The following is a 445,020-nucleotide window of genomic DNA, read 5'->3' as shown; positions in this document are numbered from 1 at the left end:
TCCCTGAACAGGGCTGCCTTCAGATGTCTTCTAAAAGTCTGGTAGTTGTTCTTCTCTTAGACGTCTGGTGGGTGGGTGTTTCACAGGGCAGGTGCCACTACCGAGAAGGCCTTCTGCCTGGTTCCCTGTAACTAGGCTTCTCGCAGCGAGGGAACCACCACTGAACGATGGGGGTCGAGACGCTCCTTCAGTTATACTGGACCGAGGCCATTTAGGGCTTTCAAGGTCAATACCAACACTTTGAGTTGTGCTCGGAAACATACTGGGAGCCAGTGTAGGTCTTTCAAGACTGGTGTTATGTGGTCTCGGTAGCTGCTCCCAGTCCCCAGTCTAGCTCCCGCATTCTGGATTAATTTCAGTTTCTGGGTAACCTTCAAAGGTAGCCCCACGTAGAGCGCATTGCAGTAGTCCAAGCGGGAGATAACTAGAGCATGTACCACTCTGGCGAGACAGTCCGCAGGCAGGTAGGGCCTCAGCCTGCGTATCAGATGGAGCTGGTAAACAGCTGCCCTGGATACAGATTTGACCTGTGTCTCCATGGACAGCTGGGAGTCCAGAATTAGACTCCCAGGCTGCGCACCTGGTCCTTCAGAGGCACAGTTGCCCCATTCAGGACCAGAGAGTCCTCCACAGCTGCCTGCCTCCTGTCCACCAAAAACAGTACTTCTGTCTTGTCAGGATTCAACCTCAATCTGTTGAATGCATTTATATCCCTCCTTTCTCTGCAAGATGTTGCTTTCACGACTCCGAACCTCCTACCAACATTGCAGTTTTCTGTGATTCCCTGCCTTTGTTGCTTTGCGGGAGCAAATTCATGGTTTAACCAGCGACTTGTGGCTGAGCAGTGGTTTGTTCAGAGCGACCTGTATGCGCCCCTTTCTGCTTTCCCACACACCGTGGGGTCATGTTTGCTCCTTCAGAGGCAGTTTCTGGGCCGCCCAGGAGCTGAGATCCTCTCCCAACGTGTTTTCATCTCGGCTTTTTCCTCTTGCACTGAACATTGCAAGTATCCTTTATTTTTATTCTTGTTAGGATTCCAATGCATCCATTAATGCCAGAGCAGCGGATGCTTCTGCAGCTAATGGAGAAGAGTCTCTTCCACTGTGTCAGTTCCCAAGGCTCCATTAGTCTCCCTGGGCTATTAGGCATCCATTTGTGGGGGGGGGGGGGGGGAGAGGAGGAGATGATGGCGCAGGGATCCCATGTCCCTTTTAAGCAAACGAAAAGACAGAGCGCAGCATTGCAAAGCAGGTAAGGGAAGTTTCTCTTTGGAAAGAACATTATTATTTATTGCATTTCTATGCTAGCTTTTCTTCCAAGGAGCTCCCAACAACCTTGTGAGGTAGGATAGGCTGAGAAGCACTGACTGGCCCCCCAGGGTCACACCCAGTGAACCAAGTGGAGATCTGCACCCAGGTCTCTAACCATTGCACTGCACTGCCTGTCGTGAAATAACACAGAACAGGGACTCGGACTTTTCTATTTGTTCTGGATCCTAGGGCCCAGCCCAGGATGCAAGAACCAGAATCTGGAGAGTGCCTCTGAACATGTGCAAAGGGCATTTCCCTCCCTCCAGTCAAATAACCTCTGGCAGTGACTCTTTGCAGGAGAGATTTGTCTGTTGTTTTTTTAAGCATCAGAATACTCATGGGGAAAACCAGAACTATTGCTTATCCCCACCTAAACGGGAAGGGAGGGGGGCATTGTCCAGTGCAAATCAAAATAATGCAATGAAATCAGACCCTGTCCTGTGTTGCAATTAGTCTATGTTTCGTTTTCATTTCATGAAAAAAATACTTTACAGTTCAGTGTTGTTTTTATTTTGAATTCTGTGGGGCCTTAATCTGGCTTTGGGGGCAGCAGTGCCTCTCATTAGCAGCTTCTGGAAGCTGCAAGAGGAGTGAATCATAGACTCATAGAATTGTAGAGTTGGGAGGGACCCTGAGGGTCCTCTAGTCCAACCCCCTGCAGTGCAGGAATTTTTTGCCCAACGTGGGACTCGAATCCACAACCTTGAGATTAAGAGTCTCCTGCTCTTACCAGCTGAGCTATTGAGGGTGCTATTGTGCTCAAATCCAGCTTTTAATTTTTATTATTGCATTTCTACTTGCCCCCCTTCCCGGCCCCGCAGGAGTTCAAGGTGCCACACGGTTCTCCCTCTTGCCATTTGATCCCTGCAACAGCCCTGCGAGGTAGGCTGGCCTGAGATACTGGTTTCATATTGCATTTATTTTGAATTACACGTATCTCATCTTTTCGGTGCTTGGGGCCTTTCAAGGACAGGATCCAGCCCAGGAGGGTGGCAGTGCTGAATCCGAGAATCATGTCCCTCAATGTGCTTTGGCTGTAATTTCTGCGTTGCAGGGAGAGTCAGACCAGATGACTCTTGGGTAGGGTTACCAGACGTCCCCAGTTCCCGGGGACAGTCCCTGGGTTTGCAAATCTGTCCCTGGACAAATTCCATCCCCGGAATGTCCCCAGATTTGCAAAATCTGTCCCTGGGAAACGTGGCAGCGGCAAGCCGTTGCCCAGTTTTTTTAAAAAACTGCGCATTTATGTTTCACAGGGTGCAAAAGAAGGGCTTTGCACCTTTAGACAACATGCATGTGTGCTTGGGCCCAGGGTCTTTTGCCTCACCATCCCCACCACTGACTCCCTGTTGCTACTCAGCTTCAAAAAAAGACCCCGGATTTATTGAAAAAAAATCTGGTAACCATACTCTTGGGGGGCCCTTCCAACTCCATCATTCTATGACCTGACCGGATCTCTCGCTGCCTTTTCATTTCGGAAAAGAAACCCTGGAGCCATGCTGACATTTACTGGGTTCAACTGGGCAGGGGAGAGAGGCGCGCTCTGCAGAGCGAGAACGGGAGGCGACGGAGGAAGAAGAAGGACAGCACTCGCATCACAATGGCCACCCTTGGCAGGTTTTGAATAAACATCCACAATTTTTTACTGATAATAATTAGCTAAACAGTTGGAGGATCTATACAACTCTGTAACATGCAGAAAATAGCATTATTGGAGAAACCAAAGACTGGAACTGAGGGAAGTCGGGGGGTGGGTTTTTTTTGGGGGGGGAGAAAAAAATGGGGGGGGGAATAAGGCTATGTTTTTGGAAAATATGTTTGGTTACAACTTTGAATTATTTTTTTTTTTTAAAAAAAAGAGAATACATGAAAGCCAACAGTTCCAAGAGGGGGGAAAGGGTATTTGAATGGGAAACACACATCTTTGTTCTTAGACAGTGTTAGACAAAACTAAGATGAAATGCTGCTATAATTGAACATGGTTTTGGGGTGAAAGCACATTCTAAGGGAAATGTACTGGGACATGTTGCTTAATACAACAGTACTGTAGCTTTGGACTTTATTAAAACATGACTAATTCCAGCAGCTCAAAAAACAAAACACAAACAAAACCAAAAAACAATGGCCATCCTCGCAGGGGGAGCATTTGCGCCCGCGAGATGGAAGGAGCCAGCTGAAGAGAGGTTGCAGGCAATGAATGGACAAGAGGCAGAAGCGAGCCAGCTCCGTCTTGGGCTCAGAGTGCTGATAATTGTTTGAGATAATCAATGTGGGAAGCCTTGGCAACCTTGAGATGGAGACGCGTGCTGGTACAAAAGAGCGAGAGGAATCCGCACTCTGCTTCGAAGGCTCTTGAGGTGTCTCTGCGTAAGCGAGACCCGCTTTCGAAGGCCGGGGAACAAGTGCCAGGCAGGCTGTCCGTCGAGTGGGCGACAAATTAGTTTCCCTGCGACTTGTTCTGACTTGGTGCGTTTTCTTCCTCGAAGCAGAGCACAGGGGAGGCCATGCGGAGAAGGGATGGCGCTCAATGTGACTGCAAACTCTGAGCGTGCGAGGGGGAAAGGGCCAGGGCAAGGAGGGCTAGCAATGGATCCAGGGCCGGATTGAGGTTTGATGAGGCCCTAAGCTCCTGAAGGTAATGGGGCCCTTTATACTGTCATACCTCAGGGTACAGATGCTTCAGGCTGCGTTTTTTTCAGGTTATGGACCGCGGAAACCCAGAAGTACCGGAATGGGTTACTTCCGGGTTTTGGCGGTCACGCATGCGCAGAAGCACTAAATCGAGCTTTGTGCATGTGCAGAAGTGCCAAATCGGAACCCACGCGTGCACAGATGCGCAGCTGTGGGTTGCAAACGTGCATCCCGCACGTTTTCGAAGTTCCCAAACGATCGACTGATGGTTAAGGCCAGTCAAAGGTGACTATGGGGTTGCAGTGCTTCCAGGCCAAGGGAGTCGGTGTTTGTCCACAGACAGCTTTCTGGGTCATGTGGCCAGCAGGACTAAATCACTTCTGGTGCAACGGGACACCGTGACGGAAACCAGAGTGCACGGAAACGCCTTTTACCTTCCTGCTGCAGTGGTACCTATTTATCTACTTGCACTGGTGTGCTTTCAAACTGCTAGGTTGGCAGGAGCTGGGGCACAGCAACAGGATCTCACCCTGTCGTGGGGATTCAAACCGCCGACCTTCCAATCAGCAAACCCAAGAGGCTTAGTGGTTTAACCCAAAACTACTGTATACTGAACTGTAATTTTTTTTTAATGAAATGAAACATAGACTAATTGCAACACAGGACAGGTCAGTGGTTTAGACCACAGCGCCACCCGTGTCCCTGAAACTAAAAGTAATAATACCCTCAGTGGGTAACAGAAAGGGATGGTTTTGGAGTAATTTAAGAACTTCCCAAGACCTTATATCCGACCTCAGTCACTGAGACCATGCAGAAGAGCACTGTTAATTGCCCCCATGTTTGCAAAAGCCAAGCAGGACTCATCCAGAGATCAGGTGTTCAGTGTTGCTGTTCCCAGACTGTGGAATACTCTTCCAGCAGAGATCATAGAATCACAGAGTTGGAAGAGACCCCAAGGGCCATCGAGTCCAACCCCCTGCCAAGCAGGAAACACCATTAGAGCACTCCTGACATATGGTTGTCAAGCCTCTGCTTAAAGACCTCCAAAGAAGGAGACTCCACCACACTCCTTGGCAGCAAATTCCACTGTCAAACAGCTCTTACTGTCAGGAAGTTCTTCCTAATGTTTAGGTGGAATCTTCTTTCTTGTAGTTTGGATCCATTGCTCCATGTCCGCTTCTCTGGAGCAGCAGAAAACAACCTTTCTCCCTCCTCTATGTGACATCCTTTTATATATTTGAACATGGCTATCATATCACCCCTTAACCTCCTCTTCTCCAGGCTAAACATGCCCAGCTCCCTTAGCCGTTCCTCATAAGGCATCGTTTCCAGGCCTTTGACCATTTTGGTTGCCCTCCTCTGGACACGTTCCAGTTTGTCAGTGTCCTTCTTGAACTGTGGTGCCCAGAACTGGACACAGTACTCCAGGTGAGGTCTGACCAGAGCAGAATACAGTGGCACTATTACTTCCCTTGATCGAGATGCTATACTCCTATTGATGCAGCCCAGAATTGCATGGCTTTTTTAGCTGCCGCGTCACACTGTTGGCTCATGTCAAGTTTGTGGTCAACCAAGACTCCTAGATCCTTTTCACATGTACTGCTCTCAAGCCAGGTGTCACCCATCTTGTCAGGGACGAAATCTTCAATGCGCCACAACTAAGGATCCTGCGCGGAGATTCATTTTCCTGCTTGGACTTCCTTTCTGAGCGCGGGATTTGGCTCACTTGCGTGAGTCACCAGAATCTTCCTTTGCGAGGTGCCGGCTCACAGCCCACGCTGCGCAATGTCACATCACGAGGACATTTTATTTATTGTTTCCTAACATTTATGTGCTGCTTGTTTGCAAAGCCAAACCAAGCCCCAAAGTGGTTTGCAAGAAAGATAATACAGTAAAATTGCCCATAAGAAAGATTACCAGCGATAACTTAAAAGACTTTCGGAAAACTAAAATGACAACAGAACTAAAAGCAGATTAAAACTCGCATCAACCTCCTGAACATCTGCGTAGGCTTGTCTACACAAAAAAACTGTTTTTAGCAGGTGTGTGAGTGGGGAGAAAGAACGGCGAAGGCACCTGCCTGGTGTCAATTGGCAGGGAGTTCCAAAGTTCTAAGTTATTACAAAGGCGGAATGGGTCTTATGTGCATCTGTGAGAGTGCCAGTTCTGTGGATCAAAGTGGTCGAGTTTGTGTATACAGTGGGACCTCAGGTTAAGTACTTAATTCGTTCTGGAGGTCCGTTCTTAACCTGAAACTGTTCTTAACCTGAAGCACCACTTTAGCTAATGGGGCCTCCTGCTGCTGCCGCACCGCCAGAGCACGATTCTTATCCTGAAGCAAAGTTCTTAACCTGAAGCACTATTTCTGGGTTAGCGTAGTCTGTAACCTGAAGCGTCTGTAACCTGAAGTGTATGTAACCTGAGGTACCACTGTATGGAATAAGGAGATCTCACAGGTAAACTGTTCCCAGGTTGTTTTAAGAAGTGTTAGTCATTTGTGAATGAGACAGAATGGCAGGACTGGGTAGAGCCAGATTCTGAGCTATTAACTCTGCTATAAGCTGTAAACGGTAAGGTAAAGGTAAAGGGACCCCTGACCATTAGGTCCAGTTGTGGACGACTCTGGGGTTGCGGCGCTCATCTTGCTTTGTTGGCCGATGGAGCCGGCATACAGCTTCCAGGTCATGTGGCCAGCAGGACTAAGCCGCTTCTGGCGAACCAGAGCAGCGCACGGAAACGCTGTTTACCTTCCCACCGGAGTGGTACCTATTCATCTACTTGCACTTTTGGGTGTCCTTTCAAACTGCTAGGTTGGCAGGAGCAGGGACCGAGCAACAGGAGCTCACCCCGTCCATCACAGGGATTCGAATTGCTGACCTTCTGATCGGCAAGTCCTAGACTCTGTGATTTAACCCACAGTGCCACACGCGTCCCTGTAAATTAGGGAGGGAAATGTCGTCGCGCCACTCCTTGGTGTGTGGAGTGCCGCAGGGCGCAATTCTCTCCCCGATGCTTTTTAACATCTTTATGCGCCCCCTTGCCCAGATTATCCGGAGCTTTGGGCTGGGCTGTCACCAATATGCTGATGACACTCAGCTCTATCTGCTGATGGATGGCCACACTGACTCAGCCCCGAACACACTGACCAGATGCTTGGAAGCTGTGGCTGGATGGTTTCGTGGGAGCCGATTGAAACTAAATCCTTTGAAGACAGAGGTCCTATGGCTAGGTTGGGATGGCATGGGGATGAGGGACCAACTCCCTTCTCTTGCGGGGGCCCAATTAGTGCCATTGCCTTCCGTTAAGAGTTTGGGTGTAATACTTGATGCCTCCCTTTCCATGGAGGTGCAAGTTACAGCAACAGCCAAGGCGACATTTTTCCACCTTCGCCGCATCAAGCAGTTGGTCCCTTACCTTTCCCGCCCCGACCTGGCCACAGTGATCCATGCGACGGTAATCTCCAGGCTTGACTACTGTAATTCGCTCTATGCGGGGCTGCCCTTGAAGCTGTCCCAGAAACTCCAGCGGGTACAGAATGCTGCAGCGAGGCTCCTCACGGGGTCTCTGCCATGGGAGCATATTCACCAAGTGCTTTTCAAGCTGCACTGGCTCCCGGTGGAGTACAGGGTCAGATTTAAGGTGCTGCTTTTGACCTTTAAAGCCCTTCACGGCCTAGGACCCTCGTACCTATGGGACCGCCTCTCCTGGTATGCCCCACGGAGAGCCTCAAGGTCCATAAATAATAACACCCTAGTGTTCCCAGGCCCTAAAGAAGTTAGATTGGCTTCAACCAGAGCCAGGGCCTTTTCAACACTGGCTCCGATCTGGTGGAACGCTCTGCCTCATGAGACCAGGGCCCTGCAGGATCTGATTTCTTTCCGCAGGGCCTGTAAGACAGAGTTGTTCCGCCTGGCCTTTGGCTTGGAGCCAATTTGATTCCCTCCCTCCCTCCCTCCCTCTCTCTCTCTCTCTCTCTCTCTTTTCCCCTCCTCTTTCTTTCTTTCTTTTCCTTCTCCTCCTGCGATGAGGCTACATTTTAATATTTTAATGTTCCATTATTTTAATGTTGTATTTTATTTTTGTTTTTAAGTTGTAATCATTCATCTTGTTTTTATTATTGCTTGTAAGCCGCTCTGAGCCCGGCCTTGGCTGGGGAGGGCGGGGTATAAATAAAAAATTATTATTATTATTATTATTATTATTATTATTATTATTATTATTATAAATGGTTTGTGTGTGTGTGTGTGTGTGTGTGTGTGTGTGTGTGTGTACATCTGGTGCGCAAGCGCATTATTTATTTCAGGCCCTAATCTTCTTATTCATGGACCTGCTTCCTATCACAAATTGCACGGGGAATATTTCTTTGCAAAAAGGAAGGAGGCAATCCATTAGACGCTCCCCTGCTTTCTGACAAATGCAAAAAGAAAGGGGGAAGAGAAACCCAGTGAGAATTAAGTTGAAGAGCACAACCAAGGGAAGAAAATTGAAATAAGGACAAAGAGGGAAATTATTCTGGGTTCCTGGGGAAATGAAGCCCGCTGTTATTTCGGTGATGCATATGTTTGCATAGAGAGGAGTGCTCCTTGCTTGCTCCCGCACAGAGATGTTTGTGAGCTGGCCCTTTCCAAAGGGAGCTTGAAGTAACCAGGCAGAGGGCCTTCTCGGTAGTGGCGCCTGCCCTGTGGAACTCCCTCCCACCAGATGTCAAGGAAATAAACAACTGTCTGACTTTTAGAAGACATCTGAAGACAGCCCTGTTTAGGGAAGTTTTTAATGTTTGACATTTTATTGTGTTTAATATTCTGTTGGGAGCCGCCCAGAGCACAATTTCTGTTCTCATCCTGAAGCAAAGTTCTTAACCTGAAGCACTATTTGTGGGTTAGCGGAGTCTGTCACCTGAAGCATATGTAACCTGAAGCGTATGTAACCCGAGGTACCATTGTATTAGTTATGAGATTTATTTTTTTATTTTTTTAATAATATTTTTATTGATTTTCCAACACATATTAAACACAATACAATACAATATACTATACTAAGACAAACAAACACATAAGCACACACAAATATAATTTCAAAACCTTCTTTTCATAAACCTTACTTCTCCGACTTCCCCATACCTCTCCTTTCTGCATCCCTATTTCCAAATCTCTTTCAGCAAGTCCTCACTTGATTTAACATTTACAGCTGGAATCCTCTTTTTTCTCTAACCTCGACATTTTAGCACTCATTAATTTTATAATCATTCTTAAGATAAACTTTAAATTTCTTCCAATCTTCCTCCACTGTCTCTTCTCCTTGGTCGCGGATTCTGCCAGTCATCTCGGCCAGTCCCATGTAATCAATCACCTTCGTCTGCCATTCTTCCAGAGTGGGCAGTTCTTGTGTCTTCCAATACTTTGCTATAAGCACCCTTGCTGCTGTAGTAGCGTACATAAAAAAGGTCCTGTCTCTCTTTGACACCAATTGGCCGACCATGACCAGGAGAAAAGCCTCTGGTTTTTTATGAAAGGTACATTTAAGTACCTTCTTGATTTCATTATAGATCATTTCCCAGAAGGCCTTAATCCTCGGGCACGTCCACCAAAGGTGATAGAAAGTACCTTCAGTTTCATTACATTTCCAGCATTTGTTATTGGGCAAATGATAAATTTTAGCAAGCTTGACTGGGGTCATGTACCACCTGTAAATCATTTTCATAATATTTTCTCTTAAGGCATTACATGCCGTAAACTTTATACCGGTGGGCCATAACTGTTCCCAGTCAGCAAACATAATATTATGACCAATACCTTGTGCCCACTTAATCATTGCTGATTTAACTGTTTCTTCTTGTGAGTTATGAGATTTAAATGTAATAGTGAAAGTAAGAAATGGATACTAAGTGATTAGATTGGATGTGATTGATGGAAATCAAAAAACCGTATAAGATGTAAAATTATGTTTAATTATTGTTGAAAATGATATGGTAGAACAAATAAAAATTTATATTTATAAGGAAAAAGCTCAGCGGAGCTGCCTCCCTCCTGCAGTTGCAGAGCAATGACTCATTCCCGAGACCTTCCTTCTCCAAAGCTGCTCTTGCAACGTGCCAGCCGAGCTCCATTGAAGCCAAGCTGTCTTTGGAGAGCTGTCGAGAGCATTTAGAGGCTCCTCGAAGCCCTGGAGAAGGAGGCACAAGTGGGAGAGGAAGACTCAGCGGAAAGCGAGGCCTCTTGGCTCTCGAAACGCAGGCACCTGCCTTCGTCGGAGGCAGGGAGCGGGGACCAGGTGGAGTGGCCAAGGAGGGTGACTCACGGGGCTCCAGAAGAATGTCGGAGCGCGCGCGTCTCGCTTCTGCTCTCTCTCCAGAGCCCCGGGATCTTTTGTCTCCTGCGAAAGCGGGAGATCTTAATCGGGCGACTTGTCATTCAGAGAGCTGCTTTGCGGGAGAATAAAAGAAGCCAAGATACGGACACTGAGGGAGCTGCGGAGAGAAAGGGTTGTCGTTGCACAAAGAGGTGGGCCCCCTCAGATGGGCGCTCAGGTGGATGTGAACCGGAGGAGGAGATAAGGGCATCCTTTCACCCGAGCGCTCTTCTTCGCAAGGAGAGATTTCCACACGCAGGGAACGCGTGGGGAAGAGGAGGCCTGGCGGAGGAAAACAGCGATTTTCTGAGCCGATGGCCGTCACTTTTCGTTGCGGCGTTGAATTCCCCTGTGTTGTTTGTGAGCTGAATGGAAAAATCGTTTCGGGTGCCAGGGTGAGAGCCTACGAGGAGAGAATCGTGGCATCCCAACATTGGATGGGACCCCTGCGAGCCATCTAGTCCAACCCCCTTTATTGCAGGAAGAAATGCAGCAAATGTCAATCGATTTTATTGCATTAGCCATGTGGCCATAGCATAATATACATAGAAATAACAACATAAAATGGGGGTGGGGAGGTAAAAGTGGATGTCGTCCTGGGCGAATACTTTGGGGGGAAAAAAGGGGAGGATAACAAAAGTAACAGGGGATTTAAAACATCGAGTGACAGAGAATACAAAAACAGGTTCGATAGTGCGGCGTATCGACTACATCTGTGGTATTAAAGAAGAAGTTGGTGCCGCTTTCCTCTTCATCACACTAAGCAGGAAGTTAGCTGTCATCTCGGTAATCCAACAGTCAGAATCCTGCAGAAGAAGGGACACTATGCAAGGCTGGATTGGGAGAGCCGTGTCATTGCAGGTGCATGTTCTATTTGCGATGGAAACTCTGGTGTAACGACCCGACAAAACTGCTGTAGGAAAACAGTTGAGAGGGCACAGGTAAAGGCCCTTCGCTTAGCCTCCGAAGGAATTGTGAAGCAGTATAGAGGGATCCCTTCGGGGGGTGGAATAGCTAGGGCTAAGCCTGAACACGGCTCTCTTGCATGGGAAGCTGTGTTAGAGAAGTCAAGTTGCTACAGCAAATGTCAATGAGAGCAGGAGTCCTAGAAGTATGGAGCGACTTCTGGCTCCCCAAAGGGAGAACCGGCTGGTCCTCCTGGGAGATCAGTTTTCCTGGCCGACAGGGGTCATCTTGGTCGTCTTGTCAATATCCTTCTTAAACTGGGGTGCCCAAAAGGAGGAGGGGAATTCTCAAGATCTCCTTTCTCCAAATGAGGCATCATTTTTCTAATCCATGTTTAAACTTTGGAACTCCCTGCCACAGCAGGCAGTGATGGCCACCAACCTAGATGGCTTTTGAAGAGGATTAGACGAAGAGAGGCCTATCAAAGGCTACTAGCCAGGAGGGAGCAATAATAATAATAATAATAATAATAATAATAATAAATATATTATTTATACCCCTGGCTGGGCTTCCCAAGCCACTCTGGGTGGCTTCCAACAAAATATTAAAATACAGTAATGCATCAAACAATAAAAGCTTCCCTGAACAGGGCTGCCTTCAGATGCCTTCTAAAAGTCAGGTAGTTGTTGTTCTCTTTGACATCTGGTGGGAGGGTGTTTCACAGGGCGGGCGCCACCACTGAGAAGGCCCTCTGCTTGGTTCCCTGAAACCTCATTTCTCGCAGGGAGGGAATTGCCAGAAGGCCCTCAGTGCTGGACCTCAGTGTCCGGGCTGAACGATGGGGGTGGAGACGCTCCTTCAGGTATCCTGGGCCAAGGCCATTTAGGGCTTTCAAGGTCAGCACCAACACTTTGAATTGTGCTCGGAAACATACTGGGAGCCAATGCAGATCTCTCAGGACCGGTGTTATATGGTCTCGGCAGCCACTCCCTGTCACCAGTCTAGCTGCCGCATTCTGGATTAATTGCAGTTTCCGGGTCACCTTCAAAGGTAGCCCCATGTAGAGCACATTGCAGCAGTCCAAGCGGGAGATAACTAGAGCATGCACCACTCTGGTGAGAGAGTCTGCAGGCAGGTGGGGTCTCATCCTGTGTACCAGATGGAGCTGGTAGACAGCTGCCCTGGACACAGAATTGACCTGTACCTCCATGGACGGCTGTGAGTCCAAAATGCATCTGAATGCCAGCTGTTGGAAACTACAGGAGAGGAGAGGGCTCTTGTGTTTGAATCCTGCTGGTGGATTTGCTTTTGGGGCATCTGTTTGGCCACCGTGAGAACTGGTCTACATGGCCCATTGGCCTGATCCTGCAGGCTCTTCTTATGTTTCAAACCATTTAAAAAATATCTCTGCCTTTGGCCCCTGGGCTGGAGTCCCTCTCCCTCCCTGCCATAACAATTGAGTTAGTTTTGTGGCTTGAAAATATTTCCTTTGCTTCTTCCCGAGCAGAGAAGCTGTGACAGCCGTGATAACGTGCGATCAAATTATTACTTAAGAAGCCTGGAATGTGGGTGACGAAGAAACTGTGTTTCTTTTAACAGAAGTTCTAATTGTTAACAAATATTGAATTAACTTCTTAAGTGACAGCTCATACAATGCTGTTCCAAAATACTAAATTTAGACGAGGTGAACAAACAGCCAATGGTATGAGTTATTAAATCTCCTTAAGTCTCTTAGCTACCTGGTTCTCTGAGGCTGACGTCATCCCATGCCCCAGTTTGGGCTTTTTCTGCCAGAAAGTTCTTCCTGGTGTCCGAGTTGGAATCTCCTTTCAAGTAACATGAAGCCATGGGTTCGAGTCCTACCTTCCAGAGCTGGAGAAAACCTTGGGGCTAGACTCTTGCAATGTGCTCTGTGTGGGGCTGCCCCTAAGCTTTATGGTGTTTATGGAAGACAATCTTACTTGGCTATATGAAATATACTCGGAGTCGAGTGTGAATTTCATGCTCTTTATTCAGCCCATGGACGTGGGTGATGCTGTGGGTTAAACCACAGAGCCTAGGACTTGCCAAACAGAAGGTCGGCGGTTCAAATCCCCGCAACGGGGTGAGCTCCCATTGCTCAGTCCCAGCTCCTGTCAACCTAGCAGTTCAAAAGCACGTCAAAGTGCAAGTAGATAAATAGGTACCACTCCGGCAGGAAGGTAAACGGTGTTTCTGTGCGCTGCTCTGGTTTGCCAGAAGCGGCTTAGTCCTGCTGGCCACATGACCCGGAAGCTGTACGCCGGCTCCCTCGGCCAGTAAAGCGAGATGAGTGCCGCAACCCCAGAGTCGGCCACAACTGGACCTAATGGTCAGGGGTCCCTTTACCTTTACCTTTATTCAGCTCATAGTAGCAATGAATGAAGCTTTCCCCAAAACGTCTAGCTATATATACATTATTTACACAATGGGCCCCGTGTGATTGGCTAATTCCAGGCTGCTCCTGTAGGCCAATCAGGTTGCGGATTCACTTCCTCCAGAAGCCTGATTGGCTGCTCCTGCAGGCCAATCAGGTCGCTGATCTACTTCCACCTGGAGCTGGATTGGGTGGCTCCTGTGGACCAATCAGACTGCTGCATTCTGGATCCTATTGATCTAGGATTCAGCTCAGTACATAACCCCACAAGTGATTGCAGAAGAAGAAGAAGAAGAAGAAGAAGAAGAAGAAGAAGAAGAAGAAGAAGAAGAGGAGGAGGAGGAGGAGGAGGAGGAGGAGGAGGAGGAGGAGGAGGAGGAGGAGGAGGAAGCCGCCTTTGAGCTGGGTGCAGAAGCTCCATCTGGCGCAGGGATTCAGAGGCAAGGCTGCAGACTGGACCAGTTAGCAACACAGGACATCATTTTAAAAACATCTGCTCCATCTGCCCATCTGCTGCAGAGTCGGGTTCTTTTGTAAATTTACAAAGCCCTGAAGTACTTCGGTCCAGAGCGGCTGAGAGATTGCCTGAAGCATTTTCTCTCTCGAATGGTCACTGAGATCATCTCTGTTTGTCCCCTGAGAGGCTGAATCTCGCCTGATGTCAACACATAACCAAGCCTTGAGCTGTCGGCCCAGTCTTGTGGAATCCGCTTCCAGCAGAGACTCGGCAGGCATCTTCAGTATTAGTTTTTAAACATTTGGTTCCTGCCTTGCAGGTGTGATAGGAATTTTGAGGTCTTAGATATATGTTAAATGTTCATAAGTGTACCAACCAAGCACGTACATATGTAGATCAGCACAGGAAGACCGACCTGAAACCATTTTGATTCGCAAACTGACCAAATGATTTCTCTGCAAGGAAAATGGAAAAGCCTCCCCATTGTCTTTTCCTTCACAAATCCTGTCTTAAGGGTATGTCTGCATTTGAATAGGGTGTGAGCCTGTGACCTGGCCTAGGAACTACCGTATTTTTCGTCCTATAGGGCACACCGGCCCATAGGACGCACCTTGGGTTTTTTTTTGGGGGGGGGGGAAATGAATTTTTTAAAAAATTATCCCCCTCCCAGTCGCGGCTGCAGCCCCAAGCCTTGCGGACACCCGCCCAAAACACGGGGCGCCCTCCGGAGGGCTCCCCGTGCTTTGGGCGGCAGGCTGCTGCCCGCAAGCCTTGTGAGCCCGCGGGACCTCCCGCCGGGCTGGCAAGGCTTGCGGATAGCTTCCTGAAGCCTGGAGAGCTAGAGGCATCGGTGCGCACCAACCCCTCTCACTCTCCAGGCTTCAGCGAAAGCCTGCATGCACCCCATAGGACGCACACACATTTCCCCTTCATTTTTGGAGGGGAAAAAGTACGTCCTATGGGTCGAAAAATACGGTAAGTATTTATCACTACCAGTGGCGTAGCATGGGGGTGCAGGCCGCACCGGGCGCAACATCTGGGGGTTAGGGTTAGGGGGTGCAAATCCACGGGTTAGGGGTTGCAAATCCACGGGTTAGAGGGTGCAAATTACTTGCCTTGCCCCGGGCGCTGACAACCCACGCTAAGTCACTGATCACTACAAAAGACTAGCCAGGCTCTCCAGGCAATCCAATCAAGTAACCTGCCAGACAGGAGATAAACAATGACAGGAGAAAAACAACATTCAAATTTCTGTTTTAAGGCTGCCTTTTTTGTGATGTAGGTATGATGTATCTGAGGGGTGGTCTTAGGTTACACCCCTTCTGTGATGTATGTATGATGTTTCTGGGGGTGGTCTTGATCTACAGGGTGGCAATTTCAAAAGTCTTTATAAGGCCTTGCGGGCCATTTTTCTGGGTTCCTCCTCTTCTCCTGCGGGTGAGGGGAGCACCCTGTTGCAACAGATCAATAAAGATCAGGCTTCCTAGCTGCTTTGCTTCTCAATATTCTCTGGTTGGCCTCTGTTATTCTCTCCTACCAATAGGGAACCTATGTAAGGACTCTATATGGGCTCTTGGATACCCCATAAGGGAAAAAAGGGCAGATTTTTGTTTACAACACAGGGGGTTGGACTAGATGATCCTTGGGGTCTCTTCCAACTTTACAGCTCAATGATTCTGTGCCACCAGGCTTATGCAGACAATTAAAGAGAGTGTGGGGAATCTTATACAGTTAGCTGGCAACCTTTGATTTTGATGCGCCCGTGTATTTGCAGCACATCGCTTGAATGTGAATGAAATGGTGGTCTATCTGTATCTTGATCAATTGAACCAATTAATGCAGAGTTTGCAATGACCGCCAGGAATGGAAAGTGGCAGAAGGTTTTGCGCAAAAGGGTTTTTGGGGGGACTGCCCGGAACAAAAGAGGCGCGTAATAACAAAACGGTGCCTCTGTTGTTGCAGAGCCTTTGGCCTCTGGAATAAATGTCAGCGAATGTCTGGAATTCGATGTCAGTGTTGCCAACGCGGCGAGACTACGGTAATTCATGGAGGAGAGGGCTATCAATGGCTACTAGCCATGACAGCTATTCTCCAAACACCCCCCCCCCCGGGTTATGTGGTTGCTCATTGTGCAGAAGCAAACATACCTCAGCTCCTCTTGATGTACCCTGAGCCGTCAAACATTCAACCCAACAGACTTTCTCTTTTTCTCTCCCCATGCCTACATCTGGCAATGCATTTAACAGATGGCGACATCTTTGACCGGTAGCTGAGAGTTAAAGCTGCGACCAATCCAATTTGCCAGAAAGCTCAGATAAGTGTGGTCTTTTGTTAAAATTTGAAAAAATAAAATAAAAAGAGATCTCCGCAAAGATAAGACGGAACGTACTGACAGTTCTCAGAGCCTTGACCTCAGAAGGAAGAGAGGGGACAGAGCTTCACGTAAATGAGATGATTAAATGAATCCCAACTCTGGAGAGACAAGTTTGGTCCTAAGCGCAGAGGGAAGATCTCCTGTCTCACAAAAGCAGGTCTGACGTAAGAGTCAAAAGTATCTGAGATGCTTTCAGTTGGCCATGGGAACTCTGCTTCCGTGTTCCTTCGTGTGCAGGCACGGGCCGGTAGCAGCGCTCTGTGGAAGAAGGCCAAGTCTGCAGCTGTGGTTAGAATCATAAAATCTTAAAAGGGACCCTAGGGGTCATTTAGTCCAACCCCCTGCAAGGTAGGAATCTCAGCTTGATAGTCAGCTGGACTTTGTGATTCCTTAAACCCACGTGCCAATTTTATCATTTTGCTTTTCATCTTTTAATTTCCCTCCGTTGTTATAATGGTTTTATATGATTACAAAATGAAATAATAATAAAAAACCACCTTTACTGAAAAAGGAAGAAACCAGAGGCGTGTTTCTTTCTTCGCTGTAAATAATTGCCCTCTGCTCCCTGCCCCGACTTCCGTGTCCCTTTCAGTTGCTCCATTTGCAGCCCCGCAGTGCTGGCAAAGCGTGCCAGGACAGATTAGCGCTGGGCAGTGGCATTGCAGCCGGTGGCCCTCGAAGCTGCAGCTCATCACCCTCCAAAGCTGGATTTCGACTTCGATTTTCTTCGAGACGTTTCCCTCCAGCGTCTTGAGGAGTTCCCCGGCCAAATCATTTGCAGCCTCGCATGAACCCCATCTCTCAAGAGCCTCTGTCTGCCACTTTGGGTTTAACGTACCAGCTGCTCCCAGCTTCTCAGCCGCGGCGGAATTGGAGCAGTGGAGAAATGATTTGTGCCGATTTCCTTGGGGCCTCTCTGGCAGCCACAGAACTGCTCTGAGACTCATAGAACTGTAGAGTGGGGTCCCCAGAGATCGTCTAGTCCAGCCCCCTGCAATGCAGACAGTCTCTCGTCCTTTATTTTGCCCGGCCAAAGGTAGCAACTCTAATCCAATAAACCCCCGTGACGGTATTACTTTCCTCGTATATTTTTATTCATTTTCAAGTGTAATATCTAGGGACAGGATAATAGAAATGTGCAGGTATTTGTCATTTTTTAGTCAGTAACATTTATTGCAAAGGTTGAGGGATGCAAAATAGATCAATAGAACAAATAACTATCACCCCCCACCCTCCAGAAGACGCTCCCCACCGCCAAATAAAATTCTCTTGTTAGCATCCGCCAGAATAACACTTCAGCAAAACTCTATTACGAGTGGGAGACAAAGAAGATAAATAAGGCCAGGGAAAATGTTTGCAAGACGAGGTAACAACATTGAATTTTGAAGTGCAGTGTACTGACAAAGGAAGAGCGATCTGAGCTCAGCCATACTGTCTAGTTCACACAAGAAAGTGTTCTTCAACAGCCTGGGATCTTGGCCAGGGAGAGCTTTCTCCCCAGTGGCGTAGCGTGGGTTGTCAGCACCCGGGGCAAGGCAAGTAATTTGCGCCCCCTAACCCCTGGATTTTAGCACTCGAGTGCGAGCGCCCCCCCCAGATGTTGCGGCCGGCCCCCCTGCACCCCCCACGCTACGCCACTGGGGCTGGGGGCGAGCGAAGGAGCCAAGGACCCCCCCTTAAGGCTCAGCAGGAATTTATTAAATTAATTATCTGCGGCGCCCCCGCGGGCCGAGGCAGCCGAAGCCCCCTCCCCTCCGGGCGCCTCCCCGCCCCCTCCTCTCCTTGGGCTGTAGGTGGAGCCCGCGCTCCGAGGCGCTCCAGATCGGGGCTTGGCGAGCGCCTCTCCTCCCCCCGGCCTGGTCCGGGGGCTTCCAGCCGCGCTCCGTCCTCGCCCGACCCCCCCCCCCCCGCTGAGAGTTGCGTGAGAGCCGGAGCCAGCGGCGCTCCCTTCCGCCGGGAGACCCTCGCCCGCCCGCCGGCTTCCTCTCGGAGGGTTTTGGGGAGCGCAGGGCACGGCGAGGCCCCTCGGAGCTCTCCTCCCTCCCAGTCGGCAGAAGCAGCTGCCGCCTGTGGCTGGGCCGAGGGGATGGCGGCGGCGGCGGGTGCGAAGGCTGCCCGTGCCCGGCCAGGCGCTGGTGGCGGCGTCGGCGCTGCTGCAGCGGCTGCTCCTCCTGCGAGCAGTGAGTGGAGCGCAGCCGCGGCGGCGGCGGGGGGCGCGCATGCGCTAGGGCGCAAGGCTGGTGGTGGCGGCGGGGAGCCCAGCGGAGGAAGGAACTTGTCCCTTCCCTCTGGACTCGCGCCCCCCCAGAAGTTGCGCCCGGTGCGGCCGGCACCCCTGGCACCCCCCACACTACGCCACTGTTTCTCCCTGCACCTGCAAGAGCAGTGTCCTCTCTTTTTCTCCCGTGTAGCTCCTCAAACAGCTGAGGAAATGCCAGGAAGTCTGCATCACCTCCCAATTGATCCCAGAGGTACTGGGGCCTGTGTTCATCACTTGGCACCAGGTCATTGTGACACGAGCCTTAGATTAGGCAGGAAGAACCAGACGCACAAATATCAGATGAAGGACACCTGACTTATTAGCAGTACATGTGAAAAGGACCACAAGCTCAACATCAGTCCACAGAGTGATGCAGTGTGACCCCAGAAACGTAAGGATAGGTGGTTCAGATTTTCTGCAGTAGCCAGAAGCGTTCTTCAGAAGCGTCAACTTGATTGTGATAGATGGTCACTCGGAGAGAGCGGTCGGAGGCTAATTACTCGTATGAAATAAATCTTCTGTTAAATGACCTCTTGCATGCTGTTTTCTCAAGCCGGCCACCAGCCAGCTCCTGACAGTTACAGCGCCTGCTGTGGCTGCAGAAACCGATCCGGGAGAGAGATGTTTTGTTGCAGATGGGGCAGATTGTGGGGTATTGGGAATGCAGTCAAAACCAACAACGCATGTTTGCTAGATAGGAACGTGATAGGAGCTGGAGCTCACTGAGTTTTCCGGTAAGAGGACTCTGTGAAAGACACTCTCGCTGTGCCCTGGCAGGGAGAAGGAGTAGCTATATTTAGTCTATTGTATAATGGCATTAGGGCATTGGGCAGTTCCCCCCCACAAACCTTTTTAAATGATTCCTAGCATGGCATTTGCCTCTTCCACAGTGGCCACACACTGTGTGCACACGTTCACCGAGTCCCCCACGATCACCACAAGGTCTTAGATCTCACCCAGAGACCTACCTAACCTACCTTCTGCCAATCTCTACTCTAGACACTGTTTTGCCAGCCCTGGAGGCACTGTGGCAGTAATGTTTTGCAAAGCTGCCTCGATTTCATACCAGAAAACAACAACAACCCTGAATGGCAAGCCAGAGGTTAGAGGATTGCACTGGCTCCCAGTCGAGTATCGGGTCAAGTTTAAGGTGCTGGTTTTGACCTTTAAAGCCCTTTGTGGCTTGGGGCTCTAGTATTTATGGGACCCCCTCTCCTGGTCTGCCCCGCAGAGGACCTTAAGGTCCATGAATAATCATAGTTTAGATGTCCCGGGCCCTAAGGAAGTCAGACTATCCTCCACCAGGGCCAGGGCCTTCTCCGTGATGTCTCCGACCTGGTGGAATGCTCTGTCCCAGGAGACCAGGGCCCTGCAGGATTTAACCTCCTTCCATCAGGCCTGTAAGACAGAGCTATTCCGCCTGGTTTTCAATTTAAACTTAGCCTGATCTTTTATTCCCCTTCCTTCCCTCCCCCTCCTCTTCTTATGAAGATTACCCGCTTTGGGATCCCACAGCTAATTCTCCCCTGGTCTCCTCGCTGGCCCAAGTGGGACTAATTTAGCCAGGTAGCCCTGGTGATCATCTAATGTTTATTGAATGGCTTTACCCCTAAATTGATTTTTGAATTCAGAATTTATTGTTATTCATTTTTCATACTGTATTTTGTGCTATTTTTTGTTGCATCAATTAAGTGTTTTAAATTTGTTGTTAGCCACCCTGAACCCGGTTTTTTGAACCGGGAAGGGCAGGGTATAAATAAAAATTTATTAGGAGACCAGGGTTAGAATCCCCACTTGACACTCACGGGGCAATGTCAGCCTAACCTACCTCACAGGGTTGTTGTGAGATTGGAATGGGACGAAGGAGAACCTTGAGCTACTTGCGGGGGGGGGGGGAGGTGGGACATAGATAGACGAGGGTCCCATCTTCTGGCCAGCGGACGTTGGCTCAGCTCCACAGGCTGGACATCCAACAGGTGCAGCAGGCAGGTGCTGTGGCGAGGAGACCGCTGGCTGGGACCGCAGGGGGAAGCCACTTTTGTGTTTCAGGCTTTGCAGAGCCTGGATCCTGTCACACTGAGCAGTCGTGGAGAAAGCGAGTTGGAGCAGGGTGTGGGGGAAAATTGACAATTTAATGGGGCGTCTGATGAAATAATGACTGTTTTAAAGTCTGGCAGAGCGCGGCGGCTGTCCTATTAAAGAGACGCTGTTCCTAATCGGCAGCAGTTATTACTTCGGCGTGGGTTGGGGTGGGAGGCGGGGGGGGCATCTTCACGGGCTTCAACGGCAGGAGGCTCAGCGCTCAGCTCTGCACGCAAGTGAAATTTCACACCCCCCCCTCTTTTGTGCACAAAAGCATCAGAGGGGCTGGAGAAGAAATGAGGACCAGGAGTTGGGCTGGGGGTGGTTAAAGTCTTATGCAGAAGGAAGGACAGGACAGAATGAGGGAATGCAGGATTTAAGGTCAGGATTTAAGGTCAGTTTTGTTGATGAAGGTAAAGAGAAGAAATAAGAAATTAGAATATAAGAATAGCTTGCTCGATCAGCCCAGTGCCTCATCTGGTCCACCCTCCTGTTCTCACAGGGGGCAACCAGAGGTCCATTCTTCTTTGGCGATCCCTCATAGCCGAGTAAGATTGTCTTCCATAAACACGGTTTTAACAGTGAGTCCGCAAGTGACTGTGGAGGCCAATTCTGGACCCACACGTCCTTCCACAGCGGGGACATTGGTTTCCAGGCGGGAGTTGATCACGGCGTGGATTTGCCAAGCGTGCCTTCCTCTTAGCACGTTTCTCCCTTGCATCCTGAGTTCGAGTGTCTCCAAAGCCCATGACACCTTTGGTAAAGGCTGTTCTCCAATTGGAGCGCTCGCAGGCCAGTGTTTCCCAATTGTCAGCCTTTACACTACATTTTTTAATATTTGCCTTGAGAGAGTCTTTAAACCTCTTTTGTTGACCACCAGCATTACGCTTTCCATTTTTAAGTTCGGAATAGAGTAGCTGCTTTGGAAGACGATCATCAGGCATCTGCACAACATGACAAGTCCAAAGAAGTTGGTGTTGAAGTTGAAGAATCGTTGCTTCGACACGGGTGATCTTTGCTTCTTCCAGTACACTGGTATCAGTTCACCTGTCTTCCCAAGTGATGTGTAAAAATTTTTGAAGCTACTGTTAGAAGAGAGGGAGGAAAACTTTATTCTACCCACTTTATTCCTTTAATTGATAACTTAAGGATATTTGAGCAGCCTTTGGGGATCCTGGTCCAACACTACAGTTCCGTGATGGGAAAGCTCATAAAATAAAAATAAAGAAATCACAAAGTTGGCAACTGTGAGAGTGAGGATTAACCCTTCCCTCTCCAGAAAGATTGTCCCATTCAAGGCGGGAGGGACCTGTCAAGTTGCCATATGTCCTCTTTTTCCAGGAAATGGCCTCCTTTTCATGGGTAGGTAAAATGAGAGTGATCCATAGTTAAAAGTAAAGGTAAAGGTAAAGGGACTCCTGACTGTTAAGTCCAGTCGTGGACAACTCTGGGGTTGCGACACTCATCTCGCTTTACTGGCCGAGGGAGCCGGCGTACAGCTTCCGGGTCATGTGGCCAGCATGACTAAGCCGCTTCTGGCGAACCAGAGCAGCGCACGGAAACGGCGTTTACCTTCCCGCCGGAGTGCTACCTATTTATCTACTTGCACTTTGACGTGCTTTCGAATTGCTAGGTTGGCAGGAGCAGGGACCGAGCAACGGGGATTCGAACCGCCAACCTTCTGATCGGCAAGTCCTAGGCTCGGTGGCTTAATCCACAGCGCCACCCACGTCCCTTAGTTAAAAGTAAAAAGTCTGCAAATGTGTCCTCTTTTTTGCTCTTCAAAATATGGCAACTCTATGACAGCGGCCACTCAGAGTGGCTGGGGAAACCCAGGGTATGTATGTATGTATGTATGAATGAATGAATAAATAAATAAACAATAAAAACAACTGCAAGCTGTATTTGAGCACCAGAGCCATTCTCCCCTCCTGTGGCTACACTGGCAACTGTTATTTTGAAGCATTGCTGTCTGCAAGTGAAGAGGCAGAGCAGAGCTATCTGGGCTTCTTCTCTGCAAATTTTGGAGGAATGCATGGCCATTGGAAGCGGGCAAAAGCATGTTTCTCCATTCAGGGAGGAGAGGATGATTGATGGCTGCTAGCCATGATGGCAAGACCCTTGCTCATCTCTGTCGCCCTCCTCTGCCCACGTTCCAGCTCGTCAGCATCCTTCTTCAATTCATAGAATCATATAGGATCTTAGAGTTGGAAGGGGGCCTCGAGGGTCATCTAGTCTGACCCTCTGCAATGCAGGAATCTCAGCTAAAGCATCCAGGACTGATGACCATCCAACCTCTGCTTAAAAACCTCCAAGGAAGGAGAGTCCACCATTGCCCAAGGGAGTCGGTTCCACTGCTGAACAGCTCTTGCTGTCAGAAAGTTTCCTTTCTCGCAACTTGAAGCCACGGGTTCGAGTCCTACCCTCCATAGCAGGAGAAAACAAGCTTGCTCCATCTTCCAGGTGACAGCCCTTAAGATATTTGAAGATGGCTCTCATATCTCCTCTCAGTCTCCTCTTTTCCAGGCTAAACATACTTACCTTCTTCAACTGTTCCTCATAAGGCTTAGTTTCTAGAACGTTGATCTGTTGACTCATGTCCACCAAGATCCCTAGATCCTTTTCACATGTACAGTGGTACCTCGGGTTACATATGCTTCAGGTTACATACTGTCAGAGCTGCCTCTAGGTCCCAGCTCACAGAGGACCAACGCTAGGCTGTCGTAATGTACAAAAGTCTTTATTGAAGTTCGGTTTCCATTTCAAAGCCGTAGTGCGCAGCCCTACGTCTTAAACCCTAGATCGGCGAAGTCCCGTCTGAGTCTCCTCCCCCCTGACACCAGCTTAAGATCCTAGCCCTGCTCCACCTTCTGCGCTGCTCTCTCCTCCTCTGGGTCCTTCTGCCCGCTGGGGCATTGCCCTTTCTGGACTCTTCCGACGCTGAGTCGCTTAGCTCCTCCCCCTGCCTCCGGCGGGCTTTAGGACCCGGTTCCCAATCCTCATTCTCTGCTGTCCCGCGCTCCTGTACATTTGAACTTGCCTCTCGCGCCAAACCAGTGACCTTTCTCCTAACCGTCACACTACTCGTGTCACTGCTTCCCCCTTCTGGGACGCTGGCCGGATCTGACCTCCCCCCCCCCCCCCCCGTTGTCTGACTCTCCGATGGAGGCGTGGTCAGCCCTGTCTCGTCTTCTCTCCCTGGTGGGGAATGCACTGGCCCCGATGCTTGGGACTCTTCCCCCCCACTCCGCTCTGGTGGGGAAGCTGGTCCTGATTTCCAACTGCTGCTCTGGGAGTCCCCGCTGGCCCCTTGCTTCTGGGGCGTTCCCCTTGGGAACCCCCTACCCCTGGCCACCGGCGCCCCCTTCTGTGAATCTTCCGATTCGCTGGAGAGGCTCATGGAATCCCTCGGACCACTGTCATCTCCTACGCTCCCCTCGGATTCCTCCCCCTCGCTCTCCATCTCCCCTCTCCCCTGTGCCTCTGCTCCTGAACCCCTGACACATACGCTTCAGGTTACAGACTCCGCTAACCTAGAAATACTACCTCGGGTTAAGAACTTTGCTTCAGGATGAGAACAGAAATTGTGTGGTGGCAGCAGCGGGAGGCCCCATTAGCTAAAGTGGTGCTTCAGGTTAAGAACACTTTCAGGTTAAGAACGGACCTCCGAAACGAATTAAGTTCTTAACCCGAGGTGCCACTGTACTGCTAGCAAGCCAGGTGTCCCCCATCCTTTATTTGTGCATCTGGTTCTTTCTTCCTAAGTGCAGAACTTTAACTTTGTCCCTACTGAATTTCATTTGGTTAGCTTGCACCCTGCTCTCCGATCTGTTCAGGTCGTTTTGAGTTCAGATTCTGTCTTCTGCGGCCTTAGCTACCCCTCCCAGTTTGGTGTCATCTGCAAATTCGATGAGCGTCCCCTCCATTCCTTCATCCAAGTCACTGATAAAGACATTGTGGTTGTGCAAGCCGACAACCCCAAAGCCATCAAGCACGTGATAAACGACCTCCCTAAACCACAGGCACCTAGAAGCTAAGTCTGACCCCTGGCCCATCCAGGCCAATTCTGTCCGCACTGACTGGCAGCCGTGATTGGCACCAAGTCTGCTGCCCCGAGTTCCTTGAAAGGGAGAGATTATAGCATCACCAGTAGCCAGCAACAGTTACCATAAACCTTATTAAAGTCAAGATGTATGTGGGCAGGAAATCAAGTGTGTGTGTGTGTGTGTGTGTGTACTTGTACACTGGGAAAGCTTTTAAGCGTGCCAGAAAGGGAAAGCGAGACCCCCTCCCTTCAAAACCCTTTCAGACTCCACAGGCCCCCCTCCCTCTGTGTTCCTGCTTTCCCCTCCATTAGCTGCCCACACGTTGCTTTCTTTCTTTCGTTGCACGTGAAATGTCAGGATGACAGCTCTACTCACCAGAACGGATCGCCTACTCAGCCCGTCTCTCCATTCTGCTTCGGATCGGGCCTCCTCGTTCCAGATCTATGCCTCCCAATATGGCGCTCCCCCAGAACATCCAGACCCTCCAGGTGTCCCTTTTTCCCGGTTTTACAGAAGCTGCCCCTGTTTCCGATCTGAACCCAGAACACTCAACTTTTCCTTGTTGTTGTTTAGTCGTTTAGTCGTGTCCAACTCTTCGTGACCCCCTGGACCAGAGCACGCCAGGCCCTCCTGTCTTCCACTGCCTCCCACAGTTTGGTCAAACTCATGCTGGTAGCTTCGAGAACACTGTCCAACCATCTCGTCCTCTGTCGTCCCCTTCTCCCCTTCCCAACATCAGGGTCTTCTCCAGGGAGTCTTCTCTTCTCATGAGGTGGCCAAAGTATTGGAGCCTCAGCTTCAGGATCTGTCTTTCCGGTGAGCACTCAGGGCTGATTTCCTTCAGAATGGAGAGGTTTGATCTTCTTGCAATCCATGGGACTCTCAAGAGTCTCCTCCAGGACCAGAATTCAAAAGCATCAATTCTTCGGCGATCAGCCTTCTTTATGGTCCAACTCTCACTTCCATACATCACTACTGGGAAAACCATGGCTTTTAGGACACCCCTATTTTCGTGGGAGAAATGTTGAAGTATATGGAACATCTCTCCCCACCCCACAAATCTGCAAACTCCCCCCCCCGGACAATTCAAACTGGATCCCGAAAGAGCATTGGAAAGTTTGGCCACCAGTGTGGGGGTCATGTCTTCAAAACCCACATTTTTGGGGGTGGTGTGGAGCCCAGTGCAAATTTCTCAGCTATCTTTGCAAACCTAAGCAAGTTGACCGTGTCCTCTGATGCTTTTAAATAAAGAAGGCAAGGTGCTGAGATATGATCACATTACGAGAACTCAAGTATATAAAAATTATTTATTAATTGCCTTTCTATTCCTTGCCCCTTGCAAGAAGCTCAAGATACCATACCCTCCAGCATATTTGTCTGATGAAAATAGGGACGTCCCATTCCATAATGATAATTTTACTATTTATACCCCACGCATCTTATTGGGTTACCCCAGCCACTCCGGGCAGCTTCCAAAATAGATAAAAATATAATAAAACATTAAACAGAAAAAATTATTCCTATACAGTACAGGATTGCCTTCAGATGGCTCAGGGGTTGGATAAATCCATCCATCCATTTCTCCAATGAAAATAGTAAAAAGTATAGGGACCCCTGACTGTTAGGTCCAGTCGCGGACGTCTCTGGGGTTGCGACGCTTTATTGGCGGAGGGAGCCAGCATACAGCTTCCAGGTCATGTGGCCAGCATGACTAAGCCGCTTCTGGCAAACCAGAGCAGCGCATGGAAATGCCATTTACCTTCCCACTGGAGCGGTACCTATTTATCTACTTGCACTTTGACGTGCTTTCGAACTGCTAGGTGGGCAGGAGCAGGGACGAGCAACGGGAGCTCACCCCGTCACGGGGATTCGAACCGCCGGCCTTCTGATCGGCAAGCCCTAGGCTCTGTGCTTTAACCCACAGCGCCACCCGCGTCCCCCAATAAAAATAGGGATGTCCTAATGAGGCCTCTAATCATAAGCCTGCATTTTTATCAAAGCTTATATGTTTGATCAGGGCTTGTATTTTAAAATGAGCTTAAATATTTTCAAATGTTTCATGCCAGGCAGATGTCCAGCTGCCTAAGAACCTTGGCAATGTTTTTCCTCCTAGACAAGGGGGCCCCCTGATTTATAGCAGAAAACAATTCTCAAAGTCGTAAAAAAGGGAATTACAGGCTGAGAGCAGGACACTGACCTTGCATGTTACAGAGTACAATTAAGCTGTAAGAATGGTCAAAATTAAGAGTGGGTAAATAGTAAAATAACACCATGTGCCTCCCATTAAACTTGAGCCATATTTTCCTAAGGTTGAAAGGTCAAGAGCAAATTGAAAAGCAACTGGTCTGGCTGGCAGAAAGGGAGGGAAGTCTTTTTCTAAAGTTGTTTGTTTCTTAAACTGAGATCCTTTTAAGATTTCTTTTCCTTTTAAAAGGTTATTTATGTATTAAATATATTGGCTTAAATGTAATTATGTAAAGGATTTTGAAACTAAGAACTGTTAAATCCTTATGCTAGATTCTTATTTCATATAGTTGTAAGAGTTGTAACTATCCTGAAATTAAGTCAGCCACCAGCCCAGCCCCCCTGCCAAGCAGGAAACATCATTAGATATATGGTTGTCAGGCCTTTTGTTTAGAGACCTCCAAAGAAGGAGATCTTTCAATGATGATGTGAACTCAAGATCCTTGAAGATAAAAAGTTAAGATTAACCATCTGTTTTGGAAGGCAATAGGGCAAGGAGGGCAAGAGGTGAGCTGGTAGTTAAGGTTCCTTGTTGAGACACATGTAAGATATATTACTACTTATTTGTCATTTATAGATATAAGAATATATAGCTTTTTGTGTCCCATAAAAGGGCGAAAGGAAATGGGTGTATCTTTTGTGATTGGTTCTAGCAAACAGCCAATAGGAATTTCAACCAGGCTGATTGGACAGAGGCAGCCACAGGAGGAGCAAGGGGGCTGGATTAAGGAAATATAAGTGCTGGCCAGAATGGCAGGAGGCCAGGCCAGAGCTTGGTAACCATATACCACTGTGCCTCTCATTTATTTGTCTGACAAATAAATTACTATTTTAATTTCTCTATTGCTGCGTTGAATATTTCATTCCAGCTAAGCGTTAACCACAAGCAGGGTGCTACACTAAGGAAAAGTGGGATATTCTGGGATCAACTAGGGGTCCTTGGGGGGGTCTGAGATACAGTGGACGCTCAGGTTGCGAACCTGATCTGTGCGGGAAGCGCGTTTGCAACCCACAGCGCTGCGTGTGAGCATGTGCGGGTCGTGATTTGGTGCCTCTGCGCATGCACAAAGCGTGATTTAGTGCTTCTGCACATGCGCAAGCGCCGTGCACAACCTGAAGTGTCTGACTGTACATGTTTCTCTTCCTCCTCCTCCTTTACTTCTCTACAACAACCCTGTGAGGTAGGTTAAGCTGCAATGATTTGACGATGCCACAGGCTTGAAGCTGTTATGTACTGAGTTGAATAGGATCCAAAATGCAGCAGTCGGACTGGTCCTAGGACAATAGGTTTCAAAATGCAGCAGTCTGATTGGTCCTAGAACAATGCAGGAGTATGATTGGTCCGCAGGAGCCACCCAATCCAGCTCCAGGTGGAAGTGAACCTGATTGGCCTACAGGTGAATCCCGGAATTAGCCAATCACGTGGGGCCCATTGTGTAAATAATGTATATAAAGCAGACATTCTGGGGGAACTTCCATTCCTCCTCACCACTATGAGCTGAATAAAGAGCATGAAATCCACTCTCGACTCTGAGTATATTTCAGATGCCAACCTTGAACATGCACCCAAAGTCTGAGCCTCCTGCCCTGGCACTGCTGACCCTCCTGGGTTGCCCCGGTGCTCCCAGCGGGTGGGGGTTTAGCTGCCCTCCCTCCTTCCTGCACCTCGCCTCGCCTCTGTTTGCAGGAACCAGGAGCTCCGGTCTCTCGCCGGATGTGTCTGTCTTCATTAATCAGACATTGGATTTCGCTTTATTTTTAAATAACGGAGCCCAGATTAGCGCGGCCTGCTTGGCAAGCTCTGCCTGAGGGGCCCCGTCTGCACCGAGCTGTTTTCGCTCTCCGGCTCTGGAAAGAGCAGCTGCTGCAGTCAAATCCACAGGTGGCAAAAAACAATTTCCTTCTTTCTCTCCCTTGGTGCTTTTTTGCTTTCAAAGGACCAGGCCAACCTGGTGGAGGGGCGGGGAAAGAAAGTGGCTAGAGAAAAGCTTTTATCCTACAGGGACAGACTTTGGTCATCTTTGGCAATAGGGCGCTCCTAGTGAAGCCAAAAACTGGCACCTCCAAATGGATCTAACAACAACAACAACAACAACAACAACAACAACGACAATAACAATAACAATAATAATAAATTTATTATTTATACTCCGCCCATCTGGCTGAGTTTCCCAGCCACTCTGGGCGGCTCCCAATCAAGTGTTAAAAACAATACAACATTAAATATTAAAAACTTCCCTAAACAGGGCTGCCTTCATAAGTCTTTAAGAGAAGATAGCTGCTTATTTCCTTGACATCTGAAGGGAGGGCCTTCCACAGGGCGGGCGCCACCACCGAGAAGGCCCTCTGCCTGGTTCCCTGTAGCTTTGCTTCTCGCAGGGAGGGAACCACCAGAAGGTCCTTGGAACTGGACCTCCGTGTCTGGGCAGAACAATGGGGGTGGAGATGCTCCTTCAGGTCTACTGGGCCTTTGAGGCCATTTAGGGCTTTCAAGGTCAGCACCAACACTTTGAATTGTGCTCGGAAATGTACTGGGAGCCAATGCAGATCTCTCAGGACCGGTGTTATGTGGTCCCGGCGGCCGCTCCCAGTCACCAGACTAGCTGCCTCATTCTGGATTAATTGCAGTGGTTAGATTGGTCTCAACTAGGGCCAGGGCCTTTTCAGTACTGGCCCCAACTTGGTGGCACGCTCTGTCACAAGAGACCAGGGCCCTGCGGGACTTGACATCTTTCCGCAGGGCCTGCAAGACAGAGCTGTTCTGTCTGGCCTTTGGTTTGGACTCAGTCTGATCCTTATGTTTTCCTCCACTTATGGTTTTGATCTATGGGCTACTTTTAAAATGAGGCTGCATTTTAAATTGCATTTTAACCTGTATTTTAAATTGGGTCCCCCCCCATTATGATGTTTTTATTGTAATTTTACTGGTGTTAGCTACCCTGAGCCCAACTCTGGCTGGGGAGGGCAGGGTATAAATAAATTTATTATTATTATTATTATTATTATTATTATTATTATTATTATTATTATTACTTTCTGCCCTCCATGCAGATGCCAGGGACAACCATTGGGTCTGAACCCCACACCCCCTTTGGGCTTCTTCCTGCGTTTCGTTCCAGGGCCCAAACATCATCCCAGCAGACATCATTTTCATTGTCAAGGAGAAGATTCACCCCAGATTTAAGAGAGAAGACGATAACCTGATCCATAGATCAGGTCCACTGGCATTTCTTATGTTCTTATGCAAAGGGCCTAGTGTGGACTCCCAAGGGGCCACGGCTGAGGGTTGCCTGGTGTCTCAGGAACTGGTTTAAGGTTTAGTGTCAGGCAAGGAACCTTCAAAGGTTCCCCAGTTCAATTCTGAGATCTCAAAGAGCAAGGCTGGCTCATACTGATTCGTTCAGTCAATCTGTTGCATCTTTCCATGTAGCTTGCAATCACCCTATAAAACCCAGCAAAACTACAACACGCATCAATTTAGCTGTGGACATTTATGGGTTCCTGGGAATTTTTTAATGTATAGTTTTGATTCAACTGCGGGCACCGCAGTTTAAGAAGGATATTGAGAAGCTGGGAAGCGTGCGGAGGAGGGCAACCAAGATGATCAAGGGTGTTGAAACTAAGCCTGATGAGGAATGGTTGAAGGAGTTGGGTGCATTTAGCCTGTAAAAGAGGAGACAGAGAAGATATGAGAGCCATCTTCAAATATCTCGAGGGCTGTCACATGGGTAGGGACAATTAAAATTTAGAAAGAACTATCTAAAGGTAAAAGCTCCCTTCATTAAAGGGGGTTGGACTAGATCAGGCTGTGACCAACTCCCAAGAGACTGTGATCTACTCACAGTTAAAGACTGGCAGTGATCTACCCCTTTTTGAGGGGTTCAGGTCAAAGTTGTTGAGTTTTTTTTAGGGAGTAGGAAAGACCCATTTTTGTGGGGTGCAGGACGTATATGAGCTTCTTTTGGGGGGAGCCATTGATGTACCACAGACATCCAGTGATCTACCAGTAGATCACCATCTACCTGTTGGACGTGCCTGGACTAGATTCTATGATTTGTTAGATTGCTGCTTATCTATTTTACCTTCTTTGTCAGCTAGAGGCTATTTTTGCACAGGCAAATCATAAATCCAGCAAACACACAACCGTCTAAAATAAAAAAAATCAATCTTCACATAGCAAAGACAGCATGACTTGACAGGACATCAGCGAATTCTTTTTTTAAAAGCACAGCGAAGTACTAAATGCAGCTGCTAGATCCCAACTAGAAAAAGCAACAGCAGCAAAGTGGAGATTGTTGAGCTTTGCTGGGGATGGAATTATATCCGGAGGGTGCCACCACCGAAAAGGCCCTGCCCCTTCTCCAATGCTGAAGGAGTTTTGGAGCAAGGCCCCACCTGAAGATCTTAGTCCAGAAGATGGGTCTCTTATGAGCCGAGAGGAGACCTCGCTGCTGGAGCCTGCTGGCAGTCAGAGCGGACAGCATTGGGCCATTGGCTCAAGTTAGCGCAATGCAGGTTCATGCCTGTCTTCTGAAGCCCATTGTCAACTTAGTCCAAAGTGGCCATGTTGGTTGGATGAGCTAGCCATACACTTAAAATTTTAGGAGGAAAAGCAGGTATTTGTAGAGAGGGGCCTTGCGGGGACGAGAGGGCCCCGGGTTCCAAACTCTGTTACTTATAAAGCTGGGGTTTCTGCGTCGCAGAGGGCTGGACTGGATGACCCTTCCAACTCAGCTCTATGATTCCATGAAAGGAAGGCTGGCTAAGTTTGCATTGGCCTGTGGCCAGCCCTCTGGGTCAGGGTTGTGGGTTCCAATCCCTCCCAGTCGTAGGTGTAGCTACCCCACATTCTCATGCATGCAGGTGCACAGAAACACATGCAAGCTCCCCAGAGATCAGCACCCATCAAATGATAAATCGGATGACTGGGGGAAGAGGCAGTTTGTCTCCCCCTCAGGGCACTGGACTGTGTGGATAGGTTTAAACCTCTTTGCACCCTCAATTTTGCTGCCCAAATTTGATGGAGCTCTGAGGGTGAAGGCAACAGGCCCCTTCTCTGGGAATCAGCCATCTCTGCTATGCTATGAAGGGAGCGCTGTGCTTGTGTAAGCTTTCCAAGGCCATCATCACCTCCACCACCAACTTCACCTCCAACCATGAATGAGAAACAAACAAACAAGCCCCCCAACGAGGGAGAAAAGCCATTCTTTCCCACAGGCTCCCTCAGGATTGGTTGCCATCAGAGCAGTATCCCGTTGGGAGGTTTCCATGGCTACCTGGGGGACCTTGGCAACCGGAACCTATTGGGGATGTGGATGCAACAGGCCTTCCATGTGCGCAAAAGCACATGTTTCATAACACCGATAATAATAGTAGCAGTGCACCTTGAAGCCACTCGCTGGGCAGTGCGCTGGCATTAATGCTTTCTTAGCTTCCTGCGGAGATGAAGGCGCAGAGAACTGGGAGGAGGCTCAGAGCATCTCCTGCACCCGGGCAGAGGGCCTGTACCTGTAGCATCAACAGGTGTGCGCTCTCTCTTCTTTCTTTCTTTCTTTCTTTCTTTCTTTCTTTCTTTCTTTCTTTCTTTCTTTCTTTCTTTCTTTCTTTCTTCCTTCCTTCCTTCCTTCCTTCCTTCCTTCCTTCCTTCCTTCCTCTCTCTCTTTCTCTCTTCTTCCTTCCTTCCTTCCTTCCTTCCTTCCTTCCTTCCTTCCTTCCTTCCTTCCTCTCTCTCTCTCTTTCTTCTTTCTTTCTTTCTTTCTAGAAAGTATTAAGCAGTTGGTCCCTTACCTTTCTCGCCCTGATCTGGCCACGGTGATCCATGCGACGGTCACCTCCAGGCTTGATTATTGTGTTGCAGGAATTTATGTATAGGCTGGGGGGGGGGGTTGCCCCTCCAGCAGGTATCCTGCACATGCAGCCCACTACCAAAATCAGCACAATCGCTTTTGAGACTTTTGTGATTTGTCCCCACAAAACACTTCATCACAGTTTCTTCCTGTCTATTCAAAGGGCCTCTGCTGCAGAATACCAAGTGTAAGAATTCACTGATCAATGTATCTATGTGCTGGCTCACTGGGAAAACTTCAAAATTCATCTAGACATGTGAGCTCAGCTACTCAACAGCCCCTCTGCCTGAGTGATAATCCCTGACATCCTGATACCCGAGTGCCAGACAGGTAGCCATTCCAGAAATAACAAACTCAGATGAAGACAAAAGGGTGTGATGAACTTGGCTGGGAAACAGGGAAATGGAAATATCCCTTTTGTTATACTCCATGGGTGTTTGGTGGAGGGCAAGGGGAACCATGGAGCAGGGTCCAGGATGCTCAGATTACTGCCACCAGACCTCCCCTTTCATGATGTAACTGTGATGTATGAGTGATGTTTGGGGGGTGTAACATGGGGATGAGCAGCTAATAAAAGTTTGGGGGCTCTTTTGTTCGGGGCTTCCATCTTGTTCCACCTTGTGGCAGGTGGGAATCCTGTTGCAACAGTCTTCAATAAAGACCAAGCCAACTGGCTGCTGTTTTGCTCTGGTATTCCTGGCTGGTGTCCTTGTTTTTTTGTCCAAGGGAGCCCTCAGATTTCTCCCTTAACAATTGTAACTCGTGGGGCTGCCCTTAAAGCTGACCCAGAAACTCCAGAATGCCGCGGCGAGGCTCCTTACTGGGTCCTTGCCGCGGGATCACATTCATCCAGTGCTTTACCAACTGCACTGACTCCGGGTGGAGTACAGGGTCAGGTTTAAGGTGCTGGTTTTGACCGTTAAGACCCTATGGGACCGCCTCTCCTGGTTTGCCCCGCAGAGGAACTTAAAGTCCACAAATGACAACACTTTGGAGGTCCCAAGTCACAAGGTGGTTAGATTGGTTTCAGCTAGGGCCAGGGCCTTTTCAGTACTGGCCCCAACTTGGTGTCACAAGAGACTAGGGCCCTGCAGGACTTGACAACTTTCCTCAGGGCCTGCAAGACAGAGCTGTTCCGCCTGGCCTTTGGTTTGGTCTCAGTCTGACCCTTATGTTTCCCTCCCCCTTATAGTTTTGATCTATGGGCTACTTTTAAAATGAGGCTGCATTTTAAATTGTATTTTAACCTGTATTTTAAATTGGGCTTTTTTCCATATTATGCTTTTATTGTAATTTTATTGGTGTTAGCCTCCCTGAGCCTGGCTCTGGCCAGGGAGGGCGGGGTATAAATCAAATTATTTTTCTTTTCTTTTCTTTTCTTTTCTTTTCTTTTCTTTTCTTTTCTTTTCTTTCTTTAAGTGCAGCAAAGCTCCTCCTGGCTGTTTCTCCGGCTCCCGACACCTCTGCTCTCCCCGGCTGTTGTTCCCTCTGGGATGCTCCAACAGCTGGGCTGAGGTCATCTTTCGCTCTGCACGCCTGTCCTCCTCTGCATACAACCATCCGGTAACGTATTCCAGAGTCAGCTTATCAGTCTCTACAGACTCGAGGGAGTTGACCAGCATATCATAGCTGTCATCGAGGGAACTCAGGACTATAAAGACTTTGTCCTCTTCCCCCACAGGCCTCCCTCTTAAGGCTAGCTCCTGGAAACAGCCTGTTAGGAATTTTAGGTGGTTTACCAGGGAGTCCCCCGGTTTCTTCCGACACCAGTACAGTCTCCTGGTCAGTGTTATCAGTGAGCCAGCTGTCTCTCGCACATGGACAGCCTTGAGCGCATTCCACGCCTCACTTGCCATCACCTTCTCAGCTACGTAGACTAGCTGGCTGTCGTCCACTCCAAGGATGATCATAGCCAAAGCTTTCTCATCCCTTTCATCCTCCTCAGAGGGCTGCGGTGGATCTTCCACCACCTTCCACAGGCCCTCACGCTTGAGGAAGTGTTGCATGCGGACCGACCAGGTGCTGTAGTTCGTGGCCGTCAGCTTCTCCAGCAACACGCCACTTCTGAACTGCTCCATCCCTGCAGCTCACCTCCAGCACCCACGGCTAGATAACTGCCACCTGTACTCTTGCGCAGCGGAAGCGTGCTGGGCCCATAACCCTGTCGCGTATTCCACGCGGCGCTTTCAGCGAAACACTAAGAGTTCCAGGTTTTTCCAGTGCAGTCTTTCTTAATGTGAGCTTTATACAGGCATTTACAAAAGAAACAGTCCATACAGAGTACTTACAAACGAATACTCTCGACCACAGCACCACCACACTACAGCACAACCACCACACCCACTGTTAAACAGGCTTTCCTTTTAAAACAGGTGATAGCCAATCACACTAATCACACTCCCGCTGAGTCACTCTGACCCAGCAGAGTATTGCATCATCCTGTTGAAGCCTGCAGACTTATCCAGGATCCTGCAAATCCCAACACAGACCACCCCTTCATACATCGTACATACATCACAGAAAGGGTGTAACCCAAGACCACCCCCCACAAACATCATACCTACATCACAGAAAAGGTGGTCTACAACAGAAATTTGAATGTCATTGTTTTTCCTGCCTGCCAGGTTATCTGATAATGCCTTTCCTGGCAGTCTGCCCATTGCTTTGAGATGGTGATTTCTTAATTCCTGAGACAATGGGAAAATTCCCTCACCCCCTCCCTCCTTGCAGAGAAAACATTTCATCAGTTTGGGAGTCAAAATGGTTTCAGGGAAGGTCTTCCTGTGCTGCTCCAGACATGTGGTCCACGTATCTATGTACGTACTAGATTGGTACATTTATGAACATTTATTATATATATAAGACTTTACATTTTTTACTTCACTGCCATCACCCTCGGATTATTCTATTATCCAGAAAGTGCTTTGCGACCCTTCTCAGAACCTGTCAGTTGCACAGCGCTCAAGATCCAAGGGGCATGGCGCCTGGGATGGCGGTCGTGGGGTCCTGCGAAATGACAAGCCCCCTTCGAGCTGACTGACAGCCAGGCCAAAGGTGCTTTGCTCAGCATGAGAGCAAAGGTCCTTCCTCGAAAGGTCAGGTTTCCTGGGAGACAGGACCCTTGGCTAGTTGTGACAGCTGGCCCCACGTGCTCAGAGGCAGGGGGCGCCCCATGCCTTGCCCTGGGTGTCAAGGGATGGGCTGTCCTTGTCTTTCATCCAGGCTATGCATGCTTCATATCAGGTCTGAACAGGCTAGATAGGATTTCTGCTTGCAGGGTAGTGGATAAGAAGCAAGATGGCGGATTACGGGCACTTATGGGAGCAGTAAGGGACCAAGAAGGGGGGAGGACTTTATAAAAGACTGGGGAAAGTTCATGGATTATCTGAAATGTTATTGTACACATAGATAAATTCATTAGCAGGATTAACTGAAACCAGTGGTGTCCAAACTTTTTTCAAAGAGGGTGAGATTTGGAAGTGAAAGGCTGTGAGGGCCGACCAAATTTGTTTTTTTTAGGATTGGAGCTGTTGAGGCTTTTTAAAAGGATTTTACACCAGGAAATAAACTGCCACAGGGGCCGGATTAAACCGACCGGCGGGCCAGATTGGGCCCCCCCGAAACGGTGGCTGACTTAAACCAAATAAACTGGGGGGTAATTGTTAATTGGAGTAATGAAGGAGATGCAGTCTTATAAATTTAAAAATATAATAAACCACAAAAAGGAGGGGGGGGGGAGAAGTCAAAATACATATTTTGTGAAATTATTATTATTATTATTATTATTATTATTATTATTATTATACCCTGCCCATCTGGCTGGGTTTCCCCAGCCACTCTGGGCGGCTCCCAACAGAATATTAAAAACATGATAAAACACCAGTCATTAAAAACTTCCCTAAACTGGGCTGCTGTCAGGTGTCTTCTAAAAGTCAGATAGTTGTTTATTTCCTTGTCATCTGATGGGAGGGTGATCCACAGGGTGCGCGCCACTGCCGAAAAAGAGGGGAAGTCACTGATATCTTAAGGATGTAAAATGTAGAATTGTAGCATTTGTTATGGACTGGGGGGGTGGGCCGTGTTGGGATACTGCCAGGGAGACAGGGGCATCAGCCAAGTCCCCAGTTGGCTCCGGACAATCACCGGTCTCCCGTGGAACAGCATCAGTCAATTAGCGACACGAGCCTCAGGTATGTTCTGAGACCCGTGCACACTCTGTCAGCAGAGGGTATAAATCATCCACAACGGAAGATACAGACAGAGAGAGTTGTGCAAGCATTTTTACAGCATTTATTCAGCGTGTTCAGGAACAGAGGAAAACATGACGGCTTGCCTTCGTGTCCAGCAAAACAGCTGTAATACAAAAGCTATATACAAATGGACGTTCCCAGCAGACAGAGCTTGGAGTAAACAGGCATGTGATACACAACACTCATGCCTGACCCTTTTAAGGTGGAATAGAACTATATCCTAACAGGCGGGACCTCCCCTAAACCTTCTGATGATTTGGGATGTGAAGGGAGAGATACAAGCTGTAGATGAGTTCCAGAGCTAGCCTATGCAAAACGACCTGGCCAAGCTAGGGCCATTAAGAAACAAGAGAGGTCCATTGAGAGCCATTGGCAATGGGAGAGAACTGTCCTTCCTCTTTGCCCCGAGGTGTGGAAGGAGATTGGGGGCTTGGAAGGTTACCAGGGGAAGTGGGTGTGAGGTGATGGGAAAAGAGAGTTATTAGCAAGGTGTTTTGGGAAGAGGAAGGAAGAAGAGAAACTGGGAACCATCTTGGGCAGGCTGGCTGAAGGCTGGCTGGCTGGCTGGCTGGGAGAGATGCCTTGGTCTCCAGGTCTGCACAGCTATGGGGGACAAGTACCTCTTGAAAGGACCATGCTGTAAGATCTGGACTCCCTCCGTGTAGACGGAAAGTGTAAATAGGGGACTAAGCCACCTTTCTTAAAGCTTAGACAGTCTCCGCCGTGCCTCAATCTCCAAAGGACCACAGACCCTGGGTGAGTGCCTGGAACCCCCTGGACTCTTTGTTAGAATTCCTGCTCCATGATTGCAGTCATGGGATTGTTGTCGATTGATGGTGTATGTTTTGACTCCACAGAGTGGGAAGTGACAGAGACAGGATTTTTGCGTTATTGTGTTCCGTGAAGTGGGACTATTGTCCTTTGTTCTTTTTCTCTTTGCTATCTGTTGCTAGAGAGAGAGGGAGCCATGTTGCAGTGCTCCGTGTGTGTTTATATGTAAATAAAGTAGATTAGCCAAAATGCTGAGTTGCTGAGGTCTGTCGCGCAAGGTGCAAAGACTCTGCTGATCCCTAAGTGTGCCGATGTTGGTTGGTATTGGTCGCTGTGATGTTTAGGCTGAAGAAAGCTTTTGAAGCTCCCAAACAATTGACCAGGAGGGAGAGAACATGCCAGTCGGGCATGTGTCTCTGCCAAGGTCCTACTTGAGCGTAGGATGAGCTCCTGACACTCTTGCCACTCGGCAGAGAGAGGGGGAGGCACCAAGCATTTACAACACATTGTAGCATTGGAAGGGACCCCCGAGGGCCATCTAGTCCAACCCCATTCCATTGTGGCAACTGTAACTTAAGTTTCAGGTGCCATTTGGCACCTAGCTTTTATATCTGACACTGAGAGAAGGCACTGGCTGGACCATGACTACCCACGTCAGCTTCTTGCCCAAGTGCAGGATTTGAACCTTGGTCTCTCCCAGGTCTTATTCCGACACCCTAACCACGCTGGCATGCTGGCTCTTGGTCCGAAATCCCGGCGTCTCCATGGTTTGCAGGATAGCTGCTTCCCTCCTTTCCTCCCTGCTCACTCGCTGTCCAAGAAAACAAAAAGCTCAATCGGCACAGTGCTGAGCCGTCAATTAAATGTGCAGGAGGGCAGTAATGGATTGCCTGGAATCAATGCCAGGCGGCATAAAGGAGGCCTTTGTGCGGAGCTGATCAGCCGACGCATTACACGGAGCCGTGCCGATAAAGCCTCTTGTATTCGAAGAAAGAGACACGAGCACTTAGAGCACTGATGGCTCTCTGGCCTGGGAGCCCCACAGGAATCAGCGGAAGGAAAAATCACTTTGGCTGCTCTCAGACTCCTTTGAGCAGGAACTGGAAGCACCAGGTAGATCCCAGCCTGTGGCAAGAATGCCCACCAGAATCCATGGGATCCCAGATTTGGGGTGGGTGCACAATCATAGAATTGTAGAGCAGTGGCGTAGCGTGGGGGGTGCAGGGGGGGCCAGCCGCACCGGGGGCAACATCTGGGGGTTAGGGTTAGGGTGCGCAAATCCACGGGTTAGGGGGAGCAAATCCACAGGTTAGGGGGTGCAAATTACTTGTCTTGCCCTGGGTGCTCACAACCCACGCTACGCCACTGTTGTAGAGCTGGAAGAGACCCCAATAGTCATCTAGGAATCACACCCGAAGAATGAATCCCTGATAGATGGCCATCCAGCCTCTGTTTTAAAACCTACAGGGAATCATATAAATGTAGAATTGCAGGCAGGGCTGGATTTAGGTTTGATGAGGCCCTAAGCCAGGGGTCAGCAACCTTTTTCAGCTGGGGGCTGGTCCACCGTCCCTCAGACCTTGTGGAGGGCCAGACTATATTTTGGAAAAAAATAATTAACGAACTCCTATGCCCCACAAATAACCCAGAGATGTATTTTTAATGAAAGCACACATTCTACTCCTGTAAAGACACCAGGTAGGCCCCACAAATAACCCAGAGATGCATTTTAAATAAAAGCACACATTCTACTCATGTAAAAACACGCTGACTCCCGGACCGTCCGTGGGCCAGATTTAGAAAGTGATTGGGCTGCATCTGGCCCCCGGGTCTTAGGTTCCTACCCTTGCCCTAAGCTACTGAAGTTAATGGGGCCCTTTATATGTCCAGCTGTTTTTTGTCAACAATGGTTGCTGTTTTTTGTGTTGAATATATGCTATATAGTAATTTATGGATCTAGTAGGTATCTAAAGCCATTTGCACATAACAAAGTACGTATTTTATCAAAGTAATTGTTGAACTGAAATACAATTAAGAAGAAGTATATTAATAGTGAGATGCAATTAAGAAGAGGTATATCAATAGCGAAATAATTATTAAGCTCTAACTTAAACTGATTATTTATTCATAACAAACATAAGAATGCAAACACATTGGCATTTGGCAATAACAAAAGCTCATTGAGAAACACAATTGACAAAGACTCATAACCTAGTCTCTGGAAACTCTGGAAATAATAATAGGTGTAAATATATGATGCAAACTAGTAATAATTATGAATAGCTTTATTAATATGAAATTAAGCATTATAACCTGTACAATGCAATTGTAGGTTTTATTTTATTTGTTTTTTTATCTTATATTTTGGAAATGTACATCCAGGGTTTTTTTTCTTTAATTTTTTGGGGGCCCCCAACAGAGTGGGGCCCTAAGCTGTAGCTTGTTTAGCTTATACGTAAATTTGGCACTGATTGCAGAGGAGAAGGGACCCTCAAGTGTCATCTAATCTAACCCCCTGCAGTGCAGGAATCACGTCAGAAGAAGCCTTGACAGATGGTGACCCTGTGGGAATGTTCAGGGATGCAGGAGAGGATATATTGTTTGATTATAGCCTTTCCAACTTGTGTTAACAAGTTCACAATTTAGCAGAGTAACATTCCCCTTTTTAAACTTGCAGCAGATGTGTTTGCTCAGGCCCGCTAAAGCCTCCATAATAACTGTCCTGGTATTTCCCCCTTATTCCCTTATAAAAAAAAGACACGTCACAGTCTTCTAGAAAAGTATAAAAAGAGTTTACTCACTCACATTCTGTTCACAATCGGATCCCAGAAGGCAGACTTAGCTTAGAAAAGTAACATATACCTGGAAACTATCTCATAAGGAGACAGTCCCTTCTTCGACTAAAGTAGTCACAGAGAGAGAGATGGCTGTCCTGCCCTGTGCTTTTGTCATTACCTGCACAGGTGAGGCAACGCCCACCTCTTGTCACATGCAGAGGAAGTCTGTCCCAGCCCAGAAGGAAACAGGAAGTTTACCTGCTGGCTGGACAAACATTCCTCCCCATGTGTAAACTTGTTCACTCTAGGAATGTTGTACTTGACTGCTCTTGTGTTTCACATCCCACACACCCAACCTCTGCTTAAAGACCTTCACCTTTCAAGGGACTCTGTTCCCCCATTGAGCAGCTCTTACTGGTACAAAGGTCTTGCTAATGTTTAGTTGAAATATCCTTCCTTGTCACTGGAATCCATTGGTTTAGGTCCTTCCCTCTGGAGCAAAAGAAAACAAGCTCGCTCCATCATCCGTGTGGTGGCTGGCTCTTCAGATATTTGAAGATGGTGATTGTACCTCCTCTCAGTTTTGTGGTGTGGCAATAAAACTGCTTGCAGATTTGCAAAGCTAAGCAGGGTCCGGTTTGGTTTCAAATTGGATGGGGGACTGCGTGTTGAGATTCCTGCATTGCAAGGAGCTGGACTCAAAAAAACGAAGATCATGGCCACTGGTCCCATCACCTCCTGGCAAATAGAAGGGGAAGAAATGGAAGCAGTGAGAGATTTTACTTTCTTGGGCTCCATGATCATTGCAGATGGTGATAGCAGCCACGAAATTAAAAGATGCCTGTTTCTTGGGAGAAAAGTGATGACAAACCTAGACATCACCTTGCCGACAAAAGTCCATCTAGTTCTGGTTTCCCCAGTAGTGATGTATGGAAGTGAGAACTGATCGCCATCATCCGAAGAATTGATCGCCGAAGAATGGATGCTTTTGAATTATGGTGCTGGAGGAGACTCTTGAGAGTCCCATGAACTGCAAGAAGATCCAACCTCTCCATTCTGAAGGAAATCAGCCCTGAGCGCTCACTGGAAGGACAGATCCTGAAGCTGAGGCTCCAAGACTTTGGCTACCTCATGAGAAGAGAAGACTCCCTGGAGAAGACCCTGATGTTGGGAAGGGGAGAAGGGGACGACAGAGGACGAGATGGTTGGACAGTGTTCTCGAAGCTACCAGCATGAGTTTGACCAAACTGCGGGAGGCAGTGGATGACAGGAGTGCCTGGCGTGCTCTGGTCCAGGGGGTCACGAAGAGGCGGACACGACTAAACAACCAAAACAACAAACAACGGACTCGATTACCTTTGGCAACCCTTATTAGGGGCTGCAGAATATTTGTATGAATCTCAGATCAATAAACAAAGCTGTTTGAAACAGATTTGGGACTTTTCTGCACTGAAGGGGGATCTTTCCAAAGCGCTCAGAGATTTGTGTTTTTTAACAAATAATATTTATTGAGGTTTTGAAAGATTACAAAAAAGAAAAAAGAACAAAAAACAGAAGAATAAAAACAATAAAAAAGACATATCAATCTTTCCATCACTTATCTTTCATTTGCTTGTTTCCTTGACCTCCTCACACCTCCCTTTTTTGTATTCTAGTTCAATTAACTATTTCAGCAAATCCTTTCCATCTTTGTTTTTATCCTAATAATTTATCTTAATATAATGTGACTTTACATTCTCACCAATTAACAACCTATTTTTACTTAATTCTTTATAACATTTCTGCTAAAACCACGTAACTTAATTCCAACATCTTTCTAACATTCCTTAATTTTACAATGTTTCTGTAAATAAACTTTAAATTTCTTCCAATCTTCTTCCACCGACTCTTCTCCCTGGTCTCAGATTCTGCCAGTCATTTCCGCCAGTCCCATATAGTCTATCACCTTCATCTGCCATTCTTCCCGGGTGGGTAGATCTTGTGTCTTCCAATACTTTGCGATGAGTATTCTTGCTGCTGTTGTTGCATACATAAAGAAAGTTCTGTCCTTCTTTGGCACCGATTGGCCGACCATGCCCAAGAGAAAGGCCTCTGGTTTCTTCAGAAAGGTATATTTAAATACCTTTTTCATTTCATTATAGATCATCTCCCCAAAAGTCTTAATCCTTGGGCATGTCCACCAAAGGTGAAAGAATGTACCTTCAGTCTCTTTACATTTCCAACATTTATTATCAGGCAAATGGTAAATTTTTGCAAGCTTGACTGGTGTCATGGAAAAACCTCCCCATTGTCTTTTCCTTCACAAATCCTGTCTTAAGGGCACATTTAAGATATGAATAGGGTGTGAGGAAGATTTGGACATCAAGGAGAAAAATGCTGTTGTGTGTCTGCAAAAAAGTTACATCTATCGCTCCAAACTTGCCAGGTAAGGAGACCACCAGAGGGGTAGGAAAGGGGGCATGGAGCTTCTTTGTGACTGACACAAACAGCATCCTATCCGAAGGACTGATCTCACCAGGGCTGTCCAATCGCCGTGCCTTTGGGAAGGGATGCGGATATATCAAATTTGCCTCTTCTACGTTCTTCGCTAGCTGTGCTCACTTAGGAAAAGCTGGGCTTCCATGTCCTTCCAACTGCCATATGCCTCTAACATCCACACCTGTCAAATCAGGTTTGCACAGGGTTTATGTGACATTTGGTGCCAAACTGAGCAGAATGCAAGCCTGCAGCGGCTGATTTCGTTCCCCATCACTCCCCAGCCCCTGACCTCATTTTGCAGGCTCTGCTCCTGGGGCACCTCCACGATGTATGCCATTTTTGAAATGAAATCATTGCCCACAAAACCACAGGGAAGGCAAAAAAATAAAGACACATGTTTCGAGTTCTTGAGAACTTAAGGCGAGCCTCCTTGATCAGCGCAATGGCTCATCTATCCTAGCATCCTGTTCTCACAGTGGACAACCAGACGCCCCCATGGGAAACCACAAGCAGGATTCGAACACAAGGGAAGCCTCCTGTGGCTTCCAGCAGCTGGGATTCAGAAGCACCACTGCCTCCAGACATGGAGGCAAAGCATAGCCATCCTGGCTACAAGCCATCAATAGTCCTCTCCTCCTCCCTGCATCTTCTTTTAAAGCCATCCAAATTGGTGGCAATTGCCGCTTCCTGTGGCAGGGAGTTCCACAGTTTTTACAAAACCAAACCAAGGTAATATCAAAAATGTGTGATACATTATTGGAGTGGGAGGTCAAAGACGAACAGGTCAAGGAGGTAATAATGATCAAGTGGGCTTTAGATATTGGGAAAACCATTAACGTAACAGCGTGGGAAGAAGTATGAACTGGAAATTTACAGCCTGTGAAGTATTGAGGGAAAACCTGATCAAGATGTTTTCTAGATCAGTGTTTTTCAACCACTGTTCCGCGGCACACTAGTGTGCCGCGAGATGTTGCCTGGTGTGCTGTGGGGGAAATTGAAAAATTTGAAAGATTTAAAAATAAAGTATTTTATAATTTTTCATATTTCTGTTTACTTACTATTTCATAATAAAGTAATTATAAAATACTTTCTTTGTGTTTATTTGATTCCTATTCAAGAGAATTACTTTATATATAGTCAATACTGTATAGGCACAGAGTTAATTTTTTTAACATTTTCTAATGGTGGTGTGCCTTGTGATTTTTTTTCATGAAACAAGTGTGCCTTTGTGCAAAAAAGGTTGAAAAACACTGTTCTAGATGGTCCTTAACACCTACCAAAATAGCTAAAATGTATAAGACGAAAACAAATCTGTGCTGGAGGTGTGGTAAAACAGAGGGGACACTTCTACATGTTCGGTGTGAAAAAATCAAAAGCTTCTGGAAAACAGTATATGAGGAGCTTAAAAAAATGTTTTAGTATAACTTTATAAAAAATACAGAAGCTTTTCTACTAGGGATAACGGACACAGGTATAGCAAGAGAAGATCAGAAAATATTCCTCTATGCCAAAGGAGCGGCAAGGATCCTAATTGCCAAAAAGTGGGGAAAAGGAACTGTGCCAGCAAAAAAGGAATGGCAGGATAAACTGTTAGAGTATATTGAACTGGCTAGAGTAACAGAGGCAATGAGAGATCACACTAGATAAGAGTTTCAAAAAGCATGGGGAAATTGCAGAGAATACTTCGCAAAACAGTGCCCTAAAATACATACCTGGACTTGTTTCGATTAATGTCTGCAGGAGACTTTGTGGATATTTAAGTTATAATTAGAAAAATCTTAATAATTATTCATAAAGGAAACAGTTTATAGGAAGTAAATAAGGAGGCAAGATACAGGATAAAGGAAGTCCTTTATTTGGTTGTTTGTATTGTTGTAGGTTATGCTCACTGTGTGTTATGTTCATGTTTAATGAGGTTGGATTTGTGTATTGGGGGGTGGGGGGTTTATATTATGTTGTAAATAAAATTCCAATAATTTTTTTTAAAAAAGTACTTTCTTCCCTCAACTTTAAAAGTGCCTAGCACAAAACTTAAACCTAAAATTTGTGAGATTTCTTACCTAGGGGCACCTCTCTCAGTAGGCTATTTTCATACAAATCACCCACAAAACAATAGCAGATCTTAAATGGCTAATTTCAAAACTGCAGATACCTTTATGAAATTTGACAGGATTCATTTGCTCCGGAAGATGCTAATAAGTCTGCAATTTTTACCCAGTTCTTCCAAGAAATATGAGAAAGGTCCCCTTCCCCCCCAATCAGGGTGGGATTTCAGATTTCAAACGTGTCCAGCAGAAGATATATTTGTCTGGTTTTTGGCAGGTATTATTCAGTGATGGAGGGTATAATGTGCCTGCAAATTTCATCCAATTCTGCAAAACATGCAAGGGGTAGAGGTTAAAAATAAACAAACCCTATAAAAAGTTTATAGGGGAGATATAATAATAATAATAATAATAATAATAATAATAATAATAATAATAATGTATTACTTATACCCCACCCATCTGGCTGGGGCGGCCAGCCACTCTGGGCAGCTTCCAACAGGAAATTAAAAATACATTAAAACATCAGCCATTAAAAAACTTCCCTAAACAGCTTTGCTATACTGAATTAGGATTAGAATTTGGGCTTTGAGCTGAGCTGGGCAGCCCCCAAAGTCCTTTGGACTAAATTTTGCTCTTTTCTGAAGCAGGGTCTGAACTGAAGTTTATGCTCAGTGCAAACCTCTACTGTTTGTGTATGTACCCACATAGTGACTGGCTCCAAAGGTCACCCAGTGAGCTTCATGTCTGAGTCAGGATTCGAACCCAGGCCTCCTAGGTCCTAGTCCAGGGGTCAGCAACCTTTTTCAGCAGGGGGCCGGTCCACCGTCCCTCAGACCATGTGGTCTATATTTTGAAAAGAAGAAGAAGAATGAATTCCTATGCCCCACAAATAACCCAGAGATGCATTTTAAATAAAAGGACACATTCTACTCATGTAAAAACATGCTGATTCCTGGATCGTCCATGGGCTAGACTGAGAAGGCGATTGGGCCGGATCCGGCCCCCTGGCTTTAGGTTGCCTACTCCTGTCCTAGTCTAACCACCACACCACAACAGATTGCATTGCCTCTTTCTTCCACAGGAATAGGCAGGAGACTCAAACAAGGACCTGTTCCGGATTTCTTTTCTCGGCTCCAGAAACTTTGCCTTTATTTACCGTATTTTTCGCTCCATAAGAAACACCTTTCCCCTCCTACAAAGTAAGGGGAAGTGTGTGTACGTCTTATGGAGCGAATGCAGGGGGGAGGCAGGCAGAAAAAGCCCCCAAGAGCCGCACACAATCTCCACGTGGCTCTTGCGGGCTTTTCCCCAGGAGGGAGAAGGGACTGACGCGGCCAGTCAGTCCCTTCTCCCTCCTCGTAGAAAAGCCCACAGGAGCTGCGCGCTCCTTAAAGGGTGCACGGCTCCTGTGGGCTTTTGTGGGAGGTGGGGGAATTAAAGAGGAAGTCAAGACAGCGAGTGGGATGGATCGCACTCGCTGTCTTGGCTTCTTTAGCCACGCACAACCTCTCCAACCGGGAGAGGCTGAACGCGGCTATGGCAGAAGTCAAGACAGCGAGTGGGATGGATCCCGCTCGCTGTCTTGGCTTCTTTGCTCTTTGGGGCTGGGGGGGGGGGTGAATCGGCAGCCCCGATTTTCCCCTCTAAAAACTAGGTGTGCCTTATGGTCCAGTGCGCCTTATGGAGCGAAAAATACGGTAATTTAAAGACTAGCTTCCTTTCTGAGAAGCCACGCTTCCTTCGCTCGCCTGAAGAGGGCAGGCAGAGGCACTCGTCATCACCCCCATCACAGAGCCTGTGTGTTTTTCATCTGAACATTTTCACCGAGGTTTTTAATTAAATCTCCCAGTTGCGAAAAGCATTAGTGGCGCGCAAGGAAAGTGCTCTGCACCCAAAGAGCTCTAAATGGAACTTTTCAATAACAGCAATAAACGCGAATCTTCAAGGACATGGTGCCATCACACAAACTAGTGATGAAAAAACGGGCCAGCAAACAGCAGGACTGTTTGGGGAAGGAGAATTTCATCTTTCTCAGGGTGTCTGGAGGCCTGGGGAGAGGAATGTTTGCCAGGAATGACTCAACAGATCAACCTCTAAAATGAGGAAGCAGTCATAACTCCATGGTAGAGACCCTGTCTGGCATTCAGAAGGTCCCAGGAAGCCCTGTAAGGGGAAGTTTTTAATGTTTGATGTTCTTTTTTTATAAATATATCTTTATTAATTTAAAATAAATACATTTATGAGAAAACAGACGTACATACAAGTAAACAAACATACAAGCAAGCAAGCAAACAAACAAACAAACAAACAAACAAACAAACAAACAGACAAATAACAGAAAAATCAAACAAACCACCACACTATAAGATACAAGAAGATTAATATATTTATCATCATATATACTCCTGATAGGGACGCGGGTGGCGCTGTGGGTTAAAGCACAGAGCCTAGGACTTGCCGATCAGAAGGTTAGTGGTTTGAATCTCCGCGACGGGGTGAGCTCCCGTTGCTCAGTCCCTGCTCCTGCCAACCTAGCAGTTCAAAAGCATGTCAAAGTGCAAGTAGATAAATAGGCACCACTCCAGCAGGAAGGTAAACAGCGTTTCTGTGCGCTGCTCTGGTTCGCCAGAAGCAGCTTAGTCATGCTGGTCACATGACCCAGAAGCTGTACGCCGGCTCCCTCGGCCAATAAAGCAAGATGAGCGCTGCAACCCCAGAGTCGGCCACGACTGGACCTAATGGTCAGGGGTCCCTTTACCTTTAGCTTTTATACTCCTGATACTGAACATAATTATGAAACTTAAAGAGGAGAAATTTAAAACTGACTTCCAATTAATCTCACTGTACTTTATCTAGCCATTACTTCATACCGCACAGTTACATATTTCTTATATAATTTCTTTTTACCTCCCTGTTTGATATTCTTTTATGTTTTTCTATGTGTTGGAAGCCACCCAGAGTGGCTGGGGCAACATAGCCAGGTGGGCGGGGTATAAATAATCAAATTATTGCTATTATTATTCTTGGAGGTTTTTAAGCAGAGGTGGAATGGCCATCTCTCTTGGAGCCTTTAGTTGAGGTCCCACCCAACTCTGTGATCTCTCTCTGAAATCCTGTAGAGCCCCTGTCAGCACTAAACCTCTTGACATTTTTTAAAGAATTCTAAGGTCTCAAATATAAATTAAATGTTCATAAATGTACAAGGCAAACACATGCATAAGTATATCAACCATGTGTCTGAAATAGTACAGGAGAGCAATCCTGGGGCCATTTGGACTCTCCCAATGACCTCAAATATTCCTCTGCAGTAGGGAGGCAAATGGTGAAAACCTTCCTGTCTTGCAAATCCTGTCTAAAGGGCACATTTGTGCATGAATAGGGTGAGCCTGTGACCTGGATTCAGAAACTAAACTATTAACCATCACAAAAGAATGGCCAGGCTGCCCAGGTCACGCAATCAGTGACCATTATCAGGTATCCTGGAAAACAGGATTTTTGCTGTAGACTGCCTCCTTCTGTGATGTACGTATGCTGGGGGTTTTTTTGGGTGGTGGTGGTCTTGGGCTGCAGGGTGGGCAATTTCAAAAGTCTATATAAGGGCTTGTGCACCATTGTTTGGGGTTCTCTCCTCCCTCCCACGTGTGAATACTCCATAAGGGGAAAGGAGCAGGGTTTTTTCTTATGTTTTAAGTCAGTGAAATGGTGAAAACTGTAACGGCAAAGAGCAGAAAGCAAGTCTTAAAGGGATCCCAAAGAATTTGGGCACATTAGCGGGGTGTGTGCATGTGTGGATAACAAACGGAACGTTGCAAAGGAACACCCAAGAAAAAAAGCATTGCAATCTTTTCTTGAACTTCCTTCATTCCTAGATGGCTCCCTGAAGTAGAATCAGGCTTGCATTATCCTGGGACATTCGCAGGGAAACTAAAATGCTTGTTTACAAAGCTATTGTACTACCAACCTTACTGTACGCTTGTGAAACATGGGCTACTTATAAACACCATCTCCAGCTCCTTGAAAGATTCCATCAATGGTGTCTCCGAAAAATTTTACACATCACTTGGGAAGACAGGTGAACTAATGCCAGAGTACTGGAAGAAGCAAAGTGTTGAAGCAATGATTCTTCAACATCAACTTCGTTGGACTGGTCATGTTGTGTGGATGCCTGATGATCGTCTTCCAAAGCAACTACCATATTTTTCATCCCATAGGACGCTCCGTCCCATAGGACGCACCTAGTTTTTTTGGGTTGAAATAAAGGAAAACATTTTTTCCTTTATTTCCCCCCCAAAAGCTGGCCGGGGAAACCAAACCAGGTCAAGGAACAGCGGGATGGCGGCGCTGCGCCTCCCTGCTGTCCCCCGAGCTTGTGGGGCTGGCCGATGTCTGCCCGGCGCGAGGGGCGCTCTGCTTCAGGGTGCCCCGCCCGCCGGGGGGCAGGCTGCTATCCGCAGCGTGGGGAGCCCTGCGGGGAACTCCTGCAGGGCTCCCCATGCTGCGGATGTCTGTCTGGCGCGAGGGGCGCTCTGCTTCAGAGTTCCCCGCAGGGCTGCCTAGGCTGCGGATGTCTTCCTGAAGCCTGTAGAGAGAGAGGGGTCATTGCACACCGACCCCTCTCGCTCTCCAAGCTTCAGCGAAAGCCTGCATTCGCCCCATAGGACGCACCCAGATTTCCCCTTCATTTTTGGAGGGGGGAAAGTGCGTCCTATAGGGCGAAAAAATACGGTACTCTATTCTGAACTTAAAAATGGAAAGCGTAATGCTGGTGGTCAACAAAAGAGGTTTAAAGACTCTCTCAAGGCAAGTCTAAAAAAATGTAGTATAAACACCAGCAATTGGGAAACACTTGCCTGCTAACGCTCCAATTGGAGAACAGCCTTTATTGAAGGTGTCATGGGCTTGGAAGATGCTCAAACTCAGGACGCAAGGGAGAAACGTGCTAAGAGGAAGGCACGCTTGGCAAATCCACGCCGTGATCAACTCCCGCCCGGAAACCTATGTCCCCACTGTGGAAGGACATGTGGATCCAGAATTGGCCTCCACAGTCACTTACGGACTCATTGTTAAAACTGTGATCACCAAAGAAGAAAAAGAAGAAGATCCTGGGAGGTGGAAAATCCCCTCCTCACCAGCCCTAACAGGAAGACATACTTATCAAAGTGTATGCACAGACACAAGGTCCTCATTCATGCCGGCTTGTAGCAGGAAGAAGGAAACAAAGCGACTGGTGGCAGCACCTTGATCAAGCAGATTTATTGCATCTTTTGTGAACTATAGGAGTGCAGTTTATCCTCGGCTGACAGAGAGATTATCCACACACACAGAGGCGGGTGCAAATAGGACACCAGGAGCCCAGGGCTCACCACACAGGAGCAGAGACCCAGTTCCTAATCACAGTAGCAGGAGCGATTGCCTGGGATGTTAATTGTTAAGTTGTGGGTTGACATAGCAGACGACACAGTGATTTCTCCAAAGCAGCTCTTTATTTTGTAAGCTGGGATAGAACTAACTGAGGAGCTCAGTCAGCCTGCTTATGTAGAGCTACAGAACAATTGTAACTGTTGCAACATTCTAAAACTATCCAATCACTGAACATCACTTTTCGCTCCTTCATTTGCATACAAAACTATCTAATCACTGAACATCACTTTTCGATCCTTCATTTGCATAACTATCTACAGTATCCCCCTGCTGCCCCAGGGTGAGAACTTCAGTACATAACATTAATGGTCATTCAGCTAGTGCAAATGACTAATGTTTATGTATGCCTGTCTTTCTTTACCTCTTTGCTTTTATGAATCACTTTCCGTGAATCATCCAGAGTGACTTTCCAAAACAATGGACCACACAATCATCTAATTGTAGAGCTTGGTTCCCCAAGGGTCATCTAGCCCAACCCCGTGCAATCACAGCTGAGGAATGTCGTACACGAAATCTCTGCCCTTTTTCCTTTATGGGGTATCCAAGAGCCCATACAGAGTCCTTACATAGGTTCCCTATTGGTAGGAGAAAATAACAGAGCCAGCCAGAGAATATTAAGAAGCAAAGCAGCTAGTAAGCCTGATCTTTATTGATCAGTTGCAACAGGGTGCTCCCCTCACACGCAGGAAAGGAGGAGGACCTCAAATAATGGCACGCAAGGCCTTACACAGACATTTTAAATTCCCTCCCTGGAATCCAAGACCACCCCCAGAAACATCACACATACATCACAGAAGGGGTGTAGCTCAAGACCACCCTCCCAGATACATGATACCTAAATCACAGAAAAGACGGTCTACAGCAGAAATCTGAGTGCTTTGTTTACCTCCTGTCTGCCAGGTTACCTGTTTAATGGTCACTTGATTGGATTGCCTAGGGAGCCTGGCCAGTCTTTTGTAATGATAAATACTTAGTTCCTGAGCCAGTCACAGGCTCACACCCTATTCATATCTTAAATGTGCCCTTAAGACCGGATTTGCGAAGGAAAAGACAATGGGGAGGCTTTTCCATTTTCCTTTGACCTTGCAGAGAAAACATTTGGTCAGTTTGGGAATCAAAAATGGTTTCAGGTCGGTCTTTCTGTGCTGATCTATGTACGTGCTTGGTTGGTACACTTATGAACATTTAGTATATATCTAAGACCTCAAAATTCCTATCACAGGAACCCCTGACAGGTGACCATCCAACCTCTGCTTAAAAACCTCCAAAGAAGGAGAGCCCAGCACCTTTGCTTCTAACTGTGCAATATTCATATTAATTTCTGCAATATGTGTGGCCCTCCTGCCTTGCATGGGGCCTTCCCAAAGGGCATTTGGTCTGGACAGAGGCTTCTTTGCAGCCTGGGACTCAGTGTGGGATCTTAACTTAAGCCCAGAAGTGTCCTCTTTGCCAGCATGGTGGTGATTGGCAGGTAGCAACGTGGCTTGGCTTCTCCTGGGGAGAAACAGATGCAAACACAACCCTCTCTGGACTCCCATTGTCTTTTGGCTCAGGCTGCAAAGTTAAATAAACAGCTGACCTCCTTGAGCATCTATGCCTCCCGCATTGATCCTCGGACAAATCAATTCACCGCAGTGTGACTTTCCAGCGCTAATTGCTGTAGAGATTTCCAATCGGAGCGAAAGACAAAATGGGCTTCGCCCAGAGTGGGTGTTCTTCCTAGCCCATGGCCTCCAGGCGAAGGCAGGGAGCATGGGAAGAAGGCTGTGGAGGAAAGCAGCTTCCAGGAAATTAATTCAGCAAAACTACTAAGCCATCAAGAAAGCAATTATGGGCTTGCTGACAGCACAAAGATGGTTTGATTGAGGACGTATTTATCCCCTCTTTGCAGAACACCTGGGTCAAAAGGAAACAACTGAGTATCACTCAACTGTAGAGCTGGGAGGGACCCAAACGGGCATGTAGTTCATGCCTGGAAAGCTTGGAGGAAAGGTAAGTCCAGAATCTCGCTTCCTGTCGGGTGGCAAACATATACCATCAGCCCTAGAAGTCTTCCAAGTTAAACCCCCAGCACAGCTACTATATGGGGCTCAGATTTGGACTGGTAACCACCTTAGCACTTTGGAAGCTGTTCAATCAAAGTTTCTAAGGCAGATTTTTTCTGTACCGCCATGCGTCCCAAACGCATCATTGCGACTGGAGGCAAGTCTCCCTTCAGTAGAAGTATGGACTTGGCAAAGAACTGTTAACTTCTGGCTCCGCCTAAACTCAAATCCCCCCCCCCCCCGGTTTACTATCCCTAGTACTTCAAGACTCCCATAAAAGTGCCTGGCTTAAAACAGTCTATCAAAAACTTCACTCTTGTGGCCTATCCCCACAACACCTACTCCGTTGCCCTGTCCCAGCTCCTGCCAACCTAGCAGTTCCAAAGCACACCAGTGCAAGTAGATAAATAGGTACCGCTCCGGCGGGAAGGTAAACGGCGCTTCTGTGTGCTCTGGTTTCCACCACGGAGTCCTGTTGCTCCAGAAGCGGTTTAGTCCTGCTGGCCACATGACCCAGAAAGCTGTCTGTGGACAAATGCCGGCTCCCTCGGTCCAAAAGCGAGATGAGCGCTGCAACCCCATAGTTGCCTTTGACTGGACTTAACCGTCCAGGGGTCCTTTACCTTTTTACCTAATCACTACACCACACTGACCCATATATCCCTAAAGAGGGGGAACAGTCTTATTTTGGCCAGGGGCATTTTTATTTCCGGCTTACACCTCCTTCTGGAAGTACAGGGAAATACACAAACACATGTGGAGCAAGCTGTTTCTAACAGTCTGTCTTTTGTGGCAAATTGGAACTTGGCTTCTCATCCAACTTCTCAGCTTCTTTATCTTCCTGGTTCTTCCTTCTTTGGCTCAGCTAACCAGGCTCTCCACCCCCACCCGCACCTCCACCCCCAACGAACCAGCAGCCCTGCCAGGTTCTGTGCACACACCATAATCACTTCTCGTTTTAACATCTCTGATTATGGCAATTGGTGCTTTGACCAGCTGCAGCTGACTCACTTGGTCCAAACATGGTGCCACATCAGCAAACATCAATCAGTCCTCTGGGGCTTCCGGTGTGGGGGTTGGGGTGGGTCAGCCGTTGGGCCTGAGAGCGTGCGGTGCTGCCTGGCTCCCGCCCGCTCTCTCCCTGCGGAGTGCGGGCAACACTGTCTGACATGAAGGCAATTAGCCGGCACAGAATTTTAAGGGCGAGCTTACATAATCTATTTTTGACGCTGCCACGGTGTCACAACAAGGTGACATTTCCCTGCGAGGAAACAGATTCTTCTAAAAGAAATTGGAGGGTGACTCAGTGGAATCTGTAAAGGCCCCATCATAGAATAATGGAACTGTAGAGCTGGAAGCGGACCGCCAAGGGTCATCTAGTCCAACCCCTTCACGACGCAGGAATCTCAGCTAAAGCATCCATGATAGATAGCCCTTTCTTGTAACTGGAAGCAATGGGTTCAAGTCCTACAATCCAGAGCAGGAGAAAACAAGCTTGCTTCTCCTTCATTGGGACAGCCCTTGAGATATCAGAAGATGGCTATCATATCTCCTCTCAGTTTCCCAGACAGATGGGCGGGGGGTGGAAATAATAATAATAATAATAATAATAATAATAATAATAATAATAATAATTTATTTATTTATACCCCACCTATCTAGCTGGGTTTCCCAAGCCACTCTGGGCAGCTTCCAACTGAATATTAAAAACAATACAGTATCAGACATTAAAAACTTCCCTAAACAGGGCAGCCTTCAGTTGTCTTTTAAAAGTGAAATAGTTGTTTATTGCCTTGACAACTGCTGGAAGAGTGTTCCACAGGGCAGGTGCCACTACCGAGAAGGCCCTCTGTCTGGTTCCCTGTAACCTCACGTCTCGCAGTGAGGGAACCACCAGAAAGCCCTCGAGGCTAGATCTCAGTGTCAAGGCTGGATCATGGGGGTGGAGATGCTCCGAGGCAGTTTAGGGCTTTCAAGGTCAGCACCAACACTTTGAATTGTGCACGGAAACGTACTGGGAGCCAATGAAGATCTTTCAGGACCGGTGTTATGTGGTCTCGGCGGCCGCTCCCAGTCACCAGTCTAGCTGCCGCATTCTGGATTAGCTGTAGTTTCTGGGTCACCTTCAAAGGTAGCCCCACATAGAGCGCATTGCAGTAGTCCAAGCGGGAAATAACTAGAGCATGCACCACTCTGGCGAGACAGTCTGCGGGCAGGTAGGGTCTCAGCCCGTGGACCAGATGGAGCTAGTAGACAGCTGCCCTGGACACAGAATTGACCTGCGCCTCCATGGACAGCTGTGAGTCCAGAATGACTCCCAGGCTGCGCACCTGGTCCTTCGGGGGCACAGTTACCCCATTCAGGACCAGGGAGTCTTCCACACCCGCCCGTCTTCTGTCCCCCCAAAACAGTACTTCTGTCTTGTCAGGATTCAACCTCAATCTGTTAGCTGCCATCCATCCTCCAACCGCCTCCAGACACTCACACAGGACCTTCACCGCCTTCGCTGGTTCTGATTTGAAAGAGAGGTAGAGCTGGGTATCATCCGTATATTGATGGACACCCAGTCCAAACCCCCTGATGATCTCTCCCAGCGGCTGCATGTAGATGTTGAAAAGCATGGGGAGAGCGGATGGCAGCGGAATCCCCCCCCCTTCAACACAGCCCACCCCCGTAAAGTCTCCCAATTCAGCTCTGAAACCAGTTGTTGCCTGGAGCGAAAAGTGGGTCACACCAAAGCTTGAGTTGAAGAGGGCAGGCGGGATCATGTGCGACGCTGCCGCCCCCATGGGGGATCTTGCACTCAGATCAGGTGCCGGCTCTCTGCTGTCTGCGCATATTGCCAGCCTGTGATTTTGCTCCGATTTCCTTGCCAAACTGCCGGAAAGAATGTCCTTATTAGCAGCTTCCCCAAACCTAGACTGCATCTAAAAAAGCAGAGACATCACCTTGCCAACAAAGGTCCATATAGTTAAAGGTATGGTTTCAGCAGTAGTGATGTATGGAAGCGAGAGCTGGACCACAACGAAGGCTGATTGTCGAAGAATGGATGCTTTTGAATTATGGTGCTGGAGGAGACTCTTGAGAGTCCTATGGACTGCAAGAAGATCCAACCTCTCCATTCTGAAGGAAATCAGCCCTGAGTGCTCACTGGAAGGACAGATCCTGAAGCTGAGGCTCCAATACTTTGGCCACCTCATGAGAAAAGAAGACACCCTGGAAAAGACCCTGTGGTTGGGAAAGATGGGGGGCATAAGGAGAAGGGGATGATAGAGGACGAGATGGTTGGACAGTGTTCTCGAAGCTACCAGCATGAGTTTGACCAAACTGCGGGAGGCAGTGGAAGACAGGAGTGCCTGGCGTGCTCTGGTCCATGGGGTCACAAAGAGGCGGACACAACTAAATGACTAAACAACAACAAAGCAGCTCCCTGCTAAGCCACACCCCCTCAAGTGCTAATTGGCTGAGGAGGGGAAGGAAAGCCCATTGCCCAGGGAGAGTCTCAGGCCAAGGAGGGCAACAGAGCTGTGAGGTTTGGCCAAAGGGTACCCACTTGCCTTCCGAGGTGGTGGAGCAAGCTGGGGACGCCCATCAGGAAACCTGCAAGTTCCCTGGGGAGTCAACTGGCCACAGTGTCAGGTGAGAACATAAGAAGAGTCTGCCGGATCAGACCACTGGCTGTCCAGTCCAGCATCCTGTTCTCACAGTGGCTGACAACATGCCCCAAAGATGCCACTATTGGGAAACCCTCAATCAGGATTCGAACATAAGAGCAACTCTCCCCTCCTGCAGTTTCCAGTATCTGGTTGGTTTGTTTATAAAGCAAATCTATTAATTTTACTTTGAACAAGATTATTTACTTTGAACAAGATTGTGGTGTGTTTATTCTTTTAAGAGGGATATAAGGGAACTTACCAGGAACCTGATAGTGAGAGGCTCACACAAGCCTGCAACCAGCTACCCGTTGTGCATTTAAAAAGGGGGATGTGAAACTCTGCTAAGTAAAGGAACTTGCTAGCACAAGTTAGGAAGGATATTAATAAACGATATATCTTCTCCTGCCTCCCTGAACATTCCCACAAGTCCCATCCCCTGCAATGCAGAACCTCATCTAAAACATCCATGACAGATGCTGTACAGAAGCAGGCATGATGTTTCTCTCAGGATAGGAAATGGCAGGTTTTGCTGTTTTTAACTGTTTATTCAGTTTTTTTTACCATAGGCATTGGTTTTCAGGACATTTCAAAACAGTGTCTTTGCAGCGGTTCACGTTGTCTGCTGGCAATATTTGTCTAGTTCTGAAGCCTTCTTCGTCCTCCATGGATGTGGTTTTTATTTTTTAAAACAGAACTTGTAGCCATTGACAGTTGTCTCTAAATAATGAAGCCTGGAGTGACGCCATTGAAGAGACAATGTGGGATGTAAAAGGCGATTTAAGAGTCTTTTAATAGCCTCGACTTGTGACTTCACCTCATCCTCCCTCCAGGATAACACATTTCCCCCAAACCCCTGACTGATAGAATATAATTGCATTTGCTTTTTAGTGGCATTTATACTGTTTTGCCTCTCGGATTAGGAACATCCACGTGGGGGATTGGATCTGATTAACAGATAGCCATTTGTCACACAAACCAAGCAGGGCATTGCAATCTCCCAAATGAAAGGATTTGAGGAAGCAAAAATGCAGAGAGATTTTTTTTTGCGTCAGGATTGTCATATAGGCAGAATGGGTGCAGCTAAATTGATCTGTTACAGTGCAGAAGGGGGGGGGGGAACCATACATAAAGATCTACCCTTTTTTTCTTGCTACATCAGCAGAGAGAAACATCAAAAGCAAAATTGACAGGCAGAAAGCGCTATGAGCAGCCATCCAATCTATATCCTATTTCTAAATTTGTGTGGATGTTCATCTGTGTGAGAGCTTCTCATGGCTGGAGCAAACGGAGCTCTAAGTGACATGTCAGATAAAAGCGGAGAAGGAATAGCCTATGTTTTTATCTGCAGAAAGCAAAAGACACAAACTAGGAAGGCACAGGTTTAGGTGAGCAATCATAGAATTGTAGGGATCCCAAGGGTCACCTAGCCCAACCCGCCTGCAATGCAGGAATCACAGCTATGAGAGAGAGCTGTTGTCGTGTGTTGGTATGGCAGTGCTCCTCAGCCCTTGGTTGTGGGTGGTTCTGGTTGCCTCACCACAAAAAGGATATTGCAAAGTCCAGAATAGAGCAACCAACAGGCTTTGGCTGGGGAGGGCAGGATATAAATAAATGATGATGATGATGATGATCAAGAGGGTGGAGCGACTTCTCTAGGAAGAAAAGTTGCAGCACTTGGGGCTTTTTAGTTTAGAGAAAAGGCCAGGAAGAGGCAACATGATAGAAGTTTATAAGGTAAAAAGGTAAAGGTAAAGGACCCCTGGATGGTTAAAATCCAGTGAAAGGCGACTATGGGGTTGCAGTGCTCATCCAGGCCGAGGGAGTCGGTGTTTGTCCACAGACAGCTTTCTGGGTCATGCGGCCAGCAGGACTAAACAGCTTCCGGCACAACAGAACATTGTGACGAGTGCCAGAATGCATGGAAACGCCGTTTGCCTTCCCACCGCAGCAGAACCTATTTATCTGCTTGCACTGGCATGCTTTTGAACTGCTAGGTTGGCAGGAGCAGGGACAGAGCAATGGGAGCTCACTCCACTGTGGGGATTTGAACTGCCGACCTTCCGATCAGCAAGCCCAAGAGGCTTGATGGTTTAGATCACAGCCCAACCATGATGCCTTGCATGGAGAAAATCACCCCCCCCCATAACACTAGAATGATTCAGGATAAAGAAAAGGAAGTCATTCTCCATGCAGCACATTGTTAACCTATGGAACTCACAACCACAGGAGGCAGTTATAGCTACCAGCTTTGATAGTGGTAAAAGGGGATTAGACAAATTCATGGAGGAGAGAGCTGTCCCTGGCTACTGGCAATGCTTCTGAGTAGCAGCTGCATGAAACCACAGGAGGGGAAGAGCGTCCTTGTGCTTGGATCCTGCTCGGGAGTTTCCCACGGGGGCATCTGGTTGGCCACTGTGAGATCAGGATGTTGGACTAGATGGGACATTGGCCTCATCCCAGTACACGGCCTCGGTCCTGTATACCTGAAGGAGTGTTTCCACCCCCATCGTTCTGCCCGGACACTGAGGTCCAGCGCCAAGGCCCTTCTGGTGGTTCCCTCGCTGCGAGAAGCCAAGTTGCAGGGAAGCAGGCAGAGGGCCTTCTCAGTAGTGGCACCTGCCCTGTGGAACGCCCTCCCAGCAGATCTCAAAGAGAAAAACAACTACCAGACTTTTAGAAGACCTCTGTTTAGGGAAGTTTTTAATGTGTGACATTTTAATGTATTTTTAATCTTTGTTGGAAGCCGTCCAGAGTGGCTGGAGAAACCCAACCAGATGGGCGGGGTACAAATGAATTATTATTATTATTATTATTATTATTATTATTATTATTATTATTATTACTACTACTACTACTACTACTACTATCATCATCATCATCATCCAGCATCCTCTTCTTAAGTTCTTGACTTGCTGTGATGTCACTAAAGCTTACGGAGGGATGTAACGCAGGAAGGCAGCAGGGACTGCAAGACTGGGAAAATAATAAATAATAATAATAATAATAATAATAATAATAATAATAATATATTATTATTATTATTTATACCCCGCCCATCTGGCTGAGTTTCCCCAGCCACTCTGGGTGGCTCCCTAATCAAGTGTTAAAAGCAATACTTTAATATTTAATAAATATTTAAAACTTCCCTAAACAGGGAAGTGAGCAGAAAGAGGGGTTGCTGCTCTTTTCAGGCCTGTGAGCACATTTGCTGGGGCTGATGGGAGTTGTAGTCCAAAAAGCATATGGTGGGCACTAGGTTGGGGAAGAGCGTTCTAGGCAAGACTAAATTTGCTAACTGGAAACGTACGCACACCTTGCCAGGAGGCTTTGCTTTATCACGGGTAGTTTGTAGCCGGGGGAAAAAGGTCCAGATATAAATCAGTCGAGGTAATTTAAATAAAGCAATTAACATGGAAAACTGCAGTCAGAACAGCAGAAGCCGTAGATCAGGCTTCCAGAAGCACAATAAAATATTCTCCTTACTCAAGGAGGGATGTGGAATTAATCACATTTTGATGAGCTAAAGCATCACTTAATGACATAATACACCCTTTTGGGTGCCTGCACACTTAAGTGAAACCAGTTTGGTATTAGCTCTGCTCTCAAGACGTTTCAGAGGATAATTGCATCGAGTTTTGCAGCATTACAAGGTGCTGAATGTATAATCCATGGGGCTTTTCTCTGGACTAGGGACCTAATGAGAGAGAGAGAGAGAGTAGAAGAAGACGAAGGGGAGGTCGAACCCTCTCCACAAAGTGCCCCAAATTGGCTTCAATTCCATCAAGGCATTTCACTGCTGAGTTCTGCCATAATGGCCACACTTTGGGTTAAATAGAGCCTCCATCTTCTGGGCTTTAAAACTGAGTCAGAGGTAGACCCAGGCCCAATGAAAGGAAGAGCTCTAGATGGCTTTTCCACAGAACAAAGTAGAGCCATAGTGATGTGGGTTTTTTTTGGGGGGGGGGGACGGACGATATATTAAAAATTTGCTCGTGTCCATTTGCTGAAAAACAACACGGCTCAGTGAGGAAATGAACAGAGGAGCATTTGAATTGTGTTATGGCGATGGATTTCTCCTGCGGAGCCAGGACACAAACCGGAGGATTCAAATTGCAAGAAAGGACTTAATATTAGGAAGGTAAGTGCCATCTGGGACCCCTGTACCTACGGATCGCCTCTCCTGGTCTGCCCCGCGGAGGACCTTAAGGTCCACAAATGACAATACTTTGGAGGTCCCAAGCCACAAGGTGGTTAGATTGGTCTCAACCATAGCTGTCAACTTTTCCCTTTTCCTATTCAGAATAAGGGAATTTCCCTTAAAAAAAGGAAAACATTGACAGCTATGGTCTCAACTAGGGCCAGGGCCTTTTCAGTACTGGCCCCAACTTGGTGGAACGCTCTGTCACAAGAGACTAGGGCCCTGCGGGATTTGACATCTTTCCACAGGACCTGCAAGACGGAGCTGTTCCGCCTGGCCTTTGGTTTGGACTCAGTCTGACCCTTATGTTTCCCTCCCCTTATGGTTTTGATCTGTGGGCTACTATTAAAATGAGGCTGCATTTGAAATTGTATTTTTAACCTGTATTTGAAATTGGCCCTCCCTCCCCCATTATGTTTTTATTGTAATTTTACTGGTGTTAGCTGCCCTGAGCCTGGCTGGGGAGGGTGGGGTATAAATAAATTATTATTATTATTATTATTATTATTATTATTATTATTATTATTATTATTATCTGACAGTGCAATGGACATCCTTGGAAGGTGGTGGGCTCTCCTTGGTTGGTGGTCTTTAAACAAAGGTTAAAGGGATTCCTTAGACCTGATTCCTGCATTACAGGGGGCTGGCCCAGTTGACCTTGGGAAGTTTCTTGCAATTCTATGATCCTATGACTTAGACAAAACGTAGAGAAGAACTTGCTGAAGGTAAGAGCTGTTAGGTAAGTCATGGGGGAGGCAGCCTTGGTTAGGGCTCTTGAAACAAAAGTCTGGGTGGCCACCTGCCAGGGATGTTGCAGCAATGGATCCCTGGCAGCTGGCAGTGGGCTGGACTAGATGGCATCTGAGGGGCCCTTTGAGGGCTAAAATCATGGGTAGGCAAACTAAGGCCCAGGGGCCGGATGTGGCCCAATTGCCTTCTCAATCCGGCCCACAGACGGTCCGGGAATCAGCGTGTTTTAACAGGAGTAGAATGCGTGCTTTTATTTAAAATGCATCTCTGGGTTATTTGTGGGGCATAGGAATTCATTCATATTTCCCCTTCAAAATACAGTCTGGCCCCCCACAAGGTCTGAAGGGCAGTGGACCGGCCCCCTGGTGAAAAAAATTGCTGACCCCTGGCTAAGATCCTCTGGTCCTCTGCCCAGCACTGCCCTGATCACACTGACGCCTGGTGGGCAGAGGTTGGCTCATCGTCTGCCTGTTAATCAAATCAAGAGAAAGGGGAAAACACACTCATGATTAAATAAAGGCAGAGTCTGAATAGAGCTTGTGTCATCCCCAGAAAGAGGCTGAGCTCACATACAGACTTGCCAGGGCCCGGCTGACTGGAGGAGAGCCCTCTTTGCCAAGAACAGCGTAAGTGTCCTGATCTCTCCTTGTCACGGCGTGTTGCAGCCTTTCAGGGCAGAGAGAAGAAAGGACTTCTTCATACAGCACAGAGCTAAACTACGGAACTCCCTGCAACAGGAGGCAGCGAGGGCCAGGAGCTCGGATGGCTTCAAAAGAGGACTACACAGCTTAATGGAGGAGGGGATGATTAATAATAATAATAATAATAATTTTTTATTTCTATCCTGCCCTCCCCAGCCAAAGCTGGGCTCAGAGTGGCTAACAACAGTAAAAATAGCACAATTTTCATAAAATCACAGTCAATTAATTGAAATGCGTTCCAAAATCAGTTCAGAATCAAATTAATGGCAACCATTGGGCTAGAGTTCTATGAGGATTACAGAAGGAGAGAGGGGATCAGACTGTGCCTTGGCCAAAGGTCAGGCGGAACAGCTCCTTCTTGCAGGCCCTGTAGAAAGATGTCAAGTCCTGCAGGGCCCTAGTCTCTTGTGACAGAGCGTTCCATCAGATTGGGGCCACAGCCAAAAAAGCCCTGGCTGTGGTTCAGGCCAGCCTAACCTCCCTGTGGCCCGGGATCTCCAAGATATTTTTGCTTGAAGACCGTAAGGTCCTCCATGGGACATACCAGGAGAGGCGGTCCCGTAGGTACGAGGGTCCTAGGCCGCCTAGGGCTTTAAAAGTTAAAACCAGCACCTTAAACCTGATCCTGTACTCCACCGGGAGCCAGTGCAGCTGGCATAGCACTGGGTGAATGTGATCCCACGGCGGCGACCCCATAAGGAGTCTTGCCGCTGCATTCTGCACCCGCTGGAGTTTCTGGGTCAGTCTCAAGGGCAGCCCCACGGGCTCAAGGGCTGCTGTCGATGGCTACCCCAGTTGGAGGAGCAATGCTTCTGAACTCAGTTGCTGGAAACCAAAGGAAGAAGAGAAGAAGAAGAGTTTGGATTTGATATCCCGCCTTTCACTCCCCTTCAGGAGTCTCAAAGCGGCTAACAATCTCCTTTCCCTTCCTCCCCCACAACAAACACTCTGTGAGGTGAGTGGGGCTGAGAGACTTCACAGAAGTGTGACTGGCCCAAGGTCACCCAGCAGCTGCATCTGGAGGAGCGGAGACGCGAACCCGGTTCCCCAGATTACGTGACTACCGCTCTTAACCACTGCACCACACTGGAGGGGAGAGATGTTCTTGTGCTCTAATCCTGCTTGCAGATTGGCCCCTGTGAGAACAGGATGCTGGACTAGGAGGGCCATTGGCCTGATCCGGCAGAGTTCTCCCTATGCCCTGATGTCTCTTTTGCTTAATCCGATGTCGTCTGGCTCCTCTACTCCCCACCACCACAACCCCAATTTGCTCCCGCAGCTTGAGCTGCCTCTCCCCAACCGGCCTTTGTGATCAGGAATCATCCTGACCCGATTTCCGAGGCTCCCCCTGTTTCTTACAGTCTGCCAGCGAAAAACGGATTAACATACGCAGCGGCTCCTTTCCCTCTCCATTGTAGCAATGCGAGGAGGAGAAGAAGAAAAAAACCCTGCGCGAATTAAATTACCAACATGCACCCGGCTAATAATAGCTAGAGCGATTTCAGCAGTGGAACAGCAGCCCCCAAATCGACCAGCTCACTCATTAGCCACAATTAGGCATTCTTGGCCCAAGCCAGGCTCAAGGCGGCTGCTTTGGGGAGAGGGAGATGGGTTGGCGCACTGGCAATGGTGTGTATGCATTGGCGATGGTGTGTGTGCATTGGAGGTGTGGGTAGGGGCTGTGAGAGGATTCCTGCAGGGTCCTTGATCCTAGCAGGAGGGAAGGAACACCATTTTGAAATGGGACAGGAGAGCAGAGAACCCTTCACAGTTGGAGGCAGCCACACTTCTGAACAGGGCTGTCTTAAGCATATCCGGCGCCGTGGTGCAAAGATCTGTCCGACGCTGCCCCTTTCCCAGAGTTGACCATTTTTAGGGCTGGAGGAGGCGGGCAGCTGCTGGAGGGCGGCTCCTATGATGGGGAAGAGGTGGAGGCTGGACGCGGCACCTCCTGGCTCGTGCATCACTCCCGCCAATCATCGGCTCGGTTTTTTCCCTTTTGGTCTTCTGGCACCCCGCAGAATCAGTGCCTGCAGGCTAAAAGGGGAAAAAACCGAGTTGACGCTCTGTGAGAGTGGTGCATGCACCCTCTCTCACTCAGCGCGCTCATTCGGTGTTCCCTGGACTCTCGCCTGGCGCCCTCCAGAACTTGGCACCCTGGTGCCCCATACCACTAGCCTCTGTGGGTAAGATCTGAATCCCAGTTGTGGGAACCACTGGATCGAGAGGGCTCTGGTGCTCGAATCCTGCTTGCAGTCATCTGGTTGGCCACTGAATACAGGATGTTGGACTACAAGCCCCATTATCCCTGGCTGCTGGTCCTGCTAGCTAGGGATGATGGGAGTTGTAGTCCAAAAAACAGCTGTTTAGGAAACCCTGTTCTAAGGGGACCAGATATTCAAGAAGGGTCCTCCGGGAGAAATAAAAACCGGGAGTCGGGGAGGGGAGGGGCGCAGGGAGGGCTTGGCTGGAGACCAAGTGCAAGAAGACGGTCGTAGGGTAATATAGCGAGTCTCTGCCTGCCTGTGTATTTTGGCTCTCAGCTGCAAAGTGCTGTAAATAAACCCACTGGTGGAGGAAGAGGAGTGTGGGGGGAACGCGCAGCCCCCAGCAGCGCGATCCTGGTAGGGTGCCATCATGGCTGCCCCCCGCCTGCATTGGGCGCCACGCCCCTGCAGGCAGCATGCCCTGCCCCCAGGACGCATGCCACGCCCCTGGGCTGCACGCCAGCTCTGCCCCTGCCTGCTTTCCACCCCCCGGTTCTGGAGCATGAAGCTCTGCCACTGAATAAACCCAATGGCTCAGATGCTCCAGCCAGAGAAGAGGATTTATTGGGCACACACACGAACCAGCTTCTGCATAAACAGACACACACTGTAAGAGAGGTTTGCTGGACTAGTCATATGGCCCATCAAGTCCACCGTCCTCTTCTTGTAGTGGCCAAGCAAATTCCCCAAAAAGAAGCCCCCAAGCAGGCCCTGGGCAGAGTAGCGCACTTGAGATACCCTTCAACTAGTATTCAGAAGCATTGCTGGCTCTCACAGTAATCCAATCCAGCTCCCGGCACTCTCTGGCCTGGTTCACATGCAGGGCTAAGCTAAGGCTCATCAAACCGCGGCCTGGCATTATGTCTGAACCCAGCCCAGCAGCTTAAGTCGAGTTAACGTAAGAGAAGCCTGCTGGGTCAGGCCAATGGGAGCCCACCAAGACCAACATCCTGTCCTTGCAGGGGCCAACTAGGTGCCCCAATGGGAAACCCACAAGCAGGATTTGAGCGCAAGGTTTCCTGCGACTGGTGTTCAAAAGACTTGTTGCCTCTGAATGTGAAGAGCCATCCTGGCCTGAAGCTATCAATAGGCCTCTCCTCCTCCATCAATTTGTCTAACCCTCTTTCAAAGCCCTCCAAGTTGGGGGCCATTGCTGCATCTTCCAACCTCCAAGGTGGGGCCTCAGCCCCTGGGGGTGTGAGAGGCCCTCCATAGCCCTCCATGTGGCCCCTTGGGACTTTCCCCAGGCCATGCCCCCCACTGGTCCTGCCCTCTCCTTGGGCGCATTGGACTGAGCGCCACGTGCTCTTGAACTGTGATCCTGCCTCTTCCTCCTGCCTGAATGGAAAATGGGAAGAGTCACGGGCGCAGAAACCTGTGGTTCAGGTGTGGCTGGAATGTATTTATTTGGGAGATTTTTACCCAACTTTTCACCTGAAGTCCTCAAAGCACCTTTCGATGCCTCTAACACACAGCAGATGCACTCAAGAGCCCAAACAGAGATACCTGCTTGATCAGTCCTGTGGAGATCCTGTGATCTCCAGTACAGACTAGCCAGACAGCTCAGCGAAGAGGCAGGACAGAGTGTCTGTCCCCACCTGCTTTTGCCAGGGTAGCATATTGCTACTGAACAGAGAGGCAACTTTCTTTCTTTTTTTTAAATAATTTTTTATTAGTTTTCCAATCATACAATTATTATCCAAATCTTAACAAATTTTAACAGATTGTTCTTTTTGGACTTCCTTCAGCTTCTCTGGAAATCATCCGTAATTACTCTTTAATACGCATTCCTTTGATTGCATTGCCATTTGTCTTCCCTCCCTTTTCTATTTCTTTTGACAATACCTCTTAAGCTTTTACAGTGCTTCTTGAAACCCCACCAGCGTTGTTTGCACATCACATACATTTTTCAGATAATCTACAAATTTTCCCCAATCTTCGATGAACTTTTGGTTTCGAACATATCTTATTTTCCCAGTCAGTTTATCCAGTTCCGCATAATCTGTCAATTTCATTCTCCATTCTTGAATCGTCGGTATTTCCTCTTGTTTCCATTTCTGGGCCAGTAGAATTCTTGCTGCTGTAACTGCATACTGGAATAATTTACAGTCTTTTCTTCTTATTTCTTTTCCTGTAATCCCTAAAAGAAAAGCTTCTGGTTTCTTAACAAAAGTATATTTTAACATCTTTTTCAATTCATTATATATCGCTTCCCAGAAGCTCTTCACTTTCTTACATTCCCACCACATACGATAGAACGTTCCCTCTTTTTCTTTACATTTCCAACACTTATTACATGTTTTATACATTTTTGCAAGTTTTACTGGTGTGATGTACCATCTATAAAACATTTTCATAAAGAGAGGCAACTTTCTGGCTGTTTTGGCTAATCGCTGCTGATCGGTCAACTGACACTGCCTGTGTCAATTTGCCTAATTTGCATACTCTAGAGGTCACCTGCTGTGCAAAGGTAATGAGTATGTGCTTAGAGGGTAAAACTTGGATCTGGGAGACTCGGGTTCGAATCCTCACTCAGCCCATCAAGCTCACCGGGTGACCTTGGGCCAGTCCGTCATGCTCAGCCTAGCCAACCTCACAGGGTTGTTGGGAGGATGAAATGGGGAGGAGGAGAACCATGAGCTCCTTGAAGGAAAGCTAGGATATAAATGTAATAAATTAAAATAAAGAGCCGCACCCTTTTCTCCATCCACTTTTTTTTGCCTCCCCCCACATCTGGCATTTGACTAATAATAATAATAATAATAATTGTACCCCACCCATTTAACTGAGTTGCCCCAGCCACTCTAGGCAGCTTCCAACAAATATAAAAGAGTACCTTAACATCAGACATGAAAATCTTCCTGATACATGACCACCTCCAGTAGGTTCCTCATGGGGCAATGTGGTCTTCAGCATGAAAACAGCTCCCAACACCTGCTCTGGAGCATAAACATGTTCTCATTAAGCACAGCAGCCTCCTTATTAACTATCCCACAGAGCTGCTTCAGTGACAGAAGAGAATCAGTGTGGTATAGTGGTGAGAGTCTGGATTAGGACCTGGGAGATCAGGGTTCAAATCCCCAATTCAGCCATGAAGCTCAGCTGGGTGACCTTGTGGGCCGGTCACTCTCCCTCTCAACCTAATCTACCTCATAAGGTTCTTGTGAGGATAAAAATGAAGGGGGCGACAGAAATGTGTGTAGCTACCTTGAGGTCTTTGGAGAAAAGCTGGAATATAAATGCTATAAAGCTCATGCACCTAGTGTTGCTTACTCACTGGCCTACAAAGAGGGGCTGGAGCAAACACCAGTTTTGTCCTGGACCCCACAACTGGAAGACCCACATCCTGGATATGTGGGGAGATGGGGAGGCTGGGCGGCAGCACCTTGAGGAAACGCATCCCTTAGAGCAGCGGTTCTCAACCTGTGGGTCCCCAGATGTTTTTGGACTACAACTCCCATCATCCCTGAGCTCTGGTCTTGCTAGCTAGGGGTGATGGGAGTTGTAGTTCAACAACATCTGGGGACCCACTGGTTGAGAAAGGCTGCCTTAGAGTGTCAGAGGCCCCCCGCTTCTGTATTGCTGTTTCCTTGATTCCTGTGTTCAGGTTTTGGGGCTGATCTCCAACGAGCCTTTGCGCCTTCACCCCTGCAGTGTTGTGAAATGCTGCTGGGCTCGCTGTCAACAGCTCAGGGCGGTGGTGCATATTCTATACCCCACTTTTCCTTTTTTTTAAAAAAACAAACCCAGATGTGTCAGTGAGCAAGAGCCAGCCTTTCCGCACCGCCTAGTCCTGGCAGAGGCGACAACACGCCTCTAACCCTCTCTGCTTTGCGACACCACGAAAGAGCTGCCACGAAACCGACCCGCGGGTTCGCCAAAGCGGGCTCCTCGCTCGCTTGTTCACGCCACACATCCACGCTCTCTCTCTCTCTCGCTCCCTCTCTCGCTCACTCCCCCCTCCTTCTGCATGCTTCGGCAACCTGCATTAGGATCCGTTACAGCATCAGCCTTGAGAGCAGAGCAGAGTGAGCGAGCGAGCGAGAGGAGAGTCCCTAACACAGCTCCATCATTTGCCTTCTTCGGTGGAGGCGAGCGCGGCTGCCTCGCCCCGGGGGCCACTGGGGCGGCATCCCTGGCCACCGGCCCCTGCCTTCCCGCCCGCCCGCCCGCCCGCCTCCTCCTCTTCCTCCTTCTGGCGAGGCTGACGAAAGGATGAGGAGTCATGGGCCAAGCTTGCGGCCACTCCATCCTCTGCCGGAGCCAGCAGTACCAGCCGGCGGCATCTGACTTGTGAGTGGTTCGTCCTTCCCTGGCCGCCGCCAGGAGTTCGGAGACTTATGGGGAATTTGGGAGGGGGGAGGGGGAGAGGGAGGCGGACGGGACCGGAGCCGAAGGAGCCTGGCTGGCGGAGAGGCGGGGAGAGAGAGACAGAGAGGCGAAATCGGGAGGTGGAGAGAGTTGGAAAGGAATGCAGGCAGTTCGGAAATAGCAGCCAGGAAGAACAAAAGGCTTTGGAGAAAGAGAGAGAGAGATGGCGGGGAGGGGCGCGCGCGCACACAGAAACGCTGGGAAGAGTGAATAGACCGAGATGGGAACGCGGGGGGTGGGGGGATAGAGGGGGAAAGGATGATGGAATGTGGAAGGAGAAAGAGGGGGTAAAGGGGGGATTTAGAGGGGGTGTGTGGAGAGAAAAGTTCTGCCTGCAGCCGGATGGAAAGCGTTGAGCTGGACCAAAAAAAAAAAAAAAAGCCAAGAGGGCTTTGCTCCCCTCTGGGCTGGTCCCTCGGCTGCAGGCACACCTGTCCAAGGTAGAAGGGAGTGGGGCGCGCGGCATCCCCCTCCCCAAGCGGTTGCCAGGGTGACGCCGAGGGATGCTGTGCTCCGCCTGCCTTAGAGCATCCCTGCATCCCACGCCGGCCGCCCTTGGGTACCTCTCGGCGAGCGCTGTCCGTGGTGCTGAAGGCGGGAGGTTGCGCGGAGCAAGGCGGAGCGCCTGGCGAGGGGAAGGGCGAGAGGGAGGAAGATGCTGGCTCCACATGGGCGACTTTGCCAGGTGCGGAGACACCTGAGGATGCGGCTGGGCAGGTAGCTGGGATTCCCCTCGCTGAGCTGGGCTGCTCCTTCCTCCGGGGTTGAGTCGGTGTCACTGTGATGGTCGGCTGGCCGGGTGCAAAGAAGGCAACAGTTTGGGGTGGGGGTGGGGGGTAAAACGGTTTTGGTCAAGTTCTGCCTTCCGTTTCCTCCAGGATATGCTGGCGCAGGGCGGGGTGGGGAACATCCTCTGAGGGAACAGGAGCCTGAAAAGTGTTCCACCGGTAAGGCGAGCTCCCCTTGTCGTGTTGATACAGGGAACCACATTCCTCAAAGTTTGGTTGCTGCTCAAAACTAGAAATGCATGGAAAGGTGTGGATTGTGAGGTATGGAAGGGCTACTTTGGATCTTGTGGGGGGGTCAGTCGGATTCCCCTAAGAGTGGTCATTTGATGTTTGCAAGCATTTAAAGTGACATGTCATAAAGAGCGAAAGGTGAAAGTGGTCCAGTGAGTGGCTGCAACCTTGTTGTGGTTTTAAGCTTTGCATCTCTTTCATCCAGAGCGCTGGATGTTTGGCACCATGTTGAGAAGAAGCCTCAGTTTGGTTAGGGCTATAAACGAAGGTCTCTCCCACCCCCACCCCACCCCAGCTGGTTTTGTGTGCTCTTGGGCTAAAGGGAGGAAGACCAAGATATTGTTATTTCTGCTTAGATTGCAGTATGTGGCTTGCTTCAGAAGAGACACATCACTTTGATGGTCTTCAATGAAAGGCAGAGGATGGAAATGGAATACATTACTTGCTATCCAGTGCCCTGGATCAAGAAACGTCTCCCCTCTTATCTTTTAAGCTGAAGGAGCAAATGCTCTTGTGATCTTCCATGATCTGATGGTGTGGTTCGCTGTTCCAGTTGAAAAGTGGAAAGGCTCAGGCCTTTGCATGTCATGGAGTTGCACTGGTGCAACACCCAGGGAGTCTGTCTCGAGTGGTGCAAATGCTCTGGTGCAAGTGTGCAAAATGGGGAGGAAGAGGGTGTGGGAAGACACAAGTCAAAGGAGTGACAGCAGCAACTCCAGTCCTGAGCAGGACAAAATACACTTCTTGCAGGAGTGCAACCACCAATGATGATGCTGATGATTTATTTGTTGCATTCATATCCCTCCTTTTTCTCCAAGGAGCTCAAGGTGGTGTACATAGTTCTCCCCTTCCTCATTTAACCCCCACAACAATCCTGTGAGGTAGATTAGGCTGAGAGGCCATGACTGGCCCAAGGTCACCCAGGCCCTAGGCCTACACTCTAACCATTATGCCACACTGCCTCTTACCAAGACTCCCAGGTGCAACAGACCACAGGATGCTGAGTAGGTATTGCAGCACAACGTACAAACAGTTGCACACCAACAGCCCTATAGAATAAAACTAAAATCTCAGAAGTTTTCAAGTGGTTCAGGTGACAATTTTCACAGATGGCTGAGGAAGAGCCCTGTGCTGCTCTGAAGCTTGGCAGCCTGCCAGCACAGCTAGTCCTCTAGAAGAAGGCAGGCAGGCCCCATTAAATGGTACCCACTGAAGACACTGAACAGAACCATCCTCATTATCCATTCTATGTTGAACAGGCCTTCAAGAGCCTACTTTTTGTGCTATGCTTTGATACTTTGAGCCCACGTGAAAGTCCTCGCTTGCCTACATCTTCCAGATAATTAGGATGACTTGCGCATTGTGGAAAATATAATGTGAGAAGTGGGGGCACACCATGGTCATGTCTCTGGCAGTCATGCTAGGGGTTGTGGGAGTGGCACAAAAACCCGTTGTGTGACCCACTGTGCTAATGATGTCATCACTGCTCTTCCGCTATTTACACAGGTCACGTAAACCAGCTGCTGTGCTTGTAGACTCTTGTAAAGCCTTTAGGCGAAGTAGGTATGTTGTCCTCCCCCCACCCCCTTTTATGAATATATAAGAGCAAAACACACAGCCAGGGAATAAATAGAAACACATCAGACTGTTAAAATGACAGCTAAACTTCAAGAACCAGTTCAGCTCATGCATATATGAAGTCATCTCACTAGGCAATTTGGGGCAAGGTGTCATCAGCACACTGACGATGCCCAGATCTCTTTCTCTGTAGCATCTTAATCACAAGAAGCTGTGCAAGGCCTGGAACGGTGCCTGGACTCAGTGATGGCTGAATGAGGGCCAGGAAACAGATTTTGAATCCTGGCGAGATGGAGACACCGTGGGAGGATAGTTCCTGAGTCTGGATAATTGATCCATTGTCCCATGGTTGATCCTGCAGGAGTTGTGTGGCCAAAGCATACAACATGGGCTCAAAAGCTGGTTATGGGGAGCACATGGCTCCCATGTTGCAAAAACTCCACTGGTGACCCGTCTGTTTTGAGGCACAATTCAAAGTGCTGATATGACCTATCAAGCCCTTTAAGGTTTAAGTCCAGGCTATCTGAAAGACCGTATTCCCTCATATGAACCTACCTGGGCTCTGAGGAAGACTTTCTCCCACCACTCTCACAGGGACATTTGATGGGGATGTGGAAGAGGGTCTCCTCAGTGGTGGCTTCTCCTAAACAACTTTGGAACTCCCTCCCTAGAAAAGCCAGACTGGCTCACTCCTGCTTTCCTTCTACCAACAGGTGAAGGCAGTTTTATTCCAGCAGGTCTTTGGGAACTGACTGCATTTTAAGGAAAGGGAGTTTAAAGAGTGCTGTGCTGATTTTTATTATCTGTACTTCAATAGATTTATATATATATATATTGTTTTAATTCTTTTAACGGTACTGTTTGATATATTTTAAGCTATTTGTGTTTTATGTACTTGTGTGGTTATGGTTTGTGGAAGCCACTTTCAGTCCTGGTTTGGGGCCTGAGATATTATTATTATTATTATTATTAGCTTTGAGGAGGTGCTCTCTTTTTTCAGAAAGTAGTGTTGGCATAAAGGTGTTATAAGAGGCTCCTGAATTACGATCCTCAGACAGCAGCAAAAGTGTCTCTTCTTGGCAGATTTATACCGAAACTGACACTCATACGCATCTTAATAGAGGGATAATCTTCATGGAACATGCATACAACATCAAAATATAGACATCCATTGCTGCAATGGGGAGCAGCCCAGCAACAAATGTCTACATTTCTTTGGTTTGAGAGAATTAGCTATTTTTTTCTAGCCATGACTAAGCTCTCTCTCACACACAAAACATACACACGAGGAGAGGCATAGATGGCCCACAGATCGCCTCCTTAAATCTGCTCTTTTCTGGGCTAAACATCCCCAACCCCTTCAACCGTTCCTCATAGGGCTTGGTTTCCAGACCTTTGATCATCCTGACCACCTGCCTCTGCACACTTTCTAGCTTGTCCACACCCTCCTTAAACTGTGGGGCAGGGCGAGGTTTTAGTCTCACGAGGAGAGGGCCCATCTCTCTAGGCTCCCCTCTGCTCCCTCCAAATATTGGAGTGCCTTGCTCACTTTCTGTGCACAAGCCTTGAGGCCATTGGTGCAACTCTCTCGGTGTCTCTTTCGCACGATGACGCTAGTCTCCCTGCCTTGCATATGAAAACCCACTGGAACCATTTTCAAAAATCATATGCCGGCTGCTGAAGCAGGGTGTCTCCCTGGCTCTTGCAGCCAGCAGCCTGGCAATATTAAATATCCAGCCCGAGGTGTTTTGTGCTCTGAGTCTTGATCTGCTTATTTACCCCCAGCGGCTGCTGGATGGAAGTAGGTCACACTGCATGAGTTGGATCGTGTCTTCCTCTGCACTCACTGCATGGTCATTGCAGGACATCCAACAATTGCTCCTCCGCCTTCCATTGACCGGCCCTTTGTCCTCGCTTAGTAAACTCTTTCTCTCTTTCCTCTCCTTTTCTTTCTGTATATTTATTTACTTATCACGTTTCTATACTTATCACGGCCTAGGACCTTCGTACCTACGGGACCGCCTCTCCTGGTCTGCCCCACGGAGGACCTTAAGGTCCACAAATAACAACACTTTGGTGATCCTGAGCCTCAAGGAGGTTAGATTGGTCTCAACCAGAGCCAGGGCCTTTTCAGCACTGGCCCCAACGTGGTGGAACGCTCTGTCACAAGAGACCAGGGCTCTGCAGGATCTGATTTCTTTCTGCAGGGCCTGTAGGACAGAGTTGTTCCACCTGGCCTTTGGCTTGGAATCAACTTGATCCCCTTCCCCTCTTTCTTTTTTCCTTTCTCCTTCTGTGATGGAACTCCTATTTGGGGACTTCCCTGGCTTTTTTCTGGCCCACTTAGGACCAGTCTGGATAGCTGGCCTTGGTGAAGACTTGGCGTTTTCATCCCCAAAAAAGTTTTTGATTTGAGTTTCTACTGAAATGAGGCTGCATTTTAATGCTGTATTTTGATCTTGTTTTTAAGTTGTATTTTAATCAATTGCTTTTATACCTGGTGTTAGCCGCCCTGAGCCTGGTCTTGGCTGGGGAGGGCGGGGTATAAATAAAATTTATTATTATTATTATCCCACCTTTTCCTCCAAGGAACTTAGGGTGGGTCACGTGGTTCTCTTCCCTGTGAGGTAGGTCAGGCTGCATGGCCATGGCTGCCCCTCCAGGTCCACCCAGTGAGCTTCATCACCAAATGATAATTAGAACCTTGGCCTCCTTTGGTCATGGTTCCCATTTCATCATCACAACAACCCTGTGAGGTAGTCCAGGCTGAAAGGCAGCCATCGGTCCAAGTTGAGCCAGTGAGTTTTATGGCCAAGAGAGAATCTGAACCCTGTTCTCCCAGGTCCTATTCTGACACCACTGCATCATAATTTTCTGTGAGCCCATGTGGACTCCTACCTACCAACAGAGGAGAGGACACGTAACCTGAAAAAGTAGGGTACGGTGTTCTCCATTAGCCTTGAGGTTGTTGCAGACCCAGGAGTAATGTTTCATACAATGGTTTTGCTTGGTCATCTCTATTCATGAAAATGTGGCGTTATTTGTTTAATTATTATTTTTGCAATTAATTCTAATGCATGGTGAAGGTTAGGATCTGTATCATGCAATAAGGCTTGTCCACATTTACCACTTGGAATCATAAAGTTGGAAAAGAACCTAAGGATCATCTAGTCCAACCCTCTGCAATGAGGAATATGCAAGGATCGAACCTGCAACCTTGGTATTATCAACACCGTGCTCTAACCAACAGAGCTATCCAGGCTCCCTTGATCTCTTCATCATCTGTAAGAACATAAGAGCCTTCCGGATCAGGCTGGTGGCTCATCTAGTCCACCATCCTCTTCTCACAGTGGCCAACCAGATGCCTGTCGGAAACCTCCCAAGCAGGATTCAAACACAAGGGCATCGCTATCCTCCTGTGGTTTCCAGCAACCGAGATTCAGAATCAGACTGTGGAGGGCAGAGCATTGTCATCGATAGCCCCTTCCTCCTCCATGAATTTCTCCCATCCTCTTTTTTTTTTTAAAAAAAATATTTTTTATTAGGAACTTCAGCATAACAATTTATCAAAAACATATCATCCTCATTCCCCCCCTTTTCCCTCCCCCCTCACCAAGAGAAACCCACCCTCCCGCCCCCACCCGGACTTCCCTCAGCTCCTCTCTCTGGTTTTTCAACACATTGTTCTCTGCATATTATAAAATTGTAAAAATCCTTAAATTATCTGTCTGTATGTTGCCAATAATAAATTTGTGATTGTTTGTTCAAAACCTGCCACGGAGGCCAGTTCATTTTGTTGTTTCTTTAGCTACTTTGTTAAAGGTTCCCATTCTTCTTTAAAGTCACAGTTGTCCTTTTCACGCAGTTTGTGCATCAGTTTCTCCAGTTCCACATAGGTAGTCAGTTTCCATTGCCACAGTTCTTTGGTCGGGATTTCCTCGTTCTTCCATCCTTCTGCTATTAAGACTTGCCACCGTTGTCGCATACATGAATATGTTCTTCAATTTCCTTGGCAGGTCTTTTCCTACAATCCCTAACAAAAATGCTTCAGGCTTTTTTACAAATGTTAATTGGAACATTTTCTTCAATTCATTGTATATCATTTCCCAGAATTTTTTAATTTCACCTCACATATGATTTTATCACACCACATATGATAAAAAGTCCCTTCTTTTTCCTTACATATGTTTGAACCGGTTTTGAACCCATCCTCTGTTAAGCCATACAAATTGGTGTCCCTCACAGCCTCCTGTGGGAGGGAGTTCCGTAGTCTAACCGTGCAGTTTCTTTATCTGTCCTGAATTTCCCAGCATTCAGCTTCATTAGGTGCCCATGAGTTCACACACAGCCTCACAGAAGTCTGCTTTGAAGATGCGTCCTTCTATTGATATAGACACATCCTTGATATTCTGACAATCCCTTCATTTCTTCCTCTCTCTGCTTGACTGACGGGATGAGAGAGAAAGGGAGAGAGAGAGAGAGAGAGAGAGAGAGAGAGAGAGAGAGAGAGAGAGGAACATCTGTGGGATGGGATGCTGAAATATCGGTTGACATGGTGTGATAAAAGGAACATAATATCAAGGCAGCTTATCATGTATTTATGCAGCATGGAGGCACATCTTATCAGAGCAATTATGCTTAATAAATGAGTTGCAAGACAACAGAGACCCCAGAGTGAATAATTGCCTTATTGGGCCATACCCAGAGCTAGGTTAAGGCTTGACTGCCTTGCTTACGTAGGAAACTGCAAATTCACCAGAACCTAAGTGATGGAAATGCAACTCCTTCAAGCTTTCAAGGGTGGTTTTTTTTGGGGGGGGAACAGTTACTGTCCCATACTTGGTTCACAGGCCGTGACTGACAGCGTGTCAAAAACCCCAGAGGGGTTTTCCTAGAATAGAAAAAGAGGAAAACGGGATCCTTTTGTGTCTGCTCTGCCTGTGACATTGCAAAGCTGCCTGGGTGCGGAGGGAGGCCAAAATGTCTCCCACAGGCCTCAGGGTGATTTCGGTCTGTGAAAAGAGTACAGAGGACCGACAAAAGATTTTTTTTTAAAGCCAAATGTTCAAAGAAGAACATGGTCTAAGCCCAAATAAGGAACCCTGGAAGAAAAAGGAAATGTTTAGAATTTTTTAGTTTAGAGAAAAGGCAAGTACAGTGGTACCTTGGTTCTCAAACTTAGTCCATTCCGGAAGTCTGTTCCAAAAATCAAAGTGTTCCAAACTCAAGGCACGCTTTCCCAAAATGCAAAACGGATTAATCCATTAATCCAGACTTTTAAAAACAAGCCCTAAAACAGCAATTTGACATGAATTTTACTATCTAACAAGACCATTGATCCATAAAATGAAAGCAATAAACAATGTACTGTACTGTAAAATAAATAAAACAATATTGTAGATGATAAAAATAAAAATTAATTTTTTCCTCACCTGCGCTGAAGATAGTCATTGTTTGGATGATGGACTTTTATCCATTTCTGCAGTCACACAATCAATCAATCAATCAATCAATCAGTAGCTGCACTGGGATCCACACAGCCACAAAACAAATTAACTGAAAAAGCCTTGAAACAAAAAAAAAAAAACGCAAAATAAATAGCAAAAACAAAAGCACCAAATATAAGCTCCAAATTTCACCTCAGAAGACTGCAATCGGAGACGGAAGGCTTGAATTACAATGGGTGGGACGCAAATTAGCAGTGCAACAGGAAACACAGGGGGACAAAAAATGGGGCACGTTCAGCTTCCAAAAAAAGTTAAAAAACCGGCACACTTACTTCTGGTTTTGCAGTGTTCTGGTTCCAAGTTGTTCATGAACTAAGCTGCTCGAAAACTGAGGTACCATTGTAACAGGTGGCACAATAGAAATGTATAAAATTATACAGTGGTGCCTCGCAAGACGAAATTTATTCGTTCCGCGAGTTGCTTCGTCTTGCGATTTTTTCGTCTTGTGGAGCACGGATTCCCTGGGTATTAACGGCTTTAAGAAAAAGGAAGCAAACCCGCAAGACGTTTTCGTCTTGCGAAGCAAGCCCATAGGGAAAATCGTCTTGCGAAGCAACTCAAGAAACGAAAAACCCTTTCGTCTTGCGCGTTTTTCGTCTAGCGAGGCATTTGTCTTGCGAGGTACCACTGTACATGGCATGGAGAAAGTGAATAGAGAAACATCTATCATCTATCTATCTATCTATCTATCTATCTATCTATCTATCTATCATCTATCTATCTATCTATCTATCTATCTATCTATCTATCTATCATCTATCTATCTATCTATCTATCTATCTATCTATCATCTATCTATCTATCATCTATCTCTATCTATCATCTATCATCTATCTATCTATATCTATCTATCTATCTATCTATCTATCTATCTATCTATCTATCTATCATCTATCTCTATCTATCATCTATCATCTATCTATCTATCTATCTATCTATCTATCTATCTATCTATCATCTATCTATCATCTATCTATCTATCTATCTATCTATCTATCTATCTATCTATCTATCTATCTATCTATCTATCATCTATCTATCTATCTATTAATCTATCTATCTATCTATCTATCTATCTATCTATCTATCTATCATCTATCTATCTATCTATCATCTATCTATCTATCTATCTATCTGTCTATCTATCTATCTATCTATCTATCTATCATCTCACGACACTAGAATTCATGGGCATCCAATGATGATGAATGCTGGAAAATTCGGGCAAGATAGAAATAAGTCATTCTTCACACAATACGCAGATACACTATGGAACTCCTTCCCCCAGGAGGCAGTGAAGGCCACCAACATGAATGAATTCAAAAGAGGATTAAATTCGCAGAATCATAGAGTTGGAAGGGACCCCCGGGGGTCATCTAGTCCAACCCCCTGCAATGCTGGAATCTCAACTAAAGGATCCATCCAACCTCTGCTTAAAAACCTCCAAGGAAGGAGAGTCCACAAGGCGGTGGGCTCTCCTTCCTTGCAGGATTTTAAGCAGAAGTTGGGTGGCCATCTGTCATGCATGCTTGAGTTGAGATCCCTGCATTGCAGGGGGTTGGACTAGATGACCCTCGGGGTCCCTCCCAACTCTACAATTCTATGATTCTGTGTGCCTTTGCATTGTGCTGTGCATGAGGGTGGGGAGAATAAAAAGGAGACCCATAGCTGTTTCCCGCTGCTTCACTGTCAGTCTGTGATTCAGCCCTCAATCACTGCCTCTTAGCTAACCCTGCAGTTTTGTCCCTCCATGGGGGACATTTTCCTCCCTGATTATCTGGTTATCCAAGTGTTTTATGGCTCTGGCATCTAAGCAAATGCACAACGCTGCCTCTTCCGGATGGCGCAGAGGCCACAGAAAGAGCGGAGCCACAGCATGCAGCGTTGGGGGACAGTAGCCCCCCGTCCTTTGCAGAAAAGACCTGGATTTCCAAAACACGATGGGACAGGGATATTTCCGCGAGGCCTCTGCGCACGCATTTCTGCTGCAAGAAATGCACGGCAGCCTCCGCAATGGGGCTCTCTTCATGAAACAGGAGGGTGAAACAATGGGGTTTATTATTTGCAATGGGCTGCCCTTCGCGGCCTCTGATGCCATGGTCGTCATTCCACCACCGAATGCCAGGCACGGGTTACAATTGTGGTGTTTATGTCAGCTGGCCTCAGAGGCTGCCTCTGCCTACGGACATTTTTAGATGTGTAGTAGCAAGACCAGCACTTTTGAGCTGCACACTTGACCGCTGTCGATGCAACCTAGAATTGCGTCAGCTTTCTCCCCTGCTGCTTCACGCTGCTGGGCTTAAATCTGGGAGGGGGCTCTGCTGAGGCCTTCTTGCCCAAACCCACCCACCCCACTCTGTGCTAGACTTAACACATTCCACCTGCCCCCATTTGCCCATGTGATCTCTATGTGATCTCTTACCTGCTGTGCCATGTGAAATGCTGTCCCTGTTTGGCCTTGTTAAAAAATGTGATGCCTTTGTCAGGAGTTCAGCCTACACTTGAGTAGGACACTGGCAGAGACACATGCCCAACTGGCATGTTCTCTCCCACCTGGTCAATCGTTTGGGAGCTTCAAAAACTTTCTTCTGCCCAAACAAAACAGCGACCGATGCCAACCAACACCGGCACACTTAGGGATGCGCAGAGTTTGCGCATTTTGCGTGACAGACCTCAGCAACTCAGCATTTTGGCTAATCTACGTTATTTACATATAAACACACACAGAGCACTGCAACATGGCTCCCTCTCTCTCCAGCATCAGACAGTAAAGAGAAAAAGAACAAAGGACAATAGTCCCACTTCACGGAACACAGGAACACAAACATCCTGTCTCCGTCACTTCCCACTCTGTGGAATGAAAACTTACACCATCATGTGATAGACAACAATCCCATGACTGCAATCATGGAGCAGGAATTCTAAGAGCCTTGTGAGTGACTTGGTATCTCTCAGGGTCCAATTCCTTCGCCCCCTGGATTCCTAGAAGTTAAACAGCATGCCTCACTTCTATCTTTCTTTTAAACATATTTTTATTAAAGTTTTCTTGGTTTACAAAGGTTTGCTCAATGTCTCTTTTTTCAAGTTACATTTTCCATAGGTCAGTTTCATTTGCTGAGACTTTAGGGTTACATTAGGAAGAAAAGGGGGGAGGGAGAGGTGGAGGGGAACAAGGTGAGTGGGGTTGGGGTTGGGAGGTGATGTTTCTAATCTGCTTAATGTATGTGTGGGGTCTGGTGTCAGCGTTGTTTCTGTGGGTTCTCTTTGTTATTCACTTGTGTTGCTTTGGTGGTGAGAGAAATAGGGGTTGGCCTAGGGTGCAGTTGCTTGTTTGTGATTGGCTGTGGTAAACTTTGTTTTTGTGTGTGAGTGGGGCGGGTGGGTGTTTTTGAATCAGCCATATTGATTTGTATGCTGGTGGTGGATCTTGTCGTTGTCTTGTAGAGTTCATGCTCATAGAACTGTAGATCGGGAATGTTATGTAGTGAGTTGAATAGGATTCAGAATGCAGCAGTCTGATTGGTCCTAGAACAATAGGATTTAGAATGCAGCAGTCTTTTTTTAAAAAATAATAATAATATTTATTAAAGTTTCAAAAAAGTTACAAAAATGCAAAGAAAAAAGAAAAGAAAGAGAAAAAAGAGGCAAAAAATACAAAGTACAGAAAAATAAAGACAATTAAAAACAAATCAGTCTTTCCATGTCTTGCCTTTCATTTGCTTGTTTCCCTGACCTCCTCACACCTCCCTTTTTTGTATTCTAGTTCAATAGTTGTTTCAGCAAGTCCTTACCATTTTTGCTTTTATCTTGAGATCTTATCTTAATATATTGTAACTTTACATTTTCACCTGTTAACAATCCATTTTTACATACCCCTTTATAACATTACTGCTAAAACCACATAACTTCATTCCAGCATCCTTCTAACATTCCTTAATTTTACAGTGTTTCTGTAAATAGTCTTTAAATTTCTTCCAGTCTTCTTCTACCGACTCTTCTCCGTGGTCTCGGATTCTGCCAGTCATTTCCGCCATAGAATGCAGCAGTCTTAATGGTCCTAGAACAATAAGGTCCAGAATGCAGCAGTCTGATTGGTCCACAGGAGCCACCCAATCTAGCTCCAGGTGGAAGTGAATCCGCAACCTGATTGGCCTACAGGTGAATCCCGGAATTAGCCAATCGTGGGGCCCATTGTGTAAACAATGCATATAAAGCAGACATTCTGGGGGAACTTCCATTCCTCCTCACCACTATGAGCTGAATAAAGAACATGAAATCCACTCTCGACTCAGAGTATATTTCAGGGAAGAAGAAGAGTTTGGATTTGATATCCTGCTTTATCACTACCCAAAGGAGTCTCAAAGCAGCTCACATTCTCCTTTCCCTTCCTCCCCCACAACAAACACTCTGTGAGGCGAGTGGGGCTGAGAGACTTCAGAGAAGCGTGACTGGCCCACGGTCACCCAGCAGCTGCAGGTGGAGGAGCGGGGAAGTAAACCCAGTTCACCAGATTACAAGTCTACTGCTCTTAACCACTACACCACACCGGGACCCAAAGAATCATCTAGTCCAACCCCCTTCAATGCATGGGAATTTCATTTACACTCCCAATCCCACCCCCCAGGAGCTTAAGGGCTTAAGGTGCTCAAACACACAATTTCATTTATATCCCACTTTCTCCAAGGAGCTCCAGGGGGCATACGCTGTTCCCCACAACAACCCTGTGAAGCAGACTAGGTTGAGGGGAAATGACTGACCCAAGGCCACCCAGGGAGCTTCATAGCTGAGCGGGGATTTGAACCCTAGTCTCTCCCAGGTCCTAGTGTGACACTCTAACCGCAACACTATGCTGGCTCTGATAATCCACCCTGCTGATAATACAACTATATATATATTGCTGTGGTCTTGAAAGACCTACACTGACTCCCAGGACGTTTCTGAGCACTATTCAAAGTGTTGGTGTTGACCTTGAAAGCCCTAAATGGCCTCAAAGGCCCAGTAGACCTGAAGGAGCGTCTCCACCCCCATCGTTCTGCCCGGACACTGAGGTCCAGCTCTGAGAGCCTTCTGGTGGTTCCCTCCCTGCGAGAAGCCAAGTTACAGGGAACCAGGCAGAGGGCCTTCTCAGTGGTTGCACCCGCCCTGTGGAACGCCCTCCCACCAGATGTCAAAGAGAATAACAACTACCAGACTTTTAGAAGACATCTGAAGGCAGCCCTGTTTAGGGAAGGTTTTTAATGTTCAATAGACTATTGTATTTTAATATTCTGTTGGAAACCGCCCAGAGTGGCTGGGAAAACCCAGCCAGATGGGTGGGGTATAAATAATAAATAAATAGTAATTATAATAATTAATAATAATAATAATTTATTATTTGTACCCCGCCCATCTGGTTGGGTTTCCCCAGCCACTCTGGGCGGCTTCCAACAAAGATAAAAGATACACTGAAATGTCACATATTAAAAACTTCCCTGAACAGGGCTGCCTTCAGATGTCTTCTGCATGTCAGGTAGATGTTTATCGCTTTGACATCTGATGGGAGGGCGTTCCACAGGGCGGGCGCCACTACCGAGAAGGCCCTCTGCCTGGTTCCCTGTAACCTGGCCTCTCGCAGTGAGGGAACCGCCAGAAGGCCCTCGGAGCTGGACCTCAGTGTCCGGGCAGAACGATGGGGGAGGAGACGCTCCTTCAGATATACTGGACTGAGGCCGTTTAGGGCTTTAAAGGTCAGACAGCACAGACACTGCAGCTGTGGAGGCATGTTTTGAAGTGTGCCGGCCTATTGTCAGGCAGCGATGTTTTCCTGCTGCATCTTTAGCTACCTTGCTGTGGGTTAAAGCCTCAGCGCCTAGGACTTGCCGATCGAAAGGTCGGCGGTTCGAATCCCTGTGGCGGGGTGCGCTCCCGTTGCTCGGTCCCAGCGCCTGCCAACCTAGCAGTTCGAAAGCACCCCTGGGTGCAAGTAGATAAATAGGGACCGCTTACCAGCGGGAAGGTAAACGGCGTTTCCGTGTGCTGCGCTGGCTTGCTAGATGCAGCTTGTCACGCTGGCCACGTGACCCGGAAGTGTCTTCGGACAGCGCTGGCCCCCGGCCTCTTAAGCGAGATGGGCGCGCAACCCCAGAGTCGGACACGACTGGCCCGTACGGGCAGGGGTACCTTTACCTTTACCTTTACCTTTTGAATTGGTGGAAGACAGGCTATTATCAGAGGCAATGACTCCCGCAAATCGAGAAGAGGAGAGCCTTTGGCGATGGCTTGGGGGGGAGCTGTGTCAGCATTGGCCTGGGAACAGGGGTGCTGCAAGCATGACTCTGTTTCTGCAGGGAAACACGGGTGTGCTTGGGATGTTATCTCCACAGAGAGGTTCCTGGTGTACTCATAGAATCGTAGAGTTGTATGGGAATCGCATTTAAACAACTTCTGACCTTCCAACCTCCATTTGAAAACCTCTAGTGAAACGGAGCCCACCACTTTTGAACAGCTCTTAACTGTCAGACGGCTTTTCCTGATGTTTAGTCAGACCAATGGCTCCAAGTTGCAAGAAAGGGGATTTCTACTACAGTGGTACCTCGGGTTAAGAACTTAATTCGTTCCAGAGGTCTGTTCTTAACCTGAAACTGTTCTTAACCTGAAGCACCACTTTTGCTAATGGGGCCTCCTGCTGCCGCTGCACCACCGGAACGCGATTTCTGTTCTCATCCTGAAGCAAAGTTCTTAACCTGAAGCACTATTTCTGGGTTAGTGGAGTCTGTAGCCTGAAGCGTCTGTAACCTGAAGCGTCTGTAACCCGAGGTACCGCTGTAAACACCAGGAACAACTTTCTGGCAGTAAGAGCTGTTCAAAAGTGGAACAGTCTCCCTTGGAAAGTTGTGGACTCTCCTTCGTTGGGGGTTTTTAAACAGAGGGTGGATGGCCTTCTGTCAGAGATGCTTTAGCTGAAATTCCAGCATTTTAGGGGGCTGGACTAGATGACTTCTTGGGTCCCTTCCAACTCTGTGACTCTGTGCAGATGTGACATCGCAGCCACCCCTCGTCTACCTCCACTTTGTTGTTGTTGTTTAGTCGTTTAGTCCTGTCCGACTCTTGGTGACCCCCTGGACCAGAGCACGCCAGGCCCTCTTGTCTTCCACTGTCTCCCGCAGTTTGGTCAGACTCATGCTGGTAGCTTCCAGAACACTGTCCCACCATCTCGTCCTCTGTTGTCCCCTTCTCCTTGGGCCCTCCATCTTTCCCAACATCAGGGTCTTTTCCAGGGAGTCTTCTCTTCTCATGACGTGGCCAAAGTCTTGGAGCCTCAGCTTCAGGATCTGTCCTTCCAGTGAGCACTCAGGGCTGATTTCCTTCCGAATGGATAGGTTTGATCTTCTTGCAGTCCATGGGACTCTCAAGAGTCTCCTCCAGCACCAGAATTCAAAAGCATCAATTCTCCATTGATCAGCCTTCTTGATGGTCCAGCTCTCACTTCCATACATCACTACTGGGAAAACCATAGCTTTTACTATACGGACCTTTGTTGGCAAGGTGATTTCTCTACTTCTCAAGATGCTGTCTAGGCCTGTCATTGCCCTTCTCCCAAGAAGCAGGCGTCTTTTAATTTCGTGGCTGCTGTCACCATCTGCAGTGATCATGGAGCCCAAGAAAGTAGAATCTCTCACTGCCTCCATTTCTTCCCCTTCTATTTGCCAGGAGGTGATGGGACCAGTGGCCATGATCTTCGTTTTTTTGATGTTGAGCTTCAGACCATATTTTGCGCTCTCCTCTTTCACCCTCAATAAAAGGTTCTTTAATTCCTCCTCACTTTCTGCCATCGAGGTTGTGTCATCTGCATATCTGAGGTTGTTGATATTTCTTCCGGCAATCTTAATTCCGGCTAGGGATTCATCCAGCCCAGCCTTTCGCATGATGAATTCTGCATATGAGTTAAATAAGCAGGGAGACAAAATACAGCCTTGTCATACTCCTTTCCCAATTTTGAACCAATCAGTTGTTCCATATCCAGTTCTAACTGTAGCTTCTTGTCCCACATAGCTTCTTGTCCCACCTCTGCTTTAGTCCTACTCTTAAAATACAGGCCTAACTTTCACAAGACAATAGGTGCTTTATTTCAGCAGCAAGTTTCCAACCAGCCTGTTTTTATTAAACCTCCTCATAACGGAGGCACCGCCGTCTCCCTTGAGGGCTCTCGGAAGAAAGAACATAACTTAACGTCTACCTTGTTGCAATTTAAACCCATTCTTCTTGGCTTCCCTTTGGTTGCCATGGAGAGCGTTTGTGGCATGCACACACACACACACACACACCGCATTGTTCAAAGATCCATAGGATCATGTGGCTTGGAAGGAACCCATATTCCATTTTGTCCAATGCCAGTCCACAAAGCATGTCTCATGCAGAATGCCGGTCCAGATTCCTTTATATGCAGCCTACACCTGTGCGACTTTTAACAGGTGCTCAACAGGTAGACATTAAGCGAATAAAGGCTTCCACACCATCTTGCTTTGAAGCTGTTACGGCAAAATCTGAAATGAGCTCAGCCATAGACAGGAGCAAACTGCAGAAGATCCAAGTTTATTGCGCAACAGGTTCAAGGCGAGATTGAACAGTGAGAAAGGGGTGACATGAGTTTTTGAAACTCCCTCCATGTCCCAGAATACAGTGCAAAACACGTCATGAATACATTAAAGAGAGGTTTGGTTACACAGATTACATCATGAATATATTAAAGGGAGGTTGGGTTACACAGATTAACATATGGAAGAGGGAGGGGGGAATATGCAGAGCTGGAGATATGCACAGATAAACACTTCCTGGGGATGAGAAGACAATGGTCCCAAATATGCATAGTCTGCCACCTGACATTGCCTGGAGGAAAGGCTGATCAGAGTGATTTGACAGGATTAGGGTCTTAACACCTTGCTTGAGGGATTATGCTGGACAGGGGAGGTGTGATGGAGTCCTAGAGAAATTGAGAAAACTGGCACGTTGATTTTCTATGAATTTTATAGATTTTAGTCCCTTTTGACATTGACAATTGGAAATAAATTGATATATTGTAGCGAAGAAGAAGGTGAAGAAGACATGCCCCCCCCCTTCCGTATCAAAGCGAAGAAAAATAAAAGACCGACTTTGTGTGTGGATCAGGCTGCTGTCGAAGGGGCAGGGACGGAGCCAGGTTGTTGTTTTTTAGCCTCTCCTGCTGCAAGAACAGAGCAAAGGAAGCACATCTAGATCAGCATTGCAGACCCTGACTGGCAGGTTCTCTCTCCAGGATTTCACCCAAAGGTGTCCCCCAGACCTACTGGAGATGGTGGGGCTTGAACCTAGGACCTCTTGAACACAAAGCAGACGCTCTCCTCACCGAGATACACTCCCTGTGCTCAGGGCTAAAGCGCTCTGCTACTATGGGACTCTTGGAGAGGAGAAGTGTGCTCTAGTATTTTTTATTTATTAATGCATTAATTTGGAGGTTTAAAGTACTTATTTGTACTGAGTAGGTTTGACACTGATTTGAAGGAATGTCTCCTTATTTGACATTACATTTTAACGTTACTCAATTGCAGGGGGGCTGGACTAGTTGGCCTTTGAGGGTCCCGACTCTACAACTCCATGATTCTAAAGAAGGGACTGTTCCTTGAAATAAGGAACAGGTGGGATGGGGAGCTTATTTACATTCTTTTCTTCTTCCAAAGAGCTCAAGACAGCATACACAGTCTCAATTTTTAGTACTTCAGTCAACCAGTGAGGTCACTTTTACTGAGTGGAAGCCTCACGGCTGTGGAATGTGATACACAAGTAGCAGTCAAATACAACATTCCTTAAAACAAAAAAAATTCCTTCCAGTAGCACCTTAAAGACCAACTAAGTCAGTTCTTGGTATGAGCTTTCGTGTGCATGCACACTTCTTCAGATACACTGAAACAGAAGTTTCCAGACCCTTCTATATAGTGAGAAGGTGGGGAGGGGTATTACTCAGAAGGGTGGTGGGAATGGGTGATTGGCAGATAGCTGTGATGAGCCTGTTGACGACTCTTAACGACTGCAATAGGTCTTACAGGAAAAAGCAAGGGGTGAAAAGGTGAAAAATGGCTTTGTCATGTATAATGAGATAAGAATCCAAGGTCTTTGTTCAGACCAGGTTTCTCCATGGTTTTAAGTTTGGTGATAAGTTGTAATTCAGCAGCTTCTCTTTCCAGTCTATTTCTGAAATTCCTTTGTAGTAAAACAGCTACTTTGAGATCTTGTATAGAATGTCCTGGGAGATTGAAGTGTTCTCCTACTGGTTTCTCTGTCTTGTGATTCCTGATGTCCGATTTATGTCCATTTATTCTTTGGCGTAAGGTCTGGCCTGTTTGTCCAATATAGAGAGCTGAAGGACACTGTTGGCATTTGATGGCATACACAATGTTAGACGATGAGCAATTAAAATGCCATTTTTCACCTTTTCACCCCTTGCTTCTTCCTGTAAGACCTATTGCAGTCGTTAAGAGACGTCAACAGGCTCATCACAGCTATCTGCCAATCACCCATTCCCACCAGCCTTCTGAGTAATACCCCTCCCCACCTTCTCACTATATAGAAGGGTCTGGAAACTTCTGTTTTAGTGTATCTGAAGAAGTGTGCATGCACACGAAAGCTCATACCAAGAACTGACTTAGTTGGTCTTTAAGGTGCTACTGGAAGGAATTTTTTTTGTTTTGACTATGGCAGACCAACACGGCTACCTATCTGTAACTACAACATTCCTTGTTTTCCTAGAGTGGACATGTGGGGGAATGTTTAGTCCAGCCAGTCAAAAACTTCCAGTTTCCTCCTGGCTGGGACACTCTTCTTTTGCATGTGACTAGAGGTGGGTGTGACTTTACCTGTCCAGGTGATAAAAGGACGAGTCACACACACACCAAGCCCCCATATGATGTGTCTTGTACTCAACATATCATATGGGGACTCTCAGTGAGGCAAAATGGGGGGCGCCATGGCAGTGGGCAGCTCCTGGAGCCAGCCAGAGCCAACTGAGCTACCAGGCTGCCTCTGGGCTGCTGAGACTGCTGCTGCCGCCGCCACATTTCCTGGGGACATTAGATGAAATCTGGGGGCATTCCAGGGATGGAATTTGTCCGGGGACAAATTTGCAAATCCAGGGACTGGCCCCAGTAAACAGGGACGTCTGGTAACCCTAACTTGGCGTCCCTTCCAACCAGCGCTGTCTTTAGCATATCCACCGCCAGGGTGCAAAGATCCGCCCGGCCCCTCCAAATTTAGCCCCCAAATTAACTTTTATTATGCTCATGTCAAACACCACGCTTACGCCTTATCTCTTGTTTACGAAAGAAGGGAGGAAAAAGAAACAAACTTTTTTATTTGCTCATTTGTTTACAATGCACTTGTACAGTGCTACCTCGGTTTACATACGCTTCAGGTTACAAATGCTTCAGGTTACAGACTCCGTTAACCCAGAAATAGGACTTCGGGTTAAGAACTTTGCTTCAGGATGAGAACAGAAATTGTGCTCCGGCGGCACAGCGGCGGCAGGAGGCCCCATTAGCTAAAGTGGTGCTTCAGGTTAAGAACAGTTTCAGGTTGAGAACGGACCTCCAGAACGAATTAAGTTCTTAACCCGAGGTACCACTGTACTTAAGTATACAACACCACCACACTTAAACTTATAAGTATTGTTTAGGTACCTACTTAGGAGAAACATCAGTCGTGTCAAAGGGCCACTAACCCCGCAGCTGAATAGCAGCTCAAAACAATACGTAACATAATATTTTGATGTAAGAGTTAATTTTGCACACCATTGTGAATGACAAGCGCTGTCGTTGAGTCTGACAAGTGCAGCTGCTGGGGCGGCACGTCTTTGGTAAATGAGCGCACAAAGTCGAAAGTCCTTTAGTGAAACAGTAGGTATACATTTTGGTAATACCTAGGTATACAGTCATACCTCATGTTGCATTTGCTTCAGGTTAAGCATTTTCAGGTTGCGTCCCGCGGCGACCTGGAAAGATTACTTCCGGGTTTCGCCGCTCGCGCATTCACAGATGCGCAAAATGACGTCACGCGCATGCACAGAAGTGGCAAATCGTGACCCGCGCACGCGCAGATGCACAGACGTGGGTTGCGTTCTACTCATGTTGTGAACGGGCCTCCGGAACGGATCCCATTTGCAACCAGAGGTACCACTGTATATGTATTTTGTTTTTCTACCTTGATCAAAATTATTTATAACTTCACAACAGGTAGATAGTTAAGAGCTTAGGCGGCTTCAGCAGCGGGCGCCTGGCACCCACCAGAATTCGGCGCCTGGGTGCCCTGCACCCCTTGCACCCCTGGGTAAAGCTGGCCCTGCTTCCAGCTCTGCAGTCCAATGGTTCTATGACTTGGGAAGCAATGGGTTCAAACCTGTTGAGAAAATGCATTTGATGCTGTGCCCCGTTCATCAGTAACTTGACACACTTCATTTCACTCTCTTAATGATAATAATAATAATAATAATAATAATAATAATAATAATAATTTTTATTTATACCCCGCCCTCCCCGGCCAGAGCCAGGCTCAGGGTGGCTAACACCAATAAAATCACAGTAAAAACATAAGGGGGGGGAGAACCAATTTAAAATACAGGTTAAAATGCAATTTAAAATCAGCCTCATTTTAAATAGCCGATAAATCAATACCATAAGGGGAGGGAAACATAAGGGTCAGACGGAGTCCAAACCAAAGTCCAGGCAGAACAGCTCTGTCTTGCAGGCCCTGTGGAAAGATGTCAAATCTCGCAGGGCCCTAGTCTCTTGTGACAGAGCGTTCCACCATGTCGGGGCCAGTGCTGAAAAGGCCCTGGCCCTAGTTGAGACCAATCTCACCTCCTTGAGGCTAGGGACCTCCACAGTGTTGTCATTTGAGGACCTTAAGGTCCTCTGCGGGGCATACCAGGAGAGGCCATCCCGTAGGTATGAGGGTCCTGGGCCGCATAGGGCTTTAGAGGTCAAAACCAGCACCTTAAACCTGACCCTGTACTCCACCGGGAACCAGTGCCTCGAGAAATCTCTACATTTCCCCAAATCACCGATCCTGAAACAGGTTGGTAGTTAGCTGCTGCCAGAAGACAAACTTAGTCACTCTGATGTCAAGGGGAATGAGTTCATGAGTGTCCGCCTGGGAGTATTCAGGTCTCCTTGAGCTCTGCACCCGCCTTCCCCATGCTTGAATTCACTTCTCCACTCTTTATTTCTGTTTTGGATCTTTCCTGAATCTCATGCATACTCAAAACTAGGAAGATGCCACAACAATGCCCTCCAGCAATGCACCCTTAATTATTGCTCTCACTTCCCATCCGAAGTGAGAGGCGAAGCTGTGACTTGCTCAAGGCTCTGTTGTAGCCTGCCGGATGCAGAAAGGACGTCTGAAATTGTTCCTCGCCAAGCCTCACCCTGTCTACTTTCCTGCCTGCAAAATAAGATCATTTTTTTCAGTTTCCTAATGCAACCCCTGAATTTGTGGTGCTCATGAGAGCATCCACCCATCAGCCATCATGCTTACCCAGCACAATATTAAGACTCACGTCAGATAAAAGTTAGTCCTTCTTCAGGCAGCACATTGTTAAACTGTGGAACTCCCTCCCACAGGAGACGGCTACAGCTGCCATTCTAGATGGCTTTAAAAGATGATTAGACAAATTCATGGAGGAGAGGGCTCCGCCATTGCTCTTGTGCTTGAATCCTGCTTGCAGGTTTTCCACAGGCATCTGGTTGGCCTCTGTGAGAGCAGGACGCTGGACAAGATGGGCTACTGGCCTGATCCTGCAGGTCTTATGCTCTTATGTTCTTAAATGGTGGCTGGGCAAGAGTCAGACACAAAGGCCTTTGATTCATAGACTCGAAGAGAGGAAAACACACACAGAAGGAGCAAGAGGAGATGTGTTGAGCTGCTTTGCCTGCGAAGACTTCCTGATTCTTCTTCCAAGCAACCAGTTACTATTTCAGTTGAGGGGAAAGACTGAATCACATGAAGCCTTGGTTAACTCTGATATTGCTCAGCAGAGCACATGGCTTTTATGTGGCCGCAAGCAGAGGCAATTTCAAGATCCGCCCGCCTGGCTTTGAGAAAGCTAAAGGAAAGTGCTGGCCAAGTGTCAGACTGTATTGTTATGAGTTTGGGGGCCTGTCTGGATGATGACCCGAGTCCCTTCTGTAAAGAGCTCATCCTACACTTGAGTAGGACCTTGGCAGAGACACATGCCCGACTGGCATGTTTCCTCCCTCCTGGTCGATTGTTCGGGAGCTTCAAAAGCTTTCTTCAGCCCAAACATCACCGCGACCGATGCCAACCAACACTGGCACACTTAAGGATGTGCAGAGTTTGCACAACTTGCACGTGACAGACCTCAGCAACTCAGCATTTTGGCTAATCTACTTTATTTACATATAAACACACACGGAGCACTGCAACATGGTTCTCTCTCTCTCTAGCATCAGACAGCTAAGAGAAAAAGAACAAAGGACAATAGTCCCACTCCACGGAACACAGGAACACAAACATCCTATCTCCGTCACTTCCCACTCTGTGGAATGAAAACACACACCATCATGTGATAGACGACAATCCCATGACTGCAATCACAGAGCAGGAATTCTAACACCCTCCATTTCTTGGGGTTCTGTGTGCAGCAATGGTTAGCTTCTAATGGAAGAGGTTGTTGAACTTCCAGTGAGCACTCAGGGCTGATTTCCTTCAGAATGGAGAGGTTTGATCTTCTTGCAGTCCATGGGACTCTCAAGAGTCTCCTCCAGCACCAGAATTCAAAAGCATCCATTCTTTGGTGACCAGCCTTCTTTATGGTCCAGCTCTCACTACCATACATCACTACTGGGAAAACCATGGCTTTAACTATACGGACCTTTGTCGGCAAGGTGATGTCTCTGCTTTTTAAGATGCTTTGCCAGGTTGTATATACCTGTGCATAAAAGCATATCTCCTGCAGACACCACGGTCTGCGCTGACCTTCCTTCCAAGGAAACCCAACCTGTGTAAGTGTCTGAAATCCAGAACCCCTCCCCATTCAGAGATTGGGGTGGCGTGCGACAGTGTCTCTGGAGCAGGGAGGTCACTTTCATAAGTGATGTTACAAATGTCATTTTTGTCTGTGGCATATATTTCCTCCCCCTAAAAAAGCGTGACTCGATATAGCACAGGGAACATGAATTTTTAATGTGAACTATATCATCTTTTAAAAGATATATTCTTATTTATAAAGCATCCAAGAAAGGGTTGGCAAGGTGCTGGTCGAAGATAAAAATAAATGGCAGGCTTTAGCCTGCAGGAATGCAATCTGAAATGTCCCTGGGTTACGGCTATTACAACCCAAGTGATCTGGAAAGCGTGCATTTGCTTGTTCACTTAAACAGACATGGTCCTAGAGGCATTTATCGTTAGTAATAGTCGTTGAGGGCCATCTTTAGCTGCATCTACACAGCTGTAAAAAACACCGCTCTGAAAAAAACACACGTTTTAAAGCTCACAATGGAAAATTTCATCGAGTTCCGAATTCAGCTCTACAGCGCCATCTGGTGTCACGGTGTTATATCGCATTTATGTTGTTGTTGTTTAGTCGTTTAGTCGTGTCCGACTCTTCGTGACCCCATGGACCAGAGAACGCCAGGCACCTCTGTCCTCCACTGCCTCCCGCAGTTTGGTTAAACTCATGCTGGTAACCTCGAAAACACTATCCAACCATCTCGTCCTCTGCCGTCCCCTTCTCCTTGTGCCCTCCATCTTTCCCAACATCAGGGTCTTCTCCAGGGAGTCTTCTCTTCTCATGAGGTGGCCAAAGTCTTGGAGCCTCAGCTTCAGGATCTGTCCTTCCAGTGAGCACTCAGGGCTGATTTCCTTCAGAATGGAGAGGTTTGATCTTCTTGCAGTCCATGGGACTCTCAAGAGTCTCCTCCAGCACCATAATTCAAAAGCATCAATTCTTCGGCGATCAGCCTTCTTTATGGTCTAGCTCTCACTTCCATATATCACTACTGGGAAAACCATAGGTTTAACTATACAAACCTTTGTTGGCAAGGTGATGTCTCTACTTCTCAAGATGCTGTCTAGGCCTGTCATTGCCCTTCTCCCAAGAAGCAGGCGTATTTATAATTTGTGTTTATAAATCGCATTTATAATTTGTGTTTTTTTTACTAAAGTAGCTGAGTCCTTTGTCAAAAAGGAACCTGGAGCAAACAGGTTTTGCTGCTGCTACTGTGTGTGAATGCAGCCTATGACCCTGTTCTGGGAAGCAAATTGGGGAGGGTTTCTGTGGCTAGAAGTGCCTTTTGTCAGCTACAAGTGGTATGAGAGCTATGGCCATTACTAGACTGGGAAAGCTGTTTGTGCGCTGGTTCCTTTGGGCCAAAATGAAGTTCTGGAATAGCTGACCTGGTAGAGCACGAGATTCTTAGTCTCAGGTTCATGGGCTCAAGCTCCACATGGGGCAAAAGATCCATGTATTGCAGGGGGTTGGACTAGATGACCCCCGGGGTCCCTTCCAGCTCTGTGATTCTTTGATTCCATATCTAGATGGAATAATAATAATAATAATAATAATAATAATAATACCCAGCCCATCTGGCTGGGTTTTCCCAGCCACGCTGGGTGGCTTCCAACAGAATATTAAAAGCAAAAATAAAAAGTCAAACATTAAAAACTTTCCCTAATCAGGGCTGCCTTCAGATGCCTTCTAAAAGTCTGGCAATTGTTTTTCTCTTTGACATCTGGTGGAAGGGCGTTCCACAGGGAGGGTGCCACCACTGAGAAGGCCCTCTGCCTGCTTCCCTGTAACCTCACTTCTCGCAGGGAGGGAACCGCCAGAAGGCCCTCGGCGCTGGAACTCAGTGTCCAGGCAGAACGATGGGGTGGAGACGCTCCTTCAGGGATACAGGGCCGAGGCCGTTTAGGGCTTTCAAGGTCAGCACCAACACTTTGAATTGTGTTTGGAAACGTCCTGGGAGCCAGTGTAGGTCTTTCAGGACCGGTGTTATGTGGTCTTGGCGGCTGCTCCCAGTCACCAGTCTATCTGCCGCATTCTGGATTAGTTGTAGTTTCCGGGTCACCTCCACTGCAATGTGCTCCTGTGTGAGGCTTCTCGTGCGCCTGATCCGGAAGCTGTAGTTGGTGCTGAATGCTGCAGCATGATTGCTGATGACAGTCAGGCCTTGTCAGCACAGAACACATAATTTGCCCTGGTTGCCAATTTTCTACTTGGCCAAGTTAAAACCCTCAACAATTTGGGACGCCTTGGTGCTCAAACAACTTGGAACCCAAACACTGCAAACCCGGACATAAGTGTTTCAGTTAGTGAACTTTTTTTGGAAGCCAAACGTGCTCCATTTTTCACTTTTACACTTCCAGTTTGAGTGCCACACTTCCGTTTTGCGCATTACACTGTCTGTTTTTGCTATTTATTTTGTGTTTTTGTGGCTCTTTTTGTGTATGTGACTGTGTGGAACCCAGTTCAGCTACTGATTGATTGATTGTGTGACTGCAGTACATTGTTTATTGCTTTCATTTTATGGATCAATGGTCTCGTTAGATAGTAAAAATTCACGTTAAATGGCTGTTTATGGGGTTGTTTTTAAAAGTCTGGAACGGATTAATCCCTGTTGCATTACTTTCTATGGGAAAGCGCGCCTTGGTTTTGGAACGGACTTCTGGAACGGATTAAGTTTGAGAACCAAGGTACCACTGTACCTGACTGCACTGTCCAAGCAAGCCAATAGCTTTTTGCCTCCCAAGGAGGGAGGGATCTGCAGAGACTAATGATCTCACGCCGCTGATTCCAGGAATCTATCCCCCTCTCCCTCCCGGCACCTCTCAGCCTCTGAGCTTTTATTCTGCCTTTTCCTGTCTCTTTCTCGGCTCCCACGTGGCCGGCTGATGGGTGTGTTGGGCCTTCGCCAGGGCTGGTGAGGAGGAAGCTGCCGGGAGTCTCTCTGGAGAAGCCCAGACAGGAGCAGCGGCGAGGAGTCGCTGCACCTTCAGAGGGGATGGGCAGAAGCGATGGAGGGGGTGGGAATGCATGGAGCTTTCAGAATCCATTCCGCCCCACTCCCAGCTTGCATTCCCCATTTCTTTCCTGTCGATTCTCCTCCTCATACCTACTGCATTTAAAACTCAAGCCGCCCAGATTTCATCTTCAGAGGCTGAAGCAATGGGGATCTTTTTATAGAATTGCAGAGTCGGATGGGACCCGTAAGGGTCATCTAGTCCAACCCCCTGCAATGCAGAAATTTCAACTAAAGGATCCCTGGCCGTGCAATGTCTGTTTAAAAACATCTGATGAAGGAGAGTCTAGAACCTCCCAAGGGAGTCTGTTCCACTGTCAAACTCATCTTATTTCGAATGAACGTATATAAATGAAAATATCAAATGCTGTGCTCATGTAATAATGTGGTCACTGCAGATGGGCTTATGAAGCGTTCTATATCTACGCAGGACGCGGGTGGCGCTGTGGGTTAAACCACAGAGCCTAGGGCTTGCCAGTCAGAAGGTCAGCGGTTCGAATCCCCGCAATGGGGTGAGCTCCTGTTGCTCGGTCCCTGCTCCTGCCAACCTAGTAGCTCGAAAGGACGTAAAAGTGAAAGTAGGTACCGCTCCGGCAGGAAGGTAAACGGTGTTTCCATGCACTGCTCTGGTTCGCCAGAAGCGGCTCAGTCGTGCTGGCCACATGACCCAGAAGCTGTATGCCCGGCTCCCTCGGCCAATAAAGCGAGATGAGCGCCGCAACCCCAGAGTCGTCCGCAACTGGACCTAACGGTCAGGGGTCCCTTTACCTATATCCACCCACCACGCTGATGAAGAATTCTACAAAACAGTAGTCAATATCCGGAATTACTGTTCAGTGTTGGACATCATTGTTAAAAAACTGCCTTGCGGAGAGTCCTGCGACGGAGTTAATGATACTAGCTTAGTTCAATTAAGTTTTTAACTCAAGGTTTTAAGGTACTGAGACCCTGAAAGAAGATATATATATATATATATATATATATTAAAATCCTTTTAAACTTCCTGATTATTACCGGGGGAGTACCAGAGCCTTTGCGGTATTCATTTTGTAGCAGTAGAAGAAGTAAACTCATCTCTGCTTCTCCATCACATTGTCTTTCTCCTCTTTTACAACTACCTCATGTCTATTTATCTCAGCCAATGCTTTGTAGCGTGTTTATTACAACAAAATAATCTACAACAATGAAGAAATAATTTACAACTTTAAAGAAACAATGGTGACGACCAGGAGTGGCTGCAAAACCTCAGACTTGTCTCTGAAGGCTGTAAGACCTACCTCTAAAAGAGCCACTCTAAAGAAAACAACAACGCAAACAAAAATCACTCGCTTCTATACGAACAGAGAAAAATGTGGAACAAATGAGGAAACGACTGAAATAAATGAGAACGAGAACGAGAAGGGAAGAGAAAGTCTACTCTCTCCTACCAATCTCTCTCACAGCCATAGTGAAGGGCTGGCTATGCAAAGAAAGGAGTGTACCAAAAGCAGTGATAAATGCCTGAATATATTGGAACCAACACAAAATATCCTCAATACAGTCGATGAAGCATCCCCGAAACTGAAAGCCAAATCCCAAGTTCCCCCCGAACCATCGTTAGATCAAAAAATGGAGGAACTAATGTTAAAACAAATTTCGGAACTGGCCTCGGGAAATATTAAACCTTCGAAAGACTCTTATCCTCATTCCCACGAGACAAATGAAGGGGGTCGCTCAATCATCAAATGGCTAGTGCTCCTTACTGAGGACATTGAATCCATAAAGTCCTACTTGGACATTTGCACAAAAATTCTTACCATCATGGCTGACTCCTGTAAAACTCTCTGGAGAAAACCCGTCGGAATGCCTGCAAAATCGGAAAGTAATCATAGCCTCGCCCCCACCCTCTGTAGGAGTGGCCCTTTAAGGAAGGGTAAGAAAGCCTGCAGAGCTAATGCTTGTAAAAGGAGATCCATAGTTGTAAAAAATGTTTAAAAAAGTAAAAACATAAAAAATCTTAAGACAGTGCATTATTAAAAAATGGTTTTTAAAAAGCTTTTTAACCTACTAGAGAGCGCAACAGCCTCTGGGACTACAGGGAACCTGGTGAAGTCTTCAGCCAAGAAGTCAGTTAAACAGGATTTGCCCCCAAATGGCTGTGCTGATAAAGCGCTGGATTGTCTAAAACCTTCAATGATCAAATTACTTTAATAGCGGCCGAATTTTTAAGAGCTGTCCATGAAGAAAGAATGGGCCATGATAAGGAGACTTAGTGGTTGTTAATGGTAGGTGATGATGTTGCGTTGTATTATTATTTTATATTATATTGTATTATGTTATTTATGTGTGGTGTGCTATGCCTAATAAAGGATTTTGAATAGATTGAATAGAAGTTAGTACTTGAGCAAGCACTTGCTAAATTATCATATTCTCCTGCCTAATAAAGGATTCTGAATAGAATAGAATACACAAAGCTTCACAGCTTGTCTTCCACCATGCAGCGTCTGGTACCTTGCTTCATTTAAAGATTTTCAGAGACTTTGAGATTAAAGATTACATTTTGAACTTTTAATGATTTGAAGGAATTCTATAAAGATTGTCTATTACGTATATATATGGTCATCGTGTTGCCTAGACATTGTTGACGTTCTCTTGGCAACACAGTGGTTTGTTTGGATGCAAACTGCTCTTCTTGTCAGAAAGTTATTCCTGAATTTTAGCCGTAATCTCCTTCCTTGTCATTTGAATCTATTGGTTTGGCTCCATCCTCTTCCTCTCTAGAGCAGCAGAAAACGAGCTTTGTCCATCTTCCCTGTGGCAGCCCTTCAGATATTTGAGGAAGGGTGGCGCTGTGGGTTAAAGCCTCAGCGCCTAGGGCTTGCCGATCGAAAGGTCGGCGGTTCGAATCCCTGCGGCGAGTGCGCTCCCGTTGTTCGGTCCCAGCGCCTGCCAACCTAGCAGTTCGAAAGCACCCCCAGGTACAAGTAGATAAATAGGGACCGCTTACTAGCGGGAAGGTAAACGGCGTTTCCGTGTGCTGCACTGGCTCACCAGATGCAGCTTTGTCACGCTGGCCACGTGACCCGGAAGTGTCTCCGGACAGCGCTGGCCCCTGGCCTCTTAAGTGAGATGGGCGCACAACCCCAGAGTCTGTCAAGACTGGCCCGTACGGGCAGGGGTACCTTTACCTTTACCTTTATCATATTACTTCTAAGTTCTCTCTTCCCTCTCTAACTCCCTCCACCATTGCTCACAAGGCTTGCTTTCTAGGCCCTTTCTATTATATATATAATTTCTAAGGATCATTTCATAGAGTCGTAGAATTTGCCATAGGATAATGGAATCGTAGAATTGTAGACTTGGAAGAGACCACGTGGGTCATCTGGTCCAACCCCCTGCAATGCTCAAATCTTTTGCCCAGCATGGGGCTCAAACCCATGGCCCTGAGGTCAAGAGCCTCATGCTCTCCTGACTGAGCCAACCCTTCGTGTGTTGCTTGCTTTGAACAGCCCTGTTTTGCAAGATGCCTCCACTTATGAGACAACAGCAGCAGGACTGCAGATACGGACTGCAGCAGGGCCTTCTCTGTGTGGGCACTTTCACTTTGGTGATGCTCATTCCCCAAGAGTCTAGATTCAGGTAGGTAGCCGTGCTGGTCGGACAAAGTCGAAACAAATTAAAAAATTAAAAAATTGTCCAGTTGCACCTTAGAGACCAACTAAGTTTGTTCTGGGGATAAGCTTTCTGAAGAAGTGTGCATGCACACGAAAGCTTATACCCAGAACAAACTTAGTTGGTCTCTAAGGTGCTACTATGGGACATGAGTGGTCTAAACCACAGAGCCTAGGGCTTGCCGATTGGAACATTGGCGGTTCGAATCCCCGCAACAGGGCAAAAGCACATCAAAGTACAAGTAGATAAATAGATACTGCTCCAGCGCGAAGGTAATACTACCAAACTTTTAGAAGACATCTAAAGGCAACCCTGTTTAGGGAAGTTTTTAATATTTAATAGGTTATTGTATTTTAGTGCTTTGTTGGAAGCCACCCAGAGTGGCTGGGGAAACCTAGCCAGATGGGCGGGGTATAAATAATATATTATTATTATTATTATTATTATTATTATTATTATTATTATTATTCCGTGCGCTGCTCTGGTTTCAGTGTTCTGTTGCGCCAGAAGCAGCTTAGTCCTGCTGGCCACATGACCCGGAAAAACTGTCTGCGGACAAACATCCGCTCCCTCGGTCTGTAAAGCGAGATGAGCGCCGCAACCCCAGAGTCGTCTGCGATCGGACTCTACTGCCGGGGGTCCTTTACCCTTTTTTTATGGTGCTACTGGACAATTTTTTAATTCCCCAAGAGGTTAACCAAGTTGGTGAATCGAAGGGAGGAAATGTGCAAAGAGGAAGCTGCGAACCGATGCTCACATTGGTCCATCTACCTCAATATTGTCTACCCTTTGGGCATGCAAGGTAGATGCTCTAAGAGTGGACCCAGGTGAGAGCAGAAGGGAGCCACAAACCCTCAGCTTGAGCTCTTGGAGGGGCCTCTCTCTCCACCTCTGTGGGTGGTGTCTCTCTCTCTCTCTCCCCTGTTGGCACCACGGAAATAGCACTGTGCATGGGCTTACCGGAGAGTTGACTCACATCTCCCAGGCAGACAGCTGGGATTAAGATGCCAGGGCTCCCTCTGGATATCTTGTGCATTTCACAGGCTCTGCACGATAGCTTCTGGCAGCAGGGTTCCTGCCAGAGTGGCTGGCTAATACCAGTTGCGAAAGCTCCGTTTTATTTTGGAAGAAGGGGGTGGGAAGGTGGGGGGGGGGGCAAGGACTCTCAGGAGAAGGAGGAGGAAGCAGCTCCCAGACCTGGAGAGTTCTTCCTTGGGGCACAACCTTTTGTCTCTTGATCTCGCCACAGACTCTGGATTCCTGGTGCCTCTGAATTCTCAGCCACACCATCTGCACATCATTTGAGCTCTCGGCCCTTCAGAAACTGAGGTCTGCGCTTTTCAAGATCATTTCTTAGAACGTGGCTGTCTAGCTACACTGAAAGCTGCCTTATTCTGAGTCAGACCGTTCGTCCATCTAGCTCAGCATTGTTTACACACGGACTGGCAGAGGCTCGCTAGGGTTTCCGGCAGGGATCTCCCGCATCCCTACGTGGAAATGTGGGAATGTTCAGGGATGCAGGAGAGGATATATTATTTGATTATAGCCTTTCCAACTTGTGTTAACAAGTTTCACAATTTAGCAGAGTAACATTCCCCTTTTAAACTTACAGCAGATGTGTTTGCTCAGGCTCGCTAAAGCCTCTATAATAACTGTTCTGGTATTTCCCCCTTAAAAGGTAAAGGGACCCCTGACCATTAGGTCCAGTCGCGAACGACTCTGGGGTTGCGGCGCTCATATCGCTTTATTCACTGAGGGAGCCGGCGTACAGCTTCTGGGTCATGTGGCCAGCATGACTAAGCCGCTTCTGGTGAACCAGAGCAGCGCACGGAAATGCCATTTACCTTCCCGCCGGAGCGGTAACTATTTATCTACTTGCACTTTGATCTGCTTTTGCACTGCTAGGTTGGCAGGAACAGGGACTGAGCAACGGGAGCTCACCCCATCGTGGGGATTCGAACTGCCGACCTTCTAATCGGCAAGTCCTAGGCTCTGTGGTTTAACCCACAGCACCACCTGCGTCCCTTGAGACTGCTTAGGGTAGTGATAAAGTGGGGTATCAAATCCAAACTCTTCTTCTCTTCTTCTTCTGGGTACCAGCTGCAGGAAATCACAGGAGGGGAGAATTGCTCTTGTGCTCAGTTCTTGCTTGTCGGTTTTCCAGGATTGCCCCTGGTGGGCCCCTGTGAGAAATGGACTAGATGCCACCTTGGCCTGATACAGCAGGCTCTGCTTACCTTCTTTTGATTCCCTGGGAAGACAGAGCGAGTGAGCATTTGAACCAGTTTGTTTGGTAAATATATCGACAGTGACTCGCATGCAGCGCCCCAGGGTGCCTATGGCATATCCCGCACAGCAAGTGTAAGGATGCAGGTGTCTCTTCTTCTCACTCACTGCGGTCCACTGGGGCATGGAACAGGAGCCTAGAGGCAGCAGCAACACGATGGGCATAATCACTGGGATGCCAGCCCTCAAATCCTCAGATCCGCATCCCATTCAGGCCACAGACAGGCAGCCAAGCTGCTTCTCAATCTCAGGTTCCTTTATGAATTCACAAGAGCGCAAATGAGTTTTGCTAATCAAGTCTTTATTAGGTGTCTCCTCTTGCCCCCCCATATTTCTCCTTTTGTACTTTGCATTGCATTAATCTCTCAAACTCCTCTGGAAGCGCATCACAGTGCGTTAATTACAATGATATCTTTGGAGCGCAGCAACCGTTGCCTCCCATTGTATCCGCGATCCGAGCTGCAGACCTTTCAAAATTCCCTGCTCCGTCCTTGTGCGTACAGCCCCCCCTTCCCCCCACCTCCCCTTTCCTCCCAAAACAACCGCTGATGAGATGAGAAGGTTCATCGTACCTGGCCTCTCGCTTGTAAAATTACTGGTGACAACAACTCTAAATGCTGCTAATTGTATCAAAGCTTCCAGGCTGCTTTGGGCTCACCTCAAAAGGGCTATTATAGAGAGGTGCTGGAAAAGGCAGCCAACATGATGAAGGCAAGGGAGCGACTCTCCTGTGAAAAAAGCATGTGAGAGGCGACATGATGGAAGTTTGTGAAATTTTGCCTGGCCTGGAGAGAAACTTTCCTCCCTCTCTTGTAACGCTAGACCTCATGAGCATCCTCATGGGCAACCCCCTGCAATCTTTTTGCCCATTGTGGGGCTTGAACCCTGCACCCCATTTATCCAAAGCCTTGACTGATGCAGCCCCAGCATCAGAGGTAGCACATGTTTCACCCAAAGGGACTGTTTCAATCAAAGTCCTGGTTGATATCCCACCTGGGGCAAGGAGATGTGGGACTCTTTCAGATTTCCATAATTCAGAGGATCACAGCTAGAGCTCCTGGAAGCCAGAAAGGCTTTGGTGCAAAGCTTGCCAGACATTCAGTCTGCCGTTCCAGAGCAGTGCCTGTATGAGAACGGCAGAGCAGTAGCAGCTACATGCAGTTTTAAAAACAGGGCTGGAATAGATCTCATCACTGCATGGAGCTTAGAAATTAGTGGGAAGGTGCAGAATTCAGCACCTAGGAAATCTCCATGTTCTTTTTCCAAAGCAAGTTTCTTCCTGTTTTTACTTCTTTCATTCTTGCTCATCTTCCCAAGGATCTGAGTTGCTCCCGCTGAGGAGGAGGAGGAACTGGCTCAAGGGAGTGCCATCTGAACCACAGATTATAGAATTGTAGACTTGGAAGAGACCCCAATGGTCATCTATATTTCAGATATTAATATTCTGCAGTTTGAAGCAACTGGAAGCATAAGAACGGGCTCCTTTTGGAAGAAATCATTGTCCAGACCCATAAAAATACTATTCAGACTTTTAGTTGCAGAAATTTTGTTATAAGAAAAACTGTTCCTTTTCCCTTACGGGGTACCCAAGAGCCCATATAGATTTCTTGTGTAGGTTCTCCATTGGTAGGAGAAAAGAACAGAGGCCAAACAGAGAATATTGGGAAGCAAAGCAGCTAGCAAGCCTGATCTTTATTAAACTGTTGCAACAGGGTGCTCCCCTCACACGCAGGATGGGGGAGGAACCCAGAACATTGGTGTGCAAATTCATATATAGACTTTTGAAATTGCCCACCCTGTAGCCCAAGACCACCCTCCTGAAACATCATACATACGTCACAGAAGGGGGCAGTCAATAGCAGAGGAGGTGGTCTACAGCAGAAATCCTGTTTGCCACGACCTGATAATGCTCCCTGATTGCTTTTACCTGGCCGTTCTTTTGTGATGGTAAATACTCAGTTCCTGAATCCAAGTCACAGGCTCACCCTGTTCATACACAGATATACCCTTAAGACAGGATTTGTGAGCAAAGAGACAATGGGGAGGTTTTCCCATTTCCTTCCTCCTTGTAGAGAAATATTTGAGGTCAATTTGGGAGAGTCAAAATGGTTTCAGGACTGTTTTCCTGTACTGTTTCAGACATGTGGTTTATATATTTATGTATGTGTTTGCCCGGTACATTTATTTTATATCTTAGACCTTATAATTCTCATAACACTTTCTTCATAACACAATTAAAGCATCAAATGTACATCAAAAATATCCATAGAATATCTTGTGTTGCCCAGAACAGGCTCAGCATCTTAGAAAATATGAAATAATCCAAACAGACCCATAAACAAAGGTCTCTCTCCTTCAGCACCCATTTTGCCTGGAGCTGTTTTCCTTGAGAGCTTCATTTGCATCTTCACAAAGTCTTGAGAAAAAGGGATCAAGGACTACTCCCTTCAAAATGGAGATTTGCAACCAAATACCACCAACAACTGATCTAAGGTTACTCACGTATTAGCTAGCAGGAAACAACAACAGTTAATTATCAACTAGTTAAAGCTCAGACACAGCTCTTTTTGCTTTTAATATAGCCCCATGGAAAACTGCCATGTTAAAACCTTTTCACCAACACACAGTCCAACTTCAGTGTCAAATAAACCAGTTTCTCCAGTGAAAATAGGGACGTCCTAAGGAAAAGAGGGACATTCCGGGATCAAATCAGAAACCGGGATGGCTTCTCTAAATCAGGGACGTCCCTGAAAAATGGCGGCACTTGGAGGGTCTGAACCTGTGGTTTTTCAGCTCTGTCATGCTGCCTGAGCATCAGCTGCAGCAAGGTATGCTGGGAGTTGCCCCTGCAAAGGGAGGGGGCTTTTCCCTTTTCTTTGAGATTCATGGCAGTGTAGGAGTGTGAAGCAAGATTTAAAAAACAAAAAACACCCAGCAGCTGAGCTGCATTCTGTTCCCTTCCAGGCTGTGTCAAAAACCCACCTGTTTATTTTCTCCCTTTTAATTGCCAGCTCAGGAAGCGGACTGATTTGCGCAGCGAAAGAGCAAGGGTCGAATCCGAGGCTGGTGCTAATTGCAGAACATTTCTTGGCTGCCTTCAGCTCCTGCCACGCGGGGCCGTTTGTCGCCAAAGTTCAGCGAAACGCTTTGGAGGCCGGGGCCTAATGGAAGGCGACGCGTTGCCGACTCCTTTGGAGAAGGCTGAGCCGCAGGAGCTCACAGAGGAGAAACCTCTCTGCCTTTTAGATAGGGAGTGAAGATGTTGGAGAAGGAAATGATTGCCTTTCGGATTTTGGGCTGCTCTGAGATCCTTCAGGCATGTGCCTGAGTTCTTGAAGGAGCAGCAGAGCTGGCAAGTTGAGATATTTTGTTTGCCTCTGAGGCAAATATGCCCAGTTTGGTTCCTCTCAGTTTTAAGTCCGGCTCTCAACATCAGCTGCAAATTTTGAGAAACGCAAGATCTCATGAATATTCAGCAGCATTTTGCATCCAAACATACATACCTTTTTACACCATTGCCTCATCTGCCCATTACCGCAAAGCAATTCATCCTAATGCAATGCACTTTTCTATGTTCTTTGCATATGCATTCTGCACACAGTTTACCCTGGTGAGAGTTCTTCTATATACATTACTGATGCGCGTGGCATTGCAAAATTGGGAAAAGTGTGAATACCATAGGAGAGTGGCGTCACATATTGGGAGTGAGAATGATGGAAAATTGCTTTCAAATACAAACTGAAGCAATTTCCCCTCCAATTCCTACTAGGAACATGCATGGCATTCTCAGCGCCATCCTTTAAGAGAGCTGCATACCAGCAGATGTTTGCAGCGAGAGATTTTGGGGTACTCCTCTATGACCCAAAGGGTGCTTAAGGCGAATACCCCCCAAAAGTAGTTTATGATCACCTTTATATCCAGTAATAATAAGAATAAGAATAAGAATAAGAATATATTATTTCTACCCCGCCCATCTGGCTGGGGGCGGCTTCCAACACAATATTAAAATACAATAATCTATTAAACATTAAAAGCTTCCCTAAACAGGGCCACCTTCAGATGTCTTCTAAAAGTCTGGTAGTTGTTGTTCTCTTTGACATCTGATGGGAGGGTGTTCCACAGGGCAGGCACCACTACCGAGAAGGCCCTCTGCCTGTTTCCCTGTAACTTGGCTTCTCGCAGCGAGGGAACCACCAGAAGGCCCTTGGCGCTGGACCTCAGTGTCTGGGCAGAACGATAGAGGTGGAGACGCTCCTTCAGGGATACAGGACCGAGGCCGTTGAGGGCTTTAAAGGTCAGCACCAACACTTTGAATTGTGCTCGGAAACATACTGGGAGCCAATGTAGGTCTTTCAAGACCAGTGTTATGTGGTCTTGGCGGCCTCTCACAGTCACCAGTCTAGCTGCTGCATTCTGGATTAGTTGTAGTTTCCGGGTCACCTTCAAAGGTAGCCCCATGTAGAGCACATTGCAGTAGTCCAAGAAGGAGATAACCAGAACATGCACCACTTTGGTGAGACAGTCTGCGGGCAGGTAGGATCTCAGCCTGCGTACCAGATGGAGCTGATAAACAGCTGCCCTGGACACAGAACTGACCTGCGGCTCCATGGACAGCTGTGAGTCCAAAATGACTCCCAGGCTATGCACCTGGTCCTTCAGGGACACAGTTACCCCATTCAGGACCAGGGAGTCCTCCACACCCACCTGCCTCCTGTCCCCCCAAAACAGTACTTCTGTCTTGTCAGGATTCAACCTCAGTCTGTTAGCCGCCCTCCATCCTCCAACTGCCTCCAGGCACTCACACAGGACCTTCACCGCCTTCATTTACCCACGATGAGAACAGGAAGCAGGATTAGATGAGCCATTGGCCTGATCCACCAGCCTCTTCTGATTTTCTTACATTTTCTGAACCCTGAAGAGACCCTGCCAGTCAGAGTAGACAATATGGAGCGAAGTGGACCAAAGTAGTCCAACTTGGTATAATGCAGTTTCCAGGGTTCCTTACTGGCCAAGAGCCCCATTGTTCACTGCTATGCTTCTGATCATAAATACATACATGATGAATGCTTTCCCAGGAGCGTGAAAACAGCCGACGGCAGCAACCTGGAAGGAAGTGGGGAGAGAAGGCAACAGAGCCCCGGATAAATAATGGGATTCAAACACCAGCCGTCTCGCCCGCTTTGATTCATTCTAATGAGGACGCTCAGGTCGATAAATAAATAAGCGGGACTTGAGGGATGTGAGAAAGGTGCTTTTCTGAGCTGCGACTGTGGGAAGAGGAGTGAGGGGACTTCTCTGCATGGCAGGCCCTGCTTCAGGATACGTCCTTCGAGGAGAGATAATGGAGGTGCCTGATTACCTCTAATTCCTCTCCTCCCTGCTGCGAATGTACCGGGGGTTTAATAAATGCAACATTTAGGAACCTGCCTGTTCATCTTTCAATTAAGAGATCCCTTCAGCAGAAGAAGGGAAGAGTAGGAAGAGATGAAAATAAAGATAATTGCCTAGATGGTAGGTTGACATAAGTTCTCTTTTTCTGGGACATGTCTTACTTTTTCAGAATTAAAAAATTCTGTTCAGGCAGATTTTTAAAATTTGGCAAAATGTCCTCTTTTTGTGTGTGGCTTACACTAACTCAAGATTTTTTAAAAAATAAACAAATTCCACCCCTCGCCGTTTTCATGAATGAAGCGGGAGCGTTCCGCAGCGCTCTCTTCCCAACAAGGAGTTGCGGCTGTGGTCATGTGGGTCTTTGTAGTTGCAATGTCCGCAGCTCTACTCCTGCGAGCTCTTTAAAGCAGGCATAGGCAAACTCAGCCCTTCAGATGTTTTGGGACTACAATTCCCATCATCCCTGACCACTGGTCTGCTAGCTAGGGATGATGGGAGTTGTAGTCCCAAAAACATCTAGAGGGCTGAATTTGCCTATGCCTGCTTTAAAGTTAAGAACATTGCTATTGGCAATCTACCATAGGGTTACCAGACATCCCTGGATTTGCGAATAAGTCCCTGGACAAATACCATCCCCGGAATGTCCCCGGATTTCATCTAATGTCCCCGGGAAACACAGCAGCGGCCGTCTCAGCAGCCCAGAGCAGTTGGCTCTGGCTGGCTTCAGGAGCTGCTGGGAAGTCCCCATAGGATGGTGGTGCAGGGGCTCAAAGATGCAGTGTCCGGGCTGCCTCCACCTTCCCCGACCCCAGCAACTCAGCTGTGAAGGGAGGCTTCATGCTGCCTATCAGAACAGCCTCCAAACTCCTACTTGCGTGCAAGTGGGGCGGGGATCTCTCAGCTGTGAAGGGAGGCTTCACGCTGCCTATCAGAGCTTGCGTGCAAGCAGGACAGGGCAGGGGTCTCTCAGTTAGGCAACGGGAAGCCTCCCTTCCCAGCTGAGAGATCCCCACCCCTTCCTGCTTGCACGCAAGTAGGAGTTAGGATGGGGCTGCTCTGGAAGGCAGGGTGAAACCTCTCTTCCCTCTGCCACTGCCATCGCTGCAGCATCAATGCCCTGAACGTGTATTATTTATTTATTTATTTATTTATTTATTTATTTATTTATTTATTTAAAGTGTCCCCCGGATTCATTGGGGAAAAAATCTGGTGACTTTAATGACAATTAATACCAAGGAGGTTCATAGATATAAGAGAGGAATCTCCTCAGGAACTGCAGTCGTTAAGAGTCGTCAACAGGCTCATCACAGCTATCTGCCAACCACCCATTCCCACCACCCTTCTGAGTAATACCCCTCCCCACCTTCTCACTATATAGAAGGGTCTGGAAACTTCTGTTTCAGTGTATCTGAAGAAGTGTGCATGCACACGAAAGCTCATACCAAGAACTGACTTAGTTGGTCTTTAAGGTGCTACTGGAAGGAATTTTTTTTGTTTTGACTATGGCAGACCAACACGGCTACCTATCTGTAACTGGAACTTCCCCTGATTGCTATCTGCCTAAGTCAGCGGTCAGCAAACTTACTGCGCCTCGGGCCAGTGTCTCCAGCGCCGATCGCACAGCGGGCTGGAGGGCGGGGGAGTGGGTGCCCATATGCGTGCGAGCACATTATTTCCAGCGCACTTCCGGGTTGGAGGAGCACTAGAAATCGCTTGTGCGCATGGGCACGGGCCTCCTCCGACCCGGATGTGCACCAGAAATTAACACTTGCACATGCACACAAGCTATTTCCAGTGCTCCTCCGACCCGGGAGTGGGCAGCTGCGCACTGCAGCGCAGGTAAGAGCAAGCGGCGGCAGCAGGCGGACCTCTGGCCTAAGTGTTCTCAGACAAGGGGGATTAAGGAGGCAGAGGAAATATTTAGAGTATTTAGGAGTGCCGAGATGGTTTTTAGCTTGCTCTCCTGTACTATTTTAGACACTGTTTTAGACAAACTTAGTTGGTCACTAAGGTGCTACCGGACAATTTTTTAATGTATTTCAACTGTGTCAGACCTACCTGAATCTATTTTAGACACGTGGTTTACAAACTTATATATGTGTGTTTACCTTGTGCAGTTATCAACATTTATTCTATTCTTGAGACCTTAGAATTCCCATAACACTGGAAAACACAGGAGAGAAGAGTTGCTCAAATCCTGCTTGTGAGGTTTCGCATTGGAGCATGTGGTTGGCCCCTGCGAGAACAGGATGCTGGACTAAATGGGCCATTGGCCTGGTCCTGCCTGTCCTTCTGATGTTATGTCGTACAACCACAACCTGAAGATTTGCATCTCACAAATCCATTTATCTACTACAAGCCCATTTAATTCTTTGGCAGCCCCCCAAAATGTACTGAGCGGAGAGATCTAGTGGCAGTTAAGCCCCTGCAAAGGACAGGGCTTTAAATACAAACTGCCCAACTTTCCCCATTGAGACGTTCTGACTTTTCCGGACTGGGGTTTTTCCTTGCTGATTATTTGGAAGAGAGAAAGAAAGAGTTGCGAACTGCCTACACCCTTCTCCTAAATGACATGGCTTTGATCCTGCGGCTTTCAAGGGAAAATCATCTCCGATAGCAAGTTCCACGCAGCTAGCAGAAGTACACTGGAAGTCAAGGAGTTGGAACACCTTCTCTGTAGGGAACAGCTACAGCCTTTGAGGCTTTGAGGCTTAGATTCAAAAGACGCCTCTCTATAGGGGCTTTCGCAAATTTATCGAGGGGGAAACTTCCCTCCCACTCGTATCGCATTGGAACTCAGAGTCACCAAATAGAAGCGGCAGGAGATGGCCCTTCGCCAACCTGGCGCCCTCTGTGTGTTCTGGACCACAAACCCCGTTAGACCACCAGATGCCCCAATGGAAAACCCACAAGTAGGACGCGGGTACATGGGGGCTTCTCCCCACCTATGGTTTCCAGCAACTGGGGTTCGGAAACATTGAGAGCTTTTAATCTCAGGGTTGTGGGTTCGAACCCCACGTTGGGGATAAGATTCCTGCATTGCAGGGGGTTGGACTAGATGACCGCCAGGGTCCCTTCCAACTCTATGATTCTGTGACCGTGCAAGTTGTTACAGAAATGACAAGGGGGGGCCCCGAATCTTTAAGATCAGGTTTCCGTCTCCCCCCTTGTTATGTACTGAGTTGAATAGGATCCAAAAGGCAGCAGTCTGATTGGTCCTAGAACAATAGGATCCAAAATGCAGCAGTCTGATTGGTCCTAGAACAATAGGGTCCAGAATGCAGCAGCCTGATTGGCTCACAGGAGCCACCCAATCCAGCTCCAGGTGGAAGTGAATTCGCAACCTGATTGGCCTACAGGTGAATCCCGGAATTAGCCAATCACGTGGGGCCCATTGTGTAAATAATGTATATAAAGCAGACATTCTGGGGGAACTTCCATTCCTCCTCACCACGATGAGCTGAATAAAGAGCATGAAATCCACTCTCGACTCCGAGTATATTTCACCCCTTTACTCGTAAGCCCCGGGATGATGAGCCCATGCCCTTCTCCCCATTGGCTGCACAAGCACAACACACACGTCTTTCGATTGCCTAAAGTTGTTGCAATGTTACAAATATGCCTGAATGTATCCTTTCGACTTGACAGCTCTGGGAAGATACCTAGCTTTATAAATTCGTAGAAAATCCATACTTTAACTGATTCTCCTCATTCCAACGCCATTTTAACCCTTAAAGAAAGGCGAATTTGGACTCCACCTCCCTCCATGAACCAAGATGTGGGAAGTCACGTGGGCAGCAGGCAGCAGGAACAGGGCATCACGCCATAATTCCCCAAGCGTGAGAGCACATCCCCAGACAAGTCCCGAGGGCAAGGAGATGTAAAGAGTTTTATTGTTCTTTCAGTGACGGGTACCTTCAGAGGTTGGGATGCGGGTGGTGCTGTGGTCAAACCACTGAGCCTCTTGGGCTTGTCGATCAGAAGGTCGGCAGTTCGAATCCCCACCACAGAGTGAGCTCCCATTGCTTTGCCCCAGCGCCTGCCAACCTAGCAGTTTGAAAGCATGCCAGTGCAAGTAGAAAAATAGGTACCGCTGCAGCAGGAAGGTAAATGGCGTTTCCGTGCGCTCTGGTTTCCATCATGGTGTTTGGTTGTGGCAGAAGCGGTTTAGTCCTGCTGGCCACATGACCCGGAAAGCTGTCCGGTCAAATGCCGGCTCCCTTGGCCTGAAAGCGAGATGAGCACCACAACCCCATAGTCACCTTTGACTGGACTTAACCGTCCAGGGGTCCTTTACCTTTTACCTTTACCTTTACCTAAGAGGTGTTGGGAAAGGTGTCTGATAAAATGGCCTAATGTTGAACTTGTGTAACCCTTGTATACCCCTCCCCATTTGTGACATGCTAGTGATGTAGTGAGTGGACATGGGTGGCGCTGTGGTCTAAACCACAGAGCCTAGGGCTTGCCGATCGGGAGGTCGGCAGTTCGAATCCCTGCGACTGGGTGAGCTCCTGTTGCTCAGTCCCTGCTCCTGCCAACCTAGCAGTTCGAAAGCACATCAAGTGCAAGTAGATAAATAGGTACCGCTCCGGCGGGAAGGTAAACAGTGTTTCCGTGCACTGCTCTGGTTTCGCTAGAAGCGGCTTAAACACTGGCTCCCTCGGCCTATAGAGCAAGATGAGCGCGCAACCCAAGAGTCGTCCGTGACTGGACCTAACGGTCAGGGGTACTTTTACCTTTACCTTTTTAGTGATGTAGTGATGATGTATCAATGGTGCTGCTCAAAGTGTATTCTGGGGGAAAGAGGGAAGTTTTAAAAGAGGATGTCTACTCATGTTTGGGGTTCTTGCTCTGTGTGGGGACCTGTTGTGCAACAATAAATATTGTGGTCTATTGAGTGCTGTTTTGCTCCAAATTACTTGGCTGGAACTTACTTCTTTTACTGACTGCATGGACCTGTGGGGGACTTGCACCCCGATGAGCTGGACTGTTGAGTAGTCTCTCACCCCAGAAGTTTTCCTTCACAAGGCAAAGCATTGTCATCAGGGCTAGTAGGCCTCAATATCGCTCTCCTCCTCCATCAATGGCTCTAATCTTCATGGAGTCTCCTGTTGTAAACAAAAATATGCCCTTTTTTCCCTTATGGGGTATCCAAGAGCCCATATAGAGTCCTTACATAGATTCCCTATTGGTAGGAGAAAATAACAGAGGCCAACCAGAGAATATTGAGAAGCAAAGCAGCTAGTAAGCTTGATCTTTATTGATCTGTTGCAACAGGGTGCTCCCCTCACACGCAGGAGAGGAGGAGGACCCCCAAAATTGCTGTGCAAGGGCTTATAAAGACTTTTGAAATTCCCATCCTCTAGATCAAGACCACCCCCAGAAACATTATGCATTCATCACAGAAGGGTGTAACCTAAGACCACCCCTCCGATAAGGCCCTCTAAAACAGAACATTTGCATGTTGTTTTCTCCTGTCGCTTTGTTTATTTCCTGTCTGGCAGGTTACTTGATTAGATTTCTTGGGGAGCCTGGCCAGTCTTTTGTAATGATAAGGCTCACACCCTTATTCAAACACAGATTAAGACAGGATTTGTGAAGGAAGAGACAATGGGGAGGCTTTTCCATTTTGACCATGCAGAGAAACATTTGCTCAGTTTAGGAATCAAAATGGTTCCAGGTTGGCTTTCCTGTGCTGATCTATGTACGTGTGGTTATGAACGTTTTTGCCATATATCTAAGACCATAAAATTCCTATCACACTCCTACTTGTTCTTCTCTAAACTCAAAAGCCCCAGACCTTTCTTTGCAGGGGAGTCTTTCCACCCCCCTCGATCATTTTAGTTGTCCTTCTCTGACCCTTTCCCCAACTCTACAATATCGTTTTCGAGGTGAGGTGGCCGGATGGAGCCTTGGTCTGATCAGAACAGACCTTTCTAGTGCTTAATTTCTCTGCACAATCCACCCTGAATCCCCAAGAAATTGTGGGGAGAGATTATTCCTAATAACCACCAGCAAAAGAGCAGGGTGGGAGGGGCAGGGCTGGGAGCGAGGCCGTTAGGCTGATGAGGAAACGAGGGCTAATTAATGCTCAGGCTGTCTCTCGGCAAGAATTGAAACCTAATTAAGTGCGCTGGGCGGCCGCGGGTTATCAGGAACGGTGCTGCGCTCACCGGCACTGCCTCCAGCATGTTTTGCAGCCCCTGCAAACTTGGCAAACATCTTCAGGATTGACAGCTGCCAATCCAGCCAAGGCAGCCAAGCAAGTTCTGGTCCAGGGGCCCTTGGGAAACCTCCCCATAAAGCAGGACTGGCACCAGATGCGAACCACAAAATGGCCCGCCGAGCCATGGAATAAGGGATGAATGAAGATCTACTGATCTGATGCCCCTGTGAAAATAATAATAATAATAATAATAATAATAATAATAATAATAATAGGCAACCAAGAATTCTGCAGCACCATAAAATGTAAGGCTCCAGTTCCCAAATCTTTTTCTAGCCACTTTGGTTCCAGCCCAAAAGTTGGGCCTGGTGAGCATTTAAGGTTTCCAACCCTAATTTGCAGGTTGCCATCTGATGGGATTTTATTCTGACCCTGATCTGATTTTACGATGTTATTTAATTGATTGCCTGATTTCATGTTAATGTGTTGTACACTTGATGTTAGCCGCTCTGAGCCCGGTTTTGGCCGGGGAGGGCGAGGTATTATTATTATTATTATTATTATTATTATTATTAATAATAATAATATCTCAGAGCCTCCAAGTGTCCCTATTTTCCAGGGACAGTCCTGGATTTACAGAAGCTGTCGCAGTTTCCGATTTGAGCCTTCACTGGAGGTTTTTAAAGGCAGGTTGGGCGGCCCTCTGTCAGGGATTCTTCAGCTGAGATTCCTGCACTGCAAGGGGTTAGACTAGATTACCCTCGGGGGTCCCTTCCAACTCTACGATTCTATGATTCCATGAGGTTATCAGTGAGCTGGCCATTGGTGCAACAGCAGCTTCGTCCCAGAGATGAGCTGCATTACGAGAAAGCCTCTCCAACCCCGTAACACAGAGCAAGTAGGTTTTGGAAGAATCTCAGGAGATGGAGGGTTGCGGCCTCCAAGGTCAAAACTCACGCTGGCATTGACACAGTGCCTGACCCTTCGAGCAACTTGCACAGCCTCTGGTGTTACGGTCCCATTCTTCCCACGCAATTGCCACTGGCCTTTGCTCTTTCTCCTCCTTGGAGGGCTGCCGCGAGAAGTTTGCCGGCTTTTGTTGACACAGTCAAGACTCCCTTTGAAGCCTTCGTGTGGTTTATTTGACCTCCTCGACTGTAGGAGGTCAGGCGGTGGTGACATTTTCCAGAGCTCAGGCCACTAGGTCAGGCTCTATTTATGCACATGGTGAGCAAATTGTGTGTAATTTGCGCTTGTTACGGAAAAATCTAGGTGTGAGGCTGCTCAGTCACCCAGCTCGTCCGGCTGAGCCCGCGGGTCCCTGCAGAATAAAGGAAGGAGTCCAGCCACCAACCGGAGCAAATAGCTGTAGACCAAAGTTTATTGCCCAACAGGTTCAAAGAGGAATTTTGAACCCCGAGGATGGGGTGACAAGGACTTTTAAAACTTTCCCACCATATCCCAGAATACTGTTCGTACAGCATCATTGCTACATCACTGACATGTCACAAAAGGGGAGGGGTAGACAGGGGTTACACTAGTTTAACCTTGGCAAAGATGTCCAGACAAGTCCTTGGTACAAGATTAGCATAAGCAGACATGGCAGAGCAAGACTCAGGTCCCACCACCCAAAGTCCCACCACCCAAAGTCCAATAGAACTTCCTTTGCATGTCTGGACCCCCTGGCAGGTCTGGGGATGGGATTAGGCTTCCCTTGGAGAACAATGAGTCCAACAATTGTCACCTCTGGGCATTTCCTGGGGTAGGAGGTCCTCACACTTGGGGAGGTGGCAGGGAAAAGAGTCGTTTTTTCCAAGGGCAAAATAGTGTTGAAATGGAGGAAACTGGCAAAGGAGTTGATTTTATATGATTGCTAAAGCTTGGCAACTTCCCTGAGCTGTCAAGTCGAAAGGATACCTTTATGCATAATATTTGTAACATTTAACAACTTTAAAGATGAGCCCCCCCCCCCATAATTTCCGTAACAGCACTCGAAAATGCTTTCAGTGCGACCTTCCTTCTGCAAGCTGGTGCCCTCCCAGATCTTTTGGATGGCAACTCTCATCCGCTGCACCCAGCGCTGCCCAGATCTTTCGAACTACAACTCCCGCTGGGACCGATTGGAGTTACTTTCTGGAGGGCACCAGGTTGGGGAAGACTGGGCTGGAGCAATTCATGGAGGAGGGGAGAGGTCTGTCAGTATCCGGTTGTCATGATAGCTAAGTGGAACCTCAATAGCAAAGAACAAGGAGGACTTCTTGGCTTCATGCCCTGAAATGGAAGGTGTGTATAGCTGCCTCTCCTGGAAAATCACTGTTTCATGTTGTTAAAAGTTTGGAGGGGTGTCACTTTGGATTATATCCATGGGTACATTTCAGGCTTGTGATCCTGTATCCATTGAGATTAGCATGGCTGGGGCTGATGGGAGTTGTAGTCCAGAAGACCTGCTCCAGTAGTTTGGGGTGTGTTCACATGTAATAAATGAAAATCTGCCCTTATTCCCTTATGGGGGACACAAGAGCCCTTATGGAGTCCTTTGCAGGTTCTCCATCGGTTGGAGAAAATAACAGAGGCCAACCAGAGATTATTGAGAAGCAAAGCATCTAATAAGCTTGGTCTTTATTGATCTGTTGCAACAAGGTGCCCCCTTCACCCGCAAGAGAAGGAGGAGGACCCCAAACCCATGTGTGTCCGTCCTTATATAGACTTTTAAAATTGCCCGCCCTGGAGTCCAAGACCACCCCCAGAAACATCATACCTGCATCACAGAAAGGGGTGGTCTACAACAGAAATCTGAGTGCGTTGTTTACCAGAAATCTGAGTGCGTTGTTTACCTCCTGTTTGGCAGGTTACCTGTTAATGCTTACTTGATTGGATAGCCTGGGGAGCCTGGCCAGTCTTTTGTAATGATAAATACTTAGTTCCTGAGCCAGGTCACAGGCTCACCCTATTCATACACAGATATACCCTTAAGACAGGTTTTGTAAAGGAAAAGACAATGGCGAGGCTTTTCCATTTTCCTTCAACCTTGCAGAGAATACATTTGGTCAGTCTGGGAGCCCAAATGGTTCCAGGGCTGTTTTCCTGTGCTGCTTCAGACATGTGGCTTATATATTTATGTACGTGTTTGCTTGGTACAGTTATGAACATTTATTTTATATATATAAGACCTTTTTTTAATTTCACACCTATTAGCAAATCATGACCCAACATGCTGTCCTTTAACAGGTTTTTTTTCAGCCATTCGGAAAATAAAGCAGCCATGTTTCTGCTCTTCCCTAATTCTACCTTCAAGCGGAAAAGGTCAGTTTAGGTGGGGTTCAAGTGTTGGAAAGATCCATTTCGCCCCGATCCCGGCTGGTGCTGTTGTTGCTTTTGCTGTACACGCCCCCATGCTTTCTGGTAACTGCTCCTGCCTCACTCCTGAATTAGCTGCACGGATGATCCCACACAACCAGGAATCACGCTGCCAACAGCATCAGGTCCCAGCGCTGACCTCATGCTGACCTAGTTAGGCAATGAAGTCATTGAGGTCGGTGCAAATGAAGGAGCGGAGGTTTCTTGCAAGGAGTGGTGAAAAATCCCCAAGAGGCATGGCTAATTGTGAAAATGGAAGTCGTTCAAGCCTTTACTCTGGAAAACAGGCTCCTGTCTTAAGCTCTTTGGCTCAGCTCCCAATTGTGTTCTTGGCAGAATCCTTGTGCCTTTCAAATGCGGGTTGGCAGGTCCAGAAACTCTGAGCTCGCCATAACTTTGCACATCCTGCCCTGCCGCCAGCCCCTGATGGGGGAAAGGAGAGCTCCTGTCCTTTACAGCCTACTCACTTTATTATTATTATTTGACATCTGATGGGAGGGCGTTCCACAGGATGGGTGCCACTACTGTAACTTGGCTTCTTACAGTGAGGGAACTGCCAGAAGGCCCTCGGAGCTGGACCTCAGTGTCCGGGCTGAACGATGGGGGTGGAGACACTCCTTCAGGTCTACTGGACCGAGGCGGTTTAGGGCTTTCAAGGTCAGCACCAACACTTAGAATTGTGCTCGGAAACATCCTGGGAGCCAATGCAGATCTCTCAGGACCGGTGTTATGTGGTCTTGGCGGCCGCTCCCAGTCACCAGTCTAGCTGCCGCATTCTGGATTAATTGCAGTTTCCGGGTCACCTTCAAAGGTAGCCCCACATAGAGCACATTGCAGTAGTCCAAGCTCCACGTTCCTAAGGACGTCCCTACTTTAATCAGAGAATTCTTGGGGGTATAGAGTTATCTGACCGCCAAGCCAAGGAGATAGCAAGACAGCCTTTAGAAGACGTATGAAGGCAGCCCTGTCTAGGGATTTTTTTTCAATGTTTAATGTTTTATTATGTTTTTTCTATATGTTGGAAGCTGCCCAGAGTTGATGGGGAAACCCAGTCAGATGGGCAGGTTATAAATAATAAAATTGTTGTTGTTGTCTTTTCCGGCTTCTGCTCTTGCCCAAACTTCCTCCCAGAGCCTTTCGCCTAGCCGTGCAAATTACACCCCACTGAACCCCAAAAAGCACTCATTTGCTGCCCGAAACAGGCCATTCTCAGACATGTTTCTCTCTCTCCTGCATACATGATCCGAATGATGGCAGAAAAAAAACCCACATTACGATTCCTGACCTACTTTCCCGGGGTTTGCATTCAGCGCCAGCCAAGGGGAGAATGCGAAAGCTGCTTTCCTTGGGGTTTTGAAACATTGACAGCTGTGCGCTTTGCACATTGAGATAATTGCGCGGAGACGACTTGAAGAGTGTGGGCAGCAGCACCATGGTGGGTCTCGCAGAGGAAGAGCAGAAACCGCCTTGTGTGCTGACTCAGACCCTTGGGCCACCTAACTCAGTACTGCCTGCACGGACTGGCAGCGGCTCTCTAGGAATGCATGCAGGGAGTCTTTCCTACCGGGAGGTGCTAAGGGGGTTCAAACCTGTCAAAGTAGATGCTGTTGCTAAGCTACATCCCTTTAGCCAAGATGTCCCACTACTATTGCACTCTTGAAGTGCAGAAGTTTTCCCTAGGATTTCATTTATTTATGAATGCATTAATTTGGAGAATCATAGAGTCATAGAAGGGACTGTTTGTAAACAAAATCAATCTGCCCTTTTCCCCTTATGGGGTATCCAAGCGCCTGTATAGAGTCCTTACGTGGGTTCCCTATTGGTAGGAGAAAATAACAGAGGCCAACCAGAGAATATTGAGAAGCAAAGCAGCTAGTAAGCCTGATCTTTATTGATCTGTTGCAACAGGGTGCTCCCCTCACCCGCAGGAGAGAGGGCGGACCCAGAAAAATGGCGCGCAAAGCCTTATAAAGACTTTTGATATTGCCATCCTGTAGATCAAGACCACCCCCCAGAAACATCATACATACATCACAGAAGGGGTGTAACCCAAGACACACACCCCAATACATCATGCCTACATCACAGAAAAGGCAGTCTACAGCAGAAATCTGAGTGCGTTGTTTATCTCATCTGACAGGTTACCTGTTAATGGTTACTTGATTGGATACCCTGGGGAGCCTGAGCCAGGTCACTGTCTCACCCTATTCATACACAGACATACCCTTAAGACAGGATTTGTGAAGGAAAAGACAATGGGGAGGCTTTTCCATTTTCCTTTGACCTTGCAGAAAAAACATTTGGTCAGTTTGGGAATAAAAAATGGTTTCAGGTTGGTCTTCCTGTGCTGATCTACATATGTACGTGCTTGGTTGGTACAGTTATGAACATTTATTATATATCTAAGACTTTAAAATTCTTATCACAGGACCCCCGAGGGTCATCGAGCCCAAGCCCCTGCGATGCAGGAATATTTTGCCCAGCCCAGGACTTGAACCCACAACCCTGACATTCAGGGCCTCATGCTGTTCCCCGGAGTAGCTCCTCATTTGGTATTATGTTTGAATGCTGCTTAATGGCTCTTCCTGGAAAGAAGGAACCGCTGGCAAGTCTGTTGATATTCCCTTTCCAAAGAGCTCAGGACGGCATGCATGGGCTTATGGCATTTGGGCCTGGCAAGAGCCCTGTGGCAGCTGTGGGTTGTGTGGCTGGGATTGCAGAGGAACAGCAGCAACTGCCCTCTGCAGAGTCAGACCCTTGGCTCACCTCTTAGCTCGGTATTGTCGACACAGGCCGGCAGCAGCGACTCTCCAGGATTTCAGACCAGGAGTCTTTGCCAGCCCTGCTGGGAGATGCCAGTGATCAAATTTGGCAACTTCTGCATGTGAGCAGGTGCTCCGCCGCCGAGCTATGGCCCTTTTCCAGCAGGAATGGTGCTTGCTTCTGTAGGGGTAGCATATAGCCATTGTGGCTTGTGGCCGTCAAAAGCCTGATCTTCCACAAATTGAGAATGGGAAAGTGTTTTTCAAAGACTGGGCGCCGGGTTCCTTCACGCCTTGCCACCTTCCATCTGCAGAGAGGGCGCATGCTTGCGCTCATCGCCGCAATAGTGCACGAACGTATGGGCCACTAAATGCGGTAATTGCAGCTAAGCTTTAATTAACATAATTACATTTCTGTACAAATAAAACATTCAGCCTTGTAATTCCTAGTCTGCAAATGCGAGCTGGCAGATTTTTCTCTTCTTTGCTTCCCCTCCAACTTAACAACAGCACAAAGCAAACGGCTTAACCGAGGGTGAGTAAATACAATTGGAATTCAGGCGAGTGAAGGGTGTGTTTGCGAGTGCGAGGACGCGCACACCTTGTGGCTGTGAGCCAAATGGTAGAGCTGCCTAGCTGAACCTCACAAAGTCTTAAATTCTTGGATATGCTATTGCAACTCCAGCAGCTGGAAGCAGGCATAGCTGTCAGCTTACAGATTTGAAAATAAGGGACCAGCAGCCACGAAAATAAGGGATCAGCAGCCAAAATAAGGGATTTTCCGAGCACAGGTATGTTCAACCAGTGCCTAGATCTGGACAAGGACAAAGTCCTAGATTTGCAGTGAGTCATCTGAGACAGGGTATAGACAGGATAGAAGTCCAGTTTGTAATTACTGGCTCCTTTCCAACTACGTACAGCCAGTGTGGTGTAGTGGTTAAGAGGGGTAGTCTTGTAATCTGGTGAACCGGGTTCGCGTCTCCGCTCCTCCACATGCAGCTGCTGGGTGACCTTGGGCCAGTCACACTTCTCTGAAGTCTCTCAGCCCCTCTCAGCTCACAGAGTGTTTGTTGTGGGGGAGGAAGGGAAAGGAGAATGTGAGCCGCTTTGAGACTCCCGAAGGGGAGTGAACGGCGGGATATCAAATTCAAACTCTTCTTCTTCTTCTTCTTCTTCTTCTTCTTCTTCTTCTTCTTCTTCTTCTTCTTCTTCTTCACAGAGGGTCTCCCTGGGGAAAGGCGTGGGACAAAAGAAATCATGGCTAGAAATCAAGGGGCAAACAGAAAAGTGGATAAGCGCCAAGTCTAGCTTAAAGAGGAAAGAACCATGAAGTAGAGGGAGCAGGGAAGCTGACCACTAATAGTTAGCACCTAGAGAACAGCCTTTACCAAAGGTGTCATGGACTTTGGAGACTCTCGAATTCAGGATGCAAGTGAGAAATGTGCTAAGAGGAAGGCACGCTTGGCAAATCCACACCGTGATCAACTCCTGCCCGGAAACCAATGTCCCCACTGTGGAAGGACATGTGGATCCAGAATTGGCCTCCACAGTCACTTACGGACTCACTGTTAAGACTGTGTTTATGGAAGACAATCTTACTCGGCTTCCATCATGATTTGCGATATATTGCCAGGTCAAAAATTATGAAACCAACATAAGGACTTAAAACCAGTTTTGCGTGATATATTGAGATCTTGCCCAGCCCTATAGATCACTGTTTGGGCCCAGCAGGGCTCTTTTTATGTTTTTAAAAGCGTGCAGAAATCTCTTTGGATAAAAAAACCTGCTGAGCTTGGCGGAGGAGAAAGAGGAGCGCTAGAAAGGTTCATTTTCCCTCCTCCTCCTCCTCCTCCTCCTCCTCCTCCTCCCTCTTCCAATTCCTCTCCAGGATTCTCTATTCACAGCAGGAGGACATCCTGCAAAGCCTCTCTCTGCATCAAGGACCTGGCTTTTTATAGACTAATTAATGATACATGTGGCCTTTTTTCTTTATTGATGACAAAAGAGATACAAGGAGCTCCCAGCTCTTTAGGAGCAGACCTGTTAATGGAGCCATAAGGACTCACTTTGCACTTAGCCTCATTGACTAAGCAGGCAATTCTAGATGTGCAGGGAAGCAAATCCCATTGAAATCAAGGTGACTTCAGAGTAAATGCAGATGGCGTTGAGCTGCAGGTTAACCACAGGTACCCAGCACCCTCTATGTTAAGGGATCAGGGTCTCCGTGGCACCAGGAGCTCCTCCAGAACTTCCTGTTTCTTGGAAATCCATCCTGATTTGTTTGTACAGTGGTACCTCACGGTGCTTCAAGTTAAGAACTTTGCTTCAAGATGAGAACAGAAGTTGTGCTCCAGCAGCGCGGCGGTAGCAGCAGCAGCAGGAGGCCCCATTAGCTAAAGTGGTGCTTCAGGTTAAGAACAGTTTCAGGTTAAGAATGGACCTCCGGAACGAATAAAGTACTTAACCCGAGGTACCACTGTACAGTCATACCCTGGCTTACAGCCGCTTCAGGTTGTGTTTTCTCGGGTTGCGGACTGCCAAAACCCAGAAGTACTGGAACGGGTTACTTCTGGGTTTTGGTGGTTGCAGATGCGCAGAAGCGCTAAATCATGCTTTGCACATGCGCAGAAGCTCCGAATCACAACCCACACATGTGCAGACATGCAGGCGCAGGTTGTGAACGCTGCGGGTTGCGAACGTGCATCCCGCACGGATGACGTACACAACCCGAGCGTCCACTGTACAATGCTTAAGCATTAGCGGGAGTGCTTGGCACTGCCTGGGAATCTTCAGAAACAAAAATTATATCACGATATATCACCAGTGGCCAAAAATGGGCGCAGTCACATCAAAGTCGTGCCTGGGTCTGGCATCTTGATTCAAGTGCCCAGCGCTGTCCAGAAATGTTAAGAAACCCAGAAACATTGTGATTCCTAAATCGATAGTGTAAATTGTGAGTTTGGGCCGGTCGCGCCAAAATTGGATGGAGTCACGCCAGAGTGACTCCTTGGACCACCATTCAGTGCTGGGAGGGGCGACTGGAGAGCAGCTGCTAGTCAGTGTGTTGTTGTTGTTGTTGTTCAGTCGTTTAGTTGTGTCCGCCTCTTCGTGACCCCCTGGACCAGAGCACGCCAGGCCCTCCTGTCTTCCACTGCCTCCCGCAGTTTGGTCAAACTCATTTTAGTACCTTCAAGAACACTGTCCCACCACCTCGTCCTCTGTTGTCCCCTTCTCCTTGTGCCCTCCGTCTTTCCCAACATCAGGGTCTTTTCCAGGGAGTCTTCTCTTCAAGTCAGTGTAGGGAGCATTATTTATTTATTTTATTTATTGAATTTATATACTGCCCTATACCTGGAGGTCTCAGGGCGGTTCACAAAAAAGATGCCTAAAGGTGTACAATGATGAATGAATGTTAGAATGATGTTGGAATGAATTTATGTGATTTTAGCAGAAATGTTACAAAGGTTTAGGAAAAAACAGACTGTTAATTGGTGAAAGGAGGGAAAGTAAAGTTACATTGATATTAAGATAAATTACAGGACAAAAATTGGAAAAGATGGGAAGGATTTGCTGAAATAGCTAACCGAACTAGAATACAAAAAAGGGAGGTGTGAGGAGGTCAAGGAAACAAGCAAAAGAAAGATAAGTTATGGGAAGGTTTGATGTGTTTTTTAATTGTTTTTATTTTTCTGTTTTCTTTTTTTCTTTTTTCTACTTACTGTGATGTGTTGTTTTGTTTTTGTTTAATTTGGTTTCTTCTCTTTTCTAATTTTGTAACCTTTAAAATTTTAATAAATATTATTTAAAAAAAAACTAAAGGTGTACAATGATGGCGCCAGGCAAACTTCCCTGGGGAGAGCATTCCACAGACAGGGAGCCACTGCAGAGAAGGCCCCGATCTCGTGTTGCCACCCTCTGCACCTCTTGAGGAGGAGGCACACGAAGGAGGGCCTCAGAAGATGATCTCAGGGTTCATATGGGAAGAGGCAGCTCTTGAGGTATTGCGGTCATGAGCTGTTTAAGGCTTTATAGGTCAAAACCAGCACTTTGAATTGGGCCCGGAAACTAACCGTTAGCCGATGTTGCCATTTCCATTCCACCTTAAGGAGCAGACGTGTGGAACTGTTGCATGTCACATGTCTGTTTACATTCCAGCACAGCTTGCTGGGAACTTCCGTTGTGTGTATAGATTTTGCTTTTCCCGTTCTCTCTGAGACGAAGAGAAAGAGAGACGACATGTTTCTTTGTCCTGATTTATGATTAATAAATCTGTAGTTGTAGTATGCCTTCACAAGCCTCACGCCTATTCTGTGTGCGCAGTTCACTCCGCTGATAGTGTGCCCTGGCTTTGAAGCAGAGGCGATAGTCTTCGCAGCAGGATGTCTGGAAGGAGACGGCCCAGCTGGGGCTAGCCAGCTGGCCTTGCGACCCTCTGCATGCCGACAGCCAGTGCAGTTGGTGTAAGTACGGTTGGCACTGTGGTCTAAACAACATATGTAAAAGGTTAACATGAGTCCACAGTGTAATGCAACAGCGAAAGAAGCTAATGCTATTCTAGGCTGCATCAACAGAAGTCAAGCGTCCTGATCAAGGGAAGAAATAGTTCCAGTCTATTCTGCCTTGGTGGGCAGAGGAGGGCGACCAAGATGATCCAGGATCTGGAAACCAAGCCTGATGAGGAACGGTCGAGGGAATTGGGCATGGAGAACAGAAGAAGGAGAGGAGATATGAGTGCCATCTTCAAATATCAAATAAGAAAGGAGATTCCAGTTAACATCAGGAAGAACTTTCTGGCAGTAAGAGCTGTTTGACCGTGGGATGGAAGGTGCGGGGGGGGGGGGTTAAGCAGAGCTGGGATGGCCAACTTTCATGGACGCTTCCATTGCACTCCAGGGGGCTGAAGACCATCAATGTCCCTTCCAACTCTTCCAATTCTTTAATTCCATGATCTCGGGATTATGATCCTCCTGCTGCCGATAGCAGCTCTGGGCTGGGTCAGTGATGGTTCTATCTCTTTGCCAGACGGTCGCCCTGGATTCCACTTTCTTTACAGCTCCTCGTCTCAGGATAAAATACGGCGGCTGTAAAGGTTCGTGTTTGCAGGGACAGGGAGAGGAAGGCGATTTGCTGCAGCTCATCGCATCTTACAGTAATAATGACAAGGCTGGCATGCCGGCCGCCGTGGCTGAGCTGTCAGCTGGATGTTCTATCGCTCTCTCGCGAGCGACGCTCAGCCTGCCACGGCAGCTGCTCCAGCGCACTGGCTCCCCGGGCTTGAGCCGCGTGGCTGACGAGGCCAAGCGCACCGTGAAATATGACATCTCTGTGGCAGGGAGACAGGGAGAGGCCTCGCTCGTCTTTATTAAGTGTGAGCGGGCGGGCGGGAGAGGGAGAAATGAGCGTGGGAATGGGAGGAGAGTCTCCCCGCTCTCGTGCATCTTTACGCACCAGCTCCATCTCTCATCGGATCGTTGGGAGGGGTCCCCCAAAGGTCATCCAGCCCAGCCCCTTGCAATGCAGGGATCACAGCAGAAGAATCTAACCTCTGCTTTAACCCCGCCAATGAATGGGGGGGCAGCCATGTTCAGATGAAGTCGGTCCCACCATCGAACAGGTCTGGTTAGTTAAGTACCGTGATTTAGCATCACCAAGGAGGCTGCTCTGTTGCCATGGAGACCCCACTCACCTGTCTTGAAGGCAGAAGAACAATAGCCAAGGTGGTTGTGGGTGTGCGAGCCAGAAGCTGGAAACCAGATGCTGAAACCTGGAGACAGAGGGGTGACTTTGCTCAGCCCTTAGTTAAGTGGAACCAACTTGAAATAGCTTCTTCCTAACGCGAGCAAAAGGCTGCCTTGCTAATGGAGGCGAAGACCTTCCTTCCCTGTCTCATAGCAGAAACTATTAGCTTCCTTCCCAAAGGTGTTTCTCCCTTAAGAAAATATGAAAAAAAGTAGATTTGGCACCACAAAAGATGGAAAGCATGTAATTATTATTTTGATAGAAGAGCGTCTAAATTGCCTTTAAAAATATTTTTCCCCTCCCTTTAATTCAGTCCCCCCCTTTTTCTGGCACTGCATATTAAAGCATTTATATAACTCGCAGTAAATGACTTAAAAGGGATGACTCATTACAGCAAGTACAAAAAAGTCAATGTATATTTTTAGCTGCCACAGTGCACCCTCGGCGCAAGTTAACCCTTAGGTGGAAACAGGGAAGGCAGAGCTTCGTCAGGCCCCAAAGGGAGGAACCCCCCCCCTCTAAATGTTGGAAATGTATATTTTATTACACTTGTGTCCCATGTGTGTTTCTCCCTCTCACAACAACCCTGTGAGGTAGACTAGGTTAAGTCGGACAGTTATGATGAGAGTGCATGATGGATCTCGTCTCCAGTTCTCCTTTTTCTGTGAACCGTCCCTTGGATCTTTCCGGGCCCCAAGCTGTTATTTGTTACTGCTCAATGACCCACCCTTGCATCATGGTGTTCCCCTTCTGTTGTTAGATGTATTGGTTTTTTATGCTTCTGTGCTTTTATGTTTGTACATATTTTATGAGCTAATAGCCGTAAATAAATTTGAATTGAAAGACTAGGTTAAGCCTAGCCCAAGATGAGCTTCATGGCTGAGCGTTGATTTGAATCTGGGTCCAGGGCCGGATTTAGGTTTGAAGAGGCCCTCAGCTACTGAAGGTAATGGGGCCCTTTATATGTCCAGCTGTCCTTTGTCAACAACAATTTTGTGTGTGTTGAATATATGCTATATGGTAATTTATGGACCTAATAGGTATCTCAAGCCATTTGCACATGCAGAATGTAGTCACCCTATATATAAAATGGTAAAGGGACCCTTGACTGTTAGGTCCAGTCACGGACGACTCTGGGGTTGCGACGCTCATCTCGCTTTATTGGCCGAGGGAGCCGGCATACAGCTTCCAGGTCATGTGGCCAGCATGACTAAGCCGCTTCTGGTGAACCAGAGCAGCACACGGAAACGCCGTTTACCTTCACGCTGGAGCGGTACCTATTTATCTACTTGCACTTTGACGTGTTTTTGAACTGCTAGGTTGGCAGGAGCAGGGACTGAGCAACGGGAGCTCACCCCGTCGCGGGGATTCGAACCGCCGACCTTCTGATCGGCAAGTCCTAGGCTCTGTGGTTTAACCCACAGCACCACCCGCGTCCCCACCCTATATATAGAAACGAGCAAACCAGTGATATTTTAGGGAGCAGGTGAGGCCCATTACTTACATCACAGGAGCCTACACAACACAAAACACGGTTGCTGCATGTAGGCTTTATTCTATTAGTTTTTTATCTTCTATTTTGGAAATGTACATCCATTTTTTCCCCTTTAAATTTTTGGGGGGCTGCCAAGAGAGTGTGAGCCTAAGCTATAGCTTGTTTAGCTTATACGTAAATTCGGCACTGCCTGGGTCTACCTAGTCATAGATTCATTAATTTCGATTTCATGCTCCTCGTTGCATTTATCTGTCTTCCAATTTCCTATTGGAAGCTGTCCAGAAAACCTATGTTATTGGGAGGCACATAGCTATCGTAAATAAACACATTAAAGGCATATGATGGCATCTCCTACCCCCCCCCCCCATGTAGTTATTCCAGGTATGGGGTAGCCTGGGCATATGCACCAATTGGGACCAAATCATTGCCTCCATCCCATAATTTCTGCAAAGTGCAAACTGCTTTAAAAGCAGGCCGGTATATATAACCCCCCTGATAGCATCGTGAGCACAAATCATCGCAAATGAGCAATAAAAAGGACTTCTGCCGAAGCCCGTGGAACAAATTTGGCTCTCTGGTTCCCACTCCATTTCCAGAGAGCCAGCAGCCAATCGCACCGCAGAGCCCTATCATTCTGGTCATGTCGAAAGAAAGAAAGAAAGAAAATATGATCGTTAACGCTCTCTGCTGCTCGCTTTCCTTCCCAAGGCTCCTGCGTCGGTCTCATTAAATGCGATCCCCTTACCGCAGCTCCTCTCAGCACGACACCCCGGCAAATTAATTTGGAAATATAAATATTGAATGAATTAATTGGAGAGAAATGATCCCTTTTTAATCCAGGTTGAACTGCTTGGCAAAGCGTTAGAAGAGGAGGGAAGGAGGAGAGAGACCGTGTATGGTGTCAGGAGAGGTCTCTGTTGCTGTTAAATGAAGGCACAGAAGTGCAGGTCCCTGGAAGGGACCTTTAGCTCCTTGGATGGAAGGTGGGATAGAAATGGAATAAATACATGCACCCTTGTCAGCAGTTCTTTGTTGTTGTTGTTTAGTCGTTTAGTCGTGTCCGACTCTTCGTGACCCCCTGGACCAGGAAACGCCAGGCCCTCCTGTCCTCCACTGCCTCCTGCAGTTTGGTCAGACTCATGCTGGTAGCTTCCAGAACACTGTCCAACCATCTTGTCCTCTGTCGTCCCCTTGTCCTTGTGCCCTCCATCTTTCCTAACATCAGGGTCTTTTCCAGGGAGTCTTCTCTTCTTATGAGGTGGCCAGAGTAGTGGAGCCTCAGCTTCAGGATCTGTCCTTCCAGTGAGCACTCAGGGCTGATTTCCTTCAGAATGAATAGGTTGGATCTTCTTGCAGTCCATGGGACTCTCAAGAGTCTCCTCCAGCACCATAATTCAAAAGCATCAATTCTTCAGCGATCTGCCTTCTTTATGGTCCAGCTCTCACTTCCATACATCACTACTGGGAAAACCAGAGCTTTTACTATAGGGACCTTTGTTGGCAAGGTGATGTCTCTACTTTTTTCGGTTCTTTAGCAGTTCTTTAGCCTCCTCAAATCATGGGATTGTAAAGTTGAAAGAGTCCAACCCCCTGCAGTGCAGGAAACACAGTTCAGATGGCTGTCCAATCTCTGTTTAAAACCTCCTTTCACACCCCAGAGGTAATTCATGTCAGTACGCCTTTCAACCAATGTCAGCGACTGGGCTCAATCACTGGTTCTGCCCAATCCTGGAAAACAGCTCCCAGTGCACTGGACTCACAACTGTGCATTGTGAGCACCAGACTCAGCAGAGTATAAACAACGCGGAAGCTAGCTGTGAAGTGCAACTTCTTTTATTTCTAATACAGTGGTACCTCAGGTTACATACGCTTCAGGTTGCATACGCTTCAGGCTACAGACTCCACTAACCCAGAAATAGTGCTTCAGGTTAAGAACTTTGCTTCAGGATGAGAACAGCGGCGCAGCAGCAGCAGGAGGCCCCATTAGCTAAAGTGGTGCTTCAGGTTAAGAACATTTTCAGGTTAAGAATGGACCTCTGGAACAAATTAAGTACTTAACCTGAGGTACCACTGTAGCTACTACAAACTAACGAACTACCAGCTTGCATGAGTGTTACAGCTCCCCCTGAGCCATCTGGTCACTACATAGATAAGACTCTCTCCACACACAGAGTCAGGCAGTCAGTCAGGAGTGGAAGAGGAGAAGAGCAGTTTCCGCCCCTTCCTTTCTCAAAACATCAGATCAGGAGGTTCTGTCAATGGGGCGGGCGGGTGAAAATAGCAACAATCCAGTCCAACCCATGCCAAAATCACAACTAAAAAAATCCCTGATAGGTGGTCGTCCCAACAACAATTGAAAGACCCCCAACGAAGGAGAACCTGCCACTTTCTGAGGGGGTCCAACAGCTCTTAGGCTCAGAAAGTTCTTCCTGATGTTGAGTCAGAATCTCCCTTCTTCTCACTTGAATCCATCGGTTTGGGTCCTACAGAGAAGGAGAAAACAAGCTTGCTCTATCTTCCATGTGACAGCCCTTCAGCTATTTGAAGGTGGCTCTCATGTTGAGCCCTCCATCTTCTCTTCTGCAGGCTACACCCCCCCAACTCTCTTGGATCCCAGAATTGTAGAGTTGGAAGGGATTCCAAGGATCATTTAGTCCAGCTCCCTGCAATGTAGGAATCTCAGATATGGGTTTCTCAAAAATAAGTTGTCAAGCGAATCTCCTTTCTTCTTTTTTTGATGGAGTTACATGCTTGGTAATGCAGGGGAATGCTGTGGACATAGTGTATCTTGATTTCAGCAAGGCTTTGGTGTTCTGATATTCTTGTGGGGAAACTGGTAAAATGTGGATTGAGCGAGGTTACTGTTAGGTGGATTTGTAGCTGGTTACCGTAATTGGCTGAACCCAAAGTGTACTCATTAATGGGAGCCTTCAATTACTGATTCAAACAAAGACAAACAAATCCCAAACTATAATCTGTTTAATCTGTTTTTAGTTTAAGAACAACTGTGGAAGTCTGAACTTGGTCGCTGCTTTTGAATAACCTCTGTAGTTGTACCAAGTAAGAAATAAGGATGCAGGAGAACGAATATTCTACTGTAAAAGGTTTGTGCAAAAAGTTAGTAAACTAGAAATGAAGTATGGAGAAGATGGGAAGTCAATGAATTAGAAGATTTATTGTCAGTTATATAAATTTATCCTTTTTGGTCAATGGTGTAATTTGTAACAAATGACGTAAATACTTTCTTTTTGTGCATTTTGTTGGTGCGTAAGCATAAATAAAGGGACGCAGGTGGCGCTGTGGGTTAAACCACAGAGCCTAGGACTTGCTGATCGTAAGGTCGGTGGTTCGAATCCCCATGACGGGGTGAGCTCCCGTTGTTCAGTCCCTGCTCCTGCCAACCTAGCAGTTCGAAAGCACGTCAAAGTGCAAGTAGATAAATAGGTACCACTCCGGTGGGAAGGTAAACAGCGTTTCTGTGCACTGCTCTGGTTCGCCAGAAGCGGCTTAGTCATGCTGGCCACATGACCCGGAAGCTGTACGCCGGCTCCCTTGGCCAATAAAGCAAGATGAGCGCCGCAACCCCAGAGTCGGCCACAACTGGACCTAATGGTCAGGGGTCCCTTTACCTTTAAGCATAAATAAACAGGGCGGGGGGGGGGGGGAAATCTGTTTTTAGTTTAGTTTACCATAGTTCTTTACATACAAGTGATGTACAAATTTTATGAAATATACGAATAAATATAAATGAGCAATGGGAAGCATCTCTGAGATACTGGTTAGGTTTACTTTTATTCTTTGACTACATAAAGATGGACAGGGAAGCCAAAGGTCTGAACTGCTAAAATGTCCACAGTGATTTGCTCAAGAATGGCACCTTCAACATTCTGACGCTTGGGTTTCATTTCCGGGCTGCCATTGCAGATTTGGAAGCAGAGGAAAGAACACAGAAGCATTAGGGTTAAAATGTAGTCCAGTGGTCTATTTTAAGAATATGGTGAATTTTTTTTTAAAAAATATCTTAATAGCATTAAAACGAGTGTCATAATTGTGTTTTGGTTTTTAAATTAGTTTTATTGTTTTACACTGTAAAACAGGGGGTTGTTTTTGTTTCTTGTTTGCTTTGTGAGCTGTCCAGAAAGACTCCTTCCATGGGGGCGGCCAAATAAACCCCCCAGTAAATAAAAAAAATTAAAATAAAAACAGCTCTGGCAATATTATCAGCACGGCACAGCCCTGCCTTGCACGGAAGCAAAGGAATTTGTGCTTTTGGCAGATGTACAGAGCACATAATCCCATTTAATCCATTTCAGGTCTGTGCTGAGGGTCACCATATTCCCTATCCGCGAATCTGGGAGACCTAACTTGCATATATGCAAATTCTTTGCCAAGCATGCAAATTCCATTCTGACTTTTTTGAAAATGACATCACATCAAGCAAATATTATACCACACTTTCCAGGTGCATTTTCTCTCTCTCTCTCCCCCCCCCCCCCAATATTTATTTATAATGGTACCTTGGTTCTCAAACGCCTTGGTACGCAAACAACTTGGAACCTAAACACTGCAAACCCGGAAGTAAGTGTTCTGGTTTGCGAACTTTTTTCGGAAGCTGAACGTGCTCCATTTTGATTGTTACGGTTCGGATTTGAGAGCCACACTTCCGTTTTGAGTGTTACACTGAGTTCTGTCTGTTTTTGCTATTTATTCTGAGGTTTTTGTGACTCTTTTTGTTTTGTTTTTGTGACTGCGTGGAACCCAGTTCAGCTTTTGTGACTCTTTTTGTTTTGTTTTTGTGACTGCGTGGAACCCAGTTCAGCTACTGATTGATTGATTGTGTGACTGCAGTACATTGTTTATTGATGGTCTCGTTGTTTGTTGTTGTTTAGTCGTTTAGTCCTGTCCGACTCTTCATGACCCCCTGGACCAGAGCACGCCAGGCCCTCCTGTCTTCCACTGCCTCCCGCAGTTTGGTCAAGCTCCTGCTGGTAGCTTCAAGAACACTGTCCCACCATCTCATCCTCTGTCGTCCCCTTCTCCTTGTGCCCTCCATTTTTCCCAGTCCTCAGTCTCCTTCATGGATCACTGCCTTGCCGTGGAGATGGGGCTTGAATAACTCAGAGAAGCTATGAACTATGCAGAGCAGGGCACCCAAGATGGACAGGTCATAGTGGAGAGTTTTGACTAAACGTGATCCACCTGGAGCAGGAACTAGCAAGCCACTCCAGTATCCCTGCCAAGAAAACCCCATGGACAAAGACAACAGGCATGGTCTTGTTAGATAGTAAAATCCATGTTAAATTGCTGTTTTAGGTTTTTTTTTTAAAGTCTGGAAAGGATTAATCCATTTTGCATTACTTTCTATGGGAAAACGTACCTTGGTTTTGGAACACTTTTGTTTTGGAACGGACTTCCGAAATGGATTAAGCTTGAGAACCAATGTAGCACTGTATTTATTTTTATCATGTATCATTGCATTCAAACAGTTTGTGTAATCATTTTGTGAGATTCTCTGAATCTCGTGACTTTCCCCCATCCCCTACACGGCTCCTTAAAACAGAATTTTAAACTACATATCAGTAGATTCTCCATAATTTTCATTTTTCCAAATTATGCATAATCTCCATACTTTACAAGTGTTTCTTAAGAGTCCAGCTAGGATTTTAATTTGCTTACAATGGTCTCCTAGGTAAATTATAATTTCCCCCCATTCTTTTTTAAAGTCCTTGTCTTCTTGATTCCTGAGTCCCCCCGTTAGTTTTGCCATTTTGGCACAGTCCAGCATCTTGGCTTGCCATTCCTCCCTTGTTGGGATTGCCGTTTCTCTCCATCTTTGGGCTAATAACATCCGTGCAGCTGTTATCACGTACATTAAAAGTCTTTTCTGATCTTTTGGAATCTCGGTACCTATAATTCCTAGTAAAAACACTTCTGGTTTTGGGACAAATGTTATTTTAAACATTTTTAACAGTTCATTATATACCATTTCCCAGGGTGATTTTATTATCTTACGTGTCCACCACATATGAGAAAAGGTTCCTTCCTTTTCTTTTCACTTCCAGCAGATATTTGAACTTGTCCTATACATTTTAGATAATGTAAAGGGACCCCTGACCATTAGGTCCAGTCGCGGACGACTCTGGGGTTGCAGCGCTCATCTCGCTTTACTGGCTGACGGAGCCAATGTTTGTCTGCAGAGAGTTTTTCCGGGTCATGTGGCCAGCATAACTAAGCCGCTTCTGGGGAAACCAGAGCAGCGCATGGAAACACCGTTTACCTTCCTGCTGGAGCAGTACCTATTTATCTACTTGCACTTTGACGTGCTTTCAAACTGCTAGGTTGGCAGGAGCAGGGACTGAGCAATGGGAGCTCACTCCGTTGCGGGGATTCGAACCGCTGACCTTCTTCTTCTTTTTTTTTTAGGAGGAAAAACAGGGTCTCCTCTTCACCGCTGACCTTCTGATCAGCAGGCCCTAGGCTCTGTGGTTTAGACCACAACGCCACCCATGTCCCTTTTTAGATAATTTTGTTGTTGTTGTTGTTTAGTCGTTTAGTCGTGTCCGACTTTTCGTGACCCCCTGGACTAGAGCACGCCAGGCCCTCCTGTCTTCCACTGCCTCCCGCAGTTTGGTCAAACTCATGCTGGTAGCTTCGAGAACACTGTCCCACCATCTCGTCCTCTGTCGCTCCCTTCTCCTTGTGTCCTGCATCTTTCCCAGCATCAGGGTCTTTTCCAGGGAGTCTTTTCTTCTCATGAGGTGGCCAAGGTCTTGGAGCCTCAGCTTCGGGATCTGTCCTTCCAGTGAGCACTCAGGGCTGATTTCTTTCAGAATGGATTGGTTTGATCTTCTTGCAGTCCATCGGACTCTAGCAGGCGTCAAATACCATCAGTACATCATTTTCATATAGTTTTCTTTCAGCGTACAACATGTTCCGGTGCAAATTCCAATCCACTTTTTTTTGGGGGGGGGGGTCTGGATTTGTCCTGCAAGCGCTCCCTGTGAACTTGAATTGCCTGAATTGGGATTGAATCCCACCTGAAACAAGCAGCAGCCTCGAATCCGCCTGAGAAACAACCCGGAGCAGGTCTTTTGTACAACACAATGTTCTGTGCTGTAACGATGTACATCGCCACGCTGCCTGCGGGCAGAGAGAATTCTTAAATACAGTTCGAGGATCAAAAAGCCCTTGTTTTAAGAAGAGATAAGGCTCCAAAAATGTGCTCATGCGCTCATGGGAAAGGTGAGAGGCTGCATTTGCCTCTCTTTCCACCACTGTGTAAATTGTAAAGCCAAATTCTAGACTAGGGATCACCAGGAAAGGAACTGAAAATAAAACTGCCAATAATCTGAAGGTCATTATACAAATCTATGGTCTGGCCAGATTTGGAGCAGAGTGTTGGGGACTCCTTAGTTCAGAGAAAAGGCAGGTGAGAGATGGCACGATAGAAACTTACAGAATTATGCCTTGCATTGGAGAAAGAGGCTAGAGAAGAGTTACCGGTATTCCCCTTTCCACCAGCAGCTGAACAAAAGGAACGAGTCCCTCCTGGTCCCTTGCCTGTCTCCACAACAGTTGCAGCTTTCCTGAAATCGATCCAGGCTCAGCTGCAAAGAGATGTTACAGAGGGGAATTGAGAGACTGTGGGCGAGGATGGAGTAGCTCATTCAGGCAAGTAGGAGGAGTTGCAGTCTTCTTCCCACAAAACAAGAGCTATTTGGTTGTGAGTTTCCCTTGAGCCTTTTTTGCATCAGGAAAACGAGTAGGAAGCCCACAACTCTGGTTACCAAAGCAGTTTAAAGCTATATAGCCATAATGTTTGCCCGGGGTGTGGGGGTGGTGGCTAGTGAATTTCAGGGGGTTCTTAACCACTGAGCCTCTTGGGCTTGCTGATCAGAAGGTCGGCGGTTCAAATCCCGATCAAGTGAGCTCCTGTTGCTCTGTCCCTGCTCCTGCCAATCTAGCAGTTCAAAAGCATGCCAGTGCAAGTAGATAAATAGGTACCACTGTGGCAGGAAAGTAAATGGCGTTTCCATGTGCTGTGGTTTCCGTCACTGTGTCCCGTTGCGCTAGAAGCAGTTTAGTCCTACTGGCCACATGACCCAGAAAGCTGTCTGTGGACAAACGCCGGCTCCCTTGGCCTGAAAGTGAGATGAGCGCCGCAACCCCATAGCTGCCTTTGACTGGACTTAACCATCCAGGGGTCCTTTACCTTTTCCTTTACTTTTACCTTTACCTTGAATTAACCTATGCTGAGGTTGAGGCAGTAGCCAACAGGAGATTTTCAGCAGGGACCTGATTTGCATCGCAAGGGAAGGTTAATCTTGGTCTAGTGCCAGAGAGCAGAGTACATAACAGTTTTGGTCTCCCTTTTCCGAACCTTTTCCAACTCCTTTCTGAGGCGAGGCGACCAGAACTGTACACAGCATTCCCAAAGGCTCTTGAGCTGCATCCTTAGCCTATTTCCTGGGAGGGACCGTCATTCTGTGACTCATTGTATTCATGCCGGTTGCTTTTGATGGGCTAGTCCCTCCCTCCCCGCGATGCTCTCCCCTGGCACAACTACCTGATGTAATTATAGTCGAGTATTATTTGTGATATCGCCAGCGTCTTATCACAATTTGCATAAGTCCCTTTGGAAGAACAGGACCTGGCTGGCTGTTTCGAATGCTAATTTACGTCTTCTAAGTGGTCTACCGGGAAGGAGAGTTCATGCTAGCCAGTGGGGCGTGGGGTGCAAATGGGGAATGGAGAACAAATTAATGCACTGGGGCGACTCCCCTATGAAGAAAGGTTGCAGAGTTTGGAAATTGTTCGTTTGGAGACAAGACAAGTAGAGGACGATCTAAGGGAAGTCTGTACAGTGGTACCTTGGGTTACATATGCTTCAGGTTACATACGCTTCAGGTTACAGACTCCGCTAACCCAGAAATAGCGCTTCAGGTTAAGAACTTTGCCCCAGGATGAGAACAGAAATTGTGCTCCGGTGGCGCGGCAGCAGCAGGAGGCCCCAATAGCTAAAGTGGTGCTTCAGGTTAAGAACAGTTTCAGGTTAAGTACGGACCTCTGGAATGAATTAAGTACTTAACCCGAGGTACCACTGTAAAATGATGCATGGCAGGGAGAAAGAGAAGGAAGGAAAGTCATTCTCCCTCTCTCAGAACAGTAGAATCTGTGGACATCCAAGAAATGTTGGAGATTTGGGACAGAGAAAAAGAAGAACATCTTTTTATATATTTATAAATTTTTATTAGTTTTTTTAACATATCATTTTCAACAGCAATTAAACATACTTTTACATCTTATTGAGTTTTTTTTTACTTCCATCAGTCCTGTCTGAAAAGCTTCCAATCTAATCTCTTAGTATGCATTTATTTTCCCTATTACATTTCAAACTCATAACCAATATCTCTATCTTTTTCTACTTTGTAATATTTTGCATATTTCTCCTTACAAAACTTCTTGTAGTCCTACTAGCGTAATTTGTTGATTACAGTTGCTCTTCAAATAATTCATATACTTCTTCCAGTCTTCTGTAAATCTCTGGTCCCGCAGGTTTCGAATTTCTCCGGTCATTTAGTCCATTAATTTCGTCTGCCATTCTTCTTTCGTCGGAATTTCTTCTTGCTTCCATTTCTGGGCTAACAATACTCTTGTTGATGTCCACCAACTTGGATGGCTTTCAAGGGGGGGGGGGTTAAAAGACAAATTCATGGAGGAAATCTCAAAATTTTATGGAGGACGCTTGGCACCACTCATTCTGGAATAGAAGTATAATGGGGAAAAAATTATGCATAATTTGATATTTTGACAAGAACTAGCACTTCCACTTTTAATATGATTTAGCATTCTTTTATGACATTTCCAGCAGAACCACCATTTTCAAAACAACCCTTGTCGCAGGCCTGGAAAATATGGAAGTATATTCGATAATCTGATAGCGCTGATAATCTTAGAGGTGATTTTTTTAAAAAACCCATGTTTAACTGTGTACATTCTACGTGTTGTAGTTTTGCTTTTCATCTGTCACTCGACATCTGTTTTTATAATTGAGCTGTATGTTTTGCTTACATTATAAAATGGATTTTTTATTTAAAAAAAACTTTGCGAAAAACAACAACACTAGCCGCAATGGCTGTGCTCTGTCTCCACGATCAGAGGCAATAGTGCTTCTGAATACTGTTGTAGACAAAAATTGCCCTTTTCCCTTATGGGGTACCCAAGAGCCCATATAGAGTCCTTACATAGGTTCCATATTGGTAGGAGAAAATAACAGAGGCCAACCAGAGAATATTGAGAAGCAAAGCAGCTAGTAAGCTTTGATCTTTATTGATCTGTTGCAACAGGGTCCTCACTCACCACACACAGGCGGGAGGAGGAACCCAGAACAATGGTGTGCAAGGCCTTATATAGACCTTTGAAATTCCCATCCTGTTGATCAAGACCACCCCCAGAAACATCATACATACATCACAGAAGGGGTGTAACCCAAGACCACCCCTCAGATACATCATACCTACATCACAGAAAAGGCGGTCTAAAACAGAAATCTGAATATTGTTTTTCTCCTGTTGTTTGATTATCTCCTGTCTGGCAGATTACTTGATTGGATTGCCTGGGGAGCCTGGCCAGTCTTTTGTAGTGATAAATACTTATTTCCTGGGCCAGGTCACAGCCTCATACCCTATTCATATCTTAAATGGGTCCTTAAGACAGGATTTGTGAGGAAAGAGACAATGGGGAGGTTTCCCACTTTGACCTTGCAGAGAAAACGTTGGCTCAGTTTAGGAATCAAAATGGTTCCAGGTTGGTCTTCCTGTGCTGATCGATGTATGTGCTTGGTTGGTACACTTATGAACATTACCATATATCTAAGACCAAAAAATTCCTATCACAATATCAGTTGCTGGAAACTGCAGTATGTGAGAAAGGGTCCTCCTGTTCAAATTATGCTCGTGGGTCTTCGACTGTGAGAACAGGAGGCTGTGCTAGACGGGTCATTGGCCTGATCCAGCAAACTCTTCTTATGTCCCCAACTCCTGGCCCCAACCCCTTCCACATTTCTCTGGGATTTCCTGAAGTTTTTGTGTGGCACAGTTCAGGCCACCCACCCCAGGACTCAGGTCTGCTGGATCAGAGCTCCAAAATTAGAATTCCTGCTTTTTTTCTGGAGTGCAATTAGTTTCTGATTGTCCTCATTGTCGGATGCATGTAGCTGATTGTAGGAATGGATTTAGACAGTAGGAGAGGATATTTTGTTCCAACTCTACAATTCTATGATTATTATTCCTTGCTCATTCCATCTTTTGCAGCTTAAACTAGGAAAAGACAAGGTTGATTTAACCTTCTAGAAATGGTAATTTTGGATGCTTTAAGGCAGACTAGATATTCCTGGTATTATCCCTTTTCTCCTCCTTAAAAACAACGATCTCTCTCTCTCTCTCTCTCTCACACACACACACACACACAAACATGCTGTTTGGTGGAGAAGTAAAAGTCGTATTTACTTACATAACTGAGGTCTCGAAGCAACAGTTACAAAAGCAACATTAAGGGAAGTTTATAACTACTATTACTCAGAGCTTGACCATGAGTTTGACCAAATTGCGGGAGGCAGTGGAAGACAGGAGTGCCTGGTGTGCTCTGGTCACAAAGAGTCGGACACAACTAAACAATAGCATAACTATTATATAAGTTACAAAAGTAGAAGAATCTAAGTTCAAACTTGTGTCTGAGCTGCAGACATCAGACATACACATGGGCTCAGCTTGGAAGCATGACGAAGAAAGACATAGATGCCTAGGCAAGAATATTATTATTAATAATAAGGTAAAGGTAAAGGTACCCCTGCCCGTACGGGCCAGTCTTGACAGACTCTGGGGTTGTGCGCCCATCTCACTTAAGAGGCCAGGGGCCAGCGCTGTCCGGAGACTCTTCCGGGTCACGTGGCCAGCGTGACATCGCTGCTCTGGCGAGCCAGAGCCGCACACGGAAACGGCGTTTACCTTCCCGCTGGTAAGCGGTCCCTATTTATCTACTTGCACCCGGAGGTGCTTTCGAACTGCTAGGTTGGCAGGCGCTGGGACCGAGCAGCGGGAGCGCACCCCGCCGCAGGGATTATTATTAATAATAATAAATAAATAAATAAATAAATAAATAAATAAATATTTATTTATACCCCGCCCTCCCTGGCCATAGCCGGGCTCAGGGTGTCTAACACCAATAAAATTACAATAAAACATAATGGGGGTGGGGGACAAACAAACAAACAAAAAAACCAGTTTATTAAAATACGGGTTAAAATGCAGTTTAAAATTCAGCCTCATTTTAATAGTAGCCCATAGATCAAAACCATAAGGGGAGGGAAACATAAGGGTCAGACTGAGACCAAACCGAAGGCCAGGCCCAACAGCTCTGTCTCGCAGGCCCTGCGGAAAGATGTCAAGTCCCACAGGGCCCTGGTCTCTTGTGACAGAGCGTTCCACCACATCGGGGCCACAACTGAAAAGGCCCTGGCCCTAGCTGAGACCAATCTAACCACCTTGCGACTCGGGACCTCCAAAGTGTTGTTATTTGTGGGCCTTAAGGTCCTCCGCGGGGCAGACCAGGAGAGGCAGTCCAGTAGGTAGAAGTATATATTGTTACAACTTCCCCCCAAGGCAGACAAAGGCAGCAGCAGAGCATATTCCCGCTCTGCCCAGGGCAGGTGAGCTCCCAAGGGGTGCGGGGCGCAAAGGACGCCCTCCCAGGTGTGGGATAGCCACTCGGGTGCACGGAGCGGTGTGCGCCCTGCAGCTGGGGGCGGAGCGAGCCACCCATGGGGGCGGAGCAAGCCGCCGATGACTGACATTTGGCAGTCTGCCTGCCCGTGACTACCAAGCCTCCCCCAGCTGTCAAAATGAAGGGGGAAGGGGAGAATGCCGCTGGCAAAGAGGCGTAGCTCCTCCCCATGCAGAATGTCACCCCCCCCTGATGACACCCAGGGCGGACTGCATCTGCTGCACCCCCTTCCTCCGCCAATGGGCAAAGGGAAGTGATCTTACAGAGTTCTCTCTAGCAAATTTCACAGGAAAGCTCCATGAACCTCAGCTCCTTCATGTGCCTATCTAGCAAAGCATGTATTGTTGGCTGGAGTTCAATAATGTCCCACACTGATTTGTGTGTGTGTGTGTGTGTTGTAGCTGATTAAACGACAGAGATGGGGAAGGTTCACAGTCTATGAAAGACTTGCTCACAAATTTATTGGCAGCTGCATGAATTATGATAGCTAGGAAATGGAAGGGGCAAGCAGAATATAAAATGGAAGAATGGTATAAAGAGGTGTGGGATATAGCTATTAATGATAAATTAACATGTGCTGGAAAAATGATTTTGAGAAAATATGGAAGGTGTTTGCAGAAAGGGGCCAAACCATCACAAGAGGTGTTGAAATTTTGGGGAAGTTGGATAGTTACAATGGAGTGGTCTCGGTGGTGAGGTGCACATTTTTTATTCCTATTTATGTATGATTATTACTTTGCCAAAATAAACTTAAATAATTAATTGAAAGAAAAATATGAAAAGGAAAAGAGATGGTGAAAATGTGGTCCTTTGGATGTTGTCAGACTCCAGCTCCCATTAGCTGCAGCCAGCATGCCCAGCGGTCAGAGATGACACAAGCTGGAGACTGAGGCTATGTACACGCCTTTCATTTGTCTTCCCCATCCTTGGCATCTCTTCCAGCTCTACAGTTCCATGAGCCTATTAAATCCCTCTGAGTTGCCAAGAAAGTCTTTGCAACTTCTGCGGAGTGCGGTGCGAACGAGATGGCGGAACTGACTGCATCACTTCCATCTAGGGGAATCCTAGAATATGCAGCTTAACGTAGAGAAAGCCAGAGCAGGGCCACTCTCCTATAGCTGCTAGCTTTCCTCTTGCAAGGAGCTCCATTGACTGTTGTCCTTTTAAGCGGGAGGGTGGCTGAGGCGGGGGAGGGATGAAAGAGAACATTTTCCCTTTTGCTGCCCAAAACGATGCAGTCCTCTCCGTCCCCCTCTTCAGGTGCATCCACAGTCCCAGGTAGTTCAACGACAACACTGAGCCATCTTCATTCAGAGGCCTTTGGCTTCCAGGAGCCACTGGTTCAGTTTGTACATCTAATTTTAACCCGCTGCCCTTGGCGCCAGCTTGAGGAAATAAATGGGACTTGGCAAGTTATTCCTAAATGGTAATTTGGGATGGAAATTAGGAGCTAATCACTTGCTGAAATGTAAATTGACCCAGTTAGGCGACTGCGGTCCAGCTGTTCCCCAGGAGGAGATGAAAGGAAATCCGCGAGTGGGCTGCCTTCAGATGGCTTACTTTGGGCTCATAATATGGAGCCCCTTCGTACGCCAGGGAGGAAATTGTGGGACTTCAGCCACACTGTCCTGGCGTCGCCACCTTTCTGAGCTGATTAGTGTGCCCAAAGACCCACCCTGGGGGTGGCAGCAAAGGGGCATTTGGAGGGTCTGCAATACAGTTGGCACAATTCGAGCCATACTCGTTGCATTTTCCCTCCCTGTTACAATGCGCACAACCGAACGATCCTTTGTGCGGGGTGAAGACACCACAACGTTCAACAATGGGAGAAAACAAATTGTCTGGCTTTTGTTGGCTGGCAGCCCGCAGAGAAAAGTCCCACCCCAAGCAGAAATACATAGCAGAAGATATTGACCGTATTGGCCAAGACCCCCAGAGACTCTGGTTTTTGTTTAGAGAACGTTCTGCTTTGTATTATACTTTCCTTTCTGTTATGGGCATCGACGACAAAGCCTGACTGATTTCAGTCTGGCATTCACCGCATCCAAGGCTGTTCCTGCATAAAAAGTGTGAAATTCAGCCTTAGGTTTTAAATATTCGATTTAGAGTCTTACAGTGATGTTGCTGAACGGGCAGACTGAAGGAGCGCCATACCCTGTTACTGTTAAACGGAAAAACAAAGCAATTTGTTAGGGGTTGGTTCTGAAATGTATAATTCCATACCAATCTGTAACTTGCCAGCAGGCACAGCCCACTATTGTTCCTTGCTGCTGTTCTTAGGAACATGAGAAAATAAAAATCGAAGAGCCTGCTGGATCAAGCCAGTGGTCTGTCCAGGCCAGGATCCTGTCCTCACAGTGGCTGACAAGATGCCGCAAAGCAAAACCTACAAGCGAAATAACTGCATTGCAAAACTGCAGGTCTCAAAGGACAGCTGGGTATCAGTTTGGAGACTGTTTTGAACCCTGTGAATTTGAATTGTAGAATTGTAGAGTTGGAAGGGACTGCGTGGGTCATCTAGATCAGGGGTCAGCAAACTTTTTCAGCAGGGTTACTGTCCACTGTCCCTCAGACCTTGTGGGGGGCCAGACTATATTTGGGGTGTGGGATGTAAACACAGGAGCAGTCAATGACAACATTCCTAGAATGTACATGTTAGAACATGGGGAGGGATGTCAGTCCAGCAAGCAGGTAAACTTCCTGGGACGGACTTCCTCCGCATGTGACCAGAGGTGGGTGTGGGCTCACCTGTGCAGGTAAATGATAAAAGCACAGGGCAGGCAGCCATATCTCTCTCTCTGCCATCTTACTTTGGTGAGGAAACATCTAAGGATGCTCTCTTGGCTCCCAGCCAAGAGAGGAGATAAGGACTATCTTGCTACAAGATAGATTCTGAATGTATGTAACCTTTTTAAGCTGTCTGCCTTCTGGGATCATATTGTGAACAGAACGTGAGTAAACTCTTTTATACTCTTATAAAGACTGTGTCGTGTCTTGTATTTTAAGAGGGAACAAAGGGGAAATTACCAAAGTAATTATTATAGAGGTTCTAGCGAACCTGTGCAGACGTTACTGTTGCGAACTTAAAGGGGAATGTCTATAAACTCTGCTGATATTTTGGGAACTTATTAGCACAAGTTGGATAAGGATATAATTAGTCAATATATCCTCTCCTGCACCCCAGAACATTTCCACATGGGGGAGGGGGAATGAATGAATTCCTATGCCCCACATATAACCCAGAGATGCGTTTTAAATAAAATGACACATTCCACTCATGTAAAAAGACCAGGCAGGCCCCACAAATAACCCAGAGATGTGTTTTAAATAAAAGCACACATTTCTACTCATGTAAAAACTCCAGGCAGGAGTTGTTCCATTGTCATGGGCCAGGAGTCGGTTTCACCTGTTGAGCAGCAGCCTGAAGCAGCAGAGGGCGAAGGGGCTCCACCTGTTGCTTATCAGCCTTTATTGCTCCTGATGAGGACCAGCTGGCTCCAGCTTTCTGAAGCAGCGTTTCCAGTCTCACTCAGTTGCTGGAAACCACATTCGTTGTTCCTGTCCTGACCTTGCTGCTTCTGGTAGCCTTTGACCCTCGGCTTTCTTGACCCCCGGATCGTCTGACTATGTGAACTGCAAAACTCCTGGCCTTAAGACTGAACTCTGCCCCCAGGTGAGTACCCCCTGGTTGCCTCCACTGACCTCTGCCATGTCTGGCAGCGCTGTTTTCCCTGCCATCTCAAGTGCCTCACTTTTCTGCATTGCAGAGGGTTGGCCTAGACGACCATTGGGGTTCCCTTTCAGCTCTTCAATTCTGTGAGTCAGAATCACTCACCCAGCTCCCATGTTTTGTTGCTAACTCAGAGCTGCAGCTTGGTTTGGGGGCGGTGGAAATTGGAGACAATGAGCCACTGCGTGAAAAGATTACGCCAATCATCCAGGGCGCTCATCTGCATTTTCTGTTCAGGAGTGGTTTTTTCCCTTTATTTTTCTTTTTTCGCACGGAGGTGTTTATTTGCATAGCACTGCAAAATGTGGCAGTTTAAGGGCAGCAGAGCATGCTGAGGAATTCAGAAAGGTAGAGGCTTTCCAAGAGAGCAGTGTTTCTTTTTTTTGCAAGGGGGGGGTCTAAATTAAAGGAGAAGGAGGCATCCATTTTTTCATGTTCCCACGTTCTGGGGTGGTGCCAGAAGTCAAGAGGAACCAGGGAAACTGTGGCTTATGAGGAATGGTTGGGTGTTCTGAGTCTGGAGAAAAGACGGAAAGGTGAGACAATAGAATCAGGATTCAAGATGACCTTAACAGATTGGAGAAACTGGGCCAAATGAACCAAATGATTGTTAATTGGGACAAAAGTAAGGTTCTACATGTGGCCAGGAAGAACCCAAAGTGCAAATATAAGAATGGGAGGCACATGGCTTGAGATCAGTACATGTGAAAAGGATCCAGGGTGACTTAGCAGACCTCAAGCTGAACACAAGTCCACAGTGTGATGCAGCAGCAAATAAAGCGAATGCTATTCCAGGCTGCATAGCAGAAGTCTAGTGTCTAGGTCAAGGGAAGTAATAGTCCCGTTCTATTCTGCCTTGGTCAGACCACATCTGGAGTCCTGTGTCCAATTCTGGGCACCACAATTTAAGAAGGATGTTGATAAGCTGGAACGCGAGCAGAGGAGGCAACCAAGGTGATCTGGGGTCTGGAAACCCAGCCTTATGAGGAATGGTTGAGGGAGTTGGACAAGTCTAGCCTGAAGAAGGGAAGCCTAAGGGGGTGATACGATAGCGATCTTCAGATATCTAATGGGTTCTCCCATGGAAGATGGAGCAATCTTGTTTTCTCCTGCTCCAGACAGGACCCAACCCAGTAGATTCAAGTTACAAGGTAGGAGTTTCCGAATAAACACCAGGAAGAACTTTCTGAAAGAGCGAGCTGTTCGAGAAGTGGGATGGACTGTCCTTGGAGGTTTTTAAGCAGAGGTTGGATGGCCATCTGCCATGGATGCTTTAGCTGAGATTCCTGCATTGCAGGGGGTGGGACTAGATGACCCTTGGGGTCCCTTCCAACTCTACATTTCTGTGATTCTACAGCTGTGGTGGATTTGAACCCTGGCCTTCCAGGTCCTAGTCTGACAACCTAAGCACCCCACCCCACTGGCATGGGTGGGGCATGTTGTGACTCTGGCACCAAAAGTGGGCTGGGTGAAGGTCCCTTTTCCCTTTATGTAAGGATTAAGTAGGCGCTGTGGGTAAAACCTCAGTGCCTAGGACTTGCCGATTGCATGGTCAGCGGTTCGAATCCCCGCGGCGGGGTGCGCTCCCGTCTTTCGGTCCCAGCTCCTGCCCACCTAGCAGTTCAAAAGCACTCTTAAGTGCAAGTAGATAAATAGGTACCGCTTTATAGCGGGAAGGTAAAAGGCGTTTCCGTGTGCAGCGCTGGTGCTGGCTCACCAGAGCAGCTTTGTCACGCTGGCCACCTGACCCGGAAGTGTCTGCGGACAGCGCTGGCCCCCGGCCTCTTAAGTGAGATGGGCGCACAACCCTAGAGTCGGACACGACTGGCCCGTACGGGCAGGGGTACCTTTAAGGATTAAGTAAGGATATGTTTGCATTTAGCTAATCCTGCTCAGAAATTTCCATCCAACTACCAACTTTTGGAACTACACCTCTCAACTCATCTGTCACGAATACTGTTTTCGAAAATAATTAAAAGATGGAGAAAGAGCAAAACCGTGTCCTGGAGTCAGGGAGACTCATTTACTGCCTGCACTGGCAGAGCCTAAGAAGACTGCATTAGGTTTCTCTCTGCTTATCGTGGTAAAATCATTTCCTTAGATACCAGTAATACAGTTATGTCAGGTCATTACTCTGTGCTGTTGTGTAAATGGAGGTCAGAAAAAACCTTGGCATTTCAGCTCCTCCTTTTCTTCCGGGAAGAGCTGCCAGAGATATTTTCATAATAGTCTATTCTCTATTAGGACTGTGAGCGGCTTTGGCAAATGTTATGGGGGGGGGGGTCACGTTTTGAATCTGTTTCAGGCTCGTGAATTATCTGTGCGACTAACAAAGAGGGAGTGAAGGAGGGTGAGAAATGGCCTGCCTTCGTGGAAATTGGGTTCCCTTTATTTCATAATGGAATTTTTGCCATACAAATACTTGGGCAGAAAGATGATTGATTGATTGATTTGATTGATTGATTGATTGCTCAGCCTTCACCTTAAGGTCCCAGAGTACATTATGACAATAAAAACCCAATGCTAAAAGCAGCTTAAAATGGCTTAGCCACCACAGAGATGAGGTGGGCCATCAAATTGTAATACTGGACGGGGCTCCCAAGGGTCATCCAGACCAACCCTCTGCAAGGCAGGTGCTAAAAGAATTAGGACTCCCTGAGAAGGTCCTTCGGTGGAGGTTTAAAAGCAGAGTTGGGATGGCTATCTGTCATGGATGCTTTAGCTGTGATACAAGCATTGCAGGGGGTTGGACTGGATGACCCCAGGGGTCCCTTCCAACTTTACACTTCTATGATTCTATGAAGGATGCAGAGATGTTCTCTTCATGCTCTGCAGCAAACGCAGACTTGATTTCTTCCCCTCGGCCTCTCAGCGAAGCAAATGGATTTCACACTTTCCCCTCTCTGAGAGATGTCTGAGCTGTCAGGAAAACACCGGAAAGTTGTGCTAGGTGAGCGGTGCCCAGCAAAACAAAAATTGCCTCCCCATATCGGGCAGATTGAAATACTTGCCTGTCAGGGCTCCTTCCTGTTTTTTGAGCAACGCCTGTCTAATTCTTCCTGTCAGCATCTAGCAATCACACAAGGCTTTTCTCTCGTTGCCTCTGCATCTTTTCCACGGGCTTTGACACCTGACACGTATACCTGTTCAAGACCCACTCTGTTTTGTGTGACTGTGTTTTTTTAATTGCAAGTTTTTAAAAACTGTTTTAAACTGCGCTTTAAAATGCTGTGATGTGCCCTGGCAGCCTAGAGCATGGGTCAGCAAACTTTTTCAGCAGGGGGCCGGTCCACTGTCCCCCAGACCGTATGGGGGGCCGGACTATATTTTGAAAAATAATAATGAATGAATGCCTATGCCCCACAAATAACCCAGAGATGCACTTTAAATAAACACATACATTCAACTCATAATAATAATAATAATAATAATAATAATAATAATAATAATAATTTTTATTTATACCCAGCCCTCCCCGGCCAGAGCCGGGTCAGGGCGGCAAACACCAATAAAATTTCAGTAAAAACATAAGAAAAAAACCAACAATTTAAAATGCAGGTTAAAATGCAATTTAAAATGCAGCCTCAAAACCATAAGGGGAGTGAAACATAATGGTAAAACATAACCATGTAAAAACATGCTGGTTCCCGTACTGTCCACAGGCCGGATTTAGAAGGTAATTGTGCCAGATCCGGCCCCCGGGCCTTAGTTTGCCTACCCATGGACTAGAGTGAACGGCAGGTAACATAAGAAGAACTCACCTGCATCCAAGGAACCTGCAGGTGTCATCCCAGAGCCTGTGCCTTTATCTTTCAGTTGCATATTTTGCCTAAGGTCGAGGGACCATCTCCTCCAGCATCCTGTTCTCACAGTGGCCATACAGATGCATCAATGGGGGGGGGGGAAGCAAGCAGGATCTTTTCCCCTCCTGTGGTTTGCAGAAATGGCTTTCAGAAGCATTGCTCCTTCTGACTGCGGAGACAGAGCCGAGCCATCGTGCCAAGTAGCCATTGATAGCTGTCTCCTCCATCAATTTATCCAGCCCTCTTTTAAAGCCGTCCAGTTTTTCCGAGCACAATTCAAAGTGTTGGTGCTGACCTTTAACGCCCTAAACGGCCTTAGTCCTTTATACCTGAAGGAGCATCTCCACCCCCATCGTTCTGCCCAGCTTCCAAACTCGGCTTTGTATTGTCGCTTGCTGCCCCAATCACAGAGTGCTGAGAGACTCCAACAGTCCCAGGTGTGGGAATGTTCAGGGATGCAGGAGAGGATATATTGTCTGATCATAGCCTTTCCAACTTGTGTAAACAAGTTCACAATGTAGCAGAGTAACATTCCCCTTTTTAAACTTGCAGCGGATGCGTTTGCTCAGGCTCGCTAAAGCCTCTATAATAACTGTCCTGGTATTTCCCCCTTATTCCCTCATAAAAGATAAGACACAACAGTCTTCTATAATAGTATAAAGAGTTTACTCACTCACATTCTGTTCACAATTGGATCCCAGAAGGCAGACTTAGCTTAGAAAAGTAACATACACCTGGAAACTATCTCATAAGGAGACAGTCCCTTTGTCCTCTCTTGGCTTCCAGCTTTGGCTAAATAGATGTTGTTTCTTCAACGAATGGAGTCAGAGAGAGATGGCAGCCTCCACTGAGGTATTTTGTTACCTGCACAGGTGAGGCCATGCCCACCTCTGGTCACATGTAGAGGAAGTCTATCCCAGCCCAGAAGGAAACAGGAAGTTTACCTGCTGGCTGGACAAACATTCCTCCTCATGCGCAAACATGTCCACTCTAGGAATGTTGTACTTGACTGCTCTGTGTTTCACATCCCACACCCCTAAACATTTTTTTAGAAGAAAAACACTACCCGGAACATTTAGAGGACTAGTCTAGTCCTCCTAGCCCACGGACCGCACACCATTGTTCCAAACTGAGTTTAAAATGTATAGCACTGTTTAATATCTCTTCAGCTCCCTGTTCCGCCTAAGGTCGAGGGAGCCTAGAAGCAGAATTTATGGAAAGTGTCTCCTGCAAAGCTTTGAAATCTCTCCCTGATTCACACTGGGGCTGCCACACTTTCTGAAAGTGATCCTGCTGGAGGGTTTCATGGGAAGTGCTAATTGCTGGCCTCCCCCAGGGGGACCGTAGGCGGCTGATGAACCTCTCCAAAGAGTTTGAGATCTGTGCTGCTCTGGGGACGCACCGGCTGCCGCACAGCAGTCATGTCCCCACGGGGGTCTTGAGAGGCAATCAGAAAGCATTAAAAGACTTGATGAAGGGAAGAGGGCTGCATTGCAACTCAGCACTGCTGTGTGCAGGCACAGTGTGTGTGCGTCCATGCGCATTTAGAGTTGGGTGGGACCCCTGTGGGTCATCTAGCCCAACCCTCAGCAATGCAGAGATATGTCTCTCGGAGGAAGGCAACATCTTGTTCAAAGGGCTGTGCTAAATTTTATTTTTAAATTCACAAAAATTCCCCAAAAAGCCCCACATCATCACATGTTTGGGTAAGGTAAAGGTAAAGGAACCCTGACTGTTAAGTCCAGTCGCGGATGACTCTTGGGTTGCGGCGCTCATCTCGCTTTATTGGCCGAGGGAGCCGGCATTTGTCCACAGACAGTTTTTCCAAGTCATGTGGCCAGCATGATTAAGCCACTTCTGGCGAACCAGAGCAGTGCACGGAAACGCCGTTTACCTTCCCGCCAGAGCGGTACCTATTTATCTACTTGCACTGTGTGCTTTCAAACTGCTAGGTTGGCAGGAGCAGGGATCGAGCAACGGGAGCTCACTCCGTTGCGGGGATTCGAACTGCCGACCTTCTGATCGGCAAGCCCAAGAGGCTCAGTGGTTAAGACCACAGCGCCACCCTTTATATTTGGGTAGATGTTGCCAAAAAAAGCTCCACAACTTTGAAAAAACCCCAACTTTGTCTGTATTTTCACTTTTTGGGAATATGGCAACCCTAACTGTGCACTAGTTTTGACCAGGGAGATCTGCAGACATGATAATCTGCAAGGGGTTCTTTAGGTGTGATTCCTGCATTGCAGGGGGTTGAACTAGATATCCCTTGGGGTCCATTCCAGCCAACCTTACGATTCTGTGAGAAAGGTGTGGTGATGGAGCAGATCCGTGGGTTCCAAACCTTTTCAGGCCATCATTGCATAAACATATTCCCATTGTCCCCTAAACAAAACATCAGTCAGAATGGGGGTTTGCACAACCCACAAGATAATCAATGAATAAAACAGTAACAATTAATTGCGCATATGTTCAAAACATGATTAAAACTATTTAGTTTAATTAATTCAACTTGGCCCAGTGCTACCGGCTTAGGGCCCTCATATTTACGGGACCCCCTCTCCTGGTCTGCCCCACAAAGGACCTTAAGGTCTATGAATAATCATAGTTTAGAGGTCCCGGGCCCTAAGGAAGTCAGACTATCCTCCACCAGGGGCAGGGCCTTCTCAGTGATGGCTCCAACCTGGTGGAATTCTCTGCCCCGTGAGACCAGGGCCCTGCAGGATTTAACCTCCTTTTGCAGGACCTGTAAGACAGAGCTATTCTGCCTGGCTTTCAATTTGAACTTAGCCTGATCTTTTATTCCCCTTCCTTCCCTCCCCTTCCCCTTTTTATGTAGATTCTCCGCTCTGGGATCCCACAGCTAATTCTCCCCTGGTCTCCTCCCAAATAGGACTAATTTAGCCAGCTAGCCCTGGTGATCATCTAATGTTTATTGGCTGGATTTCCCCCCCCCCACCCCAAATTGATTTTTGAATTCTGAATGTATTGCTATTCACATTTTATACTGTATTTTGTGCTGTTTTTGTTGCATCAATTAAGTGTTTTAAATTTGTTGTTAGCCGCCCTGAGCCCGGTTTTCTGAACCGGGAAGGGCGGGGTATAAATAAAAATACTACGGTAATTCCACTCAGCCTAGGGTTGTGAGGAAGCATTTCTGGCCAGAGGTGATGGTGGTCTCTGGGCAAATGGGAGCACCGCAGTCAGCGCAGAAATTGCCTGGGGGGGGGGGGAAGCAGGGAGTAAAGGTAAAGGTAAAGGTACCCCTGCCCGTACGGGCCAGTCTTGCCAGACTCTGGGGTTGTGCGCCCATCTCACTCAAGAGGCCAGGGGCCAGCGCTGTCCGGAGACACTTCCGGGTCACGTGGCCAGCGTGACATCGCTTCTCTGGTGAGCCAGAGCCGCACACGGAAACGCCGTTTACCTTCCCGCTGATAAGCGGTCCCTATTTATCTACTTGCACCCGGAGGTGCTTTCGAACTGCTAGGTTGGCAGGCGCTGGGACCGAGCAGCGGGAGCGCACCCCGCCGCAGGGATTCGAACCGCCGACCTTTCGATCGGCAAGTCCTAGGCGCTGAGGCTTTAACCCACAGCGCCACCTGGGAGTACCCAGCTTCTATTGATTACCCTTTTCCTGTAGCTAAGCAACAGGAGAATTTGACTCCAGTGCTTTCCCAACATCTTTCCACTTTAGATCTGAGAGAGGAGCTGGTGATGGAAAGCTTTCTCACTCGCCTCAGACTGGTGGAATCCCCCTAACCCAAGACTTAACCCATTATGGTCGATGGCAACCAGCTCTGCCCCCCCCGCCCCCGTGGGTCTCAAACAGCCATGCTGGAAATAACAGGAGAGCGCTCTTGTGTTCGAATCCTGCTTGCAGGTTTCCCACAGGCCTTTTTGTTGGTCACTGCAAGAACAGGATGCTGGACAAGATGGGCCATTGGCCTGATCCTGCAGCGGACTCTTCTTATGACTTCCATAGAACCATAGAAATGTGGGGAACACTAGGACAAATTGCTTGGAGCCCATTGCACTGATCCTGGCCCAACTGCACTGGCTGCCATTTAGTTTCTGGGCGCAATTCAGAGTGATGGTTTTGACCTATAAAGCCTTAAACAGCTCAGAACTGCAATATCTAAAAGACCGCCTCTCCCAGGGTTGCCATATTTCAAAAGGTAAAATTCCTGACACCCAATAATTTGTTGAATTATTTTTTTTTAATAGGAAGACCTCAACTGTGCGGAGCTTTTTGGGGAAACCCAACCCCAAAATAGTGATTCTAAGCCTTTTGAGTTGTTTCTCTGTTTTTTTTCCATTGCGTTGCCATACATCTGGGTTTTCCCTGACATGTTGCCAATTTGGCAAAATTTTCCCGGATGCCTTTTTTACACCCAAAACCCACAACATCTCAGCAATTTCAGCGACTTCTTCGCATGCCACCACCTTTGTGGCAACATGAACATGGGCCCTTTTCTGTGGTGGCTCCCCGTTTGTGCGATACTCTCCCCAGGGAGGCTCGCCAGGTGCCTTCATTATACATCTTTAGGCACCAGGCGAAAATGTACCTCTTCAACCAGGTTTTGGGCTGATTTGCATCTGATACCCTTCTAAATGATGTTGTGGTAGGTGGTGTGTAGGAACAGCATACCCTCCAACACGACACAGCCCAAATCCTGGACACCGTCTTCCGGAATCGAAATCCTGCATGAGTCACGTGACCCACGAGAGATCACGGACACCCAAAAAGCACATGATGCAAACCCCAAATGTTTTCTTCGGGGTGAGATCTCAGTGCTAGAGCAAGGTGCCCCAAATGGCTGCCATGCTCTTGCATTGAAAAAAGGGATGTCCCGGTTTTTCTGGGGCGGTTGATGGGTAGGGAGGCAGGGTTATTATTTTGTTTTGGTTTTATTATTACGTCTTTTGTGTGGCTTTTTAAATCTTGTATGTTTATGCTGTATATCGCCCTGAGATCTACAGATGAAGGGCATTACTGTGGTACCCCAGGTTACCTACGCTTCAGGTTACAGACTCCGTTAACCCAGAAATAGTACCTCGGGTTAAGAACTTTGCTTCAGGATGAGAACAGAAATCGTGTAGTGGCGGCGCAGCAGCAGCAGGAGGCCCCATTAGCTAAAGCGGTGCTTCAGGTTAAGAACAGTTTCAGGTTAAGAACAGACCTCCGGAACGAATTAAGTACTTAACCTGAGGTACCACTATTTCTGGTTAGCGGAGTCTGTAACCTGAAGCATATGTAACCTGAGGCATATGTAACCTGAGGTATCACTGTATTCTGTTGGAAGCTGCTGGGGAAACCCAGCCAGATGGGCAGGGTATAAATTATTATTATTATTATTATTATTTATTGCAAGGGGTTGGACTGAATGATCCTTATGGTCCCATCCAACTCTGCAATTCTGATTCTCTCCAAAGAGCACCATGTTGCTGAAGTCTGACTCAGAGGCACCTTCCGGAAATGGCTCCTCCGCGCTGCCGTTTTGCGGGTCCCGAGTTCAAATCTGCCTCCCCCAATGGGCTTCCTCCATCTCCCCTCGGGGCCACCTCCCCGTCCAAAGAGGCCAGCTGGGTCAGATGTCGAGTCTTTCAAATCAGGCTGGTAGCTCCGCTTCTGCTGGTGGATGAAATGTTGCCCAGAGGGAGCATAGCAGGTTCTGCGCGGAAGGAAAGGCCTAATCGAAATGTGATATATGAGCGTGGTCTTGCACGGGGCATCGCGTACCGAGGGGGCTGGGGATTAATGCACACTTGTCTGCTGTGGGAATGGTGTTGTAAATAAAAATATGCCCTTTTCCCTTATGCGGTATCCAAGAGCCCATATAGAGTCCTTACATAGGTTCCCTATTGGTAGGAGAAAATAACAGAGGCCACCAGAGACTATTGAGAAGCAAAGCAGCTAGTAAGCCTGATCTTTATTAATCAGTTGCAACAGGGTGCTCCCCTCACACGCAGTAGAGAAAGAGGACCCCCCAAAATGCTATGCAAGGGTTTATAAAGACTTTTGAAATTCCCATTCTCTAGATCAAGACCACCCCCAGAAACATTATGCATGCATCACAGAAGAGGTGTAACCTAAGACCACCCCTCAGATACATCCCACCTACATCACAGAAATTTAAATGTTGTTTTTCTCCTGTCACAGTTTATCTCCTGTCTGGCAAGTTACCGTACTTGATTGGATTGCCTGGGGAGCTTGGCCATTCTTTTGTAGTGGTAAAATACTTATTTCCTGGGCCAGGTCACAGGCTCACACCTTATTCAAACAGACATATCCTTGAGACAGGATTTGTGAGGAAAGAGACAATGGGGAGGCTTTTCCAGTTTAACCTTGCAGAGAAAGGATTTGGTCAGTTTAGGAATCAAAATGGTTCCAGGTTGGTCTTCCTGTGTTGATCTATGTATGTGCGGTTATGAACATTGCCATATATCTAAGACCATAAAATTCCTCCCAGTAGCACCTTAAAGACCAACTAAGTTAGTTCTTGGTATGAGCTTCAGGTATCTGAAGAAGTGTGCATGCACACGAAAGCTCATACCAAGAACTAACTTAGTTGGTCTTTAAGGTGCTACTGGAAGGAATTTTTTTTGTTTTGACTATGGCAGACCAACACGGCTACCTATCTGTAACCATAAAATTCCTATCACAATGGATATTGATTTGCAACAGCTGGCTCAGCTGGAGATGCCCACCTCTGCCATTCTTGAGATGTTAGTGTCACAGTCCGGTTTATGGGTTATCGAAGTCCTGGCTGAGGACGTTGGGACCAGGGGCAAGATGGCAGGGTGGGAGCAGGAATGGGAGTCTGGGGGTCAAAGGGCTGGGAGTCAAGCAGCCAAGGGTCTGAGGATCAGGAAGTAAGAAGCCAAACACAGCAAGGCAGGAAGCGTGTTCCTGTGGCAAAAAGCCAAAGGGAAATGCTGACTTTATATCCCTTCCTGGCTCTTGCCACCAGGTGCTGTGAGTTACCAAATGGCCTCACCTGTGTGGCCATGCCTTGCCTCTTGAGAACAAACTTAGGAAGGCCCTAGTCCTGCGAAGCCTTACCGGTCACAGGGCCTGGCTCCTGCACGCACTCCTGACAGTTAGCGGCCCTTTGCAGAGCACAATGGGGTCAGAAGCCACCATCATGAATCTGCCCAGGACAGTTCAGAAAGGTCAGTGTGGGGTGATGGGTCCTCCACTTCTTCTTCTCTGGCGATCCCTCGTAGCCGAGTAAGATTGTCTTCCATAAACAGGGTTTTAACAGTGAGTCCGTAAGTGACTGTGGAGGCCAATTCTGGATCTACATGTCCTTCCACAGTGGGGACATTGGTTTCCAGGCAGGAGTTGATCACGGTGTGGATTTGCCAGGTGTGCCTTCCTCTTAGCACATTTCTCACTTGCGTCCTGAGTTCGAGTGTCTCCAAAGCCCATGACACCTTTGGTAAAGGCTGTTCTCCAATTGGAGCACTCACAGGCCAGTGTTTCCCAATTGTTGGTGTTTATACTACATTTTTTTAGATTTGCCTTGAGAGAGTCTTTGAACCTCTTTTGTTGACCACCAGCATTACGCTTTCCATTTTTAAGTTAGATTAGTTGCTTTAGAAGGCATCCACACAACATGACCAGTCCAATGAAGTTGATGTTGAAGACTCATTGCTTCAACAAGGGCGATCTTTGCTTCTTCCAGTACACTGGTATTAGTTCGCCTGTCTTCCCAAGTGATGTGTAAAAATTTTCGGAGACACCGTTGGTGGAATCTTTTGAGGAGGTGGAGATGGCCTCCAACTCTCATCCCTTTTCGTCATAATACTATAAGTTTGGGGGAGGTTAGGTAACCAGTCAGGCAAGTTTCTCCAAAGACAACAGCAGCTGAGCACTTTAGTGCCCTGATCAGAACAATAGATTGTAGAGTTGGGACTCCAAGAGGACATCTAGTCCAACCCCCTGCAATGCAAGAATTACATCAAAGTATCCCTGGCAGGTCGTCACCCAACCTGTGTATAAAACCCTCCAAGGAATAGTCCACAAAGTTGGGACGGTTCACATCTTATTGTGTTGGACAAGATCTACCTGTGAGTGAAGACTTTGCATTCTTCTTTCCACTTCTTTTTTGTTGTTGTTTGTTTAGATTTTAATGTGTTTTAATGTTTAGTTGGGAACTCCTTTCTTGTCATTTGAGCAGAGCAGCAGGTCATATGACAGCCCTTCAGATATTTGAAGATGGCCAGAATCGCATTAGCTTTTGTTGCTGCTGCATCACATGGAGACTTGTGAAGCAGGCGGGGTCTGTGTTTCCGTCTGTGTTTGCGTATGAGCAGAGAGAATTTGGTGGTTTCTCAATGAAATGCAAACATAATAGATTTCCTCCTCCATCCCTATTGTGGCAGCAATTGGGGGCCTTGGTTGTGTGGCAAAATGCAAAGGGTTTTCCTCCTCCTCCTCCTCCTTAACATAACATCAGGAAACACTTTGACAGTAAGGTGGAATCTACACACATGCTAAAAGCGTTGTGAAAACGCTTTCTTTAAAAATCGTTCTAAAAAATGCATTGAATTTGCTATAGCTCTCAGCTGCCATCTAGTGTCACAACTGTATATTGCACTTTACAGCACATTCCAAACCTTTTCTTTGCAGCTATATAGCTGAGTCCTAAGAACTGTTTGACACTGGAATGGTCTCCCTCGGGAGATGGTGGACTCTCGTTCCTTGGAGGTTTCTAAGCAGAGGGTTGAATGGTCCTCTGTCTTGGATGCTTTAGTTGAGATGCCTGCGTTGCAGGGGGTTGGTCTAGATGACCCTAGGGTACCCTTCCCACTCTGCAATTCTGTGATTTTCCTCCTCCTCCTTAATTCCAGCGCATTTGGGTCCGGTGCCTTCCCCTTGTTGACGCCTCTTCCAAGCTGCCACTTAAGTTTCTCTCGATCGCACACAAAACCAGCAGGAACGCCCGCTTTGCTCTGCCACAATTTCCCGCTCTGGGTTGTTGTCGAAAAGTGCCTATTTCAGGCAGCTGGAGCGCTACACTTTACCTGCCAGGGGGCTGTCATTGCCAGCAGGGGTGGGGAAGCAGCGGCAGCCCAGCTATTACTTACTGTACCCTATCATCACAGCGGCTTCTGCTGCCACGGCGCATTTGCATCTAGACAGATGCCAAAGGCGTTCTCTAGGATCCTTCAAAAGAGCCTTTTGAGCACTGCTGGGAAACACAGCTCCTCCATCTTCCTAGATTTCTCCTCCACCATTGTGTCTCTGAGGTCGCCTTCCCATGGCCCTTCTGGACAAATAAACAGCTCTGCCAATGGTAGCCAGAGAGTCCTTTTCCTTCAGGCATCTTGGCCACCACTAAATTCCAGATCTACTTTGGCACGCAAAAGACTCCTGAATGAAACTCTGGACAGCCGCTGCCAGTCAGTGTGGAAGCTACTGAGCTAAGCAGACCATAGGAGCGTAAGAAGAACCTGCTAGGACAGGCCAAGGTTGGAAGGTTGGGGATAGGCTAAAGAAAGTGCTTCTTCCTGCAGAGCATAGTTACTGCAGAGCAAGAGATTCTTCGTAGAATTGTAAAGTTGGAAGGGACACCCCGAAGGTCATTTAGTGCAACCCCCTGCAATGCCAGAATCTTGATGATCTTGTTGGGAAGGTTGTGGATAGTAGGAGAGGATATATTGATTAAATATTAACCTTCCTCACTCACGCTAGTGGGCTGGTAGCAGAGCACATTCCTTTGCACATTGCCGAAAGCAAGTTGATGGATTAGTTACCATCATATAAGTTGAGCAATCCAGTCTGGCTTGTCAAGATTGGGTCGTTCCTGGCAAATTCCCCTTTAGTCATAGCTGTCAACTTTTCCCTTTTCTTGCGAGGAAACCTATTCGGAATAAGGGAATTTCCCTTTAAAAAAGGGAAACGTTGACAGCTATGCCCTTTAGTTCCTTCTTAAAACCAGCAACGACATGACAGTCTTCTTTTAAAAGTAATGGTCAAGTTTACTTACATTCAGTTCACAATATTGCCTTGAAGGGCAGACTTTATCATATAGTTACAGGTACAGTGCTACCTTAGATTACAGACGCTTCAGGTTATAGACTCAGCTATAAGAACTTTGCTTCAAGATGAGAACAGAAATCGTGCTCAGGCAGCGGAAGGCCCCATTAGCTGAAGTAGTACCTCAGGTTAAGAACAGTTTCAGGTTAAAAACGGACCTCCAGAACAAATTAAGTTCTTAACCCGAGGTACCACTGTACACGTGTAGAGAAAAGAAGCCTGAGCTAGGCCTCAGACTTTCTGCCTTGTGTCTTCCATCCTCTGTAAGGATGAGCCGTGTGCAGCTGGCTAAGACCCAGCAGAAGGAAGATAATAATTTATAATAATAAATTATTATTTATACCCCGCCCATCTGGCTGGGTTTCCCCAGCCACTCTGGGCAGCTTCCAACAAAACACTAAAATACAATAACCTATTAAGCATTAAAAGCTTCCCTAAACAGGGCTGCCTTCAGGTGTCTTTTAGAAAAGTTTTAGAAAAGTTTGGTAGTTATTTTTTTCTTTGACATCTGATGTGAGGGCGTTCCGCAGGGCAGGTGCCACTACCGAGAAAGCCCTCTGCCTGCTTCCCTGTAACTTGGCTTCTCGCAGCGAGGGACCCGCCAGAAGGCCCTCGGCGCTGGACCTCAGTGTCCGGGCAGAACGATGGAGGTGGAGATGCTCCTTCAGGTATACTGGACCGAGGCCGTTTAAGGCTTTAAAGGTCAGCACCAACACTTTGAATTGTGCTCGGAAATGTACTAGGAGCCAGTGTAGGTCTTTCAAGACCGGTGTTATGTGGTCTCGGCAGCCACCCCCAGTCCCCAGTCTAGCTGCCGCATTCTGGATTAGTTGTAGTTTCTGGGTCACCTTCAAAGGTAGCCCCATGTAGAGCGCATGGCAGTAGTCCAAGCGGAAGATAACCAGAGCATGTACCACTCTGGCAAGACAGTCTTTGGGCAGGTAGGGTCTCAGCCTGCGTACCAGATGGAGCTGGTAAACAGCTGCCCTGGACACAGAACTGACCTGTGCCTCCATGGACAGCTGTGAGTCCAAAATGACTCCCAGGCTGCGCACCTGGTCCTTCAGGGGCATAGTTGCCCCATTCAGGACCAGGGAATCCTCCACATCTGCCCACCTCCTGTCCCCCCAAAACAGTACTTCTGTCTTGTCAGGATTCAGCCTCAATCTGTTAGCCGCCATCCATCCTCCAACCGCCTCCAGACACTCACACAGGACCTTCATCACCTTCACTGGTTCTGATTTGAAAGAGAGGTAGAGCTGGGTATCATCCGCATATTGATGAACACCCAGTCCAAACCACCTGATGGTCTCTCCCAGCGGCTGCATGTAGATGTTGAAAAGCATGGGGGAGAGGAGATGGGGGAGAGAGAGCAAAAGAGCAGTGGCCAAAGAGCCAAAAGGAGCCAAGAGGAAGATGACTGCTTGACTAGCACCTTTATAGGGTGTGCCAGGGTCACGCCCATCTACCTGGTCACGTCCCATCTATGCCAGGGGCAGATGCTCCAGACAGGAAGTCCTCCTGGCTAGAGCAACATTCCCCTGCATGACCACTCTAGGAAACAGGAAGTGGTGTATTTGACTGCTGCAGTGAAGATACGTTCCATAGCTCCTGTGTTTCAGCATCCTGTTCCGACCATAGTCACCCAGACGCCTCTAGGAAACGGGCAAGAAGAACCCAAACACAAGAACCCTCTTGCCCCCAGCACAGGGGCCCTGCTACCTGGTGGATGCTGCCGCCCGAGGCAGTCGCCTCACCTTGCCTCTGCATGCCAAAGGTCCCGGGTTCAACTCCAGGTGGGGCTGGGAAGAATTCCTGCTCCAAATTTGGGAGAGCAGCTGCTGCTGCTATCAGTCAGTGCAAACAATACTAAGCTAGAGGCACCAATGGCCTGACGCGGTACAATAATGATAATGATAATAAATTTATTATTTGTACCCCGCCCATCTGGCTGGGCTTCCCCATCCACTCTGGGCGGCTTCCAACAAAGATTAAGAATACATTAAATTGTCACACATTAAAAGCTTCCCTAAACAGGGCTGCCTTCAGATGTCTTCTAAATGTCAGGTAGTTGTTTTTCTCTTTGACATCTGGTGGGAGGGCGTTCCACAGGGAGGGCGCCACTACCGAGAAGGCCCTCTGCCTGGTTCCCTGTAACTTGGCTTCTCGCAGCGAGGGAACCGCCAGAAGACCCTCGGAGCTGGACCTCAGTGTCCGGGCAGAACGATGGAGGTGGAGACACTCCTTCAGGTATACTGGACCAAGGGTCCAATATGGCAGCTGAGGTTCCCTTTGCTTTCCCTGTCCTCAGGGCAGCTCAGCCAATCGCTGCCCACCCCAAAATAGCAGCAGCCCAAAAGCTCCCTCAGAAGGTGAGACGTTTGAAAGGAGGGAAGAGGCTGGATTCTGCAAAACATACTGTACAGGGCAAAGCGATGCTGCCAAACCTAGTAAATACAGAAAGAGCTTCACAAATCTTCCACTCAGCATCAGTATTCTTTTTTTCATGCGCCCAGATTAGAATTCCAATTTATTTCTTTGCCACTGGAAAAAGAAAAAGGATTCAAAGGGGAGAGCCTCAAAACCTGGAGAGAAGATTATGAAGAGTGGGGGAATGTCAGTTTAAAACGAGCTTTCCTTTGGCATTGGTTGTCAGGGCAGAGAGCATGGAAGGGAAGTTGGCAGGCGGGGCGATGCCCAGGCAAGGGGGCTCTGGTGCTCCAAGGCTGCTTGCTGGTTTCCCCTTGAGGCAGCAGGGAGGACAAGATGCTCTCTTGGCCTGATCCTGCTGCAGGACTCTTCTGACATTCTTAGGGTCATTTCTTCCAAGAAAGCAAAAGCAGATGTTTCGCCACCAACAGAGGCATTGCATGTGTGTGGGGTGGGGGGAAGCAGGGACCACTGCCCTGGCTGCACATTCAGAAGGGTGCAACTGGGCCGCAGTGGTCCTGAAGGTACCGCGAAAATGGGAGGGATATGGCTCCCTTTTTTGGCCTGGCAAGGCATAGCGCATGTGTTTCCTGGGTGGTGGGATGGGTTGTAAGTATCAGGATTTCAGCCTACACTCAAGTAGGACCTTGGCAGAGACACATGCCCGACTGGCATGTTTCCTCCCTCCTGGTCGATTGTTCGGGAGCTTCAAAAGCTTTCTTCAGCCCGAACATCATAGCGACCGATGCCAACAGACACCGGCACACTTAGGGATCCGCAGAGTCTTCGCAGCTTGCGTGACAGACCTCAGCCACTCAGCATTTTGGCTAATCTACTTTATTTACATAGAAACACACACGGAGCACTGCAACATGGCTCTCTCTCTCTCTCTCTAGCATCAGACAGCAAAGAGAAAGAACAAAGGACAATAGTCCCACTTCACGGAACACAGGAACACAAACATCCTGTCTCCGTCACTTCCCACTCTGTGGAGTTTAAACATATACTGTCATGTGATAGACAACAATCCCATGACTGCAATCATGGAGCAGGAATTCTAAAGTGACTGGAGAGTGGGCAGCCTGCCATGCAGAGCCCCTCTGTTTGCCCATCCCCTTCAGCACCTTGGAACGGTGCACGCCACCCACTTCTCATGCCATGGCTGGTGCCACCGTTGTGCGTGATGGGCTGCTGCTGTGCAGGGCAGCCTCTTTGGCTGTCTCCTGCCCAGGTGCCACCACAGAACTCCCAGGGAAGTCCCCCATACGGGAGCAGGCAGCTGCAGGCACGGCGGGGCACTGCCAAAGTGCCTAACGCAGACACAGGTGAGCTGCGGTTCCTGTCTCTTTTGCTCCTTGCCCCGGGCACTGGCAACTGACGATACGCCACTTGGTCCACAGGCTTGATCCCCATTGCACCCAGCAACTGATATTTGCCAAAACTCGGACCATCACAATAAAAAGCCCCTGTGGGGATGCTGAGGTACATGGACCAGTGGCCTGATCCTGCAGGCTTGCCCTGAACTCAGACATTGTCTCTTGCTCGTCTGGAGACGGTATGTGAGCCTGCTGTGCAAAGGTAGCATTGGCACAGCCTTCTTTTGCTTTCTTGGGAGAAATGGCCCCAAGAATGTCAGAAGAGTCCTGCAGCTGGATTAGGCCAATGGAGCATCTTGTCCTCCCAGGGGCCAACTGTCAGGAGTTGAGCCTACACTCGAGTAGGACCCTGGCAGAGACACATGCCCGACTGGCATTTTCCCTCCCTCCTGGTCGATTGTTCGGGAGCTTCAAAAGCTTTCTTCAGCCCAAACATCAGTGACTGATGCCAACCGACACCAGCACACTTAGGGATGCACAGAGTTTGCACAACTTGCATGTGACAGACCTCAGCAACTCAGCATTTTGGCTAATCTACTTTATTTACATATAAACACACACGGAGCACTGCAACATGATTCTCTCTCTCTCTAGCATCAGACAGCTAAGAGAAAAAGAACAAAGGACAATAGTCCCACTTCACGGAACACAGGAACACAAACATCCTATCTCCGTCACTTCCCACTCTGTGAAGTCAAAACATACACTGTCATGTGAAAGGCAACAATCACATGACTGCAATCATGGAGCAGGAATTCTAACATCAACCAGGTGCCTCAATGGGAAACCAACAAGCAGCCTTGGAGCACTAGAGTCCTCTTGCCTGGGCATCGCCCTCCCTGCCGAGTTCCCTTCCATGCTCTCTGCTCACTTTTAACTCTGACGCCACTCAGCCCTGGAAGGTGGTTCAGATCCAGCCAACTCTTCTCCCTTCCTTAGCGTGCCAGTGACTTGACAGGCGAGCTGTCTGGGAGGCAGGGTGAATTCCTTCCTTTTGAAGAGAGGAGCAGTGGCGCTGCGCTGCTGGCAAGAGGCCGCTGCTCTCCGTGCCAGAGCAAGGATGTTCGACACATGTTCCCTCATTACCGAAAGGTGCATTTGCTGCTCGGATGCTTGGCTTACAGCTTTATGAGTCAGAAAGATGAGGCTTCTGGGAGGGAAAGGGATGGAGCTCTCAGCTGGGAGGGGCTGGGCTGATTACAGGCTTTCCCCAGCCCCAGTTTTGGGAAATTGAAAGGAATACTCTCCTTCCAGCGACTCCCACCAGTGTAGAGGCTAAAGTGCTGAACTAGGACCTGAGTTCGAATCCCATGAAGCTACCTTACAACCTTGGGCTCCTTGGAGAAAAAGAGATGGGATAGAAGGGCGATGGAGAAAAGGAAATAAATCGAAAATAGACAAGTTCCAGAGGCTTTGCTAGCAATGGTTGCAGAAGGCACAGATCCTTGCAGGCAGCTCAGGGAGGGGGGGCTGAAATGGGGGCTCCACTTCACCAAAGGTCAAATGGGAAGGATTTCCAACCCCAACCTGAACTATCTTGCAGGGTTGTTGTGAGGAAAGCAGGGAGGGAGGGACAGAAATGCAATAGTAAAGCAAATTTGCAAACCACATTTGCAGAAATGTTGACCCCCTCCTTTCTTTTTTTGCAATATCTGAGCGCAGTAACAACCTCGGTGGGCGCTATCAGAGTGTGGGCTCCATCACTTGGCATCCCTGGGCAATGGGAACCGGAGGTGGGGAGAGCGCTGCTCTTGGGCTCAGATTCCTAGCAGGACATCTGGTTGGCCACTGTGAGAATGGGATCCTGGACTCAGATGTGCCCAGGACTTTCCTTCTTCTGCTCACAAGAAAGACAATCGGGCAACAATTGTCTGCTCAAGTTTTTCCACCTGCCAGCTGTTTTCAGAGGCATAAAGTAACAGTGAGGCAGCACAAATATTTGACTGGCTCGCCACCTAACAATCTCCCTGTCTTTTGTTTTTTGAGCTGCCCTGGTACCCAGCCCTGATTTCGGACAACAGCCCTACCACCCGCTCCCATGCACCCCCTTCAGCACAGCTGGATCCAGGATGTACTATATCTCTGGACCCGAAAGAGCATTGCGTCCTTTTTAATTTTTCTTTTTGCAAGCGGGGGGTGGGGTGGGGGGTGGGACTCTAATTTTAGCACAGCACGGATTGACTCACCACTGACAATGAACACTCCCACACTGGGAAGGATAGCTTTCCTTTGCAGTGTGAGTAACACTGCTCCACACACCTGCCAGCTCTGGGAAAATCCAGAAAGCGGGGGGGGGGGGGGCTCTAGGGATTTCTTGCCTGATCTTCCAACACCCCCCTCCCCACAACTGCAAGGCAAACGAAACATCACAGGCAGTTAAAGACGGTCAGGCCAGCCTTGAAGCGTCAGACTGGGGTGCAATGGGATGGGGAGAGCTGGTGTTTATTGGGACGGGGGTTGGATTGGATGACCTTTGGAGTCCCCTTCCAACTCCACAGTTCTATGATTCAAAGAAAAGGGAGCCCACTGGAGCAGCCTCTGTTGTCAAGGTGGGCCCATCTATGCCATTTCATTTATTTGCTTCACTGGATTTGTACTCTGCTTGATGGTATACAAGCAAACAAGCCTATGAGACTCTCAATCTCTAGGTCGTGGGTTTGAGCCCCACATTGGGCAAAAGATTCATGCATTGCTGGGGTTGGGCTAGAGGACCCTTAGGGGTCCCTCAAAACTGCAATTCTAGCACACTAATAAATTATCAAGGGGGGAGGAGAATTGGCAACAAATAATTTATGGCTTTGTTGGTGATGGTTCAACAAAACCTGGTTGGGGGAGCAGGTTTCCCACCCTCCCTTTTTGCACATGTTGGTTTTGCTGTGAGCATTAAGAGGTTCTGCGCATGTTCTCTTGATTAATAATGTTGTATGCGCTCCAATGGGACACGGGTGGCGCTGTGGTCTAAACCACAGAGCCTAGGGCTTGCTGATCAAGTTGAATCGCCGTGACGGGGTGAGCTCCCGTTGCTCGGTCCCTGCTTCTGTCCACCTAGCAGTTCGAAAGCACGTCAAAGTGCAAGTAGATAAATAGGTACTGCTCTTGTGGGAAGGTAAACGGTGTTCCGTGCGCTGCTCTGGTTTCACCAGAAGCGGCTTAGTCCTGCTGGCCACATGACCCGGAAGCTGTACGCCGGCTCCCTCGGCCAGTAAAGCGAGATGAGCGCCGCAACCCCAGAGTCGGCCACAACTGGACCTAACGGTCAGGAGTCCCTTTACCTTTATGAGCTCCAATATTTGAGTGGTGAGAGATTCCAGCTCTTACCCAAGTTTTGTTTCCTTGGAATGAAGGTCTAGTGCTTTGGGGCCGTATGGTTTTATTTGCACATATATAGGATGGAAGGGCTCACAGCATTAACATCCCAGAAAATCTTGCTTCTCTGTTAGATATTTTTTTTGGGGGGGGGTCCCTCTGAAGCCTTCGCTTTGGTGTCAGCAGAGATAGAAAGTCTGGCCTCTCTGCCTTTCCACCTTTCAGCCCCCGGCCAAGAAGAAGCGCACTCACTCTGGAGATTGTTCTCCTACTTGCAAGAAGATGCTGTCTCCAGCCAGGTGGGAAGGAAGGCCGGCCCCCCTCTGAGAGCATCCTCTCCCGGCTGTCTCTATGGCAACCTCTTCAGTCGTACAGAGGGGGGGTACTTAACTGGGCCAGCTAGGAAAAAGAAAATGGTTTGACTAGTTCAGTTTCTCTCATAGACCCCCATGTGGTAGAGACATGTGTGGGACCCATAGGCACAATCCAAACCAACCTCCCATCAAACGTAGCAAAAATGCTTCAGGATTTTTTGGGGAAAAGGTATATCTAAACATCTTTTTAAATTCATTATAGATCAGTTCCCAAAATGTTTTACTTTGTCACAAGTCCACCACATATGGTAAAAGTCAGCGCTTTTCTTGCACCCTTACATCCTTAAATGCTGTTCTGTTGGGCCGGGAGCTGATGGGAGTTCTAGTTCGAAACGACTGCAGAGCACAAGGTTGGGAATTGCAGAGGAGGGGGGGGTTTGACTTTGATGAGAGTGCAAAAATCAACAGGGGGAGCAGAGTTCCTAAACAACAACAACAACAATATTCAGCTTTACTGGGTTCTAGTTCTAATCTTAAAAAGCAGAGACATCACCTTGCTGACAAAGGTCTGTATAGTTAAAGCTCTGGTTTTCCCAGTCGTGATGTATGGAAGTGAGAGCTGGACCATCAAGAAGGCTGATCGCCAAAGAATTGATGCTTTTGAATTATGGTGCTGGAGGAGACTCTTGAGAGTCCCATGGACTGCAAGAAGATCCAACCTCTCCATTCTGAAGGAAATCAGCCCTGAGTGCTCACTGGAAGGACAGATCCTGAAGCTGAGGCTCCAATACTTTGGCCACCTCATGAGAAAAGAAGACACCCTGGAAAAGCCCCTGATGTTGGGAAAGATGGAGGGCACAAGGAGAAGGGGATGACAGAGGACGAGATGGTGGGACAGTGTTCTCAAAGCTACCAGCATGAGTATGACGAAAGTGTGGGAGGCAGTGGAAGACAGGAGGGCCTGGCGTGCTCTGGTCCAGGGGGTCACGAAGAGTCGGACACGACTAAACAACTAAACAACAATGAATTTGGTGAAAGGCTACATCTGAGCCTCCCTTGCCTAAGCCAGCCGTGTCCATTTGTGACGACAGAGTGACTAACCAGCATCCTTGAAAGCTAATTAGAGCCGACTGAACGTTTGACCTCACTCTGCTTTCCCCTTTCCTTGGCAACGATCTGCACCAGAGAATGGAGAAAAAAGGGAGAAGAAGGAGTTCAGTTATGAAATTGCCACTTGTGGAGATGAAAGTCAACGCGCGAGAGAGGATAATGAGCCACAAAGCATTGTAGAAAAGCAATGCCACGCAGGCAGTAGTTATGGGTTTTGTAGGCTGTGTGTGTGTGTGTTTTAAAAAGAAGCACACAGCAACCCAAATTAATGGGAACATGAATGCCACCTGAAGGATGAGAAGTTGTTTTCAAGGGAGCTTGACGCTCAGAGAGAAGATGGGCAATTTGATGCTGATTTAGGGGGGCTCTGTGGGACCCCAGATTCTGGTGCGCAGCCAAAGCCTTTCCTACCGGGGTTCAAGAGACAACTGATTTGATTGCTGGGTGAGGCAGGTTGTTGGCAAAAAGAAAGATGACTGAAAGAGGCAGCTTATTAACAGGAACAGGAGCCGAGGGTGGGAGGAAGGAAGGAAGGAAGGAAGGAGGAAGGGAGCCTCACCTCCACCCAACAGCCACTAGAGGGCAGCTGTGTTACCTAGAATCACAAAAATTGTAGAATCGGAAAGTTGAAAGGGGAGCCCCAAGGGCCATCTAGTCCAACCCCCAAAATTCAGGAACCACAGCTCAAGGATCCCTGGTGGATCTGCATCAAATCTCTACTTAAGGATCTCCAGTGAGAGCCCACACAACCTCCCTGGGGAGACTGTTTCTCTGTCCAACAACTGTTGCTGCCAGAAGGTTCAACTCCAATGGCAGAACAGACCAGATAGCCAACTTCAAACACCTCAAGGGCCATTGCATGGAAGATGGAGCAAGCTTGTTTTCTCCCGCTCTGGAGGGCAGAACTCGAACCCATGGCTTCGAGCTGCAAGAAAGGAGAATCCAACTAAACACATTGAAGGAACTTTCTGACGGCAAGAGCTCTTTGATGGTGTCACGGTCTCCCTCGGAAGGTTGTGGACTCTCCTTGGACCTTTTTAACAGAGGCTGGGTGGCCATCCGTCATGGATGCTTTAGCTGAGATTCCTGGGTTGGTATGGATGACCCTCGGGGGTCCCTTCCAACTCTATGATTCTAGGATTTTGAGGGAGGGGGTTGTTCTTCTGGTGCTTTTTTTTGCCCTTCCTGGTGAGTTTTGTGCTTGCTGCTTGTTAGTCTTCTGGCTGGAGGAAGGCTCGCTTCCGCCACAAGGGGGCGCTCTGGGACAGCTCAGAGCACCAGGCAGTTAGAAGATGGATCTTTCTTCTGGGTAAACTGCTCTGCTAGTTTCTGCTAGTTTCCCTGTGCAAAAGTTAGGGTTTTATTTGCATCCGAACGTCACAGGTTGCCTTTTGCTGTGTCCAACGAGGTGGACCAACGAGCCAGGCACTGCTGCTCTTCTAGGCTTTCTGACATTGGAGCTTTTCTCAGTCCTGCTGTAGTTTGAACCAGGGGCCTTCTGCATTCAAAGCAGCTGTCCCCATCTTCTTCCTCATTAACAGGCGCTTGTCCCCATCTTCTTCCTCATTAACTTCTACAAAGGGAAGGTGTGGTAGCAGAGCTTCAGGAACTCTTTCTGTCAACAGCGCAAGAGCAATAGAAGAGGCCAACCAGATGCCCCTTTTCTGCAAGCAGGATTCGAACACAAGAGCAAATCTCCCCTCCTGTGGTTTCCAGCAAAAGGTATTCAGATACATTCCTGCCTTCAGAGCCGTCCTAGTAGCCTTTGATAGCCCTCTTCTCCTCCATGAATTTATACGGCCCTCTTTTAAAGCCACCCAGGTTGGTTGTGCATCACGGTTTCCGGTGGGAGGGAGTTCCATAGTCTGTCTATGCAGTTTTTGTTTTTTTTAAATGACACTACTTAAAATTGCTATTTATTTCCGATTGTGTTTCTGCATTTACTGCGTCTGCAGATAAATAGAAATCCCGCTCTGGCTAGAATGGACATTGCAGTTTTAAAACCATGCCCTTCCGCTTCCTCCCTCTTTTCAATGACATTCACAAGTCGTGAAGTCCAGAACCCTGGTCAGCAACTGCTTTGAGGAAGAACCACTTCTGGTGTGGGATGCTGTGCAAGTCAGACCACTGCTTATTCCACTGCGGCAAGATCGGGGCTCCCCCTGAGGTCTAAGAATCCAGACAGGTTCATACAGGAGAATATGATCTTTCAGATAGACTTGGTCTAAACCAGGGGTCTGCAACCTTTAAGACAAAAAGAGCCACTTGGACCCGTTTCCGAAGAAAAAAAAACACCTGGGAGCCGCAAAACTCATCATTATAAAAATAACTTTTTTGTCACTTTGTTATTATTTCTTTGTTTGACCCCTCAGAATTACTCCTCCTCATAGAAATAAACGTTAAATTAACAAGTTACCTTTGTGTGTGTGTGTGTTCTTCACTCCCCTTCAAAACAGTGACCAGCGTACACGCCCCCTTTCAATGCAGTGACCAGCGTACATGCCCCTTACAATGTGGCGGGTGGGCGGGAAGGTGACGTCGGGACGGTGCGTGACTAACACACGCACCGCCCCCATGCGACGTCACAGCCAGTACAGCGCCCGCCACAGTGGGGAGTGTCGGGGCACACAATGCGCCTCCTCCCCTCGCTAGTATCCGCCCCGGAGCCGCGGCAAAGGTGTAAAAGAGCAACATGCGGCTCCGGAGCCGCGGGTTGCAGACCCCTGGTCTAAACTGTATTGGGCTTTACAGGTCATAACCAGCACTTTGAACTGTGCCCAGAAACAGGTCAGAAGCCAGTGTTGCAACAAGGCTGTCAACAAGGGAGCGGCTGCTGAGACCACATAACACCAGTGCCAAAAGACCTTTACTGGCTCCCAGTACATTTCTGAGCACAATTCAAAGCGTTGGTGCTGAACTTTGAAGCCCTCAACTGCTTTGGCCCAGTAGACCTGATGGAGCGTCTCCATCCCCATCGTCCAGCCTGGACACTGAGGTCCCTCTCCCAGGGCCTTCTGGCGGTTCCCTCATTGCGAGGTTACAGGGAACCAGGCAGAGGGCCTTCTTGGTGGTGGCGCCCACCCTGTAGAACGCTCTCCCATCAGATGTCAAGGAAATAAACAACTATCTGACTTTTAGAAGACATCTGAAGGCAGCCCTGTTTAGGGACGCTTTTAATGACTGATGCTTTAATGTATTTTTAATCTTTTGTTGGAAGCCACCCAGAGTGGCTGGGGAAACCCAGCCAGGTGGGCAGGGTATAAATAAATTATTATTATTATTATTATTATTATTATTATTATTATTATTATTTAATTTATTAATTATCTGCTCCCTGTAACCCTAGAGGTTTCCTGCCCCAGAAGCTGAAGAATCAGTCGTCTGGCTCAGTAGAAGGCAGTTCCCCACATCCCTATGATTGCGCAATGCAATCGCTTGGAGCAGCCAAGCATGCCATAGAATTGTAGCGTCGGAAGGGACCCTGAGGGTCATCTAGTCCAACCCCCTGCAATGCAGGGATCTCAACTCAAGCATCTGAGCCAGATGGCCACCCAAGCTCTGCTTCAAAACCTCCAAGGAAGGAGAGTCGGCCACCTTCTGAGGTAGCCTATTCCACTGCCAAACAGCTCCTAGTCTCAGAAAGTTCTTCCTAATGTTTAGTCGCTCTCTTTTCGTGTAACTTGAAGCCGTTGGTTTGGATCCTGCCCTCTGGAGTGACAGAAAACATGTGACAGCCTTGGCTATCGTATTGCCTCTCAGTCTCCTCTTTCCCAGGCTAGACACACCCAGATCCTTCAACTGGTCCTCATAAGGCAGGGCTGTCTTAAGCATATCCGGCGCCGTGGTTCAAAGACCCCTCCGGCGCCCTACCCCTTTCCCAGAGTTGTCGACCTTTCCCCAAGCCTCTGTGTGGATCACTCTCCTCCCGAGGAGGCTTGGGAGGCAAGCTGCATGCCCACCCGCCATATGGATGACGGGGCGCAGCTGGTGGGCGTGCAGGGAAAGGGGAGGCCGCCGGCAAAGCCACGCAGCTCCCCCACTTGCTGGGGCACCCCTAAGAGGCCAGAGCCCTGGTGCAACACGCCAGTAAGCCCAGTAGGAAAGACGGCTCTGGTATCCAGACCCTTGATCATCTTGGTCACCTTCCTCTGCACATCTTCCAGTTTGCCAACATCCTTCTTAAATTGTGGTGCCCAGAACTGGACACGGCTTTCCGGGTGCGGCCTGACCAAGGCAGAAGAGAGAGAGGGAGAGACTATGACGGTCTTCAAATAAAAATATCTTGGAGATCCCGGGCCACAGGGAGGTTAGGCTGGCCTTGACCAGAGCCAGGGCTTTTTTGGCCGTGGCCCCGATCTGGTGGAACACTCTGTCACAAGAGGCTAGGGCCCTGCGGGACTTGACATCTTTCCGCAGGGGCTGCAAGACAGAGCTGTTCCACCAGGCCTTTGGCCAAGGCACAGTCTGACCCCCTCCTTTGGCAATCCTCATAGAACTCTAGCCCAGTGGTTGCCATTAATTTGATTCTGAATTGATTTTAGAATGTATTTCAATTAATTGACTGTGGTTTTATGTAAACTGTACTATTTTTACTGTTGTTAGGTGCTCTGAGCCTGGCTTTGGCTGGGGAGGGCGGGATATAAATAAAGGTTTATTATTATTATTATCCCTTGATCTGGGCACTTGACTTCTGCTGATGCAACCTAGAATAGGACTCATGTCAAGTTTGTGGTCTACTGAGACCCTCTAGATTCTCTTCACGGCTATCAAGCTGGGCAACTTCCCATCTTCTATTTGTGCATCGTGTTCTTCCTGTGTGAGTGCAGGATTTGTCCCTGTTGGCAGATCAGGCCTGGCCTGAACGCAGGGAGGGAGAAGTTGCTGAAGAGTGAGCAATAGAACGAGATCTCCCTGGCTCTGCTTTTGCACTTTGGCCTCGGGTCTTATCCTCTTGGACCACACGGATGATCCACACGCCGGAGCCTCTGTGCGACACAGTCATTTCCATAACAAGCATGCAGGATCCCTGGGACGCCGTCATGTGGGCAGATAAGCATGCAAATCGGTTGATGTGCAGCAGCTGCTTTGCACGCACGACCTCATCCCTGGAAGAGTGTGAGCGTGTGTCTCACAGGTGAGATATTGGCAAAGCGGAAGAGAGACGGTGTTTTCGATGAGCCAGAGTGAACTTGGGCTGAGTGCTGCGCCTAGGCCTCAAGTGCCACAGTTCAGTGCTGGAAGATACGAACAGGAGGGCTCTTGAGCATGCGCAGAGTGTTCATTCCTCTGTTATTCAGTATACCTGAAGGAGCGTCTCCATCCCCATCGTTCTGCCTGGACACTGAGGTCCAGTACTGAGGGCCTTCTGGCGGTTCCCTCACTGCGTGAAGCCAAGTTACGGAGAACCAGGCAGAGGGCCTTCTCGGTAGTGGCGCCCACCCTGTGGAACACCATCCCACCAGATGTCAAGGAAATAAACAACTCTGGGTAGTTCCCAGCAGAATATTAAAACACGATAAAACATCAAACATTAAAAACTTCCCTAAACAGGACTGCAAAACATCAAACATTAAAAACTTCCCTAAACAGGACTGCCTTCAGATGTCTTCTAAATGTCTTCTAAATCTGAAGGCAGTCCTGTTTAGGGAAGTTTTTAATGTTTGATGTTTTATTGTGTTTTAATATTCTGTTGGGAACCACCCAGAGTGGCTGGGGAGGCCCTGCCAGATGGGCGAGGTATAAGTCATAAATTATTATTATTATTATTACTACTACTACTATTATTATTATTATTAGACTGGAAAGGAAAAGTCTTTGGAACAGGGTGTTGACATAGCATAAGACATTTTGGGAGGGAGGTGAAAGCAAAAGGGGTTTGAGGGAATATTGGTGTAATTTTATACAGTCCTGGAAGTAAATGGCAAACCATCGTAGGAACCTAGGAAGCCATGTGGATGTTCCTCAAAGAGAGAGAGAAAGCAGGAAGACACGGGCTGAAAGTTAATGAATGGAATGCCTTCCCCCAGTACTCCACCGAACATTCCTCAAGTCACCCCAGGGTGCTACGGCACACTGGTTGAAAACCAATGAGCTATGAGAACCAATACCACACCCTATATCAGAGGTTCTTAACCTGTGGGTCCCCAGATGTTGTTGGACTACAACTCCCATCATCCCTGAGCTCTGGCCTTGCTAGCTAGGGGTGATGGGAGTTGTAGTCCAACAACATCTGGGGACCCACCGGTTGAGAAAGGCTGCCCTATATCAATATTGCGGGTGCGGCTCTTAGTACCACAACACAGACAGATGGGCAGGGTATAAACTAAAACATTATTATTATTTATTGATTGATTTATTAATTTATGAGGTGTGATTTTCCAGCATTTTGGAGCTTGAGTAGACATGGAAACCTATGAGAACACATCTGACCCCTAGGCTTTTTGTTGATTGAATTTATATTGTATCTTGAATAGATGCTTACGGGTCTCCCACTGGTGCTTTTTCCAAGTGCTTTTTCTGAGTTTGGTTTCTTTGAAATGAAAGTCACTAGAGACTGTGGTGTCTTTAGGATATGTGGGTTTCTTTATATACAACTTGAGCACAGGGTGGAGGGGCTCACGGCATTAACACCCCAACAGATCTTGCCTTGGTTTCAAGGGGAGCCCCCAAGTCTAGTTTATGCTCAGCACGGATCAAGTTATGTTTCTGTCTCTCTCCAGTATCCAGCTTTGGGCTCACATACACTCAACACCTCTGGCTATTTTTTTCTCTTCTTCTACCTACTAACCTGGTGAAATGGGTGGAAAAAGGACCCACCCATTTGTTTCTGTGGCAACAGAGCAACTTCTTTGGAGATGCTAATTTGCGGTACTTAACTACCTTGGTGTATCTGAAGAAGTGTGCATGCACACGAAAGCTCATACCAAGAACTGACTTAGTCGGTCTTTAAGGTGCTACTGGAAGGAATTTTTTTTGTTTTGACTATGGCAGACCAACACGGCTACCTATCTGTAACTGGAACTATGGAAGGCACCACATTGAGCCGCATGAAATGGAAGTCCATCAACCTTGGTGTATCTGAAGAAGTGTGCATGCACACGAAAGCTCATACCAAGAACTGACTTAGTTGGTCTTTAAGGTGCTACTGGAAGGAATTTTTTTTGTTTTTACCTTGACAAAGGAACTGGTTTGGAAAGCTTCCTCATTCATTATGTTGTTGTTGTTGAGTCATTTAGTTGCGTCTGACTCTTCGTGACCCCCTGGACCAGAGCATGCCAGGCACTCCTGTCTTCCACTGCCTCCCGCAGTTTGGTCAAACTCATGCTGGTAGCTTCGAGAACACTGTCCCACCATCTTGTCCTCTGTCGTCCCCTTCTCCTTGTGCCCTCCATCTTTCCCAACATCAGGGTCTTTTCCAGGGAGTCTTCTCTTCTCATGAGGTGGCCAAAGTATTGGAGCCTCAGCTTCAGGGTCTGTCCTTCCAGTGAGCACTCAGGCCTGATTTCCTTCAGAATGGATAGGTTTGATCTTCTTGCAGTCCATGGGACTCTCAAGAGTCTCCTCCAGCACCAGAATTCAAAAGCATCAATTCTTTGGCGTTCAGCCTTCTTTATGGTCCAGGTTAAGAACTTAATTCGTTTTGGAGGTCCATTCTTAACCTGAAACTGTTCTTAACCTGCGGTACCACTTTAGCTAATGGGGCCTCCTGCTGCCCCCGCGTCACTTCTGGCAATTTCTGTTCTCATCCTGAAGCAAAGTTCTTAACCCGAGGTACTATTTCTGGGTTAGTGGAGTCTGTAACCTGAAGTGTCTGTAACCCGAGGTACCACTGTACTGGGGAAACCAGAGCTTTAACTATATGGACCTTCGTCAGCTTCGGGACCTGTCATTCATTCTACCCTCATGCATATGTAAAAAATATGTTGTAAAGTCTTCTGTGTGTCTAAGGTTTGGGCACATGCTGTTGGAAGATTTAGGGCACAGAAAAGAAAGTCCTCCTTCATGCAGGGAATCGTTAACCTATGGAACTCACTCCCACAGGAGGCAGTGATGGCCATTAGCTTGGATGACTTGAAAAGAGGATTCAGCAAATTCACAAAAGAGGAGAGAGCTGTTGATGGCTACTAGCCACAGCGGCTTTGCTCTCTGCATCCATAGTTAGAGGCAGGAGTGTTTCTGAATGCCAGTGGATGTGGATGGAAACCACAGGAAGGGAGAGGCCTCTCGTGCTTGGATCCTGCTAATGGGTTTCCCATTGAGGCATCTGGTTGGCCACCATGAGAAGAGGATGTTGGACCAGATGGGCCATTGGCCTGATCCAGCAGACTTTCCCTGTGTTCTGATCTCTCTCTGCCTCTCCTGGGCCCTAAGGAAGTCAGACTATCCTCCCCAGGGCCTTCTCAGTGATGGCTCCGACCTGGTGGAATGCTCTGTCCCATGAGACCAGGGCCCTGCAGGATTTAACCTCCTTCCATTGGGCCTGTAAGACAGAGCTATTCCGCCTGGCCTTTAATTTGAATTCAGCCTGATCTTTTATTTCCCTTCTCTTCCCTCCCCTTTTATGAAGATCACCCGCTCTGAGACCCCACAGCTAATTCTCCCCTGGTCTCCTCGCTGGCCCAAGTAGGACCAATTCAGGCAGCTAGCTCTGGCGATTATCTACCGGTAATTGATTGTTGAATTTTATTGTTATTTGTGTTTTTATACTGTATTTCATGCTGCTTTTATGATTAAGTGCTTTAAAGTGTTTTAAATTTGTTGTTAGCCGCCATGAGCCCGGTTTTTGAACCGCGAAGGGTGGGGTATAAATAAAAACGTATTATTATTATTATTATTATTATTATTATTATTATTATTACTGCATATTAACCTTACTTAGGGTAGCAATCACTTGCCAAACATCCCCGCTCAAAGCAAATAATGAAAGGAAGCGTGGATCTTGGCCCAGGTGGCCAGGCTGACAAATGCAGTTAGCATCTGCGAGAGGCTCAACGGCCAACCAATAACTCTGAAATGAAATGGAAGCTCAGCCTCAAGTTATCAGGCTGAGACTCCCTGCAGAGTTTGACAAATTTGTTTGCTGCGTAGGAAAGGAACACAAACCCGGGACTCTGGGCTCATTTGTAGCATTTAATCTTGATTACGCTGGATTACCTGTGCGCTCAGGGTGATTCGTTTTGTATTGTCTTGATTCAATGAATAACAAACAAAATGGAGAGGAAAAGCACCATTTGAACCCAAGGCGAGATGGACTATTCCAGAGGGGTTGTGTGTGCTGTTTTGCAAAGAGTTTGGCTGCATCAACTTCATTTATTGATCAGGTCTCGCCAGCTTTCTGCGCGAGAGGTACAGGGTGTTTCTCTACGAGCTGATTTGCATGATTAAAAGGGATGCCACTCACGGGCGGAGTGGACACGGCTTTCATCTTGTTCCCAGTACTTGGGGATGGCTCCCCCTGTCCATTTCACATCCTTGCTTCCCGCTTTTGAAAAAGAATTATTTATTTGCAATCCCCTCATCCCCGAGGCTCAGAGGGGCAGCAATAATTTAAACGCGAGGTGACCGGTTAAGATTGGTTTTGATCCTTTTGTGCGTAATCTTCACAAAATGAAAATGTCGGAACCAGAGCCCGGCTGACGTGGTGCCCCGCCTCCTAATCCCCACTGCGCAGAGGACTGCTTCATAGAAACATAGAACTGTAGAGTTGAAAGGGGTTCCAGGGGTCATCCAGACCAACCCCCTGCAATGCTTGCTGCGCTATGATGAGGCAAAGGAACTCTGCACGTGATTTAGTCACCCTCTTCTTTCATTAGTGAAGCTCCTGGGGGGAACCAGGTTCACGTCCCTACTGGGTGACCTCAGGCCAGATATTTACCCCCTGAGGGCCTCCTTAATTGCTTTCCCCCCTAAACTAAAACTCCCCAAGTGCTGTAACTGTTCCACCCTCTTTTCCAGCCACACAATATCCTTTTTTGAGGCAAGTCAACCAGAATTGTACGCTACATTCCAAGTATGCTATCACCATAGATTTGCATTCTGAGGTACAAGTTTCAGATATAAGCTCATGTATACTGGCTAGTCAAGGATGCAGGTGGTGCTGTGGTCTAAACCAGTGTTTCCCAACCTTTGGTCTCCAGCTGTTTTTGGACTACAACTCCCATCATCCCTAGCAAGCAAGACCAAAGGTCAGAGATGGTGGGAATTGTAGTCCAAAAAGACCAAAGGTTGGGAAACACTGTACTGAGCCTAGAGCTTGCTAGTCAGAAGGTTGGTGGTTCGAACATAGCTGTCAACCTTCCCCCCCTTTTTTGCGGTGAATTCCCTTATTCCAGTGCCATTTCCCGCTGCTATCCCGGATTGTTAGATATCCCGTAGACTGTCCCCGGGAGAGGTGAGGCTGCTGCTCCCTTATTTTCGAGGCTACTGCTCCCTTATTTTCAAATCTGAAAATTGACAGCTATGGATTCGAATCCCAATGACGGGGTGAGCTCCCATTGCTCTGACCCAGCTCCTGCCAACCTAGCAGTTCGAAAGCACACCAGTGCAAGTAGATAAGTAGGTATTGTGTGGAGAAAGGGAATAGAGGAATTCTCCTCTCTCATAAAACTAGAATTCAGGGCCATCCAATGAAGCTGAATGTTGGAAAATTCAGACAGGATAAAAGAAAATGCATTGTTAGCCTACGGAACTCGCTTCCACAGGAGGCAGCAATTGACACCAACTTGGATGGCTTTAAAAGTGGATTGGAAAATTCATGGAGGAGAAGGCCATAAATGGCTACTGGGCAGGATGGCTTTGCTCTGCCTTCACAGCTGGAGGCAAAAATGCTTCTGGACAGCAGTTGCTGGAAACCACAAGAGGGGAGTGTCGCTGTTGTGCTGTGGTCCATCTTACAGATTTCCCGCTAGCGTACCTGGCTTGGCTAATCTGAGAACAGGATTCTGTTCAGATGGGCTATTGGTCTGATCCAGCTACAGGGTGGTTCTTATGTGATTAATCATAGGTGCCCGAGCACCCACAAAATTCCCCATGAAGGGGTCAGGCACCTACAAATTTCAGGAACTAGGGCTTTGCATGTTGCAATCTGGCCCTCCTTTTCCTAATAGTAATTGAATTTGTTTTGGATGTACGATAACTCACAGGCTCATATAGCTGGAAACCAATTGTTTGCCGATGAAATCTGGAATAGGAATCGAGTACAAAGACACCTTGGGGATGCAGGTGGTGCTGTGGGTTAAACTGCAGAGCCTAGGACTTGCTGATCAGAAGGTCACTGGTTCAAATCCCCACAACAGGGTGGGCTCCCATTGCTCGGCCCCTGCTCCTGTCAACCTAGAGGTTTGAAAGAACATCAAAGTGCAAGTAGATAAATAGGTACCACTCCGGTGGGAAGGTAAACGGCATTTCTGTGCGCTGCTCTGGTTTGCCAGAAGCGGCTTAGTCATGCTGGCCACATGACCCGGAAGCTGTACGCCGGCTCCCTCGGCCAGCAAAGTGAGATGAGCACCGCAACCCCAGAGTTGGCCATTACTGGACCTAATGGTCAGGGGTCCCCTTGACCTTTACCTATAAAGACACCTTAAAGAACTGAGGCATCATATCTCTGAATTATTATATGTTTCAGTCCCGTCCTCCCCATTCTCATTAGCTTTCTTAACTTTACCAGGTTGGGAACTTTCCAAATTCCATCTGTCAACTTCCAGAGCTCTCCTCTTTAGCTTTTAATTCCAGCCAAGCTACGTTTGATCCTCAGCACATTTAGAAATAATTCCACTTTAGATGTGGTATCTGTTGGTTTAAATAGGTTTTTTGGGCCATAGCTGAAGGTGGGAACACCTGCTCTGCATGTCGGAGGACCCAGGTTGTGAACCTGGGCATCTTTGGTGAAAAGGACCAGGTTTCACTTGATGGGGAGAAAGAACTTTGTTCGCAGGGGATCTGGAGAGAATGCAGCTACTGTTTAGAACAGGCAGTGCTGAGCTAGAACTGGACAGCTTGATATGTTCAGTTTCACATGCAATAGCTCTAAGACTAAGTCCAACATCCTCTTCTTACAGTGGCCAGACAGGATTTGAGCAGAGGAGCACACTGCCGTCCTGTGGTTTCCAGCAACTGGCATTCATTGTTTCCTCTGACCCTGGATGCAGTCCACAGCCATCAAGGCTAATGAATTTGTCTAATCCTCTTTTAAAGACCTCATTTAAAGACAATAGTTCTAAAGGTACATTCTTTCACCTTTGGTGGACGTGCCCAAGGATTAAGGCTTTCTGGGAGATGATCTATAATGAAATGAAAAAGGTATTTAAATATACCTTTCTGAAGAAACCAGAGGCCTTTCTCCTGGGCATGGTCGGCCAATTGGTGCCAAAGAAGGACAGAACTTTATTTATGTATGCAACAACAGCAGCAAGAATACTCATCGCAAAGTATTGGAAGACACAAGATCTACCCACCCAGGAAGAATGGCAGATGAAGTTGATGGACTATATGGAACTGGCGGAAATGACTGGCAGAATCCGAGACCAGGGAGAAGAGTCGGTGGAGGAAGATTGGAAGAAATTTAAAGATTATCTACAGAAACATTGTAAAATTAAGGAATGTTAGAAGGATGCTGGAATGAAATTATGTGGTTTTAGCAGTAATGTTATAAAGGAGTATATAAAAATGGATTGTTAACAGAATGTAAAGTTACAATATATTAAGATAAATTATTAAGATAAAAACAAAGATGGAAAGGATTTGCTGAATTAACTAATTGAACTAGAATACAAAAGAGGGAGGTGTGAGGAGGTCAAGGAAACAAGTAAATGAAAGATAAGATATGGAAAAAATGATTTGTTTTTAATTGTTTTTATTTTTCTGTATTTTGTATTTTTTGTTTTATTTTCTTTTATTTTTGTAATTTTGTTGAAATTTCAATAAATATTATTATTATTATTTTTAAAAAAGAAAGATAATAGTTCCATATAGTTTAAATCAGTGTTTTTCAACCACTGTTCCGCGGCACACTAGTGTGCCGCGAGATGTTGTCTGGTGTGCCGTGGGAAAAATTGAAAAATTCAAAAGATTTAAAAATAAAGTATTTTATAATTTTTCATATTTCTGTTTGCTTACTATTTCATAATAAAGTAATTATAAAATACTTTCTTTGTGTTTATTTGATTCCTATTCAAGAGAATTACTTTATATATAGTCAATATAGGCACAGAGTTAAATATTTTTAACATTTTCTAATGGTGGTGTGCCTCGTGATTTTTTTCATGAAACAAGTGTGCCTTTGCCCAAAAAAGGTTGAAAAACACTGGTTTAAATACGTGCTGCATGGAGAAATCTTTTTTTTTTTAATCTGTCCTGAATCTTCTAACATTCAGCTCCACATGCTCTAATGTTTGACTGCAAACCTATGCACAAAACTATTGGACTGTGTGGAACTTCCTTCTAAGGACACATGGAAAACATGCATGTTGTTAGTTTTAGAGTCAAATGGTTTATTATTTCATCTCAGGCATCCTCCATTGACGTGTTTGTTCCCCCGCTCATCTTATTTGCCTGCAGAAAGCGTTGTGCATTACTTAGACTATGCCCAGCCTTTATTGAGCATATGTTCTGATTTGCTTACAGGGTGGTTAAACAATGATCACTCATCCTACAATCATCCTGATTTGCTTGCGGTGTGTCCTGTTGAATGACTGGGCCAGTTATCTGTTGGAGTTCTTTAGTATGCGAGTAAGCATTGTATGGTTAGTAGCCTTTGTCTGTTGCAAACACACACACACACACACACACACACACACACACACGAGAGAGAGAGAGAGAGAGAGAGAGAGAGAGAGAGAGAGAGAGAGAGAAATTTGTTGTGTAAAAAATTAACTATGTTTAACTTGGTTATAAATGATCTCTAGACTAGCTGTTTAGGCTAGAAGTAGATAAGGCAAAGGCAATCAGGCCAATGGAACCTTTCGTGTGTTCCTGTCAAATGCATGTATACCTTTAAACCTTATACACAATAAAGCAGAGTTCCCAAACTTGGGTCTCCAACAGTTTATGGACTACAATTCCCATCATTCCTGACCACTAGTCCTACTAGCTAGGGATGATGCGGGTTGGTCCAAAAACAGATGAAGACCCCCCTTTAAAAGTTTCTTTCCAAAGTCCCCCTCTTCCCCTAGTATGGAAAAAGACCATGTTTGATAAGTTAAACATGGTTCACTTACAAACTCTCCAAAGGTCAGATTCATGTGCTTTTCCACACAGCATTCAGAAAAAGTTGCACAGGCAGTAAAACTTTGTTTAGGTACAAAGTGATGAAAGTTCTTAATTTATTGGTATAGGAACTCAGGAGTGGCTTGTGAGTGCATGCAGTTGAGCTGGAGCAACCACCTCAAACCTCTTCTTCACTGGAGCTGTGAGCTAGCTAACCACTGGGGGGGGAAACCCCTCTCAGGTTTACATATACTAAATTAAATTTGAACTTCTATGGAGAAAGGCTTGCTTTGAATTGCTGCTGGTTCCTTCTGGCTTACTACTGCCTTTCTGTAAGATTAAGTCTGAAGTGAGGATGGCGCAGAAGACCGCGTCTTATCATTGCAGTTCCTGAATCGTAAATTGACCTTAAAAGCAATCTTCCATTTCCATTTGAGGCCTGGTTCCTGCCTACAGGAGTCTGATAACTAGATCTTCCTGGCAAAGGCAAGGATTAGCACGCTGATCTTTTCTGGAACTAGTTGCAGATAAGGTGGTCCAGAAGCTAGTTGTTCTTCTCTGCAGGTCATGTATGAGATAAGAGCTTGTACCAGGGTTGGAGATCAGCTGCACTGATGCCATGATCCATACTAGATCTAGACTAGCACCTGCTGTTACACCTCTTCCTGAGCACCATTTCCCCATCAAGGAAATCCGAAACCACAAAATCCTTTCGGGAACTGTCGACCTGACTCCCCGGTTTACTCGCTTCTTTGCCGTTGCACTGCACAGCCTTCCCCCACTTGGTGTTGTAAACTACAACTCCCACACAAATGGGAGCATGGCCAAGCTGGCGGGGGAGGGGGATGGGAATTGTGGGCCAAGACATCTGGAGTGGAGGGTGGTCAGTGTGTGGTCACACACACACAAAAAGGTCTCTGCTAGTTTCTGGAAGGACTGCCTCCCAGTCTCTATTTTGCTTGGACTGAATATTCTTAGTTCATTTCTGTAAGTCCTGCCTCGCCAAAAACATCAATCCTGGCTACGCCCATGGTCCTAGGCCTCTGGGGGGATGTGGGGACCCTAAACGGCCTCAGTCCTGTATACCTGAAGGAGCATCTCCACCCCTATCGTTCTGCCCGGACACTGAGGTCCAGCTCCAAGGGCCTTCTGGTGGTTCCCTCGCTGCGAGAAGCCAAGTTACAGGGAACCAGGCAGAAGGCCTTCTCGGTGGTGGCACCCGCCCTGTGGAACACCCTCCCACCAGATGTCAAGGAAGGAAACAACTGTCTGACTTTTAGAAGACGTATGAAGGCAGCCCTGTTTAGGGAAGCTTTTAATGTTTGATGCATTACTGTATTTTAATATTTTGTTGGAAGCCGCCCAGAGTGGCTGGGGAAGCCCAGCCAGAAGGGCAGGGTATAATTAATTAATTTTATTTTTATTATTATTATTAGAGGGTGCCATTGTTCAAAACCTGAAAAGTTGCATGCAGTTAAAGAGACATTGGGTGCTTCTGGGCGGGGTTGTCAAAATAAAATAAAAAGCTGCGTAAGAATCACTGCTTATGAGCGATCGGTAAGAAAGCCATGGTGTAAAAAAACAAATATAAGCAACGGGACTTCTACAGCAGCAGGCGCTGAGGTCTGGGGGATGGAGGTAGCCCCTCTTTCCGTCTCTCCAGGTTTTTAGGACCCGGAGAAGCCCCTGGGCTCTGCTGCTTCTTGCATCAAGCCTGCGAAGTCTTCCTCTTTGCTTCTCCCTCTGCGTGGCAGCGAGAGAGCGATGCCCAGCCGCGCTCCCGGGAGCAGGTGTGCATGACAAGCCAAGTGTGTGTGTGACAGAGTCAGGCCGGCCACCGGGAGGGGGGGGGGACGGGCGCGCGCTCTCTGTATCTCTCTCTCTGTCTCTCGCTTGCAAAAGTCTCCCGGCTCCAGCGGCGGCCGCGCTCGGTCCTCAGCCGGCTGCTTCTGCAAGCCAGGCGTGGGGACAGGATGGTCCTGATCCTGCCGCACATTCTCATTGCTGCCCTTCACTTTTTCAGACGGGGCCAGCAGGTCTTCCTGAAGGCGGAGGAGGCGGCGGCCCGAGGCTCGGACACGCTACAGGTAGGTCGCTCTTTTCGGTTCCCCCCTTTTTTTCGGGGGTGGGGCAGGGTGGTCCCCAACGGTGGTGACTCTCTTCGCGTGCTCGGGGTGTCCGCCTTTTGCATGTTCTGGCGGCGCTCTGTACGTGGCCCGGTGAACTCTTGATTGCGGTTGAGGAACTCTGGTTGGCGACCGGCCAAGTTGGTCTCCCCACGACCCCCCCCCCCAAATTAACTCGTTTTACTGTGTTCTAAGCATAGCTGTCAACTTTTCCCTTTTCTTGCGAGGAATCCTATTCGGAATAAGGGAATGTCCCTTTCGAATGCCACTTCCATCCTTCCTTCCATCCAGCAACTCGCGGCTAACTTCGCAAATGACTTTGGGATGTCTCAAAAATATATTCCAAAGCATCTTAGCACTTGGAAACTCTCTGTGATTCCTGCATTGCAGGCGGTTTGAACGACCCCTTGCGGGGGGGGGGCTCCCTTCCAACTCTTTGATTCTTCCTAAGTGGACGCATGGCGCAAGCACAGTGAAGGTCATGCGTGGCATAAACAGAAAGCAACTCTTCTGAAGGCGATCCTTTGACCCCATCCCTAATAGATCATTTCGTAGCTGGCTGGGACAAAGGGTGGCGCTTGTTAACGCGGCCCCCAAAGCAGGGTTCATCCAGAGGCACTGCGAAGCTTTGACAGTTTTGTTGTCCCGCTAGCATATCAGCGCCCAAAGATTTGTTCTCAACTAAGCAAGGGGAAAGACCTCGGACTGCTGGTCCATCTCTGCCCGGTTGAGTTTTGAGTAGGGGGAGTGCGCTCTCTTGCTATTTCAGAAGCGAGCAAGTCCTGTTTGTAATTGACCAACAACATCCCCTCTCCTTCCTTCCTTCCTTCCTTCCTTCCTTCCTTCCTTCCTTCCTTCCTTCCTTCCCTTCCTCCCTCTGTTGGCTAAAACACCTTTTATTCACATTATTTATCCTTTCCCTCTCCTTTATGTCTTCTCCTTCCTACTCTCCCTCCCTCCCTCCCTCCCTCCCTCCCTCCCTCTCCTCTTATTGGACAGTCCATGGGGCTCCGTCGCCTCTTCTCCTTGCCTGATTTTCCCCTGCTTGAGTTTGTCAATGGAGGAGCTCTTTGCGCCGCGGGCAGGACCACCCCATGCATGCCCCCCCCCCTTTTCGCGGGGCACCGAGGCTGCCAGCCACGACCCTCGCGGCGGCTCGGCAGGGCCCGGGAGGCGCGTGGCGCGCTCCTGCCAGCCGCAGGCAGAGCAGGCTCGCTGCAATGCAGGCGTGCTCTGCACAGCACCGCTCCTGCGAGCAGAGCAGAGCAGAGCCCTGGAAGTCTCTGAAAGTTGCTGGCTGCTGTTGGAAAGCAGAGAAGCAGCTTCAGAGCATTGGCTTGGCCTCTGTATCTCCCTCTCCTCCTCTGCAAGCACCCAGAGGACTCTGCGGGCCACACACACACACACACACCATTCTTTTATTTCCAAGCACCTGCTTCTCTACCCGTCAGCACCCCAAAGCTGTGTGCATGATGGGTGGCAAATCTTTATTATTATTATTATTATTATTATTATTATTTTGATATCCCTCCCTTCCTCCTCCAAGGAGCTCAAGGTAGTGTACACGGTTCTCTCCCCTCCTCATTTAGTTCCCACAACGACCCTACAAGGTAGGTTAAGCTGAGAGGCAGGGACAGATAGCTCAACTGGTACAGCATGAGACCCCTTAATGTCAGGGTTGTGTATTCAAGTCCCACGTTGGGCGAAGTATGACTAGATGACCCTTGTGTGTCCCCTTCCAACTCTACAATTCTGTGATTCTATCACTGCCCCCCCCCCAAGGTCACACTCAGGAAACTTCATGGTTTTGAACCCTGGTTTCCCAAGTCATAATCTGACGCTCTAACCATTACGCCGCACTGGCTCTCCACAGGCAGCTCTGGGTCTTTAGAAACCCGCAGGCTGGTTCCTGGGGTGAATCGTCAAATTCTGTGATTCTGCATTGCTGGTGCAAAACTTTGGCCTTTCTTGAAAGCTGTTGTGTTGTGCGCAGGGAGTTGGCCATTTGGTCAGTAGTTAATTCTTACAGATAAGCTAACATCACCCTAAAGAGAGAACCCCATATTGGAAAGAGAAACACCGCTTTCTGTATGGTGTGGTTTAATTTTATTAAAGTTTATTCAATATTTTATTGAAGATGGCTTCCGTGCACTAGCTTCTCACTGGACTCTGTGGAAGAACATTTTGTGTTGATTTTTTCTTGCTGTGTGGCAGCACTTTGCATCTTGATTCCAATGTACTATTTTTTAATGCCGTCTCTGTACTTTGGAGGAGGGAGTGGACTGGCAATAATGTTATTATTTTCTTAGTTCTGTTATATCTGAATATCAATAAAATACAGGGTTTTTTATTATTTTAAATAAGGAATCATAACTGGGCCCTTTGACATGTGGGGTAGTGCATGCAAGTTTATTTTGGGTAGATTCCAGCAAGAATGCAAAGGCGTTGAATGCAAAGGCGTTCTACAACATTTGCCGGCAGAAGAGTTCTAGGAATCAAAAGCCATGCCTGCTTCTCATAAGAGTTGTAAAGGCTGTGGGAATGTTCAGGGATGCAGAAGACGATATATTGTCTGATTATAGCCTTTCCAACTTGTGTTAACAAGTTCACAATTTAGCAGAGTAACATTCCCCTTTTTAAACTTGCAGCGGATGCGTTTGCTCAGGCTCGCTAAAGCCTCTATAATAACTGTCCTGGTATTTCCCCCTTATTCCCTCATAAAAAGATAAGACATGATACAGTCTTCTTTAAAGTATAAAAAGGTTTACTCACACATCATTCTGTTCACAATAGGATCCCAGAAGGCAGACTTAGCTTAGATAAGTAACATACACCTGGAAACTATCTCATAAGGAGACAGTCCCTTTGTCCTCTCTTGGCTGGAAGCCAAGAGAGCATCTTAGGCTAAGCAGATGTTGCTTCTTTGACGAATGGAGTCAGAGAGAGATGGCGGCCTCCGCTCAGGTATTTTTTTACCTGCACAGGTGAGGCCACGCCCACCTCTGGTCACATGTAGAGGAAGTCTGTCCCAGCCCAGAAGGAAACAAGAAGTTTACCTCCTGGCTGGACAAACATTCCTCCCCATGTGTAAACATGTTCACTCTAGGAATGTTGTACTTGACTGCTCTTGTGTTTCACATCCCACATAGACTCATCTAGTCCAACCCCCTGTGATGCAGACAACAGTAACCAAGATGCTTGAGGGCTTGGCAGGTCCCATTTGCGAGCTTCCCACAGGCATCGGGATGGCCACAGTGAGGACTATTTGGCTGGTCCAGTGTCTCCAGGAAGCCCACAAGCAATAAATAACTCCTTGCCCTCTAAGAGGTGAAAGATTGCCCCTGAACCTGGGGATTCTACAAAGCTATAATTGATGATTACCATTGATATTCTCCTCCTCCTTTTCTCCATGAATTGGTGTAACAAACATTCTTTCCCACCCTCCTCAGCTAGCAGCCCTTGTCACGCCTTCTGAATTCCATAGATTAATTCATCTATCTATCTATCTATCTATCTATCTATCTATCTATCTATCTATCTATCTATCATCTATCTATCTATACACATACATTTTTATTGATTTTTTAACATATCAGTTCCAACAGTCATACAACACATCTTCTCATCTTATACAATATTTTAGACTTCCGTCAACACCTCTGATGATTTTCCATTCTTCGTCACTTATTCTGCATTTCTTAATTTCTATATTACATTTAATTATCCTTCACTAATAATTCTCTTCATAGTCTTTTTTGCAGTATTTCAAAAAATCTGCCTTACAAAACCTCTTGCAGTCCTGCTAGCATAATCTGTCCATCACAATTACTTTTCAAATAATTCATATATTTACTCCAGTCTTCTTAGAATCTCTGATCCCGCAGGTTTCAAATCCTTCCTGTTAATTTAATTTATCTAATTCTGCATAGTCCATCAACTTCATCCTCCATTCTTCTTTCGTCGGTAGTTCTTCTTGCTTCCATTTTTGTGCCAATAATATTCTCGCTGCTGTCATTGCATATGAAAACAATTTACAATCCTGTCTATTGATATCTCCTACAATGCCAAATAAAAATGCTTCTGGTTTCTTAATAAATGTATATTTCAACATCTTTTTCATCTCATTACATATCATTTCCCAGAAGTTTTTCCATAGATTAATTCAATGTTACATGAAGTCCCCATCAATGATATCAGGTGAACAAAGACCTAGAACACGTTTGTCTACTTTAGATCTCTTTTTGATGAGCACCTTCTGAACTAGACCTTATGACCACCAGCCAACTCAGTCCCTGTGATTTCTCCCTTCTGTGCTGCACATTTTCCTAGCACTTTTGAAAACATCTTTTCCCCATAGAATTGTAGAGTTGCAGGAGGTCTCCATGGGTCATCTAGGCCAGCCCCCTACAACACAGCTAAAGAACCCCTGGCAGATGGCCATCCAACCTCTGCTCAGAAACTTCGGACGAAGGAGAATCCACCTTCTGAGAGAGTCTGCTGTACTGTCAAACAGCTCTCACCCTCAGAAAGTTCTTCCCAATGTTGAGTCAGAATCTCCTTTCTTGTCATTTGAATTAATTGGTTCAAATCCTCCCTTCTGGAGTAGCCGAAAACAGGCTTGCTCCATCTTCCACACGACAGCTCTTTAGATGGCTATCATATCTCCTCTCAGCCTTCTCTTTCACAAACTAAATATGCGCAGTTCTCTCCACCATTCCTTATAAGGCTGGGTTTCCAAATCATTTTCAGTCTCCCTCCTCAGCACACCTTCCAGCTTGTCAATATTTTTTGAAAACATTCTGTGCTCATAACCTTTCCGTGCCGCAGAACTGGGTCTGGACTTTGTGTCCCCTTCACATGGAGCGAGACACCCCAGCTCCGCACCTCATCAATTCGTCCAGATGGCAATCGTTTGGCTTGAGGTTTCGAGGATGTTTGCGCCAACCTCAAATCGTGGGACTTGTCGTCCTCCACTGGCTCATCTCCAAAGAGGAGATAAGGATGTTCAGATGCTTCCGAAGGATTATTTGCCAGTGGAATAGACTGGCCTTGATAGCATCAAGGGGTACCTTGTCTGGAAGCAGGTGACATTCAGCAATGGTTTTTAAACATGCATTGGAGGTGTTTAAACAGAGGTTGGGTACCCACCTCTCAAGTATAATACTCCTACTCCTACTAACAACAACAACAATAGAATCCTGGAGTTGGAAGGGACTCTGAGGGTCATCTAGTCCAACCCCCTGCAATGCAGGATAAATAAATAAATAAATAATCAATCTGTACCCCACCCATCTTACTGGGTTTCCCCAGCCACTCTATAATATAAAAACACAACTAAACATCAAGCATTCAAAACTCCTCTATACTGGGCTGCCTTCATGTAATTGGTTATCTCCTTGCCATCTGATGGAAGGGCATTCTATAGGGCAGGTGCCACCACCGAGAAGGCCCTATGCCTGGTTCTCTGTAGCTTCACTTCTCACAGGGAGGGAACCGCCAGAAGGCCCTCGGAGCTGGACCTTCGTGTCCGGGCTGAACGATGGGGATGGAGACGCTCCTTCTGGTATACAGGATACTTTAGCTGCAATCCCGCCCTTGCAAGGGGTTGGACTAGATGACCTCTGAGGTCCCTTCCCATTCTACAGTTCTATGGTTCTTTGTTCCAGATCATTCTGCATGTGTGCATTGCTCATTCCTCCTCCTAAGGCATCAGAGCAGGCTGTAACATTATAGCACAACATTAAGAAGAGTTTAAAAGCCTTCTGCGTGCCCCAGACGTTGCATGATGAAGGTGCCAGGAAAGTTCTGCAGGAGGGAGTTCCTCAGCCTGGGCATCTTGTTGCCGCCCGTGAGAACAGGATGCTGGCACTGGCCTGATCCAGCAGCCTCTTTTTATGTCCTTATCCTTTCCAGCAAGCCATCCCCGTTGGCGGCACACAGCACCAGTAACAGAGAGCAATAAAGTCCGCTATCTGCTAGATGAGAGTAATTGACTTTGCCCTTGAAGGGTTGCTAAAGACTCCTAAAGCACGTTGCCAATTAAAAAAATGGCAAATTGCACCGGCGACATCCTCCTGTTGGCTGCGCCTCTCCGGTTTTATGGCAGGCAAATGTTCTGTTCCACAAAAGGAGTGCTATGCGCATGAGAGGAGGCAGCGCCAGTCAGCTGAGAAGGTCACCCGCCCGTGTGGCTTGTCGGCATCCAAGACTCACAGCAGCCCTGGAAGGCGGGCCCTGCCTGGTTGTCAGGAATTCCGTTCTATTCTGGCAACACGCTGCTCTCCTGCTGGGGAGAGTAACTGGAACCTCAGGAAGACAGCGGGGCTGGCAGGCAGGCGGTGGCAGCAGAGAGCGGAGGTGTTCTTGTTTGTTCTGCTTAATGGGATGTGTGGCTATTTTATTGCTCTTGGAGCTGGCCGAGGGGGCACGACTGGCAAGCTTTATCTGCGGAAAGCCAGGCTGAACAGACTCTGGAGGTTTCAAGAGGGACTGCTGGGGAAACCCACTGGTGTTTTGTTTTTTTTTTAAAAAAGATATTTATTAAAGTTTTAGAAGTACAAAAAAAGAACTCCAGAAAACATCCTTTTAAACAAGAAAAATAAAATACAAAAAGGAAAAAAGAGGAAAAAAAATACAACAAATCTTCCCATTACTTTCCTTTCATTAGCTTGTTTCCCTGACCTCCTCACACCTCCCTTTCTTGTATTCTAAGTCAATTATCCATTTCAGAAAATCCTTTCCCTCTTTTCAAATTTTTGTCCTGAGAATTTATCTTGATACTAATATAATTTTACTTTCCCTCCTTTCACCAATTAACAGTCTATTTTTCTTAAATCTTTGTTACATTTCTGCTAGAGTCACATAAATTCATTCCAACATCATTTTAAAACATTCATTGATCTTACAATACTTTTGTAAATAGTCTTTAAATTTCTTCCAATCTTCCTCCACCGTCTCTTCTCCCTGGTCTCGGATTCTGCCAGTCATTTCCGCCAGTTCCATATAGTCCAGGGAAACCCACTGTTTTCATGCAATATATTCTCACAGGTGGATTTTCCCAAGCAAACGTATTACAGTAGTACCTTGGGTTACAGACGCTTTAGCTTCCAGACTCTGCTAACTCAGAAATAGTACTTTGGGTTAAGAACTTTGCTTCAGGATGAGAACAGAAATCATGCAGCAGCAGTGGGAGGCCCCATTAGCTAAAGTGGTGCTTCAGGTTAAGAACAGTTTCAGGTTAAGAATGGACCTCCAGAACGAATTAAGTTCTTAACCCGAGGTACCACTGTAATTGGTATTTCATCCAGGATAAATGAAGACCATTCAAAGAGCCTCCTGGATTAGGCCAATGGGCAGCCTTGCTAGATCAGGTGATGGTTCACAGAATCATAGAACTGTGGAGTTGTAAGGGACACCAGGGGGACGCGGGTGGTGCTGTGGGTTAAACCACTGAGACTAGGGCTTGCCGATCAGAAGGTCGGCAGTTTGAATCTCCACGACGGGGTGAGCTCCCATTGCTCAGTCCCTGATCCTGCCAACCTAGCAGTTCGAAAGCACGTCAAAGTGCAAGTAGATAAATAGGTACCGCTCTGGTGGGAAGGTAAACCACGTTTCCGTGCGCTGCTCTGGTTCACCAGAAGTGGCTTAGTCATGCTGGCCACATGACCTGGAAGCTGTACGCCGGCTCCCTTGGCCAGTAAAGCGAGATGAGGGCCGCAACCTCTGCGACTGAACCTAACCGTCAGGGGACCCTTTACCTTTAAGGGACACCAAGGTTCATCTAGTCCAACCCCCTGCAATGCAGGACACTCAGTTAGATTCACCTAGCCCAGCATCCTGTTCTCCCAGTGGCCAGTCAGATACCTATATGGGAAACTGGCAAGCAGGTTTTGAGCACAAGAGCAACTCTCCCCCTCCTGTGGTTTCCAGCAACTGGTATTCAGAAGCAGCACACCCAATAGCGGTCTCCTCCTCCATGAAATTGTCCAATCCTCTTTTAAATCCATCCATGTTGGTGGCCATCATTGCCTCTTGTGGCAGGGAGTTCCACAGTTTGTTTATGTGCTGTGTGGAACACTTCCTTTTCTGTGTCCCGAATCTTTCAATGTTCAGCTTAATTGGAAGTCCATGAGTTCTAGTGCTATGAAGACAAAGGAAAACCTTTCGCTCTCCCTTCTTTTCTCAGCCATGCACAATCTTATAAACTTTTTTTTTAATATATAAAATTTATTTATATTTTTCGGGTTTATACATTTCACTCATTACAATCATTTTAACATTTCAAAACTTGACTTCCTCCCCCCTCTTTCTCCATTTCCTTAAATTTATTTTTAATATCTTCTGTACATCCAAATTAATTTAATTTGCTCATTTATTTATCTACTTTAAACAGTGGTGTAGCATGGGGGGTGCAGGGGGGGCTGGCCGCACCGGGCGCAACATCTGGGGGTTAGGGTTGGGGGCGCAAATCCACGGGTTAGGGGGCACAAATTACTTGCCTTCCCCCGGGTGCTGACAACCCATGCTACGCCACTGACTTTAAATATATACACTCTTATAAAATTGCAGGTTATTGCAATAATCCTGCCAATGTTCTTCCGGTAAGTTTCATCATTTCTGCATATTCCATAACTTTTTGTATCCATTCTTCCTTTGCTGGTACTTCTGCTTCTTTCCATTTTTGGGTGAGTAACATTCTTGCCACCTATACATGAATAAGTTTCTATACAGTTTAGGTAGTTCTGTCCCTATAATTCCCCAATGAAAAGCTTCTTCTTCTTCTTCTTCTTCTTCTTCTTCTTCTTCTTCTTCTTCTTCTTCTTCTTCTTCTTCTTCTTCTTCTTTGTTTTACACAAATGTTATTTTAAACATCCTTTTCAATTCATTCTATATCATTTCCCAGTAAGCTTTAATCTTACTACAAGACCTCCACATATGATAAAAAGAACCTTCTTTCTCTTTACATTTCCAACATATAAACTTCTATCAGGTTGCTTCCTTGCTTTCCTCTATATTAAAAACTCCCAAATGCTGCAACCTTTCTTCGCAGGGGAATCGCTCCCTCTCCTGGCTCATCTTGTTTGCTCTTCCCTGAAGCTTCTCCAACTTGATCTCAGCCGGGAGGCAAAGATTCCCATGCTTGGTTCTGGTGGTGTTTTGCTCACCATCCAGGGGGTCGTGCGCACACTGGGAGGCAGCATGGTGCCGCTCCTGTTGCTTCTAGTTTGGCAGGCAGAAAAAGCAATGCCGAGAGAGAGAGAGAGAGAGAGAGAGAGAGAGAGAGAGAGAGAGGTGTCAGATGAGCAGAGCTGGGCTATCCACTCTTAAATAAATGGCTTTGCACCCACTTTGAGAAGCGCTTTGTTAGCAGAGGGGCCTGGGAAGAGCCTTCTGAAAATCTCACATTTGTGATATTGACACACTCTTGTACCTGGAGCAACACAAGCTGGGTTATTGTAGGGTTACCAGATGTCCCCGTTTCCCTGGGTCAGTCCCCGGATTTGCGAATAAGTCCCCGGACAAATACCATCCCTGGAATGTCCCCGGATTTCATCTAATGTCCCCGGGAAACGCAGCGGCGGCAGTCTCAGCAGCCCGGAGGAGTTGGCTCTGGCTGGCTTCAGGAGCTGCTCACAAGTCCCCATGTGATGGTGGTGCAGGGGCTCCAAGATGCAGCTTCCGGGCTGCCTCACCTTCCCTGACCCCAGCAACTCAGCTTTGAAGGGAGGCTTCATGCTGCCTATCGGAGCAGCCTCCCAACTCCTACTTGCGTGCAAGCGGGGCGGGGATCTCTCAGCTGTGAAGGGAGGCTTCACGCTGCCTATCAGAGCTTGAGTGCAAGTAGGAGGGGGCAGGGATCTCTCATTTAGGCAACGGGAAGCCTCCCTTCCCAGCCGAGGAATCCCTGCCCTCTCCCGCTTGCACGCAAGTAGGAATGGGATTGGGGCTGCTCCGATGGGAAAGGAGGCATTGCGCTGCCCAAGTCTTGTTGTCATCCAGGCTCATGGAGAAAGGAGATAGAAGCCTCAGAGGAAGGGGAAACATGGTGGTTGAGGTCAAGGCGTTGGCCATCCCTCCGCCACTGCCATTGCTGCAGCATCAACATCACATACATACATACATACATACATTTAGTCCCCAGATTCATTGAAAAAAATCTGGTAACCTTAGGTTATTGACTTTGGACAGGTCTCTGAAAAAGGACAGGGTGGTAAGGTAGAAGATACATGGCAATGCTGAGATCACCATTTTTGGATTTCCTGATGTCCCGGGATGATGTTGACAGTGGAATAGGCTCCGTCGGAAAGTGGTGGAGTCTTTTTCCTTGGAGGCTTTCAAACAGAGGTGGGATGGGCATCTGTCAGGGATTCCTGTGCCGTGGTTCCTGCATCGCAGGGGGCTGGACTAGGTGACTCTTTTGACCAGATGACTACAGTGTGGTGTAGTGGTTAAGAGAGGTAGTCTCGTAATCTGGGGAACCGGGTTCGCGTCTCCGCTCCTCCACATGCAGCTGCTGGGTGACCTTGGGCCAGTCAAACTTCTTTGAAGTCTCTCAGCCCCACTCACCTCACAGAGTGATTGTGGTGGGGGAGGAAGGGAAAGGAGAATGTTAGCTGCTTCGGGTAGTGAAAGGCGGGATATCAAGTCCAAACAAACTCTTCTAATGTGTCAGAGGAGACATGGACCTAGACTAAACTGCTGGCCAAGCAGAAAGAGATGGGAAGAGGTTTTGCCCAGGCAGGTAAGAGAAGCTACAGCTAAGTCCTCCTACTGTCAGGGCACAAAGGGAGTGTTTCTTAGAGTTCTCTCTAGCAAACTTGCAGGAAAATTCTGCGAGCTTCAGCTCCCATCATGTGCATATGTAACATGGCATCATAGACTCATTCAGAATGGATGGGAGTATGGGTGAAATATTGAAGGCCCGAATGCAGACGATACCAGCAAGAAAGAGAAGTGAGAGGCATCTAAGAAAACCGGTGTGGCTGCCTAAGGAGCTTACAGACCAGCTGAGATTTAACAAGGGCTTGGAAGAAAGGAGGAAATAGCAAAACGTGAATTGAGAATATCTCACAAGGCTGAGAGGCTGTCACTGGCCCAAATTCACTGGCCACCTTGGCTGAGTAGGGATTTGAACCTAGATATTTTACACACATGCCATTTCATATAGATCTGCCCCTGACATTGCAGGGGACGGATAGCCAAGCCCCTGACCAACCTTGTGAGTGACCTTGCAGGGAGGGCGGTTTCCACTGACAGGGGCAGTGTTGAGGAATTAGTTGGTCTCATAGCATCAGGACAAGAAGATAATAAAAGCACCCTTTAAAGAGGCCTGGAGTGACCCCGAATTGTAGCATTGGGGGAGATGATAAGAGTCACTTCTCCCCCCAACTTTCTCTTGAAAGAGCATGCCTGATTTCATAAGGGTGTGTGTCTAAACTAGGCATCTCCAAACCCAGCCCTCCAGGTGTTTTGAGACTACAGTTACCATCACCCCTGACCACTGGTCCTGTTAGCTAGGGATGGTGGGAGTTGTAGTCCCCAAACATCTGGAGGGCCGAGTTTGCCTATGCCTGGTCTGAGCACAAGTTATGGGCAGGGACACCTTTCAGTGAACTAGATTTCTGTTGCAGCAAAATGATCTCCACTCATGTGTGCTCCCGTGGCAGTGAGTTCTGCAGGCTTATTCTGCGAAGAAGCATTTCAGACAAGTACCTGGAGAAGTATGCATTCCTGAATTTCAGAGGCTTGGGCTAGATGACCCCTGGGTACCTCCCAACTCTATGATGCAGGGAGTTGATGGTGAACTGATTTCAGGCAGTCAGGCCCCTCCCCTCCTATGCCGCAGAATTATTAGTACAGTGGTACCTCAGGTTAATGGGACGCGGGTGGCGCTGTGGGTAAAAGCCTCAGCGCCTAGGGCTTGCCGATCGAAAGGTCGGCGGTTCGAATCCCCGCGGCGGGGTGCGCTCCCGCTGCTCGGTCCCAGCGCCTGCCAACCTAGCAGTTCGAAAGCACCCTCGGGTGCAAGTAGATAAATAGGGACCGCTTACCAGCAGGAAGGTAAACGGCATTTCCGTGTGCTGCGCTGGCTCGCCAGATGCAGCTTTGTCACGCTGGCCACGTGACCCGGAAGTGTCTCCGGACAGCGCTGGCCCCTGGCCTCTTAAGTGAGATGGGCGCACAACCCCAGAGTCTGTCAAGACTGGCCCGCACGGGCAGGGGTACCTTTACCTTTACCTACCTTGGGTTAAGTACTTAATTCATTCCAGAGGTCCGTTCTTAACCTGAAACTGTTCTTAACCTGAAGCACCACTTTAGCTAATGGTGCCTCCTGCTGCCGCCGCGCCGCTGGAACACGATTTCTGTTCTCATCCTGAAGCAAAGTTCTTAACCCGAGGTACTATTTCTGGGTTAGCAGAGTCTGTAACCTGAAGTGTCTGTAACCTGAAGCGTATGTAATCCGAGGTACCACTGTATTGCATTTCTAGCCCACCTTTTCCTCTAGGGAGCTCAAGGTAGCGTAGGTGGGTCTCCTCTTCTCCCCCCTCCCCATTTAATCCCCACAACAACCCGAGAGATGCAGTGACTGGCCCTAGACCACCCAGGAATAGGGGACATGTAGAGATGAGGAGAATTTTCTGTGGGCTGCTAACTTTTGCTTCCAGAGTCAAGCCACAGAGCAGTCCCTGGCTGACATCTCGCCCTACAAAACCCCTGCCGCCATGTGCCTCTGTGAGAAGGGGCTGGTTGCACATAATGCAAGTCACTGATTTCATAGGAATAGAGGTAAGTGTCTTACATTGAATCAGAACACTGGTCAGTCTTGCTTGGTGTTGTCCACACAGACAGGCAGCAGCTCTCCAGGGTATCAGAGAAGGCTCTTTCCCTGTCCTATCTGGAGAGGCCAGTGGTGGAACTGAACTTGGGACCTTCCCCTTAACAACAACAACCACAACCACAACCACAACCACCACCACAACAACAACAGATTCTAGTCTCTGTGGTTCTACAAAAAAGAAAATAGAGTTGAATTGAGCAGGAGCTGCCTTGTTCTGAGTTATACCTGGGTAGCTCAATTGGCTGCGTGGTGCTGATAAATGCCGAGGTTGCAGGTTTGATCCCCGTATGGTAAAATCGCATAGTCCTGCATTGCAGAGGTTGGACTAGATGATCATGGGGACCCCTTCAAACTCTATGATTCTATGATATAGAGCCATGGTGTCCATCTAGTTCAGTAATGTCTACTCTGGCTGGCAGCAGGTTGTCCAGGGTTTCCCCGCCCTGCCTGGATATATTATTGAGACCTTCTGCATTCAAAGCAGCTGAGCCACAGCTCCTTCTGCAATATGAAAGAGAGCTTCAGTCTCACTTAGAGAGGCGGGTGGAGAGAAGCTGCGTTCTCGCTTTCTGTGCAGGAAAGCGCTCGTGGACCTTGCTTCCTAACTCACGCAAAAACCCAGGCTGGTCCTGGTGAACGAGGCTCCCGCGCGAGGCACGGCTGATGAGTTGGGGAGCGGGGGGGGGGGGGTTGGCTTGGCTCGGCGCCCCGTTCCTGCCTCCCTCGCCCGGGCGCACACACTCCTGCATCGTCCTCGCACAGAGAGAGGCAGCCGCGCGCTCTCGCGCCGAGGGAGAGCCGCCTTGCAGACCGCAGCGGTTCCAGCCGGAGCTTGGAGGAAATGGGCAGGACGAGACTCCCTCTTCCAGGGCAGCCGAGCTGAGCCCCGTCTCCCCGCAGCCTCAGCACCACTTTCCAGGGACCCAGCAGGCTGGCCGGATCGCAGGTGATGGGCTCCGGACATGGGCACCTTCTCCGAGAGTGTAAGGACCCGTTTTTACTCGATGCGCTTTGAGGGGCGCTCGGCTGCGCCTCCCAAACTCCCTGCCTCTCCAGCTTGCAACCCTGCCTCCCTCTTTTCCTTGTCCTAGTCTCTTATAGTTGCGATTCACATCCTTTTCGGGGAGAAGGAACGCCCGACTTTAGCTTGCTGTTCCCGAGAGGGCTCCAGAATTGCTTCCCGCCTGCCTTTCTGCTTTAGGGCTTTGTGCACGTGTGTAAGCGTAACAACTGTGCTCCGGTTGCGTGTGCGTTTTCCTGCTGGGGAAGTCGAGGTGACTGACTGAGCACTAGCGAGCATTACGGAGCATGGTGGGTGGCGAGGCTGAGCATTTCAGGACAGCCGGAGGAACATTTCCTCCTTGTCTTCTGGGAGCGAGAACGGCTGCTCCTTAGTGCTTGATCCGTCAGGGATCCCGGCAGATCCACCCACCTTAATCCTCACTCTGCCCTGCCAGGGCATATTCCCGCTGTTGCCCCCAGATCTCTCCGATTCCGCGTGGGCATCACAGCGAAACACCCCCTATGCCTAAAACAGGAAAATAACTGTTCACCGTTGGCCCTGAGATTCTCTGAAAATGATTCTGAGCGTAAAAGTTTTTGGACTTGGGTGTTCCCTTCCTTCCTGTTCTGCGCTGCTTTTCAGGTTGGGGATGAAACGTCTGCCGGGGAGACCTCCTCCTAGAGGCCTCTTTTATTGTACGGTTGTCATGATTTGCGCCCTTGATGGTATCAGGGAGGTTAGACGCAATCCCACTTTAATTCTGTTTGAGCTTGCAAAAGTTTCAGGGTGGGTGTACTGCGACTTTTCCAAACTGGGGCACTTCCCGTTGAAACCCTGTAACGTTTTAGACTGCTAATGTGGGCGGTTGTGGTTTTATTTATTTATTTATTGGAGGGGGGGGTGTTTATTTGTTCCATTCCCATTGTTGTGCTCTGGCACCAGCATGTTACAGTCATTAGTGTGTGTGACTAGCATTAGGGAGATTAGGGTACTCAACCCCACTCAGCCATGAAGCCAGAGCTGTCAATGTTTTCCTTTTTTAAGGGAAATTCCCTTATTCCAAATAGGATTCCCCACAAGAAAAGGGGAAAGTTGACAGCTATGCATGAAGCCCACCAAGTGACTTTGAGCCCGTCCCCATCTCTCTGCCCAGCCTCCCTCACAGGGCTGTTGTGAGGTTACCATGGAGAGGGGGAGAGAATTGCGCTTGTGCCTCCTCAAGCTCTTTGGAGCAGCATGTGGCTCAGTCCTGTTTTCTGAAAAATGGTCTGATCGCTGGAGCATCTTGGCACAAATGCCATCCCTTCTGCTCTCTGCCTGCAGCAGCAGCCTGTGGGTGATGTGATTTGATGGGCGGAAGCCATGCTGGCTGTGGATCTCTTCCAGTTCCCTGATTTTCTGACCGGAGTCCGTTCCAGACCAAGATTGTGTGATTCTGGCAGAGATGTTCATTTGCTGCAACGTATACATGCAACGTGCTTTTGGTCAGTGCTGGCGAGGTGCAAGGTTAAGAGGAAGCAGCTCTGTAGCAGCTGTAGGCTTCCAAGGCAGCCTTTGACAACCTGTTGCAAGTCGTAGTCAGTGGCGTAGCGTGGGTTGTCAGCACTCGGGGCAAGGCAAGTAATTTGTGCCCCCTAACCCGTGGATTTGCGCCCCCTAACCCTAACCCCCAGATGTTGCGCCCAGTGCGGCCAGCCCCCTCTGCACCCCCCACGCTACGCCACTGGTCGTAGTCCGAAAGATCTGGAATCTGGAGGGCGCCGGGTTGGCAAAGCCTGGCTTAAGCGGACATGTGTATCATTATGAATGAGCAACTGTCAATCACCGGTGGGGAACATTCGTCATACTTGTGGGAGGGCTGGGTGCAAAAGTAGGAAGAGTGACAGCTGTCACTCTCACCTTTGTACAGCTGCCATTTCAGCCATACAGATGGGCCATAGCTCAGAGGAGGTCCCCAACGGTATCTCCAGGTAGGGTTGGCAAAGAATGTTGCCTGAACTCCTGGAACTTTCACTGCCAGTCAGGGTAGACCAGGGCTTCCCCAACTCCAGCTGATTTTGAACTCCAGCTCCCATCATCCCTGATCCCTGGTCCTGGTAGCCAGGGATGTTGGGAGTGGTAGCCCCAAAACAGCTGGAGACAGTGGCTTAGCGTGGGTTGCCAGCACCCGGAGCAAGGCAAGGATATTCAGCACTGCCTGTTGATAGGGTGGAAGGAAGGGGGCGATAGCTCAGCGACTGACCTGAGTGGCAGCCGAGGTGCCCCATGAGCATGGAGGAGAGTGGGATGGGAGATTGCTCAGAGTGATTACCTTTCTAAAGCCTGTGCAGAGGGGAACCTAGCAAAGCGGCCGTCACTCAAATTCATTCCTTCATCTGCCCACGCGATCGTCAGGAGATTTTCTCTGTGCTATTTTTTATTCCTACTTTTTTGTCTTTTGAAATTTTGTACCCCTAAGAATTTTGCGCCCAGGGGAACCGCCCCGTGGCCTCCCGGCCCCCATGCTATGCCACTGGCTCGAGACCCAAGTATGAGAAACTCTAGGAAATATGAGCTCGGTGAGCCGATGGTCTGGCTCTGTAAAACACAGTTTCCTATGCGCACGTAAGGGGCAGAGGTTTCTACACATCCCTGGTTCTGCATTTATGAAACCAGGAGGCATACTTCAATCCAATGGGGTTGGGGTGGGATGGGGCAGTTGCCTGGAAGAAGGGATGTGGTTTGGTTTAGGGAGAGTCCTGTAGAGAGACCTGGATGGTCCACGCCCTGTTATCACATCATGGCATTTACCCCACCACTGTTTTATAGATGCCAGAAACAGAGAAATGCCACGACTGAGCTGGTTTTTAGAGGTCCCCCCGGTTTAGCTTGCTGGTGACTGTGTTTCTTGTCTACGCCGTTTGGTGTCATAACCTGGCCTGCAATCTGAGGGTGGAAATAGGTGTGCATAATAAAAATAAATCGATAAATAATCTGACTGCAATCTTAAACAATACTAGAAGCTGTTGGAGACGCCAAACCTCCAAGGGACTCGGCTACTGAAAGGACACTCCTTTTGGTCTGAGGTTTGTGTTTGTGGAGTTGTGGACCAAGTCAAGGGGTGTGGGGACATGACTTTTTTCTGGGGGGTAGGACGGTGGCTGTGGAAAAGGGTTTACAGCTCGTCTTCTCGCTCCCCCACCCTCCCCAATCTCTCATCGCTTCTGCGCTTGACATTTAAAGAAAAGCTTCGAGGCTTCTTAAACATGTTCTTGTGTGATAACTATAGTGAGAAACGATGGCATTAAACCCTGGTTTCTTTTTGACCTTTCATGGGGGTTTTTTAAGGGAGCCTGGGTGGTTTGCTGATGTCTGCCACATGAAACACACCCAGGGCTACTTCAGACTGATTTATTCAGTATTTATCCTGATTTGCTTACTTTGTTGTCAGACTATTAGCTGATGTCCAGACTTTATTGACCATTCATTCCACAAAAACATAAGAAGGGGCTGCTGCTGGCTGAGGTCAACCACCCAGCTAGTCCATCATCCTGTTCTTACAGTGGCCAACCAACTGCCCATTGTGGGAAACCTCAATCAGGATCTGAGAGCAGGTGCCCTCTCCCTTCCTGTGGTTTCCAGCAACTGTGACCCATAAGCTTTGCTGACCCCAACTGTGGAGGCAGCCCAAAGCCATCCTGGCTAGTAGCCTTCGACAGCCCTCTCCTTCTCTATCAATTTGTCTGATCCTCTTTTAGAACCATCCAGGTTAGTGGCCCTCACCCTCCAGTGGGAGGGAGTTCCATAGGTCAACTGTCTGCTGAGTGAAGTCTTGTCAGTCTTTTGAGGTGCAATGATGCCATGCAGCTGCCCCTTTCTTCAGAACCACCCTTGGATAGCCTGTGGCTGAAGAAGCCAACATGGCGCCCTCTGGAGCTTATGGGACTGCAAGTCCCATCATCCTTGACCCTGCTGCCTGGGGCTGATGGGAGTTGGAGTCATTCAGTGTCTTTTTTTTTTTTTAAAAAAAAATGCTATTTATTGGTGTTTCATTTAATGCAAACAGAATACAGTAAAATTCAACAGTCATTTGAACTCTGGCGAGCATTGACTTCCTTCCCTCCCTTCAACAGGTTTTCTTATGTCAGTTACTTTTCCACAGTTTCTTATTGTATCCAAACCTATCGACATTGTAGGATTTATTTCAGTCCTGCCAGAGTCTTCATATTTCTACAGTTCTTATTTATGTATTCCATAAATTTACTCCAATCTTTTTGGAATTTTGTTTCCTCCTGATTTCGGGTCCTGTAGGTCAGTTTTGCTAGTTCTGCATAGTCAACCATCTTTGTCTGCCACTCCTCTATTGTTGGTAATTCTGGTACTTTCCATTTTTGGGCTAACAAAGTTCTGGCAGCAGTCGTAGCATACATAAATAACCTTTGGTCTGCTTTTTTTTATTTCCTCTCACATCAAGTGTATTTAAATATCTTTTTCAATTCATTATAAATCTGTTCCCAAAGTCCTTCAGTGTCTTGATGCCAGCTTCATGCCAGCTACCCTCTGGGGCAGAGGTGGGTGCTTATCATTGGGGCATCTGGTTGGCCCCTGTGAGAACAGGGTGCTGACCTAGGTGGGCTGATCCAGCGGGCTCTTCTCATATTCATGCTGCCTGTGGGAATGTTCAGGGAGGCAGGAGAGGATATATTGTTTAATTATATCCTTCCCAACCTGTGTTAACAAGTTCTAAAATTTAGCAGAGTAACATTCGCCTTTTAAACTTGTACCAGTGGATAACGTCTTTGCCAGGCTTGTTTAAGCCTCTAAAATAAGTTTCTTGGTCAATTCCCCTTTATTCCCTCATAAAAGATTAGACACGGCACAGTCTTGTATAAAAGAGTTTACTCACACACATTCTGTTCACAGATGGATCCCAGAAGCCAGACTTAAGTTACAAAGTATATACACCTGGAATCTGTCCCATGAGGAGATAGTTCCTTTGTCCTCTCAGGGTAAGAAGATGTTGCTTCTTTGAACAGTGGAGTCAGAGAGAGAGATGGCAGCCTCCCCTGTGCTATTTTGTTACCTGCACAGGTGAGGTCACGCACACCTCTGGTCACATGTAGAGGAGGTCTGTCCCAACCCAGGAGGAAACAGGAAGTTCTGACTGGCTGGTCCAGACATCCCCTTTTTATGTCCACTCTAGGAATGTTCTATTTGACTGCTCTGTGTTTCACATCCCACACTGCCAAGGACCGGAGTCGGCCTTCCTCAGAGGTGCGAAGTGTGATCCTCAGATGCACATTGTGTGAGGGTGGGGTGGAATTGCAAGCCGTATGGTCAGAGCAGAGGCAAATGAAATGCAAAATTTGCAGGCGCTGAGTGTTTGAGCGTGAGGATCTCGCACTTCCTGTTTCCCTGCTTCTCTGCAACACTCATTGCAGAATTTCTTCGTTTTCCCTGCCAGGAAGAGGCAGAAGCTGCCGCCTCTTCCTGCGACAGGAGAAATTAGAGTTCCCCATTGAATCTTGCAGAGAAGCCTGCGAGCTGCTTGTTCTCTGCTCTTGAAAATAAGCAGCAGGGCCTAGGAGTTAGCATAGGACCTTCCCCAACCTGGTGCCCTCTGGGTGAGTTGGACTGCAACTCAGAGAAGTCCCAGTTAGCAGAGGCCAGAGAGATGCTTTGGACTACAACTCCCATCAGCGTGCTGGCTGGGGCTGATGGGAGTTGTAGTCCAAAAGATCCTGAGGGCAACAGCTTGGGGAACGCTGAATGAGCACATTGCACGTGTTCTGGGGTGACTAGTGACCAAACGTCCAGTGGAAATGCCACTCTTAACATCTCTCCAGCCCAACTGCTGATTCTTCACCATATCACGAGGATTTCGTTGTGACCTCCAGTCTCTTACAAAAGTAACTTCCTAGTCCTCATGAATAGGGAGAAAACCCTGTTTTATTGCAAGAGAATCAAGTCCCCAGGGTTCATTTGTGTTTTCGGGACTTCTCATGTATAAGTACCTTGTAATCCTTACAGCAATGGGGCGTAGGTCAGTCAGATGATCTCCCCATATTTCAGAGTTGCCAAAGCTTGAAAAGAAAAGGGCTTTCTGATGGCCATTCAGGGAGCCTACGGCAGAGGAGACATTGAAACTGGGGACCTCCTGGTTTCTTGTTTAACCTGTTCCCCCTTCTTCCCTTCTGTGCCAGCTCTGCAATGTTCTAAATCTCCACTCATTAAAAAATCCCAACAGAATTTATTTTAGAAAGATAAATATCCACCGCAACCTCTCTCCTGCAAATAAATTGATCCAGCAACACAAAAAGATGGCCAATCTCCAGAGGCCTCCAGTCTCTACAATGGGGAATTCCAGATATTCTTGGACCCCCACCATACAGCTGGAGGGAAATGTTTTCGGCCTGGGGGCATATTATCTCATGGGCTATCTTCTAGGGGGCATGAACCAGTCAGGGCAAGAGGCGAAAGTGGGTACAGCAGTACCAGAGCCTACACACTGGCTCCCAGTACGTTTCCAAGCACAATTCAAAGTGTTGGTGCTGACCTTGAAAGTCCTTAACGGCCTCGGTCCAGTAGACCTGAAGGAGCAACTCCATCTCCATCATTCTGCCCAGACACTGAGGTCCAGCTCCGAGGGCCTTCTGGTGGTTCCCTCCCTGCGAGAAGTGAGGCTACAGGGAACCGGGCAGAGGGCCTTCTCGGTGGTGGTGCCCACCCTGTGGAACGCCCTCCCATCAGATGTCAAGGAAAGAAACAACTATGTGACTTTCAGAAGATTTCTGAAGGCAGCCCTCTTCAGGGAAGTTTTTAATGTGTGACATTTTGATGTATTTTTAATCTTTTGTTGGAAGCCGCCCAGAGTGGCTGGGGAAGCTCAGCCAGATGGGCGGGGTATAAATTATTATTATTATTATTATTATTATTATTATTATTATGCCTTTTGTACAATACAGTGGTACCTCAGTTTAAGTACTTAATCCGTTCCGGAGGTCTGTACTTAACCTGAGACTGTTCTTAACCTGAAGCACCACTTTAGCTAATGGGGCCTCCTGCTGCTGCCACGCCGCCGGAGCACGATTTCTTTTCTCATTCTGAAGCAAAGTTCTTAACCTGAAGCACTATTTCTGGGTTAGCGGAAGCACTATTTCTGGGTTAGCGGAGTCTGTAACCTGAAGTGTATGTAACCCGAGGTACCACTGTACAGTGCATTCACAAGCATGCAAAGGTCAGAGGTCTCTCCCCTACAGAGACTCCTCTCCCCACACAGGCAGGCAAGATGCAGAAATGCAGTCCAAGGATGTAATCTGGCCAAGCCAGAGCAATCCAGCGGGAAGGGGGGGCCCTGGAGAGGGGGGCATGGCCAGAATCCAAAGGGCCTCATAGACCGGTCTAGAGGGCCACATTTGCCTCCCAGGTGTTTTTTTTGACTTCACCCCTCGAGGTGCACTCCATTGCCCCATTAAGACAATGCCTCTTATTGCCCTGGGTAGCTCAGTTGCTTACAGCGGGGTGCTGATAATGTCAAGGTTTGAAGGTTCAATATGGGGCAGCTGCATATTCCCGCATTGCAGGGGGTGGGCTGGATGATCTTCAGGGTCCCCTTCCAACTCTACGATTCTGTATTCTAGGCCAGATGAATGCCAACAAGAACCTTAGGGAGAGCAGACTGGGGTTTAAGGAAAGGGCCTTAGAAGCACCGCAACGCTTTTATTCTCTGCCTTTTAATAGATTTGCTTTTAATATTGTTTCAATTCTATTCAAATTTAATCACCTTTGTAACGACTTCCCTGTTTTTAGCTTTTTGTATTTTCCCTGCATTGTTTTAATGTCTTTAAGCTGCCTCGGGTCTGGGGGAAAGTCAGGATATAAACAAAGGTAACAGGAACTCTCATTGCCCTGGACCGCTGGCCATGCTGGCCCGCGCAGATGGGAGGTTGCTACCTCTGGCTATCCCCAACAACTGGAGCATATCCTAGAAGCCATCCATGGGTTAGGAGGGATCTGGTTTTGCTCAGAGGGTTCTCTCTCCTTTGCACTTGCTAAGGGAGTCATTTCTTACCTACTTTGGGGCCTTAATTTTGGAGACCGCCAGTCGAAAACTCAGCAGGAAGTCATGCTATAATGGGACGGATCTCTCTCTCTCTCTCTCTCTCTCTCCCCCTTCCCCTCCTTCTCTCAGCAGCCCAGGACTTTAGTCTCTTCAGCCACTGGCTAGAAGCGAGATCTCTCGGCTTGCAGCTCAATGCAATTATCCACTGTCAGTGACACTCCGATAAATCACACCCTAATTGATATGTGTTAGCAGCCTGCCTAAATGGGAAATAATCTGATTGCGAGTCCCTGGTGCTGCTGCTGCAGTTTCTTTCTTGTTTCCAAGCCAGGAGAGCACAGAAAGAGCGGGAGCATGTCAAAAGGACAAAGGGAAGGACCAACTGACCACCACCTTCTCTTTTTGTTCTAGAGCAGTGATGGCCAAACTCGGCCCTCCAGCTATTTTGGGACTACAGTTCCCACCATCCCTGACCACTGGTCCTGTTAGCTAGGGATGATGGGAGTCGTAGTCCCAAAATAGCTGGAGGGCCGAGTTTGCCCATCGCTGTTCTAGAGGTTAGCCGTAAGCCACACCCACCTAGAAGGGGCAGAGATGTAAATCGCTCTGAGCGGCAGCCAGACATCCTGTATCTGAAACTTCCAAAGGTTTAGCAGATTCTGAACGGCTGCCTTTCCCAAAGAAGACGTTCCTTTCATTTCACTTTTAGGGAAGTTTCTAAATGTTTGGTGTTTTATCGTGTTTTTAATACTCTGTTGGGAGCTGCAGAGAGTGGCTATGGAAACCAAGCCAGATGGGTGGAGTATGTATGCATGTATGTATAAATAAATTAATAATAATAATAATAATAATAATAATAATAATTAGAACTAGAATTTGTATGCCGCCTTTCTATATGGAGAGCCAGTGTGGTGTAGTGGTTAAGAGCGGTGGACTCGTAATCTGGGGAACTGGGTTCGCGTCTCCGCTCCTCTACCTGCAACTGCTGGGTGACCTTGGGCCAGTCCCACTTCTCTGAAGTCTCTCAGCCCCACTCACCTCACAGAGTGATTGTTGTGGGGGAGGAAGGGAAAGGAGAATGTGAGCCGCTTTGAGACTCCTTCGGGTAGTGATAAAGCGGGAATTCAAATCCAAACTCTTCTATATTACTATGCACAAGGCAGCTTACAAAGCTGAAGAAACAACAAAATAGACAGCAAAAGTCACACTCTTCAAAACAATCTGACCCAATACAAAAAGACACATTAACTTCAAAATAAACAACTTAATCCATCAGGATGTAATAGTAAACAGTAAAATTAGACATCAGCAAATAATATTTAAGCAGTTTACAGTGATACCTCGGGTTAAGAACGTAATTTGTTCTGAAGGTCTGTTCTTAACATGAAACTGTTCTTAACCTAAGGTACCACTTTAGCTAATGGAGCCTCCTGCTGCCTCCGTGCCGTGCGATTTCTGTTCTCGTCCTGAAGCAAAGTTCTTAACCCGAGGTACTACGTCTGGGTTAGCGGAGTCTGTAACCTGAAGTGTCTGTAACCCGGTACCACTATATATAAATAATTACTAAAGTATAATCAATAAAAACAATATCCCGTCACAGTGCATAAAATACCACAAAGCATCCAAAACCATGTGGAAGGATCAAATTGAGAAACAAGGACACACAACTTATAAAAATATTTTTTAAAAATATCCCTGAACTGCTTCTACTGTTTCCAAAGCTGTGGTCTGGGAAAGACCCCTGAGGCTGGAGGGTGGGGCAGGGCAGGTGGGAAAAGCTATTGCCTGATGGACAGCAGAAAGTCAACCTCCCCCCTCATGTTTTGCACTATATTTCCCATCATCCCTGTTCCAGCGTGGCCATACTCCCAGGGGCAGATAGATGGGAGTTGTAGTTCAAGATCATTGGAGGGCACCAGGTCGAGGAAGGATGGTCTGCGGTGACTTCCTAAATACAGCTAGATTTGGTGATTTATTGACATTGGTAACCCCACAGGAAATGGGGTTCAGAACTAAAGTCTTAAGAACATATAAGTGCCCTGTTGGATCAGGCCCATCTAATCCAATGGTTTAATACTTCCAATAGACTAAAAGCAGATTAAAGCTTGCATCAGCTTTCTCTACATCTGGATAAAATGTTTTCAGCAGGTGCCGAAAGCAGTGGAGGCTCCTGTCTGGCGTTCAAGTGGCAGGGAGTTCCAAAGTGCAGGTGCTGCCTAGTGGAATGAAACGTCACGTTTTCACAAATGTGGGCACAAAATGCGGCTGCTGGGCCAGTTCTGCCGACTGAAGGGTTCGAGGGGGTGCATACGGGGGTCAGTCAATTTCATGGGTAAACCGGTCTCAAGCTGCTAAAGGCTTTACATGCTCCATAACAACACCCTGAACTTGTCCCTGCAGCAAATCGGCAAGCAGCGCGGATTTCTGAGCCCAGGTGTTATTTGCTGGCAAGGCCTCACACCTGTTCAGCAATTGGACTGCAGCATTCTGTATGAACTGCAGCTTCTGGATCAGCTGCAAGGAGAGGAAAGGGAAGAGGTAGGGGAAGGAAGGAAGGAAGGAAGGAAGGAAGGAAGGAAGGAAGGAAGGAGGGTGCATAGAGGTTCCTGCTGCCGACCACTTGGCAAACCATTCCATCTATATCATCTCTTCCAGGACGGAGGAGGACCTTACCCGCTTCTTGGCTACTTCCCCAGATTTCTGCTCATATCCTCCTTGGCACCATCACTCAGGCTGTCCATGTAAACAGTCTCCACTGAGTGTGCTGCCTCTGAGGGCGATGTAGGGTGACAGCGACACTCTGTCTTTGGCAAGCAAACTGGAAGCTTGCCAGCCCTGCCCTGTGATGTTGCAGTCATTAAGGGATGAGCGTGCCTCTGCCAGTGCTGGCAAGAGTGCTTCTCACAGGTCTGGTTCGAAATGGGTGGCACAGGAGAGGGGCAGCTCCGAAAGGGCGTTCCCTTGGGAAAGGGCGTTTGTGTGGCTTCCCCACGTCTGTGCTGAAGCAGGGGTTTGCCTTGCCTGATTCCCTGACCTTGCCGGTTAGAACAGCGGTCAGCAAACTTTTTTTTTTAAAAAAATTATTTATAAAATTTTCAAATTTAACAATAAAAGAAAAACATTCCATTTGAATTATACATCCAATTCTAATCTTTCCACTTTCAGACTTCCTTCAGCCTTTCTGGAAATTTTCATGTTTTCACAATTGTTCACATTTCTTGCATCTGTATTTTTTTTTTAAACTAAATTAATCTTAACAATTATTATAAAACAATATTTCTTTCCATTATTATCACAGAGCTTCTTGAAAACCTACAAATGTTAATTGAGCTTCACATATATTCTTAATATACTCTGTAAATTTATTCCAGTCCTCGATAAATCTCTGGTCTCGCCGGTTCCGAATTTCCCCCATTAGCTTGTCTAGTTCTGCGTATTCCATCAACTTCATTCTCCATTCTTCTTTCGTCGGGATTTCTTCCTGTTTCCATTTTTGAGCCACCAAAATTCTTGCCGCTGTTACTGCATATAAAAACAACTTCTCATCCTTCTTTTTTATGTCATTTCTTAGTATTCCTAGCAGAAAAGTTTCTGGTTTTTTAACAAAGGTGTATTTCAACATTTTTTTTCAATTCATTATAAATCATTTCCCAGAAACCTTTCATTTTTTTTTACATTCCCACCACATGTGATAGAATGTTCCTTCTTTCTCCTGACATTTCCAACATTTATTACTCACTTTATACATCTTTCCAAGTTTTACTGGTGTAACCACTCAAGTAATAATTTACTTCCAACTGAATGTGATGTTTAAAAAAGAGATGCTGGAAAGAGGTTTTCAAGATGAAAAATCTAGATTTCAAAAAGAAATTGTGAGTAATGATGTTAAAATTTTATCAAAAATGTATGAATTATTACTTGAGGGGTCAGCAAACCTACCGTGCCTCGGGCCGGTGTCTCCAGCACCGATCGCACGGCGGGCCGGAGGGCAGGGGAGCACGGGCCCATACGCATGCGCACACATTATTTCCGGTGCACTGCCGGGTTGGAGGAGCACCGAAAATAGCTTGTGCGCATGTGCATGGGCCTCTTCCGACCCGGATGTGCAACGGAAATAACCCTTGCACATGCGCAACTAATGCATGCACATGCGCACAAGCTATTTCTGGTGCTCCTCCGACCCGGAAGTGGGCAGCCGTGCAGCACAGAGCCAGTAAGCACGGGCGGCGGGGGTCACCACGGGCCGGATAAACGAGTCCCTCGGGGCTTATCCAGCCCACGGGCCTTAGTTTGGGGACCCCTGGGTTAGAATCACGGAATCGTAGAATAGCAAGGTTGGAAGGGATCCCCATGGGTCCAAACATTTGCAACGCAAGAATAACGGGGTTAATGGGGGATCAGTTTCCCCACAAATGACTTTGGTTTTACCTGTCTTGGCCACCTAGTGAAACCCACAGCTGTATCAGGAATGTGACAATGGAGAAGTAAAAGATTTGGATCATCAAAAAAGATGTGGGAGGAAATCATTAAGTTAGGATCCAGGAGGATCCTTTGCTTTTTGGCAAACCTGCGTCTTTTGCTGAATTTACACCGTTCTGTTTCGGTTGGTGAAATATACTCGGAGTCAAGTGTGAATTTCATGCTCTTTATTCAGCTTGTAGTAGCAATGAATCAAACTTTTCCCAAAAAGTCTAGCTATATATACATTATTTACACAATAATGGGCCCCACGTGATTGGCTAATTCCGGGTTGCTCCTGTAGGCCAATCAGGTTGCGGATTCACTTCATCCAGGAGCCTGATTGGCTGCTCCTGCAGGCCAATCAGGTCACTGATTCACTTCCACCTGGAGCTGGATTGGGTGGCTCCTGTGGACCAATCGGACTGCTGTATTCTGGATCCTACTGTTCTAGAATTCAGCTCAGGACATAACAGTTGGAGCAGTTTTCCTGCTGGACAGTTGAATGGTCTCCCTTGGGAGGCAGCGGGCTCTCCTTCCTTGGAGGTTTTTAAGCAGAGATTGGGTGGCCATCTGTCATGGATGCTTTAGCTGAGTTTTCTGCATTGAAGGGGATTGGAGGAGATTACCCTCAGGTCCCTCCCAACTCTACAATTCTGTGATCCTTATATCATATATTGGTATCCCACTCTGGGGACATTATGGCAAAGGTCAGATAAGAGATCTTGCAAATGAGCGAATAAACAAACCTTCAACTGCTGCATCATCCTGGCTCATGATTGTCATCTGGTCCTCATAGATTGGTGCGGAATCGATGGACTGTCTCCTCCTTGTGGGCTTAGATGAGCTTCTCTTGCCCCACACAACTTCCTCTCTTCTTCTTAGGTGATCCCTTGTAGCCGAGTAAGATTGTCTTCCATGAACACGGTCTTAACAGTGAGTCCGTAAGTGACTGTGGAGGCCAATTCTAGACCCACACGTCCTTCCACAGTGGGGACATTGGTTTCTGGGCAGGAGTTGATCGCGGTAAGGGTTTGTCAAGCGTGCCTTCCTCCTAGCGCGTTTCCCCCTTATGTCCTGAGTTTGAGTGTCTTCAAAGCCCATGACACCTTTGGTCAAGGCTGTTCTCCACCCGTATGTGCACACCTCCAGGACTCAAAGTGAATCCTCTGCAGGTGTGAGCTGCACTTGTGAACCCATGATGGGTGCAAAGGGGAGGGGACCCTTTGGGTCCCACCCATCTCTACAGTTGCGACCTGAACCGCAGGCAGCTCCTCTTCAGTGAAACGGCGTCCTACTGCGGCATGACTAACTGAAATGTGAGCCGTCTCCTTCTGCACATGTTTGTTACAAATGCGCTTCCTTAGCAGATCTAATGATCGTGGTGAATTGCCGCCTGCCTCGGTAATTAGCCCTTCTGCCAATATGGTGCCTATCGAGGAGGAGGAGGAGGAGGTTTTTCTTGTTAAGGGAAGTAGGGTGGTGAGGATGGACCTAGCAGCAGATCATAGAATTGGAAGGGGGCCACCAAAGGTCATCTAGTCCCTGCTATGCAGAAGTGTGTGAAGAGCAGGCATGGCAGCAGGACTCCTGGGTTTGATTTTCATCCCAGGGAGAGGAGCACGGCTTACAGAGGTGCAGGCAGCTGAGGGGAAAGGCTTTTTGTTGTCCTTGCACACACACACACAAACACAAACCCTCCATAGAAAAATCAGTTTCTTTAGCTTGCAAAGTTGAAGCCCGCCTTTCAGCTGTGCAGACCCTGAGAGCATCCATCATCATCATCATCATCACTTTTAATTTGTATACAGTACCATCTTTCTGGGACGCAGGTGGCGCTGTGGGTTAAAGCCTCAGCGCCTAGGGCTTGCCGATCGAAAGGTCGGCGGTTCGAATCCCTGCGGCGGGGTGCGCTCCCGCTGCTTGGTCCCAGCGCCTGCCAACCTAGCAGTTCGAAAGCACCCCCGGGTGCAAGTAGATAAATAGGGACCGCTTACCAGCGGGAAGGTAAACGGCGTTTCCGTGTGCGGCTCTGGCTCGCCAGAGCAGCGATGTCACGCTGGCCACGTGACCCGGAAGTGTCTCCGGACAGCGCTGGCCCCTGGCCTCTTGAGTGAGATGGGCGCACAACCCCAGAGTCTGTCAAGACTGGCCCGTACGGGCAGGGGTACCTTTACCTTTACCTTTACCATCTTTCTGTCTTACAATACTCAAGGCGGTTTGCAAGCTGCAGAAACAAGGAATGTACATCTTATAACAATCAACGCAATACAAAAATGTGATAATAAAACATAACTTTAAAATAAGCAACCTACATAAAAAAATGTAATATTCAACAATCATTAGAATAGTATAGAGCAGGGTTCAACAAACCTTTTTAGCAGGGGGCCGGTCCACTGTCCCTCAGAACTTGTGGGGGGCTGGACTATATTTTGAAAAATAATAATGAATGAATTCCTGTGCCCCACAAATAACCCAGAGATGCATTTTAAATAAAAGGACACATTCTACTCATGCAAAAATACACTGATTCCCAGACCATCTGTGACGATTTCCAGACCATTAGAAGGCGATTGGGCCGGATCTGGGCCCCGGGCCTTAGTTTGTCTACCCATGGTATAGACTATAATTTCAGGCTCCAGACTTTAATTTCAGGCTCTTGAAAACAGAGACACTCTTCCAGCCTTAGACTCGTAGAATTGTAGAGCTGAAAGGGGGAACACAAGGGCCATCTAGTCAACCCCCTGCAACGCAGGAAGCACTGCTCAAAATTCCAGCTCCACAATTCCCTTCTAGCTCTACAGCTCTGTGACTCGGTTGGGAATAATTGCACAAACTGAATTTTCTGGTTTGCGGTCGCCGAATCCAACCGCAAGCAGTGAGAATCTGGGAGCGCTCTGGGGCGACAAGGCAAGGTTCATTCAGGAGCCGGAACCAGTTCCTCCCTGCTCCCCTCCCACACCCTTCTTTTGTATTAGCTGTATTTGCTGATTGAACAGTAATCTGTCTCCTGCCAATTTAAAAGCCAGAGGATGTTTGTTTTCTGGGTTGATGATATGCTAGAAAAACGTAATTGACCTCCGCAAGGTTTTACAACAGTTCGGAACAGGACTCGGCAGCTGCAAGGTGTAAAATAGCCGTGCGGGTGGCTGCCTGGTTATCTTACTGCAGCGGTTCTCCACCTGTGGGTCCCCTGATGTTGTTGGACTACAACTCCCTTCATCCCTGAGCTCTGGCCTTGCTAGCTAGGGGTGATGGGAGTTGTAGTCCAACAACATCTGGGGACCCACTGGTTGAGAAAGGCTGTCTTAGTGCATCTGCACTTGACTTAGGAACATAAATCCACAAAAGCTATGAAGATGGATCGGGCCGAAGGAGGCCCATCTAGTCCAGCGTCCAGTTCTCACAGTGGCCAGCCAGATAACCCCCGAAAGGAAGCTAAAAGTTGGAAGGTTCCAGGCAGAGAAAACAAGTCTGTCTTTCATGCAGCACGTGGTTAAACTGCGGAACTCCCTCCCACAGGAAGCTGGGATGACCATGACCCTGGATGGCTTTGAGAGAGAATTAGACAACATTATGGAGGAGGAGAGGGCTATCTGGCCACCAGCCATGGTGAATACACTCTGACTCCACAGCTGGAGGCAGAGATGCTTCTGAATACCAGCTTCTGGAAGATGCAGGAAGGGAGAGTTGCTCTTGTGCTCAGATCCTGCTTGTGGGTTTCCTGTGGGCATTTGTTCCTCCATCACTGTGAGTACAGGAGGCTGGACCAGGTGGACCTTTGACCTGATTTAGCAGGTTTCTGGAATCATAGAGTTGAAGAGTTGGAAAGGGACTGCAAGGGTCCTCTAACCCCCTGAAATGTACGAATCTCAACAAATGCCAGCCAGATTTTAAGTCATGACTCTCCAGGTCCAGAATGTATGCATTATCCAGTGTAATCCATTCTCTTAACCAGCACAAGCAGGCTGCCTCATAATACATTTGCAGGTCAGGCAGGGCAAAGCCTCCTTTTCCATTTATGTCTATCATAATTTTATGTTTAATTCTTGGCTTTCCCCCTCTGCCAGAAGAAATAGGAAATATCCTCCTTCCATTCTTTGAAGCAGCCTGAATTATTTACAATAATTCAGAAGAGATTTCTTGGGCAGTAGATTCATTTTGGTGGCTGAGATTTTGCTAAGCAAGGAGAGCTTCATTCTCTCTCCCAGATCTCCAACTTTTTCTTAATCTCTTTCCACAGTTTAACATAATTATTTCCAAAGAAGTTGAGATTTCTTACTGTGAGCCAGATTCCCTTTTTTATAATATTTATTAAGAATTTTTATAAGAGAAAAGCATAAATAACACACAACATTGCTTATATCATACACAAAATTTCATAACTTGTTTGGACTTCCTCACGTCTCCTGCTCCCACTTACATTGTTAAAAAGTTTTTTCAAGCAAATTATCATCTTGTTTACAATCTTATATCCACTCTTTTAAATATAATCTGATAGTTCTCCCAAAGGATTTGTCTTTTCCTTAATCTCACTTATCATCTAATTTCAATCTAGTTTAGTGGTGGCCAATTATTTATGATCAAGCATCCTTCTTAACATTCAATCAAATTACAATATTTTTGTAGATAAGTTTTAAATTTCTTCCAATCTTCTTCCATCCTTTCTTCTCCCAGGTCTCGGATTCCCAGATATCTAACTCTTTTTTTTTATTACATATTTTCAAACCAAACTATTTTTCTAACATATTTTTCGACGCACGGTCCCACATCCAATTGAAACCATATCAGACCCTCCTTGAAAATATCCTAACATGGTCTTATGCTACGTACCAGTATGGCTGAATACGCTTCCAAGTTGCCTGCTGTATGTTCAGCATACAGGAACAGTCCCGGAATTACGGAAGCCGTCCCGGTTTCTGATTTGATCCTGGAATGTCCCAGGCTTTTCCTTTCCCCTCCCCTCCGTGTCTCAGAGAACAATGAAAAATTGCGTTTGTAGGTGCAAGACCGGAGTCCTGCTTATCCTGAACATAAAATCCCTGCACCAAATGGAGGAAATGGTGACACTGGCATAGTAAGTCCTTCCTATAATTTTGAAGGGAAACGTCAGCAATCCACCTTAAATCCTCTCATTGCAATGCTTCCGCAGCCAGCCATCTCTTAGGAAATGCATGGAGTGTTTATTCCTTTATTGTAAGTGGATCCTGACACTGTCTATCGAGACGTATGTCCCACTGTATTCAATGGAGCTTACTCCCAGGTAACCCAGTAAAGACTGTGCAGCCTTACACTGCAGTCCTAAGCCTTTTTACTCAGAAGTAAGTCCCGCTTTGCTATGTTCCTCATCATTCTCACAGTTTCCATTATTATTATTATTATTATTATTATTATTATTATATCCCACCTTTCCCCCTGGCAGGCACTCAGGGCAGCTTACTGCTACATTTCAGAAGAAGTGATAAGTGATGATCCATAATGAATTGGAAAAAAATGTTTAAAAATACTTCCCCCCCCCCCAAACCCAGAGACCTTTCTGTTGCGGATAATTCAGATTGAAATTCAGATAATTCAGATTGAAACTCCCAAGTGTCAAAAAAAGGTTATTTATGTATGCCGCCACTGCAGCCCATGTTTTGTTAACTCAAAAATGGAAAACGAGCGAGGTCCCAACCAAAGAAGAACTTTGACTGAGTATGTACAACTCGCAGACCTAACATAAAGAATAAAAGAACGTAAGTTGAGAGAAGATTGGAAAATGTATGGGAAATAACTGTGCGCAGCTGAAAATGCTGGCAGCATTAAGATAAATTCAACGGTGTAAATAAGTTGTGATGGATGTAATAATGGAATACTGAGTGGTATAGTTTCTGTAAAATATGCAGGGATTTATGTTCTGCAAAACAAACCATGGAAAGAGAAGAAGGGAAGTCTTTGATATTCTCTGGGTGTTTAAATGAATATTCTAAAACAGGCATCCCCAAACTCGGCCCTCCAGATGTTTTGGGACTACAACTCCCATCATCCCTTTTTACAGTATGTGGGGTCACCACATGCACCCAGTTCTGGGAAGCCAGGAAGAGACCAAGCTTTCCATGTCATTGTATGAAGTCACAGGCTCCCTGGCTGCCCTTCCCCTCTCATTTATCACCAACTTGAAGAGTCATGAGAGGAAATGGTGCTTTGTTGTTGTTGTTGTTTAGTCGTTTAGTTGTGACCCCCTGGACCAGAGCACGCCAGGCACTCCTGTCTTCCACTGCCTCCCGCAGTTTGGTCAAACTCATGTTCATAGCTTCGACAACACTGTCCCACCATCTCGTCCTCTGTCGTCCCCTTCTCCTTGTGCCCTCAATCTTTCCCAACATCAGGGTCTTCGCCAGGGAGTCTTCTCTTCTCCTGAGGTGGCCAAAGTCTTGGAGCCTCAGCTTCAGGATTTGTCCTTCCAGTGAGCACTCAGGGCTGATTTCCTTCAGAATGGATCGTTTTGATCTTCTTGCTAGCTAGTGTGGTGTAGTGGTTAAGAGCGGTAGTCTTGTAATCTGGTGAACCGGGTTCGCGTCTCCGCTCCTCTACCTGCAGCTGCTGGGTGACCTTGGGCCAGTCACACTTCCTTAAAGTCTCTCAGCCCCACTCGCCTCACAGAGTGTTTGCTGTGGGGGAGGAAGGGAAAGGAGAATGTTAGCCGCTTTGAGACTCCTTAAAGGGAGTGAAAAGCGGGATATCAAATCCAAACTCCTCTTCTTATTCTGGCAGTCCCTGGGACTCTCAAGGGTCTCCTCCAGCACCAGAATTCAAAAGCATCCATTCTTCGGCGATCAGCCTTCTTGATGGTCCAGCTCTCACTTCCATAAATCACTACTGGGAAAACCAGAGCTTTAACTATACAGATCTTTGTAGGCAAGGTGATGTCTCTGCTTTTTAAGATGTTGCTTAAGGAGAGACAAATGAGGAACTGGTGGCTGTCTCAACCGGACACCGCAACCCTGGTCGCTTTGCCGGTTGGGTATGCCATGATCAGACTGGAAGAGCTCAGTTTCCACAAAGCCTCTGCAGTTGCTCAGATGTCCCACCCCCTGGGGGTACAGTGACATCACCTGCGGGGGCCCCTTAGAGCAGGCATAGGCAAACTCGGCCTTCCAGCTGTTTTGGGACTACAGTTCCCATCATCCCTGACCACTGGTCCTGTTAGCTAGGGATGATGGGAGTTGTATTCCCAAAACATCTGGAGGACCGAGGTTGCCTATGCCTGCAAGGAGGCAAGGAGGCAGTGGGGGAGGGGGGCACTGGAAATGGCTTCCTCCAAGTGCACTGATCAATTATTTTCCATTCACCAGCCTAGAGCCCAGAGCCAAACATCTTCCTTATTTAAACTTTTACTGCTCTTCTTACTTTCAAAGCTGTTGCCTTTGCTCAATGTTGTATAAATTAGTTACTGTTCATCTCTGCACAGATGAAAGTTCGGTAAGTAGATTTTTATGAATGTTTCAGGCTATAAATTACGCAAGAATGTGTAAAAATATTTTTCATGCAATACTCTTTGCTGCATATACCTTTTTTGTTTAAAAAAAGCTGCAAGATCAGATCAGAGCATAAATTTATTTATCCAAGTTAGTTTTTCTGAGAACTTATACCTACAAATCGGGTTTTGAATAAGGGTGCAATTAATTATTGCTGTTTTGAATTTTATTATGTTACTATATTCCTGAATGGGTGGTGCGGATCGCTGTTCTGAGTTATTTATTTATTTCATGAAAATTTATGTGCCACTTGCTTGATTATAAAAACAACAGCAACGACACCTCCAAGCAATTTTTTTGAAAGATAAAACAATAAAACTGAGAAGAAGAAAAACCACAACCATACTTTAAAACATACAAAAGTTAAAACGCTAAAACAAATTAAAATTACTCCAATAGGGTAGGGGGCATTGAGGATATGTTTATTGAACCAAGTGCACAGTTGCCAGAAAAAGTTGGGGAACGTCTAGCATTGTGGTAAATGCCAAAGTACAGGATCTCTTTCAGGCCAGAGGACGGGGGTGTGGGGGTGTGTGGCAGGACCAGATTTAGGTTTGATGAGGCCCTCAGCTCCTGAAGGTAATGGGGCCCTTTCTATGTCCAGCTGTCCTTTGTCAGCAACAAACGGTCACTGTTTTTTGTGTTGGATATATATGCTAGACGGTAATTTATGGACCTAACAGGTATCTAAATCCATTTGCACATGTTGCCCTGCAACCAGTCCATGCAGAATTTAGGCACCCTGTATATAGAAAGGAGCAAAGCAGTGATATCTTAGGGAGCAGGGGAGCAGGCGGGGCCATGACTTATATCATAGGAGCCTACACAACACAAAGCACTGTTGCTGTATGTAAAGGTAAAGGTAAAGGTAAAGGGACCCCTGACCATTAGGTCCAGTTGTGACCAACTCTGGGGTTGCGGCATTCATCTCGCTTTATTGGCTGAGGGAGCTGGAGTACAGCTTCCGGGACATGTGTCCAGCATGACTAAGGCACTTCTGGCGAACCCAGAGCAGCACAGGGAAACACCGTTTACCTTCCCGCCAGAGCGGTACCTATTTATCTACTTGCACTTGAAGTGCTTTCGAACTGCTAGGTTGGCAGGAGCAGGGACCGAGCAACGGGAGCTCACCCTGTGTTGCTGTATGTAGGTTTTATCTTATTTGTTTTTTATCTTATATTTTGGAAACGTACATCCAGTTTTTTCTCCTTTAATTTTTTGGGGGGAACTTCAGGTGAGTCAGGCCCTAAGCTACAGCTTATTTAGCTTATACGTAAATCCAGCACTGGGGGTCAGGCAGCAAGGCTTCTGAACACTGGTTGGTGGGGGCGATAATTGCTCTTGCCATTGGCCTCATCCAGCAGATTCTTATGTTCAATGCAGGAGTGCCAACTTGGTCCTGTGACTGTGGGTGCCCGGGGCCATGGGTGTCATGTAGCATGTATGGGCCTGGTGCCAAAATTTGTGGGTGCCTGGCCCCTTCATGGGGAATTCTGTGGGCACCCAGGACCCCAGGGAGCCAGCACCTATGGTTCAATGTGTATGTGCCACTTTGCTAAAAGAGTGATTTTATTTTTATTTTAACAAACGCGGGTGTTGTGTGGCACTTGTTAACAGTGCCAGTATATTAGGCCAGTATATCTCTGACCTGAGATCTTCGGATGAAGGGGGGTGGTGTACAAATTTAATAAATAAATCTGAATAAAACGCTAGTTGAAGTTTCATACCACAATCTGCATGTTAGGAGAGACCCAACCCGTTCTGAATCTCCCATCCAGCCACCAGGCAGCTTCCCACACTTCTTGGAAGGGAATCAGAAAAGTGAGATCATCCCTTTGGCACCGAAATATCCGCATTGGACATCAAAGCTGAAAGGGACCTGAGAATTTGGGAGTGTTGGGTTGGGTGCAGCTTGGGAGGGACCAAAAGATCCCACCTTCTCACCCGTCTCAAACCCCAAAACCTTTGGGAGGAGGAGAGTGGCAGGTTAAGGGAGGAGGGAAGAAAACTCCCCCTTGTCTGAAGGTAGTTAAGGCGTTGCTAGGGAAATTACAAATTATTGAGTCGTTCTGGATTAATGTGGCAGGATGGAGTACTTGGCTGACAGGAAGAGAACACCCACCTTGTTGCAAGGAGTTGCCATGGGGACTGTTGCATGCTTACAGGCGCCTGTTCAGCCATGGGGGGGGGGGTCATTTAAATCAACCCTCTTTAAACTTCCCTGCCCCCCAAGTCTCCTCTGTCTGGCTAAAGAGCCTCAGAGATATGCCCTGAAGCATATGCCCAGCTTCAGCCAAGGGGGGCAATGTACAGTGGCCGTTAACCTCTTCAACCTCTCCTCAACAATTCTGTCAAATTCACAATTTATTTATCTTATTTATTCACCTCGTTTATATCCAACCCTTTACTCCAAGGAGCTCGAGGTGTCTTTTCGTGGTTCTGCCCCTCTGTTTTATCCTCCCCACAACCCTGTGAGGTAGGGCAGTAGCTGGCCCAAGCTTCATAGATGAGTAGGGATTTGAACCCTGGTCTCCCAGGTCCTAGTCCAACACGCTAACCACTACACCACCTTTTTGCGGTTGGCATCCATCTGTCTCAAGAGACAATGGAGTGGGCCTCTGTGGGATGTAATCCACTGGGAGCAGTCAAATACAACATTCCTTGTTTTACTAGAGGGGATGTTTGGTCCAGCCAGTCGAAACTTCCTGTTCCTCCTGGCTGGAGCATCCTTCCTTTCGCATGTGATAGAAGGTGGGCGTGACCTCAACTGTCCAGGTAACACAAGGACGAGTCACGGAGCACACCTGTCTCTTTTTGACTTCCTTCTCCGTTTGACCAGCTTCTAGCTAGGACTGCTCTGCTAACTCTCAGCTAGCAGAAGCACTGGGATTCCCCCCCCCCCCCATATGGCGTAGATCCACATGTACATATTTTTAACTAAGTCTGCCTTCGGGAATGCAACTGTGAACTGTTGTGAGCACACTTCTTTTATTGACTTTGAATAAGATTGTGGCCTCTTTATTCTTTTAAGAGGGATTCAAGGGAATGTACAATTCAATCTATCTTAGATTGAATTGTACAATAGTGAGAGGCTCACACGAGCCTGCAACCAGCTATCTGCTGTGCATGTAAAAAAGGGAATGTAAACTCTGCTAAATAAAGGAACTTTCTAGTGCAAGTTAGGAAGGATATTAATAAACAATGCATCCTATCCTGCCTCCCTGAACATTCCCACAGCCCCCAGGAGTGAAGTCAAACCGGTGGAGAATCACAGCGCCTGCTGTGGCTGTAGAGACCGGCAACTCATAACTGCTGCCTCCTGCGTTGTTCTTAGCAGCACCAAAATAACGACTCTGGGGCTCTCTTGCCAAATGCCAGGTGGTTCTTCTCAGATGAGATTCAGAGGCAATACAAAACACAAGTGAGTGAGAAGATTAAAGATTCTATTCTAAACAGCAAGCATTATATGCATTACCAAGCAAGCACTTTGATCTGCTACTTGGAAGCCCTTAAGTGGCAAAGTGACCCCCCCAGGTAGCCTTTGGTTTTCACGGTCCTGCGATCGATCATCTGATTTCTAGCTAGATAGCCTGTTAGCCTGCATAGCTTGCCTGACTGGCTGTGTGCTACTAGCTAGGTGCAAATTATTTATTAGCCACCCTCTCCCAATGCCTCACTTTCTTCAAACAATGTCCAGCATCAAAAGAATGTACCCACCAATATCCACTTTCTTCCAACAGATTAGGACTAGGACATTAAAGGCTGTTCTCAGCCATCAAAGAGCTTAGCAAAATATAGGGAAAAGGAAGGAACAAGGGGGCAGGAAGAGGGCAACCGAGTTAGATCGCTAACTCCTCGAAATACAAATATCTTCTGGACAGATTGCCCATACAGGGGCCCAAGCATGGGCAATGTGTCTGGAGGTCCTGGGCTGCCGAGATGACAAGGCCTCACGGATCTGGTCCACAGGAAAGCAGAACTGTAGCTATATTGGGGGAGAGACAGGCTAGGCAGGTTTTTTGCCCTGTGTGAAGCCTTCAGAGGCATTGAGGCTCCCAGCCTGACCCAAGAGAGAGAGAGAGAGAGAGAGAGAGAGAGAGAGAAAGAAAGAGCCTATTTCACCCTTGTCTACTATCCCTGATGGCTCAGCTCGGCTTCCACGGTCAGGTGCAAGCGAATGTAATAAACAGAACCTGCCCTTATTCCCTTATGGGGAACGCAAGAGCCCTTATAGAGTTTTTTGCAGGTTCTCCCATCGGTTGGAGAAAAGAACAGAGGCCAACTAGAGAATATTGAGAACCAAAGCAGCTAGGAAGCCTGTTCTTTATTGATCTGTTGCAACAGGGTGCTCCCCTCACACGCAGGAGGGAGGAGGAGCCCAGAACAAAGGTGTAAAGGTAAAGGTAAAGGTACCCCTGCCCGTACGGGCCAGTCTTGACAGACTCTGGGGTTGTGCGCCCATCTCACTCAAGAGGCCAGGGGCCAGCGCTGTCCGGAGACACTTCCGGGTCACGTGGCCAGCGTGACATCGCTGCTCTGGCGAGCCAGAGCCGCACACGGAAACGCCGTTTACCTTCCCGCTGGTAAGCGGTCCCTATTTATCTACTTGCACCCGGAGGTGCTTTCGAACTGCTAGGTTGGCAGGCGCTGGGACCGAGCAGTGGGAGCGCACCCCGCCGCAGGGATTCGAACCGCCGACCTTTCGATCAGCAAGTCCTAGGCGCTGAGGCTTTAACCCACAGCGCCACCTGCGAACAAAGGTGTGCCCGCGCTTATATAGACATTTTAAATTCCCTGCCCTGGAGCTCAAGACCACCCCTCCATACATCATACATACATCACAGAAGGGGTGTAGCTCAAGACCACCCCCCACAAACGTCATACCTACATCACAGAAAAGGTGGTCTACAACAGAAATTTGAATGTCATTGTTTTTCCTGCCTGCCAGGTTATCTGATAATGCCTTATCTGATAATGCCTTTCCTGGTAGTCTGGTCGTACCTTTGAGATGGTGATTCCCCAATTCCTGAGACAATAGGAAGGTTCCCTCACCCCCTCCCTCCTTGCAGAGAAAACGTTTGGTCGGTTTGGGAGTCAAAATGGTTTCAGGACGGTCTTCCTGTGCCGCTCCAGACATGTGGTCCCCATATCTATGTACGTGCTTGGTTGGTACATTTATGAACATTTATTATATATATATAAGACCTTAATTTATTTATTTCACAATGCTTCTGAAACCAAGAGGGGAGAGGGCTCTTGTGTTCGAATCCTGCTTGCAGGTTTCCCACAATGGGCATCTGGTCAGCCACTGTGACAACAGGTTGTTGGACTAGATGGACCACTGGCCTGATCCAGCAGGTGATTCTTATGTTCGTTCGTGTGTGTGTGTGTGTGTGTGTGTGTGTGTCTTTCCATCTTTGGGAGAATCATAGAATCATAGAGTTGGAAGAGACCACAAGGGCCATCGAGTCCAACCCCCTGCCAAGCAGGAAACACCATCAGAGCACTCCTGACATATGGGTGTCAAGCCTCTGCTTAAAGACCTCCAGAGAAGGAGACTCCACCACACTCCTTGGCAGCAAAGTCCACTGTCAAACAGCTCTTACTGTCAGGAAGTTCTTCCTAATGTTTAGGTGGAATCTTCTTTCTTGTAGTTTGGAACCATTGCTCCGTGTCCGCTTCTCTGGAGCAGCAGAAAACAACCTTTCTCCCTCCTCTATGTGACATCCTTTTATATATTTGAACATGGCTATCATATCACCCCTTAACCTCCTCTTCTCCAGGCTAAACATGCCCAGCTCCCTTAGCCGTTCCTCATAAGGCATCGTTTCCAGGCCTTTGACCATTTTGGTTGCCCTCCTCTGGACACGTTCCAGTTTGTCAGTGTCCTTCTTGAACTGTGGTGCTCAGAACTGGACACAGTACTCCAGGTGAGGTCTGACCAGAGCAGAACACAGTGGCACTATTACTTCCCTTGATCTAGATGCAATACTCCTATTGATGCAGCCCAGAATTGCATTGGCTTTTTTAGCTGCCGCGTCACACTGTTGGCTCATAAGCCAAGTTTGTGGTCAACCAAGACTCCTAGATCCTTTTCACATGTACTGCTCTCAAGCCAGGTGTCACCCCTCTTGTATTTGTGCCTCTCATTTTTTTTGCCCAAGTGCAATACTTTACATTTCTCCCTGTTAAAATTCATCCTGTTTGTTTTGGCCCAGTTCTCTAATCTGTCAAGGTTAGAGGCTTGATGTCTTTGGAAACCTGTTGGATTCCTCTAGGTGCTTTCAGCCAGCCTTGCTATTTCGCACCAAGATGTGACTTTTCTCATGTAGGAAACAACCCAGCTGACCTGCTGGATCCCCAGGAGGCACAAACAATGGTCCTGTTCAGGGGGGTCTGTGCAGCTGTCCAGACCCATCGGAAAGCAGAGAGAAGCCATTGGCTGCCATCTAGAGCTCCTCACTTTTCCTTAGTGCTGCTTTTTCATTGCAAAACCATGGTGAATATTTTTTACATTTTTAGGGGATGGGGGATGAACTGTGTTATCGAACTTTAAAACAACCCCCCCCCAAAAAAAAGAACCTCCCACAAAATATATGGAGCAAAGCACTCTTCCTGGTTCAAATTGCCTTCTGCTTTCCCCTTTTCCTCCTCCCTGAGCTTTTGAAGCCAGGAGGAGATATTTGCAGTGAGAGGCAATTAGCAGCCCCATTCGCTGCTCTGATAAGCGCCTGGCTCATCCTCCAGGGCTGACAAAACAAACTGTACTCAGGTTGAAGGAGCCTTGGAGTAGAGAAGTTGTGGAGAGCGCGAGAGGCTCATTTCTGTTTTCTTCTCCCCCTAATGCCTCAACAAATGAAACGGATTTGTAAAAATGTTACATGGAAGAAGAAGAAGAAGAAAAAAATACGAGGCACTACACTTCTGTAAAACAAGAAAATCCTTAATAAAAATATTTTTTTTAAAAAAAAAAACATGCAGGGCCATGGTGTGTTTTTTAAAAAGAGGAAGGCGTAGATCAGGCACCCCCAAACTCAGCCCTCCAGCTGTTTTGGGACTACAGTTCCCATCATCCCTGACCACTGGTCCTGTTAGCTAGGGATGATGGGTGAGGTATAAATTATTATTATTATTATTATTATTATTATTATTATTATTATTATTATTATTATCATTATTCCCCTTTTAAAGCCATTGAAGTTGGTGGCCATCACTGCCTCCTGTGGCAGAGAGCTCCTTAGTATGTGCTGCACAAAGAAGGACTTTATTTTACCTGCCCTAAATCTTCCAACATGCTTTGCATGCAGGAATCCCAGCTTCAATCGCCAACAACATCTCCGGGCAGTGCCAGGAAAATATGATTGTCTGACAGCTCATTCACACTTCCGCTTGACCCAGAAAGCACAGGTCTGAGTGGCTTTCCACTTTCCCCATGATTTCTGGGCACACGTGAGCAGTTGTGCCTTTGCCCTGCTTCTTTCATAGAATCATAGAGTTGCGAGGGACCCCCAACGGCCATCTAGTCCAACCCCCCGCAATGCATTTTGCATTGGGAAATTTTTTTGCCATGAGAAATTCGCTCTCTGGTGCTAAATCATAATAAGAGGCAAGTCCTCTTTTTATAATTTTTTATTGAATGCTTTCACATAACAAATTATTCCAACAAATCATCTTCATTCTATTTCACCCTGTTTTTCCCCTCCCCCTCTCTCCTCCCTCTGGCTTCCCTCAGCTCCTCTCTCTCATTTTTTAACACACATTATTCTCTGAATGTTATAAAAATGTAAAGACCCTCAGTTTATTTATCTATTATATTAGTAACAATAAGTTTGTGCATGTTTATTCAAAACCTGCCAAGGAGTCCAGTTCATTTTGTTGTTTTTTAAAAAAAAATAATTTGTAAAAGGTTCCCATTCTTCTTTAAAGTCACACTTGTCCTTATCTCGCAATTTATACGTCAATTTTACCAGTTCTGCATAATCCATCCATTTCTCTTGCCACTGTTCTTTTGTTGGGGTTTCTTCATTCTTCCATCCTTGTGCTATTAAGACTCTTGCCTCCGTTGTTGCATACCTAAATATATTCTTCACTTTCCTTGGCCGGTCTTTCCCTACAATCCCTAACAAAAATGCTTCTGGCTGGAATAAGAGGCAATTCCGCAGAAAACCCAATTGCTGCTTGTTCTGATTCAGTGCTAAACTGCAGAAGGAAAGCTGTGCGGCAAATGCAAGTGTGGGGGAGTCCTAAAATCCCGGAAAGCTGCTGCCAGTCTGTGTAGACATTACAGAGCTAGCTGAACCAATGGCCAGTCCCAAATTCAGTTGCCAGCTTGCAAAATTCTCCATGTCACGCCTACTGTATTTTTTGCTCCATAGGGCGCACCGGACCATAGGGCGCACCTAGTTTTTAGGAGGGGAAATAAAGAAAAAAAAAATTCCCCCCTGCCAGCCCCAAAGAGCAAAGAAACCAAGACAGCGAGCGGGATCCATCCCGCTGGCTGTCTTGGCTTCCTCTTTAGCCACACACAACCTCTCCAGCCGGGAGAGGCTGTGCGTGGCTTCGTTTTTAGCCGTGGGGCTGGGGCGGGGAAAGCCCGAGCTTCCCCCAACACCAGCCCCCAGAACAGGTCTCTCCCGGCGCTTGCGGGGATGGGGGCGCACTCCTAAGGCTTGCAGATAACTGCCTGAAGCCCGGGGAGCCCAGCAGGAGTTGGCGCTGCGCTCCCCGGGCTTCAGGCTGCAGGAGCGTGGCGGGAACTCCTGCTGCGCTCCGAAGGCTTGTGGATAGCTGCCTGAAGCCTGGAGAGCGAGAGGGGTCGGTGCACAGCGACCCCTCTCGCTCTCCAGGCTTCAGCGAAAGCAACACGAAGCCTCCAGAGTGCGTAGGGAGCGCTCCCTCTGCGCTTCAGAGGCCTCCCGTTGCTGTCACTGAAGCCAAGGAGCCTGCATTCACTCCATAGGACGCACACATACATTCCCCCTTCATTTTTGGAGGGGAAAAAGTGCATCCTATAGAGCGAAAAATATGGTAATTTGTGGTTCGGTGGCAGAACACTCGCTGGGCACGGAGAAGGCATCTCCAGGTCGGGCCGGTTCTCCTTTTGATTTGCAATTCCCTGCTTCCATTCAGCGCTGACAAAACTGAGCATAGCAGAGCTAGCTGTTTTGGGAACAGCTGCTCTAGGTGTTTTTCCCCTTCTTGCACACCTGACCGAAGAGCTGCAGATTCTTCTGCCTTGATACGATGCCGGAATATCTGCCTGGCTCTCTTATCCGTGTCGAGAGCTCCTTGGATGAATGAGCGCTGTTGATCCTGAGTGTTGCTATTCCTGTCAAGCTTCTTGCAGTTTGGGTTCTGTTTCTGGGCCAACACAAAACCCAGGGGACCCGTCCCACACTCAGGATCTCGCTCACACTTGGGTGATGATGGCTCATTATGTTTCTCTCTCATGGCATCTTGTCCTTGTCAGTTAGGAAGGTCCAGCTGTGACTTTATGGCACCAGGATGACTCCAGCCCCTGGAAAGGGGGCCTGTTAGGGAGGTCTTTGTTTTTCAGTAACATAAAAATGAAACGATATCTGTGTGGTGTATTAAACGAAAATCTGCCTTTATTCCCTTATGGGGGACACAAGAGCTCTTATAGAGTCCTTTGCAGGTTCTCCATTGGTCGGAGAAAATAACAGAGGCCAACCAGAGAATACTGAGAAGCAAAGCAGCTAGGAAGCCTGTTCTTCATTGAACTGTTGCAACAGGGTGCTCCCCTCACACGCAGGAAAGGAGGAGGACCTCGAACCAAGGTGTGTCCACCCTTATATAGACATTTTAAATTGCCCGCCCTGGAGTCCAAGACCAGCACCAGAAACATCATACCTACATCACAGAAAGGGTGGTCTACAACAGAAATCTGAGTGCGTTGTTTACCTCCTGTCTGGCAGGTTACCTGTTAATGCTTACTTGATTGGATTGCCTGGGGAGCCTGGCCAGTTTTTTGTAATGACAAATACTTAGTTCCTGAGCCAGTTCACAGGCTCACATCCTGTTCATACACACGACATACCCTTATGGTTTCAGGGGTCCTCTTTCAGCTCCACAATTCTGTGATAGTTCTGCTTGCCCTTATATAAAAGGCTTATGCCCGACTTTGCCACCCTCTTTGCCTTTGTCAGGTATTTCCCCAAAAATGAGCTGTGAGTTCTTATGGGTCAACTGAAATAAAAAATGTAAGGTCTTATATGTATAATAAAGGTAAAGGTAAAGGTACCCCTGCCCGTACGGGCCAGTCTTGACAGACCTGGGGTTGTGCGCCCATCTCACTTAAGAGGCCAGGGGCCAGCGCTGTCCGTAGACACTTCCGGGTCACGTGGCCAGCGTGACAAAGCTGCATCTGGCGAGCCAGAGCTGCACACGGAAACGCCGTTTACCTTCCCGCTAGTAAGCGGTCCCTATTTATCTACTTGCACCCGGGGGTGCTTTCGAACTGCTAGGTTGGCAGGCGCTGGGACCGAGCAGCGGGAGCGCACCCCGCTGCAGGGATTCGAACCGCCGACCTTTCGATCGGCAAGTCCTAGGCGCTGAGGCTTTAACCCACAGCGCCACCTGCGTCCCCCTTATATGTATAATAAATGTTCATAAATGTACCAAGCAAACACATACATAAATATATAAACCACATGTCTGAAGCAGCACAGGAAAACAGCCCTGAAACAATTTTGACTCCCAAACTGACCAAATGATTTCTCTGCAAGGTCAAGGAAAATGGAAAAGCTTCCCCATTGTCTTTTCCTTCACAAAGCCTATCTTAAGGGTATTTCTGTGTATGAATAGGGTGAGCCTGTGACTGGCTCAGGAACTAAGTATCATTACAAAAGACTGGCCAGGCTCCCCAGGGTATCCAATCAAGTGAGCAGTAACAGGTAACCTGCCAAACAGGAGATAAACAAGGCACTCAGATTTCTGCTGTAGACCGCCCTTTCGGTGATGTAGGTATGATGAATCTGGGGGGTGGTCTTAGGTTACACCCCTTCTGTGATGTATGTATGATGTTTCTGGGGGTGGTCTTGGACTCCAAGGTGGGCAATTTAAAATGTCTATATAAGGGCAGGCACACTTTTGTTCGGGGTTCCTCTTCCTGTGTGTGAAGGGAGCGCCCTGTTGCAACAGATCAATAAAGATCAAAGCTTACTAGCTGCTTTGCTTCTCAATATTCTCTGGCTGGCCTCTGTTCTTTTCTCCTACCAATGGGGAACCCACGTAAGGACTCTATATGGGCTCTTGGATACCCCAAAAGGGAAAAAGGGCAGGTTTTGTTTACAACACTGCACAGTTGGAGGCAGCAAGGCTTCTGAATTGCAGTTGCTGGGAACCACAGCGGGGGAGAGTTGCCCTTGCGCTCGGATCCTGCTAGCGGCACTGATGCATCCGGTCAGGCCCTGGGAGAACATGATGCTGAGCGATCCAACAGGCTCTTCTTAGGTGCTTCTGTTTTGAAATGACACCCGTGCTTTCTCTCTGCTTCCCCTGTCCAAACACTGCTTTCTCGTGATCTCCTTGCCTGTCAAGAGGAAGTGGGGGGGAAATGCAAGCTGGCGCTGCCGTGGCAGGCTCTGCATCCTGACCTCTGACCCATCCCCAAGTGCTTTTCAGAGATGTTTGTTTCCCGAAGAGAAAGGAGGTCACTGGGTCTCCTCTTCCTGCCTACACCGAAGAGTCGGAGAGCTTCTGCCTGGAGGGAGACAAAGGGCAGTGGCAGAAATAGGGCATTTATTCCACGCCTTCCACATGTCAGGGGTTGAAATGCAGAGAGGGGAGGCAGGCATAACACAGCGTGGAGCATTTGGGGATGAATGGAAAGTGCTCTTGCTGCACTCACAGAATGAGAGAAGTGTAGGGCTGGAAGGGTCCCCTGAGTGTCATCTAGTCCAACCCTCTGAAATGCAGGAAGCATCCCTGACATGTGGCCATCTGAGCTCTTCCTAAAAACCTCCAGCAAAGTAGAGTCAGCCACTTTCTGAAGAACTGGAAGCCCCTTTCCCAAATGAGGTGATGCTCCCAATGTTGGAGAACTGGGAACTGCTATGTTCCTGAAGAAAGCAGGCAGGCAGGCAGGCAGGCGGTCTCTAAGAAATCCAGCAGGGCTGCTGCCAGTCAGTGCAGGCTATGCAGAGCTAAATGGGGCAAGAGTCCGATGCGGGATCAGCCAGCTTTTTATGTCCCCGTGTTAGAATCATGGAATTGTACAGCTGGATGGGACCCCAATTTAGTCCAAACGCCTGCAATGCAGGAATTGTGACTAAAACGTCCATGAGAGATAGACACAAGATCTACCCACCCTGGAAGAATGGCAGATGAAGGTGATAGACTATATGGGACTGGCAGAAATGACTGGCAGAATCCGAGACCAGGGAAGAGACACGGCGGAAGAAGATTGGAAGAAATTCAAGGACTATCTTGGGAAATATTGTAAAATTAATGAATGTTAGAATGATGTTGGTTTAGAAATTAAGTGGTTTTCAGCTGTAATGATTAAGTAAAAAGAAAAGAAAGGTTGAAAATGAAATGAAAACTAAGGGAGAGGATTTGCTGAATTAATAATTAGAAATTGGAATACAAAAAGGGGAGGTATGAGGAGGTCGGGGAAGTAAGTTATAAGAAAATAAGGGAATGGAATTTTACTTGTTTTTAAACTGTTTTTAGTTTTGTAATTTTTTTCTCTTTTTTATATATTTGATATGTCTTTTTGTTTGTTTGTTTGTGTTTTATTTTTTCTGTATAAGTTTTTGAAATGTTAATAAATATCCTTTAAAAAAAATAAAACTTCTATGAGAGATAACCAGCCAACCAATAATAATAATAATAATAATAAAATTTATTTATATCCCGCCCTCCCCAGCCGAAGCCGGGGTCAGAGTGGCTAAAAACAGTAAAAAAAACCACAGTTTACATAAAATCATAATTGAAATTGAAATACATTCTAAAATCAATTCAGAGTCTAATTAGCAACCATTGGGCTAGAGTTCTGTGAGGATTGCCAAAGGAGGGTGTGCCCCGGCCAAAGGCCTGGTGGAACAGCTCCGTCTTGCAGGCCCTGCGGAAAGATGTCAAGTCCCGCAGGGCCCTAGTCTCTTGGGACAGAGCGTTCCACCAGATCGGGGCCACAGCCAAAAAAGCCCTGGCTCTAGTTGAGGCCAGTCTAACTTCCCTGTGGCCCGGGATCTCCAAGATGTTTTTGTTTGAAGACCATAAGGTCCTCCGTGGGGCATACCAGGAGAGGCGGTCCCATAGGTACGAGGTCCTAGGTCGCATAGGGCTTTATAGGTCAAAACCAGCACCTTAAACCTGAACCAGTGCAGCTGGTATAGCACCGGGTGAATGTTATCCCGCAGCGAAGACACCGTAAGGAGTCTTGCCGCGGCATTCTGCACCCGCTGGAGTTTTTGGGTCGGTCTCAAGGGCAGCCCCATGTAGAGTGAGTTACAATAATCAAGTCTGCAGGTGACCATCCCGTGGATCTGCTTAGAAACCTCCAATGGACCTTCCCATGTTTACACTCGGATGAGGATTTTCTTGGGGTTTCAGCAAATGCAGCCACCAGGCGTGGTTGGTGGCCTGCAGAGTGCCGACCCCTGGAGATAAGATTTGTTGCATGAAGGGTGCTCACCCACCCCACCCCAACCTGTGCATTTCACAAAGCCTGTCTCTCTCCTTTCATAATTTTCAAATGCAGCTCCTTTCCTCATAAATACATGGAGGGAAGAAAAGAATAAAAATAACGCAGGATAAAAATTTTCTGGCACAACCCTAACTCCAGATGTATCTGCTCCTCTCCAAGATTGAGCTCCCTCCCCCCTCCTCCCTCCCCACCCCCAAAAAAACTGGCAGTGGGATGCAAGTTGCCCAGATTCACCTCTTGAACTTCCTCTGGTTTGTTCTAATTAATTTTCAGCTGCTTCCCCCCCCCCCAAACAGGGCAAGCAGCAAACGAGCATATCAAATCAATACAACAAAATGAATATATATTTTTTTAAAAAAAGACAAAATCAATATCCCCCCCCCAAAAAAAGACAAACAAACCATTTTTTTTTAAAAAAAGTCCTGACAATGAGCAGAAATAAATGCACCAGGGAAACAGCTAAATCATCAGTGTAAAAAAAAAAAAAAGCACTTTAAAAATGCCTGTTGGGATAATGAAATAAAAGTTTTTAGAACCCATCTAAAAGCTGAGGCTCCAGTACTTTGGCCACCTCATGAGAAGAGAAGACTCCCTGGAGAAGACCAACATTCCCCATGCATGTTCACTCTAGGCAAACAGGAAATGTACTTGACTGCTCCAGTGGATTACATCCCACACCCACCAGTATAGAACTCCCTTTGTGAAACAATCCATCAGAACCTTGATCTCCCATCCTGCTTTTGTTGTTGTTGTTTAGTTGTTTAGTCGTGTCCGACTCTTCATGACCCCCTGGACCAGAGCACACCAGGCACTTCTGTCTTCCACTGCCTCCCGCAGTTTGGTCAAACTCATGCTGGCAGCTTCAAGAACACCATCCAACCATCTTGTCCTCTCTCGTCCCCTTCTCCTTGTGCCCTCCATCTTTCCCAACATCAGGGTCTTTTCCAGGGAGTCTTCTCTTCTCATGAGGTGGACAAAGTCTTGGAGCCTCAGCTTCAGGATCTGTCCTTCCAGTGAGCACTCAGGGCTGATTTCCTTAAGAATGAATCAGTTTGATCTTCTTGCAGTCCATGGGACTCTCAAGAGTCTCCTCCAGCACCACAATTCAAAAGCATCAATTCTTCATCGATCAGCCTTCTTTATGGTCCAGCTCTCACTAATAAACTTAGTTGGTCTCTAAGGTGCTACCAGAAGGAATTTTTTTTTTTTTACCTTTTGTTACTTATGAATAAGTCTGTTGTGTCTTTATTCTTTTAGGAGGGACCAAAGGGGTCTTACCAGGAATAATAGAACATATCTCAATCTGGGCAAGCCAGATTGAATTGCTTATTGCCTTAAGAGACTCACACGAGTCTGCTGCCAGCTTCCTGGTGTGTAATAGGGGAACGCAGTCTGCTGTATAAAGAAATGTGTTCGTGCGAGTTAAGAAGGATAATACTAATCATTATATCCTCTCCTGTTACCCACAACATTCCCACAGTGGGGCCACCCATGAGATGGCAGTAGGGCAGGGGTATTCCCTTTGGGGGTTCAGTATAACCACCCCAAGTTCTCTGCTTCTTCGGCTTTATTCAGAGGAATGTGTTACAGGGCAAAGTCTGCAAGATCGCTTCATGATGATACACTCTCTATAGGAAAGATATACAGAACTTAGCACTCTTTTGCCCCACCATCTTTCATCCCGCCCCAGTCCTTGGAAGCTCAACTCATTTTCTTTACTGTACATGCAGGCCGTTGGCCTGATCCTGCAGGCTCTTCTTAGGGGACCTTTGAAAGGACCGACTGTGTCTCTTGGGCAAAAAGGGTTTCCACTTCTCTAGTCTAAAGCACCTTTGTGGAATGAATTCTGCAAGGAGATGTGAGTAGCTGTCTGCTACCTCACCTGCCTGGTCGAACCCCTGGGATCTTAAAGATGTCTTTGTTACAAGGAGCCGAGCCCTGAATTATGGATCTGCTCTGCTGCCCTTGTTTTTAATCTCTCTTCTTCTGCTTGTATTGATGTGCTAGCTCGTCTTAGATTTGTTTTTTTGTGGGGGGGGGGGAGCTGATATTTTATATATGGGGTTTTTTATACTGTGGGAAGCGAGAATCTTAGTGGGATGAACAGCATGTAGCATTTAAATAAACGAAGGGATGGGAATTTGCAAGTGGGCAGAGACTGAAGCAGCAGCGACGTGGGAGAAGAGGAAGACGAGGAACAGGGGATTGGGGCCTGATCCAGAAGACAAACTTACCTGCATCGTCATTGGGTCCAGGGCTGGGCCAATTCGTGAGCAGCAGCTGTGCAAAGGTCCTGCGGCTCACAGTATGCCACAGTCCTCATCACAGAATCATAGCGTTGTAGAGTTCAAAGGGACCTTTGAGGGTCATTCAGTCCAACCCCCAGCAATGCACAAATCACAGCTCAAGGATCCCTGACAGGCAGCCATCCAGCCTCTGCTTAAAAACGGCAGAGGAAGGAGAGTCCTGCAAGGAAGAACTTTCTGAAGGCAAGAGCTGTTTGATAGCGGAACGGACTCCCTCAGAAGGTGGTGGAGGTTTTTAAGCAGAGGTTGATGGCTTGTGGTCATCCACCAGGGAATCTTGAGCTGCGACTCCTGCATTGCAGCGGGTTGGGCTGGATGACCCTTAGGGGTCCCTTTCAACTCTACAATTGTATGATTGAAAAGTCATCTCAAGAAGCAGGGATGGAGAAGATGCTGTTTCTGATTGAAACCCCAAGGAGGTGAAGCAGTGATGGAGGGGAGCAATGAACGGTCCGATTCAGCAGACAACAACTTCATACGTTAAGTCTTTTTTGGCACAGTTTGGGCCCTTTCTTTCTTGTTGACTTAACCGTCTGTTTTTATTTTCTTCCTGTTTTTTGCTCTCTCAGCCACTGCTAAGTGGGATGGGCTTAATCTCCTGATACGGCAACAGGCGGCCGCGTTTTATATATATTATTGCAGGCGCAGGTTGGGAAGGAGTTAATCGCCTTTCTTTCCAACTCAAGGGCCGCAGTTGAGCAATTCTTCATATTCCTGATGTTTTGCACCAGGCGCCTGCGTCTTCATAATCACTGTGATTAAACCACCCGCGGAGAACTAGGTCCACACAGAAATGAGCTGCGGAAAGTGAAAATACTCTGGGCTGTGCAGTTGTTGCCATTTGAGGAACTGGAGAAAAAAGGAGCGGGGGGGTGGGGGTGGAGAGGTTAAGAAACACTTTATTTTGGCAAGGAGGGCTTTGCTGGCTCCTTTTGTGACTCAGTGACACTTTGGAGAGGAAGGGAGAAGTATTGCACTCATGCTTGAAAGTCCCAGAGTCCCGGGCAAACCAAGTTGATGGACTATGCCGGGGTCAGCAAACTTTTTCAGCAAGGGGCCGGTCCACTGTCCCTCAGACCTTGTGGGGGGCCAGGTTATATTTTTTGGGGGGTGGGATGAACAAATTCCTATGCCCCACAAATAACCCAGAGATGCATTTGAAATAAAAGGACACATTCTACTCATGTAAAAACATGCTAATTCCCAGACCATCCATGGGCCGGATTTAGAAGGCGAATGGGCCGGATCTGGCCCCTGGGCCTTAGTTTGCCTACCCATGGACTATGCCGAAATGGCAAAATTAACTGGGAAGCTCAGAAATCAAGAAGACAAGAACTTTGACAAGGAATGGGGAAAGTTTATAATTTATTTAAGAGACCACTGCAAGCAGGTGAAAACATTAGCAGGATTTTAACCACACTTGTAAAGTAATGGAAAGCAGGGATAATTTAGAAGGATTGCATTTTTTGATAAGCATTGATAAGTATACCTGAAGGAGCGTCTCCACCCCCATCGTTCAGCCCAGACCCTGAGGTCCAGCTCTGAGGGCCTTCTGGCGGTTCCCTCCCTGCAAGAAGTGAGGTTACAGGGAACCAGGTAGAGGGCTTTCTCGGTGGTGGCGCCCGCCCTGTAGAATGCCCTCCTTTCAGATGTCAAGTAAATAAACAAATGTCTGACTTTTAGAAGACATCTGAAGGCAGCCCTGTTTAGGGAAGTTTCTAATGGTTGGTTCTATTTTTAATATTCTGTTAGGAGCTGCCCAGAGTGAGCGGGGTATAAATAATAAATTATTATTAGTAGTAGTAATAGTAGGTAAAAGGTAAAGGTACCCCTGCCCGTACGGGCCAGTCTTGCCAGACTCTGGGGTTGTGCGCCCATCTCACTCAAGAGGCCAGGGGCCAGCGCTGTCTGGAGACACTTCCGGGTCACGTGGCCAGCGTGACAAAGCTGCATCTGGCGAGCCAGAGCCGCACACGGAAACGCCGTTTACCTTCCCGCTGGTAAGCGGTCCCTATTTATCTACTTGCACCCGGAGGTGCTTTCGAACTGCTAGGTTGGCAGGCGCTGGGACCGAGCAACAGGAGCGCACCCCGCCGCGGGGATTCGAACCGCCGACCTTTCGATCGGCAAGCCCTAGGCGCTGAGGCTTTTACCCACAGCGCCACCCGCGTAGTACTAAATAATACCCTTAGGACCCAAGGGACGAAAGGGATAGGGGGAAAGTCAAAAGATTCAGAGCAATCTTGATATTGGGATTCAGAACTGTTTTTGGTTGTATGTTTATATATATACTTAAATCAAATAATATATATATATATATATATAAAAGGAAATCCCCAGGGTCCCTCCAGAGAGCCCTTCTCCTTATGACAAATTGTGCTCATGATGGTGTCAGAGCAATTACACACAACACCACTTTCAGTAGTATTTGCAGCTGCAAAAGTTTTAGGGAAGATATATCATCCCAAAAAGGATATTATAGAGTTGGAATTTTTTCAGTAAAGGGCAAGTTAAGTGATCCCTGTGAAGAATGGGGAGTATTTGAGGCTTTTCAGTTCTGAGAACAGCCAAGGAAGATGCAACATGGCAGAAGTTTAAAAAAAAAAATGCAAAGTAGGGAGAAAGCAGAGAGAGAAAAGTTTTTTCTCTTCCTTGCTCATGGTGCTAGAACTTGTGGACACGCAATGAAGCTGAACACTGAAAGACTGAGGACAAAAGAAGAAAGTCCCTCTTAAAGCTATGGAACTCCCTGCCACTGGAGGCAGGGATGGCCAGCAATCTTGATGGCATTAAAAGAGGACTGGACAAATTTACAGGGGGTGAGCCTTTCAATGGCTACAGGCCATGATGGCTAAGCTCTGCCTCCACAGTTGGTGGCTGCAATTATTCTGAATACTAGTGGCTGGAAAAAGCAAGAGGGGAGAGGTGCTCCTGTGTTCGAATCCTGCTTGCGGGTTTCCCATAGGTATCCGTGAAGACAGGATGCTGGCCTAGGTGGGCCGTTGTCCTGATCCAGGAGACTCTTCTGACGTTAATGTCCAGTTTCTCTAAAGTTATGCTGCGTATTTACTTGCAGAGAGCACCCGTCCTCTTAAGAATATATAGAAAAAGCTAAGGGCGCTGGACCGACCTTTCTTCTCCCGTCCTCTTCACTGAAAAAAACAAACCCATTTCAGTTGCAGGAGGTGATCAAATTAAATCCCATTCAGCTCCCAGTAATGAGCGGAGGAGGCGAGGGAATATTGAGGGACCACTTCTTCACTCTCATTATTTGCATGAAGAGCAGCCTGAGGTATTTTATTCTGTTCTCCAGAGATGCTGAGGGTGGACATGTCTTTTCTGGCTACAAGTGGATGTGGGAATGTTCAGGGTGGCAGGAGAGATATATTGTTTATTAATATCCTTCCTTACTTGCGCTAATAAGTTCCCTTATGTAGCAGAGTTTACATTCCCCCTTTTACATGCACAACAGAGAGCTGCTTGCAGGCTCGTGTGAGCCTCTCGCTATTATACAATTCAGTCTGTCTCAGATTGAATTGTACATTCCTGGTAAGTTCCCTTGAATCCCCCTTAAAAGAATAAAGATGCCACAATCTTATTCAAAGTCAATAAAAGAAGTGTAGTTCACACTTGGATTCCTAAGGCAGACTTAGTTACAAATATGTACATGTGGATCTACCCCATATGGGGGAAGAATCCCAGTGCTTCTGAGAGCTAACAGAGCAGTCCTAGCTAGAAGCTGGTCAAACGAAGAAGGAAGTCAAAAAGAGGAAGGTGTGCTGCGTGACTCGTCCTTTTGTTACCAGGACAGGTGAGGTCACGCCCACCTTCTATCTCATGCAAAAGGAAGGATGCTCCAGCCAGGAGGAACAGGAAGTTTCAACTGGCTGGACCAAACATTCCCCCGCATGTCCTCTCTAGCATTTCAAGGAATGTTGGACTTGACTGCCTCTCATGGATCACATCCCAGAGTGGAGAGTGAGACACTCTTTCTGCCTACCTCTTGTAGCACAGGGTTGATCAATACCAGTGATTACCTGCAGATCTGGGAGAGATCAAGCCACCGCTTTTGCAGATACTCCTGGTGGGGGTCTGACCAAGGCAGAACCCTAAAATGCTAGAATTGCACAGCTGGAAGGGACTCCAAGGGTCATCTAGTCCAACCCATCCTCTGTTTAAAACCTTCCAATGAAGGAGGGTCCAGCATCCTTTGTCACGGTGCAAGGCGCTGTTCCTTCCCCCAATACTTTTGTTGAATCCGACCAGAACTGGACTCGCTTTTCTTTCGTTGCTGAGCAATGAGCTCGGCTTTATCGCTTTGCAGCCAGACTAGGGCAGTGGGGGGTGGAAGCAAGGAAGGCAAAAGGCTTAAATGGGGTGGGGGGGTGTTGCTGCTTTCCTCAGACACAGAACAATCCAGCCTGTCCGGCGAAGATCTAATAAAAGATAACTTGGCGACTCATTCCCCCGAAGCAGATGGAGAGCCTAGCAACCGCCATCGACAGTCGCTGATAATTACTTTTAATCAAGGCAGATTCATTCTTGTAGGGGTTTCATTTAAACCACACACAAAAACAGCCCACATTGGTCCACTTCCCCCTGTTCTCCGCAGCCCTTTCTGTCTTGTTTTCACAGGGTGGCTTCTAAGGACTAGAAACTTTGCCCAGTTTGTGCCACCCCACCTGCTGCCACGCTGGGCCACAGCTTGAGTATCTACTGCCCCACCTCCTTTTCCTTCTTCCGATGCAGCCAAGCATTTGCGAGACCCTTCTCTCCAGCACTGCCAAGCCCCCCTTTCCTTTCCCCACCGGTCCCATCCTGTCTTTCTGTCAAGGAGACTAGGATCTGCTCTCTTCTCTTCCTCCTCCTCACTCTGTCCATTTTCAGTTTGCCCAGGAGGGCTAGGGGTGGAGTAGAATGGCAGCAAGCTTTTATGAGCGCCCTACCCACTCGAGAACCTTCTGAATGAAGTGAGTAAACCTTGTGTTCGAATCCTGCTTGCAGGTTTCCTTTGGGGACATCTGGTCGGCCACTATGACAACAGAATGTTGGACTAGATGTGACATTGGCCTGATCCAGCAGACGCTTCTCACATCTCCTCCAACATTTCTCCGAAACTAGAGACAACCTATCACATAATAATAATAATAATAATAATAATAATAATAATAATTTTTATTATTTATACCCTGCCCATCTGACTGGGTTGTCCCAGCCAATCTAGGCAGCTTCCAACATAGAAAAACATGTTGTTGTTGTTTAGTCGTTTAGTTGTGTCCGCCTCTTCGTGACCCCATGGACCAGAGCATGCCAGGCACTCCTGTCTTCCACTGCCTCCCGCAGTTTGGTCAAATTCATGCTGGTAGGTTCGAGAACACCGTTCAGCCATCTCATCCTCTGTCGTCCCCTTCTCCTTGTGCCCTCCATCTTTCCCAACATCAGGGTCTTTTCCAGGGAGTCTTCTCTTCTCATGAGGTGGCCAAAGTCTTGGAGCCACAGCTTCAGGATCTGTCCTTCCAGTGAGCACTCAGGGCTGATTTCCTTCAGAATGGAGAGGTTTGATCTTCTTGCAGTCCATGGGACTCTCAAGAGTCTCCTCCAGCACCAACACTAGAAAAACATAACAACACATTAAACATTTTTTTTTAAAAAAAACACCTTCCCCAAATAGGGCTGCCTTCAGATATCTTCTAAAGGTTGTCTAGTTACTGACCTCCTTGGCTCGAGGGTTGCATAACTCCATACCCTCCAACATTTCTCCGATGGAATGATGGACACCCTGAGGAAAAGTGGGAGATTCCAGGATCAAAATGTCCTTCTGTAAGTCTGGGGCTGTCCCTGGAAAATAGGGAAACTTGGAGGGTCTCAGGTTCTTAGGCAAGCTGGGTGTCAGCTTCAGCTGTTTGAAAAGGTGGCAGGTGTGCTTCGAGTTTAATGACAATTGCTGAACCTGCCACGAAGGCTGAGATTTGTAGAGGAGGTGTGGGAAACTGATCTTGCGCAGACCTCAAAGTACATGTGCCAGAATAAATATGACTCTGCTGTCTGGGCGCTGGTTGCCCTTCAAAGTGAGAAAAATCCTTTTGTCTCCTGTGATCACAATGCCCGTGCCCTAGAATGCTGCAGCATAGCTCTTTATCCCACATATAGCATGCAGCCCATGAGATGCTAGCCCTCTCCTCTCCCCAGAAAAGCCCCAAGCCCCACGCTCTACCCGTCCCAAGATTCCAGGAACAGAACAGCTGAGATTAATGCTTTGCATTCCACTGCTACAATCTCAGGGTTTCTGCTTCAGGGCAGTAATCCCTCGGGCCAGAAATAAATGCCTTGAGGGCAGATCTTGTTACATCTGAATGTGGCATCAGCTGCCTTTAGCAACCTGTTTGCTTGTATGGCAATGGAGATATCTCATGTCTCTCTTTGAAAGTACATGAGAACATATGCACCAAACTGGACCCGGAGATCATCTTCTGTGGCCCTTCTTCTGCCAGAGGTCTGGAGGGAGGCAACACGAGAAGAAGGCCTTCAATGCAGTGGCTCCCCGTCTGTGCAAAGAGGCTCATGAGGCGATTCATAATACACCAGGCATAGGCAAACGCGGCCCTCCAGATGTTTGAGACTACAATTCCCACCATCCCTGACCATTGGTCCTGGTAGCTTGGGATGATGGGAGTTGTAGTCCCAAAACATCTGGAGGGCTGAGTTTACCTATGTCTGCAATACACCTTTAGGGCCTAGGTGCAGGGCATAAATATTCCTCTTCGACAGATGTCCATCCAACCTCTTCTTAAAAACCTCCAAGGACAGTCCATCCCACTTCTCAAACAGCTCGCTCTTTCAGAAAGTTCTTCCTGGTGTTTATTCGGAAACTCCTACCTTGTAACTTGAATCTACTGGGTTGGGTCCTGTCTGGAGCAGGAGAAAACAAGATTGCTCCATCTTCCATGGGAGAACCCATTAGATATCTGAAGATCGCTATCGTATCACCCCCTTAGTCTTCCCTTCTTCAGGCTAGACTTGTCCAACTCCCTCAACCATTCCTCATAAGGCTGGGTTTCCAGACCCCAGATCACCTTGGTTGCCTCCTCTGCCCGCGTTCCAGCTTATCAACATCCTTCTTAAATTGTACTGCCCAGAATTAGACACAGCAGTGGCGTAGCGTGGGGGGTGCAGGGGGGGCCGGCTGCACCGGGCGCAACATCTGGGGGTTAGGGTTAGGGGGCGCAAATCCATGGGTTAGGGGGCGCAAATTACTTGCCTTGCCCCGGGTGCTGACAACCCACGCTACGCCACTGAGACACAGGACTCCAGATGTGGTCGGAACAAGGCATAATAGATTGGTACTGCAACTTCCCTTGATTCTGAATGAGGGCTGGGTTAGATTTCCACTCTGTAACTGTGGTAAAGCAGCTTTCTTTGCAGAGCTCAGGGCAAAGCAAAACCTTTCTCAATCTCCCGATACATCTGTATCTGCCTGCTGTTCTCTTTATCCCGAATGCTGAGCAGCAGCAGCTCAAAGAAACTTAACAGAGATGTCCAAGACGCTGCTACAAAATTTAGTGTGCTTTTTTATAGACTGCTGTTTGGATGGCTTTCAGAGAGGATTAGGCAAATTCCTGGGAATAAAGGCTATCAGTGCTACTAGCCATGGCAAAGGCTATGCTCTGCCTGCACAGTTGGAGGCTGTGATGCTTCTGAGTAGCCGTGGCTGGAAGCCAAGGGGGGGACAAGAGGGCTCTTGTCTCCAAGTCTTGCTTGTGGGGCTCCTGCAATGGGCACCTGGTTGGCCAACATGAGGACTAGGTTGGCCAGTGGCCTGATCTAGCGGAATTCTTTTCGCGTTCCTAATACTTGTCTGGAGAGATGCTTTGCAAATGGCTGCGTTTCAGTTCATGAATTGTTTGGGGAAATGTATGACAGTGGAACCTCGGGTTATGTACCGTCCTCCTTACGAACACTACGGGTAACGAGCTCTGCTAACCCGGAAGTAGATGCTCCTGGTTGTGAACTTTGCCCCGGGATGCAAGCGGAAGTCGTGCGCCGGCGGCACGGTTACAGTGGGAGGCCCCATTAGCAAAAGGGTGCCTCATGTTAAGAATGGTTTCGGGTGAAGAACAGACCTCAGGATCAAATTGAGTTCTTATACAGAGGTACCACTCTATTAGTTTTGCCTTTCATTGTGAGATGAATCCGATTTCTACCCGACTAGATATCAGGAAGAACTTTCTGACAGTAAGTTTTTCAGTGGAACAGGCTCCCTCGCGAGGCGACGGACTCTCCTCCCTTGGAGGTTTTCAAGCAGAGGTTGGACGGCCATCTGCCAGGGATGCTGTAGCTGGGTGGGCTAGAGGACTCTACAGTTCTGTGATTCTACACCCTCTCAATACCAGCCACTCACAGAGATGCTCATTTGGACCCTGAGTGAACATTTCAGGTGATAAAACTGGCTGCCCCCAGATCTGCAAGGAAACCATGTCAGCCCGCAGGGCAGAGCGAGTAAACACGTCTGCTTGACTGGCCCCTTTGGATAACCATTTCTTGAATCATCCTTCCCGGGGGGTTGGACTAGATGACCCTTCGTGTCCCTTGCAGCTGTAAAATTCCATGATTCCTTCCTTTCTTTTCAGCAAAGCAGCAGGTGATGCCCTGCTCCGGAGCATCTCCTCCTGACTGACAGCTCCTCATTTCACTAAGAAGAGGGTGGGCGTCGAGTTCAAATCCCTTCGCAAAATGGCAGCTCCCCTTAATTACAGGCTTTGCATTGCTCCCTGCTCTGTTTCCCTCCTTCCTGATCTTGGGCTCTCTAATTTCTCATTAGGCCTTGTGTGCTCACGCCCTCTGGATTCCAGCTGCATCGGCAGATTTGGCCAAATCTCTCAGGCTCGCTCTGAAGCCATCGTCTCCATTGCCTGATGTGCCCCTTCCATCTCTTCATCTGATAAGCAATAGAAAAAAGCTAGGAACAGGTGGGGATTGCTGCAAACTGTTGAAGCCTGGAGGGAGGTGAGGAGGTTTCTATCTCGCTCTGTGTTTATCACAACCAGCACTGTTCCTTCTCTGCTGGAAGATGCAGAGACAAGATGTAAACCAAGCCTTATGAGGAACAGTTGAGGTAGTTGGGGATATTTAGCTTGTAGATCGAGAGGAGATATCATAGGTAAAAGGTAAAGGGACCCTTGTCCATTAGGTCCAGTCGTGACCGACTCTGGAGTTGCGGTGCTCATCTCGCTTTACTGGCTGAGGGAGCCGGCGTACAGCTTCCGGGTCATGTGGCCAGCATGACTAAGCCGCTTCTGGCGAACCAGAGCAGCGCACGGAAACACCGTTTACCTTCCCGCCAGAGTGGTACCTATTTATCTACTTGCACTTTGACGTGCTTTTGAACTGCTAGGTTGGCAGGCGTAGGGACTGAGCAATGGGGGCTCACCCCGTTGTGGGGATTTGAACCGCCGACCTTCTGATCGGCAAGTCCTAGGTTCTGTGGTTTAACCCACAGTGCCATCCGCGTCCCGTGAGAGGAGATATGATAGCTGTCTTCTAAAGCACTCTCACATGGAAGAGGGAACAAGCTTGGACCCAAACCAATGGACAATTGTCTTTGTATTTCTCTTTAACAACTCTAATAAAATTTATTTTTATTTTTACAAAAGAAAAGTTGAGAGAGTTCTTGGGAATGTTTAGCCTGGAAAAGAGGAGATGTGAGAGCCCCTTCAAATATCCGAAGGGCTTATTTTCTGCTGCCCCATTGGGGAGGACCCAAACCAATGGATTCAAGGGCAAGAAAGGGGATTCTGACTAAGCATTAGGGAGAACTTTCTAAGAGCCGTTCGACAGGGGATGTTGGGTTCTCCGTCATTGAATGTCCTTAAACAGAACTTAGCTGTTAGATAATTTATTATGGTCGGAGACCAGCTTATAAAACACACTTGGGGGTACAATCCCAAAAGGAAAACAAACATTTAACACAATCTACAACAATAAATTTAAAATTTATAAATGCGATAATTGTATAGACACTTAAACTTTAAGATAAGCCACCGCAGAGAGATGACCCAGAGTCACCCATGGAACCGAGTTGGGAGATTTTCTTAACGAACTAGTTTGGGTTGAGGGATGGTCTGCGCCTACAGATTTGGACACAAAATCTGGCGACCATCCGGGTCGTCTTATGACCTTTGCCTAACAGGAGAAGGTCAAATTTTTGCTTTTCCGGGAGGTCAGAGAGCCTCACCAGCAGGGGATCAATGATCTTACTACATGCCTCTTCATAAAAGGGACATCTAAAGAACAAATGCCCTGGGCTTCCTATCTCCCCCAATGAACAGGCGCAAAGTCTCTGAGCATACAGGACTTTTTAAAAGGATGCTTCCAGGACCTGTGAGGGCAGAGCTGAGCTTCTGGCGAGTGTAAAAGCCCTTCTTGCATTCTTGGATATGAGAAAGAAGAGATATGCTGCCGGTGCGGCTATGTATCTCTCAATTTCTACAATTTGAACTTAGCTGTTCAAGAGTGGAATGAATTTCCTTGGAAGGTGGTGGGCTCTCCTCTGGCTTTTAAAGAGAGGCCTGGGTGGGCACCTATTAGGGATTCTTCAGCAACGATTCCTGAATTGCAGGGGGTTGGACTAAATGACTCTTGGGGTCCCATCTCTACAATTCTACGATTCTATGACATGAGAAGGGACGTGGGTGGTGCTGTGGGTTAAACCACAGAGCCTAGGACTTGCCAATCAGAAGGTCGGCAGTTTGAATCCCCGCGACCGGGTGAGCTCCCGTTGCTCAGTCCCTACTCCTGCCCACCTAGCAGTTAGAAAGCACGCCAGTGCAAGTAGTGGCGGGAACGTAAACGGCGTTTCCGTGCGCTGCTCTGGTTCGCCAGAAGCAGCTTAGTCATGCTGGCCATATGACCCAGAAGTTGTACACCAGCTCCCTCGGCCAGTAAAGCGAGATGAGTGCCACAATCCCAGGGTCAGCCACAACTGGACCTAATGGTCAGGGATCCCTTTGTTGTTGTTGTTTAGTCGTGTCCGATTCTTCGTGACCCCCAGGACCAAAACACTCCAGGCCCTCCTGTCTTCCACTGCCTCCTGCAGTTTGGTCAAACTCATGCTGGTAGCTTCAAGAACACTGTCCCACCATCTCATCCTCTGTCGTCCCCTTCTCCTTGTGCCCTCCATCTTTCCCAACATCAGGGCATTTTCCAGGGAGTCCTCTCTTCTCATGAGGTGGCCAAAGTCTTGGAGCCTCAGCTTCAGAATCTGTCCTTCCAGGGAGCACTCAGGGCTGATTTCCTTCAGAATGGATAGGTTGGATCTTCTTGCAGTCCATGGGACTCTCAAGAGTCTCCTCCAGCACCAAAATTCAAAAGCATCAATTCTTCGGCGATCAGCCTTCTTTATGGTCCAGCTCTCACTTCCATACATCACTACTGGGAAAACCAGAGCTTTAACTATATGGACCTTTGTCGGCAAGGTGATGTCTCTGCTTTTTAGGATGCTGTCCCTTTACCTTTACCACATGAGAACAGGCCTCCTCGGTGGTGGCTCCCTGCTTGGGCAACCCTTTCCCCAGCGAGGTACACCTGACACCTTCACTATCTGTTTTCAGGCACCGGGCTCCTACCAGACCTCTGTGACCTTTAGTGGGCGTGTTAGTAGGAATGTATTTTCAGCTTTTATTCTGTTCTAGCTTCATGTGGGTTTTAATGTATGTCCCTTTTTTTGAGCTACTTTCCATTAATAAAAAAACAGCGACTAATAATTGCAATCAATCAATCAAGGTTGAGGGCTCATATCGGAGAGCTTCCAGTGGGATCATGTTGTGAGTTAGCGCGGCTGGGAACCTCTGAAAGCTACCCTGCCGTACAATGGGGGCAGCCCTGCCAGCTAAACAGAATAATTGTCCGGTTTCTAGCTGTGCCGCCTGAGCTGGGGATGGACGTGCTGCCTTTGATGTGGCTGAGAACTTGCACTCTCCTGGGAATGCGCTCACGGATAAACAACTTCATTTGGTATTGTGTGTGCTCCCCTCCCTCTTTCATTGTGCACAAGCTAGCCAGTGGAAAGTTGTGTGTGTGGGAGAGATGTTTTTGCGGTTCCAAAGGGAAAGTGTGCACTTGCTTTGGCCACATCTGCAAAATCACTGATCGTTGCGCACTGAGGAGCACATGGTCTTCCCTCTTCTCTCCCAGACCCTCCAATGTCCCTATTTTCCAGGGACAGTCCCGGATTTACAAAAGCTGTCCCGGTTTCTGATTGGTTGGAGGGTATGGAGTTATGCAACCCCTGAACCGAGGAGATAAGGAACTAGACGACCTGCAGAAGACATCAAATCACACCTCCGAAGAGAAGAAGGATTGTGCTCCTTGTCCCTTTTGTTCCCCAGCAAAACAGCAAGGATGTTGGGAACGAATATCACCTCCTGGCCATCACCTCCTGTTTACACCCTGGCAGCTGGCCCCTGTTTGGAGTCACAGCACAGGGGAAGATTAACCTTTAGTCCCGTCCACCATGGCCTTGCCTAGATTCTTGACAGCTTTATTCTCGATGAATTGCTTCGCTTGACATTCCCGAAAACAAAAGTTGGCTCGCAGCTGGGCGTGAACTGGGCTGGCGTGGGCTGCATGTGCGCAAAGAATGTCTTTAGTACTTCTCAAGGCCAGGCAGTTTATTTTGATGTCCAGGGCTGGGGAGGTACGGCACGCCTCTCGCACCCAGAACCACTTGTCTCTTCTCCATCCTTTGTTTACCTCTTAAATCAACGACTTCCTGTCCCTTCTCGGAGAGCCACCCCAACGCCTCCGCCTTACCCCCGTCTTGTGAGCGGCAAATAATAATACAGTGTTCACTTCCAGGGAGAGCGCAATGTTCTGCGCAACGGGAAATCCTTGAAGAGGGACGCCAGGCGTCCGCCGCACCATTTGTCCTCTCCGACAGCTGAGGATCAACAGGATGCGGCCTTGACACGGGCTCTCTCTGTTTCCCTTTTCTTAATCGCTGCCCTCGAGGCTTTTTCTTCAGCTGGGCGCTTGACGCGGGCGATGTTCAGCTGGGGCAAGGCTGCAAGGGGAGGGCGGGAGGAGGTGGCCCCTGAGGTGCCAAATGGGCACATCCAGATAACGTAGGCGCACGTGTTCGCTTCTGCCTGCCCTCGAGGGAGGACACAATGTGCAGCAGGAGGTCTGACGGATGCCTTCTTTTGACGCAGCCTCCCACAATCCGGGCACGGTGACATACCCTCCAAGGTTTCTCCGATGGAAATAGGGACATCCTATTCCACAGCAACAACAACAATAACAGCAACAATTTTGTTATTTATATTCTGCCCATCTGACTGGGTTGTCCCAGCCGCTCTGGGCGGCTTCCAACATATATAAAAACACAATGAAACATTAAACATTGAAAAAACAAACTGCCCTATACAGGACTGCCTTCTAAAGGTTGTCTAGTTGTCTAGTTTCCTTGGTTGTGGGGCGGGTCACATTATTCCATACCCTCCAACATTTCTCCAATGGAAATAGGGGTGTCCTTTTTAAAAAGTTTTTTTTATTAACAAATTCAGTGTAACAAATCAACAATACAAATCATCTTCGTTGTTTTCCCCCTCCCACCTCCCCAACAAACCCTCCCCCCCTCCCTCCCCCCCCCGGACTCCCCTCAGCTCCTCTCTCTGCTTTCTCATCTCATATTTTTCTCTGCATATTATAAAATTGTATACATCCTTATATTATTTATCCACCATATTGACCCAATAAATTTGTGTATGTTTATTCAAAACCCGCCACAGAGTCCAATTCATTTTGCTGTATTTTTAAATAGACTGCAAAAGGTTCCCATTCTTCTTTAAAGTCACAGTTGTCTTTGTCTCGCAATTTACATGTCAGTTTCACCAGTTCTACATAGTTCATTAATTTCTCTTGCCACTGTTCTTTTGTCGGGGTTTCCTCATTCTTCCATCCTTGTGGTATCAAGAGTCTTGCCCTAAGATAAAGAAGGGCCTTCCGGGATCAAATCAGAAACCGGGATGGCTTCTGTAAATCTGGAACTGTCCCTGAAAAATAGGGAAACTTGGAGGGTCTCAGGTTCTTAGGTAAGCTGGGTGTTAGCTTCAGCTGTTTGGAAAGGTGGCGTGCTTTGAGTTTAATGAAAATTGCTGAACCTGCCATGAAGGCTGAGATTTGTAGAGGAGGTGTGGGAAACTGACATTTGGAGCACTGACCCCTCCATATATTGAAAGCACCATGGCTTTACATAGTCATGGCTTCCCTCACAGAATCCTGGGAATTCTGTTTTTCAAGGGTGTTGAGCGATGTTAGGTGACTTATTAATAATATTAATAGTATTAGTTACAGATAGGTAGCCGTGTTGGTCTGCCATAGTCAAAACAAAAAAATTCCTTCCAGTAGCACCTTAAAGACCAACTAAGTTAGTTCTTGGTATGAGCTTTCGTGTGCATGCACACTTCTTCAGATACACTCATCTGATCAGCGTTCTTTACTCTAAACAGAAGCTGTGTATCTGAAGAAGTGTGCATGCACACGAAAGCTCATACCAAGAACTAACTTAGTTGGTCTTTAAGGTGCTACTGGAAGGAATTTTTTTAATTAATAATATTAATACCCCACATTTCCTCTAGGGAGCTCAAGGTGGCATACGCAGCTCTTTTCCTTCCCATTTACCCCCACAACAACCTAGGCTGAGAGCAAGTGACTGCCTCACCCTGTGAACCTCATGACTGAGTGGGGATTCGAACCCAGGTCTCCCAACACCCTGTCAACATTCCACAGCTCATCCTTTCCACTCCCCACCGCCTGGCAGCATTGGAATGCTCATGTGCATTCTGTGACATCACAGCAGCTCCACTCGTGGCTGGGAAGTGAGAGGGGGGACCGTATGTAGAGCAGATCCTGAGGTTCCCTAGGCAATATAAGAGAGTTGACTCAAATAATGGGGGCTGTATTGTTAAGCCCCTCTCCTGGCAGATGGGGTAGCATTTAAAGTCTGGTCACTGAGCCCAGAGAAATGGCATTGCGAGGCAGATGGACCCCAGGCAGAAAGAGTTTTCTTGGCACTGGTTCTCGTTATCCTATTATTAAAGGTTACGCAATTAGGAGTGGTACCTCCAGCTGCAGGCTGTGGCTGCCTGATTTGATTCCAGGAATCTAATTTGCAAACTAAGCTACGTTGGGAAATAAATCATCACAGGGCCTGGAATGAATTCCCTTTCTTCCTTTTTATATATATATACATTTTTATTAGTTTTTTTAACATATCATTTTCAACAATAATTAAACATACTTTTACATCTTATACAGTTTTTTTTTACTTCCATCGATCACATCTGAAAATGTTCCAGTCTATTCACTTAATATACATCTCTTACTTTCACTATTACATTTAAATCTCATAACTAATATCTCTATTCTTTCTCTACTTTGCAATATTTCATATATTTCTTGTAGTCCTACTAATGTAATTTGTTGATTAAAGTTGCTCTTCAAATAGTTCGTATGTTTCTTCCAATCTTCTGTGAATCTCTGTCCCACAGGTTTCGAATCCTTCCTGTCATTTTATCTAATTCTGTGTAGTCCATTAATTTTGTCTGTCATTCTTCTTTCGTTGGAATTTCTTCTTGCTTCCATTTCTGGGCTAACAATACTTTTGCCGCTGTTGTTGCAAATAAAAACAATTTAACATCTTGTCTATTAATATCCTCACCTATAATACCAAGTAAAAATGCTTCTTGGTTTTTAAAAAAATGTATATTCCAACATTTTTTTCATCTCATTATATATCATTTCCCAGAAGTTTTTTACTTTCTTACATTCCCACCACATATGATAAAATGTTCCTTCTTTTTCTTTTCATTTCCAACATTTATTATTTGTCTTATCAATAAGTTTTCTAAATCTTTCATCAATCTATTCTAAACACAACCAATACCTTACATTTAATCCTTGTCCTTCTTCTTCTTTAGTGATCACTTGTAGTCAAGTAAGATTGTCTTCCATAAACACATTTTAGCAGTGAGTCTGTAAGTGACTGTGGAGGCCAATTCTGGACCCACACGTCCTTCCACAGCAGGGACATTGGTTTCCGGGCGGGAGTTGATCACGGCGTGGATTTGCCAAGCGTGCCTTCCTCCTGGCACGTTTCTCCCTTGCGTCCTGAGTTTGAGTGTCTTCAAAGCCCACGACACCTTTGGGAAAGGCTGTTCTCCAACTGGAGCACTCGCAGGCCAGTGTTTCCCATATGTCAGTGTTTATATTACATTCTATTAGATTTGCCATGAGAGAGTCTTTGAACCTCTTTTGTTGACTGCCAGCATTATGCTGTCCATTTTTAAGTTTGGAATAGAGTACAGTCATACCTTGGGATACAGACACTTCAGCTTGCCTTTTTTCAGGTCATGGATGCGCCGAAACCCGGAAGTACTGGAACAGGTTACTTCCAGGTTTGGGTGGTCGTGCATGCGCATGTGCAGAAGCACCGAATCGCAACCCGTGCATGCGCAGATGCGCTGCTGTGGGTTGCGAACGCTTCGGGTTGCGAATGTGTCTCCCACATGGATCACGTTTGCCACCCAAGCATCCACTGTACAGTGGTACCCCGGGTTACATACACTTCAGGTTACATACGCTTCAGGTTACACACTCCGCTAACCCAGAAATAGTACCTCGGGTTAAGAACTTTGCTTCAGGATGAGAACAGAAATCGTGCTCCGGCGGCGCAGCAGCAGCAGGAGGCCCCATTAGCTAAAGTGGTGCTTCAGGTTAAGAACAGTTTCAGGTTAAGTACAGACCTTCGGAACGAATTAAGTACTTAACCTGAGGTACCACTGTAGTTGCTTTTGCAGACAACAATCAGGCATCTGCAGAACACGACCATTTCAATGAAGTTGATGTTGAAGAATCATCGCTTTGACACTGGTGATCTTGACTTCTTCTTTGCTGGCATTAGTTCGCCATTATTCCACTGGCATTAGTTTGATCACAGGCTGCAATGCAGGAATATGCAGCTGTCCCATATGGGAACAGAACTTGCACCCTTGGCATTATCCGCACCAGGCTGTAACTAACCAAGCAATCCACTGGGATGTGAATTTTAATCTGCTTTAACGTTTTAACTTTTCGTATGTTTTCTTGGTTTTATCTTTTCGCAAACAGCTTTGAGAGGCCTTTTTTTGCAATCAAGGATGTATACATTTTATGAAAAAAAAGATAAGTAAAGTAAATCATGGGACATGGTTTGGGGTCTTCCTCCCATCCCTCCTCCTCTCTCCGTCTCAGCTACTGTCCTTCCCCCTCACATGTGCATACCCGCCAACATTTCTCCAATGAAAATAGGGACGTCTCATTCCATAGTTATATTTTTTTACCATTTGGGCCCCACACATCTTACTGGGTTGCCCCAGCCACTCTGGGCAGCTTCCAAAATATATAAAAAACATAATAAAACATTAAACATTTAAAAACTCCTTCCCTATGCAGGATTGCCTTCAGATGCCTCAGGAGTCAGATAACTCCATACCCTCCAACACTTCTCCAATGCAAATAGGGACGTCCTAAGGAAAAGTGGGATATTCCAGGATCAAATCAGAAACTGGGACAGCTTCTCTAAATCAGGGACGCCCCTGGAAAACAGGGACGCTCGGAGGGTCTGCAGAAGCCTCTTCTTCAGCTCCGCAGTCCCAGGACAGCCACAGGGGCTGAGTTAATGGATCGTTTCCCTTTCCCATTCCCATCAAGCTCAGGATGCCAGAAGGAAGGTTCTTTCCTGCCGGGACAGAGGCCAAGAGCAGGTCCGTGGCCGGGGGGGACGGGACTCCAGGATGTTCAGCCCCCCCCCCACTTGGAGGGTTTGGTTGTGACACAAGTCAGGGCTTTTCCTGCTGAAAAAGGAAAAAAGGCATCTTGGTTTTACAAAAGGAATCTTGGTTTTACGCCCTGTTACCTCTCTCTCTCTCTCTCTCTCTCTCTCTCTCTCTCTCTCTCTCTCTCTCTTTCTCTCTCTCTTTCTCTCTCAATCAAATACCCCTTGGAGAAAAGATGGGAGACCTACAGAATTCTGCAAAGTGAACGGAATATGGAAATTGTGGCATTGTGCATCTGTATTTTTTAAAACTTTGCTTTGCTGGTTGTGTTGGTGGAGTGGGGAAATGACAGAGGAAATAATAATAATAATAATAATAATAATAATAATAATAATAATAACTACTACTGTTATACCCGGACCATCTGGCTGGGTTTCCCCAGCCACTCTGGGATGCTCCCAACAGAATAGAGTAGTATCTCAGGTTACGTTACCTTCGGCTAACGTAACTTTTGGGTTGTGAATGCTGCAAACCCGGAAGTGTATATTTCCGGGTTTTGCTACACGCAGAAGCAGCACCTCATTGCGGACTTATCTGGTTGTGCAAGGACCCCCAGAATGAATTAAGTTCGTATCCGGAGAGTCCACTGTATTATTATTAATAATAATAAAAGCGATAAAAGATCAAACATGAAAAACTTAACTAAACAGGGCTGCCTTCAGATGTCTTCTAAAAGTCAGATAGCTGTATAATTCCTTGACATCTGATGGGAGGGCGTTCCACAGGGCGGGCGCCACCACCGAGAAGGTCCTCTGCCTGGTTCCCTGTAACCTCACTTCTCGCGGGGGGGGGGGGGACCACCAGAAGGCCCTCGGAGACGGACCTCAGTGTCTGGGCAGAACAATGGAGGTGGAGACACTCCTTCAGGTCTACTGGGCTGAGGCCGTTTAGGGCTTTCAAGGTCAGCACCAAGACTTTGAATTGGGCTTGGAAACGTCCCGGGACCCAATGTAGGTCTTTCAATGTAGGAAAGAGGCTACCTTGGAAAGTGGTGGACTCTCCTGCAGTGGAGGATAGGATCATAGAATTGTAGCATTGGAGGGCAAGCGCTCATCTAGTCCAACGCCGTGCAATGCAAGAATCCCAGCTAAAGAACCTCAGACGCATGGTGCTGCTTGAAAATCTTGTTTCCTTTTCAAACCAAAGGATTCAAATGACAAGGAAGAACTTCCTAATGGCAAGAGCCGTGGTGGATTCCCTCGGAGGTTTTTAAACAGAGGTTGGATCACGGGTTCCTGCGTTGGAGGGGCTTGGGATCCTTCCAACTCTACAATTCATTCATCGTATGGGATTTGAGCAGCGGCGTGCTTGCTCTTGCACTAAAAGTGTTCCCTGTATACCCCTTCCCAAGTGGAAGGTGGGCCCCAAACGAACTCAGCTCCGCTGCTTTGTGCCACGTACTTCATTTTGAGTTCCAGAGGCAGATGGCGCATGCAACACCAAGAATGAATTCGCGCACACTCGGGGCCCCGGCATCCCACTGTGCTTTGCCCAGCATGGAATGGGCAAATTCCAATTGTTTCTGACGTACTGCAAGTTTCCAGCTACGCCGGCAGATAATTGAAGAGCAAGGAGCCACAAGCGTGCCGGCACCATGCGATGGGTTGCAAAGTGAATCACAGCTGAACTTTTGCAAAAGGCTGGGTGGGATTTGGCGGAGCTGCTGGGCAGCGTGACTCAGCGGTCGCAGCACGCATACTTTGAATGTCGGAAGTCTCAGATTCAGCCTGCAGCATCTTCTGAGAGAAGCAGCCTTCCCCAGGCTGGTAAGACAAAGCATGTAAAAGGATGCTGGTCTCTTTCCCAGCCCCGTCTTGTAAAGGGTATATTCATAAGAGCAGAAGAAGTTAAGAGACTGCTGGGTCAGACTAAAGGGAGCCTATCTATTACAGGGGCCGACCAAGCAGCTTTGACATGGTTTCCTTGCAGATCTGGGGGCAGCCAGCTTTATCACCTGAAAGACCTGAAGGAGGGAAACAGAGCAGGGGGCAATGCAAAGCTTGTAATTAAGGCGAGCTGCCATTTTGCGAAGGGATTTGAACTCGACACCCACCCTGCTCTTAGTGAAACAAGGAGCTGTCAGTCAGGAGGAGATGCTCTGGAGCATGGCATCACCTGCTGCTTTGCTGAAAAGGAAGGAAGGAATCACGGAATTGTAGGGACACGAAGGGTCATCTAGTCCAACCCCCCGGGAAGGATGATTCAAGAAATGGTTATCCAAAGGGGCCAGTCAAGCAGACGTGTTTACTCGCTCTGCCCTGCGGGCTGACATGGTTTCCTTGCAGATCTGGGGGCAGCCAGCTTCATCACCTGAAATGTTCACTCAGGGTCCAAATGAGCATCTCTGTGAGTGGCTGGTATTGAGAGGGTGTAGAATCACAGAACTGTAGAGTCCTCTAGCCCACTCAGCTACAGCATCCCTGGCAGATGGCCGTCCAACCTCTGCTTGAAAACCTCCAAGGGAGGAGAGTCCGCTGCCTCGCGAGGGAGCCTGTTCCACTGAAAAACTTACTGTCAGAAAGTTCTTCCTGATATCTAGTCGGGTAGAAATCGGATTCATCTCACAATGAAAGGCAAAACTAATAGAGTGAACCTCCGGTTACGAACTTATTTCATTCTGGAGGTCCATTCTTAACCTGAAACCATTCTTAACATGAGGCGCACTTTTGCTAATGGGGCCTCCCGCTGCAACCGTGCCGCTGGCGCACAACCTTTGCTCTCATCCCAGGGCAAAGTTTGCAACCAGGAGCATCTACTTCCGTGTAGTGTTCGTAAGGAGGACGGTACATAACCCGAGGTTCCACTGTCATACATTTCCCCAAACAATTCATGAACTGAAACGCAGCCATTTGCAAAGCATCTCTCCAGACAAGTATTAGGAACGCGAAAAGAATTCCGCTAGATCAGGCCACTGGCCAACCTAGTCCTCATGTTGGCCAACCAGGTGCCCATTGCAGGTGCCCCACAAGCAAGACTTGGAGACAAGAGCCCTCTTGTCCCCTCCTTGGCTTCCAGCCACGGCTACTCAGAAGCATCACAGCCTCCAACTGTGCAGGCAGAGCACAGCCTTTGCCATGGCTAGTAGCCCTGATAGCCTTGATTCCCTAATCCTCTCTGAAAGCCATCCAAACAGCAGTCTATAAAAAAGCACACTAAATTTTGTAGCAGCGTCTTGGACATCTCTGTTAAGTTTCTTTGAGCTGCTGCTGCTCAGCATTCGGGATAGAGAGAACAGCAGGCAGATACAGATGTATCGGGAGATTGAGAAAGGTTTTGCTTTGCCCTGAGCTCTGCAAAGAAAGCTGCTTTACCACAGTTACAGAGTGGAAATCTAACCAGGCCCTCATTCAGATGCCCATCCCAAGCCCTGGGCTGTGATTTAGTCTCTTCTACCTTGAGAAGTCTGTGAATCCAGGACTGTCCCTGCCTTGCGCTGCGGAGTCCAGTACAGTGGTACCTCCTGCTAAGATCTTAATTTGTTCTGGGGGTCCATTCTGAACCCAAAACTGTTCTTAAGCTGAGGTACCACTTTAGCTAATGGGGCCTCCCACTGCCACCTCGCGATTTCTGTTCTCATCCTGAAGCAAAGTTCTTAACCCGAGGTATTATTTCTGGGTTAGCAAAGTCTGTAACCTGAAGCGTCTGTAACCCGAGGCACCACTGTACGGAAGACTCTAGAGGCGGAACCATCCACCCAACACATCACCTTGCTGCGGGGGCTGAAGCATGCAGTTCAGTGGCTTGCCACACGGGGCAGCAGCAGCAAAGCCCAAAATCTCATGAGTGTGGCATAGGCCACCACACCCTTCCAAAGCCCTCCTACTTCCTTCTCACCAATCAAGGGCAGCTCAGGGCATCGGAATGAGGGCACATGACCCAGCCATACTATGGAACCCAGGCAGCTTTGGGTCTCATTCTCAGTGACCACCAGCATCCAACGTACCGTTGGCGGTGACACAAGGGAGAGAGCCTCTTTCGTGGCTGCTTCTTGGGACAGGCTCCCTCCTTGTTATCCTCCCACCTACAGGTTAAGTCCTCGTTCAGACAGGTCTTTGGAGACTAAGACCGACCAACTGGCTGCTGTCGGGGCGAGCTGTATTTTAGTCGCCAGTTCTAAACATGTTCCAGCGGGTTTTAGCTCTTGTCTTTCACTGCTTCATTAAAATGCTGGAAGCTTCTCCTTGAATCTCCATCTCGGGAGAAAGACGGGATATGAAATATTAAGTAAATAGACAGCAAATAATTAAATGTTTTAAGTAAAAAAGACAGCAATGAACATTTGAAAACAGCAAATTAGCCACAGGCAAAAGCTCCTTGGAAATCTCTTTCAGTCCATTTTTAAGACACACACGCAGTAGACTCCACATGCCAATTTAGTACTTGCTTGTTCAATTGTATGGAGAGATTAGGCCCTGCCTTATCTTTGCCGGCAAAGTGACAAGAGCTTTAGTGCAAGGCAGTTCAGAGCCGGACACACCGATCTGGATTACCTGAAGGCAGCAAAGAGCTCCTTCCAAGTTTTGACGTGAGCGTCCGTGGCTGCGGGGTTTGGCCTGGCAGCGTTTGATCTCTGAGGGATTCCGTCTCTGAGCTGGTAAATCCAGGCAGCCCAGCTTATTATCCCCTTCTTTAGAAAGGGAGCAGCTCTCCCCTGACCATAATGGATGATGGGGCTGGAAGATGGTTGGGTGGGCATGCAAGAGAGAGCTGGGGGAGGAGGGCTTACTGAAGCATTCCTGCAAGGACAGCATTTGCAAGCTTTAGTCAAAGCTGACACTTTACGAAAATGACCAAAGTCCATAAAACTATTGCACGGCAAGGATAAAATGGATAGGGAACATGAGAATAGCCAATGACCCATCTAGTCCAGCATCCTCTTCTCAGGGTGGATAAGCAGATATCCATAGGAAACTGATAAGCAGGATTCGAGCACTAGAGCACCCTCTCTGCCCATGGATTCCAGCAACTGGTATTTTGAAGTTTTTCTCCCTTTGTCCTAAAACTGGAAGTTGTGGATGTACAATGAAGCTGAATGTTGGAAGATTCTGTTAGGAGCGTCCTACTCTCGTGTAGGACCCTGGCAGGGACACATGCCCGACTGGCATGTTCTTTTCCTCCTGGTTGATCGTTCAGGAGCTTCAAAAGCTTTCTTCAGCCCAAACATCACAGCGACTAATACCAAGAGACATTGGCACACTTAGGGATCCGCAGAGTATTTGCAGTTTGCGTAACAAAACCAATAGCACAGCATTTTGGCTAATCTACTTTATTTACATATAATACACTCAGAGCATTCCAACTTACCTCCTGCCTCTTTCTCGTCAGACAGCAAAGAGAGAAAACAAAGGACAATAGTCCCACTTCACAGAACATAGTAACACACACATCCTGTCTCCGTCTCTTCCCACACTGTGGAATGAAAAGGTACACCGTCATGTGATGGACAACAATCTCATGACTGCAAACACAGAGCAGGAGTCTTAACAGATTCTTCCTAATGTCTGTTTGGAATCTTCTTTCTTGAATCCATTGGTACCCACTGGAGCAGGAGAAAACAAGTTTGCTCCATCTTACATATGACAGCCCTTTAGATGTTTGAAAGTGGCTATCGTATCTCCTCTCAGTCACCTCTTCTCCAGGCTAAGCATACCCAACTCCATCTATTGTTCCTCATAAGTTACAAGAAAGGAGAATCCAACTAAATATCATGAAGAACTTTCTGAAAGGCAGTGGAACGGTCTCCCTTGGGAGGTTGTGGACTCTCCTTCTTTAATCAGAGGTGAGATGCTAATGGGTCATGTATAATCTAGCTGAGATTCCTCTGCGGCAGGAGGTTGGACTAGATTTCCCTTGGGGTCCCTTCCAATCTACAATTCTGTGATTCTGTAAAGCTTGGTTTCAGACGCTTGATCGTCTTGGTTGCCCTTCCCTGCACACATTCTAGCTTGTCAAACATCCTTCTTAAATTATGGCACCCAGAACTGGACACAGAACTCCAGGTGTGACAGGATAAAGGCTGACTGCCAAAGAATTGATGCTTTTGAATTTTGGTGCTGGAGGAGACTCTTGAGGTTCCCATGGACTGCAAGAAGATCAAACCTATCCAATCTTAAGGAAATCAGCCCTGAGTGCTCACTGGAAGGACAGATCCTGAAGCTGAGGCTCCAGTACTTTGGCCACCTCATGAGAAGAGAAGACTCCCTGGAAAAGACCCTGATGTTGGGAAAGATGGAGGACACAAGGAGAAGGGGACGACAGAGGACGAGATGGTGGGACAGTGTTCTCGAAGCTACCACCAAACTGCGGGAGGCAGTGGAAGACAGGAGTGCCTGGCGTGCTCTGGTCCATGGGGTCACGAAGAGTCGGATACGACTAAACAACAACAAAATGACTTCCCTTGATCTGGACATTATTACCGCAGTTGATGCAGCCTAGAATAGCATTTGACCTTTTTGTTTTGCTGCTGCAATATGTTACTTGTGTGAAGCTTGCGGTCTTCTAAGACCCCTCGGTCCTGTTCACATGTACTGCTATCCAGCTCAGAACAAAAGACATGCCACACACCTTTGAGCATGGCAAGAACAAGCATGTTTCGGAGCGAAGGCGACTAGAATTCATTCCTTCGGCCCCTGCTGGAGTGTCGTCTCCGCTCCACACAAGATGATGAGCTGCGCTCCGATAATGGAAAACAAAGGCACCTATTTCCATCTGTCAAATGTCAGGAGGCAGGTGGAGGAAGTGAAAATGAATCCTATTTCCGGCTGGGGGTACAGCAGGGGCTGATGTCCGCAGAAGGCCCCAAGAACTTTCACTGGAGAGAAAGTTTTACAGCAGGACAAGACGTAGCCGCTCCCCCCCTCAACCATGCGTTGAAATATAAACTATGTCTTCTGAAATATAAACTATGTCTTCTGTTCCTTTGAGGGACGCAGGTGGCGCTGTGGGTTAAAGCCTCAGCGCCTAGGACTTGCCGATCGAAAGGTCGGCGGTTCGAATCCCTGCGGCGGGGTGCGCTCCCGCTGCTCGGTCCCAGCGCCTGCCAACCTAGCAGTTCGAAAGCACCTCCGGGTGCAAGTAGATAAATAGGGACCGCTTACCAGCGGGAAGGTAAACGGCGTTTCCGTGTGCGGCTCTGGCTCGCCAGAGCAGCGATGTCACGCTGGCCACGTGACCCGGAAGTGTCTCCGGACAGCGCTGGCCCCTGGCCTCTTGAGTGAGATGGGCGCACAACCCCAGAGTCTGTCAAGACTGGCCCGTACGGGCAGGGGTACCTTTACCTTTACTGTTCCTTTGGCTCTGCAAACAGCAAACTGCCACCTTGGGCCCTTAGAAGGAAGGACGTTCATGGCTGGGGAAAGAGCAGAGAGATCGCTCACCTCAGTGTTTCAGCAGGGGGAGAGCCTTTCGACAGTGGAGAGGGCTCCATCAGAAGGCAGTGGGATCTCCTTGACTGGAAGTTTCGAACAGAGGCTGGGTGGTCATCTGTCGGGGTTGGGGGCTAGATGAACTTTGAGGTCCCTTCCAACTGGTAAGATTCTAAGATATCAGGATTGTTCTGGCTTCCACCATTGCTGCCTCCTGAGGGAGGGAGTTCCATAGTTTAACTGTGCACTGCATGAAGAAATCCATTCTTTCTATCTTTCCTCAATATCTCCTTCCTTGGAGGTTTTGAATTGGATGACCTTCTGTTGGAGATTCTTTAGCTGCACTGAAGCGTTTTGAGCTTCCATGTTTACAGCAGTATGATTCTATAATTCTATGAAGTCTCTCCTGAGTGCTAATGAAGAAAAGGGCAGATGCAGCACGCCTATTCCACAAATGGGGAGCCACCACCTAGAAGGCCATGTGTTATGTACCATACTAAGCTTGGATCCTAGAATGCAACAACTGATTGGCTTGCAGGAAAAGACCAATCAGGCTCCAAGAGGAAGTTATTCAGCCTATTAGGCTGGTAGGATCATAGAATGCACTGCAGGAAAAGACCAATCAGGCTCCAGGAGGGAAGCAGAATCAGCCAATCAGACGGGACTCATTGTGTAAATAATGTATATAAAAGCCTGAGGTTTGGGGGGCAGTTCAACCACTGTTTTACAAGCTGCAATAAAGAGCATGAAATCACTACAGGACTCCGAGTATATTTCACTGGCGACGAAGGTGGGATCCTGCTGAGCTGTCTGCCGCGCACCACAACACAGCATCACACCGCACATCCAGGCTACAGCTCCAGGACCCAGGGACCCAGAATGGCGGCAGACAACTGGGCAGGAGACATCAGTGATAGGTCCTCTCCTGTCTATCATAAGGCCCAAAATGGTTGATACTGGGAGAGACAACCTTTCGGGTACTCAGGTTCCATGCCACATAGCTACTAATACTTTGAATTGGGCTCATTAGCTGACCGGTGGTCAGTATAGCGATTTCAGGACCAGTGACACATAATTCAATTGGGCTGCCCACTTCCAAGCTAGCGGTCTCATTCTGCACTATCAGCAGCCTCAAGATCAGCATTCCCCAAACTCTTTTTTTGGGGGGGCAACCCCTCGCTTTGTTTCCATAAACTCATCCCTAATGCACCCCACCCTATGGAAAGCATTATGCAGAACAGCAGTTTGCATGACCGGCTAATGAAGACAACAACACCATTAAATTCAAAGTGGTAACAATTAACTGCACGTTTATGCAAAAATAAATACATGCAAACAAAAATATGTGCTCTGGTCTAACCCTGTAGCTAAAAAAAGAACGCACAGCTAAGAATATTGTGTGAAAAGTATTTATACGTGTTGCTACTAACGCAAACATAAGGGTGAAGGAAATTTCTAGCATAATATGTTTATACATACATAACTGCTTACCAAATATGCACAAACTGTCCCCTGACACAGGTGTAATAAGAAGAACAATAATTGGCCATCTTGTGACAATTTGTAAATACAAAGAAAATGTGAGCAAAGGCAATAGCTTTCGAAGTGATAAGAGCAGGAAAATGTTAAATACGAAGTAAGGGAGATGTTTTGTTCTAAGAACTAGCCTGGTCAACTGTTGTTGTTGTTTAGTTGTTTACTCGTGTCCGACTCTTCGTGCAGTGGCGTAGCGTGCGGGGTGCAGGGGGGGGCCAGCCGCACCGGGCGCAACATCTGGGGGTTAGGGTTAGGGGGCGCAAATCCACGGGTTAGGGGGCGCAAATTACTTGCCTTGCCCCGGGTGCTGACAACCCATGCTACGCCACTGTCTTCGTGACCCCCTGGACCAGAGCACACCAGGCACCCCTGTCTTCCACTGCCTCACACAGTTTGGTCAAACTCATGCTGAAAGCTTCGAGAACATGTCCAACCATCTCGCCCTCTGTCGTCCCCTTCTCCTTGGGCCCTCCATCTTTCCCAACATCAGGGTCTTTTCCAGGGAGTCTTCTCTTCTCATGAGGTGGCCAAAGTCTTGGAGCCTCAGCTTCAGGATCTGTCCTTCCAGTGAGCACTCAGGGCTAATTTCCTTAAGAATGGAGAGGTTTGATCTTCTTGCAGTCCATGGGACTCTCAAGAGTCTCCTCCAGCACCATAATTCAAAAGCATTAATTTTTCGGCGATCAGCCTTCTTTATGGTCCAGCTCTCACTTCCATACATCACTACTGGGGAAACTAGAGCTTTAACTGTATATGTGATCAACTGGGGGGGGGGGCCTCCAGTGCCCTCCTGCTGCTTCCTTGCCCCTTAGCATCTCCCCAGGTAACCCCACTGCCTGTTTTGGGATCCACTGCTCTAGACTGTCTCCAAGGGCAGCCCCACAGGGAGCACATTGCAGTAGTGCAGCCGAGCATGGACAACCGAGGCTGTCCTCTTTCAGTTCAAGGAGCACAAATACCGTCTCTCTGGGTAACCCGAAAAGGGATTTGGCTGCTGCAGTGAAGCAGCCTGGTTAAATGCGGCTCTGCTTAGCCCTTCCTTTGAGACGCCGAGTTTGCAACAGAGTGGAAGTTTCCGACAAATTCACCGGAGGGGAGGCAGGAGCGATAGATGGGCTATTCTTTCTTTCTGGCTTTGTCCCTTGGCTTTTGCGAGCACTTCTGGAGAGAGGCCCAGCTGGGAGAAGGGAGATTACTCAGCCTTCCATCAGAAGCAAAGTGCTCACCTTTCTTTTGGCATCCTGGAGGAATTAGAATAGATGCTTAATAGAGGTCAAGTTGCATCGCACCAAGGCTTTGCAGATAGCAGCCACAATGTGTGTGTCTGTCTCTCTCTGCGTGGTTTTAAATACCATGGCTCTCCAATTTTCATTTTTTTAAAAAACTGCAATCGCTGCACCTTATTCCACCTCCTTTTGCAAAGCATTTCCTCCTACCTGGCATATTTTTCCGGGAGCCAATGCAATGCCCTTCAAAGATTTTAACGTTTCATTCTGACAGCTGAATCGAAAGCGGCGAGGAAAAACATAATCTGCGTCCAAATCGGTTTATCCAGCCACTGCCAGCCAAGCACCTGAAATTGCTTTGGTGGTGATTAGTTAACCTGTGTGCTTTCCAAATGGCCAGGGATCGATTCTCCCCCACTGGGGAAACCGAGGCAGTCCCCGGCTAAAGTGCAACTTGGGGCTTATCCACATGCCCTCTTTTCCCCCAGGAGAAACTGCTCTTTAGTGCTCAATCAGAGCAAACAGCAATTCAGGTTTTCCTCATATTGACATTTTATAGAATCATAGAAATGTAGCGTTGGAACAGACCCCAAGGATTAGCTACTCCTAGTCCAGCCCGCTGCGATGCAAAAACCTCAGCAGAGTGAGCGACAATAGTCCTGAGAACATAGAATTTAAAAAGTGTTGGAAGGGACCTCAAGAGTCATCTTGTCCATGCCCTGCATGGCAACTCAATCATCCATGACAGATGACCTCCACTTAAAACCAGTGCCGGATTTACGTATAAGCTAAACAAGCTATAGCTTAGGGCCCCACTCTCTTGGCCCCCCAAAAAAATTTAAAGGAAAAGAAACTGGATGTACATTTCCAAAATATAAGATAAAAAACAAATAAAGTAAAACCTACATACAGCAACAGTGTTTTGTGTTGTGTAGGCTCCTATGATATAAGTCATGGGCCCCGCCTGCTAGCCTGTTCCCTAAAATATCACTGGTTTGCTCCTTTCTATATATAGGGTACCTGCATTCTGCATATGCAAATGGCTTTAGATACCTATGAGGTCCATAAATTACCATCTAGCATATATTCAACACAGAAAACAGCGACCGTTTGTTGTTGATAAAGGACAACTGGACATATAAAGGGCCCCATTACCTTCAGTAGCTTACGGCCTCATCAAACCTCAATCCGACTCTGCTTAAAAGCTTCCAAGCTCACCACCTTCTGAGGGAGACTGGTCCACTGTCAAACAACTCTTACTGTCAGGAGGTTCTTCCTGATGTTTAGTCTGAATTGCCTTTCTTGAAGCCATGGATTCGAGTCCTACCCTCCAGAGCAGGAGAAAACAAGCACGCTCCCTCTTCCATGTGACAGCCCTTGAGATATTTGAGGGTGGCTATCATATCTCCTCTCAGCCTCTTCTTTTCCAGGGGAAATATACTCAGCTCCTTCAACCATTCCTCATAAGGCTTGGTTTCTAGACCCTTGATCATTCTTGGTCGCCCTCCTCTGCACACCTTCCAGCTTATCAACATCCTTCTTAAATTATGGCACCCAGAATTCGACACGGGACTCCAGGTGTGGTCTGACCAAGGCAGAATAGTGGAGCTATTCCTTCCTGCCTTCTGTTGAGGCAGCCTAGAATAGTCTTAGCTTTTTTTTTTGCTGCTGCATCATACTGTTGCGTTAAGCTTGTGGTCTACTAAGATTCCCAGATCCTTTTCACGTGTATGAGCCAACAGTGTGACGCGGCAGATAAAAAAGCCAATGCAATTCTGGGCTGCATCAATAGGAGTATAGCATCTAGATCAAGATCAAGGGAAGTAATAGTGCCACTGTATTCTGCTCTGGTCAGCCCTCACCTGGAGTACTGTGTCCAGTTCTGGGCACCACAGTTCAAGAAGGACACTGACAAACTGGAACGTGTCCAGAGGAGGGCAACCAAAATGATCAAAGGCCTGGAAACGATGCCTTATGAGGAACGGCTAAGGGAGCTGGGCATGTTTAGCCTGGAGAAGAGGTGGTTAAGGGGTGATATGATAGCCATGTTCAAATATATAAAAGGATGTCACATAGAGGAGGGAGAAAGGTTGTTTTCTGCTGCTCCAGAGAAGCAGACATGGAGCAATGGTTCCAAACTACAAGAAAGAAGATTCCACCTAAACATGAGGAAGAACTTCCTGACAGTAAGAGCTGTTTGACAGTGGAATTTGCTGCCAAGGAGTGTGGTGGAGTCTCCTTCTTTGGAGGTCTTTAAGCAGAGGCTGGACAACCATATGTCAGGAGTGCTCTGATGGTGTTTCCTGCTTGGCAGGGGGTTGGACTCGATGGCCCTTGTGGTCTCTTCCAACTCTATGATTCTATGATTCTATGATTCTGTATTACTAGTAAGCCAGATCTCCCCATCTTATATTTCTGCATCTGGTTCTTCCTGCATTTTTTCAATCTACCACTAAGGAGTGGGTTTTCCCTTGGAAAAGAGCAGAGCAAGGCGAAAACGGCTCACACCTCCACTTTCTAGGCATGGCACAAGCGAAAGCAGGGACAAGCTCTTTGGTACTGATACTTTTTGCCGAGGGAATAAGACTTATGTGCATGTTTTCTTGACGAACAACTTCTCTTAGAAGGAAAGTTGGGCAGCCTGGAGGCGATTCTCAGCTTTTAGTTCTGAAGTAAGCCTGCTAACTGGCCAAACGTTGCAAGCAGAGATTGACAGCCAGAAACACAAAAATGGTTTTGCTCTTTCCATATACATGGGTTTCTCCATTCAAAAAATGCAGGCAAACATGCATCTCCTGGGACAAAGTGTAGATAAAAACACATTGATTGTGGAGCATATAGAAAAAATGCATTGTATTAGGGGATCTTGCTGTCCAAAAAATGTGTTGCTTGGGGAAAATTGCACACAAATGCATCACAGTAGGAAAGTGGTTCCCAACCTTTTTTTTGGCCAAGCCCCAGCTCAGCATCTCTAAAATCCTGATGCCCCTTCCTTGTGACATATAATTCTTATTATTCAAAAAGTGAACTCCTATTCATGTGGAGGAAGCCTAAAAGGTCTTCAACTTGGTCTAACTCATTCTCAAATTGCCCCCCTTAAAAATCAAATTGCCTCCCTCCCCCGTGGGCTGTGTGCCCCCATGTTGGGAACCTTAGCATTAGGAGAAATTCGCAGGAAAATGCTGGTGAAATTTTCGTGCCAATTTAAAAAACCAAACTGAATTGGTCAGTGAACTGAGTTTAAGCCTGGAAAGATGAAAAACTGAGAAAAACCAAAATAAGCAGATTTGCTCATCCCCAGCGAAGAATTGGCTTCCCCTGTCACTTAGTGATGGGTGTTGGAGGTAGGACAGTCTATTAACGGTGCAATTTGAGGGGGTGGTATCAAACTAATACCCAGACCCTGAGGTCCAGCTCTGAGGGCCTTTTGGCGCTTTCCTTACTGAAAAAAGCGAGGTTACAGGGAACCAGGCAGAGGGCCTTCTTAGTGGTGGCGCCTGCCCTGTGGAACGCCCCCCCCACCAGATGTCAAGAAAAGAAACAACTGTCTGACTTTTAGAAGACATCTGAAGGCAGCCCTGTTTAGGGAAGGTTTTTAATGTTTGGTGTTTTATTGTATTTTTAATATTTTGATGGAAGCCAGTCAGATGAGTGAAACCCAGCCAGATGGGCGGGGTATGAATAAATGAATGAATGAATAATGTACCGTACTTTTCCGTGTACAGTGGTACCTTGGGTTACATACGCTTCAGGTTACAGACTCCACTAACCCAGAAGTAGTACCTCGGGTTAAGAACTTTGCTTCAGGATGAGAACAGAAATCGAATGGTGGCGGCGCAGCAGGAGGCCCCATTAGTTAAAGTGGTACCTCAGGTTAAGAACAGTTTCAGGTTAAGAACGGACCTCCAGAACGAATTAAGTTCTTAACCTGAGGTACCACTGTATAAGACTAGGATTTAGTCTTCATGCTAAAAAGTGGGGGTCGTCTTATACATGGATAGTGCATAGGATGGACATTTGATTGATTGCTGCCACAGCTGTCAGCAGCTATTGGGCGTGTTGTTGGTTGTTGCGTCAAGGGCTGGCGTTGATTGGCTGACACTGCAGCAATTGGGTGGGCGATTGGCAGCTTCTGCCAGCGAGGGGGCAGGTGTGAGGCAGCTTTTGCGCTGCATGCAGGCGAGCAATTTTCGGCAATCTCCCCGCAAAAGCTCGGCAACTCTGAGCTCAACATCTCCCCCCATTTTCTTAAACATGAGTCCCCCAAAAGGCGTCTTATACACGGAAAAAATCGGTACATTCCTTGGCTCCTCTCTGGAAGTTGGCGATTTCTCAACTGAAAGAAATTTGCATGAGCTGTGATTTCCGCCTTGGGCTAGATGAGCTTTGGGGGCCCCTTGCAACTCTGCCACCTGTGAGTTGGGTTTGGCGCACCTGTGGATGGGAGTTCCACCTTGCCTGCATCATCCGCCTGCTTCCTTTCATCAGCAAACAGAGCAGGAAGATGTCATTTCTTGAGTGACACATGCCGGCTGGAGGGGGTGGGGTGGGTGAGATGTCAGTGTGTCGCATCCCATAACTGGCAGCTGAACTCCTCCGTCTCGGCCCTTCAGAGGTGTCGGAGGGAAGTGACACTGACACTCTCTGCTATTACACTGCTGGGATGCCGTCAAAGGGTAAGAGAAGGGAGCAGATTATGTGGCCTGCCGCAGTGGCAATAATGCAGAGAGCCCTCCCGTTTGACTGGCAGCCACTGATTAATTCTGAGTCTCTCCTCTTTGTCAGATGAGCTGAGGTGTGGATTGACTCTGGGATGGCACTTGACACCAGCGAGGGACTGAGCAGCCTCTCTTTCCGTTTCACCGGTGCTAAAGCATCATATCCCGTTTTCGCACAGGTGTCTTGGAAAAAAACACGCAGAGAAGCTCTGCATTTAAATGATGCACAACTTTTTAGGTAAAATAAGCATCTTCAATGCTTTCTGAGGCATTGCCCCATAAAAACAAACGCCCTGTCCTGTGGGCATTTTATACAATTATATGGGACGCGGGTGGCGCTGTGGTCTAAACCACTAAGCTTCTTGGGTTGGCGGTTGAATCCCTGGGACAAGGTGAGCTCCCGTTGCTCGGTCCCAGCTCCTGCCAACCTAGCAATTCGAAAGCACGCCAGTGCAAGTAGATAAATAGGTAGCACTCCGGCGGGAAGGTAAACAGCATTTCTGTGTGCTGCTCTGGTTCGCCAAAGCGGCTTAGACATGCTGGCCATATGACCCAGAAGCTGTACACCGGCTCCCTCGGCCAGTAAAGCAAGATGAGCGCCGTAACCCCAGAGTCGGTCATGACTGGACCTAATGGTCAGGGGTCCCTGTACCTTTATGATTCTATAATTCTATGTTTATCACTCTGATGAGTCAACTTGGTCCAATCTCAAGAGAAGAAGCAAGTGGGAAAAGTCCCTGCCCCATGTACAACCATGTTCATAAGCCGTACTGTGCAATACTGTAAGAGAAAGGAAGAAGAGAATTTGGGGGATTATAGGGACAGAACTACCTAAATTATATAGAGATTTATTCATGTATGCTACTACAGCAGCAAGAATGTTACTTGCCCCAAAATGGAAAGAGGAAGAAGTCCCAACAAAGGAAGAACGGATACAAAAACTTATGGAATATGCAGAAATGGCAAAACTTACCAGAAGAATAAGAAATCAAGATAACTTTTATATATATATATAATAAAGAAAATAGTTTATTGAATATTTCCAGATAAATGGTAAAAAGATAAAAAGATTGGCAGGACTATTGTAATAACCTGCAGTTTCTGAAGAGGATGTATTTAAAGAAGATGAATAAATGAGCAAATTAAGTTAATTTGGATATGCAGAAGACGTTAAAAATAAATGTAAGGAACTGCAGAAAGAGGGGGGAGGAAGCCAGTTTTTGAAAGGTCAAAAGGATTGTAAAATTAGTGAAATGTATAAACTTGAAAAGTATAAATAATTAAAAAAAAAAAAAACCCAAGGGAAAAAATACGGTAGGAACTGTTTGACAGTGGAATAGACTCCCTCCGAAGGTTCCTTGGAGGCTTTTAAGCAGAGGTTAGATGGCCCTTTGTCACGGATGCTTGAGATTCCTGCATTGCAGGGGGTTCGACTAGATGACCCCTGGAGGTCCCTTCCAACTCTACACTTCTATGATTCTTTGACTTCCTGGCTGGCGTATGAGGCGACAACTTAGTAAAGTTTGGCTTGTTCTGTCCCAGAACTTGCTGTAGTTGCTCTTTGTAGGTCTTCCTTCCATTTGTGAAAAAATAGCTTTTTAGTATCAACGTGCAAAGCTTCAACGGCTGGAAAAGAAGAAAAAACGAAATGTAAGAATGGTATTCCTGGCCATTTGGGGAGCAAGGGGGGGGGGTCCCCTCTCCATTAAAAGCAAGGCCGGGTGATGCTTCTCATGTTCTTTCAATTTAATGGTCCGTGGGTCAAGAAAATGGCATTGAATCAGGAAATCAGTAGGGAGGCTGCCTTGGAGAGAGAAAGAGGCCGGATTGCATGTTTTTCAGGACTGCTGCCACACACACACACACACACGGCCAAATGAGCTGGGCGATGGCAAAGGTTATTGGTGGTCCCTTCCCGAGGCTTCCCCATTGCTGTGGGAGGCCATGCAATACAAATAAAACTACTTGATTCCCTTCTGGAATTCTGGATCCATCATCAGACCAGAGATGGGTCAGCAAAGCTGGTAGAAGAACGTCCTTGTGGAGCTGTTTCACCAAATAATTTTAGAGCATGCTTGGTGGTCCTGCTATTTGCTGGACTTCAGAAGGTTCCTGGGCCAGAGGATGTGCTAATTCTTTCCTCCTCCTCTGTGGGGCGGGGGGGATGGAAGGTCTCAGGCTGGGCCTGATTTCCACTGAACCCCAAGTTGTGTTCTTCTTCTTCTTCTTCATCATCATAATAATAATCATAATAATGATAACAAAATTTTATTTATGTCCCGCTCTCCCCAGCTGAAGCCGGGCTCAGACAACAGTAAAAAAAACCCACAGTTTACATAGAATCACAATCAATTAATTGAAATACATTCTAAAATCAGTTCAGAATCAAATTAATGGCAACCGTTGGGCTAGAGTTCTGCGAGGATTGTCAAAGGAGGGGGTCAGACTGTGCCTTGGCCAAAGGCCTGGTGGAACAGCTCCGTCTTGCAGGCCCTGCAGAAAGATGTCAAGTCCCGCAGGGCCCTAGTCTCATGACAGAGCGTTCCACCAGATCGGGGCCACAGCTGAAAAGGCCCTGGCTCTGGTCGAGGCCAGCCTAACCTCCCTGTGGCTCGGGACCTCCAAGATGTTTTTGTTTGAAGACCGTAAGTTCCTCCGTGGGACATACCAGGAGAGGCAGTCCCGTAGGTACGAGGGTCCTAGGCTGTATAGGGCTATAAAGGCTATAGAAGACTATAGAAGAGGACCCTGAGAGTCATCTAGTCCAATCCCCTACAATGCACGACTCTCAGCTAAAGGCATCCATAAGAGGTGGCTATCCAACCTCAGAAAGTTCTTCCTGATGGGGAACTCCATAGGGAAGGAGGACCACAGGGGCTGCCACAGAGAATGCCCCTCTCCTGGGATGCCCCCTAAGTCTCTAAGGGTGGAAGAACTATCAAGAGTGTTATGTACTGAAGTTCTCACCCTGGGCCAGCAGGGGGATACTGTAGATAGTTATGCAAATGAAGGATCAAAAGTGACGTTTAGTGATTGGCTAGTTACAGAAAATGGTTACTGTTGCATTCTAGTGGAGCTCTATATAAGCAGGCTGACTGAGCTCCTCAGTTCAGTTCTGTTCCAGCTTACAAATAAAGAGCTGCTTTGGAAGAATCGCTGTGTCGTCTGATATGTTCGCCCACAACTTAACAAAGAGGCTGCCCTCTGCCAGTCTCAACACCCGAGAGGGTCTAGCAGTGTTTCTCAAACTTGGGTCCCCAGCTGTCGTCGGGCTACAACTCCCAACATCCCTTGCTAGCAGAACAAGCAGTCAGGGATGATGGGATTTGTAGTCCAACAACAGCTAAGGATGCAAGGTTGAGAAACAGTCATCTATAGGGAAGGAGGTGGGCTTTCAGATAATTAGGGCCTGAGTTGTTTATGGCCTGGGTAGGCAAACTAAGGCCTGGGGGCAGGATCCGGCCCAATCACCTTCTCAATCCAGCCCAAGGACGGTCCGGGAATCAGCGTGTTTTTACATGAGTAGAATGTGTCCTTTTCTTTCAAATGCATCTCTGGGTTATTTGTGGGGCCTGCCTGGTGTTTTTACACAAGTAGAATGTGTGCTTTTATTTAAAATGCATCTCTGGGTTACTTGTGGGGCATAGGAATTCGTTCATTATTTTTTTTCAAAATATAGTCGGTCTGAGGGACAGTGAACTGACCCCTGGTTTAGGGCTTTCGATACCAATATGTGCACCTTGAATTGGGCCTGAAAATGAGCTGGCAACGGGTACAACCTTTAAAAAAAAAAACAGGGGTTGTGTGAGATCAACACAGAACCCCAGGCAGCAACCTGGCTGCTCCATTTAGGACCAAATTTCTGAGTCATCTTCAAAGGTGGCCCCATGCACAGCGCATTGCAGTAGTCCAGCCTGGACGTTTCCAGAGCATGCATTCCTGGGTTGCAGGGGGTTGGACTAGATGACCCCTGGGGCCCCTTCCAACTCTACAGTTCTGTGATTCTTTGGTGTACAACGACCAGGACATCTTCATCCGAAAGGGGTTGTAGCTGGTGTACTAGCTGGAACTGGGAAAAGGCCTTCCTAGCCATTGTGGCTGGCTGAGTCGACAGTGACGGGGTCAGATCCAGAAGTATCCCCTTGGCTGGTTCTCCTGTCCCCCGGTCCCCGCAGGCTTGTCCTCTTGACGCCAGTGGATCTTCTCTGTTCACAGCCTTTTTTGCAAGACCCGGCTGTTGACAGGCATGTCTCAGGGCTTTGTTTCCTCATTGCTTCCCTTTGGGAGTTGCCGTTTTCATGTTTCCTTTCAATTCACGGCAGTGCGGGACACTTCATTTCAAAGAGCTGACAGGGTAGATCAGATACACTTTCCGTCAGGTGGTGGCTGGGAGCAACAGCAGCAGCAGCAGCTGCCTGGCAGCATGCGAGAGCAAAGGAGTTCATTTTCGGTGTCAAAGCTTTCCGTCAAGAAGGAACGGAGTATTGCATGAGACAAGGGGACTTCATTCCACATGAGAATCTCAAAAGAGCCAGTGGCCTCTCTAGTCAAGTATCCTGTTCTCACAGGGGCCAACCAGATGCCCATTATGAGAAACCTGCAAGCAGGATTCGAACGCAAGAGTCGTCTCCCCTCCTGTGGTTTCCAGCAACTGGCATTCAGAAACATCGCTGCCTCCGACTGTGGAGGCAAAACAGAAACATCACGACTAGGAGCCATCAATAGTCATCTCCTGCTCTGGAGGGTAGGACTCGAACCCATGGCTTCAAATCAGAAGGAAGGTGATTCTGACTAAACATCAGGAAAACCCTTCTGACACTCAGAGTTGCGTGGCAAGTTCCCGCCCCCCCCCCCCCAGTGGAAATATAGACACATGAAACAATTATTAAGGTTAATGGGCTGAAAAAGGCCACAACTTTATTGGTTACAAGTATTGGCTTAGGCACTGGTCCTAACCAACTATATCCAGCTTTAGCTGTCTTAGGCGTGGGATAGGGGGCATGCCTTCGGACAGGGCCACGCCCCCCAGAATCCTTTAATGGACCACCCTTCAGTATGTGGGGCAGGTGATGGCGCTACCCCCCCTCTTTCCATCTACAGAACTATTCCAATGCCTAACCGCCAATAACCAGAAAGTTGTGATGGTTTGCTATGAGGTAGTCGAAAACCAAGTGGCTGGTGCCAATTTGCCAAGTGGAAAAATTCCTACCAGGCCCCTCAACGGCGACCAACCGAAGTCCATAGCAAGGTCAAGGAACGAGAACCTTAGAGGGGGGGAGGGGGGAAAAACAGGAACAGTTGGTAGGTGGCAAAAAAAGGGAGACTCCCAGCTGCAGCTGCCTTAAATAATAATAATAATAATAATAATAATAATAATAATAATAATAATAAATTTTATTTATATCCCACCCTCCCCAGCCGAAGCTGGGCTCAGGGCGGCTAACAACAATCAAAATAATCCAACATTCTAAAAACATTCATTATAAAATTAATTATAGGGCAGGCCACACCCCCAGAGCTAGCCAATTGGGGGTGACGCAGCCGGGGATTTCCCCAATCTCACGGGGGCTGGGCTCCAGCTGCCGCGCATGTGGTCAGGCCCTCCTTTGCAGGGTGGAAGTGGCTTTGTTTTACAGTGGAACAGTCTCCCTCGGGAGATGGCAGACTCTCCTTCCTTGGAGGCTTTTAAGCAGAAGTTGGATGGTCTCTGTCGTAGATGCTTTAGCTGAGATTCCTGCTTTGCAAGGGGGGCTGGACCAGACTGTGGTCCCTCCCAACTGTACAGTCCTCTTTTAAAGCCATCTAGCTTGGTGGGTACCACTACCTCCTGTGGCAGTGAGTTCCACAGTTAACTGTGTCCTTTATTCTATTTGTGCTGACTCTTCCAACATTCAGCTTCCACCAGTTATAATGTTGGGGGGGACACCCCTTTTCTCAATCTGCTTTCTCCATGGTTTTATGAACTCCTATCATTTTGCTTCCCGCTTTACTAAAACATCCCAAATGCTGCAACTTTTCTCTCCATCGCCTTGATCATTTCGGTCGCCCTTTCCCAAACCTTTCCCACCTTTCTAAGGTGAGGCGAACAGAGAGGTACACCCATCTCCAAATGCCGCCGCGCCAGAGATCCGAGTGGCAGGTTTATGATCCCGGCGCTTATATTTTTCAATTCCTTTCCTAACGATCCCTAGCACCTTCCACCACTCGCACCCGCCTCCCAGGCACACCCACCCAAACTGAGGTGGCCAGGAGTATTGTTCCTCCCATAAATAGTTCCAGAACTAATTTCGTCGGGATGTTGCTAGGCGACCGGCATCACACCGTGGCAACAGAAACTCTATCGGACCTTCGGTGAGAAGGTGGAAGGGGCAGTGATATTTCGGAGGGGAGAAAGCAACTGTTCCTCTTGGCCTGGGGCAGGGCCTGGCAGGGCTCATCAGGACTGCGGCGACAGCGCCTGCCCAGCAAGAACTGGGGTATTTTGGGGGAAGTTTGGTCGGGAGTTTTTGCTGCTGTTACTGATATTAACTTTTTGTGTCTTTCTTTTTATGTGGAAATTGTTCAGTTGGGTTATGTGGTTTTCAATGAGTTTTATTCATTTTTATGACTACTTTGCTATATTTGTAAGTCTTTTCATATTGTAAGCTGCCTTGAACATTGCTTTAACTGTGGAAAGATGGCATACAAAAAAAGTAAAGAAAAGAAGGGATGGCGAAGATAAGCTTTTCCAGGGGTGTAGGAAGGGGGGGCGGGAGGCTGGGGCGGGCCACCCCAGGGGTCATCCGGGGGGGCAACAAAATCCCCCCGGGTGTGATCTCCCCGCCCCCAGGTGCACGGCATGTGCGCTGCTCAGGGTGCTCTGGCTCTGAGCTTTGCAAAGGACGACTGCTGGCTGGTAATTCAGCAATATTTTCCCTCAAGACGACTCAGTGGCCCAGCTGACTACCATAGCTGGGATCAGCGAGGGCTAGTGACAGCCCTAAGGGACGCGGGTGACACTGTGGTCTAAACCACTGAGCCTCTTGGGCTTGCCGATTGGAAGGTTGGTGGTTCGAATCCCCACGATGGGGTGAGCTCCCATTGCTCTGTCCCAGCTTCTGCCAGCCTAGCAGTTCAAAAGCACACCGGTGCAAGTAGATAAATAGGTACCACTGTGGCAGGAAGGTAAACGGCGTTTCTGTGCGCTTTGGTTTCTGTCACGGTGTTCCATTGCACCAGAAGCGGTTTAGTCCTGCTGGCCACATGACCCTGAAAGCTGTCTGTGGACAAAAACCAGTTCCCTCGGCCTGAAAGCAAGAAGAGTGCCACCCTAACTCCATAGTCATTGTTGGGATCCAGGGATCCTTTACTTTTTAAACCTTTTTAACCTTTAGTGACAATCCTGTGGCCCATATCTGTGGGTCATCACAGGACATGTTTGCTTCACAGGTGTTGTTTGATGTTTTTGGGTGTGGCAGCCAGTGACATGAATGATGTGGGCTGATTGTGGGGGAGAGGGGAACGGGGGCACTGACCACCTATTTTAGCAAGCATTTCAACCATGCAGCCTCTGATTCTAAGGATGGTGGATCCATCTGTTTTTAGCTCTCCCAGTTTCTCATTTCCCCAGTGTTACGTTCAGTCCTCTACATTTCTGCATCATCTGTGGGCTGCTGCTGCTGTTGTTTAGTCGTTTAGTCGTGTCCGACTCTTCGTGACCCCCTGGACCAGAGCATGCCAGGCCCTCCTGTCTTCCACTGCCTCCCGCAGTTTGGTCAAACTCATGCTGGTAGCTTCAAGAACACTGTCCAGCCATCTCATCCTCCGTCGTTCCCTTCTCCTCGTGCCCTCCATCTTTCCCAACATCAGGGTTTTTTCCAGGGAGTCTTCTCTTCTCATGAGGTGGCCAAAGTACTGGAGCCTCAGCTTCAGGATCTGTCCTTCCAGGGAGCACTCAGGGCTGATTTCCTTCAGAATGGATCGGTTTGATCTTCTTGCCGTCCATGGGACTCTCCAGAGTCTCCTCCAGCACCAGAATTCAAAAGCATCCATTCTTTGGCGATCAGCCTTCTTTATGGTCCAGCTCTCCCTTCCATACATCACTACTGGGAAAACCAGAGCTTTAACTATACTGTGGGCTGCTAGTCCTCATGAAAATGTATGCATGTATTTAAATTGTATACCACCCTATGACCGCAGGTCTCAGGGTAGTCGCAACATGAAATCACAATATAAAAACACAAAATACATTTAAAAAAAACAAAACACTAGCATTTTAGTGCAGATTTCTAGTAGACACATTTTGGTATGCAATTTCCCCTAATATTTTGGTATGTTACTTTTTCACTAGCATATGCATTTTTTACCACACACTTGATTTATTTTTCTTATTCATAGTTATATCCCACCTTTCACACCCAAGGAACTCAAAGTGTCGTTCTTCTGCCTCTCTCCATATTTATCCTCACACGAGCCCTGTGGGGTAGGCTAGGCTGAAAGAAGACCACCCAGTGGGCTTCATAGCTGAGTGGGATTTGAATCCTGTTCGCCCAGGTCCTAGTCCAGCACTCTAACCACTGCACCACAGTTCCCCAAGTATATGCATTTTCGTGCACATTACTCAGCTACAGGACTGTGCTGCAAAATTCAGAAAAGGGCGGATTTCAAAGGGCGTCTGTCTTTCAGTTTGCATTTTATTTCAGGAAGGGTGAATTAGGCAGGTTGATCTTTAAATGCGAATTGACTTGAATTTATCCCCGCATTCCCACCTCTTGATTCCAGTTGCTGGAAACCACCAGAGGGGAGAGTTGTGTTCGAATCCTGCTTGCGGGTTTTGCTTTGGGGCATGTGGTCGGTCACTTTGAGAAGAGGATGTTGGTCTCAGTGGGCCACTGGCCTGATGCAGCAGTCAGGCTCTCCCGCCGAGTCCCTTCCATGTCTCCGTTTTTACAATTCTCAGTTCCTCATCTGTAAAATAGGGAACTTAATGAAACTTGTCAAGGAGTTGCGTTCTGAGGGTGTCGGGAAGGAGGCTGGCAAATCGCTTTTGTGCAGGCTGAAAATTCTGCGGAAGCAACACATGATTAATGGTGATGATGAAAGTAGTTACAGAAGTTTGAAAACAAAGAATTAAGCTTCCTTCTTTCTTTCTATTTTGCCTCTCAGCGGGTGCCGGAGTCAAGATGCTGGCAAATTGCCTTCCCAGGTTTCTGGCATCATTTAGAGAAAAGGTTAAAAAGGCATTCAAGGATTTCATACTCCCTGTGAAACTGCAAACCTGAAAGGAGGGGGGGAGCAAATATATGGGGACCCTCAGGGCCAACCCAAGACAGTTGTGCACCGGCGGTGAACCGCAAAATGTCTCTCCCTGCCAGGGAATCGTAGAATTGGAAGGGACCCCGAGGGTCATCTAGACCAACCCCCTGCAATGCAGGAACCTCAACTCAAGCATCCATGACAGATGGCCATCCAACCTCTGCTTAACAACCTCCAAGGAAGGAGAGTCCATCACCTCCCGAGGGAATCTGTCCCACTGTCTTTAAAAAAAATAAAATTATTAACAGTTTAAACACTACAAAAGAAAAAAAATTAAACAAAACAATACAGTACAATACAAAAACAAAAACACTACATTACACTAACACTAAAACATTAAACTAACAAAACAAAACAAAAACAATTTAAGACACATCAAATAATTTCAATATCTTATCTTTCATTCACTTGTTTCCACGACCTCCTCACACCTCCCTTTTTGTATTCCACTTCAGTTAACTGTTTCAGCAATTCCTTTCCATCTTCCTCTGTTTTCTGTCCTGTAATTATCTTAACATATTCTAACCTTATTTTTTCCCTTTAATACATTAATAATCTATTTGTACTTAGTTCCTTATAACATTTCTACTAAAGCCATATAACTTCATTCCAACATTTTTCTAACATTCATTGATTTTACAGTATTTCTGTAAATAGTATTTAAACTTTTTCCAGTCTTCTTCCACCAACTCTTCTCCCTGGTCTCGGATTCTGCCAGTCATTTCCAACAGTTCTATATAGACCATCAGAATGTGTCCCACTGTCAAACAGCTTTTTAAATGCTTAATGTTTATTATGTTTTTATATACAGTCATACCTTGGAAGTCAAACGGAATTATTCCGGAAGTCTGTTTGACTTCCAAAACCTTTGGAAACCAAAGCACACCTTCTGATTGGCTGCATGAAGCTCCTGCAGCCAATTGGAAGCTGCGGAAGCCCTGCCGGACGCTTGGCTTCCAAAGGAATGTTCAGAAACCAGAACAGTCACTTCCAGGTTTCAGTCGTTTGGGAGCCGATTTTTTCGGGAGCCAAGGCATTCGAGATCCAAGGTACGACTGTACAATGGCACCTCCAGTTGCGAATGGGATCCGTTCAGGAGGCCCATTCGCAATGTGAAAAGCCCGCAACCTGAAGCGCTGTATCTGCACAGGTGTGCGCCGCAATTTGGTGCTTGAGCGCATGCGCGAAGCACGATTTGGCGCTACTGCGCATGTGTGAGCGGTGTAAACCGGAAGTGACCCTTTCCGGTACTTCCGGGTCGCCGCAGGACGCAACCTGAAAAAACATAACAGGAAGCAAACGTAACATGAGGTATGACTGTATGTTGGACAACCCAGTCAGATGGGCAGAGTATTAACAACAACAACAACAACAACAACAACTGAATAGGCTGTCCCTATTTTAATGTTCGAGGGTATGCACTTTTGAGAGCCGTTGGGAACCTTGACAATGGGGCTGACAGCTTGCCGTCGCTGCTTTCTTGCTGCGGAATAACATTTCCCTTGCTAACCGACGGCTTCGCTCACTTGGAAGTGCCTTTTAAGAAAGGTGCCGGCAGCAGGGAACCTTTCTGGTAGTGATCAGCGCTGCATTTTAGTGGCATTTTGCCGTGGCCTTTCCGTGACCCCGAACACGTGGCTCTCCGTGTACCCGGCTCACAGACAAGCTCTCGCACGGAGGCAGCATCTGAATCTGATGTTCGAGGGATGGAGAGAGCGATCCGTCAGGTGGGAAGAGCTTCCCCCCTCTGTCTGCAGGGGAAGGGGCTTTCCTCCCTGGAGGGGGGGGCTCCCGCATGGATTGAACGTGCACAACACACATCTCCCCACATCCATAACATGGGGAGACTTGTGCTTTGTGCATCATCAATCCATGCAGGAGCCTCCCCCCCCCTTTATGGATCTTTAAAAATATCTATATATACATTTTTATTGATTTTTTTTAACGTATCAGTTCCAACAGTCATCTTCACATCTTATACAATATTTTTGACTTCCATCAACACCTCTGATGATTTTCCGTTCTTTATCACTTATTCTGCATTTCTTATTTTCCTATTACATTTCATTGTCCTTAACTAATAATTCTCTTCGTAGTCTTTCTTGCAATATTCCAAATAATCCACCTTACAAAACTTCTTGCAGTCCTGCTAGCGCAATCTCTTTGTCACAATTACTTTTCAGATAATTCATATATTTACTCCAGTCTTCTAAGAATCTCTGATCCCGCAGGTCTCGAATCCTTCCTGTCAATTTATCCAGATCTGCATAGTCCATCCTCCATTCTTCTTTCATCGGCAGTTCGTCTTGCTTCCATTTTTGTGCCATTAATGTTCCCCACATTGTGGATCTGTTGCAACATGCAATAAACTTGGACTTAGTCAAGGAAAGGTTGCAGCAGTCGAGACTTTTCAGGTTAGAGAAAAGGCGAGTAATAGGCCACATGCTAGAAGGGACTAAAATGCGTGGCCTAGAGAGAGAGGCTGGAGAGAAGTTTCTCTTGTAGCAGTAGAACTCATGGACAGCCCGTGCACCTGCATTTTGGAAGACTCAGGGCAGATAAAAGAAAGCAAATGGTTAAACTATGGAACTCCCTGCCACAGGAGGAAGTAATTGACACTGACCCCTGATCGGCGGCACCCTCCGGGACGCACGCCACGCCCTCTGGGACGAGCGCCGCTCCGGGTACTAGAGCAGGTTGCTTCGCCTCTGAAGAGGCCGCAATGTTTCTGAACACCAGTTGCTGGAAACCACAGGAGGGGAGAGGGTCTTGTGTTCGAATCCTGCTTGCAGTTTTCTCGCAGGCATTTGGTTGGCCCCTGTGAGATGCTTAAAATGCCACCGACTGCTTAAGGACATTTTAAGCCACATTAGACACTTGGAACAGGGAGGCAATAGCAGAAGAACCCCGGTCTTCCCCAAGAGTTTGTTCCAAATGGACAACAGCAGCAAGAATACTCATCGCGAAGTATTGGAAGACACAAGATCTACCCACCCGGGAAGAATGGCAGATGAAGTTGATGGACTATATGGAACTGGCAGAAATGACTGGCAGAATCCGAGACCAGGGAGAAGAGTTGGTGGAAGAAGATTGGAAAAAAATTAAAGATTATTTACAGAAATACTGTAAAATCAATGAATGTTAGAAAAATGTTGGAATGAAGTTATATGGCTTTAGCAGAAATGTTATAAGGAATTAAGTACACATAGATTGTTAAAATAAGGGAAAATAAGGTTAGAATATGTTAAGATAAATCACAGGACAGAAAACAGAGGAAGATGGAAAGGAATTGCTGAAACAGTTAACTGAAGTGGAATACAAAAAGGGAGGTGTGAGGAGGTCGCTGAAACAAGTGAATGAAAGATAAGACTTTAAAATTATTGGATGTGTTTTTAATTGTTTTGTTTTCTTTTGTTATGTAATGTTTTTGTTTTTGTAATGTATTGTATTGTCTTGTTTAATTTCTTTTTTCTTCTTTTTGTAATTTTTAAACTGTTAATAAATATTATTATTTTTAAAAAAGAGTTTGTTCCAAACGAGTCCAGCCCCACTCTCTAGGCATTGCCCCAGGAGTTCTTTTGTAGCTGGGCGTGTGAGGGCCTGGAAAAGGCCGTGGAAGGGAGCAGGCCCTGCAGTCCTCACCACAGCCGATGGTACGCAGATATTGTTGCATGTTTCGCCATTTCTCCACACGATAGGAATTTGCAAGGGCGGCGTTAGGCAGGGTCCGGTTCCCTTTGGCTGAAAGGACACAGAAGGCTTTTGAGCACAAGAAGAGCCTTTGCTGGATCAGGCCAATGGCCCATCGAGTCCAGCATCCTGTTCTCACAGTGGCCCGACCAGATGACTCAGGGGGGAAACCTGCAAGCAGAATTCGAACCCAGGAGCAACTCTTCTTCTGAATACCAGTTGCCAGAAACCACAGGAGGGGAGAGTTGCTCTTGTGTTCGAATCCTGCTTGCAGTTTTCTCGCAGGCATTTGGTCGGCCACTGTGAGGACAGGATGCTGGACTCGCTGGGCCATTGGCCTGATCCAATGTTCTTCCTATGTTCTTCCTATGTTCTTAAAAGATGCCCATCATTGTAGCTTGCCTTTGAAGACACGTGCTGAAATAACAGCAATCTGTCCCTACCCCCACCGCCCACCCCCAGACTAATAGAGAAGCGGCTCGCTCCCTGCCATACTGTAAATTTGTAGTGGATGCAAAACACTGTCTGTTTTCTCCTGTCAAACCTTGAAGGGTGTGAATGATGGAGCTGGCGAGGAGGAAGGTGTGATCTCGGTTTGGAATGACAGAAGGCATGATGTTGAGGAATGAAAGCGGGCCAGAGAACGCCATATTAACGCACTGGTGCATGCTGTCATTCGGAGCCAGTGGCCCTACCACAGGATGCAGATAGGAGAACCAAGATTCTTGCAGATAGCTAGAAGTACAAATGACTTTCACTGATAGCACTGCATCCAATCCATCTGTTTTCTTTAATGAATTAAACTAGATAGTTTTAATTTGGTTTTGATAAGTGTATAAGTAATTGTTGCTGTTTTGACGTTTGTTTTCATTCCTATCTTCCTTAGTGGGTCTTGCAACCCGCTCTTCTGAACAATGGTTTTTATAGGGTAGGGTAAGGGGGCGCTGGGGATGAGTTAATGGAATGAATGGGATGTTAGGAGAGCTTGCAGCCTGGTGAATTGGATTGAAACGATCACTTGCAGTTTCTGGGGTTCAAAGGCTTTATTCATGCAGGAGGCATTCACAGGTTGAGTAGAGATGAAAGAGAGAAATAACAGACATCTTGTCTCAACAAGTTGGGAGAGAGAAAAACCAAAACATCACTCAGCTTTTAGGGGCGGAGGAACCTTGATGAAGAGACTACAAGCAGGTTAGACCAGGCATGTCCAGAGTCCATGGGGGGGGGGGTTAATCCGGTCCACTGGTCGGTTTAATCCAGCCCCTGTGGCAGTTTATTTCCTGGGGTAAAATCCTAAAACCTCAACAACTTAGTCCTAAAAAAAGGTTAACTTTGGTTAACCCTTTGGTCAGGTCTCACAGCCCTTCACTTCATCAAATCTGGCCCTCTTTGAAAAAAGTTTGGACACCACTGAGTTAGACAAACAGTGCCCTCGTGTAGCACATGCATTAGTTCAAGAGGAAGGAAATGTATTTATTTTTCTTTCAACGGGGGGGCTGTAGCCCCCAAAAGTTTGCAAACCACTTGTCTAACCCCTTTGCCCTTTCCTTCAACTGAAAAGAAGCCTGTAAATGAGGGTGGTGGTTCAGATGAGCCAATGTGGTTAGCGTGTCAGACCTGGGAAACCTGGATTTAAATCCTCACTCAACCTTTGGGGTCAATCACTGCCTCTCAGCTTAACCTACCTCACAGGGTTGTTGTGACAATTAAAGAGGAGGGAAAGACCTGGGTGTGGGGGACTCTCTGGTCCTGAATGAGGTAACTGTGCCCCCAAAGGACCAGGTGTGCAGCCTGAGAGTCATTTTGGCCTCACAGCTGTACATGGAGGCACAGGTCAAATCTGTGTCCAGGGCAGCTGTTTACCAGCTCCATCTGGTATGCAGGCTGAGACCCTCCCTGCCCGCGGACTGTCTCGCCAGAGTGGTGCATGCTCTGGTTATCTCCCGCTTGGACTACTGCAATGCGCTCTATGTGGGGCTACCTTTGAAGGTGACCCGGAAACTACAACTAATCCCAGTATGTTTCCGAGCACAATTCAAAGTGTTGGTGCTGACCTTTAAAGCCCTCAACAGCCTCGGACCAGGACACCTGAAGGAGCGTCTCCACTCCCATCATCCAGCCAGTACACTGCAGTCCAGTGCCGAGGGCCTTCTGGCAGTTCCCTCACTGCAAGAAGCCAAGTTACAGGGAACCAGGCAGAGGGCCTTCTCGGTAGTGGCACCCACTCTGTGGAACGCTCTCCTACCAGATGTCAAAGAGAAAAACAACTACCAGACTTTTAGAAGACATCTGAAGGCAGCCCTCCTTAGGGAAGCTCTTAATGTTTGATGAATTATTATATTTTAATATTTTGTTGGGAGCCGCCCAGAGTGGCTGGGGAAACCCAGCCAGATGAGCGGGGTATAAATTATTATTATTATTATTATTATTATTATTATTATTATGTGCCACCTTGAGCTAAGACCATACCTCAACAAAGGGAGCAGTTTGAAAGGCTTCCTCATATACACTCCATCCTCGCAGGTAGAGGATTGAAGGTTTGTTGTAAGGGGACCTAGATTCCATCTAGACTGACCACTCCCAAACATTCTGCAATTGCGAAACTGTTCGTGTTTCTTTGTGTGTGCCTGTATGTTTCCTTGATACCGTTCAGCTCCTTTCACTGCTTGGATTGTGACATTTATGGAGGTTGCTGCAGATGGAGATCATTCTCTCAAACTCTGCTGACTGACGGGAGACGGTTTTGTCACCTGCTGAGTCATGCGAGGGGACAGCGTTTTGCTTGCACCCTGTCGACTCATTGGTAGCACTTTGCTTGCGCTTTCGCTGACTGGAGAAAAGAGCCGGGTCGATGGAGAGCTGTCCACGCTCATCGCACGAGATCACAGGCACTCATTTGCTAAGTGTTTGACGTGCACCATTTGCGAGCGCTTGGCAAACTATTTGCCTTCCTCCGTCCTGCCAACAGGGAGGCGATTTAACTACACTTCTGCACCAGATTTAAGTCCAGGAAAGCGAGAGAGAGAGAGAGTGCTAAGAATCATCTCACTGCTGGGCGGGAGGCTGCAGAAGGACGGCCGGCTTAATAGTGATATGTGCAACTTGAGGAGCAGTCAACTGTAATCACTCAAAGTTTTGGCAAGGAGAAGCTGCAAGGAATTAGCTTTGGCTGGTGGCTGCATGTCAGCCTTGCCAGCCTTGAAGACAGCCAGTTCTAATCAGGCAGACAGCGGAGACAGAAAGCAGGTGGGCTGGGCTGCTCTCCATCAGGTACGTCAACATGTAGAGACAGGCAGATGGAGGACTCAAAAGTCGAGAGAGAAGTTTCATAACACAGGCTGGGGAACTGGGTTCATCCTTAATCCTCAAACCCCTAAGGACCAGTTTCCAATCGTAATGATGGCAAGCCAATTTGAGCCAAAGATTGAGGAGGTCCAATGTTGCAGGCATGCAATGAGCTCTTGTGACATCACTTTGTGGGAATGTTCAGGGTGGCAGGAGAGGATATCTTGTTTATTAATATCCTTCCTAACTTGCACTAGCAAGTTCCTTTACATAGCAGAGTCACATCCCCCCTTTTATATGCACAACTGATAGCTGGTTGCAGGCTCGTGTGAGCCTCACACTGTCTCAGACTGAATTGTACGTTCCTGGTAAGTTCCCTTGAATCCCTCTCAATAGAATAAAGATGCCACAATCTTATTCAAAGTCAATAAAAGAAGTTTACTCACATCAGTTCACAGCTGGATTCCTGAAGGCAGACTTAGTTAAAAATATGTACATGTGGGGGAATAATCCCAGTGCTTCTGAGAGCTAACAGAGCAGTCCTAGCTAGAAGCTGGTCAAATGAAGAAGGAAGTCAAAAAGAGGAAGGTGTGCTACGTGACTCGTCCTTTTGTTACCTGAACAGGTGAGGTCACGCCCACCTTCTATCACATGCAAAAGGAAGGATGCTCCAGCCAGGAGGAACAGGAACCCCCTCCCCAAAATATGGAGGGGTCCCAAAACAGCTCAACTTGTTGTTTAGTCATTTAGTCATGTCCGACTCTCCGTGACCCCCTGGACCAGAGCACGCCAGGCTCTCCTGTCTTCCACTGCCTCCCGCAGTTTGGTCAGACTCATGCTGGTAGCTTCGAGAACACTGTCCCACCATCTCGTCCTCTGTCGTCCCCTTCTCCTTGTGCCCTCCATCTTTCCCAACATCAGGGTCTTTCCCAGGGAGTCTTCTCTTCTCATGAGGTGGCCAAAGTATTGGAGCCTCAGCTTCAGGATCTGTCCTTCCAGTCAGCACTCAGGGCTGATTTCCTTCAGAATGGAGAGGTTTGATCTTCTTGCAGTCCATGGGACTCTCCAGAGTCTCCTCCAGCACCATAATTCAAAAGCATCAATTCTTTGGCGATCAGCCTTCTTTATGGTCCAGCTCTCACTTCCATACATCACTACTGGGAAAACCAAAGCCTTAGCTATATGGACCTTTGTTGGCAAGGTGATCTCAGCTACCTACAGATATCTCAAGGGCTGTCACATTCTCTCTCGGTCAGACCACAGCTGGAATAGTGTGTCCAATTTAAGAAGGATGTTGACAAGCTGGAAGGTGTGCAGAGGAGGGCGACCAAGATGATCAGGGGTCTGGAAACCAAGCCTAATGAGGAACGGTTGAAGGAGCTGGGTCTCTTTAACCTGGAAAAGCGGAGACTGAGAGGAGATACGATAGCCATCTTCAAATATCTGAAGGCCTATCCCATGGAAGAGGGAACAAGCTTGTTTTCTGCTGCTCTGGAGGGTAGGTGTGCTGGTCCCGGGGGACAGGTACCGTTACCGTAGTCCGAGTTCACAAGATGAGAGGCGAGGTCCGAAACAGGGAGCCGGGCAGGGAACAGGAATGCTGGAAGGACAGGAGCAGGAGGCCGGGCAGGGAACAGGAACACTGGAAGATCTGAAGCCAACAACAACGTTGCTCCCGCAACCTGGGACCGGGCTGACTGACCTTTATCTTCTTCTAAGGCCAGGGGCGGTCCCGGCCCCCAGGAGCCCCGCCTCCCTTGGCCTTAAGGCGAGCACTCCTCCTGGGAGCAACCAGTTCTCTTCGCCTCTCTGCCCTAAGCCTCTGCAGTTCAGGAGAGGCTGAAGGGTTACTGGGCCCCGGAGGAGGCTCACCTGTAGACACTGAGTCCTCAAGCACCTCTGGGGCCAGAATGGTTTCACCTGGTGCCTGCTCCTGAGGATCTGACACAGGTGCAGGCTCCTCAGAATCTAGGCCTTGCCCCAGTTCAGCCGGCCCTGTGCAGGCTGGGATTCCTCTGGTTCAGCCTCTGAATCGGAATCCCAGGCCATCACAGTAGGAGTCGAACCCATGGCTGCAAATTACAAAACTGAAGCATCTGGAAAAACTTTCTGAAAGTAAGAACTGTTTGACAGGGGAACAGACTCCCTTAGGAGGCAGTGGACTCTACTCCCTTGGAGGTTTTAAAGCAGAGGTTGGGTAGCCATCTGGATGTTTTAGCTGAGATTCCTGCATTGCAGGGGGTTGGACTAGATGACCCTGGGTGTCCCTTCCAACTCTGCAATTGGATGATTCTATGAAATGTGAATCTGAATTGCCATTGTCTCCAGTTGGACTAGAGGGCCATTGGCCTTCCATCTCTACGATTCTATGATTCTGGGCCTGATCCAGCAGTCTCTCCTTCGGTTCTTATGATCGTTCTTATGTTCAGGATTGGGAGCAGGGGGAGGTAGACAGTCTGGACTGGCTCAAACAAAACACCAGGGTGTGATGCTATGGTGGAGCATCTATGCGCTGCCTGCTTCCAGCCCTGGCGTTGCTTGTCTTAATTGACGTCTAGGGGTGCGGTTGAGTCATTCCCTTCCTCCTTTGCCCTCTGGCGTCTCCTGCTATTCTCCTTGATTGAGAAGCTGGCAGGGAGCAGAAAGACAGGCTGATGAAGGCTGATTGGATTGTCGGATGTCAAGGACTTATCAAGTTAACCCGCAAGCGTCACAATCTCAGACAGCCTTCCCCAAGCTGGTGCCCACAACTATGGCTGACGCTAGAGGTGGTCCAAAACAGATGGAGGGCACCAGGTTGGGGAAGGGTGATTTTTCAAGGAGCATTGCAAGTGTGTGCTCTTTTTTTAAAATTAGCAGGGAGAGGCAGGTAAGCAGAAGGGATCGCATAGCAATAGCCGGGCATAATTGGCCAAGGTGGAGAATCAGTTGACTAGCAGGGGAATGAATGAATGAATTTAAAAACCTAAGAAGAGCCTGATAGATCAGGCCTATGACCCACCCTAGCTGTGTTATCAAGGGTTAGTGACAAAAGGCCTGGGGAAATTAAAATGTTTTTTCATAGAATTGTAGAGTTGGGACCCCAAGGGTCATCTAGTCCAACCCGTGCGGTTTGGCCTGTTACTCAGAAGGCCGCAGGTCTCATTTGCACCACCTCGCCTGAGACAGCAGGAGCACCTCCAAAGAATATATTGATGTATTGGCAGCCCCAAGAGAAGGCATTCAGATTGAAAGGCTTTGATGTCTTTGAAGGCAAGGACCAGCAGTTTGAGCAGTCTGGATTGTTTTCAAAGAGGATTTGACAAATTCATGAAGGAGAGGGCTGTCCCTAGAAATTGCAGACATCCCGTGAAGTTGAATGCTGGAAGATGAAGGACAGGCGAAAGAAAGTCCTTCTTCACACAGTGCAGAGAAACTGTGGAACTCCCTCCCACAGGAGGCAGTCAAGGTCACCAACTTAGATTACTTTAAAAGAGGAATAGACAAATTCCTGGAGGATGTGATAGCCTGGGACTCGGGCTCGGACTCGGAGCCAGGGGAGTCTCAGTCCGCACCGAATCCTTTGCCTCAGGCGGCAGCTGAAACTAGTCTGGGGCCTGATTCTGAAGAGCCCCTGTCTGCACAGGTTCCCCTGCAACAAGCACCAGCTGGGCCGAGTCAGGGGCCTGAGCCTGCCCTGGCTCCAGATGCAGGGATGACCTTGTTGCCTCCAGCTGGGCCATCGCTTACAGCTGCTCCACTACCGCTTGGGTCAGGGGAGGCTGAGGAGGCCCCTGGGTCTGGTAACCCACCGACGTCTCCCGAGCTGCAGAGACTCAGGTCGGAAAGAAGGAGAGACCTGAGTACTCGCAGGAGGAGTGCTCACCTTTGGGTGAAACAGGGAGGTGAGTCGCCGGGGGATCAGGACCGGCCACTACCACAACAAAGATAAAAGGCTGCTGAACCCCGCCCCAGGTTGCGGGAGCAACAGTGCTGTTGGCCAGAACCTGCGCCTGACCTAGCCTGGTTTCCTGCCTCGTGTCCTGCCTTGGCCCTGTTGGACTGACTCCTCGCGGAACCCTTGGATTCGGGACCGGACCTGGACTGCGTTGCTTGGGTTACCCCCGGGCCCAGCACTGTGGAGAAGCCTATTGATGGCGAGTAGCCAAGCAGGCTGCGCTCTTCTCCATGGTTGGAGGCAGCAATGCTGAATCCCACAGGGGCTGGAGATGGCTCTTGTGTTCGAATCCTGCTTTCAGGGTTCTCTCAGGCATTTGGTTGGCCCCTGTGAGAACAGGGTGCTGGTTTCGATGGGCCACTGGCCCTTCTTAGGCTCTTTCCTTCTTAACTGATGATTCCTGTCTCCTCTCTGCTTCTCCATCTGCTCCCATTAACCCGACATGGATGCTCTGAAAATGCAGCACGTCCTCTATTGAAACGCGTGGGTGGTTTCCCTCCCCTCCCCAAGTGGGCGCATGTTCCCGCATTGTGTCCCTCCTAATGAAAGCAGGGCCCTATCTTGTCCGCGATAAGGCTGCTATTGTGTCCTCTTATTTGGCGCCGAGCATCACCCGCCGCCATCAACGCCACCCTTTGGAGAAGAGATCAGATAGGAGGTTATGAAAGGAAGAGCGCTGCCTTTCATTCGCTGCCCCATCCAGGCTAGCCGGGAGACTGTCGTTGTTAGTATTGCTGTCACCGTGCTGTCGATGGGGCAGGCGTCGCTGCCGGAGTGCCCTCCCCACCCGCTGCTGCTGCCATGGCCTTGCCACCCACTCGAAGGACGTGATTCCCCTCCTCTCCCTTCTCTAATCTCCTAAATGGCTCCATCAATAACAATCTCAAGGAGTGCACATGAGACATATGGGCACACCTTTATCGGCGTATGCAAGCCCCTGGCAAGGCACTTGAGAATGGGCCCAGACCAGCAGGGCTGACGCGCTGGTGTGTTTGGGGAGCTGCTGACCCCCGACAGCGTCCCCAAGTGATCCAGGGCAACTCTCTGGATTTCGGGCAGATTTTCATGGACTCTGCAGGTTTGGCACAAAGCAAGTGTTTGCAGCTCCTTGAAATATTTGCAGCCAGTGATGCAAATATTTCCGGGAGTACCTTTCCTTTCTCTCCCTCATGTGGTGAGGGGGGAAGGTAGCAAAGAGGGAACATAATAGCTGGTCAGTTTGGGTTAGAATGGGTGGCTGATAACGCCAAGGTTGCAGGTTTGATCTGCACATGCCTGCGTTGCAGGGGGGGGGGTGGACAAAATGATTCTCAGGGTCCCTTCTAACTCTATAATTTTATGATTTCCTATGATAAGGCCAGTCGCCCATCTAGCCAAACTTCCCACAGTGGCCAACTGATGGCTGCAGTTCTGTGTCCGAGGTCATGAATGAAACTCACGGAGGCGAACAGGAGAGGGATTTGTTGCCTTTCTTTTATCAGTCTGCAAAATTACACACTGTTTTCTGCATTGTTTTTGAAGTTTCCTTTCCCATGGAAATTCGTATTCCATGATGCTCATTTAGTGAGATGAATGACGCAGGTCTTAGTGGAAGCTGAAGTGGAGCTGAATGGAAGCAGCGCTGATGGTGCTGAACCCAGGACAGGATGGAGCCTCCTTACACCCCTAGAGGTTCACAAGTTCATGGCACACATTCGGTCTCCGTACCTCTCTCAGCCACTATCATGGACCTGCATGCGTGCACACATTCTCTGACACACACACATCCCTCTCTGATGGCTCCGCTCTGCCCTCCACAGTCAATGGAAGCAATTCTTCTCTATACCAGTTACTGGAAACCAAGTCTTGCTTTTGAGTTTCCCATGATGGGCATCTGTTTGGCCACTAAAAGAACAGGATGCTGGGTGTTGAGAGTGAGCCGGCAGTAAATCACACCATGAAAGTTGGAATTAAATCTTTATTACCAATTTTTTTCACAGCCTTGGTTGAGTGTCAGTCCTAATGAGCACAGCAGCTCATTCCTGGTGGACTTCCTCCATGAAAATAAGTTGCCAAGACTGAAAGTCCCCATCTCCTCCCAGCCATCTAAATCCCTTCCTCCCCACGGCTTTTCCCAAGTAATCGGAGACTGTGCCTGTGTGAAGCCAACCTCTCCTCCGCCCTTTTCATGCCTCGCCTTGTTCTGGGAGACCAGGGAGGCATGGAGCTTGTCACAGCAGGAGGGGGAGACATCCATGATTCTTCACCGGCCTGACTCATCTCTGCCTCTTGGCCTCCCTCATCCACTCTCTTGCTTCAGCTTCTGCCTCTGATTCTGCACTGCTTCTGCCACAGACTCCACCCGCTCACTAAGCCCTGTTACCTCTTCAGCTTCTGACACCTCCTCTTCCCAGGCTTCTCTCTCTTCTCCCTCTGATCGCCCATCCTTCTTCTATCTCCACTCCTTCGGCTCTGAGCCTTCTTCCCTTGGGGGTCCCCCAGCTGCTTCCTCTTTTTTTATATAAGATATTTATTGAAATTTTTAGAGGTACAAAAAGAAAAAACAAGGAAAAATACAACTAATCTTCCCATTACTTATCTTTCATTAGCTTATTTCCCTGACCTCCTCACACCTCCCTTTTTTGTATTCTAGGTCAATTATCCATTTCAGCAAATCCTTTCCCTCTTTTCAAATTTTTGTCCTGTAATTTATCTTGATATTAATATAACTTTACTTTCCCTCCTTTCACCAATTAACAGTCTGTTTTTTCCTAAATCTTTGTAACATTTCTGCTAAAATCACATAAATTCATTCCAACATCATTCTAACATTCATTAATTTTGCAATGTTTCTGTAAATAGTCTTTAAATTTCTTCCAATCTTCCTCCACCGACTCTTCTCCCTGGTCTCGGATTCTGCCACCCCAGCTTCTTCCTCCCACCATTCCTCTGCGTCCATGACATTGAGCTGCATCCTTGTGCAAATTAATTGAAACAAACAATGTAGTTTATGTCCCATTAAACTTTAATTAGTTTAATGCTAAGTAAATGTCCAGTGCGCTTCCATCGTCACAAGTCCCATTACAGCAGAGCATTTCGTGCAGCGGTTTAAGAAGGGCAGGAGAGGCAGTATCTTTTCAAAGAGGAATCTTGGAGCAAGCGGTTTGGAACTCAAAGAAAAGGTTTATTTACAAAAGAAAAAAAACCTGGCGACGAACCACACATATCAGCAAACACGCCCAAGGGGGGGGCAAACACACGGGTGACTGACTATTTATACAAACTCACATTCCTGGAAGCTTAATGACTTCCAGCTGCTCAGTGATTAGAGCGTCTTGCTACCTCTTAACCCTTTAGTAGCAACAGTTTATTGTATAAATCTCACATATACATGTACAAAACTCACATATACATACATTAGTAATGAGTATAACCTCCACTATTTTTAAGCAGCATTTGAACACGGTTTGGCATGGAGTTTAATAGTTTCGAACAGTCACTGTTGTTTTTCGGATCCCTGGACCACACTTGAATCAGCCCCTAAATGAGCTTCTCCAGTCATACAGTCTACAGAACGGAGGCAACGTTTGCATACAGCCCACAAATTCTCAATGGGATTTACATCCGGGGAATTCCTGGCCAATCAAGTACCTGTGTTTGCTGCTCTGTCCCGAATTCCTTCACGACTTTTGATGTGTGACAGAGGTCTAGGTCCTGCAGCAATATCCCAGTACTGTCAGGATACCTCTTTTCCAGCTCTGGAATAACTCTCTTTCGTAGAACCTCAACATATTGTGGCGAGCGCATCATTCCTTCTATTGGCTGCAGGCTTCCGACACCATAATGACCAACTGACTTTTCATGTTTGTTTTGAGTACAGGATTACGAGTAAGATAGAAAACAGGCTTTGTTTCAATTAATTTGCACAGGGGTGTAGATGTGCTGCTGGTCAGATCCAGAACGTGCTCTCCTGCTGTTCTTATATCCTTTGCCTTCGGCAGCCAGGGATGTCTCTCAAAGAGAGACAGGTGACGTTGGGGGCTGGGCATCCTGGCCACTTTTGCCTTCAGCATCTTTGCACATACCCTGGCAATCTGCCCATGCTCAATACAGCCATGAAAAGGTCCAGCCAGACTGTCCTGTTCCGCACCGGTCCTGCTTAAGCCCACTTAAACAGAGCTTGATCTGAGCCAGGGATTCTCTCTCGTGTCCTTGAAGACATAGCCCCATTTTTGCGACTAGCTCACTAGGCCACACTACCCACTTCCACCTCCCTACGGGGCTCCCCAGCTGTCGGGAGGGAGGGAGGGCAGGGTTACAGGCTTTGCATGCCTGCTGTCGTCTCCCAGGCTGTCACCAGCAATTCCTCTCCGCTGTGAGCGCGGGCAGCCGAGGGCTGTGTGTTGTGGTGGTGTTGTTGTTGTGAACAAACCTTGGGGCTTGATGATTTCTTCAAAGCATCTGTCAGCTTTGAAGGCATCCAGCACGTTCGGGTTGTTCTGAGCCGCCAGCCATGACCTTTCCCCTGGCTGATGAGTTCGATGGAGAAGAAAGAGCTCTGGTGGAAAAGCCTGGCATCCTTTTAATCCTCCAAATTTATGGTCGGCCCTGCAAGGGGGGAGTGATTTAGGGAGCCGCTGCTGCCCCACAAAAGGGTGGAGGGGAAGCAAGAAGGGCTTAAGGGAAGCAATACCTTCTCTATCCCCACCATGTAAGGTTGCCACCTGTCCTGTATCCTGTATTTTGATGCAAAATGCTGCGTCCTGTATTGATACGGTTTTGTCCTGTATTTCAAGTCTGTCCTCTCTCCCTCCCTCCCCCCCCCCTCTCTCTGCCAAATGCATGTGTTTGAAGGGGTTTCAAAAAATTCCACTGGAAAAACAGTGGAGATGGCAGTATTGAGTCAATGGCTCATGTGCTTCTGGCTTGCACCCATTATAAAGATTTGAGGAGTGAGGTTATTACCCCTCTATTATTGTACATGCCAGGTCACTCAGCCATTGCTACTGTGTCCTTTCTTTTAGCAGATCAAGATGATCAGGTGACAGCAAAAACTGCAGGGATTTTAGAATTAGATCTATTCTTTGATTATTGATGTAAACCCCAAAATGTATTTTCTACACCGTATATACTCGAGTGTAAGCTGACTTTTTCAGCACGTTTTTTATGCTGAAAAAGCCCCCCTCAGCTTATACTTGAGTGAGGAGGGCGGCGGAGGGATGAGTGGCCTGAAAGGAGCCCTTTCTGGCTGCTTATTCTTCCTCCACCGCTGCCGCCACCACCAGGTTTGTGGTGTGGTGAACCGGCTTATACCCGAGTCAATAAGTTTTCCCAGTTTTTTTGTGCTAAAATTAGGTGCCTTGGCTTATAAAGTGGTACCTTGGGTTAAGTACTTAATTCGTTCCAGAGGTCCCTTCTTAACCTGAAGCTGTTCTTAACCTGAAGCACCACTTTAGCTAATGGGGCCTCCCACTGCCCCTGCGCCGCTGGAGCACAATTTCTCTTCTCATTCTGTAGCAAAGTTCTTAACCCGAGGTACTATTTCTGGGTTAGCGGAGTCTGTAACCTGAGGTACCACTGTATTCGGGTTGGCTTATACTTGAGAATATACGGTGGTTAAGTTTTTACCTCCATTTTCAGTACACTTTATTTTATTTCATTGCTATGGCTAGTGCCTGATGCAAATAAAGATTATTCTGATTCTGAAGGGGTTTGTGAAAGTTCATGCATTTAAGCTCTGAGCTCTGAGCTCTGAGCACAGACAGATTTACACATTCATGTGCATGTGTGTGACAAATTCCAGAGGGGCCATCCTGTTGAGCTGCAGTAGTTGTAAGGGGTTGCTTTCAAGCTTCTTCAGCACTAGAGGGGGGGGGGAATCTCCCCTCTTAACCGCCCCTCCATGTCCTGTATTTTGCCAGAACAAAGGTGGCAACCCTGCTACCTAGTTGGAAGGGTCTGTAGCCTTGGCTGAGAGGAGCCAGGAAAGGATGCTGAACTCTGGGGAATGATTTTTAAAAAAACAACCAGGGCTGGGGAACTGTTTGTTTGTTGCTCTATTGTATGAGGGATAACCTATCAGGGATTCTTTAGCTGAGATTCCTGCATGGCATGGGATTGGACTAGATGATGCCTGAGCTCACTTCCAACTCTACAATTCTATAATTCTAGGAATACAGTGGCTCTTGCAAATCATGGCACAGGAAGATGGTGAGCAGCGGGCAGGATGCTTCTGAGTGCTTCACAGCTGAATGAATGCCCGTGGGCATCTAAAGGGCTCCCCCTACCCCTGTAAGATCACTAAATTTGTGAGAATGTTCAGGGAGGCAGGAGATGATATATTGTTTATTAATAGCCTTCCTAACTTGCACTAGCAAGTTCCTTTACTTAGCAGAGTTTTACATTGCCCTTTGAAACACACAGCGGGTAGCTGGTTGCAGGTTTTATTAAGCCTCTCACTATCATACAATTCAGTACTGAATTTTATGTGCCTGGTAAATTCCCTTTTTATCCCTCTTTTAAGAATAAAGACATGACAATCTTATTTAAAGTCAATAAAAGAAGTTTCCTTACAACGTCAGTTCACAGTTGGATCCCTGAAGGCAGACTTAGTTACATGTGGATCTATCCCATATGGAGATAATCCCAGTGTCCTCTGCTGGCTAAAAGCCAACAGAGCATTTCTAGCTAAAACGCTGCTCCAACAATGGAGGAAGTCAAAGAGACACAGAGAGAGTGCTGCGTGCCTTGTGCTTTTGTTACCTGGACAGGTAAAGTAGATTTCCAGTTAAGGGGAAGTGCAGGCTTACTCATTAAATTGAATGGCAGCTTGTAATTGTTGCAGCAGGTCTCTGCCCCACAGATTGAGGTGGATTTTTAGCACACAGGGCTGGATAAATGCAATGGTAATTAGGAGGTTTCATGCCTGTCTAGTTCCAACCTCGTCTCCCAGCCTTTAATCTATTGGTGATAAATGTTCACATGTAATTCCTACCTCTCACATGTAATTCCCACCTTGTATGTATGTTAACCAATCAGCATTAAGTTACAGATAGGTAGCCGTGTTGGTCTGCCATAGTCAAAACAAAACAAAATTCCTTCCAGTAGCACCTTAAAGACCAACTAAGTCAGTTCTTGGTAAGAGCTTTCGTGTGCATGCAGAAGTGTGCATGCACACGAAAGCTCATACCAAGAACTGACTTAGTTGGTCTTTAAGGTGCTACTGGAAGGAAATTTTTTTTGTTTCAATCAGCATTAAGTTTCTTTGTGTTTGTATCTGTTGTGACGTGGGGTTTGTGATTTCAGCTCTCTTGACATAATATGCTGGAGACAGTTCTCTAGTAACACTTCTTTATTAAAGCAAACAAGACTGAGACTTGAGGAGGGGAGAGCTACATTTATAGGGACAGGGAACAAGCTAGAAAGGATACATTTTGGAGGGAACAATCTCAGGCAATCACAGTCCTGCCTTTTGGAGGAAACCAATAAGACAGAGGATCCAAATACAGCAGCTTAAATGAACCAATAGTAGCTGTACCCTCTGGAACCAAAAGGCAGTTACTTTACCCTAATGCAATACAGACAATAATAATACAGATATAAAATCCTTTGACTCAATACACAACACCCCTCCCCCCCCCCAGTGAGCACAGCAGACGTAATCTCTCAGGTACTGTGGAGTCCTACAACTTCTATTTGATCTCCTGACAACAGGTGTTGCCAGTTCTGGATTGGGTGTCACCTGTGGTAGGGGGGCTGCTATAGGGGTTTCGTCAGGAACAGATGGAGTCCCAGACATCTCAGGGTCCCCTACCTGTACCTCGTCATCCTGAGGACCAGCAGACCCTGGTTCATTTGCTGAGGCCCCTGGTGACTGCACCTCTGGGCCATTTTCACCCTGGTCTTGCAGCTCTGCGTCGTTAGCCAGGGATGAATTATCAGACTCCTCTCTGCTGAGCGCCCGGCGCCTCAGCTGATCTATATGTCTCTTCCAAACTTGCCCATTTTCCAAGGTCACATAATAGGACACAGGTCCACTAGCCCGGGTGACCACACCAGCCACCCACCGCGAACCTCGTGAATAGTTCCTCACCCAGACCAGATCTTCAGGGGCAAGATACCTTGTTGTGTCAGTCTCAGCCTGGGGGTTTGCTCTTGAATTACGGTTTGGCATTTTATCCGGGTGGACATAATCCAGCACCGTTACCAGTCTTCTACCCAAGAGCAGCTCAGCTGGCAACTTGCCCATCGCAGTACACGGCGTCGCATGCTGCAAAAATAACATTCGCGCGATGCGAGCTGACCAGTCACCCTCCATTAAGCGCGCAATGGATTCTTTGGCTGTTCTTACCATGCGCTCCGCCTGCCCATTGGAGGATGGGTGAAAGGGCACGGATGTGACCCCTCTTATGAAGTTATCAGCCAAGAATGCCCTGAATTCTTGGGATACAAAAGCTGCCCCATTATCTGACACAATGGTCTCAGGTAACCCGTGGGTTGCAAACAGCTGCCTCAACACCTTGATTACGGCAGCTGATGCCATGCTAGGGACCATCGCCACTTCTAACCATTTGGAATATGCATCAACGATAACCAAAAAGACCTTCCCCTGGAATGGCCCAGCAAAATCTAAGTGCAGCCGGCTCCAGGGAGATCTGGACTGCTCCCACCAGTGAACTGGTGCTCTGGCCACTTCTGGCCGCACTTCTTGGCATGCCTTGCATGTTCGTACCCATTGTTCTATGTTCTGGTCCATTCCAGGCCACCACACATAACATCGGGCTAGCGACTTCATCCTGACCATTCCCGGGTGTCCCATGTGAAGCGTCTCAAGAACCCTGTTTCTCAGTGGTGCTGGGATGATCACCCTATCTCCCCACAGGAGACAACCCTTATGCATGGACAACTCGTGCTGCCTTGTCGCATAAGGCCTGAATTTGTCTTCATGCGGACCACCTGGCCACCCCCTCCCCACCCAAGTGAGCACACGGGAGAGAACAGCATCTTTCCTCGTTTTCTCAGCTATATCAGTAGCCGTTACAGGAGCCCCCGGAAGTGTTTCCAGCATCATTATGTGCTCCGCTGGAGCAGGATCCTCATTGCTCCCGCCAGGAAGGGGCAATCGACTCAGCGCATCAGCGTGGCACAACCGTTTCCCCGGCACATGGGTCAAGGTGTACTGGAACCCGTTCAGGAATATAGACCAATGCAACATTCTGGGGGAGAGAATTTGTGGCGTTTGTTTGTTCGGGTTGAACAACCCTAACAGTGGTTTGTGGTTCGTTTCAATGGAGAAATGGCGACCGTACACATAATCATGGAACTTTTTGATTCCTGCCACAATTGCAAGCGCCTCTTTGTCAATTTGAGCATAGTTGCGCTCCGTGGCCGACAACGTACGGGAATAGAAAGAGATGGGCTTTTCCGACCCATCCGGTTCCCTATGACTCAGCACTGCCCCCAGACCGTATTGAGAGGCATCACATGCCAGGACCAGCGGCTTCGACTCATCATAATGAGCAAGGACGCTCCAGCTACTCAGCATTCCTCGCAAGGAGTCAAAAGCCTTCTGCTGCTCCTGCCCCCATCGCCACACATTCTTTTTCTGCAACAGTCTATGTAATGGTTCAGCTACCGAAGCTTTCTGGGGTAAGAACGAATGATAAAAGTTAATAAGTCCCAGGAATGACTGCAACTCCGTCTTGTTCTGTGGTCGTGGTGCCTCGATGATGGCCTTAACCTTAGCATCTGTGGGGTGGATGCCTGATGCATCAATTTTAAACCCCAAGAAGTCAACAGTTGGCACCCCAAAACTGCATTTTTCCTTTTTTAGTTGCAACCCCACCTCCTTGAACTTGAGCAACACTGCACGGACACGCGCAACCAGTTCCTGTGGGTCTTTTCCAGCAATCAAAACGTCATCAAAAAATGGCAAGACCCCCGGCAGACCTCTTAACAGGCGTTCCATGAGCCCTTGAAAAATCCCTGGGGCCACACAAACTCCAAATTGTAATCTGTTAACTCTGAACGCCCCTTTATGTGTGACAATAGTCTGTGCTTCTGCTGATTGTGGGGTTACTGGCAGCTGTTGGTAAGCTTGTGCCAGGTCAATTTTGGCGAACACCTTGCCCCCAGCCAGTTTAGCCAACAGATGTGATATGACTGGAATGGGGTATGAGTTTCCCCTGAGTGCCTTATTGATAGTACATTTGTAATCAGCACAGATCCTGACTTCCCCATTTGCTTTAAGGGGCGTGACGATTGGAGTCTCCCACTTAGCGGAGTCCACAGGTGAGAGAACTCCCTGCTTGACCAATTTATCCAGCTCTGCTTCGATCTTGGGTTGCAGTGCAAATGGCACTCGCCTTGGTTTGAGTCGGATTGGGGCCACCCCAGGGTCCAATTCGAAGTCAACTGGGGGCCCTTAATAACAACCCAGTTTTCCATTAAAGAGACCAGCAAATTCTTTGCATAATGCCTCGCTCATCTCAGGGCGGGTTTGGATTGAATTAAGCCCTGATATACTCAGTCCCAGGGCGGGGAACCAGTCAGTGCCCAGGAGACTGGGGCGACTGCCCTTCGCAATCACCAGTTTGAGTACCGCCTGTTTGTCCCGGAACTGTACTCTCACGGCACACATTCCCATGACATGGATGTGGCCCGCTGAGTATGACTGCAAAGTTGCCGGGAAGGGCTCCAGAGGGGGCAACTTACCCCTGGGGAAGAATGTCCTCGCGGTCTGGTCCGACACGATAGTGAATCCAGATCCAGAGTCCACCTCCATGTCGCACAGCTGACCCTCAATCTTCACCTTGACGTGTGCCTTGCCTTGCGCTGGAAACTGCACGACCCTCCCGTTGATCTCCGTTACGTAGTGGCAGTCCTGTAGAACGTGGGTTGCTGTGGGCGGTCTACGATGCTCCAGTCTAGGTGCTCCTGTCACTCCCAACGCCGCCGATCTACAGAGCCTGGCGATGTGACCTGTCTTCCCGCACGTCCAGCACATAGCATCCCGGAAACGACAACTCTTCCGCTCATGGTTTCCGCCACAACCAGGGCACCTGCCCTGGTGATCTTTGTGCACTGTGCAGGCCTGACGCACTGACTTGACCCCACGGACTGGGCTCTGGCTTGAAGTAGCCTCTAGCTCGTCCATGGCATGCGCAACTTCTATCTGTGGCTTAGGGGCCCTGCGACTGGCATCAAGCTCCTCTCTTTCATAATTCTCCGTGGCGGTGGCCTCCTTCAAGGCTGAAGCAAGGGTAACCTCTTCTTTAGCCACAATGCGTCTTCTGGCTTTCTTGCTGCTCAGACCACCGATAAAACGATCCAGGAGAGTCTCTTCCAGATCTTGGAAGTCACAGTGCTGAGCGAGCTTCCGCAGTTCAGCTAGAAATGCAGATACAGACTCCCCAGCACGCTGCTGCCTCTTATGAAACTCCATCCGCCGGGCCATCTTGGTCTCAGTAGGCGCCAAATGGCTTGTTAGGCAGGCAAGAATATCTTTGAGAGATGTCTCACTTAGCTTCGCTGGAGCAAGCAATGCCTTGGCCAGCGTGAAGATCTCAGGCCCACAGTAGCTCAGGAATGTGGCCCTTCTTTTGCTGGCATCAGTGATCCCTTGAGCCTCCGCGAAGAACTCGAAGCGTTCGACGTAGTCTTCCCACGTGTGGGGCTCTGATGGCTGGAAGGGCTCCAATACCCTTGGACTCTCCATTGTCCTGTGGCCAGGGTCGTCTTCTCAGCTGGCCAGTGAGTCTTGTTTTAGCTACAATCCGGACTCTGAGGCAGGGCTGCGTTAACCGCTCCTCAGCATTCCGGATCCCATCCTCGTCGCCAGTTGTTGTGACGTGAGGTTTGTGATTTCAGCCCTCTTGACATAATATGCTGGAGACAGTTCTCTAGTAACACTTCTTTATTAAAGCAAACAAGACTAAGACTTGAGGAGGGGAGAGCTACATTTATAGGGACAGGGAACTAGCTAGAAAGGATACATTTTGGAGGGAACAATCTCAGGCAATCACAGTCCTGCCTTTTGGAGGAAACCAATAAGACAGAGGATCCAAATACAGCAGCTTAAATGAACCAATAGTAGCTGTACCATCTGGAACCAAAAGGCAGTTACTTTACCCTAATGCAATACAGACAATAATAATACAGATATAAAAATCCTTTGACTCAATACACAACAGTATCAACCAATCAGCCACAAGCACACCTGTGGCAATGTTTGTAATAATCAATAAAAGATAGTCCCCGGGGCTTCCCCGGGCAGACGCCTCTCGTGACACCTACTACTCGTCTCCCGTGATTTTCATTCCTACACACGCCCACCTCTAGTCACATGCAAAGGAAGTATGCCCCAGCCCAGTAGGAAACAGGATGTTCCGACTGGCTGGACATCCCCTTGCATGTCCACTCTAGGAAAGCAAGGAATGTTGTACTTGACTGCTACTTACCTTATGTATTAAGATTAGCTGCAGTTCTCACTCAGGGCCACCAGTATGCAAATAAAGGATTGAGAACTGTCGCTCACTGATTGGTTAGCTAGTTGGGCATTGTTACTGTTACAAGCTACTTAGTATTAGTATCCTGACTCCAGGAGCAGTTCTAACTGCTGTAATAAAGAGCTGTGAATCTGACAGAGCTGTGTCCTTCATCCATCTTTCCCACTATTCAACAACTTACATATCACATCCCACAAAATTCAGGATCTGAAATTATCTAGCTGCAGCTCTGACCCTTACGTATCCTCGCTCAGAGGTGCATTCTATTTCACATCGGGTTAATGCCTGCTTTGCAAAATTCTAAAATGTGCATTTGGTTTCATGCAGGGAAAGAAGCAGCATTTGTCAGCTGCATACCTGCTCACCTGTTCAACATTATGGGCCTAATTCTGCAGAAGTCTCCCTCTCCTGATGATGATGATGATAATAATAATAATAATCATAATAATTTATTATTTATACCCCACCCATCTGTCTGGGCCTCCCCAGCCACTCTGGGCGGCTTCCATAGAAACCAGAAATACAGTAAAATATCACACGTTAAAAACTTCCCTGAACAGGGCTGCCTTAAGAGGTCTTCTGAATGTCAGGTAGTTGTTTATTGCTTTGACATCTGCTGGAAGGGCGTTCCACAGGGCGGGCGCCACCACCGAGAAGGCCCTCTGCCTGGTTCCCTGTAGCTTTGCTTCTTGCAATGAGGGAACCGCCAGAAGGTCCTCGGCGCTGGACCTCAGCGTCCGGGCAGAATGATGGGGGTCGAGACGCTCCTTCAGATATACTGGACCGAGGCCGTTTAGGGCTTTAAAGGTCAGCACCAACACTTTGAATTGTGCTCGGAAACATACTGGGAGCCAATGAAGGTCTTTCAAGACCGGTGTTATATGGTCTCGGCGGCTGCTCCCAGTCACCAGTCTAGCTGCCGCATTCTGGATTAGTTGTAGTTTCCGAGTCACCTTCAAAGGTAGCCCCATGTAGAGCGCATTGCAGTAGTCCAAGCGGGAGATAACCAGAGCATGCACCACTCTGGCGAGACAGTCCGCAGGCAGATAGGGTCTCAGCCTACGTACCAGATAGAGGTGATAAACAGCTGACCAGGACACAGATTTGACCTGCGCCTCCATGGACAGCTGTGAGTCCAAAAAGACTCCCAGGCTGCGCACCTGGTCCTTCAGGGGCACAGTTACCCCATTCAGGACCAGGGAATCCTCCACACCTACCTGCCTCCTGTCCCCCCCAAAACAGTACTTTTGTGTTTTCAGGATTCAACCTCAATCTGTTAGCTGCCATCCATCCTCCAGCCGCCTCTAGACACTCACACAGGACCTTCACCGCCTTCACTGGTTCTGATTTAAAAGAGAGGTAGAGCTGATGAGGTCGGACAGGCTTTCCTCGCTGTTGAACTTAGGAGCAGAGTAAGAAAGATGCTGCTGGATTCGGTCAAGGGCCCATCTAGTCCAGCATCCTGTTCCCGTAGTGGCTGACCAGATGCCCATTATGGGAAACCCGCAAGCAGGATCTGAGCACAGAAGCCCTCCCTGGTATTCAGAAGCATTTCTTCCTCTCAATGTGGAGACAGAACATAACCGTCATCGTGGCTGCTAGCCATCAAAAGCCCTTCCTCCATGAATGTGTCTAATCTGCTTTAAAGTCTATTCAAGTTGATGTCCACCACTGCTTCCTTCTTCCATAGTCTAGTCTCTGCTGCTTGGCCACTTATTGATGGAAGCAGGCATTTTAAGCAAGTTTCCCAGTTGATTTACCTTTTGTAAACTCACAGGGCGCTGTTTAGAGACTATGAAGTTAAGTGACGTATAAATTGTTGTGGGGAAAAGGTTGGAATAAACTTAGCGGTAGAAGCAGGCGCAGAAGTTATCCCTCCAGGCACAGGAATGCGATGGCAAAAGACAAGGGCGGCGAGGAACGCCACCTTATTTTCAGAGCCTGCCTGTTCCCAAATATAATAGGCCATAAATCTTTCTGCAACAACAGGAGAGTGAGCGCCTGTTCTCTCCTGGCAGCCTCCGTTGTGCACCGAGAAATGGAACAGTGAGCTTCATTATTTACGGACAGTCTCCTGCCTTCCCTTGTGTTCCTTCTTCCTTTCCATCTAGCTGGGTCCCTAATGGGGAGCAGATACTCCAACAAGCTCCCTAACCATCCCTGACTGCCTGACTGGATTGAAAAAAACATGGGTTTGTGCAGTCAGATGAAGAAGTCTTCGCCCCATTAGGAGGACAGGGGATTTTGTTTTTAGAATGTTGCACTATTTTACTGTTGTTTGCCGCCCTGAGCCCGGCTTCGGCTGGGGAAGGTGGGATATAAATAAAAATTATTATTATTATTATTATTATTATTATTATTATTATTATTATTATGTGCATGTGTTGTGGCAGGGCTCACTACAGCCGTCCTAATGGAAGTACAGGGATCACATTCACTTTCACCCCTAATGTTAGGAGTTCTTGCTTCCATTTCAATCTGTGCCCCCCCCAAGGGTTAAGGGAGGGAGTAGGCATTTGATTCAAAGGACTTGGAATCAGGTCACCTTTGTTGCGCCAGAATCTGCCTTTTTTTTCGTAAATAATTTTTATTTGATTTTACAAGTGTGAAATTACAACAGCATCAAATACATACTCATTTAGAGATTTCTCTGAATCTCTATAGACTTTCCACCATTCCCTCCAGGGGTCCTATTGTCAGCATTTTCAACTGCATATTATTTCATCATCCATATTTTAAATCTATCCATATTGTCCAAAGTATTTGTAATAATAATGATGATGATGATGATGGTGTATTATTTATACCCTGCCCACTCTGTGCGGCTCCTAACCAAATATTAAAAACACAATACTGTACAGCATTAAATATTAAAAACTTCCCTAAACAGGGCTGCCTTCAGATGTCTTTTAATGCCGGCTCAGACTCGTTACCCATCCAGCCCAGCATTTTTATTTAATTCTCATTTATTGCATTTATACCCCACCTTTACCTCCATGGGGCTCAGGGTGGCATTACTCAGCTCTCCATCCCACTCCTCACTGAAGCCCTGAGGGGCTGAGAGAGACAGCAACTTGCCGCCCCCCCCAGGCCACACCCAGCAAGTGCCATGATGGCCAAGTAGGGATTCACTGCTCTGTTAGCAAATCAGGTGCTGTTTCAACAAGCTGGTTGTCCTTGCTTTGTTTACCCTCTGCTTGCGTATTTTTTAAAAAATAAAGAAAAAGAAAACTTACGGAGAGGCCTGAAGTCTCTATTGTGGGAATGTTCAGGGAGGCAGGAGAGGATATATTGTTTATTAATATCCTTCCTAACTTGCACTAGGAAGTTCCTTTACTTAGCAGAGTTTTACATTCCCCTTTTCACACATAGCAGATAACTGGTTGCAGGCTCGTGTGAGCCTCTCACTATTATACAATTAATTCTGTCTCAGACTGAATTGTACGTTCCTGGTAAATTCCCTTGAATCCCTCTTAAAAAGAGTAAAGACACCACAATCTTATTCAAAGATGATAAAAGTTTACTCACATCAGTTCACAGTTGGATTCCTGAAGGCAGACTTAGTTACAAATATGTACATGTGGATCTACCCCGTATGGGGGAATAATCCCAGTGCTTCTGCTAGCTGAGATCTGGCAGAGCAGTCCTAGCTAGAAGCTGGTCAAACGGAGAAGGAAGTCAAAAAGAGACAGGTGTGCTGTGTGACTCGTCCTTTTGTTACCTGGACAGGTTAGGTCACGCCCACCTTCTAGCACATGCGAAAGGAAGGATGCTCCAGCCAGGAGGAACAGGAAGTTTCGACTGGCTGGACCAAACATTTCCCTAGCATGTCTTCTCTAGCATCACAGGGAATGTTGGACTTGACTGCCTCTCATGGATCACACCCCTTCCATCTCAAGGTAGCTCAGTCCAGCCATATGCTACCCCTGGGTTGGGTTGGTGTTGGCATCCGTCTGTCTTGAGAGACAACAGAGTTTGTCCCTGGGGTCAAGTCAAACTACTGGAGAATCCCAATGCCTGCTGTGACTGCAGAGACTAGTAGCTCCTCACTGCTGCCCCCGCATCGCTTTTGCTGCGCACCAAAGTGACCTCCTGAGCAGCGTGTCTGGGGGTCCTGGGCTGGCCAGATGGCAAGACACTCCTTCTGGGCCTCCCTGATGTGGTCCAAAGGAAAGCAGAGCAAGACGCTGGGCACCAGATTGGAAGGAGGCATTTGAGGAGCCCCCCAACCGATGGATTTCAGCCTCTTCTCCTCCCGAAAATGTTCTGCAAAGCATCGGGTTGGGCTAGGATGGGTGCAAATCCTCAGGGTTCCTGTTGCTGGTGCCTCCGGGTCCCCTAGGCAGGCTTTGGGGACGGGATAGGCAGCATCTCGGATGGAGCCTCACCCAGAAACAGAGCCCCCAAACGGGCAGCACCTGACGGAGCCCCCGGCAAGGAAGGCCTGGCTGTATTCTACAGTGCATGTGTCTCCAGTGTTTTTGAGCAGCTGGAGATACGGCCCTGTCGGAATAACAGCCAGAGCCAAGAGCGTCAAAGGGATCCGTCTCTCAGGTGTCTGCAGTGGGACTGATGACATTGACTGAAGATTTAGTTTACTTATATGCTGTTTTCCCACAATGTGCTGTGCCCAAAGCAGCTCACAGCAAACATTCAAAAACACCAAAACGTTGAAAATACAAACATACAGTGGTACCTCTGGTTACGTACTTAATTCGTTCCGGAGGTCCGTTCTTAACCTGAAACTGTTCTTAACCTGAGGTACCACTTTAGCTAATGAGGCCTCCCACTGCTGCTGTGCCGCCGCTGCACGATTTCTGTTCTCACCCTGAAGCAAAGTTCTTAACCCGAGGTAATATTTCCGGGTTAGCGGAGTCTGTAACCTGAAGCGTATATAACCCGAGGTAACACTGTACAAATTACAGAACATGCTAATAAAGTCAAATGACAAAAATCAACAATTCAAGAAATGCAGAATAAATCAGTGTTACCAAAACAAACAAACAAACCCCGCCAAATCAGTGTTTAAGTACATAAAGTAAAACAAACGTGAAGCAGCAATAATGCTTCTGGTACTGCTTTTGCTGCACTCTAAGGAGACTGACCCATAATTTAGAGGGAAGGAGTAGATGACGTACAGCTGGCATACAGGCTAAACGGCACACAGCTGATCGACTTAATATTTTAAAATATGGTCTCACCGACACATTAGACTAATTATATGCTGATTTATTAAAGCAAAAATACATACCCAGTTTTAAATGCAAAATTAGTACAAGGCATCTCTTCCATTTTCAGCCTCGTGCTGTTATTCATAGCATGATGTTCAGGTCCAGCTTCTTCTCTGCTTTGCCAAAGTAGATGTAGACATGTTGTTGAGTATTGGGGACATGGTAGAATGTGAGTCCAGGCCAGAGCGAACTTCGTAGTACAGTCATACCTTCGGGTTGCGTGATTTCAGGTTGCGCACTGTGCTGAACCCGGAAGTACTGGAACGGGTTACGGCACATGCACATGCGGAGACACACCAAATCACAACTTGTGCATGCACAGATGCGGCACTGCGGGTTGTGAACATGCTTCCCGCACGGATCACGTTCGCAACCCGAGCGTCCACTGTACTTGTTGTCGTTTAGTCGTGTCCGACTCTTCGTGACCCCATGGACCAGAGCAGGCCAGGCCACTGTACAGTCCACTGTACTACCACTCTGCCTCTCCTCTCAACCTGGATGTTCCAGGACCTTTTAGGAATATTGGGACATTGGGGCAAGGCACTGGGCTGCAGGAGAGGAATATAAACATTCCCATGGAATGGGGTGGGGGGTTAGGGGTGGGGAGAAAGGGGCCGGTGTGGGGGAAGCTCCCCTTTGGGGTTCGAGAATGGAGGCTCACACCATTCCCAAGTGGTCAGACTTTATTTAGTGATGGTTCACAGGCAGAGCCCAAAGGGTCTGCAAGAACATTTCCATTAGGACACACACAAGAAATAAATTGTTGCATGTCCCGCCCCCAATCTCCGAGTTCTGTGAGATTCCAGTGGTTCCAGGGTTTGTGATTCCTTTTGAGATTGAGGCACAGCAGAGATTACAGTGTCTGTAGAAGAGGTTGTTTATTTACACATATATACAACCTGAGGTTACGATGGAGGGGTTCGCAGCATCAACAGCCCAAAAGGATGTTGCTTCTCCCATAGTCAGCTGTATGCCAAGACCCTTCTAATTCCTGGTTCCAGCAAGTGCTAAAATCTAAACAAGGGTTCAAATTCCTGAAATAGCCAGGCTAGCTTCCTGGTGAGGTAAGCAGGGGTCATTAAGGCATCAAAGGAAGTGGCTCTGTGCCAGAGAGAGAAAAAAGGGTCCCCTCCCTTTCTCAACTGTCATGTAGTTGGAAAGACAAAGGCCAAAATGGAGAGTTGAGTTGTGTGCAAGCTAGAAACAAGCTGCAGGCTGGGAAGCCAGGAAGTGGGAGCCATGCCTGATTTCTGCTTGAATTCAAGGCTGCAGCTGTGAGAGAAGCAAGACGCTTTGGGGTGTTAATGAAGAAGAAGAAGAGTTTGGATTTGATATCCAGCCTTTCACTCCCTTTAAGGAGTCTCAAAGCGGCTAACATTCTCCTTTCCCTTCCTCCCCCACAACAAACACTCTGTGAGGTGAGTGGGGCTGAGAGACTTCAGAGAAGTGTGACTGGCCCAAGGTCACCCAGCAGCTGCATGTGGAGAAGCAGGGAAGCGAACCTGGTTCACCAGATTACGAGTCCACTGCTCTTAACCACTACACCACACTGGCTCTCGAACCCCTCCATGCTGTGAACCCCTCCATCATCTCAGGTTGTATATACGTGTAAATCAGGGGTCAGCAAACATTTTTAGCAGGAGGCCGGTCCACTGTCCCTCAGACCTTGTGGGGGGCCGGACTATATTTTGAAAAATAAAATAAAATGAACAAATTCCTATGCCCCACAAATAACCCAGAGGTGCATTTTAAATAAAAGGACACATTCTACTCATGTAAAAACACGCTCATTCCCGGATTTAGAAGGCGATTGGGCCAGATCCAGCCCCCGGGCCTTAGTTTGCCAACTATGGTGTAAATGAACCATATATCATCGAGCCACTGCGGTCTCCTCTGTGCCTCATTCCCAGAAGGAAATCCAAACCCTGGGCAAGCGTCAGGAACCCCTGGAATCTCACCCCACCTGGAGATTGGGGTGGTGTGCCAAAATATTTAGGGTGCCCTGCCTCCCTGCTGCAGATTTTCCTCTCCTGCCCTCTACATATTTTCTCCAGTCTCCGCCGCCTTTCAGCCTCTCCTCACTAGCTAAGCTATAATCGACACCCTCCCTGCAGCGTCTGCTCTCCGAGTTCATTACCAGGCCCTGCGATGGGCTTGTGAGCTGCATCGATCCGTCCATAAGCATCACAACACAGCTAAAGTATGTCCTGATGATCAATGACACCCGGCCTCGAGGGACAGCAAAGATGCTCACAGGCTGCAGATGCTTGCACAAAAGCAAAGGAGGGTGTGTGAGAGAGACGGAGCTCGTTCGAAGCCTCTCTCTTCAATTTCAGGTGCTTATGGCTGCAGTTAATCAATGGCGAGGGAACGGCACTCTGGACAAAGAAGCAAAGAATCATGGAGTTGGAAGGGACCCCCCAGGGACATCTAGCAGACACTCCAGGTGTCTCCAGTTTCCAGGAATGTCCCTGATTTAGAGAAGCCGTCCTGGTTTCTGATTTGATACTGGAACGTCCCACTGTTCCTTAGGATGTTCCCAGGGCCGGATTTAGGTTTGATGAGGCCCTCAGCTCCTGAAGGTAAAGGGGCCCTTTATATGTCCAGCTGTCCTTTGTCTACAACAAATGGTTGCTGTTTTTTGTGTTCAAAACAGTCATACCTCAGGTTAAAGACGCTTCAGCTTGCATCCCGCGACAACCCGGAAGTAACGGAATCTGCCAGAATCTTATTTCTACCATGCAGAAGCAAAGCTGGCTTCCTGGGTGTGTGGGTGTGAGGAGAACCCTCTGGAAGAGTGTGCGATGTGTGGGGAAGGAAACATTGCATCTGGGAAGCTGAAATCTGTTGGCTCCGCCTCTCCTTGGCTCTGGCTCCGCCTACCATAGGCTGTCTTGCCTTCTGCCCCACAAGTCCAAATGGGGCCTGCCCTCCACTGCTTATCAATGCAATATCTGTTCCCTCCTGACCACCACTGCAACAGTAGTCCATGACCTTCCTGCAAAGGTAAACCGACTAGAAATCTTTACATGGGATATCAAGTAAATGTGTGGTCTTAGAATCAAAGATTTGCAGGGAAGGGATCCTCCAGCGGTCATCTAGTCTAACCCACTGCAATGCAGGAATCACACATAAAGCACCCCTGAAACATGGTCATCCAAAACTCATCCAGATCTCATTTTTTTTGTGTTGGGAATTCATGTGATAATATTCTTACCTGTTGAGAATATTAAGATCCTAGTGACTGATATCAATAATATAAGTGCTCACACGATTGCAGCTGAACTAACCATACGCTTTAAATTTGGAATGTGCATGTGTACCACAACATAGTGGACATCACACCTTGTTGAATTTGCACAGGGTTCGCTTATGAAAGCATGCAAATGTGACTGTGAATAACAAGATGAGACTGCGCCGGATGAAAAACGCAGGAGTGAATGTTCCTAGAGAGTTGGAAGTACTCAGTTCACAGCAAAAGTTAGCACGCCGTGATTCAGAACTGTGCATGCACTGAACAGGAAATAAATAGATATATTATTAGGAATTACATAAAACATATCCTATAATCTAGTTCAGGCACCCCCAGACTTGTCCCTTCAGCTGTTTTGGGATTACAGTTCCCATCATCCCTGACCACTGGTCCTGTTACCTAGGGATGATGGGAATTGTAGTCCCAAAACAGCTGGAGGGCTGAGTTTGGGGCTGCCTGATCTAGTTGGACCCCAAGCCTCCTTCTGGACCCCCAGGCCCCAATAATTTGTTCCACCTTCCCCCCCTTATGACCATCCCTGCCTAGGAGCACCTTCAATTTCCACAAATTAGAAGCATGTGCAAAGCAGAGAAGAGTTAACTTTGTGCGTCAAACTTAACTCCAAGATCGTGCGGTCCGTGGAGAAGATTCTTTCTCATATCAGAAGGAAAGCCCATTATTTTTGCCCTGCTATATCTGGCTGGTTATGAAAAATTGGAGCCAGCGATCATGGAAAAATTACTTTCGTTCTTTTTTTCTGCTCCCAAATAGGCTCCTGTCCTAAGAAAAGAAAAAGGATGCTCTGAAAATAGCAAGAGCCCCATTGTCCTCTAAAAGTAGAAAAATTGCTCTGAGCCATTTATAAAAGCTTCTTATTCCCCACCCCCACCCCCGCCAGTCCACCTCCCCAGGATATCTGTGGTTATGCAACCAAATTGTGGCGCACCTCCAGGTATACACCGTTGCCTCACAAGTCTTCTGTGGCCATTGATATAGGGCAGATTTGATTTATAGGCGTTTTTAGAGAAGGGCTTTATTCTCAGCTGGGCAGAGCAGAAAGTGGATGAGGCCATTCCCTGGCTGCTACACATACACAAGGGTTGCGGGTGGCGCTGTGGTCTAAACCACTGATGCTCTTGGACTTGCCGATCAGAAGGTTGGCGGTTCGAATCCGCACAATAGGGTGAGCTCCCATTGTTCTGTCCCAGCTCCTGCCCACCTAGCAGTTCGAAAGCACACCAGTGCAAGTAGATAAATAGGTACTGCTCTGGCGGGAAGGTAAACGGTGTTTCCGTGCACTCTGGTTTCTGCCTTGGTGTCCCGTTGTGCCAGTAGTGGTATAGTCCTGCTGGCCACATGACCCGGAAAGCTGTCTGTCTGAAAGCGAGATGAGCGCTGCAACCCCATAGTTCCCTTTGACTGGACTTAACCATCCAGAGGTCCTTTGCCTTTTACCTTTACCTTTTCACACACACACACACACACACACACACACACACACGAGTTGTGGTTCTTCCCAGTGCTGGTGCAACAACTCTAGACAACACTGGTGCAGCTGAATTCTGCAAAGACTTTCTCAATGGTGCGGTAGGGCAGGTTTGGAGAATAGTCAAATTGCATATGAAGCCATTCCTATCATCATCATTATTAAGTTTGTATACCAGCCTTCATCCGATGATGTCAGGGCAGTTCGCAACATAAAAATACGAAATGAAACCCATAAAATATGTAGAATCATAGAATGATAGAGTTGGAAGAGACCACAAGGGCCATCGAGTCCAACCCCCTGCCAAGCAGGAAACACCATCAGAGCACTCCTGACATATGGTTGTCAAGCCTCTGCTTAAAGACCTCCAAAGAAGGAGACTCCACCACACTCCTTGGCAGCAAAGTCCACTGTCGAACAGCTCTTACTGTCAGGAAGTTCTTCCTCATGTTTAGGTGGAATCTTCTTTCTTGTAGTTTGGATCCATTGCTCCGTGTCCGCTTCTCTGGAGCAGCAGAAAACAACCTTTCTCCCTCCTCTCTGTGACATCCTTTTATATATTTGAACATGGCTATCATATCACCCCTTAACCTCCTCTTCTCTAGGCTAAACATGCCCAGCTCCCTTAGCCGTTCCTCATAAGGCATCGTTTCCAGGCCTTGGACCATTTAATCTTAACTCAGTTAACGGAAACAAGAACAGGAGCTACATCCTTTGTGACGCTGAATCCACAAGACATGAAGAATAATGTTTGCAGTGCTTATGTGAGGCTGCCTTAAGAATACAGTAAGATCAGAGGAGGTTGCTGGAACACATCTCAAGCCAGCATCCTGTTCTCCCAGCGGCCAAACAGATGCCCCAGTGGGAAATCCTCAAACAGGATTCATGCACAAGAGCATGAATTGACACCAACCTGGCTGGGTTTAAAGGAGGATTGGCCAAATTCACGGAGGAGAGGGGTCCAAGTGTGGGGCCAGAGCTAAAACATCCTTCCTAGTAGCCACTGGTAGCCCTCTCCTCCTCCATGAATTTGGCCAATCCCCTTTTGGTGGCTGTCACTTTTCCTGTGGCAGGGAGTTCCACAGTTTAACTCAGCAATGCGTGAAGAAGGACTTTCTTTCATCTCTACTGAATCTTCCAAGACTCATTTTCATGGTATGTCTGCAAGTTCTAGTGTCAGGAGGGAGGGAGAAAACATTTTCTCTGCCCACTTTCTCCCTGTCATGCATCATTTTAGAAATTTCCTCCTTTTTTGGGAAATAAATTTTATTAGTTTTACAAAATAATTCACAATTAACACATTTACATTTTAAAGCAGAACTAAAATTCTTCCGAATCTTAAAACTTCCCTCCTCCCCTCCATGGGTCCTTTCAGTATCACAATCAACTGCATTTTATAGTTACAGATAGGTAGCCGTGTTGGTCTGCCATAGTCAAAACAAAAAAAATTCCTTCCAGTAGCACCTTAAAGACCAACTAAGTCAGTTCTTGGTATGAGCTTTCGTGTGCATGGTATCTGAAGAAGTGTGCATGCACACGAAAGCTCATACCAAGAACTAACTTAGTTGGCCTTTAAGGTGCTACTGGAAGGAATTTTTTTTGTTCTGCATTTTATAGTTCATCCAAATTATAGTCCTCCAATATTTTCAAAATCTTTGTAATGTTGCAAGTTATTGAAAGCCTGCCAACAGTTCAGGTGTTTACAGTGTTAGATGCCATCTGTGTTTACAGTTTTAGATACATTCTGTATTTACCCCATTCTCTGTTGAAATTTTGATCCTCCTGGTTTCTGATTTTCCCAGTCAATCTGGCCATCTCTGCATAGTCCAGTAATTTCACCTGCCAGTCTGACTTTGTTGGAATCCTGTCCTCTTCTCATCCCTGGGCAAACAGCATTCTTGCAGCTTTAGACCCGTACATGAACAGTCTTCTCAAGTCTTTCATTATATCTGCACCTAAAATTCCTAAGAGAAAGGCTTCTGATCTTTTAGCAAAGATTATTTTAAATGGGTCCCCCCTCCAAAAAAAAATTCATTATATATCATTTCCCAGAATTCCTTTATCTTATTACAATTCCACCACATGTGGTAAAAAGTGTTCTCTTTTTCCTTACGTTTCCAACAGACATGTGAGTTAGTCCTTGAAATATACTCAAAGTCAAGAGTGGATTTCATGCTCTTTATTCAGCTCATAGTGGTGAGGAGGAATGCAAGTTCCCCCCAGAATGGCTGCTTTATATACATTATTTACACAATGGGCCCCACGTGATTGGCTAATTCCGGGAATCTTCTGTAGACCAATCAGGTTGCGGATTCACTTCCACCTGAAGCTGGATTGGGTGGCTCCTGTGGACCAATCAGACTGCTCCATTCTGGGTCCTATTGTTCTAGGACCAATCAGACTGCTGCATTTTGGATCCTATTGTTATAGGACCAATCAGACTGCTGCATTTTGGATCCTATTCAACTCAGTACATAACAGTCCTACAAATTTTCGCTAACTTACTGGGTGTTAAATACCCGCTGCACATCATCTTCATATAGTTCTCTTGCAGTGTATAACACACTGTAAATTTTAGCTCCTCTCCCCAAAGCTTTTCCCATGCTGCCAATTGTAGGATATATCTAAAATCTCTTGCCCATTGAATCGTTGCATGTTTTAGAGATTTCCACCCTGTCGCTCCTTTCTCGCCAATGAAGGTCATGGACCACTGGTGGTCTGCAGACCGCAATTTGGGAACCATGGATCTTAACCGCAGAAGAGCAGAGCATTTCTCATATTGCAAATGTGTTGTTTCCAACACATTGATGGTTCAGAGACAGAATCTTGAAAACACCAGAACATCTGTGCGTGGTTTTTCCCAGAAGCCCATCTAACCCAGCCACCAGAGCCTCATGACAGTAGCTGCTCAGGTCTCTCTGCAAAGCTTGATATCTCAGGACGTTCATCATCCACCACACCTGGAAATCCGAGCTGCCCTGGCTCACGATACGGAGGCTCTCTTTGGAGCTGCAGCAGCTGATATACATTGATGGACGTATCCTCCACAAACATAGCTAATCCCTTTAAAAGCCTCTTGTCATGGAACGATGATGGATTTGATAGGCTAATTGGCTAATTACACTTCGAGAGAGAACCTGGATTGTCCTCAGCTCTAGTGTGTGGGTGAGAGAGGCAGACAGGTTTCATTTCTCTCTCTTTCTTTCCTCCACATCATTCATAACACGGTGGCTGGGCGTAGTGGTTAGAGCATCGGACTAGGACCTGGGAGAAGAGCAGGGTTCGAATCCCCACAACTCAGACATGAAGCTCACTAGGTGTGACCTTGGGGGCCAGTCACGGCCTCTCACCCTAGCCCACCTCGCAGGGTTGTTGTGGGAATTAACCATGCTCGCCACCTTGAGCTCCTTAGAGAATGAAAGGAAGGAAGGAAGGAAGGAAGGAAGGAAGGAAGGAAGGAAGGAAGGAAGGAAGGAAGGAAGCCATGTGTTTGTGGGTATCTTTATGAATGATGCACAAATTTGCTTGGCTCAAACTGATGACTGGTTGATCAGGAACCTTGTAGAAAAGGTGTTATATAAATGTAAACAACAACAACTTTATTATATGTACCCCACTGTCAGGGAACTGCCATCGGAAAGGCAGGCGGTGGAAGGGCTCTCAGACGCTAAGAGAGACTCAGCAGGAGAGGAAGGTACCAGCAGGGGGAGGGAAAGAGCTCAGAGAGAAAGTGAGTCGGAGGGAGGGCTCCGAGAGACTGCCAGTGAAAACAGTGGAGAAGTCTCAGGACCCCCCCATAGGTACACCCACTCCTCGCCGGAAACTGTCTCGCTGAGAATCCCGAAGACGTGTTTCCGTTAAGGAACTCTTATGTTGGAGCAGATTCCGCAAACGCCCACTGTCGGATTCTGCTAGCGATTGAGGGAGTCATGTTTAAGGGGGCTCCGCTTAAGGCAGAGTTTGAGAACCATGCCCAAGCTCTGAGGGACTAAGCTTTAACGCACAAGCAGCTCATCATCCCATCACACCCACCCATCTGACTGGATTGCCCCAGCCACTCAGGCAGCTTCCAACAAATTATAAAAATAATACAGTCATACCTCATGTTACGTCTGCTTCATGTTACGTTCTTTCAGGTTACGTCATGTGGTGACCCGGAAGTACTGGAAAGGGTTACTTCCAGGGTTTGCCGCTCGCGCATGTGCAGACCCACAAAATGATGTCACGCGCATGCGCAGAAGCAGTGAATCGCAACCCGTGTGTGCGCAGATGCGCCACTGCGGGTTGCATTCCTTTCATGTTGTGAAGGGGCCTCCGGAACGGATCCCGTTCGCAACCAGAGGTACCACTGTAGACGATTCCCTTTGCCTGTTGGCTATCCCAGTTGTGCAAGGAGTCTTTTGGGCCCAGCAGTCAGAATCCTCAGCTGAAGCTCTGTAGCACCTTGAGCTCAAAGGACACAGGAGCAGCCCTCCGGTTTAGCTTCTCCTGGGGGGATATTTTAAGAGACTTAAGAGACTCTGAACTCGGGGGAAGATGGAAGACTCTTGCACTGAGCACGATGCAAAATTCCTCGAGGCTTTTTCAAGTCCTGTAAACAAACCACCCTGGTCTGAAATGACAGGCCCTCCAAGTTTTCTCCGTTGAAAATAGGGATGTCCCATTTCATAACGATATTTTTACTATTTATACCCTACACATCTTAACTAGGTTGCCCCAGCCACTCTGGGTAGTTTCCAACATATATAAAAACACAATAAAACATTAAACGTTAAAAAAGCAACCCCTATACAGGATAGCCTTCAGACGGCTCGGGGTCAGATAATTCCAGACCCTCCAACATTTCTCCAAGGAAAATTAGGATGTCCTAAGGAAAAGTGGGACATTCTGGGATCAAATCAGAAACCGGGATGGCTTCTCTAAGTCAGGGACATCCCTGGAAAATAGGGACACTTATAGGGTCTGAAATGCATCTCCCTCAATGCTTCCTTGCTTCTGGTAAAGCAAAATTGAGATTGCCTCCAGTTTTAAGTAAACAGATTCCTTTTTTCCTTAAATGCCTGGGAGGAAATCAACACACGGATCAGTCCTTGTAAGATGCACACCAGCCTTGGAAGGAGAGAAGATATATAAATATATTTAAACACAAGAAGGATGTCTCTGGGTAGAGAAAGTCCGTTTCACAATTCAACTACACTTTACTGAGCATCCCCTTTGCAGTAAACAAATGTTCTCATCCTCTGCAGAAAACTGGTGTGGGCCAGGAACCTGAGGTTTGTGCAGAAAGTCCTGTTTCTACTTCAGCTGTACCATAAAAATGCTGGATCTGGGGGAGAGTGCTAAATTTAGCATTATGTAGCATGACTTAAAAAAGGGGGGGAGAAAAAAGACCATTGGGCAGCAAAAATTGTTACATGGATGACTACATGTGAGAACAAGGCCATTAAGCTGGGCAGATATCCATTGCACAAAGAGAGGGGCTTCTTCTTCTTTGGCGATGTCTCGTAGCCGAGTAAGATTATCTTCCATAAACATGGTTTTAACAATGAGTCCGCAAGTGACTGTGGAGGCCAATTGTGGATCCACACGTCCTTCCGCAGTGGGAACTTTGGTTTCCAGCCGGGAGTTGATCACGGCGTGGATTTGCCAAGCGTGCCTTCCTCTTAGCACGTTTCTCCCTTGCGTCCTGAGTTCGAGTGTCTCCAAAGCCCATGACACCTTCGGTAAAGGCTGTTCTCCAATTGGAGCACTCTCAGGCCAGTGTTTCCCAATTGTCAGTGTTTATACTACATTTTTTTAGATTTGCCTTGAGAGAGTCTTTAAACCTCTTTTGTTGACCACCAGCATTACGCTTTCCGTTTTTAAGTTCGGAATAGAGTAGTTGCTTTGGCAGACGATCATCAGGCATCCGCACAACATGACCAGTCCAACAAAGTTGATGTTGAAGAATCATTGCTTTGACACGGGTGATCTTTGCTTCTTCCAGTACACTGGTATTAGTTCATCTGTCTTCCCAAGTGATGTGTAAACATTTTCGGAGGCACCATTGATGGACTCTTTTGAGGAGTTGGAGATGGCATTTATAAGATCCAGGAAGCACCAAAATGTAACAGCAGAATCAGACCATGGAATGGCTGCAGAGTTGCAATTGAGGGCCAAGGATTTCAGCTTAGCTGTTGTGTGGATAGTGTTGGACACTAGCCAGGGGGCAGGCGGGGGGTGGGGGGAGAGCCAGGTTTCCTTGGCATCCCTGATTTAAAGCCCTTCTCCTTCCAGCTTCAATGGAGCAACTTCATCCCAGGAACATGAATGACATTTTAACGCATGAGGCTTAATATCCCTGATGGATATTTTGGCTGCATTGAATATTCTGCTCTTGGCACCTGCGAGGAAGTCCGTTTCTTCGTGAAACCTTGCTGAATTACTCTCCTCAGCGCTGCTGCTACAACAACTCTGACAAATCATTATTTTATTAGATTCCTTTTTTTTTAAAAGCACTTTCCGTCTGCTGTGTTTGTGATGCTCAGTCTGAAGCGCTCGCAAGCGAAGAAGCATTTTCTCAGGCTGAAAACTTAGGTGTTAGTTATTCCCGCGGTTTCGTTCCTTCCCCTCTTCATTATTCATTCATTGTTTGGCAGCTCCAACTTCAAACTGTCTGCACATTGTTGATTGCCCGAACCATCTGGCCTGATGAAGGAGAAAGTAACTAAGTCCGGTTCCAAATGCCAAGATATTTGAATTTGGCAGGCATTTTCTGTTTTAAAAGTGCCATATACCTGACAATGTACAAACAAGCAGAAGCCAGAGCTGGGGCTGGTGGGAGCTCTCATCCCAAACAACTCTCATTAGGGCACCACATTTGAGAACCGTAGAACTGTAGAGTTGGAAGGGACACCCAGGGTCATCTAGTCCAACCCCCTGGGATGAGACAACTACAGCTAAAAAGTGGTGATCCAACCTCTGTTTTAAAACCTGCAATGAAGGAGAGACCACCATCTTCTGAAGGAGTCCTCTCCTTCAGAAGGTTCTTCCTAATATTTAGTTGGAATCTCCTTCCTTGTAATTTGAACCCATTGTTTCAAGTCCTACCTTCCAAGGGAGGAGAAAACACGCTTCTTCCATCTTCCACATGACCAGGGCTTTCCCCCCAGACAAAACCTGCCAGAACTCAGATCCAGCGTCTCTCAGGTGGGCGCCACTGCCGTTATAAGAAAACAAGGGAGGTGTTCGTGGTGAGTTCTGGCACCTCTTTGTGTAGAACATGGGTAGGCAAACTAAGGCCCACGGATGGTCCGGCAATCAGCGTGTTTTTAAATGAGTAGAATGTGTCCTTTTATTTAAAATGCATCTCTGGGTTATTTGTGGGGCATAGGAATTTGTTCATTTGTTCAGAGCCAGTGTGGTGTAGTGGTTAAGAGCGGTGGTCTTGTAATCTGGGGAACCGGGTTCGCGTCTCTGCTCCTCCACAAGCAGCTGCTGGGTGACCTTGGGCCAGTCACGCTTCTCTGAAGTCTCTCAGCCCCACTCACCTCACAGAGTGTTTGTTGGGGGGGAGGAAGGGAAAGGAGAATGTGAGCCGCTTTGAGACTCCTTCGGGTAGTGATAAAGCGGGATATCAAATCCAAACTCTTCTTCTCTTCTTCATTTTCCTCCCAAAATATAGTCCGGCCCCCCGCAAGGTCTGAGGGACAGTGGACCGGACCCTTGCTGAAAAAGTTTGCTGGCCCCTGGTGTAGAAAAATAGCCCTGCATTTGGCAACCCTTGAGATATCTGAAGATGGCTCTCATATCTCCTCTAAGTCTCCTCTTTTCCAGGCTGAACATACCCAGCTCCTTCAACCATTCCTCATCAGGCTTAGTTTCCAGACCCTTGATCATCTTGGTCGCCCTCCTCTGCACACATTCCTGCTTGTCAATCTCCTTCTTAAACTGGGGTACACAGAATAATGGAGCCTCCCTCTTCCGACACAGTGTACCGCTTGAGTATCAGTTGCTGGGGGACAAATGCTGTTTTGTCACCCTATTTGTGGGCTTTTGGAGTTATCTGATTGGCCAGCATTTCATCCTGTCACCTCTTGCGCGCTCGCGCTCTCTCTCTCTCTCTCTCTCTCTCTCTCTCTCTCTCTCTGCAGCTGTCTTACATAATGCATATTAGAGCCACGTCACTTGCCAGCTGTTATCACTGCTGGAGAAAATAGCTTCTGGGCAGGCGTATGCAAAGGAGAATGTCAATGTGTGTTTTGGGAGAAGGAGGCTCCCATTTTTCCTGCGGCCGCCACTTTCTCTCCCACCTGACGCTTCCTGGGCAACAAACGGAAAGCTGCAAAACAGGTGTCAGGAAGGATGGAGAGATCTGACGTTGCAATCCTAACCCCGCTTACCTGAGTGCAAAAGCCCCCTTGACTTCAGCAGGGCTTGCTTTCCAGAAGATGTGATTTTAAGGCACTTTCAAAGACAATTTGACCCTTCTAAAGCAAAACTGAGAGTTCTGGTTTCTCAGCTCTCCATCTTCCTACCTGTCCACAAACTATTCTGCTGATATGAAGCCCTGGATGCCTCCGGGCCCATTTAAATAAGAGAGCTCTTCCCCCGAGGATAAATGCCCATGATTTGAGATCTGCTGGGGAAAACCTCCTCAGCAGGATCTGTGACCTTCTAGCAATAGTGACCCAGTTATGAAATCTGCTCCCCAGAGATTTCAGCTGGCACCAATTCTGCTAACCCTTGGGTGCTGCCTGAAATCCTCTCTTTTTTCCACAGGCGGTTCATAATTAAGACATCGGCCTGATTACTGGTATTTTACAGAGAGCTGGTGTTTTATTCAATTGTATTATGTACCGTATTTTTTGCACCATAACACTCACTTTTTTCCTCCTAGAAAGTTAGGGGAAATGTCTGTGCGTGTTATGGAGCGAATGCCTACGGATGGCGGGGGCATCTGCTGCAGTCGTGAGCAGAGGATCCATGGTTCCCCTTCCTTCCCTCCTCCGTGGCTCGCTTTGAAACAGCAAAGCGGGAGAAGAGCCGCTGAGTGGGGAGGAGAGAGGGACAGAGAGCCTGCTTCTTTAAAGGAGCAAAGCGGGAGAGGAGAGGAGCCTTCTCCGCTTATACCCCTCTTCTGCATTATTAGCAGCATCCTTCTCCACCCACCCCTCGCATGCTCCTTGTCCCTTGAGCGCTTTTCCTTCCCTCCCCACCTAAAACGTGGTTACAAAGCACGGATCCACATGGATCCTCAGGATCTTTGCATTGGGCTACCCCAAACTCACCGTCAGATCACATGTCTGTGGCCACAGCATGAACCACAAAAATCATACATCCACTGTTTCGTTATAATATTTTTTTTCTTGTTTTCCTCCTCTAAAAACTATGTGCGTGTTATGGTCGGGTGCGTGTTATAGAGCGAAAAATACGGTAATTCAGTATGTTTAGCCCAGAAGAGAGAAGGCTGAGAGGAGATATCTTCAAATATCCAAAGGGCTGGCATACAGAGGATGGAGCAAGCTTGCTTTCTCCCGCTCTGGAGGGTAGGACTCGAACCCATGGCTTCAAGTTACAAGAAAGGAGATTCTGACTAAACATTGGGAAGAGCCATTTGATGGTCTCTCCTTCCTTGGAGGTTTTTAAGCAGAGGTTGAAGGCCATCTTTCATGGATGCTTTAGCTGCGATTTCTACAATTCTATGAGTCTGTGATTCCTTAATTTATTTTTACTGATTACCTTGACTGTTTTGACCTTGTAAACTGCCCTGAGGTCATAAGACGAAGGGTAGAATATAAGTTTTTTTTTTAAAAAAGTAAGTTAGTAAATAATGTCCTGACCCCATAGTTGTGTGAGATTAGTCCCCACCACATGCCCACATGCATAAACACCACCTCACCCAACTTTCAAGCTTCTCACACAAAATATGAACTCTTTGCAAGTATTCTTTTTCTGGGAGTTTTGTCCTGAGCAGTTGAAGTGTTTGTGAGCAAGCCAAGACATCACAGCAATCCAACCAATGGTGGGAGAGAGTGACTTGGAGATGGGCTGGCAGGTGAAAAGCAATAACCGGCGTGTGGGCTTTGCTGTAGCACCAGCTGTAACGAATCGTGTCATACAAATGTGACCTCCCCGAATTCCCCAGCCTTTTTGCATGCAGTGATTCCTGCATTGCAAGGGCTTGGACTAGATGACCCTGGGAAACCCCTTCCAACTCTACCATTCTGTGACATTGGGGGCATTTTGCTGGATATTCTTTGGGGGCAGTCGGAACAGTTTGGCATTGAGGAGCTGGAAAAATCAGCTCAGAAAATTGCCTTCTGGGGAATTTTGGCGCAGTTACAGTCCTTAAATCCAAACATAAACAACAACCTAAGAGTTCCCACCTTGGCTTGAGAGACATCAAAGTTTCTTTTCATTTTTAAAAAAATATTTTTTATTGAGTTTCCCACTTTTATCATATTCACATTTTGTTACATACGGTAATTCTATAGCTTAATTTGATGTTGTTTAGTCGTGTCCTACTCTTCGTGACCCCCTGGACCAGAGCATGCCAGGCACTCCTGTCTTCCACTGCCTCCCGCAGTTTGGTCAAACTCATGCTGGTAGCTTCGAGAACATAATTCAAAAGCACGCCAGGCACTCCTATCTTCCACTGCCTCCCACAGTTTGGTCAAACTCATGTTCGCAGCTTCGAGAACACTGTCCAACCATCTCGCCCTCTGTCGTCCCCTTCTCCTTGTGCCCTCAATCTTTCCCAACATCAGGGTCTTTTCCAGGGAGTCTTCTCTTCTCATGAGGTGGCCAAAGTCTTGGAGCCTCAGCTTCAGGACCTGTCCATCCAGTGAGCACTCAGGGCTGGTTTCCTTAAGAATGGATCGGTTTGATCTTCTTGCAGTCCATGGGACTCTCAAGAGTCTCCTCCAGCACCAGAATTCAAAAGTATCAATTATTTGGTGATTAGCCTTCTTGATGGTCCAGCTCTCACTTCCATACATCACTACTGGGAAAACCAGAGCTTTAACTAGACGGACCTTTGTTGGCAAGGTGATGTCTCTGCTTTGCTTTGCTTTGTTTGTCTATATTCTTAGCATTTCTATAATCACTTATTTTACCTTCTATCTTATTGTAGTATTTCACCTTGTTATCAGTAAATCAGTTCCTTATGTATACATTACAAAACATTTCATTTCATTTTGTTCCAGTCCTTTTGAAACAGTTCGTCACGCTGATTCCGGATCTTAAATCCAAACATAAACTGCATCCTGAGAGTTCCCACCTTGGCTTGGGATACGTCAAAGTTTCAGTGGCAGACATCCCAAGGAGGGGCTCACAGTAGCTTTAAGTGGGCTAGAAAACAGGGAGAAGGAACAGGAAAATAAGGAAAGAAAACACCCTGTGACAGAATGGCAGATTGTGTGACATTGCAAATGAGGGAATAATTCATGAATAATGTCAAATTTGCAAGTTCAAGATGAACAATTTGCCAGGAAGAGGACAAATGTGACAGGCCTGCCTTCCTGGCTCGTTGTTCTCTCCACCCGCAGTGGCCAGGCAGACAGGAGAGTCCCCAGGAAGTCTTACAAACAGGGAAAGATCAGTACATCCGCCCTCTGTCATTATGCCTGCAAAGCTGAAATGTTGACAGTTGCCCTTTGGGTGATTCTGGCTAGTAGCCAAGAATAGATCTGCCTGCAATATTTCCCCCTAACTCATATTTGTTGGAAGATTTGGAACCGATGAAGGAAAGCGCATAGTTAAACTGCAGAACTCCCTCCCACAGGATGGAGTGATGACAAACACCAATCCAGGTGGCTTTATAAGAGGACAGGACAAATTTGTGGAGGAGGAGAGGGCTATCGATGACTACTAAGTGCAATGATTTTGCTCTGCCTTCACAGTCAGAAGCAGCGATGCCTCTGAACCCCAGTTGCCAAAGACCACAGGAGGGGAGAGTGCTGTTCCTGTGCTTGAACCCTGCTTGCTAGTTTCCCATAATAACGTAAATGTAATAGGCTGTATAAGAACAATTGGAAACTGCTTGCCGATCAGAAGGTCAGCGGTTCGAATCCCTGCGACCGGGTGAGCTCCTGTTGCTCAGCCCCAGCTCCTGCCAACCTAGCAGTTTGAAAGCACACAGTGCAAGGAGATAAATAGGTACTGCTCCGGCAGGAAGGTAAACAGTGTTTCCGTGTGCTGCTCTAGTTCACCAGAAGCGGCTTAGTCATGCTGGCCACATGACCCGAAAGCTGTACGCCGGCTCTCTCAGCCAGTAAAGCGAGATGAGCACTGCAACCCCAGAGTCGTCCGTGACTGGACCTAACGGTCAGGGGTCCCTTTACCTTTTCTCATAATGTCAAAATCAACATCGTGACCTAACATATTAAAATGTAGCTTATTCAGTTAACCACCAAGTCCAAGTTACATATGCTTCAGGTTACATACTCCGCTAACCCAGAAATAGTACCTCGGGTTAAGAACTTTGCGTCAGGATGAGAACAGAAATCACATGATGACGGCACGACGGCAACGGGAGGCCCCATTAGCTAAAGTGGTGCTTCAGGTTAAGAACAGTTTCAGGTTAAGAACAGACCTCCAGAACGAATTAAGTTATTAACCCAAGGTACCACTGTATGTACAAAATGAGATTCCTATTTTGTCAGTCCCATAGTGCATTCCTTTCTCATTTCTTCATCTTCTCTTGTATTTTTCTCTGATGTATTTCTTAGAAGAGTACCATGAAATAGTCTTGCACAGTAAGTGTCTAATGAAGATGATAAGGTTGTTGGACATAAGAAACTGGCACTGGTAGATGCTGGCACAGGTAGGCAAGACAAGGATTCCTGGATATTCCTCTATTTCGCCCCAAGGGGCTTAATCAGTTGTGCGTGGTTCTAAATCATATGGATTTGCACAATATAGGCATTCTAGTGGTTTTGGTTTCCCATAATGGGCATCTGATTGGCGACCGTGAGAACAGGATACTGGACTTGATGGGCTGCTAGCCTGATCATTTAAGGGCTCTTTTGATGTTCTTATGTTGTATGAAAAAGCTCCTGGCCCAGCCCAGCCTTGAGACTTCTGTGGGGATGCTGGGAGGCCCTTGCCAAGCTCGGCTGGCTGCCAGCTCCTCTCCCTGTTGGAGGCCAGCCTGATAACCCCTGCTTTCATCTCAGCCACGACAACGTAGCCCGTTGTTCATGGCATTCCTAACTCTGCATAGGATGGAGCTCACCAATGACATCTCGCTCTTTGGAGAGGCAGCTTTGGAGTCAAGGTCGTAGGCTGTTAATGCACAAGATTTGACAGCAAGCAGTTAGAGGAAATGCATGGGTCATTGAACCCAACCTAGAAATGGAGGGCGGTTGCAAATGAATAGACATGGAGCAGCCTTTTAAGGAAGGAATAATTCCTGAGTGGAGCTTCACCTGGGACTCTGCTGCTGGTGGAGAATTCAAGCTGGTGGAGAATTCAAGGATTTGCACCCCTGCAAAATTTCCCAAAGGGCCAATGAATCATAGAACTGTAGAGTTAGAAGGGACCCCAAGGGTCATCTAGTCCAACCCTCTGCAATGCAAGACTCTCAACTAAAGCATCCATGACAGGTGGCTGTCCGATCTCTGCTTAAAGACCTCCAAAGAAGGAGAGTCCACAGCCTCCCGAGGGAGACTGTTCCTCTTTCGAACAGCTCTTACTGTCAGAAAGTTTTTCTTTATGTATAGTCAGAATCTCCTTTCTCGTAACTTGAAGCCATGGGTTCGAGTCCTACCCTCCAGAGCAGGAGCAAACAAGCTTGCTCCGTCTTCCATGTGACAGCCCTTGAGGTATTTGAAGGTGACTATCCTATCTCCTCTCAGTCTCCTCTTTTCCAGGCTAAACAGACCCAGCTCCTTAAACTATTCCTCATAAGGCTTTGTTTCCAGACCCGTGACCATTTTGGTTGCCCTCCTCTGCACCAGTGGCGTCGCGTGGGTTGTCAGCACCCGGGGCAAGGCAAGTAATTTGCGCCCCCTAACCCGTGGATTTGCGCCCCCTAACCCTAACCCCCAGATGTTGCGGCCGGCCCCCCCTGCACCCCCCACGCTACACCACTGCTCTGCTCACATTCCAGCTTGTCAACATCCTCCTTAAATTGTGATGCCCTGAATTGGACACAGTATTCCAGGTGTGGTCTGATCAAGGCAGAATATGGTGGTACCATTTCTTCCCTTGATCTGAACACTAAACTTCTGTTGATGCAGCCTAGAATAGCATTAGCCTTTTTTGCTGCTGCATTACACGGTTGACCTAGTGACATTAATACTTTATTAAGCATATAGGATTCAGATAAAATTAAAGCCTTCTTCACACAGTGCATAGAAGGGTTTGTTTGTTTTTTACTGTTTATTGTACTCCTGTAAACCTCGAGGTTCCCCTTAGAATTCTTTTGCTTCCCCGTGGACCCTCAATGGCTCCAATCCTGTCTGCATTTGAGTTTACTGTTGCACGATGTGACAAAAGAAATAAAGGGAGGGGGGATATTCAGGGAAAACAGCAATTAAATCTCCTCCACCTCATATCAGAAGCAGATGATTACAGTCTGAACACATACGCACAAATCAATTTAATGTGCACGATTTAGGCCTGAGACGCAACACTCAGCAGTTCCTTAGTGTGTAATTTGGATATATGCCCCCCACCCCAAAAAAACCCCTGCCGACCCATTTCCAAAGAGGAGCGTGGTTCTATTTCACTCCCTCTCCAACTTAAGTGTGGTTACCTGCTCTTACACTCTTTGCTAGTCTTATGAATATTGCATCTTGCGTTCGTCGAGGAGTATGGGGAGTTGGAAAGTTACAACCTACCAGTAAATATTCAAAACGCAAAAGGTACATTTTGGATTCGGTCTCATCCAAGCGTCTTAAAAAATTAACAGTTGCCTTAAGCGGTGTGCACTGTCAGCGGAGAACTTCGGGGGACGCTTGCTGGGGCAGACTCTGTCAGATGGGGTCTCACTGGCACACAGAGAGCAGCGCCTCTTGAGTAGGGGACGTGGGTCCATTGCAATACGCAGCACTGCCCTTGAAGAGGGCAACAGCAAGCCTATTTTTGGGTGCTCATGATAGATCCGGTCTGGTCACCTCTCCTCAAAACGGAGGTGGCAGAGAGTTGGAAAAGAGCAAACAGAATGCTCAAGGAGATGGAGCAAAAAGCTGTGCAGTGTTTGGGAAAGTGAGAAAGAGGTGACATGATAGAAGCTTATATAACATTGGAAAATGTTAACCACTTCTCCTACGTGGGCAGTTATCTTTCCATAAGGGCCGAAATTGATGCCGAAATCCAGCATCGCCTGAGCTCTGCGAGTGTGGCTTTCTCCCGATTGAAGTGCAGAGTATTTGAGGACCCGGACATTTGCAGGGAAACCCAAATGCTTGTTTACAAAGCTATTTTACTACCAACCTTACTTTATGCTTGTGAAACATGGACCACTTATAAACGCCATCTCCAACTCCTTGAAAGATCCCACCAATGGTGTCTCCGAAAATTTTTACACATCACTTGGGAAGATAGGCGAACTAATGCCAGTGTACTGGAAGAAGCAAAGATCACCCGTGTCAAAGCAATGATTCTTCAACATCAACTTTGTTGGACTGGTCATGTTGTGCGGATGCCTGATGATCGTCTGCCAAAGCAACTACTCTATTCCGAACTTAAAAACGGAAAGCGTAATGCTGGTGGTCAACAAAAGAGGTTTAAAGACTCTCTCAAGGCAAATGTTAAAAAATGTAGTATAAAAACCAACAATTGGGGAACACTCACCAGCGAGCGCTCCAGTTGGAGAACAGCCTTTCCCAAAGGTGTCATGGGCTTGGAAGACACTCGAACTCAGGACGCAAAGGAGAAACATGCCAAGAGGAAGGCACACTTGGCAAATCCACACCGTGATCAACTCCTGCCTGGAAACCAATGTCCCCACTGTGGAAGGACTTGTGGATCCAGAATTGGCCTCCACAGTCACTTATGGATTCATTATTAAATGGAAGACAATCTTACAAAGAATAAGATATAATTATGCATGGCAGAGAGAAAGTGGAGAGAGAAAAGTTTTTCTCCCTCTCTCATAACACTAGAACTAGTCAGCATCCCACGAAGCTGATTGCTGGACCATTCAGGGCAGATAAAAGGGAGTCCTCCTTCTTTCAGCACATTGTTAAACTATGGAACTCCCTGCCACAGGAGTCAGCGATGGCCACCAACTTTAAAAGAGGATTGGACAAATTCATGGAAGAGGAGAGGGCTAGAGATGGCTGCTGGACATCAGGACTAAGCTGTGCCTCCACGGAGAGAGGCAGCGAATACTTCTGAATACCAGTTGTGGATACAGCCATAGTTCATCTGCAGAAGATGGATGATAAATTAGATGGCTCTCAAAGGGAGTTGATCAAATTCATGGAGGATGACGCTTTCGATAGCTGGCAGTCGCGACAGGAGCCTCCATCTTCGGAAAAGGAATGCAAGAGCAGCTAAGCGGACCAGATTGCAGAGTTGGAAAGAGAGCAAAAAGGAACCAAGATCCTTTTCAAAGTACCCCTGGCTGTTTGGGTGAGCTCTGCAAAAATTGTGGGAATGTTCAGGGATTCAGGAGAGGATATATTGCTTGATTACAGCCTTTCCAACAAGTTCCACAATTTAGCAGTGTAACATTCCCCTTTTTAAAACGAACAGCGGATGCGTTTGCTCAGGCTCACTAAAGCCCCTATAATAACTGTTCTGGTATTTTCCCCTTATTCCCTCATAAAAGATAAAACACGACACAGTCTTCTATAAAAGTATAAAAAGAGTTTACTCACTCACATTCTGTTCACAGTTGGATTCCAGAAGGCAGACTTAGCTTAGAAAAGTAACATACACCTGGAAACTATCTCATAAGGAGACAGTCCCTTTGTTGCTTCTTCGACGAAAGTAGTCATAGAGAGAGAGATGGTGGACAGTCCTATATTTTTGTTACCTGCACAGGTGAGGCCACGCCCACCTCTAGTCACATGCAGAGGAAGTCTGTCCTAGACAGGAGATACAGGAATTTCCAACTGGCTGGTCCAGACATCCCCTTTTATGTCCACTCTAGGGATGTTGTACAGTGGTACCTTGGCTTACAGATGCTTCAGGTTACAGACTCCGCTAACCCAGAAAAGTACCTTGGGTTAAGAACTTTGCTTCAGGATGAGAACAGAAATTGTGCAGCAGCGGCGCAGCAGCAGCGGGAAGCCCCATTAGCTAAAGTGGTGCTTCAGGTTAAGAACAGTTTCAGGTTAAGAATGGACTTCCAGAACAAATTAAGTTCTTAACCCGAAGTACCACTGTACTTGACTGCTCTTGTGTTTCACATCCTACAAAAATAAAAACCCAAATAACTCCCTAAGGGACCCTTCCGTTCTATGTTGCTCACCTGAATTAGGCACATTAAATAGATTTGTGTAGATCTGTTCATGCTGATGTAGCTACTGATATAATCTGTGTCTGGAGGGGTCTCGCTCGGGGTGCCATGGGGTACCCTGAGACCCTCGGCAACCTTATAGGGGTGCTAGTGTTGTACATGGCGGCTCCTTAGTAATCTGCACTGATTCCCAGCCATGATGGGCACATCGGCTCCCGGCTCCGATTTCAATCTGCCAGCATTGCTGATCTCGCAGTGCTCCCCCAGTGACATTTTCGGAGGGCACAATAGCACAGCATCAATCACAGCTGGGGAACAAACAACAGCAGCTCCACGCAAAGGCAAAAGGTCGGGGCAGGCGTAGACGTAAGAAAATGCCCTCTCCAGCTGTGGGGGGAGCCGCCGCCCCCATGCAATGCCCTCTCCTTTGTGCAAGGAATGTGTTCCAATTTGTATATTTGTATAGACCCTCTCAATCTTTCTCTTTGATGCCTGTCAGCTTTCCTACTATCCTTCTCAAAAGAGACAGCAGCAGCTGTCAGATTTTTTTTGGGGGGGGGGAATCAGCTTGTAGAATCATAGCATTCTAGAGTTGGAAGGGACCCCGAGGGTCATCTAGTCCAACCCGCTACAATGCGAGAACCACAGCTAAAAGTATCCCTGACAGATGGCCACCCAACCTTCGCTTAGAAACCTCCGAGGAAGGAGAGTCCATCACCTCCCGAGGGAGTCCACTCCTCTGTCTAACAGCTCTTGTCACCAGAAGGTTCTTCCTAATGCTTGTCTGAAATCTCCTTCCTCGTCATAGAATCATAGAGTTGGAAGAGACCTCCAAAGAAGGAGGTTAAAAGCAACAAAAAAGGCTTTTATGGGTATGTTTGTAGCAGTTCCTGACAGTAAGAGCTGTTCGGCAGTGGACTTTGCTGCCAAGGAGTGTGGTGGAGTCTCCTTCTTTGGAGGTCTTTAAGCAGAGGCTTGACAGCCATATGTCAGGAGTGCTCTGATGGTGTTTCCTGCTTGGCAGGGGGTTGGACTCGATGGCCCTTGTGGTCTCTTCCAACTCTATGATTCTATGATTCTGAAGTCAAGAAATTGAGTCATAGTATGCTTGGCTGCTCCTTTCCGCTGTATAGTAAACTTCAGAAGAGCATGATCACTCGCGCCTAATGATCCTTCCACTTCTACCCCACTAACCAGGTCATCAACATTGGTTAGGATCAGATCTAAAATGGCTGTTCCTCTTGTTGCTTCTCCCACTTTCTGGACAATGAAGTTGTCTGCAAGAAACCACTGGGTTCAGGTCCTTCCCTGTGGAGTAGCAGGAAGCAAACCTCCTCTGTCCAACAGCCTTTCAGATATTTGAAGATGGCTATCAACGCGGGTGGCGCTGTGGGTTAAACCACAGAGCCTAGGGCTTGCCAGTCGGAAAGTCGGCGGTTCGAATCCCTGCGATGGGGTGAGCTCCTGTTGCTCAGTCCCTGCTCCTGCCCACCTACCGGTTCGAAAGCACGTCAAAGTGCAAGTAGATAAATAGGTACTGCTCTGGTGGGAAGGTAAACGGCGTTTCCGTGCGCTGCTCTGGTTCGCCAGAAGCGGCTTAGTCCTGCTGGCCACATGACCCGGAAGCTGTACGCCGGCTCCCTCGGCCAGTAAAGCGAGATGAGCGCCGCAACCCCAGAGTCGGCCACAACTGGACCTAATGGTCAGAGGTCCCTTTACCTTTATCAGGTCCCCTCTCTGTCTTCACATACACCCTCAATAAGGCTCAGTTTCCAGACCCCTGATCATCTTTTTTGCCCTCCTCTGCCCACCTTCCAGCTTGTCAATATCCTTCTTCAACTGGGGTTCCCAGAAGTAAACACAGGATTCCAGGTGGCATCTGAGCAAGGCAGAATAGAGCGGGGCTCTTATTGTCCTTGACCTTGAACTCGTTGAAGTTCCCATGGGCAGCTTAAGAGTATAAGAATAGCTTGCTGGGTCAGACTAATGGCCCAACTAGTCCAGCATCCCGTTCTCACAGGGGCCCCCAGGTGCCTCAATGGGGAAGCGAACAGTAGCTCAAGAACATCTCTCCTCCCCTGGGGCTTCCAGAAGGTGGTCATCCTCTTGTAAAGCCATCACTGACCCCTGCAGAAGTGAGTCACACAGTTTGACCCGGTACTGTGTAAAGAAGCATTTCATTTTATCTCCCCTAAATCTTCAGCTACATTGGATGTCCGAGAGAGAGGGAGAGAGAGAGAGCGAGAGAGAGAGAGAGAGAGAGAGAGCAGTCCTGGATTTACGTAGAAGCGAAACAACCTCTAGCTTAGGGCCCCACTCCCTTGGGGGCCCTAAAAAAAATTAAAGGGAAAAAAACCTGTATGTACATTTCCAAAATATAAGTTTTATAAGATATAAAATCTATATTAGGGGTCAGCAACCTTTCCCAGCCATGGGCCAGTCCACCGTCCCTCAGACCTTGTGGGGGGGGGTGACCATCAGTGGCGTAGTGTGGGGGGTGCAGGGGGGTGCCGGCCGCATTGGGCGCAACACCTGGGAGTTAGGGTTAGGGGGCGCAAATCCACGGGTTAGGGGGCGCAAATTACTTGCCTTGCCCCGGGTGCTGACAACCCACGCTACGCCACTGGTGACCATATTGGGGGGGGGGGGGCGGAATGAACAAATTCCTATGCCGCACAAATAACCCAGAGATGCATTTTAAATAAAAGGACACATTCTACTCAAGTCATAACATGCTGGTTCCCGGACAGTCTGCGGGCCGGATTTAGAAGGCGAATGGCCCCTGGGCCTTAGTTTGCCTACTCCTGATCTATATGGTTTACTCATTTCTATATATAGGTTGCTGACATTCTCCATGCATTTCAGTTCAACAATTACTTTAATAAAATGCATATTTTGTTATGTGCAAATGGCTTGAGATACCTACTAGATCCGTGAATTATCATATAGCATATATTCAACACAAGAAACAGTGACAATTTGGTTTTGACAAAGGACAGCTAGACATATAAAGGGCCCTGTTACCTTCAGCAACTTAGGGCCTCGTCAAACCTATATCCGGCCCTGAGAGAGAGAGAAGAGAAGATCCCAACTGGTGATCTGGGTCACTTGACCTTTGCTGCAGTACCCTGTCTGGCCATCGGTCGTGGGGGCGCTGCAGTGTGGGTTCTCCCAGGTCTCAGAATCACAGTCCACTCTAGAAGCAATTCCTCCCCTATCCAAGAAAACACAGATATAGCTGATGAGCTCAAAGCCATTGAATGTTGCTTCCCAGACTGGATCCAGCCAAGTCCCCCCACCCATTGTGCCTGCTGGTTTCAGTAGAAGCCCCTGGAGATATATTTTTGTCCTGTACTCTATTAAACCATTCTGCAATCCTTTAAGCAGGGCAGGAAAGAGAGAGCCCTCTCTGCCCTCTTGTGGGTCAGAGTGAGGCCACCTCTGAAAAGCCGATCTCCATTAGCGCACTTTGCCTGCATTAGTCCATTCCTTGCAAAATGGTGGTGTTTTTTTTTTACCTTTAATATCAGTAATTTAGATAGCTGGCATTCAAGGGTTTGGCAAATTGCTCCTTTTGAAAATATATCTCAATGACTAAATGTCTCCAGAGAGCAGGGCTTGAGCGACTGGGTTTTTCTTTTTTAATGGCATGGATTCATTTCTTATACAGTACCAAAATGAGGCACACGGCCACTCAGGGTCCACAACAGAAGCAAATGCCTGGCTCATTTAAGACCACATAGAACCTTTATTCACAATAATGAACTCACAGGTGGATAATGCTTCCATTTCTGTATTTCTTTATTCTTTGAGAAGGGAATCTTTGTACAAGTTAATACTCTATGCTGTGCGCTGTCTTTCGACTTTTGTCGTTCTCAGTTCTGACGCTTTATGGCTCAAATGTCTGATTCTTTGTTTTCTTTCTTTTTGATAGGTTTTTGTTGTTAACAAATCAAGATTTTTTCAAAGATCATTTTGCTAGGGATCTGCATGCGCACTTTCAGCATCTCAAAGCAGGGATGCTCTCCTCCAGTCACTCCCCAGCTAAGTAGGGACTCCTAGTGCAGAGAGGAAGAGGACAGCAGGAGAGACTGAGCGCTACACTCCAAATATTTTAGGGCTTTAAAGGTCAGCACCAACACTTTGAATTGTGATCAGAAACGTACTGGGAGCCAATGTAGGTCTTTCAGGATCATTGTTATGTGGTCAAAGCGGCCACTTCCGCAGCCACATAGCTGCCGCATTATGGATTAGTTGCAGTTTCCAGGTCACCTTCAAAGGCAGCCCCACGTAGAGTGCATTGCAGTAGTCCAAGCGGGAGATAACCAGAGCGTGCACCACTCTGGCGAGACAGTCCGCGGGCAGGGAGGGTCTCAGCCTGCGTACCAGATGGAGCTGGGAGACAGCCACCCTGGACACAGAATAAAGTGCACCCCCCAAGAATCCTGGGAACTGTAGCATTGTGGTGGGTAAACTAGAGTTCCCATTATTCTTTGCAGGGCTGTTTTAAATGCATGGCATGTGTTCAGCCAATATGGTGCAGTGGTTAGAGAACCTGGGAGTCCAGAGTTCAAATCCTCCCACTTGGCCATGCAGCCTTACCTACCTCACAGGGCTGTTGTGGAGGTCAAATGAGGATGGAGGGGGGCAGGGAAGGATAACACACACCACCTTGAGTTCCCTGGAGGAAAGGCGGAATATGAATGCAATGCATCAACAAACCCAGCAAAGTGACAGATATGTTTCTATTCTCTATCATTGTGGGTTTGTGTGGCTGTTTCTCCTGGTCCTCTGTGACCCCCCCTCTCAGTCCCTGTTCATCTCTGGCAGATGCTAACCGAGAGAGTTAGCATTATGGACTCACAAACTTTTATGTTGCCGTTGGTAAAATGCCCGTAAGAATCTCGTGTGCTGCTGCGACACCATCAATCACACCGCTGTGGCCGAAATGCCACAGGCAGTGAGAGGATCTCTGGTAGAAGCCAAAGATGCTGATTTGAGGACATTGTGTGCAAGGAGAAATAAAACCAAACTGAACAGCAATCCTCTGCCCCTTTCTCTTTTAGTTCCTGCAGGCTCTCGGTGCTTATAAACTAGAGAGGGGAAAAAGAAAAGGAGAAATAAGAAGTCAGTACCAGAAAATGAAAAGTAATAACTGTCCTCGGCAAGCTAGAGGCAGGCAGAGGGTTGTTCTTTGGTTTCTGATTCGTAATTCCAAGCCGAGCCTCTGTCATGTTTAGGGATGGAGGAGAAATTCAAGGGCCATAGCGCAGTGACAGAGCATTCGCCTTGCATGCAAAACGGTTCTGGGTTCAATCCCCAACGGCATCTGCGAGAGACTCTCTATCTGAAACTGTGTGAAGCTGCTACCAGTCAGCACAGGCACTACTGAGTTAGATGGAACAGTAGGTCTGGCTCTGCATAGTGCAGCTTCCGCTGTTTTGAGTTTGCATTTGCTAAATACAATAGTTTTATTTCATTTATTTGTTCCCTGCATGGAAGTGGAGATTGTGGTTAATGCAGTGTAATTCTGTCCATCAGGGCTAGGGGGATTTGTGATGGGAGTGTCTCTGGTGACATTTTGTAACAGTTTCCTTTTAGAGGGGAATGTGGTGCTTTAGGGATCAAACCCCGGGGTGGCCTTTCTGTGGACAGCAGGATTCAGCAAGAGGTTGTCATCCACTTGTGGGGACTGATAACAAGGCCCCGAACCAGCGTTGGCAACACTGATGAACTCAGATTCCCCTTCTGGGACAGTGTAGGCTGAGCGTCATAGCCATGGACTGGGCAAACATGCCATCATATTTGGATAAGGCAGCACAGCAATTTCACATTTACCCACTGCCTTGCAGGACATCTTCTGGAGAGGAAAAGGCCAAGGTGTAAAATCAACATAAATCCAGAGCAGAGTCCCTGAGACTTGATTCTCTACTTGATTCTGACTATGCCTACTGATGTATATTGTGCTCAAGGAAGTCTGGTTTGGTCAGAATCAAGTACAGTGGTACCTCGGTTTACAAAAAGTCCTGTTTACGAACGATTCAGTTTACGAACTCCGCAAAACCAAAAGTAGTGTCCCGGTTTGCAAACTTTACCTCGGTCTAAGAATGGAATCTGAACAGTGGAAGGGCACCGGTGGTGGGAGGCCTCATTAGGGAAAGCGCGCCTCGGTTTAAGAATGGTTTCGGTTTAAGAACGGACTTCTGGAACAGATTAAGTCCGTAAAACGAGGTACCACTGTACAGTCAAACATCAGCTGTAGAACGTAATCCATTCTGGGATACCTTTCGACTTCTGAAACGTTTGACAACCAAAATCTGAAAGCGGAAGCCTCAATACAATAGGGAATCTCAAAATGGAAGCCAGGAAGCATGTTTGGTTTCCAAAAATCATTCGAAAACCGGAGCAGTTACTTCTGGGTTTTCAGCATTCGGGAATCGAGTTTTGACTGTATACACTACTAGGTAAAGGTAAAGGGACCCCTGACCGTTAGGTCCAGTCGTGGACGACTCTGGGGTTGCGGCGCTCATCTCGCTTTACTGATGGGGGAGAAGAACCATAGACTCCACCTGGAGCTTCTTGGTTTAAAAAGCAGGATAGACATGCAGTAAATGAATAATTCTTAAAAATAATAAAGAATGGATGGGTCTTTGAACCGGCAGGGCAGTTCTCCTGTGCTAAAGCTCTTGCTGTTTTCCCCTTTCTCCCAGGATGCCTTGCTGAGCCTGGGCTCTGTCATTGATGTCTCCAGTCTCCGGGAAGTCATCAAAGATGCCATCGCCTCCGTGCTCCCCAAAGTGGTAAGTAGAGCAGCCAGCTTTTATTTTAGGAGGGGGGTGGCCCGAGGACGGGCAACTTCCTTTCCCTTCTAGCTTAATCTGTGCAGCTGAAATGGCCAGAGGGAGGAGGGGGCTCCCTTTTGACAGAAACTGAGTTTTCAGGTGCAGAGGGCCGGGAGGCCAGCTGGCAAGCCCCAGCTGTGCCGTCTCCTTCCATCGGCCCATGCTCCGACGTAAATCAGCGACCCGGGCTTCAAAGCCAGGGCATGCTATTAGCAGAGAGAACTGCGCACACAGAATAGGCGTGAGGCTTGTGGAAGCATACTACAACTACAGATTTATTAATCATAAATCAGGACAAAGAAACATGTCGTCTCTCTCTCATGTCGTCTCAGAGAGAACGGGAAAAGCAAAAGCTATACACAATGGAAGTTCCCAGCTTACTGTGCTGGAATGTAAACAGACATGTGGCATGTAACAATTCCACATGTCTGTTTCTTAAGGTGGAATAGAAATCTCAACAGGTCCCAGTCTGCTTTGAAGCATCTTTGGAGGTTTTGTCTGCAGATCTTTGGAGATTCTGAACCACAGAACTTCATTTGCTTGCCTTCATGTTCCTGGCTAGAACACCGGAAACTGCCTTCTACTCGGTTATGTTTAGATCCATCTTCTTCAGTATTGTTGTGGGTTTGGAGGGGGTCAGTCTGGGTGATGCCCCAAGCCCCTTGCAGGTCATGGGGTCCTGTACCCAGTGGGAGTTAGCATCTAAGAGAGGATGCTATTGCTGAACTGGTCAGGCAGGTTTTTTTGGGAGACAATGGCCTTAGCTGGTCACTTAAGTGTCCTCATCAACATCCCAAAATGAGCTAGGTTGCAAAAGCTACAGCTAAGGAATGGTGCCCTCCAGGCTGGGGTGTGTGTGTGTGTGTGTGTGTGTGTGTGTGTGTGTGTGTGCTTTCTTCCACCCCACTCACCTGCCTGCTAAGTAGGAGAACTATTGTGGGAAATATGTGTGAGCTGAGCTTGAAAGCAGGCGGGGAGCTGGATGCACAGAGACCTGCGTGATCTGTGCTAGATCCAAAGATCTGACTAATGGAGACGCAAGATCTGTTGGGGTGTCAATGCTGGGAACACCTTCATCTTATGCTCTGGTTGTGTGTGTGTGTGTGTGTGTGTGTGTGTGTAAATAAATCCAGATATCCTAAAGTCATCACAGTCTCTGTTGACCTTCATTCCAAGGAAACCTAACACCAGGGCAAGCTCCTGGAAGCCCTGGAATTTCTCACTGCTTGGAGACTGGGGTGGCAAACAACAGCATTGTCTGCTGGGATGGACAGCTGCTTTCTCAAGGCTGGAGGGCTTTGCTGTCCTGCTACCCGAGATCCTTTCAGTTGGGGGTGTCGAGATTTGAACCCGGGACCTTCGAAACAAACCTGGCATTCCCTTTGCCACTGACCTGCAGCTCCTCCTCTTCCTCCTCTTCTTGTTCCCTCTCCTCAATAAGGGCCAGCAGCTTAATCAACTGAAATGTGTGTTGATTAATTGGAGGGGGCCAATTTTATTCTGCAGGGCTTTGGTTAAGGGCACACCTGTCTTTCATGATTCTAGATTCAGGTAGGTAGCCATGTTGGTCTGATGCAGTCGAAATAAAAAAAAAACTAAGTTTGTTCTGGGTATAAGCTTTCATGCGCATGAACACTTATACCCAGAACAAACTTAGGTGGTCTCTAAGGTGCTACTGGACAATTTTTTATTTATTTCAACCTGTCTTTCCATTTCAATTCAGGTGTGTTTCCATAACAGGTAATGGAGAGGGGGGGGAGTTTTAGAGATACCGTATCTCCTCCTTTAAGCAATAAGTGGTAGCTTTTGTGTTTAAAATTTTAAGTAATATCTCACATATCTACATCTGAAAAAGACGCTTCCATTGACAGGGGGTTTTCCTGCTTGGCAGGGGGTTGGACTCGATGGCCCTTGTGGTCTCTTCCAACTCTATGATTCTATGATTCTATGACTGTTTAGAAACATGCATATTAAATCTCAGTTGATAAATGCACTAATATTCTTGGGAATGATTGACAACCCGGCTGTTCACCCATGATGAAAGTAAAAATTAGTCACAGCGTTTTCATATTTGCATTTTGTCAAGTTCCAAGACACTTCCCGTGGCCAGACTGCGAGGCTGAAGAGCCAGAAAAACACTCTTCTCCCTCTCTTCCGAGCGTGGCACCTCTTGGAAGATCTGGCTGCGTGACCTTAGAGTTGGATTCAGAAGCAGCTCAGGTTCAGCAGAGTGCAAGCTGTGAGGCTGTGCTTTGATCCAGCAGCTCCTTGGGGATTACTCAGGTCACAGAGTTCAGCTGGCCAGTTCAAAGCAAAGCAATGCTGCGTGGCTGCTCAGGTCTTTCCTGAGCTAATGTGTGCCACACAGGGGAGAAACTGCTCAGGTTGTCTTGCAAAGCAATCTACTACCAAAGGAAGATGCAGTTCAGTGACCCCCACCTGTTCCTAAAACCTGCACATGCCAGCTTGCCATGCGTCTGAGGCCAACCCATGCCTATTACAGTGGACGCTCGGACTGTGAACGTGATCCGTGCAGGATGCATGTTCGCAACCCGCAGCATTTGAAACCCACAGCGGCGCAACTGTGCACATGCAGGTTGCAATTCAGTGCTTCTGTGCATGTGCAAAGTGCAATTGAGCGCTTCTGCGCATGCGTGACTGCACAAAGGTAACCCGTTCTGGTACTTCTGGGTTTTGGCGCGTCTGTAACCCCCCAAAAAAACACAACCTGAAGCATCTGTAACCCGAGGTATGACTGTACTGTGGTACCTCGGGTTACAGACGCTTCAGGTTACATACGCTTCAGGTTACAGACTCCGCTAACCCAGAAATATTACCTCGGGTTAAGAATTTTGCTTCAGGATGAGAACAGAAATCATGCTCCAGTGGCACGGCAGCAGCAGGAGGCCCCATTAGCTAAAGTGATGCTTCAGGTTAAGAACAGTTTCAGGTTAAGTATGGACCTCCGGAAAAAATTAAGTACTTAACCCGAGGTACCACTGTATTGTTGTTGTTGTTGTTGTTATGCCACTGTTTCCCTCTTCTTGGCTCCCTCCTCCTCTCCTCCTTGTCTGCTTCATCCCCTGCATTTTGCTGTAACAGCCATGCTTGATAAGGCACAACCCAGGTTTCCAGGATGATGTAGTGGTTAAGAGCGGTGGACTCATAATCTGGTGAACCGGGTTCACTTCCCCGCTCCTCCACATGCAGCTGCCGGGTGACCTTGGACCAGTCACATTTCTCTGAAGTCTCTCAGCCTCATGCACCTCACAGAGTGTTTCTTGTGGGGGAGGAAGAGAAAGCAGATTGTGAGACGCTTTGAGGTAATAATAATAATAATAATAATAATAATAATAATAATAATAATTCCCCAGCCACTCTGGGCAGCTTCCAACAAAACACTAAAATACAATGACCTATTAAACATTAAAAGCTTCCCTAAACAGGGCTGCCTTCAGATGTCTTCTAAAAGTTTGACATCTGGTGGGAGGGTGTTCCACAGGGCGGGTGCCACTACAAAGAAGGCCCTCTGCCTGGTTACCTGTAACTTGGCTTCTCGCAGCGAGGGAACCGCCAGAAGGCCCTCGGAGCTGGACCTCAGTGTCCAGGCAGAACGATGGGGGTGGAGACGCTCCTTCAGGTATTCTAGACCGAGGCCCCCACCCAACCCTGTAGAAGTTTATTCCCCACCTGTTCCCGGACTAGATCTTTCCTGGGAAGGGGCCATTTCGTGGTCCTCCTCAGGTGCCAAAATGTCTTGGGCCAGCCCTGCTCTAAATGCAGATGGATGGACTGCAGGATAGATGGGGAGACAGACCTGGTTTAAGACTGTTTCCTGCATCTTCCGAATGCCAGACATAAAAGCAAAGGTCACCTTGGAAACGTCCCGAAGTGACGGCGTGAGTATGTGCTTGTACCACTTTAAATCCATCCCCGTCCTCTGCCTTGTGGGCATGTTGCTTTGATGTGCTGTTAGCCATTTCAGAACATGAAATCATTCTTTCTGACATTTGCTAATCGCCCGCGCGTTCCCTCCCTCTTTCCCCGATAGCGCAGCGCTCAACAATGCCAAATCCCTGCTGCGTCTCCAAACTATTGTGTTCCTAATCTCCTGGCATTACAGCATTAATGCCGCAGGATAATAATAACACCTTGTGCAGCGCCCCCTCCCTCACAGAGAGTCTTTTAGTGCTTAATCTCAGCTATGAGCTCCTCCAGAAGGCGGCACGGGCGACCGCGCTGCGGCTGTACCGGCGCTGCTCCCTTAGAAAGATAAGAGGAGCGTGCTGGATCAGGCCCATGGGAGTCCATTGAGTCCAGTATCCTGCTCTCACAGTGGCCGGCCAGATACGTGTTGGAAATCAGCAGGCAGGATTCGAACACAAGAGCCCTCTCCCCTCCTGGGGTTTCCAGCAACTTTATTCAGGAGCTTTGCTGCCTCCAACTGTGGGGGCAGAGGAGAGCCATTGTGACTAGTAGCCATCAATAGTTCATTGCCTCCTTCGGAAAGGAGTTCCACAGTTGAACTGCACACATCAAGTGCAAGTAGATAAATAGGCATCGCTCCGGTGGGAAGGTAAACGGCATTTCTGTATGCTGCTCTGGTTTCTCCAGAAGCGGCTTAGTCATGCCGGCCACATGACCCGGAGGCTGTATGCCGGCTCCCTCGGCCAGAAAAGCGAGATGAGCGCCGCAACGTCAGAGTTGGCCACAACTGGACCTAATGGTCAGGGGTCCCTTTACCTTTTTTACATGAAGGAAGACAAACCTAGACAGCATCTTAAAAAGCAGAGACATCACCTTGCCAACAAAGGTCCGTATAGTTAAAGCTCTGATTTTCCCAGTAGTGATGTATGGAAGTGAGAGCTGGACCATAAAGAAGGCTGGTCGATGGAGAATGGATGCTTTTGAATTATGGTGCTGGAGGAGACTCTTGAGAGTCCCAGGGACTGCAAGAAGATCAAACCGATCCATTCTGAAGGAAATCAGCCCTGAGTTCTCACTGGAAGGACAGATCATGAAGCTGAGGCTCCAAGACTTTGGCTACCTCCTGAGAAGAGAAGACTCCCTGGAAAAGACCCTGATGTTGGGAAAGATGGAGGGCACAAGGAGAAGAGGACAACAGAGGACGAGATGGTTGGACAGTGTTCTCGAAGCTACCAAAATAAAATTGACCCAACTGTAGGAGGCAGTGGAAGACAGGAGGGCCTGGCATGCTCTGGTCCAGGGGGTCACGAAGAGTCGGACACGATGAAATGACAACAATATGAAGGAAGACTTCCTTTTAGCTGGCCTAAAACTTCATTCATATATATATATATATATATATATATATATATATATATATATATGTCTTTCTGTCATTTTTGCCAGTTCTGCATAGTTCATCAACTTCTCTTGCCATTGTTCTTTAGTTGGTATTTCTCCAGGCTTCCAATTTTGTGCAATCAACATTCTCGCTGCTGTAAAACTTCAACAACCAGCTTCATTTGAGGTATTAAGAGAGAGGAAGGGGGGGGGGAATCTCTATCCACTTTTACCATGCAATGCATGATTTTTTTAAACTGATCTCATGCCAGATGTCAAAGAGAACAACAACTATCAGACTTTTAGATGCCATCTGAAGGCAGCCCCGTTTAGGGAAGCTTTTAATGTTTCGTGCATTACTGTATTTTAATATTTTGTTGGAAGTCGCCCAGAGTGGCTGGGGAAACCCACATTCTACTCATGTAAAAACATGCTGATTCCCAGACTGTCCATGGGCCGGATTTAGAAGGCGATTGGGCTGCATCTGGTCCCCTGGCCTTAGGTTGCCTACCTATGGCCTACTCCATGGTGGCCCCTGAGCTGTAGAACAACCACCCCAAAGAGATGCCTCTGGCCCCTTCATGGTACAGATTTCGGCAACTGTTGTAGATGCACCTTCTCAGCCTCGCTTTTGACGCTTGAGGTGTGTATTTTTAGCACCCACCTTTTTCTTGTTAATTTAAGCTGTTTCAACAGAGACATTTGGTGCTTCTGTGGCGGGTGCGGTCCTTGAGTATATAACCATTGCAAATAAGTGGAAAAACTAAAATATTTGGGGATCGGGGAAGAAAGAGCTCCAGAAGGAGCACACACACACATATTGCCAACCCCCCCCAAAAAAATAACGAAGTGAGGAAAACGCATTAATGCTTCGAGTGCAGAAAAAGTGTCTGAGAGAAGACAGAGCTTGCTTGTCAGAGAATAAATGATTTTGAAAGTGGTCCTTGCTTTTCCCCAGCGGGCAAGGAGATAGTGTCCAAACGGAAGCCAAGGGGCTAAAGTTTGTTCAGAAATATTTATTTCAAAAAAAAAAAAATCAGCAGGAGTTGAGGGGGGTGTAGTATAGACTGTTTTCAGAATATTGTGTAATATCATGCTGAATGTGTTTCCATTGTTGTAACCTGTCCTGAGACTTTGGAGTGATGGGTAGGTAATAAGTTGTAATAATAATAATAATAATAATAATAATAATAATAATAATAATAATGTTCTCTCTGTCCCCGATTCTCACACACGCATAGAGAGGGAGAGAAATAAATAAGGACGTTTTCATTCTCCCCTTAGCTGTTTTCACGCAGTGCAATTATTAGCAAGGGAGCTTTGTGTGAGTGCGCATGTTAATTAAATTCTTTTCAAAAAGCCAAGATCAGAATGACTATTCTTTGTAAAACAGAAATCCACGCTTTGCAGCTTTGAGAGAGACTCCTTTGCTGCATTGGGGTGGGAGTGAAATCCCCTTGCCTTGTTGCTGGAAAAGATAATTGCAGGGGCTGTTCTTGTGTTAGAGAGTCACAGAGGCACTTTCAAGGCTGCAGGGGGCCTGATCCTGCAAGCTCTCCCTAGGTCCTTCGGATTCTTATATTGACCTACCTTACAGGGTTGTTGTAAGCTCTGCAGCTAGTCAACGCCGGTGCAAAGTCTCCAGAACACTTGCAAGCGCCAGACAAATGTAAAGTAGGAAGTTTTTCAACCCACCAATTATCGGGCAACTCCCTCAAATCCCCCCCTTCCCCCTCCAGTCGGCAGACGTCGCTTTCATGTTCTGACTCACTTCCTGGCAAGTGGGTGCCAAAATAATTAATAATAACGAATGTGTTATTGTGTCCGTGCCAGCTAATTATTGCAGATCTTTCAGCCTGCCCTTGCCCAATTAAATACATTTAATTAACGCCGTTTGCAAAACTTGTACACACTGTAGCACCCTTTTGGAGGAAGCTGTGGAAAAGTTTGTCTTCAAGATGAGAGCTCTGTCTTTTGCAAAAACAAAGGCACCTCCTCTGTGGGAAACGGTGCTTTGATGGAAAGCCCTCCATAGAGAGACCAACTTGCATTCCTGTCTGCAGCTGGTGGTTGTGGAGGTCCTTGAGAGAGAGCCAGTCCCATATAGACCACTGGGTACAGTGGTACCTTGGGTTAAGAACTTAATTCGTTCCTGAGGTCCGTTCTTAACCTGAAACTGTTCTTAACCTGAAGCACCACTTTAGCTAATGGGGCCTCCTGCTGCCACCGCACCACCAGAGCAAGATTTCTGTTCTCATCCTGAAGCAAAGTTCTTAACCCGAGGTACTATTTCTGGGTTAGCGGAGTCTGTAACCTGAAGCGTCTGTAATCTGAAGTATCTGTAACCCGAGGTACCACTGTACACCGAAGCAGGAAGGGGAAAAGGGAAAAAGAAGTTGAGCAGATAATGTACATTTTTTACACACAGTAGATCTTAGGTGTGATCCCTGACAGCATTTCCAGTTAAGAAGGGGTCATCTGATAGCAGCTGAAGGGAAAGTGCGCTGTCCTGGTTCTCTGCCTAAGAGACCCTGGAGACCTGCTGGCAGTCAGGGCAGGCCATGGGTGGGCTTGAAGGACCGGTTTTGGTGTTTTACTAAAACCACTGATGCCTCCTGAAGGCTCCTTCGTCAAGTCTCTCTTTGCTCTGCCCTCTTCATCCCTCTGTGTGTCTTGGGAATCCAAGGGGGGGAGGGTCATAGAATCATAGAGTGGAAGGGACCCCAAGTGTCATCTAGTCTGACCCCCTGCAATGCAGGAATCTCAGACAAAGCATTCACGACAGGTGGCTATCCAACCTCTGCTTAAAAGCCTCCAAGGAAGGAGAGTTGACAACCTTCTGAGGGAGACTGTTCCACTGTCAAACAGCTCTTACGGTATGGGTAGGCAAAGTAAGGCCTGGGGGCCAGATCTGGCCCAATCGCCTTCTAAATCCGGCCCGCAGATGGTCTGGGAATCAGCGTGTTTTTCCACGAGTAGAATGTGTGCTTTTATTTAAAATGCATCTCAGGGCTATTTGTGGGGCATAGGAATTCGCTCATTCCCCCCCCCCAAAAAAAAATAGTCCGGCCCCCAACAAGGTCTGAGGGACAATGGACCAGCCCCCTGCTGAAAAAGTCTGCTGACCCCTGTCTTACTGCCATAAAGTTCTTCCTGATATTTAGTGGGAATCCCCTTTCTTGTAACTTGAAGCTGTTGGTTCAAGTCCTACCTTCAACAGTCCTATCTTCGCAGCAGGCAGGGGAGAGTCTTAAGCAGTCGGCCTCATCTCTGTCTCCTGGTCCCTCTGCTCCTGCTGCTGAGTCTGAACTGCTCTCTGCCCCAGCCTCTTCCTGCTCACCTAAGCCTGTTGCTCCTTCAGCTTCTGACGCCTTCTTCTCCCAGTCTGCCCCCTCTTCTCCCTCCGACCACTCATTGTCGCCCCACCACCAATCCCCTGGCTCTGAGCCTTCTTCCCAGCCCTCCCAAGGGCCCCAGCCTGAGTCAATGCCTTCCGCTTGCTTCATGGGTGGGCCAGCTCTGTTTGGAAACAATGCAAAAATATGCCCAACATCTTTGATCAGGAGGCAATCATTCCTAGCACATCGAACACTTCCTGCATCTGAGCTTAATCAGTTAATTGCACTCATCGGTTAATTTAAGCTTGCAACCCGAATAATGAAGAGGCCTTGGGCTGCAGTTTGATGAGAGAGGCATTGGGTTGTTGCTAGTCCTGTAGTTCTGCCTCCATCGCGCCTATCCAGCCCGAGGCTGGAGCCACCAGATATAAGGACCTGGACGGTTAAGTCCAGTCAAAGGCAACTATGGGGTTGTGGTGCTCATCTCGCTTTCAGGCCGAGGGAGCCGGCGTTTGTCCACAGAAAGCTTTCCGGGTCATATGGCCAGCAGGACTAAACTGCTTCTGACACAATGTGACACCGTGACGGAAACCAGAGTGCACGGAAATGCTGTTTACCTTCTCGCTGCAATGGTACCTATTTATCTACTTGCGCTGGCATGCTTTCAAACTGCTAGGTTGGCAGAAGCTGAGACAGAGCTGTGGGAGATCACTCCGTTGTGGGGATTTGAACCGCCGACCTTCCAATTGGCAAGCCCAAGAGGCTCAGTGGTTTAGGCCACAGTGCCACCCACTTCTCTTAGCCACCAAGTACACAGCAATGGCATGAATCAGTGGTCTCCTTTCCATCCTTTGGGTTAGCATCTGTGCTCAGCAGGCATTATGCATGGAGCGTTTGTTTGCCAGAAACCAATGCGCAAAGCTCTCAGCGCAGGTACTGATCACCTGTTCAAAAGGGGGGGGGGGGGAAGCAGGCAGGTTAGCTGGCCTGTCTATGGAACAACTGTTGCTCCACACAATGGCTCAATTAGCAACACCTGTCACTCCATACAGGCTTGATGCCAACAGGAAAACCTGCCTGGTACTGCCAAGTGGGTGACCGCATGTGGAACAGCAACAAAGGGCTGGCTTGCGCGTATCACATGATGGCTGCCGCAACTCCTCATGTGACAACCACAGCACCCAGTGGTGGCATTTTAAGTGACAATGAACTGCAGCGGACCGGACACTCATCACTCGGTTGCCACCTCAGTGGAACATGTTGTCTTTGAGGACGTAAAGGCAAAGAGTCAAGTGTTCATCTGTGGGACATTGCAGCTTCTCTAAACTAAAATCCCGTGGCTTTTCCTTTTCGGGGGTGCTTCCCCTTGATAATTTTGGTTGCCCTTTTGTGAGCTTCCCCCAGCATTATGACCAGTGCCGGATTTACGTATAAGCTAAACAAGCTATAGCTTAGGACCCCACTCTCTTGGGGGCCCCAAATCAATTAAAGGAAAGGAAAACTGGATGTACATTTCCAAAATATAAGATAAAAAACAAATAAAATAAAACCTACATACAGTGTCACATAGGGACGTGGGTGACGCTGTGGGTTAAACCACAGAGCCTAGGACTTGCCGATCAGAAGGGTGGTGCTTCGAATCCCTGTGACGGGATGAGCTCCCGTTGCTCGGTCCCAGCTCCTGCCAACCCAGCAGTTCAAAAGCACGTCAAAGTGCAAGTAGATAAATAGGTACCGCTCCAGTGGGAAAGTAAACGGTGTTCACGTGCGCTGCTCTGGTTTGCCAGAAGCGGCTTAGTCCTGCTGGCCACATGACCCGGAAGCTGCACGCCGGCTCCCTCGGCCAATAAAGCGAGATGAGTGCCGCAACCCCAGAGTCAGTCATGACTTAACCTAATGGTCAGGGGTCCCTTTACCTTTACCTTACAGTGTCAAATGGCTTGAGATACCTATTAGGTCCATAAATTACCATAGAGCATATATTCAACACAAAAAGCAGCAACAATTTGTTGCTGACAAAGGACAGCTGGACATAGAAAGGGCCCCATTACCTTCAGGAGCTGAGGGCCTCATCAAACCTAAATCTGGCCCTGGCTATGATGGAGTCCTTTCTGAGAAGAGGAGGTCAGGACAGGACACTATATGCCAAAGGCAGTCGCGCCGTAGAATGGTGTAATCTACAGATTTGTATAACGACATTTTCCGCCTGTGGAATCATTTGGGTGGGAAATGACTGGTCTGGGCTGCATTTGCATTTTCCTTCCTCACATGTCACACGGCAGAACAGCAGATTATAAATGGGGCTTCCATTCCTCAACTGGACAGGCAGAGCTTAGCTTTAATTAACCCTGCCTCCGTGCAGAAGGAGAGATTAACAGCTTCCCGAAGCCTCTTCCAAGCCCTCTCATTTCATAGAGGCGACAAACAATGACCAGTTCTTTGAAGCTGGTCAACCTAAGTGTCCGCCCACCATGTTCCCCTCTGGTGTGCATTGCGTAGATTGCAGAACCCGTCATCAGACGGACTCCGAAAGGCGTCTGGGAGGGGAGAAGGTAGAAGAAAGCACAGATGGAGAAGGGAAGGAACTGGGAATGGTTTCAAATCATAGAACTATAGAATTGCAGAGTTGGAAGGGACCCTGGGGGTTATCAAGTCCAACCCCATGCAATGCAGGAATCTCCTGTACCAAGATTTTGGTGACCTCTGTAATAAACGGAAATCTGCCCTTATTCCCTTATGGGGGACACAAGAGCCCTTAGAGAGTCCTTGGCAGGTTCTCCATCGGTCGGAGAAAATAACAGAGGCCAACCAGAGATTATTGAGAAGCAAAGCAGCTAGTAAGCCTGATCTTCGTTGAACTGTTGCAACAGGGTGCTCCCCTCACACGCAGGAGGAGGAGGAGGACCCAGAAACAGGTGTGCCCACCCTTATGTTGTTTAGTCGTTTAGTCGCGTCCGACTCTTCGTGACCCCATGGACCAGAGAACGCCAGGCACCTCTGTCCTCCACTGCCTCCCGCAGTTTGGTCAAACTCATGCTGGTAACCTCGAAAACACTATCCAACCAGCCCACCCTTATAAGACATTTTAAATTGCCCGCCCTGGAGTCCAAGACATCATACCTACATCACAGAAAGGGCTGTCTACAACAGAAATCTGAGTGTGTTGTTTACCTCCTGTCTGGCAGGTTACCTGTTAATGCTTACTTGATTGGATAGGCTGGGGAGCCTGGCCAGTCTTTTGTCATGATAAATACTTCGTTCCTGAGCCAGGCCACAGGCTCACACCCTATTCATACACAGACATACCCTTAAGACAGGATTTGTGAAGGAAAAGACAATGGGGAGACTTTTCCATTTTCCTTGACCTTGCAGAGAAATCATTTGGTCAGTTTGGGAGTAAAAAATGGTTCCAGGGCTGTTTTCCTGTGCTGCTTCAGACATGTGGTTTATATATTGATGTACGTGTTTGCTTGGTACATTTATTTTTTATATATAAAAAACTTAATTTTATATATAAAATTATATATATATAATTTTATATATAAAAAACTTAATTTTTTTACTTCACCTCCAAAGGGGGAATTTCCCTCTCCTTTCCCCCCCGCCCCACAGCATATGTGGGACTATGAATGAGGGATTGGTTGAAGGGAGTCGCCCAGCAATGGGGAGGTCTGTACAGATGTAAAGTGAGGCAGTGCAGTGCAGTGGTTTGAGTGTTGGACCAGGAACTTGGGGACCAGGGTTCAAATCCCCCGCTTGGCCATGGTGATCTCACTGGGTGACCTTGGGCCAGTCACATGAGGATAAAATGGAGAGGAGGAGGAGGGAGAGGAGAACTATGCCTGCTCCCTTGAGCTCCTCAGGGGGAAGGTGAGATGTAAATGGAATAAATAAATGTTGGAGACCCTCTACCCTGGTCAGCAATAGTGGAGAGTCCAGTGCACAGTTGAAACAGACCCCAAGCATCATCCAACCCCCTGCATTGCAGGAACCTCAGCTATACCATCCATGACAAATGGCCACCCAACCTCTGCTTAGAAACCTCCAAGGAAGAAGAGCCCACAACCTCCCCAGGGATTTCGTTCCACTGCCGAACAGCTTTTACTGTGAGAAAGTTCTTCCTGTTTAGTTGGGACCTCCTTTCCTGTAACTTGAAGCCCCTGTGTCACAGTCCGGTCTACGGGTGATCGAAGTCCCAGCTGAGGACATCGGGACCGGGGTTAAGATGGCGGGGTGGGAGCAGGAACCAGAGTCCAGAAGCCAGGGGTTTGAGGGTCAGGAAGCAGGGAGTCACGAAGTCAAGGGTCCGAGGGTCGAGAAGCAGGGAGTCGGGAAGCCGAGGTCCGAGGATCAGGAAGTAAGAAGCCAAACACAGCGAGGCAGGAAACGTGTTGTTGTGGCAAAGCGCTGAAGGGAAATGCAGACCTTATATCCCTTCCCGGCTCTTGCCACCAGGTTACCAAGCGCCTGTGCGGCCGCGCCTTGCTTCTTCCGAACAAACTTAGGAAGGCCCCAGTCCTGCGAAGCCCTACTGGTCACAGGGCCTGGCTCCTGAATGCACTCCTGACACCTTGCTTCAAGTCCTCTATTCTTGAGAAGCAAAAACAAGCTAGTTCCATCTTCCGTGTGACAGCCCTTGAGATATTTGGAGATGGCGATCACCTCTCAGTCTTTTCCTCTCCAGATGACACGTACCCGACTCCTTCAACTCTCTCTCATAAGCCTCATAAGGCTCAGTTTCCACCGTGGCCACCCTCCTCTGTATACCTTCCCACCAACAAGCCACACAGATCCCAGCTTACCCGAGGGAGACCGTTCCACAGTCAAACAACTCTTGCTGTCAGAAAGTTTTTCCTGGTCCATACAACTCAGTATTGTCTACACAGACTGGCAGCAGCTCTCCAGGGTTTCAGGCAAGGAGTCCCTCCTCCCAGCCTTTCCAGGAGATGCCAGCAGGACTTGAACCCAGGGCCTTCTGCTTGCAAGGGAGATCCTCTACCGCTGAGCTTCTTAATCCTGCCACCCAATGGCAAAACATCACACAGCTGTGTTTCCTGGGTCGGATGGGAGTTGTAGTCCAAAAGGGCTGTGTTGGCCAGGGCTGATGGGAGTTGTAGTCGAAAACAGCTGGAGGGCACCAGGTTGGGGAAGAATGGCCTTCGCTCCTTTTCTCCCAGAGGTGCACAAAGATGTTTCTGTTCCACAGAGGCCTTGGGAGTGTGTTCTGCTGCCAGCGATGCTTCTTTTGAAACAGTTTTATCAAAGATGTTTAATTTGTAATAGTTTCCCCCTCCAATATAATGCCATTTTGCAAACTGCCTTGAGAACATCTGTCAAGAGGCAGTCTATAAATACTGCGAGCACAAGAGTAAATAAGGGGAAACACCGACAAAGACTACTGGAAAGGGAGGCAGAGTATCTCTTCCCTTCTCAGATCTTTTAAGCTAATATTTTGGAGAACAAGGTAAAAAAAACCCAATTAAATCTGAAACCACTCAATTATTGGCTCACAAAATGCACTACACAAGTCAAAAGGCACTCGTGGTGCCACAAACATCCTCTCTCCACTCCAGGGAAGTTCAGAGGTCCTTAGCAAAGGCCACACTCATCTACAGAGAGCATATTGCACCAATCCTGGCCCAACCGCGCTGGCTGCCAATTAGTCTCCAGCCCCAATTCAAAGTGCTGGTTTTGAGCTAGTAAAGGTAAAGGTACCCCTGCCCGTACGGGCCAGTCTTGCCAGATTCTGGGGTTGTGCGCCCATCTCACTCAAGAGGCCAGGGGCCAGCGCTGTCCGAAGACACTTCCGGGTCACGTGGCCAGCGTGACATCGCTGCTCTGGCGCGCCAGAGCTGCACACGGAAACGCCGTTTACCTTCCCGCTAGAAAGCGGTCCCTATTTATCTATTTGCACTTTGCTGTGCTTTCGAACTGCTAGGTTGGCAGGTGCTGGGACCGAGCAACGGGAGCGCACCCCGCTGCGGGGATTCGAACCGCCGACCTTTCGATCGGCAAGCCCTAGGAGCTATAAAGCCTTAAACGGCTCAGGATGGCAAGACCTCAAGGGCCGCTTCTTCCCATATAAACAGACTCAGACAATTCCAAAATTGCCCTCTGGTCCTGCTGCAACCCACTCCTAGCTCATCATAGAAGAGTTGGAAGGGAACCCAGTGGTCATCTAGTCTGCAACCCCACCCCACCCTGTAATGCAGGAATCACAGCTCAATAATCTCTGACAGGCGGCCATCCAACCTTTGTTTAAAAAGGTAAAGGTACCCCTGACCGTTAGGTCCAGTCACGAACAACTCTGGGGTTTGCGCGCTCATCTCGCTCTATAGTCCGAGGGAGCCAGCGTCTGTTCGCAGACAGCTTCCGGGTCATGTGGCCAGCATGACTAAGCTGCTTCTGGCGAACCAGAGCAGTGCATGGAAACGCCATTTACCTTCCCGCTGGAGTGGTACCTATTTATCTACTTGCACTTTGGTGTGCATTCAAACTGCTAGGTGGGCAGGAGCTGGGACCAAACAAGTTGTGGGGATTCAAACTGCTGACCTTGCAATTGGCAAGCCATAGGCTCTGTGGTTTAGACCACAGCGCCACCCGCATCCCAAGTTTAGAAACCTTCAATGAAGAAACCTTCAATGAAGGAGAGTCCGCCACCTTCTAAGATAAATAGGTACCGCTCCGGCGGGAAGGTAAACGTTGTTTCCGTGCACTGCTCTGGTTCGCCAGAAGAGGCTTAGTCATGCTGGCCACATGACCCGGAAAAACTGTCTGCGGACAAACGCCGGCTCCCTCGGCCTATAGAGCGAGATGTTGCACTGTCAGCGAGCTCTTACCGCCAGAAAGTTTATCCTATAGTTTAGCTAGAATCGCCTTTCTTATCATTTGAATCCATCGATTCAGATCTTCCGCCCTGGAGTGGCAGAACTTGCACCACCTTCCACTTTGCAGCCCTTTTGATATTGGAAGATGACACAGGTTTGCCCACTGACTGCGAAGGACTAGCCCTAAGCAGTGGGGACTCCCACTTCAATTGCAAAGGCAGTGACCTGGTTCAGCATCCGCTTGTGTGCATCACCCCAAATTGCCCGTCTCCCACCTGCTTAACATCTTCCCCAGGTTGTCCCCGTCGGTGCCAACTGGGACTCTGGCATCGCGCCACTCGGTTATCGTCTCCTCCTTCGGGTGGAAGCAAAGCGCCTCTTCTGTAATGAGCTTCATTGAGCGTGAAATTGAGCGGAAGTCCTTGTCAGCTCCCAAATAAATCAATGGCTCAGATAAATATAGGCAAGAGATGCAGCCGCGTTCCTCAGAAAGATGTAGTGCCATCGCCGTCATTTAAGCACGCTGCCCTGGAGGTTGTTAGATGATGACAGCGGCAATTGATAAACCACTTTACGGAGGTTTAGAGTATTTTCTTGCAATCCTAACAACAGCCCTGTAAGGTAGGTCACTATTAATAATCCCCATGTGATATATATGGGGTGTTGGGGGGGATGGGAATGTCAGAAGAGTCTGCTAGGTCAAGCTGATGCAGAGCAAAGCAAATGTGGCCAGAAGCCACAGAAAGCTCTCTCCTCCTCCATCAATTTGTCCAATTCTCTTTTAAAGGCTCCCAGGTTGGTGGCCATCACTGCCTCCTGTGGCGGGGAGTTCCATAGTCTATGCACAAAGAAGTTGTTCCTTTTATGTGTCCTGAATATAACAACAACAACAACAACAACAACAACAACAACAACAACAACAACAACAAATTTATTATTTATACCCTGCCCATCCGACTGGGTTTCCCCAGCCACTCTGGGCTGCTTCCAACAGAATATTAAAATACAATAACCTATTAAACATTAAAAGCTTCCCTAAACAGGGCTGCCTTCAGATGTCTTCTAAAAGTCTGGCAGTTGTTTTTCTCTTTGACATCTGATGGGAGGGCATTCCACAAGGAGGGCGCCACCACCGAGAAGGCCCTCTGCCTGGTTCCCTGTAACTTGTCTTCTCGCAGGGAGGGAACCGCCAGAAGGCCCTCGGAGCTGGACCTCAGTGTCCGGGCAGAACGATGGGGGTGGAGATGCTCCTTCAGGTATACTGGACCGAGGCCATTTAGGGCTTTAAAGGTCCGCACCAACGCTTTGAATTGTGCTTGGAAACGTACTAACATTCAGCTTCATTGGGTGACCACGAGAGAGGGATAAAAGATTTTCTCTGTCTACTTTCTCGTGTCATAAACTACTATCCTGTCCCAGGCACAGCAGACTTCCTTCATAGAAAGACTTTCTCCATCTCCTTGATCATATGGGCACCCTGAACCTTTCTCAACACTACAATATCCGGTGACCAGCGCAATATTCCCAGTGTGGTTGTACTACGAGAGAGAGTGAGGTTGCTTGCAGCCACCTAGTGAGTTCGTGGCAAGGACAGGATTCGGAACTGGTGCCTTTGGGGGAACTTCAGGGTGACATGGTCCCCTTTGACATGGGTGCCTCCACCCTTAAACCTCCTTCCCCCTGTGTCCATCCTTTTTGATGTTGAAGAATCATTGAAGAATCATTGAAGTGTTGAAGCTCTTGTTGTGAACACATCGTGGCTGATATACTTGGCATTCTACTGGAAAAGAAAAGGGGGAGAGGGCAATCATATCCCTGCCCCAAGGAGCTTACAGTCTAATGTAAGGCACTAGGGCGCTGAATCTGACAGAATGCAGCGACGTGTATATCTGGCTTTGTTGTAGGTGGGATAAGGTCCAAGTGCTTGTGGAAAAGATGAAATTTGCATGGGCCATTTGGAGAGAGGTAGAAAGGGTTATTCTTCATTAAACATATTCAATGCTTCCCTCACCCCCGGTGCAACCCAAAATGACTTACAGCAATAAATAAACAATATACGTTTAAAACCATCACAAAGCAAAGCATTGCAAAATCTAAAAGGCGGCCCCGTTTTTAAAAAGCGGGATTAAAACAACCCAACTGTTCTGCGTGCCCCAGTGGCGTAGCATGGGTTGTCAGCATCCGGGGCAAGGCAAGTAATTTGCACCCCCTAACCCGTGGATTTGCGCTCCCTAACCCTAACCCCCAGATGTTGCGCCCGGTGTGGCCGCCCCCCCTGCACCCCCCACGCTACGCCACTGGTGTGCCCACAGCCCTGGGTGATCCGCTAAATTAGATCCCAGAATAATGTTACAAAAGTTTAGTGCCTCCCCCTCTATCTGCTGAGCGGTGGCAAGAGTCCAGGGGGTTCCAGGCACTCACCCAGGGTCTGTGGTCCTTTGGAGAATTGAGACACAGCGGAGACTGTCTTAGCTTTAAGAAATGTGGCTTCGTCCCCTATTTACACCTTCAGTTTGCACGGAAGGAGCCTTGATTTTACAGCATGGTCCTTTCAAGAGGGGCTTGTGCAGTCCTGGGGTCCAAGGCATCTCTTCCAGCCAGCCAGCCTTCAGCCAGCCTGCCCAAGATGGAGCCCAGTCTTTCCTCTTCCTTCCTCTTCCAGCACACCTTGCTAAGAACTGTCTTTTCCTGTCACCTCTCACCCAGTTACCCTGGCTACCTTCCAAACCTCCAGTCTCTGTTCACACCTCAGGGCAAGTGGGGAGGACAGTTCTCCCACATTGCCAATGGTCCTCAATGGCCCTCTCTTCTTCCTTCCTTCCTTCCTTCCTTCCTTCCTTCCTTCCTTCCTTTCTTCCTTCCTTTCTTTCTTTCTTTCTTTCTTTCTTCATATAAATATTATTGAGTACAAATTAGAAAAAAATACAAATATACAAAAAGAGAAAATACAAAAGAAAGAGAAAATGCATGTAACCAAGGGAAAAATTAGAAAACATTTTGCCTCTTTTCATATTTACAGTTATTTATACCTCTATAAAATACTATTCACAATAAAGAGGAGAAATGAAAGATAAATTATAAGAGAAAAAGAACAAAGAGAAAATAAAGAAGTAGGAGGAAAAGATCAAAAGTGAAAATGTTAAAAGTAGATAAGTATTCACTATACACAGCCATTTCCAACCAATATTTATATTCGATTATGCAATTTCATCTTGTCATCAAGTCCCTCTCTTGTTTCTTAACGGCTGTATCTTGGCCAGGTCATTTTGCGTAGGCTAACCCAGGAATTCCCTCAACCTGTATTTCTCCCTTCACGCCCCAAATAATCAAAACCCTACTATTTATTAATTTCTAGGGCTTAACCCCCATCCCACCCCCCAGAAATCTAAAACAAAAAGATCAAAACTGGTTCCCAGAGTGCAGCATGGCTCACTTGCTAGAGAAATTTGGAGAGATCTTCTTTTTAATAACACATTTCTTCTCTGTTGCTCGGCCTGGGCTATCCAGCAGGTGTTGAAGAATCCTTTTAGCCTTATTTAGCTTTTTCCCTTTCGTTGCAATACTTCAGTTGCAAGACAGTGAAAAGAAAGGCTCTTGTGGCAATTGCCAATCGATACATGAAACATTTAAAAAATCGTGGGGGGAAACCATCTGAAACAAACCGCAGTTGTTTTTAAGGCATACGCTGCAAAGTTCATCTATCAAAGTAAAGGCCTTTCAGAAAAGGGACATTTGTGCTATTATTTTCACTGACACAAATCACAAAGCCCAGAGACACTGCTTTGCCCTCTGGTGATGCTCCAGGAACAGTCAATGTCTGTGTGTCACACACAAACTGCAAGAAGAATGTTGTCCCTACTCTCAAAGGACCTGGGTTCCTGCTGAGGCCATTTATTAGTTTAAAAAGACAGCTGTGCTGCTTTTTGAAGATTGCTACATGGTGTGAGATCCATAAAATTCACCAAGGTGGTTAATACAATAAGATTACCTGGAGTCCTGTGTCCAGTTCTGGGTGCCACAATTTAAGAAGGATGCTGACAAGCTGGAAGGTGTGCAGAAAAGGGCGACCAAGAAGATCAGGGGTCTGGAAAAACCAAGTCTGATGAGGAACGGTTGAAGGAGCTGGTAAAGAGGATATATGATACAGTAGCAAGCTTGCTTACCCCTGCTCTGGAGGGTAGGACTCGAACCCATGGCTTTAAGGAGATTCGGACTAAGCATTTGGAAGAACTTTCTGAGGGTAAGAGCTGTCCAACAGTGGAACAGTCTCCCTTGGAAGGTGGTGGACTATCCTTCATTGAAGGTTTTAAAGCAGAGGCTGGCTGGCCATCTGTCAGGGATTTTCTATCTGTGATTCCTGCATTGCAAGGGGGTTGGACTAGATGACCCTTGGAGGTCCCTCCTGATTCTACAATTCTAGGACGGCATGAGGTGGTAGCCGTAACTGCATTTAAAAAAAAATATTCTGGAATGTTTTACTTGTTGCCATAAACCGCTTTGTAGGCAGTCACGAAATTAAAAGACGCCTGCTTCTTGGGGAAAAAGCAATGACAAACCTAGACAGCATCTTAAAAAGCAGAGACATCACCTTGCAAACAAAGGTCCGTATAGTTAAAGCTCTGGTTTTCTCAGTAGTGATGTATGGAAGTGAGAGCTGGACAGTAAAGAAGGCTGATCGCCGAAGAATGGATGCTTTTGAATTCTGGTGTTGGAGGAGACTCTTGAGAGTCCCATGGACTGCAAGAAGATCAAACTGATCCATTCTTAAGGAAATCAGCCCTGAGTGCTCACTGGATGGACAGATCCTGAAGCTGAGGCTCCAAGACTTTGGCCACCTCATGAGAAGAGGAGACTCCCTGGAAAAGTCCCTGATGTTGGGAAAGATGGGGGGCCCAAGGAGAAGGGGACGACAGAGGGCGAGATGGTTGGACAGTGTTCTCAAAGCTGCGAACATGAGTTTGACCAAACTGTGGGAGGCAGTGGAAGATAGGAGTGCCTGGCGTGCTCTGGTCCAGGGGGTCACGAAGAGTCGGACACGACTAAATGACTAAACAACAGCAATGCATGTTTGCCTGAAAAGTGTTATACAGATAGGATAAATAAATAAATAGATTATGCTTATTTCTGCTGAAGGTCCCAGGTTCAGTCCCATGGGGCTTATGCCGGTTGGGCTGGGAGAGAGCCCTGCCTGAAATCCCAGAGAGCTGCTGCCAGTCTGTGTAGACAGTATTAAGCTAGATGAACGAAGGTCCTGATGGTTCGATCCTGAGCAATCTCCACCTCCTCTACCCCCGGCGTGGCAGCATCACGTCCGCTGCCTCCTTCCCACCCAGCCTCCAAGGCTCGGCTTCGCTGCTCCCCTGTCGCAAAGTGCCCGTCTCCATGGCCAAATTAAGCACAGCTTCATTACGGACGTTACTATTACGGATGGAGAGCGAGCAATTTGCAGGCACTGCTCTGCCTGGAGAGAGACTGCTGAACCCTTCATTTGTCTGGAAGGGGTGATTTAGACAAATCAGGGCCTCAGAGATCGGGAACAGCTGAGGCGGAACAAAACAGAGGGCATGTTTCTGTGGCACCAGGACGTCAAATCACTCAGCGGCGACTGCATTATTTCCGATATTAGCTAAAGATAATGGCTCCACGTCCCACTCGACTGGCATGAATTGCGCTTACTGACTTCAGCATGCCTCTCTGCCTCGTTGTCTGCAGCAGGCCTGGAGTTCTGGGGTTGGGGACCCCATCTGCCCACAGCTATGGTGCAGCGATGTGCATCACCCATGGGCATACACAAGGGATGCGGGTGGCGCTGTGGTCTAAACCACTGAGCCTCTTAGGCTTGCCGATCGGAAGGTCGGCGGTTTGAATCCCCGCGTCGGGGTGAGCTCCCATTGCTCAGTCCCAGCTAATGCCAACCTAGCAGTTTGAAAGCACACCAGTGCAAGTAAATAAACAGGTACTGCTGTGGTGAGAAGGTAAATGGTGTTTCCATGAGCTCTGGCTTCCATCACGGTGTCCTGTTGCTCCAGAAGCGGTTTAGTCCTGCTGCCCACCTGACCCAGAAAGCTGTCTGCAAAAAAACGCCAGCTCACTCAGCCTGAAAATAACATGAGCGCCACAACCCCATAGTCGCCTTTGACTGGACTTAACTGTCCAGGGGTAACAGTAACAATCTTACTTTAAAGCCATCTAAGTTGGTGGCGCTGTGGGTTAAACCACAGGGCCTCGGGCTTGCCGATCAGAAGGTCAGTGGTTCGAATCCCTGTAATGGGGTGAGCCCCCGTTGCTCGGTCCCAGCTCCTACCAACCTAGCGGTTCAGAAACACGCCAGTGCAAGTAGATAAATAAGTACCACTGTGGTGGGAAGAACTTACTGACAGTAAGATCTATTTCAAAGTGGAACAGGTTGTGGACTCCCCTTCTTTGGAGGTTTTTAAGCAGAGGTTGCCATGGGTACTTTAGCTGAGATCCTTGCATTGCAGGGGGTTGGACTAGATGGTCCCATGGGGTTCCGTTCAATTTTACAATTCTATGATTTTATGTCACAGAGATGGCATTGCTTCTGGGGCGCCCAGCATCTTCTGGCCACACCCTGGACCAGGCATAGGCAAACTCAGCCCTTCAGATGTTTTGGGACTACAATTCCCATCATCCCTGACCTCTGGTCCTGTTAGCTAGAGATCTTGGGAGTTGTAGTCCCAAAACATCTGGAGGGCCAAGTTTGCCTATGCATGCCCTGGACCATTAGGATTTTAGAATTGTGCGATTGGAAGGGACCTCAGTTTAGGGAAGTTTTTAATGTTTTATTCTGTTTTTAGTGTTCCATTGGGAGCCGCCCAGAGTGGCTGGTGAATCCCAGCCAGATATGCGGGGTATAAATATTATTATTCTTATTACCTCAAGTGTCATCCAGTCCAACCCCCGGCAATTCCCAAATTTGTTTTGGGGAAAATGATTTTCATCTGCAGTGGAAAACAATGCAATTGAATAAGAAGAGAGGGAGGTAAGAACAGCCAGTCTGTCAAGAGAACAGCCACACCAGCCCATTCAGCTAAGCCCCCCTGAAGAGGATTTAATTGTGAGGCTCCTCAGTAGTGAAGACATTGGGAGACAATTAGCAGCAAAATAGTATTAATCTGTTCCGGGAGGTTGCAAGACGCTGGCTATCTGGGGCATGGGGTGGGGTGGAGGCACGCAGGAAGTTGGGTTTTTATTCCGGAAAGCTGTGCCAACAGCGCCTGGGTACTGTGACATGTCGCCTGCCCTCCACAATCCCCCTCTTCTCTCGGCTGAGCCTCAGCGCTAATGGCCTGGCGTCTCCTGGGCTCCTTTGCCAGCCTCCCTGACACACTTAATAGGCTCATGTGGATGTCCAAATCAGAGTTAATTGGAGCCAGAAGCAGCTCTGTTTCATCTTGGGAAAAGCAGCCAGCTCCTTTTTCGGGTGCCTGAGCTTCATGTGGATCTAGGATTCTGAGGAGGCACTGCAAATCCTCCATTGGGTGCTGCGTGACGACGGCCTTATGTTTTTATGTATATAGGAAGATAGGGCTCTTCTGATGTTCTGGTGCCAAGCTGTACTGGGCTTTATTCACGCAAACCAGCACCATGAACTTAGCCCAGTAGCTAATTGATAGTCGCTGTGACTTATTCTGCAATGGCTTAACACGGCATAACAATCTGTGCTCTTTAACCCTCAGGAAAGAGTGTATATCTACCTCCTGGATGGGGAAACCCGGCTGACGTGCAACGACCCACCACATGAGTTGCCACAGGAGGGAAAGCTTGGGTAAGCTATATCATCTCTATGTGGGGGGTGGATTTCATATAAAGAGATTGCAGTGTAACACCTGCGTTACCATCTTCCGCAAGAGTTGTGCTATAGTGGAGAATGTGATGCTGATTTTATTAGTCAAGAAAGAGATCGTATCGGGTGTAATGTTCTCATTATTTTCCCATCTTTTAATATACTACAAATATAGTCCTAGTGGTGCAGCAATGAAACCGCTAGCATATTGGCAAAGTTAGTTGGTTCTGTTGGGACGCGGCTGACGCTGTGGGTTAAACCACAAAGCCAAGGACTTGCCGATCTGAAGGTTGGCGGTTCGAATCCCCACGACGGGTGAGCTCCCGTTGCTCGGTCCCTGCTCCTGCCAACCTAGCAGTTCGAAAGCACTTCAAAGTGCAAGTAGATAAATAGGTACCGCTCCGGCGGGAAGGTAAACGGCGTTTCCGTGCGCTGCTCTGGTTCGCCAGAAGCGGCTTAGTCATGCTGGCCACATGACCTGTACACCGGCTCCCTCGGCCAGTAATGCGAGATGAGCGCCGCAACCCCAGAGTCGTCCGCGACTGGACCTAATGGTCAAGGGTCCCTTTACCTTTTACCTTTAAGCTGGCTCTGGTATGGTTTCAAAGTGGAGGGGGGACAGCGTGTTGAGATTCCTGCATTGCAGGGGGTTGAACTAGATGACCTGTGGGACCCTTCCAACTTTACAATTCTATGATTCTATGATTGCACTCTCATACAGAAAAAAAATCCCCAACAACTTCAGCCCATTTGCTGCCTTCTTTCCTCTCGGTCTTAACGTGAAAATGCTGGTCTGATCACTCTCAAATTTCCTTTCACAAAGCCTTTCGCTTTTCACAAGCTCACTCAGCCACAGCTGTGTCAGTCAAATTCACAACAGCTAATTCCTGGTCGTGGTTTCTGATTGTACCTTTTATTTGTTTATTTTTACTTTATTTTTACAGATTGGGATTGCGGGGTGGGTGCCACAGACTACACACCTCTGAACTCCAGGACAGGGAAAGAGCATTTTTCTTGAAGGCTATGCATACAGAGCAGAGAGAATTCTCCATATTGACTGGAGAATGTACAATAGCCGAACACGGTGCAGGTGTTTGTGTGACGTCACAGGTGCTAGTCAATTGGGGTCCTTCACAGCTAGGTTTTGCAGGGATTTGAAGAACCTGTTTATTTTTAGCTTGACCCTGGTGAGGAAAAAAAAAATACATGTGCATTGAAGGGAGTGGTGGTTCCAAACCTGCTCCTCCGCTGTAACTGTTAAATCTGTTTTTGTCCAAATGTTATTGAGGGTTTTTATTAAAAATAAGAGGCTTTGTGTTTCTGCTGGAAAGAGGAAAGGATGCAAAACTGCCAATAATGATTCCAAATTGCCCTGCTTTATCTGCGGCCGCCGGTCTATCACTTGCAAATCAACTTGCCACCGTCAACAAACCAGTTATGGTGAAGGCGATGGCTCTCCCTCTGCATAAATAACTTGTTATCTGAGTTACGATTCACTCGACTGCGGCATGTTCTCCTGGTCCCATCTGGACCTATAAAGTGCATCCACTTCAGTGACCTCACAGAGATAGAGAGATACCCATAAAGGCACTCTTGCTGTGTGGATACAAGATACAAAGTTTTATAACCCTTCGCTAACGCCTGTCAAAAACAGGCCAAGGGTCTGTTCAACCCAAGCACAATATGAATATTTATTAAAGTTTTCAACAACTTAAATATCAAAAAAAACAACAAAAAAAGAAAAAAAGAAAAGCAAAAATGACAATAAGATAGACATACATACAAAACAAATAACAAGTATAATTTCATTCCCTTATAGTCGTATACCTTACTTTCCCGACCTCCTCGTACCTCCCCTCTCTGTATTCCAATCTCTAATCAAGCCAATTCAGCAAATCCTTCCCCTAATTTCTGATTTAATTTTTAATCTTCCTTTTCTTATACATAATCATTACAGCTAAAAACCCCTTAATTTCTAAGTCAACATCGTTCTAACATTCAATAATCTTGCGATGTTTCTTAAGATAGTCCTTAAATTTCTTCCAATCTTCTTCAGCCGTCTCTTTTCCCTGGTCACGGATTCTGCCAGTCATTTCTGCCAGTCCCATATAGTCTATAACTTTCATCTGCCATTCTTCCAACCCAAGCACAATATGCAGTCTTCTTGGTCAAAGCCACTGCAGGTCAAGGGCAGCCTTCTCAGGTAGCTATTGATTTCATTTACTTATTTTACTAATACCCTACCTTTCCTAAGGTCACCCAGTGAGATTCAAGCGGCCGAGTGGAGATTTGAACCCTGGTCTCCCAGGCCCTAGACTGACACTTTTAACTATTACACCACCACTGAGACCTGAAAGCAAGAGGAATTGATGGGTGGGTGGGTGGATCAATTATATTTCTATGCTGCTTCTCATTCAAATGATTCCCAAAGCACCTTATAATAGCTTAGTTGGTTATAGTGTGATTATGACATATTCCTGCACTGCAGGGAATTGGATTAGATGGTCCTCAGGTTTCCTTCCAACTCTTGTGATTCTATGAGAAATAGCAGGTAGAACATAATAGGGCATCACAAATACGTCACAAATCATATAGAATAATTAACACTGCAAAGAAAGCAACAACCAAAAAATGAGCTAAATGTTGCAATTAAAGCAAAAGTCTTGTTATATGATTAACAAATCAAGACAGCATTTACGATCGATGAAACAATAATTAACAGAATTAGCAAAATAGCAACCAAAAGACCATACTCTCCACACCCCCATGACTCAAAATCTTTTATTCTGTTTCACTCATTAAACTACATATGCCGCTAATGCACGCTCAGCTGCCCTGCTCTATTGCAGTGACTGCGGGACTAGGACAGAAAGGAGAAATCTAAGAGCTGAAATCTCCCCGAGGAGGTTTAGAGAACGCTTTCCCAGCCTGGCGCCCTCCCAGTGCTTTGCGCTATAATTCCCACCAGCGCCAGCATCCCGTAGCGCTGCATCAACCACAGCTCCTAAATGACCAGAGGCAGCTGTTCTGCTTCTCCCTCCTTAGTGCCAGCCCTTTTTGGTGCGCTTGCGGCTACTCGGCTGCAACCCGACAGCCAGTCTGGGAGAGGTGCCAGTTGCCAGCAGCAGATTAATGCCCTCCCCAGGCTGTTTACAGCCCCTGGCTGTTATCTACTGCAAACAAGTCAGCGGCAGGCAGACAAATCGTTTTCCGTGGATATTGCTCCGCTGCCTCAGAGGATAAGACGGCCTCCGTCGGCCAGGAGTCACCCTGCCCACACCCAGCCCCTTTGCAGCTCTCAGACTGGCACACAGGGCTCTGGGAGGCTCTCGTGAAATCATAGAATTATAGAATTGTAGAGTTGCAAAGGGACCCCCGAGGGTCATCCAGTCCAACCCCCTGCAATGCAGGGATCTCAGCTGAAGCACCCGTGACTGATGGCCACCCAACCTCTGCTTAAAAACATCCAGCAAATCCCTTGAGATCTCGACTGGTCCTGTGAGATGTTGTGAGAGCCTTCCAGAGCCTCTTAAGCAAGGAGGAGAACTTAAAAGCTCTCTGCCTTGCATACGGTAGAAGAAGACCTTTCCAGGATGGCACATTAAGAAAGGTGAGGTTGCTCACATGGGGCAGTTCCAAGGGTGTGGTTCAAGGATGTAAGCCCCAGGCAAGTTGCAAATTGACCGTATAAACAGAAAAGCAGTGCTCAACTTAGAGCAGGGGTCGGCAAGGTTCCCTCATAAGGCTCGGTTTCCTAAGACTTATGTTAGAATCACAGAATTGTAGATTTGGAAGGGGTCCCACGGGTCATCCAGCCCAACCCCCTGCAATGTAGGCTAAAATCTGCAGTCCAGCTGAGTCAGATTGCTCCTAGCTGCCTGTGGTCATGAGGGTCCCAGAGCCTCCTTGGCTGGCCAAGCCGAAACTCCCCGCTTGGGGAAGAACTGATTGATAAGCTAAGCAAACCTATAACCACACACTGCCTGGCAGGATCAGGGAATATGAATGTTGGCTATGCTGCAGCGCCACCGCTGCATGTGGCTGGTAGGTGGTACTGCAACCACCAGGTTCGGAGGGGTCAGATGGTGGAAGGAGCCCACCTGAATCTCAGTGGCCTTATAAAAGCCTGACAGTTGCCCTGGCACCTTGATCACGCGGCACCATCTCTCCATCGCAGGTTGGGATTCCAGGGCCGCCAGCCCAAACGGGAGCAAAGAACTTAGCTGGCTAATGAATTGCTCTTAAAGGAATGGTGAGCGGCCATCCCTGGACGGAGGCATTGCACTGGGGTGCAGCTGCAGGAGCGATTTTAACAGTCCTTCAGTTGCACAGCTACTATTCCGGTGGCAAATGTTTGCTTATCAGGACACTTCTTGTGCTTTTATAGCCTTGCACACACGGGAGCTGCCGGAGGTTTATGGCCTGCTATTCATTTTAAGGTCTGTTTGTTCATAGGGCCTTTTAGCACTTTTTTCTGGAGATAGCAGATGAGGCTGCGGGGGGTGGGGGGGTGGAGAGGAGCTCACTTCTTCACCCTTTCTTGGCACCTGGATGAAACTGCTCCCCTCGTTTCAGGGACGGCTTCTTTTGCAAAAGACGTTAATCAGGAAACTGCATTGTACTAAATCAAAACTTTAGACCACTTAGTTCAGAGCTGCCTGCTCTGACCGGCAGCATCTGTGCAGGCTTTGGGGGCCTTTCCACCCTGCCTGGAGTTGCCATTGCAGGCCAGACCTGAGACTATCTGCCTGCAAGGTGGATGCTATCTCGTCCAGCCATGGCTCCTCCTCTGCCATAGGGAGCTGCCCTCTGTGAGTCAGACCTTTGGTCCACCTAGCTCAGTATTGTCTACACTGACTGGCAGTCTAGTCCAACCCCCTGCAGTGCAGGAATCTCAGCTAAAGCATCAGTGACAGGTGGCCATCCAACCTCTGCTTAGAAGCAGTGGCGTAGCGTGGGGGTGCAGGGGGGGCCCGGCCGCACCGGGCGCAACATCTGGGGGGGGCGCTCGCACTTGCAGCTCTCTGCCCCTACCTGGCTCACTCACTCTCTCTCACTGCAGTGCTGGCTGTGCGAATCCGATCCGAGCCGCCGGCTCGCCGCCCACTGTGGAGGGGGTGGGTGCCAGGCGTGCGGTGCGGAGAGAGAGCGAGGGACCATCTGGGGGAGGGACAGTGCAGCGGCCGCCCAGCGCAGTGCTGAGCGCGGGAGAGAACCACACCAGACCAGACCAGGCAGCAGCAAAAAGAAGCTGGCAGCGGCAGCAGGTTAGGGGTTAGGGGGCGCAAACTACTTGCCTTGCCCCGGGTGCTGACAACCCACGCTACACCACTGCTTAGAAGTCTCCAAGGAACAAGAGTCCACCAGCTTCCAAAGGAGAAGCTGTTCCACTGCTAAACAATTCTTGCTGTCAGAAAGCTCTTCCTGATGTTTAGTCGGAATCTCCTTTCTTGTAACTAGAAGCCATGGGTTCGAGTCCTACCTTCCAGAGCAGGATAAAACAAGCTTGTTCCCTCTTCCATGTTACAGGCCTTCAGATATTTGAAGATGGCTGTCATATCTCCTCTCAGCCTCCTCTTTTCCAGGCTAAACATACCCAGCTCCTTCAACCGTTCCTCATCAGGCTTGGTTTCCAGACCCCTGATCATCTTGGTCGCCCTCCTCTGCCCACCACCTTCCAGCTTATCAAGATCCTTCTTAAATTGTGGCGCCCAGAACTGGACACAGGACTCCAGGTGTGGGCTGACCAACGCAGAATAGATAGAGTGGGACTATTCCTTCCTTTGATCTGGACACTAGACTCCAGTTGATGCAGCCTAGAATAGCATTAGCCTTTTTTGCTGCTGCATCACACTGTGGACTCGTGTTCAACTTTCCACATGTACTGCTACTAATCCAGGTGTCCCCTATCCTATATTTGTGCAGCTGGTTCTCCCTGCCTAAATGCATTCAGGGTTTCATACTGGGAACTTTCCCAGCCCTACATAGAAAAGTCATTTGGGACTGAAGCTGGGACCTTCCGTGTCAGCTGCTCTGACACTGAACTACAGCCTTTCCCCTTGGGAAGGGAGAGATAATACCACGTGTGCAAAGTGCATGCAAACTTCCCTGGGATTCAGACAACCAACTGCCCACCCATTTCTTTAAAAGTCAATTTTTTTAAAAATAGGAAAAAATAAATGCCCTCAGACCTCTTGTCTAAGGCCAGCCAAATCTCCGAAACCCTGAAATTTCAGTGAGATTTGGCTGCCTCCCAATTTCGTGGGGTGTCTTTGTCGCCTCCCCATCACCCTGCAAAATAAAACCTGGACCAAAAGATGCAGCCAAGCTTTAAAAAGTCCAATGGTGTCAATGGCTCACAGCCACCAAGTCCTGTAATGGCAGGGGTGATCTTTCCCCAGGGATCAAAAGGGCCAGAATGGGGCTCGCGCCACTCTCCTCCCCCTTCCCTGTGTTATAAAGAGGTTAAGGCCACCACTAAACTCTCCGAATAGAAGGAGAGGGGCAGGGACAGCAGTGAGGCCCCACTCCTCGCTCGCTCGCTCGCTCGCCTGGGGGGTAATCGCTGCTCGCCGTGGGCGATCAGGAAAGCGGCGAATTACCCCTCCGCCAAACGGCAGGGCTCATTTCTGTGCAGCATGGCAATAAGCGCATATTGGGAATAATAATAGCAACAAATTAGAGACCGAGAGAGAGAGAGAGAGGGAGAGATTTGATTTGTTTCTGTCGCTTTTGCAGAGAGGGAGGGGCGGAGGAAAACCTGTCTCTGAAGCGCTGTCAAGGGAAGCATGTTGCGCTTCAGATTGACACACAGGGGGCAGGCATGTAGGCAGTGAAGTACAATGGGCAGGCAATCCAACACGCATCTGATTTTGGATTTTTTTTTTAAGTGTGTGGGATGGCAGTGCTACAGCAGGAGGCGAGAAAATGCAAGAATACAGCGCGATCATTTTTGTTCAACTTTCAAAGGGTGCGTGTGTGTGTGTTTATGATTTGCATTCTTTTAAAAACCGACGGAGATGATTCATGCCAAGCCCGCCTTTGCCAGCAAGGCATATTTCATCTCGTTTAGCTGCGTGGCGAGCCGCTGTTAATTGCATCCACGAAACACATCAAACGGAACTGGAGATAAATTGGAAATGGAGACTGACATGAAAAGGAAGACAGCCAGATCTGTGCCTCTGTATCACACGTGCGCCTTCCTTCCGTGCCCTCAAAGTTGTTGGCCGCGGGTTTATTTTGTCACCTTCGAAACACACTTTGTGGGCTCCTGTAGTGCAGGCTTTGCTTTCATCTCCCAGAAAAATCCTGGGGGTGCCATCCTGCCTGGCAGAAGCAGACGGGCAGGAAAAGGTCCGTCCGCACAGAATTGAACTGTGGAACTCACTCCCACTGGAGGAAGTGATGAGTAACAACCTAGAAGGCTTTAAGCCAAGGTTGGAGGGCCATCTGTCAGGGATGCTTCCTGCGTTGCAGGGGTTTAGGGCTAGATGACCCTTGCACTCCCCTTGTTAGCATTTCACTCCTCCGTTGATGGATGTGTGATTGTTACATCACATATCTGTTTACTTTCCAGGCTTGGGAAGTGTGAGAACGGAAGTCAGTCCTATCTCTCTAACGAGATATTAATTTTAGGTGGTGACTACAGATGAGATTTGTGTGCTAATTTAGTGTAGTCAACTGGAACTCTAGCAAAACGGGGAAAACCCTATAGTGGTGTTTTACACTACTCTAACCTTTGAGCAGTGAGAGAATCCAGAGTTCCTCAGGGTTCATCTTCCTTGAAATAAAGGTTAGTGGTGCCTTTAGGATACGTGCTCCTTATTTGCATGTGCATGCAACCTAAGTATAGTACCTTGGGTTAAGTATAGTACCTCGGGTTAAGAACTTTGCTTCAGAATGAGAACAGAAATCACATGGTGGTGGCACAGTGGCAGCAGAAGGCCCCATTAGCTAAAGCGGTACCTCAGGTTAAGAATAGTTTCAGGTTAAGAACGGAACTCCAGGACGAATTAAGTTCTTAACCCGAGGTACCACTGTACATTAAAACAGTCATTAAAGAGGGCTGCCTTCAGATGTCTTCTAAACGTCAGATAGTTGATTATTTCCTTGACATCTGATGGGAGGGTGTTCCACAGGGCTGGCGTCACCACCGAGAAGGCCCTCTGCCTGGTTCCCTGTAACCTCACTTCTCGCAATGAGGGAACTGCCAGAAGGCCCTTGGAGCTGGACCTCTGTGTCTGGACTGAATGATGGGGATGGAGACGCTCCTTCAAGTCTGCTGGGCCGCGGCTGTTTCAGGCTTTAAAGGTCAGCACTGACACTTTGAATTGTGCTTGGAAACATACTGGGAGCCAATGTAGGTCTTTCAGCACCGATCTCGGCGGCCGCCCCCAGTCACCAGTCTAGTAACTTCTCTTAGAGTCTAACCCTCCCTGGGTACAAGACTCCAGGAATGGCAAGGGGTTTAGGGCATCAGCCAGACTGACCCCTGCCCACCTCCCGAAAAACTGATAACATCATTTTAAAAAAAAAATCATCACCCAATCAAAAACTGGCGAAGCTGGTGACACAGCTCAGGTTCAGGAGAGTTTGCTCTGTGCTCATCCAATGCCATTTGTAGTTAAATGCCAGCCCCCCCTTCCGCAACTTTGATGAGATGGAGCAGTGCAAAAACAAACTGGCAGGGAAGAAAAATGGAACAAACCGCTTTCTCTAATCTCTTAATTGCAATCTTTCTTTTTTTAAAGTTGCTGTTTCTCCGTTCTCTGCAAAAGGTGTGATTTGCAAGCCGCCACGGTGCTTTGGGAATATTTCATTAGCACGGCGGGTTTGCACATTTAACCCAGCTCCCCGGGACTCCCAGAGTTTGCAATTGCAGCTTGAAAGGTTTCAGATCTTTCGACAAAGGAGCATTTAGGAACTGCAGGTCCTCCATAGCAGTGGGATGCTTTGGGCGTTTGTTTGAGACTGTCTCGCTGCAGATCCATTGACGGCCAGAAAAACCAAATGAGATCTGGGAATCTGTTGAGCTCAGCTCCTTGTCAAGGAATTTGCCGGGCCCTGAGATGGGATCCTCTCCCTGCCCCCACATAACTCCTGCCCCTCTCCAGAGAGATATCAGCTAGCCTAACACTCGCTGGTTTCCTCATTTCTATATATAGGGTGCCTACATTCTCCATGTGGAAATGGCTTTAGATACCTGTTAAAGGTAAAGGTAAAGTGGTAAAGGGACCCTGTGACCGTTAAGTCCAGTCACAGACGACTCTGGGATTGCGGTGCTCATCTCACTCTATAGGCCGAGGGAGCCGGCGTTTGTCCACAGACACTTTTTCAGGGTCATGTGGCCAGCATGACTAAGCCACTTCTGGAACGGTACCTATTTATCTACTTGCACTTTGACGTGCTTTTGAACTGCTAGGTTGGCAGGAGCAGGGACTGAGCAATGGGAGCTCACCCCATCGTGGGGATTCGAACCGCCGAACTTTCGGTCCATCAATTACCTATAGCATATATTTAACACAAAAAACAGCGTCAATTTGTTGTTGACAAAGGACAGCTGGACATATAAAGGGCCCCATTAACATAGTTTAGGGCCTCATCAAACCTAAATCTGGCCTTGTTCGGGGGTGGGGGTGACAAAGGGACCTGTTCCCCTAGGAGTTGGCACCCCTTATTGACATTTGAAACTGATGGAATATGCAGAATTAGCAAGTTTAACTTGCAAAATCAAAGAGCAAAATGAAATAGATTTCAAGGAGGACTGGAAAATGTTTGTAGGTTATTTTTTTTAAAAAAATATTGTAAACATGTTGGCATGCTAGCAGGTTTGGAGTAAGTTCAGCAGTTAAAGTTCTTTTGCAATAAAGCTGAGAAAAGAAGTTATAGATTCATTTTGATACACTGCAGCAAAAGTTAACCATGAGAAAACGTTGAAGGGGGGGAAGGAAGTCGACTTTTCAAAGTGAATGTTTACTGGGAAATGTCTTTTGTTTGTGAAAAGTTAATAAATAAAAATCTAAAAAAGGAGAGTTGGTGCCCTCGATCATGGCGCTGGCCTGGCCAGCCTGAATTTCAACTTCTGGTTGACTTGGTCACTGCGGAGAGCTTTCTTCTCCCCCAGAAGGAGCAGCCAAGCACTGAGCGCAAGAGGTCTATCGATGGCCATGAGCCACAAGGGCTCTGCTCTGCCTCCATGTTCAAAGGCACCAATGCTTTGAATCTCACTTGCTGGAAACCACAGGAGGGGAGAGGGGTGTTGTGTTCGAATCCTGCTTGCAGGATAACGGGCATCTGGTTGGCCCTTGTGGAAACAGAATGCTGGACTAGATGGGCCATTGCAATCATCCAGATGGCTCTTCTTCTGTTAATGCAGCAAGGAATCGATTTCCTCCTCTCCGGCTGTTGGTGGAAAAGATAAGGGGCTATTGTGAGCCACTTCATCATATGGAAACCATAGGCTGAGTTGTCACTTGGTTTCCTTCTCAGATCCACATCAGTCACGACTCTGAGCAGTTGTTTTTCATGGCGGGGGCAGGGAATAACGATCCTTCGATCTGAGACAGAAATGTAAACTTCTTTAAAAGTCTTGTTTCTCGGTTTGCAACCATCTGTGCCCAGAGACCTGTGCCTAAGAAGACAGGAGGCTCTCAGCGCTGAGGAATGACGACAGTTGGTCTGCCTCGGTCTGTGGGCCCAATATGGCCAGTTTGGATGGCCTGCGTGGCTGGGATTTGTGGCAGATGCTGTTTGACAGGCAGATGATTAATTGGCTGGGATGAGTAAATGGCCTGTGGGAAAGAGAGGGAGAGGGAGAGATTAATAACATGCTAAAAATCAGTTTTTGCCAACCTGGTGCTCTCCAAATAAGTGCATTAAGAACAGCCTGCTGGATCTGGCCAAAGGAGACCCATCTAGTCCAGCTTCCTGTTCTCACACAGGCCAACCAGATGCCCCTTTTGGGAAGCCATCAAGCAGGATTCAAGCACAAGAGCCACCAGAGACAGCCAGAACATGTCTTTTGATCGGCAGCGTGAAAAACCAGCCCTAGGATCATGGAAATTCGGGAGCAACCTGCAGGCTGCCGAGCTGAGCTTCCAGCTCCTGAACGTCAAGGGAGGGAGACTCAGAATGGACTTGCAGTTGTCTCTAACTTTCTGCCCGGCCAGGGAGCTGTCCAGCATCACCAGGGTGCTGAAGTAGCTCAGCAGCTGTCCAGCCAAGGCACCACAACCCGGCCCCTGAGAAGGCAAGGAGGTGCCCAGTGGATTGCACTGAGGGCATCATCCCAATGGAGGAGTGTTCCTTTGGGGGTGAAGTCAAACCATCAGGGAGTTACAGCACTGAAGGAGCGTCTCCACCCCCATTATTCTACCCAGACACTGAGGTCCAGTGCTGAGGTCCTTCTGACAATTCCCTCACTGTGAGAAGCCAGGTTACAGGGAACCAGGCAGAGGGCCTTCTCGGTAGTGGCCCCTGCCCTCCCATCAGTTATCAAGGAAATAAGCAACTATGTGACTTTTAGAAGACATCTGAAAGCAGCCCTGTTTAGGAAGCTTTTAATGTTTCATAGGTTATTGTATTTTAATATTCTGTTGGAAGCCGCACAGAGTGGCTGGGGAAACCCAGCCTGATGGGTGGGGTATAAATAAGTTATTATTATTCAGTGGCATATAGGAGATTTCTGTGGGGAAATTTCTGTGTGTGTGTGTGTGCTTGGAAAGGGTTCTTTAAAGCATGGGGGTGTGCCCAGAAATGCAGCACAAAAGCAACTCCGGATGAGCCCTAAAGGCCCAGCATCCTGTTCCCACAGTGGGCAGTCAGATGTCTCTTCTGGCAAGACCACTCTCAGGACCTGAGTGCAACAGCAATTCTGGAGGGCTACAGGTTCCACCACCACCCTATCCTATCCTGGACCAATGTCCCTCCCGGTCACTGACACAAGAACATAAGAAGAGCCTACTGGATCAGGCCAGTACTGTATCGGGGCTGCAGGTGGCGCTATGGGCTAAACCACAGAGCCTAGGACTTGCCGATCGGAAGGTCAGAGGTTCGAATCCCCGTGACGGGGTGAGCTCCTGTTGCTCGGTCCCTGCTCCTGCCCACCTAGCAGTTCGAAAGCACGTCAAAGTGCAAGTAGATAATAGGTACCGCTCCAGCGGGAAGGTAAACAGTGTTTCCATGCGCTGCTCTGATTTGCCAGAAGCGGCTTAGTCCTGCTGGCCACATGACCCGGAAGCTGTACGCCGGCTCCCTTGGCCAATAAAGCGAGATGAGCGCCGCAACCCCAGAGTCGTCCGCGACTGGACCTAATGGTCAGGGGTCCCTTTACCTTTACCACTGTATCCTGATCTCACAGTGACCAACCAGATGCCCATCGTGGGAAGCACCCAAGCAGGATTCGGGCACAACAGCCTTCCTTCCTTGCAGTTTCCAGCCTCCTCCATTAGTATGCTTAATCCTCTGTTAAAGCCACCCTAGTAGGTGCCATTACTACTTCCTGTGGCAGTGAGTTCCATAGTTAAACTCTGTGCTATGTGAAGATACTATGTGAACATTCAGGTTCATTGGATGTCTTTCCGAGAGTTCTAATATTATGTGGAAGAGAAAAGCTTCTCTCCATCTGCTTTTCCCCACACAGTGCTTAATTTTATTCACTGTAACAGCATTATGATATTGGCAGTTTTATTTCCAGTTCCTTTCCTAATAGCCCCTACCATGTAATTTGCCTTTTTCACAGCTGCTCCATGCTGTGCCAATCATTTCATTGACCCCAAGGTCTCAGTCCTAGTCTTGTCGCTGCCAGTTCAGACCCCAGGAGTGCAGAGGTGAAACTAAGGTTTTGGGGTTGTTGTTTTTTGCCCTAATATGCATAAATTTGCACCAGCTGACATTGATTTGCATTTGCCATTTTACTACCTATCCACTCAGTTTGGAGAGGTTCTGCAATCCCTCTTTGCTTTAACTATCCTGAACAAGTTGGTGCCATCAGCAAACTTGAAAGTACGGGACCAGAATAGGCACCAGATCTCAAAATTCATGGGTGCATCCAGACATATATAATTTGAGTGGTGCATCTGTTGTGTTCGTTTTGTTCAGATGTTCAACCTTCTGTGAAATGGTTTGGAAGGAAGGAAGGGCTTGTTGTTGTTTAGTCATTTAGTCGTGTCCGACTCTTCGTGACCCCCTGGACCAGAGCATGCCAGGCACTCCTGTCTTCCACTGCCTCCCGCAGTTTGGTCAAACTCATGCTGGTAGCTTCAAGAACACTGTCCCACCATCTCGTCCTCTGTCGTCCCCTTCTCCTTATGCCCTCCATCTTTCCCAACATCAGGGTCTTTTCCAGGGAGTCTTCTCTTCTCATGACGTGGCCAAAGTCTTGGAGCCTCAGCTTCAGGATCTGTCCTTCCAGTGAGCACTCAGGGCTGATTTCCTTCAGAATGGAGAGGTTTGATCTTCTTGCAGTCCATGGGACTCTCCAGAGTCTCCTCCAGCACCAGAATTCAAAAGCATCAATTCTTTGGAGATAAGCCTTCTTTGTGGTCCAGCTCTCACTTCCACACATCACTACTGTGAAAACCAGAGCTTTAACTATATGGACCTTTGTTGGCAAGGTGATGTCTCTGCTTTTTCAGATGCTGTCTAGGCTTGTCATTGCTTTTCTCCCAAGAAGCAGGTGTCTTTTAATTTCATGACTGCTGAAGGAAGGGAAGAGGTAACCTATTCCTCCTGTTGGCAGCTGAAGCTGGCTGGCCACAGCCCTGATTGGCCGGCTCACAGCTGAATCTGGCCGTGCACAGTGCTGATTTGTTACCTCCCTATGTTGCCACAGCCACTTTCCCTGGAGCTGTTTTTCAAACTTTTGCAAAACCTATTCCCTCTCCCTTCCCCAAGGAGGAACAAACCTGAATCAAGTGTACATGCTGTGCTTTTAAAATTCTTTTTAAAAGGAGGCAGCGTGTGAAGAGGGCTGGGCAGTAAACTGAATCAGTGTTCAGTTAGTATGTCTGCCATTGGAATTCAAGGCACAGGAAGAAGGTGGGCTCCTCCTCCTCTCCAAGGGGAAATCTATGCTGCAGTTCCTGGGTTTTTTATATACTTTTGTACATACTTAGATTCACTCTTCTATGAAGGAGAAGCAAAATCCCCAGCTGCCAAACACAAACAGCCAGATCTCATTCATCAGGTCTCTGCATGTTCAAACAATGGACTCCTATGTCGTGGGGTTCCTTTTCCCTTAAAAATTGCATTTCGGGTTTCTTTTATTTGCATTTCAATTGCTTGATCCTCCAGAGCACACCAGATGATCTTGGTTTTTAGAAATACACCTATTCTTGTTATTCAAAAAGGGTTGCAGAGAGTTTCAGTCTTTCAGCAGGTGAGCAGTGGCGTAGCGTGGGGGGTGCAGGGGGGCGGCCGCACTGGGCGCAACATCTGGGGGTTAGGGTTAGGGGCGCAAATCCATGGGTTAGGGGGCACAAATTACTTGCCTTGCCCCAGGGGCTGACAACCCACGCTACGCCACTGCAGGTGAGGTCTTCGGAATACTCCAGATGAAACCCTGTTTGCAGTGAAATAATCTGAAAACTTGCAGCCAGGAAGCTGGTCCTGTCTAGGCCGGCCTTGTTGTAGTTAACCTGTGGGACTCACTTCCACAGGAGACAGGGATGGCCAGCAATGTGGATGGTTTTAAAAGAGGATTAGATAAATTCATGGAGAGGGCTATCGATTGCTAATAGCCAGGGTGGCTCTGCCTCCACCATTGGAGGCAGCAATGCTTCTGAAAACCAGTTGCTGGAAACCACAAGGGGAGTGCTCTTGTGTTCGAATCCTGCTTTTGGGTTTCCCAGAGGCATCTGGCCGGCCCCTGTGAGAACAGGATGCTGGACTAGGGATGGCTATTGGACTGATCCAGCAGGATTTTCTTATGTTCTTATGTACCGCAGCAACCGGCACCCAACATTTGACAGCAGAGGTAAAAAGGTAACGGTACCTCTGACAGTTAAGTCCAGTTGCGGGTGACTCTGGGGTTGTGTTGCTCATCTCGCTTTATTGGCCAAGGGAGCCGGTGTTTGTCCACAGACCGCTTCCGGGTCATGTGGCCAGCATGACTAAGCCACTTCTGGCGAACCAGAGCAGCGCACGGAAATGCCGTTTACCTTCCTGCCGGAGCGGTACCTATTTATCTACTTGCACTTTGACGTGCTTTCGAACTGCTAGGTTGGCAGGAGCAGGGATCTAATATCTGCTGCTCAGAGATCTACATTGGGCACCAATCTGTTGCCAAGCCAAGTTCAAGGTGTTGCTATTGGTATCTAAAGCCTTTGGGGAGCAGTTTACCTACGAGATCACCGTACCCCATATACCTATTGCCCACTCAACTGCTTCCCTTGGTAGAACTGGCATGGCCACAACTGCTACATAATACCTGCTGTGCATTTGTAAGAACTCAATTGCTTAGTGTGGCAGCACCTGCCCTGTGGAACTCCCTGCCACTTGATTTCAGGCAGGAGCCTTCCCTGTATTCTTTTCGGTGCCTGCTAAAAACGTTCTTGGTCAGACAAGCCGACTCAGTTGTTGAGAATGTGCGCTTTCTTCGCTTCTTAGGTAAAGGTAAAAGACCCCTGACAGTTAAGTCCAGTCGTGGCCAACTCTGGGGTTGCGGCGCTCATCTCGCTTTACTGGCCGAGGGAGCCGGCGTACAGCTTCCGGGTCATGTGGCCAGCATGACTAAGCCACTTCTGGCGAACCAGAGCAGCGCACGGAAATGCCGTTTACCTTCCTGCTGGAGCGGTACCTATTTATCTACTTGCACTTTGACGTGCTTTCGAACTGCTAGGTTGGCAGGAGCAGGGATTGAGCAACGGGAGCTCACCCCGTCACATTTGAACTGCCAACCTTCTGATCGGCAACTCCTAGGCCCTGTGGTTTAACCCACAGCGCCACCCTGACAGCAGAGGTACGACATAGCTATTGAAGCTTTTCCAAAAGCCTCCCAACCTTGCTCTGCGTGAAGGCAGAGGGGTTGCTGTCGCTTTTTAAAAAAAACAACGAGGCAATAAGACCATCTCAGCATAAACAGAGAGGCTGACACCGAGAGCCATCAAACCGGTGTCTTGCCATTTGTCTGTGATGGAGAGCTTCAGCAGGCCTGGAGGAGAGATGAGTTCATGACTCTCCAGGCCATTAAGCAGGGACCCATAGCCACTGGCAGTGACTGATGTCAGCGCCTGAGACATCCATCGGAACATCATTATTCTCACACAGCCAGGAAAGGAAGCCCATTAAGCAGAGCCTATCTCAAGGTGCGCTGTGCCCTTGAGGGGCCATCAGTCACAGGGATGGGCTGAGAGCCGGGAGCCACGTTCCTACGAAGTCACCTAGCTGGTCCCCTCCCTCCCAGCATTCACTTGGCAAAAATCCTTTTCCTCTCCAGATGGCCAAGGAAAGCCATCAGCTCTTGTCCTCCTGGCCACAGTGCCGGATTTACGTATAAGCCAAGCAAGCTATAGCTTAGGGCTCCACTCTCTTGGGACCCCCAAAAAATTAAAGAAAAGAAAACTGGGTGTACATTTCCAAAATATAAGAAAAAAAAGCAAATAAAATAAAACCTACATACAGCAACCGTGTTCTGTGTTGTGTAGGCTCCTACAATGTAAGTAATGGGCCCCGCCTGCTAGCCTGCTCTTTAAAATATCACTGGTTTGCTCATTTCTCTATATAGGGTGCCTACATTCTATTTATCATTATTAGTAGAGGAGAGATTACTGCCACCTTCAAAAATCTAAAGGTTTGTCACAACCCAGCCAGATGGCCAGGGTATAAATAATAAAATTATTACCGTCTCAAGCTTATTTTCTCCTGCTCAGGAGGATAGGACTTGAACCCAAGGCTTCAAGTTACAAGAAAGGAGACTCCAACAAAACATCAGCAAGAACTTTCTGACAGTAACAGCTGTTCAGCAGTGGAACAGTCTCTCTCGGGAGGTTGTGGACTCTCCTGACTTGGAGGTTTTTAAGCAGAGGTTGGATGGCCATTTGATCATTGAGCTGAGATGCCTGAGGACCCTCGGAAGAATCATCTCCAAGGAAGCAGAAGGAGGTGCAACACAGTTCGAGTAGGGCAGTGGCGGCCAAACTTGTTTTTTGGACTACAACTCCCATCATCCCTGGCTAACAGGACTGGTGGCCAGGGATGATGGGAGTTGTAGTCCCAAAACAGCTGGAGAACCACGTTTGGCCACCACTGGAGTAGGGCTATAAAAGGCTCCCTTTCTGAAACCCTGCCAGCCAGTGTGGACATTGCTGAGCCAGCTGAACCAAAGATCAGCCACAGCTTCCTGTGTTCTCCACGTGGCTCATAATTTGGAGGAGAACGGCTAGGTAGAACACATGCCTTACATGCAGAAGGTCCAGAGTCACCTCCCAGGTATGGCTGAGAAGACTCCCTGCCTGGCACCCTGGAAAGCTGCTGGCAGTCAGTGTGGACAATACTGAGTTACATGGACTGATGTTCCACCTCTGTCTGAGGCTGCTTCCAATGTTCTTTGTCCCTAAAAGCTCTCCTCCTATCTCACCCCAGGCCTACTGAGGATGGAAGGAACAGCTTGAATCAGTTTCCATCGACATGCCACAGATAAGGATGCGCAGCGACTGAGAGATGCTTTAGGAGGAGAAATTCCGCCAGCCATAAATCAAAATGTAGCTGGATATCAAATGCAGGGCTCATTGTGGGTTTTTGAGGGACATGCCATGCCTCCTGCAGATATTCTCCAGCAGAAGAGATGTCTGTTTCCATGGCCAGCTGCTATCAGTAACCCCTCGGTGGGTTGTTCATTCTGCATTCCCTTTCTGCTTCCATGAGGCACAGCAGATGCCGGCAGCCACGGAGCTTTGCTCTGAAAGACCGTTTCCTGCTCCCAGGAAACACCAGCTCTCTCTGGGGAACTGAGAAACCTCTGCACAAACAAGACTCTGAATAGGTGTGATTGAAATGCAGCTACCTCTGGAGAGGAGCACAGCGGCAGCGTACATTATTTTATTGTTTCATGATCTATTGTTTCACAGAATTTATACACTGCTCGGTAGTAAATAAAACACACCGGAGCAGTTTATTAGGAGAATAAAATTATCAGTAAAAGCAACTATTGAGATCAATAAAACCAGTAATAAACTAAAAACAGATGCTGGAGGAGACTCTGGAGAGTCCCATGGACTGCAAGAAGATCCAACCTCCCCATTCTGAAGGAAATCAGCCCTGAGTGCTCACTGGAAGGACAGATCCTGAAGCTGAGGCTCCAATACTATGGCCACCTCATGAGAAGAGAAGACTCCCTGGAAAAGACCCTGATGTTGGGAAAGATGGAGGGCACAAGGAGAAGGGGACGACAGAGGACGAGATGGTGGGACAGTGTTCTCGAAGCTACCAGCATGAGTTTGACCAAACTGCGGGAGGCAGTGGAGGACAGGAGTGCCTGGCGTGCTCTGGTTCCTGGGGACTCATGAAGAGTTGGACACAACTAAACGACTAAACAATAACAAACCCCGTGGATTGTGAAGGAGGCATGCAGTTCATTTTGTTTGGCACCTGTCCAACGGCACGGAATTTTGCAGAATCTTCCCGAGGCTCCAGAATCCTGAGAGCCCAAGCTTTCATCTTTGCTTTTCGGTTTAAATAAAAGTCTGCTTTTATTCCTCATGGTTACAGAGATAGGCTGGGACACCCATCATCCTTCTCTGTAAAAAAAAAGTCCAGTTGCCCAACAGATGGAGCCCTCAGACTGTACAGCCCTGGTCAGTGCTGTGGGGGGATAGGGGCTGTCCGTCCTGTTCTGGCCTGTCGTGGGCTTTGCAATGATCCGGATGTGCAAGGATTAACTGAGCAATGAAAAAGCAGCAGGGAACTGTTTAATGGGATGATTCAATAATCCCATAGCCAGAAGTAACAGGAAACCACTAATTAAAGAGGAAGTAGCGTTGGAAGCCGAATATGATTTAAAGGTATAGAGGCAAAAGGAGATGGCTCATTCAAAGGCCTGCAGCGAAACAGGGATTTAAGTCAAAGAGGAGTACTTATGAGGAAACATGTATCAGGATCTTCCCCCTGGGGATGGCCTTTGCAGGATCATTATGGGAAATATATGGTTATATTAAGTGCGGAGCTAAAAGACTGCCAGCTGAACGTGCGGGAGGAGTGCCACGAGCTGCGCTAAAGGATCCTAGTGCAGAAAAGTATGTTAACCTTGGGGAATCCCAGCTGCTAGATCAGTCCAGAGGGGGTTCTCCTAGCCCCCTATCCTGAATTTAAAATGACCAAGCAGGAGCCCACAATGGAAAACCCACAAGGGGGAACCTGTGCAACAGGAGTCTTGGGATTCCCAGCAACTGGTACGCCCACTGTCTCTAATCCTGGAAGTAAGAAAATCATAGAATCATCAAGTTGTAGAGTTGGAAGGGACAGCCGGGGGGGGGGGGTCATCTAGTCCAACCCCTGCAATGCAGGAATCTCAATTAAATCTCAATAGGCATTAAAGCCGCCCAAGTTGGTGGACTCCCATCATCCCCAACTAGCACTGCGTGACACCTCGGTGTGTCGGCTGCAGTGTGTAGGTGCGGGGCCAGATTTAAGTTTGATAGTTATTGAAGGTAATGGGCCCTTTTATGTCCAGCTGTCCTTTATAAAGAACAAATAGTCACTGTTTTTGTGTGTTGAATATATGCTATATGGTGATTTATGGACCTAATAGGAATCTAAAGCCATTTGCACATAACAAAATATTTATTTTATCTAAGTCATTGTTGAACTGAAATACAACGAAGAAGAAGTATATTAATAGTGAAATAATTATTAAGTTCTAACTTGAAATCACCTTGCCAACAAAGGTCCGTATAGTTAAAGCTATGGTTTTCCCAGTAGTGATGTATGGAAGTGAAAGCTGGACCATAAAGAAGGCTGATCGATGGAGAATGGATGCTTTTGAATTCTGGTGCTGGAGGAGACTCTTGAGAGTCCCATGGACTGCAAGAAGATCAAACCTCTCCATTCTGAAGGAAATCAGCCCTGAGTGCTCACTGGAAGGACAGATCCTGAAGCTGAGGCTCCAAGACTTTGGCCACCTCAGGAGAAGAGAAGACTCCCTGGAAAACACCCTGATGTTGGGAAAGATGGAGGGCACAAGGAGAAGGGGACGACAGAGGACGAGATGGTTGGACAGTGTCCGCGAAGGTACCAGCATGAGTTTGACCAAACTGCGGGAGGCAGTGGAAGACAGGAGGGCCTGGCGTGCTCTGGTCCATGGGGTCACGAAGAGTCGGACACGACTAAACAACTAAACAACAACAACTTGAAATGATTTTTGATTCATAACAAACTTAACAATGCAAACACATTGGCATTTGGCAATAACAAAAGTTCCTTGAGAAACACAATTTACAAAGACTCATAATCTAGTCTCTAGAAATTCGGTATAACATGAAATAATAATAGGTGTAAATATATGATGCAAACTACTAATAATGATAAATAGTAGAATGTAGGCACCTTATATATAGACATGAGCAAATGAGTGATATTTTAGGGAGCAGGCTGGCAGGTGGGGCCCATGACTTACATCATGGGAGCGTAAATAACACAAAACAATGTTGCTGTATGTAGGTTTTATTCTATTTGTCTTCTATCTTATATTTTGGAAATGTACATCCAGATTTTTTCCTTTTGATTTTTTGGGGGCCCCAAGAGAGTGGGGCCCTAAGCTATAGCTTGTTTAGCTTATACGTAAATCCAGTACTGTGTAGATGTGCTGTTCAAACGCTCCCAGCACTCCTCCCAGGACTGGAAAGGTTTAACCTCAAGTTTGCTAGTAAAACGGATGCATGTCTAAAAAAGTGTTTCACCAACGTGAAAAGTTTGGAAAGATCTGTCCTAGAGGGCGTCTGGTTCTCCACTGCTGATCTACTTCATCAGTGCATGAACTGCTATCTTGGGCTGCATTGATATATATTCTGCAAAAAGCCATATCTGGCTTTTTTCAGCAGGAACCTACCAGAGCTCAGTTCTGGCACCTCTCAGGTTGGCAGCATTGCAGTTACAAGAGAACAAGGGAGGTGTTCATGGTGAATTCCAGCACCTCTTTTGCCACACAAGGGGCTGAGGGGAGGTTTGTAAACAGTGGAGTCAGAGGGGAAAAGAGACCAATTTGCCATATGGGGCAGGGAACAGGCACTAACTTTCCTCTGTCTCTGGAGGGTGTGCTGTTGACAGGCACAAAAGTGTGCCCCAAGGCACCTGAGATAGATAGATGTTTAGGATCCACCCTATTCTCTTGACTGCAGTTTGGTTTAACTGATTGCAATATTGTATTTTTACATCGGTTACCCAGCCTGCAGCTGTATTGGATTCAAATTTGTTTCTAACCATTTGCATATACTGATTTTTTAAACATAGGGAACTGCTTCCATCTATGGAATCGTTTTTAACCATTGGTGTCTTTGCTGTGAACCAGCTTTGAGATAATTTGTGGGACGCGATTAATGAAGAGGATTAAATGAATGAATGGTGGAGCCAAGCAAGAAATATTCATAACCACCCGTTGTGACCTTTCCCTGCCTTTTATGCCCTGCTAAGATCCGTTATGCTGGTTCCCCCTCCCCCTTCTTTCTTCATCAGGAATTCAGCCCCTTCCTTCCAGAATCATAGAACTGCAGAGTTGGAAGGGACCACAACGGGCATCTAGTCGAATCCGCTGCAATGCAGGAATCACAGCGAAATAGAACCTAATCCTCTTTACTCTGCTCGCTCTCACCTTCAGCCATCCTTCTTTCCCACTTTCTCGTATTTGACATCTACTTATAGAATGCAGCTTGGCTTCCTTGCTAAAGCTCTCTGGAGCGGCGTCTTCCGCAGGGGCCTGCTCCCCTCAGGGTAGCCCGCCTGCCACACTCTCTGCTCATAACAGACCCTGGTGCAGTCAACAAGAAATGCATGGGGCTCCCTGCCTTTCCTTCAGCAACAAACAATCCCTTATCTTCTGTTCCTGTGTTGCAGGGGGTGGGACTGTGTAATATACTCTGAGTCCAGTGTGGATTTTATGCTCTTTATTCAGCTCATAGTAGCAATGAATGAAACTTTCCCCAAAACGTCTAGCTATATACAGTGGTACCTCTGGATGCGAACGGGATCTGTTCCGGAGCCCCATTCGCATCCTGAAGCGAACATAAGACGTGACTGCGCATCTGCGCATGCACGGGTCGCGTTTCACCACTTTCGCGCATGCATGTGACGTCATTTTGAGCATCTGCACATGCACGAGTGGCGAAACCCGGAAGTAACGCGCTCCATTACTTCTGGGTCGCCACGGAGTGCAATCCCGAAGCTACTTCAACCCAGGTATGACTGTATACATTATTTACAAAACGGGCCCCGCGTGATTGGCTAATTCAGGGCTGTTCCTGTAGGCCAATCAGGCTGCTGATTCACCTCCTCCAGAAGCCTGATTGGCTGCTCCTGCAGGCCAATCAGATTGCTGATTCACTTCACGCAGGAGCCTGATTGGCTGCTCCTGCAGGCCAATCAGGTCGCTGATCTACTTCCACCTGGAGCTGCATTGGGTGGCTCCTGCAGACCAATCAGACTGCTGCATTCTGGATCCTATTGTTCTAGGATTCAGCTCAGTACACAACAGACAGAATGATCCTTGGGGGTCCCTTCCAGCCCGACCATCCTATGAATCTAGGAGCCTCGGTCTCTTTTCCAGCTCTGCTGTTCTTCTTTTAGGGAGCTTCTGATTCACCAGGAAGTCTCACCTCCCCAAAGGGAGAACTGGATCTTGTGGGCAGCTGTAGCAGCTTACTGTCAAATCCTCCGAAATGCCAGGCGGGATTTGGCAGTAATCCGTACAAGGTAGCAAGAGGGAGGGAGGGAGGGAGGGACACACACATCACAAGCTGTTCTGCTAGCTGAAGGGAAATCAGGTGGGAAGGAGAAACGCAATGGCCAGTATGTCCCAGCAGCAAATATATATAAATATAGTTATATATTCAAAGTGTTGGTGCTGACCTTTCAAGCCCTAAACCAGGGCTTTAAAGGACCAGGTGCACAGCCTGGGAGTCATTTTGGACTCACCGCTGTCCATGGAGATGCAGGTCAATTCTGTGTCCAGGGCAGCTGTCTCCCAGCTCCACCTGGTACACAGGCTGAGACCCTCCCTGCCCGCGGACTGTCTCGCCAGAGTGGTGCACGCTCTGGTTATCTCCCGCTTGGACAACTGCAATGCGCTCTACGTGGGGCTGCCTTTGGAGGTGACTCAGAAACCAATCCAGAATGCGGCAGCTAGACTGGTGACTGGGAGCGGCTGCCGAGATCACATAACACCGGTCTTGAAAGATCTTAATTGGCTCCCAGTATGTTTCCAAGGGACGCGGGTGGCGCTGTGGGTAAAAGCCTCAGCGCCTAGGGCTTGCCGATCGAAAGGTTGGCGGTTCGAATCCCCGCGGTGGGGTGCGCTCCCGCTGCTCGGTCCCAGCGCCTGCCAACCTAGCAGTTCGAAAGCACCCCCAGGTGCAAGTAGATAAATAGGGACCGCTTTCTAGCGGGAAGGTAAACGGCGTTTCCGTGTGCGGCTCTGGCTCGCCAGAGCAGCGATGTCATGCTGGCCACGTGACCCGGAAGTGTCTTCGGACAGCGCTGGCCCCTGGCCTCTTGAGTGAGATGGGCGCACAACCCCAGAGTCTGGCAAGACTGGCCCGTACGGGCAGGGGTACCTTTACCTTTACCTTTATGTTTCCAAGCACAATTCAAAGTGTTGGTGCTGACCTTGAAAGCCCTAAACGGCCGCGCCCCAGTAGACCTGAAAGAGCGTCTGCATCCATCGTTCTGCCCGGACACTGAGGTCCAGCGCCGAGGGCCTTCTGGCTGTTCCCTCCCTGTGAGAAATGAGGTTACAGCTGGGCAGAGGGCCTTCTCGGTGGTGGCACCCACCCTGTGGAACACCCTCCCACCAGATGTCAAGGAAATAAACAACTACAGTCATACCTCGGTTCGAATATACTTTGAGTTGAGCTGCACTCCGCGGCAACCCGGAAGTAACGGAACACATTACTTCCGGGTTTTGCCGCTTGCACACGCGCAGGCACTCAAAATGACGTCACGCGCATGCGCAGAAGCGACGAAAAGCCGTCGCTAGTTACATTTGCTTCTAGATGCAAACGGGGCTCCGGAACAGATCCTGTTCATATCTAGAGGTACCACTGTACCTGACTTTTAGAAGACATCTGAAGGCAGCCTTGTTTAGGGAAGTTTTAAATGTCTAATGTTCTGTCGTGTTTTTAATATTCTGTTGAAAGCTGCCCAGAGTGGCTGGGGAGACCCAGCCAGATGGGCAGGGTATAAGTAATATGTTATTGTTATTGTTATTGTTGTTATCATCATCATCATTATCAAGGTTGCATGGCATCCACATCTCCGGATCTGAGCAGCAATCTAATCTGCAAAGGCTGAGACCATGTCTCTTCCAAAACCCAGATTATAATCTATTATTTTATCTTGGGTACTGCCCTGGGATCTTTTGATGAAGGGTGGTATTTTAATCTAATAAATAAACAGATATAAATTAAAATGAAATACTCTGTGGCTCAGCAGAATTGGCTGTACAGTACAGCTTCCTTCCTTCTCTACCTGGGATCCGTTCTTACACCTGTGCAGCCTGCTCTGACGCTAAACATGAGCTACGTATGCTTGGCTGTGATCCCCGCATTGCGTGGGGTTGGACTAGAGGACCTTGAGGGGTCCCTTTCAACTCAGCAATTCGATGGTTAGAAACAATTTAAAGCGTATGCCTCGAGGTTCCAACGTGGACAGGGGGGTTTTCAGCATCCTCCTTAAACTACTCAAGAAAGGTGCCAGTTACAAATCCTTGCAGAGGGAGTCCCACAGATTAGGGGGGGGCCGCCACAGAGAAGACCCTCTTCCCCTGAGGCTGCCGCCACCCCATAGCCTCTGAGGGCAGAGGGGCTACATTCAGCTGGACCGTTTTAAAGGCCAGGAGGCTGTTTCTCGCTTCCCCTTCACACTCAGCCGAGAAAAATCTTTGCTTGGTGAGAATGACCACTTAGCACTCTGATTCTAACCCCAGGCTCCTTTATTGGGAAGCGCCAACAGACAGGTGCTAATGGGACTTGCTCCCGGCTTTTGAATGGCGCTTCTGAGCACCCCACCCTCAGATTGGAGAGGTCCCCTTTCTTTATGCTCAAACAGTGTTCATCGCATATTTGAGAGCTTTTTGGAGAACACCAGGGCTCTGTTTCTCTAAAGGATCCCTAAACTGCTGAATGCGAACCCTCCAACATTTCTCCAATGAAAATTATTATTGTTATTATTACTATTATTATATGTGTATATATATATATATATATATATATATATAATGTTATAATATATATATTTCATATTATATATTATTATATGTGTCCCCCCCCTTTATGGTTTTGATCTATGTAAAATGAGGCTGCATTTTAAATTGCATTTTAACCTGTATTTTAAATTGGTTCCCTCCCCCCCCCATTATGTTTTTACTGTAATTTTACTGGTGTTAACTGCCCTGAGCCCGGCTCTGGCTGGGGAGGGCAGGGTATATATAAAATTATTATTATTATTATTATTATTAATGCCCCACCCATCTGACTCTGGGCGGCTTCCAACAGATATAAAAACATCAGAGAACATTAAACTTTTTTTAAAAAAAAAACCTCCCTAAGCAGGGCTGCCTTCAGATGTCTTCTGGTTGTCTAGTTACTTATAGGTTGTCTAGTTACTTATAGCTCCATACCCTCCAACACATCTCTGATGAAAATAGGGACTTCCTAAGGAAAAGTGGGACATTCCGGGATCTAATCAGAAACCAGGATGCCTAAAGATGGAGCCTTAAGATGGTGCCAGGCGAGTCTCCCTGGGGAGAGTGCCCCACAAACAGGGAGTCGCTACAGAAAAGTAATAATAATAATAATAATAATTTATTATTTATACCCCGCCCATCTGGCTGAGTTTTCCCCAGCCACTCTGGGCGGCTCCCAACCAGTGTTAAAAACCGTACAGCATTACATATTAAAAACTTCCCTGAACAGGGCTGCCTTAAGATGTCTTCTGAACGTCAGGTAATTCTTTATCTCTTTGACATCTGATGGGAGGGCGTTCCACAGGGCGGGCGCCGCTACCGAGAAGGCCCTCTGTCTGGTTCCCTGTAGCCTCACTTCTCGCAATGAGGGAACCACCAGAAGGCCCTCGGCGCTGGATCTCAGAGTCCGGGCTGAACGATGGGGGTGGAGACGCTCCTTCAGGTATACAGGACCGAGGCCGTTTAGGGCTTTAAAGGTCAGCACCAACACTTTGAATCGTGCTCGGAAACGTACTGGGAGCCAATGCAGATCTCTCAGAACCGGTGTTATGTGGCCCGGCGGCCACTCCCAGTCACCAGTCTCGCTGCCGCATTCTGGATTAATTGCAGTTTCCGGGTCACCTTCAAAGGTAGCCCCACGTAGAGCGCGTTGCAGTAGTCCAAGCGTGAGATAACTAGAGCATGCACCACTCTGGCGAGACAGTCCGCGGGGAGGTAGGGTCTTAGCCTGCGTACCAGGTGGAGCTGGTAGACAGCTGCCCTGGACACAGAGTTAACCTGCGCCTCCATGGACAGCTGTGAGTCCAAAATGACTCCCAGGCTGCGCACCTGGTCCTTCAGGGGCATAGTTACCCCATTCAGGACCAGGGAATCCTCCACACCTGCCCGCCTCCTGTCCCCCCAAAAACAGTACTTCTGTCTTGTCAGGATTCAACCTCAATCTGTTAGCCGCCATCCAACCTCCAACCGCCTCCAGGCACTCACACAGGACCCCCGTTCTCGTGTTGCCACCCTCTGAACCTCTCATGAAGGAGGTGCCTGGAATCCTTGGGCATTTCTCCAAAGCTAATTTACCATTTTGCGTTTGCGGGGCACTCTAGCCTTTCGCCTTGTTCTTATACCAGCTCTCCTTCAGCTCTGCTTTCTTTTTTAATTGTCCTTTCAGAGATGCCGTCCTGCAGCAGAAGAGGGTGGACTGCAAAGGGCTGCCGTCGGCGGAGTTGCAGGGCAAGCCCATGGTTGGCCTGGCCGCCCCCTTAGCCCCGGATAAACAAGGTAAGAACCGTCCTGGGAAAGAGCTGGAGCGAAAGCGGGTTGACGTTATGGTTACCAGATTTATTTCAAGGAATCTGGGGACACTTTCCTTTTCTCTTTCCTTTTTCTTTTTTTTGAATTTCATGCTTTATTATTTTAGGAAAGCCACTTCCGCCCTGCAGAGGAGGTGGGGTAATAATAATAATAATAATAATAATAATAATAATAATAATAATTTATTATTTATACCCCACCCATCTGGCTAGGTTTCCCCAGCCACTCTGGGCTGCTTCCAACAAAATACTAAAATACAATAACCTATTAAGCATTAAAAGCTTCCCTAAAGAGGGCTGCCTTCAGATGTCTTCTAAAAGTTTGGTAGTTATTTTTCTCTTTGACATCTGGTGGGAGGGCGTTCCACAGGACGGGTGCCACCACCAAGAAGGCCCTCTGCCTGGTTCTCTGTAACACTTCTCGCAGGAAGGGAACCGCTAGAAGGCCCTCGGAGCTGGGCCTCAGTGTCCGGGCAGAACGATGGGGGTGGAGACGCTCCTTCAGGTCTACTGGGCCTTTAAGGCCATTTAGGCTTTCAAGGTCAGCACCAACACTTTGAATTGTGCTCGGAAACATACTAGGAGCCAATGTAGGTCTTTCAGGACTGATGTTATGTGGTCCCGGCACCTGCTCCCAGTCACCAGTCTAGCTGCCGCATTCTTCGGGCTTCACAGCCCCACCACGCGCGCGGGGGCTAGAGCCAAGCCCCCGCATGATTGGGGAAATCCCCGGCTGCGTCACCCCCTGGCCAGCCAATTGGCTGGCTCTGGGGGTGTGCCCTGCCCTATTTAACGCAGGCACAGCTGGGGCACGGCTCACTTAATACGGAACAATGGGGAAACAAGGAACTGTTTTTTGTTTTTTATTTTATTTGGAGGATTAATACCCTGATCTTCAGCCCAAAATATCAGAGAAGCTTACATATGATCAGAACAAGCACGGGCTTGTAATCTGAATGAAAACACGACAAGCAAGGGGAATGGGACGGGGAGGGAAGAGGAAGAACAAAACCTCAAACCAGGCACCAGTTTCTAAGCAGTTGTTCCTATAATGAAGAGCTGCCTCTGTTCAGGGGCAAAGAGGTGCAACCTGGCAAAATGGCTGCCCTACCCAGGTGACAGTTGAAGGTTTGCCCATTTCTCAAATCTGGGTAGCATTGCCCTGTCCCCGCTGCCTTTCTCCTCCATCTCGTGGGGTGCAAAGGGTTCTCCCCCCTTATCTCCAGCCCCCCGCCTTCCTGCTTCCTTCTCCTTCCTGCCTCCCCCTTTGCTAAACTCTCGCCCTGATGGGGTCCCTTCCTCTTTGCCTTGCAGTGCTGATCATCCCTTTGGCGGACAAGGATGCAGGGACCGTGGTCTGTGTCATCTTGGTAAGTCCACAGGTATTCGCACCTAAGAGGGTCTGCGGGGAAGGAGGTGTTCTACTCAGGTCTTTGTGGACGGAGGCATTATTTATTTCACAAAATGTATACACCTCTTGGTTGTTGTTTTAAAAAACCCACAACCTCAAAGCGGTTTACGAACAGGCTAAAGCAGTTAAATTGTCACGAAGAAAAATGAGCACCTATATTTTTAGACCTTCAAAAAGTTAAAATAGCAGTCGACTGAGAAGCGGGTCCCTAAGACTAGGGATGCGGGTGGCGCTGTGGGTTAAACCACAGAGCCTAGGACTTGCCGATCAGAAGGTTGGCGGTTCGAATCCCCGCGGCGGGGTGAGCTCCCGTTGCTCGGTCCCTGCTACTGCCAACTTAGCAGTTTGAAAGCACCTCGAAGTGGAAGTAGATAAATAGGTACCGCTCCGGTGGGAAGGTAAACGGTGTTTCCATGCGCTGCTCTGGTTCGCCAGAAGCGGCTTAGTCATGCTGGCCACATGACCCGGAAGCTGTACGCCGGCTCCCTCGGCCAGTAAAGTGAGATGAGCGCCGCAACCCCAGAGTTGGCCACGACTGGACTTAACTGTCAGGGGTCCTTTACCTTTACCTAAGAAGCGAAGAAAGCGCACATTCTCAACAACTGAGTCGGCTTGTCTGACCAAGAACGTTTTTAGCAGGCACCGAAAAGAATACAGGGAAGGCTCCTGCCTGAAATCAAGTGGCAGGGAGTTCCACAGGGCAGGTGCTGCCACACTAAGTAATTGAGTTCTTACAAATGCACAGCAGGTATTATGTAGCAGCTGTGGCCATGCCAATTCTACCAAGTGAAGCAGTTGAGTGGGCAATAGGTATATGGGGTACGGTGATCTCGTAGGTGAACTTGGCTTGGCAACAGATTGGTGCCCAATGTAGATCTCTGAGCAGCAGATATTAGATGCCGGAAAGGCCTTGCTCCAGTTGGCATCCACAGCGGCAAGCTGGCACCGGGAAGCCTGATTTAAATGGGCTGTTTTGCATTTAATTCCTGGGCTGGGCTCTGTAACATTTTTTCAGACTGCTGCTTTCAGCTTGTTCTACCTGTAACGAGATTATTTTAGCCGTAGTTTGCGGTTTTAATTGCTTATCCGGGCTGCCCAAAGAGGGCTTTACCCAAAAACCCAGACTGGCAGCTCAGCGGTGTGTGGCAAGAGAGGCTGAAGAGGTCATTCGTGGCAGCCTCTCTGACACGGCCATTATCGGCACTCCAATTAAGCCGCCTCGTTCAAGCCCCAAGAGCCGGAGGGTCAAACCGGGATGCGATTTCTGCAGAACTTTCCCTTCACGGAGGCGGCGAGGCGAGTGGCGAGGTTAACCAAGCCCTGGAGCTGCCTGACTTCTCTTGCCAGCGCCCCACAAGGTTGCGGCGACCGGAGTCGGCAGCCAGGGAGATAAGGGCTTAAGTGGATTAGCGCCTGGTGCTCTGGTGCCGCATCTGCGAAATTCGCACCAGCGCTTATTAAAAAGGAATTAAGATGATTAAGAGGCGCTGACCTTTTCCTGCTGGCACAGGGAGATGGGGACCACATGGCAGGCGCCCTTCGTTTCCACAAAGCCGCATTGGCCTTTACAGTTGCTGGCAGGAGTGAGGCCTTGTCAGAATAATAATAATAATAATAATAATAATAATAATAATAATAATAATAATTTATTTATACCCTGCCCTCCCCAGCCAAGGCCGGGCTCAGAGCGGCTTACAAGCAATAATAAAAACAAGATGAATGATTACAACTTAAAAACAAAAATAAAATACAACATTAAAATAATGGAACATTAAAATATTAAAATGTAGCCTCATCGCAGGAGGAGAAGGAAAAGAAAGAAAGAAAGAAAGAGGAGGGGGAAAAAGAGAGAGAGAGAGAGAGAGAGAGAGAGAGAGAGAGAGAGAGAGAGGGGGAGGGAATCAAATTGGCTCCAAGCCAAAGGCCAGGCGGAACAACTCTGTCTTACAGGCCCTGCGGAAAGAAATCAGATCCTGCAGGGCCCTGGTCTCATGAGGCAGAGCGTTCCACCAGGCCGGGGCCAGTGCTGAGAAGGCCCTGGCTCTTGTTGAAGCCAATCTAACTTCTTTAGGGCCTGGGACCACTAGGGTGTTGTTATTTATGGACCTTGAGGCTCTCCGTGGGGCATACCAGGAGAGGCGGTCCCGTAGGTACGAGGGTCCCAGGCCGTGAAGGGCTTTAAAGGTCAAAAGCAGCACCTTAAATCTGACCCTGTACTCCACCGGGAGCCAGTGCAGCTTGAAAAGCACTGGGTGAATATGCTCCCATGGCAGAGACCCCGTGAGGAGCCTCGCTGCAGCATTCTGCACCCGCTGGAGTTTCTGGGACGGCTTCAAGGGCAGCCCCGCATAGAGCGAATTACAGTAGTCAAGCCTGGAGATGACCGTCGCATGGATCACTGTGGCCAGGTCGGGGCGGGAAAGGTAAGGGACCAACTGCTGTAACAGGATTTTTCAAGGGCTCATAGAACGCCTGTTAAGAGGTCTGCCGGGGGTCTTGCCATTTTTTGATGACGTTTTGATTGCTGGAAAAGACCCACAGGAACTGGTTGCACGTGTCCGTGCAGTGTTGCTCAGGTTCGAGGAGGTGGGGTTGCAAGTAAAAAAGGAAAAATGCAGTTTTGGGGTGCCAACTGTGGAATTCTTGGGGTTTAAAATTGATGCATCAGGCATCCACCCCACAGATGCTAAGGTTAAGGCCATCATCAAGGTAACACGGACCAAGGAGTCTAATAGTACCCTGCCCCTCTGGCTGGGAAGCCCCAGGTGGGAGGCTTCCAACAAATGCAAAAGAATAATAAAACGACCAACATTAAAAACCTCCCAGTACAGGACTGTCTTCAGATGAACAACATCTGTGCTCAGAGATTGGCGCTGGCTTCCGCTTTGCAACTGGGTGTTAGAATAATAGAAATGTAGAGCTGGAAGGGACCCCAAGGGTCATCTAGTCCAACCCCCTGCAATGCAAGAAACTCAGCTATTCCTATATAAAGCCCTTAAAAGCTTGGGGCCGGTTTACCTGTGAGATCAGCTCGCCCCCTATACACCCATTCAGCTGCTTTGACTGGCGGAACTGGCACTCTTGCAAGCACCCTAAGTATCACCTGTTCCACATTCGTAAGAATTTGCTCTTTTTGTGTGGCAGTGCTTACTATATACTTTGGAACTCCCTGCCACTTGAAATCAGGCAAGTACCTTCAGAGTCCTCTTTTCCACTCCTGCTAAAAACACCCCTGTTTTGACAAGCCAGTCCAGCAGTTTTAGAAATGGTGAGTTTTAATCTGTTTTGGGGTTTTTTTAAAAAAAAACTTTTGAAAAGTTTTAAATTGTTGTTGTTGTTTTCTTATCGTCAATCTTATCGCTTTATCTTTTTTTGTGAACAGTTTTGAGGTGTTTTTTTAACAATCAAGCGGTGTACAGATTTTATAAAACCAAATAAATTAAAATAAGTAACGATCAAGTATGACAGCAAAAGGATGGCAGTATAAACTATCCATAGTGGTTTAACCAGGCATAGGCAAACTCGGTCCCCCAGATGTTTTGGGACTATAACTCCCATCATCCCTAGCTAACAGGACCGGTGGTCAGGGATGGTGGGAATTGTAGTCCCAAAACACCTGGAGGGCTGAGTTTGCCCATACCTGGGTTTAACTATCCATCCCTCTGCATGGAGAATTCTGGGAATTGTAGCTCTGGGAGAGGAATTGAGGACCCCCTAGCAAATCTCAGCACCCTAAACAAGCTACAACTCCCAGGATTCTTTACGGGGGGCGGGGAGCCATGGCTGTTTGAACTGGCATCATTGTGTTTTAAAGGGATGGTGTGAATGTGGCTGGGCTTGATTGACAGGGAGAACTGGGCTCCTTTCTGCAGGATCTCACGCTCCCCAGTTGTTGGACTGGGCCTGCTTTTAGCAGCTTGCTTGTCAGAATTACAGAGCAGGGAGCTTGTGTTGCATTTGTTCCTGGCAGGCTTGGTGGGGTTGGCTCAGGTCTCCGAGAGGCTGGTGAAAACTCGGTGCTAATTAACCGGAGATTTATGACAGGGGCACTTTTCTAGGGAGAACTGCAAATGGAAGGAACGAAGTAGAGAAAGAGAAGAATGCTGTGCATTCATTGCCAGGATCGCTGTGGAAGCATTCTTAGTGTAATTCAGGGGCAAGAGGGCATTACAGTTCAATTTGCACACAGACACACAGACACACACACACACAGAGAGAGAGAGAGAGAGAGAGAGAGAGAGAGAGAGAGAGATTTACGTATGAGCTAAACAAGCTCTGGGACGCGGGTGGTGCTGTGGGTTAAACCACAGAGCCTAGGGCTTGCAGATCAGAAGGTCAGCGGTTCGAATCCCTGTGACGGGGTGAGCTCCCGTTGCTCTGTCCCAGCTCCTGGCAACCTAGCAGTTCGAAAGCACGCCAAAGTGCAAGTAGATAAATGGGTGCCGCTCCGGTGGGAAGGTAAATGGCGTTTCCGTGTACTGCTCTGGTTCGCCAGAAGTGGCTTAGTCCTGCTGGCCACATGACCCGGAAGCTGCACGCCGGCTCCCTCGGCCAATAAAGCGAGATGAGCGCCGCAATCCCAGAGTCATCCACAAGTGGACCTAATGCTCAGGGGTCTGTTTACCTTTTTAAACAAGCTCTAGCTTAGGGCTCCACTCTCTTTGGGCCCCCAAAAAATTAAAGGTAAAAAAAAAAAACCTGGATGTACATTTCCAAAATAGAAGATAAAAAAACAAATAAAATAAAACCTACAGACAACAACCGTGTTTTGTGTTGTGTAGGCTCCTATGATGTAGGCAGTGGGCCCCGCCTGCTAGCCTGCTCCCTAAAATATCACTGGTTGGCTCATTTCTATATATAGGGTGCCTACATTCTGCATGGTTGCATGGCAACCTGTACAAATGGCTTTAGATACCTATTAGGTCCATAAATTGAGACGCAGGTGGCACTGTGGGTTAAACCACAGAGCCTAGGGCTTGCCAATCAGAAGGTCGGCAGTTCGAATCCCCACGACGGGGTGAGCTCCCGTTGCTCGGTCCCTGCTCCTGCCAACCTAGCAGTTCAAAAGCACGTCAAAGTGCAAGTAGATAAATAGGTACCACTCCGGCGGGAAGGGAAACGGCGTTTCCGTGCGCTGCTCTGGTTCACGAGAAGCAGCTTAGTTCACCAGAAGCGGCCACATGACCCGGAAGCTGTACGCCGGCTCCCTCGGCCAATAAAGCGAGATGAGTGCCGCAACCCCAGAGTTGTCCACGACTGGACCTAACGGTCAGGGGTCAATTTACCTTTACTGTATCTTTAGGTCTATAAATTACCATATAGCATATATTCAACACAAAAACAGCGACAGTTTGTTGTTGACAAAGGACAGCTGGACATAGAAAGGCCCCATTACCTTCAGGAGCTGAGGGCCTCATCGAACCTAAATCCGGCCCTGTACACACACAAACATACATTCAGTCTATGGCAGAGGGAGCTAACACTGCGCACTGTCTGGTTTATTGTCCAAACTCCCATCTGTGAGGTTTTCTCTTCTTCCCCAAAATCACCACTTTCCTTTTAGAATGGTTGACTGTTAACTGCTCTTTTGTGCAAAAGACATTCAATTTCCTCAAAAGCCTCCGCATCCCAGTTAAGGCAGCAGAAATCAAAACAGTATCATCAGCATACGAAAGAACTGAGAGTTTGACATCCTGAATAGAAAGAGGAAAATATTCTAGACCTCTCAGTTCTCGAACAATGTCATTTATATAAAAATGAAAAAAGAAAGCATGTGAGGACTGTCTGGTTGAGGGAGCTGGGTATGTTTAGCCTGGAGAAGAGAAGAAAGAGAAGAGATGTGATAGCCATCTTCAAAGTTCGGAGGTGCTGTCACATGGAAGGGCAAAACCCAAACCAAAACCAGTGCATTGAACTGGCAATAAAGGAGATTCCGGTTTTACAAAAAAAACCTGGAATCATTCCTTCTTGGGATTCTAACTGGCAATATTCAAAAAGAAAGATTAAAATTATTTTTCTATGCAGTGACGGCGGCTAGGATATTAATAGTCAAGTACTGGATGGGTAACCATATACCAACCAGAGAAGAATGGCTACAAAAGCCAAGCGAGTACTTGGAACTCGCTAAGTTGACTGAAGCCTTAAGGAGCAAGTCAAATAAAATAGCCCAGAAGGAATGGGAATGCCTAAATACCTACCTATCGAGTCAAGGTTCAACAACCAAGATTTGGTTGTGTTTAGAATAAACCCGTAAATGGGGAAACGTCTCCTTATACCAAGATGAGGAATATATTGAAATACATAGAAATTGTTTTAGTTACAGGAAATGAACCACCATGAGGTCGATGGAAGTCAAAAAAACCAATAATAAAAAGAAATCCACTCTAAAAGGGTCAGCTTCTTGGTAGAGAAATGACATTCAGAGAAATTGAAATTGAAGATTCTTTCGTGGAGATTTTTAAAGATATTCCGAAGCCCATCTTAGATGCAAGAGGGGATTACAAGGACCTGGTTTTACTATTGAAAAAAAGCAGAATCTTCTTCAGGTGGGAATTCCCCCAAGGCCTATCTTTTAAGTACAGAGGAAAGAAAATCAGAATAAAGACATTGAGCGACAAAGACAAATTCCTGAGAGATCACGAAGAAGACTTGGTAAAGGAAGCGGAAACTGGAGAGGAGCCAACATCTTTAGGAAAGGGAATACTGGACTTAGCAAATTTATCCTTTGGATTACAGCCACCAACGGAAGAAGAACAACGACTGGGAGCAGGAGGAGGAATAAGTAAATAAACCCATCATGGCCCTGCGACTATTGAGTTGGAACTGCAATGGCCTGAACATTCCTCGAAAGAGGAAGAACGTCTTTCATATTTTACAGAAACAACAATTGGACTTGATTTGCCTGCAAGAGACACATGTGACAAGAAAACATAGAAAATTACTTACTAACAAAAAATTAGGACAGGAATTTATTTCATCAGACAGAGTGAAAAAAAGAGGAGTGGTCATATATGCAAAGGATAGATTGATGCCGAAACAAATATTTAAAGATGAACAAGGAAGATATTTGGCAATTGAAATTCAAGTTCAAGGACAGAAATTTCTGATTTTAGGAATTTATGCACCGAATGAAGGTAAATCCGAATTTTTTAAGAAGTTACATGAGATCCTGTTGGATCATTTGGACACCAATGTAATCCTGATGGGAGATATGAACGGAGTAGTCTCCACAAACATGGACAAAGCACAAAGACAAGTGATTTCTAAAGATGGAAGACTGCCAAAAACCTTTTTTGAAATGACTGACAATGTGGATTTGGTGGATATTTGGAGAATAAAAAATCCTCTTGAAAGACAAAGAACCTTTTTTTCTGAAGCCAAAATGACCTGGACTAGAATTGACCAAATATGGGTTACTAGAGGACTGGCATCAAAGATAATAAAAGTGGAAATCTGCCCCAAAACTTGCTCCGACCATAATGTCGTGAAGATGGAGATGAACCAAACAACTGCTGGCACTTTTAGATGGAGGATGAATGACACATTATTTAGAGATAAAGAATTCTGTAAAAAGGCCCAAAAAACATTAAAAGACTATTTTGAGATTAACATGAGGACCAACATGGAAAAAAGAGTAATCTGGGACGCAAGTAAAGCCGTCATGAGAGGTTTCTTGATACAACAAAATGCAATAAAAAAGAGAAGCCAAAATGAGAAAAAAGATAGAATTTTGGAAAAAATCAAAGAAGGAGAAAAGAAACTAAGATCCAAACCAAAGTCTCAGGAGATCCTGAGAGAAATTAAATTATATCAAATTCAATATATGGAATTGATGAACCAAGAAATAGAATGGAAAATCAAACAAATGAGACAGAAAACGTTTGAATCAGCGGATAAATGTGGGAAATTTTTGGCTTGGCAATTGAAGAAGAGACAGAAATTAAATACAGTGACAAACTTAGAAGTGAATGATAAGAACATCAACAATCCAGCTGAAATTAGAAGCTGCTTCCAGAGATATTTTAAACAATTATATGCACAAGGGCCACAAAAAGACACCGATATAGAACAATTTTTGGAGAAAAATGGGATGAAGGAAATTTCAAGTGAAGGTAAAGTAACTTTAAATCAGAAAATAACTGAACAAGAAATAGAAAGTGCCATTCAAAACATGCAACTGGGCAAATCTCTGGGGCCTGATGGGTTGACTTCCAAATATTATAAGACTTTAAAAGACTGGCTAATACAACCTTTGAAGGAAGTCTGTAATGAAATCTTGGAGGAGAAAGAAGCACCTGAAACGTGGAAAGAGGCTTTTATCACGCTTATACCGAAGACAGAGACTGAAAAGACTCAACTTAAAAACTACCGCCCAATTTCCTTATTAAATGTGGATTATAAAATATTTGCTGACATTTTAGCTAAGAGACTGAAAAAAGTTTTGATGGGGGAGATTCACAGGGACCAATCGGGCTTTCTCCCGAGAAGGCATCTATCAGACAACCTAAGGAATATAATAGACATTTTGGAAATGCTAGAAGTTAATACAAATACAAAAGCTGTTCTGATATTTGTGGATGCGGAGAAAGCCTTTGACAATATTTCCTGGACCTTTTTGAAGAAGAATCTCCATGGGATGGGGGTAGGCCAAGGTTTTGAAAATGGTATAGGCGCAATATATTCTGAACAAAAAGCAAAGTTAATTGTAAATAACGTAGTAACAGAAGAATTTAAGATAGAAAAAGGGACACGTCAGGGGTGCCCAATTTCCCCACTACTTTTTATTTCGGTCCTGGAGGTTTTGCTGAACATGATAAGAAAAGACCAGCTGGTTAAAGGGGTTCAGGTCGGAGCAAGACAATATAAACTGAGAGTATTTGCAGATGACTTGGTACTTACATTACAAGAGCCAGAATCTAGCACCAAAAGGGTTTTGGAATTAATTCAAGAGTTTGGTCAAGTGGCAGGATTTAAATTAAACAAATCTAAGACTAAGGTATTAGAGAAAAATTTAACAGTAGGTGAGAGGGAGAGGTTTCAGAATGAAACAGGTTTAACTGTGGTTAAGAGTGTAAAATACTTGGGGATTAATATGACAGCTAAAAATATGAACTTATTTAAAGACAATTATGAGAAATGTTGGAATCAAGTGAAAAAGGATCTAGAAATTTGGTCAAATTTGAAGCTCTCCTTGTTGGGTCGAATCGCAGCTATCAAAATGAATGTATTGCCTAGAATGTTATTTTTGTTCCAAACATTGCAAATTGTTGACAAGATGGAGTGTTTTAAGAGATGGCAGCAAGATATTTCCAAATTTATCTGGCAGGGCAAAAAACCCAGAATAAAATTCAAGATTTTAACTGATGCAAAAGAAGGGGGGGGATTTGCCCTGCCAGACTTGAAACTTTATTATGAATCAGCAGCTTTCTGCTGGTTGAAGGACTGGCTGCTTGTTGAGAACACAGACATTTTAGATTTGGAAGGTTTTAATAATTTTTTTGGGTGGCATGCATATCTGTGGTATGACAAGGTTAAGGCTCATAAAGGTTTCAAAAACCATATTGTCAGGAAAGCATTGTATAATGTTTGGATTAAATATAAAGTTTTGTTGGAGAATAAAACTCCAAGGTGGCTATCACCAATGGAGGCAAAGGCATTGAAAAAACTTAACATGGAGTCTAAATGGCCAAAATATTCTGAAATCCTAGAACAGGAGGGTAACAAGTGGAAATTGCAGAGTTTTGAGAATCTAAAAGATAAAGTGCGAGATTGGCTTCACTATTATCAAATAATGGAGGTTTTCAAGTTGGACAGGAAAATTGGTTTCCAGGTGGAGAAGTCAAAATTGAAAACAGAACTGCTAGAATCCAATACTAAGAATTTGTCAAAAATGTATAACTTGCTGTTGAAATGGAATACGCAAGAGGAAATGGTTAAATCAGCTATGATTAAGTGGGCGCAAGATATTGGTCATAACATTATGTTTGTGGACTGGGAAAGGTTGTGGACCACCGGTATGAAATTTACGGCATGTAATGCCTTGAGAGAGAATATTATGAAAATGATATATAGGTGGTACATGACCCCAGTCAAGCTTGCAAAAATTTACCACTTATCAGATAATAAGTGTTGGAAATGTAAAGAAAATGAAGGTACATTCTTTCACCTCTGGTGGACATGCCCAAGGATCAAGGCTTTCTGGGAAATGATATATAATGAAATGAAAAAGGTATTTAAATATACCTTCTTGAAGAAACCAGAGGCCTTTCTCCTGGGTATGGTTAGCCATGTGGTGTTAAAGAAGGATAGAACTTTGTTTTTGTATGCCACAACAGCAGCAAGGATCCTTATTGCAAAGTATTGGAAGACACCAGATCTACCCACTTTGGAAGAATGGCAGATGAAAATGACAGACTACATGGGACTGGCGGAGATGACGGGCAGAATCCGCGACCAGGAGAAGGAGACAGTGGAATAAGATTGGAAGAAATTTAAAGACTATCTTAATAAATACTATAAGATTAATGAATGCTAGATAGACAGGGGTTTAAAAATAATGTGGTTTTCAGAGACCTTGATTAAGAAAAGGAATGGAATTAGCAAAAAAACTCCTGGGAAATAAGGGAATGGATTTGCTGATTGGATAATGAAATTAGAATACAAAACGGGGAGGTATGAGGAAGTCGGGGGAAATAGGTTGAGAAAATAAGATTCGAAATTATACCTGTTGTTTTGTTTTTGTTTGTTTGTTTTGTTTTTATTGTTGTTGTCTGTATTGGCATTTGTATGCTTCTATTGGAAATTTTAATAAATATCATTTTTTTTAAAAAAAAAAAGACATTCAGGGATGTCTATTATAGTTATCTTGTATTATACTTATGTTCTGACTTCTTGCGTTTGCTCTGTTTTGCTGTTTTCTTTTTTTTTATTCAGTTGAAATATTTGTATACTTTGTTTCATTTGCATCTGCATAATAATTCAATAAAAATTTAAATTTAAAAAAATATTGAAAAGGAAAAAATAAAATAAAGGAGATTCTGACCAGCCATTGGGTCCTCCAGTGGCATAACACCTCTCATAGAATCACAGCACAGCAGAATTGGAAGGGGACCCCCAAGGCTCATCTAGTCCAACCCCCTTCCAGGCAGGAACCACCGCTAAAGAATCCATGACAAATGACCACCCAAGCTCTGTTTAAAAACCTCCAATGAAAGAGAGTCCACCACCTCCTGAGGGAGAGTGTTTCACTGTCCAACAGCTCTTACTGCCAGACAGTTCCTCCTGATGTTTAGTGGGAACCTCCTTTCTTGGAACTTGAAGCCATGGATTCGAGTCCTACCCTCCAGAGCACAAGAAAACAAGCTTGCTCCATCTTCCACATGGCCGCCCTTTAGGTATTTGAAGATGGCTACCCCATCTCCTCTCAGTCTCCTCTTTTCCAGGCTAAGCACACCCAGCTCCTTCAACCATTCCTCTGCTAGATTTCTGTAATGCCACTGTGCAGTTTCTGGAGTCGCAAGACTCTGTTGACATTCCAGACTGTTGGAAGTCTCATGGGAGACGGATGTTGAAGTTCTGGTTTCCTGTTTTCTTTGCTCTTGTTGTTCTCTGTCTCTCACAGACAGCAGACGCATATTCTTTTCTGTCCTGTGTAGTTAGAAATAAACGTAGCAATGTAGCACATATTTCCGGCTCGGTGTAGTGGTTAAGAGCGGTGGACTCGTAATCTGGTGAACTGGGTTCGCTTCCCTGCTGCTCCACATGCAGCTGCTGGGTGACCTTGGGCCAGTCACACTTCTCTGAAGTCTCTCAGCCCCACTCGCCTCACAGAGTGTTTGTTGTGGGGGAGGAAGGGAAAGGAGAACGTTAGCCGCTTTGAGACTCCTTAGGGTAGTGATAAAGTGGGATATCAAATCCAAATCCAAACTCTTCTGTTTGGGTATTCTGCGTAATGGGAGCGTACCTGAAGTCTCATTAAAGGCTTAGGTCGTTAATCACCGTCGGAGCAGAGGTTGATGGATTCCAAAGATACGGCAAGGAGGAGAACCACTACAGTTCGGTCGTACGGAAGTGTGGTTTCCAGATCCTTGATTGCCCTCCTCTGCACACTTCCCAGCTTGTCAACATCCTTCTTAAACTGTGCTGCCCAGAACTAGACATAGAATCACAGAATTGTAGTATTGGAAGGGACCCCGGGGGTCATCCAGCCCAACCCCCTGGAATATAGGAATCCTTTTGGCCAACCAGAGGCTCAAACCCACAACCTTGAGATTAAGAGTCTCATGCTCTACCAACTGAACTGTCAAGAAGAGAGAGAGAAAGCTCTTAATGTTCAGCCGATCGGCTGTTTGTGGTCCTTCGTTCTCAAACGGTTGCATCGATGGTCTGCTGCAGCACTTTTACTGCTGCGTAGTTTGGATAAGCTGTCAAGGTTCTGAGAAAATGGGGTGATAAACGGCGACACAAGCTCAGCTTCCAGCAGCTGCATAAAGCAGACCCAAGTTATATTGCCCCTAGGCTGCATCAGGGGCCATAAGGCTGGGAGAAGTGCCTGTTGCTGCCTTACGAGTCTGTGTCCAAGGCCAGATCCGAACCAGAGGCTTCTGTCACTATCCTATGTCACTGCTGGTGCCCTCCATCTCTGCAGCCCCTGTTAAGAGCCCGTTTTCTGGGCTGGCTGGCTGGCTGGCTTGGACCTTTCCTTCCACGAGTCAGAGAGAACTCTAGCATGTGGGAGCTTCTGTTAGGCAAAAGGACCTTGAGGCAAGGGCTTTGGGATGACAGGGAGCGAATTGCACACTCCCCCCCCTTCTCTGCATCTTATTATCCTTATCTCCCTGGGACTGTAGTTATCTGTTCCTGCTTTCACCAACTCATTTGTGTCTAACTCTCTGCTGAGGGATGCTCACCTCGCGCAGGGAAGCAGAGAGGGCACTCACCCAAAGCATAACCCAGGGGTCAGCAACCTTTTTCAGCCGTGGGCCAGTCTACCGTCCCTCAGACCTTAGTGGGGGCCGGACTATATTTTTTTTTGGGGGGGGGGAGACGAATTCCTATGCCTCACAAATAACCCAGAGATGCATTTTAAATAAAAGCACATATTCTACTCATGTAAAAACACCACAAATAACCCAGAGATGCATTTTAAATAACATGTCGCGTTCTACTCATGTAAAAACACGCTGATTCCCGGACCATCTCGCTTCATTTAAAGATTTTCAGAGACTTTGAGACTAACGATTTCATTTTGCACTTACTATGGTTTGAAGGAATTCTATAAAGATTATCTGTTGCTTACGTACATGGTCATTGTGTTCCCTAGATATTGCTGACAAACAACTCTTACGGTCAGAAACATCTTCCTGATGAAAGCTGACCTTGAAATTGTTGCTTTAACACTCTTCCCTTCTCCTTTTCAGGTACACTGCAGTCAACTCTCTGAATCGGATGAGCTGAACCTTCGCGCTTTAGAGAAGCACGTAAGTATTATTATTGTTGTTGTTGTTGTTGTTATCTTTGTGTGATGTTACTCACCAGTACGGAATACAGTGGTACCTCGCAAGACGAATGCCTCGGAAGACGAAAAACTCGCAAGACGAAAGAGTTTTTTGTTTTTTGAGTTGCTTTGCAAGACGATTTTCCCTATGGGCTTGCTTCGCAAGACAAAACGTCTTGTGAGTTTGTTTCCGTTTTCTTAAAACCGTTAATACCAGGGTGCATCCGTGCTTCGCAAGACGAAAAATCCACAAGACGAAGAAACTCGCAGAACGAATTAATTTCGTCTTGCGAGGTACCACTATACCTTAAACTCTTTGTGTGTCTGCTGCTACCAACAGCACTTTGATCATGATATTTTTTACCCTTGTCCTTGTTACCCGTCGACCTGCTTTAGATACCGTTTTAATGTGGGGACTCTGCTGCCATCTCTTAAGACTCACCTTCCATCATCTTTCTCCCTGGAAGACATTTACATGTGTTAGCGGATAATATGCCAACTTAATGAGTGGGTGGAGATTTACCAAGCATCTCATCTACTGCAGTGAACATAAGAATATAAGGAGAGCCTGGCTTCAGAATCAGGACAATTCCCCCTGGGTAGTCCAGTATGAGCGGACACGGGTGGGGCTGTGGGTTAAACCACTGAGCCTAGGACTTGCCGATCAGAAGGTTGGCGGTTTGAATCCCCGCAATTGGGTGTGCTTCCCTTGCTTTGTCCCAGCTCCTGCCCACTTGGCAGTTCGAAAGCACGTCAAAATGCAAGTAGATAAATAGGTACCGCTCCAGCAGGAAGGTAAACGGCGTTTCTATGTGCTGCTCTGGTTCGCCAGAAGCGGCTTAGTCATGCTGGCCACATGACCCGGAAAAACTGTCTGTGGACAAACACCGGCTCCCTCCGCCAATAAAGCAAGATGAGCGCCACAACCCCAGAGTTGTCTGCGACTGGACTTACCTGTCAGGGGTCCTTTAAAGGTAAAGGTAAAGGTACCCCTGCCCATACGGGCCAGTCTTGACAGACTCTGGGGTTGTGCGCCCATCTCACTCAAGAGGCCAGGGGCCAGCGCTGTCCGGAGACACTTCCGGGTCACGTGGCCAGCGTGACATCGCTGCTCTGGCGAGCCAGAGCCGCACACGGAAACGCCGTTTACCTTCCCGCTGGTAAGCGGTCCCTATTTATCTACTTGCACCCGGGGGTGCTTTTGAACTGCTAGGTTGGCAGGCGCTGGGACCGAGCAGCGGGAGCGCACCCCGCTGCAGGGATTCGAACCGCCGACCTTTCGATCGGCAAGTCCTAGGCGCTGAGGCTTTATCCCACAGCGCCACCTGCGTCCCCAGGGGTCCTTTACCTTTACCTTTTTATCACTTCACCTCTCAGCCTTCTCTTTTCCACTTTCCAGCTTGTATGACATCCTTCTTCTGGGAATGTTGTGGGTCACAGAAGAGGATATATTGATTAATATTTTCCTTCCTAACTTGCGCTACCAAGTTTCTTTACATAGCAGAGCGTATTCCCCTGTTACACAGCAGGAATCTGGTTGCAGATTCATTAGAATCTCTTAACTTCTGTTATTCCTGGTAAGACCCCTTTGATTCCCTCCTAAAAGAATAAAGACACAACAGTCTTGCTCATAAGTAACAAGAAGAAGTTTACTCACGATCAGGCAGAGCACAGTGTGATTGATCCCTGAAGGCAGGCTTTAGGCTCAAGGTTACAAATATGTACAAATAGGTTTTCCCCATATGGGAGATAACCCAGGGACTGCTGGCTGAGAGTTCGGTCCAGGTGAAGCAGGAAGCAGGCAGGACAAAAAAGAGAAGGGAAGGGAAGATGGCTACATGACTTGGCCTTTTACCAGGTTTGGAAAGGTCACGCCCACCTATTGGTCACATGCAAAGGAAGGATGCTCCAGCCAGGTGCAACAGGAAGTTCGACTTGCTGGACCAACATCCCCTGCATGTCCACTCTAGGCAAACAAGGAATGTTGTACTTGACTGCTCCAGAGGATTACATCCCACACTTCTTAAACTGGGGTTCCCAGAATTGAACACAGGACTCCTATGAGATAAGCTGTGATTCCTGCATTGCAGGGATTTCGAATAGGTGACCCTTTGCATCCGACTCTATGATTCTAAACCCAATGTCTCATTCATCCTCACCCTGTCTCCCTCCTTAGAGCACCTCTTTAGAGCACTGTTCCCTTGGGGAACAGTAAAAATCCATCCATCCACATCGCTAGCCACACACAAGCCCTGCTCTTGCCTCGCAAATCTGAAAACTCCCGTCCAGTTTAATCAGCCGGCAACAAGAGACTAGAATAGCTGACACGGAGAGACCTGTGCGGGAGTGTTGCAAGGGAACGCCAACCCTGCCAGGTGGAGCAGGTGGGAGGCTGCTGCGAAGATGGAAGCGTTCAAAGCCGCTCTCCCTCTCCATCTGCCTGCATTTTCTTGATGCCGTGATAATGAGGAGCCCACCTGCCACTCAAGAGACAAGGCGCTGCTGTTGCAACGATGAGCTCCACACCCCAGGAAGTTGTGCTAGTGCTGGGGGGGGGGCGGGTTCCAGGATTCAAGCCTGCCTAGAAACCTCATCCTCTGATATCAAGGTTTCAGACATTTTGGACTCACAGCTGTCCTTGGAGGCGCAGGTCGATTCTGTGTCCAGGGCACCGGTCTACCAGCTTCTTATGCTACGCAGGCTGAGACCCCACCTGCCTGCAGACTGTCTTGCCAGAGTGGTGCATGCTCTGTTTATCTCCCGCTTGGGCTACTGCAATGTGCTCTACGTGGGGCTACCTTATTATTTATACCCCGTTCATCTGGCTGGGTTTCCCCAGCCACTCTGGGCGGCTTCCAACAAAATATTAAAATACAATAATTCATCAAACATTAAAAACTTCCCTGAACAGAGCTGCCTTCAGATGTCTTCTGAAATTCAGATAGTTGTTTATTTCTTTGACATCTGATGGGAGGGAGCCACTACCGAGAAGGCCCTCTGAAGAATGATCATGATAATAATAATAACAACATTTTATAATGATAAGGGCAACTTAACTGGGGGTGGGGTTGTGCTTTGGGCCTCATTCTGTCCTCATTTTCTGTCCTTCGCACCCAGAGCTCTTTGCTCCATCTGTTTCCCTTGCCTGATTGCAAAATGCAATTCCTTGCAGATCCTGGTCTCCTACAAGCGCATCCAAGCCCTGCAGAAGCTGCAGCCCTGGCCGCAGGTCAGCCTGTCCACCAGTTCCTCGCAGAATTCTCTAGCGAAAACCGAGGGGCCCCCCAAGAACAGCTACAGCGACTTGGACCGCAAGATCCTCCAACTGTGCGGTAAGGGTGCGAGGCAGCCAACAATGTGCTCTGATGCAGATAGATAACAATATACTGTACATTATTTTATATATCATCTTCAACCATTGTTTTTATATTTAGGGGTGCCATATTTCCAAAAGTGAACATCCGGACAGAGTTACAGTGGTGCCCCGCAAGACGAACGCCTCGCAAGACGGAAAACCCGCTAGACGAAAGGGTTTTCCGTTTTGGAGGTGCTTCGCAAAACGAATTTCCTATGGGCTTGCTTCGCAAGACGAAAATGTCTTGCGAGTTCCTGCAGGGTTTGATAAAAATTAAAATTATATTTTTTTTCTTTACCTGCACCAATGATAGTCATTGTTTGGATGGGGGGCTTTTATCCATTTCTGCAGTCACACAAATCAATCAGTAGCTGAACTGGGTTCCACACAGTCACAAAAACAAATTAACCAAAAAAGCCTCAAATTACCCGAAAAAGCCTCAAAAACGCAAAATAAACAGCAAAAACAAAAGCGCCAAACTTAATCGGTTCGGGAAGTCCATTTGACTTCTGAAATGTTCAAAAACCAAGGCGCAGCTTCTGATTGGTGCAGGCGCCCCAGAAACAGCAAGGTATCACTGTAGCAGGAAAGTGTGTGAGAGCTGGGATTGAAAGCAGGCTGGGAGCTGGAGACACAGAGACTTGCTCGCTCTGTACTGGACCCAAAGCTTCCGCTCATGCAGAAGAAGGATCTTTTGTGGCGCTGATACAGTGAGCTCCTCCATCCCATGACGAGGTTGCAAATAAAACCACAAATCCTAAAAACAGTGCAATCTGTGCTGACCTTCATTCCAGGGAAACCGAACCTGAGCAAACGCCTGAAAGCATTGGAGACTCTCAGCTCTTGGAGACCAGGCTGGCCTGAAACACATATTCTTCTACATGTTTTTATGAATCAGTTCCGGGTTCCTCAGCAGAAGTGATTCAGAAATGAAATAAGCAGTTCTGGTTACGTTTGTTAATCTCGTAGCAGGAACTCACAGCTCCCGATCTGTTGCTTTTGCAGGCGAACTGTACGACTTGGATGCAGCCTCACTCCAGCTCAAAGTTATTAATTACGTGAGTATTTTGGAGCCTGGCTGTCAGAATCATAGAATCGCCAAGTCTGACCCTCTGCAATGTAGGTATATCAGCTAAAGCACCCAGGGCAGATGGCCCCCCAACCTCTGCTTAAAAAAAGAGAGTCATTGCTTATTTCCTGCTCGATCCCTGCTGGGGAAGAGGGGTCCTTTTGTCTTCCACAGACACCTGGGAAGCCGTTTCCAGCTAAGTGAGAAGGGAATGACGCCCTATGGCTGTGACAACCTTCATTTCCTGCATTGCAGTGGGTTGTACTAGATAACCCCTTTGGGTCTCTTCCAATTCCATGATTCTATGGAGAACAGAAGTCGGATGGTCTGGGAGCGGCTGGGATGTGGGTGGCTTCCCTCTCCTGGGAATGGCTCACTTTCCTCTCTCCCTCTCTCGCAGCTGAAGCAAGAGACCCAGTCGCCATGTTGCTGCCTCCTCTTGGTTTCTGAAGACAACCACCAGCTATTCTGCCAGGTCAGTGGCTTCGACCCAGAAGCTTCCTGCCCTAAGGGAATCACTGCTCCCGATTATTCCCCTATGCAGAGATTTTGCGAGACTGCCTAATTTTTGAGCTATGCTGTAGATCAGACTAAACCATATAGAGCACCATGAATGGCCTATTTCTTATTATTTTTATCTATTGCCCCATGTGCAAAGACAGCTGGAACGGCAGGGCCTAAGTCGTGAAAAGATTCTAGAATTGTTGGGATATTAAGACCAAGTAAAGACCCCCAAAATCCAGAAAATCATATAGGAGTACCATGTATAATAGCCTCACTAGATGTTCACAAGGCTTTTGACAAAGTTGATTGGGATTATTCATTCCAATTACAGTCATACCTCGGGTTACAGACGCTTCAAGTTGTGTTTTTTCGGGGTGCGGACCACCGAAACCTGGAAGTACCAGAACGGGTTACTTCCGGGTTTCGGTGGTCACACATGTGCAGAAGCACTACATTGCACTTTGTGCATGCGCAGAAGCGCCGAATCACAACCCACGTGTGCACAGATCTGCCGCTGCGGGTTACGGATGTTGCGGGTTCCAAACGTGCCTCCTGCACGGATCATGTTCGCAACCCGAGCGTCCACTGTAAGCGGCAAAGGAGTGGGTGGGAAATGGGTCCTGCTCTCTGGACAGCAAAATCAGTGCATCTCTCCTAGCCAAGGCTGGAGAAAAGCATCACAGCAGCAAAATCACATCCTGCGTACTGGAAAACTTTTTCTCTGTGTTACGAAACGTGCCAGACAACCCACAAATCCCAACTTCCAGTGCCGGATTTATGTATAAGCTAAACAAGCTATAGCTTAGGGCCCCACTCTCTTGGGCCCCGCCGAAAAAGAAATGTAAAGGGAAAAAACTGGATGTACATTTCCAAAATATAAGATAAAAAACAAATAAATAAAACCTACATACAGCAACCGTGTTTTGTGTTGTGTAGGCTTCTGTGATGTAAGTCATGGGCCCCGCCTGCTCGCCTGCTCCCTAAAATATCCCTGGTTTGCTCCTTTCTATATATATAGGGTGCCTACATTCTGCATGGATTGGTTGCAGGGCAACATGTGCAAATGGCTTTAAATACCAATTAGGTCCATAAATTACCATCTAGCATATATTCAACACAAAAAACATTGACAATTTGTTGTTGACAAAGGACAGCTGGACATATAATGGGCGCCATTACCTTCAGGAGCTTAGGGCCTCATCAAACCTAAATCCAGCCCTGCCAGGAGGCATCTTAGATGCATGGCTTCAGGCTCAGCGATGGGTGCAGACGAGGACATTTGTGACTATCAGACTTTGAAAAGCTGGAACTGAAGGTTCAAGTTTGTCAGTTTTGTTGAAACTAAATAGCTTTGTCACTGTTTTGAGTTTCTCTATGTTGTTGTCTTGGTGGGTCATGCAAACCGCTGTTCTGAATAATGTCTTTTGTAGGGTGGGGGGTACTGGGGATGAATTTATGGAACTACTTATTCCTCCCTAAGGTCATTGTCTTACGAAGAATTTGTCGGACCATTGCAGCCACCTCTTCCATTAGATTTTATCCCTTACTGAGTAGAGGACCCCCAAAATTGGAAGGGACTTGGTGCATTGTCCAAGACTGACCCCCCCTTAAAAACCTAAAACAGTATATTCCATCCCCTCTGTTTCTGGCGCCATTGGTTATGCAGCCAAAACTGGATAATCTATGCAGAAAAAGGGGTAGTTCCAGGAAGTCTGGACAACCTCTGAGATTTTAAGAAGTGCAAAAAATTGGGGTGGGGAAAATTAAGAGGGGAACCCCAAAATCACACCAGTGAGAGCTGAACATACTTTGTGGCCACAGAGAGCTGTCAGAATGGAGTAGTTGGACAGTGTCGCTCTACGCTGCAACATTTTGTTGCAGTTCCCACTTGTGTGTTATCTTTAGGTGGACAATATTTCAAGTGATTGCTGCTCCCTTCCTCCCAGCCGACCATTCGGTGAGATGTTGGTCTACAAGCCTTAAGAAACGACCTGTGGCTCCTACAGCATCTGAGATTTAAATGCTGCTACATCTTTGAAGATGGGAAAGCCTTTAATTCATTCCTGTTTCCCACATCCCTGTTTTCTTGTTTCTTGCAGGTCGTTGGAGACAAAGTATTGGAGGAAGAGATCAGCTTCCCTGTGAGTGGCTCATCATCATCATCAGTGCTTTTTTTCCTAAAAAACTGTGCCTTTCAGTTTAGGAGGCATCTCTTCTCCTGAAGATCGTGAGCCTCTGTCTAATTACCGTATTTTTCGCTCTATAAGATGCACCAGACCATAAGACGCACCTAGTTTTTGGAGGCGGAAAACAGGGAAAAAAATATTCTGAATCTCAGAAACCAGAACAGCAAGAGGGATCGCTGTACAGTGAAAGCAGCAATCCCTCTTGCTGTTCTGGCTTCTGGGATAGCTGCGCAGCCTGCATTCACTCCATAAGATGCATACACATTTCCCCTTACTTTTTAGGAGGAGAAAAGTGAGTCTTATGGAGCAAAAAATACGGTATTTTTATTTTTATTTTATCCCGCCTTTTTCCCTGACAGGGACTCAAGGTGACTTGAGGTGGTGATTGCAGTTTTACAATCCTCTAAGTAATAATAATAATAATAATAATAATAATAATAATAATAATAATTTTATTATTTATACCCCACCCATGAGTGTCCCTATATCCCCTTCCAACTCTGCAATTCTGTGATTCTCTGAAGCCTTCGCCTCTTTCCCATTTCCTCTCTCTTTCTTTCCCCCATGCAGTTAATGGTTGGGCGTCTGGGGAAGGTTGTGGAGGAGAAGAAATCGATCACCCTGCAGAACATCAGCTTGGTAGGTCTTTCCGTGCGGCCGACTCTGCCCTGGGCTTCTTCAGTACGTGTCATGCATGTCACTGGGGCTCCCATGCTGTGGCTCCAGCACGATTCACATTTTATTTCTCCGGCTGACTGCTCTTGAATGAAGCCAGGATTACAGAGATACATGTGAACCGCCAACCCAGCAGGGGCTGTTTGGAATGTGCCCTTTCATATTCAGTTTGCAAAAAGGAGGCAGATCTTCCTGGAATATATATATACACACACAGTGGTACCTTGGTTCTCAAACTTGATCTGTTCCAGAGGTCCGTTCCAAAACCAAAGCGTTTCAAAAGCAAGACACACTTTCCCTTAGAAAGTCATGCAGAACTTTTTTTTTTACACAATTTTTCTTTTTCTTTAAAATAATAAAAAAAAGTACAAAGGTGGAAGTAATCTAATTAGACACAACAATACAGTAAGAGTAAATTTTTTGAGGTCTTAGAACAAAGGAGGAAGTCAATTTGTGTTTATGTACGTAATGATATGGTTTTTTTCGGTAGATGTGTGCTTTTTCGTTTTTGTTTAGTTTTGTTTTGTTTCCTTTGCTTTTTCCCCCACTTTTCTTTTCTGTTTTTTTTTTTTTTTTTGTATGTTCCGGGTTTTTTTGTTTGTATAGTATTATTTTGGATTCAATGTTTGTAATTTTTTTTTTATGATTCTGCATTGAAAATAAAAAAATTCAAAAAAAAAGAAAGTCATGCAGAACTGATTAATCCGTCCCAGACTTTTTAAAAACAACCCCTAAAACAGCAATTTAACATGGATTTTACTATCTCACAAGACCACTGATCCATTCAGCCTGCACCTCTTCCTTAAGCGCAATTTGCTCAGCTCAAACCACTTTGGCTCAATCTGTCTTCTCCACGCCCAGTTAAAGAGCCCTCTCGCACCCCAGACCTCCTCTCTCTCGGCTAGATTTGTCACGCTCCAGGGTGGACTAATATCACGTCTCAATTGTGTGGTGGCTTGGCTGGATGCAGGGAAATCTGGCGGGTCAGGGAAAGGGTGGCCAGCCCTCTCCCTTTTTCTGCTTTGGCAGTCGGCTGCCAGGCAGCGTCCATGCAAGGCTGGCATCCCACGATTTTGGACCAGCCAGAAATGTGTTTAACTCCCCGTCCTGCCCTACTTGTTGACTGAGGCATGGATGACGGATCGGCCGAGCAAAAGAGCTTGCTGAGGCGCCACAGGCTGGCTCTGGCGGTTGTGACGGGGTTGGGTTTGATTAAAAGGGGGAAATAGAACTAGTTGCAAACTCAGAAGTAACTGTTCCGTTTTGCGAACTATTTTTGGAAGCTGAACATCTGACAGGGCTTCTGGTTGATTGCAGGAGATTCCTGCAGCCAATCAGAAGCCGTGCTTTGGTTTCCGAACCTTTTGGAAGTTGAATGGACTTCCAGAACGGATTCTGTTCGACTTCCAAGGTACGACTGTATTGGTAAAATGCCCAGGAAAATCTGGGCATATGGGAACCCATGTTGGAAGTGTTGATTTGGGGGCGAATTTCCTTAAAAATCGTTTTTTAAAAACCAACAACTTTGTCACCCGCCCCCCCTAAAAGCTCAAAAACTTTTTGAAATATGGCAACCATATCCCAGCATTTATCTGAGGGATGTTGGAGGGTATGCCAGGGGAGTTCCCTGGGTCTCAGGTTTGGACCCTAATATCTCAGGGTCTGTTTCAACCCTTGAGACCGAGACGCCCCACCCCACCAAGCCAACCTGCCAACTCTGCTCCCGTCCCCCAGATGACCAGCCCTTCGTCTCTCCCCCCCCCCCCAGGAGGAGCATAAGCAGCTGAACAGTATGCTGGGCTTTGAGGTGACCGCCATGCTGTGCGTCCCAGTGATCAGCAGAGCCACCTCGCAAGTCGTGGCGTTGGCCTGTGCCTTCAACAAGCTCGGTGGAGAGAGGTGAGTTCGAGGCTCCGTGCCGGCTGTGGACAGGAGCTGGTACAGAGCCGCTGCTAAGAATTCTCCCCTGCAAAGTTTGATGCTCTCTCAGTCTAGACCCACTTCCTGCCAGGAATATATTTTGCAACAAAATCATAACTGATGTGACCTGGTTGCTGTTTTCTTTGGGGGGGGGGGGAAGCTTCCACAAAAGCGCAATTGAAATTTCTTTCTATGGAAGCTTGCTACAGAAGTGGGGAGGGATGGTGGCAAATGCGACTCCAGTGGCGGGTAGTTCCGCAGTACAGAATTAACATGGTTGCTGTTCTTCTCTTCCCCCTCCTCCCTGTAGCTACTCAGAAATGGATGAGTACAAGATCCAGCACTGCTTCTGCTACACCTCCACGGTGCTGACCAGCACACTGGCCTTCCAGAAAGAGCAGAAGCTGAAATGCGAGTGTCAGGTGAGGGGCAGGCAGGCGTGCACACCTGGGGTCCTCTAGGGCAGCGCTGGAGAGGTGGGTCTGGAGCTCTGCATCTCAAGGGCATCTCCAGACAACGTCCTTGCATCAGTTTAACTGTTACAAAGGCACTGTAGTTTGTTGATATGGCAGGGCAGTGCGGTGTAGTGGTTACAGCAGGGGTTGGTGCGATGCGGTCCCCCAGGCTCGTAAATCCACTCTGCTGCCCACTCGGTCAGTCCCCATGCACTGCAGATACCTCGCCACGCGGGGACTGACGTCCACGACGCTGGCAAGGCTTCTGGGAAGGCGGCAACACTGGCGAGGCTTCGGATCAGCTGCAGAAAGCTCCTGCAGCCCATCCGAATCGCGGGCAGCTCTGGGTGGATGGTGATGCCGGCACGGCTTCGGATTGCCAGAGCACTGGACAGCGGGTCTGGGCAGCGCCATTGTCATCGTGATGGGCACGTCGTGGGTCTTCAGCCAGAGCTTGGTGTGCCTGCTGGCCCCACCCCTGACACCCATGTCGGCACTGCTGCTGGTGGCACTCTCAGCGGCCGCGCTGGAGCAGCTGGAGGGTGAGCTATGCGCTGCCTGCCTGGTGCTCTGCATGCGCAGCCTGTCCACCGACCTGGCCTCAGACGACAGACTGCAGCGCATAGTGCAAGCCGCCTAGGAGCTCCGCAGGGACAGGCCGATGGGAGCGGCTGCTGTCTGTCAACAATGCCGGTGAGTGGGCAGCGCTGAGATGTGCTCCTGCGCGCGTGCAGAGTGCGTTCCTCCTCCAGGTCCGAAGGCAGTTTCAGGACTGGCTTGCAGGGTATTTATAGTTTTCAAAACCTAGTCCGCCCTCCACCCCTAAGGTCTGAGGGACAGCGGACCGGCCCCCTGATGAAAAAGTTTGCTGACCCCGGGGTTACCGTGTCCAAAAGGTTGCCCTTTTCTGAACGTCCACCTTCTTAGCGAACTCTCATCTGCCCCCCACCCTTGAAACTTCACCTTCCTTGGTCCTACTGCCAAACGCCTGCCCGGCATGGGGGGAACTTTCCTTTGCCGGAGCCATGCAAAGTTTTTGACCTGCCGACTGAAACTCTTGTAGATCCTGCTGATCTCCTTTCCCCCACCCGCTGGCCTTCTGACGCTGGAAGCAGCAGCAAAAGCTCAGCAGGGATGCTCTCGGCAGGATCCTGCACAGCCCACAGAGCGGCCTCTCAGCTCAAGCAGCAAGGGGGACGCAGGCAGTCGCCTTCTCAAAGGCCCACCGGCCTCATTAGAGCCAACCAGGTGACGATATGAAAGGGAAGGACGGAAGCAGGTTCCAGGAAGCAAGCTGAGATCAAAAGAGCCCGGGAGGCTGCTGCAGAAGAGGGGGCAGGAATCGAGGAATCCTAGAACCTTAGAGCTGGATGGGATCCCCCAGAGGTCATCCAGTCCAACCCCCCCCCCCCCCCCCGCTATGCTCGAATCACAGCTCAACCTCTGTTTGGAAACCTCTGGTTTGAAAGTTTTTCCAAGTTAGGTTCCAAGGAGCATATATACAGCAAGGACATGGGAACGCAGAATTGCAGAGGTGGAAGGTACCCTGAGGATCATCTAGTCCAACCCCCTGCAGTGGTGCAGTAGTTAGAGTGCACCAGGAAGAGATCTGGGTTTGAATCCCTCCCCAACTCAGCCATGAAGCTCATTGGGCATGACCTTGGGCCCAGTCACCTCGCAGGGTTGTTGTGGAGATAAAGCGAGGGGTGGAGGAGAACCATTCACTGTTGCTTGGAGCAAACAGGTGGCAAGAATCAAGGGAAATATTAAAGGATGGCTTTCTCAACTCTTAAATATTTCTGTGCCAGCTGCGTGCAAAGAGCACCCTCTTGTGGCACCATCTGGTGCTGCAGGGCAATCAATAGCATTGGCTGAGGAGCAAAGCTGATTTATTGCTAATCCTGCTACACATGGAAATTGATTTAGCGTGGAAGGATTTACAAACGTTTGTTTCATAAAATTTATACACCGATTGCTGGATTTTAAAAACCATTGTGTTCCTTCTGGGGTGGTTTGTCCACCTTTGGTTCCTATCCTGAACTCAGCTGTCACCTGTGTCTCCTAGAAGCTGTTAGCTAAAGAAAGTGAAGGCAGCTGGTGGGTCTTTAACCCTCAGGGAGTTGGGGACCTCCCCTGAATGAGAAGACAGGCTCTTGCCAGTTGATGGGACAAGACCAAGAGTGGGTCTAATGGTCAAGAAAGCTGTTTCTGCAAGTGCTATAGAGTGAGGGACAGGTTGGGTCATCCACCTGGAAGGGGGCCCATCTAGGAGAAGGAAAACTCTGGTCCTAGATGTCTTCTGCCTTGAGGAACATCTTCGGGAGAAGAAAGGGCTCAGGAGTAAACCCTACGCAAATCTGGAAAGGAGTCCCCAGGACGGTTGGATGGCGTCTTTTATACTCTTTCCAGCAACTCCAGCAGCAGTGCTGGATTTACATATAAGCTAAACAAGCTATAGGTTAGGGCCCCACTCTCTTGAAATTTATAGGGAAAATTTAAAGGGGGGAAAACTGGATGTACATTTCCAAAATAGCAGATAAAAAACAAATAAAATAAAACCTCCATACATAAAATGCATCTCTGGGTTATTTGTGGGGCATAGGAATTCTTTCATTATTATTTTTTTCAAAATATAGTCTGGCCCCCCACAAGGGCTGAGGGACAGTGGACCGGCCCCCTGCTGAAAAAGTTTGCTGACCTCTGCCCTAAAATATTACTGGTTTGCTCATTTCTATATAACAGAAATTCAAAAAAACAGCGACTAATTGTTGTTGACAAAGGACAGCTGGACATATAAAGGGCCCCATTACCTTCAGGAGCTGAGGGCCTCATCAAACCTCAATCCGGCCCTGTCTAGCAGCCAAGCTAGTACCAAACGTATTGTTCTTTGGACCACATCAGGAAGGCTGGGAGCACCTCATATACTACATAGTGTTGTAACTCTAATTACATTGTCATTTCGATGTTGCGTCGTATGAATAATGAAGAGGGGAGGTAACACCTGCTTTTCATTTCAGAATTAAGGAGCAAGAGTTATATATTTCATCTCTCTCTCCTCTCTCTCTCCTCCCCGTAGGCTCTTTTGCAAGTAGCCAAGAATCTCTTCACACACCTCGGTAGGTATCCTCCTCCATAGCTGCCCCAGTGTAGTCTTGGGACTCAACCACCATCTGTAAAATGGGAATAATAGCAACAACAACAACAAACAATGGGGGAGCTTTGCAATGAAATCCTGAAGGGCCAAAAAGGCCTCTGTGTGCCCCCGCAATCATGATATTCAACGAGGAACATTTTCAATGGACCATGTCAGGCCATCGCTGAGCCATTGACCTCTGCAGGTGCCCTTGAGCCATCCACTGTTCCTACCTCACAGGGTTGTCGGGAGGGTAAAATGGGGAAAGAGGGGGAATCCTGCATGCCACCTTGAGCTTCTTGGGGGTCTAAATGTGATAATATTAAATAAATTGAAGGGGGGAAAGGGCTGCAGGGAAAAGGGGTGCCTTTCTGGTCCTCCCTCTGGACCCCAGAATTCTCTCCGCATTTGAGACTCGCCACAGCTTGTCTTGTGCTGAGCGAAGGAAGATGATGGGATAGAAACTGAGCCTGGAGTTTCCAGCAGATGTGATAGAAGTCCTGTATGGCTTATTTATTTATTTTAATCATTTTTATTGATTTTCCAATGAAAAAAAAATCCAATTAATATATCCAATCATAAAATTTAAAAAAACTAAAATAAAAAAGACCAAATTATAATTATTAATTTTTCGGAGCTCCCTACGGTCTGGATCTCTGAAGCATATCTCCGCATCTCAGTCCTCCCTCTCCTCATTGTTTCCATATTTTCCACATCTCGATTTTGATGCTTTATGATTCTCCGTCCCTGAGTCCACGATTCTCAATCATGTCAAACATCATGTACTTTCGTCCGTCGACGACAGCTTTGTTAGTGTATATTTTTCCAACTGTCTTTTTATCAGCGCAGCTTCCTCTGACTCCGTTCCAATCCGGGATGTTGTCCAAGTCTGTTATCTGGAGTTTAATGGTGCAGCAACTCCCAATCATTAATTGTCCAAACCTTCTTTTTGAGCTTTATTGAACCAGTACCTTCCAGGTTAAATTGTTAGGCAAAACTGTTTGCAATATTGCAATGTAGATAAACTGTATTCCACAAATATCAGTCATTTGACCTTTGGAGACCGCACTCTCCCCCCTCCAGGGACGTCCTGTATGGCTTAGGTCCAAGATGGGCCTTCTCCTTCCTGGGCTCTGAGATATTCAGATATTCCGAATCCCCGCTTGGTGGGGATACCTTCCCAAAACCAGGATGCCTGTCTTCCAGGACATCTTCCCGGGCGAGTCATGTGACCCATGCCTCACTCTCGCTCCCTCCCCAAAAAATGCCTTTTTCAGGGCAAAATCTCACATGGTGCCCCAAAATATGCATTTTGGGGCACTGCGCAAAATCACAGCACCCAAAATGGCCACAGTGCTCTTGTGCAAAAACCCCCCTTTTTTTCTGGGGCGCTTGGCAGGTTATGCCTCCTCGGTGGTTTCTGCTCCCAGACAACTTTGGAATTCGCTCCCTGGAGAAGCCAGACTGGCTCCTTCCTTACTGTCGTGCCAACAGCCAGGGGAGACTGTTTTATTCTGGCAGGCCTGGAAAACTGCCTGTTTTCCAAAGGCTTTTCAACAGCGCTGAGCCGTTTTCACTCTACAGTGGTACCTCGCAAGATGAATGCCTCGCAAGACGAAAAACGCGCAAGACGAAAGGGTTTTTCGTTTTTTGCGTTGCTTCGCAAGACGATTTTCCCTATGGGCTTGCTTCGCAAGACGAAAATGTCTTGCGAGTTTGCTTCCTTTTTCTTTAAATTCAAAAATCCTTTATTAGGCATAGCACACCACACATTAACAATCAAACATCATATACAGGCTGTATAAAATACGGGCTCAGCGAACACAATTTATCCCAGTCCTATTCTTATCTCCAATAAATAAATCGATGCTGTTAATACCCAGCGAATCCGCGCTCTGCAAGACGAAAAAATCGCAAGACAAAACAGCTCACGGAACGAATTAATTTCGTCTTGCGAGGCACCACTGTATTTTCACAGATCTTTATATTGCTTTAGGTCTATTGCAGTCCAGTTGTTTTTCGACAATCATCTTCGATATGCTTCTAGCTTTTTGTATTCCGACTTCCTTTTAATTTCTACAACCCTCCTTGAGTCCCTGCTGGGATATAATTAAGATTAGCCATAACCAATAATAAGAACAATCTTCCACAAGCCGCTCGGTGGCCTTTGGGTCTCCTAACCGACTGCTTCTCTGACCCTTCGCAGATGACGTCTCGGTGCTGCTGCAAGAGATCATCACAGAGGCCCGGAATCTCAGCAACGCCGAAATGTGAGTCTCCCGCTGCGATGGTGACGCACGGAGCTCCCTCTGGTGCAACGTGAAGCCAGGGGGGCTGACATTCCTGAAAGCAAGCCCCCACCCTGAGACAGCAGACCCTCTGGCCAAGGGACGGATCCCAGGCGGGTCTTTTCATGGGTCGGTATATTTAGAGCAGAAACCCACCACCCCGGAAAATTGCCTCCAAGATGGTTTGGGAACAGCGGGACAAATACATTTCTGAATTTAGCCGTGCGGGTTTGGACTGACTTTGGATTCCCAATGCTTCACCCCAGCAAGGAGTTTGTTCCCTCTCCCTGTTTTTTGGGTTGTTTTTTAAATGAATTTGGGGTTGTTTTGGAGAAATGAGCTAGAGGAAGCTTTAGGTAAAGGTAAAGGGACCCCTGACCGTTAGGTCCAGTCGTGGCCGACTCTGGGATTGCAGCACTCATCTCGTTTCGAGGGAGCTGGTGTACAGCTTCTGGGTCATGTGGCCAGCAGGACTAAGCCACTTCTGGTGAACCAGAGCAGCGCACGGAAACACCGTTTACCTTCCCGCCAGAGTGGTACCTATTTATCTACTTGCACTTTCACGTGCTTTCGAACTGCTAGGTTGGCAGGAGCAGGGACCCAGCAACGGCAGCTCACCCCGTCATGGGGAGTCGAACCACCGACCTTCTGATAGGCAAGTCCTAGGCACAGTGGTTTAACCCACAGCGCCACCTGCGTTTTAAAGGAGGCTTTAGTGCACCCATATTCCCCTATCTCTTAGTTTCCGCATCCTGTTCCAACTTTCACGTGATGCAGAAGTTGCTTCTGGAAATCAAGTGGAATATAGCACAAGTTTGGCATGCATTTCTGCGCTATTTGCTTCCGGCAAAAATCCATTTCTAAATAACGTGGAAATGAGCGCTTAACCTGCACCAGGCAGCACAGTCACCTCTTGCACCCGTGTAACTTGCGCTATATCAACCATACACAGCTGAAGGCAGGGTGGTTGAAACCACACAAGTTAAATCCAAGCAAGACAGAGAGATTAAAAGCTCCTTTTGCTCCAGTTCTGCTTATAATAATAATTGTATTAGTTATACCCTGTCCATCTAGCTGGGTTGCTCCAGCCACACTCGGGGTTAAAAGGTAAAGGTAAAGGTACCCCTGCCCGTACGGGCCAGTCTTGACAGACTCTGGGGTTGTGCGCCCATCTGCCTCACTTGCAAGGCCTGGCTTGCTCACAGCACCAACTCTGGGATGTTCGTGCGAGATCCCACAGGACAAATCTGGATTCCCACAAGACTTTGCACGAGATCCCTAGCCTCCCAAAGCTAGGATACTGAGGAGGCTTGCTCCCCGAGCAAGGCAGATGGCCAGTGCTGGATTTACGTTTAAGCTAAACAAGCTATAGCTTAAGGCCCCTCTCTCTTGCCCCCCCCCAAAAAAAATCACTATTAATATACTTCTTCTTAATTGTATTTCAGTTCAACAATTACTTTGATAAAATACATATTTTGTTATGGGCAATTGACTTTAGATACCTATTAAGTCCATAAATACCTTACAGTAGTACCTTGGGTCAGTGGCGTAGCGTGGGTTGTCAGCACCCGGGGCAAGGCAAGTAATTTGTGCCCCCTAACCCGTGGATTTGTGCCCCCTAACCCGTGGATTTGCGCCCCCTAACCCTAACCCCCAGATGGTGTGGCCGCCCCCCCCTGCACCCCCCACGCTACGCCACTGCCTTGGGTTAATTCGTTCCAGAGGTCCGTTCTTAACCTGAAACTGTTCTTAACCTGAAGCACCACTTTAGCTAATTGGGCCTCCTGCTGCCGCTGCGCCGCTGGAGCACGATTTCTGTTCTCATCCTGAAGCAAAGTTCTTAACCCGAGGTACTATTTCTGGGTTAGGGGAGTCTGTAACCTGAAGCGTCCGTAACCTGAAGCGTCTGTAACCCAAGATACTACAGTACTGTATAGCATATATTCAACACACAAAAACAGCAACAATTTGCTGTTGACAAAGGACAGCTGGACATATAAAGGGCCCCATTACCTTCCGGAGCTGAGGGCAGGCATTCCCAAACTTGGCCCTCCAGATGTTTTGGGACTACAACTCCCATCACCATCAGTGGTCAGGGATGGTAGGAATTGTAGTCCCAAAACATCTGGAGGGCTGAGTTTGGGGATGCCTGACTTAGGGCCTCATCAAACCTAAATCCAGCCCTGCAGGTGGCTCAGCAGGTGTGTGTTTTTTTCTGCCAGGTCTTCTTGGGTTACCTGGTGCAAAATGAGCTTTTAAGTTCTCCACCTTGCTTGGTGGGCAAGGCCCACTCGGCATGTGGACTCTGGAGGTTCAGGGGATTCTTTCTCCTTCCGCCTTCTCCTCCTCAGCTTCTAGCCACAAGGCAGATCTAACGGTTTGGGTATGCACAGTTTTTGTGACGGCATGGAACCGCTGCAGCCGAACCACCGCATACCGTATTTTTCCGTGTATAAGACGCCCCATGTATAAGACGCCCCCTATTTGGGGAGACTAAATTTAAAGAAAATCAGGGGAGGGGGCCCAAAGTCACTGAGCTTTTAGGGGGGATTGCATGCACGCCATCACTCCAGCAGGGCCGTTGCTGGGGGTTGGCAAAGTGGGCAGCTGTTCCCCCCTCGCCACTGCTGGCATGCGCCTCCTGCAGCGGCATGGCGGGGGAGATGCGTGCCGACCAAACAGCTGGCTGGCGGGTGCGCAGATTCCCCCCCCCATGCCACTATCCATGTATAGGATGACCCCAGTTTTTTTGATATCATCATCATAAACTTCTATTTGTACCCCACCCTCCCCGGCTGAGACCGGGCTCAGGGCGGCTAACATGAAATCTAAACACTGATATAAAATCAAACAATAATTAAATCACCTCTTAAAAATAAGTCAGGATAAAATTAAAACCTGAATTAGATGGCTTTCCGCAGGGAACCGTAAATGCTCACCATTTGTACGCTGATCTTATATGGGCCTGTGAGAACGCTGGGCAGCCTCGTTCGTACTAGTCAAAAAACATTGTCTCATACACAGAAAAAATACAGTAAGTTGTGATCGTATTGTATCAGAAACGGATTTAGGGCGGCAAGACGTGTTCCCCTGCACAGGGCATTGAAACTATGATGTAGGGAACTGAGCAGAACAGAAAGCGAGAGGCGCCAAATGTTGGGTTCGCACAGGGCTCTGCTAGAATTTGAAAGACCAAACTCTGCCCCCGACTGTATTCTGCTACATTTCCGGAAGTGGCACTCATGCGATGCAAAGGCTCAGGCAGAATGCGGAAATGAACAGTTAGGGAAACCTTTCGGGGGAACTGGAATAAACAGCTTACGGCTGCAGCCCAGTTATTTAGATTTTTGTATTTATCTTTAGAGTTACCGTATTTTTCGCTCTATAAGACACACCCGACCATAAGACGCACCTAGTTTTTAGAGGAGGAAAACAAGGGAAAAAAATATTCTGCATCAAATGTTGTTGAAGAAAGCAAGGCAAAACTTCAGTGAAAGCAACGCGAAGCCTCTGCAGGGCTCCCCCCCTGCCCTGAAGAGGCTTCATGCGGCTATCCCAGAAGCCATAACAGCAAGAGGGATCGCTGCGCAGCAATCCCTCTTGCTGTTATGGCTTCAGCGATAGCTGCGCAGCCTTCATTCACTCCATAAGACGCACACACATTTCCCCTTACTTTTTAGGAGGGAAAAAGTGTGTCTTATAGAGCGAAAAATACGGTATATATTGTCACAAGATTTCAGGATAATAATACAAGGTAAAAAAAAAACATTCCAGTAAACGGTGAAAGCAAAAACAATGAGACAATAACACCCTCTCCCGCAACACATTTAAAAGGCTGTAGAATATCAACCAACCTTACAAAACCAAAAGGTACAAATCACAAATACAAATTAGCAAATAGAGAACAATTTAAAACCACCCCACCCCAAATAAACAACACCCAAGTTACCAACCCCACCCCCATCGAAACTATAATTTTAGCACATGGTGGGGCTGACTCATGCCCTCATTCCATCCCTAAAGTGCCACCCCCCAAAGGGATGAGTCCCTTGGGTGTCCCTGCTATGTTGGCAATTATCTCATCCTTTATCAGATACGTGGTTGTCTCATGATGCTTCTGGGACCTCGCCGTTTCTCACACCACCACCACTTTGACCCCTCGCTTGTCCCAGAAAACGGTCAGGATCCTGGCGACGGTGGTTTATCGAGCCCGTATCTCACCTTGGCTTGTTCTTTTGCAGATGCTCTGTATTCCTGCTGGACAGAAGCAGCCACGAACTGGTGGCCAAGGTTTTTGACGGGGGTGTGGTGGATGATGAGGTAAGGGCCACCAGCGGTGCCAGATTTACGTATAAGCTAAGCAAGCTCTAGCTTAGGGCCCCACTCTCTTGGGGGCCCCCAAAAAATGTAAAGGGAAAAAAACCTGGATGTACATTTCCAAAATATAAGATAAAAAACAAATAGAATAAAACCTACCTACCTCAAATGTCACTGGTTTGCTCCTTTCTATATATAGGGTGCCTACATTCTGCGTGGACTGGTTGCATAGAGACTGGTTTTTAGAGACTAGATTATGAGTCTTTGTAAATTGTGTTTCTAAAGGAACTCTTGTTATTGCCAAATGCCAATGTGTTTGCAATGTGTTTGTTATGCATAAAAAAAATCATTTTAAGTTAGAGCTTAATAATTATTTCACTATTAATATACTTCTTCTTAATTGTATTTCACTGTTAATATACTTTTTAATTGTATTTCAGTTCAACAATTCCTTTGATAAAATACATCTTTTGTTATGTGCAAATGGCTTGAGATACCTATTAGGTCCATAAATTACCATATAGCATATATTCAACACAAAAAACAGCGACCATTTGTTGTTGACAAAGGGCAGCTGGACATATAAAGGGCCCCATTACCTTCAGGAGCTGAGGGCCTCATCAAACCTAAATCTGGCCCTGGACACCGGAAGGAAAGGGGGGGGGACTACAGTGAGAGTGGGAGTGGAGAAATGGGGTCATTTTTCTCCAGTTTCCCTCATTCTTCTTTCCAGTTTTTTAGGGGCAAATTGAAGGGGGGGACAGGAAAAATGGGGAAGGGAAACTCCCCCCCAAGTCCCCACCCCCGCTTCATATCTTTATCTCTGGTCCCCCAGATATGGTTGGATCAGAATTCCAACCATCCTCATCCCTGACCAGTGGCCACACTGGGACTACTGGGAGGTGGGGAGGGTCTAACAATATTTGGAAGGCAGCAGGTTAGACACCCCTGAACTAAAGGGATGGGGGTATAATTGTGGGAGCCACCTTATTTTTATCCATGTAACTTCTTTTAAACTGCTCTTAATATTTCGTTTCTTGGTTGTCTCGAGAATTTGGCACCGGTGTGGTTTTTAAGGCTCCAGATGTCTTTTGCCAGACTCAATTCCCATCCCTTCTCTTATTCTTACACCGTCTGAATCCGGAGAGATTCTTGCAAAAATGAAATAAAAAGAATTGGGAGAATTTGAATTCATCTTAAATCCCAGCACATTCAAGCCAAGTTTTTGGCAGTAACTGACCTTTGGGTGGAAGCTAGAAGTCAATTTTGCACCAACGCTTTGGTGAAGGAAGCCTCCACTGGTTGGGAGAAAAATGGAAAGAAATTCTGCACAGTTATTCTCCAAATTTCTGGCGGCTGTGAGAGCCTCAGTTGCCCCCTAACTTGAAAACCTCACTTGTGACTTTCGCTTTGGTGCAAAAGTAGGTGACATTTAGAGCCAGTGTGGTGTAGTGGTTAAGAGCGGTAGTCTCGTAATCCTGGGTAACCGGGTTCGCGTCTCCGCTCCTCCACATGCAGCTGCTGGGTGACCTTGGGCCAGTCACACTTCTCTGAAGTCTCTCAGCCCCACTCACCTCACAGAGTGTTTGTTGTGGGGGGGGGGGGGAGGAGAATGTTAGCCGCTTTGAGACTCCTGAAGGGGAGTGAAAGGCGGGATATCAAATCCAAACTCTTCTTCTTCTTCTTCACTAGCTGAAAGATAACAAGTCATATATTGCATGTTGCCAAAGGCTTGGAGGACCCTGATAAATTCTAAGCTGTTTGGTGGGATTTTATCTTAAATACAGCAAATACAGACACCCAGGACTCCCTCCCCACAGGGCAACATGAAATTTGGCTTTCCTGATGGTCTTATGCAGTCTACCAGCCTAATCGTAGAACTGCAGAGTTGGAAGGGACCCCCGAGGGTAATCTAGTCCAACCCTCTGCAATGCAGAAATCTTTTGCACAACTTGGGGTTCGAACCCACAAACCTAAGAGTCTCATGCTCTACCGACCGATAACACTTTATTAGAAAAGTAAGCAATGGTGAAGTCACTTATTTAAGATATTTATCCCTTTAGATTTCAAGCAGATAAATTTTCAGTATCTTTTAATAGTCTGCTCCTGGTTAATATTATGTGTTTTCCGGATAAACCACACTGCTTTTTTTGAACTTCTGTTATTTTTATTCTGTCAATTTGTTTGATTTCCTTAAATGGAAGGAAGACAATTTCCCCCCTTCTCCTCCCAACCAGTTTGTGCTTCCACCCGCTCCTTTCCTTCCTGTTGAGGCAGAATGTCTGTTGTCTTCGAGCCGAAGGCCGAGTATTGGCTGGCCTTCCTCTCAGTCCTCAACGATGCCCTTCCAGTAACAAGGCTGGTTGGTGGTGGGTAGTTCCACACACACACACGATACTGTGGAGTAACCCGCTTTCCTTCTGTTGTGCATTCCTTTCTCAGAGCCACGAATTCCGGATTCCAGCCGATCAGGGCATCGCGGGCCACGTGGCGACCACAGGGAAGATCCTCAACATCAAGGACGCCTATTCGCACCCGCTCTTCTACCGGGGGGTGGACGACAGCACCGGCTTTCGCACCCGGAACATCCTCTGCTTCCCCATCAAGGACGAGAACCAGGGTGAGTGTGCGGAAGAAGCGCAACGCCAGGTGTGCGCAATGCCCCACGCGGGTGAGATATTTGAGAAGCCCCTCGTGCTCCCCCATGTGGGAGAAGGATCTACGGCCCTTCCCCATTCGCCTCCACCTGGGCTCACCGACTTACTCGAGAGTAACTGACAGCTCCCTTGTCTCTTGACATGCCAAGAAGGCGGCACATCATTGGAGCATCCTTTGGAAGGGAGAAAGAAAGGCAAACATGAGAGCTTGCTGGATCAGACCAACAACATGCCCATTATAGGAATGCTGCAAGCAGGATTCGAACACAAGATCCCTCTCCCCTCCTGCTCTTTTCCAGCAACTGGCATTCAGAAGCAGAGCCCTCCTAGCTAGTGGCAGCTGATAGCCCTCTCCTTCTCCATGAATTTATCTAATCCTCTTTGAAAGCCACTCACTCTGGTGGGAGAGAGTTCCGTAGTCTAACTATGCACTGCAATTGTAGTTTTACATTCCCCTTTTAAACACACAGCAGATAGCTGGTTGCAGGCTTGTGTAAGCCTTTCACTATTAAGTTCCTGGTAAGTTCCCTTATAAGGGACACGGGTGGCGCTGTGGGTTAAACCACAGAGCCTAGGACTTGCCGATCAGAAGGTCGGCGGTTCGAATCCCCGCGACGGGGTGAGCTCCCGTTGCTCGGTCCCAGCTCCTGCCAACCTAGCAGTTCGAAAGTATGTCAAAGTGCAAGTAGATGAATAGGTACTGCTCTGGTGGGAAGGTAAACGGCATTTCCGTGCGCTGCTCTGGTTCACCAGAAGCAGCTGAGTCATGCTGGCCACATGACCCGGAAGCTGTACGCTGGCTCCCTCGGCCAGTAAAGCGAGATGAGTGCTGCAACCCCAGAGTCGGCCACGACTGGACCTAATGGTCAGGGGTCCCTTTACCTTTACCTAAGTTCCCTTATATCCCTCTTAAAAGAATAAACACGCCACAATCTTGTTTAAAGTATATAAAAGCAGTTTACTCACATCGTCAGTTCACAGTTGAATCCCTGAAGGCAGACTTAGTTACATGTGGATCTATCCCATATGGGGATAATCCCAGTGTCCTCTGTTGGATGAAAGCCAACAGAGCATCTCTAGCCAAAAAGCTGCTCCAACGACGGAGGAAGTCAAAGAGAGGAAAGAGGAAAAGAGAAAGAGTATTGTGTGCCTTGTGCTTTTGTTACCTGGACAGGTAAAGTCACGCCCACCACTAGTCCCATGCAAAGGAAGTCTGTCCCAGCCCAGGAGGAAAGAGGAAGTTCCGACTGGCGGGACCAAACATCCCCTTGCATGTCCACTCTAGGAAACCAAGGAGTGTTGTACTTGACTGCTATCTGTGTATCGCATCCCACAGCGATCGGATCTGCTCCTTCTCCTGCCCATCCAAGGCAAGAACTCACCTGTTGTCTTCTTCTCCGCTTCTTCCAGAGGTCATTGGAGTGGCTGAGCTGGTGAACAAAATAAACGGGCCTTGGTTCAGCAAATTTGACGAGGATCTGGCCACCGCCTTCTCCATCTACTGCGGCATCAGCATCGCCCACGTAAGCAGGATCCTTTGGGTTCCCCTGGCTCTTTTCTCCACCCGAGGTAGAGCTGTACACCTCCCTTGCGCAGCGGACCAGCCTTCTCCAACCTAGTGCTCTCCAGAAGCCTTGGATGCAGTTTCCACGACTGCGCCAGCTGGGAGGGCACCAGGTTGGGGAAGACTCCAATGGACTGTATTCTTTCCAGGAAAGAGGGTCCAAAGCCAGCCGACTTGCTGAAGATCACTAGATTTTGATCCATTAACACAGAGATGCGTTTCCATCCTATAAAAAGGTTTTTCAAGCTTTTACTTGCAGAGCTTTCTTGAGAAACAAAACAAAAGCATCCAAGATACGTCAAAAACATCCATTCACTCGAGTAGGACTCTGGCAGAGACACATGCCCAACTGGCATGTTCCCTCCCTCCTGGTCGTTCATTCGGGAGCTTCAAAAGCTTTCTTCAGCCCGAACATCATAGCGACCGATGCCAACAGACACCGGCACACTTAGGGATCCGCAGAGTTTGCGCATCTTGCGTGACAGACTTCAGCAACTCAGCATTTTGACTAATCTACTTTATTTGATATATAAACACACACGGAGCTCTGCAACATGGCTCCCTCTCTCTCTAGCATCAGACAGCAAAGAGAGAAAGAACAAAGGACAATAGTCCCAATTCGCAGAACACAGGAACACAAATATCCTGCCTCCGTCACTTCCCACTCTGTGGATGAAAACATACACCATCACGTGGTAGACAACAATCCCATGACTGCAATCATGGAGCAGGAATTCTAACAGGAGGCACCACTGGAAGCCTTCATGGGTGCTTTGGTGCCCGTGGGCACCGGGCTGGTGACCTCTGCATTATCATATTCCCCACCCACCCACCTCTTGTTTTCCTTCACTCCAGTCTCTGCTGTATAAGAAGGTCCATGAAGCCCAGTACCGGAGCCACCTGGCCAACGAGATGATGATGTACCATATGAAGGTAAGGCTGGCTTGCCTTTGCATCATGGAATCATAGAACTGTAGAGTTAGAAGGGACCCCAAGGGTCATCCAGTCCAACCCCCTGCCATGCAGGAATCTCAGCTCCAGATTCGCTGGCAGGTGGCCATCCAACCTCTGTTTAGAAACCTCCATTGGAGTCTAGCGCCTTCCGAGGTAGACCATTGCACTGTTGAGCAGCTCTTACAGTCAGATGGTTCTTCCTAATGTTCAGTTGCATTTCTGGTTAATTGAATCCATTGGTCCAAGTCCTGCCCTCTAGAGAGCCAGATAACAAGCTGACTCCCTCTTGCTGCATCACCTTCCTCTTGGGGGCATGTGAGGGGGGTAGACCTGAGCTATCTCCAGCATCAATATACTGATAGCATAGCTCTGAGGCTTGGCATGCAGGAGGTTCTGAGTTCGAACCCAGGCAGCATCTTCAGGTATAATAATAATAATAATAATAATAATAATAATAATAATAATAATAATTTATTTATTTATTTATTTATTTATTCATACCCCGCCCATCTGGCTGGGTTTCCCCAGCCACTCTGGGCAGCTCCCAACAGAATATTAAAAACACAATACAGCATTAAACATTAAAAACTTCCCTAAGCCTTCAGATGTCTTTTAAAAGTAAAATAGTTGCTTATTGCCTTGACATCTGATGGGAGGGCGTTCCACAGGGCGGGCGCCACCACCCAGAAGGCCCTCTGCCTGGTTCCCTGTAACCTCACTTCTCGCAGGGATGAACCCAAAGAACGCTCTCGGAGCTGGACCTCAGTGTCCGGGCTGAACGATGGGGGTTCAAGTATACTGAGCCGAAGCCGTTTAGGACTTTCAAGATCAGCACCAACACTTTGAATTGTGCTCGGAAACATACTGGGAGCCAATGCAAATCTTTCAGGACCAGTGTTATGTGGTCTCGGCGGCTGCCCCCAGTCTGGCTGCCGCATTCTGGATTAATTGCAGTTTCCAAGTCACCTTCAAAGGTAGCCCCACATAGAGCGCATTGCAGTAGTCCAAGTGGGAGATAACTAGAGCATGCACCACTCTGGTGAGAGAGTCTGCAGGCAGGTAGGGTCTCATCCTGCATACCAGATGGAGCTGGTAAACAGCCTCCCTAGACACAGAATTGACCTGCGCCTCCATGGACAGCTGTGAGTCCAGAATGACTCCCAGGCTGCGCACCTGGTCCTTCAGGGACACAGTTACCCCATTCAGGACCAGGGAGTCCCCCCACACCCGCCTGCCTCCTGTCCCCCCGAAAACAGTACTTTTGTCTTGTCAGGATTCAACCGCAATCTGTTAGCCGCCGTCCATCCTGCAACCGCCCAGGTAGGGCTGTGGAAGACCTCGGAGAGTCAGAATCATAGGCTTGGAAGGGACCCCAAGGGTCATCCAGTCCAACCCCCTGCAATGCAGAAATCTGCTGCCAGTCATACTAGGAAATACCTGCCTAGGTTCCTGTCACCCTATTTCAGCTTATGGCAGCCTTTGCAACCTGGCACCCTGCATTGTTGAACTACAACTCCCACCGTGGCTGGGCCTGAGGGGAGTTGTGCTCCAACAACCTCCGGCGGGCACCAGGTTGCATATGTGTTGGTAAACAGGTAAATGAATATGCTAACACAAGTGACTTAGTATTGGCAGTTTAGCTTAAAGTTGGGAATGTGGCCAGTTTGCAGATACATCTTCATGTGGAGTCGAAAAGGGACTCCAGGTGTCATCTAGTCTAACCCCCGGCAGTCTTGATCGTCTCGTCACCATTTCTCCTCCTCAAAACAGCTTGCTCCACATAATAATAATAACAATAAGGCACCAGCTATTTTACCTTTTGAAAAGCTAAGCGCTGCTTCTTCTTCCAGGTTTCAGATGATGAATACACCAAGCTCCTCGATGAAGGAATCGTGCCCGTCTCAGAAATTGACCCGAACTTTGCCAAATTCACCTACACCCCGCGTTCCCTTCCGGAGGATGACACGTCTATGGTGAGCATTGGCGGGCAGAGGAGAAATTCGGTTGGGTTTGCATTTTAATGAGAGATGAACCTATTTTGTACTTTCCAAAACACAGGGATCCTTAGAAATTGGCTCCAGATTTTGTGAGGGAGATCTCCACCCATACAGCATATGCCCTCTGTGCTTTCTTAGGCTGATGGGAGTTGTAGTCCAAAGGTGGTGATGTGGTCTAAACCACTGAGCCTCTTGGGCTTGCCAGTCAGAAGGTCGGTGGTTTGAATCCCTGTGACGGGGTGAGCTCCCGTTGCTCTGTCCCAGCACCTGCCAACTTAGCAGTTAGAAGGCACACCAGTGCAAGTAGATAAACAGGTACCACTCCAGCGGGAAGGTAAATGGAGTTTCCATTCACTCTGGTTTCCATCACGGTGTCCTGTTGCTCCAGAAGCAGCTTAGTCCTGCTAGCCACATGACCCGGAAAGCTGTCTGTGGACAAATGCCGGCTCCCTCGGCCTGAAAGCCAGATGAGCACTGCAACCCCCTTAGTCGCCTTTGACCGGACTTAACCTTCCAGGGGTCCTTTACCTTTTTACCTTTACCTCTTAGGCTGATGGAAATTGTAGTCAAAAGGAGGGCATCAATTTGGGATTGGCTGCTTCTGCACACCTCCTGAATGCACTCTCTCTTTCTCTCTCTCTTCTCCACAGGCCATTCTGAGCATGTTGCAGGACATGAATTTCATCAGCAGCTACAAAATCAACCGACAGACCCTTGTCAGGTAGGATGTCAAGAGGGCTGTCTTTTTTTTCACTCTCCCTTTCATAGACTCACACATTAGAATCATAGAATTGTAGAGCTGGAAGGGACCCCTATGGGTCATCTGGTCCAACCCTCTGCAATCTTTTTGCCCAATGTAAAGCTCAAACCCACGACCCCGAGATTAAGCGTCTCGTGCTCTGCCGACTGAGCTGTTGCTTGCACCCGGCTTTTCCCCCAGACTGGAACTCGAGGTGGCTTATAATAAAACAACACAGATAAAATACAAAAGACCAGAAACGCATAAGATCTTTATTAAAAGGTAATTGAACTCAGTTAGCATCAAAAAACAGAAACAGCACAGTGCTATTAAAAGCACTTTCCTTAAAAACAAAAACCAGCCAGTTCCCAAAGACCTGCAGGCGGTGCCGGATTTACGTATAAGCTAAACAAGCTATAGCTTAGGGCCCCACTCTCTTGGGGCCCCCAAAAAAATTAAAAAAAAAAAAACCCTGGATGTACATTTCTAAAATATAGGATAAAAAACAAATAGAATAAAACCTACCTACAGCAACAGTGTTTTGTGTTGTGTAGGCTCCTAGGATGTAAGTCATGGGTCCCGCCTGCTAGCCTGCTCCCTAAAATATCCCTGGTTTGCTCCTTTCTATATATAGGGTACCTCCATTTGCATGGCAACACGTGCAAATGGCTTCAGATACCTATTAGGTCCATCAATTACCATCTAGCATATATTCAACACAAAAAAACAGTGACCGTTTGTTGCTGACAAAGGACAGCTGGACATAGAAAGGTCCCCACTACCTTCAGGTGCTTAGGGCCTCATCAAACCTCAACCCGGCCCTGCCTGCAGGAATATAACTATCTGCTGGCGGAAGGACAGGGTCTGGCTTCACTAGGCAGGGAGTTCCAAAGTTGCCTGGGAGCAGCCACCCTTCCATTGTGGCGCACCAGGCTTAGGGTGAGCCAGGGCCACGACGAAGCTGAGCCACTGAACTCAATCACTGGGAACAAAGTGAGAGCCAGGAGGGTCTGTGTTTTCACTTGCCACACCCGTGGCCCTTGGCAGCCCCAATGAGCCCCAGCCATCCCCACAACCTCGGAGCTACAGAAGGAACAAGGGTCTGTTCAGAGCTGTCTTAAGCATATGTGGCGCCGGGGCGCAAAGATCCCCCTGGCGCCGCCCCCCCCCCCCAGGTGGCCCATTCCCAGGCATGCAGGAGGGCTGAGCTAGCAAGCTCCCTCAGCATCTCGCTGGCTCAGTTGCCCCCGAATTCGCGGCACAGAGCTGCCCACAGCAGAAGAGCCTGCCGCGGCCAACGCACGGGTTCTTCCCCGATCTCAACTCTCGGGCCCCAGACTCTCAGCCTGGCACCCTTGAGAGCCCAGTGCCCGGGTGCCCCACACCCGTGGTGCCTATGGGTAAGACGGCCCTGGGTCTCTCTCCAGTGGCTGCCCCTCCACTCTCCAGTCCGCCACTGGGAGGAGGAAGGCTGGGTCTTGCCTGGCCCCTGTGTTGCGACCGAGAGCGCCCAAACCAGACGCCCCAAACTGGCTGTGCAGACTCAGTTATTTGGAAAGAGCAATTCAAGTGGTGCCCACTTTTAAAGGAACAACGGTCTTGCAAATGGCTGGGTTTCACTCGCCAAGCCTTTTAGAGTGGCACATAATTTTCACTCCAGACTTATCACCATTATTACAAATGTATAAATCCATTATACATTTAAATCCCGCACATTTCCTCCGAAGGAGCCAAGGGTGGCACAAAATTGTTATGTCAGTGTGGCAGCACCTGTACTTTGCAACTCCCTGTCAATTGATATCAGGGCCTTTGGCTGCTGTATTTTCAGCGTTGGCTAAAAAAAAACACAACCTTTTTGTTTAAGCATGCCTACCCAGACATGTGATTAATATGCTACTTCATTTTATCGTGAATATTTTGAGGGGGGGCAGGGAGGAATAGACTAACTTTGGTGTTTTTTTAATGTTTGAATTTATCCTGAATTATTTTTTTAAAATAATTTTTATTAACAGGCCAATCACATCATATTATTCAAATCACATTGGTTCCAAATTATACAGCCAAATTTTAAATTTTTTGGGAGTACCCATATATCAAGCTCCGCACGAGTCCAAAATTCCGGCTATTTCCAGACTTCACTTATTTTACTGCATTAATTAATCAATTCTATCCAGTTTGATCCAGATAGTTCTTTATATATTTTCTTCATCTTGTTGTTATCATATTCCTTTCTTTGCGATCTCTGATGATTCTCATAAGCAGACTGAAAGCTGGTTTCTCTCTCTGTGTGGGTAGTCCTGAATTTTAATGTATATTGAATGTAAATTACTTAGTAGTTGGCTTCTTGTTGGGACGCAGGTGGCGCTGTGGGTTAAAGCCTCAGCGCCTAGGACTTGCCGATCGAAAGGTCGGCGGTTCGAATCCCTGCGGCGGGGTGCGCTCCCGCTGCTCGGTCCCAGCGCCTGCCAACCTAGCAGTTCGAAAGCACCTCCGGGTGCAAGTAGATAAATAGGGACCGCTTACCAGCGGGAAGGTAAACGGCGTTTCCGTGTGCGGCTCTGGCTCGCCAGATGCAGCTTTGTCACGCTGGCCACGTGACCCGGAAGTGTCTCCGGACAGCGCTGGCCCCTGGCCTCTTAAGTGAGATGGGCGCACAACCCCAGAGTCTGTCAAGACTGGCCCGTACGGGCAGGGGTACCTTTACCTTTACCTTTACCTGGCTTCTTGTTATGACCAAATGAAGTGCAAAATCTATTAGATGAAAATGAAAATAGCCAGTGTCGTTCTCACCAATGGGCTTCTTTTTTTGGGGGGGGGGTGTTTCCTCACAGGTTCTGCCTGATGGTGAAAAAGGGATACAGGGACCCCCCATACCACAACTGGACCCATGCCTTCTCGGTCTCCCACTTCTGCTATCTGCTCTACAAAAATCTGGAGCTGGTCAATTACTTGGAGTAGGTCGACGACGCTTTGCTCGCCAAAGGGAGGGGGGCCGAGTTTACGCCAGGGATCAGCCGCAGAGCGCATGGAGGCAGGGACAGGGGGGGGTGTCCTGGTGATGCAGAGCTTGGTGGGGTATCTTCTTCTTTGGCGATCCCTCATAGCCAAACAAGATTGTCTTCCATAAACACGGTTTTATCAATGAGTCCGTAAAGGCCTGTGGAGGCCAATTCTGGACCCACACGTCCTTCCACAGCGGGGACATTGGTTTCCGGGCGGGAGTTGATCACGGTGTGGATTTGCCAAGTGTGCCTTCCTTTTGGCATGTTTCTCCTTTGCGTCCTGAGTTCGAGTGTCTTCAAAGCCCATGACACCTTTGGGAAAGGCTGTTCTCCAACTGGAGCGCTCGCAGGCCAGTGTTTCTCAATTGTTGGTGTTTATACTACATTTTTAAAGATTTGCCTTAAGACAATCTTTAAACCTCTTCTGTTGACTACCAGCATTACGCTTTCCATTTTTAAGTTCAGAATAGAGTAGTTGCTTTGGAAGACGATCATCAGGCATCCGCACAACATGACCAGTCATGGGGCTCAAACCCACAACCATGAGATTAAGAATCTCAAGCTCTACCAGCTGAGCTAAGGACCCACATCCTGACTCCGGATCCAGTTCTGACCTCTTGCTCTTTGACCCTCCCTGCTCCCATGTTCCCTGGCTACTTGCCAAGGTCCCCTCCCCCTCTGCTTTAAGAAAATGAAATACTTCGGATCTGAGGGTGTTCTTGGTTGGCAGGGGGGCACCAGGTTGGGGAGGCCGGGCAAAGACGCCACCTCCAACTCCCCTGGGGCTGGTTTGCATATGGGGTGCCTCCTCTACTGCCAAATTTGGGAGCAGCCCAGGCATCTCAGAGCCCTTCCGCAGCTCATGCGTGGTTTTTCCTTTTTTCCCCTCTTTGATAGAGACATTGAAATCTTTGCTTTGTTCATCTCCTGCATGTGCCACGACCTGGACCACAGAGGCACCAACAACTCCTTCCAGGTGGCTTCGGTACGACTTTTTATTTATTTATCCCGCATTACGGTTTATTTATATGTCACCTTTCAGCCCAAAAGGCTCCCGAGAACAAACGTACAAATGCAATATTGCAAATGCAAAATAACAACACAGATGGCGCCAATTCAAAATGTTTCTGCAGTCTTTCCAAACCATACACGCCTGCCGAAAAGAACATTCCTTGCAACAATGTGAAGGGGAAACAAAAATATTCAAGCAGAACCCGTCTTCAAGAAAGGGAGGGAGAGGTTTGGGGTCTCGTATCGTCCTGGATTAAGACAGCAGCTTGGGTTCCCTGGCGTGATGTCTCTTTATTTTCTCTTTTCAGAAATCGGTCTTGGCTGCCCTGTACAGCTCAGAAGGCTCAGTGATGGAGGTAAAACTATTACAGATATTAATGTTGTGCATGTGGATGCATGTGAAGGGCTCCTTCTTGAAAAATAAAACAGTGTCGAGGTTCCTGCCCTCTGGAGCAGCAGAAAGCAAACTGGCTGCATCATCATCATCATCATCAACAACAACAACAACAACAATAATAATATATTTATACCCTGCCATCTGGCTGGGTTTTCCCAGCCACTCTGGGTGGCTTCCAACAAAATATTAAAATACAATAGTCCGTCAAACATTAAAAACTTCCCTAAACAGGTCTGCCTTCAGAAGCCTTCTAAAAATCTGGTAGTTGTTTTTCTCTTTGACATCTGGTGGGAGGGCATTCCATAGGGCGGGTGCCACTACCGAGAAGGCCCTCTGCCTGGTTCCCTGTAACTTGGCTTCTCACAGCGAGGGAACCACCAGAAGGCCCTCGGCGGTGGACCTCAGTGTCTGGGCAGACACGATGGGGGTGGAGATGCTCCTTCAAACAAAAATATCTTCAGTACGCCCGTAAACCCCATGATGCGGGGTGCCTGTCTAATTTCAGCTGGCAACTGATTCCAGAGGGCTGGAGCAGGGACACTAAAAGGGCATGTTTTTCTCTCTACACAGAGGCACCATTTTGCTCAGGCCATCGCCATCTTAAACACCCACGGCTGCAACATCTTCGATCATTTCTCTCGGAAGGTGAGTCAGGAGACGGCCAGCAGTTCCCGGGGTCTCATAGCAAAAAGCATTGATGGTTAAAGCCGGTCATTTCTCTCTCTCTTTTTTTTTAAAGATATTTATTAGAAATTTTCAAAAATTACAGAGAAAGAAAAAAGAAGAAAACAAACAAACATTTTTTTTTCAAAACATACGTAACAATACATAAAAAAAGAAAAAAACATAAAAGCCAATACAACAATAACAATAAAAACACACATCCAATATTCCATATCTTTATCTTTCATTTACTTGTTTCATCGACCTCCTCACACCTCCCTTTTTGTATTCTAGTTTAGTTATTTATTTCAGCAAATTCTTTCCATCTTTCTCAATTTTTATTGAGTAGTTTGTCTTAACAGTCTAACCTATTAATTAACTCAGCAAAACTTTTCCATCTTTCACTATATTCTGTCATTCAGTGTACCTTAGATTATTTTAACCTTATCTTACCATAAAATACCTTAAAGCTTAAAACTTAATATTTGTTTGTACATAATTCCTTATATCATTTCTACTAAAGCCAAATATTTTCATTCCAACATTTTTCCTAATACTCATTAATTTTACACTACTTCCCAAGATAAATTTTTAATAATTTTCTTCCAATCTTCCTCCAGCGTCTCTTCTCCCTGGTCTCGGGTTATGTCAGTCCTTACTGTCCATTCCATCTAGTCCATCAACCTGGTAATCTTATGTCCGAGGCTCTTAAGTCTAAAGCCAGTCATTTCTCAACACTCCGTCATTTCTAACCTGCTGCACTCCAGGACCACGACTCCCATCAGCATCAACCAGCATGACTGGCAGCTGTCTCGTGTGTCACCAGCAGCTGACATCATTTCAGGAGGTTGTCATATAGAACCAGCCCAACGAAGTTGATGTTGAAGAATCACTGCTTCAACGCTGGTGATCTTTGCTTCTTCCAGTACACTGGCATTAGTTTGCCTGTCTTCCCAAGTGATGTGTGAAAATTTTCAGAGACAGCAAAAGGCACCAAGAGTAAGAATTAGCAGGAGCAAGAGAGTAAGGGGAAGATGGCTGTGTGAAGAGCCCCTTTATAGGGTCTGCCAGGGCCACGCCCATCTACCTGGTCACACGCTCTGGCCCAGGTGTGACAGGAAGTCCTCCTGGCTGGAGCAACATTCCCCTGTGTGTCCACTCTGGGCAAACAGGGAATGCTGTACTTGACTGCTTTGGTGATGTTACACCCCACAACTTCCAGTCTTGTTGCCCCAATAGGATTACCAAAGGATGCTGGACTTGATGAGAGACATTATCCTGGCTACAGACCTTGCTCACCACTTGAGGATCTTCAAAGACCTCCAGAAAATGGCAGAAGGTAACCAGGGGTCCACCAGTCCACCAGGTGGATCCAGATGTGAAGGGCATGGCCACCAGATTTCTAAAGTTGGACGGGAGTCTCCCTACATAAAAGCTACAAACTCACACACACAAACAACTTCTTCCTGTCTTATTGTCAAGGAAGCAGAATCCGGGGCTGGGATCTATTGGCTTTCTTGTGCTGAAATATCTTCCTCGAATACACAATTCAGTCTAGCCCACAGGAAATATTAGGTATGAACCATAGAAGAAGTTAGTTTGGTTTTCCAGTAACCCACAAAAATTTAAAACACACTGCTCTCTCCTCCTTTGTCTTTTCAGACACATCCCTAGCATATCTGTCAACGTTTCCCTTTTTTTAAGGGAAATTCCCTTATTCTGAATAGGATTCCTAGCAAGAAAAGGGAAAAAAGTTGAAAACTATGATCCCTAAGGGTATGAGAGCTAGAAAGAAAAAAAAGGCAAAGTCCTAAAGAAACCAGATTTTGAAGCGCCGAATCACGAAATAAAAAAAATATTGTAGAGTTAGAAGAGACCCTGAGGGTCATCCAGCCCAGCCCCGTCATGCAGGAATATTTCACCCAATGTGGCGCTTGAACCCACAACCTTGGGATTAAGAGTCTCGTGCTATTAATAATATTATTATTTATTACCTGCCCTTCGTGCTAAGGACCCGGGGCAGGTTGCAACAATTTGAAATACAGCATTAAAAACCATTTATTGAAACAAAAGAGGAAAAAATCACAAAAGAATCTAATAAAAATAACATCTAATCAGAAGTAACAAAAGTATATTTATATTTTGTTTAGATTACCAGTCTTTCTGCATTAGAAATCTTCATGGCCCTCTTCCAAAAAGTGGTTACTTTTCCCATGTTGTGGGACGGAGAGTTGAAAGGGACCCAGGGTCATCTAGTCCAACCCCCTGCAATACAGGACCAGATCTCACGTTTCTGACAATAGGGGCTTATATGTAATAAAGTCAGGTGGCACCTGTTTGGCTTGAGAAGCTGCTTTCTTTCTGCGGCCCAAATACTTATTTTTACCCAGTTCTGTTTTTTGGGGGGTGGGGGATTCAATCACAGGCAATGGAGTGTGATTCTGAATCCCTTACGATACGGTAATATTTATTGTCATTGTCCCATACAGAACAATGAAATTGAAAAATCTACATAAGACATTCAAAAACCAAGCAGCCTACTATCCCAGCTATCCCAGCCTGGTTAACCCCCTAAAAACTCTGATACTTCCATAATTAAATATACTCCCATAGAGACTACCTTAAAAGGTAAAGGTAAAGGGACCCCTGACCGTTAGGTCCAGTCGTGGCCAACTCTGGGATTGTGACGCTCATCTCACTTTACTGGCCAAGGGAGCCGGCGTACAGCTTCCAGGTCATGTGGCCAGCAGGACTAAGCTGCTTCTGGCGAACCAGAGCAGCACACGGAAACGCCATTTACCTTCCTGCCAGAGTGGTACCTATTTATCTACTTGCACTTTGACGTGCTTTCGAACTGCTAGGCTGGCAGGAGCAGGAGCAGGGACCGAACAATGGGAGCTCACCCCCTCGCAGGGATTCGAACCGCCGACCTTCTGATCAGCAAGTCCTAGGCTCTGTGGTTTAACCCACAGCGCCACCCGCATCCCTGAGACTACCTTACACTGCATTTAAAACCAAGGTGTGATTCTCCTAAGGGCCATGGGGGGGGGGATAAAACAGAGACCCCACACCTTCCACACCTCATTTCTTTGGGGAGAGGGTCTTGCTGGCCTTGTGCTGTCTCTGCGGAGTTCAAAAAAGGAGGCCTCCTCCATCTCTCCATCTCTCGCCCTTTCCAGTTGGCTACGACCCCAAAAACAAGCAGCACCACAGTCTCCTGCTCTGCCTTCTCATGACCTCATGCGACCTCTCGGACCAGACCAAAGGCTGGAAGACCACCCGCAAGATCGCGGTGAGTGTGGGAATCCTAGAGCTGTAGAGTTGGAAGGGGGGCCCCAGAGTCATCCAGTCCAGCCCCCTGAAATGCAGGAATCTCAACCAGATCATACATGACAAGGTAGCTTTTTCACCTCTGCATCCTCATGAGGAATGGTCGCCACCTCCAGGGTTTTTCTGTTCTGGGGAAAGGCGAGTCAGAGGTGCGTAAAATCACGCATGGCATGTCAGGAACAGAAGGGTTTTTCTGCCTCTCTCATAACACTAGAACAGGCATAGGCAAATTCGGCCCTCCCAATGTTTTTGGGACTACAACTCCCATCATCCCTAGCTAACATGACCAGTCGTCAGGGATGATGGGAGTTGTAGTCCCAAAACATCGGGAGGGCCGAGTTTGCCTATGCCTGCACAAGAACTCGGGGAATATTGGAAGATTCAGGATTTCTTTCTATATGTTTTGTGGTATTTTATGCATTGTGACTTGCCAATATTCTTATTGATTATAATTTATTGGAAGTGTAAATGGTTTCATTATTATTTGCTGATATGTAATTCTGCTGCTTGCTATTATGTTCTAATGGATTGTTGAATATTGCTTTATTTGATATAAGTTGTTTATTTTAAAGTTATTGTGGCTTTTTTGTACAGTGGTACATTGGTTCTCAAACTTAATCCGTTCCAGAAATCCATTCCAAAACCAAAGCGTTCCAATACCAAGGTGTGCTTTCCCATAGAAAGTAATGCAAAATGGATTAATCCGTCCCAGACTTTTAAAAACAACCCCTAAAACAGCAATTTAACATGAATTTTACTACCTAATGAGACCACTGATCCATAAAATGAAAGCAATAATCAATGTCAGATAAAGTTAAAGGGACCCCTGACCATTAGGTCCAGTCATGGACGACTCTGAGGTTGTGGTGCTCAGCTCACTTTATTGGCCGAGAAAATAAATTAGACAGTATTGTAGATGATAAAAGTGAGGGAAATTTTTCCCCCCTTCGCTTCATTGGTTGGATGGGGGGCTTTTATCCATTTCCGCAGTCACACAATCAATCAATCAGTAGCTGAACTGGGTTCCACACAGTCACAAAAACAAATTAACCGAAAAAGCCTGAAAAACAAAAACGCAAAATAAATACCAAAAACAAAAGCACCAGACTTAATCCGTTGTGGAAGTCCATTTGACTTCCAAAATGTTCGAAAACCAAGGTGCAGCTTCTGATTGGTGAAGCGCCCCGGAAACAATAGCCGACAGCCGCATCAGACATTCGGCTTCCAAAAATTGTTTGAAAACCGGAACACTTACTTTGGGTTTTTGGAGTTTGAGAACCAAAGCGTTTATACCACTGTATTGTTATTAGGTGTGTCTTCTTTGCTGCCCATTTTGTTGTGGGTTTTTTGTTTTTTTTGCAGCTTGTAAACCGCCTTGTGTGTAGCAATATAGAAAGGCGGTGTGCAAATTAAAAGCAAAACAAAACTGTGGAACTCCCTGCCACAGGAAGCAGTGATAGCCACCACCATGGAAAGCTTTAAAAGAAGATTAAACAAATTATTGAAGGAGGACCAGGCTATTGGTGGCTGCAAGCCATGAGAGAGGCTATGCTCTGCCTGTACAGTCAGAGAGGTCATACTTTCATTTTGCTGTTTAATTTAATTTTGCTGGAAAGCTTAGAAGAGGGTAGGGTGCTGTTGGCCTGTGAGTTTCCCACAGACATCTGGGTGCCTGTTTCTCCATGCCTAGAAAAGCTTTACCTGTTGCACTGCTGCCAGGAGGTTAGAAAAGGAGTTACCCTAATTGCTTAGGGATCCTTGGATATTGTTTGAACCATATTGACACTCTACTAGTAGCCTGAATTTTGCATGCAGAATGTGCCAGGTTAAATCACGGCGTCTCTGTTTTTAAAGGGCTCCGACCTGGTGGAATGCTCTGTCCCAGGAGACCAGGGCCCTTCAGGATTTAACTTCCTTCCGCAGGGCCTGTTAGACAGAGCTATTCCACCTGGCTTTCCATTTGAATTCAACCTGATCTTTTATTCCCCTTCCTTCCCTCCCCTTTTTATGAAGATTCCCCGCTCTGGGATCCCACAGCTAATTCTCCCCTGGTCTCCTCACTGGCCCAAATAGGACTAATGTAGCCAGCTAGCCCTGGTGATCATCTAATGATTATTGGATAGATTTCCCCCCTAAATTGATTTTTGAACTCTGAATTTATTGTTATTCATGTTTTATACTGTATTTTATGCTGTTTTTGTTGCATCAATTAAGTGTTTTAAATTTGTTGTTAGCCGCCCTGAGCCCGGTTTTCTGAACCGCGAAGGGCGGGGTATAAATAAAAAATTATTATTATTATTATTATTATTATTATTATTATTATTATTATCATCATCATCATCATCATCATCATCATCATCATCATTATCATCATCATTAAAAAACCCTTCCCAAGACTCTGGGGCTCCACTTCCAGGCAGAGGAAACAGTTGTGGGTTGCGTGTACCAACGGTCAGAGTCGGAGGCTGAAATTTGGGCAAACAGTCGGGGGCACATACCGCCAAGGGTGCTGGCTTGCCTGAGCAGGGAAGAAGGTGGCCAGATGACTTCACATTGAGGAAATTAATTAAAACTTGCCTAAACCGTGACTTTTGCTTTCCAGGAGTTGATCTACAAGGAGTTCTTCTCCCAAGGAGATCTGGTACGTAAGAAAACTCTCCTAAGACAACGCATGTGCACCTCTCCCCCATAAGCCCCTTGCCCAAATCCTTGCTGACCCTTACCAGGCCTGACAAAGCTAGGAACGGTGGTGGGGAGGTCTCCCTTGTAGAAAGATCATTGGGTGCCCTGGGAAAATCAGATTTCCCAGGGTGCCCGGGATCTTGCTAAACCTCATCCAAGCTGTCAAGGAGAGAGGGAGAGTGTGCTGAGGTGGAAACTATCTTCCCTGCTTCCACTTTTCCTGCTGCTGCTGCTGCAGATCCCAGATCTCCCTCTTAGAAAGAACATCGGTTGCCCTGGGAAAATTGGACTACAGATTTCCCAGGGTGCCCGGGATCTTGCTAAGCATAATCTAAGCTGACATGGAGAGATGGGGAAAAGACCTTGCCTGCTCCCACTTCTGCTGCTGCTGCATATTCTAGATGGGTAAATGAGAGGGAATGAATTAGATGACAATCTGAACCAGGAGAGAACTCTTGGGTCCTCCTGCACCTCTCCAGTTGGAGGCTTTCTGAGTTGCAAAGGTTTGGATTCCAAACCAGGCAATCAGGGGGCTCATTGCCACCAGATACACCTCTCCGACTGTGCATCGCAACAGTAAACTCCTGATTCAACACTGGGTGACGGCAGATCTTTCTCTGCCTCTGAGCTTGTATTCGTTTCAGGAAGTTTAACTTTCAGGGTTTTACAAGTACATTTCCAAGCACAATTCAAAGCGTTGGTGCTGACCTTTAAAGCCCTAAACGGCCTCAGTCCAGTATACCTGAAGGAGCATCTCCACCCCCATCATCCAGCCCGGACACTGAGGTCCAGCACCGAGGGCCTTCTGGCGGTTCCCTCACTGTGAGAAGTGAGGTTACAGGGAACCATGCAGAGGGCCTTCTTGGTGGTAGCGCCTGCCCTGTGGAACGCCCTCCCACCAGATGTCAAGACAATAAGCAACTATTTTACTTTTAAAAGACAACTGAAGGCGGCCCTGTTTAAGGAAGGTTTCAATGTCTGACCCTGTATTGTTTTTAATATTTGGTTGGAAGCCGCCCAGAGTGGCTGGGGAAACTCAGATGGACAAGGTATAAATAAATTATTATTATTATTATTATTATTATTATTATTATTATTATTATTATTACAAACTTCTCAGAGACATTTGGTTACAGAGCAGTATGTACCGCCTTAGGTTTTTCATGGACGGTGAAATTAGAGACATCGTTTCACTCGCAGGAGATGCTTATTTGCAGCGTTTTTTGAAGACTCTGTTGCTGAGTTAGGGCTCTCTTCTCCTTAGACAAAATGCCCCCCAACTTGGGATTTGTATGAATTTAGTTAAGCACATCCAGGGTGTTTGATGAGTTACAATCTCAACTCATCCATGCTTCTTCGTGCTCCTGCATTGCAGCATCACGTGGAAACATTGCAATGATGTCTCCACGTTCAAAAATGACTGAGAATTAACTCCTGCTCTGGGCTGGATTTGGAAAGATTGGAGGGTCACAGAATTCTAGAGTTGGGTGGGACCTCAGGGGTCATCTAGCCCAACCTGCTGCAATGCAGGAATCATGGCTAATGTGTCCTGGACAGATGGACACCAAAGCTCTGCTTAAAAACCTCCAATGAAGGAGACTTCATGATCTTCCAAGGGAGTCCGTTGGTTATTCCACGGTGCAAGAAAGGAGTTGCCGCTGGACTACAACTTCCATTCTGGCTGGGGCTGGTGGGTGCTAGGGTTCAACAAATGGAGGGGGTAGGCTCTCTGTTTCTCCCCGAGAGTGTGGAAAGTCAGGGGGTGTCATTCCTCAGCTCTCTGGGCTCACAGGAAAGCAGGGAAATGAGCTGTGCCTTGTCAGTTTGAACACCCCGATTTCTCTGCAGGAGAAGGCCATGGGCAACCGGCCGATGGAGATGATGGACCGGGAGAAAGCCTACATCCCGGAGCTGCAGATCAGCTTCATGGAGCACATTGCCATGCCCATTTACAAGTGAGTCCTTGGGGGGCGGGAGAGGATCGTGGAGGGAGGGGGCCTGCAATCTGGAGTAAAGCTCTGTCTGGCCAGAGTGGTGCATGCTCTGGTTATCTCTGTGGGATCTGATTTCTTTCCGCAGGGCCTGTAAGACAGAGTTGTTCCACCTGGCCTTTGGCTTGGAATCAACTTGATCCCCTTCCCCTCTTTCCTTTTTCCTTTCTCCTTCTGTGATGGAACTCCTATTTGGGGACTTCCCTGGCTTTTTTCTGGCCCATGTAGGACCAGTCTGGATAGTTGGCCTTAGTGAAGATTTGACATTTTCATCCCCAAAAAGTTTTTGATTTGAGTTTCTACTGAAATGAGGCTGCATTTTAAGTTGTTTTAAAGTTGTATTTCAATCAATTTGTTTTTATATTGGGTGTTAGCCGCCCTGAGCCCAGTCTTGGCTGGGGAGGGCGGGGTATAAATAAAATTTATTATTACAGTGGTACCTTGGGATGCGAACGGGATCCGTTCCAGAGCCCCGTTCACTTCCTGAAGCGAACGCAACCCACGTCTGCGTGTGTGTGGGTCGCATTTCACCGCTTCTGCACATGCGCTTGACGTCATTTTGACCATCTGCACATGCGCATGTGGCAAAACCCAGAAGTAACGTGCTCCATTACTTCTGGGTTGCCGCAGAGCACAACCCGAAAATACTTAACTTGAAGCACATTTATCCTGAGGTATGACTGTATTAAGGGCCGCGGGTGTCGCTGTGGGTTAAACCACAGAGCCTAGGACTTGCTGATCTGAAGGTCGGTGTTTCGAATCCCCGTGATGGGGTGAGCTCCCGTTGCTCGGTCCCTGTTCCTGCCAACCTATCAGTTTGAAAGCACATCAAAGTGCAAGTAGATAAATAGGTACCGCTCCGGCAGGAAGGTAAACGGTGTTTCCATGCACTGCTCTGGTTCGCCAGAAGCGGCTTAGTCATGCTGGCCACATGACCCGGTAGCTGTACGCCGGCTCCCGCAGCCAGTAAAGTGAGATGAGCGCCGCAACCCCAGAGTCGGCCACGACTGGACCTAATGGTCAGGGGTCCCTTTACCTTTATGACTGTATTATTATTATTATTATTATTATTATTAGCTCATAGCTACGACTCTAGAGTGTCCGTTCATCGACATGGATATTGTTGGACCTTCTGTGTCTCTCTTTCTCCCCCGCCCTCCCCCAGGGTCCTCAACGACCTCTTCCCCAAATCGGCCGAGCTGTACGAGAGGGTGGCCAGCAACCGGGAGCACTGGATGAAGGTCTCACATAAGTTCACCATCCGGGGCCTCCCCAGCAACAACTCCCTGGACTTTCTGGACGAGGAATACGACCTGCAAACGATGGGCGAGAACAACGGCCTCAAGATGAACGGGTGCCTGGACTCAGAAGACGGGCACATGGAGGCAGAATGACGCCCCCAGGCACCTCCCCGCTTGGGGAGGAATCCGGACACACACAAGTGCAACTTTGCAACCCTGTTCCCTTCCGGGAAAACAACGGGGCTGATTTTGGAAACAAACAAAAAAAAGGGGGTTCTTCTTATTTATATATACAATGTGCTCTCCCCGCCGCAGGCATCTCTTTCCATCGCCACCCACCTCCCTCTCCCCACTCTCCATGCTCCTCCTGTCAGACACCTATGCCTCACCCCACCTCACCCCTCAACACCTCGCAGACCGGCTTCCTCCATGAGGACTAGGAGCCTGCCAGCTTGCTGTCGTTTCTAAGCTTCCTCGCGCAGTTGAGTGAGATGAATGCACGACCCCGCCCCACACACCCCAACCCACTTGACTCACCCGCTCGTCGTCAGCATCTGGTCAGGCAAAGTCATCTTTGGGTAGCCTGGTAAGATGTGTGTGTGTTCCCCAGCTCTGGTAGCAGAGTCCTTTAGGGCTTTAATTGCTAAATGTGATCAGCAACAGGTAAAACTGCCCCGGGAGAATGCAGCCCACCTCACCCCCCTCTCCTATACCCAGAAATGCAATTCCTTCTCATAGCCAGGGCTGAGAGCTGTTTCACATGGAACTACTGTCTTGCGCCTCTGATCCCATACACTCAGTAATGCCCACACTGGCTGGCAGTGACCCACCCAGGGGTCTACCTAGAGATGCCAGGGTTGAGCCTGGCACTTGCCACCCGCTGCCAAAGGAGAACCACAGAATTGCAGAGTTGGAAGACACCCTGAGGACCATCTAGTCCAGAGTTCCCCAAATTTGGGTCTCCACCCTTTTTTGGACTACAACTCCCATCATCCCTAGCTAAGCAGGACCAGTGGTCAGGGATGATGGGAACTGTAGTCCAAAAACGGCTAGAGACCCAAGTTTGGGAAACCCTGTTCTGGCCCAATTCTAGGCTTGAAAGGACACCTTTCTCTTTCGGTATTCTGAACCGAACCAGCCAGGTCTGTAGTCGAAGGAGATCCATTGATCCCCCTTTAGCAAATTGTGGTTCACTGAGTTCAGGCTTTTGGTTTCTTCTCCCTCTTCTTTTGAAATATCGTGTTCTCGTTCCTGGCATTGAACCTTCAGGTTGCTAAGCCATTTGGAGTACAGGGCCCAAACAGTCGAGTCAGTGATGGGCTGCCGTCTCTTCCACCCTAGACAGTCTCGAAATAATTTGGAGTTCTGAGGTTAATTCCCCAGGCATCCTCTTCATCCCCAGAAAGGTATTGCTGTTCCTGGATTGGGTCCGGAACAAGCCTCCGGTGCCTGGCAGGCCCTGAATTTCACGACGCCGTGGGAGCAGTAGCAGGGGTCCCGTTGACAATTTGAAACCTTTATGGACTGGGCTGTGGGTGCTTGTGGGGCAGGGTGTTAGCAGGTTATGGGGAAATCAATGCAGGAAACTTGCTAGGTGCATAAAAACTAAACCATGGTTTGGCTTAGCATGCCATCCAAACCCAGGATCTTGATTAAGGCATTTCTTCCCTGGGGCTGGGCGAGTCTGACAATTCCAGCTTCTCTTAATTTCTCATTTCCCCCAATCTTCAATTCCCCGCATTTTCACATCAGTTTGCAATATCGTCCTCGTGAAAAACCATTGCCATTTCAGCGCAGATTCCCCCCCCCCATGTGAATATTTTTGCACGCGGTTTTGCCTAACGTGCACTTTTGCAAATTATTTTTACCGATATACACAGTTTGAAGTGCACGTCGGCTGAGCGTGGGGATCTTTGTACGCTATGCTTGGCTGGAGAGTGGATCTGCAAAATTCAGAGAAGTGCAGATTTCGAAAGGCAGCTGTGCTTCAGTTTATGTATTGCTTCGGAAACTGTAAATTAAGTAGATTCACCTTGCAATGAGAATTGAATTTCTCCCTCACCCCTATTCATCCATAACCACAATCTGTAGCCAAGGTTTGACCGATGGTTACAGGTTGTTAAGGTGGAGAGATCTAAACTATTGTCCCAGCTACAGATGACACACTAAGCCAACTGCAAAGGCAACTGGTGTTCAGAAACATCACTGCCTCTAACCTTGCAGGCAGACCACATCCATCGAGGCTAGTGGTTATTAATAGCTGTTGTCCAATCCTCTTTTAAAGCCATCTAGGATAGTGGTCATTGTTGCCTCCTGTGGCAGGGAGTTCCATAGATAACTATCCAACACCCAAATATGGCTGGGACTTCTGGGTTGAGGGATGTCAGGCTCGATTTCATAGAAACATAGAACTGTGAATGCAGGAGGGACCCCCCAGGGTCATCTAGTCCAACCCCCTCCAACGCAGGAATTTCAACTGGATCGTTCATGACAGATGGCCCCCCCAACCTCTGCTTAAAAACCTCCCAGGAAGGAAATGGCCACCAGGTCTTGTGGGAGACAGTTCCACTGTCGAACAGCGCTTGCCATCAGAAAGTTCTTCCTGATGTTGAGTCGGACTCTCCTTTCTTGTAACCTGAAGCCGTGGGTTCGAGTCCTACCCTCCAGATCACGAAAAAAACAAACTTGCTCCATCTTCCATGCGACAGCCCTTGAGATATTTGAAGATGGTTGTCATATCAGTCTCCTCTTTTCCAGGCTAAGCATGTCCAGCTCCTTCGACCGTTCCTAATCAGGCTTGGTTTCCAGACCCTGGAGCATCTTGCTCACCTTCCTCTGCACACATTCCTGCTTGTCAACATCCTTCTTAAATTGTGGAGCCCCAAATTGGACACAGGACTCCAGGTGTGATCTGACCAAGGCAGAATAGAGTTGGACTATGACTTTGTTTGAGCTGGACACTAGACTTCTGTTGATGCAGCCTAGAATAGCATCAACAGAACCGATAGCCTCCTCCATGAATTTGCCTGGTCCTCTTTTAAAGCCATCTAGGTTAGTGGCCATCGCTGCCTCCAGTGGCAGAGAGTTCCATAGTTTAACTATCCAGCACCCAAGTACGGCTGGGACTTCTGGGTTGAAGGATGCCAGGCTAAAAGAAGAAGGGTGTGATTTGCATTCCTGATACTGCTGAAGTCCTTTTGCGCTCACTAAATTGCCATTTTGAAAGCCGCTTGGCAGAGAATCTCAGGACGAGGAGCAAAGCCAGAGGGGCGTGTTGCAGCAGTGCTAAGGCAGCGCGATTCCCACCCTCTCCCCTCTTTCTCTTAAAAGTGATGGGCAGAGGGATGATTCCTTGCTTGAGTCTCCACTCTGGACGAAACACAAGAACAGAGTGGCGAATAGCTGGAAATGATAGCTGTAGGGTGCCACTCCTGAAAACTTGTTTAAGAACCTAAGATGAACTTGCTGGACCAGGCCGATGGCCCATCTAGTCCAGCACCCTCTTCTCACAGTGGCCAGCTGGGTGCCTGCGGGCAGGATTCGAACTCAAGAGCAATTCCCTCCCCTCCTGCATTTGCCAGCAGCCGGTGGCTGTGCGAGTGCCCAAAGCACATGGCTGTGCGAGTGCCCAAAGCACATGAAACTGGCCTTGTTTTGGGAAAGTTTTGTGGGCGCTGAAAACCACCTCCCCACCCCTGTCTCCCCTGCTTTCTTTGCATCTCTCTGCGCCAAAGATGTTGGCACTTCTCCAAACCACCTCCCTTCTCCCCGCAGGCTCCTCTCTGCCTGCTGGCGATACGGCGGTCCACGTGTCTTTTTTTTGCCGAGGCGTTTGCAAAGAAAGTCCCGTGGCTTACCTGGGCCGTGGAGGTTTGATCGCAGTGTGGGAATATGAGGCCGAGAACCACCTCGAGGGCAAATAGGGGGGACGTGGCACGGAGAAGGAGCATAAATGGGCACCGGTGGAGTTTTTTTGGCAGCGTCATAGAATTTGTCTACTTGGAAGGGCCCCCTAATGCTCATCTAGTCGTACCCCATGCAAAGCAGGAACGAGCTACTTTCAAATGAGCTGTTTTCAAAAAGGGTATCAAAGTTAGAGAGTGGGGTCTCCTCCTTCGCTTGAAGAAGAGAAAGCCCCCTTCCATACCCATCCTGTTTGAAACTCTGGACATTCTGAATCACAGAATTGTAGAGCTGGATGGGACCTCCAGAGGCCACGTAGTCCAACCCCCTGCAGTGCAGGAATGTCAAAGTTTACCTTCTCAATCGGATATTTGAGCTCTGTCCATTGACAACGTCATCTTTACAGCCTCGAGCATTAACGCGCTGGACCAGTCTTTGCCCACCAGGAGTTTGGGACTACAACGACCATCGTCCTCAGCCATCCCCTCTGCGCTGGCAGGGGCTGATGGGCGTTGTAGTACATAACACCTAGAGGGTGCCTGGTTGGCAATGGCTGCCCTAGTTCCACGTTTTCTCTCTGTCCGGTTTCATTTTGCACTCGCGCACGGTCCCTTTGGCAACGCGGCTCACACGAATCTTTGCCGAGATTCCCTTGGCTTTCTGCATCGGCTGGTTCCCGTCATCACTGCCAGTTTCTATCTTTGGGAAAAAACGGGTCTTTTTCAGTATCAGTCCTCTCTCACTTAAACAACAACGCAAGGGCTCCCGAGAACCATTCAAGTGTTACACATTTATTACAAAATAAAAATAATAATAAAAATGGCGATGCGCTGCCCCTCCCTGCCTCCCCGCGAGTGACAGGCGTGCCTGTGAGAATCCTGCTGCATAGTTGTCCTGTATTTAATAACAACAACACAAAGAGGAACACCGAGGTGTCCTGTGTGACACTGGTGTTTGCCCATTGCGGACATATCCTTACTGGTTTTAACGTGGGTGGGTGTGTTGTCACGTGTGTGTGTGTGTGTGTGTGTGTGTATCTGCAGATAGATATATACACAATATATATCCCAACACGTAGATACTGTTTGAGAGAGTCAGGTCAGTAGGGATATTCTCTTTGCGTGGGGCGGGGGGGACCGTGTTAAAAAATATTTCCAATTTGCTTTCCTGTCTTTTCTTAATGATAGTTGATTCATTCTGGGTTTTTTGGGAGGGGGGGCTGGGCTGCCTCCTTTTCCTCCCCTGAATAGATGTGAAGGGGCAAAAACGAAGATTCTCTTTTCCTAATAAATTTCATATGCAGATCTCTGGAGTCTCTGGTCCTTATTTATTCAATGCATTCACGTCTTGCCCCTTTTTCCAAGGAGCTCAAGTTACTGTGCATGGGCCTCCCGCTCTCCTAATTTAATCCCTACAACAACTCTGCAAGTGTGATGGCCTGGGATTCGGATTCAGAGGCTGAACCGGAGGGATCCCAGCCTGCACAGGATTCCCCGCCTCCAGAACCAGCTGAGCCAGGGCTGGGGCTTGAGCCTGAAGGGTCCTCACCTGTGCTGGATCCTCAGGTGCAGGCACCAGCTGAGTCTGCTCTGTCTCCTGAGGTGATGGAGGACCCATTGCCTGCAGGTGCTCCACTCTCAGCCCCGTCAGAGGAAGCTGAGGTTGCCTCTGGGTCCGTTAACCCTCCAGCCACTCCTGAGCTGCAGAGGCTCAGGGATAGAGAGGCGAGTCACCAGAGGATCGGGGCCGCCCTATGCCTTAGGGCAGATAAAAGCCGGCAAGCCCCAGTCCCAAGTTGTGGGAGCAACATTGCTGGTTGCTAGTTCCTGCCTGAGCTCCTGACCCGTCCTGGCTCCCTGCTTGCAAGCCTGTTCCTGACTTCTCCCAACTCCCTGCCCTGCACCCAGCTTCAGCTACAACAGATTGCCTCCACGTTGCACCTTTGACCACGGACTGGACTTGGATCTCGCCTCTCGCGTAACCCACGGGACCAGTACAGTGAGGTAGGTTTCATAGAATCATAGAGTTGGAAGAGACCACAAGGGCCATCGAGTCCAACCCCCTGCCAAGCAGGAAACACCATCAGAGCACTCCTGACATATGGTTGTCCAGCCTCTGCTTAAAGACCTCCAAAGAAGGAGACTCCACCACACTCCTTGGCAGCAAATTCCACTGTCGAACAGCTCTTTGAATGTCCCCTCAGAAGCACAAGCCGAGAAACAAACTGATATGAGTTTTAAACTATGCCCACAATATAGTAAATATTTGGGAATCAACATCACAAAATCATGGGCAGAATTATTTCAAGTTAACTTTTTACCCGTGCTGAAAAGTGTTAAAGGGGATCTTGAAAGATGGTCAAAAGATTTCTATCCCTTGGGTGAGTTAGGCAGAGTCAGTCAAAATGATATTGCCAAAAAAATTATTTTCGTTCCAAACTGTACCCATATGTATTTCAGCAAAGACCCTCAAGAAAAGGCAAAAAAAGAAAAAAAAAGATTGCGAGCGTCATTCATCAGGGCAAGAGATCTAGACTGCAATGAACTGTATTGTATCAAGATTCCCAGAAGGAGAGCATGTCGTGGTACCAGGGGCACCGACTTATAAAAAATATTGGGGGGGCCCATACCGGGGTCCTGCCCCTGGAAGTTTTCTAAGAGCCGCTCCCGGCCCGTTGCTGCTGCTGCCGCCTGCCTCGTGGCCCCCTCGCCAGCTGAGGGAGGGAGAGAGACCGAGAAGGAGAGAGATGCGTGGTGGGCAAGGCAAGTGCCCGCCGCGCCTCGCCTCCCACCGCCCCTCGTGCCGGCCGCCCCCTCCCCTACCTTTCCCGCGCGCACGCGCTCGCCCTCCCTCCTCACCCCAGCTCTTGGCCGTTCGCCCCAGGAACTCGCCGCTGTTGGGGTTGTAGATGAACCTCCGCCACTCGGCCATAGACTGGCTGAAGGGCTTCTTCTCCTCCTTGGCCAGAGAGAGAGAGAGAGAAAGAGAGAGAGGCTGGAAAGAGAGAGGGAGCTCGGCGGTTCGCGGGCGGCGGTTTTTCCCCTGCCGAAACAACAGCGGCTCCTCAGAACCGCTAAGTAACTCTCCCTCAGGCGCCCGGCGGGAGAGCAGAAGAGAGGAAAAGGAAAGAGGGGCTGGGCCAGTCGCACGCACCGAGCAAAACTACTCGCGCCGCCTCTTTTACTACCGTAATAATTATTTGTTTTAACTCATTACTGAATGTATTTTAAAAGGTAACTATCGTCAAACAAGGAAAATAAAAAATACCAACATAATTTTGTGATTTTACAAAGCATAATATAACTAATAATTTTCTTAAATTA

The 445,020-nt window shown here is 47.6% G+C and overlaps 1 protein-coding gene across 4 annotated transcripts; it reads left to right on the top strand.

Moving 5' to 3' along the window:
• Positions 1–68,158: 68,158 nt before the first annotated feature.
• Positions 68,159–443,001, top strand: PDE2A (phosphodiesterase 2A). Of its 4 annotated transcripts, none has more exons than XM_083736325.1 (32): positions 68,159–68,554; positions 180,741–180,804; positions 330,156–330,245; positions 353,460–353,548; positions 380,617–380,726; positions 382,073–382,128; positions 395,588–395,647; positions 398,837–398,996; positions 400,025–400,077; positions 400,489–400,563; positions 402,692–402,733; positions 403,349–403,417; positions 405,222–405,352; positions 405,684–405,795; positions 408,905–408,944; positions 411,168–411,231; positions 415,491–415,569; positions 418,009–418,186; positions 419,634–419,746; positions 420,643–420,720; positions 422,592–422,714; positions 423,389–423,459; positions 426,309–426,431; positions 427,377–427,464; positions 427,799–427,846; positions 428,458–428,532; positions 429,790–429,889; positions 431,730–431,842; positions 434,483–434,521; positions 436,411–436,517; positions 437,719–441,305; positions 441,429–443,001. In XM_083736325.1, the coding sequence occupies exons 1-31, from the start codon at positions 68,487–68,489 to the stop codon at positions 437,945–437,947; spliced, it is 2,847 nt and encodes a 948-aa protein (XP_083592451.1). In that variant the 5' UTR covers positions 68,159–68,486; the 3' UTR covers positions 437,948–441,305; positions 441,429–443,001. The 4 variants fall into 4 exon arrangements, with proteins under 4 accessions (XP_083592451.1, XP_083592452.1, XP_083592453.1 ...); XM_083736326.1 differs by lacking the exon at positions 68,159–68,554 and adding an exon at positions 180,402–180,507; XM_083736327.1 differs by lacking the exons at positions 68,159–68,554; positions 180,741–180,804 and adding an exon at positions 194,190–194,664.
• The last annotated feature ends 2,019 nt before the right edge of the window (positions 443,002–445,020 follow it).

This window comes from Podarcis gaigeae, assembly GCF_964106915.1.
Source record: "Podarcis gaigeae genome assembly, chromosome: 4".
Lineage (NCBI taxonomy): Eukaryota > Metazoa > Chordata > Lepidosauria > Squamata > Lacertidae > Podarcis > Podarcis gaigeae.
Note: the sequence above shows the minus strand (reverse complement) of the source record. Positions and strands in the feature narration are given on the sequence as shown.

Excerpts from the sequence above, each read along its gene's own strand:
- PDE2A (XM_083736325.1), top strand. The coding sequence starts at position 68,487 with ATGGGCCAAGCTTGCGGCCACTCCATCCTCTGCCGGAGCCAGCAGTAC. Across the intron at positions 400,564-402,691 it reads ACCACCAGCTATTCTGCCAG|GTCGTTGGAGACAAAGTATT; the intron begins GTCAGTGGCTTC and ends TGTTTCTTGCAG. Across the intron at positions 423,460-426,308 it reads AACCGACAGACCCTTGTCAG|GTTCTGCCTGATGGTGAAAA; the intron begins GTAGGATGTCAA and ends GTTTCCTCACAG.